The sequence below is a fragment of the Arvicanthis niloticus genome, chromosome 2 (assembly GCF_011762505.2).
Source record: "Arvicanthis niloticus isolate mArvNil1 chromosome 2, mArvNil1.pat.X, whole genome shotgun sequence".
In the NCBI taxonomy this organism is placed as follows: Eukaryota; Metazoa; Chordata; class Mammalia; order Rodentia; family Muridae; genus Arvicanthis; species Arvicanthis niloticus.
In genome coordinates, this window is record NC_047659.1 from 124,682,259 (window position 1) to 125,187,258 (window position 505,000).

General features: G+C 44.0%; 12 protein-coding genes, 2 long non-coding RNA genes, 2 other non-coding genes and 2 pseudogenes across 37 annotated transcripts in view; 10 read left to right on the plus strand and 8 right to left on the minus strand.

The window, feature by feature from the left end:
• The first annotated feature begins 9,434 nt into the window (after positions 1–9,434).
• Map1lc3a (microtubule associated protein 1 light chain 3 alpha) lies at positions 9,435–11,114 on the plus strand. The gene is made up of 4 exons (XM_034495696.2): positions 9,435–9,697; positions 10,008–10,063; positions 10,146–10,252; positions 10,523–11,114. The coding sequence occupies exons 1-4, from the start codon at positions 9,658–9,660 to the stop codon at positions 10,683–10,685; spliced, it is 366 nt and encodes a 121-aa protein (XP_034351587.1). The 5' UTR covers positions 9,435–9,657; the 3' UTR covers positions 10,686–11,114.
• A 196-nt stretch (positions 11,115–11,310) lies between these two features.
• Pigu (phosphatidylinositol glycan anchor biosynthesis class U) lies at positions 11,311–89,393 on the minus strand. Its single transcript, XM_034496439.2, has 12 exons — positions 89,166–89,393; positions 79,060–79,124; positions 65,923–65,982; positions 64,577–64,639; positions 60,505–60,614; positions 57,476–57,576; positions 44,793–44,890; positions 33,228–33,382; positions 31,067–31,210; positions 29,146–29,270; positions 25,157–25,299; positions 11,311–11,712 (listed from the first exon to the last, which is right to left on the minus strand). The coding sequence occupies exons 1-12, from the start codon at positions 89,293–89,295 to the stop codon at positions 11,599–11,601; spliced, it is 1,308 nt and encodes a 435-aa protein (XP_034352330.1). The 5' UTR covers positions 89,296–89,393; the 3' UTR covers positions 11,311–11,598.
• LOC143441478 (uncharacterized) lies at positions 32,439–75,210 on the plus strand. 2 transcript variants are annotated; one of them, XR_013108928.1, is made up of 3 exons: positions 32,439–32,610; positions 34,964–35,135; positions 70,138–75,210. It is a non-coding gene; the product is annotated as an uncharacterized LOC143441478 (long non-coding RNA). The 2 variants fall into 2 exon arrangements; XR_013108929.1 differs by having other exon boundaries at positions 70,142–75,210.
• On the plus strand, positions 39,786–39,889 carry LOC117704889 (U6 spliceosomal RNA). The gene has a single exon (XR_004606394.1). It is a non-coding gene; the product is annotated as a U6 spliceosomal RNA (small nuclear RNA).
• LOC117702761 (small ribosomal subunit protein eS12 pseudogene) lies at positions 47,416–48,456 on the plus strand (annotated as a pseudogene).
• LOC117704330 (large ribosomal subunit protein P2 pseudogene) lies at positions 81,922–82,771 on the minus strand (annotated as a pseudogene).
• Positions 89,394–111,453: 22,060 nt separating the features above from the next.
• On the plus strand, positions 111,454–119,535 carry Tp53inp2 (tumor protein p53 inducible nuclear protein 2). Of its 3 annotated transcripts, none has more exons than XM_034494396.2 (4): positions 111,454–111,763; positions 114,898–115,072; positions 115,482–115,770; positions 116,177–119,535. In XM_034494396.2, the coding sequence occupies exons 2-4, from the start codon at positions 114,949–114,951 to the stop codon at positions 116,427–116,429; spliced, it is 666 nt and encodes a 221-aa protein (XP_034350287.1). In that variant the 5' UTR covers positions 111,454–111,763; positions 114,898–114,948; the 3' UTR covers positions 116,430–119,535. The 3 variants fall into 3 exon arrangements, with proteins under 3 accessions (XP_034350287.1, XP_034350288.1, XP_076786172.1); XM_034494397.2 differs by lacking the exon at positions 111,454–111,763 and adding an exon at positions 111,808–112,675; XM_076930057.1 differs by lacking the exon at positions 111,454–111,763 and adding an exon at positions 112,704–112,876.
• Positions 119,536–120,318: 783 nt separating this feature from the next.
• Ncoa6 (nuclear receptor coactivator 6) lies at positions 120,319–199,121 on the minus strand. Of its 6 annotated transcripts, none has more exons than XM_076930055.1 (16): positions 198,944–199,120; positions 179,357–179,425; positions 171,468–171,569; positions 168,333–168,612; positions 165,763–165,918; positions 161,729–161,851; positions 151,851–151,979; positions 149,785–150,702; positions 147,689–147,799; positions 142,926–144,042; positions 140,453–140,574; positions 134,411–137,398; positions 131,508–131,576; positions 128,557–128,593; positions 124,833–124,981; positions 120,319–120,874 (listed from the first exon to the last, which is right to left on the minus strand). In XM_076930055.1, the coding sequence occupies exons 4-16, from the start codon at positions 168,565–168,567 to the stop codon at positions 120,831–120,833; spliced, it is 6,198 nt and encodes a 2,065-aa protein (XP_076786170.1). In that variant the 5' UTR covers positions 168,568–168,612; positions 171,468–171,569; positions 179,357–179,425; positions 198,944–199,120; the 3' UTR covers positions 120,319–120,830. The 6 variants fall into 6 exon arrangements, 5 of the variants coding, with proteins under 5 accessions (XP_076786170.1, XP_034350286.1, XP_034350284.1 ...); XM_034494395.2 differs by having other exon boundaries at positions 147,689–147,802; XM_034494393.2 differs by having other exon boundaries at positions 147,689–147,835; positions 198,944–199,119.
• A 14,927-nt stretch (positions 199,122–214,048) lies between these two features.
• Ggt7 (gamma-glutamyltransferase 7) lies at positions 214,049–241,881 on the minus strand. Of its 6 annotated transcripts, none has more exons than XM_076930060.1 (15): positions 241,792–241,881; positions 230,268–230,503; positions 229,920–230,071; positions 228,598–228,727; positions 227,334–227,401; positions 227,048–227,121; positions 226,550–226,746; positions 224,904–224,991; positions 223,160–223,287; positions 222,905–222,993; positions 219,782–219,931; positions 219,550–219,667; positions 218,705–218,842; positions 217,218–217,317; positions 214,049–214,776 (listed from the first exon to the last, which is right to left on the minus strand). In XM_076930060.1, exons 2-15 carry the CDS (start codon positions 230,442–230,444, stop codon positions 214,613–214,615), a joined length of 1,773 nt encoding a protein of 590 aa, XP_076786175.1. In that variant the 5' UTR covers positions 230,445–230,503; positions 241,792–241,881; the 3' UTR covers positions 214,049–214,612. The 6 variants fall into 6 exon arrangements, with proteins under 6 accessions (XP_076786175.1, XP_034350070.1, XP_034350069.1 ...); XM_034494179.2 differs by lacking the exon at positions 241,792–241,881 and adding an exon at positions 239,207–239,411 and having other exon boundaries at positions 228,610–228,727; XM_034494178.2 differs by lacking the exon at positions 241,792–241,881 and adding an exon at positions 239,207–239,408.
• A 679-nt stretch (positions 241,882–242,560) lies between these two features.
• On the plus strand, positions 242,561–283,343 carry Acss2 (acyl-CoA synthetase short chain family member 2). 3 transcript variants are annotated; one of them, XM_034494185.2, is made up of 19 exons: positions 242,561–242,809; positions 246,282–246,477; positions 269,903–269,994; positions 270,193–270,296; positions 270,519–270,591; positions 270,859–270,934; positions 271,096–271,210; positions 271,904–271,942; positions 276,231–276,368; positions 276,813–276,983; positions 277,258–277,391; positions 277,581–277,713; positions 277,795–277,851; positions 278,033–278,113; positions 279,176–279,284; positions 281,214–281,282; positions 281,626–281,802; positions 282,330–282,404; positions 282,537–283,343. In XM_034494185.2, the coding sequence occupies exons 1-19, from the start codon at positions 242,632–242,634 to the stop codon at positions 282,662–282,664; spliced, it is 2,145 nt and encodes a 714-aa protein (XP_034350076.1). In that variant the 5' UTR covers positions 242,561–242,631; the 3' UTR covers positions 282,665–283,343. The 3 variants fall into 3 exon arrangements, with proteins under 3 accessions (XP_034350076.1, XP_034350077.2, XP_076786173.1); XM_076930058.1 differs by lacking the exon at positions 242,561–242,809 and adding an exon at positions 242,959–243,079 and having other exon boundaries at positions 282,537–282,919; XM_034494186.2 differs by lacking the exon at positions 271,904–271,942 and having other exon boundaries at positions 242,563–242,809.
• A 567-nt stretch (positions 283,344–283,910) lies between these two features.
• Gss (glutathione synthetase) lies at positions 283,911–311,264 on the minus strand. Of its 2 annotated transcripts, none has more exons than XM_034496474.2 (13): positions 311,161–311,264; positions 306,084–306,218; positions 301,743–301,888; positions 298,772–298,847; positions 298,338–298,477; positions 297,584–297,700; positions 293,314–293,394; positions 293,141–293,218; positions 291,767–291,833; positions 288,407–288,601; positions 287,497–287,578; positions 285,503–285,692; positions 283,911–284,439 (listed from the first exon to the last, which is right to left on the minus strand). In XM_034496474.2, exons 2-13 carry the CDS (start codon positions 306,210–306,212, stop codon positions 284,316–284,318), a joined length of 1,425 nt encoding a protein of 474 aa, XP_034352365.1. In that variant the 5' UTR covers positions 306,213–306,218; positions 311,161–311,264; the 3' UTR covers positions 283,911–284,315. The 2 variants fall into 2 exon arrangements, with proteins under 2 accessions (XP_034352365.1, XP_076786176.1); XM_076930061.1 differs by having other exon boundaries at positions 284,164–284,439; positions 311,102–311,210.
• A 7,274-nt stretch (positions 311,265–318,538) lies between these two features.
• Positions 318,539–325,031, plus strand: LOC143441208 (uncharacterized). Its single transcript, XR_013108436.1, has 3 exons — positions 318,539–318,691; positions 322,304–322,418; positions 324,862–325,031. It is a non-coding gene; the product is annotated as an uncharacterized LOC143441208 (long non-coding RNA).
• A 2,926-nt stretch (positions 325,032–327,957) lies between these two features.
• Positions 327,958–351,591, plus strand: Myh7b (myosin heavy chain 7B). Of its 6 annotated transcripts, XM_034496088.3 has the most exons (41): positions 327,958–328,063; positions 330,292–330,398; positions 330,575–330,718; positions 331,185–331,341; positions 331,599–331,626; positions 332,526–332,622; positions 334,671–334,694; positions 334,813–334,905; positions 335,043–335,106; positions 335,771–335,869; positions 337,127–337,230; positions 337,412–337,550; positions 337,731–337,849; positions 337,942–338,091; positions 338,264–338,434; positions 339,828–340,007; positions 340,094–340,226; positions 340,313–340,389; positions 340,829–340,916; positions 341,070–341,187; positions 342,832–342,955; positions 343,043–343,179; positions 343,888–344,143; positions 345,211–345,453; positions 346,001–346,177; positions 346,265–346,410; positions 346,619–346,709; positions 346,791–347,180; positions 347,725–347,851; positions 347,939–348,057; positions 348,147–348,343; positions 348,479–348,828; positions 348,942–349,066; positions 349,179–349,294; positions 349,604–350,000; positions 350,083–350,208; positions 350,299–350,469; positions 350,556–350,660; positions 350,743–350,838; positions 351,248–351,385; positions 351,469–351,591. In XM_034496088.3, the coding sequence occupies exons 1-41, from the start codon at positions 327,973–327,975 to the stop codon at positions 351,478–351,480; spliced, it is 5,826 nt and encodes a 1,941-aa protein (XP_034351979.1). In that variant the 5' UTR covers positions 327,958–327,972; the 3' UTR covers positions 351,481–351,591. The 6 variants fall into 6 exon arrangements, with proteins under 6 accessions (XP_034351979.1, XP_076786177.1, XP_076786181.1 ...); XM_076930062.1 differs by lacking the exons at positions 327,958–328,063; positions 330,292–330,398; positions 330,575–330,718 and adding an exon at positions 330,767–330,873; XM_076930063.1 differs by lacking the exons at positions 327,958–328,063; positions 330,292–330,398; positions 330,575–330,718 and adding an exon at positions 330,787–330,877.
• A 75-nt stretch (positions 351,592–351,666) lies between these two features.
• On the minus strand, positions 351,667–420,518 carry Trpc4ap (transient receptor potential cation channel subfamily C member 4 associated protein). Its single transcript, XM_034496089.2, has 19 exons — positions 420,237–420,518; positions 400,938–401,066; positions 398,397–398,513; positions 391,290–391,347; positions 389,187–389,242; positions 385,253–385,381; positions 379,791–379,998; positions 371,983–372,168; positions 368,725–368,891; positions 363,903–364,034; positions 362,436–362,494; positions 360,388–360,489; positions 359,270–359,353; positions 358,278–358,368; positions 356,865–357,005; positions 356,443–356,551; positions 353,657–353,769; positions 352,658–352,864; positions 351,667–352,527 (listed from the first exon to the last, which is right to left on the minus strand). The coding sequence occupies exons 1-19, from the start codon at positions 420,402–420,404 to the stop codon at positions 352,390–352,392; spliced, it is 2,394 nt and encodes a 797-aa protein (XP_034351980.1). The 5' UTR covers positions 420,405–420,518; the 3' UTR covers positions 351,667–352,389.
• LOC117704731 (small nucleolar RNA SNORA70) lies at positions 371,379–371,511 on the minus strand. The gene has a single exon (XR_004606267.1). It is a non-coding gene; the product is annotated as a small nucleolar RNA SNORA70 (small nucleolar RNA).
• Positions 420,519–428,240: 7,722 nt separating the features above from the next.
• Edem2 (ER degradation enhancing alpha-mannosidase like protein 2) lies at positions 428,241–455,145 on the minus strand. Its single transcript, XM_034496419.2, has 11 exons — positions 454,905–455,145; positions 454,565–454,675; positions 452,362–452,401; positions 448,302–448,407; positions 443,398–443,523; positions 441,084–441,295; positions 438,429–438,570; positions 437,178–437,302; positions 434,773–434,917; positions 431,394–431,515; positions 428,241–428,871 (listed from the first exon to the last, which is right to left on the minus strand). Exons 1-11 carry the CDS (start codon positions 455,009–455,011, stop codon positions 428,377–428,379), a joined length of 1,731 nt encoding a protein of 576 aa, XP_034352310.1. The 5' UTR covers positions 455,012–455,145; the 3' UTR covers positions 428,241–428,376.
• A 20,515-nt stretch (positions 455,146–475,660) lies between these two features.
• Positions 475,661–479,993, plus strand: Procr (protein C receptor). The gene is made up of 4 exons (XM_034493856.2): positions 475,661–475,943; positions 477,765–478,022; positions 478,804–479,088; positions 479,306–479,993. Exons 1-4 carry the CDS (start codon positions 475,877–475,879, stop codon positions 479,419–479,421), a joined length of 726 nt encoding a protein of 241 aa, XP_034349747.1. The 5' UTR covers positions 475,661–475,876; the 3' UTR covers positions 479,422–479,993.
• A 19,993-nt stretch (positions 479,994–499,986) lies between these two features.
• The window catches only part of Mmp24 (matrix metallopeptidase 24), a 45,276-nt gene continuing 40,262 nt past the window's right edge, over positions 499,987–505,000 (plus strand). Inside the window, exon 1 of the mRNA XM_034495352.2 lies at positions 499,987–500,151. Within this exon, the coding sequence (XP_034351243.1) occupies positions 499,987–500,151 (165 nt within the window). The remainder of the gene's footprint in view (positions 500,152–505,000) is intronic.

Consider the following 505,000-nt stretch of genomic DNA (forward strand, 5'->3'; position numbering starts at 1 on the left):
CCAATACTGTCTTCTTGGCTCTGTGGTCACTAGACATACATGTGGTATACATATGCACATATATACATGACACACATATAAATAAAGTAAACTCTCAAAGGATTAACAAAGATTATTTAAATATTGTGTGTGTGTGGGGTATTACCACAGCACACATGTGAGGTCAGGGGACAGCACACATGTGAGGTCAGGGACGATCTGACCCCACACGTGGGGGAGTTGGTTCTTTGACCATGTAAGCCCTAGGTCATCAGTCTTGGCAGCAAGTGCCTTTACCAACTAAGCTTACTGGTAACTTCTAGATTTTTCACGTCATTTACCCTAGCCCATTAATCCCTTCTACTTAGGAGGCCAAGACTGAAGGATCTGGAGTTCAAGGTTTGCCCAGGCTTCAGAGAAAATAAGGCATTGTCACACAATGTTAAAAAAAAAAAGAAGAAGAAGAAGAGCCGGGCGGTGGTAGCGCACGCCTTTAATCCCAGCACTTGGGAGGCAGAGGCAGGCGGATTTCTGTGGGTTAAGAGGTTAGCCTGGTCTACAGAGTGAGTTCCAGGACAGCCAATGATTCATAAAGAAACCCTGTCTTGTGGGGGCCAGGGGAGGCTAGAATTATAGATCAGTAAGATCAAGGCTAGGGTTGGTTACAAGAGACTCTTCTCAAAAAGAAAAAAGAAAAAAGAAAAGTAGCCGAGTACACTGGAGCTCGGCCCAGTGCTCAGAGCAACAGTGTCTGCTGCAAAGGGAAACTCGGGTTCTAGCACTGAAAGGCAAAGAGCTCCAAGCCGAGCTTTGTAGTGCGCCCCTCAGTCCTAACATTCAGGACTCAGAGACAGGTGGATGCTGAGTTTGAGGCCAACCTGGTCTATAGAGTGAGTTTTAGGACACCTGAACTGTTTCAATTAGGACAGAGTTGAGCTGCAGAAGACCAAAATAGTGGCTTACACATGACAGAACACTGGCACTAGAAAGATGGGTCAGCAGATAAAAGTGTGATGCCCAGAGTTCAATCCTCAGGACCCACTCCTCCAAGTTGTTACTAAACACACACACACACAGATGTAATTTAAAAACTATTCTTAGTTGATCTGCTGAGCAGGTGACAACTCAGGTTCCTTCTAACTTTCAATTCCACTACCTGCAAGCAGTAACTCTTGACTTCATTCATCCAAGACAGATGGGGCTGAAGTGTACTCTGTTAGCAGTTTGCATGAGACCCTGGGTTCAGGCTCCAGCACTGCAGTCTGGATGTGAAGGTACACACTGGAATCCCAGCACTTGGGAAGTGGAGACAAAGGTCAGAAGGTGAAAGCCAGTCTGAGCTCAGGAAACCCCATCTAAATTTTAAGGTGCTTGTAGGATCCCTTCAAGAATAGGATTGTCACGGTCTCCAAGAACTCCACTTTCTCAGTACTTTCTCCCAATGGTCTCGTTACTCACATTTAATCACCTTGCTATCCTGAGCTACAGAGCTGGGAAATAGTCCTCACTTAGGTGCATGGCTCCTGGGGTAAACTGAGGGTTTCGTTTGACCACTGGCTGAACTTGGCAAGGAGGCAGAGAAGCAGGCAGCTGCGGGATATCTTGCTTGGGTGACTGTAAAAGTAACTTTTATTCTGCTGTTGGTCGTCTCCGAGGCTTCCTAATGCAGGCATAGTCCTGGAAGCTTCTAGCCTCTGTACAATCTAATCTAGGCCTAGAATATTTTCAGCCTCTGAGACTTACTACTGAATACGCACATCCTTGATAGTTCTGAGTGCTGGCTGGCTGGTTCAACTTAGCTCTTCTAGCTAAGACTCTGCCCCAAGCTGATTCAATCTGCTCTCGCTCTCTTTCTCTCTCCTTTCTCCCCTCCCTCTCTCTCTGCCACTCCTGAAATTGTTCAGCTTGGCCTCAAACTAACTCTAGCAAGTTGTTCTAGTGTTCTGGCTCCTTCTCTCTCTCTGCCTCGTCTATATTCACCTGTGTGGCTTGTTCTCTTTCCCCTGGCTCTGTACAACTCTCCCAGTAAAACTGCCTCCTCCTTCTCCACCCTTCTCTCTGCACTGCTCTTTAAGTAGCTTTCTTTTCCTCTCTTGACACTTGGGCATGCCCTATTCTGTCAAATCTTTCTCTGATTGGTCACTTTGTCTGCCACTCAATTAGACACCACTTTCAAACATGGGTGCTTCATTCTACAAACTAACTAACTTTCCTCTTTGGGTCTGGGATTAGAGGTGCATGCTAAGTAAGGGCATGTCTGTATATCAGAGAGGGGTGGGGCAGGGAGGGAGAGAAGGGGGAAGGGAGAGAGGAGGGAGGAAGAGAAGGGGGAAGGGAGAGAGAAGGGAGATTAAAGCCACACCACAACTAGAAACAAGTTTTTCCAGTAAACAACACAATCTCAGGATTCAGTGTGGTCAAATGTCCTGCAATAGGTAATTCTTTAAGGCAGGCAGGAAGCCCTGGACGTGGCATTAAAAATGGCAGAGTGGTGGGATATAGACTATAGGAGGGAAGGGGTTCCTAGAGGCCACTGCCTCCCTCATCCTGTAAGAAAATGGTGGGCAGGTGAGAAGTTTGAGGGCAGCCTAGGTTAGGAGACTCAGAGCTGGGGGCCACAGAGCCACTGAGGTTAGGGTCAGGCTGAGGTACAAGAGAGGGAGGATGAGCTGGAAGCACAGGCTAATTAACGGAGTTAGGACTTGTCCCTTGACTTGTCATTCTGAGGAGCCCTAGGCGCAGGGGACTGAATCTGTGACAGAGGGAAAAGCTGGAGTCATAGACATACTGGGTGGGACCAGAAGGCACAGAGGGTCTCCAGTAGCTGAGAACATTTGAGCACTGTGCAAGGAGGAAGAGCCCAGGAAGACAGCCTCCCAGGGCAGCCAGCAGCTTGGAAGGCCAGTACTGCTGAAGACATGAACATGAGCAGCAGCTGTCAGGAAGGAGCCCTGTCACTTCAGGTCAGAACTGGACATGCCTGAGTGCTCCCCTGCCTGAGGAAGAAGCAATCTGGATCAAAATCCAGCTGAAGAAGCAGAAGCTCAGGACTGAAGCCTTTTGTGGACAGAGAGGTTGATAATCACGGTCTCGATTTCCCTGGTGATGCTGGAGAGCTTGGGGTGTGTGCTGTAAGGCAGTCTTTGACGGAGGTCTGGGGACTCCAACTCCTGAATTGGTCTCCATTTCCTCAAATCTTTGGAGAAAGCTACATGGAGTTTATAAGCAGGAAATAACTTCCTCAGAAACAGTGGCCCAGGTTCAGGCCATCCTGCTCGTCCTTCAGGTCTGAAAACCAGCAGTACATTAAAGTGTGGCTGTGTTAACATTGGACCGGATAATTCCTGCCCCTCTCACCTGTGCTGTGTCATGGGCAGCACTCTCAGAAGTAGGTTTTAATACTATCTCTGCTTGGCACAGTGGTTCTCAACCTTCTTACTGCTGTGACCCTTTACTAGAGTTCTTCATGTTGGGATGAACCCTAACCAGAAAATGATTTCACTATAAATTTGCTACTGTTATGAATCAGATCGTAATTATCTAATATTTGGGATACTGACATGCGACCCCCCAAAGGGTTGTCTAGGCTGAGAAGTGCTGACAGCAGATGACAAAACTGAGGAACAGTACTTAAGTTATTCAGCGAGTTATAAAGCTATTCTGGACCCAGATCTGGCTATGGCTAGCCTGCTGTCAAGCACTCAGGAGGGAATGTGACCTACCCAAGATTGCATGATATCTAGTGACCCATAGCAGGGTTGTTCCACATTTGACAGGGCCCCACTGTTATCTTTTTCTCAGGTGCATAGATCTAAGTCAGGAGCTCTGGACTGGCAGGAAGGAACAGCAGGCATCATGCAGGGAAGACATGATGACCATGGTGAGACGCCACCCCAGCTTCAGATTTGTCCCAGCAACTGTGCTAGCCACAAACTCAGTTCTCGCACAAAATCTAGGGGCTTAAAGGAGACAGATGGTCAATGACAAGGAGAGATGACACAGCAGACACCAAGAGAGGAGGCCATTCATTCCAAGTCTATTTACTTAGCACCAACCATACGCCACATCTCGTCTATGTGCTGGAATAGAGCAGAAACCAAATGGAAAAAACCCTTGGGAACAGAATCTGTAGCTTGGTGATGAAGCTACAGAACAAAAGGAAGACTCTGTGTTCAATCCTGAGCAATGCAGTAACAGCAAGAATAGGTAAACAACCTTGCCATTATGGGGCTAGTGTTTCAGTCAAAAAGAATGGACAAATAAACAGCATAGCTCACTAAATTAATTCTTTGGATTTTTAAAATTTTTTTAGTTTGAGATCTCAGGTAGCCCAGGCTAGCATCAAACTTGTTACATATAAAATAATAACCTTGAACCCCGATCCTCCTTGCCTATAGCTCTCAGGTGATAGGAAGAAAGACATGACCCACTAGCATACCACATTTAAAATCCTAGCCAGGCGCCGGGCGGTGGTGGCGCACGCCTTTAATCCCAGCACTCGGGAGGCAGAGGCAGGCGGATTTCTGAGTTCAAGGCTAGCCTGGTCTACAGAGTGAGTTCCAGGACAGCCAGGACTACACAGAGAAACCCTGTCTCGAAAAACCAAAAAAAAAAAAAAAAAAAAAAAAAAAAAATCCTAGCCAGGCAATGTCTTAAAAGTGAACTCACACTTGGGAGGCAGAGGCAGGCGGATTTCTGAGTTCGAGGCCAGCCTAGTCTACAGAGTGAGCTCCAGGACGGCCAGGGCTACACAGAGAAACCCTGTCTCGAAAAAAAACAAAAAAAACAAAACAAAATAAAAAGTGAACTCACACCCTGCCCCACAACTCAGCAATTCCATTTAGTATTTGTCCAGCTGAAAAATAATATGGTGGGCTGGTGAGATGGCTCACTGACTGCTCTTCCAGAGGTGCTGAGTTCAATTCCTAGCAACCACATGGTGGCTCATAGCCATCTGTAATGAGATCTGGTGCTGTCTTCTGGCCTGCAGGCATACATGCAGGCAGAACACTGTATACATAATAAATAAATAAATCTTTTTTAAAAAGAAAAAGAAAGAAAGAAAAATAAGATGGCTAAGCAATAGTTACAAGAATCTACACAAATGAAATTCACCAAGTTGTGGCGATATAAAGAAATGATCTGGCCGGGCGGTGGTGGCGCACGCCTTTAATCCCAGCACTTGGGAGGCAGAGGCAGGCGGATTTCTGAGTTCGAGCCCAGCCTGGTATACAGAGTGAGTTCCAGGACAGCCAGAGCTACACAGAGAAACCCTGTCTCGAAGAACAAACAAACAAACAAATGGATGGGAGCCGATGGGCTCCGCAGTCATGAGCACTAACTGGTCTCCTAGAGGACAGAATTTCATTCCCAGCACCCACATGGTGGCGCACAACCATCTCTAACTCCAGTTTCAGGAGCCCCAGTGCCCTCTGCTGGCCTTGTGGGCAACAGGCATACAAGTGGTACCCAGACATGCATGCAGGGAAAACAGCCATACACCATAGGAGTAAATGAGCCATTAGCATATTAAATCTAAAATCCTAGTCAGGCAGTGTCTTAACAAAGTGAACTGACACCCTGCCCCACAACTCAGTAATTCCACTCAGTATTTGCCTATACCTCTCAAGAGATAGCAATAAAGACATGAGCCGTTAGCATACACACACAATCTTAAATTAAAAATATATACAAAGTACCTGTGTGGTGATGTGTGCTTGTAATTGATATAGGCAGATAAACCACAAAACCTCTTGAGTTTAGGAAGCAGGTCAGGGCCTGGCATGGTAACACACGCCTTTAAGCTTGGCACTTGGGAGGCAGAGGTGGGTGGATCTCTGAGATGGGGGTGGCTCTAGACCAGGTGGTAGAGGTGGAGATAAAGTCACCTCTGTCAGATTACAGAGATATCTCAAAAATATGATCGACAGGGTTTGAGGATGTGCCATTGGAGCAAACTGCCACGGACGAATGAGGTCTGGAGTGCGTTTCTGGAAGATTGTGAGCTTTTCTGGGCAAGGCATCCATAAGCTATTTCACTTCAAAAACTTGGAGGCCGAGCTATTGAATTCTGGGTAGATGGGATGGCCCAGGGACCAAGGGTGTAAGAGGACTAAAGGCAGGCAGCAGGCTGTTAGGTAGATCAAGTGCAGTCTGACAAGAGACAGGTGTAACCACTTCCCCCAAGGCCACAACCGACCCAGTTCTTCCAGTTCCCTTACTGGCTACAAGAACACTCAATCTCCTGTGACACTGTTTATGAGGTTTGTCTACTCTGAGACATAGCTCTGTACCAAGGGCAAATTGAGGCCCTCAGGCCAAGTATGTCAAAAATCAAACAACGCTGTGGTATGATGCTGTGCCATGCAGGCTGCCCTCACAATGCTGCAGAACTGAGTTGCTGCCAGAGACCTGGGCACACCTGTGACCTCAGCTTTAGTCCTTGTCACTTCAAATGACGTATGCTGATGCCGCTCCCTACTTGACTGTAAGAGTCTATTCTGTTAGAACAAGATATTTAAGTGAGTCCTATGTATTAAGACTGGGTTTGTAGCCCAGGTTAGCCTTGAAGTCACATGATCCTCAGATCTTAGTCTCCAGAGTTCAGGGATTACAGGTGTGTCACTGTCACCATGTCCAGCATACCAAAAGCATTTTTATTTTGAGATAAGGTCTCAAGTTAACCAGACTGACCTTGAACTTCCATCCTCCTCCTGTCTCTACCTCCCAAATGCTAGGATTATAGGCGTTCACAACAGCCAGTTCAGCCTTTCATAAACTCAGACTGGACAAATTCAAAATCATTTCTTCCTAGAGAATAATTTCATCACTTAGAAGGGACAATGAGCGTCCTTACAGTCTATTTTGTGTAAATTTTCTATCAGTTTCTTCTTCTAGCTCTCTCTGTACACACCTGGTACTTTTTTGTTTTGTTTTTTTAAAACATTTACATGCAGAGTGAGTTCCAGGACAGCCAGGGCTACACAGAGAAACCCTGTCTCTAAAAAAAAAAACAAAAACAAAAAAAACCAAAATAAAACATTTACGTGTACTGTTTGTATTTACAAGCGTGAGGGTCAGAGATCAATTTGCAGAAAGTGGCTGTCTCCTTTCACCACACGGGTCTCAGGGACTGAATTTACATGGTCAGGTTGGGCAGAAAGCACCTTCACCGAGTCATCTCACTGGCCCAAATTTTATGTTTTTATTAACTTCTTACCACACAAAGAAATAGGTCTGACTTTTGACATTTAACACATATGTGGTACACTGTTCCTCTGCAGTCCTCTTGTAAACACTATGGCCTTCCTTCTTTTCTTGGCCAGTCCTAAAATTTGGGATGACAGGCATGTGCCACCATGTCCAATCTATGTGAGGCTGGGATCAAACCTAGGGTGTCCTGCACAGGAGGCATGCACTGTACCCACGGGGCTGCACCCCAGCACACGGTGTTTTTATAGGTGAGTATAAGATTCCTCCAGCTCTGCTTCCATGCTATTTACCACCTATTTACTTCCCTACATAACCTGCTTCTGGTTTCAGAAGTTTCAGAGCCCTACACTAACCCCCCCTCAGTATTTAAAACCAGATTTTACATTTCTATTCTCTTAATGATCCCTCCTATGGTGTCTTTTTTTTTTTTTTTTTTTTTTTTAATTTTATATATATTCTGTGTGGAAGCTGTTCTACAACCACAGACAGAAAATATTTTAATATTTAAAATATTAAAAAAAATCTTCCCAAGTTCAGTAGAGAGATGTCTAAGATAGATTTAGTAATCCTGTCACTTGCTGAAAGGGAAGCTGGAACCCTGCAGAGATCCAGCAGAAACTCTGGAAACAAAGGTTAATCCTTGCACCAACAGACTTTCTCCAAGGGGAAGGTATCTAAGATCAGTGAAGGTATTAGATAGGATTTAAGGTCATAATTTAGGAAACTAACCCTACTGTCCCACCCTACTTTGGGGTTGCGGCATACTAGTTTAGCTGTTTGGAGAAGGTACTAAGTGGGATATAAGGCCTGTGTGAATCCCTTTGTAGGGGAGCCTCTAGGATCTAACATACTCCGAAAATTGAACCCATGTCCTCATGCTTTCCGGCAAGCACCCTACCTGACCAAGCAGACAAAAATCACTATCTTTCCAAACAAATCCAGCACCCCAGGACATTTAAAAAGCAAAACAAAACCCAAATCACAAGGTCTCACTATCTAGACCAGGCTGTCCTTGAACTCAAGAGATAATCCTGTCTCTGCCTGAGTGCTGGGATTAAGGAGTGCACCATCACCCAGTCCCTTTAAGGCAATCTTAGCTGAATTCTTGTGACCTTAACGTGTGTTTGTACCCCACAATCACTACTATTTATGTCCACTTATAGTTGTTTAGAATTACTTACACATGCATCTGTTCATTTGGTTACCAGTTTCCATCGAATTTCTTCCCTTTGAGTTGCATGTTGTCTCTTCAGTACAAACTCACTTTTTTTCAAGTAATGGTCCTTTGTAAATTCTTTTGTTTTATCCTTTTTCTTCCTTACTTACTTCAACTCTAGCCCATCCTCCTGCCTCAAATTCCTATAGAGCTAGGACTACAAATGAGAGCCAGCTACATCTGGCATTAATCCTGGCTTTTAATCCATTTTTAAAGTTCTTCAAGGGACTGCCTCTCAGTGTCCACTATGTGCTCTCCCTCTATCCCCGAAACACCACCCCCAGCACCCTGCAAAACCTGGGATATTGAATGTAAGCCTCACATCTGCTAGGCAAGTATCCTACCCTGACCCTGAGTAACATTCCCAAACCATACTTCTTCCTATCCTACCAATGGGCTCTGCCTGTAAATTCTGACTTCGTGTGTTGTCAATTCTGAATGGTCTCCATCTCATGGTTAACCGCTCCTGATATAGCCTCCCATTCAGTGATTCTTCCCTACTTTATCTAAATCGCTCAACATCACACTGGAAATCTATGCTTTCTATGGCTGTTCCAGAATTCTTCAAAAGCCTAGGTGGGGATCTGGAGCGATGGCTCGGCAGGCAATTATTTCTCAGCAAGTTTAGCTACTATTACAGAGGACCTCAGCTTGATTCCCAGCACTGCTAGTTAACTCTAGCCTAAGGAAACCCGACGTTATGTTCTGCCTCTGTGGGCATACACTTACAAACACGTAAAAACTTTTAAAACTCTGGGTGTTCCATCCTCTCCCCGTCCCACCTTCGTTACCACCTTCGTTCTCTATTGCTAAACTCGGTGAAGGAGGCTTGAATTACTCCACAGGGTAGAGAGAATTGATGGAGGCGACAATTGATCGGCTCCAGAGTCTGAGAAGCCAAGGAGATAAGCCTGCCGATCGTGACGTCACAAGACTGTGACGCGCCCTGGAGCTCCGCCCCCTTGCGACCTGCGCCGGGAATCCGGGCTGTCTGCGCCGTGGCGTCACAAGTTCAGGCAGGCGGGTTTTCCGTCGGCCCAATGGGAGCGGCGCGCCGGCCTCCCCTTTAAGGAATGTTGTGACCTGACGTCACCCAGGCGAGTTACCTCCCGCAGCCGCCACAGCCGGGCTCAGCGCGAGCCCCGCAGCCCTTGAGCTCGAGCCCCGGAGCCCCCGGCGCGCCGAACCGCAGCCGCATCCCTGAGCCGCGCGCCCCGAGCCCCGGCTGCGCGCCCCGCCGGGCCCGCGCGATGCCCTCCGACCGGCCTTTCAAGCAGCGGCGCAGCTTCGGTAGGGCCTAGGGGGCGAACTGACATCGGGTACCGAGGGATGGGGGTGCCAGTCGACCCCGATTGCCGCAGGTGACGTCAGCCCCATGACGTCAGGCACCGGCCGGCCGGACCCCGGGTGGAGAGGCCGCAAGGCCTGGCAGGGTCGCCCGCCTCCCCACCGCGTACCCTGGTGGAGGGCTGTGGGGCCCGACGGCCCCGAGGGCGGGCGCTGGGGCGGGGCGGGCCCGGAGCCGCCCCTCGGGGATCGGCGAGGCGGAGTCGCTGGAGGCCTCAGCACCGCTGGGCCTCACACTGAGCTCTGTCCGCAGCCGACCGCTGTAAGGAGGTGCAGCAGATTCGCGACCAGCACCCCAGCAAGATCCCGGTGAGTCTTTAGCCCCCGGCCACGCCCTGCCCTGCCAGGTCCCGCCCCTGGCTTACGAGTCCCCCGCCCACTCCACTCCCAGGTGATCATCGAGCGTTACAAGGGTGAGAAGCAGCTGCCTGTCCTGGATAAGACCAAGTTTCTGGTCCCAGATCATGTTAACATGAGCGAGTTGGTCAAGATCATCCGGTGCGTGGGCAGCCTCCTAGAGGCCTTGAGTGGGGTAGGGCCAGGTTCCACTAGCAGGGATGGAGTGGGGTAAGGGGACATGTTTGGGACACCAGGCCCCTGTTCTAGGAGGCTGGAAAAGGTCAAGGTCGGGGTTGGAATGAGCTTCAGTAAAGAGGTGAGTCGCTTGGTGCGATGGACGGAAAGTAAGGATTCAGAATAATTTTGGGAGGGTCACCTAGGCCTCCAGCAGCCGGCCTCCTCATCTGGCATGCCCGCCTGCCTCCACAGGCGCCGCCTGCAACTCAACCCCACGCAGGCCTTCTTCCTGCTGGTGAACCAGCACAGCATGGTGAGCGTATCCACACCCATCGCTGACATCTATGAACAAGAGAAGGATGAAGATGGATTCCTCTACATGGTCTATGCCTCCCAAGAAACCTTCGGCTTCTGAGTCAAGAGTAGGGGTTGGGGGTGGCTGGGAGTTCTGGTCAAGTTCTCCCCCAGGGAGGTCCTGGCTCCTAAACTAAGCTATTTCAGTCCCCAGTGGATTAGGCAGAGATGTGGCACCCCCTTCCCCCAGGTAGGGGCCACCAGCCAGCTTACCATGTCCTGGGTAGGTCCTGGACCAGTCATATTGGGGTTGCGCTTTCGGGTGCTGGCTGGGTTGGGAGTGGGTGGGGAGCAGCAGCCCTGCTCTGTGGGGTTTGTAGTTTCTTTAGGCCCTTGCCTGTCTGCCCATTTTGCCCCTCATCCACCTGAGGCTTTGCCTCCTGCCAGGACCTGCCCCACCCCTGAAAGGTTGGCTTCCCTTGTCTTGACATGGTGTATGGCTCTGTGGTCATTTCCTCTGCAGAATAAAGATTGCTCAGGCCTGCCTGGCCCTTTGCGTCCAGCTGCTTGTTTGGGAGTAGGGAGGGCTGCTAGGTGACTGGGTCCACATACTCAAATCAGGGACACAGACATGTGTTCTGTGGACCTTGAGTTCCCAGAAGCCCCCTCCTTAGGAGAGGATACCACGCAGTATTAGAGGCCAAGCTCACTCCACTCCAGGAATACATACCATCAGAACAACAATGGAAAAAAAGACCCACACATTTATTAAGTAGTCACAACCTATAAAGCCCTGCTCACCGGCTGCTTCCTTTCTGGGCACAGTCACAAAGTGGGGGGTCCAAGTGGGGTGCTCCTAGCTTCTCCCCATGGGCCTTGTTGCCAGCTATGAGTCCCCTTTGGTGCCAGAGATTTGTAACCCTGGACTTGAGCGTCTTCTGCCTGAGGACTCGCCTGCTGGCAGCTCTGGATGAGGGACCTGGCCCAGCTTCTGGCCCTTCCCCCTCTTGTCCATGCAGCTCTGCCAGCCAGGGCTACTTGAGCACAAGCATGGCCTCAGTGCCGTCCTTGGCAGTCAAGTAGAGACCATGTGTGAGGTAATACTCCCGTCGCAGGAAGGCATAGAAGTAGTCCGAGATGAGCAGGATCTGGCAAGGAAAGAGAGTGAAAAGCCACAGGGCACCTAACTGAATACTACCCCTTGCCAGTTTAAACAGGCAGGTTAGTGCCTGCCTGGCATCTCCCAATCTATAAGCCTGCCCAGGGACCTAAGGTTAAGGACCCCTTAACCTCTCTGCAGCACAAACTCATTCCAGCTGCAACTTCACATTCAGCTGTGTGGCACTTGGTGGGAATGCTGCTTCTGCTAAGGCTGGATGCTGAGTGCTTCTGCCACTGTGGCGTTTACCTGCCTCAACTCAGTCTGACCACAAACTCAAAAGGAGCCAAGTCTTACTCCACTGTCACCCTAAATAAAGTCCCAGAGAGGAATAGGATTTGTCTCATTTGCACACTTGACCCCAAGACTACAACCCTATTCAGCCCAACATACCTGAGCCCTGGAGTAACTGGAGCTGTCAGGGGAGTGTCCTGCTTCACCAAAGGAGGGCAGGCACAGTATTGGAGATGACACATTTCTCAAAAGCCTAGAGGCTCCAAGAGTACTAGCACCAACCACCTCTTAGTTCACATGAGGAGACTAAGGCCTGAAACATGGCAGGTACTTAGCGAGAGGGAGTCTGATCAAAGGTTGGCCTAAACCAAGGATCCAGGTCTTCCGAGTCCTGTCCTGGGCAGTTATATACTTTTCTGAAGATAGGAGAGAAGCTAAGAAGACCTTGGAGGGGCCAAAACCAGATAGTCTCTGGACACACTCCTGCCATTCTCTCATTGGAGGACTAATGCCTATTTTACAAATGGGGAAATTGAACTAGAGGCATTCGATTAATTGAACCAAAGGCATACTTGGAGGGCTAGACTTGGATATGTACCCTTAAGAGTGTGATGTGTCAAGAGTCTATCCATAAAAAGACCCAGGGCCCCATAGCATATCAGCAAGTGACCAGACAGCTGTTGGTCAGCCTGCTTGAGGCAGTACACACTGACCATGAGCTCTGAGGTTTTCTCACCCAGACCATGTCAGGGTAGGTGAGGAATACGTGTAAAATCAGAGTTCACAACTCATCACAGTGGTGAGCTGGCTAGGTCAAAGGAAACAAAATGATACCAGTCACATCTGGAAATAACTTTTTTACAGGTTAATGATGTTGGCAATAGCTTGATAGTGGGGGCACATGCCTTCAATCCCAGTGCTCAGGAGACAGAGGCAGTCAGGTCCCTGAGACTGAGATCTACCTGCTTCTGTCTTCCAAGTGCTGGGATTAAATGTACGCACTACCACCAGATTGTGCTTTCAAGGTAGAATTCCTGGGCTGCAGGCTATGGGAGGAAACAAGGCAATTCTGTGCCCTGAGTTCCTGAATTGACACTTTCTCTAGGGAAGGCTGGGTGGGGAGTGCCTGTGGGCAGAGACAAGGTGCATGCACCACTGTAAGAACACGGGTGTAAACCAGGGAAAGGGAACAGAAGTTAGAATACATACAGCTGCCAGATGACTGGTAAGATCTTTCAAGGCTAGGTATGTGCCAAGAGGGAAGGAGGTCCCTAACCTGGGGCAGGTGAGCCTACTACAGATGAAGGGGAGACAGGGACTGACTAGATGAAAATGTTCCAGGCAGAGGAAACACCAAAGATCCTGTGGTGAGACGGGCAGTACAGGGAAATGACGCAACAGACGGCAGGACCAGGTGCAGGGCCATGGAGCTCATAAGAGCCTGAAGCATGAGAGACTTGGGAGAACTCAGGTCAAGTAGTAACATGATCAGATTTGTGATTTGAAAAGCTCCCTGCGGGCTGCCTGGCACAGGAGAGGGTTTGAAAGCAGGAGGAAAGCCCTGGGAAATGTCTGAAGTGGTAGTTACAGGGTGGGAACACTTGCAATAGCAGCAAATGTTCTTAATTGCTGAGCCATTTCTCCAGAATCCTGGGGATTCTTGACAAACAAATGAACAAAAAGCACAAGTGTCAATCTCTGGACAAACATCAGACTAACCTCACTGAGTGAGGACCTGCCTGGTGTTCCATAAGCCCGTCAAAGTGAGGAGAAATACAGACAAGATTCAGAGCAGAGGATGCTGGGAGACACGACCAAGTATAACATGGAACCCTAGGTTAGACCTGGAAGAAGCCATGACTGGGAAAGTTATGTCCCAGTGAAGTCTCCCATTCATTTAGTGGTACCATCACCCCGGTTGGTTTCTTAGAATAACTAAAGTTCTGTGAAATTTAAGATGTTAACCACGAAGGAAAACAAGACTGGACTACACAGCACCTCTCTGTACACTCTGCAACCTGTGTTGCCAAGACAATTCTAAAATGCAAAGGTTATCTGTGCCCTCCAGCCTCCGCACTCCAAGTGCTGGGATGAAAGGTGTGAGCCACTATACCCGGCTTGTTTGTTTTGAAATGAAATCTCTGAAACCAATGCTGGCCTTCAACTTTATATCAGAGAATCTCCTTAAACTTCTGACCCTGCTTCTACTTCCCAAATGCTGGGGTTACAAGTATGTGCCACAAATGTTTTTATACGGCATTGGAGATCAAATCCGTGGCTTTCCGCATGCTAAGCAAGCACTCTATAAGAGTGTTTAAAAGAATATTCTTGGTCTGGTTGGTTGTTTCTTTGAGACTGTCTCAATATCTAGTCCCAGGTGGCCTGAAACTTACTGTGTAGCCAGCAAGGAGGTGGAGACAGGTGAATCATGGTCATCCTTGGTTACATAGTGCATTGAGGCCAACCTGGTCACGTGAACTATTGTATGTGAGAACACAAAAAAACTCAAAAACACAGTGGTGGGTAAGACATGGTGAAGAATACCTATAATTCCACCATTAAGGAAGCATCAGAGGCTGGGCAGTGGTGGCACACGCCTTTAATCCCAGCACTTGGGAGGCAGAGGCAGGTGGATTTCTGAGTTCGAGGCCAGCCTGGTCTACAAAGTGAGTTCCAGTGCAGCCAGGACTACACAGAGAAACCCTGTCTCGAAAAACCAAAAAAAAAAAAAAAAAAAAAAAAGGCCACAAAATCTCCCCTGCCCCCAAAAAGGAAGCATAAGAGAAAGGATCCTTCTAAATTCTAGGCCAGCTCAGTCTACAAAGAAATGGTAAAATGTGGCTTTGACAAATACATGTAAAAGACCTGCATTTACAACTGTAATAATTCTGTGTAAATGAAGTATAAGTAAATATTTAACTTACTCAATGGTGTAAAAGCTGACATTTAGCAGGAAATGTGATGATGTCTACATTTCAATTAGAAATAATTAAAAGAAAAATAATCCAGGATGAGTTGTGAGATGGCTCAGAGGGCTAAGGCACCTGCTGCCAGGCCTGAGTTTATTCCCAGAGCCCACATGGCGTAGGAGAGAACTGATTCCTAGAAGCTGTCCTCCACCTGCATGCATCTGTGGCATGTGCATGCCCCACCTCTGCAAACACAAAAATGTTTAAAAAAAAAAAAAAAAAAAGAGCAGGGCATGCTGCTGAACACTGGGAGGAACCTGGTCTACACAAGACCAAACAAACAAACAAACAAACAAACAAAAAATCAAAAATAGTAAGGTAAAACCCCAGAATAACAGTAAAATAAATAAAAGATGGCTTAAGGGATAGCTTTTGTAACCCAGGAAGTACTGCAGTGTTACTGCTAGGGTCTCTGTAGTAGGCACATGGTGTTCAGTGTTTCAGGATTTGTATAAGAGACAGAGTGTAGAAAAGGGCCTTGTTCATCTGGACATACAGTCTTGAGTGTCACAGTTCTAGGTGGGTCCTGTGGCCACAGGGAGAGGATAGAGTGCTAGCCTGGAGCTTGGCTCTTCAGAGGAAAACCTGGGCCTGGGACTTTCCACTAAGACTGTAAAGAGAGCCAGGCAGTAGTGGCACACACCTTTGATCTTGGCACTCAAGAGGTGGAGGCAAGTGAATCTCTATGAGTTCGAGGCCAGCCTGATCTACAGGGCAAGTTCCAGGACAGCCAGAGCTACACAGAGAACCCCTGTCTCAAACAAACAAACAAACAAACAAACAAACAAATACCGCAAGAGGAAGGCCTTCTCCCCAAAGGTCTTAGGATTTACTGTGCTCACAGCCTCTTGCCTATTCTCAACTGGAGTGACTTGGGGAGGGAATAGCAGAAGCATGTGTAAGTTAGTAATTGATTTCCTGTTCCTTAAATTTCATTTTCCTTGTGTATAAAATGAAAACAATAGAAGCTATAGCTTATTATCCACCATAGTGTTCTTCCCTAATCCAAACCTAGGATTTGAGGGGCCCAAGAACATGTCTGTCCCTCTGCTTTCAGAGGCCCGGGGCCTGGTTTTGGAGGCTGCCCTGCTTGTTGTGGCTGATCACCCAGCCTTCCTTATGTTCTATTTCGGTACTCCCAGACTTTCTATAGAGCTCATTTTAACCATAACACAGCCCCCCCCCTTTTTTTGACATAACCATAACACAGCCCCCCCCCTTTTTTTTTTCTCACCATGTAGCTTTGGCTTAGAACTTGCTAGGTAGTTTCCCTTGAACTCAGAGATCCATGGATCAAAGGAGTGCACCATCACATCTGGCACCAACACAGGAACCAATTGGCAGGGATGCAGGATGGAGGGTCTTCCTGATCTAACTTCTTGGCCCTCAAAGGACCTTTTTTGGTTTTTGTTTTTTCGAGACAGGGTTTCTCTGTGCAGTCCTGGCTGTCCTGGAACTCACTCTGTAGACCAGCCTGGCCGAGAACTCAGAAATCCACCAGCCTCTGCCTCTCAAGTGCTGGGATTAAAAGCGCGTGCCACCACTGCCCGGCAGAAGGACCTCTTTTTATTGTTTGTTTTATTGCTTTTGAGACAGAGTTTCACTCTGTGGCCCAGGCTGTCTGGAACTCACTATGTAGACAAGGCTGGCTTGAACTCACTATAATCTACCTGTTTGAGCCACTGGGATGCTCAGATACAAGCATAAGCCTCAGTACCACACCTGGTTCCTGTGGTATCTTCTGGGCTATGCATGCCTGCATCCACTGACAGGAGCCCCTGCAGCTCCCCTCTGCCCACAGAGTTATTGGCTCAGGAGCCCCCATAATATCCCCATGCTCAGTTGTATGAGCACAGTGGGTGGCATCTGCTCTAGCTCTGAAGCCTTAGTCCTGGCACAGGGCTCACACTCTGGGTGCATATGTTGGTTCTTAGCCTTTTGGCATTACCCTTTAGGCTTGATGAGATTTCATTTATCTCCCTGGCAATCAGAAAGGCCCCAGGCCTGTTCTCTGGTCTGTGGTGGAGACTCTATGAGATAGCCAGGGCCACAGTGGATCTAATCAAAATTGAAATGAGACTCAGAACATGCTTCAGCAGAGATGTGACGGAAGAAAGCCAGAAATAAACATTTTCTAAGTATCTGTCCCTGGTCAAGTCCTCCTGTGGCTGTGGCCCATTTATAACCCAGGGTCACAAAGTATGAGTGAAAAGTCAGGCTACGTCATCAGTCCTCCCTGTCTATGCCCAACAATCTGAGTTCTCTCCGTCATCTTACACCTCTTAGGCTTGCTTAGCACTGGCCAAGGCTGGCTGATACTCCATGCCCTAACGAACACTCTGTGGGGTGGTTCTCCCCTGTTTACAGCTCTGTTACTCTATCGGGTTCTTTTTGGAAAAGGAAAATAAGCTTGAGACTTCAGAGCCAACTGGTTTATCCACCTTGACCAGTCAGCATCTGGATTGCAGCCTCCTGGAAACACAGACATGATCATTTCAGTATGTCTTGATTCCCTAGGCTGCTTCTGTTGGAGACACTGACACTCTTGGGGACTTCAACTGGCTGCCATAGTTGGCAAACAGCTGCTTCCTTGGCCACCTGCCTAGAGTCTAGGCAAGCAGAAGCCAGAGGAGGGTGACAGCTGACTGTGGAGCTGAACTCTGGCCTACCAACTCACATACTCAACAGACACTGCAAAGGACAGACAGTAAACAGAGCTTCACCTTCCAACGCTAATGATGCAAAACAACAGGGAAAGGGCGTGTGGTGTCACAGGCCCTCACCTGAGGTGGAGGTAGGAGGATCAGAAAGGAAGGTCATTCTCAGCCACTTATGTTTAAGGCCAGCCTGGGCTGTAAGAAAGAGAGGCTGTCTCAAAAGCAAAGAAAACGCCAGAGAAATCCCCGAGCTTCAAGTCAATGTTACCAGGTAGGCCAGTCTCAGAAACATTCTTGTCCAACACCATACTGAATCTTTACAGCCACCTTCCAAGTGAAAAAGCCAGAGTATAGGCTCTCAAAAGACTACAGCAGCCTCCTCCTCTCCACACCAGGGTTCCAGGCTGAAACCTTTTTTGCTCTTGGCAGTATACAGTTTGCAGAGTCTGGACCCAGTCACATCCTTGGTTGAAAACTAATGTCTCAGCCTGAACCTCAGCAGAATGAGGTCCCCAGGGGCCAAGTAGCACTGACCACTGCAACCCTGATATATTCTCATTCTGTCAGAAAGCACAGCCAGTGCTACACAGCCTCTAGCAACACAACGCATTACTCTCTTCCTTCCTCCCTCTTCCTCCTAGAAGCCCCCTGGAGTCTGGAGTGTTCCCCAGAACTGCACTTAGAAAGCACTTCCCTGAGAAGCACTCCCGCCTGGCTCCATGCTCCCAGCCCCACGCTGACCACCCTGTCACACGGCTTTGCCCTGCTTGTTTATTTTCCCTTCTCTCTACTCAACACTGCTCTCAACACAGAAGGACGGCTATGTCTCCCTCACCTACAGGGCTATAGAGCGCAGTAGTTCTGTGTATGAAGCACAATGAACTCTCTCCTGCAGGTCTTAAACAACAGGAGGCTCCTCTCATATACAAGCAAAGGAAACTTCCCAAAGGTGTTAACAGAAACTAGATGATACTTTCATCATAATGAACACACACACATACATATACACAAACACACAAACTCTCCATGAGTACAGAAAGGAGAAAGACTCAGAAGGTCAAACAAGATGAAAGAGATTACATGGGGCCAGCTTGCTGTAAACCCTCCTTAAGCATGAGCCACTATTAATTATAATTTTAAAGTCCAATTCCCATGAGTTCTCTGTTCTTAAATTTATTTCGAGTGATTAGGACACTTTAGCTTTTTCTTTTAGAAAAGCCAAATTCATGCAAGCTCTTTGTATGCCTGTGTATGGGGGTGTACATAAATCATTGATCAATTTGTTATAAATATAATCCCAGCATTTGGGAGGTAGAGGCAGGAAGATGAGGAGTTTAAGGCCAGCTTCAGCTATACAGCAGAGTTAAGGCTGGGTACAGGAGACCCTAGCCAAAAACTTTAAAAATAGAAAAGAAAAAAGAGATCGTATGGCCTGAATACTACCCTAGGAGTTTGCTGTGTGTACCTGAAGAACACACTCTTCACATTTCACATGCCAGGAGGTGACTGAAGGCAACACAGGTTATATCAAATCCACACAACACTGTATGATGTGGGGATTATCACCCTGGAATCTGAGAAGTTAAGTCACCTGCTGAAAGTCACCAGTGAGGAACTGTCCTACGAGTCCTCAAACAATCACCCAGAAATTACAATCTTCTCTCTCACACTCAAGCACGCACGCACACAAGCCTCATTAGATGGTTTGCTATTGTCATTTCCTGTTACTGACTCTGAGGCAATGGTAATTACCAAACGATGTATATACCACATGATAAAAAACACTTAATGGCCTCAAGAAAGGGAACAGAGCCGTAGTCACTAGATCACTTGCTGGGGTGACTAATAATCAACATATATCCATTCTGTAATTTTTCAAAATGAACAGAGCAAGACTTCAACAAAACTCAAGGGAAACCCAAAGTGTTCTATGCATTCTATATAAATAAAGCTGATTCTGCCAATGATGGTCTGGGTTCCCTATTTGGAATCTTCAGCCTTTTGTCACACTGAACGGCTCTTATCTGAAGGGAGGGAAGAAGGAGGCCAGATGAATATAGTTTCCTGGCTAGAAAGCCATTCAAAAGCATAGGCTGTAGTAAGTGTGCACGTCCCTGAATGCCCGAGACCTTAGTAGAGATGCCAACACAGAGCAGGGCTGGGCTTGGGTGTGGAGGACATGAAGAGGTCAGGTCTGCACAGAGGGGAGAAGGTGGAGAACTAACTGTGGTACCCTCCACCTTTCCCTCCCGATTCTCACACCCCTCCCCTCCATCACTTTTTCCCTCCCCGGGCCAAGGTCTTGGTATGTACAGACTAGGTTGACTTCCGCCATGAAGCTTGGGCTGGTTTGAAATTGAGGACCGTCCAGCCTCAGCCTCCTAAGTGCTGAGATTACAAGTACCAGCCACCACACTCTGCTTCCCTTCCCTTCTTGCTTTCCAAGTCTGAAGGACCCAGTTACTACTTAGTCCCTCTGGCTTCTCAACAGAAAAGGCATCTTGTTCCTACTAGATTCTTCAACCAACCATGCACATCTTTGACCTCCACATACTTGTCATGGTACATGTATCACACATGTCATACATATGCATGCATACAGTAATAAAATGATAATAAATAGATAACAAGGCAGGAGAACTTCATGAGAGACCTAAGGTGGTACCAAACTAATAAGAAAATTCTAAATGTCCCATAACTACACCCATTGGATCCACAGGTCCAAGGACAGGGGCAGTATCCTCTTCCTGGTGAGGGTCCCTTTTCTTTAGTCAACTACTCGAGGTTAATACTTTGTTTTATTTTCATTTTATTTTATTTTAGTCTTTCTACATAGACTAGGCTGAATCCTCATACCTCAGACTCCAAAATATCAGAATACAGTTTTGTGCTGCCAAACCCAGCTTAGGACAATAAATGATTATGTTTACAGTGACAACCTAGTAAGCCAATGCGCCTTTCTGACACAGCCTTTTACTGATCTGGTGGTTGCAGTGGCAGCAGCAACAGCAGCGGCAAAACTCAAGGTCGACAGCCTTCAGACACATTTAACCCAAGGAGCTCTCTGTGGTCAGGGCTCAGACCTACAAAGGCCAGCAGGTATGGAGGCTGCCTAACAGTCTACCAGCTTAGGGGTTATCTGAACCTCTGCTGGCAGGCACAATCTGAAGAGCAACTTGCTAATATCTTCCAAAAACAGAACATTCACATGGCTTCTGATTCTGTAAATGCTACCACTTAAAAATCTACCCTAAAAGCACTGCTATACACATATGAGCTATGTGGGAGAATACAAAAGCCTCTTCCATTTCAAGTAGCAAAATAACCAGAAGCAACTTCAAATCCCAATAGCAAAGGGTCACCTGGTCAAATAAATCAGTGTCTTCTACCCAAGGAACGTGGTGGAGTCACTACAAGCATTCATCTCAAGAGGCTGAGAATGTAGCGGTTGGTAGAGTGCTTGTTTAGCATGCATGAAACCTGTGTGCAGTCCTCAGTGTGACATAAAACTAGGCATGGCGGCATATGCCTGAAATCTCAATATTCAGGATGCATATTAAAAACAATCAAGCTCAAGGTCATCTTCAGCTCCGCAGCAAGTGTGAGGCCAGTCTTGGCTACATGAAACCCTGTTTCACTTTTTAAATTATTATTTTATGTATAAGGTTATTTTGCCTACATGTATATCTATGCACCTTGTGTATACTAGTATCTGCATAAGCCAGAGAAGGACATCAGATCCCCCAGAGTAGTGAGCCTCCATGTGGGTGCTGGGAATTGAACCCCAGCCTTTTTTCAAAAATAGCCAGTGCTGTTAACTGCTGAGCCATCTCTCTCATTCCATTTTGTTTTGTTTGTTTGTTTTTCAATTAGACCAGGATGGTTTCAAGCTCACAGAGAACTATCTTTTTGTTGTTGTTGTTTTTCTACATTTCTTCCCTACCTCCTCCCCCTTCACAGTGCTAGATCTCAAACTCAGAGTCTTAAGACATGTGGTCTACATACATATACACCTGTAATTCCAGCACTTGGGAGACTAAGACAGGAGGATCTTCAAGAGTTAGAGGCTAGCATAGGCTATACAGTAGTACAGGCCAGCCTAAGGAGGAGAGGCACTGTCTCCAAAAAGGGGGAAAGGAAGGCTAGGAGATAGCTCAGTTAGTAAAGCACAAGCATGAGAACCTGAGTTCAGTCCCCAGTAACTAGGCTACAAAGCCATGTGTAGTAACATACCCCAATCATAGTACTGGGGAAGCAGACAGGATCCCTAGAGCGTGCTGGCTAGCTAATCTAACTAAATTGGCAAGTGCCAGGTTCAGGAAGAAATGCTGTCTCAAAAAATAAGGTGAAGGGTGACTGAAGAAGACAGCGGACATCAACTGTGGCCTCCCCACACACAAACACCCATGTGCTGTGCACACTTCCCCAATATAAAAGCAAAGATCACTAGGTAAATGCTGTACACTGAGCACATTCTCAAATCCCAGTAGAGACTACTATTTGTTTGTTTTGAGATGGTGTTACTTGTAATCTAGGAAAGCCTTGAACTTGTTTCATAGGAAAGGGTGGCACTGAATTCCTGCTCTTGCTCCTCAGTGCAGTGCTTAAAGCCATATGCAGCCTGCCACACGCATGGTCAGACCTCCACAGTGGGGACTTAACCCTGGGCTTCAGGCAGGCTATGTAAGCATGTCACGGCTGAACTACTGTCCTAATCTTGGAACTTTATTTCCCACTCCCCCCCCTTTTTTTTTTTTACTTTTTTTCCTGTAAAAACAATAAATTTATCACTCATGTAATTTAAAATGCATTCAAACTGTTTTTAAAAGGTAAGAAATGGGAACTGGAAAAATAGCTCCTCGGTTAAAAGCACTTGGCTGCTCTTCCAGAGGACTCAGGTTCAATCCAGCACTCTTGTGCTCACAACATCTGTAACTCCAACTGCAGGGAAGCTTATGCCCTCTTTTGGCCTCCATGGGCACCAGGAACACACCTGGTACACATACATACAAAAGGGCAAAACCACTCAAACACATAAAATAAAAATAAACAAATGAATAAAGGTAAAAAATGACGGCACTGAAGAGATTTCTTAACCAATATAGTACTTTATGTATACGCATCAAAGCATGGGGTGGGTTTCCAGCACGGACATAAAAAACCAGACCTGGTGGCATATTCTTGTAATTCTAGAGCCAGAGAGGTGGACAAGACGGTCTGTGGAACTTGCTGGCTGAGCAGCGTAACATATTTGGTAAGCCCTGAGTTCTGGCAAGAGGCTTTTCTCAAAACATAAGGTTGCAGGGCTAGAAAATGGCTCAGTGCTTAAGAGTGCTTTCTGCTCCTGCAAAGGACCAAAGTGTAGGTTCCAGAAGGAACACAGGGTGGCTCAAAACTCTTATAACTCCAGCTCTAAGAAATCCGATGTTAAAAAAAAAAAAAAAAAAAAAAGAAATCCGATGTTCTCGTTTGACCTTCTAGAGCAAGCATACACACAGTAATAAAAAGAGTTTTTTCTTAACCTTTAAAGGTAAGAAGTGATGCCAAGACTTTGACTGTTCGCTATAGTTCAGCTGCAAATAGACTTGAGCCTACTGCCTTTGGTCTGTAGCTCAACCCCAATCCCTCTTTTCCACTAATTAAGCTTCTCTTGCTTTTGATAGCACCTAATGAGTTACAATCAACCCCATTAGTAAGGGACCTTCCGCTCATTGAGGCAGCCACAGAAGAGAAAGCTGTTATCTGGTGAGTCACATGGCTGCCTCAAAAAACACTGCCAATTTCATTTCTTGAGCAAAACTAGAGAGAAAACAGGCTGAGAACTATTCTGTGGAGCTCACCAACCTCCCCAGAGGCTGAAGCAGGACCAAGATCATCACAGGCAAATGCTGGGATGTGTGCAAAAGGAAGGGGTTCTGGTAAGCACAAGTGCCACCCCGGCCTTTGGGTTATTTTGGACACTGCACTGAATCCTGTTTCTGCCCTGGTAGGACACAAGTAGAGACACACCATCAGAAACTACCACCAGGGCCAAGACCTCTCTTTGTTGTTCACGCACCACATAGGTTGAATTGGATGAAAATCCTTCAGCAACATCTATACAGGAAACACCGCTAGTAAAAGCTTGAGCTCCTCCCCCTGACCTCCCCCACAGACTGCTAATCCTAGAGACAAAAGCCTTCACGGGGCCTGTCCTCTAGCCCAGAGTCTCCACACAGTTCTGCCTCCATCCCATCTACTGTGCGGGGAACACACCTGGCTATGCCAATGGCGGTAAAGTGACAACTACTCTTTGAAGACCTCAACAAGGAGGGCAGAGCCTGACATCAAAGAATATGGCAGATTGAAGGAGAGAACTTCAGGAAGGATGGATGACTCCACAGAGGCCTTTCCAGACCTCTAGAAATGCTAACTAAAAGTACAAGTCTCTGATTTTGTTTTCCATATTGAACCAAGATCTTTAAAAGTAAGACTTAAGAATCCTTTTAGGGCTGGAGAGGTGGCTCAGTGGTTAAGAGCACTGACTGCTCTTCCAGAGGTTCTAAGTTCAATTCCCAGCACCACATAGTGGCTCACAACCATCTGTAACAGGATCCGATGCCCTCTTCTGGTGTGTCTGAAGACAGTGTACACACATACATAAAAATAAATTAAAAAAGAAAAGAAACATGTGATCATTTTTTTTTTTTAAAATAAAACATCCTTTTAAGAATAAAACAGCCGGGCAGTGGTGGTGCACGCCTTTAATCCCAGCACTTGGGAGGCAGAGGCAGGCGGATTTCTGAGTTCGAGGCTAGCCTGGTCTACAGAGTGAGTTCCAGGACAGCCAGAGCTACACAGAGAAACCCTGTCTTGAAAAACCAAAAAAAAAAAAAAAAAAAAAAAAAAAAAAAAGAATAAAACAATAGGGGCCAAGGATGTAGCTCCGTTGTCAGAATGCTTGCCACGCATCCAGGAAGCCCTGGGTTCTATGCCCAGCACTACATAAATAAAGGATGGTGAAAACTCAGGAGGTGGAGGCAGGAGGATCAGAAGATGAAGGTCATCCTTGGCTACATAGTTACTTGGAAGCCGGCCTGAACCTATGAAACACTGGTCTTTAACTGTGCACTCAATAGCCATCCCATCCCATCCCTAAACTCCTTGTCTTCGGTTTTACCCTCCTCAAAACCCACAAAACTGTCTTCACCTTGACCTATTCACCATACCCCACCTGATGCAGTATCAGTGCTAACAGGGCACAATTATAGAAGAAGGGTGCCTCTGAGGTTGGGGCTTACATGACCATGAATGAGAGCCTCAGTCCCTCACCTGTAAACTATGGATAACACTATCTTTCTTTGGATTTGTTGTAAGGACTTACTGAAGCAATGCTACCTAATACATGTGCTACAGATTCTATTTCATGGGGTTTACTCCCCTGTCCCTTCTACCCAAGTGAGCTCAAAGACAGAGGAACTGTCCCCCCCCCCCAACCCCCTGATGTTCAAAACTACAAGGAGGGAACCCAGGGCCTCAGCTGATAGCCTGAGACTCAAAATGACACCGATCCTGTGCTACCCTTAACTCTTACCTGCCCAACATTGAAGGTCAGTGTGATGGCATAAAAGAAATTAGAGTTGGCACTGCCTGCATAAATCCATAGGTGCCACAGGACAGGGAAGAGGAGAGAGCAGACGATGATGATGCAGGTGAGGACGAAGATGTTCCGTAGGACTGCAAAGACAGGAGGTCAGTTAGCCCAGCACTTGGTCTCTGATAGCCTTTGTTTGCTGTGATAGTCACAGGACAAGGAGCTCAGACGGTTCAAACAGAACACTCCTAGAAACACTGTGTGCTAGGGGCAAACCTCAGACCTAGGTCAATGGCTCCCCATGCCCATAATGACTGGGAATCTTTATTTGAAGACTTCCCTCCCACCACAGGCTTGTCTGCCTTAAAGCCTGCCACAATCAGCAATTCTGTGAATTGCTTCTAAGCATGACAGTGGGGCCATTTCATGAAGACAGTGTCTTCTACTCTTCAACCTCCCCTCTTGAGTACAATGGCCAGAGACAAAGACTTCAGATGGGTGACAGGAGAGAGACTGAGTACAGAAATGAAAGAGGTCATGAGTGTAGCCGCAGGCTGCAAAGAGACATGGCAATGTGCTTGGGAGACTGTTGCTGGCATCCAGTTGGATCTAGACCAGTGATGACCTGGGAGGGAGCAGGAGACTGCTACTTAGTCTCGCTGGCTGGAAGGCTGAGAGATTAAAGCTCTATGCCAGAGCAGATGGAACTGGGGGCTGGGGCACAGGACAGCTTGTTCCAGGAACCAGGAGGCGTCAGAGATGACCAGGGCCTACACCTTTCATCAGACCTGCTAGGTCAGATGGAGTCAAGTTCCCCAGACATTCACTGGGTGGCTTATCCAATCTGCCACACCACAATGAAGAACAGGGACTTCTGACAAGGCCCTTTCCCTCTTAAGCCTCAGGCATTCAGAAATAAAATGCCACCTAAAGTATCTGGTCTCATCAGGAGGGTCATAGAGGGAATTAGAGGGGCTTCAAAGGTTAAAGAGCCAGGCGGTGGTGGCGCACACCTTTAATCCCAGCACTTGGGAGGCAGAGGCAGGCAGATTTCTGAGTTCGAGGCCAGCCTGGTCTACAGAGTGAGCTCCAGGACAGCCAGGACTACACAGAGAAACCCTGTCTTGAAAAAAAAAAAAGAAAGAAAGAAAGAAAAAGAAGAAAGGTTAAAGAGATGTATGTTTCTTTTCTTAAATTACATGCTAGATACATAGGAACTTACAGCATAGTGCTTATAATTTATTTGTATTTTAATCAACATTCTTTTACCTTTACACAATAGTTAATTTAAAAAATACAACACAAATTCAACTCCAGCCCTGTGGTAGCTGGCTTTGCAGTTGGACCTCTGCAGGCTGGCACCAGCTCTGCCAGCAGGCTGCTCTCTAATACCACAAGAATACATTTGTCTTGTCTGACTCATCTGGACTCAAGGCTGCAGAAGCCAATAACTGCGATATATTTATTTATTTGTCTTTGTTTTTGAGATGGGGCTACAATATAAACTAGAACAAAATATTCAACTAGAACAAAAGACTTCACAAAACGTCTACTCAGGGGTCCAAAGGCCAGAGCTAAAGTCACTTAGTGAGCATAACAAGTCATAGATGACAAGTCCCAAAGAGGTGCTCCAAACATTAGTAGTCCTTGGACATGCAGACAGTACAAAGCATGTTGACTATTACTCTCTGCAGGAACTTAAGATATGCTGTGTCTATAAACTCCTTGTCCAACCAGTTGATAACTGCCTCTACTTAATAGAGCCTGTAAGATCATCCAGGTTTCTGGAAATTTCCTTCTCCTCTGCCCCATCATCTTTGTGGGCATAAAATAATTTATTTCAAGTTTTAAAAATATTTATTTCAATGTCCCGGCTGCTAGGCCAGCAGCTTTGATGACGGAAATGTGCAGGAGATGCCCCTGGTTAATTATTACTGATGATAACTGCATGCTATTAACATACTTTCTTTTTCAAACTTAAAAAACATCCATGAAAAATACATTTTTATTTTTTGAGACAGGTCTCCTCATGTGGCCTGGAATTCCTTTTTGTAGCCCTGGCTAACCTCAAACCTGCTATCCTCCTGTTTCAGTCTCTTAAGGGTTGGGGCTACAGATCCATACCAGGAAGCTCCACTTACTCTCTCCATCTCATGGATGGAAAAGGAAAATTCAGAGGCTCAGAAAGGCTAAAACAGCTGCCTGAGAAAGGCAGGATGTAGACAGACTGACTTGAGTCTACAAACTGAATTCAGCAACATGAGATTGCTACACAATGCCTCTGAGAAAGGGCAATGCCCTCTTTAGGACAGACAGCTAAGGAAAACAACCTGAATCGGACAGGGAAGCTCTACCCACCCACAGACCAAGGCATGTCTATATATTCTGATTGCCTCGTGATTCATCACTGGGTGATTCTTATCTGTGAAATGAGGATGTCACAAGCAGAAGATAATGCTAACTCCTCTCAGTCAGCTCAGATTGGTCACCATTCCAACCAGGCCTAAGAGACACACCCGGCCTGGGCTTGGCCTGCCCACTTTGCTGTTTACCTCACTCTGAAGCCTACACTTATAGGTAGGTTTCCTACTTGCAGCTGGTCAGTTTCACTTCCTGGTTGACACCCAGACAAACTCAAAACAAGAACTCCCTCCTTGGGAAGCTTGCTCTAGGAGTTCACTTCTGATGTGACACACTTGGCTGTGTGACACAGCTCTGGACAGAGAACCAGGAGGGAACTGGGCTCTGCTTCCTCCACAGAGAGGCTTCAACAGCCAGCCTTCTATGTACATTTGCAGATTCTTTTCTTTCTTTCTTTTTTTTTTTTTCTGTTTTGATTGTTGTTGTTTTCCAAGACAGGGTTTCTCTGTGTAGTCTTGGCTGTCACTATGTAGACCAGGCTGGCCTCAAACTCAGAGATTCACCTGCCTCTGCCTCCCAAGTGCTGGGATTAAAGTTATGTGCCACCACTGCCCAGTCATTTGCTGATTCCTTTGTGTTGGACCCATGTTGGGTGTTGGAAACAGAGGAAAAGGATATCTACCCTAAGGGGCCTCGAGAGAGACAGACAGAACTGGAGGGGTCTTTATAGGAAGCAGGATGTCTGATGTTCATAGCCAAAGGCTTCAGTTGCACTGGTTCAATAGGAAGCTTGGTCACATGTAGCATCCTATATTTGATTTTAAATGAGAATCTCAGTTTCTACTGACACCATGGCTCTTCTTTGTAATCTCAGTATGCAGGAGGTTAAGATAGGATGACTTCTTCTAATTTTAGGACAGCCTAGGCTAAATAGTGAGTTTCAGGATAGCCTTGCCTACAATGTAGGCTCTGTCTCAAACAAACAAACAAACCAATGAAAAAATTCTGTGCATGACAGTACACATCAGTAACCCTGGATCTGAGAGGTAAAGGCAGAAGGGTCAGGAGTTCAGGGTAATCTTCAGGTACAGTGAGCTTAAGGCCAGTCTGGGCAATATGAGACCCCATGTCAAAAAGCTGAGAGTAGAGGAGAAAAGAAAGAAAAACTTAGTCTCTGTATAATATTAGCAGCCACTCTACTGGAATACAGATTAGACACGGGCATCACTACAAGCACCGAGGCTGGGCTGCACTGGCCAATGCCCACAGAGCTGGGCTCTAATCCGAGTCCTTCCATTCAGCAGTCACATGACCTTGAGCAAGTGGCTCTGTCTTTCTGTACCTCAGTTTTCTCATCTGTCTGAAGGAGATACTTACCTCCAAAGCTGATGCAACCACAAAATGAGCAACAGAGGTCAGGAATATAGTCACATGCTCTAAGTGACAGTTCTTTGTCTTTCCATCACTGGTCACAGAGGCACATGCACACTTCAGATTGCCTCCTCTTTCTCAGTGCTGCCAGCACAGCGGGTGCCCAGTAAACGCATATCAACCCCCTTTCCCAGCTGACTCACCTAGCAGTTAGCTGCACTTGAATCTATCCCCAGTGAGGAAGTCAGAATACTCACATCTGTAGAGATGGTTCCACACAGGGAAGAAAGCCATGTAGAGGGCCACATCCCCCACAGTTGGATAGGACTTGAAGATAGAGATGATGGCAATCTGAATGAACATGAAGAAGATGGGGTGCTCCCTGGAGCAGGGCAGGGAAGACAAACAGGCAGAAAGATTAGCCAGGGACTAGGCCCACTCTAGAGACCCCTGATCCTACCTCACGAACCAAAAGTACTCCCTGGGGTACTCAGGCAAAAGCTGCTTTACTACTCACGAGGCATGGATGAGGCAGGCCCCAGTAGCAGGGCAGAAAGCTGCAGATATCAAATGCCCAGAGGTGGCAAAGAAGAGCAGACAAACACCAGTACATCAGTTTACAGGGACATTGCCCATCAGAAGTTTCCTCCTATCTGAACTAGCTTTGGACCCCCAGGGTCTTGAAAAAAAAAGTTAGCATTCCTTATCAGTAGCCTAAATGACTGCTTGTCAAGAGAAATCAACAAGGGTCCCATCCACAGGTCCCGAGACAGGAAGTGCCTGTTGGCTGATGGCTTGCTTACTGGCAATACCGTCAGAGAAATAAGAACACTGAGAGTTATACTCAGCATTCTTAGTTCTTCAGGGGCCAGACTTTCTTTTTTAATATAGAGTCTCATGTAGCACAGGCTGGCCTCAAACTCACTGTGCAGATGAAGCTAGCTCACTGTGTAGATGATCCTCTTGCCTCTACTTCCTAGGTGCTGGAATTACAGACAGCTACCATGTCTGTCTCCAAAATGGAATTTTGGGAACCTTCAACTAATAATAGCTAAAACTGGCTTAAATTAATAAACTGCCATAGCTCCTCTCTCCTGAGCCCTTTTTCTATGCTGAGTTCTGTGCAAAGTTTCTCTTGCATCATCTCAGAAGATCCTCACAGCACCAAGGCTAGCCCTCTAGGCAGAGATTCTTATCCTCTATCCTTCCCAGAGAAGTGAAGTCAGTGATGGTGCTGTCTACAGAGCTCTTAATCCACCATGCTCCTCTCCTTAGTATTTCACATGTCTCACAGCAAAGGTGAGAACTAAAGGGATGTGAGTAGGAAAAGGCCAGTTCTACATTCCCCAGAACAGCCCCTCAATGCAAGCAGAGGGCTGACATCTACACCAGCTCTACATCCCCCAGAACAGCCCCTCTACACAAGCAGAGGGCACAAGAGCTAGTTGCCTACTTATGAAGGTCTTTGTCAGCCGCTCTGAAGCCTGGGTAATGGAACCACTTCTAGGACCACTGCAGTGTTCTCCTTAGGAGTTGGCAGGACTCAAGAGGATGATACAGGGTCTGGAGTCAGACAAACTATGCCTAAACTCCAGTTTCACTGCTTGCAAGCTGTGTAACTCTCTGAGCAAGAAGTCCTCAACTATAAAATGGAATTATGACGGTGAGATAATGCTGGCCTCCAAGTTCCTGAGTTTGCTACCAACCTATTTCACAGAACTACACAAGTATACGACATCTCTGTTGTAGAAACAAACTACAGAGTAAGCCCCATTTCAGGAAAACTAACCAGAAGATTGAAAAGGGTTGTGCATGCCCAGCCTTCCAAATAACCCAACTAGAGTCCTTGAGATAAATCATTATTGGGCTGTTGACCAAGAACATCCAACCAGACCCACTTTCCACAAGGCCATCCTCAGTGTAACCTCTGTTCTTGCCCGAAATGGTGATGAAAGTGTGATGTGTAGTAATGTGTTCTCTGGCACCTTCAGGGGAGCCCATGGGGAACCCAGAGCTCCAGAGCATCCTCCTTGCAGCTTGTACTTGGGTGTGACTCTCAACTGCTGACCTGATCAATGAATCCAGAAGCCTGGATGGGGTGTTATCTGAAGGTACTGCTGGGTGCCAGCAGGCCACAGTGGGGAGGGTGGACAAATAAGCAGCAGGCTTCACACTTACTTTAATTTGATGGCTAATGGAACTGTGTAGAAAAAGACGTTGATCTGAAACACGCAGACAAAAAAGAGGCTGAAGTGTTCAAACATCTCTGCAAAGAAGTACCAGAAAAGACCGATGTTTGGAGTGAGATCTGGAACAGAAAGTCTGAAATTAAGAAAACAGGGAGAGAAAAGAGCAGAGTTATAAATGGTTGGCTTTGCTCTGCTTTTTCCTCAAGACTTGGGGCCAATACTAGGTGACCAAGGATGGTACCATCCCTTTAAAAGGCATAAAGAGTTCTCTAGATAACCCCATACAGATAATTTATAAAATGTAGGGCTAAAGATTCAGAGAAGCTATAACATATACTAGCTAAGGGCTGGGATACAGCTCAGTGGTAGAGTGCTTTGCCTAGAATGCACAGTTCCCTCGGTGCAAACTCCAGAACTGCATTAAGCCCAAATGTAAAAGCAGGAGGGTCAAAGGCTTAAGATCATTTTTGGTGGATACTGAGTGCAAGGACTACATAAGGGAAAAACCAAGGAAACAACCCAGCTGAAAGAATCTGAACTGAGAAAGGGATCCATCTGAGAAACGGAGAGAGCAGCCCCTCTTCTCCACACCAGGACAGTTTACAATCAGGAGCTACCCAGTATTGCCAGAGGAAGGAGACTTAAATAAACAAAATCTATTTTTGGCATTTGAAAGACCTGCCCAGAGGAACAAGCTCTGTAAGCTTGCTCCTCCCGGTTCTTGTCCCACATCCCCATAGCAAGAGCCAGAAAACTGCATGCCTGAGCCTGCAGCTTCAGGGCTTCAGGAGCCATCAGCAGGTTGTGCAAAAATCCCCAGGGCCACAAAACTCATTTGAAAATTGTAAGTTTATCTGGAAGACTTTTGTCTATTTAAATCATAAAAGAATTAGCTACAATACTAGCTCTTTATAAGAGTCCATGCTACCTAAATGTGTGTGTGTGTGTGTGTGTGTGTGTGTGTGTGTGTTTCTTTCTTTAAAGAAAGAATATACGCACACACACACACAAATATGCTCTAAAGCAAACATTTGTGGGGCTTTTTTTTCTTCCAGTGCTGGGGATGGGACTCAGGACTTCCAGAATACTAAACACATTCTACCACTGGGCTACATCCTGAGCGCTCTAAGTGTGCGTGCATGTTTTTTAAAGAAAGAAGGCAGCAAGGGGCACTAGGCTGGGCAGTGACAAGAGTATTATCTACTGCCCCTACCATGATATATATATATATATATATATATATATATATATATATATATATATATATATATATTCCCTGTTGATAATTTTATTATTTCTATTTTATTGGGTTTGTTAGTTTCACTTTTGTTTTGTTTTTTGTCTTTTTGAGACAGGTCTTGAGTGACTGGAAACTCACGATGTAGACCAGGTGGGACTTGAACTCATAGATCCCTGACTCTGCTTCCAAAGCACTGGGATTGGAGGCATATACTACCATACTCAGCTTTAATTCATAATTTAAAAAGGCAGTGAATGAGGAAAAGGATAGGAGCGACACTGTTCCTAACCCAGGTAGGTAGGCAGGTAACTAGGTAGAAGTTGGGGGGCGGGTGTTGATACAAGGTCCATGCAATACAGCCCAGGCTGCAAATGAATTTAATATAGAGCCAACAATTTCTTTTCGATCTTGATTCTCCTGCCTCCAGCTCCCAACTGCTAGGATTACAGGTGTATGACACTAGGTTTGCCTAGATTAAGTCTATGTCTTATAACAATGACATTTCCTTTTCTGAGTAACAAGAAAAAGAACAGAATTTTTGACTCAGTAGAAAAAGCCAGGAAAAACTATTCACCAGGCCTTACAAATACATATCCAAGGCAAAACACAGAGACCTCAAAGTGAGCAGGTTGTTTTGCTTAGAATTTACCAGTCCAGAGTCCCAGACTAGAGTTCTCCAACTCCTGAGTCCATCCCCACTATGATATGTATATGTTACCTATTGGGCTATCTCACACCTACTTAATCAGAACCCTTAGGGACGGGCCAGCAGTCTGGATGTCAGAGGCTCTCCTAATGTATGAGGACCCTTGTTGTAAACACTGCCTGCATAGTTCTCTTCCTCTGATTCCACCATGGGCTATGAAAATCAAATTAGATTCCAGAAATTTCTAGAGAGGTCTGTACTCACATGAAACCGTAGACTGCAGGGATGAAATCCCAGGAGCTGAGAAGGAAGAAGGAGAGGCAAACTATTACCACTAGGCTTCCTATGTACATCATGGCATACTCCCAAGAGAAGATCCAGAAGGCTTTGTTCTTCACTTTAACAGGGATGTACTGCCGCTAGGAGAGAGACCAGAACAGGACATTTAAAGACACCAAGGACAAAAAAACAGCTATCAGCTTATGCATGAAGATCCCTCCTATAAAACCAAGCCATGACATATAGCTTTACAATTTTTCTGTTTCTTTTCAGTTTTGTATTTTTCGAGACAGGGTTTCTTTGTGTAGCCCTGGCCATCTTGGAACTCTCTTTGTAGGGCAGGCTGGCCTTGAAATCAGAGACTTGCCTGCCTCTGCCTCCTGAGTCCTTGGAGTAAAGGCTTGCACTACCACTGCCTGGTGATGATTCTTTTCTTAAACCAGAAACAAAAACAAAAACAAAAACAAGTGTTTTGAAAAAGGTATTAAGAATATATCCTGGGCAGAGCAGTTGTGGTTCATATGCCTTTAACCCCAGCATTCAGGAGGCAAAGGCAGGCAGATTTCTGAGTTCAAGGCCAGCCTGGTCTACAGAGTGAGTTCCAGGACAACCAGGGCTATACAGAGAAATCCTGTCTCAAAAAACAAACCAACCAACCAACAAACAAACAGATCCCCTGCCTCAGAGCCACTAACACTGCTCCACGTGTGCATCCTGGACACTTGCACAAAACACCAATGAGAAGATGCTGCACCAGGAAGGAAGCATGGGCTCTGAGCACCAGTGATGCCATCCAAACTGCACCTACATGTGTCAACATAGCTAAATCTCAAACATGTAAGGGGACAGCAGGAAATTGCTGAATGACCAGTAGAAAATGAAAATACTTATGCTAACTTGAAATTACATCCAACAATATTATGTGTTATCTATATATGTAAGAATTTAAGTGTAAAAGTTTTTTTTGTTTTTTTGTTTTGTTTTGTTTTGTTTTTTTGTTGTTTGTTTGTTTTTTTGAGACAGGGTTTCTCTGTGTAGTCCTGGCTATCCTGGAACTCATTCTGTAAACCAGGCTGCCCTCAAACTCAGAAATCCGCCTGCCTCTGCCTCCCAAGTGCTGGGATTAAAGGCATGCGCCACCACTGCCCGGCTAGTATAAAAGTTTTATGAAACATATTAGGATATACATGGCCCTACAAGACGACTTGGTGGCTAAAAGCACTTACCACCAAGCCTGGCTTAAAACTAATCCCCAAGATCCACATGGTGGGAGAGAGAACCAAGTCCTGCAAGTTTCCCACTGACACGCTACATGCACTGTGGCATGTGTGTGCCATCACCACAAAAAACAAATTCTCAAATGTAATTTAAAAGTAATAAAAGAAAGTGGGCTCTTGTAGTGCATGACTTCAATCCTAGCACCCAGGAGGCAGAGGCAGGTGGGTCTCTGTGAGTTTAAGCCCAGTCTGGTCTACAGAGTAACTTCCAGGACAGCCTGGGCTAAAAAGAAAAATCCCATCTCAAAAAGAGGAAGGAGAGAGAAGGTAGGGAGGGAGGAAGGGAGGCGGGAGAGAGGAAAAAAAAGAGAGGGGGAGAGAGAGAAAGAGAGAGAGAGAGAGATAAAGATAAGATATGCACTGAAGTCATAATAACTTCCAAAAGTAGAAAGAAATAAAGAACCAGGACTCTATAAATTGAATCCTGTTTATTTTGTATTCGAGGTGGTGGACTGGACACGCGCCATGGCGTGACTGTGGAAGTCAGAAGACAATTACAGGAGTTGGCTCTGGTTTTTCACTATGTGGGCCCCAGAGAGCAAACTTGGATTCCTGGACTTGGCAGCGGGTGCCCTGATCCAGCAAGCCATCTCACTGGCTCTACTTATACTGTTCAGTAAGTACATTCAAAGTAAATAGTAGCCGGGAGTGATGGTGCATGCCCTTAATTCCAACACTCAGGAGACAGAGGCAGACAGATCCTATGAGTTTAAGGCCAGCCTTGTCTACATATTGAGGTCCAGGCCAGCCAGAGTTACATAGGACCTCGTCCCTGTTTCCCCATAAAAGCAAATATGAAACAAAAATGGTAAAAACAAAACAAAACAAAACAAAACAAAAAACAAAACATTATCCTTTTACTTTGGGACTCTGTTTAAAACTAACTGATTGGGGGTGAGGGCTATATTACCACTTCTCTGCCTTTCACATGAAAGAAAAGCACAGCTCAAAGAACAAAGAAGGTACAGACATCGGCTCACACCTCAACTCTCTCAGCACTACAGAGGAGAGATACACATGAAAGCAAAACACCCACATACATAAAATAAAAATAAATTTTAACAAAAGATTCTTAAATAATAATTTTTTAAGAGAATGGAGTTTTATAAAGTAGATAGAGAAGCAAATGCCCGTGACTGTCCCTCTTGGAAGGCGGAGGCAGAAAGTAAGTAGCTAAGTTCTGTTCGGACCTTGTTCTTGGGGACGTATTTAATTCAGTCTATTACTGTTGACATTTGAATAGCAAATGGTTTTTTCCTTAGCAAACTTGTAATTATAAATTGTGAATCAATTCAAGGAACATTTTTAAGATAAGTTCTGTGGGGAATACAGTCATGAAATGATAAGGTAATGAAGAATATTCATTGAGTCTACTTATAAAAACTTAAGTTTAAGTTGTAAGGACTACTCCTGTTACATAGCAAAGCATAAGTGAAATTCTTTTCTTTTTTAGACTAGCTCTATACCCACAGATAGCCTCTTTCTGTAGCCCAGGCTGGCCTTGAACTTGTGTCAATACTTCTGCCTCAGCCTCTTACGTGGTGAGATTACAGGCATGTGCTACATGTGTGGCTCCGAAATTCTTTTCATTTTTTTCGTTTTAAAAAGATTTATTCTATTTCTAATTATATGCATGCATGTATGTTTGTGTGTAGGTATTCCTATGGGAATGAATGCAGGTGCCCACATAAGCCAGAGGAGTTTAATCCCTCTCAAACTAGAGTAACAAACAATGATGAACCACCAATATGGGTGTGGGACTTGGGACATGCCCTTAACCACTGAGCCATCTCTCCAGCACCAGAAATACAAGATTTAATTTTTGTTTGTTTCTTTTGAGACAGGATCCCATGTAGCCCAGGCTGGCCTCTAATTCACTATGTAGTTGAAGATGACCCTGAACTCATGATCCTCCTGCCAAGTGTTACAAGTACAGCTGTGTGCCACCACACAAGGCTGAGATGGTCTTGCTATAGCCCTGGCTGGCCACAAAATTACAGCAATATTCATTTGCTGCCACCACCATTGCTGATGAGTATATGTTAAGACTTGTGTGTGTGTCAACTGTGGATGTCATGCAAAAGCCATTCACTGTATTGATTTAGTGGTGTTTACTTATTTGCTTGTGTATGTGTGAGGCATAGGTGGAGGTTAGAGGACAACTACCAGGAGTTGGTTCTCTCCTCCCACCACAGATGACAAAGGGTAGAGACACCCATCAATTCAGGCATCAGGTTCTCCTTTACCTACTGAGCCATCTTCATGGCCTTTGTCTTGTTTTTTAAGACAAGGTCTCATGTAACCCAGGTTGGCCTCACACTCACTGTGCAGCCAAGAATGACCAGGAACTTGAGATCCTCTTGCCTCCACCTCCCTAGTCATGGAATTACAGATACACTCCATCATACCTGATTGTATTGTGGGGCATTGGGAATGAAATCCAGGTCAAGTATTCTACCAACTGTGCTCCGCTCAGTCCCCTAGCCCCAGTAATTTTTATCCTACTGAATCCATCTTTGGTCAGTGGGAGACTCTTCAGGTTGGATCTTGAGTCCTTTTGGAAAGACTTCAGTAGCAGCTGGTGGCTTATTATCTGGTGTCACAACATTCTATCATTACCCTGTACTGGAATCACCATTTCTCTAAGAAACTCATTTCATTTAAGGGTGAATGGCATCTCTAGATCACAGCATGGGCACTAACGATGTTCACTGAATCAGGCATTGATTCTACACCTTTTAGTGAGCACATGATAGATACACAGACACAAACAAAAACAAGTATCAAATACCTGCAGGCAGAACAGGTAACAAGAACAACAGAGATAAAGCAGGGGGACTGTGGTAAGGTTAAGAAGGGATGCTCTATGTGAAGGAGGAGACAGAGCTTCAAATTCTTCAAAAGAAGCCAGAAAGGCGGCCGGGCAGTGGTGATGCACACCTTTAATCCCAGCACTTGGGAGGCAGAAGCAGGAGGATTTCTGAGTTTGAGGCCAGTCTGGTCTACAGAGTGAGTTCCAGGACAGCCAGGGCTATACAGAGAAACCCTGTCTCAAAAAACCAAAAATAAATAAATAAATAAATAAATAAATAAGCCAGAAAGGCTGGTGAGATCATCATAAAGGGCATGCCAGGCAAATACGAGGACCCGTTCGATTCCCAAACCTTATACAAATCACTGCTGGGTGTGGTGGTGTATGTCTGTAATCACAGCAATGGGGAGGTGGACACAGGGGACACATGGGACACATGGGCTAAACACTGGCTAAACAGCCTAGCCTATTTGCTGAGTTCTAAGCCAGTGACAGATCCTATCTCTAAGCAAAAACATATAAACAAAATTAATGTGGCCCTATTCGAAGGTTCATGAATATGTACATCCAATATCCCAGAAGACATACTATTACTAACATATATAAACATTTAAGAACAATTATTCTCAAATTGCTTGTTGAGGGCTTCTTGTGATAGAATCCAAACCTTGTTACAGAAGGGAGAGGGTCTGACACTGACTCTAGAGCCTTGTACATGGTAGGCTAGTGCTCCATCACTAAGCTCTATTTAACTCAAGTCCTTCTCCTCAATGCTCTAAAACATCTCCATAGAAACCATTTTCTTTCATAATATGAAAAGGGGAGCCGGGCGTGGTGGCGCACGCCTTTAATCCCAGCACTTGGGAGGCAGAGGCGGGCGGATTTCTGAGTTTGAGGCCAGCCTGGTCTACAGAGTGAGTTCCAGGACAGCCAGGGCTACACAGAGAAACCCTGTCTCGAAAAACCAAAAAAAAAAAAAAAAAAAAAAAAGGGAAAAGCCAGTTATAAGAATCAAGCTGCCTAGTAGATTAGCCAAATTGGGGATTACGGGTTCAAGTGAGATATCCTGGCCCAATATATATGGTGAAGAGTGATCAATGAAATTAGCCAATATCGTCCTCCCTCTGGCATCTATAGGCATGTTCATGTGCATCTGCATACATACTTGCCTCCACACATGTAAACACATACACATGCACATATTTTCATGAAAAAGGTTGTATTTTTAAAAATTCAATTTGCACTACCCACTCCTTGTGTGTATACATGTGTGCCTTTGTGAGTGTGCACACATGTGCATAAAGGTGTTGCTCCTTAGGTACTGTTCACCTTTCCTTTTGTTGAGATAGGGTCTCTCACTAGCCTGGAAAATAAAAAAGGCCTAGAGTAGCTGATTAGTGAGTCGGGGAACCAGAAATTCAAGGCTTCCTTGGAATAGTGAATTATAAACACATCATCAAGATTTGCCCTGTATTTTGCCTGTTTATAAAAAGGAAAAAGCTAACACACCTGCCATCTCAGACCTGGAGATGTCCTGGAAGCAAACAGAAAATTCTGGGGGAATGGAACAGGATATAAAAATTCTAAATAAGGGCTCCTCCTGAAGAAGGCCTGGAAAAGATGCAATTGCAAACTGCTGAGAAAAACCTGATGGGACTGACCCCCTTGTGAGGCATCACGAATGACTTCAGACACAGAAAAGTATGGAAATCTTAGGCTTAAGTTCTTCAATTCAAAGACAAGAGGTCTGACTGTATTTTAAAAAAGAATCACAAGAGTGCCTACAAAAGAGAAAGAGCCTGGTATCTGTTGTTGCCATTGACAGAGAATTGGGTTTCAGAGCTGTAAGAATTCCAAGTGGGGCTGGAGAAATGGCTCACTGGCTGCTCTTCCAGAGATCCTAAGTTCAACTCCCAGCAACCACATGGTGGCTCACAACCATGTGTAATGGGATCCAATGCCCTCTTCTGGTATCTGAAAACAACAACAGTGTACATATTACATAAAATAAATAAATCTTTTTAAAAGGGGGGGTTGGTTGCTGGAAAGATGGCTCAGTGGTTAAGAGCACTGGCTGCTCTTCCAGAGGTCCTGAGTCCAATTTCCAGCAACTACGTGGTGGCTCACAACGATCTGTAATGAGATCTGATGCTCTCTTCTGGTATTATGTCTGAAGATAGAGACAGTGTACTCATAAATACAATCTTTGTTTGGGTTTTGTTTTTGTTTTTGTTTTGGTTTTGGTTTTTCGAGACAGGGTTTCTCTGTGTAGCCCTGGCTGTCCTGGAACTCACTCTGTAGACCAGGCTAGCCTCGAACTCAGAAATCCGCCTGCCTCTGCCTCCCAAGTGCTGGGATTAAAGGCGTGTGCCACCACTGCCTGGCGCATAAATACAATCTTTAAAAAAAAAAAAAAAAAGAAAGAAAGAAAAGAAAAAAGACTTCCAAGCAAAATGCTCACTTGGGCAACACATACATTAAACTGGAATGATACAGAGGAGATGAACATGTCCCCTACATAGGATGACATGCAAACTCATGAAGCATTCCATATTTTTAAGATTCTCTGAAGTCCAAAAGGGCATGTAGGAGACTTTTTCCTAATGATTTGTTTATTTTTATTTCCTGTACACTGGTGTTTTGCCTGCATATATGTCTGTGTGAGGGTGTTGGATCACAGACAGTTGTGAGCTACCATGTGGATGCTGAGAATTGAACATGGGTCTTCTGAAAGAATAGTCAGGGCTTGTAACCATGGAGTCATCTCTCCAGCCCCTATGCAGGAGATTTTAACCAGAGAGAGAGAGAGAGAGAGAGAGAGAGAGAGAGAGAGAGAGAGAGAGAGAGAGAGAGAGAGAATGAATTCCAAGCAAAATGGAGGGAGGAGGGAAGAAGGAACTTTCCTGTATTGTTCTAGGAGCTCCTCATGCTAGCCTGGACCCCTTTATGTAATCAGGCTGGCCCCAAACTTAAGACATTCCCCCTGTTTCAGTCACCTGAGTGTTGGAGTTACAAACATGTATCACCATGAGTGGCTCAACTCAGCTTCTGAGTCTTGTACACTAAGCTTGTTTTTCACTATGGACTCTAGTGCTGGGCATACCAGGGCTGTTTGATTCTGTGTGCTATCAGATCATACACTGTAAGCGCCTCTCTAATTTGGAAACTAGGCTCCAAGCCAAGGTCAAAGGAAGAGCAGAGTTGGGGGAAGGGAACAGATGGGCTCAAACTATCATTTTCATCAGTGACTCACCAGGGAGCCAGATGCAGCATCCCTGCTTCTGACCCTCTGTCTTTTGAGAGAACAGAAAAACAGCCTTTGCCTTTCGTTCTGATGAGACACTAGCTTATCCACTATCTACATTTTGCAGTCTCTAGAAACTACCAGCAAAATGAAGGCAGATTTATGTTGTCAAAAGAAGAAGTACACTAATTTTTGCGTTGCTTTGATTCTAGAAAAGAAGTAAGTTTTCTTTCCCCTCATTTTCCTCATATTTACAAACTGGTAACTGTGTCTGCTCCATAACCACATTGTTGCGGTGTGCATACCAATAACTACACTACCAAGCTCCCACCAGACTGTAGTCTAGATACTCAACATGCAGCAACCATTTCAACAGGTGCTATTATCCCATTTTACATTTTTATTTGTTATTACTATTACTATCATTATTATTATTGTATATGTGTATGTCTATATGTTTGTTTGTTTTATGTTTGTGTATGATACATAAGCATGGTATGCTCATGCCTTGGTGTAAGTGTAGAAGTCAGAAGGCCATTTTGGGAAATGAAGTATCTTCTTCCATTGTGGGTTCGGGGATCTGACTAAGGTTGTCACGCTTGGGTGGCAACTTCTTTACATGCTGACCCATTTTACTGGCCCATTATCCTATTTTATAATTGAGGAAACTAAAGATGAAAGTTAGGCCAAGGGTGTTCGAACCAAGATGTCAGAAACTGTCTCCTAGTCCCTTTTGTCTTGTTCTGAGAAATCTTAAGTATGGAAAAAGGTTGAGATGCTAAAATCATCAAACATTTATCATCTATTATCTATATAGTATCTATTATCTATTTATCACCTATAATCTATATAGTATCTATTATATACTTGTCATCTATTATCTATATAGTATCTATTATATACTTGTCATCTATTATCTATATAGTATCTATTATATACTTGTCATCTATTATCTATATAGTATCTATTATATACTTGTCATCTATTATCTATATAGTATCTATTATATACTTGTCATCTATTATCTATATAGTATCTATTATTTATTTTCATCTATTTAGTTTTATTTTTCATTTTATACCTAATTTAAATTTTAAACCTTGTTATATTCAGGCTCCGTTAAAATACATTTGTTTATTAATATTTGTATGTATGTATTTGTACACACACTGTTACAGTGCACATGTAGAAGTCAGAGGACAACTTGTAGGAATTGGTTATCTCTCCCCATTTGGATTCTGGGGATATAATTCTGGTTATTAGACTTGGAGGCAAGCACCTTTACCAGATGAGCCATCTTGCTGGCCTTAGGTCAGATTTCCTAAAGGATATGCATATAAAAGATGGAGGAAAATCCAGCTGGTATGGAGGGATACATATGTAATCCCAGCAATTGGAAGAATGAAGCAAAAGGGGGAAGAAAAGAAGGAAGAAAGGTGAAGGAGGAAGGGAAGGAAGGAAATAGATAGGCTAGGGAATTAGCTTAGTGTGTAAAGTGCTTGTTGTACAAGCTTGAGGACCAGAGTTCAAATCCCCCAGCATCCCTAAAGTGTCTAGCATGTTTTCATGGACCTGTAATCAGAGCTCTGAAGAGGCAGAGACAGGTAGATCTTGGGGACTTGGTGGCCAGCCAGTCTAGCTGAATCAGTGAGCTTCATGGAAGTTCAGTGAGAAGCACTATAAAGAATAAAGTAGAGATGTCAGGTATGGTGGTAGATGCCTTTAATCCTAGCACTAGGGAGGCAAAGGCAAGCAAATTTCTTGAGTTTGAGGCTAGCCTGGTCTATACAGTGAGTCCCAAAGTCACCCAGAATATCATCTAGTGGGACTCTGTCTAAAAAAAAAAAAAAAAAAAAATGTGGAGAGCACTAGAGAACACCTCATTTGGACTTCTGGCCTACACATACCAAAAACATTTAAAAAAAAATCAAAACCAAGTAATTTCACCACATAATGATCCATCTATTAAACTAGCAACTATAAATCTAACTTGAAAAGCCAGTGCTGGCAGGCACGGACGGAAGCAGTTCACTCCTCTGTGGGCACTGCTAGTGACACCACAGTCTGGCTCAAGCTTTCTGATGAACTATAAAACTTTTCACAGACTTAGATCCAACTAGAAAATAAGAAAATTTGTTTTATTGGCTAGGAAGAAAGCTCAGAAAGTAAGAGCACCTATTCCCTCTGTGCAAGCATGAGCACCCAAGTTCAAACTCCCACATTCAGATAAAAAGCCAGGCATGCTGCAAGCAGCCCGGAAACCCTAGCACTACTTGGGATGCAGTCAGGAGGGTTCACAGGGCCTTTTGTCTACCGGCCTAGGTCCAAGTTCAGTGGAGACCCTGTCTCAAGGGAACAAGCAAGAGAATGCTAGAACAGGGTAGATACCTACTCTAGCCTCTGGATATTCAGATGGGCACACACACAAACACACAAACACATGATACATGTATGTAAATGTATGTACATGTACATACAAAAAAAGATGAGTAAAAGGACAGAAGAAAGGTACACAGGAAAAAACGAAGGAAGGGCGAAAGGGAGGGAAGGAGAGAGGGAGGAGGGAACAAGGAAGGAAGGAAGGAAGGAAGGAAGGAAGGAAGGAAGGAAGGAAGGAAGGAAGGAAGAATTGATTTACTTCAAGCTCAGCCTGGTAATGAAAGCCTGTAATCCTAGTTACTGAGAAGGCCTGCCTTACATAGTGAGTACAAAGACAGCTTGGGCAATTTAGTAAATAGTATTTCAATTTTTTAAAAAAGTAAGACAAGGGATGAGGCTTAGTGAGAGCACTTGAGTAGCATGGGCGTGGCCCTACTACTGGTGTGTCAATTCTCAGCACAAAAAAGAAGAAAAGAAAAACAACTTTCTACTACATATTACTAATAAAGAGAAATAAATTCATCTTTTACCACTGTGTACATCAATATGATTCTATATCACCAAGTAAGTTATAATGTAAGACATGACCTATTTTAATGAGTGAGGTGTACAGTCTAACCTGGTCTAACTGCTCTCCTGGACTTGAACCCCAGTGCTGCTAACTACGCACTTTCAGCAAACATCTCTCTTCTAAGGATAGACTTGGATCGGAGCCAGCATGTAGTACCTAGCTCTTGATCTGATGTGTGCTTTTTTATAGGGTAGGCAAGTAGTTAGGATCAAGCCCAGAGCCTTTCTTGAATGCTAACTGTCGTGCTCTACTACCAAGCTACATCTCAAGCTTGAGGTGTACACTCTGCATGAGCTGAAAAGAGAGATGGTTGGAAAGCACACTCCTGAGTCAGACTGCCTGTGCACAGAACGCATTGTTGTAATTTGATGGCTTAGGTAAGTGACTGAACTTCCCAAAATTCCAGTTTTAATTCACATGTCAAGTGAAATCTATTTAGTCACCACATGGCTAATAATATAACCTACCCCATGAAGTTTCTAAGGTTAAGATGAGATGATGTCTGCAGAGGGCTTAGCATAAGGGCTTTACATGCAGGGTATTCTCCACAAACGTCAGCCCTCGGTAGCCTTTGATGCCTGTGCTCTGCAGTGGCCACTTACTATGTTCTTGTCATTGCAAAGGGGCCTGGGTTCCAAAGTTGTGCAGAGGTCAGCCGGGGGTGATGGTGTAAGGCTGGTCAGTGGGTCATGTCAAAAAGAGGATAATACCTACCACCTCTTTCCTTAGTGTGGAGTTTACTGCTTACTGAAAATAGCAGACGAAGTTTAAAATTTCCCATTTTGTTTAATTGCTGTAAGACCCTTATAAGACAAGTGCTCTTGATAAGAATAAAAACTTTAAATGAACTCAAAGAGGTCTATGTATATTAGGTGAAACAAAATACAGTGTTTAGTGGATCCCAACTACAAACATTCTAAGTGAACTGTCTCTACACACTTGCAATGGCAGACACAGTTAGAACTTAGTGACTTTGAAGTCTCCTTTGTTTCATATTAGTCTTTGTCTTTTCAAGTAGAAGTAAGATGTCTTCAGTTCAAGACCCAATTCCAAAAACATTTTCAAAAATGTTTTGTTTTGGTTTTGTGGTACTAGGGATTGAAGCAGAGCCTCATGTGTGCTATGCCAGCATCCAACCACTGAAGTACATCCCTGGTTCCAAATGCTGTTAGTGGCCTGTGCCCTTCCTGCCCGAGCTCCCCGCCCCCCAGAAGGGGCCAGGCCATGTACTGAGTATCACTGGGCAGTGGCACCAGCAAGTGCTTACCTGGAGGAGATAGAGAAGTCCTGGGGCAAACAAGGTGATTGGGTACAGAGACTGGTATGTTGCTAAGGCAAGAAAAATAGCACTGAGGAAAACGCTGCCTGTGAAAAGAAACAAAGGTGTGGAATAACCCAGCCTCATCAGTCAGGGCTTCACTCAACAAGTCCACATCAACATGAAACTCCTAAATGCTCAATGACCTGCCAAGTGTTTCCTATATGCAAGGTACTATGCAAACACAAACAGAAGCAAACTACTTGGCTTGGTTCCCATGGAAGTCATAACCACCACCTTTAGCAACCTGTGATGCCACAGTTATGTTTCTTAAGAAATTTTCAGAGTCAGAAAGATTTTATAAAAACCTTGGTCCAAAGATTTACAAACAGATAACATCTATTAACCTCCATGTCTAGTGAACCAAGTTATTGAACCTGCAACTACAGCTCATGATGTTCAGAGCTGTAAAACCTCTGCAATGACTGCTCATGATACTCCGAGCTATGAAGCTGAGCCCTTGGATCTCACGACAGCTCATCACTCTGTAACACCTCTATCTTGAAGCTGCATGTTTCTTTTTTTCTAAATAAAAACCAATTATTGATGTTTATTTTTTGGTTTCACTCTGTAGCCAAAGCTGGCATCAAACTTGGAGCAACCCTTTTATGTAAGTCCTCCAAGCCCTCACATCAAGCTAAGAGTGTGTTCTTTTTATTAATAATGAGTCTATTCTCTACACAAAATGGACTGCTATATAATCATTATGCATGTACTAAAAGAATTTATGATGACATGAAAAGATATTTACAAAACCTTGTTAAATGAAATTTTAAGGGATAGAGCTTACGCCATTGGGTTCAGGTTATCTGTTTTCTTTTTAAAACTTTCAAAAAATGTACCTTCAAACTAAGACTAGAGGTTTCGATACATTCAAAATGACCTAGAAATCAGTTGAATATAATGGTTCAAAGTGCATGGCTCATGATGGTTACAGTTTATAAGACAACAGCACTCATTGTTACTCTGATGAGTATGGGATCAACTCTTTACTAAAAATAACAGAAATTTTCACAATGGTGTTTCACAAGAAGAGGACCCCTCCCTCATTCTGCTCAATCCAAGGAAGTTTACATGTTTCCCTAGCTCCAGGGACACACAAAGATGATCAGTAAGCTCTTTCACACACTAAAGTACGTCTATTGATTGACGGCAAGTGATTTTACTCACTGGTCAATGTCACCCTCAAGTAGTCTATACACCTGAAACAATAAGAGTCACCATGGGAGGAGAAAAGGCCATGAGCATGTGTGTGATGGAACAAGAAGAGGAGGGTGGGAAACACAGTAATGGAGACATGTAAGTGTAAACAGTGGATACTAACTGGGGGAGAAAGGGAACTAGGCGAGCCAGGACATGGGGAGCGGGAATAAACGGGAACAAAGTATAATGTTACGTATGTATGAAAAGTAATCTTAAAAATAAGAAAAACTAAACTACAAACTAAGAATAATTGTGGCAGACAACACAGTAGGTAGGGAGATGGCAGGAACAGGAGGAAGTTGGATGCAGAGGACAAAGAGCAGAGTTCCTGGAACAAAGCTGTCCCCTGTACTGATGAGTAACAGACAAGATGTTCTGGACTTCAGGTACTTGCTAAAACAACTGAGCAGACACGGGGACAGGCCTAGCCAAGTCCTGACACCAAGAGAGGCCTCTTCCCACTTACTGTTATAGACTCTGGAACCAGAACCACATCACCATGACACAGGGAGTGACGACGGGTGGGGGGGGGTACCCATGAGAAAGGCAAAAGTAGATTCAGGATTCCTTGACCTTGCCAAAAGCTTGAATAACAATTTGTGGGAAATTGGCTAAGAATGGGGAAATGCTAGAGAGTTTTTTATTCCACGTGTTTTGTACGCATCTGGTAGGCTCATACATGTATGTGTTGTCCGAGTTGGGAGGTTATTGCTCCAGTTCATTCATTCATACAAATAAGGTGAAAATATATGACCATCACCTTATTCTCTGCCCCAGGTGGCACCAAATAATGAAATAAACACAGTTACCTCCTGCCCTAATTGCCTAAAATCAGTAATTGCTGTCTGTAAGACCCAAGAGAGAAAAAAGGCTAAGAGAGGAATAGGGTGAACTTAGAAAATGTGCCTGAATGTGCTTTATTTGTTTATGCACAGGGTCTCTCTATGTAGCCCAGGCTATCCTGGAACTCACTATGTAGACCAAGTTAGCCTGGATCTCAGAGCAATCTGCCTTCCTCTGACTCCTGAATTCTAGGATTCAAGGTATCTGCTACCACACCCAGCCTTGGGATGACATCTTAAATAATTTTAATTGTTTTATTAGTACTAGGGATTGCAACCCATGACCTTGCTGGGCAAGTGCTCTACCATTGAACTATATTCCCAATGCCTGCATGGAAATCTAGGCAAGAAGACTCAGTTCCACCTGCTTCCTATTAGTAAGTGGCATTGACATCCAGCTGGATACCTCAGCTCCACATTCCTTCTTACACCAGTCCCCAGGCCCACAGGTCCACCTCTGAAGTCAGTTCTTGCTCTCATCTGTCACCAGTGTTCAGCAATCTCTTTCTAGTTGGCCCCTTCCTTTACAGAAGCACCAAAGGACTCTTCTAAAACAGGCAGTGACTAATCTACAAAGACTAAGCCATGTACTGCAGTGCACATCTATAATGTCAGCAAAGGCAAGGCAGGAGCAGCAGGAACTCAAGACCACCTTCATCCTAGCTGAACTAATCCTGGGCTGCCTGAGACCCTATCTCAAAAACCAAAACATAGTTTGTTCCTGTTACTGCCAAGTCATGTGACAGCAGAGGCTCAAGTGCATTCAAGATTGGACTTCAGCCATAAGCCACTACCATGGGCAAACAAGGCATGGCTGCTGGGATTGTTCATCCTGCCTGACAACAAGTACTGGAAAACACTCTCATCTACAATGGCCTACCATGTAGATCTCTCAAAGCTGCCAAAGATTCAGACAAGGGCCAAGCCCATCTTTGTGTGCTTGCATCCAGCTGTGAAAAGCCTATGTATGTATGTCACATTGGTGAAGGCCCTTTGTGCTCAGCACCAAATCACACTAAATTTGATGACGGCAAGAAACTAGGGGAATAGGTGTGCCTCTGTAGAATTGATCAAGAGGGGAAATACCACATCGTGGCTGGTTGTAGTTGTATAGGGGTTAAGGACATGACAAAGCATCTCAAGCCAAGAACATCATTGAAGAGTTCCTTAAATGCAAGAAATTAGTAAATAAATTTGGCTCTAGAAAAAAACAAACCCAGAGCCCAGCAGTGGTGGCACACATCTTTAATCCCAGCACCTAGGAGGCAGAGGCATGAGGATCTTTATGAGTTCGAGGTTAGCTTGGTCTACCGAGCTAGTTCCAGGATAGCCAGGACTACACAGAGAGACCCTGTACTGGAAAACAAAAAAAAAAAACAAAGTTGGGCCATGGTAGTACTGGTGGTACATGCCTTTAGAGCCTGCATTTGGGAGGCAGAAGCAGGCAAATCTGTGAGTTCAAGGCCAGCCTATAAAAATTGATAGATAAGGCTGGGCAGTGGTGGTGCATGCCTTTAATCCCAGCACTTGGGAGGCAGAGGCAGGCAGATTTCTGAGTTCGAGTCCAGCCTGGTCTACAGAGTGAGTTCCAGGACAGCCAAGGCTATACAAAGAAACCCTGTCTCAAAAAACCAAAAAGAAAAAAAACAACAAAATAAAATAGATAGATAGATAGATAGATAGATAGATAGATAGATAGATAGATAGATCCATCCATCCATCCATCCATCCATCCATCCATCCATCCACAGGTGGGCTTCTGAAGTCCCAACTCATCAATCAAACTCCAAGAGCAAGTCTCCTCATCTCTCATCACTTGCCCACACACCTGCCTTCCACTTACACCACCACTGCAGTTACTGAAAACAGCATGCCCTTCCATTCATGTGTCTGTGCTCACGCTATTCTTTCTACCTGAGTTCTTTTCCTGTCATCCCTCAGTGGCTGCAGAACTCAAGCAGAGTTAACAAAAGTAGTTACAGCTAACACTTGATGCTCCCTTACTAGGTGTCATGCATTGTGTAATGTCTACCTCAAGTAGGTGCCAGACTCAAAGAGGCCTTCAGGGAAACAACACAACAGCTTGCAAAAGAACTTTCAGCTCACTTTCATGTGACACATTTATTGTGATAAAATCACATATTCTACTCATTTCACACATGTAGAAACCAAGGCCTAGAAGTAAAGTTAAATACAGAACCTAAAGTTGCGCCAGTCCATCCTTTCAACTCTGTTAAGCCAGGCAGTGGTGGCGCGCACCTTTAATCCCAACACTTGAGAGGCAGAGGCAGGCGGATTTCTGAGTTTGAGGCCAGCCTGGTCTACAAAGTGAGTTCCAGAACAGCCAGGGCTACACAGAGAAACTCTGTCTCAAACAAACAAACAAACAAACAAACAAAAAACAACAACAAAAAAACAAAAAAAAATCCTCTTGTTAAGAAGACTCTAGTAAAGCCAGTTTGCCCTTTCTTCCCTATCTTGAGAATTTCTCAAGGCAGTAAGTCTCTTCCTTTTGCAGCACACACAATGAATGTGTATGACTGGATGAATGAATGTCAATCAGTAATATACATAGGAGAGCCTTTTAAAAAGCAAGCACGTAGCTGGAAGTGGTGTATCATGCCTTTAATCCCAGCACTTGGGAGCCAGAGGCAGGCAGATCTCTGAGTTCAAGACCACCTAGCAAGGTCTACAGATTGAGTTCCTAGACAGTCAAGACCCTGTTTCAAAAAAAAAAAAAAAAAAAAAAAAAAAAAAACCAATAAAGCAAATCAATGCCCTTGAGGAAGAAGCCACAAAGCATTAACAGAGGGTAATGTAACCTGAGAAGCACAACACAAACCTACTTTAGGAAGGATCAAATCCTGCAGATGAACAATTGAGAACTCAGAATGACAAGGGCCTGGCATGGGGATGCTTTCTAGGATAAAATAATGACTGGATGGCTGAGGCCTGAATTCTGGGGTAGAAGCATGATGGTCCTTGCAGTCAATGGCCTGGTGTCTGTGTATGAGACAACAAGACAGGCATGGAGGTGCACAAAGACTTAGAAAGGGCTGGTAGGTTTTGAGGAAATCTCAGAAGGATAAGAAGAATAAAGAAGCCATCCAGTTAAGATGATATGTAGATGGCAAAGAGGCAGGGAAGATGGAAAAAAGTAAAAGGTGACCAAATATTTCAGACAAACTATGATAAGCAAACACCAGAGTCTGCTGTGTCAAACATATGCTGGGTGTCAAGGAGATGGGTGACTCAGGTACGTCCTCATGGAGCTCCCAGTAAACAATACAAAGTATAGGAAAGTAGTACATTGGAGGCAGGCTACACCCATCAGGGGATACTGACACCTGAGCTTTGAACAGTGAGTAAGTGAGACCCAGCATCTAAGGAAACAGCACATGCAGAATGGGAGGATTCGAGGCAGCAGTGCTGAGAATAGGCAGGATGCTAATTAACAGACGGTGAGTGGGGGCGGGGGACTCTGGACGAGGACAAGTGACCTGGAGGCTGGAGAATCAAGGAGTTCAAAGTCAATCTCTGCTGTATAGTGAGTTCAAGGTCAGCCTAGACTACTTGAGATCCTGTCTCAAAACAAAACAAAGAAAAACAAAAAAACAAAGACACAGGAGTAGTTAGTATAAAGATAAAAGAAGTTTTATGAAATACTGAGTCCTGGTACCCAGATTAAGAGCATTCTGCAGTACTACCAGCATCCAGAAGAGAAACCTCACCCCCCTCCCCTTTTTTTGAGACAGTCTTCTATCACTTGGAGTGGCCCTGGGTTTGCAATGTAGCTGAGGATGACCTTGAACTTCTGGTCTTTTCAAATGCTAGGTCCTCAGGCAGAGGCCAGCACATCTAGTTTATGAAGTGCTAGAGACTGTACCAGCAAGGCAAGAACTCTGCCAGCTGTGCTACATTCCCAGCCCAGTGTTTATATTTTTGTGTTACACCTGATATAGTTAAATTAAAACTTACAATCTACCATATAAAATTGCAATAAGCAAGCAGAAGTCAGAGCATGAAGGGCTTAGTTCCAAAAATAATCCAAAATTAATATATACAGGTCTAAAACTGAAATAATGTCTAACTAGAAAGACCTTTGACAAGAGGGATATGAGTTTTACCCCAAATGATACAACCTACTAGTATTTGCAAGTACAGCCCATAGGTTTCATGAGTAAAACTTTACCTTTGGCCTGATCACTGATGAAAACATTAGGATAAATTAGCTAAGTGGATACGGGACTAGCTGCTGTATCAGGGAATGACATTACCCAATCTAACTCTGAATATGTTTTCCAATTCCGTATCAGGGTGGAGGCCAAAACAAGCCTCTGCAAGAAGGTGCCTCAGGGACTGCACCATCCTGAGGGCCTGGATAAGTGACACAACAGCAGGGCAGAGCAGGAGACAGACAGATGTAGGGATGAAACAAGAAGCCAGTGGGCTGGCTCAGGACATGAAGGTAGCAAGGGACATAGCCAGAGTCTGGGTCATAGACAGTGAACTGCCCAGGGCGGGCAGACACTGGGACAAGCCAGAATACTGGCCAACAGGGTTAAGGTCCCATAGGACTATCAGAAAAGGAAATTGCACCAGCATCTGAGGCAACAGGAGGCAGAGGAACGACGGCTCGAGGCAGACCCAGTGCACTCACATCCCTTGCCAACTGGGCTCTTTTAACAGGGAAGGCTGTTTCAAAGCAGTCTAAGCATACCAGTGGGAAAACTTCGAGCACTGCTTTGTTCCAAACAGAACTGTGAGCAAGCCACATGCCATAAACCATAAACTGCAGCTTTTCAATCACTATTACATTCCCCATCTTACAGATCAGGAAGTGGAGATACAAAAGGACATACGCCTAAACAATCTCCTTCCAGACCTCACTGCATCTCTGCACCACCATGCTGATCTCAGCCTATTCTGAGCTATAATAAACAGAGGCCAGCGTGAGACTTTGTCTCAAAAAGCCAAAAAAAGTAACTGAAAGTAAATTATACTATCTTTAGTTTTACTGTTTATGCAATGCGACTTCTAGAAACAGGGCTTGAAGAATGTACAACTAATCCAGTTTTACTGAATGAACTATTACTAAGCATTACTAAGATACTTGGAGAATCAAAGTGGTTCAGAGAGAATGCAACTAAGAGAATTCTTCAAATATGTTAATAGATTAGGAACACTGTGATAGTCTCTATTTATAGCAGACAATAGTGGGAAACAAATGTCCAGCACGAGGGAAGAGCCAGCCTTCAGAACAAATGTCTGTGAGACATGGAGATGGGGGGAGGTGGAAAAAGACTTGCTTTTTGTTTGGTATACATTTGTTTTATTCTTACCAAAGTGCTTGAACTATTTTTAATTTTTAAAATTAAAATGAAAATTACAAAGAAAATGGCAAATGGGTGCTTAATGCCTGTATTACTTTAGAAAGGACCGCAGCACACAAAATTGATGCAGTGCTGGGAATTGAACTTATGGCTTTGTGCATGCTAGGCAAATGCTCTACCAGGTAAGCTACAAACCCAACCCTCTGTATTACTTTAAGATAAGCTCTCAAAAGAAGAATAAATAAGGCAGGCATGGAGGCACATGCCTTTAACCACAGCACTCAAGAACCAGAGGCAGGCAGAGCTCTGTGAGTTGAAGGTCAACCTCATTTACATAGTGAGTTCCAGACAACCAGAGCAACATAGAGAGGCACAGTCTCAAAAACAAAAAGCAGAATAAATAAAAAAGACAAACATTTTAAGACTACTGATAAATAGCTTTCCAGGAGGGTCATACAAATTTGTTAAGCCAACTTGCAATGTTCATAAAACATTAAACAAAAATGTTTGTATAACATTTTTAAATGGCTATGAATTTATTCAACAGAAATCAAGTCATATAGTAAAAAGCTTTTCTGTGGAACCAAAACTATAGCTCTGAGATTTATTTAGAACCATTTTTCCTCCAAGTTAAAAAAAAATATATTTGTGTATGTCCATAGAAGGAGTAGGGAAGTCATCGGAGGACTTGTGAGAGCTGTGTCTCTGCTTCCAACATGTGGGTCCTGGGAATCAGATTCAGACTGTCACACTTAGTGGCAGGCTCCTTCGCCTGCTAAGCCAACTTGTCAGCTCTTCCATGCAACCCAGGCTGGCCTCAGACTCCTCACTATACTGCTGAGGATGAAGCTGGAATCCTGACTCTCATACGTTTTCCTTCCAAACCTGAGATTACTGGCATGTGCTAGTATGGCTGGCACATATCTGTATTCCAGTTACTTAGGCTGAACAAGAAGGGTCCCTTGAAACCAAAAGCTTAAAGCTAACCTAGACAACCACACAAGACCTCTAGTAAGGTTAAAAGAAAACAAAACAATTAGAAAGGTGACATTTCCCAAGACAAGTGCTTCATGATGTGATGCAACATACATCCTTTATTTTGGTGGACACTAGGTATCTTGTTAAAGAACAACCTATCTGAGCTTAGCATCTAGAGGCAGAGACTGGCAGGGAATATAGACAGTAAAAACTCTTTACTGTTAAGAACAATAACCATTGCAGATGGTTGTGAGCCAACATGTGGTTGCTGGGAATTGAACCCAGGACCTCTTGGAAGAGCAGTCAGTGCTCTTAACCACAGAACCATCTCTCCAACCCCATTAAAGAATGTCTAGGCTGAGCATGGTAGTTGAAACACACCTGTAACCCCAGCACTCAGGAAGCTGAGGCATTCGGAATAGAGCCTGAGCTACACTGTGATTTTGAAGTCTATCTGGGTTAAATAACAAAACCTTTTCAAACAAACAAAGGTGTCAAAGGGAGTGGAGGGTCCTAAAGAATTGGCTCAGTGATTAAGAGGATCCAAGTTCAATTCCCAGCACTCACAGCCTTTGTCACTCCAGCTCCAAGGCTCCAACGCTCTTCTGAGTGCACAGCCCTCATACACTTGTGTACACAATTGAAACTTAAATCTTAAAATGAATCTCCATATATTCATTCACACAATGGACTAGTACTCAGTAATAACAGACTCCAGCTGGTGAACGTGGCACATGTCTTTAATCCTAGCACTAGAGAGGTAGGGGCAGGTGGATCTCTGTGATTTTTAGGCCACCCTGGTCTACATAGCAGGTTTGAGGTCAGGGCTACACAGTAAGACTCTGCCTCAAAGAAAAATCAAATTCAGACTGGGAGATGGCTCAACAAGGACAACTTTTGGCACACAAGCCTGATTGTATGAGTTCAACCCCCAGAGCCCACAGGGGAAGGTGAGAACCAAATCCCAAAAGTTGTTTTCTTACCTCAAGTGTACTGTGGCATGCACACACATGCTCACACATACTCAGACGCATAATCAATATAATTTATAAAAAACAAAATAAAACCCAGATTACATCTAGATATGATCACTGTGAATCCCAGCACTCAGAAAACTAAGGAGAGAGGACTGTAGGGTTAGGCCAGCCTGGATGCAGTTTGGGAAGGATTAGGAGGTGTGGCTTTGTTAGGGTAGGTGTGTCTCTGGGGCCTTTGAAGTTTCAAAAGACTCATGCCATTCCCAGTGTACTCTCTGCTACTGTTTGTGAGTCTGGATGTGAGCTCTCAGCAGCTGGTCCAGCTCCACCTCTGTTGTCTGGCTACACTCCTGCCATGATGGTGAAAGACTCTTATACCTTTGGAACTGCAAGCCTCAAATAAACATTCTCTTCTGTAAGTTGCCTTGGTTATGGTGTTTGGTCATAGCAATAGAAAAGTGACTAATACAAAACAAACCAACAGACACAATGCTCCCTGGTATACATACATATAGGACCGTGTTACTAACTTCAGTTCTCCCTCTCTCCCTATGCCCAGGCTTTCTGTCAACTTTACAATGCCTTCCCATGGCAGACAAGAAAGATGCTTTCCCATGTTTTGTTAGTTCGTTTTTGTTTTGTTTTGCTGTTTGTTTTTGCTTTGTTCTCACTATTAGGATCTCACTATAACTCAAACTGGCCTAAGACTCACTATTAACAGACAAGGCTATCCTTTAATTTGTATCAATCCTCCTGCCTCTGACTTCTGGGTACTAAAATTACAGGCACGTGTCACCATAACTGCCCCATGTGTTATATTTTGATTAATAGGATATTAATATATATGATGCTACCAGAAACTACCAGAAGTCATGTCTGATTGAACTTGATGTCTATTACGCTTCTCCCATTCCTAGAAGAACAAGATGCTTAAGTTAGTTCCCTTATGCAGGAGGATGACAGACATACAGTGTGAGGCTCAACCTAGATTAGCAAACTCCAGCTAGCTGCTGAAGTACAAATGACCCATAGTGAAACTGATGGTAAGTCACAGCCGTATAGATCAGCTCATCTATACAATCAGCTGTGACAAAATGCCATGACCAAGGTAACTGAAAGCACAAGCTAAGTTTTTGTGCCTGTTTTAATTGAGTTTGGAGTCGTTAGTTAAATACCCTTTTATTTGGGTAGAACAATGGGAAGGATCTCACTACAGAGCTCTGGCTATCCTGAAACTCAGTATGTATATCAGCCTGGCCTTGAACTCACAAAACTCCTCCTGCCTCTACTTCTCAAGTATAGGGGTTAAAGACATCTGTCACCATACTTGGCCAAAATAATATTTTCTGTGGCACTATTTATTATATATAATACCTAAAAGTCTGAAAGAAAAGTGGCAGAAAACTAGAAATATATAGCCTGCATGTAAATGGAAAAGACTTTCAGTCAAAATGGCAGCTAAATCACATGTATTATACTTTATCTCACTGAAATGATAGTATATAAGTAAAACTAGCATTAAACCACCAAGAATAGGTTATAACAAAAATATTTTTTAAGTGTTAACCTTTATTTTTATTTTATATGTATGGGTGCTCTGCCTGCATATATGTTTGTATACCATATATGTGTGTACAGTGCCAGTAAGATCCACAAGAGGACACTGGACCCATGAGGGCTAGAGTTACAGATGGTTGTGAAGATACTATGTGGGTGCTGGGAATCCAATTCAGGTCCTCTGGAAGAGCCTCCGAGGCTCTTAACTGCTGAGCCAGCTTTCTAGCCCCACCCCCAAGCCCCACCCCTAATTTTTAAAAACTGGGTATAGTGACAAACACCTGTAACTCCAGCACTGGGTAGATAAAAGACATGGTAAGGGTAGTAGTATGTGCTACAAATGGAGTTCTAGACCAACCTAGGCTGCAGAGTGAGACCCTGTCTCAAAGAAACAAAACTGTACATTTGAGGGCTAAAGAGATGGTTCAGCAGCCAATGGTGACACATAACTACAATTCCAGTACTTGAGAGGCAGAGGCAGGCAGATCTCTGAGAGTTCGAGGCCAGCCTAGTCTACATATTGAGTTCTAGGCCAGCCAGGGCTGGATAGTGAGACCCTGTCGCAAAACAAGCAAGGTACCTCAATAGGGAAAGGCATTTGTGAAAATCTGATGACACAAATTCTATCCCATAATCCACAAAAAAGTAGAAGGAGAGAAGCAGAGTGGTCTTCTACCATATACAGGTGAACCATGGCATGTGTGTCCCTATGAATATATCATATACACACATAATAGTAGATAAAATTAAAAACAAAAATGAAAAAAACAATTCCAGAAAAAATAAGGCATGGTATAAGACTAGAGCAATCACATAGAAAAAAGCAAAAGTAATAATAAAAAATAAAAGTACTAATAGTTGCTACTTTGTCCAGCAGTGAGCAATACACAGTATCATGAAATGTAATATCTGATGGCAGATTTATTTCTTTATTAGTGCTACAGTTTTAAAGCAAGAGCTTATCTATATATGTTGAGTACATACTACCACCAAGCCACACACTCAACCCAACTACTGATTTAACCAAAACTGAAATATAAGAAAAGCAAACAAAGTGGAAGCAGAAACACTGGTACAAAAGTCCTATGAGAATCTCCACTTCTCATAATGGAACACAGTTAAAAATGCCTAAAGTGTACCATTCATAAGGTAACAAACGACATAGTTCAGAGTCACAGAAGTAACACCAAAGTGTTGCTCTAAAGATGCTGAACTAGCCAGGAGGGATGGCTCAGCACTTGGGAGGTAGAGGCAGGAGGATTAGTAGTTCAAAGTCATCCTCCCTTAGCTGACACACAACAACAAAGGCTGGCCCTGACCTCTTACAGTGAGGATTGATTCTTCCACCTTTCTGTTGAATTTACAAAAGACCTGCATCACTACAATGAGAGTCAATACTAACAAAGGTGGACTCGAGTTACAGAAGACTGACATTCTCATACAATTTGCTTGGAACTCTTGAAAAATTATGTCAACAGTGATTCTCTGAGTGGTAGATTTTTAGAACTTTTACCTTTTTTTCTCTTGGTTTATCAAAACTTTCTATAATAATCTTATGTTATTTGTATATAATTTTTTAAATGCATTTTTCTTTTTGAGACAAGTTTTTGCTATACAATAAAGGCTGGCCTTGAATTCCAGATCCTTCTGTCTCAGCCTCCCAGATGTGATAAGTACCATGTCAGCTTGCACATGTGTGTAATAAAACCCTGTATCTTTTATATTCTTCTTGGATGCCTTACCTTTTATTGTGGTCAAAATGAAGAAAGCAATGAGGGTGTTGTTGATGGCACAGGTAGACTTGGCAACACAAGACAAGATCGTGTAGGGATTTAGGAGATAGCTAGGGAAAACACATAGATTTGTCATTAGCAAATCTGATTAACGGACCAGAGAGTCCTGGCCACCACAACCAAGAAATTCAACTATTTATGAAAATCATCCCAAATAGAAGAGGATAAAGTGGGATTGGGATTGGGTGAATAAAGGCACTCAACATTATATTATATTACATTATATTATATATATGCAAAATTGTCATGTTTCTATTTAAGAATCACAAAGATCCTACAAATGAGCAAAAAGTTCTAGTTTTTATTTTGTTTTTAGTGGGTTGGGTTTTTTTGGTTTTTTTGTTTTGTTTTGTTTTTTGGGTTTTTTTTTTTGTTTGTTTTGTTTTGTTTTTGTTTTTGTTTTGTTTTGTTTTTTGCATTGTTGTGTGGTTTTGGGGTCTCATGTAGCACAAGCTGGCCTTGAACTGATAATGACCCTGAATTCCCAACCCTCTCACTCTACCTTGTCAGTGCTAGGATCTCAGGTATGTACCACCTGGCCAGCTACTTTATCCTACTTTTGTAGATGAGGAAACTGAGACTTAGTGATTAAATAACTTGTCCAAGTTTTTAAAGCTATTAAATATACTCAAAATTCAGGTCTTCCTGGTTCTAAAGCCAGCATTCTTTCTAATAAGCCCTCTTCACAGTCAGGCAGTATCTCTTTAGCCAGACCCATGAACAAAGTATTCTCTTAATTCTACACATTAGTTGGCACAGAACTTCACAGGACATCTTGACCTCCCATTATGAAAGAGTTAAGCTGGAATCTTTCCCCACTAAGGTGGGAAGGGATGGAATTAGAAAATGAATCCACAGTGTTTGTGAGTTGGAAAGTCTTACGCAGCCAGAATTGAGTCTCTTTATTTCTGTCCTGCTTCTATGAAAAAAATCTGCATCAGCTAAAATGAAAACAAGTAACGAAAATAATAGTAAAGTAAAACCAGCTGTAATCAAGACCAGGAGAAATACATAAGAAGAAAATATGAGCTGGGCAGTGGTGGCGCACTCCTTTAATCCCAGCACTTGGGAGGCAGAGGCAGGCGGATTTCTGAGTTCAAGGCTAGCCTGGTCTACAGAGTGGGTTCCAGGACAGCCAAGGCTACCCAGAGAAACTCTGTCTCAAAAAACCAAAAAAAAAAAAAAAAAAAAAAAAAAAAAAGGAGAAGGAGAAGGAGGAGAAGGAGAAGAAGGAGAAGAAGGAGAAGGAGAAGGAGGAGAAGGAGGAGAAGGAGGAGAAGGAGGAGAAGGAGGAGAAGGAGGAGAAGGAGGAGAAGGAGAAGGAGAAAATATAACGCAAAGCTAGGAAAACAAAAGAGCTACAGCTGTACAATAACCAGCCTCAGACAAGTATACAGCTTTACGCTAACAGCCTCAGACTGGTCTATAGATTTACAATAAAAGCCTCAGACTGGTTTACAGCTGTACAATAACAGCCTCAGACCTGGCTGAGTTTCCCAGCAGACAAAGGAAGAAAGGCCAGTTACATAATTCTGATTATCAGAAAGGAAGAAATACACCGTTGTCTTAGAGAAAGATTATAATAATTATTCACAAGTAAAGGCCTTAAATCTAATACCACCTCCTATGAATGTAAGATTAGTAGTTTTAGAACGCCTAAAAACTCTTGGGGGTTTGGTGGGTTTTTGTTTTTTGTTTTTCCCAGAAATCAGACTTGTTACACAACCTTTAAAGAAATGGCTGCTGCTATTATGAAACTACCCTCAGGGGATATGAGAGTCTATAAGGATTCATTATGTTGCCAAACTTTTGGACTTTTTAAAGTAGTTCCCATCAAATTCCTGAAATATGTAGTTGAGAACACATATACCAAAATTATCTCATAGGAGAAAACAGCACAACACCATTTCTAAGTAGTGGGTGACACTAAAGAAGCAACTGCCTAGACCTCTACCCAGAATGCTGACTAGGAAATTCACACAGCGTGAAGGTTCCTAAAAAATAGCCTGCGCCCTAGAATACCTAAGTGGGCTTCAAACTCACTATGTAGGTGAAGCTGAGCTTGAACCTCTGATCTTCCTGCCTCCTGTTCCCAAGTGGTAGGATTACAGACAAGCACCACAGTGCCTAGTTTATTTGGTGCTGAGGATCAAACCCAGGGCCTTGTATGTTATGCAAGCAAGCTACCGACCAAGCTCCCTCCACAGTCCCTTGTTTTCTGATACGGAATACTGCTACATTGCACAGGTTAGCCTCAAACTCAGCAGTCCTTCCTCCTTAGGCCCTGTGGCTGGGATCACAAACATGTGACACCATGTCCAGTTTCTAATTCTAAAAAATTCTACGGGCATGTTTTTCCATGAGGAAATGTATGTTTTGTTTAGTATATGTTCCTAGAAACTAGCATGTTATTAATATCTGATGACTACTGGCTGATTAAATAATTCATTTTGCCTATTTGAGAAACACAGATGAGAATGATCTGAGAGGATCACACTCCCTGGCGCATTAACTACTCCTAGAGAATTCTTTCTTAAAGCGTTAGCTGCTACTACTCTTCCAAGCTGGTCACCTAGCCCAGTTTTCTGAATTATAAACAGGGAACTAAATCATACATGAAATACAGAAGCTATGTGAGACAGCAGCACATAAAGACCAAAATTTTATTCAAACACTACTAATAAAGAACGAGCATTTTTTAGAAACCCTAGCTACAATCAGGTTGGAGCCCAGGCCAGCACTGAGTCAGAAGGCCTTTGTGAAGGGTTGGATTGTGCATGTCCTTGTGTGAGTCTTTGTCTCAACAGAGACAGAGCCATTCTGTCTCTGTTGCTGGCCAAACCCCAGTTGTGCAAGAGAAGTACAGCAAATACTTGATGACTAAGACTGCAAATCTCTACAACTACAACATGGGAGAGTCTCATCAGATTTTCCTTCCATTTCTTGGCACTGAGTTCTGATTTGTGGGGAGTACTTACAACAGGGCCACTTTCAGAGGGATGTAGCGCATCTCCATAGGGGTTCGGATGAGTTCAGCCACATCCGGGGCGTACCGGTCCAATTCTAGGAGAAGTTTCTGCTTTTTAAACTAGAGGTGGGAAAGGGTACACAAGACACATAAAACAGATTATTTGCCATTGCTTTCAGGATAAAAACAAAAATGTTTGTCCTGGTCCGCACCATGGTCTGTCTGTCCTACCCTACCTCTCCAGAGTCCTCACACTCAGTCCCCCACCAACCTCACCAAGTCCCAGCTCCTCATGCTCCAAGAACTCTCCCCTAGCTGACTCCCACATAGCCTTGAGAGCTCAACTATGCCTTCCCTTCCCAGGAAGGTGTACACTCCTTTAGGTGTGTATACACATTCTACTGTAAACACTCTTTCAGGGCAATACTTCTAACTGACTGATGCCTGGCTCCTCCCTAGAGTCTAAGTTCCACAAGTGTTCGGGTTACTTAGTTTGCTCTCTGTGTATGCCTAACACTTAGCACAGTGGGCAAATGAATGGACTGATGTATGGCAAAGCCACTTAGTCATTCAGGGAGGTACCATCAGTGGTGGCAGGGCTTGAAAGTTCCATCAGCAAAACATGTTCAAGCAGTTTCAATGATCTGGATGCACAGCGTCTCAGGTTCCCTTCCTCATTCCTCTATCTCAAAGGTTTGTTTGTTTGGTCTTCTTTTGTACTCTCATAGAGGAGTGTAAAAGAAGTGTAAAGGAAGTGTAAAGGAGTGTAAAGGCCTTGTGATGGGGAAAGGGACTGGACTGGCTGGGAGGGTGCAAAGCTCTTGGTTCTCCCTGATGTATCCCAACAAATTCTTGGGTGGGAGTTCCAAAAAAGAAACATCATTGCAGAAAAGGACAGATTAGGTTAATGTTACTTTTGCAAAAACTGGCTACCATCAGTTAGCATTCATATCCCACAGGCTGACGGGGGAAAGAGGGCAGGCTATGAAGTCCCCTCAGAACCAGTTTTCCAGGATGCTTTGCAGACTACAGGGATAAAGTCTCAAATCCTACCAAGACAAATGTTGCCAGACTATAAAGATCCTTGTAACCAACAGAGACTTTTAAATGTAATTTTTACTTATCCTTTGACACATAAGACATGTGCCTAATGGTATTTTAACCACAGCCAGCTCTGACTGCTCACTCCTGCTATACTTTGTCCCAACACATCCCTCGCTACTTTCTTTTACTTTATGTATATGGCTGTCTTGCTAGCATGTGTCTGTGAAACACATAAGTGCCTAGAGCCCCAAAAGATCAAAAGAGGGTCTTGGATCCCCTGGAACTGGAATTTTGAACAGTTGTGAGCTGCCATGTGGATACTGGGAATTGAACCTGAGTTCTCTAGAAGAACAATCAGGGCTCTTAACCACTGAGCCATTTCTCTAGAACCTCTCTGTTTTCATGTGTGTGCATGCTTGTGTGTATGTGTCTGTGTCTGTGTGTGTATGAGAGAGGGGAGCAGGGAAAGAAGGAGAGGGAGAGACTGAGAGACCAGTTGAGTTTAATTAGTTACTTGCATGAGCATGGGTGGAGGCATTACTTAGTGGAGCATAGACATTTTGCCAGTGATGACAATATTCAAGAAAGGCCTTTACAAAGTAGGGCCTTTCAGGAATACATGTACTGACATTCTACCTAAATCAATAGCCATATGTCTAGGTATAGTGGCATACACCTGTAATCCCAGCACTAAGGAGGTAGCCCAACTAGGGCTACATAATTAGTTCTAAGCCAGTCTGAAACTACATACAGAGACTCTGTCTAAAAAACAAACAGGGCCAGCAAGAGGGCTCAGAAAGTGAAGAAACTTGCCCTCAAGTCCAACAGCTTGAGTTCAATCTCTGAGACCAACATGATAGAAGAAGAGAACCAATACCTGCAAGTGGTACTCTCCATGTGTACCATCACAAGTGTACACACATAATAAATAAGACTCCGAGTACAGCTCAGGAGTAGACTGCCTCACATACATAAGACCCTGGGCCTTTTTTTTTTTTTTTAATTATTTATTTATTTTATGTATGTGAGTACACCACTGCTCTCTTCAGACACACCAGAAGAGGACATCAGATCCCATTACAGCCACCATGTGGTTGCTGGGAATTGAACTCAGGACCTCTGAAGAGCAGTTGGTGCTCAACCATTGAGCCATCTCTCCAGCCCCCTTGATCTTATTCTACACACTGAAAAAGAAAAAAAAAAAAAAAAAAAAAAAAAAAAAAAAAGAGCAGAATATGATGTGATAGCAGTACTAAGAGCTGCTGCTTTCAGCATTCAGTTTTGTTTTGTTTTGTTTTGTTTTGTTTTGTTTTTTGAGACAGGGTTTCTCTGTGTAGCCCTGGCTGTCCTGGAACTCACTCTGTAGACCAGGCTGGCCTCGAACTCAGAAATCCACCTGCCTCTGCCTTCCAAGTGCTGGGATTAAAGGTGTACGCCACCACTGCCCAGCAAAGATTTATTTATTTATTTTATGTATATGAGTACACTATTGCTCTCTTCAGACACACCAGAAGAGGGCATTAGATCCCATTACAGATGGTTGTAAGCCACCATGTGGTTGCTGGGAATTGAACTCACGACCTCTAGAAGAGCAGTCGGGGCTCTTAAACATTGAACCATCTCTCTCTATCCCCTGCTTTCAGCATTCATATGAAGGTGAAACATACCTCTAATCTCAGGACTAAAGAGGATGAATCACGAAGATCACAAATTCTAGGTCCACTTGAGCTATGTACCAAGACCCTGTCTCAAAACATACAAACAAAAAGGCTGGGGATATGGCTCAGTCATAGATCACTGGCCTTGAGATTGATTCCCAGCACTATAAAAAACAAAAGAGCTGGTATTCGAAAAGAGGTCATTTGTGACAGAGTGTCAATCAACCAAGAGATCCGATATCATAATAATCTGAACTCTGAAAATAGGAAAACAAAAATATTTCAAATTTTAATTCAGTTTTGGGGATAAAAGTACACCTTGGTACACTAAGAAATAACATAGTGAGCTGGGCATGGTGGTATATACCTATAACCCTAGCACTTTGGAGATAGAAAGAAGAAGATTAAAAGTTCAAGGTCATCCTGGACTTCCAGGTAAGAGCCTGTCTCAAAAACAGGAACAAAAAAACCCAGAAACACACACACACACACACACACACACACACACACACACACACACACACACACACACACACGGCTGGAGAGATTACTCAATTGTTGAGAGCATTTGCAGAGGACCTGAGTTCATTTTCAGCACCCACATGGTGACACACAACTCCGCCCACATGGTGTCTGTAACTCCAGGTGCAGGCTTTCTGACACCCTCTTCAGACCTCTGCAGGTACCAGGCACACATGTGTCCTCTCAGAAGCCTGGACATGGTGGCTCACAACCTTCCATCACTCCAATTCCAGGGGATCCAACATCTTCTGGCCTCCAGGGCACAGCATGCATGTGGCACACAGCCACACATGCATACAAAATACCCCCACAGAAAATAATAAATAAAATTAAATTAAATTAAAAAATAAATAGAATACAATTTTATTTTAGATAGTATATCATTAAGCCCAGGCTGGCCACAAACTGGCATAGTGCAGAAAATGACCTTGCACTTCTCAGACATTCTTTACCTTCCAAGTGCTGGGACTGCAGGTGTGAGCCAATACAAACATGCCCACCCCCTTTCTTTCTTTCTTTGATGTGTGTGTGTGTGTGTGTGTGTGTGTGTGTCTACATGTGTCCCTGTGTGTTTACATGTGTATGTGTGCAGTAGTGTACATATCACTGCACATAAGTAGAGGTCAGAGGATGACTTCCGGTAATCATTTCTTTCCTTCCACCATGTTAGCCCTGGAGACAGAACTCACCTGAGGCTTGCTGACAAAGGCCTTAATCCAATGAGCCATCTCACCAGCCCTGCTTAACTTCTTAACATGTTTACATACTTGAATCTTTAAGTGCATGACTTTTGATTCATTGCCAGAATAAGCAAGTTACCAAATCCCACCAGCTTTGTCCTACCCACTAATGACTTACCACAACTTTATTGAAGTCCTGAATTGCAAAATACAGGGCAATAGCAGTAAGGGCATCTGTTATCTGTCAAGAGAAAGAGGAGTAATAGAAAACAGAACCAGGTCAGTTCAGGATACTGGATGCTGCTAGGCCTGAAGAACTCTGGGTATCCAGTACCAAACTCACAGTCAGGCCAGGCTTACTTAGGGAGATAGGACAACAAATCCCCTGGATTATTATCCAGTCAATCTGATGGCCAAATCTCTAGAATACCAAGCTTAATGAAAATAAGCCAGGCACTGTGGTTAATACCTGTAATCCCAGAGGGCTGAGGGCTCTCATGAGTTCAAGATCAGCCTAGGTTATGTAGTGAGATTGTCTCAAAAAACAAAACAAAGACAATATATATGTATGTTTGTATATAAAGATAAATGAGAGTGATACCCACTGAACTGTAAGCGTCAGGTAGGCCAAGTACCTCACACATTACAAGTCTTGAATAAATAAATAGCAGCCAATAAAATTAAGGAAGACTTCAGGGTTTCTTTTTCCTTTTCTTTTTTTTGGGGGGTGGGGTGGGGTGGGGAAGGGGTGGTGTGTTCAAGACAGGGCTTCTCTGTGTAACCCTAGCTATCCTGAAATTCTCTCTGTAGATTAGGCTGGCCTCAAACTGAAGAGATTCACATGCCTCTGCCTCCTGAGTACTGAAATTAAAGATGTGCACCACCACCTCCTGCTAACTTATAGCTAGCAATGTTTTATATCCTGATCCAGATTTACTCCAGACTAATGTTTCAAGCTGCTCTGCTCTCAAAACTCACCCTGTCATCTCAATCTTCAATTCTTGTCCTTGAAAGCTTCTTCAGCCCCCTCAGAATATCTTGGCAGAATGCTTAGGAAACTCAGGATGCCCTCCAAATTGGCACAGTTAAAGCCAACCATAGAATTTGGGGGCTACAAAATTGAAGACTACATAGTCCAGAAACCAAAGAGTAATAAGAAAGAAGAACTGGTCAGAGTCCCTGCCTATTCCCCACACTCCATACCACCACCCCAAAGCCAGGGTCCAGACTAAAGATTTTAAGGCTTGGCTCTTGCTTTCTGAGAAACTCCACTTCCTGTTTTTCCTTTCCATTTTTTTTTTTTTTTCTCTTATAGACCAGGGTTTCATGATACAGCCCTTGCTTGCCTGGAACCTGCTATGACCAGGCTGGCCTCAAATTCACCAAGATCCACCTGCTTCTGCCTCCCAAGTGCTACGATTAAAGGCATGTGCCAGCACTACCTGGCTCTTTATTTTCTTAAAAACAAACTGTAAATACAAATCTATATATAGAGAAATTGATTTTCTCTGGAAAGATACTTACCATAAATACCAATTCTGCATAGTCAATTAGGAAATGAAAGAGGTATATTATTAATGGAGTCTGTAGGAAAAAACAAAGAGGAAAAAATTAAGTTATACCTTAATATAATTTATTAATTTCCAAACTGGGGATGGGAAAAAACTGATTCAGCTAAAACATGTGGTTCCTCCTGCAACTGTATCCTGTACTAATTGAAAAACTTGGCATCCTGAATCACTTGGTATCACTGAAAATGTCAACAGAATATAGTAGAGGAAATAACAAAACTTGATGTTAGCTAGAAATTTGCTTGGCATACTTGGCACCTGCAGTAAATACTCAGGTGGTTGAGGTGAGAAGACAGATTGAACCTAGGAGGAGTTCAAGGCCAGCCTGGGCACTTCAGTTTACCCCAACTGAAAAATCAAATAGGGCTGGGGATGTAGCTCAGTCTCTAAGATGGTTGCTTAGGATACATGAAGCCCCAGGACTGGTCTCCAGCACAGCAAAAACCCAGTATGATGGTGAGTGTTTATAATCCCAGGATTTAAGTGCAGGGGGCAGGAGGGCAGGGGAATCAGAAACACAAAGTCATCTTGGATATAGCAAGTTCTATGCTAATCTGGGCTACATGAGATTCTGTCTTAAAAATAAAAGAAGAAAAGAAAGAAAGGAAGGAAGGGAGGAAGGGAGGGAGGGACACACCATACAGGACAGATTGTTGAATGAACAAACTAGGAAAATTTCTTTCCTCTATTTTCTGATAAGTCTATCTAAAAATGTTAATTCTTGCCTTGATGGGCAGTGGTGGCACACGCTTTAATCCCAGCACTTGGGAGGCAGAGGCAGGCAGATCTCTGAGTTCGAAGCCAGCCTGGTCTACAGAGTGAGTTCCAGGACAGCCAGGGCTACACAAAGAAACCCTGTCTCAAAACCAAACAACAACAACTAATGTTACTTCTTCCTGGGAGAGCTAGGGAGAAACCATATGTGAAGCTTGCTGTAATCCCAGCACTTAGGCTGAAACAGGGTGAAAAGTTCAAGACCAATCTGGACTACACTACAGAATCTGTCTCAAGGGGAAAAGGTTTTGAGAAAATTCACTCAATAATCTTGGCCCAAGGTTTTTCCTTTTTTAAAAAATGTTTTTTAAGCCGGGCAATGGTGGCACATGCCTTTAATTCCAGTACTTGGGAGGCAGAGGCAGGCTGATTTCTGAGTTTGAGGCTAGCCTGGTCTACAGAGTGAGTTCCAGGACAGCCAGGGCTATACAGAGAAACCCTGTCTCGAACCCCACCCCCCAAAATGGTTTTTAAGACAAGGTCTTATGTACGCCAAGGTAGCCTTAAATATACTGTGTGACCAATGATGCTTTAAGCTCCCTCCCGATGCTCCTGCTTTGGCCTGCCAAGGACAGGGGTTACATGTGTACCACCAAGTCTAGCTTACAAGGTTCTGGTTTGTTTTGTTTAAGAGACTTGTAGATTCAATTTTTCTCGTGTAGTAAACCTTATACTGATTTGCTTTGTTTTACTAATCCAGGTAAGTAGTATCTTCTAGACAGTTATATACATTTTCATCAAAATTTCCATCTCATTAACATAAGGTTGTTTCTATTATTTCCTTTTTTGTTTGAGGCAATATATTCTCCTCTTAGCAGTAACACAAAAGTTTTGGTATGTTGCTTTTTTTCCACTATCATTCAATTAAAAATATATTTTAGGGGCTGGAGAGAAGGCAGAGGGGTTAGGAGTACTTGCCATTCTTGCAGAGACCTGGAGTTTTGTTTCCAGCACCCACATCAGGTGGCTCACAACTGCCTGTAATTACAGGCCCAGAGGCCCTGACGCTTCGGACCTCTTGTACACATAGTGCTCACATATACACACAATTAAAAAATAATATTAAAAAGACAATATACTCTAATTTCCATGACATTTTTCTTTGAGACTACTTTAAAATGTACACACTAGCCGGGGGAGGGGTGCTACATTCATTATGTATGAGTCCTATGCTCAATCTTTAGTACAAATACAGAAGAGAACCTGGCTTAATTCCACATATTTGTTGTTTGTCTGTTTGTTTTTTTGAGAAAAGGTGTCTCTGTGCAGTCTTGGCTGTCCTGGAACTCAGAGCTCTGCCTGCTTCTGCCTCCCGAGTGCTGGGATTAAAGGTGTGCCACCACTGCACAGCTTGTCATTTATTTTTGAAGTACTGGAAATGAAACCTTGGGCTTTGCACATGCTAAACATTCTATCACTGACCTGCTCTTCTTTTTATATTATTATAACTTATTTGTAGCTTAACCCTAATATCATCATTACAAGTGCAATAAATGATTTTAATAACTTAAAGTATGTTCTGACTTACTTCATGGTTTATTATTTGGTGAGTTTGGGCAAGTGATTCACATACATTTGAAAAAATGCAATTTAAGGGCACAGTATTCTATATTTTATATAGAATATTATATAGCATATATTTATATATTATATTAGAATATGTTGATATATATAATATATAGAATATATTTATTGCATATAAATATATTCTATATAAAATTTGAATCACATTCGTATGGTATAAAAATCTGCGTGGTATAGTTTTATGGTATATACAATATAATTTGTATGGTAATATTTTTTAAATTTCTACATCCTTATTAATTTTTGAATCTCTTTGTTCTATCACTGATGGAAAAAGACAGGTTAAAAACATCCCACTATTGTGACTAGAGAGGTGGCTCAGCAGTTTAGAGCATTTGTTGCTCTTGCAAAGGACCTGGGTCTAGCTCTCAGCACTCATATGCTGGCTCACAACTATCTTTAATTCTAGTTCCATGTAGCCTGATATCCTCTTCCAACTTCTTCTAATACCAAGCATATATGTGGTACACATATGTGCACTTAGGCAAAACGTTTACACCCATGAAAAAAAAATAAAACTTAAGTATATATCCCACTATCACCAGGCAAGGCCATGTATACCTTTAATCTTAGCACTAAGGAGGCAGGCAGATAGATATATGTGAGTTTCAGGCCAGCCAGGGCTACATAGTTATGTAAGACCCTGTCATACAAACAAAAAAGTTCCAATATGACTAAGGGCATTTTATTTCTCCTTTTGCTTTGTGTTTTTGTTTGTCTTTGAGACAGGATCTTATATAGCCCAGGCTAGCCTCAAGCTCACTATGTACTGAAGATGACCCTGAATTTCCGACACTCTTCCAAAGTGCTAGGGATTGCAAGTGTGTGCACCACTCCCAATTTTATTCAGTGTTGTTCACTGAACCCAAGGATTCACGCATGCTAAATGAGCACTCTACCAAGAGAGCAACATTCCCACCCCTGCTTTGTACAGCCTGAAGCCGTGAGTTAGATGCAGTTCTATGTAGAATGACTATCTCCTGGGTAGAGCAATTTTTATCTTATTACAAAATAATCCTCTTCCTGTCTAGTAAAGTGGGGTTTTTTGGGTTTTGTTATGTTTTTAGCTTTAAAGTCATCTGAGTAATTAAATATATTAACTCATCAAACTACTATTTGCATGACACACTCCTTCCTTCCTTCCTTCCTTCCTTCCTTCCTTTCCTTCCTTCCTTTTGCTTTTTGAGTTTAAGAGACAGTGTCTCATATAGTACAAACTATCCTCAAACTCACACTCGGTAGCCAAAGATCATGGGGGACTCCTGACCCTCCTACCTCCTCTTGCTATGTGGTAGTACTACAGGTGTGTGCCGCCATGCCTGGGTTTGAGTGCCAGGGATTAAACCTAGGGATTTGGGCTTTGTACACGCAAGCATGCATTCTACTTAACTGAGCTACATTCCAAGACCAAGCTTTTTCAAACTTTTTACTTTTCTGTGTCCTTATATTTGAGATGTGCTTTCTTTTCAGGTGATTTTGGTGGTGGGTAGATGAGTGATTGTCTGGTTTTGTTTTCCATGATGCTAAGGATGAAACACGATAGGAACATGCTCTACCACCAGATATATCCTAGATCTCCTAGCTCTGAGATGCACTTCTTTAAAAATACATACAATGATTTTTCTGTGTTTTGTTTTTAGTTTGGTTTGGCTCTGAACCTTTGTGATGAAGTCTAATATAGCAGAGGCTGGCCTCAGATTCATTATGTAGCCATGATGACCTTGAATTTCTGACCATGGTGCCACCATCTTTCCAATGTTATGATTACAGGGTCTGGTCTTACTTTACTGCTTTGCTTTGCTTATTTGAGACAGGATCTCGGGTCCTCCACACTGACAACCAAGAAGAATGACCTCTGACTTCTGGCAATCTTCTCACCTCCACCTCGAGAGTAACAGACTCAAGCTTGGGACTCAGCCAGAGTTTCATGTATCCTAGGCAAGTGCTCTACCAACTGAGCTACATCACCAGCCCAGTCACACAAAATTTTTAATTTCATTTCATTATTTTTATGTGGTGTATGTGTGTGTGTGTATGTGCGTGTCTGTCTGTCTGTCTGTCTGTACTTGCACACTGGTGTCAGAGAAGGCCAGATGAGGGTATCAGATCTCCTGTAGCTAGTTTACAGGCAGTTGTGTGCTGCTTGACAGGAGTGCTAATATTCAAACTTGGGTCTCCTGTAAGAACAGCCAATGCTCTTAACCACTAAGCCACCTCTCCAGCCCCTGAGTCTCACTTTGTGAACTTTGCTCTTAAGTTCTGATTATCTTGGTACTTTCCAAGGCCATTAAACAAACAATTTGGTATTTATTCTTCTTTCTTCTTGTCCTTGCCAACTTAGCTGGCCCACTACTATAAGCTAGCTCACTGTGGAAAGCTTCTGCTGTGCCCTAAAGGTGGAGCCTACTGCCTTAACCCTCTTGGGGTAAACAAGTCTTTATTTGGTGAGGAGGCTGGGCTTGCCAGTAGCCTGATCTCTCGTCATGGGTATCAGCCTATGGTGGATCGGAACGTAGTATGGGCTGATGGGCAGTCCACTGGAGGCTACTTAAGCTGCACTCGAGGGAGGAACTGGGGCACACCCTTGATGCTGTAACTGAAAGTCATTCCTGAGTAAAACTGTCACTGGAAGGAACTGGTGTGCTAGTCTTTCTTCCCTGCTGGTCAGGGTGGTCAGCGCGGCACAATTGGTGGCCCGTACGGGGAACTTCTCTGAGTGAGTTCCCGGAGTTCCAGAACCAGGGACAGACAGGGCGATCGATCGGTAAGTGGCCGGTAAGTGGGGCCCATCAACAGACAAGGTCCTCGGAAGGAGGCGGCATTTGTTAAGGCCCTCGGAAGGAGGCGAATAAAAGTGAAAGTCCAAGAGGGATCCTTTTCTTAGCTGTGGTTTTGGTGTGCCACGAGCGTCGCCACTAAAATGGGGACCTCGCCGTCCTGCCCAGTGAAGGTAGCTCTTCATGAGCTTCTTGATAGTAAGGGCTTGAAATTTAAAGATCGAGCTTTGGCTCAATTTCTTAGCGAGGTGGAAGCGGTGGCTCCGTGGTTTGCAGTGTCAGGAAACCTGACATTAGCCTGCTGGGATAAATTAGGAAGGGATCTGGACCGAGCATGGGAGGAGGGCACTCTGCAGGACAAAAAGGGAAAGACGGGGGTGCAAGGGATCTGGAAGGTTATTCGCACCTGCTTGACTAGTGAGGAATGTGTTCCTGCCATTCAAACGACAACGGAAGCATTAGAGCAAGTGAAAGAGATGCAGCCGGAGACTCGATCTACTAGCTCAAAACAGTCAAAAGAGAGAAAAGGGAGGAGTCTGCCAAGCGCTAGAGAAAACAACTGAAGCACTAGAACAGCTAAAAGAGGAAGTCTCTGAGGGTGAATTAGAGAAACTAGAAATAGAAATGAAACTGGAAATAGAATCAACTGCACCAGGGCCGCCCTGGCCGCCTCGGAACGATCCTACTGGAGGTTTGGGAAGGAGGTTTTGTCCTGAGTCCTGGAGGGAGTTAAGAGCACGATGTTTTATGGTTGCTATTTGCATTAGTGGCTTAAACTGCTTCTTTAAATGTCTTGCCTGGATTTATACGGGTTCAGCAAGTATGTTCTCAGAAGCTATACACTCATTATCTGATACTTGTAACCAGGGTTTGTTAGCACTGGACATCAGCAGGTCTATTCAAACAACAGATTCTTCTCACCCATATGGCTTTTCAAATATGCACTATATTTCTTCATTGATTAGTGGTGTTGGTATTTTCATGATGGGTGCAGGACTCTCTTGGTATCATGGAGTCATGGGATTGCTTCATCCTCAACCAATGGAATCCCTCCTATGGGCATATTGTATTTTAGCAGGATCTTTGGTGTCTGAAGGAGCAACACTTCTTGTTGCCATAAGTGAACTTCGCAGGAGCGCTCAGGCCAAGGGCACGTCATTTTATAAGTATGTCATGCATCCGAGTACAAATGTCATTCTGTTGGGGACGCTACAGCTGTTTTAGGAGTGATAATCACGGCTACCTGCATGGGCCTTACTTCCATAACAGGCAATCCATTGTAAGACAGCCTGGGTTCCTTGGGTGTGGGCGTCTTACTAGGCGTGGTCTCGGCATTCCTCATCTATACTAGCACAGAGGCATTCTTAGGACGATCTGCAGCTGATCGACATACTCACCCTGAGCCAGTAGAAAAGGGTTTGATATTCTAACAGGAAAATGTCATGGTCAAGACTCAGTGTTGGTGTGGGCGAGGGGTTCTGTTTTTTTGTTCCCACAGGACCAACAAGACCCTATCTGGGTGCCGGAGAGGATGGCACGAAGATGCTCGGTGGCTGGTTTTCCTTCTCCTTCTCCTGATGGCGAGACCCACGATGATGGAGACAAGATGGAGGATCCTGTCAGTGTTTCCGAGACCAATTCCAATACAACATGATGCCCAAGTTTTTCCCCACTTTTTTGCCAGTAATGCTAGTTTGGAGTTACCTTATAGTGAGTTAGGAGTAAGTGAGAATAGAAGTGTAGATTTGTTAGGTAGCCTTTGTTTTTTAGCAGTTAGTTGTATAAGTGAATAGAGTGTTTGCATTCTATTGTATAATCAAACAGCTGTTTGGCTGGATAAGGACTGTAAGGGCAATAGTACCATTCCCCCACAACCAAAGTGGTCTCCCTTTTGCAAAGGAATTAAGTCAGGAGAAACCTTGTGTTTTTAGGTAATTAAGAATATTAGTGATAAGAGTGATTGTATATTAATGTATAATCAAACAGCTGCCACATTATCATTGGCAGATGGCTTGACGTTGTGGATCCTGCAAGCAGTTCATCATCTGAAGGAGTGGGCGGGAATAGGAGTGTTAGCAGTTGCCCTAGTGGGTGTCTGTCTGCTCTGCTTGTTTTGTCTCTGTCGTATGGCTAGATCTCAAAGACGAGAGAGCTCCGGTGGTGCATGCCTTTCAAGCCATTGAGGCTGGTGTCTCACCTCAAGCTTGGCTGACTGAGGGCTTTGAAGCAGTAACTCTCTATAACCCCTTATATTCAGGATTGGACAGCCCTTGTACCCCTGGAGACTTGTGATCTCATTGCACATGGGATGAGTGTCCTACCTGTTTGTGTAGACCTCAGCTCTTGCACCTGGTGGGTTTGACCCATTGCACCTAGTAGAGTGAGTGTTCTAGTCTTAGCTGCTTGCTTTCGATCGTGAGCTCCTACGGAATGGATGGAGCCCGCTTGATCAAGCAATGCTTGCTTCTGTATAAAAAGGGGGAGATGTGGAAAGCTTCTGCTGTGCCCTAAAGATGGAGCCTACTGCCTTAACCCTCTTGGGGTAAACAAGTCCTTATTTGGTGAGGAGGCTGGGCTTGCCAGTAGCCTGATCTCTCGTCATGGGTATCAGCCTATGGTGGATCGGAACGTAGTATGGGCTGATGGGCAGTCCACTGGAGGCTACTTAAGCTGCACTCGAGGGAGGAACGGGGGCACACCCTTGATGCTGTAACTGAAAGTCATTCCTGAGTAAAACTGTCACTGGAAGGAACTGGTGTGCTAGTCTTTCTTCCCTGCTGGTCAGGGTGGTCGGTGCTGCACAGCTCACCACTCCATCAGAATCAGAAAGGAAACGCATGGTTAGGTTTTAGTGTGGTGGCTCAGAAGTATTTACTCTTACCACCTCCTAACTATGTGCAAAAATGTGCTTTGTAACACTATAGAACGGGCTAAGGATATAGTGGAAAGGTAGAACGCTTGCCTAGCATGCACAAAGCCCTAGTGGAAAAATCTATTACCAACCCCTACTGCAAAGCAAAAAACAAAACTACAGATATATCTGAGCCAGGAATAGTGACTCACACCTATAATCACAGCATTTGAGAAGCTGAGACCAGCCCAGGCTACATAGTGAGTTCTAGGACAGCTGGAACTATGTAAAAGGCCCTATTTCAAGAAAAGGGGGAGTGGGACCCACAGCACTGTAATAGTCACTGACAGACATTTTAGTAAATGAGAACAAGTTGTGGTAGAAGCTTTAGAGTTGGAGTTAGATTCAAACCCATAGTTTTTGTAACAAGTTGGAGCTGTGTGGCCTTTAGACCTCTGAGTATTAGTTTCCTCTGATAGAAACTGCGGAAAATGATCTATTTCAGAAGCTGGGGCAATAGCTCAGCAGTTAAGAACACTGGCTACTCTGCCAGAGGACAGAGATTCAATTTCCAGGAGTCATACAGCTACTAAAAATTGTCTGTAATTCTGCAGGTACTTAAAGGAAATTTTATGGACACTCAAATTGATATAGAACATAAAGACAGATTTCATTCAATATGTGCTTCTTTCTTCCAGTTCGGTGTGTAATTAAACTGACACATATGTGGGCTAGCTAACTGTGGATGCCAGCCATTCTGCAGATGGGCTTTTGGGGCACTGTTAACAATGTTTCCTAGCTAGGAGCAAGGTACCTGGCATTCGAGTGGCTCACAAACATACATGCAGACAAAAACACTCATGCACACAAAATTTAAAACAAATAAACAATTAAAAAATGATTTCACAGGGCTCTAGGGAAGAGTAAAGGCAGTTATGTTTACAAAGTAATTACTACAATGCCTAGCAAAATCTAAATCTCAACATGTTGGCTACACGCGATCAACTTCTTACATCTTTTTTAAAACAGGTATCAATTGTCTCTTTCAAAGTTCCAAAAGGACTAACGGATTCTATTACGTATCTTTGTGTGTGTGTGTGTGTGAACTTATATTTCAAATAGCCTGCTTTTGAAATTTCTTGATGCTTCATACAGTTTAGAAAGGCTCCAAATGAGAAAAACATTGTAACATTTCTCAAAAAGCTAAACAGCTGGCTTCACAGTCATCTAGTATCTATGTGACAGTTTAATTACACATCAAATTGGAATAAAGAGCACATATTGAATGTAATCTGCCTCTATGTTGTATATCAATTTGAGTGACCATAAATTTTCCCCTAATCCCTACTTTAGTGACATTCTACATATATGACAAACTAAGGTTTTTGCTTTCATTAATTTCAAAGATACTTTCTAATTTCCCTTCTGATTGCTTCTTTGATTCATGGGTTATTTCATTTCCAAAGATTTGGGGGATTTTCCACATATCTTCCTAGTGTTAATTCTTTAATTCTTCTATGGTCAGCAAAAATGAATCTCTAAATGACAAATAAATACATTGAACCTTCTTTTATGGACAGAACATAGTCTGTGGTACAAATGTTCTACACAGACTTAAAATGCACTTAGATGTTACTGAATGGGGCCTTCTAGATCAATCTGGCTGACAACATTAGTCAAAATTTCTATATTCTTGAGTCTGGAGACAAGGCTCAGTGGTTTAGAGCACTAGCTCTCGCAGAGAACCTAGGTTCACCCAAAGCACCTATAAGCTGGTTCATAACAGTGCCTAACTCAAAAGCTCCAATGCTCTCTTCTGACCTCTGAGCACACCAGGCACACAAATGATGTACACACATATAAGCTGGCAAACACTCATACATAGAAATTAAGAATACACTCATCTTTTTAAAAACCCACTTTCACTCTAATTAGACACTAGCCTTGAGCCTTTTTTCTTTTCAATGTGGGGAGGTGCATACCATACCACATATTTGGAAGTCACAGGAAAACTTTCAGGAATCAGTTGTCATCTTCCACCTTATTGAGGCAGAGGTTTTTTTTTTGTTTACACTGCCATGCTGTGTACTCCAGGCTAGCTGACCCATTAGGGCCCAGGTGGAGTGGGTCTCCTGTCTCTATGCCTTATTTAACTATGGAAGTGCTGGGATTGAAAATACGTGTATCTCATCTGGCTTTTTACGTGGGTTCCAGAAATTGGAATCAAGATGTCAGGCTTGCAGCGCTAACATCTGTAACCACTGAGCTGTCTGCCCTGCCCAGTCTATCAGTCTTCACCTACTACGTTTTAAAGCTGTAATTAGTACACAGAGATCTGCAACTACTCTTCCTGAGAAACCCATCCTGTCACTCTGATATGAACTTTGTCATTTCTGATGATATTCTTTGCTCTGGAGTCTGTTTGTTTATTTAAAAAAATATATAAGCATAAGCACCTGGACTGGAGAGATGACTGAGTCATTAAGAACACTGACTTCCAGAGGACTCAGGCTCGATTCCATCACCTACATTATAGCTAACAACTGTCTATAAGTCCTGTTCCAGAGGATCCAATGCCCTCTTCTGGCCTCTGTGGAAGCTGTCCATATGTGGTACATAAGACATACATGCAGGCAAGACACCCATAAACATAAAATACATCTCAAAAATTCAAGTGCATCTAAACCTAGCACATGGGAGGCAACAGTGAGATGACCCAGAATTCAAAATCATCCCCAGCTATAAAGAGGCCAGTCTGAGCTATATGAGATCCTGTCTCAAAAGAAAAAGGAAGTAAAGTGGGCAGGGAGAAAGGAAAGAAAGACAGAGTGACAGGCAAGAATTATAAAGCCAGTGTCTGTGTCTTACTTTATATCTCTGAAACCTAGTAAGAAGCAGCCTTTGGTAAGTACAAGTGTCTCTAAAGACAGGAGAGAGGAAACAGGGACTGGCATGAAAAAGCAGATACTGAGGTAGGCACCACCAGGAGTCAGTGATGAAAAGGGGTAGCAGTTTTGAGGAGAAAAAAATACGTGAAAATATCCAATAAAATATATAAAAAATAAGCATAAAGGTAATTTGGGCTTTTTTTTTTTTTTTTTTTTTGTTTTAGACAAGGTTTCAATATGTAGCCCTGGTTGACCTACAGCTAGCTCCATACATAGAACAGAGATCTACTTGTCTCTGCCTCCTGAGAGCTTGGAAGAAAGGTATGTGCCACCATACCTGGCAGATTAGGGCTGATTTTAAGAATGGGATATGAGCCAGCAGTGGTGACATGTACCTTTACTCTCAGCACTCAGGAGGCAGAGGCAGGTGGACCTCTTGAGTTCTAGACCAGCCTGATCAACTGAGTATGTTCCAGGACACCCAAGGCTACACAGAAAAACCCTGTGTTGGGGAAAAAAAAAAAAAAGAGAGTGGGCTCTGAGCCATGGAAGGAGTAAGATCCCTTTGGTGATGAAGGAGGAGCACTGAACTTAGTCTAAAGTGATCCTGGATGCTGCAATGTTTTCTGGAGAAGGTAAAATCTAAGTTTGGGTCTCATAAATAGAGCCATGCACACACAAACGAGGGAGAATGGCTTTCTAGGAGACAACAGCATGAGCAAAGATGATCAGACAATAAAAATATGGCCTAGTAACACTGAAAGCTTTTCATGCTTTAAAACACACCTGAGGCCCACTTCACACTGGTCTTTGGGGCTAGTGGGCTATTATGTGGAAGTCAAACATATATACCCGATAAATGACTTGTGTGCTTAAGAAAAGGAAGGGAGGAAAGAAGAAAGGAAAGAAAAAAAGGGACGAGAAAGAAACTCAGTGAGAGCTTTCAATGCTCCTCTAAGTATTTGGATTTTAAGCCTGAGATTAGTGGCAAATACAGGTGCCAAGCATTACAGTGAGAGATTCATATTCCTATTTTAGAAAAATGTTCCTAACTGCAGAGTAAAGAGTAAATGAGCAAGTCCTGAACAAAGAAAAACTTAACAAGAAAGGTGTGTGGGGCAGAAATCCAAGAGACTGGGACGATTACCCAAAAAAGAGCATTTTTATATTTTTGTTCTTTTGCCATTTTGAGATAAGAGCTGCTTATAGCCCAGGCCTGGGCAGGCCTCATCATGGCAGTCCCCTGTCTTGGCCCCTGGAAAGCAGAGGTTACAGTGGGAGCCCATGCCTATCTTGTTTTTATTCCTTTTAAGAACTAGTTTTATGAGGCAGACAGTGGTGGCGCATGCCTTTAATCCCAGCAATTGGGAAGCAGAGGCAGGCAGATATCTTGAGTTTGAGGCCAACCTGGTCTACAGAAAGGAGTTCCAGGACAGCCAGGGCTACACAGAAAAACTCTGTTTCAAAATACAAAAACAAAAACAAAACAAAAAAAAGGAATGAATTTTATGGTTTCAACAATCTTTAGTGGGCTTTCTAAGAAACCAATGTCACAGCTTTCATGGGCAAGCATTTCAAAAAAAACAATCACATGTCACTTAGCATACAGCGGTTCATGGACTGAGAGCTGCTTAAAACTTGCAGTTAAGCCGGGCGGTGGTGGCGCACACCTTTAATCCCAGCACTTGGGAGGCAGAGGCAGGCGGATTTCTGAGTTCGAGGCCAGCCTGGTCTACAGAGTATCAGGACAGCCAGGACTACACAGAGAAACCCTGTCTCGAAAAAACAAAACAAACAAAAAAAACTTCTATTGAAGCCTCTTTTTGGTCTCCAGAACCCACAAAAAGCTGGTGGCATCTGGAATCTCAGCACTTCTGACAAGACAATTACCCAGAAGCTTTACTGCCAGCTACACTGGTATGTGGAGACTGTACCTCAACAATGTGAGAACACTGACTCCTGAAAGTTGTACACACACACACACACACACACACACACACACACACACACACACACACGCATATGGTCCCTCTCTCTTTCTCTAAAGTTTTAAAAATTCTAACCTAGATCATTTTCCCTGTAACTCTACAAAAGGGCTATTCCTATACAAAAAAAAAAAAAAAATCTTTTTAAATGTCTGTAGCAAACATAGTTCAGGGTTTGGTATCCATGACTATAAACTACTCTCAGTGCCAGGAAAGAAAGCACATACTTACTTCATGAAATACTGCTCCAGAATATGGAGACACTCCTAGATCCAACAGTGCAAGGCCTTCAACCACTGAAAGGGAAGAAAGACAAGTTCATTCAGACTTTAAAGACATCGGCAAATGATCATAAAGTGTTAGATATTCCTAGGTCCAAGAAATCCCTAAATTTATCTAATCTCTTTACCTCGGATCAAGCAAGTGGCTGAAGGTCTTATACATACATGAAATTCTCAAAGAATAACACACACACACACACTTTTCAGCAATGGCCAATTCTTACATACAAAGCAGACCTTTCTATCATGGGCAATGCTTATTATGAGAAAATATTATACGGAACTGTAAACTTCTGAGTTTGGAGAAATAGCATGGCAACTAAGAGTGCATACTACTCTTGCTCCTCAGTTCAATTTCCAGCACCCACACTGGGCAGTCCACAACTGCCAATAGGCCCTCTTCTGACCTCTGCACTGACAGGCACACATTCATATGCAGACATACATACATACATACATACAAAATATAATTAAATAAATTCTTAAAAAATCACACACCCTCTTGTAACCTCCATCATCTCTAAAGCATTCCTTTTGTGTATATTCTGCCCCATTCCAAAGCACAATTAACAAGATCAGTAGCTGGCTTTTTTTTTTTTTTTAAATGTCCAGACTAGTGAAACAGGCAGTCACTCTTGTGGCACCTGCCTCAGCACCCCAACCCCTACCAAAGTGTTGGCATTATAGGAGCAAGCCATCAAGCCCAGCTAAGATGACACTTTTGTTTGTTTGCTTGTTGAGATCTTTAGCTGATCTGCTAAAGAGCTCAGTCTGGCCTCAAACTTCCTACTCAGCCAAGAATCACCTTAAACTTTTTAACTCTCCTGCCTCCACCTCCCAAGTACTAGGATTACAGGCATGCACCACCATGGCCAGCTTAAAATATCTGTTTTGGTTTTGGTGGTGGGTTTTTTTTTTTGGGGGGGGGGTTAGTTTGGTTTGGTGCTATGGACTGAACTTGGAAACTTGTACACACTAAGCAAATACTCCACTGCTGAGCTATATCACCCAAACAAAATGATAATTTGGGGGTTTATACAAAGTTTCACTATGTAGCTCTAGCTGGCTCACAACTCTCTATATAGACCAGAGTGGCCTCGAACTCAACAGAGATCCACTTATCTCTGCCTCCACAATGCTGGGATAAAAGGCCAGTGCTGCCAGGCCTGCCCCCAAATGATATCTTAGGAAATAACTGATCAAGTCCTTGATAAAATATTCAGTATAGCTCTCAGAGTAATATTTTTTCTTTATTTTCTATGTATGAGTGCTTTGCTTGTTTGTATATCTGTGCACCACATCTGTGCACCACATCTGTGCACCACATCTGTGCACATCTGTGCACCACATATGGGCCTGATCCTGAGGAGGCCAGAAGAGAGCATCAGATCCTCTAGAACTGAGTAACAGATGGTTGTGAGCCACTGAATAGATGTCAGCAATAGATCCAGGGTCCTCTGGAAGAGCAGCCAGTGCTCTTAACTGATGAGCCATTTCTCCAGACCCTCTTAATAAAAACTTGAAAATAATCCCAACATTGATTAATGGAGACTTATTTAAATATATTATATATGTATCTACTGATATACTAATATATATTGATATACTAATCATTAAAACTATGATGTAAATATATAAATAGGTAGAAGAAAAAGAAATGCTCTCTGTGATGGTTTGTGTATGTTTGGCCCAGGGAGTGGCACTATTAGGAAGTGTAGCCTTGTTGGAATAGGTGTGTCACTGTGGGTGAGGACTTTAATACCCTCATCCAAGTTGCCTGGAAGTTAGCCTTCTAGCTGCTTCAGAACAAGGAGTGGAACTCTCCAGCCCCACATCTGCCTGGATGCTGCCATGCTCCAGCCTTGATGATTATGGACTGAACCTCTGAACCTGTAAGCCAGCCTCAGTTAAATGTTTTTCTTTATAAGAGTTTCCTTGGTCACGGTGTCTGTTCACAGCAGTAAAGCAATAACTAAGACACTCTCCTTATACCGACTGATCAGTGGCAAGTGTAGGAAGGCCACACATGTGATGCAACAGCAGGGCAACATGCAAAGCAAGCAGGAGGAGCTGAGCTCAACACCAGGATGAAAAAGGGTAAAAAATGAAGACTACAACAGGGAGTCATCACTTGGCTAACTCACAGAATGATTTTCAAAGGAAACCATCATTAGTGGATGCTGAAGACAGTGGACAAACGTATGAAAAACAAAGTATTTGCAAGGGAAAGGTAATAATTTACTAGACTTACAGTACCTGCTTTAATCAGGTGATCTATAGAAAAATCATCAATATGTTAACTGGATTATCAAGTATCTCATGATTCACTGATGTGGTGATAAAAACTTTTCCGTAGTCCTCATGATACCAATGCGGTACAATGAGGAAACAAGCAAAACCATACCTTCTGCCTAACCATCGGAAAACACCAGACAATCCAAACTGAAGGCAAAATAACTGCCCAGGAATCTTGAAAAATTAAAGATCATGTCCCAGATTGGTAGTCACTAAGGAGACATACCATCAAATGCAAAATGAGGTCATGGACTGAACATTAGGCCAGAAACTGGACAACCACAAGACCACAATTCTTTTTATTTTGCTTTGTTTTCTGTTTTTTTTTTTTTTTTTTTTTTTTTTTTTTTTTTTTTGGTTTTTCAAGACAGGGTTTCTCTGTGTAGCCCGGGCTGTCCTGAAACTCACTCTGTAGACCAGACTGGCCTCAACAAGGGAGATCCACATACTTCTGCCTCCTGAGTGCTGGAACTAAAGGCATGTACCACCACCCCTGCCTCAATTCTTCCCCCCCCCCCAAGATATATAAAAAGGCTTTATTTGCAGGGGAGCAGGAATTTAATCAAACAAACCAAATCCCATGTCATCATTCGACTCCTCTACTTCTCCTCATCTGTGTTCTCTGCTGCAGCTGGGGGGCGGGGGGGGGGGGGAACCAGCAGCAGGAGCTGCAGAGCCAGCCACAGCCCCACTAGCCAGCTTGCCAACACCCTGAGGGATGGCATCCTCAATGTTTTTTCCATTCAGCTCACTGATGACTTTGTTGAGCTGGTCATCATCCGCCTCGATGCCTAGTATTTTCTTGATGTCTTGGGTGCTAGGAGCAGCCCCGGAGGGTGGCCAGCAGATAAGAGGTAACACAGCACATGTCAGCTACGGCAGACAGACCTCGGCATCGGTGGGTGACAAAAACTGGTTCAATTCTTATAAGATATATACACTAACAATACTGACTGATTGAACCCACTACATTACAGTAATATTGGGTAAAATATAAACAGAAACTTTATATATTTTTACAACTATGTGGGTGTATGTATAGGTATGTGTGTATAAGTACCTATGGAAGCCAGAAGAGGTTGTCAGATCTCTTCAAGCTAGAGTTACAGGTGTTTGTAAACAACCTGATGTAGATGCTGGGATCCAAATCCCAACTCGAATAGACCAATAAGGACTCTTAACTGCTAAGCCAATCTCTCCAGCACTTTTGTACCTCTTTGGAGGGTTGGCAAATGGCTCTAGTGATTAGGTGATTGCTGCCAAGATTAATGACCTGAGTCCAATCATCAGATCCTAAAGTAGATAGAAAGATCCCATGGAACAGGAGTTACAGACAGTTGTGAACTGTCATGTGGATGCTGGGAATTGAACTTGGGTCCTCTGGAAGCGCAGCTACTGCTCTCAACCGACGAGCCATCTCTCCAGCCTGTACAAGACCAGGCTAGCAAGACACCTCATCGGGTAAAGGCTCTTGTTGCCAAGCCAGATGACCTAAATTCAATTCTAAGAACCCACATGCTACAAGAAGAGGACCAACTCCCACCAGTTGTCTTAACTCTACAAAGGTATGTATGTGCACACATATTTATGCATACAGACACAATAAATTAATATATAAATGTTTATAGAGACAATTGTAACTGGTCCTTTATTCTAGTACCAGAAAGAAAAATCCCTTAAGGAGCAATGTAGAGGTTGCCCTGTAAGACAGCTATTAAACTCTCACTAGCAGCTTTTCTGGAAACTCAAGGAGAGGATTCATTAGGCCACTTCACAAGACTTCCCTCAGCCTAAGCCAAAGCATCTTGCCACAGCAAGTAAATCCTTTAAGGATTTTGCTTTGCTTGATATTATAAATCAGTAAACTTATTTGAGTATTGTGGTGATTTGAATATGCTTGGCCCCATGGGAGGTGGCACTATTAGGAGGTATGACCTTGTTAGAGAAAGTGTGTCACTGTGGGGGTGGGCTTTGAGATCTATGCTCAAGCTCTGCCCAGTGTGGAAAGAGACCCTCCTCCTGGCTGCCTGCAGAAGACAGTCTCTTTCTGCCTGCCTTCAGATGAAGATATAGAACTCTTGTCTTCTCAAGCACCATGGTTGCCTGCAAACGGCCATGCTTCCTGCCATAATGATAATGGACTAAACTTCTGAAACTGTAAGCCATCCCCAATTAAATGCTGTCCTTTAGAAGAGCTGGCGACATGTATGAAAACTTTCTCAGGGTCTACAGTGTGTATTTTCCATCTTAGCTAGAAGACTGTCAAAATTCTCTTCAGACTCTACTAATGATTCATTCAATGTTTAAAAGAATAATTGGGCTGCACATGGTGGCTTGCACCTGTAATCCTAGCACTTGGGAGGCAGAGGCAAGATTACTACAAAGTTCTAGGCTGCCTGGTCTATTTATGGAATTCCAGGCCAGCTTGGGCTATAGTGAGACCCTGAATCCAAAACTAAACTAAACTAAAACCAAAAAAATGTTCAGTGTGCTTGGGAAGCAGAGGGAGGTGGATCTCTCTGAGTTTAAGGTCAGCCTGGTCTACACAATGAGTTCCAGGACACCCAGAGTTATATAGTGAGACCCTGTCTCAAAAACAAACAACCCCCCCAAAACAAAACAAAATGAAAAATCAGAGGCATAGCAGAAAGGATGGAAGTTGAAATACTTTTATAGCCAGACAAATCCTAACACTCAGGAGGCAGAGGCATTGGGATCTCAGAGTTGAGGTTAGCTTGGAAAAAGAAATACTCTTATAAACATGTAGTTTCCACATTTTCTTTGTAAAATGTTCTTTTATTGTATGTATTTACTCTGTGTGTCTTTCTCCCTGCCCACCGACCCCTCCCTCCCTCTCCGTGTGTGTGTGTTGTGTGTGTGTGTGTGTTCTGTGTGTCTAAGTCAGTTCTTTCCTTCCACCTGATCAACCTCAGGGCTGTTGGACTTGGTGACAAGCATATTTACCCACGGAGACATCCTGAGGGCCCCACTGACTCTTCCAAAGGAGCTTTCCTTTCCACTACTACCACCCTGCTGAGGAAGAGCCAGAAACTTCACATGAGCCACAGCCATGGTCACATTCAGCTATAGAGCATCAGTAAGTACAGAAACACTACTCAGATCAATTTTGACAAGCATCAGCCAGATGAACTGGTAGAGCTGGTGTGAGGTATTACCACTTAAAGAAGAACCAGGGCTTCTGCCCAACTGCCCACTTCAATAAACTCTGACACTGGTCCACGCACAGCCATGAGTGCTCCCACCAGGGATACTGTATGACTGAGTTTCTACAAAGGTCTAGAGAAGGGAAGCTCCTAAGCAGCTAGCTCATTATCCTGAAGGACAAATGCCTCAGAGGAGCTGAGAAAAATGAAGGCTTTTCTTGGACAAGCCTGTGCCCTGGTGGCTTGAAGCCACACAAGGAGCTTCATTAGGTACTAACAATTTTCAAAAGTAAAAGGTAATAAAACAAGAATATAAAATGAAGCAAGAATTTGTAAAGAAGGATATTATGAGACCCCAAAATATTAAATTTTTATATTTAATATTCATAATGAATGGATGTCCCTGTTTGACACAACAACCAAAGACTTAATCAAGCTGCCAGGTTCCAACAATATGTAACAGTGCACCAATACTATAAGGCTAGAAAATTTTTAGTTGTTTTTTTTCTTTTGGAGGTGGTGTGGTCAGGCAGTGTCTCAATTAACCTCAAGCTGGGTAAAATCAGTTTAACAAAAGACTGAGAGAAAAAAGCAAAAACTCAGAATTAGAGATATAGTTCATAGAGCCTTTGACTAAGATGGGCAAGTACCTAGGTTTGACTTTCAGCAACACACACACACACACACACACACACACACACACACACACACAAACCCATGGCTGTCGTAGCATATTCTTGTAATCCTAGAGGCAGGAAAATCAGGAGTTCAAGGTCATTCTTGGCCTGATCACTAGTTAGAGGCCAGCCTAGGCTATAAAGACTTGGTTTTAATCTAATAACAACTAAATATTTTTAAAGACACAATTAAATTAAAAACCCAAAGAACTCATAAGCTTTAATTTTTTTTCATGTTTTTTTTGAAATAACATTCATAAAGTACACTAGAGGAGCAGCACTGAATACAGTTCCTTTCCTTTCCCTTCCCTTCCCTTCTTCCCTTCCCCTCCCCTCCCCTCTCTTCCCTCCCCTCCCCTCTATTCCCTCCCCTCCCCTCTCCTCCCCTCCCTTCCCTTCCTTTCCCTTCCCTTCCCTTTCTTTAGATCTTGTTTCAGAGCCCAGGAAAATCTTAAACCTACAACCCTCTGTCTAGGCCTCCACAGGTGGAAATTACAGATATGTACCACCACACCTAGCTGTAATATTTCTTCATTCCCCCAGGAGATTATTACCTAATTAATATTTTGGAATAGGGTGGAGTTTGGTTGGTGGTTGGTTTTTTTGCTGTGTTGGGATAGAACTCAGGACTCTATAATCATAGGCAAGTAATTTACCACTGAACAACATATCCAGACCTAAAGGAAGAGGGAATCTCAGTTGAAAAACTGCCTCCACTAGACTGCTCTGTGGGCATGTCTGTGGGGAATTTTCTTAATTGCTAATCGATGCCGGATGGTCTAGATCACCGCAGGCCTAAGCAGTACAGGAAAGGTAACGGAACAAGCCAGGGGAAGCAAGTTAGTAAGCAGCTTTCTTCTAAGGTCTCTGCTTCAGGTTCCTACCTCAGTTGTCCCTGATGATGTAACCTGTAAACTGAAGAAACTCTTTCCTCCTCATATTAGTTTTGGTCAGTATTTTATCATACTACCAAAAAGCATCCTTTCTCAAAAAACAAGGTGAAGCACAGTCAGGAAGAATACAGGTCCACACACACACCTGCACACACACACAGAATACACACAATGTCCAATAAATAAATAAATAAGCCCATACTACAGCCAATCAAAGTCTATAAGGATACAGGGCCTTTATCCAAAGAACTAGTGACTCAAAAAAAATCTCAAAATGTCATGTAAAACCAGAATAGATCCTACTTCACTGTTTTTAAATGCCTAGCATTAAATTTTTAATAGAACCACCTGCTTGTTTGTTCAGTTTTGAGATAAGGTCTTCTTACTCTGTAGCCTGTGTTGGTCTGGAACTCACTATGTAGTCCACTTTTGCCTCTATCTCCTAATGAATCTCCTACCTCAGCCTCTAAATGCTGGGATTACAACTCTGAGATACACCAGGCAGTGGTAGCACACACCTTTAATCCTGGCACATCGAAAGCAGAGAGGCTGGTGGATCTCTTAGTTCGAAGCCAGCATGGTCTACTGAGTGAGTTCCAATACAGCCAAGACTACACAGAGAAACCCTGTCTTGAAGGGGAAAAAAAGGAAAAAACAACTACAAGACACCATGCGTGGCACAATTACCTGCTTTTTCATCTATCCCAGTTAAAGCATAATCTCTTTAAAATGGAACTAGTATTTAGGACTCATTTAGTGTCCTGTCTCACAGATGAGAAGTCACAAAGGAGTAAATGGCAGAGCCAGAAAAAGACTCAAATCCTTCCTACTACTCTAGAAATCATACACAGCATTGCCTCATCTTTAAGTTCTTCTATTTTAAGCAAGTCTCACTCTGCTGGCTTTGAATTCTATAGGGAACTAAGGCTGGTTTCAAACTCATGGTCTTACTGCCTCAGCCTCCCAAGTGCTGAGATTACAGACCTGTGCAACCACACCCAGTTCTGAGGAAGTCTTACTACAGGTATGTCTAAGGTTCTAAGAGTGTAGAGGAAGAAGGACCTGGTGGTGCCTTGAGTGTTTTGGTATCCAGAAAAGAGTAGGAACTAAGCAGCTTCAATTCATTTCAACAACAAATTATATCCAAAGATACCAAACCCAAGTTCTACCACCTCACACAAGAATCAACACTACTACTCCTCAATGCTAAACTTGGACAAATTCTTCTCTTACTCCCATTTTCATTATCTGTAAAATGGGGGACATCCTACCACAAAGAATCACGGTGAGGGTTAAGTGAGGGGAGACAAACTTTAAAAGCTTACTATACACCTTGACATGCACTAAGAAACTTTAGAAACTTTACTTGAGTGAAACCAAACCATAAGAGACAGCCAACTCCCACAAGTGTTCTCCAGCCTCCATTCAAGCCCATGAGTCTGCACCCACATATATACACAAAAAAACAAATATTAAAAAAATAAGTTGATGACAGCAAGTGATATCAAAACAGGCATTAAAGTTTGAGGATCCACTTTAGTTAGATGTGGTGGCTCACACCTTCAATCCCAACATTTGAAAGATTGATCACCATGAATCTGAGTACATGCTAGGCTAAAGAAGAGATCCTGTTTCAAAATCAAATAATAAGCAAAATATAAAGCTACATAAAGCAGACTCGTAGAATGTTGATGTTTTGGAGTCAGCTGCTGGCTATCCACGTGTATATACACGGGGCATAAAAATTCACTAAGCTCTCTGTCTACACGTACATGTGTTTCCTATGTAAAATGCAGTTAGGTTCTGTTTTGTTTAAAGACTTAAACTTGATCTGGACAGATGGTTCAGTGGGGAAGAGCACTCACAGTGCCAACAGGAAGATCTGAATCCAAATCCCCAGCAACCCTGTCAAAAAGCAAAACCACAACAGCCACAGCCAGAGATGCCTGTAACTCCAGCATTGGAGGATTGTAGGGGTGGAGACTGGCAGAAACGCTGGAAACTCTCGGCCATACAGCCCAATTGAAATAGCTTCAAGTTCAAGTAGACCCTGTCTCAGGGAAAAAAGGATAGAGTAATACAGAAGGGCACCAGACATCCTCCTTTGGCTTCTGAACACACACAACACAACACAACACAACACAACAAGCACACACAACCCCCTACACCCAACACACACAAGAAATAATGACCCCCCCCCAAAAAAATTAAGTCAAACTGTAGCCCCAACCTAACCCACATCTTTTTCTGCTCTGAGTAGTTCACAATCTCGGTATTTCTTGATCCTTTGCAACCTGAAACTCCTTTTTTTTTTTTTCTAATCTTTTCCCAAACCTGGTCCTTCATTCATTCATTCTGGAAAAGGAAAGGCAGTTTACTCAGGGTCAGACACTAAGGAAATGACTGTAAAAACTTGTTCGACTCCTCTACTGGTCTCTGGCTCCTTCAGCCCAATCTCGGTGTCTTGTTGGAGGCGATAGTATGCAATAGTTTGATGAAGAACATATACATATGTGTGTGTGTGTGTGTGTGTGTGTATTTATAGACACACACACACATATTTAAAAGACAAACTAAGAAAAAATTCACGATGAGTCCTAGATTGGGCAGAGGTGACTTAAGTACACAGCTACCTTTCTTACAAAGGTAGTTCCTTCGGTCCCGGTCACCCGCTCCGCCGTCTGCTACTCAGAGGAACACCTCCTGCAATCTCGCCAAAAGCTAATACTTCACAAGACCCAATGCACACAGTACCCTCGGATACCCATCCTTCCACGGTTCCCGCTGCCCGACTCGGGACAGTGGGACACGCCCCCTCGGATACCCATCCCTAGGGCAGTAGGGCTCACACTACACATCTCCACACCCCATCCTCCACACCAAAGCTCCGCCCTCAGCTCGCGAAGAACCCCCAGACGCGGGTCAGTCTCCACAGAACCGTGCGCTTGTGTCCACCTCCTTCGTCTCCAATTCATTTCACTGAGGCTGGCAGAGCGCGGACCGCCCTACTCTAGTCAGTGGCCTCACCTCTCTTCCAAGAGCTCAGTGGGGACACCACCTCCACCCTCTCGGAAATGAACTCGGCCAAACTGGAGCGAAACAAGGCCGCCCTCACGGTCACGGCCACCACAAGCACCAGAGCCAAGGGAGCCGCCATGATAGCTGTGGCGGGCGCGCAGGCAATGCGGAAGAGCCTCAAGACTTGCGTGCCACACTGTAGTACCTCCGTGGAGCGAGCGCCGCTGTTGCTGCTGGAGTCCGCAGATTTTGAGACTACCACTCCCAGAAAGCACTGCGGTGGGACAACGGAAAGCGGGATGTGTCAAACTTCTAGCAAAGGTTTCGACTACGCCCTTCATCAAGCAAGAGAAGTGAATATTGTACCTATTTTACTGAGATCGTGAGCAAACTGTAAAGAAATAATTTCACTCGTGTAAATATTTCTAATGTTAAAATGTTTACCTTTATATTTTTAAAGAGTGCGACGTGCGTATTTACTGAACACCAACTATCCTCAAGGCACTATATTGTGTGGTGAGAAAACACTTTGGAGTAGTTAATTATTAGCTTTGCGACCTTCAGCAAGTTATTGGACTGAGGGAATTTAGAACAGGAGCTCAAGTAATGAGCTTGAAATTAAAACCATGGAAGAACCCTGCTTTTACAGACGTTCTCTTCTGCTCATGCTCAAACAGTTTTCCTGCACAACACAGGCGCACCTGCCCAGGGATGATTCCTCCTCCTACAGTGAACCCAGCCCTCTCATGTCAAGCAATTTTTCAAAATCAATACAGTTTATCACAGATCAATCTGATGGAGGCACTTCTTCAACTGAGGTTTCCTCTTCCCAAATGACCCTAGGTTGTGTGAAGTTGACGTTAATAGCCAGGACAAGTACTGTGGCAAATACTGTGATAGAATGCACTTCTGCTTTTCTTGGTTCAGGTTGGTGGCTTGAAATCCCTTCAGGTGGGAGTGTGTACGGCTCAGAGATAAGCAAACGTAACGAGTCAGGGGGTTGGAGAGCCCGTTGGTGAGCATTAACAGCACACCACACTTCAGTCGTTTATGTATGAAAAGTGCTAAATGAGTGCTTTAAAACTAGCTATAATAATTAACGATACAAGGAATTTGTATACCCATGAAGGAAACAGAAGTGCATCGATAGTATAACCATGGTTAACAAAAAGTATTGAATACTTAAAAATAGGTAGTAGAGGCTTTTGACTTTTCCTAGCACCAGTAATGTCTGCAATCTTGTCAGTTACCCTATGGTTACTTGTATACTATATTGGTAAGCTGTTTCAGTTAAAGAGGAAAAACTGTATTTAAAAAAAAAAACAAATGCATGATTAAAAATACCTGTGGAGGAAGGGAGGGATGCTTGTGACATGACAGGGTGACATTTTAGATGAGAATTGCAAGATGAGTTCTTGTGGCTTACAAGCAGAAGGGAGGACGGACTCAGAGTCAGGAAACAACAAATATAAATGACATGGGTGGAGAAAGGGTTCAGCCCAAGGCTAGGCTCACAACCAAAAGGACAAGAGGATCAGCAGAAAAACGAGTGTGGTCCAACGGAGGAGAACAGCATCTGTTGTGGAAGGAGACACATACAAGAGGCAAGCAGGAGCAAGTGGCTGTAGTTAACAATTTGGAGATTATTCAAAGTACAAACTATGTGTCATTGAAAAGCTTTATTTTTATTTTGAGTTATTTTGGTTTCCAGATAGTGGGACTTTATATAGCTCAGGCAAACCTTGAATTCATTGTGTCAGAAGATGTCCTTGAAAGTCTGATCCTCCTATCTATCTCTGCCTTCCTAGTACTGAGATGGCAGGATTGTGCCGGCACACCTGGCCTTTTTTGTTTGTATTTTTGTGTTTGAGATGGAGTCTTACCATGTACCCCCTGGCTGACCTAGTAATCTCTATGTGATTTAAAGTGACTTCAAATCTGTGGCAATCCTTTTTTTTTTTTTTTTTAAGATTTATTTATTTATTTTATGTACTTGAGTGCTCTGTCTTCAGACACACCAGAAGAGGGCATCAGATCCCATTACAGATGGTTGTGAGCCACCACGTGGCTGCTGGGAATTGAACTCAGGACCACTGGAAGAGCAGTGCTCCTAACCACTGAGCCATCTTTTCAGCCCCAGCAATCCTTTTTTCTTTAAAGATATTTTTATTTTGAGTGGCAGAGGGGGGATATGGAGGTTTGAGGAAATCCTGCCTCTGCCTTTAGGTTCTGGGACCAGAGCCCTGCCCCACTACACCCACCCACCTTCCTTGGAGAGTTTTAAACAGAGTGGTATCAGATGTTTTCATTTTGCAGACTTTTTGAGGGATGGGGGTATTTCATTTGATGCTAGGGATGAAACCCAAGGCCGTGGTGCATGCTAAACACATGCACTGCATTACCTGACTCATTATTCAGGAGCACATTTCTAAAGGATCACTATGTTCCCAAACCCATTTGGGTGTTAGAGAACAAGTCACGAACAACGACGGCAGGGAGATCAGGATGTTCGAAGAATGTAAAATTCAGCTCCAAGGGTCATATCTAAGAAGCAACGGGTAATGAGATCATAAAAGAATAGAGAAGGACATGCACCTTTGGATCCAAGCATTGTGACATATTCATAACATGAGCTTCTTTGCTCTGTACATTTTTCTTCTTAAGAATGGTACATGCATATTGCCTTTATGAAAAGGGGAGACTAAAGTTGCATCAACTCTATATAAAGTCTGCAAAGACTGGACATGGTGAAATGCTTAGCACATATCCAGTGCCTGACACACATCAGACACCTGTTGTGTTAGTTACACCCTCTTTGTAAAAATATTTTTTTAAATGTTACTATTTTACACATATAGGTGTTGTGCCTGCATGCATGTATGTGCACCACACACATGAAGTTTCCAGAGAGGCCAAAACATGGCATTTGATCCCCTGGAAATGGAGTTCTGCACCATTGTGAGTCACCATGGGGGTACTGGGAATCGAACCTGGAAGAGCAGACAGCGTTCTTAACTGCTGAGGCAGTTCAATGGGTCCTACTTACATCAAGTTAATAGATAACTTAAAAGTTCTTATGGTAAGGACTGTCTCTGGGGAAAAATATGATCAGCCATTATGAAGGGAAGTGAGGTCAAAACTAATTGTTCCAAAATATGTATCTCTCAGTATCCTTTTAAAAAGGCTTACAAGAACTAAAACTCAGAAGCAAACAAGAGTAGACCTTCTTGGTGCCTGGTAAAGCATCTGTTTCTTTCTATAACACCAAATACATGGGCAACAAAAGAAGGAATAAGTTAGACTCTTGCATTAACTTTTCTTGGAGAGATGAGAACAAAGTCTGGTTAACCTATTTAATGAGACAACATCTGTGACAGAGCAAAGAAAAAGTTCCACTCAAGTCTGGCTTGATGAATCAGTGAATTTATAGGGCTTACTTAGAGACGCATGCATGACCCCAAACAGCTGCATCATGGTAAAGTTCCACCCAGCATGTGAAACAACTTCCAAAAACTGCAGAGATGGGATACCCCCTTCAGTTCATCTTCCACCCTCTCTATATATTAGCACCTCTTGAAATGAATGCAGCTGGGAGAGTGAGGGAGGGGGCCAGAGGAAAGGACTGAAATCTCAGATGAAAGTCTTTTTTATAAGGGACTGCCCAGAAGCCTGACCTTGAGGGTCACCCCTAATGATGAAGCTGCTCAGATTAATAGCTGTTTTAAGCCCTGTAGCTGGTGTTCCATAGCAGACTTCATCAAAATTGAAAACTTTCATGCCCCAATAGATACCACTAGAAAATAAAGATAGCCTACAGAAAATCATGTACCAGAATTTTTCCAAACTACATTGAAAAATTGTTTTCATTTTTTATTTGTGTGTGTCTGTGTAAATGTAGCTACAAATGAGTGCAACACCTATAGAAGAAAGAAGACGGCTGGATCCCCCAGAACTAGAGCTACAAGCAGTTGTGAGCTGTATGAGATGGGCACTAGAAACCAAACTTGTGTCCTTTGGAAGAGCAACAAGAGTTCTAAAATGCTGAACCATCTCTCCAGCCCCTTAATTTATTTCTTTTTACATTTATTTAGTTTGAGGGGAAAGGGTCAGTCATATACCGTGGCATTCATGGGGAAGTCAAAGGACTTGTGGGAGTCAGTGTTTCTCTTCTATCATGTAAATTTCAGGGTTGAATTCAGGAGCCTTCCAGTGTGGCAGCAGATGACTTTACCTGCTAAGCCATCTCACTGGCCCGAGAATGTATTAAAAAAAACTCCTACAACTCACTTATGAAAAGATATAAGAAAAGACAAAGTCTTAAATGAGCCAAGGATTTCAACAGACATAGCTGCAAAGAAGATACACAGATTTCCAATGAGTGGAGCCCCTGATAAGATGCTCAGTCTCACTGGTTACTGGAAGAAGGCAAATCAAAGTCACCAATGACCTATGAACTTCACACTCACTGGGATGGCTGAAGAAAAAAAAAATAATACAGTCTGGCAAAACAAATGCACTTGTGCATTGCAACTGAAAACATAAAATGTAGTCACTTTGGAAAACAGTTCAGCAGTTCCACAGAATGTCAAAACTTGAGATGGTCATGTTCCTCTGTGGTAAAGCTCTTGAGATGTATCTAACTTGGTGAGCAAAATAAAGCCTTATATCTATACCATAAAACATAGCTAAGCAATAAAAGATAATGAAGTGCTGATATATACCACAACATTCAAGAGCCGTGAAAATATTTGCTAAATGAAATAAACCAAACCACAAAACCACTTAGTATATAGTTCCATTTATATGACATGTTCAGAATAGGCAAATATACAGCAAAAAGATTAGGACTATGGGCGGCTAAGAGGATAGGAAAGAGTGCGATTTCTTCTGCTTTTCTTCCTTCTTGTGAGACTGGAGATTCAAGCTACAGTCTTTCTCATGGTGAGCACGCCCTCTACCACTAAGCTTATGAAAGCAAGATTTTTCTTCTTCCTCCTTTCCTCTTCTTCCTCTTCCTCCAGTTCTTTCCCTTCCTCTTCTTCCTCTTTCTTGTCCTCCTCCCTCTCTTCCCCTGTGCACCCTCTTCCTCCTTCTGTTCCCCCTTCATTTAGGCCTCAGACTCAGTAGTCAGCCAAAAATGGCTGTACTTTCAGTCCTTCTGCCTAGGCCACCTAAGTGCTGGAAGTAAAGGTGTGGGCTACCACAATTTACAATGTGCTGAGGTCAAAGCCAGGCCTTCCTGCGTGCTAAGTTCAGCCTATCAACTGGTCCATATTTATGCAGCAATCTTCCTTCTTCAGCTTCCTGGGTGTGAGATTTCAGCCATGTGCCACCATGACAGCTACTTTTTTTTTTTTTTTTTTTTTTTTTTTTTTTAAATCTTGAGACAAGTCTCCCAGTCTGGCCTTAAACTCGCAGTCCTCCTGTCTTAGTATTCCCAGAAGCTGGGATTACAGATCTGTACCACCAGGTAAGGTAATACAACTTCCTTGTAAAATAATCGAAATGTTCTAAAATTAGATTGTAGTGACGGTTACACTGTGAAGATATTGAAAACCACTGAACTGAATCAGCTCTTTCCTCTGCCGTGTGGGTCCCAGGGATTGAACTCGGATGGTCAGGTTTGGCATCAGGCCCATATCATCTAAGCCATCCCACTAGCTCAAGAATGTATTTTTAAAATGTAAACTTCACCAGTCTGCCCTAAAAACTGTGATTCACCACAGTAAGCTGCATTTCTTATTTATCCAGGAAATTCTGATATTTCAGATGCAGAATCCATACCTTGATTCAACATCATGTTGAAAGGCATACACATACAGTAGTCTATGTAACAAAAGACTGAAAAGAGGAATAAGTTAGCAAATAGTGCTTATTATGGACCATGTTCTGTATGTATATGCACTCTTACAACTGCTTTTGTGTTCCCCCATCGTCAACAAGGAAACTGAGGCATAAAGAGACTTGGTAATTTGCCCAAAGTCACATGGCAGGTAACACAACCAGGATGTTTATGTAAGCTCTGAATATTGTGGCTAATTGCTGTGCCTGAGAAAATGAGAGGAATTTGGTTTGGGTTGGGTTGAGGTGAGTCGGGTTATTTTGTAGTTGAGGCTGAAGAGGAAGGGTATTTATATTTAATAGAAAGGAAGTTGTAAGCAAGGTGATTCCTCTCCTGAGAAACCAAACATCCCATGTGATAGGTGAGCCACCTGGTGAACAAGAAACTGAGGCTCTGAAATACCAAGTAAATAGAATTAAGCCACATGCCTGGGTTGATTTTTACTCTCCATTTACTGAGCACCTGTCACCACTGGACACTGTGCTAAGCACGATGGATCCACCTAATATTGTTTGTGGATTCCAAACAGCAAACTCATTCTGTTCGTCTTCAACCTAAAAGAAATAATTACAATGCTGTTTGGGAGCACACGGTATTAAAGAGTAGACGGGGGAGCCAGACACAGGAAAGCCAGGATTCAGGTAGGCCACATTGCTGGCCCTGGAGAGCAGAACTACCTAGATGGCCAACCTTTCCATTACTACAATAAGGAAATTTGAATTTGAGTTAATGACCTTGTACACCTGACTCTGGAGGCATCGTACTCAGAAAGAGGATGATGACATTGATGATGATCAGGTTCTATAGCTTGCTGCCTCTTGGCTGTCTGTGTACACGGCAGCAAGAGAAAAGAATCGTGAGGAATTTACCATCATTGTTCTAGAACAGCGCACTCTGAAGGCAGTTGGGTGGAACCAGTTCACTGATGTGTTATGTTCCGTTGGGGTCGGGCAAACACTAATGATGCTGATGTGAGAGACACAATCCTTCCTATATTGGGTTCTACCAGGGAATCATACTAAATGAATGTAAGCAGACAAAATAGTTAGGGTTAGTGACTAGGCTTTGCTGCTCAGACGGGAACAGGGCTACTGCAGGATGGAAGATCTGTTGTATAGACCAGCTGGGCCAGGAAGCCATGGCTCATCTGAGGTCTAAAGGATGAGGAGTCTCTGGTGTGAAGAGCTGGCAGTGGTGTGAACAGGGAAGAGAGGACTGGAGTCACTGAATTTTTAACCAGAGAAGCCAGTGTGGTTGGAGTGATGGGGGTCAGAAGAGAAACAGGAGAAGCGAGTAAGAGTCAGATGGCCTTTGAACACCACGATGCTAAGTTCGATTCTTATCCCCAAAAGAACAGGAAACCCATGAAAGGTTTTCAAATACAGTTAGAACAGCATCCCAAATTAGATTTTTTTTTTTTTTTTTTTTTTTTTTTTTTTTTTTTTTTTAGACAAGGTCTCAGGTAATCTTAGCTGCTTCAGACTCAGATACCCTGGAACTGCAGTCACAGAGATTCGTAAGCTGCTATATGGATGCTATGGCTGAAGCCTGGGTCCTCTGGGATAACAGCCATAGCTCTTAACTGAAGACACTTCACTCCAGCCCCTATATAACCATTTTAAACACAACTAGAAACTTTTGTTTCTAACTACCTGACAACCAGCCACCATTGTGAATGACAGAACAATGACAGGAGAGAGGGAGTGTCCATGACATTCCAACCACTGATAATTTTATTAGGAAAATAAGAACAAGATACAAATGAGGTCTAAAACCCACACAAACCACACATGTACTCTACCCTTTGGAAGCAGTAGGACCTCGCCAGAAGTTTCAGAAGCTAAATCAAAATTTACGAGAACACATCAGATTTGTAGACCACTTTGCTAACAGCAAAAGAAGCTTTAACCAATCCCTGCCAGCATGGTGGCTCATGTCTGTAATCCCATCATTTGGGATGTGAAGGCAGGAGCATTACAATTTTAAAGCCTTCCCCAACTACACATATAGACCCTGTCTCAAACAACAACAAAAATTTACAACTCCTCGAATTATGCAGAGAAACCAATCTAAACATAGGCTTTCCAGATACACCCGAATGAAACAGAGAGAACTCAAGAAATCCTCAAAAGAAACAATAATAACACGCTATTGTACCAGGTGCTCTGGAGGCTGAGGCAGGAGAATTGCCACATAAGGTCAAACATATAAGGGTATTGTGAAGGAAATCTTAGTGTGATCTATAGTGAGCATGATTTTTCCACCAGGAATCAATGAACTTTAAAACCTTGAAAATAAACAGTATAAACAACAACTATGGGGGAGGGGCTGTGGGCAGTAGCACCTTGTTGGGGGAAGATAATCAAAGGGATCCTGGAGGTTGCAGAAAGAGGAAGGACCTGACCTAGCCTTGTGTATGGACTGGGAAACTAGAGGCCAGAGAGGGGCAGTGCCAGGCTCAGAAACCAACAGCAGATCAGTGGTGACATTAGGCCAAGACGCCAGTGTTCCACCATAAGCCTCTTATAGGAGCAGCCTCTGTTTTCTGGACCACGACCTCTGATGAGGCTCACTTCCCTCCTCAACCCTTCACCCAATTATTGTAAGCCCCTATCCCTCCATCCCCACAAAAGAAGAAGAAATGAAGATCTGGACTTACAGGCTTATGTAATTCCTTAGGACAGATTTCAGAGACCGGTCTGTCCACAGCTCTACAAATTTCCTTCCTACTCTGACCCCACCATGTCTCCAATTACCAAAGTCATCCTGTTAAGAAAACGATACTAAGATGTCACTATGCCCAAAAGCCCAAAGCTGGAGCTTTGCTTCTCTTCCTCAAGCCTCCTCTATTGGATCCTCTTTCCCTCCCTAGGGTCCCATGCCGTCCATGGCTATGAACCCAGGCTCTTTGTGCCCTTGCCTCAAATATGCACATCCTTCTCTGCTCTGGGAAAGGAGGTACAGATTGGTAGTCTTGGTTTGTCATTCCCTGGTATCCATCCTCCTATATTCTCCCTCCTACCCCTGCTTTCTTTTCCTAGCAAAACCTTAAATTCCTCAGCCCTCATTCCAGGAATAGGACCTAAATGATTTAAACTAACAAATACATGCTAAGACCCCCACCATCATGACTGATTGGGGGATGTGCATGCGACTCACAGGACATTCAAAACTAAATTCTGAGATGAGCCATTTGGATGAATTTTGGATAAGCCATTTGGGGAAATGAATTTCATCTTTTCCTTTGGGCTTGAGTTTAGAAGGTGTCCAACCCCAAGAGCAGCTGGGAACCTCTTGGCATGCTTATCCCTGCATGTGAGACAAGGCCAAAGTCTGAATGGCACTACTAAGATACCTGTGGATTTAAACAGCTTGTGACTTGCATAGACAGCAAGAACAAGGCAGCTTATACTCTGTCCTACACACTGAAAGGATGATATTGAGGCATGAAGAGTTAAGCAATTCCACTGAGTTAGCTGTGGGTACTCTGTTACCTAGAAGCCAACTCTTAAGAGGCAGCTAAGTTACATATTCTCAACTACATCCTAGCCGGGCAGTGGTGGCGCACACCTTTAATCCCAGCACTTGGGAGGCAGAGGCAGAGGCAGGCGGATTTCTGAGTTCAAGGCCAGCCTGGTCTACAGAGTGAGTTCCAGGACAGCCAGGACTACACAGAGAAACCCTGTCTTGAAAAACAAAACAAAACAAAACAAAACAAAACAAAACAAAACAAAACCCAAAAACAAAAATAATCAACTACATCCTAAATAGGATGGGCAGAAAACCCTGTGCCTGGGGCTAGAGAGATGACTCAGCTGTTAAGAACATTTCCTGTTCTTCCAGAGGACCAAACTTAGGTTCCCAGCACTTGTCAGGAAGCTCACAACTACCTGTAACTCCAACTCCAATACACACACACACACATACCACACACACACACACACACACACACACACACACACACACAATTAAAAATAAAATCTAAAAACACACAAAAATAAAATCTAAAAAACAAAAAACATTACACCTCATTAGATCCTGAGAAGCCACAGAACCATCTCTTAACAGCCTCCCAGGGGACATGGGAGGCCCTGGGAAGAAGGCTTTTCCTGTCTGACAAGCCTCCTCGTGTCCCGGTGCAGTTACAGGGCATTCTGCCAAGAGCCAGATGAACTAGTCAAGTTCATCTTGGGCCTTCAAAATTCCCAGATGTATCTGGGGTTTTAGCTCCAACCCCTAACAGTTCTTAAGTCCAAATGTCTGTTAAAAGCCCAAGTTGTTTGTTAAGGGGTCAGTTGTATGTTTAACAGAACGTTTTGTTTTTGTTTTCACATTTCCGTGCGCTACATAGCAAGGAGTTCCAGATATTGTTGAAGAGGAAGTCCAGCTCAGTGCTATGTGAACTGTCCATCGTTAACTGTCTGTTTACTTTTTCTCTGTGAGTATCAAGCTCTGGGAGGGCAGGGACTCAGCTGACTCATCTCTGAGGACACCAGCCCAGGACCTGGGACAGAGTAAATATTGATACTGAGCTTCCACTTGGCTAGCTCTAGTGATGAGGAGCTCATGGTCAATGAGGGCTGGCCTACTCCTCATCCTTGTGCATCTTTTCTGACCCTGGTGTCTACCCATGTTCTACAGAAGGGAAACTGTCAAGGAACAACTGAGTTTTGGCTCAGAAGGAAGCATCCAGACCAGGTCTGGGTGTAACTCTGAGACACTGAACGTATCACTGACAGAAGTCTAAACTGGTATGGTTACATTCAAAATGAGTATATCAATCAATTTTATATGTCTGAAGAGATATCTCTCATTCTGTGTTTTGGGTTTTTTTTTGTTGTTTGTTTGTTTTGAGACAGGTTTTCTTGTAGCTCATCATGAGTTCAAACTAGCTATGCAGCTAAAGGTGACTTTGAACTTCTGATTCTTCTGCCTCCAGTTCCCAAGTGCTGGGATCACAGGAATTTGTCACCATGTCTATTTTTGTCTTTTTTTTTTTTTCCCCCGGAGCTGAGAACCGAACCCAGGGCCTTGCGCTTGCTAGGCAAGTGCTCTACCACTGAGCTAAATCCCCAACTCCCACCATGTCTATTCTTATTCAGTGCTGGAGGTTGAACCCAGGACTTAGTGCATGTGAGCACTCTACCTTTTCATCCTATCTCTGGCTCTATTCTAAACAGAGGCAGTCCCTGTAGCATTGTCTGTAGGGGCAAGACAGGGAAAACCCAACGTTGTGACTAAGGAAATGGTTTGCCATTATGAAACAGAATTCATTTTTACCTTGTTTGGGGGGAAGGTCTTCTTTAATGAGGTAGAGTTTGTGTATCAACATGGCACAACTTCCAGGCAGTCTAAACAGTATAAATCAGCACATCATGGAAGCTGTGTAGTTATGTCTTTACTATTTGCATTTTAATTTTTTACCTTTTTAACGTACATTTATTGTGTGCGTCCAGACACAAACAGCACTCGGATACCTCTAGGGATGGGAGCTCATGCAGAAGTCAGAGGACAGCTTGGAGTGTTGGTGATCTTTCTCTCCTACCACCAGGGAATCCTCAATCTCTCTCTCTCTCTCTCTCTCTCTCTCTCTCTCTCTCTCTCTCTCTTTTTTTTTTTTTTTAGACAGGGTTTCTCTGTATAGCCTTGGCTGTCCTAGAACTCACTCTGTAGACCAGGCTGGCCTAGAACTCAGAAATCCGCCTGCCTCTGCCTCCCAAGTGCTAGGATTAAAGGCGTGAGCCACCACTGCCCGGCTTTGATTTTTTTTTTTTTTTTAAATCCTCAATCTCTTAATCCTTCCTGAGGTTTGAATTCAGGTTGTCAGGTATGGCAGCCACTTTGATCTGCTGAACCATCTCACTGGCACTAGTTTTGATTTTTTTTTTGAGGCCAGGCTTCAAACCTTGAGTATTTACTGGTCCTCCTGTCGACACTCCTCAAGTACAACAACAACAAGCCTGGACCACCACATCTGGCTAGCCTCCATTTTTAAATGCCAATTAAATTTTTAAAATTGCCTCAACTGCTGAGGCCTGATTGCAGATACTTACCTGAAAATAAATATGGTTGGCATGGCAACACATGACTTTAATCTCAGCCCTTGGGAAGCAGAGGCAGGTAGATCTCTGTGTGTTTGAGGCCAGCCTAGTTTACATAACAAGACATTTTTTTAGTCAAATTATGTGGATAAATATGAATTACAGTGGTTTTGATGACAACTGGAAGTAACCTTCCTTTCCATGGATATTATACTTACGTGAAATAAAGTTGCTCTGCATACTGATAATGAAGAGTCTTCAAGATATAATGGAAAATTAAGCATGTAGAGCAGTGTTTCTATTTGTACAAAAAAAAAAAAAAAATGCAGAAGGCCAGGCAGTAATGGTGCATACTTTTAATTCCAGCACTTGCGAGGCAGAGGCAGGTCTACAGAACAGAATGGCCAGGTCTACATAGAGAAAATCTGCCTTGAAAACCCAAACCAAATCAAAACAAACAGCAAACAAACAAAAACACACCTGGGGACCTGGAGATATGGCTCAGTTGGTAAAGCAGCTAGCCTAGAATGCATGAAACCCTGGACCGCATCCTCGCTACTGAATACAATGTATGTGATGTCACGGGCCTCTGATCTCAGCACTCAAGAATGGGAAACAAGATCAGAAACTTAAGGTCAACTGTGGCTTCATAGCTCAAGATCGGGGGCTGAAAAGATGATGCAGTAATTAAGAGTATTTAATTGCCCCGTGGAGGACCTGGTGTTGGTTCTCAGTACCTACATCTGGCAGCCCAGAACTACTCCAGACTTCAACTACAGGGGAATCCAATGTCCTCTACGGTCTTGTGTGCATAGACACACACACACACACACACACACTCATACACACACACACACACACACACACACACACACACACACAAACATAATTAAAAATAAAAATCTTTAAAAAGAAAAGAAGTGACCTTGCCTCTATCTTGGTTGAAATTTTCATGTATGCCTTTTGAATTATACAATATTTTATACATGAGTAAACTGTTGCACTGTTTAAAATCTATTTTAATCAATAATTAGACTTCATGTGACAACAAAATGAAGCCAACTCTCCTTTATGAAGGATTCATGTTTTCTTTGTTCCACCAGCCTTTCCAAGGACACTGGACTTAGAGATAGGCCCTGGGCTATAAGGGACATCATTCCAAGCACTTTCTCCTATCACCTCTCACCCACTTGGCTTCCTGTTACCAGTGTACTGGGCTGAGGACCAGAGCCAACTGATTATAGGGGTCGTATTTCCAGAAGTCCAGGAGGCTGGGGAGAGCCAGGCCAGGAAAAGGGGGACATTTGGTCTGGCTCCTTTGTTCTTCTACCCATTTTCCCCCTGCTCCACCTCCAGGGTATGCTTCTGTCTAAGCCTATGCAGTGGAAGCATCTGAAAACCCCACTGGACTAGATGTACAGGGAGTCAGCATGCCAGTCCTTTAACTAGCATTGTAGGAGGCTTCTAAATGGGGCGATGGTTTACTAAGGAAGATGCAACAGTGGACTTTCTACTACAGAGAAGAAGGTACTTAGAGGTGAACAAGACTTTACTAGTATTTTTTTTTTTTTTTTTTTTTGAGACAGGGTTTCTCTGTGTAGCCCTGGGCTGTCCTGGAACTCACTCTGTAGACCAGGCTGGCCTCGAACTCAGAAATCTGCCTGCCTCTGTCTCCCAAGTGCTGGGATTAAAGGCATGTGCCACCACCGCCCGGCTACTATTATTAAGTCACTGCTAGACAACAAGGCATAGTATCTAAGATGGTGGATCCTGGAGCTAGATGGGTAAAGTCATAGCCCAGGCATGTCACTCAGCAGCTGCCAAACCTTAGCTATACCTTCTGCCTCAGTTTCCCAATGTGCTTCTACATAGAGTTATTGAGATGCTATGATGGGATATTACATCCCGTGTTTGGGTATTTGTGGGTGTAGGTATGTGAGTGGCTGTACCTGTGTGTGGGTACCCATGCATACATGTGGACATATGTACACATGCATCACTGTGAGTGGTCCTCACTCCCTATGTAATCACCCTTCTGCCCACCTTTGCATAACTATGAATCTGCTGTCTGTCCATGTATATAACTTGTCTGCTCTAGAATTTCATATAAATGCAGTTGTACAATATGTCATTTTTGTGTCTGTCTTCTAGTCAGCATTTTTTTAAAAAATACATCTAGATTTGCGGCAAGCATTAGAAAGGCCTTCCTTTTTCTTGCTGAGTAGGAGTCTGTTACACAAATACATCACAGTTCTGTTAGCTTTATGGGCTAGATATTGAGAGCATAAAGGTTGACTGAGTTTGAACTCAGGAGATGGTTGAGAGGCACACGCTGAAGGTTGAAATCCTGTCTCCCCTCACCCCTGCCTCACACTCTCTACCTGTAAACACTAGGAATCAGATGATTTCTAAATAATTTTCTCATGAGCTTTCAGTTTTTTAGGATTTTCATTTAAATACAGGTTCACAGGACGGAGCTACAGAGATGGTTCAGTGATTAAGAGGACTTTTTGCTCTTACAAAGACCCCCAGTCCTGTCTCCAGTAGCCACAAAGAGTTCACAACACTTACGTAAATCTTGTGAATTCCACAGGCACCAGGCACACACTTGGTGCACAGATATTCAAGCAAAACAACTCAAAGACATAAATAAAAATTAATAAAGTCTCGCAGGTTAAAGCCAGCCTCTATGAACTTAAAAATAGACTTACTTCCTCTAGTGGGAAAGGATGACACAATTCGGAGAACCAGACAAGCTGGCAGACAATAAGCAAGGTCCAGGATCGACCAGTCAATATTTGCACAGTATTCAGAATCTGCCTCCCTGGCTTCCCCCAGCCCCCAAAGCTCCTGGTGGTAGTTTCTTAGCTGGAATCAAGAGAATCAGACGAGGAAGGTCGTATGGGGTAGGAGAGGTTTCAATAGCCTCAGAAAGTAGACTATGGGAAAAGGCTCAAGCTGGGCTCCACTAGAAAGATGACTACAAACAAGGGGAGGGGATATGGTGAGACAGACCTAGACAACAGAATCAAGCCTCGAAAAGATACCGATGAATACTCCCTCAACCTAAACGTTATGACTCACACCTGTAATGCCAGCACTCAGAATGATTAGGCAGGAGGATTGCCATGAGTTCAAGGCCAGCCTCAAACTAGCACAAGCTAACAGGGACAGATGTGACACATACCTTTAATGCCTGCAAAGGCAGAGGCAGAGACAGAGGCAGGTGGATCTCTATGAGTTCAGGGCCAGCCTGGTCTACTTAGCAAGTTCCAGTACATCCAGGGCTACCTAACAGAGTCTATCTTAGAAACAAAGCAAAACAAGGGTTCTACACACGTCAGGCCCAGTACCCTCAATGCCACATTCAAGACCAGTGGTTGACAGAGGAAGGTGCCGAGAACAAACTAAATGTTTACCTGCAGGTGCAAATGAAAAGGCATTAATGTACCAACACTATGCCACAGTGAAATGCCTCAAAGCTGTTGAAGAACAGGGCGTTCTTTATGTAGCCCTGTATATATAATTAGGAACTGATCTCCAAGTTATATTATTAAACTTATTTACTTTTATTTTATGCAAATGGGTGTTTTACCTGCACATGTCTGTGGACCATATGTGTACCTGGTGCGCACAAAGGCCAGAAGAGGGTGTTGGATTTTCTGAAACTGGAGTTACAGCCACCATGTAGGTGCTAGGAATTGAACCCAAGTTCTCAAGAAGAGGATACAGTGCTTTTTAACCTCTCCAGCCCTGGTATTACTGAGAAGGAAAGGAAAGGAAAGGAAAGGAAAGGAAAGGAAAGGAAAGGAAAGGAAAGGAAAGGAAAGGAAAGGAAAGGAAAGGAAAAAAGGAAAGGAAAGGAAAGGAGAAAGAGAGAAGAAAAATAAAAAGAAATGAAAACTCAAGGCAGACCTGGTGTGGTGGCACTGGACTGTAATCCTAGCTACTCAGAAAACTGAAAAGTCTTGAAAGTTCAAGAGCAACCAAGACAACTTACAAACCCTGTCTTTAAAAATGAAACAAAACACAACAACAACAACAACAACAACAAAAACTTCACGGGGCTGGAAAGACTCTTGGCTCTTGGATCAGCAGCCAAGAGCCCATTCTGTTCTTTCAGAAGATCTGAGTTCGGTTCTCACCACCCAAAACAGGTGGTTTACAACTGCCTATATTCAGCCTATTCCAGCTCCAAGGAATCCAACAGACCCCCACGGATACCAGGCATGCGTGTGGCATAAGTAAACAGACACACATACAAATACAAGTGAACCTTAAAAAGAAACATCAGAATGTATGTATAGTACATTAACACGTTTTAAAGGGGGAGATCATTTTATTTTTTCTTTCTTTTTTTTTTTTCTTTCTTTTTTTTTTTTTTTTTTGAGAGAGGGTTTCTTTATGTTGTTCTGGCTGTTCTGGAACTCCCTCTGTAGACCAGGCTGGCCTCAGACTCAGAGATCCATCAGCCTCTGCCTTCGAGAGTTGGGATTAAAGTGTGCATGTTTGCGTATGCAGAGGATGCTCTGCCAGGTCACACAAAAGGCTGGTAAGGGCGGTTTCCTCTGACGAGTGGGAGTATACTGTAAAATTCTGGCGGCAGAGGTGGGGAAGAATCCTGTCCCTTTTGTTCTTTGAGATTTTGAATCACGTGGTAGCCTATTTATTTATTTAGAGGCAAGTGTCTCATAAAGCACAGGCTGGGCTCAAATATACTATGTGGCCGAGGATGACCTTAAATTACAGATCCTTCCGCCAGATCCATCTCCCAAATGCTGGAAATATAGGCGTATGCCACTACAGGGGCCTCAAAACCCTTTCCTGTTCAACCTAGAGATGTCTGAATGTAAAGATAATACTCACCCTGCCCCCATACAGTTTGTTGCCTAATACTAAATTTCTCCCACCTTCTAAGCATTAGCTTTTGGGGGTTGGGAGACAGGTTCTTGTGTAACCCACAATGCAAACATTCTACCACTGTACTACATTCCAAACCCAATGTGGTAAGGGAGAGTCAGCCTAGGCTAGAGAGAGACCCTGTGTTAAAGGAAAAAAGAGTGTAGGCTGCGGTGGTGGTGGCAGAGCCTTTAATCTCAGTTCTTGGGAAGCCGAGGCAGATAAATCTCTTGAGTTGGAGGACAGCCTGGTTTACAGAGTGAGTTCCAAGATGGCCAGGGCCACACAGAAAAACCCTATTTTCAGAAAACCAAAAAAAAAGGGAGAGGGTATGATGATGGCTCAGTGGGCGTGGTGGTTTGACTGAACATAGGACCCACAGGCTCATATATTTGAATACTTGGTCCCCAGTTGGTAGAACTGTTTGGGAAGGATTAGGAGGTGTGGCCTTGTCAGAGTAGGTACACTACTGGGAGTGGGCTTTATGGTTTCAAAAGCCAATGTTTCTTTCAGTTAGTTCTTTCTGCCTGGTGGAAAGATGTGAGCTCTCAGCTTCTGCTCCAGCACCATGCCTGCCTTCCTGCTGCCATACTCCCCGACACAATGGTCATGGACCCTAACTCTCTGAAACCCTTCCACCTGTAAGTTGTCTTGGTCATGGTGCTTTATCACAGCAATAGATAAAAAGGTGCTTTTCACACTCAGGTCTGGCTGGCAATCCTGAATTCAATCTCTAAAACCCCTTTAAAATTGGAAGGACAGAACCAATCCTACAACTCTATCTCTGAGCCCCCCACTTTATTGTGGCATACATGTTCCCCCCCCAAAATAAATAGAAACACACTAATGTTCTAGGTCTCTTCCTAAAGTAGAAGCAGTTACTGCTCAGAGCTTACACGGATAAGGGCCTGAGTGACTGCATTTAGAAATATCTTTCCTTCCTTTCAGTTTTAGTTTCTTCAAGAGTAAAATAGAAAGAATATATTATTTGCCAGGTTTGTGGTATAGGCCTCAGCAAACTGAGATTGGTAAACTGAGGCCAGAGGATTGTGCACTGAAGTCATGCCTAGGCTAGGAGTAAGTCCAAGGCCAACCTGGGCAGCTTTGGAAGATGCTGAAAAAGAGAAAAGGAAAAGGCAGGACATGGCTCAGTGATTAAGTGCCTACCTCGCAAGCAGGAAGCCCTGGGTTCAATTCCCCATATTGCCAAAAATAAATGAAAAGTCTACTCTTGAGGATTTCCTCGCTGTGTCTCAGTGACTAGGGTTAAAGAGAGATAGGGGATGACCAGCATGTTCTCATCACAGATGGGCTCAGACCTGCTGTTCACATCTAAGGTCCCATGAGGGACATGCCCAGTCTGACACATCTCAGCCCTTGAGAGGCCCCAATCCAGTTCAGAGTCCTCAGGGCATGTTAAGTGCAAACCCAAGGCCTATATGTGAACACAAGGGTGGCCTCTTGACCTCCAGTCCTAGTGCCCATAAAATTGGGCAGGTGCTCCTACTCAGAAATGAGCAGGAATGAGTTAGGTTAGACCAACATGGGCAGCTGCTAGTCCCAAGGGTGTGAATTCATCACACTTGTGTATATTTGTTCACAAATATCTTTATATACACTCATGTATTGTCTGATTGAATATGAAATTTCAGGGAAGGCTCCTAGCATAACATAACTTTTTTTTTGAGATTTTACAAGTATAGGTGTTTTGTCTGCATGTATGTCTGCATGTATGTCTGCATACCTGATGCCAATGGAAGTCAGGAGGGGGCATCATATACCCTGAAGCTGGAGTTACAAATGGTTATGAGTTGTTGAGTGGGTGCTGGGAGTCAAACTTGGGTCCTCTGAAGGAGGGACAAGTGCTTTTAACCAATGAGCCATTTCTTCAGCTCCCTCCCCGCCCCCCTTTTTAAAAAGAATTATTTATTTTATATATGTGAATACACTATCGCTGTCTTCAGACACACCAGAAGAGGGCCTTGGATCCTATTGTAGACAGTTGTGAGCTACCATGTAGTTGCAGGGAATTGAACTCAGGACCTCTGGAAGAGCAGTCAGTGTTCTTAACCACTGAGCTACCTCTCCAGCCCCCTCTTCAGCTCCTTTTTATTTACATGTTTATTTTGGCAGTACTAGGCATTAAAGCTAGGGCATCATGCATTGGGGCTTCTGCTCTACCACTAAAACCCAAGCCTCAGCCTCCTTTCGATAGTTGCCAGATCTAGGCTAGAGTTCCAAGTAGACTGGAATTTGGCTTAGCAGTTTGAACATTGGGTACAGCCAATATTGGGAACAGAATCCAGGTCAATTAGGGTACCAGAGGGTATGCCAAGAACCCTATTTTCTAGATTTTGGGAACCAGAACGTTGTGCTTCTACCAAGATAGAGGGTCCACAGAGAGACTCCTATGTTAGACACTGTCTGTGGGTTTCAGACTACAATGACTAAGCCTTTGATTAAAATCCCCTATATGTCAAATATGACATATAGCCTGATTGGGAAAATACATGGACAAAGACCCTATCCTTGGGATGTCAATCATTCACTTGCTAAGATACACATGTATATAGGCATCAATACTTGCTTGTTATCTTAAACAATATCTTAAGATTTATTTTTATGTATATGGATGTTTTACCTGCATGTATGTCTGTTTACCACATTGACAATGCCTGAGAAGGTCAAAATAGGGTGTCGAATCCCCTGGAGCTGGAGTTACAGACAGTTGTTAGCTGTTATTTGGGTGCTGGGAATCAAACCCTGGTCCTCTGGAAGAGCATCCAGTACTCTTAAATACTGAGTCATCTCTCCAGCCCTATTAATAGGAAAGATTGCTCAGTGGTTGAGTGCTTTTAGATTTTTAACAAATATTTTAAATGAGGTGTATTTTTAGTTATTTTTATGTGTATAGTTCATTTGCTTGCATGTATGCATGGATGTGCACACACATGCATGTCTGGTGTCCAGAGAGATCAGAAAAAAGTCGTCAGATTCCCTGGTTAAATGGTTGTAAGCTGCCATGTAGATGCTGGGAGTCAAACCTGGGTCCTCTGGAAGACTGGTCAGTGCTCTTAATTGATGAGCCAGCTAGATCTCCAGCCAGTTTTTAAAATTTTATTGAATGTGTTTGGGTAATTTGTCTGCATGTCTGTCTGCATACCAGAAGAGTATTGGATCCTATTTTGGACAGTTATGAGCCACCATGTGGGTGCTGGAAATTGAACTCAGGACTCCTGGAAGAGTAGCCTGTGCTCTTAACTGCTGAGCTTTCTCTCCAGCCCATCCAGTCAGATGTTTTTATTTTTAATTGGGTCTCTCTGAGTATGGTAGCACAAGTCTTTAATTCCAATGCTTGGGAGGCAGAGGCAGGTGGTTATATGTTGAGATCAGGCTAGCCTGATCTATATAGCAAGTTCCAGGCCAACTAGAGTTATATGGTGAAACTGTCTTAAACACATACACAAACACACACACACACACACACAGAGAGAGAGAGAGAGAGAGAGAGAGAGAGAGAGAGAGAGAGAGAGAGAGAGAGAAGCTCTGACTCTGACTCACAGTGTAGCCCAGGCTGTTCCCAGACACTGGGTAGGCAGGACTACAAGTGCAAGCAACACACTCAGCCACTTTCATTTATTGAAGAAACAAATGAGACTGTCTATCAAAGTCATCACTGACACATTGGGTAGGACAAGAGTGGCCTCCCCTGAGAAATCCTAGTCGAATTTTGAAGACAGGAAGGAATGTTAGAGAGGGCAGTGTAGAAAGAGGAGAGAGCTTAAACAAACTCGAGGTGAAGAGTTCTGAAAAGACAAAGGAGGTTTACTAGCACAGGGTACCCCAAGAAGAAAGGGGGAGAGCTGCTAGTGAGAACCCCTTTTGGGTTGTGAAGAGCCATCAATGTTGTTGGGATTATGGGACATTGTGAGAATGCAAGGTTTGAGAGCAAACAAGGGGCATGACAGCAGGGACACATCAGGAATTAGTTTGTCAGCAAGGAGGTCAAGGAAGGGTATGGGATTAGTGGGAAGTGGCTGTGCTAGGCAGAGGCTCAGGTTTGCACAAATGAGGGCACACTGGAAACCCCAGTGTAAGGAACACAGTGTTAATCGCCTCCCCTCAAGCCTCTGGGTATTATTTTCTGGCTGTCTCCTCTGCCTGGCAGGGTTCAGTCCTCTCTCATGGCTTTCTGACCAGGCTGGTCTTGAAATCACCAGAGCATGCTCTGAACTAGCTCCTGCTAGCTCTGATGGGCAACTCTCAGAGCCTCACCTCCCAACTCTGTTCTAGCCATGGAAATCCCCTAAGTATTTCACAGGCCATTGCAAGAGCTGTGGCCTGGAGCATGAAGTTGGCAGAATCTTGAGGATGATGGGTCTGGAAAACCCTGTCAGCTCTAGGTTTGAATATCTATGGCAGCATGACAGATAAACTAGGGCCCAGAATAGTAAGGACTTGAAACCACATGGTTGAGACACAGGACTGGAAGCCAGGTTTCCCCCATAGACTTTAGAATCCTGAAGTTCAGTCCCTCTGGTGTGGGGAGTGATCAGAGTCAAGGCTAGTATCTGTGAGTTAAACTCCTGGCTTTGCCATTGACTATTGCTTAATTACCTCGGGAAGTTACTTAGATTCTCCTGGACTGTTTCTTTAACTGTAAAAGAAGAATAATACCTACCTTTTCAGTTTATTGTGAGGCTAGGAAGCAGCACAATGCTTGGCATATGGTAAGTGTTCAATGTCAGCTGGCAGTCTGGAAGAAGCAATAGTAGGTGTCCCTTCTTTCCCTCCCCCTCTCTTGGAGTCTGGAGTCTCCTGTAGCTCAAGCTGCCTTTCAACTCTTGAACCTATTTCTGCCTACCTAGTGCTGAGAGTAAAGGCAGGTTACATGTAATCTCGGTATCTCCACATGTAAATCAGGACTAACAATCCCTGTCCTGTCTGTCACTCCTCTCTCTGTCCTGTTCCGGTAGCAACGTGGACTAAATAAGGTATGTAAACGTTCTAGGCTGAGCTGTCTCCAGGTCAATGTTTATTCAGCTTAGAGCAATTTCTTTCCAAGTCCTACGCTAGCCAGATTTCCCGTCAGCCCCACCAATTCCCTAACACTCGCAGGTGCTCCTTTGTAACCGCGGAAGGGGCAAGGTCCGCTCAAGACCACCGAAAAAAAGGAGAGCGGGGAAAATAGAAACATGTAGGGATAAGACACAGGAGGCAAGGACAATGTGGAGAAGTGGGGTAAAGGACAAGGAGGGGAGTAAAAAGGACTTACAGATGGAGCGCGGCGGGGGTGGGTGGGGTGGGTGTCCTGTACCTAAGATGCAGGCGAAGGGATGTGCGGAGCACTGGGGCAAGTGAGGGAGCAGGGATATGTGCGAAAAAAGAGGCGAGGTGGGATTCTTGAGGAAGAATTGGGGGGGTCGCTCTCAGTGTGAGGTCTGTGGGTGACTGGGGGCAGGGAATTCGGGCCGTCACCTCCACTCAGACAGAGGCACGGAGCGCAGCTCCTGGGCAGCAGCCACCCGCTGGCAAACCGCGGAGGGGCGGGGAAAGAGCATTCGGCGCCCGCGATTGGCCGCTGCTCCGACGGCCGCTGACGCGAGCGGGCGGGCCCCTTTGTGACGTCACAATCAGCTGTTGAAGCGTTCGGATTTGTGCCCTGAGCCCCGGCGCAGCGGCCGCAGCAGCTCCGGGCGTCGGTTCGCGAGCCCCGCCGTCTCTCGGCCGGTCCCCGGTATGCGGCTCCGGTTGTGAGCACCGGCGACCCGGGGACGCCCGGCCGCACAACTACCTCAGCGCAGCGGTTGCTGCAGCGGCCCCAGGTGAGTCCCGACCTCGGGGCTGGGGGCTCGGGGCACCTTCAGGACACGCCCTGCGCCCCCCTCTCCGGTTCTTTGTCTGTCTCCGCCGGCGGCAGCCGCAGCTGCGTTCTTGGCTCCCTATTGGTTGCCCCAAGCCTGTAGGCCATGACGTCGCTTTATTTGCATATGACATTGAGACGTCACCAAGGCCAGCCCCGCCTTCCAGGCTTGCTTGGGTGCTTGTCCTCTGGTGACCCGGTGGGCGCTATGTCGTGCCCGGCTGGCCGAGGGTTGAGAGACGCTGAAAGGCAAGCGGTACCCGAGGGGACTCAGCGGTTTCCCGGGCTAATCTAGGGACTGGGGTCGGGCCTCTCATCTGCTTTTTCCTTGCGACCTGAGGAAGGGTCGAACGGCAAAGCTCGATTTGAGAGGGCAGTAGGCAGATGAAGGAGGCTACAGACTCGAGGTCCTGGAGACAGCACCAGATGGTAGCAGATCCCCTCTGTCTTCAGGCTCCGCCCCCTAACATAATAACATCCTTCTAATCCCTGACATTTGTGCAGAGCCTGAGTTGATGTCATTTTCAGCCTACAAATATTGAGGGTCTTAAACCCCACTTCACGGAAGAGGAAACTGAGACTCAGAGAGACGTAGTTTACTAGCGACCTCAGCCAATTAGAATCACATTCAGTAAGTGACAGATTCCTTAGCTGAAGTACAAGCGACAAGCTATACATCTACATCTACCGAGGACTGTCTTGGGTACAGCACCACCCCAATTTGATGGGGGGTGTTTCAGTCTTCCTGATCCTCGACATTTTTCCAGGAGGTCTCTGAAGATTGGGTCCCTTACAAGGCCCTGACCTCCTCTGCCTTCTTTCTACCTCAGAACCCAATAAATTGCTGTCTCCCAGCTGTTTTGACCACAGAAAGGTGAGTCACTAGTTGCCTGCCTCCAGGTGTCTCCAGGGCAGATGTTGAGAGGGAGTTGGGAGTTCCCTCTGTTGGCCTTCCATCAGATCCCAAGCTGTCAGCTGGGAGAACCAGACCTTCCCTGGCACTAGTGATTGCAGAGCTTATGCTGTTTCCCCAGTCTGCTTCCAGGGTGACAGAAGGATGTTTCTTACTTTCCAAGTAAGTAGATCTGGAGTCCTTCCCAGGTTGGGGGTCACTCAAGAATGGCCTGGGCTAGGGTTGGCTTAGGCCTCAAGTGCTATTCTGGGCACAGCGGCTGTAGTATTAAGGGAATGGTTCTTCCTGGAGCAGAGCCAGGAATCTGAGAACCCGGAAGCCAGCAGGCTAGGAAAGAAAACCCAAGAGGCTCTCTTAGTGGTCAAAGGAGGGGGCAGTCATAGCTGGCTGGTTGCTACCATCTCTCCTGCTGTCACTAACTTTTGTGTGATCTCCACCAGGGAGCTTCTCACTCGACGTGGCAACAGTTGAAAAGGCTTGTCGAAGGGCCTGGCACACAGTGTGAACCCTGGGAAATTCATGCAAAAGTTTGAAGCCAGGATAGATATCTACATTGTTCAACGGATAGGCAGAGTGCTAGCTGGACCAGGGCATGTGTCTGATCTCCCTGTTTCCTGTGCATCATTATATTTTCGGATATTATCTGTTGAGGTTTTTCTGGTAATTTATAAAATATGTATTCTACATTGCCACACCAATAAATAAGCTATGGCTTTATTGGGTAAACTAATGTTCCCAATCTGATGTCTCCATTCCTAGAACAGGAGACTTCTTGTCTTAGTCCAGGGAAGGACTGTCTGAAGGCTTGGGTCTTGGTCTAACACTTGCACTTATCCTCAAGGGCTCCTTGGATCTGACAGCTTCCTTCTTCCACTATTACTGATGTGTTGTCTTGGCCAACTTTGGATGGCAACTTTGAACAAGAGTCTGGGGGGAAAGGGGGGTAGAGTCGTGGGGAGGACCTGTGGGCATAGGTATCCCTCATCTGAGGATTGCCCAACCTCATTGTAAGACTTTAGCAAGAACTGTGAGGTTTCTGTGAGCGAGCACCTTTCAAGCCACACTGTAACTATTCTTGATCTATGGGTTCAAAGACTGCTGCTTAGAAAATCTTGCTAAAATCCAAGATGTTTTTTTTCTCCCCTAGGAAAGTACACCTAGATGCAGCCCTATTTACCAAGTTAAAATGCCTAATCTAGACAGTAGTGGATTGCAGTGACTATGGATGCTACTACCTGGATTCAAATACTACCTGTCTTTTACTAGCTTTGAGACTTTGGGTAGCTGCTACCTTACCTCTCTGAGCCTTGTTTTATTTTTCTCTTTACCAGAAAAAAATTATTCTCCCTCCCACTTCTTTTCAGTCTCTTTGACAGGATCTCATGTAGCCAGGGGCTCTTTATTTATTTATTTATTTATTTGTTTGTTTGTTTGTTTATTTATTTTTTTTTAGGTATGGTCCCATGTATTCAGACTGGTCTTAAACTCACTATGTAGTCTAAGCAGGACTTGGACTCCTGATCCCCCTGCCTCTACCTTCTAAGTGCTAGGATGACAGACATGGGGTTATCATGTCTTTGAACTCTTGTCCTCTTGCCTCTCCACGCCAAGTACTAAGATTCCAGGTTTGCCCCTTCAGACACTGTGAGGACATAAGGTAAAACAGACGAAGTTACTCAGTATGGTGTCGTATGTTATGACACGGGAATGTTAATTATGATGGTGATAATAGTAAAGACAATTTTTCTCCTTAATGGAAAATTCCTATTTACTCTTCAAAGCCCCGGTTGGCTGTATCATCTTCCTCTAGAGACCTACCCTGGCAAAGCCTGGTCATATATAGCACTTCTTCCATATCCCCAAAGCACCCTATCATAACGCTAAGTTCATTAGCGTATTGAATGTTTACTGTGTGCTCAGGCGCTTTTCTAAACATGTCATTAAGTGTTTCGCTCATTTAACTCTTATTAGGGTATTACTGTTGTCACTTGACAGATGAGAAAACAAAGAGCCAACACTTTCCTAAGTGCATATAGGAACACCTACTGAATGCAGAAAAGGATACACACCAAGAGCTTCTCTATTCTCACCGCTCTGGCATCTAGGGGCCACAGCCCTGTCTCCAGCTACCAAGTGAAGGCTGACTTTAGTTTTTGTTTCCAATGCCTTTCTATGCTCCCCAGGTCTTTGAACTGCCATAGGGCGCCCCCTCGAGGTTGCTTCACCTGCTGACCATGTTCCAGCGTTTCACCAGCCTTTTCTTCAGCACCCCTGCTCCTCCTGAAGACTCCAACTGTCCAGGGGCCTTTGTCTCTGAGGAGGATGAAGTGGACGGCTGGCTCATCATTGACCTACAGGGTGAGGCTTGAGTCAGGAGCTAGCACTCTGATTCCCTACTCCATGAAGCACAGTAAGGGCAGGAGGCTTTGCAATGTGGAAGGGAAGAGGACTATTTGGAAGTTGGAGTCCCCATAGACCTACTGGGCAAAATAAAGTTGAAGCAATGAGCCCAGAGGTGAGATAACACAGACCCTTCTCTTGAAAGCTCTGTCTTCTGGCATTTGTTGGGACATACACCTGGGACCCCTAGGGCAGCGGGCTAAGGATCCTGGCCTTCAAGGTGCTCTCTGGGCACGATGGATAGAGATGCAGGTCTGACTAACGATGCCCTTTTTCTCCCCATCCCCTGTGTCTGGTATGTGTGTGTGTGTGTCCCGCCCTGCTGCTCCCTCTCCTCTGCATGGCTTCCGATTCCCACACCCTATAGACAGCTATACAGCTCCTCCCGACCCTGGGGCCTCTCCTGCTCCAGCAGGCCGCCCTCCACCCGCGCCCTCCTTGATGGACGAGAGCTGGTTTGTTACCCCTCCCGCCTGTTTTACTGCAGAGGGGCCAGGCCTTGGGCCTGCCCGCCTCCAGAGCAGTCCCCTGGAGGACCTCCTCATTGAGCATCCCAGCATGTCCGTTTATGTCACCGGCAGCACCATAGTGCTGGAGTCTGGGCCACCTTCCCCACACCCTGAAGCTGCCTTGCCTGATCAGGACCTCAGCGATGGGTGAGTAGGTTGAGGGTGGAGACTGGAGGCTAGAGGGTCTAGGAGACCAGCAGGGGCGTGTCCTTGGGATAAAGGGTGGGTTGTCACTAAAGCTCACAGATGAAAAAGGCGTGGTCTTGTAGCTAAGGTAGGGCTTGGGAGAATCCTGGCTCAGGATTGGGAGGGACCAGCCTGAACTGCCCAACGGAATCAGAGTAGGGCTCTGATTGGGCGGGGGAGGGGGGGTTAGAGCCTTTTCCCTGTTCTGTCTAGTTGCCTGTCCCAGGTGCTTAAACACATCTCTGTGATTAAGGGAAAAGTTTGTACCCCTCAGGACATCATGTGGTCTGCCCCCGCAGAGAGAGGGTGTGGGATGCCAACCCCCCACCTCTTCCCCCTCTGACAGAGTTGTACTCTGTCCCTGCAGAGAGCTGGCGCCTGCCCGCCGGGAGCCCAGGGCCCTGCACCACGCAGCTGCTCCTATGCCGGCTCGAGCTGTGCTGCTGGAGAAGGCTGGCCAGGTGCGGAGGCTGCAGAGAGCCCGACAGCGGGCTGAGCGCCACACATTGAGTGCTAAAGTGTTGCAACGGCAGAATCGCGCCCGGGAGAGCCGTTCGCGCCGGCCCAAGCACCAGGGCAGCTTCATTTACCAGCCGTGCCAGCGCCAGTTCAACTACTGAGCGCCCCTGCTGCACCTCGAATCCCTTCGCAGTCTCCTGGTCCCATCTGCCTCCTCTGCAGCAGCCAGTGTGCTGCTCAAGGGGTGTTCAGGGTCTGCCCGCCTCCATCTGGATACCACAGCCTCCCTCCTTCCTAAGTTTTGAGGTGGGATGATGGTCCTCTACTTCCCTGTTTCTGATCTAACTCACTTATTAACCTCTCTCATCCTGGGTCACCCCCTCCTCTTTCTCAGTGTCGGATTCTCCACCCTCACACTCCCCACACCTAATCTCCCGTGCTTTTTTTTTTTTTTTTCCAGACCCCTAATCTTGTCTCTTGCCCCTTTACTTTCCCCTTCCTAGTCCACCCAATTTCTAAGCGCCTCTACCATTCTGACCTGGCACATTCTCCGCTTTTCAGCTCCTACTTTCCAAGACTTACTCTTCTGTTTGGATCGCTCCCACTCCTGTTCCTTTTTTTTTTCATTCCTAGCAATTCCCTCCCAATCCTGCAGGCACAACCTGCCAGGCCTGGGCCATTGTCCTTACCCCGTAGTAAGGGATCAGGCACGGGTTTTGATTTCAGTCTTCCCCCCCCCCCCAACCTCACCCACCCTTCCTCTCCCTGGGGGCTGGGCTCCTTATTGCTGCTTAGGCCTAGAAAGTTTAAGTATGTGGAAGAGGAGAGTGAGTTGTAAGTTAGATAAGGTGAAGGGATTGGAGGGAAACAGGTAGCCTATTGGGAGACGCAGACAGGGATGGATAGGTTGAGAAGCAGAAGGGAGCAGGGCATCTTGAGAGCTGGCATTGTGCTTGGTCAGAGGAGCTAAGCCCTGGTCTTAGGCCTGAGCCTGGAGTCTGCCCCAATTCCTTTTCCTATAATCCTGCCTACCAGGTTTTCCCTTGAAATCTGTCCCTCTTCAGGAGTAACCCCTACCCACCCCAACCCTTGTGAGTCTGGAGTCCGAAGGGCTTGTACCTTGTCATGCCACCCCAGGAGTAGAAGCTGGGTAAGGCCCCAACATCCTGGCCATCTCTGTTCATATGCCCAAGGTGCTAGAATTAGCTTAGGAGAGAAGCAGGCCAGAGGGTTTCCAGGCAGGGAAAAGGATACACACCCCTAGGCAAGAATGCAGAGGCTCACGTGATGCTAAGGACAACTATGGGGTAAAGCCATCCCCAGACTGACAGCTCTGCCTTCATCTTGCCTCTGGCCTTATATTTCATACTTTGTTCAATATGGCTGGATAATAAACACTCCTGGGTAGAGGAGGCCAGGAGCCTCACTGTCCCAATTCTCAAATTTTTCTTACCAAGATTCAGGGCCTTCAAGAGTCTTCTTAATGTTCTCCCACAGGGCCTTTTCTTTCTGAGTGCCCTATGATTCCTCTTCCCTTTCTAGTTAAGTATCTGGAGTAAGGAATTCTTGGGTAGGGCACAGGGATGGGGTAGCCAGCTTCTCCCTTCTTGTGGTGGGGCTCAGACACCAGCAACAGCCTCTTGGGATGCCCCAAGTTGTTTCCAGTTCTTTCTAGGTGTCCTTTCTTTAAAGTGTGTGCTCTTCCTTAAAACCTTTAGGTCTCCTGTTCCGTACTAACACAGGTCTTCCCTGTCACTCCAGCCCCAGGCTTCAGGCCTCAGAGTCAAGCTGGGGTTGGAGAAAACTGCATTCCTATGAGGGTAAAAGTAGCTGCCCTCTCTGATCCTTTCTTACTAGGCTTCATGTGGGATGGGAGAAGGTGTCCCCAGGATGGGGACAGAGGAAGCCCTGCTAGGGTCTCCTAGCCCAATAAGCCAGATGGGAACCAGAAGCAGATCAAAATCCTACACTAGCTTATTAGGGCCCTATTAGTTGATAACCTTGTTCCCATCCCAAGTTCTTCAATTTCAACCCAGTACACTTACTCTTCCCACTGTCCTAAGGGTCACTTCCTAGCCAGCTTAGGATCTTCAGCACTTTTAAGAGCTGAAGCTCCCTCTTGCCCTTCTTGTCTATTCCTCACTGCCAGTTGGGGCCTAGGCTCAGTCCTGGGCAAACGCCCATGATCCTGCTGCTGTGGGAAGTTTGGCTCAAATTTCAAAAGGCCTCGCTCCTGACCTGATTTCTCGAAGCTCCAGTAGTTCTAGACCCCTCCAATCTCTCATCTGGTTGCAAGGCTTATTTTTCGTTTGTACTTTCCTGTAGATTCTGTAGCATTTGAGTGTGGCAATATTTTCGTTGTGTATAGATTTCTAAGAACCAACACTACTCAGTCTCCTGCTAGTCTGACTCCTGAAGCATCAGACCTTGTCATACTGTATTGACTGTGTATGTGCCTTTCACCTTGAGCATGCTTCAGGATTTTTTTTTCTTAAACCACAGAACTTGAATACACAAGGGAACCAGAATTCACAAAGTCCTATGCAACCCTAGACAGGAGGAGGTTAGAGAGTCTGTCTTGATTGGTGGTTTCAGAGACCCTAGAGAAATTTGTACCAGTTTGTATTAATGTCAGTACTACCAGCACTTTGCCAAAACTAAGGATGTCAGAGGGACCTATTTCTAGAGTGAGTCCCAATTACATCAAAGGGCAACTTGTAGCTTTCTCCGATAAGTCTGAGTGGTTCTCTTGAGCTGGTGTCACTTTCTAACCTTTGCCAGTCTAGCCCAGCAGGGCACCGTGTGTGTGTGAGTGCGTGCAGTTGGTGCTGTTTTGGAGTATGCCTGCTCCCCAGCCCGGACCCCTCTCATCAACGTGCTGTGACCTATAATGTCTTAGGTGCAACAAGGACCCTACCAGAGCTCCTGGGTGGCTCTCAAGATCCACGTAGCTTTGTGTGTGGGAACTGAACACAGACAAACCACAGCCTGCTTCTAATACCTTCTTTCCCTACCACCTAGTTCCAAATGGATCCAACAAGTTGAGTGCATCTCTGTTGGGTGTTTGGTGTTGAGACTGGCTGAAGTGAAAACTCTTTGACTGACCATGTTGTGATGTGTCGACAGACTCAAGGACACAACCACCTCGACCTGGTCATGTGGCATGCCTGTGTATGCGTGTAACAGGATTCTGAATGTTAGGTTGTAATGCTATTCCTGTATGGGAGAAAAAATAATATAAACAAATAAAAATCTATTTAAAGCACATTAAGCTTTCTGCCTCAGCTGAGCTAAAGTATGAAGAACACTATAATTTCAAGTATAGTCAAGGCAGAGGATATTATTATTAGGCTAGTCTTCACTCTCCTTTGTCATACAAGAAAGGAAGAGGACAAATAGTTCACTAGAAAAAGACAATATAGGGTCTGACTCATAAAATATTTTTAGAGGATCCTTATAAGACACATATATGAAGCCACCTGGATACAGAGATGAGAATGAAAGCACAGGAGACACTGATCCATTCTTTTAGTCCCAAGCACTGGGTTATGCCAAGGTCAGGGAGCTACCTAGTTAACTGTGGAACTGTGCTAAGACAATCTTGCTTGTCAGTCTGAGCACATCTCCCGAATGGAGCAGCACAGGCATCAGGTGGGGGAAAATGCCATCTGTGTTGCTGACAGCCTCTCATCTCTACAAACCCTGGGTGCCTTTGATGGCACACTGGTTCTACTTTCTGAGACAAGGTCCAACCTGGACTTGAACTTGTGATTCTTATGCCTCTACATCCCAAACACTATGATTACTTGGTGATTATTTTCAGACAAATGAAATTATTAGCACACAAATCCACCCTTCCAGTATGTTGCTAAACAGATCTGGTTTGTTCAAAGCCGAGAATGAGTTGAATGAGCAAGCAGATGCACTTTCCTCAGCTTGCTGGGTGGGCATTTCAAGTGGGATGTATCTGAGTTCCAGTGAAAGCTCTTTTTACTCATCTGTGACCCACAAGAAAAGTTTGCTCATACTTTCCAATAACATACTTTTAAGTTCTATGACAAAGACATTTATTTAACACGTTCAGTATTTCACATTGTACAAACCCTTAGATTCTTTTTATTCACTGGTCCATTTCTACAACAAATACATCCAAAACACTATATAATAAAATTATTTACAACATTTCCAAATGACAAGATTGCTTTTTGCCCCACTACTGCTATTCACACACAGCACTTCCACAGCACAATACATCATTAGAAGATCTACAAATGTTCACCCTGTACTCTAGGCTGCTTAAGAAATGTGAAACTAATAACATTTACAATGGCATTAGCTCCTTTCAATACATGGCAACATTTTAGAAGCCTTGAACTTCATTTTGCAACACCAAAAGGGCTGCTCCCCGTTACACTTTATGAGACAGGCTTCAGGGACTAGGAAAAGGACCGCGTTATTAAAATGACTAACTGTACAGAAATAGATTTAAAAAGTCACAGCTGAAAATTGCTCATTGTAAAATTCACACACATTTACAAGTATCAAGTCATCTTCCAGCTTGCTTACTTAGATTTTCTTCGCTTGGATTGCACTGCACCAATTATATCTGTGGAGAAATGGAAGGACATGTTCAATGAAGGTAGAGGTGCCCCACAGGCATCCACAATGACTAGAATTGACATAGTAAAGCCCTATTAGGCTTTAAATCGGTTTAAGGGACACATGATTTGAAAACAGTTCCAGGCTTTTCCTGCTAACTTAAGTGGTGAGAAAGAATGACCCTGATGTTAGAGCCTGTCAAGTGGGGAATGATAGATGACAGAGATGGCTCAGTGGGAGAGACACTTGAGAACCAACTGGCTAGCACACATATACACATGCACAAAATCTAAGATGAAGTGCACCTGGCCAGAAAATTTTTTCTTCTGTTGGGGTAGAAAAAACCTTTATTATGATTATGAGTGTATACCTGGGCGTTCAACAGAACACCTACCTAGCATGCATGAGGCCCTGAGCTCCATCTTTAGTAACCACACCCCCCAAACAGTAGTGCATACACACATGGAAGCATTCAAAACAGAAAACACCGTCCCTGAACCTGAGGGTTGCATAGGTGGGAACTGGGTGATCTACATACAATAACAGTGACATTATAGGGAAAGACTGCTTTAATGCCTTTAATTTCCCTAGTACATATCAATGTCTCAAGTCAAGTTACTCTTATCTCAGTTTAAATGTTTATTCACAACTTTTCCAGTCTTCTATGGCAGAGTACAGTAGTCCCCTCATGTTCTGAAAATGTAAGCATTTCTTTAATATCTCATTAACTGTATTGACTTATTTTTCATGCTGCTACATGATAGGTATTTTAGTTTTAATAATACAAAAGAATATTTTATCCTGGTAGTGTATCACATGCCTTGTCATCACACCTGTTATCTCAGCACTTGGAAGGTACAGACAAGAGGTCATGTTTGGTACATACATGGTATTAAGAATAGCCGTGGGGCTATATGAGATGTTATAAATAACAAGAACAAACTCCAAACCCAAACAATGTCTTATATACCTCTTGTGGAGGTAAAAAAAAAAAATGCTTCTCACATATTAATTCAAAAGATGAATCAGATTATTTGTGGATGGAATGAATTTCTGATGCTACATTACCAGGTTCAGTGTTCTAAGAAAAACTGCCTTTCTTTTATCATAACATTTCGAAGAAGCCAGACCACCAGAAACAGATGAAAAAAGCAAAAATATTACTGTTGTCAACTCTGGTCTTTGTCAGATATACCTATGTGATTGTCTAAGACAGATAAATGCAGTATTTCCAGGCTTCTGTTAGTAAAAACTCCAGTTTGGTTTTTCTTGTTTGTTTTTAAGATTTATTTCATAGATACAAGTACACTGTAGCTATCTTTAGACATATTAGACAAGGGCATCATATCCCATTACAGATGGTTGTGAGCCACCATGTGGTTATTGGGAATTGAACTCAGGACCTCTGGAAGATCAGCCAGTGCTCTTAACTGCTGAGCCATCTCTCCAACCCTCAATATGTTTTCTTATTGAGTGGTCATACTGCTTGTTCCATATGGGAGAGAGTATCTCCAAATATTTACAAACTAGGAAGGTGTTCTTTATGGCACACATTACTCACCATAATCAACTATTTATTAATTTATACAAGATCTCACTCTGTAGTCCAGGCTACCTAGAAGTCACTACTAGTCCAGGCTGACCTCAGACTTGTGGTCTATTCTATTACATCAGCCCCTCAAGTGCTGGGATTACAGGCATGGGTCACTATCCTGTCCCTATAATCAACTCTTAAGTTTGATTTTCACTGCAAGCAAACTTGTTATTTGGAGTGAAAATAACTGTACAGAAATAGATGTGTATATATTAAATAGGGTTTTATCTTGACATTGTTCATCCTTAGAAAAATATCTGGGCTGAGGAGATGGCTCAGTTGTTGAAATGCTGGCTGGGCAAGCATGAGAAGCTGAATTTGGATCCCTAGCAGCCACATGAAAAGCAATGGCAGCTGTGCATGCTTGTAATCTCAGTGCTTGGGAGGAAAAAACATGCAGTTCCCTAGAGCTCACTGGCTAGGGTCATCAGCAAGTCCCAAGTTTAATGATAGAATACTATCTCAAAAAAAAAAAAAAAAAAAAAAAAAAGGTGGAGAGCAGCTGATACCCAGCATTGACATTTGGTCTCCACATGCATGCACACACATGTGCACATACCTGAAAGAAATCATGTACACATATAAAAATATCAACTAGGTCAACTTGAGAAACATCTCCCTTATGTACGAAAAATCAAACAGTAGCTGTGTAAAGTGGTACACATCTTTAATCCCAGCACTCAAGAGGCAAAGGCAGGAGGAGGATTTTTCTGTGTTTGAGTTATAGAACAGCCGGTGACACACAGAAAGACCCTGTCTTTAAAAAAATAAAAAAATAAAAAAAAAAAATCAAATGGTGGATCTGAGACTTAGACATGCTAGGAAATGAGGTTTGGGAAGGAGGCTGAGCAGTGTCAGATTCGCCCCCCTTTGTTCCAAGTCACTTCAAGGCACAGTGAACTGTAATTCTGCCTTTGACAAAACAATACAAAACAAAACAATCAATGTATGAGGCCCTCAGTAAAGATGGTGATATATTTTTATGAAACATGTCTTTTAGCTCTCAAAAGACTAAACTTTTGTCAGACCTTACAGCAAAATCAATAATACCCCTTGAGGTCAGTTAAGACTCTTTACTTTACTTACTATCCTCTTGTGAATTCAGTATGTTTAAATTTAACTTGTCTTTAAGAAAACTATGTAACCAACCTTACTATGCCTTGAATTTCCCATGCAACCAGCATTTACAATCTAAGCTAAAATGCAAAGCTTTAATCTTAAGTTATGTACTTTTCTATGCCCCTGGCCCAGATGATGTGTGTGTATGTGCATGGTGTGGTAATGATTTGTTGAAAACAGCCAACAGGTTGAAAGCAACCTTAAAACAAACACCTACCATAAATGCTGCAAACAGCATGTGGCTATAGATTGATAATGTCTGTCTGCTGTGTTAAGAGTTATGTAGAGTCAGATGCACTCAGTAAGATGCCTTCTTTCCTTGTAAAATTCTGTGAAAGATTTTTGTAAAGAATCCCTTGTTTCTTTCCCATACCATATTCCTGTGCTGTTTAATAAATACAGAACGAAGTCCTTTGTTAAGGACAAGGACAACTAGCAGGGCACAAAGTCAGACTCACACAACAGATTACAGATATGCCAAAGACTATTGATAGAAGACACATCGAGAGAAGTGGCAAATTCAAATTTGAGTGCACTCTTAGTGAAATGAACACAAGACAAAGTATCTTTGGTTTTACTCCTCCACAACATTAACACAGTTTAGTGTTGATGTTATCTTTAATGCATTAACCAGTGCAACTAAGCTACTAAGCTTACTAAGCTAAGCGACTAAGGCTAGAAATTAAAAAAACAAACAAACAAACAAACAACAACAAAACCCCAAAAAACCCTCTTCTGATGACTGGTGGGAATGGTGAACAGGGTACCTTTATGCTATCATGAGATATAAATGTTTGTTTTTGGAACAAGGTTCTGGATGTAGTCCAGGCTGACCTAGAACTTGGCCCAGAACTGAGTCTGGTTTTGAATATATGATCTTTCTGCCTCATCTTCCTAAGTGTTGGGATTACAAGCATGCACTAAAATGCCTGGCTAACTTTTTGTTTTTCTTTCCCGGTATTGTGACACCCACCTTTAATCCCAGCAGTTGAGGGGTAGAAGCAGGTGGATCTATCTGAGTTCAAAGTCACACTGAGGTGCAAAGATGACTTTCAGATGAGACCAACCTAGCATGTTAAGTTCTTTATTCTCCCAGTGGTATTTATTGCTGTGTACATACACAGAAACACACATGCTAACAAACTGACAGTGGACAAAGGACAATGAGGAGAAGGAAGCAAAGGGATCTGACAGGACCTGCTGTGATACCTTAATCTCCCCATGCCCACAGACATCCAGGCCCACTGCTAACCTTTAGTAGAGCTGGAAGCTGAAGCAGGCCGGGAGCATCTTTTTCGATGTCCATTTTCCACGCTCTCAGAAGCCATAGTTGGCTCCTCAGTTCGAGAGTTTCTTCGGCTCGGGGTTTTGGACTTCTCAACTATCTCTTTTGGCTCATTGCTGACAGAGAGAAGTACCAAGTTTCCAAGAAGGTTAAGGGCATAAAGACACATAAAAAGTGACTTTTGAAGAACAGTTTCATTCATAAAGTAAATTATTAGCAGCTATCCAGGGCCAGGGATACAGCTCAATCTAGCTAGTATGTACAAGGCCTGGGTATGATTCCCATCACTGAAAACAAAACAAAACAAAACAGAAACCCAAAACAAGGCACAGTCATTCTAGTTAGAAACAGAACAATGCTACTGAGAATTTAAAAGTGAGTCTAGCTTGTTACATTAGAAAAATAAAATAAGAAAGTACAATGCTGGTGGAATTGTGGGAAAACAGGTGAGAGGCATAAAGGACTGCAGCAGTGGCTCTAAACCCTCACTGGCTTTCATAAGGTAATAAATGTCCCCTTCAAACACTACTTTGTAAAATTTTAGCTATAGAATGTATTTAATAGATGTTTGAAAGTTTCTACTAGCCTGAAATTATACCTAAAATCTGTATGTGGTGGTGCATACCTTTACTTCCAACATTTTAAGGGCAGAGGCAGGCTAATGACTATGAGTTTGAGGCCAGCCTGGTCTACACAGTGAATTATAGTCCATCAAATGTTACACACAGAGACCCTGTCTCAAAAGAAGTTATTTGGGGGTGGCTAGGAAAATTTGAGCATATGTTGGTATTAGATAATAATAACATAGTAATTATCTAATAGGAATAGGAATATATTCACAATCCACTGCATATATACTAAATGCCCTAACGCCAACCCTGGAATTTTAGTAGAAAAAGGTATTGATTGATTTATTGATTTGATTGATTGATTGACAGGGTTCCTGCATGTAGTCCAAGCTGCCCTGGAACTCACAGAGATTCACTTGCCTCTGCTACCATCACCCAGCCAGTAGATTTAAAATTGGTAATACTGTTGTTATTAAAGACCCAGGGACAAGTTTATGACAGACATCATCATCATCGTCATAAGTATGGCACATACTTATGGCACATACATATGGCACATCTATATGCAGTCTTAAAAATTATTTTGTGAAAGATTACTTTATGACACACTATCCATAATAACTGAGTGAATGGGTATGACTACACATATTTGGAATAGTATTTCTCTGTATATTCTGTAAAGAAGACTACAAGATAAGTCACTCTGAAATTCTGATGTTTCTTTTCTCTCTTTTTCTTTTTTGGGATAAGGCCTCATGTAGTCTAGCTTCATGCTCACTGTATCGCAGAGGATAACCGTTTAGTTTAGTTCTCTGGCCTATACCTCCCAAGTGCTGGGATTACAGACATGTGCTACCATTCCTAGGCTTCATTCTGATATGAATCTGAAAATTACTTTAATAAACTTTTTACTATATTTATGGCTCAAAATGCTTATTAAGATCATTTTTAAAAATCGGATTAAATTTGCTTGCAAGGCATAGAACTGAAATGTAAATGGAACACAAGAAAACAAGTTAAAGCCCATTTCTTTTGGGAAGTGTTCCATGCCTCTCTCCCCCTGTGATCTGTCTCTTCTCTTGGGTTCACAGTCTAAATATATGACCTTCTAATATATATGCTTTGTTATATGGGGGTTTTAAAGATTTATGTATTTATTTTATGTGTGTGGGTGTTTTGCCTGTATGTATGTCTGTGCACATGCGCATGCAGTGCCAGAAAAGGACATTGGATCCTCTAGAACTTGAGTTACAGAGTCTAGATCCTCTAGAACTTGAGTCACTGTGTGGGTGCTGGGAATCCTTGGGTCCTCTGGAAGAAATGTCAGTGCCCTTGACTGCTGAACCTTCTCTCCATGTTCTATTGAATGTCTTGTGCCTTTCACGAGACTGTGAGCTCCTTAAGAGCACAAATCATGGTTTCATTACTATCACTACTTCACTGTTCATTCTTGCTGGAAGACCCTTTGCTAGTAACACTATGGTTGGGAATTGGGCCATAACTGTTCGTTTATTACCTTATCTTATCTGCCTCATATCAAACCACAAACCAGGAAAAGGCAGAGAGGCCAGAGTGAAGCTAGGGTGGAGTTACAAGTAAAGAGGTTCACATCACCTTTTAGAGATTCTAAGGCTACTTTTCTGTTTGAACTTAGTAAATAGTTAACTTTTCTGAAGACAGTTCCTAATGGTGGACCCTTTTTCTTATGACCAAATAAAGGAAGGAAGGAAGAAAGGAAGGAAGGAAGGAAGGAAGGAAGGAAGGAAGGAAGAAAGGAAGAAAGAAAGAAAGAAAGAAAGAAAGAAAGAAAGAAAGAAAGAAAGAAAGGAAGGAAGGAAGGAAGGAAAGAAAGAAAACCAGCCAGCCAGCCAGCCACAGCAATACAACAACTCTCATGTGTTTGGGTAGTCAGTGTTCAGGCAGCTCTGTGAACAGATACCTATGAAGTATATGTGATCTTGATAGACCCTTCTTCTAGATAAATAGTTGGCATATATTTAAGAAACTCAAATGAATTCAAGTATTAGCTCAATTCAAATAAAAACAGATGGGTGGGGCTGGAGAGATGGCTCAGCGGTTAAGAGCACCAACTGCTTGCTCTTCCAGAGGTCCTGGGTTCAATTCCCAGCAACCACATGGTGGCTCACAACCATCTTCTTGTATGCCCTCTTCTTGTATGTCTGAAGACAGCTACAGTGTACTCATATACATTAAATAAAATGAATCTTAAATAAACCAGATGGGTGGTTAATAGGAATAGTAATGACTTTGGAATTAGATAACATGGGTCGAGCTGGAGAACCTGTGCATTTATCAGCTACAATATTTAACTCCTTGATCTCTACACAAAATCCCCACTTGTCTGCTATAATACATAGGTCAAACGTGAGGGTTCTGGGGTCAGAAAGAGATGGGTTGGAGACTCAATTTCACCATGTGCTTGCATCTGTGACTACATCTAGAGAGCTCATAGCCCAGAGTACGGCAAGGAATAATATTCAAGAAATGTTAGCTGATATTAAGAGCTGATATGAAGGTTCAATGAGAAATGATTGTGAAGATACTTACAACTAAATTTCTATATAAATATGAGGCATTCATTGAAATGTTACTGCATGCCTTCACTACACAAAAGGGTGATTCTTGGGAGATAAAACTCCTTTCTAGAGCTAATGAGCTTAAAGCACAGATGTGCCTCATCTGTTTGGTTATATAGGGCAGTACAACTAACTAACAAAATATGGGCTTGGGTTTATACCCTACCTATATGGCTTTTTCCTTTTTCACCTTTGAGGATCAGACAACTATGTTCAGACGACACATCTGAGGAGCACTGGTAAAGAAGGTGACATTCATAAACACAACACTCACTTCCTCACTATGTTGAGTGCTGAATACATCATCCGTTTCCAAAGCAATCATAAAAGATAGAAATGTAGTCATCAAGTTTTATTAGGTGAAATGTTTCCTGGAGGAAGGACTCTCTATGTGAGCAGTGAAAATCAACTGGGGCCAGAGCACAGGAGAAGGACAAGGAGAGGAGACGTTTAAAGACTGAGCTGATGTCCTTCAAAGCAGCTTATGCCAGGGTCATGCAAAGTCTGCAGAAATGGTCATCTTACCTTTGTCCAGAGGCTATGGCAGCATTTGCCTCAAGTTCTGTAAAAAATACAAGGAGGAATGAGATGTGGAAGCTGTTGTTATGTGTGTCTACAGGGAGGACTAGGAATCTAGAGAACCCAGAATGCCATACTTATACTAACAATTCTCCATGTCCTGCAGAAGTCTCATCATGTCGGATGTGGAGACAAAGTTGGCACTGACCCAACTCGGTTTGTTGGGGGTGCTTACTTGGTTTATTTTTATTTATAGTTCACTGTGAAATAATCTTGTTTGGATCAACAGAACTAAATTCACATTGCCTGGCTCAGATTTTATCCAGTTAAAACTAGGTTAGTAAAAGAAGACTCTTCATGTAGAAGAGGTTGTTTTCATTTTTAAAATATCACCACCCTCCTGCACTTTCTTTTTAAAGGCAATTACCTTTAAACATAATAGAATGTCTATTAAAGTTTCATTTTCCCTCCTTAACATTTTCATTGAATTTTAGAAGGCCCTGCTTTGAGATACTGCCCAGACTAAATTATATTTATTTCTGAGCTACTTCATAGCCTTCTTCAACCACCAAGCAATGACCTAGAAACAACTGAAACAGTCTGTCTGGCAGGACTGCATCAGTGAGCATTCTCTGAGTTTATCAGATACTTCTTTTCAGCACCAGCAATAAAATGAAACTAAATAAAATAAAAACAACAAAAAACCTTCTACTTCTATTAATATACCTCTAGTTAGCTCTATCTTTTACAAAGGCCAAAGGACTTTCACTAATGTACTGGACAACCATGTCTCCTGCCTGTGCCCTCCCTGGCCCTGGGCCTGTTTTCCTACTTAAAAGAACCCAGTGCCTCAGGCTCAATAGCTAAATTGCCAGACAAAGAGCATGGTCATCTCTTAGAAGGCAGAGTTACTTGGCTTTATTTTTCTTAACCCCAAGTTTCTCTTTCTTTCCTTTCTTCCTTCCTTTCCTTCCTTTCTTCTTCTTCCTTCCTTTCTTAAGTGTATGGAGCTCATTCTGTAGCCCATGCTGTTCTAGAACTTACTATGCAGCCCAGGCTGAGCCCCAAACTCATGGCAATCCTCCTGCCTCAGGCTAAGTGTTAAGATTACAGGAAATGAGCTACCATACCGGTTGTATGAAATTTCTTATTATCCATGTGTTCATATGTAAATTATTTGTTTTCTCAGGACTCAGTGACTCATATGAAAGATATAGGTGATTATATTATCTGCTTTAGCATTAAGTTTAAATTGAAATAAAACACACAAGTTTTAGTATAGTGCCTAGTACTTAATAATAACTCAACATCAACCATTCCTATCTGTTGCATTGATGGTCACTTTGCACTTTTCATGTGAGGAGGCTGGACCTTCACTGCAAAATGCTCACAGAAGGGAATCTTTGCTTTTGTTCTTCTGCTTAGTTCCCAGAATCTCTTACATAACACTTGATGTAATGTCAGAAGAAACAGACACTAACTCCTTTTTGGGTGTTTACTTCCTTGCTGGGTCAGCTAGAGCATACAAATTCACCTAATATATACTCAATAATAAAAATGTGGATGAGCAGTCTAAGGTGCTAGATCAATAATAAAAAATAGTTCAAGTAAAAAGCAGTGCAAACCTTGAAGAGCTTCACCCCAGGCATCTCATTCTATATCACAAGCTTCCTGAACTCCCTATGTAGCCTCCTCTATGTGGCCTCATAGTAGTAATCCTCTTGCTTCAGCCTCCTGAGTGCTAGGATTATTGGCATGTACTACATCAGGCTAGTCTGCTCTTGTATTCTTAATTTTTAATTAATAAATTCTGTTTGAGCCGGGCAGTGGTGGTGCACGCCTTTAATCCCAGCACTTGGGAGGCAGAGGCAGGCGGATTTCTGAGTTCGAGGCCAGCCTGGTCTACAGAGTGAGTTCCAGGATAGCCAGGGCTACATAAAGAAACCCTGTCTTGAAAAACCAAAAAATAAAATAAAATAAAATAAAATAAAATAAAATAAAATTCTGTTTGTTTATTTTTAAGACAGTCTCTTTATAATGTAGTCATGACTGTTCTGGACCTTACTATTTGAGGAGGCTGGCCTCAAACTCAGATTTCTGCTTGCTCAAGTGCTGGGATAAAGGCATGTGCCACTAGACCTGGCTTACATGTATGCGCTTTTGAAAGAAGACAAGTTGATTTTGAGAACTTTTACATTAATTTATGTAAGTGAAAGGTTCTAAGGGTGTGTTTACACATGCACACATGTGAGATGTGCCATGTGCTTGAGTGTCCAAAGACCACAAGATTTGCAAGATCCCCTGGAGTTGGAGCTACAGGCACCTATGAACATCAGATGTGGGTGCTGGGAACTGATCTGGTCTTCTGAAAGAGCAGCAAGTGCTCTCACCTACTAAGCCATCAGCCCAGTACACATGGTCAATGATACTCTAACTTCCTCTGGGAACCAGTCATACTTTCTTTTTTGCACCTTCAACAGCCTTCTGTGAAAAAGAACCAAGTAAAACTATGAAAATGTCTATGATACTCATTGGCTCTGGCGTCTATTTTGCAGAGGCAGAAGTGTTCTTACTGCTATCAAGGTACTTGTGTGTTCAGAGCTGACCCAGCTAGCATCTCACAGCAGCTGTTGTAATTGAATTCTCCTTCCCAAAACACCACTCCTAGTGCTGTTTACTAGGACTATTTACAATATCTTGGTCATGGAGATGGCTAGGATGATTTACTGTAAGCAGAGGGGCTGAAATATGCGTCTACACCCACCATGATAATCCAACAAACTACATTTTGGGACATTCATGCTATATATCAGAACACAAGTTCTGCCATTCATTTTAAGCTGGCTTGGAAAACAAGTAGGTAAGACAGCTGGAGATACTTACTGGCCTGAGAACAGCACTGACTCCTTCAATGTAACCCATCCCACTCCAACAAGACATTCTAAACAGTACCTTACCTGGTCTGGCAACGGACCCCTGCAGTGCTGTGGCTGGAGATTCCTTTGGGACTAAAGTCTGTGAAGGGGCTAAGGCAAGAAACAAACAAATAGGTCTTTTACTTTTTTTTTTCTTCCCCTAACTAAACCAGAAATCATTAACCAAGCAACTAAGTAACTGCTGAAACACCATATTCTTAGAAGGCCATGCTTGCTGGCTTGAAGCTGATCTTCAATATGTACTTAACAAACCAACTACTAAACCAACTACCTTCAGCAGCAAGGATCTGCCCCAGGACCTGCTGACCTGCTCCTCCCTTTACACTAGAAAGAACCAGGAAGGAGATGGCCACAAGAACTGTAGCCAAAACTGCAGTTTCAGGTCCAATTTCAGGTTCTGACTTATTTCTTTCTGTGTGGTTTTCAGAAAGGGTCTTTCTCAGTTTCTTCAGCCTGGTCTTAAACTCTTGATCCTCTCACCCCAGTCTCCACAGTGCTGGGAGTACAAGCATGCACCACCACACTAGGCCTAATTTTTTCTAAAACAAAACAAAACAAAACAAAACACAAAAACAAAACACCACCTGAAAGCTATGTCTTAGTAAGCAAGCTAGCTACTTTTAAAACCACTCACCTCAACATTTAAAAATTAACCCCGGCAGAGGCTACACACACTCCTTGATTACCAGAACACACAATTCTGTACTTTTCTATAGCAACTAGCAAGAGTGATGAGTTTAAAACAGACAATAGATAAATCAATATAGTATTATATACTTTTCTAACAAATAGCTATAAAAATTTTCCATAGGCAACTCAGCCTATTATGGAAGGTAATATAAACACATACAGTACACTCTACTAAGATGTCATATGGAAAGAGACACATAAAATATAAAGTGCCATGGAAGTCCAAAGGAAAGGAATATTCTAGGCTGAAAATGTAAAGGAATTCTTCAGGTCGAAATGTCAGAATGAGTCTTTGAAAGACAGAACGATTTAGACCCTCGAGCTAGAACACACGAGACACTCTAGAACAGAACTTCATGGATTGTACAGTGAAGACTTAAGGCTTAAGTACACCAGGGCTATCAAGGGTATGTTTCCCATCTTAACATTACAGCTTAAAATTCTTGATAAACTACAACAGTAAGTTTTACCCTCTGATGGAATCTGAATTTTGTAGATTTCTCTCTCTGCTTAGTAACTTAAGTGCTAGTTCATCTCCCTAAAACTTATGTTTTTCTACTATCAATTGTGATCCAAATGAAAATATTTTCTAATTATTTCATCATTACTCTCTTAGTATCAGAGGAAAAAGTTCCCTAAAAGGAAATAGAAATGGAAATATCGAGCAGCAGAGAATCTATTTAAGCCATACCAGTTGCTTCTGGTTTACACAAGGTCTCATGTAGCTTAGCTTGGCCTCAAACTCAGTATGTAGCTGAGGATGGCCCTGCTCTCGGTCTTCTTCCCTCCTCTCCCACGTGCTGCATGTGTGCACCACCATGCCCAGCTTTCTTTTTAATTCTTACAGTCATCTATATCAACAAAATTCAAACTTGAAACACAGAGCCGTTCCCAGCAAAGCCCCCCCCCCCTCTCCTATAAGGACAATGAACTCTCTGCAGGCCTTCACCCCTTCCTGTATCTTTAACACTAAGGAAAATAAGCAGGAGAAAGAAGGGAGGGAACCTTTCGAGAGCTATGTCTGAGGCAGTATGCTGGCACTTGATATTCAAGTTCTCTCACTGAATCCTACATACCCTGGGTTGTAGAATTATAATCTCCACTTCACAGGTGAAGTACGAGAAACTCACCAGACTGTAACTGGCAACCAGTGGAGCTAAAATTTGAACTCTGATCATAACCTGAAGCTGGTATTCTTTCTGCTCCTCCTCCTAATTGGTAGGCACTCAAAGTATTTTAGCTGCATAAATAAAAGAGGCATTATTAGCTGGCTTAGATACTGCAGAGGCCTCCCAGCTATGACTAACTTGTCTCTATGACTAACTTGTCTCTAGGAACACGGAGCTTCTGCACCATTTGAGCCATACAGGAGAAAGGAGGTATAAAGAAACCTGTACTTCCAGTATTCACCACTGATCTAGTATACAGAAAATAACTTGAACTAGATGTCCACTAATGCAGTTTACTAAGAGGCCATGTCCAAAGGAAATAGGCAATAACACTTAAACCATATTACCATATTTTAGGTCCTATACTAAGCATGTCACATGCATTACATCACTGAAATCTTATGACTATTACTGTCTCCACATTACAAAGGAGGAAGTGAAACTTGCCCCAGCCCACTGAACTGACAAATACTGGTAGTTACCAACTCAAGCCTATCTGATTCTTCCTCACTCAGATCTTCCTTTGCTTATTAGGAAACCCTTGTTTTCTGGTAAGCTTTTCTGGAGCAGTCCAAACAGAAAGGCCCCTGAGTTAGCATACAGTGAGAACAAGGCAAGAAGAACAAGTAAGTCTTCATTATGGGAGGGGCATAGACAGGTCGCTGTTCACACTCAAGGGATGATGCCAGGCCAGAGACTTACAGAGTACAGGCTCGACAAATATTAGACATTTCTGAGCTGCAATCTTTTCACCCATTGGAAGGAGTAAGACTATATAAAGATGATGTGAAATAGTATGTATGAAAACGCTTTTAAAACTGAGAAACATATATACACATGAAAATGAAACATGAATCAGTTCAGAAGCCAGAAAAGAACCATGTTAATGAATATAAACTGAACATGCGATTTAAAAGCATATTTTTCAATGTACTTTCAGTAAGTAAATCTATAACTACTGTCATTTTTCTTCCTTTAAGTAGAAAAGGGCTTGTGCTTTCTCTCTTGTGGGACAGGTCAGCAAAAAACTGACATGAGGAGCTGATGCCAAGCTCAGGTACATACCTATGCTGGGTAGAAGCTCTGGATGGGATCCCACCTTCTCCTCCACTAGGCCACCTGCAAGTGGCTCAGATGTTACGCCACCATGATTGCCTTTTGTGGTTGGCGCTGTGGAGATGAGCTCAGAGGGTACCAATGTGGTTACTATTGAGCGTACACTGGTGGGAAGAGCACCGCCAGGTAAGATGGGTCCTGTTGAGGTGGAGCCTGGGCCCATGGGGCTAGAGGTCATTTTTAGTAGAGTGGGTGCTGAGGGTGTTGGGGTTTTGCTGTCCAGCTCTGTGGAGCACTGCTCTGTTCCCATTAGCCCAGGAGCTGTGGTCTCTGGCCCTGGGCCTTCAGTTTCCCCATCTGCACCATACTGTTCTTCCCCTTTTTCCAGAGAGCCTGTAACTTTCTTACAAGCCTTGGTCAGCAAAATCTGGCCAATTTTGTCCACTTTTCCTTTGCCCTTACTGGATGAGACTGGGCTTCGCCGATTGGCAGAGGAGCCTGGACTACTGGTCAAAAGGGGAGAGACTACTGTGGCTGGCTGCGAAGAAGGCAGAGTGCTCTGGTCTGCTGAGGTGCTCATCTGAGGACTAGCCTCATCTGGATTTAGTTCTTTTACTTGCTGGACAGAAGGATTAGGAGCGACGACTGGAGAGGATGTACAAGGAGGGGAAGGCAGCTGAACAGGAGTGGCTCGTGAGCTAAGGACCAATGGCCGACCTGTCTGTATATTTGGAGCAGGACTACTGGAAGGGACATTAGGTGTTACAGGAGCTGAAGAAAATTTTATGTTCTGAGGTATGTGTAAAGGTCCAACAACTGCGACAGAGGGAGGCATCAGGCCACTGTTGGTTGTCAATGGGGTTGCAGGAATTGTGCTTGGCTGTGATCCTTTCATAACCTGAATTATTGAAGATGAATTGATAAAGACAGGTGTAATGAACTGAGGCCGGGCATTAGATTGAGCAGCTGACTGTCCCTCAGAAACCATAACTTTGTTACCCACGTTGGGCATTGTGACAACTGTTGACATCAATGCAGACTGCAAATGAGTTGGCAGGGCTGCTGATGTGTTAGATGAAGTGGTTATGGGATTGGAAGTAACAAATACAGTTATTTGGTTGGCGGGTAAGGGAGTAGAAATGGAGGAAGAGCTGACAGGTCTTGACATTACTGGAGGGATGCTTGGTGCAACGTTAGAGCTGACCTCACTCAATTCTGGATGCGCAAGGGTTGAACACGGCTCATTACTGTGAGGTAAGTTTAAAGAATTAGAGGGTTCTTTAGAAGACGGATCCTGCAGTGTGGGAATGACAGATGCTTTTTTGAGGTCCTCTCCTGAAACTACTGGAGGTGTTACTTCCAGATCTGTAAGCCCAGGGGGTTTAATGGTCACATTAGGAGCTCCAGAGTTGTCAAGAAGTTGGCTTAAAGATGTTGGTGCTTCCCTCATGGCAGGAGACATCAAATTTTTGTTCTCGTCAACACTGGGGAGTTTGTTAGGATCCAAAGGTTGCCCATCCTTTTTGGATTGATCTTCAGGAACAACCATCTTAGCTTCTTGAGTAGGGACTACTTTCAGCTCAATGTTTACCTGCTCCTTCTTACCCTGGGAATTCTGGCAATCACTGTCCTGAGGAACAGTCAAGCTCTCTTTGTTATCCTCAAGAACAGTCCCCATTGCAGGCCCAGGCACAGTGGGGTTCTGGGGATTAAGCCCACTATTATTAGGGAAGCTTCCAGGTAAAGGGGGATTGGCAAGTGGAGTGGGACCAACCAACACATTTCTAGGCAACTCCATGTTCTGCAACAGGCTTGTGCTTGTTTGAGAAGCCAGAGTAAGTTTAGGGGCTTTTGAATTTTGCCTTCCAGGACTTGGGGTAGTTTTCCTACTGGACCCAGGACTAGACCTGCGACTGTTGCTTGGACTTGCCCGTTTTGTTGTTCCAGGATTGGACTGTTTTCCAGAATTCACCACCACAGAATCTAATTTATGAGCTTGTGGGGCAGCAAAGTTAGGAGGATTATTTATAGTAAGATTTGAAGGTGCTTGTCCAATGGCCTTCAGAGTTGTTGGATTTAAGCCCTGTTGATCAAAGCCCCTGTTTAAATTTGGCCTGGGAGGTAAAGGAATATTAATCTGTGGAGGGAAGAGTCCTGCTATGGAAGCATTGAGTCTTTCTGGAGATAGACTGATTTCTGAAGGTTCTGTGCTGGGAGGGCGGTTGTTGGGTGTCTGAGGATAATAGGGTCTGGGGCTGGCTCTGTTTGGTGTTTTAGGCCTAGATGTCTGAGTTGGAGCAGCCACATTTGGAAAGTGGTGGCCATGGGAACTAGGCAAGGAATTTACAGGAGGTTGCTGGGGAGTTGCACCTTGAGTTGCTGAAAGGGGAGATGGTCCAGGTTTGGGTCCTGTCATCATTAATTGATTCTGAGAAACTACTAAGTGCGAGGGCATGTTATTTGGGCCTCCTGAAACAGATGGTACTTCACTGCCACTAGCTTCAGAAAGTGAGGACATCTCTCCTAGTGGTGAGTTAGAAGAATTCTGTGGGTTCTCCTGGTATACCATTTTCCTTGAATTACTTCCCAAAGGAGTATTCACAGACATCGGCATTCTTTGTTTATCAGGTGATGGTGGCACAGAGGCAGGTCCTTGCAAACTAACCATGACAGGTACATTGCCACTCTGCTGCATGGGCATTCTTTGGGAGTCTGGGTTCAGAGGACCCCGTGGAGGATGGACATTTTGGGAGACTGGAAGCCTAATGGATTTAGGATCTTGCTGCATCATGAGCATCATCATCATTTGCTGCTGCTGCTGCTGTTGCTGCTGCTGCTGAGACTGTGGCTGACTAGGTGGTGGTGGCTGCTGCTGCTGCTGAGGCAGTTGTGGTTGTGGCTGCTGCTGTTGTGGCTGTGGTGGGGGTGCCACATGCTGCATGAGTTGAGGAGGCATCTGCTGCAGTGGCCTCTGTTCAACTGGTTGTGTAGGATAACCTAAAACAAGCCCCCCAAAATCAGGGAAGTTAGATTTTTCAGTGAGAAAACTTTGCTACCTTTAGAGTATAGCTAAGCAGTACTCATAGGTAGCAGACTGTGAACAAACAGCTCAGGCATGCTGCTCCCAGGACAGCCCCTCATTATTTGACACAAGCAAGGGAGGGGGGCAGACTGCTTAAGGAGGCAAAAAGCAAAGCATTAAGAACATGAAGCCCCTTGGTGTTTAGGTTGCAAATGAAGCATTACTGTATTAAGACTGCTATGCACTATAAATGGTTGGATTACCAGATGAACATGAAAAGAGAGAAACTATCAACAGTAAGTGGCTGGCTGCCCAGCATTTAGGTCTCATGTAGAAATAATCAGTAATTCACTGTGCATATAAAAAACACATTTAGAAATAGTTTTTTTTTTTTTTTTCTCGGAGCAGAGGACTTGTTTTTCTCAAGACTTGGTTTTGATGCAAACAGCCTTTTTATTCCTTCAGTAAAATTAAATATATAATTCTATGATTGAGTTCTTTTAAACGGGATTTCAATTAGTCTGGTCCATGGTCTCCATATATTATGCTGTATCCTTTGGGCTTGATCCTTTGGAGAAAACTGAATGTACTATACTGCTCCTAGGTGTGCAGTAGTGTAATAAACAGAGGAGCAATGGACTCATTATTATGGTGAAAATAAAATACTCAAGTTTTTATGCATATTCATCTCATGTACCTTCACATACAGAAGTTTTTGTTTGGAAAAGTATTTTCTATGAATTCACAGTTGAAGAATAAATAAACCAGAAGCACAGACCTCAGGAATAAAAAGTAATTTGGGGACAAGAACTCTGAGGACAATGCCTTCTAAATTTGCAAAAGGCATCACCATACATGCTTCCCTCTTTTGTCATGATTTATTTGAATTTCTGAAAAAAAAAAGTCTTATACAATCAGCATAAAGGAAGATCCAAATTAAGCCAAGTATAAAGTGGTTTAGTGTGGCAAAGTGGAAATACATCAGGGATGTGACTCCATAATTATATTTATTCAACTGTTGCATGAAAAATAATTTGGATATTTTGCAGAAAGTGTAAGAACACAAATAACTAGCTCTGGCAGCTGGAAGAAATTCTGGATCAAGATTTTTTCAGAGCAGCTACCCAAACGTTTTGGCCAGACTCTATGCTTAACAGAGCTACTGTCTTCTAGTCAAAGATTTCCATGGTATCAACGAGCAGAATCCAGTTCTGAAGTTGTTTTTGATTTTTTTTGTTTATCTTTGTTTTTTGGTGACAGGGTCCCAAGTAGCCCAGGTGGTCTTAAACTCATTAGGTAGCTGAGGATGAACTTGAACTGTTAACCCTGCTGCCTCCACCCTGCAAATGCTGGGAATACAGTTTTGAAGATTTTCTTTAAAATCCTTTTGTTTTGTTTTGTTTTGTTTTAGGCCCGAGTAACTTCTTGATACTGGCATTCCAATAGGTCAAACACAACAGGTTCTTATATACTTTGGGGTTCCGACATTAAGAAAAGTCTAATTTTTGAAAAAGTCCATTTGTGTCAGGGATCTAACACAGATGCCTTTCAGACCTTTATATGAGTTTATCAGACAGCACAGTAAATACAAAGACAGTAATAGAGATGACATGGCAGCCTCTCAAAAGCAAGAGCTAAAGGCTCAGCTGTTATAAAGGGTCCAGAAGCTGGAGGAATCAGTCCAAAGGGGCTTAGTGGTAAGAAGACAGATTGGGATAGGTGGTTGAGAGGGAAAGCCAGGTACACACAATAACTACATATATTAGTCAAGGATAGGAAGCCTTGATGCCTTTAGCGGCCAGGCAGATAGTAAAGAGAGAAGCAGACTGCATAAGACAGCAGTGTTTGCAGGGCAATCACCTATTTCTAAAGTCAATTAAACCCAGGGATTTATTTAGACACCACTAGCAATTCAAATCTGTTAAAGGCTAAAATGAGCCTCAGGTTCCCAGTTTGCAGAAAGGAGGCAATAAATGTTTGAACAAACTCTGGAATCCACGCAAGAGTCAGATATGCCTGAGGTAAGAGGATACCTCCCTTCCTGCTCACCGTGTCTTTTGAGCGTACTCACCAAAGACTAGAAACTACCTAGCTTCAAGAGTGCTACTGTGGCTCACTAGAGATGACTGTAGTGTGCTAAGCAATCTGTAATAACACCAAGTCTTGACATCATGACAGGTGTACTTTTAAAACACATAAATTTATAAATTAAAAGCAGATTAAAGGTTAGCTCTAAAAAATATCACTTTCATTAATATGCCAAAAAATAGGTGAAATTACTTAAGAGGAAGAAACAAAGCATTAATTCTTTATATCCACAGGAGAGGGCTTATGAAACTTTGACTCTCATTCTGGAATAAAGCTATAAGTCATTGTTTAGACCAAGAAAAAACAGGTGCAGAGAAATTATGGTATCTGGTCTTAGTTCCATAATACCTAGGTTGGAAAGAATTATAGACTTTTATAAACCCATGCTCTTTAACATTGAAAAGATAACATTTTATAATCAGAGAAGGGGCTTCAATACTATTGGTACTATTCATTTTAAGTTATTAAGCTGACAGTAGTCATATGAGTATTGCTTATGTTTTAAAGAGTCACAATAAACTTTTTTATTAAAAAAAAAAGTCATCTTGCTTTAAGTCCTAGCAGTGATTCTCTGCTTTGAGAAAGTCTCAGGAAGTAAGAACTGCAGACAAGCAGGATAGAGTGAGTAGATTTCTTTATTATCATACTTTATTCTCATGGTAACTAAAACTACAATGCTGACCAAAAAAGGCACTTTCCATTCAGTCTCATTGAGGACTTATGATGAAGAGAATTTAAGCAAATCTGCATGTGTGTACATTTACATGTACCTATGGACATTAGATCTGAAGTAATTTACTTAACCAATGCAGAACTTGCACAGTGTATTTCTGAAGCAGTCTAGTTAGTAGACAGAGAGCATTATTGTTTCACCGAAGAGAAAGAAGCCTGGTAAAGGTGTATATGCAATGCAAAGTATATAATTTTAGCTAATATATTACCTGGTGGCCGGTTTGAAAAGTCTGGTAGTTTAGGACCTGTGTTGTCCAAGCTGATTCCTTGTTCTCCAGGTAATGACTGTTGATCAACTTCCTCTAGACCAGTTGGACGATTATCTGGGGTGCTAAAATATAAGTAGCACAGACTGTATAAAGAACACAGGAACCTAGTGCAACCTCTTCCTACTTTAAACAAGGACAATGTGTTTACATATTGCTCTTATCATTATTTGTATCTTTCTAGTCTGTTCTCAATATTGACATGAGTAACCTGGCCATTTCATAAAACCTTAAAGTTCACTTTGTCTTAGCAAGTGTACTTACTCAGTGTTACCTTCTAATTCTTGATACTATGTTTCATACAATGAATGACCTTTGATGTTTATAGCCTGATCAGGATTGAGCTACCAGTACTCTGCAGTATTTTGTCCCATTACACTCTATATAGTTTTATAAACCACATAAATTCCTTTAAAAAACAGCATCACCAGCAGCAGCATAGGGCTGGAGAGATGGCTCAGAGGTTATAAGCTATGGTTGCTTTTCCAGAGGATCCAGGTTCAATTCCCAGCACTATCATGGCACCACCTGTCACTATAGTTCCAGAAGACTTGATGCTCTTTTCTAGCCTCTGGTAGCACCAGATACAGAAGCATGTGGTGCACAGACATATGCAGCCAAAATACCCAAACATATAAAAAATAAAATAAGAGAAACCACCCCCCCTCCCCCAGCATTTAACAGGTCCTAAGCACAACCAAATCACTATGCCAATTTGTTCTTTCTATAATTTCCCAATTATTTCAAATCATAAATATTTTGTGGTATCCCTCACTTAAAAAATTTTTATAGTTAAAACAATGAAAGAAATAAAATCCACCAAAATTTAGTTATCTGCTCTGGTTCTCCTATTGTTATGGATAAGAAAACAAAGACCCTAATAGACTAAGACAGGTTTCATGGTAAGATAATGATAGAACTGGAGGTAGGTTACCTTCCTCCTAAGCTTACTCTCTCTCTTTCCTAGGAGACCTGATGCTGTTGAAGGTCCTTTTAAAAGTGTGTTCAATCAATAATTCACCATAAGACTGGTAAAGACAACAAAAATACATACTAATGGAAAATGAATTAAGTGTAATTTTATTTCCAGCCTACTGAGGGGAATAATTACTACCATAAAAAAATGTTATTCAGACAGGTTAATAGGACTGGAGAGATAGCTTAGCAGTTAAGAGCACTGGTTGCTCTTTCAGAGGTCCTGAGTCCAATTCCCAGCAACCACATGGTGGCTCACAACCATCTATAATGGGACCTGATGTTCTCTTCTGGTGTGTCTGGAGACAGCTAAAGTGTGCTCATATGCAAAAAAAAAAAAAAAAAAAAAAAAAAAAAAAAAAAAAAAAAAAAACCCAGACAAGTTGATAAATCAGGAATTTAAGTGAGGTCTAGGTATAAGGAAAATAAGTCTGAATTCAGGAAAATATATGTTGTTAATATATAGTGACTGACTTTGGAAGTAGCAAGTTACTATGATGGGCTAAAACCAAAGAGCGCTGCAGGAAAGCTTGGTAAAGGCAGCTGTAACATTTAAGCTCATTTAGACAAACCTCCCTTGTTTGAGTTTTCTTTCTGTCTCTGGTTCCTCCCATCCCATCTTTTCCCCCTTCTCTCTAAGGTCTCCCTCGGTATCTTAAGCTAGGTTCCTGTCTCAGCTTCCTGAGTGTTGAGATAACAAGTGTGAGCCACCATGCTTGGCCTAGCAATTTATCTCAAACTGTTTTATATTCATCAGTCACTAGTCCCTGTTGATAAGGTCTCTGAACTCATTTTATGATTAAAGGCTAAAAATCTACTTCAAAAGCTCAGGAAACAGCCAAAAATCAGAAACATAACTTACTTTGTAGTTTTAGGATATGAAACATAATTGTTAATTACCCTTCCTGTTATGTCTTATGAAAGAGCTCCTCTGAGGAACTTTTACATAAGGGAAACTGATGGAAGCTCTTAGGGATGATAAGAGACTTTTAGAGAAAAAGCACACATGCAAAAACCTTTTCCCTATTTGCTAGATGCAGAGTATTTCCACAAGCAGTTTTGCTTCATCAAATACATTCCCCAAATTTCCCAATAGGCAGCATAACATTCAAGTCTGTGCTCTATAGGATGGCAGTGGGATACCACTGGCCACTTTTCAGGCTGAGGGAGTGGTGCACACTTTTAATCCCAGCATTTAAGAGACAGGGGCAGGCAGATCTCCTGTGAGTTTGAGGCCAGCCTGGTCTACAGAGTGAGTTCAAGGACAGTCAAGGCTACATAGTAAAACCCTCTCTCAGAACCAAAACACTAAAAACAAAACAAAACACCACCCCCCCCAAAACAAAACAAAACAAAAAAATTAATTAAAAAAAAATCTATCAACAAATGTCCACACACACAAAAAAGGGGTCATATTTGAGGTAAACTGACTATAACCTACTTTAGATCTTGGTGACAATTCTTCTTCTTCCGAGGCGGTTTCTTCTTCTTCGGTTTATTTGCATTGGTATTATTTTGTTTATTGTTTACACCAAAATGGCCTGCAGAAATGTCACTTTGCAGTAAGTTGACCAACAATGGGCTTGTTAATGTTACATCCTTATTGACTGGAAAGCCTGGATTTTGACCACAAGACATTTGACTTCCATTGGGTGCACCACCAAATGGTGCATTGAAAGACACTCCATGGCCTGAGAAGTGGCTTCCCGAAGCACTATTTCCCTGCATGCTCTGCACATGTGGAGGGACCATGCTGGTTTGTTGTATGTTAACATCAGGCATCATCTGAGACAAGTTGACATCATTATTTGCTGTAGTAGCAGGATCAGTATGTTGCTGGGCCATGTGTGGGCTGGGTCCTGGTGGCCGCAGAACCTGCCCCTGAATCCCCATAACCTGAGATGGACTGTTGTTCACAGGCCCTTGCTGAGGCAGCATCTGTCCTGACATCTGTCCTGTGAATTGCACCATGTTTCCTTGCATATTCGGAGTTGGTCCCCTCATTATTTGTGCTGGTCCCGGCATGACATTGGATTGGTTCTGAGAGTTAAATTGCGCCTTATTCCCCTGCATCTGATTGGTCATTATTTGCTCTATCATTGGGTTCTGCTGAAGCAAAACTTGCCCCTGAGGCCCCATCATCTGGTTATGTGGTGCCATCATTTGTGGGCCCTGCTGGGGAATCATCTGCTTGGGTGGGGTCATCCTTTGGGGTGAAGGTCCAAGATTTTGGTTTTGAGTGTTCACCATCATCTGGCCCTGTGGCATAAGCTGGGCCCTTGAAAGGATCATAGGATTTTGAGGGTTCAAAGTTCCTTGTTGCTGGGCCATCTGGCCCTGTGAGGGCACAATCTGTTGGTGCATGCCCATTAGCTGAGATGGTGGGCCCTGCTGGGGCTGGCCTTGCATGTTGCCCAGGGTCACCTGAGGCACCCCAGAGCTACCAGCCTGCTGGTTGTTTATGTTGCCATGAATTCCCATGAGGCTGGGTTGCATCATATTTGGTGGCCCGTGAGACACCTGCATTGGGTTTTGAGGAGGACCAGCTCCTTGACCACCTTAAGAAACAAAAATAAAGAATAAAAAATTATCATCATATTAAGATACTCAAATTACATTACTTAGAAAGGCACTCATCATCCATATACCAACATAAATGTCCATGTTTAACACACTGTCTGTGAGTATTTTAGACTCTGGAGGTAACTGCTTACATTTTCCATGATCATACACTAGGGAAAATATGACTTTACTCTTATATAGTAACTTAACGATAACATTAGAAAATTAAGTTTACTTTCAGATTAAATGAAGCATTATCAGCTTTATAACATAGCTTGTAACTACCTTACTGTGCATAAAACTTAAAAACCATCATGGGCTAGAAAATGAGCCTCATTATGAGTAAACAAGGGAAACAAAGAATATACCAGTATCCTCTAGAAAAAACTCAGGAACACAGAAGAGACATTTTAAAAATGCTTCTTTGAAGAGTAATTATGCCTTTTAAAGACTATGTGTGTGAAGTATAGATGCTGCACTTTAAAGAAGACAGTATACAGTATTTCCTAAGGACAGGGTACCTCTGCTAAAGTGACCTAGAAACAGGAGGATGCTAAAAGTTTAGTGTTCTTACTCTGAGACAGTCCCTACTGGACTATATGGGACTTGTTCTAAGTTCTCTTTGAACTAAAGGTACTTACTGTTGGTACTGTCTGGCCAGCTGTATTGTTTACTGTTGGATCCTTGGAACTGTCCTATAGCTACTAGCTTTATCTCCAATTCTTACTGTAATATTGGACACTGAACCCGCAGCCTTCCATATACTTAGCACAAAGTCTGTCAGAGTTACACTCACAATCTACCCCGCCCACTTAAACTGAGAAACCACCTGGCTTACTTTGTTGGTTCGGTTGTGACAGGACCTCACTATTAGCCGGCTGCTCTGAAAAAAGCATGCTCTACTGCCTTTAGCTGCACCACTATGTTTGGCTTTACATTTTCCTCAGCTGGGCATAGTGGCTGATGCCTGTAATCCTAGCACCTGGAAAGCTGAGGCAAGAGAACTGTCATAAATGCAAGGGCAGCCTTAACTACATAGTAAGAGCCTATCTCAAAACATCAAAAATAAAACAATGAACTTAAGGCCTCTTATATGCTGGGAAGGCACTCTACTTACATACCTTGAGTGCATGCAGTTAATTTTATCCTGCCATTTTTGGTGTATGTATGTACATGTGCATGGTATGTACATGTGTACGCACATTCGAATGTGTATGGTCTGTGCAGGTCTCTACTTGCCAATTCCTGGGATTACAGGTAGCTGCCACACTCACTCAGCTTATGTGGGTTCTTGGAATCCAAACTATGGTTCTCATGCCTCCACAGCAAGCTCTTTACCAATGGAACCATGTCCTAATTCTGATTTTTTTAAACTTTAAATAGGAGCTATAAAGTGGCAATCTAATGAAGTTACAGACCAGTCCATGCTCTAGCCTGAGAGAGAAGCATAAACTGTCCATTGGTTCCACTATCACACTGCTTCCTGAGTTTCAGGAAGGCTTTCTAAACCAGCCTCATAAAGTCAAACCTGAACTCCATAAACACTGCACATACAAGTATACAGTCACCCAAGCAACAATTATTTGAGTATCCAATAACAATTAGGTTTATCTAGTTATTGGTATTAAATCCAGTGCTGATTTAGTATCAATAAAAAAGTTCCCTTTAGAGGCAAGAGACAAAAACGTAAAAAACCAAATTTTTCAGGAAGTAATAAAAGTTAACAGAACACTAAGACAGAGTAACAGAATAGAAAATGCTAGACAAGAGGAGAGCTGCTTTAAATGGACCAAATGGAGAAATAAAAACCATAGGTACACATGGAAGTCTTCCTTTAAAAAATAAATAGCTGTGCCAGGGTGGAAGAATTGTACATTTTTAAAAAATTATTTTTATTTTATGTGTACAGGTGTTTTTGCCTGTATATGTCTGTATACAACTTATATGCTTGGTGCCTGTGGAATTCCCTGAAATTGGAATAAGTCACCATGTGGGTGTTGAGAAGCAAGCCTTGGTCCTCTGGAAGGGCACCCAGTGCTCAAAACTACTAAGCCATCTCTTCCACCCCAAGGATTATGAATTTTATGATTTTAAACTTTCTATAAAACACTAATACATATACTCAAGAAGGTAATTTTATATTAGCAGCTAGGAAAAATCAAATAGTCCTACTTTTCTCTCATCCTTCAAATGACAATATGAGCTTTTTATTTATTAAGATCCGCCCTCCACCCCCACCCTAAGACTGGGTCTCTCTTTGTAGCCCTGTCTGCCCTGGAACTCACTATGTTGGCCAGGCTGGTTTCGAACTCACAGAGATTCTCCCACCTTTGTCTCCTAAGTGCTGAGATTAAAGGCATATGCCACCATGTCCAGCCTCATTCTTTTCCTCTTTAATTTTTTTATTTTTATGTATGTGTATTTATGTGTGTGAATGAATGGCACACGTCTGTGTGTGCTCATGGATCCAGAGGAGGTGTCAGATCTCCAGAAGCCAGAATGACTGGCAGTCAGGAGCCACTGATATGGATGCTGAGAACTAAACATAGGTTCTCTGGAAGAGCAGAAAGCCTTTTAAAAACACTGAGCCAACTCTAGTCCCTTGTTTTTATTTCTTAAAAAATTAAATTTGTACTTATTTATTATTATTGTGTGTGTGTGATGTGGTGATGGTGGTAGTGTGTTTGTGTGTATGATGTATGTGTAGGCAAATATTACCATTGGCAAGGAAAGCAAGAACAAACACTTTAACCTGCTGAAACATCTTGTGGGCTCTAGATTTTTTTTTCCCCCATTCTCTAAGCAATTTACAATGAACGTTGGGAGTTCAGGAAAACTTAAGCTAACTTAGTGCAAATGACTTCAATGAGAAAGGGCAAAAAGATTAGTCACTTAGTTCCTAAGCAACCAGAAGAAACCCAGTAACATGAAATTTGGGCTTTAAAAACTGCTTCAAAGAATACTTATTATCAGCCAATATACTATGTTATTTCCTCTCCAAACTTGCTCATGTATACTACACTATTGGTACTGAATAAATTGGAAAAATGCCACACTGCATACTAGAATTTAGACATTCAGCATAAATGAAGCTAATATATATTATATAGAGATTTTAAGAGTTGAAGGTATTCAAACGTGCCATGTACCTACATACCTATGAGTTTATGGTTTCCTTTCCCAGAAATGCCTTTTACCTGAGCAAGCTCTAATCTAGGGGTCAGCAAGTCAGGTATGGTGGGTTTAGAAACAGGAAAGGATTGGGAGAACTATTTCCTCACTAAGCAGATTGAGCAGTTGTAATACAGACCAAATGATCTAAGCTATTTATTATTTGGCCCTTTATAGAAAGAAAAGAAAGCCTGTGTGTACGTGTGTGTATGTGTGTGTGGGTACGTGCGTCTGTGACAAAAGTTAGACACTTCTAACTGAAGTTTCATTTCCTTTCCAAAAGTGTTTCCTGATTCTTGAGAAATAACTTATTTTCCATATTTCAATCATCACCCCAAAGTGTATCTATGTGTTTGAAATTAAAGAGAAAGACCATGACTTGTTCATTTTTATACCTCTATTGTCTTTCAAGGTATTTACCACCTGATCAATACTCACTCAACACACATGGCTAAATAAAAGTAAACAAACCTGCATGCTGGACATTTTGATTTGCTTGCAGCTGAAGGGCTCCTGAATTCCCAGGGGTGGCTGCTGTGGTGGAAGGCACCTGACCTTGCATAAAGTTGGGATTGGCCTGTCCTGCTGAGAAGCCAGGTGGGAGGCGTTTAGGCATTCCTTAATAGAAAACAATGAGTAAGGCAGTTACCTAGCAAATTTATACTGTTGCTGAGATATGGAATGAATAAGGAAGGATGAGCTGCATGGAGTTTCCACTGGCTTAGCTCTTTCTGTCACACTGGTAGGATCTTTAATAATAAGGTTGGGAAAGATGGTTAAAAAAAACAACACAATCCCTTATATGAACACTGTCAAAATGAAAAGGAAATACTAAAAAATTTACACTTAGAACATGCCAAGGAAAAAATGGCAATCTGCTCCCTATATATGATCTGAGGACGTATCATAGCAAGGTTTGAGGGCTCACTTTTCTCTGTAGTACAATGGACTCCCAATATTTACATACTGTAACACAGGCACCAAAGGAGTATGCTAAATTCTCTTATACTCAAACAAATTGATATGAAATACTATAAAAGAAAGAGTAAGGTCCCAATTAAGGATAGATGGGTAATAACTTTTTTCCTTTGAGGGAAATGAATAACAATCTTTGCAGAAGTCTCCCTCCCTCCAGTGTTGAGCTTGTCTCTTTGGAAGAGACAAGAGTTCACAGGAGCTTCAAAGTGAGGCTGTATCAACTTAAGCCTTTCTCTCCTACGATCTGCTGTGACTCATGGCTATGGTACCAGAAACCATGCTCTGATATAATCTTACTCAAGTTTACATCCTTTTAGGAAGGCCTAATTCCAGAAAGCAAGTTTGCAATAAAGAGAATCTCAGATCCACTCATGTGTGTAGCACAGGTCTTGACGTGGCCAGATCACCTAGGTGAGGTATCAGCTGCTCTACAAAAGCAACGAGACCTAAAGCTCACTTCAAATTTATTAGGGCCACATTTTTAGTGCCCTCAAAAACTCTCTGTAGACAAATATGCATTTGTCCTTCCATTAGCAAGTCCCCATGTACATGCTTCCACTTAACTAAATCAGTAATTGTGTCTGAAGCAGCCATGTTCTTATATTTTCTAAATATCTTAGAAATAATATTAGAGCCTGTATTTCAGCAAAATCAATTATAAGAGAGTGAAAGAACTGATGGGCAACTTAACTTCACCAGGAACCATGGGAGCATGCCTTACTATGTTGCACTGAAGATGTGAGGGTTTTTCTGGGTAGGCAATGGGTGTCTTTTGGTGGGGATATGCTTATCGGTCGGATGGTAGTTTGACTGAACTCTCTATACCTCACTGAAAAGCTCCAAGCACAGTCATGTGCACGAGGTCATGATTAATAAGAATAAATAATAAACATGGAGATGAATAAGTTTTACTGGAATCGTTTTACCTCTCACACATTAAGCTCCATTGCTTTTTCTTCATACAAGAGGCACCTTACAAAATAAATAAATAAATCTCCTTTAGGTATAACTAGTGGAATTCCCTCTCTAAGGAGCAGGCATTGGCATTTATAAAACTATAAAAGTAATGATTTTTGAACTTAGTCCCCTTTAATACTTTAATCAAAGTTAAAAAACACCATGCTTACTATTTTACTAACTAGGATTTATCAAGATTGCTAAGTAGAAGGGCATTGTCCCCAATAAAACCTGTACTTAACCTTTCATTTCTGCTCAACTGTATAATCTTTATCCTTCAACAAATGAGAAGTTTAAATTATTAATAAAATACATGTTTGGTCTGGACATTTCAATTTACTAGTACAAAACTAAGTAAAAATAGTTTGAAACAAAATGAACATCTCTATTTTCAATTTTACCTGCATTTTTATCCAGAGAGCTAGCTTATATTTAACCAGTAAGATGTTACATAGTATATCAAGATAAAAATATATTACATTAACTAAGTTATATCAAGTGTCATCACCATTATCACAAAACAAAATGTTTACATCCTTATTTTACTCCCTCCATTAATACTAAAAACTGACATTCTACTCAAATCTATCTCCAGAAAATTTATCAACACAAATAGCTTCCGTGTTCCTCACCTCCTAGGCCTGGATGTAAACTCTGTGGCCCCTGGTTTGGTGGTTGCTGCTGCATCACCATGAAGTTAGGTGGCACATTTCCCTGTTGAACCATAGGATTTCGACCTGGAGAGCTGACAGGCTGCTGAAATCCCTGGGAAAGTGGGTTATTTTGAGGTGGCCTTGGTCCCATCTGCTGCTGAGTTTGGTTAACCGTTGGGGAAGATGCAGGGGATCCCTGCTGGAAGGAGGAGGGTGAGGAGGCAGGAGACTTGTTGGTGAGGTGGGGCTGTTGCAGGGGGGTTGGGACCCTGGAGGGCCCTCCCTGCAAGCTTTTCATCTGAGGAGCTGTGAACTGGCCTGGGTTGCTCATTTGAGGAAAGTTTGTATGGGCTTGTGAGGCTTGTTGGCTGCCAAAAGGATAAGGAGGGGGAGGGTGAGAAGGTGTCTGTACCGTGGCTAAGGAAGGTCTTGCCTGAAGTTGCGCCTGCATTGGGCTAGGCAAGGGAGCCTTCTTCCACCCTTGATTTGTAGTCATTGTGCCCAGAGATCCCTGGGCTGGTGGAGGCTGTAAGGCTCCAGAAGGCAGCTGGTTCCAGCCTGGAGGAACAGGCACCTGAGTTGGAGCAGTAAACTGTGGTCGAATCCCCTGTGGCTGTTGCTGCTGATGCTGTTGTAGAGGTCTTGTCTGCAACTGTTGCTGCTGCTGCTGTTGTTGTTGCTGTTGCTGCTGTTGCTGCTGCTGCTGCTGCTGCTGTTGCTGCTGCTGCTGCTGCTGCTGCTGCTGCTGCTGCTGCTGCTGCAGCTGGGGAAAATTAGCTGGGTTCATTTGTCTGTTCACAGGAACAGGCTGCATTGGGTGATGCGCTGGAGGTAAAGATCCTGAGGGATGACTCTGTTGCTGTATATGGAGTCCAGAGAGAAGTGGATCCATTGCATCTGTTTGAAGATAGTGAACAGTAATTAACCTACTGCAACCCAGATCTTAGCACACTAGCTTAGATCTGCTGATACCACTGATATTACCATATTCATGAGTATCTTCTAAGTACCAACAGTATAAAGAGGAATCCTGGGCTGAGAGATGGCTCAGTGGTTAAAAGCACTGACTGCTCTTCCAGAGATCCTGAGTTCAATTCCCATCAACCACATGGTGGCTCACAACCATCTGTAATGGGATCTGATGTCCTCTTCTGGTGTGTCTGAAGACAGTGACAGTGTACTCATATACATAAAATAAATAAATAAATCTTTAAAAAAATAAAGAGAAATCCTGCCTTAAAGACAGCTTAGGGTTCACTAATCAGGTGAGGAGCATCAAACATAAAATATACATTTCATTTCAAAAATTTCAAAATTTCAAAAATTTTATTCTGAGAAATTCCTGTTACAGGAAAAAAATGATAAAATAGCTGACTAGATTTGGGAAATGCTAGACTTGAATTTCAGACAAGTTTCTTCTTTACTGTAAGAAGCTTAGTGCTGTAACATGTTAACTTACAAAACATTTACCAAATTCATAGGACTTCAAAATTCTGTCAAGACGTATCTAACAGGACTAAGCATCCCAAGGTAGATGTGGTAGTTTGAATGGAAACGGCCCCCACAGCTTCATAGGTGTGACCTTGTTGGAAGAAGGGAGTTGTCACTAGGGCTGGGCTTTGAGGTTTCAGGTACTGAGGTCAGCCCCAGTGTCATTCTCTCTTCCTGTTGTCTGCTGATTCAGATCTAGAACTCTCAGCTACTTCTACAGCACCATGTTTGCCTGCACACCACCATGCTCTAAACCACAGACTGAACCTCTGAACCTGTAAGCCAGCCTGTTAAAATTTTCCTTTATAAGAGTTGCTGTAGTCACGGTGTCTCTTCAGAGCAGTAGAAACTCTAACTAGGACAGCATTGGGAATGTTGACGAATGGCTGATAAAATAACAAGAAATCCTGAGAAGAAATGATGACACTTAGTTGTGAGAATCATGGTAAATTTTGGAACTGAGCAGTTAGGAATTCAGCCTCAGTGGCTAAATCTCAATGCAATCTGTTAAGGAATTCCAGCTTCTTTAATTTCCAGTGATTGGAAGACACTACCTGACTGAGAAGCCGGGCGAGGAGTCCTGGGTTGCAGTTCTGGATTGGGGCCTGGTGCCATCATGGAAGATGACATGTTCCCGCCCTGGGGCATCATAACAGTGGCAGGACTTGTCATCCTTATTAGTCCTAGAAGAAAAAAAAAAAAAACCTGAAATAACACTCTGGAGTTGGCACATTTGTGTGTGCGTTTTGGGACAATATCTTACTCTAATGATCAGACTGGTCTGAAACTCACAGTAATTGCTTCAGGAAGGGCTGAGATTACAGGTGTGAGCTACCACATTCAGCTTATAATTTTTCATTTTAATGGCATACCTTAGAAACATTAAAAGATATAAAAATTTGTCTTTTAAGAACTATTTTTAGATTTAAATTATTTTCTGCTTATATATGTTTTGCCTGCATGTATATGTGTGTACACCACTTACAGGCCTGGTATTTGTGAAGACCAGAAGAGGTGCTGGATCTCCTAGAACTAGTTACAGATGGTTATGAGCCACTGTGTGGGTGCTAGACACTGAATCCTGATTACATGAAAAAGCAGGCATTCTCAACTGCTGAGCTACCTCTCCAACCCATCTGTACTTTAGGGCAGAGTTACACAGTCCAGGCTTACTTGTTACATAGCCCAGGCTGGCCTCAAACTCATAACACTCCTGCCTCATCCTTTCAAATACTAGGATTGCAGGTGTGCAAATACTCTAGTTTTTTTTAATATTAATATTATCACACAGTGTAGTATTTATCCTTTAAGAATACATTTCTTTAAATTCTTCACATTTTAAAAATCACTTTTAGTTGTCTTTTTCTTGAAAGACAACTTATTTGAGTCAGAGTCTTGTGTAGCTTAGGCTGTCATCAAACTTACTATATAGCTGAAAATGACCTTAAACTCTGGATCCTCCTGTCTTCCCTTCTCAACTGCTCAGATTATAAACATGCATCAGTAGGCTGAGTGTATGCAGTGTTTGAGACTGAAGCTATGCTTTGTACCTGGTAGGTAAACCCTGCCTCAGGGAGCACCACCCCAGCTTAGTCACTCTTTATAAAGAAATATACCGTGTTGCTCCTTAATTACAGCTTTTATTCACTTCTGTTCTTAATTTTTTTTTCTTTCACTTGAGATAGGGTCACATTATGTAGCCTTGGCTGGCCTAGAACTTGCTATATAGACCTGGCTAGCCTCAAGCTCATAGAGAGATTCACCTGCCTCTGCCTCCTGAATGCTGGGATTAAAGGCATGCACCACCATTTTTCTCAATTCTTAAGTCAAACACTTAGGTTGTTACTTTTTGGTTGATGTCCACCACTGATACTCCAGAGCTTTCCAATTCCAACTTTATAATGAACATATTTTACAAAATTGGATTGATATATAATATCTCCTCACTATCCCACACTAAATTTCTAAATACTTTTCAATTTCCATCATGATTATCTTTTCAAATCATAAGGCATTTATAATATACTTCTAAATTTTTGAAACTATGAGGCATTTTGGTTATGTATTATTTATTTTGTCACTCACTTAAGTGACAGAATGTATTTAAGTACATTCTGATTAGACAGAGAATCTATAGGACATTGTCCCATGGTATTTATTAAAACTTGCTTTTGAAAACATGGTCAACTCATACAAATATTTCATCTATGCTTGAAAACATTAAGAACTCTAGAATTAGGATTACATAGTTTCTATATATGTCTATTATAAGGCTTTTTGGGGATTGGGGAGGACAGATAATCTATATAGCCTTGACTGGCCTTGAATTCAGAGATCCACCTGCTTCCTAAGCACTGAAATTAAAAGTGTATGCCACCAGGCTTGGCTCATTATATGAAACTTATCATCATGTCATTCAAACTTTCTTTAATCCTTATTGATTTTTATGTTTGATTTATCAATTACTAACAGATGTTAAAATCTCCAAGATTTGGCATTTCCATGTAATTTTTATATATTCAGAGGCTAGGTTATTAAGCATATAAAATACTGCTACATTCTTTTTTTAAAATGATATTTCATAATTTAATTCATTCAAAAATAAGCTAAGGCATGTATCAAGGGATTTGAACTAACCTACTACAGTCAAAACTTATTTCAGCATATTACAAATAATTTCTTGGTTTCTGAGGCAGGCTGTTTTTTTGTTTTTGTTTGTTTTTTATAGATAGCAATAGTTTTCAAGTTTTACATGTTTCATCATAATATAATTTAAAATATAATCCTGAAAAAATTTATAACACTTCCCCACCCCAAAATAAAAAGATTGGAAAATGTAGGCACCAGTACAGGCACAGACAAACATGTATGTGTGCATGCTCACACTAACCACCACTACCACAATCACCACCATCACCACCATCACCACCATCACCACCACCACCACCACCACCATCATCACTGTCAACAGCAGGTTACAATTTTTTGTTAATTGATTTTGTCCAGGATTTTCTCAAATCACTTCTTTACAGTTCCCTAGAAAACCACAAACATCCTATCTAATGTTACACATTCTACATTTCCATATGACTTTTAATTCTGAAATCTGATTTTAAAGTAGTTGTAGGGCTTTTTTTTTTTTTTTTTTTTTTTTTTTTTTTTTTTACGTTTGTTGGGTTTTGAAGCAAGAGTAAACCTTTCTAATGGTTGTAGGATTGTACAGGTCTCTTTATATCAGATCAGGATTAACTCAATTTCTTAGATGTATTCAAGAAAAAAATGAAATTATAACATTGTAAATAAACACGGATCAGTATTAGATTGAAATTTAAATATCACATATTCTGTATTATTTATTTTTCATTAAAATAAATCCTGCCTGATAATGGTAGAGCACTCTTGTAATCCCATTACTCAAGAGAAGAGGCAGGGGTACCACTGCTATTTCAAGCCCAGTCATTCTGTAGGGATTTCAAGTTCATCCTTAGTTATATAGTGAGATCCTGTATCAAACCCCCTGAATACAACTCTGCACATAAAACATCATGTACAGTGCCATAGAATGGGCACACCCACAGTTACACATAATAAAAAGGAATAAAGAGTAATAAGAAATCATATTGAATCCCTTTTGATTATCTTCCCTGCTAATCTTTTAAAAACTATTTTGAGTCTCCTCTTTGTATTATTTCCCAAATTGAGATCCTCAGTTTTGTTTTGTTTTGTTTTGAGACAGGGTTTCTCTGTGCAGCCCTGGCTGTCCGGGAACTCACTCTGTAGACCAGGCTGGGCTTGAACTCAGAAATCCACCTGCCTCTGCCTCCCAAGTGCTGGGATTAAAGGCATGTGCCACCACTGCCTGGCTTTAGATCTTCAATTTTGTAAAAACTAATTTAGATTTAGATTATATTCTTTCTTATTTATTTATCTATTTTACACTGCAGATTTTATCCCCCCCCCCCCATTTAGCTATATCCTTGATAAATTTCTCCTGTTAAATAAAGTGATCTTCTTCATTTATATGGTTTTTATCTCTTATTGTTATTATCTGTGCTACTAGGAACTGAACGCTAGCCTTTGCATGTGCTAGAGAAGTGTTCTGGTACCAAGCTACATGTGTAACTCTTTTTACATTTTGAGACAACAGCCTAAATTGCTCCAGCAGGCCTTCAACTAGGTAAGCTTAAGATCCTCCAGGAAGAATTAAAGGCAAATACCACCACACCCAGAAAATATCCTTTTTTGTTTTTTTTTTTTTTTGAGACAGGGTCTCACTATGTATCCCTTGCTGTAGGGAACTTGCTTTGTAGACCAGGTTAACCTCAAACTAATAGAAACTCATGTGCCTCAGCCTCCCCAGTGCTAGGATTAAAGGCATGTACCACCACGCCTGGTTTTATCCTTTTAATTTTACCATTTGCTTTGTCTAATTAAAAAATATATATACTTCTTCTTAGTTACTATTTACCTAGCTAGCTTAATTTTGTTTTCAACTTTGAATTTTATGAGTCCTTATATTTTATACAGTTCTCCAAATAGTACAGAGCTAAATCTGAGATTATTTCTCTAAGTAATCACTCTATATTACTAGTGTTCACAAGTCATTTACTTTTATTGCCAATTACTGGTATATGTTGATTTATCATTTACTGGATGACTTATATTTACATTATTTTTCCCTATGCTATACTGTCTTATTTTTCCTAAACTCTACTAGATATTTTTTCATCACACCTTTCCTTTATACCATTCTATTACTTCCTTGAAGTTGTACATTCTATTATTTGTCAACAGGCAAACCTGACATAGAATGTAACTGTAATATCTGACTGTCATTATTACTAAGTCAGTCTTATGTAGGTTTACCTATATTTACCAATCACTAGTTCATCATTCCTTCTTAGACCTTATTTCTTTCATTTTAGTTCAACTTTTTTCTTCCTGAAATGTATCCTTGAGCAGTTCAAAGATCTGTCAGCAAAGACTTTTTTTTTTTGCCAAGGGACAAACTATATCAACCTCCAAAGGGATGTTCCACAAGATTCATGGCCACACCCTGTACATGTAGCTAGCAGTTCCTCTTGCCTTTTACTTGTGGTATGCAGGGCTTACTACCTTTAAGATAGGTTTGTCAATTCTACTCCCACTGGGCACCATATCAATAATAGCTTTGTTGGCCTCAAAAATGATCTTAGACCCTCAAGGCAGCTTTACCTAGGTCTTTTTGGTCTTTAGGTTGTGGGAGATGACTATGGCATAGTTCTCAGGGGTTCACACCAACTTGCCTCTGCCTCCAGGCATACCCCCAGAAAACACACAATAGTGACCTCAGTCATGGTGCCCACAGACAAAACATTGCTGATATTGAGCTGGACCTTTTTTTTTTTTTTTTTTTTTTTTTTTTGCTGCAGTGCACAAACTGTCCACTGTAGATTCTCTCTGCAGCAATGAATAGCTCCATCTGATTTTTTTTTTTTTTTTTTTTGGTTTTTTCGAGACAGGGTTTCTCTGTGTAGTCCTGCCTGTTCTGGACTCACTCTGTAGACCAGGCTGGCCTCGAACTCAGAAATCCACCTGCCTCTGCCTCCCAAGTTCCATTCTTAAATCAATTCCATTCTTAAATGGAACATGAAGGATCACATTCACAAAGGGAGTGCAGCAGACAAGGTAATGGATGTCCTTTATGGTACCCCTAATATAAAAGCCAAAACATGTAGGTGCAAGGTACAAAGATCCAGCACCTTTCTTCTGCCTTCTACCACAGGGCCCACGGTGGCAGGTCAGCTAGCAAGCACTGCTAGTAAATGCTCTTAAGTCTTTGAAAACTTCTTTTGATAGTACAACTAGGTTTAAAATTCTAGGCTCCTAATTATGTCCTTAGCATTTTGGCAATACTATTCTAAGGTTTTCTGACTTCCAATGTTCCAGCTGAGAAATGAGCTGAATCTGACAGTCTTTCCTTTGTAAACAATGGCTCTTTGGGGGTGGCTGGGTGTCTTTAGCCTCTGTTTTTCACACCTGTACTTTACAGTATCGTTTAGAGGTGAATGTATTCGTGATACTCAGCATTTCTGGGTGTCTGATATGGAGGAACTGTGTCATTTTGAACAGTCAGTTCTGGAGGGTGTTCAGGTATCTGTAACACTGTCCCTGCCCTCATCTTCTGGAGCTCTTTTAGACAGCATGGTAAACCTTCTGATTCCATCTTTCAAGTGTTTTCATATTTCCGCTATTTCTCTCTCCTGTATTCTGGGTGATTTCTTCCAATTCTCCTTCAAGTCCAGCTATTTCTAATTTGCTGAATAAGTTGTTCATCTGATGCCTTTAACACTGTCTTTATAAGTCCTGTGTCTCCTTCAAACATATTTATACTCTGTTAGCATCTTTTTTTCTTACACTTTTTGTAATTTTAAACATACCAATATTCTTAAAATCTAAAATTCCAAAACTGGAAGTTTAACTCTAAAATTCAGGAATTTAGTGCAAACTTGTTTATCATAGTAATTTGAACTGAAGGTGTGGAGCAGCCTGGGTTGAGAAAGTGCTCCTCCAGAGCATCAGTGAGTTTATCAGTCTAGAACCACTTAATGTTTAGTGGTAACTTAGCTGTTCCAGATCATTTTACTAACATGCAGTCAACATGCAAATGGTTAGAGAAGACAATCCCCAAGCCACCAGCCTCCAAAGGGAGCCCAGGCCAAGAAAGGCAGACATCCATGTATCTCCCTGTGTCAAACGTAACTAACAGTTTTAGAATCTACCCTCCCTGGAAAGTCTGGCTTCATGAGAAATGTCTAAATTCTAATTTCATTCTTCAGGTAGCTTTCTGAGCAACCAAGTCACTTGGTTCTTCAGATTCTCCATGAATTTGTTTTTTATGTTTTGTTCCTTCCTCCTTTTTCCCCTCTTTAAAGACTCGGTCTTGATATACAGCTCAGACTGGTCTTGACATAGTCCCTATATGGGATTACAAAGGCTTGTGCTTCAACACCAGCTGTTCATCATTGTTTAAATTTTCACATTTTATTTTGATTTTTCTCCAAGAAGTTCTTTTGCTTGCTTGATATCTTAGTTATACATTAAGACTTCTAGATGAAGACAACATGATAAACAGTCATCTGTTGAAACCAGATCTACTTCTGTGGAATCCCACCCCATTTTCAAAGATGGCAATTAGAAAGAACATTCATGAACCAGATTCGGCATTACACATGTGAAACCTCAACACGCAGAAGATTTTAAAAAGGCAGAAGGAAAGTAGCAAGTTCAAGGCTAGCCTGGTCTATATAGCAAGTTCCAGGATAGTGAGAGCTATACAGTGAGAACCTGACTAAAAACAAAACACAATAAACAAACATCAAACAAGGACATTCTTATGACATGCAGAACAGATCTTCTTGCACTACAACAAGCTGCTTGTTCCCAGAAAATTTCCAATATACATTGACTACATGCTCAGTTAGTAACATGCTAACATGCATTTCTGGTGCTATGTGGGCACCTGAACTAGATCTGTGGTTCCCACTGCAGGTAACATCCAGGAGATATCTAGAACATATTACTTTATCAGTTAATCTCAGCACTACTTTCTTCTCTTAGCATTGACAAAAGAACACAACTACATCTAAATTGATAGCTCAGAGATATCTAGAGCTATCTTTAGTTGGCACAATAGAAGAAGTGCACAGTGGTGCTACGAGCATCTGGTGAGTAAAGACTAAGGATGCTACTAAATGTACCTCAGTATACAAGACAGCTACTCACAGCAAGGAAAGTGTTGGCCCCAAATACCAACAGCCAAGAATGAAAACCTTTGATGGTATCCCCAAGTCTTGGTATTCTCTAAGGGGATGAAAAAGTGGACTATAAATGTAGATGTAGTAGCTTTCTATTGTCAGTGTTTCTATTATCAATGAGAAGAATGTAGTGCTAAGATTAACTGAAAAATTGAGATGTTCTAAATACATAATTCTAAAGTTACTTAATATTGTTTCAGGGGAAATGTAAGGTTTCTTTCTCTAGAAAGACTTCTCTAGTTTAACCTATTATTAAACTTCACTTGCAGCCATTAAGGCCCAAGAGACAAGTGAGAAAAGGAATCACAAAATACAGCTGGTGTAAAAAAAAATACCTGGAGGTTAAAATGTCACGGTAACTATAAGTCATCACTAACTGATTAATCCTGGTACTTTGTGTTATAAATGATCATAACCAGTAACCTCCATTAAATACCAATTTAACTCAATTTCAACCTAATGTTTCAAGTTTTTCTATGTGGTAATGAACTTACAGCACTGCAACACTGGCCAGATACTACAGGTTGAAATCAGTGTGCTTGCATCAGTGCCATAGGTATCTTAGCATTTCAGGACTTGATAGAATCTCTAACATTGTTTCTATGGTATAATTAAAGATGTTTATGGTCACCTATGACCAGAAAACATTAATGCCTGAGGGCAGGAGGTCAGATGAGAGTCCCTGACTTGCTTTTGTGGGAGCATTTCTTTACTAATGACATGTAAGGCAACTAGGGTCTTCAGCTAGGGCCAGCAATGGCAACAATACAACCTGTGACTTCTTATCAAACTGCTTTAACAGTTGCTCAGAGCTGTATGGGGAGACCAGGTCTATATGTAAGTTTCTAGGTTATATATTTTCCATTACTTATATAGAACTTCCTATCAGTCCAACAGCACTGACTGTGATGGATTCAGAAAACAGATCTTGAGGGCTGTGAATACAGATGTAGTTCCACATAAGACAGCTTGCCTATGCATATGTGAGGGAAGGAGGAAATGTTTGTTCTATGGAAGAACTCATCTACTGTCAAGCATACGCTCCAAAGACTGCAGGCCTTATCATCTCATGTTTAAAGATAAAGATGAAATATGTTTATTATATTTCAGGAAAATAAAAATATATACTACTTTTGCCTGAAATACAGTAAATACTTGAGGTAAACAGAAAATGCATTGGCAGTATAAAAAACCTAACTTGAACTTTATGACAAATTCTTTGTTTTTGGTTTTGTTATTTTGAGACAGGATCTCTCTACACGATCCTGGCTGTCCTGAAACTCACTATGTACACCAAGCTAGCCTTGAACTCACAGAGATCCCCTGCCTTTAACTCCCAAGTAGGATTAAAAGCATGCACTACTATACTTGGTTGTGTCAAGTTCTTGCTTACAGTTCAAAACAGCAGTTTATAAATGAAGTTCCTCTCCTTTCTGCATTTAAAAAAAAAAAGTATTTTATATGTATGGATGTTTTGTCTGTGTGTATACTTGTGTACCAAGTGTATGCCTGGTGCCTGTGGAGGTCAGAAGAGGGCACCAGATCTCCTGAAACTGGAAATAGATGGTTGTGAGCCACCATGTGGTTGCTGGGAAACAAACCCATTACCTCTACAAAAAAAAAAGTGCTCTTAACCACTGAGCCATCCCTCTACCCCCGCCCATCCCCCCTTGCTGTGTTCTCAAACAGTATGTGGTTGTCAGAGGTGGCGTGAGTGACTATGTACAGGTCTATGTTCCTACTCCCCAGCAGCTGTGCCTTTCTGTTTTATCTGAATAAAGACTCCATAAGCTTCTAAGTGCAGTAAAGCTACTAGTGCAGTAAAAAACAAAACAAAACAACAACAACAAAACCACCACCACCACAACAACAGACTAAGGATCTGAGCATCTGAGAGTGAGGACATCTGGAATCTAAGCCCACTTCTACCCGACCTGGGACAGACAGCTTCCTTTCTATGTAGTCCACACCTTCTCAGCTTTAAAAGTAGGAGCCAACTCAATTCTAATGTCTTATGAATCAGACAGTACTGAGTTTAATCTCTGAAGGAGAAATTTTGGAATTATTAGAAAAGGAAGTAACCCACTTGTACCTCTTTTAAACTCCCCCCTCCCACTTTGAGCATGCGAGCATTCTACCTTAACTCTTGAATGATGAGAGAGCACAGGTATGCCCACTACTTCCAGCCAAGTCACAAAATACATAAAAACACATTATTTCATATACATGAAGATTCCACATAAGACACAAGAACTCTGCTTACAGATCCTCAGACTCAGAGAAAGTACAAGGTGGAAAGCTACATTCTCTACTAGTTACAATAAACATTTTGAAGATGGACAATGTTTTACTTATTTCTATTTCGAACACTTAGCATAGGTCTTATCATATACAAGGTACTTAAGAAATGTTACTCCATGACTCAGTCAGTATTCATCAGGTTTTTAAGCCAAAGACTAAAGACCATAGCCTTATGCTTTGTCACTGTAACCTTTCTGAGAATAACTCATTTTTCTGAGTAAATAAGTGATTATGCTATATACCTCATCTACATGGCAAGACTCAACACCTTAAAAAAATCAAGCTCCTAAAAGGAAACTGATAAAATGTCACACAAAATGAGTAGGAGGTCTCACCTGGACCACTTGCCATGGGAAATCCGGCCTCCATCCTAACAGAATTTCCAGATGCCACAGGTCCATTCATTCTCACATCTTGGCTTCGGTTCTGACCCAACGCCAGGTTGATAGCACCTTCCCCTAAAAATGACAGTAAAGTTACAGAATGGAAACAGCCAGAGTATATAATGCAGTTTAGTTTAAAGACAGTTACAGAAGGATTACTTTGTCTGGTTTTAAAGAATTATACTAGGTTTACCACTACAAAAAAAGGATAGGTCAGTATTCTAAGCCCAACCTAATTCCTTATTACATAGTTCAGGCTATCTCTGAATTCAGGACTTTCCAGCCTCGCCCACCAGAATGCTGGAATTACAAGAAACTGAAATCCTAGCCTATACAAGCTTGTTCCAGCTTAGCAAGCACAAGGCGATCACAGTCAGTCCTCACAATCATTGATGAAGTTGCTTAGTGTCAGAGGGCTTCAAAGTCTCAACATTTATTTTCAAAACTGGCCCAGAAATTGTGTGTGGGCAGGGGCAGGATAGAAACAAGGGAGAGAACAGGAAGAAACTCAGAAACTCAAAATTCTTGATTTCCTTCTGGGAGTTTATAATTAGAAGATAAGAGATATGAAGTTTAATGTGAAAAAAAGGCAAGATAGTATGGACATTGAACTGCCTGGGTGTAGAGACACTGGAGTACTTGTGAGGAAATTACCATTTTCTTTCAATAACTGCACTATAAAAATGGTTTCCAGGTTGTGAATACAAGTCGGTTGGCAGAGTCCTTGCCTACCATGCAAAAGACACTGAGTTCTATGCCCAGCATTGCACAAACCTAGTTACAACATGTCTGTTATCGAAGCACTTCAGAGGTGGAGGGAAGATTAGAGGTTCAAGATTGTGCTCTGCTACCTAGGGTACTAGAGGCTGACGGCTACACAGAATCCTATCTCAAAAATAAACAAACAAAACCACAAAGAACAAAGAGATCCCTACAAGGCTTCTAGTAGAGATGTCATGTAATGGCAAGCAGAGAAGTCTCTGTTAGCTACCCCTGTGGCAAAAGAACACTGAAGCATGTTTTTAATGGGCCATGCTGGGGACTGAATCCTTGTACATGGTAAGTATGTGCTGGACTTGTTGCCTGTATTTGTTTTTAAGGTTTATTTTATGTGAGACATTTGCCTTCAAGTATGCATATGTATCACATGCATATAGTACCCAAAGAAGTCAGAGAGGGTGTTGGAATTATGGATGGTTGTGAGCCACTATGTGGGTGCTGGAAACCAAACCCAGGTCTTCTGCAAGAGTAGCAAGTATTCTTAACTGTGAGCCATCTTAAGATGGCTCATTTGAACTTCACTAATAGGTAAGATCACTAAAATTGTCTTATTAAACAGTTTCTAAGGAAACTTAAATCCTTTTTTAAAAAGATTCATTTACTTTATGTATATGAGTACACTGTTCCTGTCTTCAGACACACCAGAAAAGGGCATCGGATCCCATTACAGATGGTTGTGAGCCACCTTGTGGTTGCTGGGGATTGAACTCAGGACCTCTGGAAGAGCAGTCAGCTCTCCAGCCATGGAAATTTAAATCTTACTTGGCCTAATGGAAAACAGCTGCTGAGCCAGGCAAGGTGGCTCAGACCTTTAATCTCAGCACTCGGGAGGCAGAAGCTGGTGGATCTCTGTGAGTTCAAGGCCAGTCTGACTTATAAAGTAAATTCCAGGACAGCTAGGACTGTGACACAGAGAAACCCTGTCCCAAAAAAACAAAGAGGAGGAGGAGGAAGAAGAACAAAGAAAGAGCTGCTGAAACAAGTTAATCCACAATTTTGACTACTATAGTACCTTTCTTAGAAGACACCTAAATGTGTGGACAGTTAAAATGTCCACATTAAAATGAGCCCTTCATTTGAGAGTTGGAAGGATTATATGCCCCAACTCCTTTTGTATCTTAGGATTTTGGTTTACAGCCTGAAGGTAAAGCAGGAAACTAATAAGAAGGTACTTTGTCTGTCTGTCATGGAGCTTTCTGTGTAAAGTTTAATCAGGGGACTAACCGGCTGGTCATAGGGAACAACATCCTACCAATAAAGGAGTATCATCAGAAGCTGCCAGATACTGCTACTCAGTTTTTTAGGAACCAAGCGTGAAAGCCAAATAAAGTATGGGTTTTGGAGGGAAAACCAAAACCCATTTTCATTGGGAAAGAGCTAGCAATTTACTAAACTTGCTAAGAAATTTTGAGTGGAAGTTTTTTGGGGTTTTTTGTTCTTTTCCCTTTTTTGAGTAGGAGGTGTGTTTATTTACTTATTTAAAAAAAAAACAAAACAAAACAGGATCTTACTCTACAGTCTAGGCTGGCTTCAAATCTGTAGCAATCCTCCTGCTTCAGCCTCCTTAGTGCTGGGATTATAGGTATGAGCTACTTCACCTTGCTTCCCAAGCAGAAATAACATCAAGTGATGTCACTCCTTGTATAGAAGTCCCCCATTCCAGGAGACTAGGGAGATAGCTCAGTTATTAACATGATTGCTTGGGACCCAAATTTGATTCCTAGTACCCATTTTAAAAAGTCCTAGGACCCATTTTAAAAAGCCTGGCATGGCACCGTGGACCACACCTGTAATCCCGACACAGGGGAGGCAGAGAAAGGAGACTCACTGAAGCTCAGTGGCCAGCCAACCTGGCCTAATTGGCAAGTCCCAGGACTGAGTGAAAGACTTTGTCTAAAAACACAAGGCAGGGACGGTGAGATGGCTCAGAGTAAAGGCATTTGTTTCCAAGCCTAATGACTGGAATTTGATCTCTAGGACCTACATAGTGGACAAAGATAATTGGCTCCCATAGGTTATCTTCTGACCTCTACACACACACACATACACACACACACACAAATAAAATATATAAAAATTATTTTTAAAAAGAAATTGTGTATTTTTCCATAGTTGATATTTACATCAATTATAAATTTGATTCACATCAATCATAGAGTTTTCTTTCTTATTAACATCATGGGTTCATTTGAGTTCATAACAGCAACAGGCATATTTTATTTATAATTATCTGCCAGGTGCTAAAGCAAAGTAGTGCTATTATATCCTTCCTTGCTTTCATTCAACATGTTTACTAAAGAGACTAATAAGGACCAGGCAATTCAAAAATATAACAGTAAACAAAACCAGACATGATACCTTTCCTACTGGAGCTTACAGAACATGGAGAAATAAACAGTAATCAAATAACTTCTCTCAGTAAAGTGTGAGATAAACTATCTGAGAGAAAGGGATTTTTGTTAGAGCATAACAACAGACTTAGCCAGAGACTTAAGGCTGAAAAGATTAACCTGAAGAATGGGATGTTAAGAGCAGCACTCCATAGACAGGCAGTGACTGCAAAAGATCTATGATAGAAGGAAGAACTGTGTGATCAAAGAATCAAGTAAAAACTGAAGAGACTGCAAAACAGAGAGCTGGGGAAGGAAATTAACTAGCATAAGGCTATATGACAGAGTTAGACCTCAGACTATGCAAGCCCTGAGATCATGGTAGAGAATTTGGCCTATATTCTGTAAACAAGTAGCAAGCAACAGAAGGGCTTTAAGCTGGATGCTATATAGAAATATTAGAATAAGCATATTTTTACATTCAGAGGGTCATTCCAGTAACAAACAGTTACATAAGAACTGTTTGGGACTCCCTAATCTGCTAAATGAACAAAGGGAATATTACTCAATAAAGGAAAGCAATTAAAATTAAACATTCTTCAAAAGACAAATCAGTTCATTGCAGGGTACAAGTAAGATCAAAGTCTAAGACTGAAGGCCAAAAGAGCCAAAGGATTGAACATTCAGGCTACAGCAATACCCTCAATCCATTTTTATTCAAAGGTACTGCAACACGAAACACAGGATACACAGGTGCGTGAGATTCTCAAACATAAGAAAGAGCAGAGAGCTAGCTAAGGCAGCATCAGAAATTATACAGGGGGTGCTACTGTTATTGTATTTTGGTTCAAATGAGCACATGGCAAAGTAAAGGACCTTCAATCTGAACGGAGAGAATCCCCAGATCCCGAAGCTGCTGGTTGTTGCTCTGAGCCAGGATCCGTAGCCGCTCTGCTGCTTCCCGGGGGATGTTGAATGTGACTCGCACACTGTTCCACGGCTCCACTTTCTGTACCTTTAGCTTGCTGGATTCTTGGTCATGAAGGAAAGAGAATAACATTAATTTTGAAGGCATTTGAGAATGAGCAACTAAAAAACAAAACAAAAATCCCTATTTTAAATAAGAGCAGAGTCCACTGAAGCACAATTATAATGTACAAAAATTAATCAAAAATGGAACAAACACTTAAAACACAGACCTAAAACTCTTAGAAGAAAATATATGACAAGCTTCACCACCTTGGACTTGGCAGCAGTTTCTTGGATATGGCAACAAAAGACACTGTTTCTCTGTGTAGCCCTGGCTGTCCTGGAATTCATTCTGTAGACTAGGCTGGCCTCCAACTCACAGAGATTCCCCCTGACTCAGCCTCCTAAGTGCTAGGATTAAAGGTGTGTATCACTACTGCCCGTCCTCAAACACTGGACTTCTTAATGGTTTTGTGCATTAAAAAAACACTATCAAATGACTACATACCATATTATATAAGGGTGGCTATTATAAAAATAGAATATAGCAAATGTTGACAACGATACGAGGAAATTGGGGACCCCTGTGCACTAACTATGGGAGTACACAAATGGTACAACTACTAAGAAAACTCTATGGGGAGAGGTTATATAATGACAGCAGCCAGCAAGTGAGTATCTGGAAGATGGCCCACCGTTCTGCATGGTTGTGATGTATCACTCTAGGAGGCACAGCCCCAGAGACTTTGCCCAAGGATTACTTCTCACTGCCGGGATGCCTTTCCTGCCATTATTACATAGCCTAATGACTCCTGGGCATCAGTCCACTCTATTGGGTAAATTTCCTACAGATTTCACAACAAAGATGGAACTTTTATGAATTAATGCTGTTTAGATGAATTAATGACTTTGTAACATTCAAATAATTTTAGGAAAAAAGTTTAAGGAGATGGTTTTAGTGTTAAGAGTCAAGAATAGAATGTGCTCCCTCTTCATAAAACAGTAAGTAAAAGCTGCATGATAAGCTTCCATAAATTACACTAAGAAGAGAAATAGGCTTGGGACAGATTTGTGATCAAGAAAAAACATTCATTCTAGGTCAGGTCCAAGGATGAAACCACAGGTTTCACTATGTACTATGATAAAGCAAAGCTGTGTGAAACTGTTGCTTTGAACTTATAATGAGCTTACAGAATAAAACACAGCTTTGAACTTACTCTTGATATCCTTCTGTAACTCCCCTTTTGTCTAACATTTTATCTATGAGGTAATTTTATAAAGAACTTTTGTGTAAGAAGGTATAAAAAGCTGGAAAGAAGAAATAAAGTATGGCTTTTGGGGCTGTGCTCCATTCACCAAGAGTGTGTGTGTGTGTGTGTGTGTGTGTGTATGTGTGTATGTGTGTATACACACACATATATATGTATGTATGTGCATATATACATATGTAGGTAGGTACATAAGTATGCATGTGCACTTATGAAATAGATGAAACAGGTGGTTAGGGCCAGCCAAAATGTGTATGTGTTCATGCATGTGCACCTGACTTTTTTCTTCTTCCTTCCTTATGACACTGACCAAAGTTATCAGCTTCTGGCCCCCAAAACAGTATGAGCGAGGCCAGAGGTCATCAGCCTTCGGCCTTTGTTTCCCACCTCAGCACCTGACTGTCGGGGCTGGTCCTCAGCAATATAATACAGCACTTTTATTTCTAAGCATACAGCCCAAAGAATTGAAAACAGGACATGGAAGAGTATATCCACATTTACAGCAGCATTACTCATGACACCTTAAACACGGAAGTGATCCAAGTGTCCAGCAACAGATAAGCAATAAGTAAAATGTAGTTTATACATACATTCTGTGGAATATTTGGCCTGAAACAGGAAGGAAAGTCTATCATGTGCTACAGCATGGACAAACACGGAGAATATTATGCTAAATGAAATAAAGTGGTCATAAAGATACATGATTCTGCTTCTATGAAGTAGGTGAAAATAAAGAAAGGGGGCTATAGAGTTACAGAACTGGCTTGCTTTTCCAGGGGATTGAGGTTCAAACTGACCCAGAGAAAGACTAAGTGAGCTGTGCAGAAACTGACAGCTACCTAGTGAAACAAAGGTGTTCAAACAAGCTCTAAGTGTCAAGTCTACTGCTTTTCCATGACATCTGGAGACATGTCTCCATACACTGAAAAACTTTGGATCTTGGTTCCAAAGGACAGAGACACTAAAGTTTTTTCCAATCTGATGACTACTGGAAACTTATCTGTGTTCTGCACACACATCTAATGTCTTTATATTAGTTGTAATGTTAATGTAGTTGAAAATTATTTAATTACAATACAGTTATACTTTACTAGCAACTTTTAAAACAAGGCAAAGTGGCCTAAACCTATAATCCCAGCATCATGGGTGTAGGCAGGTAACTGTCAAAGCATACAGCAACAAGAAAGAAGCAGAAATTAAAGCAATTACCCATGTGTAACAAGTTGGGCACGTTCTTTAATATTGCATCCAGTTTCCATTTGAAGTCTTTATCATCTATATTTCCTTTGAAGGCTACAAAAATTGTGGAATCCTCCAAAATACTATCACTTTTTGTGTCATCATCTTCTAGTCCAGAGTCAAACTCCACCTCTGAGTCTCCCATTGTTGATGAACACAAGGAAGTATAGATGTCTTCAAAGTTTGGAAGGTCATCCAAAACCATGGTGTATTATTCCAGAAGTATATGCAAAGTGAATAATAAGAAAACCTTAAAAAAAAAAAAAAAAAGAGGATGCAGAGTATTAAAACTTAACCATTATATGTTCAATATATCATTTTTATTTAATATATCATCTATGCTTCCATAAGAGATGTAATTTATTTACTAAATAAAATTTCCTTTCATAATACTATTTGCTACTTTTTTTTTGTTAAGACCAGAATATTGGGAAAAATATACAGTGTCACAGGAAAATAAATGGACCCGAGTGTTAACAGTACACACCTGCAATCTCAGCAGGAAGATCACCAGTTGAGCCCACCCAGGGCTGCAGAGTCAAGCTCTTGTCTCAAAAACAGCACCCTGAAAATCCTTTATAAAATAACTTATACTTCCTCTCTAGCTACATTTAAAAATTTCTAATAACATTAAAAGTAAATAAGTAAAACTAATATAATAAAGATTTTTAAGGCTAAAAAGCTGCTGCTTAGCAGGAGAAAAACTGAGTCTTGAAACTGCCAAAAAACTGTAGGTATTTAGCAACCATTTCAAAGTAGGACAGAAAGAAAAATAACCTAATGATTTATGTCATGTTCTTAGTAAAACAAGAATAAGCCAAACCAAAATTAGTAGCTGGAAAGTCATAACACAGACTGATGAGATGGTTAAGTAGTAAGTGCTTCTAAGCCTGTGAACCTGAGACTGTCTCAAAAAAAAAAAGGGGGGGTGCTGGTGAGATGACTTAGCAGGGAACTGTGACCGCTCCAATTGATGATGAGTGTGATCTCTGAGATCCATATTGTGAAGGAGAGAATTAAACTGCAAGCTGTCATCTGACTTACACAAACACCAAGCCCATTCACACACACAGTAAATTAATAAATGTTTAAACATTTAAAAAAAAAGATGGGCTGGTGAGATGGCTCAGTGGTTAAGAGCACTGACTGGTCTTCCAGAGGTCATGAGTTCAAATCCCAGCAACCACATGGTGGCTCACAACCATCCATAATGAGATCTGATGCCCTCATATGGGTGTCTGAAGACAGCTACAGTGTACTTACATAAAATAAATAAATAAATTCTTTTAAAAAAAAAAAGACAAAAAAAATGTTAGGATAGGTGTTAATAAAATGGATTAAAACAAAACTATAAAAGATTTAATGAAACAAAGAGTTAGTTGATAAGATAACCAAATTAACCAAAATAAATAGACATGAATTAAGAAAACTAGGAGGCTGAAGACACAGCTCAGTGGATACAGAGCTCGTCTAACAGGCACAGAGCCCTGGATGTAATCCCCAGCATCACATAAACCAGGCACAGTGACACACACCTGTAATTCTAGCACATGAGAGGTGGGAGCAGGAGGGTTTCAGAAATCCAACATCATATCTGGCTAAAAGGGTTTAAGGCCAGTTGGGATACAAGAGGCTTGGCCTCAAAAAAGATAAGTATACATACATAATATACATAACATACGTTGCATACACAATACTTACATATACTAAAAAAGAGATATTAAAGCAGTGAAATTCAAAAAGGATCATTAAGTAATTTTTGAAAACTTCCAGTAAATTGTTAAAACTAGATGGAATCAGTATTTTTTTCTCAATACACAAATTACCAAAATTAAACCAAAAGGCTATAACCAAAAAAAAAAAAAAAAAAAAAAAAAAAAAAAAAAAAAAAAAAAAAAAGGCTAACATACAATGAGGGCTGGTGAGACAGGTTAGTATGTAAAGCACTTACTTGTAGCCAAGCCTCGTGACTCAAGTTTAATGTCTGGAAACTACGTGGAGGAAAAAGAGAGCCAGCCACCTCTGTATGTTGTTTGTTAACCTCTCTACCTCTTGGTAGCATAAGCGCATACAAGATATGCACATACAATAGAAATAAGTTATGGAGGCTGGAGAGATGGCTCAGCAATTATGAGAACATGCTGCTCTTACAGAGGATCCAATGGTTTTGAGTGGGTGCTAGGAAATGAACTTGGCTTCTCTGCAAGAATAGCAAGTACTACTCTTAACCCCTAAGCAACTCTCTAGTCCCACTTCACCCTCTGGTCGAACTGATTATAGTGCCTGAATTCTTTGTTGTGTGTTTGCTTGTTTTGATACAAGGTTTTTCTATGTAGCTCTGCTGTCCTGGAACTCATTATGTAGACTTTGCTGGCCTCGAACTCATCCTAGAGATCCACTTGCCTCTGCCTCTTGAGTTAAAGGTATATTCAAAATAAAAATATGTGCTATCATATCACTCCAGCTAGTGCCTGTAGCAAATGAAAAGCATAAAAACAAGCAAGGCAGAAGTCAAATCACTCCTACTTATAGATATTATCATATACTTGAAAGATACTAAGAACTTCACAAGGTAACTCTTAGAGTTAAATAGTAAATACTTTCAATAAAATATCAAGGATACAAAATTAACATAAAAAAAAAAAAAAACAGTAGCAGGGCTAGTAAAACGGCTCAGCAGTTCAGTGCTACTTTAGAGGACTGAAGCCTGGTCCCCATGTCAGGAGGCTTACAGCCTTGCCTACAACTCCAGCTAGAGGGGATCCCATACCCTCTCCTGAACTCCATGGGCACCCACAAACACACATGCAAATGAAAATAAATCTCTAGGTTCTCTATAGACTGATAACATGCTGGGAAATAAATCAGGAGAGATGGCTCTGGCTCAGACCCAGGTTCAATTCCTAAAAACTACATGGAGGTTCTCAATTGTAACCTCAGTTCCAGTATCACCCTTTTCTGGCCTCCTTGGGAACTTCACGAATGTGGTGTATAGACATACAAGAATGAAAAATATACACAGTACATATAAAACAAATTTAAAATAAAAGAAAAAACAAAAAGGTAGACTAAAAAAAAGAATCTCTTACATAAAGTTTCACTTACCAAAATGTCTTAATTTTTATCACTTAACCAGATCATCCTCTAAGTCCAAGCAAGGTGGCATCTTTAGGGTTTATATGTCAAAGTAGCAGCCAAATCAGAATTCTTTTAGAAAGGGATAAAATAAAGTGAGAGAGAGAGAGAACACAGTATTATAAAAAAAAATAAGATTAAAAATATGAACAATAAAGTCAATATGTAAACTCTAGAGATTGTTAAATCAGCTTTCACTAGAAGCCTTAAAACATGCCTTATCTTACATGTAGAATGTAGAAGCAAAACTCAGGAGCCCAAACTAGCTTCATGTAAGAACCACAGAACTAGGAATTCTGGCTTTCTAGCACTTTCCAGACTTTTATTCCTAACCCTGCCAAATTAAACAAGGAAACTGCCTATAGATATTTGAAGACAAATATTTTTGTTTTTACAAGTTTTAAAAGATTTAAAACTTGTGTTTTGCTTGTATGTATATATGTGTGCCACATGTGTGTCTGGTGCCTATAGAGGCCAGAAGAGGGTGTCAAATGCCTTGGAACTGGAGTTACAGATGGTTGTAAGCCACTGTATCAGTGCTGAAAGCCAACCCAGGTCCTCTGGAAGATCAGCCAGAGGTATTAACAGCTGAGTATCTGTCCAGCCCCACAGAATATTTTCTATTCACATTAAATACAAAACTCACATCTTCTAACATAATTTCAAATTTATTTTAAATCCACAAAGTATAAATGTTTTCCCTATTTTATTCACAATATCTTGTGGTTTGAATTAAAATTTTAGTTTAAATTCTAAAGCATTCTTTACAACAAACATACAAATTATACATGAAAAATTATTTTTTGGCATGCTCCAGAAAAAAATTACTTAATAAGACAGTATCAGACTATAACATCTTTAACTTTAGTGTTATAATTTTGTTATTGCCACATACCAATTAAAACCTTTGAAACATCTATTTAATGTGTGCATACATACATACATGTGTAACAGTGTGCAGATGTGAAAAGACAACTTGTAACAATCAGCTTTTCATTTCTACCATCCTGAGGATTGAATTTAGGTCTTCAGGTTTGGTGGCCAAGTGTCCCTACCCTCAGAAACTATATTATGAGCTCAATATTGATTTTTATAATCTTGAAACTTTAGATGGTTATATACTAGTAGCTAATAAGTAACCAAAAAAACCTCTATTGTTTTATTGCTTTTTTAATTAAAGAAAAAGGTACTTTTAAAGTTAGGCCATAAGGAAAAATCTTAGCCGGGCGGTGGTGGCACACGCCTTTAATCCCAGCACTTGGGAGGCAGAGGCAGGCGGATTTCTGAGTTCGAGGCCAGCCTGGTCTACAGAGTGAGTTCCAGGACAGCCAAGGCTACACAGAGAAACCCTGTCTCGGGGGGGGGGGGGGGGGGGGCGGAAGGAAAATCTTAAACAACAATAGAGTACTCAAATACTCTAGTAACAATGCACTTAAATGATTAACTCAAAATAAAACCAACAAACAATTCTATCTTACAGTAACAGCAAAACCTATGGATTCAGGTTAAGAAAAAAATGCAATATTTCTAGAAAACTATAAATTAATACAATTATAGGAACCCAATAATACAATAATACAGGCAAATTAATGAGAAAGAAAACTAATAGTCATAAAATATCTACATGAGGTATGGGGGAGGTAAATAAATAACTTAAATAGCTGACTCAAAGTTAGAAAAAAAAAAGTCATGAGAGTGAGCTAATGAGCTAAGGGAGCCAAATGAACACAACAGTAAACCAGAACTCAGTGAGAACACAGAAGAACAGACACTGATGGGGCACGCCTGCAATCAGCCCTGAGGCTATAATTCAAAACCCTTACTCAAAAAATTAAGAAAGGGTCAGACCCAGTGGTTCAGGCTGGTAATCTCAGCACTTGGAAGGAGGGAGCACTCAGGGCAAGAAAATCAGTAGTTCAAGGCCAGCCAGGAACAAAGAGAGTCTGAGGCCTGTACTGCATGAGACACTATTTCAAGTTAATAAAATAAAACAATACAAAAGTAAACAGGTAAGTTATTTTTAAAAAATATGAGGCAGGTTGTGACTCTTGACCTTGAATTCTCGGCAATCCTCCTGCCTCAGCTTCTCATGTGCTGTGATTACAGGTGCTATACTTCTATACTGGAAGAATATTTTAAAGTTATATAACTAGTTAACTTAAGACAGAAGGAAAACAACAAGGCAGGCAGTGGTGGTACATGTCTTTTGAGGCCAGCATGGTCTACAGATTGAGTTCTAGGAAAGCCAGAACTACATACCAAACCATTTCAAAAAACCAACCATTTACCACTCCTACCTCAAGGAGAAAAAAGGGAACAACAAACAATAGGCCAGAGCAACACAAAACAGAAACAAAAAAGGATAGGTGACTCTGACTATTTTGGCCAAGATTGTGTTCATCATAACATAAATTTTTGTTTTGTTTTGAGACAGGGCTTCTCTGTGTAGCTCTGGCTGCCCTGGAATTCACTCTGTAGACCAGGTTGGCCTTGAACTCCAAGATCCACTTGCCTTGGCCTACAATGATTTAAAGGCACATGCTACTGCCAAGCTACAATATAAATGTTTTGGTATTCTTATGTTGAGAGCACAGCAGGAAGGTCTTGAGTCCAAAGATCTCCAGAGAGACCAGAGATGTTATGCATACAGGATTGTCTTTCCAATGGGAAAGACCCAAAACCTGTTTTTCCATCCAGAAACCTGGGAACTGGAAGTGATTAAGCTGCTGGTGAGTGTTATCTGTTGGGCCAGACCACAGCAAGCTCCAATATAAACTCTGGAACAAAGGCAGTTAGTAAACTAAATGATTCTTACAGCAAGGGGGTTCCCCAAACTACCACAACCAGGATGGAGATACTCAGTAGTCTGAATGACCCTTACATTATCTGTATAGTTAGAGGGTCCTCCAAGCTCCTGCAACCAGGACCTGAGGTGGCTTATAGCACAAATGACCTTTACACTGTCTATATGACGGAGACCAGGCCAGACACTTCTTTAGGCCATTTTAAGCTTGTACAGGTAGCCTATCTCTAGAACTCATCTTCTTGGAAAAAATGACATGTACTCTGAGTTGAGTTTCAATGTAATTGTTCCTTGTGCACCAAGGATTGTATTACAACAGGAGAGCTATTCTAAATTATACTCTGTTTAAATTTGTTGGGAACACACCACACAGCATCAGACTCCCAGAAGTCTTGATCCAGGTTAATGAACCAATTTTTCATTCTCACCTCTTCACAATTCATTTCCCTGCCATGACCACCTGGAGGGTCCCCTTCATTCCCAAGCACCATATACAAACTTAATGAAAAACAAAACACTTCTTTAAAGAATACAGAAGTCTAATGGCCTGAAGTTGTTCTAGAGCACAGACACATATATAAAAACCTTTCAGTGCTTTTTAAAATTGTATTTATGATTTTGTTTATATGTGGGCATACTCATGCCACAGCACCCACATGGACATCAGAGGACAACTTCAGAGTCACTTCTCTCCTTCTACTTTTATGTGGATTCCAGTGACTAAATGCAGGTAATGTGACTTGGTAGCAACCCCTTTACTGAATGAGCAATCTTGCCAGTCCCTTAATGCATGTAGTGAAGTAAATATAAATACTCAAAGCCAACACAATCTGTAGGCTGAAAGCTACAGATCTGTTTTTAAATACTGTGTGCTCTTACACCAATGTGTGAAATTCTAAATCAAATTTTAAATAGCCTTGGCAGTACTTTAAAGGAGGTTTGTTACTGGGATTCAAAGTAAACTCCATATCAGAAAACTGAGGGGAAATATTATGTGATTATCTCCATTATATTAATACTCCTGTCTCCATTACTAGGTATTGAATCTAGAGTTTTAAACATGCATTTTATTTGGGAGTGAGGGGACACTATTAGGATGGCAGTTAACTGATTTATTTAGAGACTGGGTCTCACTCATATGTACACCACAGCCTGACCTCAAATGAAAGATCTGCCTGCCTCTGCCTCCTGAGTACTGGGGGTATATGCCACCATGACATCTTGGGCTGTGCTAGCAATGTGTAACTCAGGCTAACCTTCAAGTCTTGATCCTGTTGCCTTAGCCTCCAGCATAACTGGATTATATGCCTACCTCATCTGGCTGACTTAATCACTCATTCTTGATAATTTTCTAAAATGGAAAGAATATACAATGTTTTCTTTTTTCTAAATACTTTATTCCATTCTTGTTTGTTTATATTAGTGTTTTGCCTGCATGTATGTTTGTGCAGGATGTGTATGCAGTGCCTGTATAATCCAGAATAAGGCATCAAATCCCGTGAAACTCGAGTTACAGATAGTTGTGTGCTGCCTACAATTGTAAGCTGCCATGTGGATGCTGGAATCGTACCACAGTCCTACAGAAGAGTAACCAGTGCTCTTAACCACTGAGCCATCTCTCCAGGCCCATACAATGCCTTCTTAACATGACAGAAGGGCTAACATATAACTGAGTGGCAGAGTACTTGCATTTATGAAGCACATCACACACACAGAAACCAACAAATACAAATCAGCACTCTGCTTCATAGGAGGAGAATAGGGATCTATCAGTGAACACAGATGTATTGAAAAAAAAATCAGTAAAATAAAACGAGAAATAAAAGTAAAAAAAAAATCAGAAAGACTATAAAACTAAAGGATTGCATTATAGTTGCTGGTATTCTAATGCTAATATCTTCCCCCACCCCACCCCCCAAAAAAACTGTTTGCAGGAGAAGTCTGCATGTAGATTCTGGGAACCTGCCCCCACCCCCATTGGTTCTGATTGGTAAATAAAGATGTCAACAGCCAATAGCTGAAAAGGACAGAGAAGTGGGATTTTAGGATTCCCGGGCTTGGAACTGGGAGCAGAAAGGAGGAGGAGGAGGATCAGCCATGTTGGGTGAGTGTGGAGAAGAGATGTCATGCCTGAGAAGAGTACAGGACAGAGAGGCATGGCCTCCATATGAAGGAGCCAGGAGAGCACAGCCCAGAAGGCTGCCCAGCTGGGTCCAGGGAAGCCAAGAATTAGTAAGTAGTAACTTGGAATTATCGGCGGGAGGTAGATCCTATCAGCAGTGGAGGTTAGGCAGTGGCACAGATTGTGCTGTTTAAGGCATATTAAAATGAAAAGGTTGTGTGTGTCTTTCATTGGGGGGTGGGGGGACGTAAACCATTGAGGCTGGTGGCAAACCCGCCACTGAGACTAATTTAAAAAATTATTACTACACTGTATTCTTGAAGGTCACAAAAGACAAATGAGAAAATTTAGCAAAGCAGCACAATGCAAAATTAATATACAGAAAAAATAGCATTTGCTACCCATATAATCATCAACAGGTGGGGAAAGATCTCACTTTTTAATAGTGACAAAAAAGTTAAAGTCTTTAAGAAGTGACAAAAAAGAAAGGTCAAGATATAAAAAAAAAAACCTTAAAATACTTATTAAGGGAGCTGGAGAAAGAGCTCATTGGTGCGATCACTTGTTGTTCCTGTAGAAGACGCAGGTTCGATTCCAAGCATTCACAAGGTGGCTTGCAGCCATCCGTGAGTCTAGTTCCAGGAGATCTGAGGCCTTCTTCTGACTTCTTAGGGTACCAGACACACCCATGGTGCACATACATACATACATGCAGGCAAAATATGTGTATACATAAAATTTTTTAAAATACTTAATGAAGGACAAAAAATTTTTAAAGACATGGATAAAATGACACCCTCACAGGTAAAGGTTCCTATGTGTCAATTTGCCCTAATTTATAATTTAATGACAACCTAACTCTAAAGTTTGTAGGAAAATTCTGAAAAACCAGATTACAGAAAGGGATTAATCCCTATCAGATTAAAACATGTTATACAGCACTGAGGAGTTGGCTCAGTGGGTGAGAGTGGTTGCTGGGGAACCTGAGGTTTGGAATCCAGTTCCTGAGCAGCCATAGAGAAAGCTGGGCATGGCCATGTGTGCACCTGTAACTCTAGCACTGTGGGGTGGAGACAGGAGGATCACTGTGGTTTGTTGGTTACTAGTCTAGTTCCAGGTTCTAAGAGACCTTTTCTCAAGTGAATAAGGTGAAGAGTGACAGAGCAGGACAGCCAAAGTCCTCTCTGTCCTCTATGAGAAACTGGTTCTCTGTTCAGCCTTACACACACAGACAACACACACATGTAATACATATAAATTAACATTGACCCACAGTATATTCTCAGTAGTTAAAACTACTATAAAAACTTTCATACGTGGATGGGAGACTAATAGAATTTTGAAATTTTAATATCTCATAAAGGTGAAGAAAAATGACTTTCCTTATAAGATACTGGAACAAGGTAGCTAACTATTTAGAAGATAATAAAATTGACTCATTTCTCTCACTATCCAATAAGGAAACTCCAAAAAGACTAAAAACTTCACATATAATAAGTGAAACTCTACATTTTAACATTATAGAAACACAAAAAAATATTTATAGCTTTCAAGAGGGAAAAGTTTTTCTAATGACTCAAAATCTACAAATACAAATAGCTGGGTGTGATAGCACATCTTTAATCCCAGCACTCAGGAGGCAAAGGCAGTGGGTCACAGTGAACGCAAGGCCAGCACGGTCTACTTAGGATGTTCAAGGCCAGCAAGGCTACATTTGTGAGACCCTATCTCCAATAATAATGATGAACACACACACACACACACACACACACACACACACACACACACACACACACTGAGCAAGGTCTTGCATTCAAACTCCAACAGTACAACAAAAGAAAAACCAAATGAAGGGGGTGGGTTGGGGAGGTATGTATAGGCATGTAAACTATATGTACATGTTTTTATATATAAAATAAAAATTCAATAATTTGAACAATTACTGTGTCTAAAAATGAGTACAGGCTGTAATCAAAAATTCAAGAATTTTTTATTTCAATGTAAAGACAAGTTTAGCAGCTCACTGAGCTAGAGTTTGTACTCTGTCTACATAATGATGAAGCTTATTATTAGTGACAATCAATAGATCAGGTAACAAACTACAGCAAGAGATACTAGACCTCAGATCTATAAGACAGCTTGCTATTGGGAATTCTAAAGGGTCAAATAAATAATTTAATTTGGAGGTTTTATCTATGTTTCAATTCCCTTCTAAAACAACAGACAACTGAGAAATTCACCTCTTTATCTAGACTTGGTTCCTCTTATGGAACTAATAAACATTTTCATCCATATTTTATATATTCAACACAAATGATGACTCAAATGCTTTGTTGTAAATGGCTTTTTGAGACAGGGTCATCCTGTATAGTACAGGCCGGCCCTGAACTCAGTATGTACAAGGTTCATGATCCTGCCTCAGTCAAATACTGGGATTACAGGCTGATTTGGACATGGCCAAATGCTCTTCCATCAAACAGATCATTCGTTAACTTACATGCCAATTGCAGCTTGCCAAAGGTAAATATTTTGTTGTATACTGAGCTCAAAATAACTTTTTAAAAGTAAGGTTTAGTCAGTGAGACTTACAGGCTCTTGCTGCCAAACCTGATGAGGTGAGTTCAATTTCCCTGAACCTCAGATGGTGGAAGGAGAGTACCAACTCCCCCTCTAACCTCTATACACACACCATGCATGACACTCACACATCCACATACATACACCCATAAGTGTTTTAAAAAATTTAAGGGACATTTATGAACTCAGGTATAGTTCCTAGTTTAGTGTTTGCCTAACACATATGAAGGACTAGGTTCAATTCCCAGTACTGACAAAAAAATTAAAAGTTTATTTCTAATTCAATTCTTTTAGTTGAAACTAAGTCTTTCAAAAAAAAAATCAAACTTTTATTTTCATTCTACATAATTGACAGACCTGTTAAGAACTCTCTGACCACTCTCAGAGAAGGTAGTCAATAGGACCCCTCTCCATTCCTCCCAGGACCTAGACAAAAGGGGAAAAGAAAAGAGGAAGGAGAGAAACATCAGACAAAAAGACTACATAAACCCAGCAAATAGAATCTAAGTAAATATTGATGACTGGCCAAATTCCATTTATCATTATTTCTGTTAATTTACTCTAGAAAGAGCTGTAAAAGAAAAGTCTCTTATATAGTTTCTTAGAACCATGGTTTTTAGCAAATAAAACTTTATTATTAGAAAGAATGTTCAAGGTATTTTAGCTGTATAACGCTTGCTTATATATGTAAATTCATTTTATATGTCATGATCTTCATGGTTTGTATACTTTTCTTAATGAATATTATACTCCAATTAACATATTTAAAACACAGACAAACTGAAGATAGCCTGGACCACATAATGTGTTCTAGGCTACCCTGTGAACTACACTGAGACCCTGTCTCAAAGGAGAGAAAAAGAGGAAGGGCACAGAAGGGAAAGGGAGAGAAGTGTAGAGGAAGGAAGAAGGAGAGAGAGAAAGGCAGTATGTATTTGTCCAGAAGGGATTCCCTGAAAGATTTTCATGATGGATCAGCTCACAGGTTAGCTCATTTGTCTCAGCTTGCCCATACACTTTGTATCACTGTTCATATGTTTTAACCTATAAATATGTTGATAACATCATACATTTTAATTTAGTATTTACTTTATACTCTGAAAAAATTATTTTATAAATGACAACTGCAAAAACTAAGAAACAAATACATAGAAACACAGATATCCCAAGTTCACAATTATTCCCTATTACAGCTACTTTACCATCCAAACATGGAAATGAAATTAAGCCTAGAGCCCATGCAAACATTTCCTAACCTTTGTATTCATTTTTCAAATAATAAGATCAGCTGGTGTACATATTCAGAAAATACAGCTTTATTTACTGTTTATTTATTTAGACAAAATCTAGCTGTGTAGTCCAGGCTAGCCTAAACTCTTAATCTCCCTGCCTCAGCCTTCTAAGTGCTGGAGCTACAAGTGTGTCCCACCTCATCTGACTGTGGCTAGCACCAGTTACACTAGCACACACTGTGAAATGGAGAGAGAGCTAGGCTATACATGCAGGGTGTGTGTGTGTGTGTGTGTGTGTGTGTGTGTGTGTCTGCGCGCGCGTGCGCACATGCCCTGACTTCTCACTGTGGCCTCTTCTCATCAAATTGCATGCGTTGGAGCAGAACACAATTCATGTGAACCAAAGACTCCTTAAAGTTATATAATGAGAGGGCAGAGCCATAGTTAAACAGATTTCTCAGGTTCCTTTTAGGTTTTAAAACATTCAAGGACTATAAACAAAACATTTATTCTTTTCCAGTGCAAATGGGTAGGGAACTGTGATAACTAACCTTTATCAAAAAAGTATCTCACAGTTTGAAATAAAACTGTACAAATATACATTTAGGAATTTATAGAAGGAAAAACTCTACTTCTAAAAACATACATAAACACCAAGGCAGTGGTGGCACATGCCTTTAATCCCAGCACTCAGGAGGCAGAGGTAGGTGCATATCTGAGTTCGAGGCCAGCCTGGTCTATAGCGTGAGTTCCAGGAGAGCCAAAGCTATACAGATAAACAATATGTAAGATTGTTTATAATGGAAAAGAATCAGAAATATTCATTGAGTATCACATAAATAGAATATGCCGTTAATAAAATTTAATTAGATATTATTTTAAGATTTAGAAAGAAATGTATGATATCCCAAAAGGGGGGAAAAAAAGTCATAACTAGTGGTGGTGCCAATATGCAGCCCACACCTCGGAAGAAGGAGGGAAAAAGGCTTGCAAGACTTTTTCTTCAAAAAAAAAAAAAAAGTTGTAGAACAATGCATAAAATAACTTCTTAAGAGAAAATATGTCAGTATATACAGTACAGAGAAAACAAAGGAGAATCACATTACACTACTCAACTCATAATACATTTGGAGCTGGGAACTAGAGAAAAGGAGATGCTGACTTTCATGGTCTATACAACAGGTGTTCAGTTTGTTGCAATAAACTACTGCTATGGGAGTTTAAAAGAAGAATCCTTTAAGTATAATTTGTAAAACAAAAGAAATAAGAAAAATGATAAGCATGATAAAATAGCTACTTAAAACTGATCAAGTATTGTTACATAAAAGGTAGCCAAATAAAACTCTCAAGACTAAAGAATAAAAACAAATTCTAGATGCTTTTAGGTAGGCACATAAAGACCTTTTATGAATTAAAAATGTACTTGTATGGGGCACCCTATAAAGGGTATTATAGTTCAGTTGGCAGAGCACCTACCTCATATGCATGAGGTTCTGAGTTGATCCCCAGCACCACATAGACCAGATGTACTGAGTGGCTCATGACTATAATCCAGTACTTGGGAGGATCCAATGTTTGAGGTCATTCCAGCTATATAATGAATCTGAGGTGAGCCTGGGTTGCATGAGATCCTGCCTCAAAAATGTTTTGTTTTTTTTTTTTATTTCTACTTCACAAATGAAAGTTCTTAACTTTAAGTAGGCGCACTCGCATGCGTGTGTGTTTTAAAGCAGATATTGGGTTAGGGAAATGGGTCAGTTGTTGGGTGCTTGCTATTTTTCCAGCAGACTAAAGTCTGGTTCCCAATACCCATGTCAGGCAACTCATAGCCTCCTATAACTCCAGCTCCAGGGATCTACTGCCCTCTTCTGGTGTCTGCAGACAGTCACACACTTTAAAAAGGCAGACATAAACTATCACAAAATCCTGCGAAAGAACTATCTCCCATTATATTATCATGTGCTTGTGTGTAACCTCTCACCTCAGCCTTGCTTTTAGCTATCTCTTGACACTGAAGTTTATCCTTAATAACCATCCACCAGTTTTGGTTATACTGAATACAACTTTATGTCAAGTCATACAGAGCAAACAGCCAACTAAGATGAGAAGTGAACGAGGCAGATGAACTAATTAGCATGGTCTCTTCTCTCAGACACACATTTCTAAGAAACCACAAAAGAAAAAATGCAACTTTACAGTAGAAAGACCTGGCAATCATCACCTTAGTCCTTTGATCATTTAAAAAATAACAATGTGGCAAACAAGTTATCATCAGGGTCAAGCACTGCAGGACCAAGTATTAAGTAGTATGACATTTCCTTAAAAATATGGATTATAAGCTGGAGAGATGGCTGGACAATTAAGAATACTTGCTCTTAATAGGACTTGGATTCAGTTCCCAGAACCTACATGGTGGCTCACAACCATCTGTAACTTCAGTTTCAGGGGATTCCATACCCAGTTCTGGCCTCCATGAGTAGCTAGCACACATACATACATGTAGGCAAACACTCATACTCATAAAATAAAAATACATTTTTTAAAATATGAAGAATTTGAAAGACATAAGCAATGAGGAAGTTATGAGAGAACAGAGAAATTTTTCTCCCTTGAGACAAAGTCTTTCAAGCCCTGGATACTCACTATACTTGAACTCAAATATCCACCTGCCTCTGCCTCCTCCTTCCAAGTGCCAGGACTAAAAGAGCATGCCACTATGCCTGGCTGGGAAATTCTTAAAGGTGAATTAAGCTCATTTAATTTTACTACAGAAGATAAGAGTCTCATCAAAGCAAGGAGAAAACTTTGAATGATATGCTACCCTTATATTGTAGCAAATAAATCTAATAAATTGTCCTTTAACAATGGAGGGCCAAAATTTAAGCCTAGTAGCCTGACATGTATTTTAACGTTGTTGGAATATGTCATAGAAGAATATGTTGATCAAAGCTGTATCAGTCTAATTGAAAAATAATAAGAGCTGAAAAACTAACTGAACTCTCTGGAAGATTCAAAAATACCTTTAAAGAAAGCTAGAAATCTGACCTGCCATGGAGAACCATTTCTCTGTAATCCCTTAAGCATCATTATACAAACCCAAAAACATATTATGATCTAATCAAGACTCTGAAGACACTAAACTTTGTGTCTGTTACTGCACTATCTGCTTAGATTTGTGTTTGTACCACAAATATTTGTTCATAAAATTGATGACATACACCACATTATTTTAGATAAAACCCATTTTAAAAAAATGTCAACACATTACAACTGCCCTTCTTCTCAAGGTCCAAACGCTCACTTATTGGTATAGGATTTCCTCAGCACACTGCTTCTCTGCCTATGTTAAGTTGTAATGCCTTTTTCAGCCTGACACACTGGATAACAGTGCTGAGCTTGGGCTTGTTAGGAGGCTATTTCTTTCCATAAAGTTAAATTTCATGAGCTTCCTGTTGACTTTACATATGTAGCTTTACTTTGGGGCTACACCTCATTTGGTACAGTTATTGATGGTATTTCCTTTAGTCACTTTTCAGGAAACTTCCCTCAATGAATATAAAGGAAAATAATTTTCCTGATTGTCAGGGAATTGAATGTCCATGTTTACAAGATCTTCCAAAATCTTTTTGGTGTGGACTCTGATGTTTTGATCATTACTCTTTCCAGTGTTGCTCTGGCTTTATTAGTAAGAGCTCAATTTATTTAGGCATTGGATTTATACATATAATATATAATGTGTGCATTAAAAGAAAGATTCAAACTGGGCATGATGACCCCTGCCCTTAATCCTAGCACTCAGGAGTCAGAGACAGGCAGATCTCTGTGAATTCCAGACCAGCCTGGTCTACAAAGTGAGTTCAGGACAGCCAGGGCTGTTAAGCGGGAAAAAAAAACCTGTCTCAAAAAAACAAAACAACAAAAACAAAAATGAACAACAACAAAAAACCCAAACTACCACCATCAACAACAAAAACCCAAAAACAGTATAAGTAACTTTAAAATTTTATTTATTATAATTTTGGGCACACATGTACACATACAGAGGCCAGAGAATAACTTTTTTTTTTCCTTTTTATTTAATCTTTTTTTACAGTCCAGATTTTATTCCCCTCCCAGTTCATCCTCTGACTGTTCCATATCCCATACCGCCTTCCCCCATCTTGAACAGGATGTCCCCACTCTCCCACACCCCACCCCACCAGTCCCTGGGGCCTCCAGTCTCTTGAGGGTTGGGTGCATCTTCTCTGAGTCCAAACCTGGCAGTCCTCTGCTGTATATATGTTGGGGGCTTCATATCAGCTGGTGTATACTGCCTGGTTGGTGGCCCAGTGTCTGAGAGATCTTAGGGGTCCAGGTTAGTTGAGACTGCTGGTCCTCCTACAGGGTCACCCTCCTCCTCAGCTTCTTCCAGCTTTTTCCTAATTCAACCACAGGGGTCAGCAGCTTCTGACCTGGTTGGGTGTAAATATCTGCATAGGACTCTTTTAGCTGCTTGTTGGATCTTTCAGTGGGCAGTCATGATAGGCTTCATTTTGTGAGCACACCATAGCCTCAGTAATAGCTTCAGGCCTTGGGGGTCTCGCCTTGAACTGGATGCAATTTGGGCCTCACTGGATTTCCTTTTCCTCAGGCTCCTCTCCGTTTTTGTCCATACAGTTCCTTCAGACAGGAACAATTATGGGTCGTTGTTTTTGATTGTAAGATGGCAACTCCATCCCTCACTAATGCCCTATCTTTCTACTGGAGGTGGGCTCTACAAGTGCCCTCTCCCCACCCACTATAGGGCATTTCATCTAAGGTCCCTTTGAGTCCTGAGAGTCTCTCACCCCCTAGGTCTCTGGTACATTCTAGAGGGTCTCCCCACCTCCTACCTCCCGAGGTTGCCTGCTTCCATTCTTTCTGCTGGCCCTCAGGACTTCAGTCCAGTTCCCCCCACCCAATACCTGATCACATTCCCCTCTTCCCCTCCTTGTTCCCTTTCCCACCCAGCTCCCTCCCTACCTACCCCATCTCCTGTGATTGCTTTCTTCTCCCTCCCAAGTAGGATTGAAGCATCCTCATTTGGGCTCTTCAGCTTGTTAATCATTTTTGAGTTCTGTGGATTGTATCCTGGGTAGTCTGTACTTGGCTAATATCCACTTATTAGTGAGTAGATACCATGCATATTTTTTGGATCTGAGTTACCTCACTCAGGATGATATTTTCTAGTTTCATCCATTTGCCTGCAAAACTCATGATGTCCTCGTTCTTAATAGCTGAGTAGTATTCTGTTGTGTAAATGAACCACATTTTCTGTATCCACTCTTCTGTTGTGGGACATCTGGGTTGTTTCTAGCTTCTGGCTATCACAAACAAGGCTGCTATGAACATAGTGGAACACGTAGCCCTATGGCATGGTGGGGCATCTTTTGGGTATACTCCTAAGAGTAGTATTGCTGGGTCTTCAGGTAGATCTATTTCCAATTTTGAGGAATCTCCAGATTGATTTCCAGAGTGGTTGTACCAGTTAGCAATCCCATCAGCAATGGAGGAGTGTTCCCTCTTTTTCCACATCCTCACCAACATGCGCTGTCACCTGAGGTTTTGATCTTAGCCATTCTGACTGGTGTGAGGTGGAATCTCCAGGTCGTTTTAATTTGCATTTCCCTGATCACTAAGGACTTTAAACATTTTCAAGTGCTTCTGAGCCATTCAAGACTCCTCTGTGGTGAATTAGTGGTTTAGATCTAGACCCCATTTTTTGATTGAGTTGTTTGGGGTTTTGGTGGTTAGCTTCTTGAGTTCTTTATATATTTTGGATATTAGCCTTCTATCAGATGTGGGATTAGTGAAGAATTTTTTCCCAATCTGTAGATTGCCGATTTGTCCTATTGACCATGTCCTTTGCCTTACAGAAGCTTTCCAGTTTCATGAGGTCCCATTTATCAATTCTTGATCCTAGAGCATGAGCCATAGGTTCTTTTTAGGAGATCTCCCCTGTGGCAATGAGTTCAAGGTTCTTTCCTACTTTCTCTTCTATTAGATTCAGTGTATCTGGTTTTATGTTGAGGTCTTTGATCCACTAGGACTTGAGCTTTGTGCAAGGTGACAAATATGGATCTATTTTCATTTTTCTACATACAGACTGCCAGTTAGACCAGCACCATTTATTGAAGATGCTTTCTTTTTTCCATTGTATATTTTTGGCTTCTTTGTCAAAGATCAAGTGTCTGTATAGTTTTACTTCTGGGTCTTTAATTCTATTCCACTGATCAATGTGTCTGTCTGTCTCTGTACCAATACCATGCAGTTTTTATCACTACTGCTCTGTAGTATAGCTTGAGGTCAGGGATGGTGATTCCCCCAGAAGTTCTTGTTTTCACTAGTCTGGGTGTTTTGCTTTTCCAGATGAATTTGAGAATTGCTCTTTCTATGTCTTTAAAGAATTGTGTTGGGATTTTGATGGGGATTGCATTGAATCTGCGGATTGCCTTTGATAGAATGGCCATTTTTACTATGTTAATTCTGCCAATCCATGAGCATGGGAGATCTCTCCATTTTCTGAGATCGTCTTAAATTTCTTTCTTGAGAGACTTGAAGTTATAGTCAGACAGACCTTTCATTTATCTGGTTAGAGTTACCCTAAGATAGTTTATTTACTTATATTTATTTATTTATAGTTTATTTAGTTTATAGTTAATGTGGCTATTGTGAAGGGAGTAACTTCTGAGAGTAGGTTCTCTCTTTCCACCATGTGGGTGCTGGGGTGCAAACTTAGGTCATAGGTTTGCTGACAAGTACCTTTCCTGCTCAACCATCTTGCCGGGCCTAAAATGATCCTTAAAATAATCTAATTCTCTAATTAAAACCAAACAATTATTTAAGAGAGAAAAAAAAGATGTCTGTATTTGTAAGAGATGCATGCTGAAGACTTTGCAGTATGGTATCAAAATATCTTTTATCTTTGGTTGTGAGCCTAGTCTTTAACAGCTGAGCCATCTATCTCTCTGGCCCAAGATGTCTTTATTTTTGTATAGTTTAACACATTAAGAATATAGCAATGGGCTGGAGAGATGGCTCAGTGGTTAAGAGCACTGGCTGCTCTTTCAGAGGACCCAAGCTCAATTCTCAGCAACTACATGGCAGATCACAACTGTCTGATATATTAGGGCCAGGGCAACGGACATCCTTTCACCAATGCCCAATGCACATAAAAAATAAAATTAAAAGAAGAAAAGGAATATAGCAACATGTTGAGCAGAGACAGCAGGCACTATTTAGGTTTTGTGTGTACAAAGATTTGTATGATGGAGTATTTAAAGTATCACCCAGTCCCCTGCTAAACTGTGATATATTGCAACTGTGCTACAAGTAAAACAAAATTATAAAATCCAATATTAACTAGTAGCTAGCAGCAATAGGAACTGGTAGTCATTCTGAGAAATAATATGACAATGTGGCCAAAAAGTAATATCCTTAGTCCTTAGTCCTAACTCACTTAGTTTTAACTCACTTTAGGGAATATGGTCTAGCAGAAAAATGGGAAGGGCTTATAAACAGATGTTACAAAAATACAATTGAGAACAGAAGTAAAAAGAAACTGAAAAATACTTAAACATCAAATATATCGAGATATCAAGATTCATTATTTTATAGCCACTAAAAATGAAATATATAGACATGACTAAAAGTGTACTAATACTGTTACTGAATAATAAAAATCACATTATTTGGGAGGCAGAGGCAGGTCCATCTCTTGAGTTTGAATCCAGTTTGTTCTACAGAACTAGTTCTAGGATAGTAGGACAGCCAGGACTACACAGAGAAACCCCGTCTCCAAAAACCAAAAACTAAACAAACAAAACAAAAACTCTGCAGTGACATCCTGCTCACAAACACTGTACAGCCACCAAAGTTACCACCATGCAAATATCCTAAACCTGGTACTCATGTCATCAAAAAAAACTGTTCTGGCATCATCTCCACAACTCAACACACCAGCAAACAGACACCTCACCATTCTACTATCTAAATAACTTTAAACTCTTTTACATCTAGCATTCCCTACTCTCTCATTCATTAACTAGTCAATTTTTTGATTGTGTATGTGTGTTTACGATGTATGTGAGACATACATGCCATGGTGCAAATGCAGAGGTCAGAAGACAAGTTTGTGGAAAGCAGCAAGCACCTTTACCTACTAAGCTATCTTGCTGGCTTATTTAGAAAATTTCAATTTAATAGCTCTGTGTCATCTCAAATTCTACCTATTATGAGATGAACTGTGACCAGACACTGATATGGCATGCCTTTAGTCCCAGCGCTCAGGGGCAGAAACAGATGAATCTCTGAGTTTGAGGACTTCCTGGTTTACAGAGTGAGTTCCAGGACAGTCAGAGCTACACAGAGGAAAACCCTGTCTAAAAAAAACAAAACAACCAAAGAAAGAGGAATTGTATCCTCAGATCTATTTAATTTAACAATTTATTCTCAGAAAAGGGATTAATTTGAAATAGGAAACTAGTTAGGATGAGGAGGCTCTAATCCAATGACTCTTATCTTTTTAAGGACACTTGGACACTAGAAAAGCTCCACATGACAACAAAGGAAGAAACCAGAATGATGTGATGGAAACAAGGAGCACCAAAAACTGACGTAAGGTGAGAAGTGTGGCACAAATCTCTAATCCTGGCATTCTGAGACTGAGGTAAAAAGGCAGAAGGATTGTCCCAAACGCTGAGGAACCATGCCTTGTTGACATCCTAAGTTCAGAGTCTAGCCTATTCAGCCTCCAGAACTATAAAAGAATAAACTTTAGGTATTTTAAGTCACTGAGTTTACCTCTCTGTAATTGAAGCCTAAGAAAACCAGTATGCCACCTTTTTCATAAAACTTCCTCTTTAACTTTAGAAACAAGATGTGATATATTTTCTGAATCCCCACACCCCTGTATTGTTTGGTATCAAGACAGGGTCTTGTGATGCAGTCCAGCTGAACCAGAACTCACTATGGTCCAGAATAGATTCAAACCTGTGGTACTTCTTCAGTTTTATTCCACCAAGTGCTGTGATTCTCTTTTCCCTCCTTTTATGTTCACAGGACCTTGCTAGATGAACTTTTTATGAAAGGTAGAAACTATTGATGGTCCTCTGTACCTGAAGATGCAGCATTAAAATGGTAGAGGCCTAGAGAAATGGCTCAGCACTTAAGAGCACTGGCTGCTCTTCCAGAGGAGGTGGGGTTCAATTCCCAGCTCCCACATGGCAGCTTATACCTGTCTGTATCTCCAGTTCCAAGATTTTGTCACTCTCATACATGCAGGCAAAACTCCAATGAACATAAAATAAATTATTCAAAAAAGAAGGCAGAAAAATGCATTTGTATTCATTCTTTTTATTATTCTCTAAACAAAATAGTATAGCTAATTACATAGTATTCATATTATATTATAAATAATCTAGAGATCATTCCAAGAATACAAAAGGATACACAGAGGCTAAATGCAAATAAGACAGCATTTTATATAGGGGACTTGAGTATCTATGAGTTTTGGTATCCAAGAGGGTCTGAAATAAATCCTCCATGGATACTGAAGCCTAAGCACACTCATTAACTGTGAGTGTCTCGATGTCTGGTGCGCTGTCATTATATACTGACTACTAGTTACATTCCCTGCCCCAGCACACTTATTTTCATCTGAATAGTTCTGAATGTACCACCTCCACATATGCTGACAAGTTAAATATACCACAAAATTTTCCTACTGAAAATTCATATTTTGTTTTCTTGGTGCTGGGGACTTAAGCCAGGCCCTTGAGCATTTGAAACAACTACTCTATCACTGAATTATATATCCAGTCCCAAAGACACTATTTCATAGGAAACACTCATAGCTACTTATTATGTCAAGTCATATAATATTGATATGTATATACATTGCTCTTAGCTAATGTTCACAATGGAAAGGGATGTTTCAAAAAAAAATTCTGTGGGAAATACTTGATTTCTCTTCTCACTATCTAGGCCAGGCTGGGTAGGAAATAAAAATACCCCTGCCTCCAGCTCCTGAATATTGGGATTATAGGCATATGCCATGGCCCCTACCTAGACTTGATTTTCTCTTAGTCTAATAAAACATAGTCTACCTAAAATCTTCCCAGCATTGCTGGCATTCGGTAGAAAACAATGGTGCTTTTGAATTTTTCCAACTGTTTAAAGTTCTTCAAGTCTGAGGCTGGAGATGGCTTAGCAGATAAGAGCATTGACTGTTCTTCCAGAGTTTCTAAGTTCAATTCCCAGCAACCATATGGTAGTACACAACCATCTGTAATAGGATCCAATATTCTCTTCTGGAGTGTCTGAAGACAGCTACAGTGTACTCATAAGAATACATAAAATAAATAAATCTTTAAAAAATTCTTTAAGTCTACATTTTATAGAAAGGCCACAGAGTTACTTTCATAGAGCACTAAATACATATGGAAAGGGAGCTTGTGAGATGTGCAGCAGGTAAAGGCACTGGCTGCCAAGCCCAATGGCTTAAGTTCAATTCCTGTGAGCCACATGGTAAAAGGAGAAAACAGACTCCCACAAGTTATCCTCCGACCTCCACATACACAACAAAACTAATAACCAAATATAATTTTAAAATTTAATAATATAGGAAGAGACTTAACCCAATGAACAATCTCCCAAACAGGAATCTGATAAACAAATTCATCACTATTTCTTCCCATGAGACATCTGTTTTATCTTTTAAACGATGTAACTAAGCGGGCACTGTGGACTACACATTTGATGACAGGCTAGTGTCCATAAACGAGCTGGCTAGTGAGAGCTTCTGCTGCCTCTGTGTGTGCATACTGGGAATGCTGAACTTAGACATGGATATCTACAAAACATAAATACCGATTTATAGCTTAAGTGCCCTTTAAATTTGGTGATCATTAGGATTATTAACTGACCCATTAATATTATTAGCTGATTACTACTATTCTAAAAGACACAGAAAATCCCTTCCAAGTTAATTAAGTGTTCTGGTTTGTATATAAAATTTAGCTTATCAAACTGTATGGCTGCTATTACTCCACCAAAGGGTTTTATTCCCTTTCTGTATTCATCCATAAGCCATCTAAACATTTATTAATTTAAAAAATATTTTACTAGTTACTATTTGTTTATGTATGTATGTTTAAGGAGCTCAGAGGGCTGTCAGATCTCCTGGAAATGGAGTACAAGCAGTTATGAGCTGCCTAATATGGGTGCTGGAAATCAAACCAGGTCCTCTGCAGGAACAAGATGCACTCTTACTTACTTGCTGAACCACTGTTCCAGGTCTAGAGATTTATTAATTAACTTAGCAAATATTTGTTGAGCTCCTAGATACCAACCACACATATTTTTTAGAATAAAGTAGAAAAAGATAAAAAAAAAAAATAAAGGTAAATAAATATGCTAGAGTACCCGGTAGGTAGACAATGAAGACAAAGGGAGAATGTAGGAGCGACACTTGGCTCAGCCCTCAAGAAGCACCCAATCTAAGGAGCAGGGAGGGAACAAGCCAGCTCCATCACTTCCCTTTCTCTCTGTGTTGGTCCAGTATGTCACAAAAGGGCTTCTCTTTCTACAGTTTTCATTACAACATGGCTTCCCACTGTTTAGTCGAACAAGTCAACCTCCTGAGTCTCAATCAAGAACAGAACCTTCAAAGTCTTCCATGAACCAGGTGTGTGGCATAAACCTGTAATCCCAGCACTCAGGAGGAAGTCAGGAGCATCTCAAATTCATCACTAACCTGATCTAGAGAGATGTCTCAAAACAACACATACAATCAAAACAGACTTCCATGGTTCGTTAGCACACAATGCACACATTAGGAAGACAGGCTTTGCAACTAGGCTGCCTGAATGCAAATTTATCATCAACTGTTACCTGTATTTCTTGCTTAGTTTATAAAGGGGGATTTTAAAAACCAGAAGCTTCTTCAAGTTATTATGAAAATCAAAAAAAGAAAAGAAAAAAGCAAACTGTGAAATGCTCTGCGTGTGTGCAGCAAACAGTAAGCATGTAAACCCTGAGCACTAGCGATGCTTTGACAAGTTTTATCTATCACTATTGCTGCCATTCACTCTTCGTTTTGAGCCTTATCTCCAAAAACACTGTCTAACAACCTGTTTTCCAGGCAAACTAGACTCTTATTTTTATTTGTTGGGGTGCACGTGTCAAAGGAAAACTTTATTAAGTCAGTTCTGTCCTGCTTTAATGCAGAGCTCTGGCCATCAAACTCGGGTGGCAAGTGCCTTTATCTACTAAGCTGTGTCACACGCCTCAAACTAGACTCTCTACTATTTCCTGAACACACACCATTATACTCATGATGCATCAGTCTGTAAAGCAGTGTCATCTTTAAGAATTAAGATCCTCGACATTCTTGATACTATACTTCAACTCCTTAACACACTACAGACACTTATCACATGCATTCTGGCATATTCATCTTGGTATCCTATAAACTGTACAGTGTAGAGTTCTAGCCAGTTTGTGGCATAAATGGCAGGTAGTAAAATGAACTCCTCCTTCCTCTCTCATGTGAACTATTAAGACAGCAACTCCATATCACAAGTACAAAGACCTCTTTTTTTGCAACATTTTTTAAAGCTGGCTATCAAGTTCTCTATCACCAGTGTGGTAATTTCTAATATAGCATAGCATCCAAAAATAGTAGGTGCCTAAATATCCACAGAATTGAACTGAGTTTTACCTCATCTTATAAATTAAATTAACATTTTATTCACTGTGTTCAAGTGAAGCTCAGTCTCTTGAATATATTTTAGTATTTAGCCTGTCCACAAACCCATGTCTACTTTCAGCCATTCTGACCTTATCCCATTTGCTATATCTTAGTTTAGGAGACAATATTCAAAATTCCAAAAAAGAAAAAAATCAGAAAATCAAATGTCTATAGAAGCATAAAACTAAATACTGCAGAACACAAAGAACTAGAAAATACATCTGCCTACAAGTATCACTGAGTTTTTCTATGAAAGAATACAAGCTTAGTGTTGATAGATCTTCCAGGTTTTCAAGACAAGTCAGAAATTCAGGGGTTTGTGTAAAAATTTAAAGACATTAAAAATATTGCATGAGTCAAACAAAGTATGTATGCAGGTCAAAGTCAACCACAGGTTGCTAGTTTGTATCCTCTGTGACAAAATTATTTACAAAAGTGAGGAATTTGGGAGTTAAGGCAGCCCTAAACCAAGCTATCCCTTCCAATCATCTCAGCCTAGGTCTCAGTCATTCGGACTTAACCTGGGAGCCAAATATATGTGACAATTTAGTGAACTATAGTGAATCCCTACTTTGTGCCAGGTGCTGGAAAGTGAGACATGAACAGTGGCTATAAATAGCAGGTAACATTTATTGAACATTTTGTAAGTACCAGACACTATTCTACGTGTTACATGAGTTAATTCACTCCTTTTAGCAACTCTATTAAATACTATTATCTTTATTTTAAAGATAAAGCTGAGGCACAAAGTTATATAAATCTCTCCCAGGTCAATTAGTAAACAAGAAAGCTGAAATTAGGACCTCAGATTATACCAAGAAGCTTATAATTTGAAAGCAGGTGCTAGTCAGTATTTGGTATTGAGATAAGTGATTATATATAAATGAAATAATAAAATTGCACCTAACCTCATCCCACACACAAAGTGGACCAGAAATCTAAACATTAAAGGCAAACAATTGAGATTCCAGAAGATCATTTACACAGTAACTTAACATCTTGGGGAAGGAAAAAAAAATTGATAAAATTGACATTAAAATTTCAAACTTTTAGCAACCTTATACAGATGTAATTAATTTATTTAAATACTTTTATGTGTAGGAATGTTTTGCCTAAATATATGTATGTGTACCATATGTATGCAGTGCCCATGAAGACCAGAAAAGGCATTGGGTTCCAATATTGGACACTTGCCAAGTGGGTGCTGGAAACTGAACATGGGTCATGCACAAAAGCATTGAGTGCTCTTAACCACTGAGCCATCTCTCTAGCACCCCTCCCTGATTCTTTCCCATGCTGAGGATCAAGTCCAAGGCACTGAGCAAATTATGTATTCTCAACTCTCAGAGTTTTAAAATATGTAACAAACTGAGAAATGACATCTGTAATACACATATACAAGAGTTAATAATTAGAATATATAAAGAAATATTTTAAAAATAATCCAATAGAAATATATAGTCTAACAGAACAAGCCCCTGCTGGGTGTAAATTATATAAACCTGAGACTACCTCAGTTAACCCACTCAGCAGATTCTAAAACAGTCAGTTTGCTATCACTGAACAATAAAAAGTAGCCAAGGGTCTATAGCCTACTGCAGGTATACAGAGTGGAAGGGGAATCCAGCCAGAAGAGCGCGGGTAAGATGGCAATTCTCCATGGTATAGAAATTGACATAAATGTTGAACAACTAATGCATCAAAAGTAGATCAGGTACTAACAAACATTTGCAAAAGAGTATTTTCAACTTTGTGAACTGATATAAATTCTCTATAACAACTGCTCAATTCTGCAACTGTAAGCACTTACAGCATGGATGCTGTGTAAATCAGTGTGGTCATGCTTCAGTGAAACATTATTTACAAAAAACAGGTTAGTCAACAAGATTTAACCTATGAGCTAGTTTGGTGCTCCTTAATATAAGAAGCTGAGATTCCTCTACTCTAGGAATATTCATTCTCTGCATCCTGCCACTACCTTTTATGTCAGCTGACACCTCTAATATCTAACCAAAAACTATACTACATTTAACAGCTTTGGAATGGTAAATACAAAAACAACAAAAACCCTACAACAACAAAACAAAAACCCTCTAACTTATTATCTGTGACAATTTTCTACTTATCTTTATTTCACCGGAAAAAAATGTTTTTGACAGTCATCATCCAAACTGGAGTTTAAAAAGCTTCCTTATCACTCACAGTATCGGTTACCAACACCTGGAATAGCTAATTCTGCTCAGTGTCCACTCTCTGCACCTTCATTTTAGCCCTTATTGTTTCTTTCCTTTCTCTTCAGTCTATCCTCCATATCTGAAAAGAACATTTATTTGTGCTTAGAAGATAGCTCAGTTTGTAAAGTGCTTGTCTTCCAGGCAAGAGGATCTTTGTTCCATAACAGGAACCAATTAAAAAACAAACAAACACACACACACACAAAAAAACGGGTATTTTGGTGTACAGTTTTAATCTCAGTGCCGAAGAGGCACAGACAAGCAGTAAGCCTGTGCTTACTGGCCAGCTAGCCTACCCTACTTGACAAATTCCAGGCCATCAGGGGATAAAATGATAGATAAGCCAACTGATAGACAGACAGACGGATGCATGCCAAGCTGAACAGAACAGTGCCTAAAAAATGACAACAGAGACTGAACTCTGGGTTCTACACACATGAGCACATATTCGCTCTCTCTCTCTCTCTCTCTCTCTCTCGCTCGCTCTCTCTCTCTCTCTCTCTCACACACACATATACTCTCTCTCTCTCTCTCTCTCACACACTCACACACACACACACACACACACACACACACACACAGCACGCATCCATTCATCTCCTAAAAATTAAACCTCATTATATACTTCCCCCTCTCAAAAATCTTGACTACCCCATCCTCAGGTGAGGAGAAGTCAGGCTAAACTCCTCAGTCAAGTCTACCAACCTTTCTTGTCTTGTCTCTGATCATACCTGCATATATACTGTTCTCAACATTATTCAAGGTACATGTCTTTGAAATTACTTCTTAATGTGCTGGTAACAGACTATAGGATTTGGAAGATAGCTCAGGTGGTAAAATGCTTATCCCACAAGAGCATAAAGACCTGAGTTTGGAACCTTAGTCCTAACAAAGGCAGGGTGCACATCTGTAACCCCATGCGGGAAGGTAGAGACTGGCAGGTCCCTAAAGCTCCTTGGCTAGTGAGCCTACCTGGATCAATAAGCTGGAAGGTTAGTGAGTGGCCCTGTCTCAAAATATAACATGGTTAGGGCTGTAGAATGGCTCAGGGGGTAAAGGCACTAGCTGTCAAGCCTGATGACCTGAGTTTGGTCTAGCAGATCTGCATAAGTAGAGAGAGAAAAGATTCTTTCAAGCTGTCCTCATATCTCCACATGCATGCCCCCACATTCACCCACATACCCAAATAACTGAGGAACAGAGAAGAAAATGTCAAGGTAAAAACAAAAATAATAAAGCAGAGAAGCAATCAAGTAAGACACCAAAGTCAACCTCTGGCCTTCACATGCATACACACATATTCAAATAAATACCACACACCCCCATACAGTGCAAGGGGTATTATTCAGCATGACAGTGCTGACCCAGATTGAGCAAGGTCCTGAGTCTGATCCCCACCACCACATTCACAAAAAGGTATGTGTGGAAATACATCAGCATAGATGTTTATAGTTAGTAACTATTATAATGTAATTGCTTTTCTTTGTAATCCAATGTACTTTATTTTATACAATTAAAAATATTATTTTGAGAGAGGTTCATGTGTTTCACTAGACACTACAGGGGCCATGGCACACATAAGACCAGACCTCTCTGCATTAGGAAGGCTCAGAAAAGTTGCTATTGAATATACCTAAGGCATTTAAAATCCTTACAAGTTCTTTTAGCTAAAGTCTTTTTTGTGCTTGGATAAAACCAAGGACCTTATATTGTATGCTAAATACTGTACCATTACTACATCACTAACCCCGGAAAGTCTTTTTTTTTCCCTCCTGAGACACAGCCTTGAAAGCAGTCTCCTGCCTCAGTCTCCTGTTCACTGAGATTATAGATGTGAGCCACTGCACCTAGCTTCTAAAGCTTTTTTGATTATATGGGGCTCTGTACTGTCATTCTTTGCTATATCCACTTACAATGGATTCCAGGCCCTCCTAAGATATCAAAATCATTATATGAAGTGGTATAGTATCTGTATATACCCTATACCTGTAACATCCCATACGATATAAATGTCATGACAACAGTTGCTAAGCTGTCTAGGGAAGAATGACAAGGAAAAAAAAAGGTATATTTCGCATAGATGTAATTTTTAAAAATGAATGTTTTCAATTCGTGATTTGTTGAAGCTGTAGATGTAAAACCCAGGACATTAAAAGTCAACTATGTATCACTGGCTGATTTATCTCCTGGTCCATTAAACTCTGGATTCCCTATAATAGCATAACTTAAAGAGAACATGTTGGAGAGTCTAGGTCTCTATCATCCTTCTTTTTTTTTTCCTTGTAGGCTTTTTGTGTTCTTTGCTGTGCAGTAAACATCTAAAAGAAGGGCATCTTTTAACTCTACAAAGAGGTTTTTTGTTGATGCTTTTTTTTGTACTAATGGAGATCTAGAAAATATCCAATAATTGATTATCTATAATTTTTGTATCCCACTCAGCCTGTATACTGACAAACTTGTTCAAACAAAACTTAACGGCTCTCTAATATATGGTACCTTTTGGCTTAGTAAAATCCTTTGAGGAAAGGTGTTGAATGAGGAAGCAGTAGGCCCTATCCAAGAGCCCCAGTCACCAACATGACATGTCTTGGCAAAGCAACTACCTTTCTATGTCTCAGGCTAAAATCACTACTTGATCTGAAGTCATGACATGATATCCAAAGCCACTGAAGTTTTTCCATACACATGCTTCACCATTCTAACTGGTTTCAACAAGACCTTTCAGATGACCTCTTCAGGTGACCCTGCTCTTTAAGCAGTGGCTGTCCCCTTCCAGGAAAGACACTTTGGGTCACCGCCCCCTAACAGTCGGGTCCCTCCTTTTAAAGACAACTCCTTAAGTGGCTGGAGGTTCTGTCCTTTCCTAACCAGTTCCACTCGTACCTTTTGCTCTGTGTCCAGCTCCTACATCCAACCCCCGCCACCCTTTCTTTCCTCATCAAGTTCTTCCCTTTTCCTGTTGCTGCCTCCAACCGGACTAGAAGCTCCTCTGAGGCTCCTCGGGGCTCACAGGTCCTGAGACCCTTGGGAGTCATAAAGGCTGGCCATTCAGCGCCTGGACCTTTCCAGTCTGATTCCCGCGTCAGTACCCCACTCTTGATACCCGCGTTCGCAACCCCCATTTCTAAGCAATCACCTCCTGTGCACGCAAAGAACTATTCGAGCCCTGACAGCCAGGACCTGGCCCCTAAGCCGCCTCCCCTACCCCTGGGTATGACTCCGGGGTTCGGAGCACTGCGAAGGGCCTAACCCTGCCCCACCGCCCACCACCCCCTCAGCCCACCAACCCCAACGCAGGTCCCGTTCGCTCCCGGGGTCTTTTCTCCGCGCTCCTAGCCCCGACCTCACACCCCGATGTAGCCCGCTGCTGGGCCGGAGCGCCACCCCGCTCAGTCCCCCGGCCGCCCTGCACTCCCGCAGCGCGCCGACCCCGCGCCCCGCACCCTCCCCACCGCCACCCCGTCGCTCCCGCCCGCGCCCCGCCCGCAGGCCCCGGGCCCGCTCCCCAACATGGCGACGGGGACACGAGCGCGGCGGCGGGTGGGGCGGCTGCGGGCCCGGGCCGCACTCCGGCCGAGCTGCACGGCCGCCCGGCGCCATCTTCGCGCGCCGGGCCCGGGCGGCGCCTCCTCCCCACGAAGCCAACCCGGCCGGGCCCGGGACGCCCGGCAGGCCCACCCCTTACGGGCCAGCGTCGCCGTCGCCTCACCTGAGCGCGGCCCCGGCCCTCCCGGGCGGGCCTCGCAGCGCCGGCCCGGGCCGTGCGTGCCCAGCGCCCTCGGCGCGTCCGTCCGCCCGTCCTCGCGTGTGCCCGTCTGTCTGGCCGTCGGCGCCCGGCCGCCCGCAGCCCGACCCGGCAGGGCCTCAGGGAGCCGGTGGGGAGGGGGGGGATGGGCCGGACCGGGCCGGGGAGGGAGGGGGAGGGAGGGAGAGAGGGAGGGAGCGCGGCGGGGGCGGGGCGGGCCCGAGGGGCGGGGCCCTGTCCACGTGATCGGGCGTCCCCGGGCGCGCAAGGTGGAGCGCGCGAGCCTGAGAGCGAGCGAGCGAGCGAGTGTGGGAGCTCCGGTGCTGAGTCCGATCTCAGTCCGGTTAGACGTTCAGCGCAGTCCCAGAGGATGGTTGTGTATACTGGGTACGTTAATGCTCCATGCCTCAGTTTGCTCATCCCAACTATGGGAATAACAGTATTCCCTGGTGCAGAAGAAATGGGGGGAAAGACTTGGAGAGCGTTTGACACATCGGGCTGTTATTGCCATTATTAGCATAGAGTCTAAGAACAGTGGCGATAAAGATAACCTTTATTATTCTCCTATAAATATTGCCCTACTATGACCCACCACCACTCTAGCAAACTCTGTAGGTGCTCACAAAATGTAACTGTTGAGTTGAACAAGTGTGGGCGGGATTACTGGCCTCTCTTCTCTCTTCCCAAAGTTGGGCTGGGCCTAGATTCACTTAAATCAGTTCTCCCCACTTAGCTCCATGCTTTTCTTTGCCTCTCTGAATCTCAGCTTCTTCCGCTGTAAGGGAGTCCGGGGCAGGGATTAGGACAAATGGATTCTTAACTCAGTTGTATTGTCTGTATTGTCTCATCTAAGAGAGACGCCTGTAATTCTTTCATTCCACCGATATTTCTTGAGCACACACTGCACTTAGACTAGTACAGGAGCCCCTCTATTATGATTTTTGTCGGCAACATTCCTTAGTCAGAAATCACTCTCTTATTAAAAATGATTCGACAAAATTTAGATTTTGTGTGTGTGTGTGTGTGTGTGTGTGTGTGTGTGTGTGTGTGAGAGAGAGAGAGAGAGAGAGAGAGAGAGAGAGAGAGAGAGAGAGAGAGAGAAAGAGAGTGAGAGTTGAAAGCAGGAGAACTTTTTGAGAGGAGAAGGACTGGACAGGGGAGTAAGGAAATATAGAATGAATATAAACATGATATACATGTATGAAAATCTCATAATGAAGCCTGTTAATTATTTTTAAAGATTTATGTTTATGTATATGAACGTTTTGACTGTTTGTATGTATGTGCACCACACATGTGCATGCCTGGTGCCTGAGGAGGTGTCAGATTTGGGAACTAGAGTTACAGCGAGTTGTGAGCTGCCATGTGGGTGCTGGGAATGGAAGCCTGGGTCCTCTGGAAGAGTGGTAGACTTCTGAGCTATCTCTCCAGTTCCCAAAATCTTTTTTTTTTTTTTTAAATTAAAAAGCCCAGGCAGGCAAAATGGATTAATGGGTAAATACATTGCCTACCGTACCTGACAACCTGAGTTCCTGTCCCTGGAGCCCCACGTGATGGAAGGAGAGAAACGACTCCCACAAGTTGTCTTCTGACCCCTGAGTGTGTGCATGCACACACACACATTAAATGTGTTTGAATTTTTTGCCTGTGCACTGTGTGCATGCCTGGTGTTGGCCTGAGGAGGCCAGAAGAGGGTGTTGGCTCCCTGGGAACTGCAGTTACAGATGGTTGGAAGCCACCATATGGATGCTGGGAACTGAACCATTGAACTGTGCCATACAGCCAATTTTTTTAATGTAATAAAAGTTTCTAAAACCATTCTAAATTCATTGCTCTCAAGCTAAAAGACAAATCTCTCTGGTGCAGACATTGTGCCAGGCTTATTTCAGGGTCCTCTTTCCTTCTCTCTGGCTCCCCCTGTACATGCTGATCCCACTGCCTGAGATTTTATCCTACACAGAGACCCTTCACTTCCCAGTTGAAACATGGCTACCTCATGGATACGGCCCCTGATCTCGCCCAATGCAGGTTTTTCTTAGCAGTATGTACTTATCAACAGAGTGTACAGTTGATAAATAAAACAAAATAAAAATAGTTTATTTTCTTTGCCACTAGACTGGACTCATTATGTTGGCTTCTGTTCCCTCTGTAAATAAATAGCACAATGTGGATAGTGAATATTTATGTGGGACTCTACATGCTATTCTCTGTACTAGGCTCAAGACCTTAAAAAGATAGAGAACCACAGGCAAGCCACAGCGATCTCACTATGTAGCTTGGAACTAAGAGTTTCACCTATCTCTGCCTCCTGAGTGCTGGGATTAAAAGCATGTACCACCACTCCCCAAGCCTTTCCGTTTTTATTCCGGTATATTAACCATATGTCATAATGGGTTTCATTATGAGATTTTCATATACAAGTATATTGTACTTTGATCCTATTTACTCTATGTTATACTATAGAGTATATACTGCCCTTCCTTTCCCTGGCCTTTTCCTCTTCCCCAACAGTCCGTCTTCTACTTTTGTGTCTTTTTTTTAAAACCTAAATTCCATGTGTGAGAAAAAGCATGCAGTATTGGTTTTTCTGAGTCTGGCTTCTTTTGCTTAACATGATGATCTCCAGTTGCAGTCATTTTCCATCAAATGACTTGATTTCATTCTCTCATTTTTATTTCTTAATTTGTTTTAACTTTAACATGCATATGTCTAGGGGGTGTATGTGCCTGTGTGTGTGTGTTGGTGGGTGGGTGGGGTGCCTGCAGAATCTAGAGGAGGGCTTCAAATCCCCTAGGTCTTGTGATTTTTAACAGCTGTGTCTCATCTCCATCCCATATTTTTATGTTTATGTTTTGAGACAGAATATTTATATATTCCTGGCTGGCCTGGAACAGTTTGATCACAAACTCACAGAGATCTGGCTGCCTCTGTCTCTCAAGTATTGGGATTAAAAGTGTACTTCTATAGCCAGTTGATTTAATTCTTTTGTTTGTTTTGTTTTGTTTTTTGAGACAAACTCTCTCTGTGTAGCTCTGGCTGTCCTGGAACTCACTCTATTAACCAGGCTGGACTCTGGCCTTGAACTCAGAGATCCACCTGTCTCTGCTTCCCAAGTGCTGGGAGTAAAGGTGTGTGCCACCACTGCCCAGATGATTTCATTCTTGTTATGGCTGAATATTTAAGTATGTATGTACAACAGCTTCTTTATCCATTGATGGGTTTCTAGGCTGATTACATAGCTTGGCTATTATGAATAATACCACAGTAAGCATAAGTGTGGGTTTTTTTTTTTTTTTTTTTTTTGGTTTTGGTTTTTTCGAGACAAGGTTTCTCTGTATAGCCCTGGTTGTCCTGGAACTCACTCTGTAGACCAGGCTGGCCTCGAACTCAGAAATCCGCCTGCCTCTGCCTCCCAAGTGCTGGGATTAAAGGCGTGCACCACCACCGCCCAGCAAAGTGTGGGCATTTCTGTTGTATATTAACTTAGATCCTTTTAGGAATCCTTACATAAGAATGGTATATCTGGATCATATGGTATGCCTTTTATTAATTGTTTGAGGAACATTCATGTTAATTTCCATGGTTACTAGATTAATTTATGTTTTCATTTTATAAAAAGTTATAATTTGGGCTGCAGTGATGGCTCAGTGGTTAAGAATACTGACTGCTCTTCCAGAGGTCCTGAGTTCAATTCCCAGCAACCACATCGTGGCTCACAACCATCTATAATGGGATCTGGTGCCCTCTTCTGGGGTGTCTGTAGATAGCTATTGCACTCACAATAAAATAAATCTTTTTTAAAAAGTTATAATTTATAACAAATAAAATACAAAAATCTTACACATGTACCTAATTTTTTTGGGAGGTGCTGGAAACTTGAACTCAGGGCCTTGCACATGCTATAGAAATGCTTTCCTGCTGAGTTATATCCCTGGTCCACCTAATAAGTCTTTAACTTATGTTTCTGTGGTACCCCCCACTCACTCAGATCAAGTTGCAGATTAGTTAACCGAGAAAGTCCCTTTCTGTTCCCTTCCAGTGAACACCTGTCCCCTCAGAGTCACCCTGATCTCTAGCATTAAAGTTACTTTGTCAATTCTTGAAGTCAGGTAAACCAGAATATACAACATGTATTCTTTTGTGTAAGCCTAAAAATGTGACACAGCAAAAGGATCTCTTTTGTTTATGATACAGTGAATGAACTGCTTGGCTAATCAATCTGAATATGGGAATAAAAAGTGATTGATTACTTCATTCTGCAGAGATGGGGTCCTGAACCCAACTGGCCACCAATAGTTAGGAATGACATCATCTACATACACATCTCCCAGTTTCACAAAAACTTTCAGAGGCGTGAAAACTCGGGAAGTTTCCAGAAACTCCATAGTAACAAGAATACCATTTTCCAAGCAATTTGAAAAATGGGTGCAAGACTTGACTATAGACATGTCTCTGAAGAAAATATCCAAATCACAAACAAGTACATGAAAAACATTTAACTTGAGTAATGATCAGGAAAAGGCACATCAAAGTCACAATGGAGGGTCTGAGTAAATGCTCATGGAAAAACTGCAAGCATAAGGGCTTAAGTTTAACTTTCCAGCACCTGTAATCCTAGTGTTGGTGTGCAGAGAGGCAGCTCCCAGCCAGGAGGTGGGGGTCATGCCTTTAACTCTGAGTTCCAGGCCAGCTTGGTCTACAGAGTGAGTTCCGGGACAGCCAGAGGTAGAAAAACCCAGTCTCAAACAAACAAACCCCCCAAAAATCTAGTGCTCACAGAGGCCAAAAGAGGGCATCAAAGTTGCTGTCACAGGATGTAGGTGCTGGGAATCTAATTCTGGTTCTCTGACGAATAAGGCACATTCCTCACTGCTGGACCATCTTTTCAGCCTCCATCCTTCCATTTAAAAACAAAAACTCTTAATTATGTTTCAAATTTAAATCTCATTTTCATATGTATGTATATATGTATGTATGTATGTATGTATGTATGTATGTGGGCATGCTTATGCAAAAGTAAGTGTATGGAGGTGAGAGGACAACTTTGCGGAATTGGTTCTCTCGTTCTACCATGTGGCTTCTAGAGAGCAAACTCAGGTTGTCAGGCTTGGTGGCAGGCGCCTTTACCCACTGAGCCATTTCACCAGCCCCTAGTTTTATGTTTTTGTATTGAGAGTCTCATGGAGCTCACACTAGCCTCAAACTAAGCAATGTAGCTGAGGATGACCTTGAACTTTGATTTTCCTGCATCCACTTGAGTACTAGGATTACAGGCATGAGCCACGATGCCTGGTTTTGATCATCTCATTTTTACTTTGTTGTCCATCTCCTTAGACTAGAGTTTGTGGGTTCCAAGGATGAGCAAGGATGCAGGGAATGGAGGAGATAGGTAGCCACTGGGCGTCTGTAAAGGTAACAGGATTATAGGCCGTAGAAATACTCCTTCCTCGGTGATATGTAGGAGGAGCTAAGGTGGGAGGAGTACCGAGAGGAAGAGAAGGAGTAAGGAGAGGAGGAGAAGAAGAAGGGGAGAAGCTAGGTGATGAGAGAGAGAAAGAGGGGGGATATCGAAGCAGATGTTCACATGTCTCCACCCGTCAAAGATAGTTGATATATCTAGGTTGGGTATTGGGTTACACTTCTGATTGAGCATTACCAAACTTATAAAGCCTTTGATTAACATTTTTAAAAGTGTATAAAAGCAAAAAGGAAAAGGGAGCATGGGATAGGGGTTTTCTGGGGGGTGGGGATGGGGAAAGGGGATGGCATCTGAAATGTAAATAAAATATCCAAGAAAAAAAAAAAAAAAGAAATACTCCTTCCTCATAGTGAGGCAACAGAGGAACCGAAGCAGGCCATGAGCTAGCTGCTGATAATCTAGGAGGATGGTGAGTCAGATTTTATTCTGCTGTTTATTGGCTGTGTGATGTCGGGCAGACCCAAGCTCCTTGTACAGATGAGGAAACTAGAACCAAAGGGGAGAAATGCTTTGTCTTGGAAGGCCCAGAGGATCTTCTCTTTATCTTCTTTGTGTATGGTGTATATGTGTGAACATGTGCGCATGTGTGTTCAGGCAAGAGGTTGATGACAGGGTGTCCTCTCAGTCGCTTTCTACCTGAAGGTACAAAAAAATAATGTATTTATTTATATTTTATGTGCACTTGTGTTTTGCTTGCATGTATGTCTCTGAGGGTGTCAGATCTTGGAGTTACAGACAGCTCTGAGCTGCCATGTGGTTGCTGGGAATTGAACCAGGGTTCTCTAGAAGAGCAGTCGGTGCTCTTACCACTGAGCCATCTCTCTAGGCCCTGTCTACCTTCATGTTAAAATGTATTTGTGTGTGTGTTACATATGGGAGTGTGGATGCCTGTATGCTATAGTGCACATATGAAAACCAGAGGACAACTTTCCAAAGTCATCTTCCCCTTACACTTCAGGTTCCAGGGATCCAACTTAGGTTGTGACCTTATTTGTGGGAGACCTATCATTGAACCTGGAGCTCAATGGGTTGATTGGCCTCCCTGGTGCCAGAATTGCAAGTGTGTGCCATGGGTTCAGCTTTTTAAGTAGGGAGATCCATGCTCAGGTCTTCATGCTTACATAGCAAGCACCTCCCCAGCCCTTTGTTTTTAAATCTTTATATAACTTTTGTTTTGCGTCTCTAATAGACTGTAAGCTAAGACTTAGGGCAAAGAAAAAAAAATCAAAGAACTAGAGATATGGATCAGTGGTTAAGAGCATGGCTGTCCTTGCACAGGAACTGTGTTCCTTTCCTAGTACCCATGTTGGGTGACTCATAACTGCCTGTATGTAAGGAGACATAATTAACATATATACATAAATAATTATGTATATACATAAAATTAAGATAAAATTATATTTTATCTGAATAAAGAAAAAACAAATCCATTGTTCTTCAATATAAATGGTTTGACTAGCATGTATTGAATTCCTACTTTCATATGTATATACAAATGGAATTCAGATTTGTAACAGTAAGATTGTTAGTGAATGTTAAATGTGGTTTTGTTTTCTGCTTTTTCCCTCGGGGTGTCCAGGCACTGCTACACACCAGGTCAGGAAGGATGGAGTAAGGTCTAGAACGGCTGAGTCAGCAGGATCCTGGTCAGGCAGTGAATGTGGGGGTGGGGTGGGGGTGGGGGTCAGGGGGTGAGAGGATATGCTTCTCCAAGGATTTTAGTGTTACAGCTCTCTTAGATGGTATTCAATGAAACAGCTTTTGTTCATATACTTTATTTGGGGGTGAATCAAGGGCTATATATATGAATCTTAGAGAGTGGGAAGTTCTTCTTAGGGTGAAGTTTCACTGGCTGAGGTTTAAGGTTTGGGGATACCTCATTTGTATGGCAAGGTGTTCCAGGAAGTTGGACCTGTAATTTTGCCAAGGACTAGGTGACATTTGTCAGGTAGACTATTGGGGATCCGGCTCCCCAGATCGGGTGGAGAAAAGAAAGCCCTGCTAAGAAAAGAGAGTCCTCCATTTTGCAAGGAGCTCAGGAAAGCTGTCCAGACATGGTAGATTACAACCTTAGTAGTGAGGTGCAACAGTCAAACAGAGAAGTTGAGCTGGTACTCAACTAGAGACTTTACCACTATTGACTTGCATCTATGGTACTCAAAGTTACTTTGCAGGCTACAGTGGGGAATGGTAATCACCAACCCAGCTCTAAACCAACAGTGGTGACCTGTCTGCAAGACATGCTGGTACAATAACAGCACACGTGCTGTGAGAGTAGCCAACCACTCTCTGACTGGATCTAAGGCCCATCCCAGTAGATGGGAACCAGGCCTGACACTACTCAGATGGCCAAGAACCTGAGACTGGACAGGCCACAGACCTATGGGAAAACCAAATACTATTGTTGTACTAAAGGAACCTCGCAACAAAATGACTCCCAATGGCATTCTATTGTATCCACAGTTCAGTGCCTCACTCAGCCACTGTCAGAGCAGCTTGTGGTCCATGGGAACTTGACTAGTCCCATTACAACAGGACTAATGCACATATAAACTCAGAGACTATGGCAGCACACACAGGGCCAGCACAGATTCAAGCTAGACAGTGTTCCAGGATGACGAGGAAATAGGCACAGGCTCCTACCCCTAACCAAGAAGCTATCTGCAATTGGTACCTGCTTGCAAAGGAAAAATTAGTAAGTCCATTAACCACAACTCAGGGGAGGCTCCATTCCAGGAGTAGATGTCCAATAAATTGAATAGTATTTTTGTAGACTTTTCGTTTCATATAACTTTGAGCTTTTTTCCCCATCTTATTGGTCTTTTGCTTATATATTTTGGTTTCTTTTTTTGTGTGGGTGTTTCTTTTTTGTTTGTTTGATTTCTAGAGAGGGGTGGGAAAGAGAGAAAGGATGCAAATGGATGGGTAGGGAAGTGGGGAGGATTTGGAAGGAGTTGGGAGAGGGGAAAGGCATCATCAGAATATATTGTATGAATTTTTTTTTATTAGAAAACAGACAAACGAACTAAAACAAATCCAGTACTGTAGCATCAGATTAAAAGTACTTCTGATTCCAGCACTTGGGACACAGAAGTAGGTGAATCTCTGAGTTCAAGACCAGCTTGGTCAAAAGAGAGAGAGAGAGAGAGAGAGAGAGAGAGAGAGAGAGAGAGAGAGAGAGAGTGAGTTAGTTTTCCAGGACAGCCAGAGCTATACAGAGAAATCCCATCTTAAATTTAAAAAACAAAGAAACCAAAACAACAACAAAAACAAGTTTGGCTGGGCATAGTGGCACATGCTTTTAATCCCAGCACTTAGGAGACAGAGGCAAGAGGATTTCTGTGAGTTCGAAGCCAGCCTGGTCTACATAGTGAGTTCCAGGGCAGCCAGAGCTACATAGTGAGACCCTGTTTCAAAAAAACAAAACAAAAAAGTTTGAACTTGAGATTTAAGAAAAACAATAGATCTACATCTTGTGTAGGGGGAGAACCAACAATAAAAGGGGTCAGAGCATCAACACCCCACTGTTTTCAGGGTTCATCACCAAATGGCCAATGACTAGGCTGACATGTTTAGTTGGGTAAGTAGTCCTGCAGGGGCACATCACATCTCAGTGGGCGCCATTCACGGGCAAACATTGTGCTGTGTAAATTCATTGATAGTTGACCAGTAGGTGGCAGGAAAGTTATACCCAGACAAATGGAGGTGCTCCTCCTTAAGAGAAACAATATTTAGTATAAAATTTATACTATAAATGCTTGCCATGGCCAAGCTGGCTTGTTCTTCAGGAAGAAAGGATTTAAAATGGAAGAAATAGATACTCTGCTGGGAAAAAATTGAACAGCATCAAGAAGTGCCCTCCTTAATTCAGGTCATCTTAGTACTCAATGATCTTTTTCAAAATATTCTGAAATTTTAAAACTAAAAAGAAACATGGTTTTTAAATTTTCATTTCACATACATGAGAATTTTCCCTGCATGTATGTATTTGGGCCTCATACACGTAGTGTCCATGGAGGGCAGAAGAGTGTATCAAATTCATTGTGATTGGAATTACAGATAGTTAGGAGACTGTGGGTGCTGGGAACCAAATCCAGGTCCTCAGCAAGAGCAGTCAGTCCTCTGCACCTCTGAGCCATCTCTCCAGTTCCCTGAAAAATTAAAACTTCAGATAGCAATAATACAGAGAGAGAGAGACAGAGAGACAGAGAGAGACAAAGAGAGAGGAGAGCATGTATTATGAGCACCACAAAGACCATTTCAAACCACTTTCTAGAAATCGCTGAGATTCCTCTTCAGGTGAATGGTATTCTGACTTCTTACTCCATAGATTAAGCCTGACCAGAGCTAAGTTTTATATACTGTAAAGGGAACCACACAGAATGCAGATTTTGAATCTGGCTTCTATTGCTGTGTTTATATTTTTGAGAGTCATCTATATTATTGCATATCTTTGTAGTTTATTCTATTTTGTTGCTGGGTAGCATTTACTTTGTGAGTATGTTATGGTTTATCTGCTCTGCCACTGCTAACTGCATTTGAGGCTTCACTGTAAGGGTAGTTTGTGGTTTGTTGTCTTTTATTTTTGTTTAACAGTGTCTCACTGTCTCACTATGTATCTCTGGCTGTCCCAGAACTATGTAGTCTAGACCAGCCTCAAACTTACAGAGATATACCTGCCTCTGCTTCTTAGGAGCTGGGAGGAATGTCTGTCCCACTGTTTTGGAGGGTAGAATATCCTAAGCCGTATCTGTTAGTCTTCTGTTAGTTTCTTTTTGAAACATGGCCTCTTTGTATAGCCCTGGCTGTCCTGGAACTTGCTAAGAAAACTAGGCTGGCCTCAAATTCACAGAAATTCACTTGCCTCTGCCTCCTACGTGCTGTTGGTTTTTTAAAGTCTATTTTTACTTTGTGTGTATCGGTGTTTTGCCTGTAGGTAGCGTACACTGTGTATGCAGTACCTGTGGAGGCCCAAAGACAGCATCCGACTCCCCAAAGCTGGGGATAGAGAAAGAAAGGCTGGAACCAAACCCAGGTCCTCTGCAAGAGCAATAAATGCTCACAATCACTGGGTTACCTCTCCAGCCCATTTTATTAAGCGTGTGAAGTGACTGTTTATCCTCTGTTGACAATGCAGAGCTGGAGAATTTGCTACCACTGAATTGCCCCTTTCTCCCCTCATTTCTGTCCGTTTCTGATTCATAATTTTAAAAGTGTATTTCTTTTGTCAATGCATATAATGAATTTATTCCTTTGTACTCTGCTAGTCTTTCTTAGGCCACATCCTTCTCCAACTGAAAGCCTCCTTCCCAACAAATCCCCGCCTACTTAGGCCTTTTGTTTGTTTGTTTGTTTTTGGACCCACTGAATTTAATTAACTTCTCATCATGCCTGAGCATGGAAATGGGGTTACTTCGTATTTTAAAATTTCTCATGTCTTATTGGTGTATGGGGGTTGGGTGTGACACACACGAACCTGAGTGTCTAGGTTCGTGTGCCCACGCACATGTGCATGCAGAGGCCAGCAGGAGATGGTCAGCGTCTTCTTCCTCTATTCTTCATTGTATTCCTGTCACTGCATCTGAAGCTCACTGTCCTGGTTAGACTGTCTGACCAGTGAGCATCCAGGATCCACCTGTCTCTACCTCCCAGTGCTGGGTGTGTAAGATGTATAGCCAACATATTACATGAGTTCTGAGAATTCAACCTCAGGTCCTCATGCCTGTACAAGTGTTCTTATCCACTGACCCATCTCCCCAGACCAATCCTTCATAGTTTTGACTGTTAGCAGGATGGGAATGTTTATATTTGTCTGGCGGGTTGATTCTAAGTGACTTTTTGTTTTACAATCTACCGTGTCTGAGTCCAATAATCTCATTTCTCTCTCTCCTCCCCTCTGCCTCTTAATTCATTGAGATAGTATTTCGTTCTATAGCCAGGGATGGCCTGAAAATCACTTTGTAGTGCAAACCAGCCTCAAACTCTGTGTGATTCCTCCTGCCTCAGTCTCTGGAGTGTTGAGATTATAGGTATGCACCACCAAACCTGGCTCTCCAGTCTTTCTCCCTTAAAAAAAAAAATATGTGTGTTGGTATTTTGCATTCGTATGTTTCTGTGGTAATGTCTGGTTCAGGAAAAAGCAAAGAGCAGGAGCCCCTGGAACTGGAGTTACAGAGGGTTGTGAACTACCGTGTGGGTGCTGAGAACCAAATTGGTGTCCTCTATAAGAGCAGATGAGTAGTTAACCACTAAGCTATCTCTCCACCATCTTCCTCCTTCCTTCTTTTCTTCCTTCCTTCCTTTCTATTAATTTTTGTGACAAGACCTCACTATGTAGCCCTGGCTGGCCCAGAACTTGCTATGTAGATCAGCATGGACTCAAACTCCCAAAGATCTACTTCCTCATGCTTCCCAAATGCTGGAATGAAGAGCATGCACCACCACACCAGACTTCTAAAATTTTTACTGCCTATGTACTGCATGAGATTTTTTTCCCCTCATTCTTTATTTTCAACCTATTTGTATTAATGAGTCTGAAGTATATCTTTGCATAAACATTGAACTGCTGGATATTATTTTTATATCCAGTTGGATGTGGTTTCTCGATCAGATTGTTTTATCCGTCCACCTTTAAAGTTACTGTTTTGCAGGACTGGGGCTCCAGCATGCTAGACACGTTCTACAACTGAGCTGCATTCTTGGTCCCGCTCCCATTTATTTATTGACTTCTTGAATCATTTTTGCTTTGAAGACAGGGCTTCTCTACATAACCTTGGCTGTCCTGGACCTCACTCTGTAGACCAGGTTGGCCTCAAACTCACAGAGATCTGCCTGCCTCTGCCTCCAGAGTGCTGGGATTAAAGGCATGCAACACTAGCACCAGCGGTTTCTTAGATGTTTAAATGATGTACTTGCCCCAGATTATTTTCTTCCTCTTGTGGAAATATTTCTGAATTACAAGAAGACGGTATGTAAGGAAGAGGCCGATAAGATTGACTAGTGCAATAATGATCATTTAAAACTCTCCCAACTGCCAAGCAAGGGGCTGGAGGTCCTCTAAGAGCTGGCCACGGCTGGTAGTGATCACTTAGCATGTACAAAACCCTAAAGTTAGTCCCCAGCACCACAGAAACCAGGCATCGTAGCGCAGGACTGTAATCTATGTCTAAGACCTTGGGAGGAAGAGGCAGGAAGACAGAAATTCAAGCGCACCCTCAGCTGCACAGGAAATCTGAGGACCCTGTCAAAGAAAATAGTAAAGGAAATGCCAAAAATTATTGAGGAAGCACTTTGAACTTTATGTGAGGTCTGAGACATTCTTCAAAGTACCAAGTTTCTTATCTCATTTCATAGTTAGCCAAAGTCATATTCTTAATATGAGGCAAAATTTCCAGTGTTCCCTATACTAACTATCACAGGATAGTACAGTCTAAATAAACTAAAAGTGATCAGGAATAAATCTCAGACAGCACTGGTTTTGTCTTTCTCCACTGGTGTCTCCAGTGCCATGGGACATGCATGTGCTCTCTCTCTCTCTCTCTCTCTCTCTCTCTCTCTCTCTCTCTCTCTCTCTCTGTCTCTCTCTCTCTCTCTCTGGTTTTGTTGAGACAGAGTTTCTCTGTATAACTTTGGCTGTCTCAGAACTCACCTGTTGACTAGGCTGCTCTCCCACTCAGAGACCAGCCTGCCTCTGCCTCCTGAGTGTTGAGATTAAATGCATTCCCACCACTGCCCAGCTCAGTCTGGCCTTGAAATTATGATCCTTCTGCCTCAGTCTCCCATGTACTAGGACAGTACATGGAAACAGACTTCCTAAGTCATCAGAATCTTAATATTCAGGAGTCTTAACAGGATGCAGTGGCCCATGCCTACAATCCACATTCTTAGGAGGCAATGGCAGAAGACTGCTGTGAATTCTAGCAGCCAGAGGAGGAGGAGAAGGTAGCAATTATGAAACATAGTTCAGTTTTTACTATTTAAACATAATCTATAAATGTATAAATGAGAAAAAAACAGCTTAGGGGAACATGGGCTAGACTGCTGACAGTGCAATTCTTGGAGAGTGAGTTCTTTAGAAGGGTAAATAAACTATTATATATCTCTGAGATAACTGATATCTGAATAATTGTTACAACTTTAACATACATATGAGGCATACTACAGAGCTTATTGTGATGACATTGTATCTTACTTATTGGTCACAAGTTCCTGTTCACTTGTTTTATATTTTGTGGTGGTGAAGATAAAACCTGGGGCTCGGTGCATGCTAGGGGACATGACGCTAACCACTAAGCCACCTCCACATCTCTTTACTTAATGTTTGTCTTATTTAGGGCTGAAGTCTAGTGCCTGAAATATAGTGGATAATAAGACAAACATAGTAGTTTGGATGAGAACAGCCCCCATGAGCTCCATTAGTTCCTATGTTTGAATACTTGGTTGAACAATTTGGGGAGGATTAAGGGTAGCCTTGTTGGAGGAATTGTCACTGGGGTTGCATTTTGAGGTTTCAGAAGATTCCCAGCAATTCCCAGTGCTCTCTGTCTTCTACCTGCAAATCAAGATGTGAGCTTGAAGCTGCTGTTTCAGCCTCTGCTGGCACACCACCATCAGACTCTAACACTCTGGATGGAACCTTAAGCCCAGTTAAAGTCTTTAAGTTATCTGGGCCATGGTGTTTTGTCACAATAATAGAAAATAGCTAACATAGCATGTACACATGACATTACTTATGAAAGGAACTTGTCATGTGAGCCATTATTCTTATATTTTTTGTCTGTGAGCCTAGCCTTTAACAGCTGAGCCTTCTCTCCAGCCCGTGAGCCATTATTCTTAACAAAGAGCTCACCCAGTAGTTGTGAAATTGGTTAAGAACACAAGTTGTAGATTCAAACATCCTGAATCTGAACCAAGGTTCTTCTATTTAACAGGTAAGAAACTTTGGACGAGTCTTTTAAACAACTTTTTGCCCATATTTCACCAATAAAGTGAGAATGCTATTCACATCTGGCTCATGAGGTTTGTGACAAAGGTTAGGTAAAATCATTTCCAAAAGTGCTTAGCATTAAGTGCATTTAATAGACACCTACAATAAAAGTTATTATTTGTAATTAGTAGTATAGTTTTGACAACTCAGCCCCTACAAAGTTGATTCCAGGTTGTTCAGGAGTCGTGGGCTTCTAAGATAGGGTGAGCCAAGGTCTCCTCTTTCACTCCTACTTCTAACCCCATGTTTGACTTTAGTCTCTAGCTGGGCATACTTTGACATTTTTGGAGTTTACAGAACCCCTGGAGGTGGGGCCTGGCTAGAGGAAGAGGGTATCTGGAGAATAAGGCTTGAGTTTTAACTACTGACCTTTTTTCCTGTGCTGTGTCTGCCTCCTGATCTGCCCTGGTGTGAACAAACTCTCCTGCCATAGCTAGGAGCTGTTTTGTCACCAAGCCATCCCTGCCTGATGGACTAGATCCCTTTAAACTGCAAGCCATTGTAAATCTCTTCTCTCTTAAGTTGCACCTTGCCAGTTATTCTATCAGAGCAAAGAGAAAGCAATTACTACATCAGGTAAACAGAAATCCAGCCAGAGTCAGGGTTAAGCAATAGTCTTTCTTTAATTCCCCGTTGCAAATGGAAGCCCCTGAGCTGATACCCACCCCCACCCCTACTCGGCTGCCTGGGGACCTTCAAATGCAAGGCCCCTGCCTCAACCTGGTGGAAGGGGAGGATTACCTCTCCCTATAATGGCCAATTTTTAAAAAGTCCTAGTCACTTAAGAAATGGGGCCAGATACAGGAAAAGGGGGCTGGAAGACAGGCCCAGGTCAGACCAGTCTGAAGGTGCTGGGGCTTTGAGACCCTTGAGAAGGGTTTGCAAGCACATCCCTAAGCTCAAGGATAGCATGGCTGAGAGAGGAGAAGAGACAGACAGACAGTCTGACTCCTCAAGGTCCTGCCTGCCTGGTTATGGATGTCACCATTACCACCAAAGGCCTCCAGTTGGAGAATTTTCCAGTTACTCTGGGATAGGGTTTGCTAAGCATCCCCTCTAGCCCCTGATCTGAGGCATCCATGGGGTCCCCCTGAGACCAAACCTGGGAGAAAGAGGGACTCTGGGAACATGCAAAGGCGGGTAGCAGAGATCCCGCCCACCCAATGCTCTACAGGATGGTGGCTCCAGCTGCATCCGGGCTCCGAGGGTCTTTCACACCGATGATGAAGTTGTTGGTTCTCCGACTGCCATGGACCCAGGATAAGACATCTACCTTCTCCACATGGTGACCCCTGGCTTCCAGGAACTCAATCTCTTCCTCGGTGAACTCACCTGCAAACCATCCCCGCGGCATACGTGCATTAGAGCCCTGACTCAGGGACCTCGCTATCAGATTTGAGTCATGGCCTTACTGTTTCAACAGCAGGAACTGCATGACTTTGCATAAATTGCTTTACTTCCATGAGCCTCAGTGTCCTCATGCACACAATGAGGGATTACAGAGAACCTACTATATAAAGTTGTTTCAGGGTTTAAAGGAGATAACGCATTAAGGAAGCACTGAGCTTAGAGCCTTGTAATCAGTTAGAGATAATAATAAGCAGTCGTTCTTGTTTTGTGTTTTTGTTTTTCGAGACAGGGTCTCTCTATTAAGTAGCTGTCCTGGAATTCACTCTAGCCTTAAACTTGCAGAGATCCACCTGCCTCTCTGCCCCTCTGCCCCTCTGCCCCTCTGCCCCTCTGCCCCTCTGCCCCTCTGCCCCTCTGCCCCTCTGCCCCTCTGCCCCTCTGCCCCTCTGCCCCTCTGCCCCTCTGCCCCTCTGCCCCTCTGCCCCTCTGCCCCTCTGCCCCTCTGCCCCTCTGCCCCTCTGCCCCTCTGCCCCTCTGCCCCTCTGCCCCTCTGCCCCTCTGCCTCTCTGCCTCTCTGCCTCTGCCTCTGCCTAAGTGCTGGGATCAAAGGCATTCACCATCACCACCCAGCCTAAGCAGGCATTCTTAAGAATGGCAAGAGACCTGGACTCTATCGCTAAATAGCCACTCATGAGGACTACTTGTGAGGACCTTAGCATGGTATACTTAATGCTCACCCAGCCCTGCCTTCTTCACAGCTTTACACAAGAACCAAAGGGGCTTTTCTCCCACTCAAAACCCTCCAACTGCTCTGACAGGTCTTAAAATAAAAGTCAAAGTCTTCCTAAGCCTCCAGGGCCCACCAGTCCCTCTCTAAAGTCTTCTCCTGAGTTCCTTCTAGTCTTCACTTTGCTTAACTGTTCTGGCCATACTAGCATCCTTGCCATCTCTCCAGCCATAATGGCAGCCTTGCTGCCTCTCCAGTACAGGCCTTTGTACCCAGTCTTGTTTCAGTTTAGAATGCTTCCTCCTGATAGCCACACAGTTGGTTCCTTTACATCCTTCCTGTGCTTGGTCAAAAAGCACATCTTTGACAATTTCCCCATTATCTTGAATATCAGGTGCTGTCAGGCTTTTCCTGCTTTCTTTCCCTTTTCTCTTCCTTTTGAAATGGGGGTCTTATGTAGCCATGGCTGACCTCAGACTCACTGTGTCCTAGGTAGCCAAGGATGACCTTGAACTTCTGATCCTCCTGCCTCTACTGCCCAGGGCAAGCACCACAAGGTCAAGTTTTTATGGTACTGGGGTAGAACCTAGAGCCTTGTGTGTTCTGGGCAAGCACATACCAACTGGCTTTATCCCCAGTCATATCCTGTTATTTTATTTTGTTTGTTCTATTTTGTTTGTTTGAGAAAGTGTCTCATTGTGTGTCCCCTTGCTGGCCTGGAAGTTCTCTGTAGACCAGGCTGGACTTGAACTCACAGAGATCTGCCTGCTTCTATATCTTGAGTGCTGGGATTAAAGACATGCACCAACAAACCCTGCTCCTCCCCTCACCCCCCTAAAATTATTTACTACTGTTTCTACTGATTGACTGTATCTTTTCCTTAATTTATGGTTTTTAAGTGCCAGGTTGCCTTATTTGTAATGGCTTCCCAGTGTTTATAGAAGGTCAATACACTGTAAAAGTTAAGTCTGTATTTGCGAGACTGTGGTTGATTCAGGAAGAAGTGTATCTGCAGAGATGCAGAGTAACCGAGAGGTGGTATAAAGCCACAAAGGTGCCAGGTAACCTCAGGAAACAGCTGGTCTCAAATGCCATTCTTTCTGGGTCTTTCACACATTGTCCTCCTGTCCAGTCTGATACCCCTACATGCCTAATTCCCACTCCCAATTCAAGGCCCATCCAGTCACCACCTCCCCTGTGATGCCTCCCAAAGCCACTTGCTGGTAGATTAAGAAGCCATGAGCTTCCTAATTTCATTTCAAAGAGAAGCTTTCTGCCCCTGTAGGTTCCATTACAGAGTTCTGCTTTAATGCCGTGGCCAAGATTTAATTCCACTGACTCATGTGTCTCTGATTATTTTTCCTGTCTGCCTATAAATGCAGTATCCCCCCTCAGCTGGGATGATGCTTGGCATATAGTAGGTGTTCATCATATACTACTGAATGGAAGTTTGCCAAAAAGATAGCTGTGTCCCATTTTATAAAGGAGAAAACAAAGTCTCAAGGATTGAGACATGGATTTCCTAACACTAGAAGGACAAGGAATGCCAAGATGGTTCTAATCCCTAGATCTTACATTGGTCCTACCAAATCCTTCTCAAGAAGGAAGTTAATGCTGGTCAAGGCAGGAAAACCTTGGGAGAGCCCTTCTCCATCCATCCCTGTTCCCATCCTCTGGGGCCCTGCTCTGCACTCACTGTCCACCTGCAGGAGGTTGGACTGCAGGTCTGGGTGGAGGCGTCCTCGGGCCAGGCTGTCACTCAGGTTCCGGTTCAGGGTCAGGACATTCAGTAGAACCTGTGGGCAGGCAAGGGGCAAAAACATCAGAGCTGTCCCAGAAACAGTGATTCAAGACTCCATAGCTCTCATCCTCTGTCCAAACCCTCTAGTCTTTAAAAAGCTCACACTGGGTGGGTGTATCATCTAAGTCTTGCAACTGTCCTGGAAACAGGTGACCTATGGTAGCTGTCCCCATTTTACAGAGGAGGAATCAGAAAGAGACTGTGACTGCCTTTCAGAGTTTAAGGAAAGGGCACTGCTAGCATTAGTATTCATAGTCTAGCCCAGGGCTATCTTCCCTTCTCTCCAGACAAGGTAGGGTTAACAGGGTGGTTTAGAGGACAAATTGGGTGGTTTTATCTCAGTGGTTAGGGGCTGGATGGACTCTGGAACTCCACTTCCTACCAAATGCAATAGCTGAATAAACCTGAGGCAACTCCTAACCTCCCTAAGGTTGTTTCCTTACCTGTAAAATCGAAACAATCATTCTTCCCAAAGATGGAGGAGTTAAAGGGGTTAACATACACACACAAATCACACACAGACGCGCCACACACATCACATATACACGTCACACCACACACACATACACCTATACACACACAAATCACACAAATACATCTCACACACAGACACACCACACACATCACATATGCACAACACACCACACACACATACACATATACACATACACACACAAATCACACAAATACATCTCACACACAGACACACCTCACATATATCTCACACACACACCACACACATCACATATACACATCACACCACACACATATACACTATCACACATACATATACACATCACACACATCATACACACATGTACACATCACACACAAATCACACACACCACACACCACAGTTCCTAGTACTAAATAAGAACTCTGTGATATGAGCTATTGTGGTCTACTTCACAGAGGATACTAAGGCTCAAGAGAGGCTAAGTGATTTATTTACCCCAGCATCCCACAGTTGAAGGCTGGCAGCACTTAGGCTGAACTCATGGGGTTCCTATCCAAAGTTAGCTCATCACCTGTCCAGATACGAGCCTGCTGTGTGCCAGATGCTCAAGACACTCATGGAACTATTTTAAGGCATTCTGGAGACTAGCGGGAGACATTAGTTTCAAAATAAGACCCTACGGAGGGCTGGTGGTCTATTTGGAGCAGGGGATGATGGGACTTATAAAACATAGGCAGCCCAGATCTCAGGGCCCCATTTTAATTATGAAGCCCAACACAGCACATCTGTGCCCAGGATTGGCCTGCCACAATGCACTACAGCCTGTGGTTGCTGGAAAGGCATGGGAAACAATATGTGAGACATGGCAGACCAGGTCACAGCATGGTTCCCGACTACAGAAGATCCATAATGGAGTAGCTCTCACCTGGGTCAGGCCACTGAGGCCTCGAGCAGCTCCGTTGGCCCCCAGAGCGAGGTAGGTACCACAGAGCCCTTCTGCTGGTCTGACTACAGTGGGCAGAAGGAAGGAGAGGGGCCGCTTCCCTGGCTGTACCGAGTTCTCCTGTTGCCAGAGGACAGAGATGAAAAGGGGGATGTAGAGTGGAGCAGAGGGAAAGGCCCAGCCCACCACCTTTCCCACTTTTCTTCCACGTGGTCCACGAGTTTGGCTCCTGGGAGATGGGCCCTTCCTGGCAACAATGTGCTGTCTGTGGAAAAGGAAGTGTTCCAAGAAGACTAGCGGGGAAGCAAAGGAGAAGTGGAACCACTGAGCTACAACGCTGGTATGCATAGCAGGAGACAAGACTGAACCAAGAGAAATGGCACTGGGAACAGCAGGACCATCTCTGTGTCTTTGCCCTATAGGAAGCTTGCAGAGGCAGAAGTGCTGGCTCCCAGCAGGCAGGAATACCTTCTTGGTCCCTCTTTGGTGTCCCATCACAGATCTGAACACCATTAGCCCAGCATTATGTAATCCTAGCTCTCTAGTGCCAGAAGAAGCCCAAGCACTAAATGGGGGTCAGTGGTCTCAATTGTCCAGAGAGGAGGCAAGACTTTTCCCAGTCACACTGAGATCATGACATAATGGCACAAAGATTCCTTAGACCCATCAGCTTCCGTGTTCTAGATTAGGCAAGGATGGGAATGAAGTGAACATCTCTATTTCCTTAAAACTGAAGTTCTTAAAGGAAACAGGGAAGAAGGAGGATCCATGGTGCTGTGTCCTACCTAGCCTCAAGGTCCCCAGGAGAGTGAGAAGTGAGACCCTACCAGGCTGGGTGCAGAGTGGTTAGCGGTCCTGTTGGGCCAGGAGAAGTCTAGCATCTGGCTGTTGAGAAGGATCCCAGAGGGAGTGAGGAGGCCACTTCCAAAAGGCCGGTTCAGGGAGCTGGGGGTAGAAGTGACGTTGAGCCCTGTGGGTGCCTTCATCCCCACCCAGCCCCTACTTCCATCCTGCTTGGAATGATTTCTTATCGCTGGTTCTAAGCCTGAGCTGGCTTACCTGACCATGGCCACAATGAAGTCATCAGGGCCCATGACCAGCACCTGGGCAGCAGTGGGAGCCCCGTCCAGCTCATAGACAGGCAGAAGTGGGGCAGGGGCTGCCTGAGAGTCACTGATGTGGCCTCGGAAGTTGGCGGCCTCCACCTTGCTGTAAAGGAGGTGGTAAAGAAAGGAACACAGAGGGGGCTTTCGTTACATCCCACCTGTCTGTGGTGTTTGTGTGACTGCTAGGTCACATCTGCCTTCTTCATTGGAGTATTAAGCCTACAGAGGGAGATCGCACTGCTAACATGTAGGAAACATCCAGAAAATAACCATTGAACTGAACCAATTTATTTAGGCATTCTTCAGAATTGAGAGCCAACCTTTTATTCTACTTAATGTTCCAATCAAGTGTTAACTGTTATTTGGCTCTATTCTTCTCTATGGAAATATCTGGGCCCAGGGGATGCTCTAAAGGTATTTGTTTGGAATAAACAAGCTTGATTGATTTGGCTTAATGTATGTAGTTTGGAACTAAAGTTCATTAAGAATTTAGTGAGATGGGGCCTGTGAGATGGCTCAGCTGGTAGGAGGTGCTTTCTGTGCAACTCTGACAACCTGAGTTTAATCCCCAGAACCTACAGAAAGGTAAACGGGGGAGAATTGACTCCATAAAGTGTCCTCTGACCTCTGTACACATACCACACACAACCATCATCAAATGATGAATAAAGTTTTAAAAAAAACATATAGTGAGAAGCCAGAGTGTTGATGCACGGTTGTAATCTTGGCACTCAGAGGTAAAAGTGGAAGATTTTTAAGTGCTAAGACAGAACTAGAATGCACAGAGTTCCAGAACAGGGTTGGCTATATAGCAAGATTCTATCCCAAAATGAGGAAGGGAGGAGGAGGGGGAGGGAGAGAAGACTGCAGTGTTTTAGTTGAGGAAGTATTTTTGTATATGGGGATCTTTACCGGTTAATAGTTTTGTTTTGCTTTTGTTTTTGTTTTTCTGTTTGCAAGGCAAAGAATACATGGTAGGCCCTCGATAGCTATTCACTGGCTGAAATAACTGCATATGTGTCATGTAAATGCAGGCATGTTTTAGAGCTGTAAGCCCAGCTGAGGGGTTCCCTATCATCAGTGCTACTAACTGTGTGCTGGGTTATTTGTGGTGATCAGGATTACCAAAGATGGTCCATTTGGTTTTCAACCAAACAGCCTGGTGACCATGCAGAGTGAGCTCAGGGCTTTGGGCAAACACTGAGTCTCCACACCTCTGCAGAGAGGGTGGAAAAGCTGAGCGTGCACACCGCTGCTGTGGGCTCAGGGCTTTGGGTGAGCAGGCCGAGTGTCAAAGGTTCATCCTTACTGCTTTGATGCTCACGAGTTTGCATTGCTCTTGCTTTTGCCTTGTTTTGATAAATGATATTGACTTTTGTTAGTGTGTGTGTGTGTGTGTGTGTGTGTGTGTGTGTGGTGTATGCATGACATGATGTACGTGTGGAGATCAGAGGACAACCATGGGTGTTTGTCTTCGCTGTTCACTTTGTTTGAGGTAGGCTCTCTGTTGTTTCTTCCACTGCATATACCAGGCCAGCTTCTGGGAATTCTATCTCCATCTCCCACCTTTGCCTTCAGAGATTACTAGAATTACAGACACCCATGCCAGGTTTTTATATGGGTTCTGGGAGTTTTAACTAAGGTCCCCATGCTTGTGCTATAAGTGAGTCTACCCACTGAGCTATCTCCTCAGTCTCTCTATGTTTTACCTGACTGCTACAATTTAAAAAAAAATTTATTTATTTATTTATTTATTTATTTATTTAATGTATATGAATACACTGTTGCTGTCTTCAGACACACTAGAAGAGGTCATCAGATCCCATTACAGATGGTTGTGAGCCACCATGTGGTTGCTGGGAATTGAACTCAGGACCATTTGGAAGAGCAGTCGGTGCTCTTAACCACTGAGCCATCACTCCAGCCCTGACTGCTACAATTAAATGTACTTCATATATAGCAGCTCACATGTAGCTCAGGCTGACCCACAACTTACTATGTAGTCCCAGCTGACCTTGAACTTATGGCCATCCTCCTGCCTCATCCTCCTGAATGCTGGAATTACAGGCACTAGTCACCAGTATGTTTTGAGGAGGGGTATACACGTTGAGGAATGGTCAAATCTAGCTAACTAACAACTGTAATAGTCCACAGTTATCATATCTGTTCTGAAAATGCCTAACTATTATTCAAATTTTAACAGCTCGTCATTAACTAGTCACTACGCTATGCAAGAGACCTCTTGAATCTATTCCTGCTATCTGCAACTATGCATCCCTTTCTCCAAAGCCTCTCAATTTTTATCTTTTTGCTTTTAAATTATAAGTTACTTACAATTTAATTCACAGAGCAGTGTTTGAGTAACAGTACGAATTTACATTAGCTGTACTTTTAGCTTGTGATTTTTCTTGGAGCCAGACTGTGAGTCAGGTACAGTAACAGTCAAACAGTCAACCCACTCTTACCTTTATGGCCAATTAATAATAATAAATTTCATTTACTGCGCATTTACTATGTTTCCAGTTAATGTGTTAAATACCTAAAATGTTATCTTATTTATATGCATGTTCTCTTATTGATTTACATGTTGTTATCATCAAAACCTCACAGAGTGAATACAGTATTGCCAGGCTCCTTATGTAATCAGATGTAGCAAGTTTAAATTACTTTCCCAGAGTGATAGCTAGGAAATGTTAAAAGTGGCGGTCTAACAGAGGCGGTCTCACCAAGCATGATCTTACCACCATGCTGCTGGCAAGGATATAACCACTCAGAATTCCCATCACCGCCAGCGTCTGCACAGAGACGATTGAGTTGCTCTCAGGTTTTTCCTTTTCTACTCAGAGTGGAGCACAGCGGCGTCCATACGGGTTAAGGTCATGCAAAGGTCCAATGGGTTCACAAGCAGTTGACCAACTCACTCTGCAGACGAGGAAGGTGATGCAGCCAGAGGCACCACGTGTCACACACAGAGCTCAGCGGAAAGGGACTTGAGACTTCACGAGCTTTTTGCCCGATCCCTTCTCCCACATCTCCCCCATTTCTGCAGCACCCAGGGCCATATCCCAAGACAAACCTGAGCATGTCGTCCATGCTCTCAGTGATGGTAGAGTCATAGACAGGGTCTCCCAGTCTGCTAGCCAGGGCCAATGCAATCTTCAGGGTCTGAAAACACAGCAGGGATGTGGAAAAGGCTGCCAGGCCCCTCCCAGCACCCCCACTTGGGGGATCCTCAAAACTCAAAGGTGTTTTAGTCCTGCTCCAAGGAGGTGCTCCACTTTCCCATTTCTAGTGTTCCCAAATCCAGGCAAGATGGAAGAGTGGGCCTTACCTCTGCTACCCAGTGAAGTGCCTGCTCACGGGATACCAGGCTGGTGAGGTTGAAGCCCTCCAGGATGTTGAGAGCACTGATGAGGGCCGGGCCTGTGTGTGGGGGTGGGGGACTGAGAACCAGGTGGCCTGAAAGGATAGGAAATGACCAGACAGTAGAGAGGGGTCAAGTCATCTTCATATAGACACCTTACCATTACAATACAGTGATAGCCCTTATCAGATGAGAAAAGGAACCCCTAAGAGGCAAAGGGACCCACAGAAGGTCACATGCTGGCCAAAGGCAGAGCCTCCTCTGCCATAGGAGAAAACTAAGACTGAAGAACCAAGTTGTGCCCACTTTGGCAGCAAACATATTAAATCTGTGGTCTGCTGAAGAGTCATATTACAGGTCACCGGCAAAGCAGGGACAGGTGACCAAATGTCTACAAATGTCTACAGAGTCCTGGTTTGCTATGGACTTCCTTCAATCCCTCCCTCGGGTCAGGAGCTCTTCAAGGGCTCTGATGGTTCCACTCAACCTGAAACTTCTTGGGAGCAGCATCCTTCTCTTCCTACTTTGTTATTCGGTGGTTGGACATTAAAAGAATAATGACTGGAGACACGGAACACTGGCAGTAATAACTGACTCGTCTAATCAACCCTATTCTATAGGGACAAACACTGAGGCCCACGAATCAACTGGGCCAGGATTACAGGTCAGGTGAACCTACAGTACTTGAGGGACTGGACTGCTGAGATATCCCAGCCTGGGTAGGGAGAACAAAAAATCTGCCATGGATTTAGTGTCCACTGTGTCAAGATGACTTCCTATATTCTGTCATCAGGTCCCCGTGGGCACCCTGAGATGTGGACACTATTACTGTCTCCACCTTACAGAGGGAACCAAAGCTCAGAGTGGGAAGTGCAGGGCAAGAGGTACAGCTGATGCTCACCTCAGCCTTCCTGATGCCAAAGCTACATTCTTTCCTCTGTGTCATATAGTACTACCTCTAGATGAAGAGTCAGGAAGACAGGAGCCTGGAAACAAACTCAGAGGAGGCCTGACCCAGGGCTTGAGGTAACCTGTCCTTCCTAGAAAGGAGAGAATCTAAGAACTCCCAAGGGACCTAGCACACCACACCTTGGGGTCAGCAAATTTAAACTGCCTTCATGCCATAGGCTTGGCTTTTTAAGTTTCTGATTGGTTCCTGAGTTGTTCCATTCCTCCCTAGGTCTTAATTGTCTTTTACTGTCAATGACGGGCAAATCTATGCTTGTCTTAAAGGGCTTGTTCTGCCCTTAGGTGGACTTTGGTCTCAAAAATCCTTAGGAAGCTCAAGCCTTCGAGAAGGGAGCTAGAGGACAGAGTTGAGGCATACAGAACCCAAATCAAGGAAACCCAAGACGTAGCTCAGTAAAGAGGAACTTGTCCTCTGTGAAAGGCCCAAGTCCCAACATTATAAAAAAGTAAATAAATAACAAATCCCCAAACAACAAAAGGAAAAGCCATGTCCAAAACCCCAAACTTCTAGGTCTTAGCCATTGGCTCGGTGCCCCTCAGATCCTAATCACTAATACCTGACCCCATGGTTATTTCAGAAAGTGGCTGGCTCTGGCTTGTTTCAACAGTTAGCTGCCTAGGGAGCTTATTGTCTCTGTTTATCTCCTGTGACAGGGAGAGGAATTTCCAGGTCAAAAAGATGTGACCATGGACTGAAAAGTTTCTCCTGAGTGGGACCCTTCGGAGCTGGGGGAGAGGTCACCTCGGTACACTCCACACACGGGCTTCTCTGTGAGAGCACTATAGTTGCTGAAGTCCTCCTCGGTTATGACACCCCCTGCTCGCTGAGCCTGGAGGGAAGACAATCACCATTCATCACCGTGAGCGCCTGAGGATGGCCCATGACACATGTATCAACCACAGACGAGCCTTGTGCAACTTGTGTTCCTTCCACAACCTTTTGGGATCCCATCAGCCCAAGGAAAAAGGAGGCAGAGGAAATCACCACATACATAAGAATTACCAAAACTAGCTAGGTGGTGGCAGCTCACACCTTTAATCCCAGCATTCAGGAGGCAGCAGCAGGTGGGTCTCTGAATTTTAAGACCATTCTGGTCTACAAAATGAATTCTAGGACAGGCAGGGCTACATAAAGAAACCGTTCTATCTCAAAACCAGAAAAAAAAAAAACCAAAACAACCCCCCCCAAAAAAACCCCAAGTACTCCCCCCAAAATCTGGCATTTTACTACAATTAACTAAATACATGACAGGGCTGGGAGCATACCTTAGTGGTAGAGTACTGTCTAGTATGCTCAAAGCCCTAGGTTTGAGCCTTAGGTTGGCCTTCCTCTATAGTAAGATTACTAAAGACTTGGAATGACCTTGTCAGGACTGAGCCACCCTATTAAACATGACTGACCACTCTTCCCTGACCAATGCACCAATCCTGTACAAACCAGTGTGTTCATTCCATTCCAGCAGTGCATTCATTGTCAGTCTTTTTAAAATAATTTTAAATAACTTTATTATTTTAGAGTATGGGTGTTTTTGTCTGCGACTGTCTGTGCACCACATATATATATGCATGCAGTGCCCATGGAGGCCAGAAGAGGGCGCCAGATTCCCCAGGACCTGGATTTGCAGCCAGTTGAGGATGCTGGGAAGCAAACCTGGCCTTCTAGAAACAGCAGCCAGTGCTCTTCACCACTGAGCCATTTCTCCAGCCCCAGGCCAATTTTAAATTACTATCACCACTATCAATCCTGTGTTTTATATTTTCTAGTATAAAACTTTAGACTTATCTGCCCTTAATGAACTACTCACTGAATTTCTTGGCTAGTATATAGTTATGTGTCTGGCAGATTAATAAAACACACTGACTGGTACGGAGAATGCACTTCATGACTGAATGACACACCTATGTAATCTCCATAGTATATGACAGTGGCTTAGATAAATGTCCCCACTGCACAGTACAACTCGACAATATTCTCAGTACCCATTTTTACCCCAGACTAAGCCTCTTTGGAGTTAGGGGTAACCCTCTGTGTCTATCTCCTATGTCAATATCACCATCAGTTCTTGGAACATCCCAGACAGAGCAGGGAGGAGTCTAGACCCAGGAGAACCTAGACTGTTGCTGGTTTTCCTGGGAAGAAATAAACCTGACGCCTGTACAGCTGGCCCCGGCCCTGAGAAACCCAGCCACTCAAGGTCATCTCTACCTATGCCCCTCATGTCACAGAGAAGGCATTGCTTCTTGCCCTTAACAACTACTGGTCTGACATCTGTCGTCAGAGGTTAATTTTATTTATGAAGCACACAACCAGAAACTACGTAGAGGATAAAGGTGGCATCTCTGCCATAGGGGCACTGTGAATGCCCCACCTCCCACTGTCACACTCACCTCAGCCACCATCTCCAGCGTGAGGTTGCCACCATTGTAGAAGGCAGCGGGGCCAGAGATGCCAAGTATATCCAGCACCTCAGCTAGATCAGGCCGTCTCAGCAGGGAGCCAGGCAGAGGTGGGTGGCCCAGTGGCAGGAAAGTCTCCAGGAAGCGATCAGATGCATTGGGAGGCAGCTGCTCAGCCAAGGCATGAGCTAGGGGGAGGGGGAGGTTGAGAGGCTGGGTGGGTGGTGCCAAGACTGGACGTGATGGGTCGGGTGGATGAGACCTAAGTGACTGGCTCTGAGCTCGGGCTCCCCAGAAGCCTGTCATAGCCTAGTAGGGATATATAGGCTCCGCCCAGATCCTCTCCCTGGAGGCTGCCTCCAGGTAAGCCTGGGCTGGGAAGAAGTCTGAAGTGCAAACTGGAAAAAAGAACCCCTTTGCTTGGGGCCCAAATCTCAAGACCTCCCCATTAACCTTGTACCTTCCCCCCTACCTCCAGGCCCCACTGACCTAGATCATGGGTCACGTTGAAGCCATCTTGGGCCACAGCTGCTGCGAAGGCCAGGACTTGGGACCAGGGCAGCCTGAGGGGGCCGGAGAGCAGGGGGTGGAGGAGGTCCTGGGGGGAGGAGGAGGGGTCCTGGGGGAAGGGGGGTTCCTGGGAAGGAGAATCCTGGCAAGGGAAGGGGATATTAGGAAGGGGAGTTGGGAAGGAACGAATCCAGGAGGACAGGAAAAGGCCACCCATGGAGGGAAGTAGGCAGAGACCCCGGGGTCCCTGGGGGAGAGTCTTTACCTGCCATAGAGTTGATGAGCTTCATGTAGCCCTTTGACCATTCCGGGGACCCCCACCAAGAGCCCAGGCTGGGCGAGGCGGGCAGGCGAGGGAGAGAGGAGACCAGGTCACTGGAAGGGGGGGGGCTGGGCTGAACTCCGCAGAGCCCCAAGCCAGGAATGGCTGGCACAGGGGAAAGACATAGGCCAAGTATCCCAGGAAAGGGGCAAGCTTTCCCCCACAGGGTACCTTTCCCTCACCCCTGAATTCTTAAATGCAAATGCAGAAAGGTCTCTCATAGTTGAGAGATTTAATAAATTAAGCGAACCCTCCCAAAAGCCAGGACACAAACTTTCTAGGTAAAAATCAGTTCACATTAGGTAATAGGTACCCTTGTCATTTTAAGTGGGGCACAAAGGACCTCAGTTTAGCCAGTTCACCTTCACACCACCATGACCTGACCTGACCTGTGATAACTCAGGGGTGTTTTTGGGTTTTGCCATGGCACTAAATACCTACTTTTCCAAGTTACTGTCTTTCCTCCTTTGCCCTCTATAAATAGTGAGTTTGCCTCTAGTGTTTCTTTCAGCCAGCATGACAACGCCTGAGAAAGTTATAGTCGTTAGGCTTAGAATGAGATAGAGGAGTTTGTTTACTTTGGTTTTCTGAGACAGAGTTTCTCTGTGCAGCTATGGCTGTCTTGGAACTCACTCTGTGGACCAGTGTGGCCTTGAACTCAGAGAGCTGTCTGCCTCTGCTTCCCAAGTGCTGGATTAAAGGGGAGCACCGTGAGTGCTCAAAGGAGGCCTTATGCTTTTCTTCCAGGCAGGTGAGACCGTCAGAGAAGTAAGATGTTGTAATTAATCTGTTAGTAGTCATTCAATTTTATTTTGTGCATTTTATTTTAATTTAAAAATTATATTTAGGTATTAATTAGTGTGTGTGTGTATGTGTGTGTGTGTGTGTGTGTGTGCGTGTGCATATAACCATGATATGGGTGTGTGTAGCTCAGAGGAGACTTGTAGGAATCCATCCTCTCTTTCTACTTATGTGGGTCCTGGAGACTAAACTTAGGTTGTCAGGCTTAGTGACAAATGCCAGCACCAACCGGTCCTTGTTCTTTATTTTAAATTGGAGGAGGGCAAGCTGCCTGCCATTATATAGCTAAGAACATTTTGCTCAACTCATTCTGCCACCCCATGGTAAATACAAAGCACATCAATGCTCAGGTTAGGAAAAGGGAATGAAGGAGACCTCCCCCTCCCTTTGGACCCTCTCTTCTCACCAGGGTCCCCACCTTGGTGTCCCAGGATCTCTGTAGGGCCTCTTCTCTGAGGGCCCCGGGTGCAGACTCCCGGAAATCAATTACGTGGCTCTCATTCCGTCTGATATCATGTACCAGCATCACGCCCCCACTGGGAAAGACACAGAAAGTGGAACGAGATTACCTGTCACCCTTCTGAAAGATTCAACCACCACTCCCTTAATCCCCTATGGGAAGGTTGTAGGCTGTTGGCCACAGTGGGTCAGATGTTGGAGCCCCCTCCCCAGCAGGAATTCAGAAACTCAGCCACCCTACAAAGGGTAAAACCTAGGAGATAGGGAACCCAGGTTACTGGAGACTTTAATCCCTGATTAAGAAAAATGCAGAGACTGGGGGAACAGGCTGTTCTGTCCCCTCCCTAGACCAGAGCTGGACCCCTGCCAGCTTCCTGCACCTGCCTACTTGGTACATCCCCCTCCCCCCCAGGGCTGGATTATGTAAGGAAAAACCCCGTGTGAGGCCAGAAGGGGAATTTCGTTGGTAGAGCCTGGAGGGTTGGTCCTGCCAAGAGAATGATTTTTGTCAGCTTGTTCCTTTTCTGTGGCATATTTACGTCTGAGAGGGGGTGGCAAAATTAAGTGTGTGCGCCTAAGTGACAACATAAGGAAAGCAGGATGGATAAACGGCAGAGTGGCCAGCATCCTGGCCCACCGTGGGAAGGGAGCACTCGGCTCAATTTCAGATGGCTGTGGCCACACGGGAATGTGGGCCCCATGTTACCAGATTTCCCTGAGATGTTAGCTGCTAGCAATCTGGATTTTTATGAAAACTGTCAACATTTTAACCATAGCAAACTTTTTAAAAAATGTACAAACCAAACCAGCCTAGGTGCTGGATGTGACTTTTGAATGTCCAATTTGTAGCCTTGGTTTTAAGAACTCGGAGCCTTGGGTGTTTTTTCTGTGGACAAGGTCCAGAGTTTCCATCGGAGTCACAGGGATTTGTGAACCTGAGAGTTGGGGCGTCGTTGCCTTGGCTGATAGCCCACTGTTCCCTGTGAACCTCGTCTTACATATCACAAAACTTGTCTCCTGGTGGAAAACCATGAAAGCTTCTGAACACACCTCCATATCTTTATTCCATAGGGTCTGCGATTATGACTCCATCCAGGGAGAAAGAGTGAAACTGGCCATTGAAAGAGAAAACGCCTTAGTTTTCTACGTTTTCCCACCTTCGCCTTAAGCTCAAACCTAGAGACACCTGCAGCCAGGCCCATAGACCAGGAGACAAGAAGTAGGCCTGAGGGACCCAGGCCTCCACCAGGTCCTTACCCAGCTCCTTACCCGCCCAGGCCAGAACTGTGTGGAGCCACAATCCCCAAACACAAGGCTGCTGCCACAGCTGCATCCACGGAAGAGCCCTGTTTACTGAGGACCTCCATGCCCAGCGCCGTGCAACGGGAGGCGTCTGTCACCACAGCACCCTGCTGGAAGATCTAGGAGCAAGAGAAGAGCGGGCTGGTAGGGCCCTCCAACACCCTCACGCACCTCCATTAACCTAGAACCTCTCTTTTCCTGTTCTCTTGTCTGGAGCCATTTCCCTCCTCTTCCCTTCCTCACCCCAGCCATTCAATCCCCATCACCCTCTCACCCCCTTCACCACGTTCCCTTCTGTCCATCTGCTCTCCTCACCTGGGGATCCCCGAAGTAGATTTGCATGACCAGCGCCACGGTGACACCCGTGGCGAAAGTGAGGCAGGCGGTGACGATGACCGTGAGCCCGTCCTGGCGGCAGGAACACTCGGCTGCTGCAGCTGAGAATGGGTCTTTGCGTGTCTCCCGTAGGGGTGACCCGTCCTGGCTGCCCATCTCCGAGGATGACGAAGGCAGCCTCTGAAGCCGGGCAGACTTCAGGAAGGAGTCCGGGTCTGTGGAGAGGTTGGGTGTCCGCCTGGCAGCCTCCTATCAGGGCCTGTGGCCCTCAGGGTTGGGCGTTCCACACACCCCTCCGCCCCGCCCATCACACAAACCCATTGCTCTGCACCGCTCAGTTTTCCTCCACTCCAACACACCTTAGGGCTCTCAGGATGCCAGTCCCCAGGTGGAAAAAGACCTCAAACAGGCCTCAGAAAGGTTGAATTTCTGCCTTTAGTGAATACCCAGTCCAAGTTCCATGAGTCTGGTTCTCCGGGCTGAGAATAGCCAGGAGTGCCCTGGAAACCTTATCCTAGCTGGGTATCAGCCTCCAGAACAAGGAGGCTACTATCAAGCCAGCTACCTTGGCTTCCAGCCTTGCTCCACGCATCCATTCATTCAATGGAAACTAGAGCGAATAATTGCCACCTTTGCAGATGGTCTCAGGCCAATGGAGGAGAAGAAAATAAATAAGTAAATGCGTTGTGGTAGATGTTATAAAAAGCATGAGGGGCTGGGGAGTGGCTCAGTCTGCAAGCATGAGGACCAGAGTTCAACTCCCCAGCACCCACCTAACATGTTCCTGACACCATTGTGGGGAAGTCACAGGTTGAGCCTGAAAACTAGCTAGCCTGAGAAGGCCAGCTTCCGGCTCAGCGAGAGACTGACTCAAGGTAGTAAGGCTGAGAGCAATAGAGGGAAGATATCCAGATATCCAAGGTTCTACTATGGCCTCTGCCTTCATACATGCTCCCATGAGCAAGTGTGTACACACACACACATTCCCACATACATACACACACACACGTACAACTAAAAAAACTACACTCCCACACACATTCCCTTACAACACTCTCCCCACCATTCACATCCCCCCTCACCTCCACAGTCCACACACACACACACACACACACACACACTAGAGCATGAAATGAAATGTGATGTTGGAAGAGAGGTTGCTTATGAGGGAAATAAAGGAAGGGCCTCATGAGAAAATGACTCCTGAACTGAGAATGAAGGGACAAGAAAGAGCTTCCACCAAGAGAGAACAGAGATTTTGTACAGAGTGTTCCAGGAAGAGAGAACAGCAGGTTCAAAGGCCCTAATGTAGAAACGAGTTTGACATTTGAAAGAAATAACAGGTCTGGTGGCTCTGGTGTGGCAGCAAAAGAGGCGGAAAAACCCAGTCAGAGTGGACACCAGTCCTGTATACTGGTCCTGTGAACACTGAGAACTTGGACTTGACCTCTTTCTGAGAGGCCCCTAGAGAGCTGGGAGACTGTGAAGCAATCTGTGATAGTTTGAATAAGAATGGCCCTCCACGGCTCATATGTTTGAATGCCTAGTCAACATGGAATGGCCCTATTTTGAAAAGATTAGGAGATGTGGCCCTGTTGGAGGAAATGTGTCACTGAGGGTGGGCATCCAGATAGGGAACTTTCAGCTACTCTCCTGCAACCAGGTCTGCCTGAGTGCTGCCATGTTCCCTGCATGATAATAATGGACTAACCCTCTGAACCTGTAAGCCAGCCCCAATTAAATGATTTCTTTTCTATGAGTTGCCATGGCCATGGTGTCTCTTCACAGCAAGGGGGCACTGACTAAGACACCATCTGGTTTGTGTTTTCATATGTTCCCCCTGGATGCTGTATGAAGAGCAGACTGGAAGAAAACAAGAGTGGAGGCGAGGGAGCGTTGAAAGCCACGTGTGAACAACTCACTTCAAGTCATCAACCTCTCCTTCATTCTAACAACACAGTTAATCCCTAACACGGGGCCGGCTACAGGATTCCATGAAGCAACGTACCCATGTAAAATGCTGGGCAGGGCTGTGCACACATGTAAGTCCAGCACTGTGTGACAGAGACAGGACAATCCTGAGCGCTAGATCCTGAGCCAGTCTAGCTGAAAAGGCCAGCTGCTGGTTCAGTGCTAGGCTGTCTCAGGGGATGAGGTAGGGAGTACTACAGGATGATGCAGTCAGGTCTTACTCTGGCCTCCACACAAACACCTCTTCCCCAAGTGCTCTCCTCTGGGTGCTATTACCTCAACCCACTCCCCAGTGACCAAAGAGTTCTAGATATTTGTGAACAAGGAAGTAAGAGGATGACTTAATTGCCTTACTTACTTAATGTATACACAGTAAGTTCTTATAAGTTTAAACATTTGAGTGATTACACTGAACTTTGACTGTCATATTTCTCATGTTTACTTGATAAAAATCCAAAGTCTTTGACTTGTTTAGGAATGTTTAAGGACCTCTATCTTTTATGTAAATAAGAAATCACAAACAGCTGGGCGGTGTTGGCGCACGCCTTTAATCCCAGCACTTGGGAGGCAGAGGCAGGCGGATTTCTGAGTTCCAGGCCAGCCTGGTCTAGACTGAGTTCCAGGACAGCCAGGACTACACAGAGAAACCCTGTCTCGAAAAAACCAAAACAAAAAAAAGAAAAGAAAAGAAAAAAAAATCTACTTACATTTTTAGTGTGTGTGTGTGTGTGTGTGTGTGTGTGTGTGTGTGTGTGTGAGAGAGAGAGAGAGAGAGAGAGAGAGAGAGAGAGAGAGAGAGAGAGAGAGACAGCTAGCTCCAGCCGATTTGAGCTTTCTAAGTAGCCTAGGCTGGCCTACCACTGGAGGCAATCTACCTGTCTTTACCTCCTGAGGACTGTGAGTACAGGTGTGAAACACCACATCTGACTTAAATTCCTTTTTAAAAAGGTTTAAATTTATCATTATTAGTGTGTGTATGTGTGTGTGTGTGTTAGAAAGAGAGACAGACAGAGAGAATTAGAGACAAAGACAGACAGACAGACAGACAGACAGACAGAAACACAGACGGAAGGAGTGCTGTACCACAGCACATGTGACCGTCAGAAGACAGTTTTCTGAGGCTGCTTCTCTCCTTTCACCTTGTTGAGGCAGAGGCTCTCTTCTTGCGTCTGCTGCTTTTCATACCCCAAGCTAGATGGTGAGCTTCCCGACAGTTGTTCTGTTTCTGCCTCCTATCTTACTGAAGGAGTTTTGGGATTAGAGCTGCAAACCACCACTTTTGGCTTCTGATGAGTTTGGTGGGTCAAGTCATCAGGTTTGCATGGCAAGTGCTTTTACCTAACTGAACCATCTCCACAGCCCTACCCCTTTCTCATTCATCTCCTGTGTGCATGCACATGAGCTTACACATGCACCGCATGTGTGTGCGTGCAAGGGTACACACATGTCCACCTGTGGAGATCAGAGGACACCTTGCAGGAGTTGGTTCTCTTCCACTATATGGATCCTGGTCTTGAACTTGGGATGTCAAGCTTCATGCCATTTCGCTGGCACCATACCCAGCTTTTTTTAAACGTGGGCTCCAATTGAGTTAGTGCTTTCGCATTTATACTTCTTTAAAATTTTAGCATATAGACTTTGAAATAAAAAGTAAAAACTACACAGACATAAGAACTGGAGGATGGCTGGATGTGGTGGTGCACACCTTTAATCCCAGCACTCAGGAGGTAGAGGTTGGTGGATCAATATGAGTTCGAGGGCAGCCTGGTCTACACAGTAAGTTCCAGGACAGCCAGATTTTCATAGACAGAGACTCTGTCTCCAAAGCCAAACAGAACTGAAGATAAACTGGATAACTGGCTCTGAGGCTAAGCTCTGTGCTGTTCCTGCTGAGAACTGGGGTTTAGTTCCCAGCACCTATGCTGGGTGATTCCTAACTCCAGCTCCAGGGATCTGACACCTCTGGCCTCTATACTGTACCAAATGCAGATACCCACACATACACATAATTAAACATAAAAATAAAATCTTTAAAAATAAGAATAGACTGCACATAGTGGCACATGCTTTTAATCCCAGCACTCCAGAGGCAAAGCTAGGGAGATCTCTAAGTTCAAGGCCAACCTGGTCTACAGAGTGAGTTCCAGGATAGCCAGGGCTACTCAGAGAAACCCTGCCTTTGGGGGGGGGGAGGGGAAGATAGAGAAAGCAACTTTTACTTCCTTTAATATTTTATTTTGTTTTTACATTAAGCAAATAATATGTACTTTGTTGTTGTTGTTGTTTTGGTTTTTCGAGACAGGGTTTCTCTGTGTAGCCCTGGCTGTCCTGGAACTTACTCTGTAGACGAGGCTGGCCTCGAACTCAAAAATCTGCCTGCCTCTGCCTCCCAAGTGCTGGGGTTAAAGGTGTGTGCCACCACCGCCCGGCCTGTACTTTGTTTTTTAATTCTTTTGATTTTTACATTTCTTATTGTAATTTCATATGTACATGTGTTTTGGCTGCATATGTATCTGTACACTATATGTGTGCCTTATGCCCTGTTTTTAACTTTTTAATTTTTAAAAATTAGCTTGTCAGACTGGCTGGAGAGGTAGCCCAGAGGTTAAGCAGAGTACTGCCTGTTCTTCTAGAAGGCCTGGGTTTGGTTTCCAGCACCCACATGGAGATTCACAAGGGTCTGTAACTCCAGTTCCAGGGAATCCAATGCCCTCGTCTAACCTCTTCGGGCACGAGGTGCATGTGGTACATGGATGTGCAGGCAAAACACCCACATACATAAGATGCTAAAAACGCTTTTTAAAAAGTTTGTTATCCTTAGATAACCATGGTATCCTCAGATAATCATGCTTGTCTCTAAACCTCAACGTCACCACTAGCAGACTGTAGATGAGAATTCATTAAACACACACACACACACAACCAACAAATGTTAAATATCCATTGTGGATACAAAAACCTTAGAAGTATCAAAAGAAGGGCAAGAGGGGCTTTGAATTTTTATTTACTTATTGTATGAGGTACATATGTGTATGTGTGATATATGGGTATATGATGTGTGTTCACAGACATATATGATCTTGTATGTAAGTTCAAGCATGTGTGGAAGTTAGCGGACGGCCTTGGGTATTACTCCTGGTCTTCCATCTCGCTTGAGACAGTCTCTTGCTTGCAGCTCTGTGCATCAGGCTGGCCCATGTGCTGCTGAGTCCCTGTCTCCATCCCCCATCTCACTGTAGAAGCACTGTCATGTCTAGCTTTTTAGATGGATTCTGGAGCTCTGAACTAAGGTGCACACACTTGGGTGACATGCTGATGATATAGTAGGTATTTCACATATATTTCCTCAGTGAAGTATTTTCATGACTTCATGAGCTAGGCTCCGCTTTCCTCATTTACAGATGAAGAAATGGCTATCTACAGCCATAACACGAATATGTGGGAGAATGGAGGCCTTGATGTCACCTTTCTCTGTCACTCAATGGCCACTTCTCTATTGATTCATGTGGCATTGGTGGCTATTTCCAATGCCGCAAACCAATCCAGTGAGCTGGGTGAGTGTAGTGGCTCACATCTGTGACACCTGCACTTGGAAAGTAGAGGCAGAAGGATCTGTGATCAAAGTTTGTCTGGGATAAATGAAGCCTTGCCTCAAAAAAAAAAAAAAAAAAAAAAAAAAAAAAAGCAAATAAGTAAAAATCCAACCTTGCTAGTTGATTTTAGTTGCTATTTCAAGGTACTTGCCTTAAATGGCCCCACCACAACTAGATCTATTTAAGATTATTCAACATATTAAGTTACTCATTTATTTAGCAAAATTATATACTGAGAAAAAATACCAAAAATGGGGAAAGGGAGGCTCTTGAGTACATATCAGGTGCTCTGCATACATAGTAGGGCAATAATCCCATTGATAAAAGCAAGAGCGATATACTGGGAGATTTTGGTTTGGGGCCAGAAGAAAACAGTTTATTAGAGACAGGCTTGTGGCTGGAACTTACAATCCCAGCACTCAAGAGGCTGAAGTAGTGAGGCTGCAATAAGTCTGAAGCCAGTGTGGGTTGCAATAGTGAGTTCCAGGCCAGCCTTGGCTATATAGTGAATTCCAGTCCAGCCTGAGCTACAGAATAAGATCTTAGTCTCAAAATAAACAAAAGCCCAGTATACTTTCAGAGAAAGGTGGGTTTAATTTTAATTATCCTGAATTAATGAGACACAAGGCATTGCTATCTGAAGGTGGCTGGTCAAAATATTTAGTTTTCTTTCTCTTCCATGTTTTTTCAAAAACTGGTTATAACACATCCTAGGCTGGACTTGAACTCTCTTAAGGGGGAGAGTTCTGAACTTGGGGTGACATTCAGAAGAGCGGAGTGATGCATGAACTTGAAGTGAGGGCAGCAGCAGGAAGTGCAGCTGTGTGACTTAGGAGTCACACAGGTGTGACAGGTGATGATATGGTGGTCAGATGGAATTTAGGAGATTCTCAGGAGGGAAAATATAGAAAACCAGGTCACATTTTGAAAGTGAGAACAGAAGGAAAGATTCAAAGGTGGCTTCTGGGCATCTACTTTGGACTCCAAAAGGCAGTGTCACTCACTGAGAATGGCACTGGACAAAAAGGAAGCCTGTGGGGAAGACATGCTGATTTAGGCATAGAATGTTGTGTATCTACAAGACACCTGGAGGCTAATGCCCGGGAGAGGAAGTCCTGTGTGACTTCCATGTGGACGAAAGGACGAGTGTCCTAACTTTGGAGCGGTCACTGATTAGCTCTCTTTTCTCCAGGGTCTGCTGTGGGGTGCAAGTGCTTTTGGAGAATTCCTCCATACCCAGGCCCAACCATGGACCTGGCAAAGAAGACAGGGCAGTGCCACTAGGTGGCACTACTAGGCTGAGGATATAGAAGGTCAAGTCAGCCTACAAACTGGTCTTCCTGGACCAAAAGAGTCTTGGGACTTGGAAACAGGCCTAGGTGACATGGCATCAAAATGCTCACACGGTTATGATGGCAAGGCCCTCCAAAGCAAGTCCTAAGAACCTTGGTGTACACCCTTGTGGTAAGGTTTAAATTCCTGGGAGCCTGGGTAACCAGACTTTAGGATGAATTTCTAGGCAAGTTTTCTACCACTGAGTTATCCCCCCAGCCCCTCTCTGTTGAATTGCCCCCAAGGCATTCCTGAGGTCTGGAAACTCCATTCCCTATGATTACTTCATCATGGCAGCTTCTCTCTTTCCTCTGTTCATTCAATAATTATTTACTGAGTACCCAACACTTTGCTGAATGCTGGAAAAAGAAGAGTGGATTAAAAAAAAGCCACAATCTCTGCCCTTAGAGGCCTCACAGACATGTAGTAAAATCCTCACTGCCTGAATAAATAACCACAGGATATAAGTGTATGTATGTATGTATGTATGTATGTATATACATATATACACATATATATATTATATATATACATATATATTATATATATTTTGCAATGATTTTAACGAGGGGCCAGAAGAAGACAGGTCAAAGGTTCCACTATGTTATTTAGGACAGATGGATATCCTTTGTTGAAGTGATGGAGAAAAGGAAGGCCCAGTACAGGGTAGGCACACCTGCTGTAGTGAGTGAGTCAGTACTGCACTACTCTTCATCTCTGAATAGAAAACCTGGATTGACCAGGTGGCTGGTGTCAATAGATGACCAGGCTGGTTCCACCAGGACATCCTTTCCCACATCCTCTTTTCTACCGCCAAGGCTATTGGTCCCCCAAGAAAATTAGCTTTGATAAGCAGCTCTGATATTTGAGGACCCAAAGTCTCCATGACCCATTCTCACACCCATCACAGGTAAAGTGAGATCCAGTCAGGATGGTGGGATCTGGTAGTCAGAAAGCAGGGGAGAGAGTTGCCATGCCAGGGGTGACAACGGAAGAGCCAGGCTAAAAAGAGCTGGAGCATCCTCCTCCAGCACAGAACGGGATAAAGATCAAGTGCAGGCTCCACCAGGAGGAAGTCAGAGGGAAGCAGAATGCTCTAATGCCAGGAAGTGACGTTGAGGGAAAGAGGGCAGAGGGATGCAGGATGAAGAATGGTGGGGTGCACAGAGCTGGACCACATGGACAGGAGAGATAGCATTAGCAAAGGAATACCAAAAGATCTCTTGGTCCCCAGCTCTCTCAAGCCTGGCTTCCTTCCCAACCTTCATCTCCTTCAGTTTCTGCAGAGGGTTGAGAACACAGTAAAATTTGGAGACTGCTTCCTGGGGAACAGATCTTGTTGCTGACCAGAAGCTCCTACCAACCTGACTAACATCCGGGCCAGATCCACATCTCTGGAAGGGGTAGGGTAATCCACAGAACAGCAAAGGCACTGTAGTCCCCAAGGACTTTGAGAGGTCATGCAGTCCATCCCCTGTCTCCCAATACCCAGAATTCCCAGACAGAGAGGAATCATATTTTCTTTACCCCTCTCTGGACATGAAGAGATAGATTCTCAGCTCTTCTCCGGACACTCTGCTTCCCATAATCCCTGGCTGTGGTGAAGTTCTCCTTAAGATCTAGACTCCATCCCGCCTGCTGCAGTCTCCTACTTGGCTTCTTCTATCCTGTCCTCTGTGGCTAGAGAAAAGCCTTTACTAGGTGATCACAGCTGTTCTTTAGGCTCTCCAGCATCCCTTCCTTCTCAATAGGTTCTTCCTAAAAGGTAATCATAACCCCTCCTGCTGCAGTCCTTGCATCCCCTCCCGTGTCGCATCCTACGTCTCTAAAGCAAAAATACCCCTTTCCCCACCAGACAGTTAACAGGGCTGAGGGAGAAGGGGAGAGGTCCAGGATGCAGATGATGGATGAAGGAGATGGGAGAATGGAAATGGATGCTCAGAACAGGAGGAGGTGGACTGGGACACCAGCCCCCACCCTCACCCCTCAAGGCGGGGCAGGGATGGGGCCAGAGGGCCTCACCAGTATCCGGGTCTCCCAGGAAGGCGTCCTCGTCCTTACGGCCCCTCAGTGGGGCCGCAGGCGCTGGTTCGTCCTCCGGCAGTCTCGGGAAGCTGGTGATGCTCATGTAGTCCACTGGCGAGTAGGCGCCTAGAGCGCTCTCCTGGCTAGCCTCGTTCTCTGCCGCCATCCTCGCCCTAACCCCCAGCAGCGCAGAGCCTGCCGGAAGTGGCAGTGAAGAGGGGGGTGCGAGGGCGGAGGGCGGGGTCTGAGCTCCTGGACAGCCGGGAGGGGGCGCCCCCACCCTCAGCAGTGTCCTAGTCTGACTCGCCCCCGCCTGCTTAAGTCTACTGTGCAGCCTGCAGGCAGGTGCAGGAGGATGGGAGCCCAGAGGACAGTGGAAGGTTGCCAGGAAGAGGCCGCTACTCTCGGATCCTCAAACAATCCCTAGTCCTTCTTCCTTCCAGTCTGAATCCAGTTCAGATTCCATATGCTTCTAGGACCACAGACTGACTTTTGAGCGCAAATTTCTCCTTGACCTCAGATCTTCTGACCACTCACTTCTTGGACCCCAAATCTCTCTGTAGTCGCCAAGATTATCCTTATCTGATCTCAAACTACTCCTCCGACCCCTCTCAGACTACTCTTCACAACCCCAGGGCTCTTTTTGACTTACGCCTCTGGCTTCGTTTCACCCCAACCTTTTCAATCCCCAACCCCTATTTCACTCCGACTACTTTTTCAAGTGCAGACCCCTCTTGAACCTCTCTTTCGCTCTCACATCCCTTCCCACACCCACCCAATGGCTCACACTCCTCCTTCTGGAACCGCCCTGATGTATCAGCATGGGAGGTTGGCCCCTCTTGAAAGCCCACCCCAACTTTAGGATCTTTAGAAGCAAATCCTCAGATTCCACTCCAGGAAACGTGATTAAGTAGACCAGAATATGGTCTTTGGAACATTAATATTCTTTGGCATTTTAAAGAATGCTTGATGTGATTCTGGAGCCAAAGTAAAAGAAGTAACAATGGTGTGGTAGAACAGCACGGTGGGATGGGAAGGATAAACGAGTAAGAACAGAGGCTTAGGGAGTAACTCCTTTGTAGAGTGCTTGCCTGTGTGAGGGTTTGACACCCAGCATCAGAAGAAAAAAGGAAAAGAGGAGGAGGAGGTGGAGGAGGAAGAGGAGGAGGAGGAGGAGGAAGAGGAGGAGGAGGAGGAGAAAAGAAACAAAGAAGAGAGAAAAGGTAAGAATGAGAATGTGTTTCTGTACTTGCCAAGCCCATCTCTGGAACTGCTCTCCTAGCTCCAAGTATGAAAGTTATGAGTTCTAACTTCTATTATTCAGTCCACAAACAGGGAGGTGGGGTTGGTGAAGCTATGGATACACAATATTCCTTTCTTTCCCGATCCCTGGCTCCAGGCTCGGTGTGACTTGAACGGTTTTAGCATTTACCATGGAACACGGAGCTGCAGTGCTACTTGTAGACAGCAGGGGGCAGCAGTAGACAGGGAACAGTTGCAGGAGAAAGGTTTAGGAAGGATGGCGGGTCAGAGCTGGGCAGTGGAGCTGGGAATAAGGAGGGATGGTAGTCTTCGGATCAATAGGCAAACTTACTTTTGCTTTCTTCCCCATAGAGAGGTTCTTATTAGCAAGGTCTATAGGGATCATTGTTTCTGTGATTCCCTCAATTCCAATCAGAGTTTTGTCCCCACTAAAGGAGATATGTGTCACCTGGGTGCTGTCCACTGCTTCAGCCTATGTAGAGGCTCCTCAGTGAGGACTGAACCCTCTCATCGGGGTTCAGATAGCCTTAGTGAAGTCTTTATCCCCTACATGAAAACCTGTTTCTTAGCCCAGTAATGCCACCTGCATCCTATAAGCAGGGCTTTTCCATGGGGTCTGAGACCTCCAGAAAAAGCTCTGCCTCCTTAATATAGTTCATGCAATTTCAATGACGTGTGTATTTGTTTAGAGGAGTTGATGTCTCCTTGACAAAATATCTGTTCCCTCACCGAGACCCTTGTCTATTCTACAAGGTCTGTATGTGCTTAGTGAGCCTCAAAACCTCCCCTTAGGATCCGGTAGGCTCTGGATCAGATATCAGAGCATGAGTTTTTCAATTTAGGGCGAGCTAAGCTTATGGTCAGTTGGACAAAGATCAGGGTAGCAGGTGGGTAGATGGGTCACAAGCCCTGTGTAGACATTAAACTGTAGGAGCTGCCTGCTTCAGACCTCAGATTCACCCTTGTAGCTAAATATTTAAAGATCCTTGTCTTGACAGTCTGAATTGTTAGATGAGGTAGTTCTTGGTGATAACTGTAGGAAGAAAATTGAGAGTGTCCAACTCGGCTTCCTTTTGGGTGAAGAGGATAGAGGGAAGTCAGAGGGAAGTAAACTCAATTTGTGGCAGATAGGAGTGTACCTGTACTTAGGTGAATTAAAGAATGTAAATTTTCCTCTTTATACTTGTATTGCATTTTACAAGCTCTGGCTTCTGTTTGTATTAGTAAAAACAGACAACACAAGAACTCAGGCCTGACCCTAACTTGATCATTATTTGCTCCCCGACTTTGTGAAATTTCCCTTCCTTTCCTGAATTTACCTTTAGTGCAAAGAGAACTTGTGCTTTTGGGGCCACGATCTGAAGGATCCTCTTCGTCTTCACTTAAGAGTCTTGTGCTTTAGATCAGGATGGAGATTTATGGAGGCAAAAAGAATGACATGTCCTAAGAGGTGGGAGAGAATCAGAACGAGTTGGCAGGAAGGGCCATATCCAGGAGCTGTGCCCTCAAAGTCGCGGAGGAATTTTTCCTTGGGAACGGAATAGGGGTGCTGCTCGGTGGGAGACTTGGAGGAGTGTCACCCAGAAGGAACTGTACTGCACCTGGCTATCCAACTCTGGAGTGACAGGATCGCGCAATCAGACCACGGTAAGTGCACAACAGATGACACAATGCCTCTTATTAGCCAGCCCTTCACGTCTCAAGCTACGCAGTGCCATAACCCAACCCCTATCTGTCACTCCAAGACCCTAACTTGGTCACTCCACAGCCCTGCCTCCTCTCGTGTCACATCCAGCCGGGCTACACCCCATCACTCCACGGGCCCGCCTCCTCGCCTGTCACCTCTGGCCCCGCCCCTCCTCTGTCATTCCAAGGCTCCACCCCTCTCCTGTCATTCCCTGACCATTCCTTCAGCTTTCACTACGGCCCCACCCCTTCCGGCAAGTCAGCTCCGCCCTTACCCCCCGCTTTTCTTCAGCGGTTTTTGCTGACCCCGCCCCTTCACACATGGCCCTACCCACTATTGGATGCCTAGAGCACGGCCTCTAGCCTCAGGCTCCGCCCTCACCCGAGGCCCCGCCTCTAGGGTCGACCTGTTTTCCCCGCCCCGGCACCCGCTGCGACCGCAACGGCGACCAAGGTGCTCAGAACTTGTCGCGATGGGGCTTCCCGAGGAGCGGCGCAAGAGCGGCAGCGGGAGCCGGGCTCGCGAGGAGACTGGCGCCGAGGGCCGGGTGCGGGGTTGGTCCCCGCCGCCGGAGGTCAGACGCTCGGCGCACGTCCCCTCTCTGCAGCGCTACCGCGAGCTGCACCGGCGTTCTGTGGAGGAGCCACGGGGTGAGGCTGGGCCCGGGCGACTCTTGGGGGCGCCAGTGAGCAGGGGAGCGGGAGTCCAGGGGGACTTACCAAGCTCCGTTAGAAAGAGAGATGGAAGGTCCCTGAGGGAGAAGGAGAAGGGATTCGAAAGAGATGGCGTTCGTGAGAAGAAGGAGGGATCGTGAGGCGAGACTTCCTAGAAGTTGGGGGACTCTCCGGCGACTTGGCAGTTTTGTGAAATACGAGTTTTCATGAGGAGATGCGGGTTCTGTGAGAAGAAGCAGGGGTTCGGTGAGGAAAAAGTTCCATGAGAAAAAGAGCCCTTTAGGTGAAAGGAAGGGCTCCAAGGAGCAAGGGTGAAGCTTGAGGGAAGGAGGGCCCTGAAGAGAGAGAATTACCTTTGCCTGCAATTCAACAATTGCCTCCCTCAGAACTTTAACGAATGCGCTCATCTCATTTTGCTCAGCGTCAGTGCAAGATCTGTTTCCCATCTAGGAGTCCTGCCTCTGTGTAAAATAACAGCAATCCAAAAATATAATTGTACAAGTTGTCAAGATGCCGATTTTTTGGTTGCTTCTGGGGTTTTGTTTCTTTGATTTTTGTTTTAAAAAAATAAATTTGGACCTAAATTCTAGTAACTCAGATTCTGAGAGATAATTCTTTGCCTTGACACCATTCTTAAGAGTCAGGACAGTTTAGGATGCAAAACCAAATCCTGGCCAGGCCTGGCGCATATGCCTTTAATCCTAAGCACTGAGGAGGCAGAGGCAGGTCTTTGTAAGTTCAAGGCCAGCCTGGTCTGCTTAGGTGGTTCCAGGACAGCCAAGGCTCCATAGTGAGACCCTGTCAAAACAGAAAACAAATAACAATAAAATCCCACCACCACATCCTGGTTGAGAGGCAGAATATTTTGTAATAAGGTAAACACAAGCCACGAATCACGCTCAGAAAAATACATAAATAGTTTTGTTTGCAGTCTTAGACAGATTTCAAAAACCTATATTGAATTTATTCATCTCTAAAATAGGAATAATAACACTAGATTCATAGATTAGGAAGTCTGAAGTGGGTAATAAAGGGTCCATTATCGAATATTTGATACCCAGCAGCCACTAAATAAGTAATGATTTGTTTAACAAAAAATGTGGATGAGGCAAATACTAAGCAATGCAAAATAGTATTGAGTCAAGTGTGAAGTTGTTCATTGCTACAAGAAGTGTCCAACTTTCAGCCCTTGGGTGTCTTTCCCTTCTCTTTCTGTGTATTTTCTTCTATCACGACATCCCTCTATTTCCCTGGGGTAAGCTGGTACTACACAGCAATTCCTATTCTATGGATATAGCCACACACCTTGTTTTTTACTTATATTTTGTTCCCAAGTTTCACAGGACTACAGACCATTTGTGTTTCACACACCTTGATGATATTATACTGAACAAGTTTGTGAGGTTTACTACCAAACCTGATTTCTTCCTTAATTTATTCTTTCTTGACATAAGTTTCTTTTTTTCTGGTAGTGTTAATGGCATTATCCTAAACTATAAATTTCTTCTGTCATCATCTTCTCATATCTCTTTTATACCTTATGAATTATTATTGTTTACTAAGCAGTATTTCAGTTTTATTTGATGTGGGTACAACCCACTTTTTATAGAGAAGGAAACTGAAGCTTAGAAAGACTAACATACATACAGTCATAAAGTAAGGCTTTCATGAACTTAGGATTTAAACCAATATCCACTTGACTAGAGAACCTATACTCTGAATATTATGCTATTCTCTGATTCCACAATTTGTGTTTTACCAAATTCTGTCAAATACTACTTCAAAATATCTCTCAGATTGACCCTTTCTTCCATTCTCACAGGCACTGTCAAGAAAGCAGGAAGCAGTCTCCTAATTTGTCCCCTCCTCCCTAGTCTTAACACCTTCAATTGTTCCAGCAGACGTATCTAACACCATTAGGCTGATATGCCGGGAACATGGCTTTCATATGTCATTGTAAAAAATGTTCTGTGCATGTGTGTATATGTGAGGGTCTTGGTACATAGTCCTGGCTGGCTTTTTAAAAAAATGGTCATTCTATATATATATATGAAACTAGTTTTTATGACTTTTTAATTGTTGGACTTTGGAGTTTGTTTTAAGGTGTGTGTGTGTGTGTGTGTGTGTGTGTGTGTGTGTGTGTGTGTGTGTGCATGTGTATGTGTGTGTGTTGACTAGAGGACAACTTTGGTGGCTCAGCAAGCCCCAGAGATCTACCTGTCTCTGCCCTCAATGCACTAGAGGGACAAATGAGTGTCACTATGCCATATCCTTGTGCTTGTGTGGCAACCATGTTATGGACTGAACTATTTCTTCAGCCCTAGTTTTATTATTTATGAATTTTTTTGTAGTCAGTGTTTCATGTAGCCCAGACTGGCCTCAAATTTCCTGTTAGCTAAGGCTGCCTTTGAACTTCTCTGGCTCTACCTTTGAGGGTATATATGTATATATTTCTAAAATTAAGTTAGCAAATAAAGCTTCTAAAAAGTTTTATAGCTTCTCTTTGCTAGACATTTCTTACAGTGTTGCTGATGTATAAAAGTATCTGATTCCATAGGCAGATCTTATGTAGCCAAGCATAGAGTTAAAATTTTTTTTTAAAAAAATTCTTGTTTTATAGATATACATATAGTATCACCTTGGGTTTATTTAATTTTTTATATCCTTACTAGATTGAAAAGTTGCATACCATGTGATTTAGCTTTCACATATATTGCCTTGTCCCACTATGCCAAATTATGAATTAATTCCTGCTGATATTTTCGTTATTTTCAGTGTTTTAGCCTCAAATAGTTTCTCTATCATAAAATAGTTTCAAACCTCACTTGGTTTCATCTCATACCATTTTCATTTGATTCCAGAGTAAAATATATACCTATCTTTTGAAAATTAGCGAGAATGTCTTCTCAAGGAAATTCAAATCTTGACTTAGTAACCTGTGAAATCATACTGTGCTAGGCACTGCATGGATATGATTTAAATAGGTGGTAAAATCTGAATAGAAATTTTTGAGAGAGAGAGAGAGAGAGAGAGAGAGAGAGAGAGAGAGAGAGAGAAAGAGAGAGAGAGAAAGAGAGAGAGAGAAAGAGAGAGAGAGAGAGTACTAGATACAAGGTCTTATATAGCACATGCTGGCTTTGAACTCCCTGTGTAAAGACTGCTCTTGAACTCCTGATACTTCTGCCTCTACCTCCCAAGTGCCTAGATCATAAAAGGCATGTGCCATCACTCTTGGCTCTAGAGAGTCAGCTTTGAGTATACAAGGAACAATTTGGGTCAACATTTGGGAATAGCCTGTAGGTGGGAGGGTAACAGATGACTAGGTTAGATGGATAATGAGTTCTAGGACAGGGTGATTGTAACTTTGTCCTGTGCATATACTAGTAATCCATCTGATGATAAATATGTTTGATACTTAGTGATATGTGGACATCTCTTTTTGTTGCAGAGTTTTGGGGAAACATTGCCAAAGAATTTTACTGGAAAACCCCATGCCCTGGCCCATTCCTCCAGTACAACTTTGATGTGACTAAAGGGAAAATATTCACTGAGTGGATGAAAGGAGCAACTACAAACATCTGCTACAATGTGCTGGATCGAAATGTTCATGAAAAAAAACTGGGCGACAAAGTTGCTTTTTACTGGTAAAAATATTTATAATAGTCTATGGCAGAGAACAATCTCAAATTCATATAGTGCTTTATAATTCACATTGTGCTTTATCATTAAATTTTTAAAAAATATTATTAAAATTAACTAATTGCGTGTGGGTGGCATGTGAGTGTGAAGGTCAGAGGGCACCTTTCAGAAGTTGGTTCTGTCATTCACATTGTGGGCTGTAGGGATTGAACTCAGATCATCAGGCTTATGGACAAATGCCTTTTACCTGGTGATATCTTGCTACCCCATACCTGCAACTCCAAATATCTTGAGACAGAGTCTTACTGTAAAATCCTGGCTGGTCTGGTATTTGCTATGTAATGAACACTTGTTTTAAACTTGCAACAACCCTCCTGCTTCAGCCTCCTAACTGATGGAATTACAGTTGTATTCATCCACACTGGACTGTCACAAAGTACTTCAAATTCCATAAACTTACTTGGTGCTTACAGTAACCAAAAGAGTAAGCAATGGATCATTAATTTGATATTTCAGTGAGGAATAATAAATCAAGGAAGTTACATTATTTTCTTCAAATCACATAACTACTGGGTAACAGGGGCCAACATAAAATCAAGTGGCCCTCCCAGTCTCGGTTTAAGGTTGCCGATGAGGAGAATGGGTATATAGAGAGAACAGGACTTGGTTGCTTTTTTTCATTCTTGTGTTGGAACAAAAATTGAGAGTTATGTTTTTACCAACTCTGTCATTGTTATCATTACTTTTTATTGAGTTAAGTCTTAGATACTATGTTTAGCAGCTTAAGAAATAACATATTTGATGCCCACAGTAACTACAATAGCCACTATGCCTGGCAAGATTTCTTTTTAAAATATATATGCTTTATTAGTTATTTGAAATCTCTTAAAATATATTTGGTCATATTCAATTCCAATTCTTCCCCCTAATTCCTCCCAGGTCTACCCACATGCCTGCCCCCTCAGACTTGTCTTTGTGGGACTCCAGTGTATGTTAACACTGTCTCTAATAAGTAGTATTCAGTGAAACCTAATTTGCAGAGCACTTCATTAGTAATCTGCAAATTTATTTCCAGTGCAATTAATTCTGTGGCAAGATACCCTTACCTGGCTTTTACACAGTCACTTGTTCAACAATAATTTTTAAATATACTGGGTACCAGGGCTGGAGAGAGATGGCTCAGTGATTAAGAGAGCATACTGCTCTTACGAGGGACCCAAGGTCAGTTCCTAGAACTCACAAAGAGCAGCTTAAACTGCCTATAACTCCAGTTCTAGGGAATCTGATGCCCTCATGTAGATGCCACAGGTACCTGCATTTATATACTCGCACATGCATGCGCTCGCACGCACAGACACACTTAATAATAAAAGTTGTAAAAAGATAATAGATACTTAGCCTTGTATTAGGTGTTATGAATACAGAGGTAGAGAAATGGGAGAGAGTTCCAATGGGCAGTTGGTTTTCAATTCTTTTATGTTTAAAGTAAAATAAACTACAAATGGATTATATTTGTTATAATAATAAATAAAATAAAGTACAAAGATGCCAGATATATAGTTGCTTCCCTTCGTTGGGCCCATGTTTGTGAATATACTTCACCACTTCCTCTTCCTTATCTTCCACTTCTTTTTCTACTGCTGCTGCTTTTTATGGTATTGGAGATTAAACTTTTGCATGTGCTAAGGAAGAACTCCACTGAGCCGCACTCCCAGCCCCCTTTAATTGTCTCTAAAGAAGAGCTTGGCCTCTTGTTATCATAGATGAGAATTTAAATCTCAAATACTCCTCTAACTTCTTTTACTAAATATAATTTTTAAATTAACTTCAAACCACAGTCTTTATCAGAGCAGTGTAGTAAGTGTATTAAGATGGTGTTTCCTCTTTCTTTTCTCTTTCTTTCTTTCTTTCTTTCTTTTTTTTTTTTTTTTTTGAGATAGGGTCTCACATATCTCAGGCTAGCTTCAATAACTGTGTAGCTGAGGATGACCAAGAGATTCTGATCCCTTTCTCTTTACCTTCCTCTACTACTCTACTGTGTACTGGGATTAGAGACCTGTACCACCATGCCCAGTTTATGCTGGGCACTGGCCCATGGTGGGTAAGCATTCTACCAGTGGAGCTACATCCCAGCCTTTGCATGTCCTTTCATGTACAGATTTTTAGTTTTCTCTGAAGTCAGCAATTACCTACCATCTTTTTCTTATACCATTTGCCTTTATCATATACTCAGAGCTTCCCAAACTTTTTAACATGTATATGCTAAGACCTTCTTTCTCCCCATCCCCACCAAGTCTTCTCTGTTAGGGTCCACCTTTTTTTCTGCTTTTTTTTTTTTTTTTTATTGATGCTTTTAAAAAAAAGTTAGTGACTTTTTTTTTTTTTCTTTTCTTTTTTTTTTTTTTTAGCATTTGAACCCAGGGCCTTGTGCTGTAAAGGCAAGCACTCTTCCACTAACCTATATCTCCAGCTCTAGGATCTTGGCTATTTTGGCCAGGACATTGTGAAACTCATTATATAACTCGGTTTGCTTTCATACTCATGGCAGTTAAACCCACAATTTTGTACATGCTATGCAACTGCTCTACCTGCCTCAGCCTCTCAGATATTGAGATTACAGGCATGAGTCATCATATCTGGCAAGTTTTCTTTTCTTATCACTTGCTTTTTCACTTAAATAGTATCATTTAGATGAATGTAATATTATTGCCATATCACATTTGTGGTTCCTTTCTTGTATTGGGACAACATATTTATGCACTGAAGTAATCCACAAGGAAAATAACACTCTTTAGAATGTATTCTAGTTAGCTAAAACAGAACCACCCCGAGGAAGAATTTGGCCTTTTACTTTGACTTGGCACATAATAAATGTTTATGGAATTATATTATTTTTAGAACTCTATGTGCCTGTTAGAATCTACATAGGTCAACTTTCTTTATAGATTAGCACATCTAAGATTAGCTAGAGAGGGAAAATGATTTCTGAAAGGGTTGTATACCTATTTGAAGATAAAATGAAGACTAATCTCAGATAGTTTTACCAGCCAACTATACTTGTCTTTACTATGATACTGACTTGTTCAAATTGACATTAGACTGTGAGAGATAAAAAAGAAATTAGCCATACTAGTCAAATAAACTTATTTTCAAATTAAAATTTAAAAACCAGATTTGTTAAATCAGTATTAAATGTCCCAGGTATTATAGGGTTTACCTTCTATTTAAGGAGACTAAATAGATATTTAAAATTCCCTGTTACCAAAAAGTAAACAAAAAACTAAACAACAGCAACCCAAGAGGTAGAGGCAGAAAGAGGAGGAGTTCAAGGCCAGACATGGCTACAGAGATAATTTGAAACCAACCTGGCTGCGTGAGACCCTATTTCCAAAAACCCAAAGCAAAAAATAAAATATACATAAAATAGCTTTTATATTATGGAGTTGTCAATTGAATAAAATTAAATAGAATAACAAACTCATATATCTAGTATCCTGGGATGGTGAAAGGGCTTAGTAGATGTTAATCACTACTGCTGTATTTTTGGACAGCAAAAACACCAAGTGTCACCAAATGGTCATCTCTGAAACCTTATACATACAGATAACACTAAGCAGACTCAGTAGGTTGTATATATGTATTTATTCACATACATAAAATAATAAGAATTTTAAAAGAGAGACCATGAATTTGAGTGGGGGTATAGAGGGGATATTGGAGGGGCTGGAGGAAGCAATGAGATGTAATTATACTTTAATTTTTAAAAGTTGCAAAAAAGAAATTGGATGAGTAACAAAACAAAAGTCAATGAGTCTCTTTAGAACAAAAGGTTTATTATGCAAGGAACAATTTATTTACTTAACAAATACTTGTTGAGAATTTACTATATGCCAGGCACTGTTCTGAACAAAACAGACAAAATTCCTTTCTTTATGGAGTGTAAAGAGACAAATAGCAAACAAACAAAAATATGACAAATAGTGGTTGAGGATATGGCTCAGTTAGTAAAGCGTTTTCCTTACAAGGACTCAAATCCAGTCCTCAGAACACACACACACACACACACACACACACAAACATGCAGACACATAAACAAATGTAACTGATAGTAATAAATGATATATACAAATATAAATCATTAGGAAAGAGAATGACAGTACAGATAGGATTGATAAAGAAAGATGCTTTGATAGGGTGACATCATTTGGGCAGAGATTTGAAAGAAATGATGCAGAATGCGATGTGACAATTGGGCTAGAGAAATGTTCTAATAGATGGAAGAGCAAGTGTGTACTGATGCTTGGTGTGTCTGAAGACTGGTAAGTTAGTATAGTGCAAGCCATGTAAGGAGAGGGTCAGGAGAAGTATTGAGGTCAGCAGGCTGTTAGATCATTTAAAACCATGAAAGCCAAGGTTGTGGCTTCTTATGCGTGGTGAAATGGGACCGCACTAGACAGTCTTAAGCAATGGCATGGTGATGACTTGTATTATACTCAGGATCCGTCTTTCAAATTGAGAATAAAAAGTAGAAGCTGTGAGTCCAATTACAAGGCATAGTAGAAATCTAGGTGAGACACGTAGGTGGTAGTTGCAGTTGTGAATGTTGTTAAAAGTACTCAAAATATGGATCTATTATGATCAAAGAGTCCATGGAGTTTGCTGTTTTGGAAGGTTTTCAGCCTGCTGACCTCAACAGCAGATAGTGGGAGACCACTACTTCTGAGATGTTAAAAGACTCTTATAAACAAGAACGATGTGGCCACAGCTAGATTTAAGAAGGTTAACCTGAAACTGGGCCAGGTGGCATACACCTGCTCTCCTCACAATTGAGAGGTGGAAGTGGGCACATCAAGAGTTCAAAGCCAGCCTCAGCTACACAGCAAGTTTGAAGCATGCTTCAAATGCAAAAAACAAAAACAGAAGATGTGTGTGGTAGCAGGAGTGTGAATCAAGAGAACTGAGAGTTTGTTATTCAGGGTAGCCATACCTAGACTGGGTGCTGTAGACAGGGAGACAGGACCAAAGTCGTTGGGTTTTGGTGACTGCGACCTTTCCTAGTGTAAACTAGAGATAGAACTCTAGTGCATATGACAAAAATATCAGTCATCAACCATTATTCCCACTTTCTTTTCATAAACCTTATTCATCAAGGCTGGTCTTTAACTTGCCATGTAGCCAAGAATGCTCTTGAGCCATTATATAGGCTACATAAAGAAACCACTTACTACCTCTCAGTGTCCTTTCAACATACCAGTTCTCACTCGTTTAGCTACCTATAAAATATTTCACTTGTTATCACTCCCTGAATAACTATCCGAATATTTTGTGACTGATTATTTTATTAATCATGTAAATCATCACTAACATTTCTACCTACCACACTAAGACAAAGATAGTGACAGAGAAGTTACAGGCAAAGTCTTATTTTAGAGGACAAATTTAACCCTTGCTCTAATGAGCATGTGCCTGTGAAAGATTATATATTTAACAGAATTCTTGTTTCTTACCTCTCTGTTCCTTTCTTTTATTCATACTTACCAATAATAGTTTCCTTCCTCTAAGTAACTGAAATAATATCTTTCTGTTCCATTCCCATCAACAGCTTGTTCTCTCTTACCATGTGGGTTCTGGAGTTCAAACACAAGTTGTTAGGCTTGGTGGTGAGTGCTCTTATCTGAAGAGACATCTCACTGGCACAAGATGGCCCTTTAAAAAGAGCTAATGTTTAATCTAGCCATCCTAATATTTATTTGGGCTTCTTTTATTTCTACTTGAATTATGTACATACTTATTAGAACTTCAAAATTCCTTATCAAGGATCTTTGATCTCTAATTCCTTTGAGCGTTTTACTTCAGGATCACTTTTAGGGTTCATGGATTCTCCCTGCTTCTCAAATTCTGACACCTTCCCTAGACATTAATGAGTTCAAATTGGATTCATTCCTTAAACTATCCCACATAAGAAACATAGAGCTCATACGGCTATGCAATATGGAAAGTAAAAAGAAATTGTTAGATCTTTCATGGTTTTTGTTAACTGTTTTGTAGTTCTTAACATTTTGGAGCTTGTGGCTCAGACAGTTTGAATGACTTGGCCAGGGTCTTAAAGTAATTATAACTTATTCTGGAAGCAAGAAATTTACATTCTATCTTCCAGACACCATGCTTCAACTCCTACAGCCTTTGCTTTTCTGACACTTGGTAATTTGTCTATTCAGTAGTTTATTAAGAGAGTAATAAACAGCCGGGCAGTGGTGGCGCACGCCTTTAATCCCAGCACTTGGGAGGCAGAGGCAGGCAGATTTCTGAGTTCGAGGCCAGCCTGGTCTACAGAGTGAGTTCCAGGACAGCCAGGGCTACACAGAGAAACCCTGTCTCGAAAAACCAAAAAAAAAAAAAAAAAAAAAAAAAAAAAAAAAATAGAGAGAGAGTAATAAAAAGGAGCTGCTTTTAGAAATATCAACTACTATTTATAAAGCTAAAGATATTGAAGTGAAATTTCAACAGAGTAGTATCTTTTCCTTAACTGAGATACACTTACTCATCAAATAATTTTCCACTGAAAATTAAACATAAATATGTTAAATTAAACATAAATATAAAATATGTAAACACATAGTTTACATATTAACTTGAGAACAAGCTTAGAACAATTTATAGGAGATCAGCAGAGAGGCACTTTTGTAGTTCAGGAAAGAATCGACAGTAGTGATAATGATAGAAGTCAAGGAAAATGGGCAGATTTTTGTATATTATGAAAGCAAAGTCAATAGATTTAACAAATGGGCCTTATATGTAAGTATAAGTATAAGAATAAAGTAAAAACATATCTCCAAGGAAGGCCAGCAATATTGTTCATCAGGTAGTGGTGCTTGCCACTAAGTCTGATTACCTGAGTTTGACCCCCAGAACCCACATGAAAGAATTGACACCCTCAATTTGTCCTCTGACTTCCACACATATATTGTGTCATGCATATGTGTGCATGTGCACATATACTGTAAATAAGTAAATGTTAAAAAATACATTTAAAAAAAGAATATCTCCAAGGAGCCAACCATGTTGTAAATGTGTATAATCCCAACACTCAGGAGGCTGAAACAGGAGTTATGAGGCTAGGCTACACAGAGCAACTGTGTTTCAATAAAAATCAAGGGGCTGGAGAGATGGCTCAGTGGTTAAGAGTACTGACTGCTCTTCCAGAGGTTCTGAGTTCAATTCCCAGCAATCATATGGTGGCTCACAACCATCTGTAATGGGATCTGATGCCCTCTTCTGGTGTGTCTGAAGAGAGAAACAGTGTACTCATATCCATTAAATAAATAAATAAATAAATAAATAAATAAATAAAATATAAAAAAACCCAAAAAGACACATCTCTTAAGTTTTTCCCCATTTGTCTTATCAATTGGAAAAAGATGAAATGGAGTTTCCATTATTCTAGATGGATAAGAAAGATACTTGGAGAAGTTTTGGGAAAAAGACCAGAACTTTTTGTTTCATACTCAAGCATATAAAGTTGTAGTTGTGACAAGTGTTAGAAAGTCACTGATGGGTTCAAGTATGAAAAAACAAACAAAAACAAAAAAAATTTTAAAAAGAGGCAGGCGGATTTCTGAGTTCGAGGCCAGCCTGGTCTACAGAGTGAGTTCAGGACAGCCAGGGCTACACAGAGAAACCCTGTCTCGAAAAACAAAAACAAAAACAAAAAATCAAGTATGAATACAACAGATCAGATATATATTTTGAAAACAATAAACATTATTTTAATTATGAGTATATTTACAAAGATAAGAAGGCCAGCCTGAGGATTTGTAGGTAGAGGCCTTAGTTGCTTTGGGATTTTAAACAAGTACTGACATCCTTCTTGAGGTTTAGTTTTCTCATCTTTCAAATAGAGATAGCAAATCTTGTCTGTCCACCTCAAAAGATTACAAGGGAGCCAGGTCTGGTGGAATAGGCCTGCAGTCTCAACTGCTCAAGAGAATTAGTCAGTCGAATTGAGAGTTCAAGGCCTGCTTGTGTTGTAGAATAAAATTTAAGTCCAGCCTGGTAAAAATAAGAAGGTTAGAGCTATAGCTTAGTGGTAGTGTGCTTTTATGTGGGCCCTAGGTCCAGTCTCAAATATGATCAACAAAACCAAACAAAACCAGAAGAACTGCCACAAGGATTAACTGATGTTTAATATGTATAAACATACTATGACAATTAGAAAATTATCACAATGACAGAAAAGTTGCAAATACAATGAAAATAACCTTTCCCTGAACAACTTGAAGGTAATATAAATAAGAACTGTCTCCTGTATTACTCTAATATGACTCTCAAAACAAGGAAATCAATATCCACATGTCACTTGCCATCTAATCTTTTGACTCCATTGCTGCTTCATTGAAATTGTTCCAGTAATGTCCTTTATATCAAGAGAGCTCAGCAATAGAATTATATATAATATATGCTGCTTTGTCTTTTTAGTCTCCTTCAGTCTAGACTAGTCCTTCAGTTCAGTCTTGACTGTCATGGTCTTAAAAGGCTATCTTTTCAGTCTTAACAGACAACAAAATGTAGCCTAGAGACTTAACTAAATTGGTTGCTATTTATTTTATACCAGTAGTTGAGATATATTTATAGAAATCTATTCAGTCATACAGGCCTCTTACTACTAACTTTAGCATCAGCTGTTCTTGATGACTAAATAATTGAAGTAGTCCCAGAACAACCTAACAACTTAATGTATATTAAGTTAGAGAATCTTAAATATGACATCTAGATTTAGTGGATCAATCCATAAATATTCTACTAGACTCTAGCAGCAGGTTTTTAATTTTTTTGATATTTATAAATATTTATAGATAGGTTTTAGATAGTACAGTCCATAGATGGTAAAAGAGATCTGGTCTTTGTTTTCATGGAGCTCACAAGATTGTCAGCTGCAATCTTGTTTAGAAACGAATTGTTAGGATCAATGTGAAATAAGGAAACAAAGAAATGCAAAACAGGAAATTATTTCAAGGGAGAGTGTGTGAATGTGCAGGGCATATCTCCAGGAACAAATGGCCACACATATGCTCCCATGACTCTTGGCAGTGTCAAGGAATTTTTTTACATTTATTTATTTGTGTGTGTGTGTGTGTATGCGTGTGTGTGTGCATGTGTGTGTGTGTGTGTGTGTGTGTGTGTGTGTGTGTAAGCCAAAGGACAGTTTGTGGGAGGCAGTTCTTTTTTTTTTTTTCTATTATGCAGGTTCCAAGAATTGAACTCAGGTTGCCAGCCTTGGCAGCAAGCACCCTTACCCACTGAGCTATCTCACCATTCATCAAGGATGTTAAAGTTGAAATCTGAGGTCTTTCTTGCTTGATTGAGGTTGCGGGTCTTTCAGGGAGTTGTCAGCATTTGAAAAGATCACAGTGATACTTTGGTTGCTGCAGTGAAGCAAATAGTCTGGAATTCAAAACCTTGACCCTAGGTACAGGTTTACATTTTAGTCCCCTATGTGATCTTGGCAAACTCTTCCTCTGGAGTTCTTGTAATTTTAAAATGAGAATAGTAATATTTGTTCTACCTACTGCTAGGGTAGTTGTGAGGATCAGGTTAAAGGTGACCTTTAAAATTGTTATATAGTGTAGTCATGTGAGGAACCAGTTGCACCTGGATTGATTTACTCAACATGTGAGGCGGGTATGGCATTACTTTTCTTTGATCTCTGTATCAGCTATGTTTTCCCTCTACCCTAATGTAAGCAAGTATTCAATTACCCTACAAGTTTCATACTGTAAATGCTCCAGGATTAAGCCCACTGACCCACTGTAGCAATGCATTTGTTGACATGACTCCAAATTCTGCTTGTTTCCCTCCTCTTCCTTTCTGCATCTATATGTTTTCTTTGAAACCAATTTAGAGAACTGGCCCCCTACTACTGAGAAGGAGAAAAGAATCAACAAGTTTAAGATACACAGAAGTTATCCAGTCTAGCACCAGCTACTTCCCTCTTCCAGCCCTCTTTACCTGTATTATATTTTACAGAGAAAAAAAAAAAAAATAAAGGCCGAGTTGTGCAAATTCATCTATTGGATTAGGGATAAACAGTAAATGTAGGTCTAGTAACTCCATATTCAAAACTAGGGGATCCTGCATTTTTGTATGTAGACGTAAACACTTGAAAGTTGTGCTAGAAATCCAGGACCCCATCCCAGGCTATTTATTTTTATTTTATATGTATGGGTATTTTGCCTATATGTATGTATGTATGTATGTATGTGCACCACACGTGAGCAGTAACTGTAGAAGGAAGAAGAGGGATCAGATACCCTGGAATTAGGCTTACAGATAGTTGTGAGCTACCATGTTGGTGATGGGAATAGGACCTGGGTCCTCAGGAAGAGCAGAAAGTGCTCTTAACTGATAAACCATCTCTCCAGCTCTGCCAGCCTATAATCAGAATCTACAGAACATAAAACCTATGAATCTATATTTATAAGATTCTCAAATAGTTGTTACATGGGGATAGAGTACTGAAAAATGATTCTTTCAGCACTGGGGTTATAGATCAGCTGAGAGCACATCACCTAGGACATGTGAGGCATAGGGTTCAACTCCTCCATAGTATAGGAGAGAAACTGGTGGTTTTAAAAGCATAGGTGAAGGGTGGCTGTGAAAGAGGATGGAAAAGAGAATTCTCTCAAGGTTTTCTAATAGATAAGTGTGTTAGGAAAGATTACATACAGAAACTGAGGAGCTAGAATTTTAATCTCTTAACATTTTTTGGCTGAGCGTTGGTGATGTACCAGTCCTAGCATTCAGGAGGCAGAAGCAGACAAATCTCTGTGAATTTGGATTCTTTTTTTAAGATGTATTTATTTATCTTATGTATATGAATACACTATTGCTGTCTTCTGACATACCAGAAGAGGGCATCAGATCCGGTTACAGATGGTTGTGAGCCACCATGTGGTTGCTGGGAATTGAACTCAGGACCTCTGGAAGAGCAGTCAGTGCTCTTAACCACTGAACCATCTCTCCAGCCCGAGTTTGGATTCTTTTAACCACACAGTTCTCAGGGATTTAACACATTGGTTTTCTTCCTTGACCCTTTCCCTGCTGGCTTTGGAAATATCTCTCTTTGGAAAAGCCATGTTATTTAGGAGGAAAATGTCTTGACTAGATAGGCATTTATAATATCACATTGTGACCAATGTGATGACTACTAACCACAAGTTAATTTATATTTAAAGTAAGACTAAATAAGTGAAATTTTCTATTTTTCACTCACATTTTAAGTGTTTACTTGTCATAAACTAATGACAAGTGGCTACTGGCTACTATGGTTGGATAGCACCACTTTAGAATGATATAATGTGCTAGGGAACCCCAAGGCCATCACTTCCTATTCCTGTGCCTTAGGGTTCTCATATGGTGGATATCAAAAGCTCCATTCTTTAACTTTCTGGGTGGAAGAAATATAATTCAATTTTGAAGATAGGCCTCCCTCTGCCTTTCAGTCTTTCTGCTACAGTTAGAGTGGAAGTAAACCCAGGGGAACATTAGACTGGTAATTTGTCAAATTATGTTGTTTCCATCTCCTACTCCCTTGGCGGAAAGGGAAAATGACCTGAGGGTATGCTTACATCAGAGTTCCTTACATTTGTGCAACGCTTTACGGGTCATAGAACTCTTTCATGTTATCTCTTCATTTTATAGTTTTGAAGTATTATTTTTTGTAGTATTTTTGTTGTTGTTTTGGTTTGGTTTTCAAGACAGAGTTTCTCTGTATAGTAGCTTTTGCTGTCCTGGAACTCACGCTGTAGACCAGCCTGGCCCCTAACTCACAGAGATCTGTCTGCCTCTGACTCCTGAGTGCTGGAATTAAAGGCGTGCACGACCATGACTGGCTTGAAGTACTCTTCTTCTGCCAGGCATGTAATGGTATGCATGAAATCTCATAACCCTCGAGGCTGAGGGGATCTTGGGTTACATAGTGAGACCTGGTTTCAAAAGACCAAGGCTTAGAGTTGTAACTCAGTTCTAGAGCATTTGCCTAACATGGACAGGGCCCTGGGTTTGATCACCAATACTACTAAAACTAAAAAAGAAGTTAAATTCCTTACAGTTAATCTTCAAGAATATAAACTAATGAGGAATTTATAAAATGAAAATTCCAACAGCAGTGTGATGGTACACACCTATAATCTATCTCAACATTCATTGGAGGATTACCAGGAGTTTGAAGCCACATTAACTGCATAGGCAAGACTCTGTCTCAAAACCAAAACTAAAAAATACCAAGGCCACATTTTCTAGAGAATGATCTAGCACAAATAGTTGCTAGAGTTGTCCTGGGCAAACTGAACAATCCTATTCCTAATCCTATAGTGTGTGTTTGGGGGGGGGGGGGGTTTCTTAGAGTCTACATTCCTAAACAGCCAATTTTCTTTCAGCTATTTGTTATTAGTTTGGGTGTCTGCGTTTCTATGATGTGTACATGGTTATATGTGTGCAGGTGTATATGGAGGCAAGAAATAACACTATGTCTTTTCCTGTTGCTATTTTAGTTTTTGAGACAGGGTCACTCACTGAACCTGGAACTCACCAATTCAGACAATTCAGTGAGACTAGCTGGCTAACAAGCCCCAAAAATCTTCATTCTCACCAGCACTGGTATTTCAGGAACATGCTGCTACACCCAAATATTTTAGTGGGGACTGGGGCTCCAAACTGGGGAAGATAGTAAATGAGCATGGGTTGTCCTTTCTATAGAAAGGCTGGTGCAATTGGAGCCTTAGAAAGGAGATTGAGAGAATGGCACAAGATGAAATAGAGGAAGAGACAAGCTGTGGGAGTTTGTTTTTTTCTTCCTTATGTAACAGAATCAGTTGATGATTTTTAGGCAGAAGGCTATCTAGTCTGATTGATGTTTTTAATTGAGCATTCTGAATGATGTGTAGATATGACGGGGCAAAAGTGAAGTGGGAGATCAGTTTGGAGGCCATTGTGTCATCCAGGCAACAAATGAACGTGGCTATAGCTAGGTGGAGAGAGAGAGAGAGAGAGAGAGAGAGAGAGAGAGAGAGAGAGAGAGAGAGAGAGAGAGAGAGAGAGAGAGAGAGAGAGGTGTTGAGCTGAGAAAGGCTAGGGTGCCCCTCAACAGCTTCTTCTTTTTTTCCCCAGATAAATGCCTGGTTAGTGCTCCTCTCATAACAGGTTTGACTTCTTATCGAGTATTTGTTCTTTGCACAGCCTGGCTCACTAGGGTAGAACGTCCCCACAAATGGTTCTTTGAATAAACCAAACTTCCCATTTATCTTTTATTGGAAAGCAAAGTATTGGCGATTTTAGTGCATGCTGGAAAAGTGCCCAGGCCTACCACCCATCTTCTTTCCAGTCCTTTGATCCTATTTTATGCTTTACTTGTAGTGGTGAGAAATTAATATCATCAATCTGATGCTTATTTTTCGAGTAGAAAGAGAGGATCTCTAGTCTTCTCTGTTAATAACTTATCAGTCTTCTAATAATTTGACCATGACCTTGAGTACCCTATTATGCTAGTCTTATTTGGAAGAGGCAGAGAAAGGACATGACTCTTGCCCTCTGGGTGTAATAGGAAAAGATAGACCGTACAAGTGCAGTAAAAGGTTGTGTGTGTCATGGTGTCACAAGGAAAATAAGGTGAAGGAAACTGGAAGAGTGAAAGAATTTTCAGTTTGGGCGGTAAGTGGAGGAAAGGGGGAACTAGAAATGATTTCTTAGAAGATGTTCCTTGTGAAGGGTAGGAGTGTCTGTCCATAAGATGGTCAGTGATCGCCTCGCTGAAAAGGCAGTGATGCTGGCAATCTTAGCACTTGGGACACTGAGGCAGGACTGCTGTGAGCTTGAGGCCAGCCTAAACTACATAATGAGTTCTACTCCATCTTGGGCTACAAAGTGAGTTCAGTCAAAATAAACAAAAGAAGCCAACATTTCATCAGTGATTCAGAGATAAAGAGCATGCCATGTGGTCATCTGGGGGAACAGTGCTACAAGAAGAAGACAAGGATTCAGGGATTTATTGTTTTTGTCAAGCACTAAGGCAGCCAAGTGTATGAAGCAGAGTGAACAGGAAAGAAAGAGAGAACAAAGTACATGAGGGACTAGATAGAAAGAGACTAGATCATGTAAGAATTAATAGAATTGGAAGGACTTGGACTTTGACTCAAAGCTGTATGGGAACCAACCTGAGTGTTTTGAGCAAAGAAGTAACACCTCTGTCTTATGTAGCAGTGGTTTTGAAAAGGACAATAAAAATAATTATGAAAACATTATATATGTATGTACATATAGCTAAATTTTAAATATTTATTGGTATGTATGTTCAGCTGTGCATGTGCCCAAGGAGAGGAAAGAAGTGTTGGCTCCCTGAAGCTGGAGTTTTAGACTGTTGTGAGCCACCTGATGTAGGTGCTGGGAATAGAACTTTGGTCCTTCGCAAGAACAATATGTGTTCTTAATCACTGAGCCATTCCTCCAGCATATGTGCAATATTTATATTGGTTTTTTGAGACAGGGTTTCTCTGTGTAGCCCTGGCTGTCCTGGAACTTACTCTATAAACCAGGCTGGCCTTGAACTCCGAGATCTACCTGCCTCTGCCTCCCAAGTACTGGGATTAAAGGCATGTGCCACTACCTGACTCCTATATATATATTTTTTTAACTAACGGTGGATTAGTTGGAGGGTGTGCACAAGGGCTAGTTTGGAAGAACTCTCTGGAAAAGATCCCCTGGAGGAGGGACATGAGAAGGACCGTGTACTCTGTGTTATCTCAGTAATCACATGGCCTTCAGGTAAAGGGCAACTTTACTGCAGGTCAATTTCCCAATCAGTAATCTGTCAGTTAAATCTCTCATTAACAGTTATGGTTGGTTTCCAGTGTTTTAAACTTTTGAAAATTAGTTATTAGTACTTAAAATTTTAGATTCTACCTTTAAACAGAATGGCAACACTGAACCATTGAAAATTGAAAATTGATTTAACTGGTTTAGGTACTGGTTCTAGATTTGTTAAGTTTAGGTACTGGATGGGTCCTTTTGCCAAAGCATGTATTGTGCTTTCTAATTGATTTCTCTACTGTTAACACTAAACTAAGGCTAAATATAATTCTACACATATTGTTGTTGTCATAGAGAAAACCTAAGAGAAAGGGAAACAATTGTCTCCATCAAAAATTTTAGTTATGTGACTTACTTCATTCATTTACCTGGACATGATTTTTTTTCCCCAATGTGCTGAAAGTTGAATCCAGGATCTTGTAAATGCTTGAAAAATCCTCTGCCACTGATCTACATCTCAAACCCAGTCCCTGTTAATTTTTGATCTTGAAATTGTCAGTGTGGAAGCAAGAGGACTGGACTCTGAGTTCTTGTACCTGTTTGTTGTTGTTGTTTTGTGTGTGTGTGTGTGTGTGTGTGTGTGTGTGTGTGTTGGCAAACCACCCTTTGATCTCAATCATAACTAATAGTCTCTTTAAATCTTAGAAGTAAACCAAATTAACTGTTCTGTTAAGAGTTCAAAGATGCTAGTGGGCTTTGTATCTTGAGAAGGCCAGTTCTCATTCCTTCCCCCTTCTAACCAGCCAGGGTCCCCAGCCTGGTGTCTGTGACAGAGAAAGAAGACACTGGAATGCGTAATGTACCTATATCAATAATGTACAGCTTGTGCCATAGCCAAGGAGAGGAACACACAGTGGTGTGTGTGTGTGTATGTGTGTGTGTGAGCTGTACACATGTGTTCCCATTCATCATCTATCTACCGAACCTTATTCTCAGTGCTAGAGATATAGCAGTGAACAAGGCAGGGCAGGTCTCTGCTGTAATGGAGCTTATAGTCCAATAAAGTACATAAATAATAACCCTGGCTGGTTAGAAGGGGGAAGGAGTGAGAACTGGCCTTCTCAAGATACAAAGCCCACTAGCATCTTTGAACTCTTAACAGAACAATTAATTTGGTTTACTTCTGAGGTTTAAAGAGACTATTAGTTATGACTGGAATCAAAGGAAGATTATTTCAAGTAATGCAAAGTTTTATGAAAAAAATAAAAGCAAAATGATTTGATGAAAAGTTTCTTAAAAAGGAAAGCTGTGCCTGTAGGTGGGATTGTAAATGTACTTTCAGACAGCCCTGTGTTTGAATTCTGAGTACATATATTTATACTTATTATCGTTTGTATGTGTGGCCCAGTGGCTTTTGTGACTAGAATGTTTCTATATTAGTATATATGGTCTTATTCAAATGCATATACAAAGGTGAGCTGGTATGTGATACACACTGGGGACTCATGCACGAGGACACACGTTAGCATTCATGGAGATGTTTTGAAATTTCTGTAGCATTTGTCAGTGGGCAGCTTTTCTGCTTCTGGAATTCAGGGACATTTGCCAGCTTCCTCTTACTCTTGTTCCGTCCCATTTTAGTAAGCTTGCTACGCTTGGCTTCTCTCAGCCCTAGGAGGGTTAAAGCCAAGGAGAAGATAGCAACTGACTCATCAAGCCAGAAGCTGGACAGAAGCTAATAATTTCTGTGTAACTTTTCTCAGTAAGAGAAGGCCTGGCATCCTTGCCTGTCCATGTCCCTTACACTGTGAGGAAATAGTCCTGACTTGAAATCAGAAGATCTGAGGATCTATTCTTGGCTCTGTCACTTATTATTGTGTGACCTTGGCTGGCTAGTTCTCTCTAGGTTTCAGTTTCCTCCTTCATAAGTACTCTGGATAGAAAGGGGGAGGGAGCACAGATGGTTTGTTGGGGATATTATATAGTATTGCATCTGAAAAAGGAAGAGGAACATTTTGAGTACAAGCAATGGTATGGTGAAAAGTGTAGAAGGGCAGATGGCTCAGTGGGTAAAGGAGCTTGCCACCAAGCCTGATGACCTGGGACCCACAAGATGGTGTTGAGTCCTCTAGGTTGTGCTCTGGCCTCCACACATACACCATAATATGCACCCCTCCAAACAAACAAACACAGAAATGTACAATGGAATTTAAAATGTGGAGGTAGGCATGAGCTTTGTATAAGGGAAGCCAGAAAGAATACACTAGAATAAAATGTAAACTTACCACTCTTACAAGGTCCTACCTGATTTGGCTGATGCCTAGCTCTTGTTCTCATCTGTTACTGGCAGCATTCCAGCCACATTGAGTTTCATTGTGTTCTTTGAGTAGGCCTCAATGCCTTTCTGCTTGATGCTTTCTGTGTGCAGAGTATTCATTCTAAGAATTGACATGGTTACCTATTTCTTACTGAGGTCGTAACTGAAATAGCACTTCTCCAGGACTTCCCTAGACTCTTATCTAAAGTGGTTATCTCTTAATAGTGATCAATGTATAAAATGCACATATCTTTTGGCCCTAAAATTGTATTTCTAGTAATTCATTCTATGGATATAGTTGCAAATGATATATGAATAAAGATGGCCATTGAAGTATTACTTGTTAACTTAATTATAACATACAAATAGTAAATAAAGAGCATGAAACCATTCTTGATTGTGAATGGTACCAAGCCATATGTTTACATTTTTAAAAAGCAAGCTGAGTTATACATGTAACGTTTGTTCAGTTTGTTTCATGTACATAATAATTAAAGGCTAAAGCTGTATCTCAGTGGTAGAACACTTGCTGAGCATGCCTGAAGCTCTGGTTTACAACCCTATACACACACACACACACACACACACACACACACACACACATACCCCACTACCCAACTGCTTGTGTATGATGGCACATGCCTATAAAAGGAACCCTTGGGAATCTCTGACAAGAGGATTGTGATATTAAGGCAATCTTGGGCCACATAGGTTTATATAGCCTCTTTGCCTCTTTTTTTTCTTTTTTTGTTTTGTTTTGTTTTGTTTTGTTTTGTTTGAGACAGGGTTTCTTTGTGTAGTCCTGGCTGTCCTGGAGCTCACTCTGTAGACCAGGCTGGCCTCGAACTCAGAAATCCACCCGCCTCTGCCTCCCAAGTTCTAGGATTAAAGGCGTGCGCCACCACAGGTTTATATAGTCTCAAAAAGAAGTAATAATTAAAATTCCATCATTTGAATAGAAAATTAGAATATGTAAGAATACATGCACAGCCGGGCCGTGGTGGCGCACGCCTTTAATCCCAGTACTTGGGAGGCAGAGGCAGGCGGATTTCTGAGTTCGAGACCAGCCTGGTCTACAGAGTGAGCTCCAAGACAGCCAGGACTACACAGAGAAACCCTGTCTCGAAAAACAACAAGAACAACAACAACAACAAAAAACAACAACAAAAATACATGTACATAGACATCTTTATCTAACAAATGTGTCCCTTGAGTAGAGCACCTTTTCCTAACCCTTACTACCCCATGCTTGGCTAGACTGTAAGGAGCTTATCTCTTTAAAGTCTAACATCTTAAGTTCAATTTTTAAGTTTTTGCCTCCATTGGTATCCTAAGGATCTTATGAATGATGCTAAAAGTATAGATGTCCTTTGAAGTCATTATATTGGTCACTCCACATAAGCTCTCCATACTAAGAGTGGCTTTATCTTCCCATTGTCTCTAAAAAGTTATACAAAGTATCAGTAACAGTGGTTGTCAGCAGGTCGGGTGATCGGGAGATGATTGGGAGGAACACTTATCAGTACATACCTTTTTATGCAATATCATCTATATTACTTATTAAAAATCATTAAATAGCAGAGGAAAGTGAGAAAAATATTCTTATATCTAAATTCACATGTAATCATGGTACTTCCTTTGTATGTGTTTGTTGTTGTTAAAACAAGGTCTCATTCTTTTAGCCCAGGTGGGTCTAGAACTCACTGTGTAGCCCAGGCTGACCTCAAACCTTTGGTAATCTTCCTGCCTCAACCTTTTGAGATTCAGGATTACAGGACTATGCCTTTGTGTCCAGCTAAAATTGTGTATTTCTAAAAGATATTTTTTCTTGTCATTCAGATTTCTATCACTATATTTTATTTATTTGTAATATTTATCATAATTTAAAATTATCTTGGCTTAATTGTTGATTGTATATTACCTATAATATCATTAGCATACTAGCTCCACAAAGTCAGGTATCTTGTACATCTGTGTCTTGTTCTGCACATGCATTTGGCATTGGTAGTTATTGAATAAGCAAAGAAAGAATGACAACTCCCCCCCACCCCCAAAACAAAAATGTCCAAACCTAGGGAGTCAGGAGATAGAATTTATGTTATAGAAAATGAGTGACATTTTCATTGCTGTTGTATTGAATTTAAAATTACATATATACCTTTAATCCCAGAACTAGAAAAGCAGAGGAGGTGGATCTCTGTGAATTCAATTCCAGCCTGCCTGGTCTATATAGTGAGTTCTAGGCCAGACAAACCTACATAGTGAGACTCCATGTCAAAAAGAAAAGAAAATTATTTTATTCATTACTTTATTTAATTTATTTACTTATAAATAAAATCTCATTTAGCGCAGGCTGGCCTGAAAGCCACTGTGTAGCCAAGGATGATATTGAACCTCTGATCCTTACCCCTCTCCCTCTTGAGCACTAGGATATGAGCATGTGCTGCCTGCCCACTTTATTCAGTGTTGGAGATTGAACCCAGGAGCTTCATGCAAGTTAGGCAAGCATACTACCAACTGACTATATTCCCAGCCTACAGAGTGTTTTTTATTTTTAAAGATGTTACCTCTAGAATTAAAAAGTAAGTACATTCATTTCAGAAGTTGTTTTATTTTTATAGTAAAAGTAATTTACTTACTTACTTATTGGCTAAAGGGTTTTTAGCAAAATGGCATCGCATGTAAAAGTGCCTGTCACTAACCTGATAACTTGAGTTTGATCCCCAGATCCCAAATAGGGTAGGGAGAGATCTCTGATTAACACTTTTTGTTCAGTCATCAGAAAAATAAAGATTTATATATAAAAAAAAAAACCAATCATGATCTGTGAAATCAAAGTAATAGAACTATTTCAGCCTAGAATTGTCCAATCCAAGGAAAAGAGAGATGGGAAAGCAGCACATGAGGCAGGTGTGAAGGCTCGCACCTGTAATCCCATTCTTTGGAGTCAAGAGATAGAGAGGAGAATTGGAAGCCTGAAGCCAGTCTGGGCTGCATAGTGAAACCCTATACCAAGACAAACAAAGGGAAGGGGGAGGGAAGGAGAAAAAGAAAGCCAATGAGATGGCTAAGTGGCTAGAGTGTTAGCAGTGCTACCTGAGACCTGAATTCAATCCCTGGTCCTGTATAAAAAGCCAGATGTGGTAGTAGACACCTGTAATCGCAGCAGTCCTGAGTGAGATGGGAGGCAGAAACAGGAGAACTACCTGGGAGCTCCTAAACCAGCTAGCCTGGAGTACACAGCACAGCAGAAACAAAAGATACTACTTCAATAGGGTGAAAGGCAAGAACCAACTCTGACCTCTACATGGGCACCATGTAGATATTTTAAAAAAATATTTAAAAAAAAAACTACCAATGAAAAACAGGACAAAGCTCTTTCTGCCATCTTGGCACATGTTGAGGCCTGCTAGGAATAGGATTATTATTTCTTCTTCTCCTTCTTCTCCTTTTTTCTCCTTTTTCTCCTTCTTCTCCTTCTTCTCCTTTTTCTCCTTTTTCTCCTTCTTCTCCTTCTTCTCCTCCTTCTTCTTCTCCTACTCCTTCTCTTCCTTCTCCTTCTTCTCTTCCTCCTCTTCTTCCTCCTCTTCTTTCTCTTCCTCTTACTCTTCTTCCTCTTCTTCTTCCTCCTCCTCCTTCTCCCCCTTCCTTCTCTTCCTTTCCTTCTCCCCCCTCCCACCTCCTTTTTCCTCCTTTTTTTTTTTTTTTTTTTTTTTTTCAAGACTGGGTCTCTCTGTATAGCCCTGGCTGTTCTGAAACTCACTATGTAAGCTAGGCTGGCCTCAAACTCAGAGAGAGGTCTACCTGCCTCTACCTCACAAGTGCTAGCATTAAAAGCATGTGTCCATCTTATGGGAAGAGAACTTCTAAAAGGCAAATATATCTGGAATACTATGGGGTGAGGTCATTTTTGCTAGCTATAACCAAGGTTTCTAGAACCAAAGAGCTCTTTTTAAAAATCAGTAATAGTTATGCTTGAGATGAAAATGAATTCTATCTAGGCAAGAGTTGTGCTTATGTGTATAAAGCAAAACACAGCAGAATTACTCCTGTAGGCAAACTGAATAAAACCAAAGTAATCTGGAGAAAGATAACTGAGGCTCATGGAAACAATGACGTGGTTTGTGCCAAATTCCAAAGCAATTTTCCTACAAAGGTCACTGGACACAGAGTATGTGTGGTGCTGTACCCCACACAGATGTAAATAAATAAAAGTGGGCTTGTGCTTTTGTTTTTTGGGGGGAACAAAATAATCAAACTGTATTTGTAAGGATTTATGTGTAGCACAGGATAACCTTGAATTTAAGATCTAGCCTTCATCTCCTGAGTGTTGGGACCAAGAGATGTGTCCCACTTGCTTGTCTTTTTTAAATGACTCTCTTTGCTCCCCACTGCCTCTACAACCCACATTTTCTGACACTTGGATTGTCAAGGGCTTCTCACATGCCAGGCAGGTGTTGTACCACTGAGCCATGTCCTCAAGTCCAAAGGTAGTGATTTTCAAGTTGTTTGTTCTATCTGTAATAAAGAAGCAGATTCATAGTGTTGTGCTTCAATGGGTAGCTCCACACCCATACTCATGCAGATGTTAAACTCAGTGGGTCACAAAACAAAAGTGGATGGCATAAAAGTGGGAAGGGAATTAATAAGAAAGAAAGGTGTCAATATTGGTAGGATGGGTGAGCGGGGTCAGAATGTATTTTGGTCCTATTCAAATTGCACTCACATGGCAGCTCATACTCCTCTATAACTCCATTTCCAGCAGGACCTAATGCCCTCTTCTGACCACTGAGAGCACCAGGCCATCACATAGTGTACATAATACATGCAGGCAAAATAGTCATACACATAAAGTTTCAAAAAAATTATTTTTAAGCAGATTTTAAGCTGGCAATATGTCTCACTAGGTAAAAGTGCTTGCTTCCAGGCCTGATGACCTGAGTTCATCATGTACTCACATGGTGAAAGTAAGGGGTGCATGTGTACATGTGTGTTTGTGTCTGTGCTTGTGTGCATACACAAATAAATAGATTTTGTATTCTGATTCAATAGATCTGAGTTGAAGTCTAGGAATCTATATTCAAACAAATTCCTTAGGTAACAGGGCAAAAGTGATATGAAGACCCTATTCTAAATAACAATATAATTTCTTTTCCCCACTCATTTTTTTTCCTATAGTAGCTCAGTCTGGCCTCAAGTTTGTGATCCTGCTTTAGCCTACTCAGTGCTGGGATTACAGTCATGCACCACCATATCTAAATACCACAGTAGTTTCCTCATGGCTTTTTTGAGAAAGGTCTCGTGTAGCCCCAGACTGGCCTCCAACACTCTTAAGTAGCCAAAGATGACTTTGAATGCTTGATCCCCCTGCCTTCACTTCTCAAGTATTGAGAATGCAGATGATTGCCACCATCCATCTGTCTGTCTGTCTATCTATCTATCTATCTATCTATCTATCTATCTATCACCTATTTAAGATAGGGTCTCACACTATAGCCCTGACTGCCTGACTGGCCTGGAACTTACTATGGAACCCAGGCTGGCCTTAATCTTGAGAAAGTTTAACTTGAGAACATTCTACCTTAGTCTCCTGGCATATTACAGGATATTACTCCAGATATTACAGGAGTGAGTCACTATACAAGGTTTTAATTCAGTCTTGATACTTTGCAAAGTCATATCTTGCTGGACCTGGTGAGTCCTAGTACTCAAGAGGCAGAGTCAGGTAGTGAGGTGTTCCAGGCACGAGACTCTGACGTGGCATTAGCAGCAAGGTGCATCTGTAGTTCTTTCTCCTTAATACAACCCTAGGAAAAAAGAGAAGGGCTCATCACTCCATTTTGTAGACATGAAAAAATATGACTCAGAGACAGACAGTACTCTTTCAATCTCATAAAATTTGCATATAAAGTATGTTGAGAGGCCACAGTGTCCATCCAGTCAGCTCATGATGTGGTATCAGGGGACTGGAGAAACTGGCTGATCTTCTAGAGGATCTGGGTTCAATTCCTAGCATTCATATGGCAACTTATAATCATCTGTAACTCCAGTGCCAGGAGATCCAGTGCCTTCCTCTGGCCTCTGGTGGCAACAGGCATGCAAGGTGGTACACATACACATGTTCAGAGAAAACACTCATACACATAAAATTTAAAAATTAGTTAAGAAATTTTAGAAAGATGTAGCAGAAGACTCATTGACAGGAGAGTGTCAGGCATTGATATGAACAGATGGAATTTTGTGACTGCTCCTGTCTTATTTATAAGAGAACAAAGATGTATCCCCAATTACTGATTCTTTCTGGTGTATTTCAGGGAGGGTAATGAACCAGGGGAGACCACCAAGATTACATACCGTGAACTCCTGGTCCAGGTGTGTCAGTTCAGCAATGTTCTCCGTAAACAGGGTGAGTATTTGTGCTTGAGAGGAACTAGACGACCTAACCCTGAAGTATCTGGGGAATTGGTGAGAAAGAGGACAAGAAATGGAAGAAATCTGGTAACAGGAACAGAAAAAGTTAGCTGGGAGGGGCCATCTGAGTAGGTGGGAGCAAGGAATAGCAAGAAAGGCTCATGGTCTCGGTTCTGTGTCTTTTTTCCTGTAGGCATTCAGAAGGGTGACCGAGTGGCCATCTACATGCCTATGATCTTGGAACTTGTGGTGGCTATGCTGGCATGTGCTCGCATTGGAGCTTTGCACTCCATTGTGGTAGGAACTTGGGCTGGTGAAAGGAACCAAGGGTGAGGGACAGGGTTGTGGAGAAGGAAATTGGACCTGGATGGAGAAGGATCATAAATATAGGTCCAAATCAGTTATTCAGTATCTTCTGGAATCCTGTTTTGGAGATGCTGAATTTCATGAGCACCTCCCTTCCTTGATCACTCAATCCCTAGTTCCCCTCTCCCCCTCAGCTTTTCCCCCCTTCCCTAGTTTGCAGGCTTCTCTGCAGAGTCTCTCTGTGAAAGGATCTTGGATTCCAGTTGCTGCCTGCTCATCACTACAGGTGACTAATTCCTTCACTCCTTCTCCAGATCCTCCTACACCTCAAGTTTGGTCTTCAGTCTGCTTGTTGATTTGGGGCTACTTGGAATGGAGGGTAGGGACTGCTTGTCTGCTTTTTCCTCATCCTACCTCAGCTGACTCTATGTCAGCCGAAATCATCTGGGAAAACCAGAGTCAAGAGGCCTATTCAGGAAGGGCCCTGTGGCCATTGGGCCCACTGGGGAGCATGGTGTGTACTAAGGCCTGAAATGTTTATTGCTCCCCAAAGATGCCTTCTACAGGGGGGAAAAACTTGTGAACCTGAAGGAGCTGGCTGATGAGTCCTTGGAGAAGTGCCGAGAGAAGTAAGTTTGCTGATCTACCATCTACTAACCTGATTAACAGGATCTTTCTCCACTGCCAGCTTCCCTTTGTCCTTGCTATATACTCCTAGAGGGACATGGGTACATCTTGTCAACTTCTTCTAGCCAACCAGGTGAATACTTCAGCCTTTTCTTTTCTCCAGGGGTTTCCCAGTGAGATGCTGCATTGTGGTCAAACATCTGGGGCGGGCAGAGCTGGGAATGAATGACTCCCCAAGCCAGTCCCCACCAGTTAAGAGGCCATGTCCAGATGTCCAGGTGAGTCTGGCACTACTGTACACTCCTGTGGGCTCTAATTCCCTCTCTTCCTATTCAAGAATTTCCTCTCCCCGCCCCTTTTGCTTCTTCACATAATTCTGACAATTCCAGGAAAGCTTCTCTAATCAGGCTGGCTAAGAGCAAGAGATTTTGACCTTCAGTATGGGTAAAGAAGCCCTTGGGCTTTAGGAATTTAGCATGAAAAACTGTGGAAGTTGATAAGCCCAGGGGATCCTTAGGGTTTAGGCTTGGGCTTGGGTGGAAATGTGCTGACTTGGGTGACTGTATGACTTGACTTGAATGAGCTACATTTGTGGCTTTGGACCCATTACTTCTGCTGAAAGCTGTAGGAAAAGTCCCGTTGACAGCCTACAGTTCTGGGGGGCATAGGTATGTAAATTCTGGGTTCCAGAAGGATAGAGGATTACTTCGATCCTTTGATTTAAAGTATCTGAGTAGTGTTGGGACTAGAGAGGCTAGCTAATATGAAATTAGGGAGATCAGAGAGTCCAATCAATAATTGGAAATTTTATACAGAATAGGAGTTAGTAAAATAGAGGCTGAGGGGACCAGTGAAAGGGCAGGCTGGGGAGAAAGAAGGTAACTAAGGGTTTAGGGAGCACTCACCCTTCCCTCTCACCTCTATCCTTGGACCCTGCTCATCAGCCTTTCCATTCCATGGGCTCTTAACAGGGTAAGCTGAAAGAGAAATCCAAGTGCATCCGGCCCCAGGTATCCTCTTCTTCACTGCCCTTGATCACTGCTTCCCTGTGTGCTTGTCTGTATGTTCATCTGCTCTCTGTCTGTCTGCTCCAGTGAGAATACTGCTAGAGCTAAGCCTGGTCCCTTTGTTGCTGGGCCCCTTGATGTCCCTGTCATTCTGTAGGGTTATAGAATCAAACGTCTGTTTTTGCCTTTGTCAGCTCACATATAGGAAGGCTATCAGAGTTAGCAACAGACATCATTTCACTCCTGCCACATAGATTCTTAGTAGGAGAGAGTACTAGGTGACCTTTCAGAAAGCATATGCTATGCACTTAGCTGGGCAGAGGGTAGAGCCCAGAAAAACAGGAGGCGTTTGGAGGAGGTACAGGCTCTGGTCTTGGGATTTTACCATCAAGTGGAAAGTTAGACCTATATTGCAAAAGAAAAGGAAGTTGTGTATGGGACAACAGAAAAGGGATTCCTAAATACATTTATATGCAACTTGGAATTTATAAACCACGCATCACTCTGGCATAATTAAGTACTAAATTCAACAAAAGTCACACTGTAGGTGGTGCTCAAAGCAGGTTAGTATAGAACAGTGGCTTGGAGTTCAGAGGCCCAATTTTATTTAATTTATTTATTTATTTATTTATTTATTTATTGGTTTTTTGAGACAGGATTTCTCTGTGTAGCCCTGGCTGTCCTGGAACTCACTCTGTAGACCAGGCTGGCCTTGAACTCAGAAATCCGCCTGCTTCTGCCTCCCAAGTGCTGGGATTAAAGGCGTGCGCCACCACTGTCTGGTGAGGCCAAATTTTAGTTGTATGATTTCAAACAAGTTCTGTCTCTTCTCTGGACTTCACTTTTTAAAAATCAGTAATAAAGAGATGATAAATGATTAAGCAAAAATAGTTCCTACCCTAAAAGGCCACTGTTGCTGTGAGCTTCCCAGGTTACTTTGAGTCTTCCATGTCAGACTTCTTGTGCTGGTGGTAATATAAGCTCTTACACTGATGGACACAGACCTGGTTTCTAGGAAACTGTTTTTTTTTTTTTTTTTTTTAAATAAAATTTAGTCAAAGCCCAGCATGGGAATACATGCCTTTTTATCCCAACACTGGCAGAGTCATAAGGATCTCTGTGAGTTCAAGACATTCTGATCTACATAGCAAGTTCTGGGCCAGCCAGGAAGGGAAGAAACAAAAATGAAATGAAACTTCTTTTGAAAGAGGTAACAAATGGTTTAGAATGGAGGCCACAGAGCCAGACTCCGGAGTTCAAATGTCTCTGCCACCTGCTACAGTGTAAGTTCCGGCAACTTGGGCTTTCTTGTGTCGGTTCCTCTCTATATAAGGGAAAGATAGTACCTGTGCATAGGATTTTATCTATCTATATGTTGTTTGGCATGTAGTAACTACTCAATATATGTTAGGTATTGTCACTGCCTTAAAACATCAGACAGACTGGCAATTTCTAGAAGGAAGACTGGGCTAAATAAATAAATAAATAAATCCAAAACGATACAGCAATCACATTTCTTGTAATTCAGCCTCAAGCAGCAAAAGGATGGGCTTTTGTTTTCTAGAGATGAAAGTAAAGTCAGTCACAAAAACGAAAACAAAAAAATAAACCCCAAACAAGTAAGCAAACAAAAACAACAAAAAAATTAAATTACTCTCACAAAGTTTAAGTTGGTTTGTATGAAAACTGCAGTGAAAGCTATAGAAACCTTGGTAGGCCTCCAGGCTCCTGTTACACAGTCTTCAAAGGAAGGCCTGGTACAGTTTATAGGTGTCCTCAACCACACCACCTACAAGCTCCATATTCCTCTTACATACCTGGTAATCTCTAAGACTGTTGTGGCCCAAGGACAAGGGACAACTCCTCAGGTTTTATTTTAGAAAACCCAGCCCTTTTCCTCTTTCAAGGCCATAGGCCTCGTAGGTACATATTCACAAGCAATGTTTGCTTCACTAACAGCTCATTCTGCTTCCTGGTGCTCACTATCAGCTTCACAGTTGGAGCACCACACCCACTCCACCACCACCCCCTTCACACACAGACACCCACAAAGGAAACAGTGTTATAAGACTGTAAAAATTCTCTTATTGCCAAACCGCAGTGTAACTGTGTCTTACCCTATGACAATTCAATGTATTCTAAACAAGCACCATTTATAAAGAATATTGACATAGTTCTACTTAAAAGTATTACAGTCCTCAGCTCAAACAATCATTGACAGGAAAAAAAGTATCCATGTGACAATGTACACATAAACTTATATAGGTCATCCACTTAAAGATAGAGTACTTTATGTTTTCTTGCTGGGACAGCTTTTCTGTCACATCCCCCCCCTCCACATACCCCAACCCCTCTAAAACAGGGTTTCACTGTTAGCCACAGCTGACCTGGGACTTCCTATGTAGATTAGGCTGGCCTTGAATTCAGCATGCCTCTGCCTCTTGAGTGCTGGGATTAAAGGCATAAGCCACCCTACCCAGCTTCATTTTTAGATAATTTTTATAATGCTCATATTTCAGAAATTTCAAATTCTCTTGAGTAAAGGTCAGGTGATAGAGAAAACAGGAGTGTTTAGAGAGTCCTGTTCTCATTTATCAAGGTATATGTCTGACACTTTGGGGATTTTAAAAAAAAAAACAAATATTCATATGACAATATGAGTATATGTCTGTGTATTAGAGAAAGGAATTTATCTAACATTGCTGTATCTACCAGTCAACCAGGGCCATTGAACATTCCAAGAATCTAATGGAAGCAGATGTAACTGCATATCCTTGTAATCCCACCAGTATGGATGCTGAGACTGGAGAATTATAATTGGAGGCAAGCCAGAGACCTTGTCTTAAAGTAAAATAAAAATAGTTTACTGACTGAAAGGGCTTTAAGGTAGATAAAGAAAACCCCAAACATTTCTCACCATCTTAGCCTTTTCCCCAGTGGTCATTAAACTTACCCCTAACCTTTCTGACTTTAGTTAGTCTCTCTCTTCTTGCAATAATCATATGTCTCTATTGAAATTTACAAGATCCTGTCAGACCTTTATGGCAAAAGAAACTATCCTTGTTTAAAACCCCTTAAGGGGCCAGAGAAATGGTTTAGCATTAAGAGCACTTGCAGTTCTTGAGGGGAGCAGGGCTCCAAGCACTCAAATCAAGTTGCTCACAAGCATCTGTAACTCCAGTTCCAGGGGAGACAAAACCCTCCTCCTGCCCAAGCACCCGCCCATCCATGGCACTCCAACATACACTCAATGTCCACACACATACACACAAATAAGAAAACAGACAAATGATGACTTCCTGTGATCATATGGGAAAAGATTGAACTCCAGTGTAATTTTTGAGACATCAAGGGAATCTGACTTCACCCAACAGAGTTTAGACAGGAAAAACTAGTTTTCAAAGAGGTAATATAGTCAGGAAAAGAAAATAGTTTCAAAGGAGAGGTGAGAGAAACTTCAGAATAGCAGATCCTGAAGTCATTATCAAAGGTAATCAAACGTAGTGGGACATCTCTTTCCTGAGAGGAATTTACCTTTTGCTTCTCTACTAACTTGAAACAAGTTCCTGCTGAGTAGAAACTGTCTCAAGTAGGAACTCCAGGGTGGGATGGCTTCTAAACACATAGGAAAAAAAATGCCTGAATCCAAATCTGTTGTGTTCTCTTGCTATTAACTAACAGAATTAAGTGCTCTCCTCACCTGTAGGCAGTGACTAATTTTGTGTTTCTGAATTGTGTGGTTGTCTACATCCCTGCTGATGTGCCACCAGTCCTATGGTGTGTATGTGTGTATTCAGGTTGTGTATGTATAGTCATTTATCCAACAAAAATGTCTTTTGAGTATTGAATACATCACTAGGTGCTAAGGCTATTGGGGAAAATACAGCTATGCCACCACCCTCCTAGACAATGATCAAGAAGAAAATACCTGAAAATATATGTCGTATGGGAATAAACCAAGTGTGATGAATAATAACAACAGGTGGAATGGGGGTGTCAGATACTGTTCAGGGGTCTCTTTCTAAAAAGGTAGCATTTCAGCTGAGAGCTGCAAGATGTGACCCAGTAAAGTAAGACAGAATAAAATAGGTAAGCGGGGTTCAGGGATAGAGGAAGAGCAAGAATGGCAGAGAAAGTCTGTTCTCTCTGCTTCATTGTACCCTTGAAGGGCCCCTTTCTTTCCTTTACCCCCATATGGGGGCCTGAACCTCCAGATACCAGGTAGGCTGTCTCCTGCCTCTGTCTTGAACTTCTTTACAGCTCTTCCATGCCCATTCCTGTCTTCCCCCAGATCTCCTGGAATGAAGGGGTTGACTTGTGGTGGCATGAACTCATGCAGCAGGCAGGAGATGAGTCTGAACCTGAGTGGTGTGATGCCGAAGACCCACTCTTCATCTTGTACACCAGTGGCTCCACAGGCAAACCCAAGGCGAGTGTGTGTGTGTGTGTGTGTGTGTGTGTGTGAGAGAGAGAGAGAGAGAGAGAGAGAGAGAGAGAGAGAGAGAGAGAGAGAGAGAAAGAAATGAAAGATAGAAAGAAAGATAGAAAGTCAGATAGAAAGTAAGAATGAGAAAAAGTGATGACTTTCTAAGGAAGCTTGGAATGACCAACAGAAACTGTTAGAATGAGTACTGGGAATTCAAGTGATATGGGTGACTCAGATATACAATCTAAGAATGTAAATGGTCCCTTTACTTACTTGACATCAGAGTGAGATAATGGACATCGAAGAGAGACACATGCCATGAAAGGGCATTGGCAGCATTAAAATCTTTAAGAAGGATCTTTTTTTCAGCTCTGTGAGGCTCTATTTTTTGTTGGTCAGTAGAGGTGGACACAAAACCTCAACCTGAGGCCTGATTCTCCCCCACAGGGTGTGGTGCACACAATTGGAGGTTACATGCTCTATGTGGCTACAACTTTCAAGTATGTGTTTGATTTCCACCCGGAAGATGTGTTCTGGTGCACAGCAGACATTGGCTGGATAACTGGTCATTCCTATGTCACCTATGGGCCACTGGCTAATGGTGCCACCAGTGTTTTGGTGAGATGGGAGCTGGGCATGGACAGAATTCTCCTAGGTGACCATTTCCCAAAGCTTCTTAGTCTAAAGAAGGGAAACTTATACAGGGACCTACTTCCTGGAGAAAGAGGAATTTTGAGGGGTTGTATATCCTACTAGAAAGTTTCTTGACTTGTGTGGTCAGAGAGTAAAGACACAATTGGTCACAAAGGATGAATACTAAACCTGATGGGGTGGTAGGGAATGAAAAGACTATTGGGAAGGGCCCAAAATAACCATATTTCATTGGGGTCAGTTTGAGGGGATCCCCACATACCCAGATGAAGGCCGCCTGTGGAGCATTGTGGACAAATACAAGGTGACCAAGTTCTACACTGCACCAACAGCAATCCGGTTGCTCATGAAGTTTGGAGATGATCCTGTCACCAAGTGAGACCTTCCCCCATCTGTTGTCCCATAGGGATCCTTCAGAGCCGAGCACTGGCCTTTATGCCGTTCGTTTCTCTGTCCCAACTTCCTGACCTGGGATAGGGGAGGGGCAAAGGAATGCTGAATGCATGTGTATTTTGGCTCCTAGTGGTACTCAGAATTTTCCTCTCTTCCACTCTCCTGCTCAAGGCATAGCCGGGCGTCCTTGCAGGTGCTGGGCACAGTAGGTGAACCCATCAACCCTGAAGCCTGGCTCTGGTACCACCGGGTAGTAGGTTCCCAGCGTTGCCCCATTGTAGACACCTTCTGGCAAACAGAAACTGTGAGTAAGGGATTCAGGAGGCTAGGGATTATGGACAATGTAGGAAAAGTGATTCAAATCCCTGATCTCTGACTTCCACAGGGTGGCCATATGCTGACCCCTCTTCCTGGTGCCACCCCCATGAAACCTGGTTCTGCTGTGAGTAGTGCCTCTGCTAGTCCTAGGCTTGGTGGGGATAGGATTTGGGGCTGTTGGCCTATTAGAGAGTAGGGTACTGACCTACTCTCAAGCTAGGAGGAATTTGGGGCTCTAGGGCTCTGTGGAAGCTGAGTCAGAGTTGCCTCATTCTTCTTGGATTGTGCCTCTCATTTGCTTTTAGTCTTTCCCATTCTTCGGTGTAGCACCTGCAATCCTGAATGAGTCAGGAGAAGAGCTGGAAGGGGAAGCTGAAGGTTATCTGGTGAGAATCTGCAATCTTTGGGAGAAGAAAGGGTTTGCTAAGGGTACTTTGTTTTAGAGTTTATAACCTTATCTTCCCAGGTGGTGTTTGTCCTTTGCTGAAAGACACCCATGGAGATCCTTCCAAATAATTTCCTGCATCTTTACTTTTTGGTACATGGCTCTAAGAGCCCTTATAGATTGTATTCCAAGACTCCTGAGTGATAACTTTTGGAGTAAGGAAGACTTAGTCTTGGTCCTCCCTTTGACATGCGTTTCTAGAGAAAGGAGTCTTTGTGGTTTACAGACTAATCATGTAGGCTCTGGAGTCAGGCTGCCTGTATTCAGATCCGGACTCTGCCTCTTCTCTGACCTCAGATAAGCTGTTACCTATTGCCTTTGAATGTAATTTTCCCATTTGTAAAATTGGGTTATAGTATGTATAAATAATAGAACTTTATATCCTGACATTTTATGAAATTAGATAATCCATACAAAGGGTTACTCTGTAACTGCACAGTTAGTGCTCTTAAATGTTAGCTGCTGCCATTCGTGTGGTCAGCACCTGTCAGCTCTCAATCTCGGTTCCCCTTTCCACCATCAAGTCAGTAACAGAAGGCAGGACTTGAATCTAAGCTTTCTTACTCAGTTTAGAATTCTGCTGGTGCAGAATTCTATTGATTAGAGATTACTTATTCGCTAATATAGCTTTCATTTTTATATGACTTGCTTGCATCTAATTGAACCTGCTTTCCTAATTATTCAAAAGGAACTCAAATTTTCTAGATGTTTATTGCTCACAGAACACTATGCTAGACAATTTTTCACATGCTAGTAACTTAATCCTTATAATGACTTTAGGATTTATTATTTACAGATGAGGGTCCTGAAGTTCAGAGAAGCAAAGTAAGGCCATTTAGAATTGGGATTCTAACCCAGGCTCATCTATCCGCAAAGCCTATACTTTGTACTACTTTTCGGGGATGGCATTTAGGATATTTTCCTTTAGGTTTAGCAATGCTATGGTTGTTTTCCTGTGAGACAGCCTAGAAGATGCGATCACTGTACCTTCTGTACTCCCCAGGTGTTCAAGCAGCCCTGGCCAGGGATCATGCGTACAGTTTATGGGAACCACACACGTTTTGAGACCACCTACTTTAAGAAGTTCCCTGGCTACTATGTGACTGGAGATGGTGAGCCTTGACTGTCCTGTCCCCACTCCTCTCTCCAAGACATACTCCTTCCATTTTCAGATGAGGTGGTTAGGGATGAATAAAAGAGAAAGGAATATGCCCTAATGTCCCAATCTGATATCCACGAGAATTACAGTGAAGGCTGTAAGATCGGGAGTGAGGGATGAAGAGATGGATCAGTGGTTAAGAGCACTTGTTGCTCTTCCAGAGGTCCCAAGTTTGGTTCTCACCACCCATGCCAGGAGGCTCACAACCACCTGTAACTCCAGCTCCAAGGGATCCAGTGCTCTCTTCTGTCCTTGGTGGGCACCCCACATAAGTGTATGCACTCAAACATAAATACACATACATATAGTAAAAATCATCTTTTAAAAAGAGCAGAAATGAGTGTTATAGGGACAGTCAAGATGGTACCTTCTGAGATTAGATGCCTAGGGAAGCAGGCTCTTCTTTTTTACTCTAGTGTTGACAGAGATAGGGCATGTAGAAATGGGTATTACAATGTTATGTGTGGCCTCATATCTAGAGCCTACTTGTTCATTTTCTGTCTACCAGCTCATCCATCCTGCAGCATTTATTGAGCGGCTACAATGACCAGGCACTGATCTAACGAGTACATGGTATATTACTGTGAATAACACTGTCAAATTCTTCTATCTAATGAGGCTCATGTGTTAGTAAAGAGGGGACAGACAACAAACCAAATCACAAGCTAGTCATAGGTAGAGAAGCATGTTTTGAAGAAAACAATGAGGTAGTGCCTTCAAGGATGGCTGGAGAAGGCCTGAGGATTTAAAGGGCATCAAGCACAGAGAAATCCACAGTAAGAATAGTATAAAGAATGGATACAACCTTGAAATGCATAAGAGATGGACTAAAGGCTGTGAAGCCGCAGTGAGGTAAGCCTAGGGAAGAACACGTCATTAAGTTGGAAAGATAGCTAAGATCATACAGAGCTGTGCAGACATGGAAAGCAGTCCAGATTTTATTCAAAGTAGTGGAGGCTGGGATGTGGCTCAGTTGGTAGAATACTTACCTATGTATGTACAAAATTGTAGAATCTGTTCCCAGTACCACATTAAACTAAGCACAATGCAATCTTAGAACTTGGGAGGTAGAAGCAGAAGAATTAGGAATTTCAGGGCCAACTTTGATACATGGCGAATTTGAGGCCAGCCTGGGGTACGTAAGACCCTGTCTGAAAGGGGAGGGTTTGGAGAATAACTCAGCAGTAACACGTTTGCCTAGCACACCTGAAGTCTTAGTCCTCAGTATCACACACACACACACGGTGAGGGCAGATAATTACTATCTGGACGTTCTAAAAAATATACTTGAGATTGGATATATATTTTTTTTTTTTGCCATAGAACAAATTATGCCCAAAGTTGGCAACTTCAGACAACACATAGTTTCTTGAGGATCAGAATCTGGAAGTGTCTTGGTTGGGTGGTTTTTAGTCAAGGTATCTAAGGTAAGAATCAAGCTGTTAGCTGCTGCTGTAGTCATTGAGAGGTCTGACTAGGCCTAGAAGGTCTATCTACATGCTGGCTCACAGGGCTTTAGGCAGGAATCCTCAGGCAGTTGTAAGCTGCTTGACATGGGTGCTGGGAACTGAACCTTGGTCCTCTGGAAGAATAATAAGTTTAAATAGGATCTCTCCATAGGGTTACTCACATGGCACCTGGCTACACCCAGAACAAATGATCTGGGGGAACAGACTAAGATGGAAGCTAAAATGTCTTCAATAAACTAGAGGATGGAGATTGGTGGGGCCATCTTGGAGGCTGGCTGCTAAGTCAAACAAAAGTAAAAGTAGGAAAACTTGTTAAAAGATCCCAGTAAGCTACTGTGGTAGGTGTTGCAGTTTTACAATATAAATCATATATCCTGCTCTAAGGTATTCACTGTGTTGAACATTTTTCCCAGGTTGCCGACGGGATCAGGATGGCTATTACTGGATCACTGGCAGGATCGATGACATGCTCAATGTGTCTGGTGAGTGTCCTATATCCCTTTCCATTTTATTAACTCTTTACCCCAGCAACTCCTAGACAAAAACTTTGAAAAGAAGAGCTAGGACAATCCTATTGTGAGACTGTGTGTTGAGTATGTCATTCAGTCCTGGTCCCAGTTTTAGAGGAAAAGTATAATGCATGCTAGCATACACTGAGAGAGAGGGTCTAGGATGGTCAAGACATGCTCAGAGGCATGCCATTTAAGAGGGAATGAAAGCCTTTCCTATTGACCAGATCAGACCAGCCCTGTGGGTGCAGAGGGGAGCAAGAGCTGGGGCAGAGGAGGAGAGATCCCTCTCATGCACTTCCTTTCTCTTGACAAGGACATCTTCTGAGTACAGCAGAGGTGGAATCGGCACTCGTGGAACATGAGGCTGTTGCGGAGGCAGCAGTGGTGGGCCACCCTCATCCTGTGAAGGGCGAATGCCTCTACTGCTTTGTTACCTTGTGTGATGGCCATACCTTCAGCCCCACCCTCACTGAGGAACTCAAGAAGCAGAGTAAGGAGCTTCCTGGGGCAGGAACCAAAGGGTCTGCAAATTACTGGGGAGAGGCTGCAGCAAATTACAGACAGAACCCTGCTGTCCTCCCCAGTCTCCACCAGTTTCCTTCCCACTGGGATAATACCAGCCAACATTTTTAGAAAACTTTCTGTGTCACCACCAAAATGAGTGCTTTAAATGCTTTACCCCATTTAATCCCTATCACTACCCCATGAAATAGGTCCTGTTGTAAAGAGAAGACACTTGAGGTGCAGAGAAGTTGAGCTGTTTGCTCAAGGCCATGCTGCCAGGGGTGGGATTTAGCCTCTAGCAGGCTATTCTACATACAAAGTTCCAGGAACATGGATTAAAATAAAACAAAGGAGTAGAGACACACTATTCAGAGAGAATGGGAAACAGGAATGACACCTCAGAATGACTCTAGGCAGATCTCTGAAGAAGAAATAGCTGAGGAAATAAAGTCATGGCTTTAGGAAGTCTGGCTAAAGGCACTAAAGACACACTTGATAATTTGTTGGTTACAGTTAGAGAAAAGATTGGCCCCATTGCCACACCAGACTACATCCAGAATGCACCCGGCTTGCCTAAAACACGCTCAGGTAAGTTCAGAATTACCCAGGAATTGGGACAGGCTACAGCCCAGTGGTGGCAGGTATGTGGATGAAAGTCCTTAGAAGGGCTGGGATCAGTCAGTGCTATTACCAAGTAATAAGAGGTGTGTGGGTTACCAGGGAAAATCATGAGGCGAGTTCTCCGGAAGATTGCTCAGAATGACCATGACCTAGGGGATACATCTACAGTGGCCGACCCATCCGTCATCAACCATCTCTTCAGTCACCGCTGCCTGACCACCCAGTGAACAAGACTCTTGTCCAGGATTTCCCTGTGCTTGGTTCTCCAAATTTCTGCCTATTCATCCTGCCCCTCGCTCAGGAGTACCAAGGGTCAGTGCTAGTTGACACTTTGGTTGAAACTAGGGAGACAGTTTTCTAGGCTGCCAGGTAGAAGGGACAGGGCTCAGGTCAACCTCACAAGGATAGGCTTCTAGACTACAGAGAGGTCTCCAAGCCCAGAACAGAGACCTGAACACCATGTCCTCAACCAACGTGTAAGTGAGGGCCTAACCAGAAGCAGGGCAGCAACTCTAATCCTTTCAGCTTTCTCAGAAAGCACCAGTTCTTATCTTTGGCCTGCGATAGCCTTTAGAAATGACAGTTTGTGAGTCTATGAATAATTATTTTTTAAAATACTTTGTTGTCTCTGTTCTGAGTCTGAATTCCTTGCAGATGGTAGCACTGTCTGTCCATTTACTCTAGAGACTAGGCAGGTGGGTTCAGTCTCCAGAGAACTACCATCTGCCTCATTGAAAGAATAAGATATGCTGATCCTAGAACCAAGGGAGTTAACATTCCTTGTCTTTCACCATGAACAGAACCCTGCCCATGAGGGGCACTTGTAGGTGAAACTCTCTATTCTTGTACTGTTTGTGCTCAAGACCCACTGTTAAAGGAATAAAGTTTATGAGCTCAAGAACATAATTGTTTTTTGTTTTGTTTTTGTTTGTTGTTTTGTTTGTTTTTTTGAGACAGGGTTTCTCTGTGTAGCTCTGGCTGTCCTGGAACTCACTCTGTAAACCAGGCTGGCCTTGAACTCAGAAATCCGCCTGCCTCTGCCTCCCAAGTGCTGGGATTAAAGGCATGCGCCACCACTGCCCAGCCATAATTACTTTTTTAGGTATCTGTGTGTTCATTATCTGCTCTGATATGTATGGCAGATGGGAAGGGAACTGCTATGCCCCAGACCCCTTAATTTTGGCAGAATTAGGCAAAGCTCCACCCTGAAGACCTGTGAGGAGACCCTAAGCAAGAGTGAGAAGCCAGCACACCTATGATGTCATATCAGGGTTGCTCCTTCTTCAGATTGCCTTGACTCTACAGTCTCTGGGAGTGACTAAGCATTAGAGAACTTCAGGGTCTCATCTATGGGATCTGAAACCAGTGAACCTACCCCCACCCCCACCCCACCAGTGAGACACAGTCTCTTTTCTGGCATATCCACCTTGCATAACCTGCCCTCCTCCTCTTGGTACAAGAAACAATGAGTCGTTCAATCAGCATTGTTGTTTTATTAGAGCTGGGGAAGTCTATGCCCTTCTACCCTCTTCCTCCTGTCACTTGGTTCTACCCCAGGTCAAGGCACTAGAACCTGCCTTGGTTAGACGGCAATGAAGATGTACTGGGTTTATGGGCCTTTGCCTCAAAGCAGCTTCCATTCCCACACTCCAAAGATATAGGGACCTCCAGAACTCTTCCAATGGAATCATAGCTTTTCTGGTCCTCGGATGGAAGGCTGAGAGAAGGTACCCAGGATTTTCCCTTCCCTGAAGCCCCTGGAGGTCTACGGAAGAGACGAGCTCCCCTAAGATAGGGACAGGGCTGGCCCTTCGGGAGAGGAGTGCCAACCGAGTACAGGGGTTGGAAGGTCTCTTGAGTGAAGTCCAGAATGTGCCTTCACACAGGGTAGGGGTTGTCCAGGACTGCCACTCCTGCTGCCACGCCTCCATCTGCATGCTCAATGGCTTTGGTTCGAAGGAGATGCCCCACATGCTTGTTCATCACAAGTGTTGTTCCCTGTCTGTAGAAATGAGGTCAGGAGACATATTAGAGACCCAGGCCCTCTTCTGGTCCTAGCTGACCAGCAGATTGGAGAAGGGGCGACATTTAAGAAATGCTAGAATTTTAGAATCAGATTTGGAGTTGCTTCCTAACTTGGAAATTATTAGCTCTGAAGCTTCTTAACCTTCCTAAAAATGTCCTTAATTTAAAATTGAGAAATTCCTCTTCTACATCTACAGGATGGTCAAACGAATTTAAATAAATCGAGAAAAGCTTATAGCATGATTCAGATGCACATTTATGTCCTGAGCTATATATTTCCTTTAACTGTCTTTCAAGGTGCCTGTGGTGGTAATGGGAGTAGGGGTAGGGAGAGTAGCAGGCAAAATGCTGCAAGTAGTTAGAGCGGGGAAGGCTGAGGTAGCGGGCATGGCATGGTGGCATTTGGTTGTCAAATACACCTTGCCCTGACCTTCAAGTATTTTTCAGGCAGTTGCTTTAGGGCACTGTTCCTTACCAATTCCCAAGTTCTCTCTTTTCTTTCTATTTTTCTTTTTTATTCGAAACAGGGTCTCACTGTAGCCTTGGCTGTCGGGGAACTTGCCGGCCTCTACCTCACAGGGATCTATCTGCTGGTCTCTGCCTCCTAAGTCTGGGACTAAAAGCATACACTACCATGCCTCCTTCTTGATTCTTAGTATTCAAATCCAAATCCAGAAGCTACTCAGCATCTCAAAGCCACTAAATACTCCCCTCTCTCTCCTTTCTCTGGAATCCCTATTGGTTTTAGAGCTGGACTCAGACTTCCATATTTCCTGGAATCTTGACCTTTTCTCAGTCCCTTTAGTACTACATGGAATTTCCTTTACAGCTATAAAGCTGTCTCTTCCAGGATTCACGGTTAGCGCTGTGGGCTGGGGAAGTCTTAGATCCTTAGCCTTATTTAACAGGCAAGGAAACAGGTGATAAAGCTAGAGCTGAAACTGAATTCTGTGGCTCATGGCTCTATCCAAGGTTCATTCTGTTTTCCTGGTTGGCACTCATGGGGATGTAGTAGAAGAATCTGTTCCTGACTGGCTTACCTGACATAGACTCCAAAAATACCCAACTCTGAGATACACTGGACCACTTGGGCAGGGCTGCCAGGCCGTAGCAAACAATTCCCAAAAGGCTCAGGTTCAATCTTCTCCATGAGAATGTAGGAAGCTCTCTCCTCGCTGTCCTTCAGCTGTTCCAGAGCTTGTACCATTTCCTCCCCGTACAAGTTATTACCTGCAATTAAACTGGCCAGTCACACAGAGCACATCTGGCTTCTGAGAAGGAAAGAACACCCCATCACCACACTGTTCTGCTTGGATTGCTCCATCTATGGGTGTTTCTCCTCAGCCACCATTACTGGTTCCTTCTCTTCTTAAATGGTGGGGTTCCCTGGGTTTGCGGAGGTGTCTCAGTCTGTAAAGTGTTTATTGTGTAAACACAAAGACCTGAGTTCTGATCTCCAGTACCCATGATGTGTCTGTAACCCTCTCTCAGTGTGGGCAAGTGGAAGGTAGAGATAGGTGGATCTCCAGAACTTGCTGGCTAACCACTAGTCTAGTGAGTTCCAGGACCAGTGACAGACTGTGTTTTAAAAATGGTGGAGGACAACAGAGGAAGACAATGGATGTGACTGCATGCACACGTACCCAGATGGGCATGCACACACAAGCACACACAACACAGATGGTGAGGTTCTTTAGGAGTTCTCTACTTTTGCTCTGTCCTCTACTTTTTGCTCCTAAGGCTTCATCTATACTGTATACTTTAACTCCCAAGTCTTTTAACTCATGTTCTTTGTTCTAGACATCATAGGCATGTACCACATATCCTTAATGCAAACTCAGCATATCCACATGGATATCTATTTCTGCTACCAGAACTTACTTCTGAACTTGCTACTCCTAATAGGATGAAAGGCATCCCTGAGTCCTGTTTAAGTTCACTCTTCTTATGTCACCTTAGTTAGCTTACCTATGTTACCAACCCTGAAGTGTCGCCATCCATGCTCTACATTGTCATAACCCTAGTCTGGGCCTCTGCATGGGTCTTCTTGACAATGGTATCAGCCTTCATCCATGGTCTGTCACACATACCTCTTCTCTTTCCAAGAAACCTATAAAGGCTGAAGCTCATTACTACAAAACCTACTTGGATCCTGAATAGTTCATGTATCCCTTCCCTGTTGGAACTTTAACTTGAAACTTGTGATAAAATACAGTTTATAACATCTATTTGGGGGGGGGGGAAGAGGAATATACATGTGCATGCATACACACACACACACACACACACACACACACACACACACACATGCAAGTGAGTGGCCCAATATCCAGGATCTGCCTTTTTTTGCCCTCCACTCCAAAGTCCTAGAGGTATCGATGCTTGCTATCATGTTTGGCTTTTATGTGGGGTGAAGATCCAGCACTTGCATAGTAATCACTTTAGTGACTGAGCCATCTCCCCAATCCCAGATTTCCTGGAATATTTTCAGTGTTCTTTATTATCAGGTCCCAATAGTCATTCCCAGCCCATATTCCTGTCTTCAACCCTAAACTCACCAGTTTCTCATTAACCTCTCAACAGTCCCGTCCATGCTTTTATGGCCCAATGCTTTTATTTGAATGGTCTTTCTTCAGTTTAGAATGATCTTCCCCATTTTCTACATATAAGAATCCTACCTGTCCCAAGACCCAGTGGGAAGTCTAAGGTAGACATGATCCCCGCCCTCAAGGAGTTTCGCAGTAAACAGGAATGCAACCAAGTATTCCCTTAGACCTCCCAGTATGCACCTACTTCATTTCCCTACAATTTACCCATGGGTACCTCAAAACTAAGCTTGTCCAAACTCTCTGCTGTAGTTAATCAGATCCCCTAATACTCCACAGTGCTCAGTTACAGGGTACTGGGAGATATGCTCCATGCTGGGATCTCTATAACCACTAAGCCTGGGACTGAATCTACATCAAGTGCCAATCAGCACTGACAACAACCTGTATCCCTTCACTAAGCAGCTCCACAAAGGAGATGTACCTACCTCCGCCCTCTCTCTGGGGCTTCAGCACAAAGTGGCTAGGAGCAGCAAGGGCCTCAGCAATGGCTTGATCCCCTTCTTCACCCTGATAGGAGACAAAAAGTAGTCACTAGAATTCAGGCTGCAGGTCCTGCTGGTCATGCAGAGTGACATTAGGGGAGGGACAGAAGGGAAAACAACCATAAATTCCTTTAGGCTAGACATTCAATCCTGGATGTGACCCTTAACTCCCTTGCAGCACTAAACACCAAACAGGCTTTCAGTACTGCAGCAAAGGCCTGTAAAGTAGCTACAGATATTCCCTAATTCTTTCTACTCTCCACAGTCACTTCCTCTGGTTTTCATCTTTATCATCATCATAATTGCTGAAGACGTTTGTAATGGTTATTAGCCCCCAGGTTTTAACTCCTGCTGTGGTAGCTTGAATATGCTTGGCCCAGGGAATGTCACTACTAGGAGGTGTAGCCTTGGAGTAGGTATGGCCTTGTTAGAGGAAGTATGTCACTGTAGGAGTGGGCTTTGAGACCCTCTCCTAGCTGCCCCTGAGCCAGTCCTCTCCTGGCTGCTTTGGATCAAGATGCAGAACTCTCAGCTTCTCCTAATTAAGATGCAGAACTCTCAGCATCATGCCTGCCTGGAAGCTGCCATGCTCTCACCTTGATAATGGACAGAACCTCTGAACCTGTAAGCCAGCCCCAATTACATGTTGTCCTTTATAAGAGTTGCCTTGGTCATAGTATCTGTTCACAGCAGTAAAACCCTAACTAAATACACCTGCCCTCAAGGCTTAGGGGTCCTCCAGAGCACCAAGGATGTGAGCCAAATGCCAACCATAGTGCCAGCTGTGCTGCACCCTCCCCCCCAACACATCTGAGCCCTGGTTTCTGTTGTGTGGTAGGAAAAGACTACATACCATGTCCAGTGAATAGAGGCCAGCAAAGGTGGCCCGTAGGCGGGCCACAGCCTCAGGCTGGCCTGGGAGCAGTACTTCCAGCAGGCCCACCCTGCTCAGTTCCTGCTGCACCTTCTTAGTCCCAGCCAGCTGTGTGGCAATGTCCGGACACTTGGCAGCACGTGATCTCTCTAGCAGCAGGCGTGCTTCCCAGTTCTGCAGATGCGATAAGACCACAGAGCCTTTACTGAGTAGGTGCCAGGCACTGTGCCTTTTAATCTTCAAGCTGATTGTCTTCACAGCATCCTTGTGAGGCAACTATGACCTCTCAGTCTGCAGGACGCTAGTCTTTTGGGAGTTTGGTCTAGCAAACTAATGCAAGTTCATAGTTAAATGGCAAATTACTACAAGGAAATGTCTTTGGGGAGGAGGAACAGGGTCTCACTACGTAGCTCTGGGAGCTCTGTCTGGCCTGGAAGTTGCTATGTAGACCAGGCTGGCCTCAAACTCACAGAGATGCATCTACAGCTGTCTCCTGAATGCTGGGATCACCACATCCAAAAGAAAAGACATTTTGTGAGGGTAAGGAAAAACTGGTGAGCAACTCTTGCCTCTCTTCTTTCCTTCCCCCTCCTCCTCCCCCACCTCTTTTTCACTCCCTCCCTCTCTCCTCCAACCACCCTCTCTTTTAAGACCAAGTCTCACTTGGTAGCCAGGCTGGTCTGTAACTCCCTAGATAGCTTAGGCTGTCCTCTTGCCTCAGCCTTCAGAGTACTAGGAGATTTGTCATTTCTTAACAGGATCTGGTTATGGAACCCAGACTGTCCTGGAATTTGCATCGTCCTGCCTATGCCTCCTACATGCTGGGATTATAAACATGTGCCGCCACAGCTGGCTGGATGAGGTCTGAAGGGTGTGCGATACTTATATACACTGAGCTTTTCACTGTGCTCCCGAGAAAAGGAAACAGGTAAAAACCTAGTTAACCATATGCTCTCTAGCCTTTTATCAAGTACAGTCCACTCCTCCCCGGAAGACCCTGGAAGAGTGAGTGTTTTCATCTCATGACGCTGCTCCAGCTACTCTCTAACCCCTGACTCCTGAATTCTAGCCAAACAAGACCGTAATTACTTACATTCCATTCCTTCTCACCGGTCTTTTATTTACTGAATTTCTGCCTGAAATTCTCTGCCTTTTAACTTCCATGGATAGCTCCGGCCTTCTCATCCTCAAGTCTTGGTTCAGTCATCTTTCCCCTGACAGTATGAGTTTCCCCACAACCCTGTATCTTTTCATCCTGGTCTTTCGGTCAAAGCCAATTACCTGTCATGTTTCCCTCAGGCTGAGTGCAGTATTCCATATTTGTAATGCTCATACTCAGATGGCTGAGGCAGGAGGGTCTTGAGTACAAAGCCAGTCAGAGCTACAATAACGAGTTCCAGCATGCCTGGGCTATAGACATAACAAAAAAACATAACAACAAACCAAATAATAAACATAACAAAACCAAAATTCAAAAAATAATTTTTCTATTTTTTTCTTTCTGATGTTCATCTCCCTGACCAGGCTGTATGTTTCATTTTCACCATGAGAACCAGACAAGGTTTTGCCTTGTTTTCTGTTATATCCCCACAGAAATGCAGTTTCCGACACTTTCATAGGTACTCAGTATCTGTTATTGTTGCTCAGTGAAGTGAAATTCGAGTAATATCCTGACAATAGGCAGTCTGGCAGGTGAAACTCGATGGAGAATGGGCCCATGGCAGACAGGATCACATGAACAAAGGTCTGCAGGTGGCTAATCACAGGCTGAATAGTCTTATTGTTGTAGAAGCTTAAACCACAAGAGACAGGGAAATGTCAGAGATCATGCCTCCCAGCTCTGGTTCCCATTCTCAGGCACTGGGGAGAAAGTTGCCCTTGTCCTGATCACAGACACCTGTCCACAGCTGCATCAGGCTAAGAACTAATGCACAAGCCCTGCCTCTACCCAATGCTGTCTACTGGAATAGCTTGGCCTGATCTTCACCAATCATCTCAGTCAGCCAACTGCTGACTGGGCAGAGTCACAGAGGCCCAGAACACAAGACTAGAAAGATGTCTCGTAGGAGCAGAAAAATCAAAACTCAAACACAAGAGTTGTCTAACGAGTCACAAAACCTGTACCTGTATGTCCATGTTCCAAGTGCAGGCAAGTTGCTTTCTATATAAACTGTTCCTCTGCCTCCCTCTCCTGAAACTTGGATCCGTTTCCAGATGCTTTCCCTCTTCTCTAGTTAGCAAGTTTCCAGCACTAACCATGTCTCTGGACAAAAGGACTTTCCCTAGAGCTGTCCTTCAGTAAAGCTGGTCCCTGTAGAGCTCAACCTCAAAGAACCCTAAGTGAACTATAAATCTCACAGGGGCCCCTTCATTTTCAAGCATAACCCTGTTTTCAGAAGCTGAGACCCCGGAGGGACTAGGAAAGCTATCAAAGTCAGGTATAGGTGTTAACCTCAAGAGAGAAGAATGGCATATTTAAAATACACCCGCCTGAGAGTCAGAAAAATACACCAGCCTGAGAGTCAGATATCCTAGGAAATTCTTGTGAGATTTTAGACAAGCCTCTGCATGGCTCCAAACTTTAGTTTCCTCATCTATGTAATAGGGATAATTATAAGTCTCACATGATAGCTGTTAGAGTTAAATAATTTTTGAAACTACACGGTAGTTAGCAGGATGAGGTAATATTGAGTGCCGTGGACATAAATGAGAACATGATCAAACAAACAAAACTTTTCTGATTCAGATAAAGGAGAAAATTAAAATGGCCGCAGAAGCTGGACATGATGGCTCATATCTAGAATGTTAGCACTTGGGAGGCTGAGGTAGGAGACTGCCACTCACGTGAGGTTACACCAAGTTTCAGGTCAGCCTTCAAAGAAGACCTTGTTCCTCCCTACTCCCAAAAAAGCCACAGAAAAGAACAGACAAAAGTAGGTGGATGGGTGGGTGGCCTGAAACAAGCTTGCACCAGCTAGTGAGAGCTGGCTGTACCTATCTCTCTTCCCAGATCTTTGGTCAGAGTGGTTAAACTGAGAAGCTCAACATTATACTATGAAAGTTAGCAACGCTGTACACTGGGGTTCTTCCTCTTAGAACGATGCTTGGTAAACATCTCCAATGCATCTCCAGAAAATGCAATAAATAGTAAAACACTACAGAGAGATTCCTGAGGACTCATCCTAAAGATCTTGTGAATGAAAGGTTTAGGGGGGAAAAAAGCCCACAGGAAGAAGAAAAGAGGCGTGTCCAGCAGCAGTCCCATGGTTGTGCCGCCTGAGCTGGGTGTCTGTGAAGCCCTAGTGGCTCCCTGGAGGCACAGAATGGTCCAATACTGACCTGTGGATTATACTGACTGGGCATGTAGCCATCTCGGAAGTAAACCACAGCGACTTCCTGGTCATCCCTGTAACACAGGATGAAAAAAAAGCTTCTGAATAAAATTATTACTGATGTGTTTGGTGGGTCAGTCTATTTGGGGATACATCCAAAGCACATGTGGCAATCCATACAGTAAGCCCGGACAGGGGGTTCGCTGGAATTAGTGACAACAGAAACCTACTACTTCATTAAAAACTGAGATGTGCTTGAGAATATTTTGGATCTAAAGTTGTTTTATGAAGGCAGCAAGGAAACAAGGTTAGCATAGGTAAAATTAAAAACACATGCATCCAAAACTTTGAGTGAAAGAATCATATTGCCATGATTAGCAAAACAGAATTGCACTTTGTATTTCTACTGCTTAAAGTAGCAAAAGCCAGACTAAGATTTCATAAACTGTGGTGGGGATGTGCAAAAACTTGACTCTAAGATAACTTCTTCCCTTGCCCTTGGCCTATTTCCTATTATCTAGTTTATCTAAAAAGTAAACTAGCTACTTGGTTTTGTTATGATAACAGCCTGTTTGGAAATATCTGAAGTGAGATTGGGAAAGTCTGAGGAGGCGCTTAACTTTTTTGTTACTTTGTATTTTGAGACAGTCCCTCATATATCCCACGCTGACTTTGAACTCACTTTGTACCTAAGAATGACCTAGAACCCCTGATCTTCCTGCCTCTACCTCCCAAGCACTAGGATTATAAATGTGTGCCATCACACCTGGCTACATTCTTTTGTTTTTAGACAGGGTCTCATTATGTAGCTTTCTATGTACCTTGAACTTTCTGGAACCTGGAACCAGGCTGGCCTAGAACTCCGAGATCTGCCTGACTTTGTCTCTGGAGTGTTGAGACTAATGGCATGTGCCACCATGTGGAGCCCTGGCTAGGTCTATCAACCCTCTATGTGGTATTAAAGCTACAGTGTGATGGCCCATAGGAAAAACAATAGGGCCTGTCTTAGAAGACAAATTCAGACTGTAGTGCAAAGTGGCAACCAGATGGGTGAGGATGAGTCTGCCTCCCTGCCTGCCCACCCCAATTGCTCAGGCCTGTTTTGACTAGCCACAAAGATGGGCACAAAAACCTTTAGAACCTCAGGGTTCTCTATGAACGACTAAGGTTATCTTTAAGGATGATTCCCCCATCCAGAAGATCAGCAGCTCTGCTATATCCCCTTCAGAAGTAGAGCAAGGGGTTCCCAAAATTTCCTGGGAGGAATATTAGGAGAAAAGAAAACAAGCTATTGTATCCCAGAGGAAAAGTTCTTTAGTGATGGGCGGTGTCAAGAGAGGTTCTTAATCCAGCTGTCTACTGGCTCCTTGGGGACACTTACATAAATAACCTTCGGTTTTGGTCTAGAGAACCCCTTTCAGAGACATCTTCAAATCTTCGGCGGATTACATGGATCTTCCTGGGGAAGAAGGGTGAGAATCAGAGGTCATAGATGTGTGTCCTGAATGGGCCTCTTGCCTGGGGCCACACCTGAGGATCTCCTCCTTCCCTTACCTGTCCAGCAGCTCGTTCTCGATGGCACGCTGGTCAAATATGTTCCTTTCCTTCTCTTGAGCAATCAGGAGCACCACCGCACTGCAGAAAGAGCACACGTGAGCCAGGGCTGCTGGGAGCTTGTCCTTCCTGCCACTCCCTTCATAGCCAGGCAAGAACACAGCTTCTCAAGTAGTCCTGCGGATGCAGGCTGTAATCCCAGCACGTGGGGTTAGGAGAAAAGGGCAAGAAGATCAGAAATCTGAGGCCAGTCCTACAGAAAGGAGGGACTGAGGAGATGGTTCAGTCAATAACATGCTTGCCATGCAAGCATAAGGACCTGAGTTCAAGCTCCAGAATCCACTTTAAAAAAAAAAAAAAAAAAAAAAAAAAGCCAGCTGTGGCCACATGTCTGTCATCCCATCATTGGGAAGGCAGAGACAGAAGGATCCCTGGAGCTTGCTGGCAAGCCAGTCTAGCCAAATTGGTGAACTCCAAGTTCAATGAGAGACTATCTCAAAAACAAATGGAAAGAGATTCAAGAAGACACTAGATGTTGAATTGGCCTCCACATACATGTACACGACAGACAGACAGACAGACAGACAGACAGACAGACAGACACAATATACCTTGCCTGCAAGAACAGATGCTGCCTCAAGTTTGGATTGCCTGAGGCAACAATACATTTCTTGACAATAGGAAATGCAGTGTGGGAAAGGAGGTTCTCTGTTCTCTAGTGGTAGATGGAATACTGTAATGATGTCAAATTTCTGTACAACTTAAAATTTAGATTTAAAACCATCTAAGCATGCCCACTTTCTTTTCCCTTAGAAGATAACTTGGGCCATGTGTGATGGTGCACTCTTTGATCCCAGGACCCAGGTGGTGAAGACTGGAGAGCTGGGCGTTTAAGACTGTCCTAGGCTACCTGACACCCTATCTTAAAACAACCAACAGAAAACATAACACCATGATTCAAAAATCCGTGTGGAGAATAAGCAAGGAACGTTTTGTAAATCAACCACAATGCTGGCCAGGTGCTAATGACTCCGTGCTGAAGCTATAAAGAACATGACCTGAGAGAGCTCTTACATGAAAAACAAGGAGCCAATGGAACTCCAGAGGCAACTGCAAACAAGTGCCTCTTGGGACCTCGGCAGCTCTGTAATGTCCACAGGGCTACATTTGGTCTCACAGTAGTAATGGGATCGCTAAGGCTTGCTGGGCCTCTTTCTCCATTTACCCAATAGTTTCTTAAAGAAGCTGAAGCCTGAACACTCAAGAAAAAGCTTATGCCAGTTAAGATATGTTCAGTGTTTTAAACACAAGCTCTTCCCTCCCCAACTAGAAATTAGAAGGCCAGTGTTCTACAGTGCCAAATTCCCTTTTTGCTGTTGCTGTCGTGTGCTGGTGGATTCCTGCTCAGACTTTGGCTTAGTACGCTAATTATTTCTTATCTCCTATATCGACCTCTTATCTTTCTCTGCCTTTTCCAACCTTGGCTGAACCTCTCGTCTAAACTGTGTTTGCCTGACTTCTTTCTACTTGGCTGAATACTCTTCCAGCCCGCCTCAAGTCAAGAGGACAGACAGGACATTTAAACTGAAAACTGACTCTAACTAGGTCTGTAACTAGGAAGTGGTTTCTTATACGCCATCTTGCCTTGAGAGACCCAAGAGCCAAAGGCCTTGCTCTTCACTTTGTACCTGAACCACTCCACTCACGGGTAGGTGTTGAGGGGGCAGGGTGGCGCCTGGCCCAGGATGGCTCACCTCCAAGAAGAGGCAAAGGAGGAAGCCTGGAGGCTGGAGGTTAAAATGGAATTGCACGCTCTGGCTCATTATTAAGTCAGCCTTTCCACTCGCCAAACAGTGGGAGCCAGATGCAGAAAACACTCTACCCGCCACTGCCTTCGCTTCTGAGAAGTTTGGACTGTGCAGGACTCGGAAAGTTCTCAGTTGAGGAAGGTGAGCTGGAAATAGCATGCTGGCTGGGAGAGAGGACCCAACAATCTTAGTCCTGACTCTGCCAGTGTCTTGTGGTATGTCCTTGAGCGGGTCAGCTTCTTTCCCTGAGCCTTAATTGACTCATCTATGAAATAGAAGTGCTAATCAGGCCTTATGTCCCAACCTTTTACTATCAATAACCACCCTTACTCTGCTCATTCTAACTACGGGCCCTGTTTCACTGTTGTTGTCTTAAACATTTGCGCATGATTTGGTGGCTGTATACCATGTGTATGTAGGTGCCCTCAGAAGCCAAAAGAGGGCATCCGATTCCCTGGAGCTAGAAACACCAGTAGTTGTAAGTGACCCAATGTGGGTGCTGGGAGTGGAACTCAGGTCCTCTGGAAGATCAAGAAGCACTCTTTCTCTCTGAATATCTCTCCTGCTGCAGACCCTATGTTTGAAAGCATTTGTCTAAACTGAAACCATAATTTTACAAACAGTAAACAGAAGTCAGGTCCTTTGCGTGAGCAACAAATGCTCTTAACTGCTAAACCAATCCTCCAGTCTTGCTGAAATCATCCTTTTATAATCAGGGCCGATGGGATGTAACTCCCTACTTGGGAGGCTAAAGCAGAAGGACTGTCATGAGTTCAATGCTAATACAGGCTATACAGCAAGACCCTGTCTCAACAACAAGCAAACTGGCATGTAGCTGAGATACAGAGTACTCTCCTGGCACACACAAGGCCCTAGATTTGACTCTCAGCATGACAAAAAGGTTTTTAAAAAAGCAAACAAAATTATAGTTTAATTCTCAGATGTCTTTTCTTAAAAATTTCTGGGTTTCTGTGTTAGTTAGTTACTTAGTTAGTTAGTTAGTTTGTTTTTTGGAGACAGTCTTGCTACCTATTCCTGGTATTCTACTCACTACACAGCTCAGATTGGCCTTGAACTTAAGGCCATCCTCCTGTCTTCCTGAGTACTAGAATTGCAGGTGTATTTTTTATTGTTGAGACAGGATCTTGATATGTAGCCTTGGCTGTCCTGGAACTTGCTATGTCACCCAGACTGGCCTTGTATGCATAGAGACCCACCTGCCTCTGCCTCTCGAGCACTGAGACTAAAGGTTTGTATCGCCATGCCCAGCTCAAGAAAAAGCTCAGAGAAAAGAGAAGACCCACTAAGGTCATATGTTTGCTCAGCAGAAGGGCCTTCCCACTCTCACAGAAGGTACAGCCAGTCCCTGCTCAGAGGCCACAGAGCCCGTCACTACCAGTGGCTGACTCAAAGGACACAAATGTTCCCTCCCCACATTACTCTTGGCCTGTCAGGGCAGAAGGCTCCCTCTGCAGGGTGTTTCATCTGCAGTTGCTCAGGTGACCCATCCCCTGACTTCACTTTCTTAAAATGGAATCTGTTGGAGAATTCTAGTTGACATACTGTTTGTCCCACTTGTAAATGCTCAGAATTGGAGGCTTCTTGGAATTTAGTGGGGCTTAGCAAGCCCAGAAAGGCAATAGTGTCCTTACATATAAACACTGGGTTCTACTACCAGCTGACCATCACGGTACATCTCTGAACCCCGGTCCCTTTATCTGTAAAGCAGGGAGAGGAGCAGCACTGCCTCAGATCACATATTCTGAGGCCCAGCATGGAAAGCACTCAGTGCTCACTAGAGCAAAACTCAGTTCCACCCGGCCACTGAACAGCTGCTGTCAAAGGTCTCTCAACCATCTGGAGTCACTTACCAAGCATCTTCACACATCTGGAACATGGTTGAGAAGTAGGAAGAAAGCAAAGAAAACACTTCTAAGCAGTTAAAATGGACACCATAAAATTCCCAGATCAAAACTGACCTCATCAAAGAGGCCCTCACACTCTTCACACATCATCACAATAACCAGGATCTCGGATTCCCTCCCGAACCACAGCAAACCAGAGGGCAAAGGAGCAGAAGCAGAGGACTCCCATGTCAAGTGCGTTGACAGCGGTAAAATGTAAAAGCAGACACTTAAGAAGCCAACTGGGAACATTACAGATATGAATGAGAACTCAACCCCAGAGGCACAGGTGCTTTCTAACCCTGGGTGTGGCCCCAGTGAGCTTCAGCAAGATGACCTCCATGCAACAAGGAAACAGTAACTTATAGTTAGCCAGAATCTCTTATTTTAGAAGGAAACCCAAAACTCCACAAATTATTTTTGGCATTTAAAGGTGTATGTTTCTATTCCTAGAAATACTCCTTTGTCCCCCAGTGATGTCTAGCAAAGGAGAAGCTGCCACACCCAGGAGTACTGACACAATGACAGGGTACTACTGCCACCTTTCCACATTCTTACTTAGCTGAGCCATAGAGCTCCCAGGCTTTGGCAATCCCCAGGGCCAGTCCCTTGCTGGGGTTATTGGACAGGATCTTGGAAGCTTCTTTGGTCTTATTCAGGACATTGAAAACATGTCTGTTGGAAGAGAGATGGCTGCTCAGTAATTGGATGGAACAGAATGCCCTTCTGCCCTAACCTCACAGATACATATGGGAACAGAACTCTGAACCTCAGCCCAGTGCTTAAAAGCATGTTACTACCATTCCCAGAGGAGTCCTGAGATCTCTGAGACCATTCCACCCCAACTCAGTTTTTAAGGGACTCAGAGCCCCTTACCTTGGGTCCCCAGGTGCTACGTGGAATTCATATGGAATCACAGTGACCTGGAGCACCCCTGATGGCTAAGAATCTAGTACTATAGCTCAGCCCTCAGAAGCTCCTCAACCCCCATATGCTTCAGATTCAAAACTGCTTTCAAGCATCAGATATGCCCAGATCTTCCTATCAGAGGCCCCTCAACGGCATCATTTTCTGTCCCTGGAGCATTAATCTACACAACGAGGGGCGGGATTAATATGCCATGAGGGCTCTTCTTTCTCTGATATATAAACGATCTGATTTCAAGTAGGAAACTGCCATGGAGAAAACGGAGATGTGAAGAAAGCATGGCTCAGGGCCCAGGAAGGTGTAGCCATGGTAAGAGATCTCTGGCTTAGCCTGACCCATTGAGCTCTTCCCCACAAATGGGCTCCACACTGCCCTAAGAACCCACCGGTGCACAGCTGGAGTCCGGGAGGCCAGGCCCCCAAAGCTGGCAGAGATAGTGTTGATCTCAATCTGTTTCAGGGTTTTGGAGCCATCTGCACCGCACTGGAACATGTAATCCGAGCGATTCAGGCCCAGGAACACGGTCTGTGGAAAGAACTGAAGGCTGAGGACACTGGCCCAGGGGCTGGCTCTGGGGTGGAGCCACATCATACTCTATAGGGCTAAGGAGAACCGTCTGATATTCCCAGACCCAGAAGGATCATTTGTCATCCCAGGACTAGTCATGTGCAGGCCCAGTAGAGTCTGGTCAGAGGCAGATTCCTATGAGATCAAGACTGAGGCCAGTTCTTCTAGTAAAAATAAAAAATAAAACAAAAACTAATCTGCCAGCGATGAAAGAGACAAGTGGCAGACAAAGGAGGGGCTAGTACTGGTTACCTGGGCAATGCCCTCTTTCAGAACTTGCTTGTAGATATCAAAGAGGCGGGCAGTATAGTCATCTTTTTTGATAGTGCTGGAGAAGGGAAGAGAACATTTTCTAAGCTATGTGAGCCACTACAGGTCAAGGAATCCCACTCCATCCACTGACTCCTAGGTCCTTTCTGGGTCTTGAATACCCATTCCAACCTAGGAGAAAATAGTACCTAAGAGTCTACCCCAGAGTCAGACAGAGAACCGGGGTGCAAGCCCAAGCTCTTTCCCGCTGTCAGGCCATCTCAGGGAACCGCACCACCTTTCTACCTTAGTTTGTTCAACTAAAGAAGAAAATAACTGAAGAAGAAAATAAGATAGGCTGTGGTGAGAAGTAAAGGACACGATGTTTTTTAAAAATGCCTGAGTGAGGTAACCCAGACCCAAAAGGAGTACATGGTATGTACTCACTGATAAGTGGGTATTAGACAAAAGGTACAGACTACCTAGGATACAACCCACAGATCCTAAGAAGTGTAACAGGCAGAAAGGCCCAAGTGAGGGGAAGGAAATAGTCACAGGAGGCAGAGGGAGGAAGGGATCTGGGTAGGAGAGTGGAAGGGGGAGGGAAAAGGGGAACAGGATCAAGTATAGGGGAAAGGGGATGGGGAGGGGGGGCAGGCAATGACTGGAATGTAAATAAACAAAGTAATTTTTCAAAAAATTCAATCATCTTGAATACCTGATGGCAGAGAAATTTTCTAGCTGACCTAAAGTCAACTCTCTGTAGCACTCTGGTTACCTCCCAGATACGTCTCCCCCTCCTCCATGACAGTACCCAGGGCATTTTGTGATGTGCCTGCAGGTTTTTCAGGCCCAAGGTCTGTATCCTGGTCTACTGCTTAAGTCAGTCCTCATATGATACTGTTTCTGTGAAGTGTTTGCTGTCCAGGTAGGAGGCCTTTTCTAGGTGCTCTCAAAGAACCATGCAGGTACCCTTTACAGAGCTGACTGAAGATGCAATTTTCACTTTATTATATGACAACTAATGTCATCTCTTCTGTTTGGCTAGAGACTGCAAGAAGGTGGGTTAGATCTAAGTAGGCCCATCATCTCAGCCCAGGGAGATGCTGTAGACATGCACTCATCCAGTATGGTTTTCTGGAGTCTTAGGAAGAAGCACAGCAAGGGGGAGCTTGGAAGTCATTAACACAACATCTGATGCTTCTCAAGATTTGGGGCAAACTTGGTGCCTCAGCCAGGCTTATAGGTTTATCTGTGTACAGGAGGCGTGTGGTGGAGCAGTGTGGGGTAGGCAAGAAATTTGCCTTGAAGCCTCTCTGCCCCTATCCAGCCCCTCTGGAGGGTGAGCACTTTCACAGGGGCCTCTCTTAGCCCATGGTGAGGTGAAGAATCCCCAGCTGGACTTTAGCCTCCAAGAAAAAGGACACCTTCCAGCTCCAGGTTCTAGGCTGTTGATTTTCTTGATGGTAGTGGAGAGAGGGAGGGGAAGGCTGGGTTCTGAGGTCTTTAGAGCTGGTCTCCCACCTAATCACATTGCCAAGGGGAAATAGGCTTGAACCAGGCTACTTGTGATGAGCATAAAGTGAGCCCATCCTGAGAAGGAAGGTGGTGGCAGGGGCCATGCATTCATGACCCACTGGATTTGGCTCCAAGCCAATCGTTTCCAAACTTCATAACATTATTATTTCTTCTCAAGGAACCAAGGAACACATCTGAAAAAAATCTCGGCCGGCTCTGGTGGCGCAGGCCGGTAGGGTTTGCTGAAGGAGGCAGAGGCAGGAGGATCTTAGAGTTCGAGGTCAGCCTGGACTACACATTGCTGGGCAGTGGTGGCACACGCCTATAATCCCAGCACTTGGGAGGCAGAGGCAGGCGGATTTCTGAATTCAAGGCCAGCCTGGTCTACAGAGTGAGTTCCAGGACAGCCAGGACTACACAGAGAAACCCTGTCTCGAAAACCAAAAACAAAAACAAAAAAAAAAAAACCAAAAAAAAAAAAAATTGGTCACTAACAAAACAGTTTTCCATCAAAAACTTAATCATAGATATACAATTATATACATATAGCACATATATAAAGCATATATATATACATACACACACACACACACACACACACACACACACATATATATATATGATTCTAAAGTAAGCAATTTATACTTAATCCCAAAATTAACTGAGAAATTTCACCTGCTGCAGGACCTGAAGATCTAGTGAGGAGAGACAAAGGAATGGCTATCTATTCTATGTGAGCTGGTCAGGGCTGTTGACTTATATCTTCAGTATGACTTGGTCTGCATTTTGTCTTACCCAAAGTCGTGACACTTTAGGTGACGAGAAAAGTTCATTAAAAAAAATTAAACACATCCTTTTAATGGCCTTCCCTACTTCCTGTTTTCTTCCAAAACCAGGCCATCTACCATAATTCCAAATGGAAAACTTTTTAAAAACTTATTTATTTTTATTATCTAAGTATTAATGTCTTACCTACGTGTATGTAAATATATTCCATGAAATACTTGGTGCTTGAGGAGGCCAGCAGGGGGCGCTGGATCCCTGGAATCACCATGTAGGTTCCCTGTGAGCCACCATGCTGGTGCTGGGAACTGAACCCTGGTCCTCTGCTTCGGGGTTAAGTGTTTTTAACCCCTGAGCTACCTCTCCAGTCCTCCTGACCATGGAGAGTCTTGTCATGAAGAGCAGGGGGTGACTGACCACAGAATCACAGCAACCATCAAACTCATTTTTCAGATGAAGAAACCGAGGCTCAGAGAAGGAGGAGGCCTTTCCTTTTGCCTGCCAGACAAATCGCAGCAGAGCCAGCACTGGAAGGCAGCTCTCCTCGCTCTCTTTTCTTTTTGTCCTCTGAGGGGTGCCTGCTCCCCATTCCACAGCAACAAGTCAGGGCCCCCCCAGCCTTCCCATCCCATGCTTTTAGCATCCCTGGCCCCCAAGACTCAGCTCTCAGTACCTAGACAGTGTTTGCTCGAGGAAGGCTGAGTTCTGGCTGACGGCATCCACCAGTATGTTGAAGTCCATCTGCACAGCATAGGCCTGCTCCAGCAAAGCACTGGGTACTGGTGAGGGGAAGAGCGTGAATGGAGCGAACGTCACCACCTGATCAACAGAGAGAGTGGGGCAGAGACAGCTGTGAATGGGGCATCTTCTCACAAAGTCAGACCTAAGGCACTGAGCACACAACTGCAGGGCAGCAGTCACTTCATGAAGGGAAGAGATGAGAAAAAAAGCAAGAAAGGGCACAATGGCAGCTTCCAGGTTCTGTGACAATTTCTACAGGGTTTTCTTTGAATGAGAGGCACACAGAATTAAAAACTCCCACAAGAATTATTAGGTACTTACTGCTTGCAGATCACTGTGTTGAGTACTTAAGACAGGTTCATCATTAAATTCTGTGAGGAAGGTGCTATTGTTATGCAAACTTAGCAAAGGACTGCGTTAGAAGTTAATGGATCTAAAATATATTCAGGTGCTGGTGTTTGGATTTGAACCAGGATGGTTACTAAATCACTCTAACACACTCAAACCACATGCTCACCATAAAACTGCACTCCCTCCTTGTTCCTAACTGGTGTTGACATCTGTCCCTGTGTCAAGAGCTCACACCCAAGGCCCCTGGCCTTCTAGTTGGGATAGGGGGGAAAGGCTCCTGGTAGAGAGCCAAAATGAACTGTGGTTCTCCGACTAGAAGCCAGGAGTGCCATGCCCTTGTCCTTGTGTACAGGTGCTGACTCCAGTGAACAGGCTAGCATTTAGTTGCCCGCTGGGTTCTTTGGACTTTGATATAGTCATGAAATCCAAGTATCATTTAGAATGGTTATCCTAAAAGGGAAATATGCCTCCTGAGATTTCCAACAACAAACGAACTGGAACTTGGCAGATGAACTAGAGCCTGTTACTTGAATTATTTACCCTCTCAGTTAATATCAGTTTGCCATTATGGTAGAATGGGTTGAGAGTGGTAGAACTTTCTCTTTTATTTTTCTTTTTGTTGTTGCTCTTGAGTTTTTTGAGGCAGGGTTTCTCTGTGTATGTAGCCCTGACTGTCCTAGAACTCAACTCTGTAGACCAGGCTAGCCTTTGAACCCAAAGACTCATCTCTGCCTCTGAGTGCTGGGATTAAAGGTACGTACCACCTCTGCCCAGCTTAGAACTTTTATTAATATACTTTCTTTTAAAAAAATTACCTTGAGCTGTCCCCCTTCTCATCTTCTCTCTGTGTATGCTTGACCACATCTCTCTTTCTCTCTCCCCCACTTTCTCCACGGTGACTTCCCTGGCCTTGGTCCTTGAGGCCAATGAACTTGCCCACTCAAGAGCAGCAGCCCAACAAACCCGCCTTTTATATAATCTTAAAAAATTACCTTGAACTATATATTACAAACAATCATACACATTTCAAAAGAGCTCTAAATAGCTAGGTGTGATGGCACATGCCTTTAATCCCCAAACTTGGGAAGCAGAGAAAAGCAGATCTCTGTAAGTTCAAGGGCAGTCTGGTCTACAGAGTGAGATCCATATATATTAATAATATATATGTCCACAAATGATCTCCTTTTTATACATAAAGATCCTGTCTCCAAAAAACAAAACAAAACAAACAAACAAACAAACAAAAAACCAGGGGCAGGATTACTGCAGATCATGTAAAAGGTGACCAGCATTCAAAGTGCATGGCTTTAAGACACAGGAACCTGCCTCTCTCAAGCCACACCCAATCTAAAATATTCCCAGAGTTTTTCTGCCAAGACTTCTGTCTGTCCTGACCTCAGAACTCATTGTGCCTACAGCTGTCTCTGCTGTCCACAGGCTGAGACACATAGCTCTCACTTTTTAGGGAAAACAATAGCACACGTATGACAATAACACTCTTCTTTGTCACCAGGGAACAACAGGAAGAGTGAGATGGGGGAGAAGCAACTCCCAGACTGCCTGATGTTTGTTTGTGTGAAGACGGTCTCATATAGAACAGGTTGGCCTCGCTGTAGGCTAGGGTGAGCTTGAGCTCTTTTTTAAAAAAAACATTGTGTGTGTGTGTGTGTGTGTGTGTGTGTGTGTGTGTGTGTTCTATAGCATGCATATGAAGTTCAAAGGACAATTTCTGGGAACTGAGTCCTTCCACCACTAGGTTAAGGAATCAAACTCAGGTCAGCTCAGTGGCAGATGCCTTTGCCCACAGAGCCATCTAGTGGTGCAGTCTTGAACTTCTACTTCCCCTGATTCCACTTCCCAAGTGCTGGAATTACAGGCACGAACTACCACACTTTCTCAGTTTGATTTATGTAGCTAAGCTGGGTAACTTTCTATCGTTGTTGTTGTTGTTGTTGTTGTTGTTGTTGTTGTTGTTATACGTATTGTATTATTTGAATGTGTGTATGGTATATAGACTTGTTAGTGTGGGTGAGTGCACGTACTTCTTCAGTTGGGTGGCTTTCCCTCGATTGACCTCCACCTTCATTTTTTGAGACAAGGTCTCTCACTAAACCTGAAAGGCACAGATTTGACAGGCTGGCTAGCCAGTGAACTCCACAGATCTGGGGTTATAGGTGCCTACTACTGTGCCAGGGATGGGCTGGGGTCTGAACTCAGGTTCTCTGGCTTGCTCAGCAAGTATGTCAAAAAAATGACCCATCTTCCCAGACCCTGCTGTTTTAGGGTTGGCTCTGCCTTTTTTGTTATGCTGGTCTGGGGATGCAGAGATGGCTCAGTAGTCAAGAGTACCAGCTGCTCTTGCAGAGGACCTCCCAACACCCACAAGGCAGCTCCCAACCACCTGTAACCACAGTTCCAGAGAACCTGAAGCCTCTTCTGGCATCGGTAGGTAGTACATATACATACACTGGGCACACACATAAATGCACAAAATAAAAATAAATATTTTAAAATAAAAATGCTGCTAAATATTTTTCCTGAAAAGGGGGAAGAAGACAACATTAACAAAAATGTAAAGCTGGCTTGCCTCTGAGGGAAAGGGTGGCTGGAGGACAGAGCCTTACTCTACACTGGATGTGCTTTTGAACAGTGCACCTAGCTCATGTGTTACCTGTTCAAAATGAACTCACTGTCTAACGCTGCAGGTGTCAAATCTTCAGCCCTCACGGGGCTGGTTTGCTGCACTGATCTACAGGGTGAAGGTCACACTCCCCTCTGCCCACAATCAAAAGCTGGGCTGTCTGACCTCGCCTGAGTACACCCATGGACCAGCCCTTTCAGCTGCATTCTTCGAACATCTCTGCCCTCTCCCTACCTTGGGGTGTCTGCCCCTCATTTGTCTTTTAAGCTCAGTCTGACTATCATTCCCTGCTTTACCTCTAATGGAAATGGATCACTATTTCTATCAGGCGTCCCAAGGGAGACAGCAGGGTGCAGAGCATCGCCCGGGAGCCGAACTCCACGGGGTCAGAGTCTGGCTCTGGCAACCTTCCCAGTGACCTCAGTCAAGTTACTTAACTTCTCCGAACTGCAATTTCCTCATCTCTGTGGTGGTGAAGGTTAAATGAGTCAGCAATTCCAAAGTGATTAGAATAACGCCTGACACAGTGAGTGGTCAATAAATGACAGTCAGTGCTTGCCTGCGCCTGCTGCCTGCGCCTGCGCCTGCGCCTGCGCCTGCTGCCTGCGCCTCCGTGTCCAAGGACATTCCTCAATTTTCTTCTCTGCTACATTCTCCAACTTAACCTGCGCTCCAAAGGCGAGAGCCTCTGGCTGACCACCTAGTCTTCCATGTCAAGGTGATCCTGGCAGAGAGCAGGGTATTCGTTAGAACAAATTCACAGAGTGAGGGGAGGGGAGAAAGGAGGGAGGGATAGAAAGAAAAATGAAAAAAAAGAGAGAAGAAAAAAGTGGAGAGGTTGGAAATGAAAAGAAGCAAAATATAGAAAGGCTGATCTAGTTAGTACCCGCCTTTGAATACAAAGAGGGAGAAAGGGCTGAGTTCGGAGGTATAAAAGACACTGAACACAGCTACTCAGAAGGCTGAGACAGGAGTAGAGGATTTGACACTGCTGTAGATAACGCAGTGAAACCCTGTCTCAACAAACAATTAAGCAGTGGAGAAAAAGAAATATGAATTATCTAGTTTCAAAATAAGCAGATTAAGGGCCGGGTGGTGTTGGCGCACACCTTTAATCCCGGCACTTTTTGTTTTTCTGAAAGCTGCTTTTTTACTTTCAGAATCATACTTTTAGTAATCAATTTTAGTTACTGAATAAAATAAAGGAAAGAGACAGTCTTTGGCCCAAAGGTGCCGCCCCATCATGGAGGGGTGGGCTCAGAGGAGCGTGATGAAGCTTACATCGGAGGAGCTGGGGCTCTGGGCGGACCTCAGCAGCACGCCCTCAGCCAGGGCCCGGTCTATGGCTTGCTTTGCCAGTTCTTCCAGCTGCTTCTCATCCTGCAAGATGCTTCCCCAGCTGGTGGCCATCCCAACCTGTGACAGACAAGAGGACTTGGTGACAGAAGGCCTGGGACCCAGCGGCCACCGAAATGTGGCTACTTCCAACATTGTGAGACCTGACCAGTTGCCATGGAGGGGCAACTGTGGGAGGGAGCAAACTGCTTCCACTTCCTCTGTGTGCATAACCCCGGTGACAAAGTGCTTCCATGGCCATTCAGTCTCAAAACAGCAATGGCTTTACTCTCATAGTGAGGAAACAAAGGTTCAGAGAAGTGAGACGACTTGCCCTGTTTAAGTCCAGGACTCTGGGCTTCCCATCTAAAACTCAATGGAGAAAAGAGGCGCTAATGCCACATGTGACTGAACAAGTTACTCCCCCTCCCAGAACTGCAGATTCCCTACCTGTGGAATGAAGCAGAAAGGGATAAATCAGATGTTTCCAAACCTGGCTTAATATTCTGGGTGTCTGGGGAAAAATAAATATTACTGAGCCCCACTCCAGAGATTATGATTGAAGGGGCTCAATGGGTGGCAGGGATTGACACTACATTTTAAAATGTTTTCCTAGAATGAAAACCAATGTACTAAATTGTCAATTTCCCTTCTTTAAGTTTTAAATTATACTTTGTGTGTGTGTGTGTGTGTGTGTGTGTGTGTGTGTGTGTGTGTGTGTGTGTATACGCACGAGTGTGCATGTGCACTGCTATGGAAGACCTGGTGGAGGTCAGAAGAGAACCTGCAAATCAGTTCTTGCTTTCCACCGTGTGGTTCTCCAGATCAGACTGAGGTAATTGGCCAATGTGGCAGAAAAAGCTTAATGACTCATTTCTCTCGGCTCTAGTTTGCTTTCTTATTCCAACAACCTACCTCAGTAAATCTCAAACAGATCACAAAGTGGGTAGGGGGAGGAAACTTTATAGTCTATCATGATTTGCAGATAAGGTCAGTTTCAATTTCTTCCTTATACTAACCCTGAGCCTTTTTTTTTTTCCTTCTGTTTTTTCAAGACAGGGTTTTTTGTTGTTGTTGTTGTTGTTGTTGTTGTTGTTGTTGGTTTGGTTTGGGTTTTTTTGTAGAGTCCTGGTTGTCCTGGAACTCACTCTGTAGAGCAGGCTGGCCTCAGACTCAAGAGATCTGCCTGTCAGGTGGTGTCTACATACCCCAAGAGGGCACTGGATTCCCAGTTATGAGCCTCCATGTGGGTGCTGGGAATTGAACTCAGGTTTGCTGAGTTGGAAAAGCAGCCAGTGCTCTTAACTGCTAAGCCATCTCTCCAGCCTCCACCAGGAGCCAATTTACTAGCACAAAACATTTACATCTTTGTGTGGACATTTATCACCATAGTATAAAAGTGATAATTTTTTTTTTTTTTTTTTTTTTTTTTTTTTTTGAGACAGGGTTTCTCTATGTAGCCCAGGCAGTCCTGGAACTCACTCTGTAGACCAGGCTGGCCTCAAACTCAGAAATCCGCCTGCCTCTGCCTCCCAAGTGCTGGGACTAAAGGCGTGTGCCACCACTGCCTGACAGACAAATATTTTTAAGAAATCACATTATAGCCTGGAGTGGTACACGCCCAGCACTTGGGAGGCTGAAGCAGTTAGATCTCTGTGAGTTCAAGGCTAGCCTGGCCTACATAGTAAGTTCCAGGACAACCTGGGCTACACAGAGAAGCTCTGACAAAGAGGAAGGAAGAAAAGAAGGAAAGAAGGAAGGAAGGGAGGGAGGGAGGGAGAGAGGGAGGGAAAAAAGAAAAAAACATGTTATCAAAATGGAAATGCCTGAAGCCCAATGCCCAGCCAAGATAAAGGAGCCATTTTAATGGCGGCCAGAGACACGGAGAGATACAGCAACCCTCATCTGCTGCATATTCACATTGCAGCAGGTTCAGGACTCAGAGGATCTGGATAAAACATCTGGGAACACCTGCTCACTATTTTTGTTTTACCCTGCTGTCATTTAATTCTAAGAAACAAACATGGCTGCCCAACTCATTTGTCTCCAGAAAGAGTCAGACCGTGACAGATAGCCTCCATCACTTTCAGCCTCTGTCACCTCCTCATGAATGAGCTGGGTTTAGATAATTCATCCAAACCTGCCAGCCTCAGCACAACGCTTTCACAGAAAGAGCATGTGATCTCAAGGCAGTCTGGACCATCGCCCTGCTGGGTGAGGATGGGAGACAGCAGTCACCGTAAAGAACAAGACTCGGAGTCAGACAGACCTGGTCTGAGTCTGTAACCTTTACTTGCTTGTAAGGACACTGTGGATTAAATTAGAGAAATCAGTCAGGTTTCTCAGCACGCTCAGAGCTTTCAGCAGTTTTCTGTTTCCATGGAGAAAGACCTGACTCTGGATAACTATATAAGGAGGCTTCTTATTTGGGCACTGTGGTTCGCTGTCTGTGATCCCAGCAGCAGTAGGAACAGTTCAGCAAGTTCAAAGCTAGTCTGCGCTCCATATTGAGTGCCAGGCCAGCCAGGGCTATACAGCAAGGCGCTGTCTCCAACAACAGTTAGCTAAGAAGTTGTATTACTTCTTTTCCCGGTCAGGATCTTGCTGTGTCACTCAGGCTGGCCTCCAACTCAGCCATCCTCCACTCTCAGTCTCCCAAGCATGAGCCACCACACCCAGCTCAACAGTTGACTAATTAAACTCTCTGTCTTTCGGGCTGCGGGCATGGTGCTGGCTTCAGACAAGGACTCCCTGGCTGAGAGCCTTTCATTGGTGGGCACGTGAGCAGGAAGAAGCCAAGCAGTGTGACTTGAAAGAGCTATCTCATATCTTCCAAGGACAGCTTCCTCGATGACCTAGGGATGTCCTACCAGGCCTTACCTCTTAAGGGTCCTACCACTACCCAAAATCACCACACTGGGGACCACGCCAGTACATGAACCCATAGTCAAGTGCTATACAGAGGAACTTGCTCTGGATGTACTTACTTAACAAGCAGTGGGAGACCTGCTAAACATTATATGGAAACCTGGTAACAGAGCCAGAATAAGAACCCATGGCAACTAAACCTCCACTAGTCCCCATCTTTCCACACTGAATTCCACAGCTGTCTGTCCATGGGCTTTTGCTTGGCTGACAATACTGCTAATGGCTAGGTACTAGTAACCCAGAGAAAGATAACACATTAGAAATAACCGCTATGTACAGGTGGGCATGGTGGCACAGGGCTATAGTCCCAGCACTCAGGAGGTGGAAGCAGAACCATGAATTTGGGGCTAGCCTGAGCTACACAGCAAGCCTCTGTATCAGCTGAGACAATGGCTCCGTTGGTAAAATGCTAGCCACACAAGCATGAGAAGTTAATCCTCAGCACCCATAAAAGATGACCACAGTAGTAGGATCGAAGCCAGCACCATGCCCGCAGCCCGAAAGACAGAGAGTTTAATTAGTCAACTGTTGAGCTGGGTGTGGTGGCTCATGCTTGGGAGACTGAGAGTGGAGGATGGCTGAGTTGGAGGCCGGCCTGAGTGACACAGCAAGATCCTGACCGGGAAAAGAAGTAATACAACTTCTTAGCTAACTGTTCTTGGAGACAGTGCCTTGCTGTATAGCCCTGGCTGGCCTGGCACTCAATACGGAGCTTGGACTAGCTTTGAACTTGCAGTGCTAGGGAGATCATGACAGCTGGATATCTAGAGCTTGCTGGTTAGAGGGCTAGGGAGGGGCTCCACAGGTAAAGAGCTCAGAGCCCAGAATGCACTAAATCTTGGGCAGGTAGTGCGTAGGCTATAATCCCAGAAGTTGAGGTGCAGAGAAAGAGTGTAGTGATCAAGGAAGACACCTGATACTCAGGGCCCACATGTATGTGCACATGCAAAATCACATACAAGCACTGACGACAGGCACATTTGTGTAACACACACCCACCAGAATGCTTGGGTGTCCATGCACAAAAACACTGTAATAATAATAATAACTAGAAAATACTAACTGGGCCCCTTGTTTTTCTTTCTATAGATTTAACTGTTGTGTGACTTGTTCGGCTGGTGACACTCCAGTTTGTATTTACACAGCAAGTGCTTTCCAGGTTTTCAAACTAGAGCGTTTGTCTGCTCCCTAGGATACTCTCCTCCTGCATCTCAATCTCACCCTGCATCCAAGCCTCCCGGGCACTTTTTTTCTACATCCCATCTCTTCCAGTCCTGTGAATTCTGCTGACGAAATGCAGCGCTTTACATTCCCCCATGTCTGCCTCTACTGATCTCGCTGAGCACTGGCCAACCCACGCCTCTTCCTGGGCACTTTCGGAGTAGTAAAGGCATCTTAAGTAACTAAGGCGCACCAGCCTCTCTCCTACTTCCAGATGCTTTTCTCGTAGCTTAAAGGCTCTCCCACTGAGCTACATCCCCAGCCTCTGTCCCCCCAACTCCTGATTGAATTTTGGAAGCCATCGCCAGATTTCCCTTTCCAGGTTCGTACCTCTACCATAAAAATAGCATTTGCCTTGATACGTCTCTCCTAGTACTAGAACCCAGTAGTCAACGAAGATTAAATAAGTAAGTGATGAATGGAATCACGAAAAAAAACTTTAAAACGCCCACACAGAAATCCGGTCGGACTTTAATCCCGTGGGCGAGGCGTGTGCGGGCTCAGGGCCTCGGGCTACAACACACTCGCCCGTCCTGGCTTGTCCTCGTGATGGGCCCCGTTCGCTCCCCATGCCTGGACAAAGTTTGGTCCTGATCGCTCCCAGTTTTTGATGGCGGCTTGTTTATTTTCCCTAGAACTCTGGCTCTAGCCTCGCTGACAGTGTCCGGGCTGAAAGCCGGCGATCTGGAAATCTAGGTTCAGCACGCCCAGCACAACCCCCTCACTGGACACAAGTTTCTCGGTGCTCGCTGCGGTCCCAGCCACCGCGTCTGCCCGCCCGCCGCGTTCCAATCGTTCTCAGACCCCTCCCTCACCGCTCTCCTCCCAAGGAAACTTGACCCTCGCCAGCCGCCGTCGCCGAGCCCCGACTTACTCGCTCGATGTCCAGCTGCTCGCCAAGCTCAAACTCCACACGCCGTTACCCAGGCTCAGGGGGCGGGGCTTCTGTACTACCCAGTGCGCCTGCGCAGACCTCCCGGTAAGGTTTAAAGAGGAGGGTGGGGAAGAACCTTCGCGTCTATGGAACTGGACGGCGGCCGGGAAGGGGCATTACGTGAGAAGCGACCTGGGCTTTAAAGAATACGTCGGTACTCTTGAGTGTGACTACCTGATACCTTAATTCACAAAGAGTCAGAGCTAGTGACTTTCTGTGAGATGAGGATACTCAAAGGCAGAAGAGAGCATCGGATCCTCTGGGAACCGAACCAGGGTCCTCTGCAAAAGCAAAAGTTTTCTTAGTTGCCCTCTCTTCAGCCCCTTGGGGCTGTTTTTAAATGTGCAAGTTCATGATCCTCTTCCCTCTATACAGACCCCTCATATTCTGGCAACCTACACTAATTTAACTTTCTTTTCCCTCTACTGTGAGAGGTTGATTCAAAATCTGAGGTACCTGATAAAAATTTTCCTTTCTTATAAAAATTTTCTTTAAATGAATGAACTGTATCTAACCAACCCCTAGGGAATTATGACTAGGATAGTAAACTCCTAGTTCGTTTGGTGTAAATAAAAGGCGGGCTCTAGAGTGTGGGGCAGGCTGTTAAGAGCTGGCCTCAGCCAGCCTGGTCTACAGAGTGAGTTCAGGGACAGGGCTACACAGAGAAACCCTGTCTCGAAAAACCAGAAGGAAAAAAAAAGAGAGAGAGAGAGCTGGTCTCAGGGAGAAACCTTGAGGCTGGAGATTTGGCAGAGAGAAAAAAGACACCATTCTATCTGTTAGGTACAGGCAAATGTGGTTGAAAACCGCTGCCGCTGCCACAGACCCTGGGATGGTTCCTGCAAGGATGATCTTCAGTATGTGATAGATAATTGAAACAGCCTTGGAGGAAAGGTGGCTGCCGACATTAGTGAAAACTTGACGGTATCTCAGTTGCTCCTCACAGGATCCCCTTGACTCCTTGCACAGCCTTTCAGAGGAAATCTCATCTCCGTCAACTGCTTTGTTCCTTTAGGGCTGAGGTTCAACTCAGCTCAATCCGTAGAATATTTGCTGGCATGCGTGAAGCCCTGGATCTGATAAGAAGCCCGGCTTTACACCTGGACAGCCAGGGCTACACAGAGAAACCCTGTCTCAAAAAAACCAAAAAAATAAAATAAATAAAAGCTGGCCATAGTGACACGTCTGTAACTGCAGCACCTTGGGGGGGCGGGAGCTGAAGTAGGAGGGTCATGAGGCCATCCAGGCTGCATCTCCATAGATTGCATCGCCAACAAAAAACCCTGGATGAGATAATTTGCCCACGGCTTTTCTGGCCCCGTGCCATTGCTATTCACATACTAGACACCAAAAACCTACCAAAGATTCTGCAGAGGGAAATGAAGCTGTTGGGAGCCTTTGGTATTGAAGATGTGCGTCCAAATCCTGACTGCATAACTTAGCACTGTGATTAAAGCAAGCTCTCTGACCTTGGTGACTCCCACAGCCTGGCTTCCAAAGTGGACTGTATTTTTTCCTTACTAGTAACTGTTCTTTATTGAACTGGTCACAAGCGCTAGGAACTAGGCTAGCTCCTTCTCACCACAGCTGTTGCTGTGAGCCCAGGACTGCTATGGTCTCCATTTTACAGCTGGGGAAGTAGAGGCCTGAAGAGATGCCCTGGTTTCCTTGAGGTCACACAGCTTGGCACTTATACTCTCAGCCACTGACCCTCTTCCTACACTTTGGGGTGAGGTCAGGCTTCCCTGGGCTGACTGTTGAACCCGTGGCAGTCTATGTTGAAGGGTTTGTTGGGAACATTTGAGTTAGGCAGAAAAAGACAGGCAAAGTTGCCTTTAACTCTGTGCTCTGTGTTTGCCCCCTGAGGGCCTCTCTCTAAGTCTCAGCTTTATCAAGAGTGAGGTTGAGGCAAAGTCTCGTGCATTTTTATTATAGAACCGAAGATGCCCTTGAACTCCTGATCTTCCTGCCTTGACTTGTACGATCACAGCAACCCAGCTTTGGTCTGGTATTTGATTGGGACACCTCCCACTGTCCCAAGATCTGCATTGCACAAGGCACAAGGCTGATGTCTCTTTTTAGCCGTGACATTGTCCCACCTGGCCCTAAAGTTTATGAGTCTGTCTACCTCTCCACCTGGCTGGGGGCCAATGCTTCAGCTATTCAACATGGAATTCCTCTGCCTTCCAGCCTCTAGCAAAGGCCTAGCCCAGACTTGCTGCTCAGGAAATGCCTGTGGAGTTAAAATGGGGCTCTTGCATGTGCTGAGGATTTACTGTGTGCCAGACCTCTCCCTGACACTTTACATGTGCTATCTCACTTACAGCCCACAGCCGTCCTGGGATGGAGACCTTACTGTTCTTATTCTACTGAAAGACATAGAGAAGCTGCACTCTGTTGTTGGCCCACTTGCAGTTGCTGTTAAGACCAGAACTGGCTCTCAATCTGTGAGCCATTGACCTCTTTGGGGATCTGAATTACCATTTCACAGGGGTTGCCTAAGACCATCAGAGCATACAGATATTTACATTATGGCTTACAACAGTAGCAAAATCACAGTCATGAAGTAGCAAAGAAAATAATTTTATGGTTGGGGTCATAACAACACAAGGAACGGTATTAAAGGGTCACAGCATTAGAAAGGCTGAGAACCACTGCTCTAGGGCTCTCATTGTTGACATGCACTGGGGAAGCAGCAGCAGCTACTCCACCCCCTCTTCTTTCTCCTCCTCCTCCTCTTCCTCTTCTTCTTTCTCTTCTTCCTCCTTCTCTTCCTCTTTCATTTGTTTTTCAAAACAGAGCTTTCTGTGTAGCCCTGGCTGTCCTAGAACTCTGTAGACCAGGCTGGGCTGGAACTCAGAAATCTGCCTGCCTCTGCCTCCCAAGTGCTGGGATTAAAGGCATGTGCTATCACTTCCTGGCCAGGTTGCTACTTCTAAGCTCCAGGATCCTCAAAGATCTATCACAAAGACTGGTCCAGCTCTTATTTCGCTTACAAGCAAAGAAAATCCCAGAGAGGAGAGAGGACTGGGCCAGAAGGAAGGTTCCTGAGTTCAGTCCCTAGGTCCTGCATGGTGGAAGGAGAGAACTGACTCCCTCCCACACGTGTGCTCTGATTTCTGCATGTGCACAAATACAACTAAATAAATGTAGTAAATTTTTTTTAAAAATGAACTCTCTTTATGTTTGCTTGTATTCTGAACATTTCATACAAATGGAAGCATCATGTATGGGCTTTGTGACTTTGACTTGGCTGGCATGATGTAGCTGAACCAGAGGTTTGTCCCTAGGGCTGGGGAGATGACTTGAGGGTAAGAGCACTGGCTGCTCTTACAGAAGACCCTGTTCCGTTCCCAGAGAAAAACAAGTTAGCTAATTCCATTTCCAGAGAACTCTACACCCTTTTATAGCCTTGTCAGGCACCAGATACATACATGGTACACACAAGGAGGCAACACGAAGAACAGCAACTCCATTCCTTTAAGCTGAATACTCACATTTGTAATTATACCATTTTGTTTATTGGCTTAAGCCATGTGAGCTATTTCCCCTCTGTAAACAACTTTATTCCCTGAAGACAGAGTCTCTTTATATAGCCTTGGCTAGCCTGGAATTTACTATGTAGTCCAGGCTGGCCTCAAACTCACAGAGATCTGCCTGCCTTTGCCTTCCAGGTTCTGGGATTAAAGGTATGTGCCTCTTTTCAGTTTTTGCTTTTCTGAATGTTGCTAACACGCACGTCCACATCTGTATGAACATTTCATTTTATTCCACTTGAGGAGATGCCAAAGAGACAGACTGCTGAGTCATCTTAACTGTCAGTTAAACCCTTTAAGGAATTGCCAATCATTTTCCCAAATGTCAGCAGTGTATGCGCTCTGGTCTTCACTAGTCCCTGTCTGTCTGATTATAGTCATCTTAGGCCAGTGAAACAGTATCTTTGTTGTGGGTCCTTTCTTTGGGTCATGTAGCTCAGGCTGGCCTCCAACTCTATGTTGTTAAGGGAAGGTGACCGTGACCTCTTGATCCTCCTGCCTCCACCTCCCAAGTGCTGAGACTGCAGGTGTGCACACCCTGCCCACTTAAAAATGAACAAAAGATAGGACTCGAGAGAAGCTCAGTGGATTAACAGCACTTGCTGCTGCTCTTCCAGAAGATGAGTTGGGTTCTCAGCACCCACATGGTCAGCTCACAGCTACCTGTGGCTCTGGTACCCTCTTCTGGACTCTGTGCACATAAGCAAAAGATCTGAACAAAGTCATTACCAGGAGAAACAAAGACCAATGAGCATTCTCCATCATTAATAACTAGGAGAAGCTAATCAAAGGACAAAGGAAGTGGTGAGTTTCTGAGTTTGTCTGTTTCTCTAGACTGAGATAGTGCTCAAAGACAAACTTGCACCAGGTACAGTGGCTCACACCTAGGAAGCTGAGGCAGGAGCATTCCCATGAATTCTGGGCTACAAAATGAGACCTTGGCTAAACACATAAAGAACATCCTGGGAAGATGGCTCAGTGGGTGAAGCACTTATGCAAATCTCACTATGCAAAGGTGAGGGTCTGAGTTCAAATCCCAGAACCCATGTAAAGCCAGGAGTAGTAGCATCACAATCCCAGTGCTCCTGAGTCTAGCTAGGAGGCAGAGACAGGAGAATTACACCAAGTTCAGGGTCCAGCTAGCCTGGAATGTCCAGTGGCAAACAGGAGACCCCTCAAACAAGGTGGAAAATAAGGACCAATACTGGAGTTACAGTCTGACACACTGTGACACATTCCCAACGACACATGAATGCATACATACACACACACACAAACAAACACGAAAACCACTTTTCTACATTTTGCTCACTCTGGTGATCTTTGGAATATATAACTATTTCTCTCTGTTGAGTGGTAAGAGCTCTTTATATATTTCAGACACTAGACCTTTACTAGATTGATGTTTTGCCAACAGTTTCTTCTAGCGTGTAGCTTTTCAATATTTTCATACTGCCTTTTGAAGGACAAATGGTTTTAAACAAACTTTTGGTTTTTAAGATGCACTTATGCTCTCTCTTTGGTCGATTGCATTTTGACTGTTGTCTCTATTATTTTAAGAATATTGTTGTTGTTGTTTGGCTAGCTGTTCTTTTAAGACGGGGCTCTGTGATAGCAGAGCCCTGACTATCCTGGAGCTTGCTTTGTAGACCAGGCTGGCTTCAAACTCACCGAGATCTACCTGTCTTTGCCCCGAATCTGCTGGAATTAAAGGTGTGCATCAGCACACCTGGGTTGAGAATAGTTTTTGCTGTGTTAGCCCAGGCTGGCCTCACAGTTGCAGGCCTGCCTGACACTGAGTGCTGTGGTTACTGGCATGGGCCATGATGCCCCCTGGACCACTGTCTCTAAGAAGACATCACTGAATCTAAGATTCCCCATGAGTTCTCCTGGGTTTTCTTCTAAGAGTTTCATTGTTTTAGGTCTTAGGTTTAAGTATTTGACTCATTTATTTGGTTTAACTTTTAATACCATATGATAGAAGTCCTATGCATTTCAGTGGATGCTTCTAACCCACGTGTGGCACTGTTCTCTCGTGGGATTCAGACCTTGTGTGGTGACGTGTCGCACGTGTTCGCGTGCAGCTTGCTCTTCTCATCCAGCGTTCTGTCCGGGAGCCGTTCACTTTAATGAGGTCACTTCCGCTCGGTCCTTTTGACTGCCTGTGGGTTTCATTGCACTAAAATACCACGGTTTAGCCGGAAATGGTAGCCCTCACCCATAGTCCTAGTACTTTAGAAGCTGAGGCAGGAGAATTGCTATAACTTAAAGTCTTGCCCAGTTTGCCAAGAGAGTTTGATGCCTGTCTTGATAACACTTTAAGATCCTGTCTCTGATATAAATAAGTATGCCAGGCACAAGCTTTTAGTCCCAACAGTCAGGAGGCAGAGGCAAGCAGAGCTCTGTGAGTTGGAAGCCAGCCTGGTCTAGAACAGTTAGGACTACAGAAGTGGGGGGCCCTGAATGATGATACATGCCACACTTTTTCTGTCTCGTTTTCCAGTGAATACTACTTAGAGTTGACTGTAGTAGTTTTCTATTACAAGTGGAACACACTCTTGCTAAGTGTTCCATTATCTTCCTAATATGTTAAAGAGCAGATTCACCTTTATTAGATGACACCAATTTGTTTTCTCTCTAGTGGGTTTGTTTTTGTTTTTGTTTTTGTTTTTTTACTGAGTTTCACTTCTTCCAGCAATAAATCAGCCTTACCTTTATTTTGCATCCTCACCCAGTGTCTTGCTAACCTTGGTTGCCAACTTGGCACCTGGGGAGAGGGAACAGTAGCTGAAGAGTTGCCTCTGTCAGAAGGCTGTGGGCATGTCTGCCGGGCATTTTCTTGATTGCTAATTGGTCCAGCCCACTGTGGGCAGTACCATCCCTAGGCAGTCTATGTCCAGCCCGCTGTGGGCAGTACCATCCCTAGGCAGTCTATGTCCAGCCCGCTGTGGGCAGTACCATCTCTAGGCAGTCTATGACTATGTTGGAAAGGTACCTGAACTTTCTCCTGGAAGGGAGCAGGGTTCTTCTGTGGTCTCTATTTCAGTTCCTGGCTAGGCTTCCATTAATGATGAACTGTGTACCATCAACTTGACACCGGCTAGAGTCACTGCAGAGGAGGAAGCCTCAATTAAGAAACTGTTCCCATAAAATCAGGCTGTAGGCCAGTCTGTAGGGCATTTTCTTTATTAGTAATTGATGAGGATAGGCCCTGCCCATTGTGAGTGGTGGGGTCCCGAGGCTGGTGGTCCTCAGTGCAGTATGAAAACAGGCTAAGTAAACCATGAGGAGCAAGCCAGTAAGTGGCACCCCTGAATATCCTCTGCATCATCTGCCACCAGGCTCCTGCTCTGTGTGAGTTCCCACCTTGACTTCCTTCAGTGGACAGTGACAGGTAAACCAAATAAACCCTTTCCTTCCAAGTAGCTTTTGGTAAGTGTTTACCACAGCAACAGAGAAGCTAACTAGGACACCAGGACTTAGAATTTTCCATTGTTTATTATTATTATATTACTATTATTACTTATTATTTTCTAATTTACTGGGTGAGGAGTAACAGCTCACTGTGGCTTCCCAGATTAATAGCTGGTTTCCATTATACCTGCATGGTTAGTTACATGACTGCTGAGAAGCCAATGAGGAAGGAACACTTTACACTGCTGTGGCTGGAGCTTAGCAGGGCTCTGTGTCTAGAGTCTTGCCCATGCAGAGGGAGACAGTGGAGCGAGGAAATATTAAAGAAGGTGTTGACCCTGCAGGGAAAGGGCTGTTGTCACTTTGAAACCTATGGTGGAAGGAAGCTAAAGCCCCATCTCCTTGAACTTGCTCGGAGAGAAGGGGCCACCAAGACTGTGAAACCAAGGAGCAAACCAAGGAGATGCCTGAGGCACCCACAGTCCTCGGCAAGTCCTTTCCCTTCTGAGATCTCTGCAATGGTGAGTTGTGTTTCTTTTCTTATTCTCCCGAAATAGAGATGGTAGTAATAAGAAAAGTATTTATCTCACATTGGATACTTATGAGTGACAAGTTGGCATTCTGTTTGTTCTTGTTAAAAGGTGTGCATTATCTTATTTAATTCCTCAGGGAACAGCTGCTGTCTCAGAGACAGTTAATTGGGGTTTACACACAGACAGCCAGACTCCAGGACTGTATTGTTAGCCTGGCTCAAAAGAACAAAGAAGAGGAAGCTTGCCTGGGCTGGGGTTGAGGAGAAGCAGGCGTCAATCTTTTGCTGGACCTAGAGGGGAGGCCTCAGTGGGGAAAGTAACGAGGGGTCCATAGAGAAGATGATTCTTGGAAGTAGCTGCTATACTCCAGTGGACGTGGCCATTCAGCTCCCGTTGGCTCCCAGGCCTGCGCCAGATGCTGGTGACCCAGCCTGAGCTCTGCTTGTTCCAAGATCTTAAGATTGACCTGATCTTCTAGGGAAGATCTGATAAACAAGCCTGGCAACTAGTGTCATAAATTAAAATTTCTGAGTACATGCCAGGTGTGGTGGTGCACACATTTAATTCCAGATGGATCTTTAGAGGCAGGTGGAACTCTTGACTTCCAGGCCTATGATTAATAGTGAGACATTGAATAAACAAAAAGTTGCTAGGAAAATTTAAATGAGACGATCATATCTCATATTAATGCTTAGATAAGGCAATGTGTCTCAAGCTGGCCTGAAATTCACAATGTTGCACACAATAGCCTCAAACCCATTGCAGTCCTTTTGTTCCAGTCTCCTAAGGGCTAGGACCACAGTCATGAACGGCCACAACTGACATTCTGTATTCTTTTTTATTTGTTTGTTTGGTTGGTTGGTTGGTTGGTTTTTTGAGACAGGGTTTCTCTGTGTAGCCCTGGCTGTCCCAGGAACTCACTCTGTAGACTAGGCTGGCCTTGAACTCAGAAATCTGCCTGCCTCTGCCTCCCAAGCGCTGGGATTAAAGGCGTGCGCCACCACCACCCATCGACATTCTGTATTCTTTAACAGCTGCATGTAATTATACAAAAAACAAAATAAAAAATTAAGAAATATACTCCAGCAGGGAGTAAGTGTAGTTCAGGGGCAGATGGCTTGGTTACCATATGCCAGAGCCTGGCTTCAACCCCCATCGCTACAGAAAAATATTCAAAAATAGAAAAATAAATTTAAGCCATAAAAACTCGGAGAGCTATGCTTGAGGACTCCTGTCCTTGAGCTGATGAAGTCCAGCTTCATGAGAGATGTGAGTCTGAGGTAGCGTCACCCTCTAGATACTCAGGGTAAGGCTGCAGCACCATCGGCTGGGGTTCCCAGTTTGAGAGTCTTTCTGCTCCTCAGCTCCTGAACGCACTGATCCTGAGCACAGAACAAGGGCATAGCCACAGCTTGCCCACCCCATCCACTCCTGCTTGGCCTTTTACAGAGAATGGATGGATGAATGGCTGTTCTTTCTTCATCCTCACTCCACCAGATGGGGCTAAGTCTCTCTTCCTGGCTAACCCTGGATCACTTATTAGTAACTATCTTGGTGTTGCCTCTCTCACCAGTTTGAGGAACCTTAGTTTTGGGCCAAGTCCTAGCCTGGAGGTGTCAGACAGTGCTGATCTTGAATTAAATAAGCAGCTGACCCGGTCTGAACAAGTCATCCTGGTCCCAAGACCCAAGGCAGGGGCCTGGACAGGATTTAGGCTGCTGTGTGGTCCTGTAAGATCCTAGGACTTCCCTCTCATGTGTTAGGCCCTTTAGGACCACTCTTGCAAAATGTTGACTGACCTAGGCACCATCCTAAGTTCTGTCCTCAAAGTGGCAGACTCAAGGTTTCCCTCCCACAGATCCTCAATATCCACAGCCAGAGCCAGTCTCCGCCAGTCCCACCCCAGTGTAAGCACTGTCTGGCTACCTCTCCACAGCAACTTAAGTTGGGTTCTCTGTGTATATTTGTTTTTCAGAGAAGGAACATGAAGATCAGAGGTAAAGCGAGGTGTTCTAAGTGACAGAACAAAGATTTGAAGGAGGCCTAACTTTTCACAAAGTAACCCTTGCAGATACTCAGATTAAAAAGAAGTGTTGCTCCGGGCGGTGGTGGCGCATGTCTTTAATCCCAGCACTTGGGAGGCAGAGGCAGGCAGATTTCTGAGTTCGAGGCCAGCCTGATCTACAGAGTGAGTTCCAGGACAGCCAGAGCTATACAGAGAAACCCTGTCTCAAAAAACAAACAAACAAACAAAAAAAAAAAAAAGTGTTGCCTGCTCTGCAGGAGCAGATGCTGTGTCAGCATCCTGCATACTGCATCACAGACATGGGCCCAGACTAATTGAATACTCACAACAACTCAGTACATATAAAGTTATGCCCACTTCACTATGGAAATTGGAACTCTAAGATTGTCTTGTGTAAGGTCACATGGGAAATTGGTCAGTGACCCTCTTCCTCAAACCACCTATTACTGGTTTCTTCCCTCCCCCTCTGCCCTGCCCCCCCCGCCCCCTCCTGATGCTGTTGCTGCTCCTCCTTCTCCCAGAATCTCTGGCTACCCCATGTCCCTAGCCCTTCATTCATTTTCTTACTGTGTTTTGGAGCCTAGTGTTGGGCCAAGCTGTGTAGATCAGTGTACGCTCGGGATAGAACTACTTTGGGGGCATTCTTTAGCCTTTATTGCTTCCAGCTGATGGGCAAGGGGAGTGACCAAGGGACCTATTACCCAGGCCCTCAGAGATGTCTGCATATTTTGAGTAAAGCAGGTTAGAGGTAGAGCCAGCAGGATGTACATACCTAGCGGGGATGTCAGATGCACAGGGGTGGGGTCAGAATTGGGCCTCTCGTGGATCGGTAGTTCCCAGGATTGGGCCCCTTGGGCTGGAAGCTGATATGAGCAGCAGCAACTGCTGGCTTTATCTGCCTTCTAAGAATAGTCTGAGGTAAAGATCAGAGGCTAGTGCTAGGGAGGAAAACAGGGGCCTCTGCCTCCCTGTCCATCCCTGGGCTTGGCATGGAGGCTGGGATCTCCCCTCTGGCTTACTCTTTGCTCTGGGAAGGTTCTGAGTGGACATACTTGTCCACCTCTGGACTGGAGGAAAGTTGGTTCCCCCCGGGGCTCAGACCAGGTTGCTAGTGCAAAGGCTAGTCCTCACCCAGCTCCCCTTCCACATTGTAGGGCATTTATTTACATAGTAACTGCTTTAAGATGGCCTTTATAATATACACACATGATTTAAAATTCAAAAGGTATTAAAAATGAAATAAACCAGTTTCTATCCCTGTTCCCACCAACGGTCTTCATCAGCACCTGAGGGACTAGTCTATCCACAGATAAAGCCACGGACACCAGCCTCCCTGACACACACAGCCTGTTTCTGTCTCTACATCCTTTCATTGTTTTTCCCAGTGTTGGGGATAGAGCCTAGGGCCTGTGCATGCTAAGCAGGCGCTCTCCCACAGAGCATATCCCCAGCTCCTCACTTTCCTTAATGCTCTGTCTTAATAATACACCAAGAGGCCACCAAGACTAAGTACTAGTCTCAGCACTGCAGGTGCTTCAGGATCTACAGCGTTGCTATTCTGTTTACTGTTACAGGCTTAACTGAATTTTCAAGATGGTAACTGATGGAGACAGGATTCAAACCCAAGGTGTTCTTCCTCTTAAGTTTGAGTCATACCCTGTACTATAAGCCTTCTTCTCTCTTTCTAAGGTAAGAAATACATACTGCACAGTTACCAGGTGCCCAGCTGAACTGGGATTTACTAGACTGTATAAAAGACCAGGTCTTTGCCCTCCTGGGACTGGCACCCGAGCACTGCCTATCAGCTAAGGCTAGAGAGAGAGAAGCCCACGTCTCAGGACATGTTCAAGTCTGCTGTTCAGACGTACCCACGTTCCCTTACACATGAGTCCTCCTGCTCTCCAGTCTTGGAGCTAGGCACTCTTAGAACTCAAGTGAAAGATGGAAGATCAGGGTCCAGACAGAGATAGCCACCTCTGAGGTCACCGTGTAGCCCCAAGGGGCCCTCCTCTCATTCCCTCCGGGATCCACTTCAGCAGGCCTGGTGGGGGTGTCTGTAATCCAGGGACCAGCCATTGTTTGAAGCTGGGAACAATTGAAGGACAAGAGAGCTATAGATAGATGCACAGCAGCTGACACCTGTTCCAGCCTGGGCCCAGGGCCCAGCTTTGTCTACATTAAGCCACTCAACCAGTGAGGGCCCCTGGGGGTGGGCGGTGGAACAGGCTCAGCTGAGCCTTAGGGAGACAGAGGCAAAGGCCAGGAGAATGTCCTCAGAGGGCAGAGAGGAACAGGTAACATGGAAAGACCAAGACCCTTGAAAGATACTAAGTCTTCTCATCCTCTGTCCAAAAGGGTCAGATTGCTGCTGGGGCCAGAGAGAGAGAGAGAGAACAAGATAAAGACTTTGTGGAACTACAGCCAAGGTTGAACTCACAGATGAGCAGATCAGAACCCGGAACTGTGCTGGAGTTAGAGACCCTTAGCACCACACACCTGCACATGCACTTTTTTCTTTTACTGGGGTGACAACATCCCCAATTCTTACTGACAAGATTTGAAGGATCCTCAGAAATGCTCTGAGAGCTATTCATTCTTTAGATTCTTTATTAGAAGCTTGAGGTTAGACTGCTGGGTGACAGTAGCACAAAGACCTGCCTCTCCTTCTGTGCCTCAGTTTCCCTGACTTTAATGAGAGTTGATTTGTACAGCGTCCCTTCATCCTCTGATGCTGGCAGGACATCATGTGTCCACCCTCACCCCTCTTGCTGAAGATGGGTCCACAGTCCCTTACATAGTTTTTTTATGGGGATGGGGGACAGCTGGTTCCCCACTTCCTCCCCCCCAGTAACCTTTCAGCCATAAATCCATGCTGAGGCATCTCTTCTCCGGATAAACAGCCCTGATGCCTTTTGGCTGCCCTCATCCTATTTTCTGCTCAGAGCATCAGAGCTGGGGCCCACTCGAGCCCTCTGCAGCTGCCCAGGGCCCCATGAAGAGGACAAACCTGGGACAAGCAGGGGCCCAGCCACCCCCAGGGTGCCAGGATGGCGGGTCCCCCTTGGGGCCTCACCACCTTTCGTGTAGACCATTATGGCAGCCTCCTCCTGAATGCATCTTCCTGCCACCGGTGGGTCTCGCCCCTTCAATCCGTCCTCCACACCAGCTGCCACGGGGATCTGATGAACACATAAATCTAACCGCAGTGTCAGATCCTCTTGCTCAAGGCTCTTTGATGAAGAAATAAATAAAAACGCCTTTGATGGTGCCCCAACTCAGACAGGGGAAAGCTCTAAATCCCAACCTTGCTTTTGAAGTTCTTCATAGCTCTATTCCAGTGATAGGTCCAGCCTTACCCCTCTTTATGCCCTGGGGCCTAGCCTTCGCCCATGCAGTTGCTCAGGCAAGATCTTCAGTTTCTTCTCCTGGGATTGTGGGCTCACGACACCTGTCTCCCTCCAACACACACACACACAACCCCTGCCTTTAACACCCCTAGCCCCATCTGCCTCAACTTTGGTGAGCACAGCAAACTCTTCAACTGTTCCCTGATTTACCTTCCCAGTTTGGTCTCAACATGACAGCCAGAATGGCCACTCTTAAACATCAGGCCACTTACATCCTTGCCCTAGAAGGTTCCCATCGCTCTTGCGATCAGTCCTGTGTCCGTTTCCAAGTGTTTTGAGATTCTGAACGATCTTGCCTTCTCCCTACCCTCTGCTCTTCCCATGGAAAACCCTTCTCCCACATGCTTTTCTCCAACCACACCCAGTGATGTGGGGTAATATTGGGGGCAGGGAGATTTGGAGCTGGGTTCTAAAATCCTGGAGTCTAGCTTCCTGAAGCTGGACCAGACTTCAGCTATTGTCCAGGTCAAAGTGCCGACCTCTACTGCACACTCACTTTCTTCCAAGGCTGTTCTTCAGTTGCAGGCTGGCTCTGAGCTTAAGAACCCTCCTGTGTACACAGCTTTGCTCCCTTGTTCTTGCCCTGACCACAGGTCTGCTCCCCCATCCCAAATCCTGGAGACTAAACCCAGGGCCCCAGACTTGCCAGAGAAATGGTCTCTGGCGCGAAGTTGTGTTTTCTTTGAGTCTGCCCAAGTCCCACACATTCCCTTCGCTCCCAACAGCTCCTGAACTTAACACCTTTGCAAATTGCAAGCTTCCTTGGCTCTCTCCGGACGTGGGTTTCCTTATTGCTTTGCTATTCCGACCCAGATGTTCATCTCACCAGAAAGATGTGCCAGCAGAGCAAAAGGGAACCAAGCAGGATGCTTCTAGGCCTGTGCTCTGGTTTGTTTCTAAGCACTCATCTGTACATTGAGCAGGTAACTAGAATTTCACCTACATTGTATCTTTGGCATAGACTATGGTTATTGGGAAGTTCTGATCTCTTTAGGTTAATTCTGTCACTCTGTCCTGGGGCAAAAAGCTTTGCATTCTGAGCTCCTTTGAACAGTGAAAAGTTGTATCTACTCTCTGTATTTTCCTGGGTGTAGGTGTGGGCGATTGTGTGTGCATGCATACCCTCATGCTCATGTATATGTATGCACTCGTCTCTGTATGTGTAGAGGCCTAAGAAGGACATATCAGATGTCCTGCTGTATGACTTTTGACCTTTTCTTTTGAGGCAGGGTCCCTCACTGAACCTGGAGCTAGGCAGATGGCCAGCAAGCCCAGCCATCCTCCTGTTTCCTTTGCCATGGTGACAGGTGTACACAAGGACATGCCTAGCTTTTTGCAGGGGTGCTGGGATTTGAACTCAGATCTTCAGCACTTAGGCTTGTGCAGCAAGTGCTCTTACCCACTGAACCATCTGTCCAGTCCCTACTCTCCACACCTACAAATTGTTCACACTCAGCTCCCAGTGTCTGACCTTGTACAGAGATGAAAACTCTATCACATGAAGTATCAAGGTTGGTTCATTGCCTGACAGCTGTCTACTGAGTCTCTCTCCTGGACAAGCTTCCTGGAAGGTGCCGGGGGGATGCAGCCCAGATCCCACCCCTCAGAGTTCCTTTCTAGTGGCAGGAGGTAAATGAGAAACAACCTACCTTCACAGAGAGTAACAATGACCTTGTTGTCACAAACGCATCAAGAGGATGAGGACTAGAGATGTAAGATTCCAGACATAAAGATTCCAAATGTAGACAAAATCGAGCAGAGACCATCCCTGGGGGGGGAGGGGGGAGGGTTTATACTTATGTCAGGCATTACCAAACTTGGCAATAAAGTTGTTTTAAAAGCTTTCATGTTTTTCAGGAGGAGGGGGGCTTTCATGTTTCATATACATACGTGTATGTGTGTGTGTGTTTCATTATATGTGTGTGTACATACATTTAACACATACAGCTTGATTTGATTCACAAGGTAGACACAACTATGTGACCACCCTGTGGGTCAGTGTCTGGAGCATTTCTTTCATTCTAGATGTCTTTCTTATGCCCTCCATTCTCAGAAGACCAGCCTTCCACTTCTGTGTCCATGCTTAGTTTCGCCTGCTCTTAAAGCAAATGCAATGGCCACATATAAAATTACCCTTGTATATTTTGTTTGGCACAGATACATATCTGAAAAGGATTGCCTTTTGGTACAGAGAATTCTCCTGGTGTCTGTTTAGAATGTCCTAGGTCTATGTCCAGTGTCCAAGGTTCTTGGATCCTTTTATGCTCTGCTCAGCCTGGCATCTGATTGGAATCCTGGCTCTGGGGTTCTCTAGTTCTGGGCCCAGTGTCCTTTAGATCATTTGAGCCTATAATTCTAAAATCCTGCAATGTCACCAAGCCCTGAATGAATTGATGGGCAGAAGAGTCTGGAAGCATCTTGACATATTCTAAAGTCATATCAGACAGACTGAATTGTATGCACACCACTCTTCATGAGAGTTGGGTACAAGAAGTTGGCTTTCTGTAAATCATGAATGTCAGAATATGGAGGAGCTCCTAACTGGCATAAACTTCTAGATTTTCTTTCTCCTTTTTACTTCATGGTTTCATCTCTGGTTTTCTTTCTTTTCCTTCCTTCCTTCCTTCCTTCCTTCCTTCCTTCCTTCCTTCCTTCCTTCCTTCCTTTCTCCTTCCTGTCAGGACCCACACCTAGGGTCTCAAGCTTGTTTGGTGAGCACTGTCTCCATCTAAATCCCCAGCCCTCTTTCTGTCTATTATTTAATTTTGAGATGGTGGTCTAGCTAAATTACTTAGACTGACTTTGAACTTGGCTCCTTCCAACCTGGGCCTTTCGAGTGTTAGGCCTCAAACTCAGGTAAATGGCTAACTGCATCTCAGCCATTTCTTTGAGACCTAATACTGAGTATTAGATGTCCACCAGGCCAGCTTTGTGTGGGTTTTCTTCATGTTGGATTTCTCCTTGGAGACTCTGAGAGGTGGAGCTAGAGGCTGAGGGGGTGGTGTCCAGGTGCTGCAGAAGGGTGCGGATCCTTTCAGCGCTGCCTGTGACTTCTGACCTTTGACACATGGCTAGTGCCGTCTTCCTCTGGACTCCACTTTTCCTAAGTGCATGAAGAGAACTGAAATCAATGGCCACAATGGGCATCCTATGGCTGCCTTCCCTGGTCTCTACTCTCTCCTTCTGGAAGTGTATGTCTTTTTTCTGCGTGTAGGAGATTCCCTGTGACTCAGTTTCCACTCCTGAGTGCCTCACTGCCTTGTCCAGGTCCCTGTCACTCTGAATCCCAGCTTCCTGACTGAGTGACTGTCTCTCTCTCCCTGCCTTTGTGATCCCTTGACAATGGGAGGTAAAAATAGCCCAGGGGCTGAGCTAGAGGAGATAAAAGGGAATTTGTCTTTTGTGTCCTGTGGCCAGGCTGGGGGGGCTGTGACACGTGGAGATGCTGACATAGCTCTCCTTTGCTGACCTTGACTACAGCAATAAAAGGGGTAGCAGCACTCCCTGCCCTCATCGCGGTGCCAGGTGGGTGACCAGGGCTGAGGGCGGGTGACCAGGGCTGGGTTTGGAGCTGGAGGGAAGGCAGGAAAGCACCCATGGGTGGGCCCAGGACCTCAGTACCTATAGCAGAGGATGCTCTTGTGTCTGGAGGTGTGTGGTTGCAGGCTCACCCAGGGACTCACCCTCTATCAAGCCTGTGGGTTAGAGGATCCTACCCCAGTGTGGGTCCCAGTCCCTGAGTTGCCTGTGCTTGCCATCTTGCAGGGTCTGCTACCTAGGACTGCCTTGAATCGCCGCTTCAATTTTCAGGTCCTCCTCTTCCACCTCTCAACACCATGATGGATATGAATGAACTTGGAGAATCAGCCTGCTACCTCCGCCAGGGCTACCAGGAAATGATGAAGGTGCACACTGTCCCATGGGATGGTAAGTGAGAGCAGAGAGGGACACAGCCATGGAGAAGCCCAGCAGATAGGAGTGAAGAGAATAGACGTGTGGCCTCATACCTGGGTCTTCCCCTCAGTTCCCTCTGAGTGCCTCTGGCTAAAATCACAGAGACCATGTGAGTCCTGTGTGGTCAGAAGCAAGGTTTGGTTTGCTCCATTGTAAAATGAGACAATGTCACCTTGCTCCTGAAGTCTCTGTGAAGACTCAGGCTGGAACCTGGGAACTCTGACGTGAGACTGATGTGTGCAGGTGGCCTCCGTGTCCACAAAACCTGTGCTGAACTTATTTTTAGTGCTTTCCATGGAGCCAAAGCCACTGTTGATTAGGGACAGGAATAAAGACTACTATTTATGACTTGATTGGCTCATAGTACAATAATAACAGAGGCAATGCATGTCTGGGGCTTACGACGTACCACGCCCAGAGCTGATGATTCTCTGTGTATCTTCTCAATAATCTGGGGAGGCGGGGACTAAAGGAGAGCCAGATTCAGTGGTAGGCAACACCTGGAGTTGTACCCAGCACTGTGCTCAAAATGTATAGTGCTTAACTGGACGAGGTGGGCGCATCTTTAATATCAGCACTCAGGAGGCAGAGGTAGGTGGATCTCTGTGAACTGGAGGTCAGGCAGAGCTACATAAGAGAACCTGTCTCAGAAGAATGGAGAGGTTTCTCCAGCTTGGTCTGACATTCTGCTATTGTTATCTTAACTGTTCTCTTTGCATGCAGAGTAAAGGATTTCCCTCCAGCATTTTAATTTAAGTTAATTAATTAATTAATGGAGCCTGAGTTGGAGCCTTAGTATACAAACAGTTCTGATCAAGGAACATGGCTAGAGACTGCGAGGGGCAGGGAACAGAACTTGCTGTCTGCACGAGTCCACGTTTTATCACATAAAAATGTGGGCTCTCCGAAGCTCTAGAGTGAGCTTGTAAAACCCAAATGAAAAGGACCTCACCGATCCGTGGAGAACTGCAGACGCACCCCAAATCACTCAAGAAGAAACACAACTTGATGCAAATCGCAAGAGGTTTACTGGCTAGCCAGGGCTGTCTTTCCTTCAAGCCAGCAGGGGCAGCCGAATTCAGCCAAGAACAAAAGAAGTTTACCGCTTTTAAGGGGGAATCTACAAACTAGGTGGGGGTGGAGTTAGGGAAGGGGGAAGGAGGGGGAACAGGTCACTAGGTCATCAATACATTTGATCTCAAATTCCTAAGATGGATGGTGTGTCACTTTATAATTGGCTATTTCGAACTAGTTTCACACTATATATCATGAGCTCCAGTTCAAGGGGGTCAGGCTTATCTCAAACTTTTAGCATCCTGGCACCAACTGTCTCAGGGCTGTTAGTTCAAAGCCCGGCCAGGCTAATCTCGGGCCCATAGCATCCTGACACCATGAATCTTAAGGTTTGTTTAGTTAGGGCCATCTGTTCAAATGGTCAGCTAATTTCCTGGGACTGAGGCAACACAGTGTTTGACTTACAGGTTTTTATGTCTTTGCTTTTAAGAGTAGGGTTCAGGGGATCAACTTATGATTTTTCTATCTTTCAAGCTGACCAGTCAGGAATGAGCAGAGGACACAAGGTACATCTCCTGTCCAGCTGTGTCCAAGCCTTCAGTGAAATGGGGAAGGTGCAACCCACCAGAGAGTTAGGAGCCTCATACTGAAGGGAAGCCCTACCTGCAACTTCTTTTTTTTTTTTTTTTTTTTTTTTTTTTTTTTTTTTTTTTTTTTTTTTTTTTTTTTGGTTTTTTGAGACAGGGTTTCCCTGTGTAGTCCTGGCTGTCCTGGAACTCACTCTGCACACCAGGCTGGCCTCAAGCTCAGAAATCCGCCTGCCTCTGCCTCCCAAGTGCTGGGATTAAAGGCGTGCACCACCACTGCCTGGCCTACCTGCAACTTCTTAATGGCCTTTGCATTTGAGAAAACAGGCCCAGAGAGAAGGAAGGCGTCTCAGGTGGCAGGGAGCTGAACCCAGGTGTGGAGTGTAGACAGTTATTCCAATCAGCTAATTTGAGATCTCTAGGGACCATCTCTGCCCTGGGTTTGGATGAGTTTGCACTGGAATGTCTATGTCCCGGCAGAAGGCCCCCCAGTGAGGTCTGGAGGTGGGAGGGGGTGTGGATTATTGCTTTAGTGGGACACTTGGAGGCCCTCTCAAAGTCTGATTTTATTTTATTATTTTATTTTCTTTTGCAACCCAGGCAAGAAACGGGTCTGGGTGCCTGATGAACAAGATGCCTATGTGGAAGCTGAGGTCAAGACTGAAGCTACCGGAGGCAGAGTCACCGTGGAGACCAAAGACCAGAAGGTTGAGCTTTCCCTTCCTTGAGATTAGCTCCTCTGACCCTGGGTGCATCCCCTGACCAGCTGGATCCACAGAGTGAATGAAGCAGAATGGGGCATGGTAGTGTGTATGGAGGAGAGAGGAGAGAGGGTCAGTTGGCCCATCTCTGTTCCTCACCATGTGGCACGTTTCCTCGGAAGGTGCTGACAGTGCGTGAAACGGAGATGCAACCCATGAACCCACCCCGCTTCGACTTACTGGAGGACATGGCCATGATGACGCACCTCAACGAGGCTGCAGTGCTGCACAACCTGCGCCAGCGATATGCTCGCTGGATGATCTACGTGAGCTCTGGGCAGGCACAGCTCAGCGATGGGCGGGGCCACTAATGGGGCGGGTCTAAGGGAAGAACCAGGGCCTCGAGGGAATGACTAAGCTGGAGGAGAGCTGGAAGAGCAGAACTGAAGAGTGGCAAAGGAACGGGCTAGAGGAACAAACTGTAGGTGAACGAGGGGTGCCCTAGAGCGATGGCTTGGTGATATGTAGGGTCTTGGAAGCAGAGCCAAGGCCGTGTGTGGGGCCTGGCTGTCTACTTGGCACCTCTGAAGGGTCGGCAAAGGGTTATGGGGCTCGGTTAGTCGTTACCTGGGGCTCAGGCTGGAACAGGAGAAAGAGCCGTGCACAGCATATCTGGCATATCTGGAGGCTTCTTGAATATTGCAGAGGTCACGGTGGGCCTGGGAACGGGGACTTAGACATCTCTTTACCCGCTCCCCAAAAGCTCCAACCGTGAACTCACTCTCTCCTCAGACATACTCGGGCCTCTTCTGTGTTACCATTAACCCATACAAATGGCTCCCGGTCTACACAGCTTCTGTGGTGGCTGCCTACAAGGGCAAACGCCGCTCTGAGGCCCCGCCTCATATATATGCAGTGGCAGATAACGCCTACAACGACATGCTCCGGAGTAAGAGCCACCTCCCTCACCACCCCTCAGCTCAGGATGGCTTCCGGTTAAGACCCCCCCCCCTCCCTTTCCCTTCAGCACTCCCCTCCCTTGGTACTACCCTAGCTATTCCGCCTTTTTAGTTTGGAAGTCCTACTTGGTGTTTCTCACTGGGTGTTTGGATGGTGGGGACTGTGTCTGCACCTTAGATGATCCAGGCAGTCCACCTACGGTTAGTCCCTCACCTGGCTAACACATTCCCTCTCTCCTTTCTCTAGACCGAGAGAACCAGTCTATGCTGATCACGTGAGTGGGGCTCTGGCCATTGAATGGCGAGTGTTGACCATTTGATGGTGGTGGGGAACCAAAGTTAATTCTCAGAGTTGGATCCAAAGTGCTTAGGTCAGGGCCTTTACCTCCTGGAGCCCAAGTCCTCCCTGACCCCCTTTGTGTGTGTGTGTGTGTGGGGGGGGTTAGAAAGTAGATGTTCAAACATGGGAGTGGCCCCAAGCTCCTTGCCATCTCTCCTGAGATCTTGGAATCTTGACTCTTTGGAGGTTCTAAATAGGTCCTCTTCCCTTCCTTCTCGTCTCATCTCTGCATCTCAGCCCTCATCCTTCCCTAGCCTTCATGGGAAAGGGATCCATTTTGTATGTACTGAGTTCATGTCCAGTCAGGTCAATACATGCAAATGCACACATGGACACACACACACACACACACACACACACAACTGTAGGTTATTAAGAAGAAGCCCCCTGAAGCCAGACAAGGCTGGATTCAGGCATTCCCATTCCCATTTCTTGCTGTGTGCCTTTGGGCCCCTGAACCTCACCAATGCAAACAGAACAACCTAACCTGCCACACAAAATTACCAACAGTTAAGTATGTTTAAATGTGAACCTTGCACAGAGCAGAGGCAGGCCCAGAGCTTCTGAGGCTCATTTCTTTATCCGTAAGATGATCATGGTTGACCCTCCGGGGTCTTCTGATGGAGGTGGGGTACCTGGATTGGCACTGGGAGCTAAGTCAGTACTCGGTTTTCTGTGGTATGTTGGCGTTGTCATCTCACAGAGTAGTAGCTGGGAGTTTGGGTCTGGGGACACCAAGTTGGGAAGAAAGATGGTGGGGAAGGGTTGAGGTTTGGGGGTTGGGAGGATAGAGAGACAAATGGGCTTTAGTGACTGATGTTTGTGTTGTCCAAGGGGAGAGTCGGGGGCCGGTAAGACGGTTAACACCAAGCGGGTCATTCAGTACTTTGCCATCGTCGCCGCCCTGGGAGACGGGCCAGGCAAGAAGGCAGTAAGACTCGCCCACCTGGGCACCAACCCCCACTGCTTCCCGCTGTTTTTCTTTTCTTTTCTTTTCTTTTTTTCCTTTCTTTCTTTTTAAAATTGCAACCTCCCAGAGTCCCCAGCCCTGCCTGAGCCTCCTACCTTGGTGTGAGACTCTGGCCTGAGCAAGGCTCGACCAGAAAACCCGTGGCCACCTCTGTCACTGTGTTAGGTAGGCCTAAGCCAGACTGGCTGCAGTTCTTCCCTGCACCACACAGACAGGAGCCATATCACTGCTCGTGGGATTGTGTGTGTGTGTGTGTGTGTGTGTGTGTGTGTGTGTGTACTTTTTCATTGTGACCTTCACCATTTTTAAAGAGTTTACCAAGTAGGGTGCTTTTATCTGGAAGTGAAAATTTCCTTGTGCCATATTCTTTTGAGGTCTGTTACCTGCTCCCAATGAGAGGAGCAGGCTGATCCACAGACGTTAATTACCCAGAGCTGAGGGCACTGGGAATTCTCAACAGTTGCATGGCCCATGGTTTTGATTAAAATTTTTTAAAAACTTTTTAAGCAATGGAGGCACAGTGCTTTTTGCTGCTTTTAATGTGATTCTCCCATCCCTGGCCCACAGGCCAGCTGAGCTCTGTGGCTTTAGCTGACCCCCCCCCCCCCCCCCCATCTATATCGATGTGAGCAGACCCGGGCTTCCTCTGCACAACCTACACTCCTGGCCCTGTTGAGCCTTGCTTTATTTCTGGGGCAATTTTCTTTTTCTGTTTTTCTTCTTGCTGTGTTTTCTTTCTTCTTCTTTTTCCGTTTGTTGTTTGTTTTGGTTTTTTGTCTTTTGTTCCCCTCCTTTCCCCATTTCCTCACTTGATTGTCTTGATTTTGGATTTTGTTTGTTTTGGGTTTTTGGTTGCAGCCATAGTTTTTGTTTTTGCGGTTGACTTTTTGAGATTCTTTCTTCTCTTTCTCGCCCATCATTTCCTGAGCCCTGAAAGACTTTGAGGATACTATAGACAAGTAGGGTAACCCTATAAATGGAAAGAAGACAGAGCCTGAAGCTGGCAGGAACACAAGTAGAAGGGCTGGGACAAGGGAGTGCCTGAATAGGAAGGGGTTCTGATCCTGGGGTGGGGGGTGCAGCTCAGCAGAAGGTCATCCACGGGATTTGGGGACTTAAAAGCAGTACTAACTCCCTCCCCTCAAGCTCAGATTTGGCTAGCCTGGCCAGAGAGTCTTGAACAAAAGCAGTATATAAGTAGCACAGGGAGGGCAGGAGCTCCTTCCCCTCTTCTCAGCAATGTATCTGGGGCATTCTTAAGTCTTGGGCTCCCTGGAGGTCAATAACTGAATGAGTGACCACAAAGTCCCTAGTGATGTGTTTACCATCTCCAGAACCCTCTTCTCTTTCTCTTCTTCCCAGGCTCTTGGCATCTGAGCAGAAAGGTTGGGGGGGTGGAGCAAATGGAAATGGGGGGGGGATGAAGCTAGGAGGGGAGGAAGGAGTGTGGACTCTGGGCAGTATGTCCCTCAGGCGAGACAAAGAAGGGTATCGCCTTCTGTCTCAGCTCCTTGCTCTGACAGAGCTCATCACATGCAGCAGGAAGGGCTGTTTTGGGTAGCAGTCAGTACACAATGCCACAGACACAGCTAACGCAGGATAGGGAAGGTGTGGGAGGTGGGGAAGAAGGGGCAGAGTGTGCAGGAGTTGCTGCACTATCAAAGATCAGGGAAGCCTTTCTAGAGAAGGAACAGCTTTGGCAGGGCCACTAATGAGAGAAGACTCTAGTCAGGCCCCTTGTGCAAATGTGGACAATGAAGAGATTCCAGAGAAGGCAGAGACAAGAGACCCCAGTGCTGCCCCCTGCCTCAAGCCCTCCTGTCTAGCATCTCCCAGCTGATCAGTCCGGGAGAGCTAGGTGTATAGAGTGTTCCAGGGGAGAATGTCACCATTAACATTACTAAATATTTAGGTGACTAACATACACTGCCCCACTGACTGTCATCCCAATGCCCCCACCCTAACTCTGAAAGACCTTACACCCTCTGACACTCTCCTTCTTCCTCCAGCAATTTCTGGCAACAAAGACTGGGGTAAGTATATGGCCACCTGTGGGGCAGACAGCAATTATGGGGTCCTGGGGATGTCCACTTCTTCTTAAGACCAGAGATTCCATGGGCTGCTCTGGCCCCTCATTTCTGCTGCCTCCAGGGCACCCTTGAGGATCAAATCATCGAGGCTAACCCTGCCATGGAGGCTTTCGGCAACGCCAAGACTCTGAGGAACGACAACTCCTCCCGTTTTGTGAGTGGCCTCAGTCAGGAAGTATGTGGCTGGGGGCTTGGGGGAAAAGAGTCAGTATGGGGGTGTGGGGAGGGCACTGGTGGAAAGAACCCTCCACAGGACTGAGGGCTGAGGGCGGTGTGGTCCCTCCGCTGCAGGGCAAGTTCATCCGTATCCACTTTGGTCCCACTGGGAAGCTGGCCTCTGCGGACATTGATAGCTGTGAGTCTGGGAGAGGGTAGGGGAGGTGTGGGAGGAAGGACAGAAGCTGAACTGAACAAATCCTTTGGCTTCTCTCTGCTCTGGCCATTTCTCTCCATCTCCGACCAGTTCCCACTTGAGTCTACCTTACCCATCATACTGGCCTCCTCGTCTCTACTGCTTTGTCTATGGTCTAAAGTTGGCCATTTCCTGTCCCTGCTTCTAAGCCTCCTCTGAGGGGCTAGGGAGGGGACTTATGAGTAAAGTCCTTGCTGTGCTTTACAAGGACCAGAATTTAGACATCCCAGAAGCCATGTAAACTCTGGAGGCCCACTTGTAATCTCAGCCCGGAGGGTAGGGGGAAGCAAGAGGCAGGGAGTCTTAAAGCAAGCTGCATAGTGAGATAGCTTCATCGGTGAGCTCTGGGCTCAATTGAGGGACTTCTGCCTCAATAGATAATTTGAGAGCAATGAGGGAAGACACCAGGGCCTCCCAAAGACACAGGTCCCACAGTGACATAGGTCCTGGGAAGGCACTTTCCAGTGAAGGCCTGCCTGTGCACAGACACGAGGACCTCCACACATGCCTTGCCTCTCCTGGCTGCCACTTTTCTATCCCTGCACCATACTGGGGACTTTGCCCTGGGAAAGTAAGGAGATGGCAGGCTAGCACCCCTTTTCTGCAGATCTCCTGGAAAAGTCTCGAGTGATCTTCCAGCTGCCCGGTGAGCGTGGCTACCATGTCTACTACCAGATCCTCTCAGGGAAGAAGCCAGAGCTGCAGGGTGAGGGTCAGGAGAGGGGGTGGGTCAGATTCCAAAGACACTGCCTGAACCTCATCAGGCCAGGCCCTGGGATGGCTGTTCACTCTTTCTGCAGAGGGATAGGATAGGAGACCTCACTCTCCTGGAAGCACACAGCCTGTTTGTACCCACCCTCTTCTTCCTACTGCTTCTGATTATCACTAAGCCCTCTTTTGGTTTTTATTTACTTTTTGGTAGTGATTTTTGCTGAGGGGGTGGCGGTGGCAGCAGTGGTGGTGTGTGTGCACGTGCACATGTGTATGTGTTCCTATGGTAGGGAAAACAGGCCTCTTAGCTCCATTGTCCTGCCAAGATTGTAGCTGTTTACCCTAAGACTAGAACCCCCACCCAGCACCAAGGGAACCCAGTGGTAATCTATGTCCACTCTCACTTTGGAAGCCCTTTGAAGGCAAAGCATGGTCCTCCCTTGTCCTGGTATCCAGCTGAGGATCTGGGGTAGAGAGAAGACTGTGAGCAGCGGTCAAAGGATGGGAGAGTCTTCTGGACTGAGGGTCATTCCCCATAGAACCGTAAAGAAAGGGATTCATGCCCAGACATGCGTATGAACTTTAAAAATTAAAAGGAGCTGGGTAACTTTAATCTTAGTACCCAAGAAGCAGAGGCAAGCAGAGCACTTGAGTTTGAAGCTAGTCTGATCTACATAGATCCCGTACAGCCAGGGCTATGTAGAGGGACCAGTCTAAACAAAATATAATGATATGCTAATAAACATGTTAATGAATAAAATTTGAAAAGAGCTAAGTACAACTCAGTGATAACTTATCCAGGAGGCACGAAATCCTGAAAACACGCTTGCACGCACGTACGCGCATGCGCACTCGCACACTCACGCAGCCACTCACGCATTCATACATTCACACACACTGACACACACATGGTCTCTCCCACATTCACACAACTGTAAAACAGAAGCAGCCAGTGGGCCATACCTGTAATTCCAGGACTCAGGAGCTGAGATCAGAGAATCGTGAATTACTGCCAGCGTGGGCTACATAGAACCTGTCTCAGAAGACCAAATAAATAAAAATAAATGATGAAAAAAACTAAAAGCCCCATGTATGGATTATAGGGACCAGAAGGTCAGGTTATAGAAAAGCCCTGGGAAGGCTCAAGACTCTTGTTGAGAGACCTCTGTCCTTGGGCTTCCTGGTAGGATAGGAGAAGGAAGGCAGCCTGAGAATTCAGCCTGACTCACCTCCTGGGGCTCCCTGTCCACAGACATGTTGCTCCTGTCCATGAACCCCTATGACTACCACTTCTGCAGCCAGGGGGTCACCACCGTGGACAACATGGATGACGGGGAGGAACTTATTGCCACTGATGTATGCTCCATGGAGGGGGGGACGGGGGGGGTGAGGTTGCACCAAGCTGTATTCCCATGGTTTGGGTGTGTGTGAACATGTACACTGGGTAGCGATCAGGAAATAGGATGAGTGGGGCATTCCTCGGCAAGACTCTCAAGGACCCATATGTCTCTGAGCCTGCTTTGTTCTCCTACGTCAGCATGCAATGGATATCCTGGGCTTCAGCGTGGATGAGAAGTGTGCCTGCTATAAAATCGTGGGCGCCCTCCTGCACTTTGGCAACATGAAGTTCAAACAGAAGCAGAGAGAGGAACAGGCTGAGGCAGACGGCACTGAGAGTGAGGACCTGTAACCTCAGTCTGGCCGGACCCTCCTGAGGGGCCAGTCTGCAGGCCCTGATTCCTTCTAACTTTCCTCTTCAAACCCCCACACTGTGACAACAGACCCCTGAGCCCCCCCCCCCAAGTGCCTACACTGTTGGCCTCTCTCTTCCTTATCCAAGTGATGTTCCCTGCCAGGTGCCGACAAGGCTGCCTACCTGATGGGCGTCAGCAGTGGAGACCTCCTCAAAGGTCTTCTGCACCCCCGGGTTCGTGTGGGAAACGAGTACGTTACCAAGGGCCAGAGTGTGGAGCAGGTGAGAAGGCTACAAAGGCTCGCTCAGGGACAGCTGAGGCAGGATCCCTCTCTTGCCAGCTTCCACCCGACCCTGCCTCCCTGCATCCACAGGTGGTATTTGCTGTGGGGGCCCTGGCCAAGGCTACCTATGACCGGTTGTTCCGATGGCTGGTATCGCGAATCAATCAGACCCTGGACACAAAGCTCCCCCGACAGTTCTTTATTGGGGTCCTGGACATCGCTGGTTTTGAGATCTTTGAGGTGAGAAGAGCACTCAACCACGGCACGGCCCTATCTGAGGCAGAGGCTGATGGGTGGGTATGGGGGACCACAGCCCTGCTCCTCCTCGCACCCTCCCCCCCGCACCACCCCACCCCTATCTTCCAGTCCCCATCCACAAGAAATCTGCTGACTGGGGCTCTGCCGCCCGTAGTTTAACAGCTTCGAGCAGCTGTGCATCAACTTCACCAACGAGAAGCTGCAGCAGTTCTTCAACCAGCACATGTTCGTGCTGGAGCAAGAGGAGTACAAGCGGGAGGGCATCGACTGGGTCTTCATCGACTTCGGCCTTGACCTGCAGCCTTGCATCGACCTCATCGAGAAGGTTAGGCCTAGCGTGGGAACGCTGCCAGGAGTTGCGCATGCGTGCGTGCGGGCAGGCCTGTCTCAGCTGCGTACCGATGTGTGGTTGTGATTGAAGTGAGTGTGTGAGTAGGAATGTGGCTACGAGGCTGTGCATGTGGGTGTGCGGGGGAATAGTGGGTATAGGTGAATGGTGTCATGAGCGTGGTATAGACGGGCCAGTGTTGTGGGCAACGCTGCCATTCACCAGGTCCCTGTGCAGAACTCACTTGAGGACGATGTTTATTGGATTGTAACACATTGCATATGCTTCCCCTCTGCACGAAGAATGGAAAAAGAAATTAGAAACACTGGAAATAAGGGGGTTGGAGGGGGACCTCCCTCTGAGCCTCCCGCAGCCTGTGCCTTAGCTTTGAACTAGTTCACTTGAGATGCTTTGCCCTAAGCATGTGTTTCTTTTTGTAACCGTTACAAGTATTTATTTGCTTTGTGGGCTGATGTGTTGGTAAGCATGTACCATGGCATGTGGGGTCAGGTGATAATTCAGGAGTCATTTTTCTCCTTCTGTCTCATGGGTCCTGGGGCTGGAACTCAGGTTATCAGGCTTGGTGACATGTGTCTTTTCCACCGAGTCATCTTGCCAGCCCAGCAAGTTTGTTTTTTTATGGATACAGTCCTAATTTGTAGCATGTTTTCCCTATGAACATGCATTTTTAATACTGTGGAAAAGCTAGAATAGACCATGCAGCAGGTGACTCTCAGTTTCTGGCTGTTGGGCACTTAGGTGGTTGATGGTTTTTGTTTTGTTTTGTTTGTCTATTAAATAAGCATTGAAGTGAATCATTTCCATTCAGCTAAGAAGTGGAGGTTGGGGCTGGAGAGACAGCTTAGTAGTTAAAAGCACTTGTGCTCTTAACTTGATCTTAACCAGATCTTGAAGATCTGGTCAGTTCCTAGCACCCACAGCAGGCAAGTCATAGCCACGTGTAACCTCAGTTTCAAGGGATCCAGTTGCCTCTGGACACATACAAGTAAACAAATACTTACTAAAAAAAAGAAACATAGATTTAGTAAAATGCAGTATCCCTGTTTCTAATGAGTGTAGATACCAAAATGCAGACTCAATTGGCTTTTTAAAAAAATGTGTACATGTGAGCCATGGATGTTAGTTCATGGGGCACAAAGACGCCAGTCTGTTCTAAACACATAGGCGGGGAAGGAGGCTGGAAGTCAAGCCGAAAACTCTTCTCTCCTAGAAGGTGGGTTTCTGGGTATACACACGTGCCCGACTTCTCTGCACAGCTGGCTTATGGATCTGAAACAGCTCCCAGAGGGAGTTAGACTGGAGAACAGAAGTCTAAGGGCCCAGTCAGCATGGTCTAGCCTGGCCCTTCAGTCTTGCTTCTTGTTCCCAGCCTCTGGGCATTCTGTCCATTCTGGAGGAGGAGTGCATGTTCCCCAAGGCCTCAGATGCAAGCTTCAGGGCCAAGCTGTATGACAATCACTCTGGGAAGTCACCTAATTTCCAGCAGCCTCGCCCAGACAAGAAACGCAAGTACCAGGCTCACTTCGAGGTGGTCCACTACGCAGGCGTGGTAGGTGCTCACTGGAGCTCTATACTTAACCGCTGTCCTCTCTCCCTCCTCAGGGTCACCACTTGGGTCAACACTTTTCTTTGTAGGTACCTTATAGCATCGTGGGCTGGCTAGAGAAGAACAAGGACCCCCTCAATGAGACGGTGGTCCCCATCTTCCAAAAGTCACAGAATAGGCTCTTGGCCACCCTCTATGAGAACTATGCAGGTTCTTGCTCCAGTGAGTACTGAGGGACAAGCTGGCCATTCCTGGGGATCCACAGAGTCACGTTCGCTGGCATAACCAGTTCTCATTATCTCTTGTAGCCGAGCCCCCCAAGTCTGGGGTGAAAGAGAAGCGCAAGAAAGCAGCATCATTTCAGACGGTGTCTCAGCTTCACAAGGTGAGGTCCAGATTGGGTCCCCAGCAGCCCTGGCCCTCTGCAGGCTGCCCCGCCTCTGCAGGCTGCCCCGCCCTCTGCAGGCTGCCCCGCCCTCCGCAGGCTACCCCGCCCTCTGCAGGCCGCTACGCCCTCCTTGCTCCCTGCCGTCCCTGTGTCTTGGGTGGGCAGCTGTTAAGACTTGCAGTGATGTTTAGCTCCTTTCCATGTGAACATCACAGCAAGTCTGTGCTGCTGCCTGCCCCCATGCTGCCTGGGTAGGGCTGGGGGAAGGAGGGAGCCCTGGGGGATGGTAAAGACTTAGGAAGTGGATGGGGTGGGGCAGGTGTCATAAGGAGCATTTAGGCTCCTCTGCCCAGTCCCCTCTGGTCCCTATCCATTGCGGCATCCAATTCTGGTTTTCTGCCCCTCCTGTGCCTCTCCCTGTTCTCCCCACTCCTAGGAGAATCTCAATAAGCTCATGACCAACCTGAGGGCCACACAGCCCCACTTCGTCCGTTGTATCGTCCCCAACGAGAACAAGACTCCAGGTGGTGTCCCTGGGCTGGCCAGGATGGGGGCACTGGAAGCATCTTAGACTCTCACCTTGCAGGGTTTGCTCAGTCTCTAAGTAAGGCCTGGGTAGGGACCTAAAGGCATGTCCTTGCATTTCTAACCACTTCTTCCACTCCCACCACATCCAGGGGTCATGGATTCCTTCTTGGTGCTACACCAGCTACGTTGTAACGGGGTCTTGGAGGGGATCCGGATCTGCCGCCAAGGGTTCCCCAACAGACTGCTGTATGCTGACTTCAGGCAGCGGTGGGTGCTGGCTGCTTCAGCCTCCTCCCACTGCTCTTAGACTAGGTGGAGCCTGAGGGGCTGGGAGAACAAAGCTAAGGTTCCTTAGCCTTGGAGTCTGAGGAACAAAAAGTGGTTCCAGTCCCCTGAGGAGATGTCTGAGTCTGGAACTGGGTTAAGGAAAGAGGTGAATAGACTTGAGGTAAATGGTACAGCTTGTAGGTGTGGTTTTCATGTCATCAGTCTAGGGAATGGTTTCCTGTGAGTCTGCATCATCTTTGTCTTTTGTTTTAAAGCAGGATATTGCTGTGTAGCCCAGGCTAACCTCAAACTCTCAATACTCACGGGCATTTTGTCTTGCATCTATAATCCTAGCAGTAAGGAGCCTGGGCAGGAGGATCACCAGGGGCATGAGGCCAGTCTGGGCTACATAGTAAGTTCTAGGACAGTCTAGGTTTCAAACCCAAAACCCAAAACAAATTCCTGAGATTTGGCGGATGGCTCACTACAAGGCCTGCCTTGAAGCATGAGGACCTGAGATTTAGTCCCAGAACCCACAAAAATGCTAGGCAGAGCGGCGCACAGTCATTATCCCAGGGGAGGCGCTCTGAGGCTCCAGGCCACCCAGTGCAGTCTAACTGATGTGTTCCAGGCAACCTGTCTCAAAGGAGGTAGACTGAATTCATGAGGATAGCCCTGAGGCTGTCTTCTGGCCCCCATATGCATGTGTGCTTGTGTCTGTACACATATATTTAAAACTAAACCTGAACTGGAGAGCTGGCTTAGTGGTGAAGAGCATTGGCTCTCACAGAGGACTCAAATTCAGTTTTTAGCACCCACGTGGTGACTTAAAACCATACATCCAGCAGTCCATGACTCCAGCTCCAGGGACTTTGGCACCCTCTACTGGTCTCTGAGAGTACATACATGCAGGCAAACCACCCACATGGCATTCAACAAGTCTTGATCCTTCTGCCTCTGCCATCCATCACACCCAGCACATCACCGCTGTTCTTTACTGTCTGTAAAACCACAGTAGCCCAGTGACCCACACCTTCAGTTTGATGGGTCCCCTAGTGAAGGGGCCTGCCCTGTCTCTGGGGCTTGCCTTTCACTGCATGGCCACTGCCCACATGTGCGCAGATGTGTAAACGTCCATGTAAGTAGACATGTTAGGAATTCTTGTTTCCTCTGAATAGGATTCTCAGATGTGTCTTTATTTTGTGATACTTTGGGACAGTACAGCACTGCTTTGTTTTATGTTTTTACTTTTAAGAAATCACAAAAATGTCACATGTTCTTTATAAACACCACATCTATTTACAAAGTCACTAAAATGCCCTTAAGCCACCAAGCCCACTTTTGAGACAGAGTCAGGCCAGTTAGCCCAGCTGGCCTCAAAGATCTTCCAGCGTCTGCCTCCCAGATGCTGGGATTTCAGTTGTATGTCACACACCTGGCCCCTCTGCTGAGGTTTGTACAGAACATGCTGTTTCCCCCAGTGTGGTAACAGTCTCCCTTGCCATCTTGTGCAGCATATGCCTCTTTGGAACCTCAATTCTGAGAGGTCAGGAAATCACAATTCTCTTGCTACCACTTCTGGCTTCCCATGGTTAGTGGCCTGTACCCTGTCCTGTCCATTGCAGCTTCTTCTTGATCTCCTAGGTACCGAATCCTGAACCCCAGTGCCATCCCAGATGACACCTTTGTGGACAGCAGGAAGGCCACAGAGAAGCTGCTGGGTTCCCTGGACATCGACCATACTCAGTATCAGTTTGGCCACACCAAGGTTTGGGTGTACTGGAGTTAGGGCTTAACCTGGGTGCACGTGGTCATACTGGACGGAGATCCCACTTGGCTACACCCCTACTCTTAGGTGTTCTTCAAGGCTGGGCTTTTAGGCATCCTGGAGGAGCTCCGGGACCAGCGTCTGGCTAAGGTGCTGACACTGCTGCAGGCTCGGAGCCGGGGCCGCCTCATGCGCCTGGAGTACCAGCGCATGCTAGGAGGAAGGTAGCTGCAGGGTGAGGGATGGACAGTGAGGGTGGGAAGTAGGCGTGACCACTGTTGCAGGGCTGGAAGTGCTCTCCACGCTGCCATGCTGCCTAGGTTGCCCCCCTCCATGGCTGGTTGGAGTGAGGTTCTGGGACATATCACCTAGCCTAGGATTTTACACCTTAACACTGGGGTGAGGGCCAGAGCGATGGCTCAGTAGGTAAAGGCACCTGCTGCCCTGCCTGATACCTTAAGTTCAATCCCCAGGACCTACATGGTGGAAAGACAGATCTGACCTCCACATACATGCTGTGGTGTACATACACATGAACACGCGCATGCACACTAAAAATAACATGTCTTAAAGTTAGGGTGAGAGTAGCCTCTGCCCTCTGCATGTCCAGAGTGTGGCCTGAAGTTGCCCAGACTCTGAACCGTGTTCTTCTTTGTTATTCTCTTGGCTTAAGTAGAAGACAGGCCTCTAGGTGGGTATGCTTGGCAGAGAGAGCCTGAGTCAAGCAGTCTGACCATGGGGCTAGTAGCCAAGCTGCCTTCAGACACTTGAGAGGCCACCTGGACATTTGAAGGTTATGAACCTTGCCTGGGAGGTGGATCTGGGGCTGCTCCCCAGACTCCCCTGCTCTGGAGGGCTGCTAGGAAGACCACGGAGAGGACACAGCACCTGAAGGGGCAGAGCCAGCTGCCTCACAAGCTGTCTCTCCCTAGGGATGCCCTGTTCACCATCCAGTGGAACATCCGGGCCTTCAATGCCGTCAAGAACTGGTCCTGGATGAAGCTCTTCTTCAAGATGAAGCCACTGCTGCGCTCAGCACAGGCGGAGGAGGAGCTGGCCGCACTGAGGGCAGAGCTGCGGGGCCTGCGAGGGGCCCTGGCTACGGCTGAGGCCAAGCGGCAGGAACTGGAGGAGACTCAAGTCAGCGTCACTCAGGAGAAGAACGACCTGGCCCTGCAGCTGCAGGCAGTGAGTGGGACAGGGGCTCAGGTGGCCAATGAAACCCTGGAGTCAGACTGGCCAGGGCAGCCCTGGAACACTCTGGGTACTTGGACCTTCTGTGCTGTCTTTCTACTCTTGAAATGCCAGGAAAGGAGACCTATAGACTCAATGTCTGCCCAGCCTTCCCTGAAGGCCTTTATCCATGTGTCCTAAACCAAAGCTACAGGGGAGCCATATCGCCCCTATCTTTGATTTCCCTGAAAATATAACCTTGCTCCCTTGTCTGGCTCAGGGATACACAAACCTTGTTCTTGTCTGGCTCAGGGACACACAAATCTATGAAGCAGATGACAGGGCCATACCTAGAGGGCAATGGTCAAAGTCTAGAAACACCCCAGCATAGCTATTTTAATTCTTATTCTATGTGCATTGTTTTGTCTATATGCATGTCTGTGTGAGGGTGTCAGAGCACCTAGAACTGAAATTACAGTCAGTGTGAGCTGCCATGTGGGACTTGAACCCAGGTCCTCTGGAAGAGCAGCCAGTGCTCTTAACCACTGAGCTGTCTCCCCAGCCCCTACTCAGCATACATTTTGAGTGTCACTTGGATGCCAGCCCCAGGCTGATGCTGGAGATGGTCCTGGGGAAGATACAGACATGATGGTTATAAAACTCCCCATCCAGCTTGGGAGGTTATGCAGCAGGCAGTGAGGAAACTGCTTCTGAAGTGGTCTTTGGTGCTGCCCCCTGCTGGGCAGGGCTGGGCTTGCACCCAGCCACACCCCCCTCTCAGATAGTGAGCATGTGCACAGTGGGGCTTTTCTCCTAGAGCTCTGCTTAGGCTTCCTAGGTCGTCTGCATCGTGGCTAATGTTGATTTTGACCAGTGCCGTTTCTGTCTCTGTGTGTCTCCTGCAATAGTTCCCAGGACCCAGCAGAGTGTTAGTAAGTGTGCCAGCTCCTCATCTATCAAACTGAATTGCCATTTGTGTCGTTGGAGTTGCCTTTGCATGGACAAATGGCCTTTCTTCCTCAGGGCTGGCCCCGGTCCCCAGCCACCGACAGCTCCTTAACTGTTCCTCCGTATCTCCTCAGGAGCAGGACAACCTGGCGGATGCGGAGGAGCGCTGCCACTTGCTGATCAAGTCCAAGGTGCAGCTGGAGGCTAAGGTGAAGGAGCTGACCGAGCGGCTGGAGGACGAGGAGGAAGTGAACGCTGACCTGGCCGCCCGCAGGCGCAAGCTGGAGGATGAGTGCACGGAGCTCAAGAAGGACATCGATGACCTGGAGCTGACACTCGCCAAGGCTGAGAAAGAGAAACAAGCCACCGAGAACAAGGTGGGAAGGGCCTGAGCGGGGGGGGGGGGGGGAGGGGGGGAGCGGGGGGGGGTAACTAGCCTTTGCTAAGCATGTATTACAGGACCTTGCACACAATAGGTGCTTAGTAAAGACTAGCAATTATCATTTGTCCTGGACTGCAAGCGTGTTGGAGGGGCAACTTTTCCGATCTGCAAATCCTTCCGTCACAGAGATTTGTGGTTGTCAGTGTTGTGAGTATTGACTCTTACACAGAAGAGGAACCGTAAGGCTGCTCGGGTGCCACAGATAAGGCCGGGACTAGGACGCAGGTCCTGGGATACCTGCTGATACTGTAAATGGCTGCCACTCACTAGTCCTTTGCTCTGAGCCAGGCATTGTGCTTGGGTATGAGCTTTCAGCCATGAATCCTTTACCCTGCTCAAGAAGGAGATAAAACCTGTAGGTAGGAATGGTGGAGGCTCAGTTTAGTGGCCTCTCTGTATCCTGCAGCTAGCTGGAAGAGATGGCTGCTCAGACCAGCCTATGGGGAGCAACGTCCTCACAGTGAAATCGGGCCTTGCCACAGGTAAAGAACCTGACAGAGGAGATGGCTGCACTGGATGAATCAGTGGTCCGCCTGACTAAGGAGAAGAAGGCATTGCAAGAGGCTCACCAGCAGGCTCTGGGTGACCTGCAGGCTGAAGAGGACCGTGTGAGCGCGCTGGCTAAGGCCAAGATCCGACTGGAGCAGCAGGTTGAGGATGTGAGTTGGAATCTCTTGGGGGCTGTCAGGGTGGCGACAGTCACACTGGCTTGCTCAAAGCCAGGCTCTACTCTCTCCACCCCACAGCTGGAGTGCTCCCTGGAACAAGAGAAGAAACTTCGCATGGATACAGAACGTGCCAAGCGCAAACTTGAAGGAGACCTGAAGCTGACGCAGGAGACAGTGACAGACACCACACAAGACAAGCAGCAGTTGGAGGAGAAGTTGAAGAAGTAGGTGTGGGGTAGGCAGCGTCTCTGAACCTGATGGGCTCTCCTTCTCAGCCCTGTTGCTGTGGGCAGAGGTCATGTCCTGCCCTCTCTGGACCAGGGCTGAGTACAGCAGATGCCCAGGATCAAGGCTCCTTAGGACGCCTTAGAAGGAAGGAGGTGGGCAGGTGGATAGCAGGTAGGGCTGGCTCATCCCACCATGTCCTCCCAGGAAGGATTCAGAGCTGAGTCAGCTGAACCTGCGGGTGGAAGATGAACAGCTCCTGGGGGTGCAGCTGCAGAAGAAGATCAAGGAACTACAGGTGCACACTGTGGCAATGGGGGAAGCTCTGGGTGGACCAGGCCTGGTTCAGGGGCTCACAGAGTCGGTACCATTTCCCCAGGCGAGGGCTGAGGAGCTGGAGGAGGAGCTGGAGGCTGAGCGAGCAGCCCGTGCCCGTGTGGAAAAGCAGCGAGCTGAGGCAGCCCGAGAGCTGGAGGAGCTGAGTGAGAGGCTGGAGGAGGCTGGCGGAGCCTCTGCCGGGCAGCGCGAGGGTTGCCGCAAGCGTGAGGCTGAGTTGGGCCGGCTGCGGCGGGAGCTGGAGGAGACCGTTCTGCGACACGAGGCCACGGTGGCTGCCCTGCGCCGCAAGCAGGCTGACAGTGCTGCAGATCTGAGCGAGCAGGTGGACAGCCTGCAGCGGATCCGGCAGAAACTGGAGAAGGAGAAGAGCGAGCTGCGCATGGAAGTGGATGATCTGGGGGCCAGCGTGGAAACTCTGGCCCGTGGCAAGGTCTGCCTCCTTCCTACCTCAGTTCTGACTCTACGCTGACCCTACCCTCTGTCCTCTGGTCGCTTCATGACAATACTCCACGGCAGCCATGACCTCCTGACCCCTGGATGGTCTAACCCCAGCCCCACAGCAGTCCCGACCTCTAACCCTGAGTGCTCACTCTCATTCCTTGGCTCAGGTTGCTTTGGTTCACATCCAAGCCTCAGCCCTTTCAACCGGAGTGTGACTCCAGCTCTTGACTCCTGAATTCAGACTTAGCCCCTGCCCTAACACTCACTCATGTCCCAACTTTGACTCCCACCCCAAATCCTGACACCTGTCCCCAGATCTAATACCTAATACTGACTCAGTGACCTTGGGATGGGTTCTGAGACTCCCAATTTGTGCCCACAGTAGAAACCCAGACCTTGAACCTGGAACTCGAGTCTCCTTTGGATTTCTGGTCTCATACCTAGTCTTCCAGGTCCCAGTCTCTTGACTGGTGGCCCCTGCATCCTGCCCTTGGATGCACAAACTGGTCTTGATCTCTGACTCTGGGTTCCAGGCCAGTGCAGAAAAGCTGTGCCGGACCTATGAGGACCAGCTAAGCGAGGCCAAGATCAAAGTGGAAGAGCTTCAGCGACAGCTGGCGGATGCCAGCACCCAGCGGGGCCGGTTACAGACGGAGAATGGTGAGGCCTGGGTTTAGCTGGGCTATGCCAGGTAGGGGTTGTGTGGTTCGCCTCAACTGACTGGCTTGCTGGCCCCATCACCTGCAGGGGAGCTGGGCCGCCTGCTCGAGGAGAAGGAGTCTGTGATCAGCCAGCTGAGCCGTGGGAAGACCTCGGCAGCTCAGAGTCTGGAGGAACTTCGGCGGCAGTTGGAGGAAGAAAGCAAGGTGGACGAGCACTGGCAATTGTGGGGCAGAGAGGTGGGCACTGGCGCCATTAGCTTGGATTGATGCGGAGGCCACTGGTGTCCCTACAGGCCAAGGGTGCGCTGGCTCACGCAGTGCAGGCTCTGCGGCACGACTGTGACCTCCTCAGAGAGCAGCATGAAGAAGAATCCGAGGCTCAGGCTGAGCTGCAGAGGCTGCTGTCCAAAGCCAATGCTGAGGTGGCCCAGTGGAGGAGCAAGTATGAGGCCGATGCCATCCAAAGGACCGAGGAGCTGGAGGAGGCCAAGTGAGTAGCCGGCATCTTGACCATGACCCAGGAGAGACTCGGGCCTGTATGCTCAGTGTGTGGTAGTGGGGACTCTGGGGTTCTTTCCCCAGGGTCCCTTGGTACATAGTCCACCCTGGCTTGTCCATGGTCCAGGAAGAAGCTGGCCCTGCGGCTCCAGGAGGCAGAAGAAGGTGTTGAGGCCGCAAATGCCAAATGCTCCTCACTGGAGAAGGCCAAGCTGCGGCTGCAGACAGAGTCGGAGGATGTGACCTTGGAGCTGGAGAGGGCCACCTCAGCCGCTGCTGCCCTGGATAAGAAGCAGCGCCACTTGGAGCGGGCGCTAGAGGAGCGGAGGAGGCAGGAGGAGGAGATGCAGCGGGAGCTCGAGGCGGCACAGCGGGAGGCTCGAGGTCTGGGCACCGAGCTCTTCCGACTGCGGCACAGCCATGAGGAGGCGCTCGAGGCTCTGGAGACGCTCAAGCGGGAGAACAAGAATCTGCAGGGTAGGACCGGAGGTCCAGAGCACTTGAGGATCACTTTGGACTTGGGGTGAAGGAAGAAACCTGGCTCAGAGCAGAGGTGAGTGTGAGTCCTCTTTGCTCTGTTCACTCTGCAGAGGAGATCAGTGACCTTACAGACCAGGTCAGCCTCAGCGGGAAGAGCATCCAGGAACTGGAGAAGGCCAAGAAGGCATTGGAAGGGGAGAAGAGTGAGCTGCAAGCTGCGCTGGAGGAGGCTGAGGTCAGGCTGGTCACAGGGGTGGGTAGACTCTGCTCCCTGGCTCCCTGGTTTCATTGGTCCCCAAATACCTGCCGAGGACTCTCACTCCACACTGCTTGATCAACATCCCTAGGGGGCACTGGAGCTGGAAGAGACAAAGACTCTGCGGATCCAGTTGGAGTTGTCCCAGGTCAAGGCAGAAGTGGACAGGAAGCTGGCAGAGAAGGATGAGGAGTGTACTAACCTGAGGTCTCTGGAAAACGGTCTTGTCATGCCCATGGTGGCACACTAGACTAGCTGTCCCTGCCACATGACTAGAGTGTTCCCATTCCTGAGGTGATCCTCCACAAGATGGTCAGGGCCAGAGCTCAGCCCATGTCCTTGGTCTCAAGTGAATGAACTTTTTTTTGGCAAGTCACAAGGGGCTTGAAGACAGACAATTCATTTGCTCCCCCAAATGGGTTCCCAACTCTGTGGGTCTCTTAGCATGCCACAGGTAATGCCTGACCTACTCCATTCCTGTAGGCCAAACTTGCCCTTCATGTTGCCTTCTTACAGGCGCAACCACCAGCGGGCTGTGGAGTCCCTGCAGGCCTCCCTGGATGCAGAGACTAGAGCCCGCAACGAAGCACTGCGTCTCAAGAAGAAGATGGAAGGGGACCTCAATGACCTGGAGCTACAGCTGGGCCATGCAACCCGCCAGGCCACGGAGGCACAGGCAGCCACGAGGCTGCTGCAGGCTCAACTCAAGGAGGAACAAGCAGGGCGTGATGAGGAGCAGAGGCTGGCTGCGGAGCTCCGTGAGCAGGGTCAGGCCCTCGAGCGCAGGGCTGCACTGCTGGCAGCTGAGCTGGAAGAGCTTCGGGCCGCCCTGGAACAGGGCGAGCGCAGCCGCAGGCTGGCTGAACAGGAGCTGCTGGAGGCCACAGAACGCCTCAACCTACTGCACTCGCAGGTGTGGGACCGGCCAGAGGTGTCACAAGGATGGGGGCTGGGAGCGCGGCCCGGCTGGCCTGCTGAGGCTCTGCTCCCCACAGAACACAGGCCTCCTGAACCAGAAAAAGAAGCTGGAGGTGGACTTGGCCCAGCTGAGTGGGGAGGTGGAGGAGGCAGCGCAGGAGAGGCGGGAAGCTGAGGAGAAGGCCAAAAAGGCCATCACTGATGTAAGCCTGGGTCAGGGTTGGGGATGATTGTGTACAGAGCTCAGGGACATCCCCTGCCTCCTCCCCACTGTGCTATCTCCTCCCCTCCAGGCGGCCATGATGGCCGAGGAGCTGAAGAAGGAGCAGGACACGAGTGCACACCTGGAGCGGATGAAGAAGACCCTGGAACAGACCGTGCGCGAGCTGCAGGCGCGCCTTGAGGAAGCAGAGCAGGCGGCCCTCCGGGGCGGGAAGAAGCAAGTGCAGAAGCTAGAGGCCAAGGTGTATGAGGCCTTACCAGCCCTTCCTCCCTGCAGGCTGAGGCTAGGGCTGGCTGGCTGGCAGGTGACCCTCCTCCTGCCCCACAGGTGCGAGAGCTGGAGGCAGAGCTGGATGCAGAGCAGAAGAAGCATGCCGAGGCCCTCAAGGGTGTACGCAAACATGAGCGCCGGGTCAAGGAGCTCGCATACCAGGTGGGTGGTGGGGTCCACCCCAGGAGGTGGCACAGGAGCTAACCCAGTCCAGGCAAACCCTGATAGCCCTTTGCTTGCCCAGACTGAGGAGGACAGGAAGAACCTAGCTCGCATGCAGGACCTGGTGGACAAACTGCAGAGCAAGGTCAAGAGTTACAAGCGTCAGTTCGAGGAGGCGGTGAGCACACTGGGGTCCAGGACTGGTCCGGACACTAGTGGTGAGCTGCTTTCAGCTGCAGGGCTTGCCAGGAAAGCATCTGCGAGCAGGCTGAACTAAAGGGTAGCAGCCCCGTCCTCTCAGCTTGGGGGCTTCTATGGCTACAGCACAGGCCACTCAGAGCTACAGAATGGACTAAAAAGGGAATGGTTTCTTTCCTCAGCCCAGGTATGATGGGCAGGTGACACACAGGCACCTCTTGAAGGACGTCTCCACTTTTTTTTTCCCCGTGTGGGTTCTAGTAAGGGGAGGCTGGTGCTGGCAACAGGAAGAGTGGAGGGAGGACTAAGGGAAGTCGGCTTCTTTCTGGGGATGGGAGCAAGGCCATTTTAGTTACCAATGGGAAACAAGGCCCTGCATATGCCTCTAGGAGCAGCAGGCCAGTACCAACCTGGCTAAGTATCGCAAGGCCCAGCACGAGCTGGACGATGCTGAGGAGCGGGCAGACATGGCAGAAACCCAGGCTAACAAGCTGCGGGCAAGGTCCAGGGATGCCCTGGGCCCCAAGGTAAGGCGGTCCCTCCTCTGTGTGGGGTGTGTTAAAGTTGGGAAACACAGGTGATACAGTTCAGCCTCTTTCTCATCTCTTAGCACAAGGAGTGACCCCTGGCTCTGAAAAGGGATGCCCCGCCCCTGTGATCCCGTTGTCTTCCCATCTGCCACTCCACCCTCCCTGAGCCCTGGAACCCCAAATAAACACCATCATAAGCAGCAGCCACTGTTCTTATTTCTTGGGGCTGGAGGAGCTGGGAACAGAATTTCATGGACAAAGTCAGGTCCACATCAGTCTTTAAAATAAAGTTCTTTAATAGTCTCCATTTAATCGGTTTATTTGCTGTTAATAAACTGGCAACACAGGAGGAGCCAAGGGTAAGCTCTCAGCCAGGCTCCTGTGTCTGGGCTCAGGCAGGCACAGGCACTCCATGCCCCAAGGGATGGAGAGAAAAGGCCCCCCCCCACTTCTGGGGACCCTCCAGGATGAACACAGTGGCCAATGAGCAAAGAACCAGAGGAGCTAAGGGAAGACAAGGGAGGTCGGGAAGGAGGAGACGGGCAGACTGGGGAAGGCAGCATTCTCCGATACCCAGCCCTGCCCAGGGCTCAGGAGCCTCTGCCTGTGCCCCGAGGCCAGGGAGGTTTGGCTCACAGGGGTCTGCATCTTCCGCTCCATCATGGGACTGATGGGAGAAGCTCAGACAGAGATGGGTTTCCCATGTTCCCTTTCTCTGGCAGGCCAGGGCTCCAGGACTGTGAGGGAAAAGGTGGGCATGGTGCCATTGTCCTTACCCTGGGGACAGTGAAGACACAGGCTCCCCAAAGACCTGGGCCCTCAGACCCAGGAGACAAGAGCTTCTAGGATGTTCCTTCCACTGAGCCTGCACCTGAACACCCGGGGTAGACAGAGCACTGGGGAGGCAAGAGAGGGACAGGGGTGGGCAGCGTGCGTGGCATGTGCACTCTTGCTCGCTGCACTCGCCCTGGCCCAGCAGCTTCTCGAAGCCCAGCTCAAGGTCACTCCTCAGTGAAGTCTCTGTCTATGTCCATGTAGGGCTCTTCTATGTAGCTGACCAGGGCAGAGGGTGATTGGCGGTCTGGGTTCAACAGGATGGACACTGTCTCCTTCCAGTATGAGAAGCTGATGCAGGAGCTCTGAGTAAAGAAAGAGCGAGAGGGGGTGGGAAGTGCGGGGAGAACTTGGGCCACGCCTGGTGTCACACAGGAGGGACTTGGGTTCACATGCTACTCTCCTCCCACTGTCACTCAGGACTGGGGCACTCACATTCTCCAGACAGGTGCTGTCCTTGTCCTTGTGCAGGTAATGCTGCTGCCAGAAGCGCAGCAGGTTGTGGAAGTTGTTGAGCAGGAAGCCTGGGTATTTCTTGCTGTGCTCCATTCGCTGTAGTAGCCGCAGGTACAGGGGCAGCCGCTCTTTCCTTCGGGCCAGCATCAGGATTACCAGGCTGGTGTTGAGGCAGCTCACATTCTCCTGCAAGGCCAAAGGCAGATGGACTGGAGGCATGTCAGCAGCCTTAGGATGCCAGTGAACCTGGACAGCCACTGGGCAGGGAAGAGGGCATCCTAGGCCCACACAGTGGCACAGCACAGTCCACCGGCACCTTCCTGTACTCTATGCCCACCTACGGCCATTCACACTGAGAAGAGCATTGGTCCTTTCTACATTTTGGTCAGGTGTGAATTCTTCCAGAAGCTTCTCTCTCCCCTGCCAGGGCTGGGTGCACAAGCTAAGTGTGCGGTTATTCACTTAAGAACGTTAGTGCTGCACTAGGCTGTGAGCACCAGAAACAAGAGTCTAGTCTCCCTTGTTCACCAAGCATTCCTGGCCCCAGGCCTTGCCTCCCTGCATGTCAGCATCAAAAGAACCACTGCTCAGAGGTGCCAGCAGGACTCTCATCTTAGAGAAGGGGTGTGAGGCTGGAAGAAGAGAAGGCTGCCAGTTGGTGAAGGAGGGTGGGACAAGGCTCAGGTCCACCTCCACAGCCCAATGGTAGCCAGAAGGTAGGGGTGGGCACATGGGGAAGAACATTGGCCTGGAGTCAGAAGAATGCAGTGTCAACCTCATCTCTGCCCCAGCTGACTCTGTGACCTCAGGAGACTTGATATCTGGTCTTAGTTCCCCTTGTAAACTGAGACACTAGGCGACACCCTACGAAGAACTGTTTCCAGAGAGAAGGAGGGAACACAGACATGTTGGCCTTCAGGATAAGAGACATGGTTTCCACTCTTCCCACTTGACTGCTCAGTGGCTGGGACGGCTCACCTGGGTTAGTGTCTGTACATGGATGATGTTGATGAGGCGGAAGAGGAAGGACATCTGCGTGGGCACCTGGGATATGTAGGCAAGCAGGCGGCACTCGGACAGGACCTCGGCCACTGTGGAGGAAGGCAGAGGTGTAGCAGCAGGTGCATGCAATGACAGGTCACCATGGCACTGGTTATGTCCATTTGGGTCCTGACTGCAGCTGGTGCTCTCTCATCACCAAAACAACTATGTTAAGGGTCAGAGAGATGGCTCAGCAGTTAGAACCACGTGCCACTCTTGCAGAGGACCTACAGTGCTGGCTCTTCAGGGTGTGCAATACCTTCTTCCAGCTTCTACCTACTCCTCTACTTCTTACATGCACATACCCATATACACATAATTAAAAATAAATCTTTATAAACAACCACAAAAGCTGCAACAGCAGGTCAATCTCCAACTGTTTGGTCATCAGGCTGCGCCAAATCTCAGAGATCTCATTAGTCCTTCAGAACCACACTCAGAAAGTGGCCCTTCCTGCAGCTCCCTCCCAGCTTGGCAATGGCTCCTGCTTCTATACACGTTCCTTCTCAGGAGGACAGGCTGAGAATACTCATTAAGAAACCCAGCAAGCGCCGGGCGGTGGTGGCATACGCCTTTAATCCTAGCACTTGGAAGGCAGAGGCAGGTGGATTTCTGAGTTCGAGGCCAGCCTGGTCTACAGAGTGAATTCCAGGACAGCCAGGGCTACACAGAGAAACTCTGTCTTGAAAAAACAAACAAAGAAACAAACAAAGAAACCCAGCAAGCCTGGGAGATGGCCTGCTGGACAACATTACTGCTGCGCAAACATGAGCAACAGAGCTGAGGTCACTAGAACGCACGTGGCCGCATACATCTAAAACCCCAGCAGGCAGGCAGATCCCCAAAGCCAGCCAGCTAGTCAAATCCACGAGCTCCAGGTTCAGTAGGAGACTCTGTTCAAAACTGAAGGTGGAAAAAGAGACCCGATGTCAACCTCTGGCCTCCATATCTGTACACACATGTACACATACCCACACATACATAGAGACCCGATGTCAACCTCTGGCCTCCATATCTGTACACACATGTACACATACCCACACATACATAGAGACCCGATGTCAACCTCTGGCCTCCATATCTGTACACACATGTACACATACCCACACATACATAGAGACCCGATGTCAACCTCTGGCCTCCATATCTGTACACACATGTGCACATACCCACACATACATAGAGACCCGATGTCAACCTCTGGCCTCCATATCTGTACACACATGTGCACATACCCACACATACATAGAGACCCGATGTCAACCTCTGGCCTTCATATCTGTACACACATGTGCACATACCCACACATACATAGAGACCCGATGTCAACCTCTGGCCTCCATATCTGTACACACATGTGCACATACACACACATACATAGAGACCCGATGTCAACCTCTGGCCTTCATATCTGTACACACATGTGCACATACCCACACATACATAGAGACCCGATGTCAACCTCTGGCCTCCATATCTGTACACACATGTGCACATACACACACATACATAGAGACCCGATGTCAACCTCTGGCCTTCATATCTGTACACACATGTGCACATACCCACACATACATAGAGACCCGATGTCAACCTCTGGCCTCCATATCTGTACACACATGTGCACATACCCACACATACATAGAGACCCGATGTCAACCTCTGGCCTCCATATCTGTACACACATGTGCACATACCCACACATACATAGAGACCCGATGTCAACCTCTGGCCTTCATATCTGTACACACATGTGCACATACCCACACATACATAGAGACCCGATGTCAACCTCTGGCCTTCATATCTGTACACACATGTGCACATACCCACACATACATAGAGACCCGATGTCAACCTCTGGCCTTCATATCTGTACACACATGTGCACATACCCACACATACATAGAGACCCGATGTCAACCTCTGGCCTTCATATCTGTACACACATGTGCATATACCCACACATACATAGAGACCCGATGTCAACCTCTGGCCTCCATATCTGTACACACATGTACACATACCCACACATACATAGAGACCCGATGTCAACCTCTGGCCTTCATATCTGTACACACATGTGCACATACCCACACATACATAGAGACCCGATGTCAACCTCTGGCCTCCATATCTGTACACACATGTGCACATACACACATATACATAAACTACACACAAATAGTCAGACAACTTTTCAGAACTCTTAACGAGACTGGTTTGCTGTAGCTCTCACACATCTGTGTCCACTGCTGTGGTAAGGGTGAAAGAGTACTGATGACATCAGAGTGTAAGTGACCAGCCTCCTAAAACAGACCCCCCAGAGAAGAAACAGGAGATAAATGGTCTAATTATCCATGACCAGGATGCTTTTGGTACCAAGGACAACGATAAGGAACACTGTCCTTTTTTGGATGTATTCTTCAACTTGTGACAATCTGTTTGGTGCCACAGACCTCCTAGGGAAAAAGGCACATTATGTACACGTGTGTTACTACACACAATTCTAGGTGAGGTCTGACACACCACAGCTGCACACTATAGTCCTGTGCAGAAAACCAGAAAAAAGGGTCCCTGTTCACCCCGCGCAGTCAGTCTAAAAGGCAGCTTTTTCTTTACTGCGATGTTATGCATGCTCATAAAGGAAGCACACCAATGGGAAGGCTGGGTGTCTGGCAGTCAGGCTACACCCATCTGCATTGGCACCTTGGCCTCCTCACCTTTCATGTCCACCTGGTTTTCAAATCGGTCCAGCGACAGAGTGACACAGCGCACCAGCATGTTGGAGTCCACCAGTGAGCTGTTGATCTGCTTCAGGAACACCTGGAACTGGAGCAGAGATGGCGCTCACTGGCAGGGCTGCTGGCCAGGGCACCACTGATCTCCTACCCCAGCGCCACTACTCTGCAGACAGGACACACTGTGTGAGTGGCCTGCTAAGATACTGTAACAGCCAAAGTTCGAATTCCAATAGGCTCAGGGTCTGGCTTGAAGCCAGAAGCCTAGCAGGTATACTGAATGAGGAGGACTGCCCCACTGCATCCCAGACTCTTCCAACTGTGTGGCCACCCCTGAAGATGGCCAAAGCTCACAGACAGCTGGTGCTGCAGCCAACAGCACAGAGCCCCTGGGCGAGCCCTACCTTTGCATCAGTGTTGATATATTTATTGAATCTCTTGAACGCATCAACGTTGAACTTCATCAGCTCTCCCAGGAGGTCAAAGTAGCTCTGGAGTACATCCCTCGACTTGCACTCGCTGTCCACGATGCAGTATAGGATGTGCTGGGCAGAGCAGGGAACAGGGTGAGGGTGTGGAGGGGTCTGCCCACCAACCTGTTTGCCTTGGGCCTGGTCTGGAGCTCAAGCAAGCATACAGGTGGATGGAACCGGAGACTTTGTCTAGGCTCTTTTCTGAGGATACTGGTGGCTCCAGGACAGAGCCAGGTGACTGGTCTCAGCAGGGGGGAACTGGGTGGGTATGTGTAGTCTCTTTCCCAGGCTCACACACAAAGCCTCTGACTTGCTTTGTAGCTAACTACATGGTTCTCTGTCTCCAGACTTCACAAGTGCCCCCAAACAGTAGGGCCTAGAACTAAAGGACAGAGCATACATCCCGACACTATGCACTTTCCTTATGTTTGCCAATGAAACTGCTTAAAACATACAAATCACTAAACATTGAGAACAATAATGAGCCAGCTCCCCAGGAGGGAAACTGTACCCAAAACTTCCTTCTGGTTCCTCCCTCCCTCCTTCCTTCCCTCCTGCTTTTCATTCCTTCCCTCTTTTCATTGTTGTTTTGGTTTCTGTGACACGGGTCTGGCCTTGACCTTGCACACCCCCTGCTTCTGCTTCTAAAGTCCCCAGCTCAGTTCATTTTCTTGAGTTTACACTGATTGGCAGCTGTTTTCCTTTACAATTCAGGGTTCCATGTTCATAGTAATTTTCTAAAAAACCAACTGTAATTTTTGGCTGTTCGCTTTCTTTTCAATTTCCTTTTGCTACAGGCAATATGGGATTTTTAAAAAAATTACTTTTATTTTATTTTACAGTTCAATCGTTGCCCGCTTCCAGTCTGCCCTCCCACAGTTCCTCATCCCATGCCTCCTCCCGGGGATGTTTCCCCCCACCCCCTGCCAGGCCTCTCCACTCCCTGAGGTCTCAAGTCTCTCAAGGATTAGGCATGTCTTTTCCCACTGAGGCCAGACCAGGCAGACCTCTGCTGTGTATGTATGTGTCAGGGCCTCAGATCAGCTCATGTATGCTGCCTGGCTGGTGGCTCTGTTAACTTTTAGTCAATATCAAATTATTCTCAGGGTCAAAGGCCTTGCTGGGTAACTCTACATTCTACATTCCTGCACAACTCCCTGAGTCCCTTAGCCCTCAGTACCTACAAGGAGCCCCCAGCTGGCAACTCAGGGCCAACCTGAAGCAATGTGTACTAGGAACAACCAGAACAGGTCTGCTCCTGACCAAACTCCTTAGAGCTCAGGATGAGGAATCAGTTCAAGGGGCTGGGGAGGATGGCCACCCAACACCCTGCTTCCTCCATACCTCCAGAAGGCCTCGCTTCAACAGGAACATTTGGTCTGCATAGGAGGTGGTCCCTCGGAGGAAACTCTCCACAGCCCGGGCTTGCCAAAACCTGCAACCCAAATGTTGACCCCTGGCCCAGGTGGCTTTGGCCTCCCCTGATGCAGGCTCAATGCCCCTAGGATCTGAGTAGTTTGCAGCCAAGTATCTGATATTTACTTAACATTTCTAGTCTGGGCCCCAGCCCTAGGTCTTGAGGACACAGCAATGAGCAAGAGAATCACCATTCTTATATACGGTGCTCACAGCTCAGCAGGGACCAGTTTTTCATGTGGCTGTACCAGAACGGGTTTCTATGGTATATGGGCATACACAGTGGCATCTGGGCTCAAAGAGTGGCCTCTAGTAAGTTCCATGTAAAAGCACTCTAGCTTCCACTCTCAGAATACTGGAAGGACATGGACCTAGAAGCCAGGGATGTGTGGCCAGCAGAAGGGTATGCGGAGATGTCACTGAGTTCATATGCATTGAGCTGGTCTAGAAAAGAGCCAACAGTCACTGAGTGGCCCGGAGGCTCGGCTGAGATCCCTAAGGGTCTGAATAGGTGAGGCTGAGATGACAGGGACCCTGAAGGGACAGAGCCTTGTACCCAGGCCTACTGGAATCCTCTTGTCTACAATGTTCACAACCCACCCCCACCCCCACCCCCCCAGGCGGCTCCTGGGTAGGTTCCCAGCGCCATTTCTTCCCATCTTGCACGGAAGCAGGTTTCTTTCTTTTCATGCTTATTTCTCATAGTCTGGACCCCACGTGTGCTCTACCTCTCTAGTACCAGCTTGATGAATGCTCAGCCACCTCCTAGCACACCCTGCTGGTATGTGACAAGGATACAGAACACCAGCAAGGATACGGAGCCAGCGGCAGTGAGGCCACCTCCCCAACCTTAAGGAGATTAATCCACTGGAACCCCCTGGCTCCTAGACCCCTCACAAGTACAGCTGCTCCTTTCTCACCTGAATGAAGACTCTGCTGGCTCCTTCTTCATGACCTGCAGCAGCCGAGTTAGTAAGCCCCTCTTGCCGTCACACACTAGACTCCTGAAATCAAAGGGACAGATAGCACTGGTGACAGATCTGAATGGCTGGCCGTGGCCACTGAACTAGTCCTGTGTTGGTGTGAATGAATGAAAGAACAGGTGATGTCTGCGTCTGGAAGGGTGCTCTCCTGCTCCACCGTGTGCCAGGACCTCAGAGGCCGTGCAGCTGTCAGCCCAATAGCCAAGTGCACTTGTATTGCTCCTTAGGCCAGCTTTCCCTCCTCAGACCTACGGGCAAGAGGCAGAGACACACCCAGGGCAAGATGGGGCTCTGAACTGCCAGAAGAAAGGCATTTACATCACAACGGGTTCAGTCCAGGCCACAGCAGAGGATGCCAGATGGAATACAATCTGTGCCAACTGGGCAGAGCCCAGAATTCTTTTTCCTGCCTGGGGTCAGTTCCAGCTCAGCTGTGGGCTTCCAGGCCTCAGCTTCCTGTCTACGAGGCAAAGGCAGTAGTAGGTAAGGAAATGATTAGGCCTGTCACAGTGGCAGGAGTCTGGGCCCTTAAACTCTCTCCACACAGCAGCTCCATTTCCATCACTGGTAAACGCTGGGGCAGCATTGGATCCATCTTATCAGGAACAAGCTGGGATTCCTGACTCTAGTTGCTAGATTAGGTCCACACTTCACAATGAGCCTGGAATGTCACTCTGTTGATCCCAAAGATGAGGTAGACATAGGGCAGGGGGTGAAGAGTCTGCTTTTCTTACCCTGCTTGGCACAGCTGCCACTGGGCAGGAAATGAGGATACCAGTAAAGGGCCATTTGCATGGGACAGGTGGAAGGACAGAGTCTAGCTGACCTTTGGCAGGGGGCCAGATGAGATCTGTCATCTACATGTAGAGAGAAGGATGGTGACGGCACTTCCTTCTGGGGGCCGCTGTGATGCTCACTTAGGAAATGCAGATGTGAGTATCTAGCACACAAAGCCAGTGGTGAGCAGTAGCTACATGTGAGACAGCACAAGTGCGCACACCTGTGCGTGCCCTCCTGGGAGCCCTGTATCCACAGCTGTCCCCCACCAGGATCACCTGTCAGTGTTGAGGACAGCTTCCACCTCAGGGATGTTGGCTTTCAGAGAGATGGCACTGAGTTCATTTAGCTCCTGATTGTTGAGCAGCAGGTACTTGTTCCTGAAACAAATGGGTTCAGAGGGTAAAGGGCAGGACTGGGGCTGCTGAGCAGCTCTGCAGCGGGGCACAAAGTCTGCCTCGGCCTGCTCCTGTTGGGAGAAGCGGCGGAGAGTCCACCAGCACTTCTTTTTTTGTTTGTTTGTTTTGTTTTGTTTTTGTTTTTGTTTTTTGAGACAGGGTTTCTCTGTGTAGCCCTGGCTGTCCTGGAACTCACTCTGTAGACCAGGCTGGCCTCGAACTCAGAAATCTGCCTGCCTCTGCTTCCCAAGTGCTGGGACTGAAGGCATGTGCCACCACTGCCCTGCACCACCAGCATTTCTACACATGCTTGTCACTCACTAACAAGCCCTTCCTTGGCATCTCCAGATCTCCGTGTTGCACTCTGAACATTTCTATATGACTTCTCAAAGTCACCTGCATCTCAGCACGTCCAATCCCATCTGCCATCTTAGTCCTGAGGCTAGCCCTGCTATAGCATTCTCAGTGGCCAGAGTCACAGACGCAGAGGCTTGACCAACTATGACACAATGTCTCTTCTTCCATCCAGGCTTGTCATTATAGTCTGCAGCACAGAAGTCGCTTCCTCAGCTGTTTCTCACAGGAAGGGAACCTCACACAGCTCCTTCAGTGATTTTTCAGAACAGGACTTGGACCATGTCATTACTGAGAATGCTTGCCCTAATTCTCACACTTCTGTAGTGTTGACACCTAGGGAGTGAGCGTGTCTTCAAGGCCCTGTGCAGCCAGGCCACCTCTGTGGCTACAACAAACTGAGCAGCTCACACCTGCCACGGCATCTGGCCACTCTGACTCTGGTTTTCATGACCGTGCCATATCCTTCTACAAGGGCTTCTCTACGTGGGGCCTTCGGGTTACAACAGTCTCTCCTGATGCCTCTTCATCCCAGTCAGGCCTCTGCTCACCAACTGCTTCTGCAATAGTCACTGAGCACTGCCGGCCAGTCATGACACTTGGCAACTGTCCTTTCACAGAGTGAGCTCTTTTGTTCCCACACACCATGCCTATTTGTCATCACGCATTCTGTAACTGGTGACCTTCTCTAATGGTAAGCTTCCTTTCCCAATGTACCCTACATGGCAGCAAGGCCATAGTATTTCCATTGGGCCAGGTACGCACAAGTGCTGACTGAGAGTTTGAAGAAAGCCAGGACAGGGATACACCCTCCTCAACACACACATACACCACACACACCCCCACACACCACACACAGAGAAAATCAGTACAATTCTGTCATCTATAGGTACCTTCAGCCACAGACCTCTCACAAGACAGAATCACAAAAGAAGAGATAGAGGCCCCTAGGCTGCACTGTCCGCAGGCATGTTCTATTAACTTGTATAGCATTCCAAGATTTTAAATCAGGTTAATGGCCAGCACTGTCATGGCTAATCCCTCCTCTGAGCCTTTCATGGAAGCCTTCAGTTTAGTGCATCCACTTCTTTGTGCACACATAGTTGTAAGGTCCTTACCCTAATGCCAAGGCCAAGAATCCCCTGCTTCCCCCGCCCCTGCACTGTCTCCCTTATAGTGGACAAGCATTTTCTTATACAGTCTCCTAAAAGCTTAATTTTTAACCATTAAAAATCAGAGAGTAGAGTATCTCAAAAAAGTGGGAAGCGGGAGTCAACACATTTCACTCTAGAGGGGGGAGCCTCCAAATTTCCAGTCAGGGACTCTCTGAGGCGCAGAGGCTGGTCATTGGACAAGTGCATTGCTCCAAGAGCAAAGAGGGACAGCACTTTTGTCCTTTGATGGTGGCTGGGAAGACAGAGGAAAGACCCAGTATCTAGGTGGAAGGAAAGGAGTCAACCTGCAAGGCTGAGGAGCCCAGCCACACCAGCCTACAGACTGCTCCTGGGTCACAGAGAAGAGAGAAGAGCAGGGAAGAGGCCTGTACAAGATGCCTCCAGGGCACTCATACTTACTCATGGTGGTCACTGAAACTCTGGAGAAGTCTCAAAAACTGGATCTTCAAGGTGATGTCCTATAAGACACATTAAAGCTACATTAGCCGCAGTACTTATAAATAAAACAAGGCTGGGCTCTGGTGATAGCGCTGTCTTGCTACACTGCTTCTTTTGCGTCCCTGTCCTTCAGCACAGTAAGGGTTTTCTTTAGTTGAAAAGTCAGACCTTCATAGCTGACCAGTGTCAAGGTAAACTACTGCAGACCTTTTCTGCTAACAACATCCTAGCATACTGGATTAAAAAAAATCACCCAGGTCCTTTTACATGTGAGGCTAGTTTAGAAGCTAGAAAGGGAAACCTAAAGGTATCAGAAAGCCTTGTCCTGAGAGCTAGGCAGAGGTGCCCAGGAGTTCAGGGAGCGTGTGGATGATGTGAGAGGCCTCGTTACACCATGGCTATGGTTTCTATGTCCCACAGTGACCAGGAAGAGCCAAGCTGTGAGCCTGCTTAGGCTTACTGGTGAAAGCCTTCCAGAAGTAAAAAATCTTGAGAGTGGCAGGGCCAAAAAGTTAGACATGAAACTGGCTCCTCTAAAGCACGAGCAAAGCTGGGCAGTGGTGGCACACACCTTTAATCTCAGCACTTGGGAGGCAGAGGCAGGCGGATTTCTGAGTTTGAGGCCAGCCTGGTCTACAGAGTGAGTTCCAGGACAGCCAGGGCTACACAGAGAAACCCTGTCTCAAAAACCAAAAAAAAAAAAAAAAAAAAAAAAGCACGAGCAGAAGAGTGTCCAGGGCGGAGGTGGCACAGGCACAAGTCCTAGGAAGGCCGCTTCCAAACATCAGAGAATGACAGACATGCCACCCAAGTGTGTGAAGACCACAACACAAGATGCTGGCACCACAGCAGCATCTCCAAGAGACCATAAGTAAGTAAGTAACAAACCACTAGAGAAAAATTGCAAAGCAAAAGTAGGGGACACAGTATGATTCCACAGTGAACAAAGACCAAGTGGTCCCCTGCAGGCAGACATGTTATCTAGAAAAATACTCACTCTACATTACTAATTCAAATGGAAGAATGAAAAGCAATCTGACAAGGTCGGAGGCAGGGCACTGAGGAGAGTCCCACAATGCAGGTTTGAGAACCCATGGCACCAGATCCTGCTAGCACATCGGGTCTTTTGTGCCAGAGTTGTGGGAAGGCGGCGCTCTGAGGGCAATAGGCACATGACCCTCCTAGTCCAAGAAAACAGGTTCAGAGACTCTGTGATGAGGTCAAAGGTGAATGGCACAAAGGACTTCTGATGCTCATTCAATACCCTATCTGGATGCTCTAAGATATAGCTGGAGGTAAGTTCCTGGACTAAAAAAGTTGTTTCTGCTCTCTTCTACAAGAATGAGACCCTCAGGGTCAGCAGTGGTTCTTAGAACAACTGACTCTTTGCAGTTGACGTCCTTTATGCTCCCAGGCTCTCTTGCTCACCGGGCTACAGTCACAGTTCTGGTTGTGACCATGGAGGACGAGGGCAGATGCTGAATGCTTCCTCCAAATCAGTTTGTCAAACAAATTGTTGAGTCCTGGGATCAACTTGAACTCAGCAATCATCCTGTGGACCTGTGTAGGGGGGTAAGGGAGAGATACTGAGACCAATGTGTGCATAAGATCATCGAGGCCTCTCTTCTAGTCCAGCCATCTTTGGGGTGAAGAAAGCAGTTGCTTGTAGTGAGTGCTGCCATTTAAAGACATCCTCCACCCCAACTACACAGAAACACTTCCTTAAAACATAGTGTGGGTGGTGAGCATGCACATATGTACTGGTGGCCTAAGAAGCTATAACAGGGCATCAGATCCTCTAGAGATGCTGTTATAGGTTGGCCTGCAACTCACCATGAGGAATAAGCCATCCTATTTGGCTTAGAAAATGTTTTTAAGAGCTGGAAGGATGGCTTAGTTAAAAGCAGTGATTAAAAGCACTGGCTAATCTTCCAGAGGACCAGGGTCTGATTCTCAACACCTACATGGCTATTTAAAACCTTCTGTAACTCCAGTCAAAGGGATCTATCACCCTCTTCTGGCATTTGAAGGTACCACACACACATGGTGTATAGACAGGTAAAATACCCATACATATGTGCGAACACGAACACACACACACACACACACACACACAGACACACACGCATGCACTCACGCGCACGCTCTTTGCAGTTAACATCCTGTATGCTCCCAGGCTCTCTTGCTTACCGGGCTACAGTCACAGTTCTGGTTGTGACCATAGAGAACAAACACGCATGCGCATGCACGCGTGTGTGTGTGTGTGTGTGTGTGTGTGTGTGTGTGTGTGCGCACACACAGGAAAGAAATACTCTTTAGCTTGTTTTTATTATTTTATGTGTATGGGTGTTTTGCCTACATCTACATTTGTCTGTGCATCACATGTGTGCCTGGTGCCCATGAAGGCCAGAGAGTGTCAGATCCTGGAACTGAATTTACAGATAGCTGTGATCTGCTACATAGGTGCTGGAAATCAAACCCTGATCCTCTGGGAGAACAGCCTCACTTTAAACACCAACAATTTCTCCAGCCCTGAGAAAATATTCTTAAGTCACAAGAAAAGCTCAACCTCTCAATATGAAGAAACATTCACATCTCAAACAATGTTTTGCTTTTTCAGATGGGCAAAGGAGAAAAAAGCTTAACTGACTTTAGCATCTGGACCTGTCAGTTCACAGCTGGTAGTGACATTTTAGGAGTTCTAAATCTGGGAGGATCTATTGGAGGAAGCAAACCACTAAGAGTAGATCCTTCAGAGTATCTCGTCCCTGTCCCTCCCCTGTCTGTTTTATATGGTACTGTCATATGGTACTGTTTTGTTGTACCACTCTTCTTGCCACAAGGACTGATCCCTATAAACAGTGAGCCCAAACAAGCCTGTCTCCTTGAGACTGCTGTTCACAGTGACACAGAACCTGAGACAGAAAACAGGGATCTCGAGATGCAGTGCTGCTGCTTTGGCCAAACCAGACTATGTAGCCCCTAGGCCTTGTTTGCCAGAGAAAACTGGAAGCTGGGGGAGTGGAGCAGTAAAGGAAGATACAGCTGGAGAGAGAAGAGGAGATGCAGGAGAGATCCAGCACAATCCCAATACATTCTGGCAAATAATTTGCTTGTATTTTGCCATCTCCTGAAGCTGGGAGGCCGAGTTTAAATGTGACAGGCGAATTGGAGGAGGAAATTTTAAGACAGGATAACTTCCGGGCTGTGGCATGGCTATTATATTACTGACGTCTTCTAGCCAATTTTAGTGAAAACTAGGAGCAAAAAGCAGAAAAGAATTTAAAAAGCAAAGTGGGCTAGTCAGCAAAAGTAGCTGAAAGTTGTAGATAAAGAGGATGTGACTGGGCCATTAAAAAGAAGCCAAGCTCTGTATAGGACAGGAAAACAGACCAAGGAAAGTACCTAACAGCATTTCCAGGGTCAGACTGCACCTTCCCACCCCAGGCTCCCAATCATAAGCTCATCTGAAGCATTCTCTGTGAGCAGAGGCTGCCAGAGTGCTCTGCTCACACAGGCATCTATAGTACTTTTCTCCCAGGTTCAGGTTCCCAGACACTGAAGACCACTGCAGTTGCAGTCCAAGTAGACCTAGCCATTACCTTGAGTTAGTAGCACACACGGGTACCACTTATGGGATATTAATTGTTTTGTTTTATTTTTATGACAGAGTTTTACTATATAGCCCAGATTGGTTCTGACCTCAGGACCTTCATGCCCTCTGAATGCTGGATTATAGAGTAATAGCACCATGCACAGCTACACGGTGCTGGTTTTGTGGGCATGTACAATGTGAGCTATGGAATCACTGACGCTTTCACTGTAGGAGATTGGGACCAGAGAGAATAGTCTGAAGATAATTCAGATGGCAGAAGATGTTATCCCACTACCTACCTACCTACACACACACACACACACACACACACACACACACACACACACACACACACCTGTTTTAAAAGGCTTGTAATGGTAAAATCTTGGTGCTCAGTGCTCAGCTGGTGGTTCTACTTTGGTAGGGCTTTAGAAACTTTAGGAGGAAGGATCTACTTTGTCTGCGCCCCCCTCACCCCATCCCCCTTTGTTTCTGGCTGCCAGGACAGGAACTGCTCTGCTCTACCACACTCTTCAAACGACAAATGACATCTCAGGAACTATGGGCAAAAATAAACCTTTCCTCCTTTTTGAGACTTTTCTCAGGTATCTGGTCACCAATGTAAAAGTCTGGCTAATACAGCGTCATTTCTGTGACTTAAGACACCAACCATGTCTAAAAGTTGCAGGTGACAGGACACGTTGGTATTTCCTGCAGAAGAAGAGTGGTTTGGAAGTATCCCTCAAGCTTACAAATCCATACTTTCTTAGCCAACATTTCCCCTTTTATTATCAGACAGAACCTCACACGTGATAAATGACATAATTACCATATCAGTGGTGGAAGCATTATCTATAATACCCAAGGCAGATTTAATTTACACTTCTACTAATGAAGATTAGTTAAGCAAATTATGGAATAAAAAACAGGTGTAGAAAACAAAGAATCCAAGTCTTTCACATGTAGTGAGCCAAAATACATGAAAGAAAATGTGTCTTATATTCAATTGAATGCACAATCCTTATGTCTGCTTCTGTAAGTGTAAAAGAGCTATTGGAGGAAATACTCAGATGTGTCCCGGGATGCTGGCCCAGAGGGAAGACAGGTTCCACTGACATTAACTTGTATCAACTATCAACTAGCAGAATTATGTGCCTACCACTTTTTTTTTTTACACAGTATGAAACAAAATCCTTGCTACCTCTTGTTATGAACAGACTATCCCTGTTATATGAATGAGGCTGGAATCCAACCCTATGAGCAGCTACTGTCACTCTATGGGGCAGTGATGTTCAGCAAGGCTGGCTAAGGAAATACCACCTAACTCAGCATCTCATCTGTAGTTCTGGCTCTTCCCAACTTACAACTGGATCTAGGTGGAAGAAGTGGGTCATTAGGGGGCTGTCCCTGAGGGAAGGGGTAGAGTGTTACATTAGGTCTTCTTGCTTGCCACAAAGTAAGCAATTTTGCTCTGCATGCCCTTCAGCTACAATGTACAACCTCAAAAAAAAAAAAAAAAAAAAACAAAAAAAAAAAACAGGAGAACTCGGACCTCTGAAAACATGAGCCAAAATAAATCATCCCCCCCTTTAAACTGCTTCTACCAGATATCATCACAGTAACAAAAACCTAACGAAGAAAATTTTGTTCCTCTCTCCTACCTCAAGGCTTAGGGAGCCCTTTCCCCAGCATTTGCCCAGGTTTCATAAGTGAACACAGCTTTAGGCTCTGCCCTAGTCTCCTGATCCGCATCTGAATGGCAGCTGCTCTACTGCACCTACAAGGGCCAGTCTGGATTTTTAAAAATAGTTTAAAATTTTTGAGATTATAATTACATCATTTCTCTCTTCCCTTTCCTCCCTCCAAACCCTCCCATGTATCCCTTCCCCCTTGTTCTTTTTTCTTGAGTTGTTGTTATATACATATATGTGTACACACGTACACATACACACACTCCCCCCCCCGCCCCCTCTCTGCCCAGTCTAGCTAATGTTACTTGTATGCACCTTTTCAGGGCTGATCATTTGGTATTCAATTACCAGTTTGTGGTATGTTTTTTACAGCATCAGTCTGGTTTTTCTTGTTTGTTTGTTTGTTTTTAGACAGGGTTTTTCTGTGCAGACCTGGCTGTCCTGGAACTCACTCTGTGGACCACGCTGACCTTGAACTCACAGATTTCCACTGGCCTCTGCCTCTTGAGTGCTAGGATTAAAGGTGTGCACCATCACCATCCAGCACACAGCATCAGTTTTTAATCTTAAATTACTGAAGTAAAATGCTTGTTCTTGGTCTGCACACTGTCATTACCTAGAGATGCTGCCTGAAGCACAGAGACTCTAATGTATACTTCTAGCAGAGAAGTAATGATCCACCCAAATAATGGTCTTTGATATGTAGTGAGCGAATAATCACTGAAATACATGAAAGGAAGTATACCTTATATTCAATTGAATGAATACAAATTATATTTGCTTCTATACGTAGAAAAGAATCTAGAATCAGTCTGGATTCCTTACAAGAAGGCAAACAGCGCATATCGCTGGGCTAGAGTGCATGCCTTCTGAGATGGTGGAGACACTCCTGTCCCCTCTTCCATACCCCCAAAGGCTCTGCTCTGCTCTCAGCTCTCCCATTGTGAGGCTGGGGAGCACCCACCTGGTTCCGCTGACGCCCCATCAGCAGCACGCAAAGGACATAAAGCACTTCCAGCTTGTACATAATCTCATGCATAATCTTCATTGACTGGGGCAGCTGGGTCCTGGCTGAGCTGTGTGGCAGGCCGCTCTCCTCCGAAGTGGCTAGAGGAGGGAACACAGTGGAGGCTGGCGTAGCCCCCATATGGTAGGTGAGGCATGGCTCCTGAGGAAACTCACTCTCCTCAGAAGTCTGCTGTGAAGAGAGAGCCATCAGACCTAACTCAAGCTCTCACTAGACACTTTAGAACCCAGGAAACCTCCTGCTACCTACCCTCAAGAGCAAGACCAGCTTAGAACCTAGGAAAAGGCTCTGCAGTTCCATACTTTTCAACATTAAGTAAAACATTCTGACTCAGCTAACAGTCACCTCTCCCTCGTATTTCTGTCACCAGTCAGACAGATGTCTGACGGCAAATCGTGGAGAACACTCTTCAGGTCTCAATGACCAGCTGTCTATACATTGCCAATAGCAGGCAGGATTCTTTTACAATACTTCCCTTTAGGTAATCCCTCTCATTCACTTTATTCCCCACTGAACAAGAGCCCAGCTCTGGATTCTTAGGAAGAGCTCTGCAAACCACAGTGCTGCAGGAAGATGACAAACAGCACAGCCTGGCACAGTGGTCACGACCACAGACACTGAGCCAGACTGCCGGGTTAAGCTGCACCCCTGGCTGTGTGCTGCTAAGGATGCAGGGTGGCTTCCTTCTGTGTACTGCTCACCCTCCCTTCTGAGTCAGTGGCGATGTCAGCAGTACCAGCAGCTAATGTTACAACGATGGAAACAAAGAACCTAGGGAAGGTGCTTAGAACAAGGCCTGGCACAAGCAAGCACGATGTTAAAGAATGTAAAATAAATCCAATTCTTCTGCCAATGCTTGCTTGCTGTAATTTAGGAATTAAAAAAAGTTAACTAATACATAAAAAAACTATACCTATTAATGGGGGTTTTGATAGACACATACATATATATTGCTTAATAACTTAATCAAGTTAAATGGTATCTTTTCAAACACCTAAAATTCTTTAAGTTTTTTAAGATATATTGTAATATAGTTTCTACAGTCACAGGGCAATAGCCCACTGGAACTTTTCATTTATATTTTTATTTTTATTTTATTTTATTTCTTTATTTGAGCCAAGTCTCACTCTGTAGGCCTAGCTAGTCTGTAACATGCTATGTAGACCAGGATAGCCTTGAATGCAGACATCCACCTGCCACTGCCTTTCCCATGCTGGGACTAAACCTGGCACACAACTTTAGTCATACTCAGCAGACTAGTATTCCTCATTCCCATCTAACTGTATGGTTTTTTGTTTTGGTTTTATTTTTTTTCAGTTTGTATTCTTCCTGGTGACGCAAGTGGCAGTAGACAAAGTTTAAGAAAAATCGTACCATTAAAAAAGCCCAAGAAAATGCTATCCATTTAATATATGCTTCTACACATAGGAGGAAAACCCAGTACCACTCCATCCCCACTGGGACATCCTATTCGGTGCCTACAACAGCGAAAGAGCTGCAGTGGTCTGAGATGATAGGGGCGGGGCCTGCACACAGACCTGGCCACACACCTGAGCCTGCTCCTGGCTCTGCAGGACTCTGGGAAGCACTTTTGGATTGGGGGTAGGTACGGAGCAGTGCACACATGCTGAAAGCAATGAGAGGGCAGGGAAAGAGCACAGGCAGCTCCCGCAAACACAGACAAGGTACGGGGGACAGGAAGTGAGTATGAAATGTTACTTTATACTTTTGATTTCCAATTTTTTAATAGCTAAAGCTGTTGAGAGCCTTTTCCTTGTTTGGCTATTTTCTTCCTGTTTGGAGAAGTGTCTATTTGGATACCTATGTTCTGAATTTAGTTTTATTATTCATCTGTGGGTGTTCTTTGTCTGTTTTGTTTTTTAATTCATGTGCATGTTCATGTCTGTGCAAATGTATGTGGGTTCCCATGGAGGCCAGAAGAGGGCTCTGGATCCCTGGAAATCAAACTCAGGACCTCTAAAAGAGCAAGAAGCAGCATTCTTAACTGCTGAGCCATTTCTTCAGCCCCATGGACTTTTTCTTTTTCTTTTTCCATTTAATTCATCACCTCTTTTTGTCAGTACATGGCATCAAACACAGGGTCTCACACATGCTAAGCAAATTATACCCCTAGACTTCTTTTATTCTATATTCAAGACTCTTATTGTATCCATGGTTTGCAAAACTGTTCTGTTCTGTGGGTCAGTCCTTTAGTTTCTTGGTGACATTTTTAAGACTTTTATGGCCGGGCAGTGGTGGCGCACGCCTTTAATCCCAGCACTTGGGAGGCAGAGGCAGGCAGATTTCTGAGTTTGAGGCCAGCCTGGTCTACAGAGTGAGTTCCAGGACAGCCAGGGCTACACAGAGAAACTTTGTCTCGAAAAACAAAACAAAACAAACAAACAAAAACAAAAAGACTTTTATGAAATTTATCTATGACTAATCTGTTCACTGTGTTCAGAAGCCATGTCTGTGAAGCCACCTGAGATGTGGTCAGCCAGACCTCCCCTTCCATCTCTATGCACTTCCTATGCTGCTCAAAGGCACCTGCAGACCTGTCTGGAGCCCAACACTGAGATCAGAGACATGAGAACTGTCTCCAGGTCTGTTAGGATAACCTGTAAAGGTAACAGGCTACGCATACTCCCAAATAGGCCGCTGTGTGCAGCCCTTACCTTCAGACCCCCAAGACTGAATGAACCTGGTTTGTTTAATTGGCTGCAGAAGGTGATTTTTTTTCTTTTTAAAAAATTTTTTCTATCTATATTTGTAAGATATCAGTCTGTAATTTTTTTTTCTTGTGATCTATTTCTCTGGTTTTGGTATAAAGGTACACCTTGTCTCAAAGAATGAGTTGAGAAGTGTTTGCTTTATGGAAGGCTTACAAAGTATCAGTGTGATTTTCCTTAAATGTTTGGCAGAAATCACCAGGAAAGCCATGTGTTATAGGGTTATTTTGAGTGTCTTTTGCATCCATATTCAATCTCTTTATTATACAATTCAGATTTCTTTATTTCTTCTTTTTAAGAAGCAAAGGGGAACTTATTAAGGTTTTAACAGTGTTCCGGTGTAGGACTGACTGCATTAGGGAAAAGTCTACTGTAAGTAACTCTCAATTTTCCACAGAAAGGAGACCATTATCATCTCTAAGGGGCCGGGAAAAAACTCATTACTCAGGGGACCCGTAGAAAGTACCTTGATTGTGTTCAGACTCCTCGTTGGCCACTCGCATCAGAGCATCTAGCACCAGCGCGTTGTCTAGCCATGTGTACCACTCCTCCAATTCCTGAAGGAAGCTGGCTGTGCCCGTTGACTCTGACACTTTTCTAGTTGCCAGTTTGCAAAGCCGTTCCACAAAGCCAGGGATGCTGAGAAGAGCAGCTGCAAAGAGAGAGAGAGAAGGGATGTACAAAACAGCTCTACAACCCTGAACCACGATACGGATGGTCCCTTTTTTCCTTTTGTTGTGGTTTTCTGCTGTTGAGACAGGTTCTCTGAGGCCTAGACGGGCCTTGAATTTCCGATCCTCTGGCTTCTACCTCCCAAATGCTAGGAATACAGACATATGCTGCCACATCCAGCTAGGAATGCCTCTGCTGTGACCACAGCTAGATCTGGCTCAGAGGTTTAAAGAGTCTGGTCTTCTATTAGAAGACCTGGGTTCAATCCCCAGCACCACATAGTAGTCCCCAACTGTCTGTAATCCAGTTCCAGGGGATATGGCACCATCTTCTGGCCTCCTTGGGCACCAGACACCTATGTGGTACACAGACATGCATGTAAGCAAACACCCATATATATAAAATAATAAAAAATAAGTAAGTAACCAGGCATGGTAGTACATGCCTTTAATCCCAGCACTCTGGAAGTAGAAACAGGCAGATCTCTAAGAGTTCAAGGCCAGCCTGATCTATAGAGTGAGTTCCAGGATAGCCAGGGCTACATGGTGAAACTGTATTGAAAAACCAAAACCAAATAATAAATAAATAAATAAACACCAAGCCAAAATAAAATAGCAAAAAATACACACACACACACACACACACACACACATATATAAAACTTTATGCTTTTAATATGTGTATTTGAGCTAAAGACTCATTTTTTGGTACATTTTTCGTTAAGATATCCATTCATATCTGTATTAAAAGAATGGAGAGAGACAGCTCAGTAAAGTGTTTGCTGCACATGCATGAGGATTTGAGTTTGACCCTTAACATCCATATAAAAATGTGGCTCTCTCAGTGCCAGACCAGCCTAACTGGAAAGCCACAGGTCTGTCTTAGTTAGGGCTTCTATTTCTATGATTAAAAAAGCACAACTAAAAGCAAATTGGGAGGAGGGGAATGGTTTATTTCATCTTATACTTCCAGGTTAACAGTCCATGACTGACAAAGTCAGGACAGGAACTTGAGCAAGGTAGGAACCTGGAGGCAGAAACTGAAGCAGAGACCACGGAAGAGCGCTTGTACTAGCTTGCTCAGCCATCTTTCTTACATGATCCATGACGTCAGGCCCAGAAGTGGCACCACCCACAGTGTTCTGGGCCCTTCTCTGTCAATTAGTAATCACAAAGTTGCACCTACAGACTTGCCTACAGGCAATATGACAGAAGCATTTTCTCAATTGAGGCTCCTCTTCCCATGTGACCCTTGCTGTGTGATGGTTACAAAAAAAACCCAGACAAGGTTCCAGATGAAAGATTTTGCCTCAAAACTCAATGTGAACAGCCACTGAGGAACAGCAGCTGAGGATGCCATCTGGGAACCCTAACACACATGTACACAGACACACACGCACCCCCAAAAAACATGTACACAGACACCAACCCCTAACACACATGTACACAGACACACATGAACACACACACAATCTGGCAACCCCTAACACACATGTACACAGACACACATGAACACACACACATCACATGTACACAGACACACACATGGACATACACACATCAGAATAAAGATAGTCAACGATGTTCTTTCTGTAATGGTACAAATACAGAGATCATTAAACGTCTATCAATGGTAAACCGAGGAGCATGCTGAGTCCATACAGATGTAACAGACTCTAAAAATGATGACACACTGTTGGGAGCTGACTTAAGCAGAAAGCGGCTAGATCAACTTTGCAGCCATCTGGAACCATATACCCTGATGAAAGACTTGGTTGTCAAAAGCCTATAACAGCTGAAGCACACTCTGATAAATATATTGTTTATCCCACATAGCTTGTTTTGCTGTTTAGTGACCTCAGCTGTATGGTGCACGTGGTAAAATGTTTTCACTTGTGTTCTCCTGCTTGTGTATATAAATACCTCAAAATTCCCTTCAAAGGAGAGACTTGAGAAAATAGAAGAGAGACTTGAGGGAGACTTGAGAAAATAGAAGAGAGACTTGAGGGAGACTTGAGAAAATAGAAGAGACTGAATCACACCCTGTCTTGTCTCCATTTTTCACGTCTCTTGCCCCAAGATTCCCACACTCTCTCTTGACCAGAGCACTTAGCCCCAAAGCGTTGAGGCAAAAGTGTTGAGGCAGAGTGTGGGCCTCAACATTAGTGGCGCCCGAACAGGGACTCCAGTAAGCGGGATACAGTGGAAGACACCCTGCGCTGGAGAACCAGTCAACTGACAGAGTCTCAACGTTAGAGCTCCAGTAAGCAGGATATAGTGGAAGACACCCTGCGCTGGAGAACCAGTCGACTGACGAAGCTGGCTGAATTCAGAAGTGAAACAAAGGTGATTACATAGTAACAAAAATGGGGCAAGAAATAAGTGCGTAAAAACAGATGAAAAAGGCTTTAAAGACGCGAGGAATAAATAGAAGGCTGCTCTAGACAGAGAGCTAAGCAGAATGATAATGTTAATTGATTTAACTTTCAAAATGGGTGTGATTCTGAGTTATATAGTTATATTTTTTCTGGATAAAAACTCTAAAGGTTTTTCTGGTTACTGGCTTAAGGAAAGGCTAATTTGGAAAAAAAGGTTTTTCTATGTGTTTTCTGATGAGGTCATTAAGGTAGTAGTTATGTCTTCCAGAATTATATGGATCAGACATGACAGAGGTAGGCCTCCAGAACACTAGATTTCAGAGAATCAAAATAACTATCTTGATACTAAAACTTGTTTTGAGATTTGTATATTACAGAATACACAGCCTTGGTGAATGAATCTTCTTTTATCACCTGCATGTTCACTGATGCCCTGGACTTCCAGCTGGATGCAGTTAAGACAGACTTCAGATGCTTATCAATTTACCCTTCCCCTCATTCCTCTTCTAAAAGTCAACGCCCATGTTCAGCTTGAAGAAGTTAATGAGGAGTCGGCGCCCCAATTCCCTGGACTTGGGAACTGAGGTGGTTAATATTAGGCTGTCTTAATCTGTATATAATTGTTACTAAGCTGATGCAAAATTCAAGGATTTCATTGGTATAATTTCTTCTATTGAAAATTTGTGGGTACAAGGCTTAGACCTTTTACTTCTCCAACAAGGGAAGTTGTGTGTTGCCTTAAAGAGTGTTGCTTTTATATCAACGGTTTAGATATTAAGTCTCTTGTCTCTCGGGTTCATGCTGTTCAAACTGATGGCTTTGGTATGGCAACAGATAACAAATGAAACCCATACAGGTCCAATATTACAGGCTGGAAGTAGGGGACTCTGAAAACTCTGTCATCAAGATTGACGAGGATTAACCCCTAACTTACGCGCTAAGCCGGATAGCCAATGACGGGTAAGAGAGCATATCAGAGACCCTTGCCCCTAAAATAAGGGAGGCCTCACCATCTTAAGTGAGGCTGGGGTCCTTTGCTCCAACCTAGGACAGGCACAGTTTCCGTAAGTTTTCCCAGCCTTCCCTTTTGAAAAAAATTTAAAAAGGGGGACCTGTTGGGAGCTGACTTAAGCAGAAAGCGGCTAGATCAACTTTGCAGCCATCTGGAACCATATACCCTGATGAAAGACTTGGTTGTCAAAAGCCTATAACAGCTGAAGCACACTCTGATAAATATATTGTTTATCCCACATAGCTTGTTTTGCTGTTTAGTGACCTCAGCTGTATGGTGCACGTGGTAAAATGTTTTCACTTGTGTTCTCCTGCTTGTGTATATAAATACCTCAGAATTCCCTTCAATAAGGGAGACTTGAGAAAATAGAAGAGACTGAATCACACCCTGTCTTGTCTCCATTCTTCGTGTCTCTTGCTCCAAGAGCCACACTCTCTCTTGACCAGAGCACTTAGCCCCAAAAGTGTTGAGGCAGAGTGTGGGCCTCAACAACACACATTTTTATATAAGTCCTCAACAAAGCTGTTTAAAGATAAAAAATATAAATTGTTAAACAATACTGGCTTAAACTCATTTTTCAAAAATTTAAAGAACAGGGCTGGGCATGCCCAGGCTGCATCAGGCCCTGTGCTCAGTCCTCAGTACCAGAACAGAAAAGAACAGAAACATGTACCCTGAAGACTTACAGGGGCTACTGTTTTACTTATGAACAAGGCAGAATATAAATAATTCTTCAAAAACTGGATGTGGTGGAAAGAGAGATGGCTTGGTGATTAAGAATGTTTGCTGTTCTCCAGAGAACCCAAGTTCAATTCCCAGCACCTACACTGAATAACTCCATAACTCCAGTTCCAGGAAATCTAATACCCTCTCCCGATTTTGGGAGAAACCACACGTTCATGGCATATACAACACAATATACATTTTAAAAAATAAAATTCTTTATAAAAACAACAAAAACTGGGTGTGAGACCCTACTGCTGAAGACACCACACTTCCAGTGCAGGTCTTGGGGAAAACGAAGCTGGAACTGAGATGAAGTCCTCCTTCGTGCTGCCTGGAGTGCCAGAAGGGACCAGACGGTGCTATTCAAGCTGCTGGGGGAAGGGGCACTGCCACAGAATCCTTACTCGGCTGTGGATCCTGTATGCTACACTACTGACTAACCAAAAGTGCCCACGGGGTATGAGTGCAGGGTACTAGTTGGGGAATCCACTGCTTTCTAAAAGGAGTGGGAGCCTGCTCCATAAAGGAACTGACTCTGTGTCAGGGCTGTAAGGCTGAGTCGGTCACAGACCACAGTGGGGAAGCTACTGCTGCTGTTTTACTACATGGACATGATGTGCTATCAAACTGCTGCAGTCAGCTTTCATCAGAGAAGCTCCCTGTTGTAGTAGGCAGTGGTAACTGCAGATTTGTAACTCGTGCAAGTGCTGAGAGCATATGAGGCCTGAGTGTAATACCATCAACTGGTATCCATACCACACCCTTCAAGCCTCAGGAACATAGAAGAGGGGCAGAAAGAAGGGAAGAGTGAAAGGGAGGAGTGGAGGAAATACACCACTATCTTTGATGCATAACACTACCACTGTATTCTGTTTACCAGAGCGAGGCCTACACACGACTGGTCTGCCAACAGTGTGCCAAGGGTGGGGAGAGAGCCCATGAGGCCCATTCTCCCTCAAGACCAACAGGCGGATAGCAATAGCAAAGGAGGAGGGGCTCAACAGCTCTCACCCCTACCTGACTGACTATACGCAACTGTCACTGGAAGGCAGGGGAAGATTTTCTTAGTGGTGTAACCACTGGTAAGAGACCAGACTCTTGCAAATAAACCCTCCTCTAGGGTCCTGCAAAAACAAAACAAACACAACACCCTAATAAAATGCAATTTGTTTCTCTTACATACACATACACACACACACACACACACACACACACACACACAGGGATCTGCCAGAGTGGGAGGAGAGCAATAGAACAGTGAAGGATGGCTGTGATAAATATATTCTACACACATATGAAAATATGATGAGCCGGGAAGGGTACTGCACACCTTGAACCCCAGCACTTGGGAGACAGAAGCAGGTGCATCTCTCTGTAAGTTGGCGGGATAGCCTGGTCTACATGTTAAGTTTCAGCCAGCCATGGATACACAAACCAAAACCAAAACACTACTTTAAATACTTATAATGAAATTCATTAATTTTATGTATGTGAGTACACTGTAGCTGCCTTCAGAAGAGGGTATGGGATCCCATTACAGATGGTTGTGAACCACCATGTGGTTGCTGGGAATTGAACTCAGGACCTCTGCAAGAGCAGTCAGTGCTCTTAACCACTGAGCCATCCTTCCAGCCCTCATTATTTCATATAATTAATATATATTAATATAAGATAACTGAAAAACTACTTGAGTACGGTAGTACAGGAGGACCCCACATGTGAGGACAGCCTGGGAGACACAACAGAAAACTTGCCTCAAAACAAAAGAAAACCTACGATCTTTAGTTTCTAACATTTTTGTAACAAATGTTTACTAGTAGGAAGAAAAAGGATGAACATTTCCTTTAAAGTGAAAAAGAAATGGAGTAATTACTCAACACCTGTTTCCTCTAGACCCCATTTCACTCAGAAAATAAGACAAATTCTGATCCGTAAAAGAGAACACAATCAACTCTGACAGCAAAGAGACAGGTTCAAAACCTGGGTCTGTCTTTTGGCCTTTAAAATGAGACCAATAACAGCACCCGTTGCTTACACAGAAAGCATCAGACCTCCCTGGAATGACAAGAGAAACCAACAGCAGTGGCTGCCACAGTAAACAGTCCCAACCAGACCAAGCCAAGCCAAGCCAAGGGTACTCTTCGCTTTCCAGAGAGGACCAGTGTTCAATTCCCAGGATCCACATGGTGGTTCGTAACCATCTGAAAATCCACTCCCAAACAATGTGGTCTTCTGCAGGCACCAGGCACACGTATGGTACACAGATATACATGTAAGGCAAAACTTACACACATACAATAGAAAAATCTCAGCTATTTAGGTGGCTGAATTGGAGGACAGCCCCGACTCATACTGACTTCAAGGCTACCCTGAGCAACTGTAAATAGACCTTTTCTCAAAAGGAAGAACTGCTCATTCATCATATGCTTGCCTGACATACACAGGCACTGAGGTTCAAGTCCTTACACCACTAAAAAGAAAGATATTAGACTAGATTAGCATAATGTACCTTTTTAAAAAATAACTCTAAATAGAGTATTTTAAATCAAACAGCCTAAGAAGCATACAGTAAGAAGTTCCGGCAATACTGCCAACCACTTCCAATCAGGTAACCACTTGACAGTTCACCATACCCTTCAATGTCTTTCTGTAAGCATATAAGCAAGCAAATGTGTAGTCTTGTTCACCTCCCCTATCTTACAGTACAAGTATTCATCTACAGAGGTCTCTATCATTTTCATTATTCAGACATCCATAATGTAAGTAGCCTCTCATAGCCGAGCATCTGAGTTCCTCATGGTCCTTTGTCATCACAATGCTGCAATGACAAACATGGTATACACCATGTCTATCAGAGACTTAGAAGGCTAAAACACATGCATTTGTAATTCTGATTATACATTGGGTTTCTGAACTTCTAGACTCATTAAAAAACTTGACTAGAGCTAATGAACTTTGTCCTGAAACATGAAAAGAATTTAATAAACATGTAACATTTATATCCTCCAAGTGGACCCCAGAAGCCCTAATACACCGATTGAATATATATGCTAAGAGTCAGTTGGTTTAACCAGAGAACACACACAGGCTGGACCTAGGTCTCCATACGCAGCAGATGTGCAGCTGGGTCTTCATGTGGGTCCCAAACAACTGGAGCAGGGCTGTCCCCAAAGCTGTTGCCTGTATGTAGAATATATCTTCTAGCTGGGCTTTGTCTGGTCTCAGTGGGAAAGGATGTGCCTATCCTCACTGACTTAGGGAATATGCTGGGGTGAGGGGTATCCTCCCCCCATCCGCTAAGGAGAAGGGAGGACAGAGAAAGAATTGTGGGAGGAGATGACTGGGAGGGGGGCAGTGAGCAGGATACAACATGAATAAGTAAGATGATGATGATGATGATGATGATGATGATGATGATGATGATGAAAAAGTCAAGTGCTTTAATAAGAGCCTCAGCTACACTCTGGAAATGCTGAAAGTTCTTTACCTTGGTTGATTTCAGCTGCAGAAGGCCCCAAACTCAAGCTTTTCTTCTGCTGAGCATTTTTGGCAAGAAGTGTGTGCTTGTCGTCATTCCCTGTGTCCATCTCTGAAATGGTGACAGCCAGGATCCTGCAGAAGTTAGCAAGCTGCTGCTGATCGAAATTGGATACTAAGGAACTCAGATTGGGAACTTCATCTAGCCGAATCATTTCCTATAGAAGACACAAATAAACAATTCCCATGCTTAATTCCTCAAGAAATTGAGCGTGCTCTCCTGCATCCTCCCATGGGCTCAGCAGTGAGACCACTAAGGTTCAAACCCCAGCTCTCCAGAACTCAGTCAAGTTCTGGAATCTCTTCTTCTTCCTCGATAGTAACAGAACAGAACTCCCTATCTCAGTCAGTGTGGAGGTCCGGTCACCTGCAGGCTCACCTGTCCTCACTCCTTACCTGTGTTTGGAAAGCACATTTTGCCTTCCTTTAAGAAGATTACCATTCGCCGAGCAGTGGTGGCGCACGCCTTTAATCCCAGCACTTGGGAGGCAGAGGCAGGCGGATTTCTGAGTTCGAGGCCAGCCTGGTCTACAGAGTGAGTTCCAGGACAGCCAGGACTACACAGAGAAACCCTGTCTCGAAAAACCAAAAAAAAAAGAAGATTAGCATTCAAGTTTTACAAATCACAAATCACTATTTGCCCAGAGCTTTGCACATGCCCGGCAAACACTCTAATAGTTAAGCTACAGTGCCTATTCCAAGGTTATTCTTTTAAAAAAGAAATAAAACTTTTCATAATCAAAGGCCTCTGTAAAGTCCTACAGTTGCAGCCTCCTTTCTCCTCCGAGAAGTAGCCATTATTTTGAACTTGTGTCTGCCTACTCTTCCCAGGTGTTTTTCAGTCCTCATAAATACCTCCGTTAACCTCCGTAGCACAGGTGTGTGTGTGAATGTCCCAGACCCTCCTTGTGACTCCACACTGAGATTTATACACAACCCCCACAAGCAGCCCTAGTTCAATTCTTTTTCATGGCTTTACTGCATGGTGTTCTGCTCCACTCTGTACACATGGGTGAACTGTAAGGTCTCACTACACCTGCAGAGAGCATCCCGGCAGGTGCTCCTTGTGTACATGTACTCAGTAGAGAACTTTCCTTCCTGACTTTATCAGACCTATTACCAAAGTTTTAAAATTAATGTTTACGATAACTTTTAACAGATGGTCTATAGCATGTAAAGGAATTTTCCTTTTACTCCTAGCTGCATGACTTCAGACCTGTGACAGGTTCATACATGGAGAACCAGGATCTTAGGAGCGCTACTGAACGGTGGTGGACTCTGAAGAGATCCTTAGTAACTCATGGGAGATAGGTATACAAAGCCGGAGTTGCACACCACCCAGTCGATCTTCACTGCTGTCTTCATACTCTGTGCTGCTGTTTGCCATGCGGTGACACAGCCACTCAGGCTGTGCTGTGTGAAAACTTGAGGCTCCAGAACTATAAGCCAAATCAACTTATTTACTTCCTGAGGAGTCCATGTCAGGTGTTCTTTTTACTAATATAATCTGACTAATGCTTGCTTTCTTTCTTTATTTTTAAAAAAGCTTTTTTCTTTCTTTCTTTTTTTAATGTTTCTTCTAGCCTGGAAAGATGGCTCATTGCTAAGAGCACTGGCTACGCTCCCACAGGACCCAGTCAATTACCAGCAGGCACATGGCAGCTCACAACTATCTGTAACTCTAGCTCTAGGGGATCTAATCCCTTCTTCTGGCCTCTGCAGGCACTGCATTCGGGTGGTGCACAGACATACATACATGCAGGCAAATACCCATACAAGTAAAATAAATACATAAAAATGCTTATTTACAATCTCATGTTTTTACTTCCTTCACATCTGAATATGTTCCATGAGCTTTTCTTGTTTTAAAGCATCCAATAGTCTATAGATAGCACCTGCTTCCTCTCTCCCTCCAATTCACTTAACTTCGATAGCCTGAGTATTTTTCTATCACTACACAGAAACTTGTCATTATTTGTCCTGAATCTATTTCCCAAGCAATCTGACACTACGCTGAGAGGGGTAGGCCTTACCTTTTCTTTAGAGCCCTATTGCCCAGCACCTGACAGCAAGGAACTTAGTGATTGCACTAAACAAGCCAACAATTCCTGATGTGGTGATGGAGGGGAGGACAGCTCCCCAGTCAGTACACACTGACGTCAGCTACTCTCTTACCATCACATTCTTTCAGCTCCTGCAATGCCAGCCCATCTAACTCAGGGTATGACTCTTGGCTCCTCCATTCTTCTAACCCTGTCCAACCCAGGGTGTGAGTCCAAAACCAAGTCCCACCACCCCACACCCACTTTTTATTGTTGCTTATGAGATGGGGTATCCCACTGTAACTTAGGCTGGTTTAAAACAATGTAGCCTATGTTGGCTTTAGACTTCTAGTAATCCTCCTGCCTCACCTTCCCCAGCACCAGAATATGGGTTACACTACATTCAGCTTCACCAGCTTTTCTCATTTAACATTTGATATATTATAAAGCATAATGGGCTGTATCACCATGTGTTGCTTCCCTGTCATTTCTCTCTGCTTCTGTCACAGGTAACCACTGCTATGAACTGTCTATTACTTTATAGTTAGTTTTACGTTTTAATTATATGAAATGGCATGCAGCCTTCAGTGCTGTGTACTACAGTGCCGTGCAGCTGGCTTTATCACAGTCACTTCTGCTCAGCTGTGCTTTTGCCCACAGCACTAGTCATACCTAACGCTTTATTATATTCCAGTGTGTGAAGAGACATGGGTCATGGGCTTGCTTTTAAGTTTTCTGCTCTGAAAGAGTGACATCCTAAGTGTTGTTACTTGATGCCCACAGAGCTTTTCTAGGGCAGTAGCTGCTAAAGAATTCTGAGTGACCAGTAAGATGTATGTTTTCCATCACAACCCAATAAATATGTATGGGGGAATGTCTTCAAACAGTATCTTTGCATAATAGGCTTGGATCTGTTCCACCTAGCTGACAGACAGACCTTCTGGGTTGACTCTAGTGCTCTCGTCTCTCCTGTTTTTGCATGTAAGCACACACATGTTCACAAGTTGGTGCAAAGTGCATGTGGTGGCCAGAGGCTGAGGTCAGGTCTCTTCTTGGTCTCGGTCCACCTTGTTTATTGAAGCATGGAGCTGCTTCCCCCGTCTATGCCTTCTGAGGTAGGATTAAATATGGGCCACACAGACCACTTGGTTTTTATGTGAGTGTTAGGGATCCAAACTCCAGTCCTCACCCTTATACAAGTGCTTTATCCCCCAAGCCATTCCCCTGCCCCCTAGTGCTTTCACATCCTTTAGGATATTTGTCTAGCCAGGTATGGTGGTGCACGCCTTTAATCCCAGCACTCAGAAGGCAGAGGCAGGCAAATCTCTGAATTCCAGGCCAGCCTGGTCTACAGTGAGTTCCAGGACAGCCAGGGCTACATGGAGAAACCTAGTCTCTAAAAACAAGCAAATAAACAAAAAGAAAAAACAAAAGCCAAAAAACTTTTTTCTAATTACATTTTATATAATTATGTGTGTATGTATATATATGTAGTTGGTGTACATGTGTGTGTAAGAGTGTGTGCATATGTATTTGTGTATGCATATATGTATGTGGTATGTGTACATGTGTGTATATAGTTCTAAGGCTTGGTGGCAGGTGCCTGTACCTGTTAGGCCCTCTCTGGCTGCAAAGTTTCACTTCTGAGATCATTTACCTGCAAGTACACTGAGGCACAGGCCACATAGAGCCCACTCTCGGTAGAACACGGGGTCTCAACCCTTGGGGCAGTGCTTCTCTAGGTGCTGGCACGCAGCATGTACACATTCAAGTATTTCCACTCCACATTCATTAAGATCTGATCTCACCACACAGTATAAGATCTGCATTTTCTGACTTTCAATGAAGCCAAACATCTACTCATGGCTAATCTATTTATCCTTTGTGAAACGCCTGTTCATATCACTGCTCACTTGTTAACTAAGCTATATCTTTTTCAGGTTGATTTGTAGAAATTTTTGATGAATTCTGAATATGAATCCTCTGTTTGCTGTATGAACTGCAGGTACCTTTTCCATTTTAGTTATACATGTTACATGAAGGCATCTACAGAGTGTGGTCGAACCTATCACCTATGTGGGTAACACAGACAGGAATGAGAGGCATGAGGGACCAGGTGGGTGGGCAAAGCTGGGAAGGATCGATCACTGTCTCCTACTCAGACTGGCAGGGAGCATGGGGTTCCTGCGCTGACAGCTGCTCTCACACACTGGACCCAGCACATGATTCTTGGGAAATAACAAAGACATTTTATCAAAGAGCACAAAGGGACTGTCTGGGGACCGAACCCATTGGAAATATGTTCCCACAGATAATGGGACACTTGTGATGCTTCTGCCTGGGTAACAGCAGGCAAGGCCTAAGTGAAAACTGGGTAACAAGTGTGTGGGTGCTCTCCCTTCTGCAACAGCAACCGCCAGACTACACAGCAATGACGAGAAATCTGCTAATCAGAAATCAACAGGGAGGCATGGTGAGGAGCAAGAAAGTGAACTTGAGGCCCTAGAAGCTTCTGTCATAAATTTAGCATAGGCATATGGGTATATTTTTAGAAGTCTATGAATTTCTGAAAACTTTAATGTTTTCATCTTTTTGTTGCTATTTTTTGAGACAAAAATCTCACTCTTGCCTTGATAAGCTTAAACATGTGATGAGCTATGGATTTAAGTGTCATGGCAGTGCACACCTTTAATCCCAGCAGTCAGGAGGCAGAGGCAGAGGGATCTCTTGAGTTCCAGGCCAGCCTGGTCTACAGAATGAGTTCCAAGACAGCCAGGACTACACAGAGAATCCCTATCTTATAAAACAACAACAAAACGAACAGAAAGGAAAAAGAGTAGCAGGACTTCAGAATTTACACTGATACCTCATGTGAAGGCAATTAGCCAACTTGAGCTGAAGGCTGGTAAGAAAATATAAAGGTCGACTAAACAAGCAAAGGCCAAATATTACCACTAGAGGGAACACATGCTAGGAAATAAAGTTTAAGCACAGAGAGCTGGTTTGAGCAGTCACCAGCACACTCAACAGCAAAGCATGGTAAAAACAATTTGTTCCATTAAAGTTGGTGAGGAGCAATTTTATCTTAGCAAGGAAAACTAAAAATGACACTAAACTCACCACATCAACATGAAGTTTGTGTTTCAGACTCTTTGACTTAATCTATATGTGTACTTGTGTTTCACAGCCATGAAAACCCACTGGCATAAGGAGCACAACCTAATAACTTTATATCTCAACTTCCCACCTACCTAAGAACAAAGAACACTAGGGTGTGGAAGAGCTTCTTTGAAAGGAGCCATGTCTAATTAACCAGGCTCAACAATCCAGTACCCAAGACACCCTCCCACAGCAGCAGAACACAGCTCACCTTCTTAACACCCAAAATGTCTTCAATGAGAGTTGCTGTTTGTAAGAACGTCTTCTTACTTGTCATCAGTGTGAACAGAAAAATCACAAAGTCATTCTTTTCTGCCAAACGCTTTGTTACTCCTTCCGTCTGTCACAGGGAAAAGGGAGAAAAGGCAGAACAGCTTGTGACCATAACACAAAGCACTATTCCAGATGCAGAAAGTAATTCCAACTTGAAAAACTAGCATGAGCCAACAGACCTGGGGTCATGTGTACTGTGGGGAATATGTGTAAAAGGATTCCCGGCCCTAGGACCACACAACAGGGAGCCCAATGTGGAGCTAGGCGTGAGAAAAAATCAGGAGGCAAGGAGCAGCTTCAGCTGGCTGATAACATCTAAGCCCTAACAGCTCCATTTAGAGAATCGACCAGTATCACCAGACAAAAGCCCACTGACTAATGTGAGTGCAAGCAGGAAGGAGTGTGAGGTGATGCTTCGTAAGAGGGCTAAGCAAGGATTCTGCAGGCCAGCCTCAACCTGAGCATGCTCACTGCCTAAGCATAACCACTGAAGGTCAGAACTGAGGTCTGATTCCATCTAGGTGACCCCTGAACCTCCATGGCTTCACCTGTACATAGGGAGAGCAGTAAACCCTGCCTATACAGGAAGCCTGTCTCATTTAGCAAGTATCCTTGAGCAAAGTGATCTTGGAGTAACCAACAGGCTTTAAGTTTCCTTTGCTATCAACTGACTCACGCTTCCGACTGACACTTCAAGTGGGCAAACAGTATCTGCCAGGGACAATCTTTCAGAGACTTACCTCAGGTCAGACTAGATGACTTGCAGTTAACACTACTGTACACAGAGGGTTTCTTACTTCTACTACTTGAAGAGTACATTGCCCACAAAGTCTCTATCTGGCAGTACCACTGAGAACACAGGAACAAGATGGGTGTCTGCTAGTAGACACATATAAATCAAGTATGCTTGGCCTACATTATGGGATATGCCATCAGAAAAATAATGCAGCTATTCTTTTTGCCTTTTGAGGAATAAAAAGACTTGTTCTGAAATGCTTCTACATAAAACAGCATACAAGTCTTTTTTGTGTTTGTACCAGATTGCTGGTAGCTGTTTAATCTGGCTAATGAGGTCACATGTGATTTATACTCTGTATCTTATCTACAGTTACCATTTTCTTTAGTCAAGAATATGCTTTGGGACCAGCAGCATGATGGGTAAAGGCACTTGCCGCCAGACTCAACAACCCCAATTTGATCCTTGAACTCACATGGTGGAAGGAGAAAAGTGCCCCCCGCCCCCACAAGTTAATCTCTGACACACACACACACTGTCAAAGATGGGAACAGGCAAGCCTACCAACTCATTCATCCAGATGATTCTCCTTCTCAGTGAAAGCATCCCTAGCCCACTCTAAACACATGTACTTTTCTTCCTCTGAAGCCTCAAAGTACCTGATCTTCTCCTGTCTACATCCTTCACCACACATGACCCTCCAGAGCTGTCTTGTAACAGAGGTACTCTATTATTTATTGTCATACCTCTGCTATCTACAGTAAACCTAGAACATGGACGATATTTAAAGGCTAGAATAAAAAACAAGGATAATGAAGGAAATAAAAGAACTAGCTGGGAAGTAACCTCAAAAGTCAGGTTCAAGAGTTTGGTTTTTAAGCTAGTGAATGGGTATTCCAAACAAAGAGAACTTTATAACCTGCCAGGCAGTGGTGGTGCACGCCTTTAATCCTAGCACTTGGGAGGCAGAGGCAGGCGGATTTCTGAGTTCGAGGCCAGCCTGGTCTACAGAGTGAGTTCCAGGACAGCCAGGGCTACACAGAGAAACCCTGTCTCAAAAAACCAAAAAAACTTTATAACTAGTAAGATGTGTCAATCAAATTTAATTTTCAAAATGAAGGGATTGATAAAAATGTGCGGAGTGTCTCATTGGGCTAGAAGTCAATTTGGCTGGCCAGCCAGCAGGCCTGGCATCGCTTGCCTTGCCTCCTTGCACTGGGATTATAGGCAAGCAGCACATCTGCTTTGTTACTTGGGATCAAAGCGGGGTCCCTACGCTTGCATGGGGAGTTACCACAGGGGCCATCTCTGTAGCTATACGTTTAAAAAACTGGACTGTTTGATTAGAACGTCTCTGATTAATATTAGGTCACAATTTTAAAACACCCTTACAGGGAACTTGACAACTATGGAGTCACTCTCTTCTATGTTGTCTTTTGTTTCCTTAAATATTACTGAACTTTAGCTGTAAAAATAGTTGAACATTCTTGACAATTAAACCTTTTGCCCTAATATCTACCTGTGCTTTGTTGTGCTACTAAGCTGTAACAACGTGGCAAACTGAGACACTTTCTAGGGGCAAGTCTCACACTAGATTCCAAAACCGTGGTACAAAAAAAGGGAAATATCAGTGGGCAGTGGTGGCGCACGCCTTTAATCCCAGCACTTGGGAGGCAGAGGCAGGTGGATTTCTGAGTTCGAGGCCAGCCTGGTCTACAGAGTGAGTTCCAGGACAGCCAGGGCTACACAGAGAAACCCTGTCTCGAAAAACAAAACAAAACAAAACAAAAAACCAGAAAATATCTTTAAAACTGTATTGATTGGAATGATTCTTACTAGATTGTTAAATAAAATATATTATCAAATAATTATTTTTCCTATTTCAAAAAGAGTGACTCTAAGGAAATGTACAATAGCTGACAAAGCCTGAGTTATAATCCACAGACACAACCACCACAGATGCCGACGTGCACAGATGCCGATGTGGCCAGCTGCTCCAACAGCTTGCTCTCGCTGCTGGTCACTGAGAAGCATTAACCATCTGCATTTTTCTGTCAGCCCAGTTTCTGGGGGTTACATGCCCACCCTTCTTTATCCTTTCCTTTCTTTTTTTTTTTTTTTTTTTTTTCCTTTGGTTTTTCGAGACAGGGTTTCTCTGTATAGCCTTGGCTGTCCTGGAACTCACTTGGTAGACCAGGCTGGTCTCGAACTCAGATATCCGCCTGCCTCTGCCTCCCGAGTGCTGGGATTAAAGGTGTGCGCCACCACTGCCCGGCATATCCTTTCCTTTCTTATCTACTTCTCATTCTGTGGTCTCAGCAGCACTCACCTGAAGTCTTCTTTAGAACAAGACAAGGACCAGAGTTAAACATTTCTGTTGCTTCTGTCACAGAGGCACACCAGCACTTAGCATGTTGTACTGTTTTGTGACAGGTAAGCTTACCATACATGTTGCTTTTAAAACCCAACATTTACACACTACTTACAAGGGCATTCACTGTGATCTCACTTAGTTCTCCCAACAACCCTGTGAAATCAGTCTGATTACACACCCTGTGGACCAGCTTACTCACGAAGCTGTACTAAACCAAATACCAGGGCACAAAATCAACTTCCAACAGAGCTCTCTCTCTCTGCTCAGTTACTTCCTGTATTCACCATTCTTCTTGGAGCAGGACTGGTGGCTTTTGTTTTCCACTAAGGAAAATGAAGGAAGGTTATCTTAAAGGACATGGGCACTCTGTCAACACTTGTCACCTTTCAACTAGTAATGGTGAGCCTCTGCTTAGACACCTGTGTATGGGGGTGCTAGCACCAGGGTTTGGGGCCTGTTGAGGTAGCTTTGGGTCTTACTAAGTGCTACAAAATTATGCTTCTCCATTATTTCTACCTGCTAGTCCTGATTCTCTGGCACACAGAAAATAAGGGCAATCAATTCCCTAAAATATCTGAAGACAGGTCTCATTCTGCCACCCGACTCAAACATTGCCCTCTCCCCGCTGAAGACAAAGGAGGAGGAGGCTAGGCTGCAGTGGGAGGAGTACTCACACAGACACAGGTATTATACATGGGCTGGGAGTACTCACACAGACACAGGTATTTATTATACATGGGCTGCAGTGGGAGGAGTACTCACACAGACACAGGTATTATACAGGATGCTCAAGCAGTCCTTCGACATCTCATCACTTACTGAAAAGAAAGGAGCAACATTATTTCTCATAGAAAACACAGTGTAACATTAGCACACTTCTGGAATGTGAGGAAATGTTCTAGTCGGGCATGTGCTGTGTCCCTCAGTCCCAGCTCTAGGGAGGCAGGCACTGCACAGGCACTTAAGACTGTGCAGCTTTAAGTGAACACACAAGTTCCTCACTACACTGCAGTGCCGCCAGAAAAAGACTCAAGGTCTGTTTTCAGAAGCAGAACTACTAGAATCCCGACCACTCCTCATGTCCATTCCCATGAAAACTCTGCTGGCAGAAAATAAGGGCATCACTTCTGCTTCCAACTTGCCAACCGGTGGCTTAGGTTATGTAGTTATAATTAATTATATTAGGAAAGTGGCTTCTAATGTCTGATATGCTGTCAATATCAATACTATCAATTCCAATAAAGAACTATTTATGATCAGAACAAGACAGTAGTACAAAAAGTAACTTAATTTTATGTCCCCGCAAACCCAGAGATGAATAACCCTGAGTAGGAGCCTTGGAGGAATGCTCTATGTGGCAGTGTACTTATTTTTAAACAGTGTCCACTCTCCTTCCTTCTCACTGCCCTAAACTCTAACATCTGTATCTCCCTCAAGATCCCAATGAACAGTCTGTCAGATTAGCCTGATCAGACAGATGGGCCACTCGTACTTTTGGACTATGAGGTATGTGGTGTTCCTCATGACTACCTCTCAACTTATTTTACCTTGCTTATTCATTTAATGACTTCAGAGTACAGTGGATAAAAATCACTTCATAGTTCTCAACTTTTCATTTCCAAAGGGAGTTAGACTCATTCATCAAGAATTTGCTCACTACTCATTTTAGTGTTGAGTTGCAAGCAAAAGAGGAAGAGAAGTCCCACTCCTCATGGTACCTATAAAATCTACTGGAAGGGGAGAAACCAAGAGTGACCAACAAGCCATTATAACAGCAGTTATCAACCTGTGTCATGACCCCTTTCACAAGAGTCACATATCAGGTATCTTGCATATCAGGTATTTACATTACAATTCATAACAGTAGTAAAATTACAATTACAAAGTAGCAACAAAAATAACTGTATGGTTGGCATCACCGCACAAGAGAAATTGCATTAAGAGTTGCAGCATTAGGAAGCACTGCACTAAAAGATGCTCCATGCTATCAGATGGAGTACAAAGTAATTCACTCCAAAGAGCATGAGAGGAGAGCATGGTGACACATGTCTGTAGTCCTGGAGGCAGGAGGATCAGGAATTTACACTTATCCTCAGCCGCAAAGAGTTCAAGGCTAGCCTGTCTCACCCCAGCCCCACCAAATAAATAAGTTCTTTTAACTACTATTGCACAATGAAGTCTTACATAGTAATGTATCCTGTTGATATAGGTGCAAATTTAAAACCTGTGTAAATATTACACACACACACACACACACACACACACACACACACGATGTTAACCAAAGTGATCACTAGCTTTTAAGGGCAGAGTGTGCCTTTGTGGTAGAGTTTTTAAAAATTAATTATTAAAACCTAAAAAAGAGTGACTGTCACACATGTATGTTATAAAAATAATAGATCCAATTCATCCAGCTTAAACGATCACTTATTATGCAAACACTCACTCACTTTTTGCCATCTATGACTCTGGCAATGAATGAACTTTTTTTCATTATTTCCTTAGAGACAAGGGCTTACGTAGCTCTTGGTGTCCTGGAAAGCACTATGCAGACTGTCAGAGAGCTGGCAGAGAGGAGCTACACCACCACATCCAACATGACTCAACTTTACAGAAGAGCATGGATCTCCTTTCTAAAAGAAGCCTGATGGGTGATGGGCTGTTCAAACAACATGATCTTCCCAGGTACCCTTGGGTTATTAATATACAATTAATAGTATGTTGTTTAGCCAGGGATGGACACAGCAACTTACAACTGACTGGAAGACATGTTCTTCTATCTCAGAAAAGAGCAGCTCCTGCCAATGGTCACCACACTGGCACAGGCACCTAAGATGAAGACCAGCACCCAACCAGCATACTTACTTTTTAGTTTCTGTCCCCGGATAGAGATGGTAGGCCTCATAAGAATTTCTACAAGAAGCTGAAAACCAATAAATAAATAAATAAATAAATAAATAAATAAATTCAAAGCATTTTTTAAACATGAATTTTTTTAAAAGATGTATTTATTTTATGTATATGTGAGTACACTGTCCCTGTCTTCAGACACACCAGAAGAGGGCACTGGATCCCACTACAGATGGTTATGAGCCACCATGTGGTTGCTGGGAATTGAATTCAGGACCTATGGAAGAGCAGTCAGTGCTCTTAACTTCTGAGCCATCTCTCCAGCCCCCAATTCAAAGCATTTTTAAAAGGCCAAATTTTAAGTTAAGACAGTCACACATACACACACATACCTCTACCCAGAACTTAGAGAGCAAAGACAGCAAGATTAGTGATTCAGGCCATCCTCAGCTTCAGTGCAAGTTAGAGACTAACCTGGACAGTAAAGGAACTTGTCTCAAAAAAAATCCAAAAATAAAGGAAAACTTGCAGACACCCAATGATGTGTTTAAACATATGTAGGCATTCACATACACACAGAAGCTTTAATGAATTAATAAGTAAATGAATGTGATGATAACCAAATAAAAGCGATAAAACAGCTATTAACAATTGATAGAAAAGGAATTACAAACACATGAAAATATCCAATCTCACCCTCAAAAGGATACACATATTTACAACTATGGAAAAAAATCTTAATAATAAAAAAGAGAAATCCCAATTTGAAAATGGAATAGGAAAGGCTGACAGTCCTTTAAAGAGAAGCAAATGACAAACTCAGGAAAGACAGTCAGCATCACTGGCCATCAGGAAAATACAAATCCAAGTCAAAGTGGTGAATCTCACTGCTACTGGAATTGGGTAATGAAGATGACAGGTGATAAAAGTATTGGTAAAAACAAAGAGAAATCAGAATATGAAAGGGGTATGAAATGGTACAGCCTCTTTGGAAAACAGTCACCCAGTTCCCCTAATTACACCAAGTTATCATGTGACCCAGCAATTTCACTCCTAGGTACACACACAAGAGAGAGGAAAACGTGTCTCCACAGACACTTGCTCAAGAGTGTTCAGGCAGTAGTCTTCTCTACAGTCAACTATGTGGAGAGCTTCGGGGCCTGCTTCTAGAAACCTGGCAAGAATCTGACATTGGGCCAGGACACAGAAGTAAGCTCAGGCAGGCATTTGATTTTTGGGCTACAACAAAGAAGTAGGCTTCAGGCATGAAAATGACTTTGGGCTAGGACAGGGAAGTAGGCTCAGGTATCTTGGTCATCCTGATAAGCCCCTAGAAACATCGATCACAGGACCTTGTTTATTGCCTTACTTGTTCCTTGACTATTTGTGTTTATTGTCTTGCTTGTTCCTTAACCTAGAACTGACTGTATTATTTGCATGTAATTAAAATAGTATAAAAGCAGACTGGGAAAAAATAAACCCGCCTCAGCCTCAGAAAAGGCTGGGGTCATGCTACAGTGTAGTCTAATGGTCCTTTTCTTTTTAATCCTCCCTCTCCCCCTGGAGAACCTGTTGACTGACTGAGCTAGCTTGGTCACAACTACCTATCAACAGGTACAGATACACAAACAGTGCTATATATCCATACAGTGGAGTATCATTTGGCAACACAAAAAGGAGTATTTACACATGCTTCTACATGGATGAAAGCACTGTGCTATGTCAAAGAAGCCAATCACAAAAACCCATGTATTACACTGTTCCACTTATAGAAAATAAGTTCCAGAACAGCAACTATAGAGTCAAAAGGGAGATTAGTGGTTGCCAGGGGCAGGAGGATGACGATAGTGGAGTACCAGCTAATTATCTTTGGGGTATGATGAAACTGTTCTGACTGTGACCTCTGAATACAATGAATTGTACACACTATACTCAACCTTAGCCGAAAGAGAGAGACAGAGAGAGACAGAGAGAAAAAAGAACTCCATATCTCAATAATTCCAGTTTTAAAAAAAAAAAAAAAAAAGAACTGTAAAGAAATGTTGTAGTGGTGTGAATTAGTTAAACCACTTTGGCTCTTGGTGAGTCACTCTTCCAGCCATCCGCCAGAGCCCTCTGGATTTGAGAATGAAAGACACACACACAGAAGCTAATTTTGATATGCTTTGACTAGCTCAATGGCTGGGCATTTCTAATCCTCCCTGAGGCTAACAAACACCCTGCTCTGGTATTCCTGAGTTAATATCTTTTAAAATATATATTTCATCTCTGTACCCCAGACCCAACTGGGTTAGTGGCCTCTAGGTCCACTTTCCTGGATTCTTACATGCCAGCAGGCCTTTAAGATTCATCTTTTTCTTTCATTTTAACAGGAAGGGTGATGTGTAGGAGGAGCTAAGGTAGGAGGAGTACTGAGAGGAAGAAAAGGAGTAAGAAGAGGAGGAGAAGGATAGGAGAAGCTAGGTGATGAAAGAGAGTAAGAGGGGGGAGACAGGGAGGCAGATATTCATGTATCTCCACCAGTCAAAGATAGTTGTTATATCTAGGTTGGTCAGTGGGTTACACCTCTGATTGAACAATTCCAAATTTATAACGCTTATGATTAACATTATTTAAAAAAAAATGTATAAATGCAAAAAGGAAAAGGGAGGATGGGATAGGGGTTTTCTAAGGGGGGTGGAATGGGGATAGGGGATGGCATCTGAAGTGTAAATAAAATATCTAATAAAAAAAATAAAAGCTGGAAAAAAAAAAAGATTCATCTTTTTCCTTCTCTGTTATGGTGATTCTCTGTCTCTCCTCTCTCCTGGCCCCTTGCCCATGGAATCTAAAAGTCCCACCTCCATCTTTCTGCCTACCATTAGGTGTACAGCAATTCTTTATTATCAATCAAAGCCAGCTGGAGGCAGGGACCCCTCAGGTCTGAAAGCATGGCTTTTGGGAGCTGAAATAAGACAAAACATTAGAACCAATCCCCAATATCTCACCTTTTCTGTCCAAATTTTTAAAAAGGCTCTTCTCTTAGATACAAATTGAGCATAAACATAACAACTATGTAAATTACAAAGTATGATGTATAATTAACATCCCAGTCCATCATATTTGTCAATTAGATAAAGTACTCTACCCATTATCCTAACTTAATGAGCTTATAATTCTGTACCTGAGTTATGTTAAACAACTTGAGTTTGATTATGAGAGACAATAATTAGTCTTCAACCCCACCAGAAATCTGAGAATGAATTAAATATCATCTGAAGATAATCGAAAGCACAAAGCATAGCTTCCAAAACTTAAACCAATCTGTAGAGACAGCTAATTACCTGGACAGTCCCTTATTCCTCAAAACCCTGCAGTATCAGTCTTCAGCCTCTGGCCCAGGACCATCTGACACATCTTGAAATGAAGGAGGAACTATGAAGGACTTGTTTACTGTCTTGGCAGAGCTAAACTGTCGACCACCCTGCATTGTGTGTCCTTTCTTGGTCAGTATTTTTGTCTGTACATGAATAGGGTAATTTTTGCCCAGTGGCTATTCTGCCATAACTGGAGCAACTCCATATGGAGGTTTTGATGCTCAATTTCTTCTTTAAACCAAGAAGGGGGTATTGTCAGGTCTCTAGTCAAATGATCTTTAATAATGAATTAATATTAAATATCATAATCTGTGGATTCCTGATGTTTTTAAAAACTATCTATCTATATAAAATATATCTGAATTGTTGAACGTTGACTACTCTTAGCTATTTCTATTTGAATATTGTAAAAAGCACCCTAATAAGATTAGGTCAGAATCTAATATAACCATGAGTTTATTACCTGGTCCTTAATTGGCATTACTTAATCATTCTAAACAGTTTGTAAGAGCAGTATTTAGAAGTACTCCGTCTAAGCCTTGTATTTTGTTTGTTTGTTTGTTTGTTTGTTTGTTTTTTTGGTTTTTTTCGAGGCAGGGTTTCTCTGTGTAGCCCTGGCTGTCCTGGAACTCACTCTGAAGACCAGGCTGGCCTCAAACTCAGAAATCCGCCTGCCTCTGCCTCCCAAGTGCTGGGATTAAAGGCGTGCGCCACCACCGCCCGGCTTAAGCCTTGTATTTTTTAAATGAGTTGCATAGACACAATGGAATTAATAAGAATAACAATATTAATTCCAATTTTTGTATCAATATAAGAAATTTACTGGAAAGATGGCTCAGTGGTTAAGAGCACTGATTGCTCTTCCAGAGGTCCTGAGTTCAATTCCCAGCAACCACATGGTGGCTCACAACCATCTATAATGGGATTTGGTGTGTCTAAAGACAGCTACAGTGTATTCATATACATTAAATAAATAAATAAATCTTTTTTAAAAAAAGAAATGTATATCAATGAAAACCTTAAATCTGCATCAATCTATAAATTCTGTACCAATGTAAAATTATAACTTCAATTTGTATCAATTATAAAGATTTCTACCAATGTGAGATTGTGGCTATATGATGTTTTGCTTAAGAATAAATTTAGTAATCCATCCCAGCTATTTATTTCCTTCCTGTTCAAAATTATGACCACTTCAGAATCATCCCTTAAAATGACAACCCACCTATAACTTATAAAATAACCATAACCAGACATTCAATCCCAAGGGACCAGGATGATGACTCTCCATAACTTCTTCCTGCTGAATGGGGGCAACGAGAGATTCTTTAAACAAGTGGGGAGGAGTAGGGAAACTAGAAAACTTGGCTAGACTTAAGAAAGCTAGCTTTAGCATCTGCTATGAAGTCTCTGTATGCTTAGAAGACTCAGGTCTTGACTGAAGTTCTGACTGGATCTGTCTGAAAAGCTAGACGAAGCAAAGTCATCTAGAATCACCATGTTGGGGATTGGTTCTAATGCTTTATCTTATTTTGGCTCCCAAAAAGCCGCACTTCCAGACCTGAGGGTCCCTGCCCCCAGCTGGCTTTAATTAATAATAAAGAAATGCTATACAGCCATTGACTGGGCAGGAAAAGTGGGCTTTTAGATTGTGCAGGCAATTGACCAAGAGAGAGGGGAGAGGACAAGGACCATGACTCGGAAGGAGAGGGATCAGATTTAAGAGTTGCAGGAGAGAAAGGGTCCAACAATGTAGGTGAAAAGGGAATGCTGGCCTCTGTGTGTGTGTGTGTGGGGGGGTTCCCCAGAAGGTAACGAGGTAGCAGAGATGAAATACAGAATTTCGAAGGTATTAAGCCTGAAATACTGGAGGGAAATGTATGCTAGTCATGGGGAGGATTAGAAGTGTCCAACCATTGAGCTAGTCAAGACATACCAAAATTAAGAGTGACCCTCTAGGAGCATAAAGCAGTTTAACTAATTCATCATTACCAAATGTGGATTTTGTTTGTTTGTTTTTCTTTTTTTATATTGGCTTAGTAAAGACTTAAAAGATACAGAAGAAAGGGCTTCTTCTTGCTGGTGTGTTCTATTTCCTTATTTGAGCAGTAAGACAAAACAATTTATTTTGTAGAAATTATCAGTGTGCTCTTCTGTATCAAGACTAGGCTTATATAACAAAAATCCTGAAAAATAAACATACACTGGGGGTAACCAGATGGCTGTACAGCTCTTGCACAAGACACATACACCGGGGTAACCAGATGGCTATGCAGCTCTTGCACAGGACAGGTTAGACTCTTACATGGCAACTCACAACCATCTACAACTCCAGTTCTGGGGATCTTCCACCTTCTTCTGGCCTCTGCAGGCAAGTGTACACACATGGGGCACATAAACTCATGCAGGTACACACACTACCACAAAATATATATAAATAAAAATTTAAAACTTTTAAAAAGATATGCAGAAGGGAGAAATTATGTGATTATAATTTAAAAAATAAAAGAAATAATTTTAAAATTTTATTAGTTTTTATTTCATGTATGGTGGTGTTTTGCCTGTATATATGTATGTCTGTGTGAGAGGATCAGATTCCCTGGAACTGGAGTTATGAATAGTTGTGAGCTCCCATCTGGGTGCTGGGAATTAAACCTATGTCCTCTGGAAAAGCAGCTAGTGCTCTTAACTACTGCGATCTCTCTCCAGCCCAAAAGAAATTAATTGTTAAAAATACATACATACATACATACATACATACATACAGCATATTTGTGATGGTATACCTATACCATAAAAAGATACTTTTACAATTTGTTCCTGGGATTTAAGTTCATAAAAGTTGGTATAAGCTGCAGATTAATAAGTAAAAGAGACATATATTTTGGTCCCAAAAGTCTGTAAAAATTAAAAAAAAAATGTGAAAAAAACTAAATGTTCAACTGGAGTCTAAGCAAATAAACTAAGGTATAACTATGCCAGGAAATATGAACTCGATATTTAAAATATGGAATATGTAGGTATACATGGGAAAAGAACAAAGTAGAAGAGAGTATACTGGATAGATGACCTGCCAGTGTATGGGAGGAGAAAGGAAACTTAGCTGGGGGTGGGGAGCATTTGCGTATGCACATGCATCTAAACCAAGAACATCTCTGGTACACACAAGACACTAGTGATCACAGCAGCTTCCAAGGAAGATATCAGGACACCTTTCACTTGTATGTTTTAGCACTTCAAAAAAATTCTTTCAAAGCAAATACTACCATGCTTCAACATAAGAAGAGTGCCACTGATCTCAAAGTTAAGATCCAGACCAGAAAAATGCTCAACAGGATAAGGTACAAGCAACCAATCTGATAACCTAAGTTGAATCCACAGGACTCACATCGTGGAAGAACCAAACCACAAGAGGGTGCATGTGCATTGTTTGTCACTCACGCACGCACACTCAAATATAGAATAAATTTTATAAATTAAAAGTTAAGCTGGTGGTGGTAACACATACCTTTAATCCAGTACTTGGTAGGCAGAGGCAGATAGATCCCTGTGAGTTAGAGGACAGCCTGGTCTACACAGAGATATCCAGGCCAGCCAAAAAAAGCAGCATAGTGAGACCATGTCTCGAAAAATAAAACAAACAAAAAGTGTTTTTTTTTTTAAGTTAAAAGATCTGAAATATTTGCTATAAAATCTGAAATTCTTCTTGCCTCTTGTTTTAAATTTTCAATGACTTAAGTATTAACAGCATTAAACAGCTACTTACATCCACACCTCCAAATAAGTCAAAAATATATGTATTTGGATATGTAGCTTCTTGAGTAAATTTCCTGTCTTCAGTTACAAACGCCATAGCCTCCATAGAGAGAAGAGGAGAAATCTCCTAGTTCAAAAAGTACAAACAGATTCCATTTTAGAATTTAATAGACAAGACACTAAAATATCACTGTACTATGCATTTTAGTAACAAACTGAACCACCTTGAACATAAAGCTAGCCCTCAGTGAAGTATCTGGGACCCTTGGAGTCCTTTTCCCATGGAATCTGGCTGCTGTGACTGATTTCAATGACTAGAGTATGGAGAAGTGACACAGCACACTCAGACATCAGCCTTACAAAGGGCTAGCACAGTTGGCTTTTGCTACCATAGAACCAACCCCACTGCCATGCTATGAAAGCTGAGCAGGTAGCTCAGGAAAGCTAGGATGTGTATCCTTAAGCTGACTTCCAGCAGCAGCTTGCCAGGGTACCAGGAAGGCCATTTTGGACAGTCCAAACATCTTCAGGCCCTACAACAAACACTACAGGAAGCAGATGAACTTCTGGTTCACTGTTGAGAACTGCTGAGAGAAGATGGTAGCAGCTACTTGATATCACTAGGTATCACAAGAAACTGGTTCTGCAGCCATAACCAAATCTCTGTCAGACTATGACCTCCTGAAGGAAGTGCTTGGAAACTTCTTCAAGTCAAAGGTATTCTGATGGTCTTCCATGGCCACCCACAGGCATCTCTATGTCACTTGTGACATTTGTCACTTTACTTTGTAACTATTTACAAATCTTGAGTTTTATTCCCTAGACTAAATCAGTGTTCCCTGAAGAGAAACTGAATTCCCTGAACATTTGAACAGATTCTTTGTATTTCCTCCTCGAAGTTTCAAGGCAGGGCAAGTATAATAGGTGCCTACAGTGGATCTCAAACTCTGGAAGGGGCATAGCATCCTTTCTTCATAAAAGGCAGTAACAGAAAGAACTCTTGCAGAACACTATGGTTCAAGTGTGTGCAGAATGAATAAAGCAAGTGCACCACACATCAAGGTCACTTGGATATTAACTTCCCAAGCCTTCAGTTTTACCTCCATTCTGTAACAGAGATTTGGCAGGTTTTTGGAAAACACCTTTGGATTTTGTTGTTTTGAGACACAATCCCTAACTTGCTTGGAACTAACTATGTAGTAAAGGATAGACAGCCTTGTACTCAGAGATCCACCTGACACTGGCCTCCCAAATGTCGGGATTAAGAGTGTGCAGGCACCACACCCAACTTGGAAAGCATTTTAAGGCACCTAGTGAGGCTGTAATGACTTCTATCAATCAGACTGTGAAAAGATAAATATGTAATACCTCTTCCTAAAGGGAATAACTACGTTTATTTAATAAGCAAGTTTAGAATAAACCTTTGAGATATAGTCATCAACGCTTTGCCTTTGAAGACTACTGGAGTATTCAGTGTTGTTACGACTGCAGGCTTACACAGGTTACAACTGTGGCTCCAGCTGCTTCTCTAAACTCATGTTTAGAGAACATGAACCCAAGTCAGAAGCAATGAGTGTGGGCCAGCACTGAGATAGCACTCGAGTTGGAAAACAAGTGTCTAGAATAATGTCATAGTACTCTCAACCTGACCGGCAGTCTAACTTTAACCTTACATTAGTGACAATTACTGACAACATAAAGAGCTGAGCCACTCAGACCCTTCAGTGATAAAGGCCTTTAAAATTTTTTTTTTTAATAAAGAAAATCCTCTTAATAAATTTCTTATATAGACATAATTAAGAATGATTCTGCAAAATGAATTTTATCTATTGTCAAATTAACAATTTCAGTATTGTGTATTTGAGATGATCACCAGTTTCTCATAGTAATAGAGCATTGCTAGACTGTATCAGATTCCCAGTTACAAAATCAGTTCTAGACTGTAATGAAGAATAACCAAAAAGTAAAGGCAATCAATCAAAACCAATTGCCTTAGTCTAAAATGTCGAACACAGTGATTCTAGCAGAGCTTCTTCCAAATTTTTCTCAACTGGAAGATGTGTAAGGAATCATGGACCTCAAATAAAGAGCCACCTTGGATGAAAACTTCATGTATTCTAAACTTTGGCCATACCCCTTATCCTTCAAAATCTTCATTTTCATATTTGATAATATAAATTTTCCATTATGGATAATTTTCTCTTCATTTTATGCACGTTGAAATGATACTTACGTCATCTTTTTTAAAAAATTCTTTTCAAAAAGAACGTCATCTAGGGATAGGAGTGGGGATAGAGGCTCTGGGTACAATTCCAGCCTAGCATATATATGCAAGGCCTGGGCTCGGTTCCTAGCACCACAGGAGGTAGGGTGCGGGAAACACTCAAATTCCTGGGCACTGGAATAACTAGTGATTGTTTTCTTCTTTTAATGTTTCTGAACTTCTCCAGTGTTCTACAGCTCATATAAAAACTGGCTATTTTTAAAAGGTCAATAGTTTGGGGCATCTGAAGACCCTGAGCACAGCCTCTGTAAGACTCCTATCAGTTACCTTGAGAATGTTTTGGCACTCAACGAAGTCACTGTGCAGATGGCTGGTGGCATACAGCTTAAGGAGCAACTGAGGAATTCCACTCCATTTGGACAATTTGTCTCTCTCCGTCAAAAAGGTCTCAGTGAACTGTGAATAAAAAAAAAAAAATAAAAACAAAGGAACATTTTATTATCAAGGAAGACGTTTTGGCAAAAGAGAGCAGCTGACTCCCAAACAGCCAAGGAAACAACTTAAAAGTGCTCTGAAGAACTCTTCAGGCACTTACAGCAGCTTATAAAGCTGCTCCTGACATAGTACTATTCTGAACCTACCCCTACTCATCAGTCTATGCTTTCCCCAGTGCACACTCAAGACTCCAAATTCAGCTGTGTTTTCTCTACTTGATCTCCCCTGCCCAGAGGCTCTCTCTCTAGGCTTTCCTAGAGAGAAATGCTGTTTTCCTTCAAACAGCAAAACAATGAGGACCAGCAAGATGACCCAGTGGGTAAAGCTGCTTGCTGTATTAGCCTGAGAACCTGACTGACTCCTGGATTCCATGTAAAGGGGAGGAAGGGACTCATTAACACCACATACCATCCTCTGACCCCCACAGGCACACCATAGCACAAGGGTATACACACACACTTAATTAAAAATTTAAAGAAACTTTTAATTAAAATTTTAAGTTATTGTTTATTTTATGTGTATGGGTGTTGTGGCTACATGTAGGTTTGTACACAACTTTTGCCTAGTGCCCATGAAGGCCAGAAGAGGATGCCATATCTCCTGGAACTAGAGTTACAAACAGCTGTGAGCTGCTATGTTTATAAAAGAACTTTTAAAAATTCTGAACTACATAGTGAGTTCTAGGTCAGCTTGGTATAGAGACCCTGCCTCAAAACAAAGCAATAGAGGGAGGAAGAGAGGGAAGGAGGGATTGATGAAGGCAGGTGATGAGAGATGGCTCAATGGTTAAGAGCATTTCCTATTCTTACAAAGGACCCAAATTTGGTTCCCAGCACACATGTGGGGCAGCTCACAACCACAAATAACTCTAGTTCCAGGAATCTAATACCCTCCTTCCAGTCTCTGCCTGCACCCACACGTGTGGCAAACATTCACACAGATAGATAGGTAGGTAGGTAGGTAGATAGATAGATAGATGTTTAAATACAGGCCAACAGCTAGAAACTTTAGTTGGCTTTCTTCTCTCTCCTTCCTAAGGCCTTAGGGCCCCTACTCTACTCAAAGGCTTCATCTATCTCATAGTTTAACCTGCTGCACATAGTTCCTAGTTCATCTGCCCCTTTCCTTCTCTGGATCACAACTACTCCAAAGCAGATACCAAACTGTGAAAACACACACTCACTCACTCACTCACTCACTTACTCACTCACTCTCTTTCTCTCTCTTTCATTCAACTGCAGAGTTCTTGCATAGAGCAGGGGCTAAGTAAATGTCTGAAGGTACCACCAAGAGCAACAGCACAATGACAGAACATGAGTAGATTATAAAGAGTCACAAACATTTCACCATTACAAACACCAGACACAAACTTTTTGTGGTTCAATCAAATCAAAAGCATCTTGTTACAGCTTGTACAGAGCAAACAAACCTTTAATAATGTTCGGTTTATCTGAATACACATGCCCCATGATAATGAACAAGTCTCATAATTCTGTCTACACTGTGTCTTAGATCATGGCATGAGTGGGTAACAGAGAGTGCGCAGAAGAATGCATTTCTTAGGGTGAAACACAGGAAACTACTTCTTACAACAACAACAAAAAATGTCTGGATAACAGCAATGTTACAGTGTTTAAGCTCAAAATCAACACAAGCCTCCCCTGCAAAAAAGATAAAAACCCCTTTCTTTTCTTTTCTTTTTTTTTTTTTTTTTTTTTTTTTTGGTTTTTCGAGACAGGGTTTCTCTGTATAGCCTAGAACTCACTCTGTAGACCAGGCTGGCCTCGAACTCAGAAATCCGCCTGCCTCTGCCTCCCAAGTGCTGGGATTAAAGCGTGCGCCACCACCGCCCGGCTCCCCGTTCCTTTCCTTAAGCAAAGCAAGAAGCAAACCTACAGCTGAGACCCTTCAGAAGCCATTCCTACAGAGAATCTGTGCACTAGAGAATCCTAAACAGTATTACAAATGGGAAATCACAAGCTAATAATCTACCAGGAGAATCTAGGGGAAATAAGCACAAAAATAAATAAATAAATAAATAAACAAACAAACAGGGCAAAAGAAATAAAAGAAATTAAAAGCAGAAAACTACACAAGCATTGACAATACCTTTTCTTTTATTTCAAGCTATTCTGGAAAGGTCAATTAACAGATAAAATGTTTAACTACAGCATCTAACAACTGGCTAAGATTATTAAACTCAGGAATGAATGAGAGATTATTACTACCAATGACTAGAGCAGAAGAGACTATAGGAAAGTACTGAAGATGACCATATGTCAACAGTAGAAATAAGCTAAAGGAAATGACTATGAGAACACAGGCTGTGAAACTGACAGAGACAGCAGCAGGCAGAGACCTATAAGCCCCAAGACACTGACTTAGTGATGATTCAACAGCAACAACTAAGACTGGAAAGAAAAAAGCCTAGATCCAGACAGAAGGCTTCACATAGTATCAAACATTTAAAGAAGAATTAACACAAACACCCAGATTCCTCAAAATAGGTGAGGCCAGTATCTGGTAACCAATCTAGGCAAATACACCACAAGAAAACTAAGTGTCAATCTCTCTTACCAATACAGATACAAAAACCTAGCAACACATACAGCAAAAGCAAGCAGAAATAATCCAACATACCATCGATTAGATACAGAAAACAACAGCCTACAGGACGCCCTCAGGATATGTCAAAAGACACAGATGAAAAATGGCAACAACCAAACATGTTTTCATGATTAACACTCTCCACATACTAGAAGAACTTTCTCAATTAGCATTTACAACCTAACATCATGCTAACTAGTAAAGACGAATGTTTTCCTACTAAGATCAAGAAGAAAAATGACCTAAAGATGTCCACGCTTACCAACTGCGTTTAACAATATACTAGAAACATAAATGTGAACAACTGGGCAAGAAAAATAAATAAGAGACTTGAACTGGAAATATGGAATACTGTTTGTAGATAACATGATCCTAATTATCAATTACACTTTATAGTAGCATTAAAAGTAAGATGTTTGCCCAGCATGGTGGCACATGCCTTTAATCTTAGCACTCAAGGCCAGCCTGGCCTAAAAAGTGAGTTCCAGGACAGCCAGGGCTCTGTTATACAGAGAAATCCTGTCTCAAAAACAAGACAAAACAAGATATTTAACAGCATCAGTGCAAGACTTAAAAAATAAATAAATAAACACTGTTAAACTAAACACTGTTAAAAGATATTAAAGAGCCGGGCAGTGGTGGCGCACGCCTTTAATCCCAGCACTTGGGAGGCAGAGGCAGGCGGATTTCTGAGTTCGAGGCCAGCCTGGTCTACAGAGTGAGTTCCAGGACAGCCAGGGCTACACAGAGAAACCCTGTCTGGAAAAACCAAAAAAAAAAAAAAAAAAAAAAAAAAACCAAAACAAACAAACAAACAAACAAAAGATATTAAAGGATGCTCAGGACACCAAGGCAGAAGGATCTCAACTTCAAGGCTAGGCTGAATTATACAGTGAGAACTTGTCCAAAAAGACAAAACAAAACAACAAAAGCCATGGAAAAACATCGCATGTTCAACGAGGTGATTTTACTGACTTGATAATATCTTCCATACTGCTTATTATTACTAAAACAATATTGCTCGTGCTGTTGATTTGATGTAATTCCTATCAAAGTCCAGTTGTCTTCATTGTAGAAATTAGTAATTTACTCTCATGTGGGAATGCCAGGGATCCAGAACAGTTAAAAGAGTCTTGAAGTTGGAAGAATTGTAATCCTGAATTGCTGATTTGTAAGTTCATCACAAGTCAACACCAATCAAGACTGGATTAACAGACTGGGCATAAAAAAAGACACCCTACACCAGTGGAACAGCAATGACATTCCCTAATGGTTATGCAGTTTTTGCTTTGCTTGTTTGGGGGGTGATTTGTTTGTCTTTCTTAGGTTTGTGAGACAGTCTGTGTAGTCCTGACTGGCCTGGAACTCACTATGGTGAACAGTTTGACCTCAAATTCGAATAGACCTGCCCATCTATGCCTCCTCAGTGCAGGGATTGAAAAACAGGTGCTACCCACCACATCCTGAGGTTAATTGTTTTGGTTTTTTGTTTTTTGGACAAGACCGTCAAAGCATAGAACAGTTTCCTCAACAAATGTTACTAGTACAAGTGAATATCTCTAAGCAAAAAAACAGAAAAAAAACAAAAAAAAAAAAAAAATGTGCTTGCAAGTATGAGGATACAAGTTCAATCTCCAGAACCTACTTAAAGAAATAAAAATTAAAAAATGCCAATGTGGTAGGCATACTTGTAAACCCAGAGCTGCAGAGCTGGAGACAGGAGGATTCCCTGGGCTGATTGGTTGGCCAAACTGGGCTACTCAGGGAGTTCCAGGTCAGTGAGAGACCCTGCCTCCAAAAACAAGGGCAACACCTAAGAAACAACACCAAAGGCTGTTTTTGTACACTGCACCCGCACACAGGCACGCACGCACGCGCGCACACACACACACACACACACCAGAAGAGAAAAACTATTACATCAGGCATACTGTCTGAAGCCACACAGCAAAAAACAGGAAAAAAATATTTAAAGCACAGAAAAGAAGGATTAAAAAAAAAATCACACCAACTATTGAATTCAGTGATGTTATCTTTTGAAAGTAAAGAAAAATATAAGTTTTCTCAGACAAAACTTGACCTCTCCTACCAGAAATATGAGAGTTAGCTCTTTAGAGACAAGGAAACTGATACTGGTGAGAATCTCTGTGGCTACCTATCTCTTGTAATGTGTCTTCTGTATACTATACACAAAGAGAGCTGATGAAACAAATGGATACAAATTAACTTTTTAAAATCTAAATTAATCTAAAATGCAAATAACAACAATTATCAGGTGATTGTAGCATCTAGAGAATGACCTGAATGTCAGCAATATAAATGAGAGGGGACTGAGATGCTCTTTCTACCCACAAACACTGCCTGACTGTTAGGAATGCTCCAAACTCCAGGACAACCAATACAAGCAAATCACTATATAATACCATACACACCTCTTTTGAAGCCTAGGTTAGCCTCAAACTAGCAGCAATCTTCTGCCTCAGCCTCTGGAATGCTGGGATTACAGATATAAGCACACACCCAACTAAAAATGACTTTAAAATAAATATGATTGGGGCTGAGAACATGGCTCCCTCAGTAAATTGTCTGCCACCACAAGCACAAAGGCCTGAGTTCAGATCCCAGCACCCTCTAAAAGCCAGGTGCAACAGCATACAGCTATAATCCCAGCACTGGAACTCAGTGGCCCCCCAGACTAGTTGAATAGATGAACACCAAGGTAAGAGAGAGGCTGTGTCCCCCCAAAAGAAAAACAAACAAACAAAAAAAAAATAAGTGAAAAGTGTCAAAGCAGGCAGACTTAAGATCAAACTTTGATCTCCACACATTCATGCCCATACACAGGAACACAACATCTACAAACGTACATAAACCACACACACACACACACACACAAGTATAGATAATACACTAAAAGAGGAGTCAGTACAATCATATAATGCTCAATTAATCCACAGAAGCTGAAAAAAATGAAAGGTTAAGAAAACAAATACAGGGCTGGAGAGAGCTCAGCAGTTAAGAGCACTGACTGCTCTTCCAGAGGTCCTGAGTTCAATTCCCAGCAACCACATGGTGGCTCACAGCCATCTGTAATGGGGATCCGATGCCTTTTTCTGGTGTGTTTAAAGACAGCAACAGTGTACTCACATACATGAAATAAATAAATAAATCTTTAAAAAAAAAAAAAAAAGAAAGAAAGAAAACAAATACACGAGGCCAGCCTGGTCTACAGAGTGAGCTCCAGGACAGCCAGGACTACACAGAGAAACCCTGTCTCAAAAAAAAAAAAAAAAAAAAAAGAAAGAAAGAAAGAAAACAAAACAAAACAAATACAATGCAGCTGTACCTGTGGTAGAATCTACCTTCTTATGTCACTAATTGATGTACAAATCCATGCATGATCAAACGCACCAATGTCTGCATACCAGTTTTAGAAAATAATTAGAAACTATCAATTAAAAGTCTATGAGTAAAATATAGTAGTATATACCTGTCAGTGAAATAAGTGGGGGAAAAAAGCCAACTATATGTTGTCCAAGAAAACCCCTTTTGTGACTAGAGAGATGGCTTGTGGTTAGGTGCCTGTACCACTTTTACAGAAGACCCAAGTTCAATTCCCAGCACCAACATCAGGCAGCTTACAACCAGCAGTAACTCTAGTTCCAGGGGGATTCTATTGCTCTGGCCTCCCCTGGTACCTGCTTTATATGTACATACCCAACACAGACTTATGCAAATACTCATAAGTAAAATAATAAAATACATTCTTTTTTAAAGAGCTACTTTAAATGTAACATTATGTATCTGTTAAAAGTATAGGGACAGAGTCCAACATGGTAACACACATTTGTAACACATTACTTAGGAGGTAGAGGCAGAAAGGTCAGGAGAAGTTCAAGGCCAGCCTTAGTTACCTAGTGAGTTCAATGCTAGTAAGGGTTACATGAGACTCTGTCTCAAATCAACAACAATAGCAACAACAACAACCAGAAGTGTAGAGAGAAGCTCAAGACTAAACACTGATCTTCTAAAGGACCCAAGTTTAGTTCCTAACACCCATAAGGCAGATCACAAGCATCTTTAACTACAGTTCCAGAGGATCTGATACCCTGATACCCTCTTCTGACTTCCATGGGCACCATGCATGCATGCAGTGTGTGTGTGTGTGTGTGTGTGTGTGTGTGTGTGTGTATATGTATATATGTATATGTGTGTATGTCTATACACACACACATATGTGCAAGCAAAATACTCATATAAGATAGATCTTTAAGCCGGGCAGTGGTAGCACACGCCTTTAATCCCAGCACTTGGGAGGCAGAGGCAGGCAGATTTCTGAGTTCGAGGCCAGCCTGGTCTACAGAGTGTGTTTCTGGACAGCCAGAGCTACACAGAGAAACCCTGTCTCGGAAAAAAACAAAAACAAAACAAAAAAGATAGATCTTTAAAAAGCAATAAAGTAAAAGGCATGGAGAAAAAGAAATCATGTTAACACCTAAAGAAAGCTTAAAGAGTTGTATGAAGTCTCAGACAACACAGAGTTCAGAAAAGGGAGAACTGTTAGGAATAAAGAGGGCCATGACCGAATGCTAAGGAGTCAGTGCTCCAAGATGGCAGACATGGTAGTTCTTAACATATGTGAACTGAACAGTATCACATCAAAATATAGGAAGCAAAACTTCAAAGAACTACCAAGACAAACACGAATTTTTTAACTTCATGAATTGTCAACAAGACAGCAAAGTCAGTAAGGACATAGTTGGCATGAGTGCCACCATCAATTAAGTAGGTCTGCAGCGTCTGTAATCCAACAACAGAGGAACACACACTATTCTCAAAGTCACATGAACAGTCACCAAAGACAGATCACATCCTTGGCCACAAAGCACACCTTGGCAAGTTTCAAAAGCAGCAACTGGCTGTTCCTGTAAGCAGCCAGAGGTTACCTGTTAAGATGGTTGCTACTCTCTTGACCCAGAAAACCCCACAAAATCATGCAAACCAAGAGGTTCAAACCTTCATGTTCACTTTAAGAACACCTGAGAAACTGACCAGGCCATCAAAGGTACCATATCCACAAAGCCACCATGTAGCTGGAGGATGTCACTTTAAAGAAACAATGTAGCCTGGCAGTGGTGGCACGCCTTCAATCCCAGCACTTGGGAGGTAGAGGCAGGTGGATTTTTCTGAGTTTGAGGCCAGCCTGGTCTACAGAGTTCCAGGACAGCCAGGGCTACACAGAGAAACCCTGTCTTGGGAAAGAAAAAAAAGAAAACAAAAAAAAAAGAAAGAAAGAAAAGAAAGAAACAATGTATACCATTCTGGTGGTATAATGGTGGAATCAGGAGGTGCACCCCAGTCAAACAGTGGGGCTGGACACAGGGACAGCTGCCAAAAAAAAATGCTGAATTTTTTGCTGGACATGCTTAAAAATGCAGAAAGTAATGCTGAACTTAGGGTTCAGATGTAGATTGTCTAGTCATTGAACATATCCAGGTGAACAAGGCACCTGAGATGCTCCAAGAAACCTGCAGAGCTCATGGCCGGATTAACCCACACTGAGATAATCCTCACTGAGAAGGAACAGACTGTTCCAAAGCCAGAAGAGGAAGGTGCTCAGAAGAAAAAGATATCTCAAAAGAAACTGAAGAAACAAAAACTCATGGCACTGGAATAAATTTAGCATAAAATAAATGTAGACAAAAGTTTTAAAAAATAGTAGCAACTGTATAAAGTATATTCTCAAACCACCATATAATGTGTCTAGAACTAACCAACAATGAACAGAATAGTTGGACAGTCTAAGATATTTGGAGATGAAACAATCATTCTAAATAACTGAGTCAAATAAGCCTCAAGAGAAATGTAAATTTTTTTTGAGCTAAATGAAAGATAAATTATCAAAGTTTTTAAGATGTAGCAAAATCTGTAGTAAAGCATGTGTTAGGAAGATGCAGCTCTAGCCCATAGCCTAAGCTTCTACCTAACACATCAGAGAAAGAAAAATGATTTAAGTTTAAAGCAAGCAGAGGAAAGAAAGAAATGATACAAGAGCAGAAACAGTGGATTCAAGCTGACTCTTGCAACTCAGACCTGTACCTCAGGCATGTGCTGGCTGAGGTAAAAGCACAGACCTGAGTTTGACACCAGCCTAAGGACTGACTAAACAAAACCTGGTCTCAAAAGGACCTTCCCCTCCTCACACCCCCCCCCCAAAAAAAAAACCCAAAAAAGAAAGGAGAAAAAGAAAAAAGGAAAGATTAAATTAGAAAACAGGAAATCTGTACAGAAAAAAGTTGATTAGAAATTGGATCTATAAAGAAAAATAGAATCAATAAACTCTAGCCAGACTAATTAATCAAGAAAAAGGATACAAATGACTAATGCCAGAAATACATGGAAGGTCATTATTACTGATCCTAGGGACATTAACAATAAAGTAATTCTGTGAACAACTCTGACCAAAATTTTATTAAATTAAATAGACCATTTTTTTGAATGGTACAATCAAGAGATACAGAAAGAGAAAGGAATATGTTGACAAAACCATCTATTCTAGAAAGTGTACAAGTAAAAGTGGGCAAAGTCTCTAAACAGATATTTCTCCAAAGGTAACAGACAGATGGCCAGGAAATGTGTGACAAATGATCAGTGCCAGAGTCCTCAGAGGAAAAGCAATCAAATCCACAATGAGCTATGGCACACCAGCCAGGACCATAATCACAAAGACACAAGGAAGTGTTTGGGATGCCTTTAATCCCAGCACTCAGGAGACAGGCCTCTGTGAATTTGAGGACAGCCTGGTCTACAAAGTGAGTTCCTGGACAGCCAGGGCTATTACAACAAAGAAACCCTGTCATGGAAAAAATAAAATAAAACAAAAATTTTAAAAAGAAGTGTTTGGGAAACTGGAACTCTTTCACTCCAAGAAGAAATGAAAAATAGCACAGCTACAAATGAGCAAGTACTGAAAAGTCCAACATAGAGCCAGGAAGAATGGAGCGTGACTCTAACACCAGTATGCAGAAGGTAGAGCAGCAGGAGGGTCACGCAGATTTAAGGCCTACACGAGCCACTTAGCAAGACTCTGAAAACCTGAGTGGTGCAACTTGCCTAGCTGTTAATAAGGCCCTGAGACAGATCCCCAGCAACACACAGACACAGACACAGACACAGACACAGACACAGACACACAGACACAGACACAGACACACACACACACACACACACACACACACACACACACACACACCCCAGAATTATATGACCCAGCAATTCTTTTCCTAGGCAAATGTCCACAAAAGTGTTGTACACAAAAGCTTACAACAGCATTTATCTTAGTAAGCAAAAGTAGAAACTTGAGTGCACCTAACTGGTAAACAGACTGATAAAATATAGGATATTCGTATGATGGAATATTTATTATTTGGCAAGAAGTGATCCATATAACAGATAAATCTTGAGGCTATCATTCTAAATGATAGACTACATATTGTTTGATTCTATTTAATACAAAAATATTCAGAATAAGTCAATCCGAAGAGATAGAATATGAATGAGACTAGCTGCTGCTGAGGGCCAGAGACAGGAACTGGAAAGTAGCTGTGTAGGTACAGGGTTGGTTTGGGTTTTGGTTTGAGCTACTTTCAATGTAGCTGAGGATGGCCCTGAACTCTGACCTTCCTGCTTCTACCTTCCAAGTTCTGAGATTAAAGGCATGCTATGCTTCCTCCAGACCATAATCAAGTTCTTTTTTTTTTATTGTTTTTGTTTTGTTTGTTTGTTTTGTGAAAAAATATTCTAAAACATTGGTTTGCGGTAACTATAACTTTGTATAAACACCAATTATTGGTGACTTAAATGGGGTGTGTGTAGTAAGTCAACACTTCAACAAAGATGCTATAAAGACTAAATAATGTACATAAGCACTTTAAAGTGACAGAAAAGCCCTAAAACTATTTTGGTGACAGTTGCATAATTTTCTGAAATTTTTTTAACTTATCTTATTTTTATGTGTATGGGTGTTTTTCTGCATGTATGTGCATCACATCTGTGTCTGCAGAGGTCTGTAGAAGGCTTTTAATCCCCTAGAAATGGAGTTATGTACAGATGATTTTAAACTGCTACATGGGTATTAGGAACTGAACTTATCTCCTGAACACCAAGTACCCTTAAGCCATCTCTCCAGTGCCATAATTTGCTAAACAAACAAACAAACAAACAACAAACAGCTACAAACCAGTGAAATGAAAATTTACAATTGGTAATTTCATTTTGGTTTTTGAGACAGTGTCTAATGGAGCTCAGGCCAGCCTGATCCCCCTACTTACCCTTCTCAAATACTGGGATTACAAGCATGAGTAAATTTGGTTGTTTTAAGTCTCAATAAAATTGTAATTTAAAAGAAACATCAAGGATTGGGGAGATATGTCTCTAAAGCTCTTGTCCTGCAAGTGTGAGGATCTGAGTTTAGATCCCCAGAACTGACTCATATTTAAAAAGTCAGGCATGGTGGAATACACCTGTAACCCCAGCAATGGGAGAAGGATAAGACAGATCCCTAGACGCTCACAGGCCAGCTAGCCTGGCTATGTGGTGAAGGTCAAGCCAATGAGAGTCTATGCTTCAAACAAAAAAGAAGTCATTTGAAGACTGACACCCAAGGTTGTCTTCTGACTTACATATACACCTATGCATGAATGTACTTGCACTCACCCCCACAAACACATACATGTGCAATGTACATGTACACACAGACATACACACAAATAATATTAAGGAAGCCCAATAAGGAGTCAACATGGAGCCAGAACCAATATGACATTTCATGTGAAAAGCAAGTATCATATTAAATAAATATATTTAAATCCCCAAATGTCAATTAGTACAATAAAATTTAAAAACAAAGTATATTATGCTGCCTACCAGAGAAACATTTAAGAAAGCCTGAACATAACAGACTGGGAAATAATACACAATGTAAAAGCACACACCAGAAGAAAGGTGGTGTAATTTATCATCAGCAAGAAACTCAAAGCAAAAAGCACTACCAGAGAGCCAGGCTGATGACACAGACTGGTAATCCTAGCACTCAACAGGCTGAAGCCAGAGGACTGCCGTGAGTTCAAGGCTGGCAAGGGCTGCATGACAACATTTGTCTCACAAATAAGTAAATAAAGGAGAACATGTGCAGAGATAAGCACCTTATGAACATAAGTGTGCCCATCTCAGTGAGATACACAGCTAAACGCCTAAGCAAGGCCATGCACTTCAGAACTTATTCTGAATCTTTAAGCCATTGAGAACAGGCAGAAATTCTTAAACAGGAAAAATTACTTAAATGATAGAATGAACTATAATAAAACTAAGCATTTATATTTACCAACAGATCTTTTTGTTGTTTTTTGAGATGAGGGTCTCACTATGTAGCACACTGGCTGGCCTAGAACTATGGAGACCAAGCTGACCTTGAACTCAAAGATCTTTCTGCTTCTGTCTCTTCTATGACTGGTTCATCAAAAAAGATCTTTATAGATTAAAAAGGCGCCATAGAATGAAAGAAAGTATCTGCAAGACATCTCTTCAAAAGGTGAATATTTCCAGCTAGATGTGGTGGTACACGTCTTTAATCCCAGCACTCAGGAGACAGAGGCAGATGAATCTCTGGGAGTTTAAGGCTAGCCTGGTTTACAAACAGAATTCCAAGCCAGATATAATGAGACCCTATTTCAAGAAAAAAAAAAGTCAAAGACTTCTAGTTAAGTAAAGATGAAAACAGGGCCTGGAAAGATGGCTCAGTGGGTAAGAGCACTGGTGACCTTCCAGAGGACTCGGGTTCAATTCCCACCACCCACATGGTGGCTCACAATAATCTGTAGTGCCAATTACAAGGGATCTGATGCCCTCTTCTGACTTCCTCAGGCACCAGGCATGCACATGCTACATAGAGATGTTCATACAGGTAAAACTCTCATACACATAAAATAATTTATGAAAGAAAATTAATAACAACAAAAATTAACAAAATATTTGAATAGGCAATTCACAAAAGGTGTTGTCCAAAATTTGCCAATAAACTTCTGAAAAGGAGTTTACTTCATTAACTCACCATAAACTAAACCCATAGTGATCATACCATTAAACACCTAAGGGAAAAAAATTCAAAAACCCTAAAATTATACCCTCCAGGTGATACAAATACATACAAAATACATGATCAAGTGTCCATGTCACCATTATTCATAATAGTCCCTAAACAAGAGTTAGTTAGAGGCTATCTGGGGCCAGCTCCGCAACACAAAGAGATCCTGTCTCAAAATATAATAAATAAAAATAATCACTTCCACATGGTATATATCATGTCTTTACAAGTTATCATCATTTGAATATAAAATGTATCCCATGCTTGTGCTCATGTCTGAGCAGTCTGGAAGATTATGGGGCCCTTGGGCCTTTGACCTAGATAGCACAAGTGAAGACTGGGGAGGCTCTTGAAGTTAACACCTGGGTTGGTTCCTGCCAGAGCAATCTGCATTTTTTCTGCAGCCATGTGCTCCCTCCACCATGCCATACTCTCCACAGTGGACTATACTCCTGAAGCCACAGCCAAAATACAACTATCCTCTCTTCTCTCTTCTTCATCTCTGCTTCTGTGAGATGTCAGTCACAGGGATGAATGATGTAAACAGCATATACAATGTGATTCCAGAAGGAAAAAGGAGGAGGAGAGAGGAATGATCATGGAAATAAGCTCATGTCTATAATGAGACTAGTTTCTAGAGTCTAGCTTCAGTGGTGACCACATGGCTACATACGTCTGTCAAGCCCCACTAAAATGTTTCTCAATGGAACATAACACATGTTCAGCATGAAAAGAAGAAAAGTGAATTTTACTATAGTATGTATGCATTTGTATATCAATTAAAATAAAGGACTATTTTAAATATCAAGGAAAAATATATAGGCAGTAACTGTTAGACACACATGGCTCTATATAAACAGTAATTACATCAGCAGCAGAATGTAACTACTTGATACCACAACCAGAATTGATATCCTGAGAGAATGGTAGAGACGAGTGACATACAGACGCTAATCTTTTACATGAGGAGGAAAATACATATCGTCAAATTGGAAAGTCAAGAAACAGCTTCAGAAAGAAACAAGTTAGTTAGAAATCCTCACTCTCTGGCTTCTTGAGTCTTCCTCCTGCATGGTCACAGCTACACTGAAGACAATGGCTAGCTTGGGAGAACTGAGGTAGAGTTAAAAGTGGAGCAGGGCACTGCCATTGTCTGTAATAGCCTCCTGATTCCCAGAGAGCCAGCCACAGTGCAACACCCAACCTCAGAAGGAGCTTCACCACTAAACACTGGCTTACTAGACATTTACTTAAAGTCCGTCAGGCACGGTAGCTTGTGCCTATAATTAATCCGAGCACTTTGAAGGCTGAGGTAGGAGGTGTGCCATTAGTTAGAGGCTATCTGGGGCCAGCTGGGCTACACAAAGAGATACTGTCTCAAAATATAATAAATAAAAATAATCACTTCCACTTTGTTTTCCTTGCAAGTAGCCGAGCCCTGTGATGAAAGCACCACCATTCAGGCATCCTCACAGCTGAGTTAGTGGCAGGTGTCATATGGGCTTTTCTCTTCAAGCACTTGTGGTTTGACAGTTTACAGGAGTGATAATCTCCTACATCGTGTTCCCTACACTGTCAGCCTGTTTAGTCAACAGACATTTCCAGACATTCACAATTGTCATTGATTGTCTTTACTGCCTTCCTTTTAAAATAAAAGCAGATTTCTGTGAAAACAAATGTATATCTTCTTTGTTTAATTCTAATCATAAGATAGCTAATATCGTAAAATAGCCAAGTGAGGCAAACAGACATTTCAAAGGATTATTAATAAAGATTAAATATATTGTTAGGATAGTCTAAAAACAAATATTAACCACTTAATACTTGTATCCTATGCCATGGTACTTGTGTGGTTTCAACACAAGTAGGGGGTGCATCTTAGGGTTTGTGGGTACAAATGCTATCCACTAAAATTAACACTATGTATATATACACTTCTGGAACTTTAGTTATCCAGGAGGTTTTTTCTTCTTCTCTTCTTCCCTCTCTTCCCTCTCCCCTACCTAAAGAAGAAGGTCACGATCGCTCTATGAAATCCTGGCTGGCCTAGAACTTTCTGTAGACCAACTTGGCCTTTGAGTAATCAACAGTCTCTGCTTCCCAAATGCTGGAGTTACCAGCTGTAGGTACCAGCTGATAGGTATCACATGGGGAAAACCTGTTTTCCAAGGTGTCCTCAGTATCAAACTGCCCTTACCAGGAAAAAAGTGTTTTACTTAAATCATTGGGTTTCAAACCCTAGTTAGAGTAAGACTAAAACAGCACCTACAGAAGAAAAATAAATAAATAAAGTGGGGAGGGAGTTTACATAGAGCAGGTGATTGGAAATACCTACCCATGTGGTGCTAAAGAGTCAGAAATGGAATGAAGACTTAAAGGCTATCAGAATATAGAGTATTCGTTAAAATAATAAAAGGCAACCTTTTTGCACTCCTCATTGTGGGAGTGTTTGCCTAGCATATACCAGGCCCCAGGTTTGATTCCTAGTAACACACAGAAATGGAGGGGGCATGGGAAGGAAGGGAGAGAGGATCTAAAAAAAAAAGTAGAAAGTAAAAACAGGGAAATCTAGAATGATCACAACGGATGCAACAGCAGCACTTGGGGAGTGTAAGGGATCCCATAACCAAGCTACAGGCTATTTGAGGATGGTGGGCCATCGTATGTACAGGTGCATCGTTCTAGTGCCCAGTTTATCCAGTCTATCTTTCCCCTCAACTCCACTGGCCTTGTAGAAATCTTGTATCCCCATAACAGAGGAAGCAGATTTGATTCTACAGCACTGGGAAGCAGCTGGGGGCTTCAAGCAGAGGACTTATAAGACCCAAGTTGCTTGAGCATCAATGTACAGATGAATTTGAAGGCATCAATAAGGTGTGAAGTATCTTGGCGTATTTATTACCTTGACAGAGGTCAGAGAAAGGTTGGGAAGAGAAGGCAAATAAAAACCCAAGTAGGACCACCCACTTTAAATTCTGTGACCTACAGTCTTATCCCAGGTGCCCTTGTGTCCCACTTATGGAGAGGGGAAAGAACGAGGGAACATGGGATTTGGTGGAAGAGGAACCCAAGATTCTGGTTTTCTACATATTAGTTATTTACATGGAGCAGGTGATTGGAAATACCCATGTGGAGCTAAAGAGTCAGAAATGGAATAAAGACTTAAAGGCCATCAGAATATAGAGTATTTGTTAAAATAATAAAAGGCAACCTTTTTGCACACTCAGTATACTTCAGCTACTATTTTCAATGTTTTCTTGTAAAAACTCATTTTTCTTCATCGTAATATTAAGAGATTAGGTCCTATGATGACCTCTATTTTACAGATAAAGAAACAGATATTAAATAACTTTCCCAAAGACAATAAAAAGTATGTACCAGAGCCAGGTTTCAAATCACAGGTGACCTGACTCTGGAACTCTTAAAGGCCATGGAATTATTGGAGAGTGACTATAGACAGACACAGACTGGGGATACAATATTACAAGTCAAAGAGTTTCCTAAATCCTTCCCATCAAGTGCTTGGCATGGTTTGAGGCTCTGCAAATACAAAGAAAAATAAGACACTCTGTCAAAAAGTCCAGTCTAATTACTGCTAAGAGCAACTATTTATCAAATAACCAATATTTGGCACACTGGTAACCTTTCTAGACCTATTGTTTCACCTGATACTCATAACAACCACATGGGACAGAAGTCATTACTACTATTTTAGAAGTACTGAAACTGGGATCTGAAGAGACTGATTAGCCTAGGAGCACTGGCTAAAACAGGCTGGAACTAAGATTCAACTCAGGCCCTTCTAACTTCAAAACCCAGTCTTTCCCAAGGAAATCCTACCATATGGTAACACTCAGATAAACCTTCAGAGCATCGCTCAAGCTCACAGCAAGACAAATCAGAAGGGTGGGCAGCTGGGGAGGGGCCTGAGGAGTCACTCAGTGGACTGATACAGTTTCAGGTTTATAAGCTGAGAAAGTTCTAGAGATCTGGTAGTGTGCATCAGTGTGAGACTAGTAAACACTACTGCTCCTATAGTTTCAAACAGTTGTGATGATCAGCTGTTATATTTTTTACTTAAAAGGTATTTTTAGGTAGGTGGTGCTCTTGGTGCCCAGCCTGCTGCCCCTTGCAACGCACTTAATAAATCTGTTTTCTTCCCCACTCCACCGCCCCCTCCAAAGTTTTTTTTAAAAACTTGGCACTTTCCTACTCTGCCATATGCCATAACCAATATGCGTACTCTGCTATGGAAATAAGGGTGAGCAAATAATTTATTCTGCATATTGGGAGAGGGAGAGCATAGCCAGGAAAAAACCCTGAAGAAGTCTACGAAGAAAGGGCACAACGAGATGTGAAGGTACCCACTTCATTTATCACTATTATTTGGGAGACAGGAGTTCTAATCCAACCTCTGAAATAGCTCCCACACCTTTATAAAACTACCAAAGAAATATGCAATCATAGGCTAAGAAAGTAAGCAATAAAAACAAACTTTGGGGATTGAGAGAGTAATAATGGGGGCCACAATGAATAGCCAAAACAGGCTGCAAGAATAGTTTAGTAACCTTCTAACCTAGCTCTCTACATTCCTAGCATTTCAGCATTGGAAGCAAATTATTCTCTTATATTGTCTCATTTAGCATGTTAAAGAATTTGTTTAGTTCATTGTTCTTACTGATCATCTGGACGGATGTTAGGTCACACTGCCTAACCTTTCTAAACCTCAGTTTCCTCATCTGTGTTAAGAGATGAATTCAACATGGCTCATACTATTGAAGATTTCTGGGTGTGGTAGAAGGCACCTATAATCCCAGCACTAAGAGGGCAGAGACAGGAGGACCTGCACAAGTTCAAGGCCAGCCTCATCTATATAATGAGTTTCAAGGCCAGGCAAATCTACATAGTGAGGCCTGTCTCAAAAGAAAACACATATTCAAAAAAGTCAGCAGCCTGCACATTGACTGATCCAAAAATATGTGATCATTAAAGGTTAGTCAGTCCTCTTTCTGCCTATTCTGATATACTCGGGCTCCGTGAGGTATTCTGGCTTCAAGGACAGAGCAAATATTTCTCACATTATCTTAAGGCAGATGTAGAGAAACACAAGGAAGAAAAGGCTACTCATCTACAGTTTCTACAGGAAAATACAGCTACCCCCAAAGTGCCCCTTCATTTGTGACCCTCCACAAATATGTCTGTCTTTATCTGTTCAGTAACATTCAAACGGATCAAAATTACCTTTAAATATGTATTGGTATGTTGAGAAAAATCTCACACCCATTCTCATCCACTCACCTAATTCCCAACCCTCTCCCATCAACACTGTTTGGTTCCTTATGTAGTCCTCAAAACCATATACAAAGCTATCTTGAAATTAAGCTAACGTTTTTCAAAATGTGAAGTTCTGGGACCACCTGGGATAATGAAGAAAAAGTGAGGAGTCATTTATTCTGCTTTATTCTAAGGTTGTGCCCATACCCACCAACACACACACACACACACACACACCAGAACACCATACTGGACATCTATTGGTATAATGATAAGCTAGGCATTAAACATAACAATAATTGATTACCTACCCTTCAGCCCTTATATGCACCTGAAATATACTAACACTTGACACAACTATCTCCTCTAAATTTGACAATAACCTTAAAGGGTGAATTAAACAAGAAAACTACTGCCCTGAAAGGTAACTTGCCCAATAAGAAAGAGAATAGGGCTTTGAACTAAAGTTCTTCCCCAAAGCACGTATCCCTACGCTAGTAAAACAGTCTTCAGCACCGTTGGAGCTCAGCCTAATGTGTGATACAGACGTGAAAAGGGCAGACAACAAAGAAATATGCAATCACGGGCTAAGAAAATAGTGCAACAGAAAACGAACTGGGTGATCTGATAGACTAACAACGGGGGCCTCTTTAGAAAAGGAGGAGGAACGTTGAGGCCTCTGAGAAGATGACATTTATCATAGGCTTGGAAACCGTTTGGGGGGGGGGCCTGCAGTGAAGAGGACTCCGTCCTGCTTACAAGGGGCAAACATGAGACCAGTAGATGATGAAGCCAACTCGCCAAGGTCCTCCAGACACGCAGACGTGGCGCAGGGAAATGAGGATCTAGAAACTCGGCACAGGGCTTATACGCGCCATCAATACCCCAGGCAGCTCGACTCCACTCGGCCCAGATCCGCAGGCCTCTGAGCTGGCCACTGCTCCCCGTCCCACCGTGGCTGACAGCGTCCGGACCGCAAACAGGACAGCGCCGCGGCCAGCCAAGGGGGATCTGGCCAGTCCGCAGCGGCCTGGAAAGGCCTCTTCCCCGGCCCCTGGCCAGCTCCAGCCTGGCCCGCCCCGCCCCGCCCCTCCGGGCCCGCCTCGTACCTGCACCGCCCGAACCAGGCCTCGGCCGGTGAGCTGGCCCTGCCGCAGCTGCAGCAGGATGTTACCCGGCCTCGGCCGACCTCCCCAGCCGCCCCAAGCCGCCGCGGTCGCTGCCGACCGCCTCCCCCGGCTGGCCCCAGCTCCAGCCGCTGCCGGCGCTGCCGCCATGTCTCCTCGTCCGACAAACAGGAAGCAAGCGGTCCCGGAGCCGCGTCGATTTCTACGGGGCGGCGGAGGACTCTCTACATCGCCCCCAGTGGACAGACGCGGAGGTGCAAGCCGCGTGGCAGGGCCTGTGCGTGCCCCGAGGCCTTATGGGAACTGTAGTCTTTGACGAGGGCGGACAGGTAGCAGAGATGCTGCTCTTCCTGGACCACCTGTTTGTCACGTACCACCTCCAGCAATTCTACGAGGCTGCTCCAAGTGGAAGACCAGTCACTGTGTGCACGAGCTTTCAAATTTTTCGTCTAGTGAGAAATGATGCAGCCCAGTGGCCAGGGAAGGATTCTAGGCCCTAGGCCAGAGTTGACAATTGACATATGTCCCCTTCCTTTTACAACTGACTTTAGCCAAGTCACTGTATTTTACCCCTAGCCCTCAGTCCATTCAATATTTAGGCCCTGGGAGCCGGATCAGTCAATGAATATTTTATTATAATTAACAAATGTTTTATGTAAATAATACATAAAGGACCATCAATGTGCTATTGCTTATTCGAAGAAAATGGCAAAAAAAAAATTTTTTTTTCATTTACAGATGTCAATAGTTTCTAAAGGCACCAGCTGTATTCCTCACACTGAATAGATGGTGAGGTGGAGGGCGAGGTGATAAGCAGAACTGCAGAGGACCCTGTTAGGGAATGAGGATTTCAGGGGACCACAGCAAATCCACACAAATAAATGTAATTGTCTAGGTGGTCATGACATTCAATGGAATAATGCAAGGAAATGGGATTGGCAAAATGTATCCCCTATCAAATAGAACGCCGCCCTAATTTTCCCCACAAGTAGAACTGAACTCACAGGCTTGGACAAACCTCTGCAGCAGGGTGGTGCTGACTCTCCCCACTTTCTCTTCTAGGAGGCAATCTTGTAACAAAAAGAAGGAGGTTTGAGTGTGCCAAATTAGGATACTAAGAAGTTTGCTACTTGTAACTAAAGTGGCAATAGTTTGTTGCCCAAACCAGAAGTCCTTAAAGAGTGAAACGATGTGATAAATAATTGTTTATGGTTTATGCACACTGCTAAGGCAAACTAGACTGTGGTTGTCATCGTCATGCTCACTGACAAGGCGTGGTTCTTGCTCACCTCCAACAGATCACTGCTACGCTGTCTGGTTTCCTCATCCGGAGAGATGAGTCAGTGGGTAGAGGCACTGGCTGCTAAGACTGAGGACCTAAGTTGTTGGGTCCTCTGAACCCATATTGGTGAAAGGAGAGAAATGACCCCTCCAAATCAAATAATTGCCCTTTAATATCTCTCCCTCTCCCCCCCTCCCCTTGACATAAATCATAATCTGTGCACCTCTCTGGTTATTACGATCTGTTTAATACTTTGCCACACCCATCTCCAGTATCCAGACCAGTACCTGGAATAAAGCCAGTGATAAAAGTTGTTTTGATCTGATCAGTGGATCACTAAACAGATGCAGCCACTCCTACAAGATTGCTACAAGCCAAACCACACAATGGAAAGAGGAGTTGGGGGTAGCTGGTGAGATGACCCAGGGGGCAAAGGCCCTTTCTGTCAAGCCTGAAATCCTGAGTTTCATCAAAATAGTAGAAGCAAAGAACCCATCCCAAACGTTAACCTCTGACCTCCACACAAGTGCCAAGGCACTCCTTCCTATATATGTGTGTCCACACACACAGTGAGACAGAGAGAGACAGACAGAGAGAGACAGAGAGAGAGACAGAGATGGAGGGGGAAGGAGAGAGAATGTTAAAAATTAGTAGACAAGCAGGAATACGCAATTCATAGGGAAAAGATGGCAAATAAATGTGGGGGGAAAGGTCTTAGTTTTCCCCAGAATAGAATGCCAGAGATGAGACACCTTTCCAGAAAGCAACATGTAATGTGGACTTCTTTTGACTTGATAACATTCCTTTAGCACTATGGCAAATTAGCATTCTAGTTAGTGTAATTTTAGAAGACATAGCCAAAGCTACTAGTCAAGAAAAAAAAAAAAAAAAAGAAAGAAAGCTGCCAAGTTGGAAACAAAACCACACATAAGGGGCCAAGCAAATGGGGCTGGAGAATGACAGCCCAGCTGTTAAAAGTGCACACTGTTCCTGCCCAAAACCTGAGTTCCTTCCCAGCACCTACATTGGGAGGCTCACTCCAGCCCCAGGGGGACGTGATTCTGGACTCCACTGCCATCTGCAATCACATGAACAGACCCTGAACACACAAATACATTTAAAACTAATAAAAATAGGTCTTTTTTTAAAAGCCTTCACCCTTCACCTTGATTTCAGTCTTTAAGGACGCCATAATACTAGGAAGTAAGGAGAAAGGTTTCCTGAAACCTGTGTGAAGGCTGAGAGCAAGTTATCTGTTTCCGGTCAGCCTCTCCCAACTGCTTCCCACCACCAGAGGGAGCAGCATCCTTCTGCCAAGGGGCCTGTTGATGTGGATCTGGGTCAACATTGAAAAAAACAAAACAAGACAAAACAAAATGGAAACTCTCAGCTTGACTAATTTTTTGCAGTAAGCCCAGTGGTGTCACTACATATGACGCTGTTATTCCTAGAATATTAACCTTCCTTAAATTAACTACCACGAGCCAGGCAGTGGTGGCCCATGCCTTTAATCCCAGGATTTGGGAAGCAGAGGCAGGTGGATTTCTGAGTTTGAGGCCAGCCTGGTCTACAGAGTGAGTTCCAGAACAGCCAGGGCTACACAGAGAAACCCTGTCTCTAAAAACAAACAAACAAACAAACAAAACCCTACCACAATCATCTCAATTACACATACAGATTTTTCTAAGGCAATTTTTTAAGAGTAATTTTTGTTTTGATCACAGGGAAGTCATAATCAGAGAAAAATCACATTATTATATTCAGACCATAGTAATAACTGTTCATGTATCATCATGTGTATCATCTTGTGACATCATTTTGGACACTATGTTTCATGTTTTGTTTCTTTTTTTTTTTTTAAAGAAACTACAAGTTTTTATTTTATATCTCCCTTTCTGTTTTTTTTAAGATTTATTTATTTACTTCATATTATGAGTACACTGTCACTGTCTTCAGACACATCAGAAGAGGACATTAGATCCCATTACAGATGGTTGTGAGCCACCATATGGTTGCTGAGAATTGAACTCAGGACCTGTGGAAGAGCAGCCAGTGCTCTTAACCACTCAGCCATCTCTCCAACCCCTCATGTTTTGTTTCTAATACACAATTTCTCAATGATTAAAACAACTGTGGGGAGAGGGAGGTCCTATTCTTTCCTTTCACCTGTGGGTTCTGGGTCTTGAACTCATGTCACGTCTGGTGGCAGATGCCTTTACCTGTGGAGTCATCTCACTGACCCAGTGACTTGTTGATTTAAACATTTTCTATCACCTTATGAGCCAGGCATTGTCACAGGGACTGGAGATGCTGTGCTCAGAAAACAAAAGCCCCTGCTCTCACAGAACTTGCACTGGGTCTAAAACCCTCCCTTTCCTGGGCACTTACCAGTGGCCGACCATTTTATTCTCAAGTCTTTTTTTTCACTTTCTTGCCTCAGTGTTTTTGGGGGAAAAAGAATTCAAATCTACAGAAAGGTTGAAAAACTACATTCTGAGCACCCATGTATCCTTTGCTTACATACTCTCCCATTATTAACATTATGTTTTATTTCTCTCTCTCTCTCTCTCTCTCTCTCTCTCTATCTCTCTCTCTCTCTCTCTGTGTGTGTGTGTGTGTATGTGTGTGTGTATGTATTCTCCTACGTAGATATATAGATATATAACACATAATATGTATCTTCATATATTATCATAGGTAGATAAATATTTATAAAGAACGTTCATTTTGCTAAGCCTCTTATTTTTCTTGTGGATGTATATGAGCTTGGGCATATGCATGCTTAGGTTTATATGTGAAGGTCAGGGGATAACTTGGTCCTCTCCTTCTACCGTGTGAATCCAGGAGACTGAGCTCACATCTTCAGACTTGGCAACAGGTTCCTTTACCCACTGAGCCATCTTGCTGACCCAAATCATTTATTTTTTTGCCAAGCCATTTTAAAAATGTATAGATGCCTTGAGATTTCACCTCAAAATTTTAGTGTTTGTCTCTTCAGAATAAACACATGCTTCAATAAACACTGAAACATCATATCCAAGAAATTAATGTGGATTGCATCTACAATTCAGGATTCAAGAAGCTAAGCCAGAGCTACGCAGTGAAATCCATTCTTTAAAAAACAAAAACCCCGCTACTCCATTGAAGGTCATGCTGAAGACACTGGACTTGTATAGAGCAAAGCTCACTAAGCTCACTGGAAACACACACACACACACACACACACACACACAAAACCCTATATAAAGCTTGCCTCCAGACAGTTCCCTGCTGCTTTTTTTTAAAGATTTATTTATTTATTTATTTATTTATTATATATACAATGTTCTGCCTGCATGTGTGTATGACTGCAGGTCAGAAGAGGGCACCAGATCTCATTATAGGTAGTCATAAGCTAGCATGTGGTTGCTGGGAATTGAACTCAGGACCTCTAGAAGAGCTGCCGGTTCTCTTAACCTCTGAGCCATCTCTCCAGCCCTCCCTGCTGCTTCTTGCCAGCCCAAACAGAGGCAGACACCTTCTAGTGTCTTTCCCAATAAATCTCTTCTGTAAGATTTGTTGTGCAGAGTGGCTTTGTGGTACTCCTTGGTCTTGACTGCCAAGATATATTTCCCCTCAGCTGCAACACTTCTATTAGGGATACCTTTCCCCGCCGAGTTGTAATCCTTACATTAGAACCATGTTTGATAAAAGGTTAATGACCTAAAAGCCTTAAGAGGACTGGGAAACTCCAGACAGGAAACTTGGCTAGACTGAGACCTTTCGGAGCTTCTGATAAGGGGAGTCACATACCAAACCCCACGGGGATCTAACATTTTGAGGCCACAGGGGGACTGACCTACAGGTGAAATCTTCTATCCCCCTCCCCCTGCACCATGTGCACAGTCTCTACTCCCAAGAAGTGGTGGCTCTGATTTGAGGACAATATGCTTCTGCCAATCACTTTTTTTTTTCAGGTCCCCTCCATCAGTCCCACCTAGCATTTGAGAACCACTGATATATGAAAATATGAGATGCCTTCTCTTGTCTCCAATTTTCACTCCCGTTTCATACACATTTCTGATGGTATTTAGTTGTTTCACCCTCTGTTCCTCCTCATCCCCCTACTCTCTGATGAAAACTTGCATCTTCCCTGGAAGTCCTCCTCCTATTCTCACGTCTTCTTTTTGTTTGTGACCCATGGAGATTAATTAGAGATGCTTTCAGAAGTGTGCATAGGAGGTTATTTACTGGCACGTGGGCAATATGTCGCTACCCACACCATGGGATACAAAAGGCCCTTTATGTCTAACTTCTAGCCAGGTCCCCATTTCATCTAGGGGTTGAACCAGAAGTGCTGACCATTTTGCTTTGGGGCCTTTGCCATCTCTGCCTCATCCCACTGTCTTCATTGCTTCTTCCTTCGTGAAAGCCGGCAAGCAAACCTCTAACATGGGAAAGCTCCAAAACAACCCAACCTCCTGAATGAAATGCAATGGTGAGAATTTTTTCCTATCAAAGGTGGTTAGCCGGAACCTCCCCCTTTGCTCTGATTGAGCCAACTATGTCCGATTGTGAAGTTGAATTCTTACCAATGGGATAGAACACACTCACTACCTATGTTAGAGAAAACAGATGGAGGTTGTCTTGGCCAGCATAATCCCTAACCCTGTTTGGGTTCTGGTGCACCCTTTTTGCAAAAAGAAATTGGCAAGTTACTTTTGTTTTGTGTGTTCCTATGTGGGAGCTGGAGAGATGGCTCAGGGGTTAAGAGAACTGACTGCTCTTGCAGATGGACCTAAAGTCGATTTCCAGAGCCCATGTGATGGCTCACAACCTCTATAATTCCAATCCTCAGGGATGTCATGCCCTCTTCTGGACACCATGCACATATGTGGTACACAGACATATGTGCAGGCAAAACACCCATACACATAAAGTAAAGGTACTAAACATAAAATAAAGATGAGTGGAAAGTGGGAAAGGAGAAAGGGGGCAGTGAAGGAAGGAGGGAGAGGGGAAGGAAGGGAGGGAGGGAGGAATAAGGGAAGGAAGAGAGGGAGAAAGGGAGGGAGGGAATAAGGGAGAGAGGAAAAAGGACTTGAATATCAGAAGACATTAAAGAAGCATTGCTAATTACCAAATATATGAGCTCTGGTTAGATTCTGACTCAGGTAAATACAAATTTATAACACAATGTTGAACGTGAGTTAGATATTTGAGGGTCTTAAGAAATAGTTGCTCATTTTTGTAGTTATACTTTGGCAGCAATGGATTCTTAATTTTTTTTTATTTTATATATATGAAATACACTGTTGCTGTCTTCAGACACACCAGAAGAGGACATCAGATCCCATTACAGATGGTTGTGAACCGCCATGTGGTTGTTGGGAATTGAACTTAGGACCTCTGACCTTTGGAAGAACAGTCAGTGCTCTTAACCAACCACTGAGCCGTCTCTCCAGCCACTGAATTGGAGCTATGTAGCTCAGGCTAGCTTCAAACTCATGACTCAGCTTCCTGAAAATTAAGATTATACATGTCTACAATGCCCCCTCCCAGGATACTTTCATTTTGGAATCTACAAAATATTTTATGGAATTAAGTAAGGGTGTCTGTAAGCCTACCATCTTTTTAACTTTTATTCATTCATTCATGCATGCATGCACACGTGTGTATGTGTGCATATGTGGGTGGTATCTGTGAAAGCCAGAGGATATCAGGTGTCCAGCTTTGAGACAGGGTTTCCCACCAAATCTGGAGCAAGAAGGCAGTCAGTGAGTCGCAGTGAACCTGTGTCCACTCCCCAGTGCTGGGATGAAGACTGTGTGTGGCCACACCCAGGATTTTATTACTGCAGTAGTATTCTTGTCCACTGAGCCATCTCTCCAGCCTCAAGTCTACCATCTTTGAAGCAACATTTGAAGTTGAGTGAAAAGCCTGTGAGGGACCACCATTTTGTTGTTTCTCCTGATGTAAAAATTTCCCTCTAGCAGAAGACACTCCCAGACCATCCTACCTAAAGTTCTTCTCATTACTAACAGCACTCTCTTTTCTTTCATCCTTCCTCTCTTTCCTTCTGGGCATGTGTGTGACTGTCTGTAGAGTCCAGAGGATGGCATCTGGTGTCTTCCTCAATTGTTTTCCACTTGACCTCAGCTTCGAGGTCTCTTACAGAACCCAAATCTCCGTGATTCAGCTAGACGGCTAACCACTGACCTCCAGGGATCCACCTGCCTCTTCCCAACCCCGGCATTGTGACTACAGACACTGCTGGGCCTGGCTTTTATGTGGGTTTGGGGTCTGAATCCATGCTTGTGCTGCAAACACTTTACCAATGGGGCCACCTCTAGCCCCTGCCCAACTCTGTTCTTCATGGAACTGACGCTAATGGCACTCTGTATACTTACTGGTTTATTTTTCTCTGCCAGAATCTAGTTCCAACAAAAATGAAACCTGTTTCCTTTGTTTGCTGCTGACTCTCTGCAGTTATGGCTATCACCCAAGGGTGCTTAATAAACCTGTATTGCCTGAAACGCCCCGTGGACAAAGGGGAAAACTGAAAGTTGAAAGCACATGTCGGAAATAAATGGTGGTGACATCACCTTTCCCAAAGATGCCAGGAAAGGAAAAGAGATTCGGTTTTTAGCCCTGGGGCTCTGAGCTGTCTTGGTGTTTAGCCATTCACCATCAATTGGATGAAAAAAATGAACCAAGATTCATGGTTGTTTAAGCACAAATCTTATTTTTTTTTACGTAAAATCTTATCAAGAGTCCAGCATGTAAAACCTGATAGCCAAAAGCAGATTTATTATTATAGCTTAGTCTCAAAAAAATAAAAATTAAAAAATTATCCAGTGGTTATGAGGAATCTAGGAAAACCTGGCCTAGCAACGCCAGTTTAGAGGTGAAGGGCTGGCTGGGGCAGCTGAGAAGCGGGGTTCTCTGTCTGGCAGGCTGCTTCTCCCTGGGCTGGTTTTCAGGCGAGGAGAGCGTGGCTGGCCCTGCTGGGGGCTCCCAGGGCCCCGAACTCACTGTCTTTCTCTGAGCTCTTGACCTGCTCTGTTTGAGAGAGTAGAACTCCTTTATCAAGTCCTCCACTTCCCACTGCTCTTCCTTCAGCCTCCGGCAGCAGTGCAAGGCAGCAGGGTCAATGGGGTGAGCTTCTGTGTTGAAGATGTAGCCCCCAGCTCCCAGGATGCATTCCCCATGGGGGGTCATCACAGAGTCAAAGGTGGAGCCATTGTTGTGGATGAAGTTGTTTGGGTGAAACAGAAGGTAGAGGTATTTCACAGTCTCGGCCAGGAAGAAAGACTCCATGCGGTTGTCAAGCTTGTGATCCCGGAGGTCCTTGATCTGCCGCAGGATGGAAGAAGCAGAAGAGTCAGAGCAGAAACAAGGTTCGGGAGTAAGGGTCAGGTAGCCACCTTTATGAGCTGCTCTGCCACTAAACAGCTGAGGGCTTTTGGTGAATCACTTCGAGTTTCACTCCTTCCCAGCTACCAGCACCTCTCACCTGAATCACCACAAACAGGACTTCCTGCTTCCATCTTTCCCCTGCGGTACACTTCCATTGTGGGTCAAACCTCTTCCTGCTTGGATCTTTTTCTTGCTGTCCCAGCCACAGAGCACACACTCACCTGAGGGTCTTTGTGAATGTTTTCTAAACACAGACCCCAGGAAGTGAAGGAGCCAGCTGAGCGCTGGCAGGGAACAGAAGTGCCTCTGCCCCTCTGCCTTTGAACTCCCTGAACCCTGCTGCCTCTCTGCCCTTTATAGCCACTGATAGATAGACAGACAGACAGACAGATGTAACGCCTGTGTGATACAGAGTATGTAAGCCGAGAGTCAACATTATTAGTAAAAATTGGAATAAAGGAATTTGTGTTTGCCAACAGACAGCTCCCAGTGGAAACTGGGGAACTTGGCAAACTGCAACCAATGAAATCTATGCAGCTTATGAATTTATTATTAAATAAATCCTGACACTGTGGGAAGACATCACGCATCCATTTGTCTCTGACACAGCGCTCATGACAAACAGTGACACGCTATTCCTGACCTAACCAAGCCTTCCTTGATGAACATCAGGCTATCACTACTGTAAATAACTAACTAGGGGTCAGCTGTAGAAAAACTTCAAAGTTCACAGGCAGAGATGAGTAGGGTTATTTTCTACAAATTACTTTTAGCTTCTTAGATTTACCAATACATCTCGGCAAAATTAATTCTCAGTGGGCATTTAGCTCGCACAGTACTGTGATGCAACTACAGACTCAGTCAAAGACCACGTCAGATTTTCTTCCCTGTTTGACAAAGATTGAAGGTTGTTCCCATCATGCACCTCGGCAGGCCTCCAGGAGGCCTCCCTTTCATGGAATGAGCTTGGCCTTCCCAGTGGACTCCTTGCTTGGTTTTTCAGAGAACTGGACACACCGGAAGCCAAAACAAACCACTGCTTTATCATCGTACACCCTGCAGCCCTTCTCTATCACAAAGTGAGTCTAGCAGGGGTGCAGCTCGGGGTAGAGCTCTTGCCCAGGATATAACCAGCCTTAGGTTCAGTCTTTAACACCATAAAGAGAATAAAGGACCTATCTGTATTTTACTTATAAAATATTGTCACATTACAAAATTTTGCAGTTTTGTTGTTTTATTTTGAAATCCACACCCCAACACAAACTCTGTAGACTGGAAACCCCCAGCACAGTTTCCTTTACATCTGCTTTATGTGTATACAGTGTCTGTCTGTTGCCTGTTGGGGACTATAAGGATGTCAGCTCTCTCTCAGAGCTGCTGGTGTGCTATTTCTAAAGTACAAATCAGATCACGGTACTGCTCTGTTGTGGACCCTACCAACGTTCTCAGCCCAAGCCAACCCAAGTCCTACTTTCCCCTGTGCCTATAAAGGCTCTGCATGACCCACCCCTGCCCTGTAAGACCTCTCACTTCCCTTCTTGCTCACTCCCCACTCAGCCACACTGGCTTGCTTTCTGCCTCCCAGACATATACATTTTCCTATTTTTTCCAACTAAAAGGTAAGCCCATGAGAGCAAGGGTCCTGGTCTGCCTGTGTCTCTAACCCACAGCCTAGAACTGTGCCTGGCACATATCATATCATAAACACCTGAGAGAACAGCAGAACCCGCTTATTAAGGTGCCATGTTGGAATACAGTGCTATGAGACTCTAGATTTCCTCTCTTACAATTCACTTAAAAAGCCCTCCGACAAACTTTGTACAAACCTCATCTTGCAAAGCACATATTCTGACGGATAGAGCACTGATGCAGGCAGAGGCAGGCCAGGGACTTAGGGTCTAATCCACCTTGGTAGCTAGGCCCCAGCCATTTGTAAAACTCTGGTTGAACTATGAGAATACCAGTAACTACGACAATTTGGCTTCTAAAAGCAAATTGACTTGTTTCTTTATATGACTGCCCTGGGGACCCCACGTAAAGGCCACCAGGCAAGATGGTTATCAGTCACCTAGCATTCTACTGTCTACTCAAGGCTTACCCTAGCAATGACAACCTGCAGGCCAAAGAGAAACTTTCAACCCCTCCCCTGCTCCCCTCTGTGTGCCCTGCATCTACACCAGCTTGTAGGAAGACACTGGGCCCTAAGTCTAGAGCCCCTTCTTCAGAGCCTTTCCCCAAATAAGGCCCGGGCTGTCTTGAGTCACTCTGCTTTTGCCTGCTTTCCTCCTCGCTGACCTTTCACACTTCCACCAGACACATGGCCTTCAGCAAGCTTCTCTGTCCATGACTTTACAACCACTCCCTTCTGGCGCTAATGCTCCAACACTGCCAAATCACCACCACAGCTTTTGAGCGGCCAGAGGAGACACTTCCAACTCTCTGGGCCCTGAAACACTTACCGTGGCAAATCCGCACTCCACCTTGCTGATTTTCTCAATGGACTCCACAGCGTCTCTCCCAAGTTCTAAGAGAGTGGGATCCCCCGTGGCACGGTAGAGGTACATTGCGCTCTCGATGAGCTCTGTAAAGCCGAGCAGGACCTTCTCAGTGACTGACAGGCATGGCATGGGGCCTGCTCAGGGAAGGCAGCAGAGGACTTCTCCCCTCCATACCTGATCCTAGAGCACCACCCTCCCCAGGAGAATCATGGTACAGCTTTTGGGACTACTTGGTGAACTGCAACCAATGACACCAGCACAGCTTATGAGTCTATTACTAAATAGATCCTGACACAGTAGAAGGACTGAATGTGCCTGTGCTTACTCTTCAGAGCCAAGATGCACAAACCCTAATACTCAGTCTAGTGCAGCAGACTCCCATCCCCTAGGAAGAGAGGCAGCCAGGCACTAGGGCAGAGAAGGCAGCAGAGGTTGTGACCACAATGTCTGTTGCCTCCCTGACCTCGGCAGTACACACAGCTGTCTGACTGGCAACAATTCCCCGCAGTGATGTGTTAAAAACACCACAGAACGCTGTTTTAGGAAGGGGCATCTGCCCGACATGTGCAAGGTGCTGGGGGGTGATTCACAGCACCACAGGGGGAAAACTTAATTACAAGTGAGCTGGGTGCGGTGGCACACACCCAGAGTCCCGGCACTTGGGAAGTAACAATGTGAGGATCAGGAGTTCTGAATCACCCTCACCAGTACAGCGAGTCCAAGGCTAGCCTGGGCTATGTAAAACAATGAGGTGTTCAAGATGTTCTAAAGGGTCCTATTCTACAGCCAGGGGCCCCTTCCTAAGCTGAATATTGGCCAAGAGGAGTGGACCCAGGTGAGGTTACCATTTTTTATATATTCATGCTTATTGTTGCTTTTAATACATAAAGAATTGTTATGGGAAAAAATGTTTTTCTGCTGTCAACAGCCTCAGTGAGCAGAAGTGAGAGAGTTCATTATATCTCATCCTTCCTTCCTTCCTTCCTTTCTCTCTCTCTCTCTCTCTCTCTCTCTCTCTCTCTCTCTCTCTCTCTCTCTCTTTTTTCTAGTTGTTTTGAGATAGGGTTTCCCTGTGTAGTCCTGGCTGTCCTGGAACTAGCTCTGTAGAGCAGGCTGGTCTCAAACTCAGAGACTCGCCTACCTCTGCTTCCTGAGCACTGAGATAAAAGGCGTGCGCCACTGCCGCCCATCTCCATTTTGTTTTCTACCTACCTCTTCTCAAATGGAAGACCCTCTCCCTCCCTCCCCCAGCACCTCTTCTGTCTGGCTGTCTCCCTCCTGAAGCATCTGTCCACTCATATGCTCACCCCGTAGTGCCAGGGAGCACAGCCAGGGCGGTGCACAGGCAGAGCATACCACCTACCACTGAGCTGTGTCCACAGCCTCGGCTACTCTTATTTTGGAGAACAAGTCTCTGGCTGTCTCGTGAGCTCTCCCGACCCTTCCTCCCCTCATCCCACAGTCTTCTGTTCACATTCTAGGGTGCATTCCAGGGCAGATGAACAGGCACAGAAAAGACAGCGTTCTCCTGGGAGGCCTCCCTCTGCTGCCAGCAGCTGGCTGGGTCAAGGCCAACATTTTCTTTTTTCTCACACAAGGGCCTAGTGTGTGAGCCAGGACTCTGCTGTATGTCTTCCCAGGCAACTCTGAAGGGTAGTCCAGGGAGGTGAAGGCCTCTAGAGGACTTCAGGCTAGGTGCTATAAGTGCCATCAAAGACACCACAGTCCCACACACTGGCCAGGCTGGCTTCAGAACAGCACCTTCTCTCACCTGCCTCTGTTTGGGGGAAGGAAGGGTGACTTAACTACTCCTAGAATTCCTGGTGGTGATGTGTACTCCAATCCCTTCCTGCCAGTGGGCCCTGCAAATAGAGCAGGTGGCCCCTGTAAGCAGTAAGCTCCCGGCCCTGGTGGTAACTAGATCAAGATTAGAAAACCACTGGAGCCAGACAGTGGTGGCGCACGCCTTTAATCCCAGCACTTGGGAGGCAGAGGCAGAAGCAGGAGGATTTCTGAGTTCGGGGCCAGCCTGGTCTACAGAGTGCGTTCCGGGACAGCCAGGGTTACACAGAGAAACCCTGTATCAGAAAACCAAAACCAACCAACCAAATAAACAAACAAACCACTGGACACAATGACTGTATGGAGATTTTGGTTAGAAGACCTGTCTGAAGCCCCAATGCTGAAACTGCATCTTAACATTAGATATGTAGTTGAAACTCCGAGTTTTATCTTTTCTCCTGGAAATGATAAATATGACTGATTTTTCCAAAGAGTTTCCTTGTTTTTTTTTTTTTTTTTTAAAGAAAAACCTGTACCTTTTAAAATAATTTATTTATTTTATGTGCATTAATGTTTTTTCAGCATGTATGTCTGTGGGAGTGTGTTGGATCCCCTGGTCCTGGAGTTACAGGCAGTTGTGAGCTACCATGTGGGTACTGGGAATTGAAGTCAGGTCCTCTGGAAGAGCAGTCAGTGCTCTTGACCTGTGAGCCATCTCTCCAGCCCACTCAAGAGTTCTCTTAAGAAAACAAAACAAAACCGCCATGAGAACAAATGTCTGAGAAACACCAAGAACTGCAGTCCATGCAGAGTCCCAGTGTATGACCTCTGACCCCTCTACCAGCATCACGTACTCTTCTCTCCACTCCCAGGCTCCTGCACTCCCTGTGGCGAGAAGAGGGAAGGAATGGGGCACAGAGCACAGAACAGTGGGAGGCAAGAGGGAGGCTGGTCTTGTGGCTCAAGGGGAATTGTGGCAAGGGAGGACGTGCAGAGACTACCATGTTCAGACAACCATAGTGTGGCATGATGGACACTGGGCCATGTGCCTACCTGCTGACTAACCATGGCCTCTCTCCCTAGCTCTTCCCTCCTCACAGAGGACATCAGAGCTGGCAAATAACTTAAACAGTGTTCAGCTGTGGTCCTCTCCTTGATTCTGAGCTGCCAAGGATGAGACTCAGTGACCTTGGACTCAATGGCCCAAGGTTCTAACATCCCATACTATATAGAAGGATACTTTACAAAAACCGCTGACAGAGGTGGCCCGTAGTTCTCGATGTCTTGGTGGCAAAAGTCCCCAGGACTCAGCCTGACTGAGTCTCTTTCTTTTCTCATATCTCCAAGTTTGAAAGAGCATGAGACTTAGTTAGAAGGGAGACCTGCACTTAACAGCCTTGGGCAAGCCACTTCAACCCAGAACTCAGTTTCCATAGCTAATAGGAAAACAATCAAGAGCAGTTAGAGAAGGTAAGAGAGTAGCCGGGGGCACCTGTGAATGGTTAGGGTGTGAAGAACCATTGCTGCAGGTCGGCTATGGACCAAAGACACTGCTTACCTGGTCGGAGTGGGTAGCCTTCTCGCTTCTCCACTGTGTATCCCTGAGGAATGTTGTAGAATTCTGGTAGCCCCCCAAACTGCTTCCATACAGTGTAGTAGTTAAGGAAGGTCCTCATGGCATTGTCAATATCCCCAATAAGGCTCTGTGGAGAAAAAAATGGTCATCAGGTCAGCCGACTCAGGCAGAGTCCACACGTAAAACTTCACATCACTTGCAAGGAAAAGACAAAGCAAAGCCTTGGAAGCCAAAGGTGCTGATGTCAGTGCTGACGTCGACCACTGACGGCAGCCCCAAGCCACAGAGCGAACGTCTCTGGGCCTTGTCCGTTAGACATAAAATTCAGCACCTATCTGATACCTTGTTGAGGATCTGAGATTCCATATTAAGTCTCTGGACCTCCATGGTCAATGTCTGCTACTATCAGACTCTTACTTTGGCCAGCTGAGGCAAAATTCTAAGCACGGGGGAGAGACTAAGTATGCTAAGACTCACGAGGACTCCACACCTTCAGCAGACAGCCGTGCTTACTAGTGGGCTTTATAAACTTGCAAGTTTCTTTATGCAGATGTAAGAAAATGAGTATGATGTTTTCCTACACTGCACACAGCTTTTTGAACATGTTACTCTATACTTTTCTTTATTCTTTCAATAATATATCTTAGTTTTCTTCCATGAATACAAAGAGGGCCCTCCTGTTTCCACAGCTGCATAGTATTCTGTCACCTACACTACAGTTGAGTCCATTCTAACGTACTCACCTAGCTTGCTTCCAGTCTTTTGCCATTTTCTAAACAATTAATGCTGTAACAAATACTGCCTTGTATCACTTCAAGCATATGAAAATGTTTCTGTGAGACAAATCTCCAGAAAGAGAACTTGTGGGTCAGAGGATATAAATTACTGTTAAGTCTATTTAAAGAATTCTATTTCTTTCTTTCTTTCCTTTTATTTCTTCTTTCTTTCTTTCTTTCTTTCTTTCTTTCTTTCTCTTTCTTTCTTTTCAGACAGGGTCTTAGCATATGATTCTGTTTGCCCTGAAACTCACCATGTAGACCAGGCTGACCTTGAACTCACAAAGATCCACTTACCTCTGCCTCCCAAGTGCTGGAATTAAAGGTATATGCCACCACAGCTGGGTCACCTATTTTTTCAAATTCTACTTAAATATTTTAAAATTTTAATTATTACTCCTGGTGGTTTACTGTAGTGCTGCAGCAGGATACTTATTCTGCTACACTGTATTCACAGTGGCGCTCCCTGATTAGGCAATAGGAGAGGAGGTAGAGCTGGGAGAAGAAGAGAGGAAGGGGAGGGGAGAAAGAAAGGAAGGGGAGGAGAAGGGGGAGGTTAACAGCCATGGAAGACTATGAATGGGTGGAAAGCTGTCCTGGGTAGCAACTTCTATCAAAAGGTTAGATATTGGGTAACAATTCTAAATGTGTGGGCGTCTTGTTAATTGAGCATTTCTAAATATATAAAGCCTTTAGATAATCATTAAGCTTTAAGAGTCTTCATTCTACTGGCAGATATTGTCTGGGGTTTAGCCGAGCTTTGTGGATGCAGTGTGGGGGATTGGCAGTCATCCCCCATGCTGGCGTCTCATGGGTGCCAGAGCCTGCACATCTAGCTAGCTGGAGCCCCAGTCAGAGCCGAGGAGCAGCAGGAACATGGCGGCTGCCCAGGAACAAGCCGGACCGGGTGCTGTTTTCTAAATATCACCCCTACATAGTGCAACATCTATCCTTGTTTCTTCACATTTCCTTGACTCTTTATGTGTGCACGCATGTTGCTGTGCATGTGTGTATGTGTATAAACAAGGGTAGGCTGTCCATTCTCACAGCCTCTTAAGTGTCTGTCTCTTAAAACTGGGGAGGTAGAGGCAGGGGGATCAGAAGTTCAAGGCCACTCTCCATTACAAAGTGAATTCAAGGCTAGTGTGGGATATGTTTGGTCCTGTCTCAAAGCAAAAACAAACAAAAGGCATCTTTAAATTATTAAATATTTTGGTAAGTGAAATGTTTTGGTATAGGTAGGGTAGATTAGATAGGTTCTAAGGCCCCTTCTAACTATAAATCTATCAGACTATATCAGAAGAAATATAACAAGATGGTGGGCAGAGCAGGCCACTGTGTCCAGGAAGGAGCTTAAAAGAATGCTCAGACGCTGCCAGCAGCCATTGCTACAGGGCCTGGGGCAGCGCTGCGAGACGCTGCAGGTGGCACTATCCTACAGCCTAAAGCTCCTTTTGGAAAACCTGTGAGGTAGGATCGCATATCTGTCTAACTTGTTTGGTTCTTCCTGCCACACACTACCCCAGAGTACTAAAGTTCCTTACTTTACACATTAGAATAAGCCTGGATTATCATATCACAGAAAAATGGTCACTCTCTGGCAGGTCCTACCTGAAGGCCAGGCCAGTAGGCCTCCAAGGACTGGAAGACTGGCATGGACACGGTCCCCTTGTACATCTGCACCCAGAGGTACCAGTCATCGAAGTGTGTGTAATTCCGGATGGCTTTGTTGTACTCTACATGGCGGGGGGCGGGGGTGGGGGAAGAGACAATGGACACAGGTGAAGTGACAGACAAGCCTCGACAATGGAAGCATGCACGTATACTCTGAAAAACTGTGCAGTGCCCAGCCTTGAAGCAAACAAGGATTCATCAAGGTAAGCACACTAGCAAGGAAAATGGGTTCAAAACCCCAGGCTCAATTCTAGTTCTTCCTTTTCCATGCGTTTCCTATGACCTGGGGCAACTTCCCCCTCAGTAGCCTCAGGTTTATTCTGTGTTCAACTGGGAAAGTGTTTGGTATCAACACGACAAAATCTCCCCCACATGGAGCTGACAGTCGGTGGGAAGTTGAGGTGACATTTCTCCCCTAGTACATGAGTCCAAGAGGAATTTAGTTTTGTGTTCACTGCAGAATCTCTATCACTAGGACAGTGCATAATTAATATACATAATAAATGTAATCTGGGTGAACCAAATGCAGACACCAATTCATAAGCTATGTCAAAAAATATAGTAAGAATTAAACACCCATGCTCGCAGCTTGGCACAGTGGTTAGTATGTCAGTGATACCCAGTAAATATGCACCAAATAAGTCAACAGTAGCTGTGCTATCACTGTGTGCTTGACAAGCCTGCATGACCTACTGCATATAAAGGACTGGTGTACTGAGAATTTTGGTTTCTTAAAAAAAAAAAAAAAAAGACACACAAATGTTACAGGAACATGTTTTTGTTTTGATCCCAGATGTGGAAGGTGGAGCTGCTTTTCCAAACATCAGAAGATGTTTGTACTTGTCTCCTCAGTCCTCAGAAATAGTGTCACACAAGAGGTAGAAGTGGGAAGACAGAGTTTAAGGTTATCCTTGGCTACAAATTTGAGACAAGTCTAGGCTACATGAGACTCTGACTCAAAACCAGAAATAAATAAATAAGTAAAACATATAGAACAAAACTTAAACAAACAAAACCATAAAACAGAAAAAGAAACAATGAAGAAGCATAGTGTGCATCAAGACCCCCCAGTGGCTCTGCAGGCAGAATGGGTATGTTCTGTAGGCACTTGGCAGTAACCTGACATATACAATAGAGCACAATCAACAGGACAGTCATAGAAAAAGCCCCCTTACCCTGCCCCTTTACCTAGAAACATGGCCATGAGCTTCTTATCCTGAAGAAGGATGGCTCCTTTTACCAGGTACTCAAAATAGGAATCCACACCAGCCCCGATGCCTGCATCCTGGGCCACCCATTTGCCAGTGAGCACATCAATGTGATTGCCAACCTGAAAGAGAAACACAATCCTTAGGAAGGGCATACTTAGTACTCTGACTGCCCGGTAAGATGCCAGGCAGGCACCTCAGTGCTTCCTTAGGACATGCACTTATGGAGGAGGGCATGGGGCTGCACCACAGCTATCCTTCCTGCACATCTCTACTGGGGAGACACAGCTTGGGCACATGGAAATGACTTACTTAGCATACTAGACAAAAATGAGAAAGAAAGAATAAACTAAAGTATTTGCTCTTGCTTAGAGAGAGTGTAGGTGAGAGATGAGAACTTGTTTCTAGAATGTCTCAGACGCAAGGCAAGTTTGTGACTCCAGTGTCTAAAAATCTAAGAGAGTGTGGCCATGAAGCTCAGCAGCAGAATGTCTGTTTAGCATTTGCAAGACCCTGGTTTAATCCTCAGTATCAAAAAGCCAAAAGCAAAACAATTCACACAGACACACACACACACACACACACACACACACACACATATTCAGGAAAGACCTAGGAAGCTGAAGAGAAGTTGCTGGAAAGGAATTAGACAGCTGGGGGGCTGGGATCAGGAGGGGACTCCACCAGTGTCACTGGGTACATTTTGTGTGTGCTTTGGCCTTTGAATCCCATGACTATAAAGTCTTTTAAAAGTAAACATTAAATGAGTTTTCCATGTAACTTGGACTCTCCTGGAAGCCTCACTTCGGCTGGTTTACAATAAACTGAAAAGACACGGCTAAGCATTCTGTGTCAGTTCAGGACCCCTCATCTAGGAAGACTGAAAGATGTCCATTTGGAAGGTGAGTTCCTGGAAATACCAGTATAGGAGGAAGGGGCAAGTGAAATAGGCAAGGGGAAGCAACCCATCAGGGTGAGTGACCAAGCAGGTTTCTACTGGAGGTCACTGAAGGCAAATTTGCTGGGATCTGGAAACTGGTAAAGAAGATGCACCTCAGAGTGGGCTCACCAGAGACACCATAGTATCAGTCACTGGTGGAGAACCGTTCATGGAATGTGGGGCTTCCAGCCAAAAGCAAAGCAGAGGAGTCTCCCACCTTTTTGCCCTGAGTGCACAGGGGTGATAAAGGAGAAGGGGTGCAGACAGGGCACCATCCAGGTCTACCATAGTTCCAAGGCTGTAGCAAAACTGCCTGCAGTGGACTAAGGATGTTAACATGAGCCTCCAGAGGGGCTCTAAAGGAATTTTCTGATTCCTCAGACATTCTCCACTCTCTAAGCGGACAGCATGAAACTTTACATAAAATCACTTTCAAACACAAGGAGTTACAATGACTAACATAGTTTTTAACCACTGAGCCATCTCTCCAGCCCGACTAACATAGTTTTTAATACAATAACAACACTGCTGGAGTATCTGAGGACCAGAGAAGTTGAACAACCTTGAAGCAGGGCCATGCCAGGAATCTAGCACTGTACTGAATCCAGTGTTACTGCCCTAATTGCTGTTAGTGTCACTGCCTTATCCCTGATAGGATTTGATATTAGCTTTGAGGGTTAGCTGGCCTAGAATATGTTAAACTTCCGTTTATTAATAGGAACTGAAGGGAAAATGAAGCCCTAGGGTCAAATATGCTTGGGAAAGAGATTCCTTTACCATTGCACTTAATAATTTTTATTCTGTTCAAGTTCTTCATGACTCTAAAAAAGGAAAAATTAAAAACAACAACAACAAAAACTATCCCCATACCACATGCAAGAATCCTCTAATATAACTGTTCTGGAATCATTTTTTTTTTTTTTTAAATAGAACATCTATTCAACATCTCTTAGCACTAGTGTTTTAGGAAACACAATTTTGCAATGGCCAGTAGTCACTAAAGGGCCAGGTGAACTGATAATCTATGGTCAGTGAGTCAGGGGTGTGAAGCATATGACTCCTTCCTAGAATTAAAAAAGGCTCAAAACGTACCATAACCCTGCTCCCTCCAAGGATGAGACATCTGCCTTGCTTCCCTCCTGTGCCAGCGAGTTTTATGTCAACTGCACACAGCTAGAGTCATTTTGGAGAACAGAACCTCAACTGAGGAAATGCCCCTAGCAGACTGACCTGTGAGCAAGCCTGGGGCACATCTTCATGATTGAAGGCTGATGGAGGCGGCTCACGGTGGGCAGTGGGACCCTTGGGCAGGTGGTCCCGGGGGCTCTAAGAAAACCAGCTGAGCAAGCCACAGGTAGTAAACCAGTGATCAGCACAACCCCACAGCCTCTGAATCAGTTTCTGCCTCAAATTCCTGCCCTGACTCCCCTGAATGGTGGACTACAAGATGAAATATACCCGTTCCACCCCAGTTGGTTTTGGTCATGGTGTTTTATCACTACATCGGAAACTCCTAACTAAGACAGCTTTGGTGGCAAAACGTAAAGGAGGATCAGTCTACTTTTGGTACCCTGGACCATGCCTACAATCACTGCAAAATTCCCCTGGCTGGCCTCATTCCTTAGACCTCTGGGTCTCATAAATGGGGAACACAGAAGCCTTGGCTCACACAAAAAAAGGCAAGCGCTGACCTACCAGCCCAATATCTGACCGGCTCTCCCAGAGGCGCGTCAGGGCCACTCTGGCCACATCTTCAAACACAGGGTCACCGGTGAGGCTGCTCAGGGTGGCAAATTCCACAATGAAGGTCCCAATCCCTGCTGTACAGGTAACAGGGGTCTCTCCAGGGTTCACGCCATGAAGCAGGTTCACAGTTCCATAGGGCATGCCAGTGGGGGTCTGAAATGCTAAACCATCAGAAACTTATGACTCCAGGTAGAAGAAGAGAGATGGGCAGTTAGACCCCAAGCTTCAGGCCTCAGTCAGCCCTTCTTTCTTTTTTTTTCTGGGTGATTGTTTGTATCTGAGCCAGAGAAAGATAATATGTCTCACTGCAGGACCCTGAACTGCCTAACCCAGATGCTGTCAACACTGCTGTGTCACCTCAGGTTCCCACTGTGGTAAGGAGAGCTGGAAAGAGCTGAGCTCCCAGCGGCCACTCCACACCTCATGTTAGCCAGCCCAACTTTTGATTTTACTTTTGATTTTCACACTATGCCTTCCAAAGGCAGGCGGGTAACTGAGTGTGAAGCAGGCAAGGTTTATGCTTTAGGCAGAAGTGGGGCCACACTGGAAGTTACTCATAAACTCTCACCAAATGAAACAGATTGGTAGAGGAGTCAATTTTAGATTCCTGATTCAAATAAAAGTTCCGGGACAAAATTATTTTTAAAATAAAATCTGAAAATAGCAAACAAACCAAACCACTGATACAATACAACCCCCTACTTACAGGTAGGGAGCATCATGCCAGTAACAAGTGACTCACCTAAAGGTCACATAGGAGAGTCATACAGAGAAGGAATTGGAAATGCCTGCCCTGACCTCACCCATTCAAACCCAGCCTAGTGCTCTGCCCATCCTATCCCATGTTCAGGGAAGAACTTGACAATGAACCCAAGATAGAGACTTCCTCTCCAGGCCCAAAGGCCAACAATGTCAGGGCACTCTACACGTCATCAAATTGTGAACTAAGTTGTCAGAACTCGTAAGTGCTATAAGCACCAGACACCTTGTCGGCTGGAGGAATGAAACCTGCTTTCTGGTACAGGGCAGGCAAGGAGAAAGAGTCACAAGCAAGAAAGGATCAAAGGAATATTCTAGAGACAGGCAGGAAGTATTAAAGGAAGAGTCTGAGAATCCTGAGACCCACAGAAGCGATACACTGGTGCTGGCTTTCTAATTGCTCAGTATGAACTTTAGAATATGTATATTACTCACTGCAAATAATTTTTAAATGGGAAAAATATATAAGGGGCAACAAGGCAGTTTTCTCCAAGGATGAGTCACACAGAACATGTTTGTGAGGAGACGTGGGTCATGGCTGTGAGCCATGGGCTGTAAGACCTGAACCCAGCTGGCCCTCTTGCCTTGGTCTTCCCTGGGGCTGAGAGGCGAATGCTGCACTTGAGAGATAAATAAGTGAGGTGGCCAAGGAGCTAGCAGAGTGCATGCAGTGGCAGTCACGTGCCTGGGTGTGGGCATCCCTAGACTTCTACCACACCCAGAAAGGAACACAGTGTCCAGTTGACGCTGCCGAGCTCAACATTGATGGCCCCACTGGGTAAAACAGTGAGGCTTGACTTGACCACAGAAACCAAGCCCTCTCATCTGGTTGGCCAAGCATCTTCTGTCTAACCTTAGATTAGCCTTCTAAAAGGTGCATCTAGCAGGTAAGAATTATGATTAGCGGAGAAACTGAGCCATGGAGCAGGAGAGTGATGTGGTCAAGATGCTGACTGGTAGAGGAAAGCCTAGAACCCACAGCTCCTAATGCTTAGACCAAAGCTATTCCCTGGGGTCCTCTTACCCTAGCAGCATGTGCCCTGGGAGGAGGCAAGAGGGCTCACTGAAAACAAATGCAAAGACCATGAACCTGTGAAACTTGCTTCTGGCTATACCTGCAAATGGTAGTAACATCAGCTTAGCCATTCTAAGCCAATACCCTCACCAGGCCCTTAAAATGCTTAGGACTCTTCTGATTTCTACAGTGAAAACTCTTTGGATTTTTATTGTGGATGGTTTCTAAAGGGGCAGAAATAACAATTTCAGGTTTAAAAAAAAAAAAAAAAAAAAAAAAACAGGGAAAAAAATCTCAGCATTGCCATTTTTGCCTCCAGCAAGAGAGGATTAGAGCCAGACATAGTGGTGCATACCTGTCAGCCCAGCTCTGGAGACAGAGGCAGGACTGTCAAAAGCTCAAGGTGAGCCCTGTCTATATAGTAAGTTACAGGCCAATCAGGGCTACACAGTGAGTCTGCCCCACCCACCATTTCTGCCTGGCTCTTACCTGGGAGGAGTTTTCGGGCTGCTTCCTCCGCCATCCTGAGGAGAGGTCCAGAACAAGGCCATCCAGCTTCCACCTCCACACCAGCCTTCTTTGACAAGAGGTGAGCAGAAAGGAGTCCTCCTACCACTGAAGACAGCAGGAAACACAAGTGTCAGGGTCCTAAGGATCAGTTTGTCTCTTTTGCAAAGTAGAACCGTGCCTCACTAGGAAGGAGCTAATGAAAATGCCATCTCTCCCCAGGAAGAGTGATATGGATCTCTGTGGGGAGCCGACAGAAGGCAGCTATCATCCTTGCAGCCATCTTGAGCCATATACCCTGACAAGAGACTTGTTTACAGCGGCCTACAACAGCTGAGCACACTCTGATAACATCTTGTTTTAGATACCCAGGGTTTTCCCTTGGGTGTGTGAGACTTAAAGGTGTGATTTAGAGACAAGACTTAAAGGCATGACTTAGAATTAAGACATATAAAAGGCGAAAGGCAGACAGAAGACAGACACTTGAGACTTGAGACTTACAACTTGGAAAAAGAACTTGGAACTGGGAAAGAGACTAGCAACTTAGAACAGGGATTAGGACCTGAGACTTGGTACTAGGAACTAGGGACAGAGCGGTGTTGTGGGGCAGAGCGGTCCACAACATTTTGGCCCCCAAACATGGGGTAGTGTGGTTCTCAACAGATCTCTAATTCCAGGGCCTGGGAAGTAGAGACAGAGTTTGAAGCTAACCTGGACTATATAGTGAGAGCCTGTCTTGAAAAAACAAACAATTCTATTGGCTTTCATCATGCTGCAAGGTGCTATGCAGGCTGGAGAAAAGTGTCAACAGACTTATCCAGCAATGAGCCCTGAATGCTGTAGTACTGACCTGCCCACCAAGACCGTCCACTGGTGCAACACGGGCATGTGACTCACATGAAGTAACCAATCACTTTCTGATTAAGTTTGAGGCCTGCTCCACAGGAGGAAATTTATGTCCTGGTAACGTAAGCCTGATCAAAATCCCATGGTGAGGGAAGTCACAGGTTCCTAGAGAAGAACCTACTCTTATGGGGCTACTATACAGGCACATCATCGAACAGCGGCCACATGTTTATTTTTATACTCTCAGATTAGTGCTACAGAAAGGAGCTTCTCAAAGTAGTCAGTATCAGAGCACTCTACTTATTCTCATGCAGAGACCAGAGGCCATAACTGGGCAACGTGCTGAGAGTAAGTGACTGCTGAGTGCCCAACTCTCAACACAGCATCTGTATCACACTCACTCAACACAGCATCTGTATCACACTCACTCAACACAGCATCTGTATCTCACTCACTCAACACAGCATCTGTATCACACTCACTCAACACAGCATCTGTATCACACTCACTCAACACAGCATCTGTATCTCACTCACTCAACACAGCATCTGTATCACACTCACTCAACACAGCATCTGTATCACATTCACTCAACACAGCATCTGTATCTCACTCACTCAACACAGCATCTGTATCACACTCACTCAACACAGCATCTGTATCACACTCACTCACCACAGTGTCTATATTACAGTCAAGGCTTAGAAGAGACATGGAGTGAGTTCAAGAGGCAGAGAAGGGGAGGAGTGCCAGGAACATAACCAGACCCCTGCACTCATGACCTCACAACAGCAGTGGTAACCTGCACAGTACCAGGCCAGTAAGCATTCCAGCATGAACAGGACAGGAGCTCATGGGGCTCTAGCCCTACCTGAGCAACCACTGGTAACTGATGGTTCTGAGAGTTAGGGAATCATTTTCTTCAGCGGTTTGGGCACTGGTAGGTTGCCCATGCTCGAGCAGATGACCACAAAATCATGGGCAGGCAGCACTAACTAGATGTGAAGGCTGGTGAAGGAAGTATTGGGGCAGGTTCTGCAGGAAGTGAGGAGAGGGATTTGAGTTGGATATGACAAAATATATATATATGTGTGTGTGTATGTGTGTATATATATATATATATGTATATATATATATATACACATATATATACATACACACACATATATACACGTATATACATATATATATACATATATACATGTATATATGTGTGTGTGTGTATGTGTGTGTGTGTGTATATATATATATATATATATATATATATATATGAAAATTTCAAAGAATACATTTTTTTAAAGGTCCATCAAGATAGCTCAGTGAGTTAAGGCACCTGCTGCCAAGCCTGACAACCTGAGTTCCATCCCCAGGATCCACATGGTGGGAGAAGAGAACTGATCCCCCCAAGTTGTTCTCTGTCCTTCACACATATGCTGTGTCTTTGTGTTCACTCACATCATACAATAAATAAGTAAATGTAATACACCTTTAAAAAATTAAAATATTCTAAAGCAGTGGTTCTCAACCCTGCTAATGCTGTAACCCTTTAGTATAGTTCCTCATGTTGTGGTGATACCAACCATAAAATTATTTTTGTTGCTACTTCATAATTGTAATTTTACTACTGTTATGAGTCGTGACAATTTTATTTTTCTGATGGTCTTAGACGACCCCTGTGAAAGAGCCATTCGACCCCCAAAGGGGTCACGACCCACAGGTTGATAACCACTGTTCTAGAACAAGCAATAAAGTCACCCTTATTTCCATCTATTTGATAACATTAACAAAGTGTTTCCCTTGGTGGGTCACAGGAACAATGACCACATTTTGAAGTTCCTAGTACAGACCAAGATCTAGGTGCTGCTCCCTCATCTGCGGATATGAATTTTAAGGTTCAGAGAAGCAAACTGACTTGCCCTGGGCCACCTATCTGACAGCTGGTAGGACAGCCTGTCTAATTTTCAAGCTCTGCTCCCTTCAGCTTGTCACTCTTCTGTCACCACATCAGGGATGGGCAGGTGTTGTCATTATGCCCATTCTACCTTTTATTTTGATTTATCACACAATATTCAAGATGTATAAAAGACACAGTGATTCTGTGACTGGAAATGCATGGCTAACTAGATACCAGGAAGTGCCCTCTGTCAAAAAATAACCTGTGACTTTGAGCTCTGGGTTTCCCTTCTTCTTGCCTAAGAGGAACCGAGACAAAGAAGGACTAGGCCAAACAAGTCTAATAGAAGTTAGAGCACGCCTTTAACCCCAGCACTTGGGAGGCACAGGCAGGCGGATTTCTGAGTTCGAGGACAGCCTGGTCTACAGAGTGAGTTCCAGGACAGCCAGGACTACACAGAGAAACAAAAAAAAAAAAAAAAAAAAAAAAAAAAGAAGAAGAAGAAGAAGTTAGAGAGACTATCTAGAGACACTATTGCTAGCAGAGACTATGCATGCAGAGATAACATTTCCCAAAGACCAAGGCAGTGAGACAAAGACATTTTCATGTAATCGAAACCTAAGAAAGTTTGCCTGCAGCACAGCCCCACAAAGGAAAACTCTAAAGAACTTTAGAGAAAAGGTGGACTACACATAAGACCTGAGACACTGAGGCATAGTCAGAAGGTGCAGGCTGGGGAGCTGGCTCAGTTTGTAAAGCGCTTGCCCTGTAACTATGAAGATCTGAATCCCATCCTTAACATACATGTAAAAAGAGTGTGAAGGTGCACACTCATAGGCCCAGTGCTGAGGCAGCTCACGGCCTGTCAGCCTAGCACAGACAGCAAGGCCCAGGTCCCAGTGAGAGCCTGTCTCAGAAAACAAGGTGACCAGCTCCTGATGAGTAGTAACACAGGGAGCTGACCTCTGGCTATACACATGCATGCACCCTTGCACAGACATGCACGCATACAAGGTGCTAAATACAGGAGTAAACCTAAAGGTCAACTGTAAAGAACTGAATGTGGAACTGTAGCCCCTGTGCCAAGATGTTCCCCGAGGTATGTCTATCATGTAGGAAGAGAACAGAAATTTTTCACCACTTCTAGACTTTGGTGAGTTGTCTCTTCTGTTTGTTAAGGAAACTATTTTAGAAGGTATCATACACAACTTTAATAAAACATTAATAAAAGGAAAACGGGAGCTGGGTGTGGCAGCTCACACCTATGATCTCAGCGCTCGGCAGGCCAAGGCAAAAGGGTGACTTAGTACAACATAGTGAGCTGTGATCTGGCCTTGGCAACAGGGTGAGACCATGTCCCCAAAAAAAAAAAACCAAAAACAAACAAAAAAAAGTAGGGTATCGTGGCTCCCGCCTTTAAACCTAGCACTAGGGAGGCAGAGACAGCAGATATTTGAGTTTGAGCCGCGTGTAGACCACACAGCCAGTTTCTGACCAGCCAGAGTTACCACAGTGTGACTATGTCTCAAAAAGCAAAAAAAAAAAAAAAACAATAAAAGAAAATAAACCAAATCAAAAAACATTTTAATTATCCCACAAAGGTTTACTGGCTACAATAACCTCCAAGAAGGCAGAGTTATACCTTTTTTGTTCAAATACCAAATAAATGTTATTTACCCCGTGTCATGGTTTGAATATGCTTGGCCCAGGGTGTGGCACTATTTGGAGATGTGGCCTTGTTGGAGTAGGTGTGCCAGGGTAGGTGTGGGCTTTAAGACCCTCATCCTAGCTGCCTGGAAGTCAGAATCTGCTAGCAGCCTTCAGATGAAGATGCAGAACTCTCAGCTCCTCCTGCACCATGCCTGCCTGGATGCTGCCATGCTCCTGCCTCAATGGTAATGGACTGAACTTCGGAAGCTGTAAGCCAGCTCCAATTAAATGTTCTTTTTCTAAGAGTTGCCTTGGTCATGGTGCCTGCTCACAGAAGTAAAACCCTAACTTAAACACCCCCAGAAGACAGTACCGCTGTCAATCACTAGTTCAAAGCCAGTGCCCTGGAAAGAGGACTCTTGAAGGCCTCGCCTGCCATTCTGCTTGTCAGTGACAACTCCAGTCTCTCCTACAGGCCCTAAAATCCAACCCTCACCTCGGATGTTGGTCTCGAACACGGAGGCATTCACGTCGATGTCAAAGTCCACGCTGTCCTGGAGAACCTCCACCACTCTTTGGAATTCAGAGGTATTCCCCAAAATCTGGAATGAAAGAGAACCCTGACCACATGGCTCCTTTGTGCATAGAAACAGTTCAGATACTGGTGTGACCCTCACTTTTCAGTCAGAACCTCTCTGTCCTGAGTTTGGTTACACTAAGCCAGCAACCACGCAGAAACCTAGCCTGTATGATTTCCTGGAGGCCATTTAAATGGATCCCATGTAAACAAAGTGGGGGTCAGAAGTGAACAGCAGTTGTTTCTACCTCTGTGTCCTTTCCACTTTGTGGAAAACAGTACCAGCTGCTTCCTAGCCTTCTTTATCCCAAAGCCTCCTGCCGCAAAGGCCAAGAACCCCGACACTACCTTTCCCAGCCTCCTTTGCTGTGAGAGGTCACGGTGTCACCATAACTGTGATCCTTGTGAAGCACACTTTTGGGAACAAATCTTTCATGACAGCAGATGTGGCTAGCATGGTTTTTACTCTGCTCCTGCTTTTCTGCCTTGGAAGCAGACTCAGTTTCTGGTGCGGTGGCAGCTGTGCTTCACCATGGGGTAAAGCATGAGAATAAAAACCCAATGATGGGAGACTAGGAAGTAACAAAGAGCCTCAGTTTCTGATGGCATAGTCAAGTAGCTGACTCATTGCTAAAGGAAAAAAAATTACCTTTTGGCTTTCCCTTTTTGAAAACGTTATTTGCGGGTTTAAGTGTTCTGCCTCCATATTCAACAATGCCACAGTCACACTTTCTGCCCTTAGAGGTCAGAGGTGTGTGGCGTGGGGTGGATCTCCTTGCACTGGAGTTGCAGATGGCTATGAGCCACCTCATGGGTTTTGGGACTGAAACTTAGGTCCTCTGCAAGAGCAACAGTTCTCTTGACCTCTGAGCCATCTCTCCAGCCCCCAAACTGTATGCTTAAAGGATGAGTCTGCACTTTGATCTAGCTTTGTGGTTCTTATCCATTTGAGGTTGATGGGGATTGAACCCATGACTGCATGCATAAGGCAAAGTAGTTTATCAACTAAACCATATCTCTTCCTTTCTTTTACTTGGAAAAATAAATCTGGTTAAATCTAGCCAAGTGCTAGATATATATGTGTGTGTCTACCTATATATGTGTATATACACATATGTGTTGTATATAAATACACATACATACTTGGAGGGAAAGAGTGTATAGGAAAGGGGGAGAGAAGGGAAGAGGGAGAAAGGGAGAGAGGAGGAGAAGGAGGAAGAGAACAAACTTGTTTGTTTGAGATGTTCTCATACAGCCCAGGCTAGCCTCGAGCTCACTATGTAAGGCAAGAATGGCCTTGGCCTGCTGATGTCCTTGACTCTAACTCTCAAGTGCTGAGTTCACAGTAGCATGCCACCATGCCTAGCTTGACATAGAATATTAATTTTTTCTGCTAATATCACCCCAATACCCTTCCTCCCAGAGTCACTCCATACCCTTCACCAGACACAGTCTGGGAATATGTGTGTGATCCAAGCCTGACCAACGAAGACTTACTCCTTGGATTAAGGGGAAAGGGTGATTCTTTGAAAATACTGTTTCTTAAACTGGGAAGCAATCAGAAAGTCAATTGGCTGACCTACCTTTTATGGAGACGGAGAACACAGTAGCCAAGGAGACAGAGATAAAAGGTAGAAGGGGACTCCTATTGATGTCAGCTGTCTGTCTGGACCTGGACGTTTTAGTTATCTGATTCAGTTAAGTTTGTCTTCTTACCTCAGACAGTTGAATTGAGGCTCTGCAATTTGCAACCCAGACAATTCCTGATTATCCCAACACTGTTTCTCTAGGACCTGGAGCCAGTCTACCTCTGTCCTGTCTCTCTCACCACTGGATTTCCTCTAGCCTATCTTCATCTTAGGAGACTATGCCCAGTATTCTCATTTCTTGTTTCCTCCACCAGAAGTCACTCCCTCCTGCATCTTCCATTTATAAATCCAACCCATCCCTGGTGTATGTTACCTAATACTGTTTTCAATCTTTTCTTCTTTTAAAAATCCCTATGAACTCTATCCATACTACCATTAGGGTCTCCATTCCTTCCACATTGAAACAAAACAAAAAATCTTCACAATGGCAGAGGCATCATCCACTCTTGTATTTCCTCAGAGTGCCAGACACAACTCAGGAAGCAATTACTTGACAAATGTCGTGAATGAGAACACAAATCTTACTTTACAAGGCAGTGATCTCAAAGCAGACATTTCATCACTTCCTGTCTTGTACTTAAGAAATGCCAGTGGATCTCCTGTACTCTAGAGAACATCGCACCGCAGTGAAGACATACCCCGCGTCACTGATTCCCTTCTTTCTCTGAGCCCCAGCACACTGGCCTCCCTTCCACTCACTCGCTTCACTCTCCTGTCTCAAAGCCTCCACGCTAGCTGGCCTACAACACACTCTCCCATCACTTTCCCAGTTACCGCCAGCTTCTCCTTCAAATTCCAACTCCAGTTGTACATAACTGCCTCAGAGAAGTTCTCCAACATCCTCGGCTAGGTCAGATCAGTGTTTGGGGGATGTTTTTTGGAGACAGTTTATTTTGTGTAACTCTAGCTGTCCTGTAACCCACTCCATAGACCAGGCTAGCCTTGAACTCAGAGATCAGCCTGCCTCTGCCTCTTCCTTCTGAGTGCCAGGACTAAAGGTGCACACCAGACCATTTTTCATTAGGATTTTTGCAATGCAGAACTCTGCCCTCAATTTGTGGTTATCTTGTATAGCTATTCTTTGATCCTGGTGCTAACATCTCAAACTCCAGACAAACAGAGGTCATTTCTGCTTGAACCTACCATTTTGACTTTAAAGTTTAGCACCATGCTTGGTACATAGCTGTCCTCAATAAATATTTTATAGATAGATGATAAATAAAAGCATACAAATTAGCATTAAACAACAATTAAATGCCAAACCAGATCTATATAGTGTTCATAGTCACATAAATATTATAGATGTATAAAAATGAGGAGTGGCCAGGCATGGTGGTAAGTCTTTATAATCTCAGGACTTGGGAGGCTGAGACAAAAGGATTGCCAAGTTTGAGATCTGCCTGGCTAAACAACAAAACCCTGGAAGAGTGTAAGCAGAACAGAAGACAATCAAGGATTGGAGTCACATAAAGTTAAGTTTATGTCTGAGTTCTGGTTTTACTTTCCTAAGCATTGCATTTCTTTCTAAGAATCACATTTCTGTAAGAAGGAATAAAATAATGAAATAATAAAGCCAGGAGACTATGGGGAGGATTAAATAGGGTACTGCATGTGTTGTCATTTGAGTAAGATGTAATCAGGACAAGCTGTGGGAAGTCGAGGTTCCCAGCATGCAGCACAGTAGTTAAGGAAACCTCATCAAATGGAGAAAGGAAGTGGAGGTGGGGGCACAACTTGGGGTGGGTATCTTGTCCTTGGCCCACTGCTGTCTCCTGACCTGTTTCCTACCTACTGAGATGAAGAAGCATCTCCTGACACATTAGTGCCCGAGCACATGGGGTGGGCCACCATGTACTGAGGCTTCTGGAACTGTGAACCAAAATACATTCTTCCTCCTTTAAAGACCTTCTCTTGTGCAGTCACAGCGATGATAAAAAACTGACTAATAATGACCTGTAGAGGACTTAGCACAAGCCGTACACATGACACAGTGACTGGTTTGCTATTATATTTTTGCCATTGCACGTGGCCAACTAGAATATGAGCTTTTGAAAGGGATGGTGTCAGAGTCTCTCTATCTTTCACTGAGCTATGCATGTGTATCACAGGTCTTCTGTAAATATTTGCTCAACACATGAACCTGTGCAAGTTGGTTTCTCTTGGAACTTGGCATTCTCTCCTATGCAGTTGGGTCAGAGCCTGGTGGCTCAGAATCATGAGATGAAAGGCCTAGGGGAGGAATTTACTTTTTACCCACAGACAAGCTATCAAAAGAGGAAGGATGTCAGCTGGGCAATGATAGAGAGGGAAACAAAAGATGGGATACTTACCAGCAAGGTGTCCAGGGCATCAATTAGCGTCAGAGAAAAACTGTAAAAAGACAAAGTTCCTCTGCTTCATAAGAACGTCAGACACCAGACTCACAACTGCCCAGATCTAAACGAGGCATAACGACACCCCTATCAACCCCACTTACAGTTATGACAGAGGACCAGAGGAGAACTTGACTGCCTGGTGTAACTCAACTGTATTAACATTTCCCCTGTTTTCTGTCAGCCTTCCCTGCTACAGCAAGAGCAGGAAACTGCAGCATGGTAAGAGTTAGGGAAGGCTCAAGGCTATGTTACTTATGACATCAGAAGGCTAGAAATCACCAGTTGCTCACAAGATGGAGAGTGACGGACAAACCAACACAGACAAGTACAAATGCATGACGTTATTAAGGTTATCGGGAGTTCTGTGTACTAATAAGATGATCATGCGTTTCAGTGAAGAACACGTGTATGAAGTAAGCCACACAGCATGTTCTCGTCTGCATTTCACAGTGGGGGGAGGGGCTGGACAGACGGCTCAGTGATTAAGAGCCCTTACTGCTTTTGGAGAGGACCTGAGTTTGGCTCCCAGCAGCAATGTAGGGGTTCACAGCTGCTGGGAGCTTCAGTCCCAGGGACTCTAGCCAGGAGCCTCCACAGGCTCCTGCACACATATGGTGCACCTAAATTCATGCAAAACAAACACACATACTATTAATAAAATGTAAAAAGCCATACTCACAGAAGGCAAATGTGCCGCTGTTAGAGCCAGTAACCGCAGGGGGATAATTCATAAGGCACCGTTTTTAGGGTAAAGAAGTATTCTATCTGCTAGTTGTGATGGTGATTACTATACATTTTAAATGGTGTATTTTATTACATGAAAAATTAAACCTTTAATAAGATAATTTTTTTTTACAAAGATACACAGTAGCCAGGTATGGTATATGCCTGCAGTCCCAGCACTGGTGAGGTTGATTCAGAAGGACTGAGAGTTTAAAACCAGTCTGGCCTACATAGCAAGATCCTGTCTCAATAAACAAATAATATATACATGCACACCTGTGTAATCATATAAACTGAGAACAATCTAGAATGATGTACAGGACGGGTTGTCATTCTAAGGAATGAGATACTGAGCACGCATGATTCCATCCTGCCTCAATTAGCCATTTGTTTGCATTTACTTTTTGTTCCAACTAAAAAATAAAAACTGGAACATGTCCTTAGCTTACTTGCCTGGCCCTTGGCATTAGTGAGCATGCTATCATGTACAAATATTTGTAAAAACGAGCATAATAAGGCAGGAGTGACAGAGAACACCTGCAATCCAGCACCTGGGAGGTAGAGGCAGGAACAATACAAGGTCATTTTCAGCTATGGAGTAAGTCTGAGGCCAGCCTGGGCTATGTGAGACCTATCGAAAACAAACAAGCAAGCAAAAAATAAAAGACCTCTGGGGTGGGGGGTGCTGGAGAGATGGCTCAGCCGTTGAGAGCACTGGTTGCTCATGGCAGCTCACAACTGTCTGCAGCTCCAGTTCCAGGGGATCTGACACCCTCACACGGCTACAGATACAGGCAAACCGCCAGTGCACACTAAATAAATAAATCTTTAAAACAAAACAAAACAAACAGTAACTCAGGATTACAGCTCTAATGTCAGTTTGGGCTAATGCAATGAATGATTCTTCGATCAGCTGGGAAATGATCCAGTGAAAATGAAAAAAATGATATGGTAACACAAGAATTACTAAACGAAAATGAATCAGGTGACTTGTATGTATGGCGGTGAGAGGAGTTGGTATGAAGCTAGACAGGAAATGTTTTTCAGGCATACAAAGAACACCAACTACAAAGGGTCTTAACCGTGGGGAGAATAACATTCCTCCTGGACCTGTGTGCCCACCTATAAAATGAAGGAGTTGAGTTTCCTGACTCTTGGGAGTTTTTTCAAAATATTCTGTGACTCCAGAAATGTCCCCAAGTTCTCATACATGGTGCCTCTTCCTGCTGAGGTGAGCCCAGAGGGCTAGCCCGCCAGGTTAATCCAAGACTTTTTTGTACTGTGAAAGCTGTGTAGATTCTGACAGTGCTGGTTTAGGTTGAGGGGAAACGGTTAAATCAGCCCAGGTGGGAAACTTTCCAGAATCAGGGAGACCAAGAAGCCACCAGCCCTCCTACGTCCCGGCCAACCCCCTTGGCCCTCAAGCTCGCTCTACCTGCCCCAGGTGTCGTGCCCGTCACAGGTGAGAGGTCTCAGCTCATCGTAAGGAAAGGCATTTTCCAGGTAACTGTCGTAGGCGTGGTAGAACATGGCCTTGACTCGCTCCCTGGTGCGAGGGATGAGAAATAAGGTAGGGGGCCAGAACACAAAACCAGGCGGGAGAAAGGACCAGACACAGGACGGAGAATGGGAACCACCAAATGATTTCTGCCGAGGGCCCAGCTGCGGGACCAGAGCACGTCAGGGTGGGGGTCCTGGGGTGGAGGGAAGGGAAGGGGCCCGGTGGGCGCTTGCCATTCCCCAGCCGTAGAGAGCGGGAGCCTGGTCCCCTTCACCTGTAGTGGGCGGGGTCGGGCGCGGTGCCGTCGGGGCCTGGCGCACCATGGTGCAGGGGCAGCAGCACGCACACGAGGCCGAGTGGGATGAGTAGCCGGAAAGGCATAGAGCTCGTGTCCTGTCAGTGCCGCTGCAGCAGCTGCAGCCACCGCCACCCGCTCATCCTCCGAGCCGCGGCTGGGTTCTTCCGGGGATTCGCACTACGACGCCTGCGCGTTGGGCAAGAAGCCACTCATTTCCTGACTACAAAGCCCAGGATGCAATGGGCAGTGGAACTCAAGCAAAAAGGCATCTCGGGATTTCTAGTCTACAGAGAGGAGTTCAACGTGTCTTAAAGACAGTGGCTGCTGTGGCTGCTGTTAGTGTTTTCACAATCCCAGTTTCTGTTTGTTGAGCACTTACGATGAAGTAAAGCGCTGGGAGCACTTTAGAGGCGCTATCTAGTTTAGTTTTGTTTATTCCAAATACCATTTAAAAGAGGGATTAGCAGGGACCCAAGATTTGAGCAGATGTCTATTGTAAATATGGATGAAAAATGTTCGGCTTTGACCATTATTAGGCATAGGGTTTGCTAAACCACTTCCCCCATTGTGTAAGTAAACTCTAGAATTATTTTCCCAAAGGCGTCACTCTTAAGTTTTCCAGAAATCCCTTTTGTTCTATGAATTCATAAGTTTAGGACAGTCTTTCCCTTTAGGGTGCCATGAAATCATTATCTGTTTCCAATACCTTGGACCATCTCAGTGGCTGCCATCCCTGGTGAAAATGAAAACCCAGCACTATTCCTTTGAGAACAACTGGACCAGTTTTCCCACTCTCTTGGTAGGTGCTAGACAATGTCAGTGTGTTAGCTACAGCAACACCCATCAGTGCGATGAGCTGTAGAAGAAAACCATAGATTTGGAGTTCAGTTGGTGTTCATTATGACTCTACCATTCACACATAACCTATGTAACCCTAAAGGAGCCCCTCTCCTCCTCTGGGCACAGCATCCACATTTATGAAAGGGTTTGTCATATTTGAGATCATATTTGAGATCCTTTGAATTTGAACTTTTCCTTAATCCTAGAATTGCCCAACTCTTTTTGCTGAAAAATTCAGAGAGAAATAGCTGCTCAATTTATTGAGCAGAGTGCAGGCAGGCTCTGCCTCCTTTGGCCCAGTGTTCTTTTTAAAATTGCTGTTCTTTGACAATTTCACATATGTATGAATATGTTCTGGTCACTGCCCCTCACCCCCATTACGTCCACCATCCTTCTCTCCTTCTTCCCCACAAGCCCCCTCCTACTGTCATATCTTTTGTAGTTGTGGTTATGGTATATTAGGCTTAATTAGGGCTGCTTACATAAGCATAGGTGAAGAGTTATGGGCAAGTTTGGGACTCAGCATAATATTATTTATTTATGTATATGAGGGTTTGTCTGCATGCATGCCTGGTCCCCTCTGAGTCCAGAAAAGGGTGTAGAATCCTCTGGGTCTAGAATTATAGGTATCGTGAGCCTCCATGTGGGTGCTGGGAATTGAACCCAGGTCCTCTAGAAGAGTAGCTAGTACTCTTAACGATTGATCCATCTCTCCAGCCCCAATCCAGCATCCTTGAAAACAGCTCTCAGTAACTGTCCCAAAGTTTTATCAGTTGATAAGAAAATCAAACTACATATATAACCCAAAGATAGTGAAGTGGATCCTAAATATAATAAAAAGGTTTTATTATAGATGGGTCAAGGGTACGTGTGTCAGTGTTAAATTGGGGCATTATTATTAGGAGTGTGACCTCACCTTTTTTTTCTCATTTATAAACTAGGAAGAATATTAATACCTGCTTAATAGGGTTGGAGAATTCAGTGAGCCACATAAAATGCCTACAACAAATACTGAGTAACTAGGAGAATATTTTTAAACACTTCTTAGAGGGGCCAGATGGAAGAGACACCATAGGAAACTAAAACCTGGATAACAACACAGGGACACCATATCAGGGACACCATATCAGGGACACTGTATCAGGGACACTATATAGGTTTCCCAAGCTAATGTAACAAATTATCACCAACATGGAAGTTTAAACCAAGAGAAATTTATTCTCCCATTTCTGGAATTCAGAAGTCAGTTTCACTGAACCTAAACCAACATTTTAAAAAAGTTCCCCTCCCCTCCTTCCTAATGCTTGAGAGGGGAGGCTGCTTGTCTTAATTAGGGTTGCTACTACCGAGACAAGATACCACAATTAAAAACAACTTGGGCAAGAGAAGTCTTATTTTCTTAATAAGACTTTCTTAGACTTATGTCTCCTAATCACAGTTCACTGAGGGAAGCCAAGGCAGGAGTCTGGAGTCAGGAGCTAATGCAGAGGTCATGGAGGAGTGCTGCTTACAGGCTTCTCATAGCTTGCTCAACCTGCTTTCTTGTAGGAGCCAGGAACACCAGACCAGGGATGACACCATCTACAATGAGCTGGGCCTTCCCCATCCATCACTTAAGGCTTGCCTTCAGAGCATTTTCTCAACTGAGGATCTCTCCTGTCTGATGACTACAGCTTATGTCAAGTCGCCTAAAACTAGCCTGTACGCTGCTTCCTGCCTGTCCAGATTCCCCTGACAGTTAGAATCCTCAGCTTATAACTATGTCATTTCAGTCTATGTTTCTGTCTGCACATCCCTCTTCCTGTCTCCATTCTCTTTGAGTATGTATCATATCTCCCTCTGCTTCTCTTTCAAAAAACCTTTTTGATTATATTAAGAACCCACCTTGGAAATCTTGGATAATCTCCCATCTCAAGATCCTTAGTGACACCTTCAAGAACTCTTCCCAGATAAGGTAACACAGGTTCTAGGACCGATGACATGGACATTAGAGGGCTACATTTTAGCTTAGTATAGGCACTAAGTATTTTTTCAGGCATAAGCTTTTCTTTATGATGAAAGTCGACTTAGCTTGAACATCTTTTTCTATATCTTTCCTATGTCTTAGCTTTTGTCTCCTATTCAGAACTTTAGTGTGGATGAAATATTTTCAGGTAGAGTGGGACACGGCTGCCTGAACTTGGTAATGTGTGTTCCTATGAACAAAACAGTAATAGTTCAGGTTCTTACTGTCTTTTCTTATTCTGATAGAAACATAGCTTTTCAACATTCACAGAATGAAGAAAATCAAGATTTACATTTCACAATTATTTTGTGACTGATTTCACAGCTCTCTGATGAGATATAAAATTATCTTTTACACCTTGAAGAAGGGTTAGAATTCTTCTTTCCTGGCTTTACCCCCTCACTCTTTTTATGATATTATGATCTAGCTCAGGAGGAAGTAGTCCAATGAAGTGACCAACTACAATCTTTGCACAGTATGGGACTCGGAGTGAGTCACCAAACTACCCTAAACCTTAATTCCCATATTTTAAATGCAGAAACTGACAAGGCAAGAAAGGATGTCTTCAGATTAAATGGGATTATGGAGGTGAAAAGTCCCAGCATAATGACTTGTATATGTTGTTCTTGGGTTTTGTTGGGGTTTTGTTTTGTTTTGTTTTGAGACAAGGTTTCTCTGTGTAGCCCTGGCTTTCCTGGAACTTGGTCTGTAGACTAGGCTGGCCTTAAAATCACAGAGATCCACCTGCCTCTTTTTCCCTGGTTCTGAGATTAAAGGCATGTGCCACCATCACCCAGCATATATGTTGTTCTTAATAGATACTAATTCTTTTCCCTATCTTCCTGTAGGATAACTATTCATTTTGCATTCACTTCTAGTAGTGCTGGGGGGGTCACAGGCAACAATTCTGATGCTTAAGAAGGGGATGGCATCTGAAGTGTAAATAAAATATCTAATAAAAAAAAGAGTTTGAGACTTGCTGGGCAGTGGTGGCGCATGCCTTTAATCCCAGCACTTCGGAGGCAGAGGCAGGCAGAGTTCTGGGTTTGAGGCAAGCCTGGTCTACAGAGTTAGTTCCAGGGCAGCCAAGGCTGCACAGAGAAACCCTGTCTTGAAAAACAAAAACAAAAACAAAAACAAAAACAAAAACAAAAACAAAACAACAACAAAAAAAGAGTTTGAGGGGCTGGAGAGATGGCTCAGTGGTTAAGAGCACCGACTGCTCTCCCAGAGGTCCTGAGTTCAATTCCCAGCACCACATGGTGGCTCACAACCATCTGTAATGGGAGCTGATGCCCTCTTCTGGTGTGTCTGGGGATAGTGACAGTGTCCTAACGTATGAAATAAATAAATCAATCTTTAAAAAAAAAAAAAAAAAAAAAAAGAGTTTGAGACTTGGGCTGGAGAGATGGCTCAGCGGTTAAGAGCACTGACTGCTCTGCCAGAGGTCCTGAGTTCAATTCCCAGCAACCACATGATAGCTCACAACCATCAGTAATGTGATTCAATGCACTCTTCTAGTGTGTCTGAAGATAGCTACAATGTGTACTCATATAAATAAAAAAATAAATACATTTTTGCTGGGCAGTGGTGGTGCATGCTTTTAATCCCAGCACTTGGGAGGCAGAGGCAGGCAGATTTCTGAGTTTGAGGCCAGCCTGGTCTACTTTTACAAAGCAATCAGGCCATGGCCCTTTCCCTTGTAGACCATGCAATTTTGTTGGAAAGGAAAGATGTTTGTTGCTGAATACTTGGTGGATACTTGGGATATAGGGTAGTCACATCTGAGTTTGGAAGGTACTTTGATCATACCAGTATCCAAGAACAATGATCTTGGACTGTGTATTGAGTAAAGTAAGCCTCATATTGATAATTAATAGGTCTTGGCTCTATTACTGGTTTAGCCAACTGTCTTTGTGTGATCTTGGATGGGTTATTTTCCCTTTTAGGGGCTTGATTTCTATGTCTGAAAAGCAAATGGATGAGACTAATTCTCAGTATAAGAAAAAAAATAACAAATCACTTGATTGCTGCAAGGGAAAAAAAATCAGAAAACAGAGACCAACAGTCATCAACTATAGAAGTCCCCTCAGAAACATTCATGGAGCAAAATGCAACTGGAACAACACTCCAAATGGAAAGAACCATGTGCCAAATGGAAGAAGAGAGGTAGAATGAGGGGTCGCAGAAGGAGAGAGAGTTGGCTAGGTGTGCTGGCAGAAGGATTTACGCAGCACTGTGTAAATGTGTTGCTTATGTGCTGTTCTTAGCACTCTCTTTGCCTCAACGCCATTAAATTTGTGTGTGTGTGTGTGTGCACTTGTGTGCACTTGTGTGCACTTGTGTGTGCATGTGCCCACAGAGGCCAGAAGAGATCACCAGATCCCCTACAAGTGGAATTACAATCACAGGTCCTCTGCAAATGCAGAATGTGTCCTTACCCACTGAGTCATGCCTCTAGCTTCTTGGAGCACAGATTTTAAAAGTCAAAGAAAGCAGGAAGGTGGGGGCATAGGCCTTTAATCCCAGCACTCAGGATGCAGAGGCAGGTAGATCTCTGTGAGTTTGAGGACAACCTGGTCTACAGAGTTCCAGGGTTGCCAGAGCTACCTAGAGAAACCCTGACTCAAAAACAAAAAGTCAAAGAGGGGTTGAAGAAAACAGCCACGCCCCATGGTTGATAAGTGTAGGAGCCAGGCGGCCACTTTCCACGTACTGATGAGAAAAGTGAGAGGCTGGTCTAGAGTTAGCAAGTGGTACTCTGGTCAACTTCTATAGTGTTTGATATAGGTCCAGGGTCAGCATTCCTCTCCCTCTTGTTGACACTTCATTTTCTTATTGAAAATTTTCTTATTGAAAATGAAGTGCAGCTTGTGAGGTTGGAGGTCAGATCCCCTGTGGCTCGTATGCTGGACTTTTAGCAGGGGAATATCTGGGAATCCCTTTTCCGAGATCTGAAGGTCAGGAGGTTCCAGCAGTTTCTCTCAACTCCCAGAGCAGATTTGTCCACTGCATATTTTCAGACTGCCAAGAAACAACTATTTCGTTCTCGGGAAGTTCTCCATCTGCTGCCTTGTAGAAATGCTTGCATGTCCCCTGTGCCTAGCGTGTCATGTCCAAACACTTTCTCACCAGAGCCTTAGACATGTTTTCCTAACGCTCATGTTCCATGTGACCTCAGACTTATTAATGACTCTACAGCTGAGCTGTAGTCAGTCTCAGAACACAGTTGAAGTGCTCTGATCCGTTATATGTATTGGCCAGCTTTTTGGTACTGGACATTGAGCCTAGGATCTTGAGCATGCTAGGCAAACACTCCGTTCTGAGCTTTGTCCTCAGCCCTACAGTATTTGTTGTTGTTTTGTCTTGTTTAGGGGGTGGTAAGTAAATGTAAAATGACTGAATAAAATTGCAAAACTCTCCATGGCATCTACTGTCATTGTAGAAAGAGCCAACTCTTTCAAAGAAAACTCTATTTTAAAAAAAAATTTATTTATTTTTATTTATATGATTACACTGTTGCTCTCTTCAGACACACCAGAAGATTGTATCAGATCCCATTACAGATGGTTGTGAGCCACCATGTGGTTGCTGGGAATTGAACCTCAGGACCTCTGGAAGAGCAGTCAGTGCTCTTAACCGCTGAGCCATCTCTCCAGCCATCTCTCCAGCCCTAAAATCTCTTTTTATTGAGCAGAATGTGGGGGATGTGAAGAAGGTGTTTTAGAGGTGTCTGGAGTGGACACTCTCTGTTAATTCAGTGGTTTGCGGATGTACCACTCCCATGGCATACCTCTCTGAGGAGGGCAGATAATCATCTTCCCCTTCAGCTTTTCCTGCTTTGTGGCTCCAGAGTCAGTGTCTGCCACTACTTATTTGCACAGGAACAGAAGGAACTTTGTAGGAAAAAAAAAAGAGTCTAATAAAAGGCTAATCCTTTCAACAAAAGCAGGAGTCTTGTAATTATAACTTTTAGGTGTCTTGTGTGTTAAACTAAAATGTTAAGAACAATGATACAAAACTACGTGGTTGTGAGACTTTGGGCATAATGGTACACACCTTTAGTTTTATTTTATGTGTATGAGTGTTTGGCCTACATGTATGTCTGTGCACCACATGTGTGCACTGTCTGTGGAGGCCAAAAAAAGGGCATCAGATCCCCTGGAATTAGATTTATAGATGGTTATGAGCTGCCATATGGGTTCTGGGACTTTAACCTGGAAGAACAGTCAGTGCTCTTGACTCTGGGCCATCTCTCCAGCCCAGTGTGACATTTTGATGTCATGATAAACCATTGGCTAGCAAATCTATTCAATAGTCTTCAGAAGCCAGATGTGGTGACATTCACTTGCAATCCCAGCATTTGGGAGGCTGGGAGAACACGGAGAGTTTAATTTACCTGGGACTCTGTTCAAATACAGCAACAAAAAGATTAACCAGACAGTCATCTATCTCTAAAAAGAATGTACTTTTGTAGTATCAAGAGAGCCCATACAGCGTACAGTTCAAAAACTGATAAGGTTCAAAAATGTCCTCTCATGCTTAATATAAAAGAGAACTCCACAGGTTGTGGTCTTATTGTGTGGGGGTGGGGGGTGTCATTTAACCATCTTGCATTTTATTTGGCACTCTTCAGTATTTTTCTCTTCTAATGATTAATGAAAACTCTGGTTTTAATATTCTAAGTTGGATTTGTCATCTTCCTGTGTCCTTCACTGACAAGTTGAATGGACGCGTGACTCACACCGACTTTCTATTTTTATAAGAATGACGTTGTTAATGTTGAGGATTATCCTTGAGATGAATAACGTCAGACCCATGATAACCCCTAGAGACAGTTTTTTTAAATTTATTTTATTTTTATGTGTATGGGTGTTTTGTCTGCATGTACACTGGGCATCAAGTGTGTGCAGAGAACCCTTGGAGGCCAGAAGATGGTATCGAGTCCCCTGGGACTGAGTTAGATGTGGTTGCTAAGAGTAGAACTCCAGTGCTCTGGAAGAACAGTCAGAGAGCTCTTAACCACTGAGCCACCTCTCCAGCCCTGAGATAGTTTCTATTTTATCCTCACTTTCCAGACAAGAAATCAGACTCTCAGAAAAATAAAAGAATACTTTTAGAGCCAAGAAAGAGGTTGACTAAATACATGTTTTTTTTTCAATTGTCTCCTAGGAATCTTATTTGCTCTGTGACTTAGTAAGCACCTCTCAGGCACTTACAGTGGACCTGTACGCTCTCAGCCTGCTGATGCAGATGTGGCCAGACACAGCCTCTGCCCTTTTCCAGGTTTTCCAGGTTTTGGTATAGAAGATAGATGATTTAAAAAAAAAAAAACAAAACAAAACAAATGGCATATAAGAGGGTTAAAAGAAAAGTGCTAGGTTTCTGAGAAGAAGCAACTGGATAACAGAAATGACCTGTGCCCAGGAAGGGCTTTTCAAAGTAAAGGAAGAACTGGTGCACAGGCCTCAGTGCAGTCAGAAGTGTAATCCACTTCCGAGGAAGCGGTGGCCACCTCTCTGGAAGACCTTAGGTAACACTGCAAGTGAGAGACAATAGTGATGAGGGCTCAGGACTCAGTGACACAGACCTCTGTAAAGGGGAGCAGGGAACTTGGTCTTTGTTTTTAGTGCTACCAACAAGTAGAGAACAAAAGGGAGGTGGGGGTGGGGAAGGTAGGAAGCCCCACCTAGGTGGTAATGTTTGTCATCCCAGCATGTGAAAGGTCAGGAGTTCAAGTTAAGTGGGGCTGGGGAGATGCTTAGTAAAGTGTTTGTCTTGTAAGTGTTAATTCAATTCCCAGAATCCACATAAAGATATGCTATGTGTCAGGGCTGGTGAGATGGCCCAGCAGATAAAAATGCCTGCTGCCAAGCATTATGACCTGAGCTCTGTCCTCACTTCACAAAGTGGAAGGAAAGAACTGACTCCCAAAACATGGGACATGTGTGTCCTCTGACCTCCACACATGTCGAGTGCATGTATACACACACCGTAGAGCAATAAATGTCATAATCAAATTACATTTCAAATACTGAGTGTGGTGGCAGGTGTCTGTAATCCCAGCACAGAGGTGATGGGTATGGGGAGATGGAGGCAGGGGAATTCTTGGGCCTCTCTGGCCAATTGCCTTTGGCAAACTCCAGGCCAGTGTCAAATAAATGTAGACAGCATTCCTCTTCAGGAATACCCAAGGTTGTCTTCTGGCCTGCTCCATGTACTGACATGAATAAACACACAAACATATGAGAGAGAAACAGACAGACAGAGAGACAGACAGACAGAGACAGACAGACAGACAGACAGAGAAACAGAGACAGAGAGAAACAGAGAGAGACAGAGACACAAAGAGGGACAGAGATACCTCATCAGATTGGGCTACATGAGGGTTTGTCTTTTAAGGGGGTGTGGTGTAGCTGGCACACACAGGGAATTCCAGCACTCAGGGAAGCAAAGGCAGGATCGGAAGTTCAAGGCCAGCCTGAGCTACACATCAAGACACTGTCTCAAAAAAACAAAACAAGCGAGAACGAGAATGAGGGCTCAGTAGTTAAGAGTGTCTGCTGTTTTTCCAGAGGATAAGGGCTCAGTTTCCAGCACCCATATCAGGCAGCTGACAACTTTATATAATTCTAGGCCCTAGGCCCGGGGTACAGGGTATCTGGAACCCTCTGAGGGCACCTGTACACATGGGGCATACACACAGAGAGAAATGCATGTACATAAATAAAACACATCTTTAGAATATAAGTACATGAACAACAAATAAAAGTTAAGCCAGGCAAGGTGGCGCATGCCTGTTATCCCTACACTGGGAAGACTGAAGGAGGAGACTGCCAAGAGTTCAAAGTCAACTTAGGATCCAGTCCCAACAAAACAAAAGGAAACAGTGGGGGAGGGGGGACACCTAGTGGGGGATGGGTGAGGGAGGGGTCAATGCGCTTGCCACACAAGCATGAGGACCTGAGTTTAATCCCCAGCACCCAAGTAAAAGCCAGGTGTGATGGCCATTATCTCAGCACTGAGGGTTAAAGGAAGGTAGAGACAGGTTAGTCAGTTCAGCAGACTGGTGAACTCCATTCAGGTTCAAGAAGAGAACCTGTCTCAAAAACAGGGGGAAAGTGCTAGACGGGAACGCCCAGTGTTGGCCTCTGCCTCCCCTCCCTGCACACAACGCTATGGGCAAATGCATCTGAATAACACCACACACACATAAAGAAAAAAAAAAAGCTACATAGCATAAAACTTGCAAAGGAGAAAATACACCATTAACATCTTCTAGTGCTGTGACTATCCATAAAGTCCAAATGAATCTACACACAAATATTAGACTGAATCCAAGGCTTTTTGTTTTGTTTTTGTTGTTTGTTTGTTTTTTAGAGACAGGGTTTCTCTGAGTAGCTCTGGCTATCCTGGAACTCACTCTGTAGACCAGGCTGGCCTCAAACTCAGAAATCTGCCTGCCTCTGCCTCCCAAGTGCTGGGATTAAAGGCATGTGCCACCACTGCCCGGCTGAATCCAAGTTCTTTAATGTGATAGTTTGTATATGCTCGGCCCAGGGAGTGGCACTATTTGAAGGTGTGGCCTTGTTAGAGTAGGTGTGTCACTGTGGGTGTGAGCTTCAAGACCCTGCTCCTTGCTGCCTGGAAGCCAGTATTCTGCTAGCAACCTTCAGACAAAGATGTAGAACTCTCAGCTCCTCCTGCACCATGCCTGCTTAGATGCTGCCACGTTCCTGCCTTGATGATAATGGACTGAACCTCTGTACCTGTAAGACAGCCCTGATTAAATGTTGTCTTTATAAGAAGAGTTCTTGGTCTGGTGTCTGTGCATAGCAATGAAAACCCTAACTAAGACAGTTAAGGTCACTAAACTCAAAATAATACAACAACATTGTCAGCATTTCTGCCAGAAATAAGCAGTCAGAATATGAGATTTTTCTCAAATACTACTTTCAATAACATATACTTCCCACAGGGTTGAGGCAGAACGGTCACTTAGGTCCAGGAGTTCAAGACCAACCTGGGCAACATGACCTTATCTCAAAAACAAACAGATAACATGACCTGGAAAACTGGCTCTGTGGTTAAGCACACTTACTCTCTTGTAGAAGACCTGTGGTCAGTTCCCAGCGTCCACATGGTGGCTCATGGCCTATCAAAACTTTAGCTAATTACTCACACATACCCAGAGACATAGCCACACCCATGAATTAAAATAATTCTTCAAAAGAAGAAACCCTTACCTAGCCTTAAGTCTCCTGCTTATCCCCCAAACTGTATGGTTCTGTCTTTTACCTTTAGATGTTCATTATGAAGCAAAGGTCAAGATTAGTGTCTTAGCTCATCACAATGGAGGACATCAACAGCCAACACCCTGCAAACAAAAACAGGAGGTTCCAGACCTGGAGGCCAGCCTGGGCTACATACAGAGACAAAACAAAACATCGGCAGTGCACAGTCTGGCTTCTCTTACTTGTCACTCAGTGTCCAGCCACCACTCAGCCCAATCAGCTTTTCCTCGAAGACCTGCAGTGACGGCGAGGGCTGAATTCCAAGGCACTCTTCTCTCCCCGAACTGGTGACCCGTTATCCCAGTTAGTCAAGTTTTAGAATCAGGGCCCACTTTGTGCTTTGGGAGCGTCTTGGCAACTTTTCAGATGGGGATCAGGACCTTGAGTTTGGCATCATTTTATCAGGCTGAAGTGCTTTAGACGATGCTACATCTGATTTTGTTTGTTTATTTTTGTTGTTGGTTTGGTTTTGTGTGTGGAATATCAAATGGCTTTGGGGAGAATAGATATCTTCACCATATTAAACTATCCTACTACAGGATAGTACATGTCTGCCTCTCTGTCTCTTTTTGACAATTTCTTTGACATCTCTCTGAGTTCTATAATTTTATTTCTAAACACCTTACACATACATTGTTGGATTTTTTTTCTCCGATGGCTCATGTTTTTACTGTATTTGATTATTTATTAAATATGTACTTATTTTAAAAATTAGGCATATGTGTGTGCCTACATGAGTTTATGTGCAGCGAGCTAGTCAGGAACATACAGTTAGGGACTTCAGCTATCTAAAATTATGATTAAAGAGAGTGAAAAGATAACATGTTTGCATTCTGTGTTCAGGAAACCAGGGGGAATGAGCTTGGCTGAAAGGAATCTAAGGAAAGATAAGGCTGGAGAGGATGGTGGGAGTCATAACAACGCGATCAGGTACCTGCCAATCACTGGGGCTGGCAGAGCTGGAGTTAGCCTGACCTGGAGCCTCTGCTCACATGTCCCACATGCCCTATGCTGAAGTGTGTTGTCTACACTGTGCCTACACAGAACATCCTGGCTGAGACCTTCCGCCTATTTCTCTGTCTTCCCTTCAGGAAATCACAGTCTATTCTCATCCACTGTCCACTCTTCCCAAGCCACCATTCGTTCGCTTGGCTGCCTGCAAAGCCAACTTCTCTCTTTACCTACACAGGTCACACAGCGTGTGGGCGTGCAGGATCCATATGATGAAAGCATGTTTGGGAGCCCAGCTCATCTGGTTTGCAGCTCTGACTCTGGCCATCTGGGTATCTTCGCTATTTGCTCATAGCTCTGTATCTGCATCTATAAAATGGGGAGTTCCCAGGATGCTTCTCCGGGCTTTTTTTTTTGGGGGGGGGGGAGTGGTTGTGGGTGCCTAATGAAAATCAAGCACAAGTCCTCTCCCTTAACACAGTGTATGCTGTATGGGCCTTGTTAACTTCATGTTGTGTTGTTGTTGTTAGTCCCCAGTCCTGGCGAGGTGGGGGTGGGCATTGTCTCTATAGAGGCAGCACTCTTGTGGAGTTGAGTCAGGTTGGGTCAGGTCTATTGTCAGGTCATGGGGACCAGAGAGTGGATCCTCTGAAGTGCAGCTGGGCACACAGCCAGGCCGGGCAGGGGCTCTGCTCTCACCCACAGGGGCTGCACCAACACTGGCCCAGGGCTGGTTTCCTGTTTCTCTTATCTTTTCCCAACATGTGCTCTCCGGGATGAGAAACTTTACCATTTGCTTCCTTTGCTTCCCTTCCCTCACTAAGGTCTTTATTTTTCAGATTCCAGTCAAATCTGGCTGCTGGCCCAGAGCCCACGATGGTGTGATTTATCAGCCCTTCAGCTCCAATGCTGACATTTCTGGGTTTAGATGGAAAGCTCTATTGACTCCTCCTGGCTCACAGCTCAGGGACCACCCGCCCCTCCCCTCTCCTCTGCCCCAATACTCTTCCACTCTCTCCTATTCAACCCCATGCCCTCATCCTCTCTGAATTCAAATTCTTTACTCTTTACTTGTGACTTTCTGCAAGTTACTTCATTCCGTTGTCCGTTAAAGTGAGGATAAAGGGCTTGGCTTCCCCAGAGGAAGTGAGAGTGCAGGCCTAGCCCATGGTGTGAATCTGAAGCACACATTAGACATTCAAGAATGCCAGAGGCTTGTGTTCAGAAATGTGCCGGATGGAAACTCATCGGAATCTTTTTGAGGGCTGCAGGGGTGTGACTCAGTAGGGAAAGTGTTTGCCTTCCAAACCTGAGGAGCTGAGTTCAAGCTCCAGTAACGGTATACAAATGCCATGGTACTGGAGAGGCAGAAATGGGAGGATTCCTCCAAGCCAATGAGAGGCCCTGTCTCAAAGGGGGTAGTCAGGGCCTGATGAGCAAGAGATGGATCAGCAGGTCAAAGTGTATGCCAGGCAAACCTGATGGCTTGTATTTGATCACCATATCCCCCAGAGGAAATACAGAGCCTACTTGGGAAGTGTCTTCTGCCTTCTATACATATGCTACAGGATTCGAGTGCCTGCACAAGTACACCACACACACACACCACAGACACACACCACAGACACACACCACAGACACACTGCTGATAAATAATCTTCAAGAGAAAAAATAAGAGGCAGACTGCATTTCCAAGGATGACACTCAAGTTTGTCCTTTGACACACACACACACACACACACACACACACACACACACACACACCAGAAAGCCCACGTACAGGGAAGGGCATGTACTAAACACCTTCTGCAACACAAGTGGCTCTTGGCTTTACCTTATCAGATTCTAATTCTGTCAAAAGTGCATCCAATGCCAGGCTATAATTTCAGTTACCAAAAGAGAGGGAGAGGCTTGAAGGTGATGGTTCTGCAGTTAGGAGAACTCACAGCTCTTACAGACAACCTGGGTTTTAGTCCCAGTACCTACACAGTGGCTCGCAACCTTTCTTGACTTCAGTTCCAGGGGATCCGGTGCCATCTTCTGGCTTCCACAGGCACCAAGCAAGCACACAATGCATAAACATATATGCAGGCGAAGAAAATAATAAAAATAAATAAATAAAAAGCAAGATAAATAATAATAAGTAATTTAAAATAAAAATAAATAATTTAAAAGCAAGAGAGAGAAAAGGAAAGATGCAGCCGCCAGTGGCTACGGGAACCAGGTTCACCTGAGAGGAAGGCTGGAAATGAGAGGGGAATGGAGGGCGAGAGAAGCATGGGGCCAAGCTGGCAGGCTGGGGGAAGGGCACAGAAAGAAGAGTCTTTAGCAACTTCAGGTTATTTCATTATTTTATGTGTGTGTATGTGTAAATGGGTGAGTGTGCAAGTGTGTGTGTGATTGTGTGAATGTGTGCTCATGAGAGTGCATGTTTGTATGTGTGAGCATGTGTGTGTGAGTGTGTGTTTGAATGTGTTCCTGTGATCTAACCCAGGCCAGCAGGCCCTCTGTGAAAGCAGCTCTGCCAGCTGAGCCATCTTACTAATCAACCTTTTGAGATGCAAGTTGAGAGTCACAACGCCAACACTAAGAAAGAAACAGTTAAGTCTCCCTTAAGGATCCCAGATACTCCCATATGTTTTGCTTTCCGCCGAAATCTCTTAGAGAAGCCCACGGCCTGTGCTCTGGCCTGTGGCTGACTTTCTTCTGGGCACTCCTCATTTTTTTTCCCTTGAGATAAGGTTTCTCTGTGTATCCCTGGCTGTCCTGGAACTAGCTCTGTAGACCAGGCTGGCGTCAAACTCAAAGACATCCGCTTGCCCCTGCTTCCTGAGTTGATGGGGTTAAAAACATGTGCTACCGCCACCTGACTTCCTCTCTTTTTCTTTCTTTTTTTTTTTTTTTTTTCTTTTTTTTTTTTTAGTTTTTCGAGACAGGGTTTCTCTGTGTAGCCCTGGCTGTCCTGGAACTCACTCTGTAGACCAGGCTGGCCTCGAACTCAGAAATCTGCCTGCCTCTGCCTCCCAAGTGCTGGGATTAAAGGTGTGTGCCACCATTCCTCTCTTTTTCTTAATCTTTGAATTTAAATTTACACTAAGATATCTTGCATACACTGAGGGTGTGGCTCAATGGTAGAGGGCTTGCCTTGCATGTGCAAGGCCCTGAGTTCAATCCCTAGTGTGACAAATAAAACTAATAAAGTTTCACATATATATTTTTAAAGAAGCTATCTTGCATAAAAATCTCCATTTCATTACATGCCTATCCATCCTGAATTTCTTTTTAGTGCCAAAACCATGAAGCCTGGTTTAGCCCAGGTCAAGATCTCTAAAAATCTAGGGAAACTCAGGCTGCCTCGAGTGACAGCGTGGAGCCAGCCCCCATCCCCTTACCACTGACACCAGTACTGACACTTCCCAAATGGCCCCTGCAAATGAATGATAGTTGAGGGGCAAAGTTAATTTCCTTCCATCCCAAAACACTTATCAAGCTCTCGAAGGAAAAAAAAAAAAAAAAAGCCAATGCAAAGAGACACACAAGCTCATTAGAAATTAGAGAAATGTTAAGTCAAACCAAACCAAAGAGCCATCTTACACCGCCCACCTGGTGCTACCAAGGGCTGGCAAGGGTGTGGAGCAGGAAACTTACACACTGCTGGGGATGCAAATTAGCACCCATCCTTGTAAGAGATTTGGCAGTATCTCCCCAAATTGAAAACCGTACACCCTGTGACTCAGCAAGTCCATGCCCAGGTTTGCACAACACAAACTCACCCATCTATACACAAAGAGTCATGAACAAGAACACACATGCCAGCACTGTTCATAATGTGTGGCAAACAGACCAACATAAATGTCATGATGAGGAGACAGCTCAGTCCAAAACCTGCTCGCAGTTCAATTGAGGGGACCTGAGGTTGGGTCTCCAGCCCATCCTGACAAGATGCACCTGTAATCAATCCCACCCCTGGAGAAGAGATTAGGAGAAGCCATGGGGTTTCCTGGCTAGCCTGCTCCAGATTCAGTAAAAGACCCTGTCACAAGCTGGCTGGTGGGATTTGCTTTATTCAAGTTCTGAATTTGATAAAGAAATTAACTAAATTTAGTTGTGTGGGATGGTGCATACCAGATCAGTAATCTCCTTCCACCATGTAGGTCCAGGGGAGCAAACTCAGGCAGTCAGACTTGGTGTCAAATGTATTAACCTGCAGCCCTCTCAATGGCCTCAAGCTCTAGGTGACTGAGTGATCTTGACACAAAGAAAAGGTGAAAGAGTGACCAAAGAATATTCCTGACATCATCAGCCTTTGGCCTGTGCGTACATGTGCAGACATACATGCGCTATGACACGTATGTGCTGACACACGTGTGAACATGAGCGTGAACTTATACACACCTACACATGAAAAGAAGAAGGAGAAAGAACAAAATAGAAGGAAGACACACAGCCATCTACCTCTGGCCTCCACACATATGTGCACACATGCACACAGGAACACATACATGCACAAACAAACACAATAATGTAGAGTCTGATACCAGATGATGAATCAATAGTGCTATGTTCCTTTTAGATTTATTTATTTTACCTGATGTTTTGCCTGCATGTGTGTCTTTGCACCATGTGCATACCTGGTACCCTTGGAGGTCCAAAGAGGCTGTTGAATTCCCCAGAATTGGACTGTGAGTGCAGTTACAGCTGTGAGCTGCCATGTGGGTGCTAGGGACAAGCCTGGGCCCTCTGGAAGAGCAGCTCTTAACTGCTGAGCCAGCTTTCCAGCTTCCAATGGTGGTATTCTCCTAAAATAGAATATATTCAAGTTGTGACAATGACTATACCTTTACACAACAAGTGAGACTAATGCATGGTAGTGCCATTTCCACAAGGATGCCATGAGATCTAGGTCTTGAGGCAGAATGACACACACTTTTGATCTGCATCTTGAGGCAGGAAGACACACCTTTAACCTGGACCACACCCTCTGCTGGAAGTCTACATAAAGACACGGAAGAAGAAAGGTTTTGCTCTTCGACTGCTTGCCCTCTCCTTGCTAGCACACCCATCCCTTTCCTGGCATCATAGTCTACCTCTCTGGGATTCCAGCAGATACAGAAGGCCAGCTGAGATACCCAGACTAGATTCTTGGACTTTCTGCTCACAGCCAGCCATTGTTAGATTCATTGGACTGCAGCCTGTAAGTCATTATTTCTATAAAAAGGATTTATTTACATTTTCCATGCACTGGTGTTTTGCCTGCATGCATGTCTGTGTGAAGGTGTTGGATCTTGGAGTTACAGACAGTTGTGAGCAGACATATGGGTACTGGGATTTGAATCCTCTGGAAGAGCAGTCAGAGCCCTCAACAGCTGAGCCATCTCTCCAGCCCCTTGTAAGCCATTCTAATAAATTCCCTTTTATATATATATTGTGGTTATTATTATTATTATTATGGAAATTTGCTACAGCCTCTTGTTGCCTTTAAATATCCCAAATAAATGACACAGAGACCTTTAGATTTATAATAAGGCCTAAAGGATTAGAGCTGGTTAGATATCAACCCTCTGTGCTATTTTGTCTACTTCCCTGTCAATTACCCCGAGATGCCACTTGCCATGTTCTACCTGGGGCAGTTCCTACTCCAACTGGTTGGCCCTCATGGCCATGTACTCACAATCTACCTACACCATGGTGACTTCTTCCTTCTTCTTCCTCTCCCCTCCCCTCCCCTCCCCTCCCCTCCCCTCCCCTCCCCTCCCCTCCCCTCCTCTCCTCTCCTCTCCTCTTTCTTCTCTTCTCCTCATGGTCCCTTCCTGAAAACCCCAAGCCTGAGAACCTTTACTCTGCCACATCTCTTCTGCCCAGCCCAGGCTGTAGGCATCTTTATTAACTAATCTAGGATCACTTGGGGGTCAAGGTTTATATAGCATCATTTGGTGTACTTGAGGATCTCCTCATCAGAGAAAACCAGATCTTAGGATGTTGGTATTTAATATTTAAGTATATAGCAGCACCAGACCAACCCCTACACACACACACACACACACATTCCATAAGTTCTGTATATGTAGTAGATAGGTATACAGTCATTCCATAAATTCTGTGACTCTAGAGAACCCTGACTAATGCACCACTGTATTGTTTAGGATGCATGGATATATGGTGTAAGTATACAGAAATGCAAATAGTCAATTTGTATTTTCATATGATATTATAAATTCAGAGATCAACACAGGGGTGGGGTGGGGTGGGGACTGGGGGTGGGGGAAAAGCTACAACTGAAGATGAGTTGATGTAGCTTCAGTTACATTTGTAACATTGTATCTCTTCTGGGAGGTGGGGATAGATGTGTTTAGAATGCAATTCTAAAAACATGAAGTAATGATTCTTCAAATACAAGACAGTTCACCATCATTTTTTAAAATTCAAGACTGTGTAATTAGTCATGATTTAAATCAGTCCACTTTGAAGGCCCATTCTTCTATCCATGATGGGCTGAGAAGACTGCAACAGCACAGGGTAAGCATGGTGTGCTTACAAATACTAGTTGAGAGAAGGCGAGCCTGTGCATGGCCATGGATTGTTCCAGATTCCACTGTGACACCACTGTGAGAAGGATATAAATAGTTAAAATTCCGCTGTTGGTGCTTGACTCCAGCCTGTTCCCCAGAGGTAACCTTGAGCCACAGTCAGCTTCCAGACATTCTCCTGTGTGTTTGAACAGACATAGCAAGGAAATATGAGGATGGAATTATAAATGTGTGACTTGGGCAGCGGTAATTCTTAAGACAGATACAACATGGGATACGCCATCTGTATTTGGTCCATCAATGGCTCATTGATCCTTCCATGTGGTCTGGTTCTACCGCCCTCTCCCACACTACTCCTCTAGCACAGGGATGCACCATGACCTGTAATTTAAAATTTTTGGTTTTGATTAAACAGGAAATATATGATCATATTCTAGATATAAAATTAACTATTTAAGATAATTATATTTATAATGAGAAAAACCCTTTGCAAAATAGTGGCAAAAGTTTTCACAAAATTTCCCACTCCTCTCTGCAGTCTCAGTCTCCTCTCTCTCTCCTTCTCTCCTTCCTTCCTCCCTCTCCTCCCCTCCCCTCCATGGAAATAAACCATTGCTCTACCTAATACATATGCCTCCATATTCATTTACTCCTTACAGAGATAGTGTGCTTGGTTGTTTTGTGGATGAACAGATGGTTCTAAGCTGCATCTAGTGGTCTATAACTTACTCCTAGAGATGTGTGCACAGCATCCCAACCACATTCTGTCATTTAGCTGATGTCTATGTGTGACATGTACCATTGGATCAGCATGGAGCAAGATAGCCAGCCTCCTTATTCCAATGGGGCTTGCCATTTTGGTGGGAAATTCTGATAACAAACATGTAAACGAGTAATACACCTTCAAGTGATTCTAAGCAATATGAAATGAAGTGGGGGTTTTGTGGGGGAAGATTGTTGGTTTTGTTTTTATCTCTGAGTAGTATCTCACTATAAGGACTTTCCTAACTTGAGAGACGGCTTTAAGCCAAGCTACCTGCTTCCTAAATGATATCTGTGTTACGCACTGCTGTCCAAAACCCATCACAGGAACATACCCACACGTCATCAATGTAGGAATGGATAAAGAGAAGGGGGCATAGAAGCTCTTGGAAACTCTGGGCAAAGGGGGAAGTTAAATTGTAACATTTTCAAAAAAAACAAATGGAACTGTAGGTCAGCCTGTTTAAGTGAATTAACTAGATCCAGAAAGACAAATACTGCATGTTCTCACTCATATGTGGAAGCTAGGTGTGTGTGTGTGTGTGTGTGTGTTCACACACTTAAGTCCACATGCCCAGGAAGATGTCTAAGAAACAAAGTATATATGAAAATGCCATAATGAGACCCATCACTGTACATACTTAAAAATGTATAAGAGACTGGGCATGGTGGCTAATATCTTTAATTTCAGCACTCGAGGAGGCAGGGGCTGTGAGTTCAAAGCCAGCCTGATGTAGATAGTGAGACCTTGTTAAAAAAAAAAAACAAGAAGAAGAAAATGCACAGACAAAATGCCCTTATGTAAGTGAACACACATATTTAGGAAATATTGCTTCCTAAGGATGATGCACCAAATGTCTTATTCTGTCCTACTTCAGTTTTTCAAACACATACTAATTTGTGATGTCATTGCCACTAAATAACTATGACCTGTTCGATGCTGAGGTTTATCTAGATCGTTCCTAAATCTCTGCCACAATGAGCTCCTTTTTACTCACTCGTTTCTGTGACTGTTTCTGGGAGCCCCTCTCCTCCAATTGTGTAATTCCTGTGTACTTAAACTTTTGATACAATGTAGGCAGTTATCATGGAAAGTTAAATTCCAATCCTGGATCTGCCGTCATCGCGGCGTACAAACTTTGGGCAAACCCCTACATCTCTTTGGACCTCAGTTTCCCTGTCATGTCTACATTCTCGGAGTCCGCAACATCGAAAGCAGACGCCCCACCCCCTGACTCAGCGGCGACGGACCGGACTTCTCAGCAAGCCCTTCTCCCCCTTTTCCGCTCCTCCTCAGGCCTCGGAAGCAAGCAGCGGGAGGAGAAATAGGCAGGTCCAGGCAGGAGGGCCCGTGGCTGGGAGGGGCCGAGGCGAGCCGGCCCCCTAGTAGGAAATGAGGCAGATCGAAGTAACACTTTAAAAGCCTGACTCCCTCTTCCTCCACGCATTCCCTGGTTTCGTTCCATCCTCCACTCTGCTCCAGCCCCTCCCGGACAGCCTCCCTTCTCTTTCCTAATCAGCAGCCTGAGGAGCCCGAGCCCAGGTGGGACCCAGAACTTCAGCTCCAGGATGTTGACGAAGTTTCTGTCGCTGCTACTGCTGCTGCTGCCTGGCTGTGCCTTTTGTAACTCCGATGGTGAGTTAGGGTTACAGCTCTTGCCTGGGGGTTTTCTGGGGACTTGGTGTATTTGGGAACTTTGACACGATTGTGGGACAGCTAAGCTCACACAGCATGGATCTCTGCAGCTGCTGGGTCCTGGGCTTTGGCTCGTATTTCAAAGACAGGATGAGAAAGTCCAGTTAACTCTCCGGAGAAGGCTTGGGGGAGGCTGGTGGAAGGGACCTGTGGAAAGAATAAGGAGGCGAAAAGGCAAGGAAAGAGAGCACTGTCAGTCTAGGGAAGACAGGAAGAGATATGAAGTGGACAGAATGGGGAGACGCTAGGAAAACTGAGACAGTTTGGTGGTTGAGATGGGGAGGAGGAGAAAGACAGGGGATGGAGCTGGTGATGTGGGAGATGGGGGCAGAAGAGCCAGGGCCAGAAGATCAGACTGCTGGAAGCTCTTAAACAGAAAAAGGGAATTATCACCAGACATTGTCGATGCCCAGCCCCAGCCCCACACACTTCCTATAGCCTCTGCCTCTCACTCAGAGGGGCAGTATTTAGAGTGCCTACTGTATTTTATACATGCATTTATTCGTTTATCTGCCGTGGTGAGCAATATTATCATACTGATCTTACAGAGGGGAAAACTTTGGTCACAGAACAGTTAAGGGTCGTTGCTAAGGTTACTCACACCAGCATACCACACTTGCAAACACAGAAAGCAACTTCTCAAATGCAAGAGGGTGTGTGTGTGTGTGTGTGTGTGTGTGTGTGTGTGGTGGGAGGGGGGCGTTGTTAACAATGCCAATACTGCCAAGGCCCTTTCCTGGGTATAGAAGGCAGATAACCAAAGCCAGTTTTGATAGAGATTTGGCAGGCAGAGCAAAGGCAGCCAAGCAACCTGGACAGGCTCTTCATAAGGGTGGCCAAAAACCAGCATGAGGAACTCCAAGCCATTTGATAAAACTGAACACGTGAGATTCTCCAGAAAATGCAGCTGGCGTCAGGTCACTTGCTATAGACCTCAAACTGGGGCCAGACTCTGAGATCTGTCCTGTGGACAGATGTCCTCTGGGGAGGCAAAGACTTCAGATCGTCAGGTTGGCTTCTTGGTTTGCTTTACCGTCTTGGCCTCAGATTCCCATACACAAGGGGTTAATAATAGTAGCTACCATGTTAAAGCATTAGAAGGAAGGCATGCATAAGTTAATAATGTGTATAAAACAATGCCTAGGGCGTAACAAGCACTTCATGGGCATTAGCTATTATTATTTGGGAGGGGTAGGGCACATCCCAGGAGGGCTTTAAGGGTTTTTGAATCAGATGGAGATCCAGTAAGAAGGGATGAAACTAAGCCCAGTCTGGTGGAGCACAATTTTAATTTCAGCATCAAGAAGCAAATCCCTGAGTTGGAGGCCATCCTGGTCTACAAAACCAGCCCCAGGATAGCTCGGGCTACACCAAGAAGTCCTGTCTGGAAAAACAAACAAAGCAAAAGAATGAAATTGAGAAATGTTGTTCCCCATGGGATGACAGGAACTGGAGTTGGGATCTTATCGGAGGCCAGAGTTTGACAGGCTGGCCTTGTGAGGGAGGGAAGAGCACTGAGGGATGCCTTTTCCGATTGCAGACCTCAGTTTCCTCTTCTCTAAAGCAAAGATAATAACCTCCATCCTCTCCTGGAGGGGTTATTGTGACAATCAAATGGAGGGGCAGGTGGGCGAGCGTTTTATGGGATTGCGACTTTATGGGATTGCGAAAGTGGGCGGCAGGCCTCTGGGTAAGGGGTTATTATCTCTGGCTGTCATCCTGTTCCCTCGATCGCGGTCCTGACGCCGACTCTGCCCTCAGGCTCCCAAAGCCTGCATATGCTCCAGATCTCCTACTTCCGAGACCCCTATCATGTGAGGCATCAGGGCAACGCCTCTTTGGGAAAACTCCAGACACACACGCTGGAAGGCCGGAGCAAAAACGTCACCATTCTTCAGCTGCAGCCCTGGCAGGATCCGGAGAGCTGGTCGCGCACAGAGAGTGGCCTGCAGCTCTACCTGTCCCAGTTCGAAAGTCTGGTGCAGTTGGTGTATCGAGAGCGCAAGGGCAGCGTGTTCTGTGAGTTGGGGCGCCTGGTTGGGGCGGATGGGGGCCATGGAGGATGAGAGGGCCTGAAAAGGGTTGTGGCAGAGCTTGGGCACTAAGGCTAATGTTCTAGACAGCAGGGTTTTCGTGAGGGGGTGGGGTGGGTGTGGTCTTTGGGGCTCTGACCCTTGGAGATTGTTCTGTGTGGTAGAAAATCGATATCCTAACTGTAAGGAACCTCTACCTGGTAGATGATAGATAGATAGATAGATAGATAGATAGATAGATAGATAGATAGATAGATAGATCAGATACTTCTTGGGGCTGGTGTGACCTCTTGGAGCAGACCTGCTTGGGGACCATGTCCCTCATCTTTTCTGACCCCCAAAGTTTCACTGAAGATTCTGCCAGCTCCTTTCCTTCACAGGGCCTTACCCTTCCCTTCATGGAGCCTGAAGCACTTTGCCCCCAGCCTCCAACCACCTCTTCTCCTAGATGTTGATAGGTCCATCCATAGCTCCCTCACAACCCCAGTTCCTCTCAACAACCCGATCTCTTGGATGGCTTGTCCAGGAAACGACCACTGTCTTTCCCAAGCCTCCTCTGCTCCTTTCTCCCACAGTCCCACGTTTTCTTCATGGCTCCTCTTTAAATGGGCTCCAACAATCTAACCCCAGCACTTTCCAGACCCTCTTCCCTGTCCTCAGGCATCCCTTCCTTCTCCCTTCCACTTTCCCTTTGCCCCTGGTGAACATCCTCCAATACCTGGCTCCTTCTCAAGCAAGCACAAAGCTGACCCTTCCCCTCTCTACAGTTCCTCTCACAGTTAGCTGCTCCCTGGGCTGCGAGCTGCCGCAGGAGGAGGGCTCTGAACCCCATGTCTTCTTCGATGTGACTGTGAATGGAAGCGCCTTTGTAAGTTTCCAGCCAAAGACTGCCATATGGGTGGTGACAGGCTCCCAGGAGCCCTCCAAAGTGGCCACCTTCACCCTGAAGCAGCTCAATGCCTACAACCGAACTCGGTTCGAGCTGCAGGAATTTCTGCAGGACACCTGTGTGCAGTACCTGGAGAAACATATCACCACGCAAAACATGAAAGGTATGGGGGATTCTAGCCCTGCCTGTGTGTGTGTGGGTGGGGGTGGAGGGTGACTTCCAGGCAAATAAAGGGGACATGAGGGATCCCTTGAGCAACTAAAGGAGGGGGCTGGAGACTCAGGGGAGGGTCCCTGGGTGACTTCCTTTGAAAGTATAGATGCCAAACTTCAGATTCCTTGGGAGTATGCTCTTAAACTCACTCTCTGCCTGTTCTGCAGGGAGCCAAACAGGCCACTCGTACACCTCACTGGTCCTGGGCATCCTGATGGGCTGCTTCATAATCGCTGGAGTAGCCGTGGGCATCTTCCTGTGCACTGGTGGACGGCGTTGCTAATTATTCTCCAGGCCCCCCGGAGAAAAGGTTGGACTGGTGGGGGCTGGTAAGGGAAGCTGGCAGCTCATATGAAGCCAAACAGACTCCCCCAGCCGGGCCACCGTATCTCAGGAGGTTTTGAGCAACACCTCCGGCAACTGCCTAAGAAGAGTGTGAGGAAGGGATGTGAGGAGGGTATGGAGACAAAGTAACCGGTTTGCAAAGGACTTGAGACCATGCATGCTTTGTGTAGCTGGTCTGAGAAATGGGTGCTTATTGTGGAAATCAGATGGTAGACTTGGGGGAGGCTTGGAGGTCTATGACCTCCCAAAATAGGCAGATTTACCATAGGCATTCAAAACATCTAACTAAATAAAGGGAGTTGTCCATGACCAAAATAAAACATGTGTCCATGTGTGTCCAACTTGGGAAGGGACACTGGTATGATAGGGCAGAAAAAAACACAGAAATGTCACAGTTGTAAGATTAAACAATACGGGAGTAGTGAATTAATAATTAAATATTAAGTTTCTTATTTATGTAAAAGGTGTACTTATGTCTTCTATTTTATTAAAACTTCTGAAAAAAAAATATAGCCCATATCCTTTGTTTCGTTTCCTCATCTGTCAATCACTTTATGGTAACCAGCAGCAGGGTGGTCTCTGTATGACATGTTTACAGATCACCAGTAAGCTGGCACTGTTAGCTGTAACATGTGCTTCATTTGACCTTGTGAGCTGGAAACTCTCTTTACGGTTCCTTCTGAGACACTGTGATTCATACAGACTGTTCTGGAACATTCCCAACCCTTTGCTCCGCTCACCTTGGAGATGCTGCTGCCTGCCTTAAGTGCCTCCTCCCCAACCCCGGCCCCTCTATGGCCATGCTCTGACATGCAGGGCTTTAAATATCTACGTCTGGTGTTTTCTGTGTAGAAAACAATACAATTTAGTATTTAAGAGCATGTATTCAGGGCTGGAGAGGTGACCTGTCAGTTAAGAAAGCTTGCTGTTCTTAAAAAAGACCAGAGTTGGGTTTCTAGCACCTACCATGTCAATGCCTTACAACTGCCTGTAACTTCAGTGCCCAGGGATATGGCGCCCTCTTCTGGCCTCTTGTGGGTGTGCACTGGCAACACACCCACACACAGACACACACACTGTTTTTTAATTTTTAAAAACTTTTTTTTTGGGGGGGGGGGAGGGGCATTCCGAGCAGAGTTTCTCTGTGTAGCTCTAGCTGTTCTAGAACTTGCTCTGTAGACCAGGCTGGCCTCGAACTCAGAAATCCACCTGCCTTTGCCTCTCGAGTGTTAAGACTAAAGGCATGTGCCACCACTCCAAGTTTAAGAACATTGTAAAAGTCAGACTTCAGTTTTAAATCTTGGACCCAGGTATTTAGTGTCTCCAAATTTTTACTTCCTTCATTCACAAAAGCGATAATAAGATATACAAAAAGGATGAGCAAAGATACCTACCTGGAGCAGACCCTGTGGGTATTGGGTAAAGCAATACTAGCAGAATAGTACACGTGTGGTTCAGGAATACAGCGGAGGCTATTGTTCCAAACCCCATATTAACACTAATTTTTCCCAGGGAACCAACTCCAAGGCTTTCACAAAGGCTAGGCAGGCTCCTGGCACCGAACAGCATTCTCCACCCAGCACTGGCTCCTTTTATGTTTTGTTTTAGACAGAGTCTTACTATGTAGGCCAGGCTGGCCTTGAACCTTTGATCTTTCTTCCTCAGCACCCCCAAGTTGTGGATTACAAGAATGCCTACTATACCCAGTTCCTCTTGAACATCTTAATATCTTGAGGATATTCAAAATTAACATGAGAAATTACCTTTTTTCCTCTTGTTCTGTGATTTAAGAACTCTTCATAGGTAAAAGGAATACATCCACATGGTAACAATGGAGGGACCTCAGTGGTAAGCTGTATTAACTTCCTTTCCTTTATTCCCACCTATAAAATTCAAAAGCTATAATATCCGTTCTCTTCTTCCTGCCCTTCCTCTTCCTCTGTGGGAAGCACAGGGGTGTACCACTCAGTTCAACCTCCAGAGGGGCTTGCCATTCAGGGAGTCCAGCCAGCAGGGGGCCCCAAGTTACTTACTTCAGTTCCCAAGTGACCACCTTAGCTGCAGAGAACAATCAGAACAGGGGAGTGCCTGTCCTGTGACTGCCCTCCTCCTGTGCCTGGGCAAGGCAGAGGCATAAACATTCAGCTGTGCCCAATTACTTCAGAACTCCCTGCCAGGCTGTCTAGGTCCATGTGGGATCTACAACGCAATTTGACTTTTTTCTTAACTCCATCCCCCTTCCTCCTCCAGTAAACATCCTGCATCTCCAAACACTTTCTCGGCATCTGCTTCCAGAAAACTCAAAACTCAACACTCATGTACTTGTGCCCCTCCCCCCATGTGTGTGCCTGCTTCCCCAACCCCACTCTTCCCAAATTGAGAAATGACCACAGACGTTTTTAATCAGGCCATGGCAAAAACTTCCTCCTAGAGTCTCTCTTGTCTATATTCTTTTCTCTGTTCTAATTGATCTTACGGACAGAAGTAAAAAAAAAAGCAAAGACCTGAAAAGTCCGTGTCATTTCTGTGTCATTTCTGTGGTGGCTCACAACTATCTGTGATGGGATCCAGTGTCCTCTTCTGGTGTGTCTGAAGAGAGCAACAGTGTACTTACATACATAAAATAAATACATCTTTTTTTAAAAAAAAAATCATTAAAAAGAAGAATAACTGGGGCCTGGAGAGATGGTGAATCACAGCCACCTGTAATGGGATCTGATGCCCTCTTCTGGTATGTCTGAAGACAGCTACAGTGTGTGTGTGTGTGTGTGTGTGTGTGTGTGTATGTATGTATGTATAATGGATAATTCTTTAAAAGAAGATGAATAATACACGCACACACCACACACACACATTACATGACTCAGAAACTTCACTCTTGATATTTACTCAAAAGAATTGAAAAATATATATACGTGAATAGTGATACATAAATGTCATAGTGCCATTGTTCATATTAGCTCTAAGGCAAAAACAACATAGACCATTGCTGCTATATCTTGCTATGCAATGTGCCAAGAATCACAGCTTGTAGACACAATAACTATTTTTGAGGTTGTCTTAATTAATTTTCTGTTGCTATAACAAAATCTCTGAGGCTTTATAAGGAATTTATAAGGAAAAGAGGTTTACTGAGCTCACAGTTTTAGAAACCAGAAGTCCCAAATCCGGCAGCCTCTTCCATGTGTGTATTCTCACATAAGGAAGGTCCTTCTGACTATGTCATGACATGGTAGATGTCATCAAATGGCAGGAGTGTGTGCCAGAGAGATCTCCCAGAGAGAGAGAGAGAGAGAGAGAGAGAGAGAGAGAGAGAGAGCAAGAGACTGAGAAAGACTCACTCTTTTGTAACTGCTCCTCTCACAGGAACTAACCCACTTCAGGATAGCCTAACTCACGTCATGAGACTGGCATGGATACTTCCCCATCAACGTTGTAGCCAGGTCACGCCAGGTCACCTCCCACTAGAGCCCCACCTACTAAAGGGGCTTTTAGTCTTTTAATATCGCACAGGAAGAAACTAAGTTCTAACATGAGTATTGGCAAGGAATTCCATGAGGGTTTCTCGGTGCCTTTGCATCCATATCCAGAAGCAGAAGGCAAAAGATCAGAAATGGAGCCGATAGGAAGAAGGCTCGCCCCCTTGCTTCCTCGAGTCTCCACAGAGAGAAGGGTGACTGGAAACACGGAAGACACAGCAGAGCAGCCTTCATGGCTGGGTGACTGTGGACCAGTCGCTGCTCTGTGGGAAGGAATCTGTGGTTTCTGAGATATCTGCCCACTCTGATCGTCAGGATGATTCTAGTTCCTAACTCCAGATGGCTGACATTTGAGCAAGTCCTTAAGGATCTTTGACATTCCATCCACCTTCAGAGAATGACCTCAGAATGCTTGCCTTAGGTCTGACCACTGACAACTAAAGCCCAGTTGGAGTTTACATGAGAAATAAACAAATCTGGAACATATTTAAACAAGTGACTCCCAAGAGCGTCCTAAAAACCTCCTTCTGGGTGGCCTGGTCCATAGGCCCCCATTTAACATTAAACAAGAGTGTCTTTATTGTACACTTCCTGCCAGGGAGCCTAAGTCCAGATATCTGTATCCTCTTCCTTCCTTCCTTCCTTCCTTCCTTCCTTCCTTCCTTCCTTCCTTCCTTCCTTCCTATGTACATGGTTCACTATGTACCTCTGGCTTGGCCTGTCCTTTGCTCTGTAGACCATGCTGGCCTCAAACTCAGATCTCCACTCGTATTTGCTGTCTGAGTGCTGGGATTAAAGTGCACCATGACACCCGCCGTGTATCCCATGTTTGCAGTTTATTGTGCTGATGGTGGGGTCTATCTTATGGTAAGTATCCTGCTAACAGGTAAAAGGTAAACAGGTAAAAGGGGGGAGGCAGAAATGGATAGAACGGGGTCCTCCTGGAAACACTTCTAATCTTGAGGGAGAAGCACACAAAACAATAGACAGAAAAAGTGATTATAGCTGCCTTCCCAGGTAAGGAATTTCAGGAAGCCACACAGGCCGTCTACAGCATCAGGGCTTGAAGAAACACCATTTCCGCAGGGGAAGAAGGGGAGTCCATTGCTTATCTCTGTCTAGCACAAGAGTTGGTACACACCCGTTGAAAGAATGAGTGATGGAATTTGAACTGATGGGGCAGCACCAAGGCAAAGAGAATCAAAGAGCTGGGGAGACGGCTCAGTGGGTACACACCTGCCACACAAGTGTAAGGGCTTGAGTTCAAATCCTCAGAACCCATGTAAAGCTAGGCGCATGCATCTGGAATCCCAGTGCTCCTACAGGGAGCTGGGGAGTGTGGAGAAAGGAGACTCTTCAGAAGCTAGCCTAGTGTGCACAGCAGCAAAAATAACAACAAAGTATCTCACACATGATGAAGTAAGTACCAGGGATAGTTCTTTGACCTTCATTCTAGCACCATGGTATATCAACACTCACAGACAGACATCATACACATAGGAGGAGAAAGAGGAGGTAACGGAGGGGGGGGGAAGAGGAGGAAGAGGAGGGGAAGGGGAAGGAGAAGGGGAAGCAGGGGGAGGGGAAGGAGGAAGAGAAGGAGGACAGTTCCCCCTACAGTGGCAATGTGTAGTTTGGCTTCGGCGACCCTGGGTTATGGTACAAGCAGAGTGGGAAGTAAAATGACAGTAAGAATCCTATGCTAAGGGCCACGCTAAGTTCCGCAGCTGATAGTTAACTACTTCCTCCCCTGGGAAATAATCCTTATTCATCTTTGTATCTATAATAGTACCTGGGACAGTGCCAGAGATTTGAAGTTAGCCAACAAATCTGAATGAGTGGGACACTTTTGAGAAGGAAGTCATTCCTCTCAATCAATATCATCTCTCATCTATTTCACTTTGAGACGGCAGCTCACTACGTACCCAGGCTAGCCTGAAACTGGCTGTGTAGTCCAGGCTGGCCTTGAACTCACAGAGACACACCTGCCTCCCCTTCCCAGGTTCTGGGATTAAAGGCACATGCCTGACTAATTCCTCATTTGTATAATTACTTTGTACCCATAGAAATACTTTTCTTCCAGTATCTCACTTCACATTTCATTGCTATATCAGACACGTTTGTTTGTAGGGATTAGAGGGTAGGTCTCACTCTCATCTCCCAAAGCTATTGTTTCTCTCCGTTCCCTGAAGTGTTATTATTCTCTTGTCCATTTCCTCGTGTCTCTTCTTGTGTGACACAACTGACACACTGCTGTTAGTCTGTGAGAGATGCCCGACCTCCCAGGAGTTCTCCACTCTACCTTACCCTTTCTCAGGACTTCTATGTGCCCCCCAAATCGATGAAATTTGCACTGGGTGGTGGTGGTGTGCACTTTAATCCCAGCATTCAGGAGGCAGAAGCAGGCAGGTCAGGTCTTTCTGAGTTCAAAGCTAGCCTGGAGTATTTACCCAGTTCCTGGACAGCCAGGACTACTCTGTCAAAAAAAAAAAAAAAACAAAAAACAAAAAACAAAAAAAACCAAAAACAACAAAACAAAAAAAGACGAACTTTGCAGATGCAGGAGCATTTTACCTCATGGGAAACCTGAGGGAGGGTCCTCAAATGTCATGGAGCAGATTTTTATCAGATTGGTGAAACACTTCCTTCCCCCCTCCACCCCCACAGGGTCACACTTTGTAACCTTAGCTAGTGGCTATCCTGGAACTTATTACATAGACCAGGCTGGACTCAAACTTGAGCACACAATGATCTACCTGCCTCTGCCTCATGAGTGCTGGGACACTTCCGTTCTCTACAGTTCTCTTCTCCATAGCTGTTGACTCTTGTTTTTCCTTTCACGAGTTTGCAACCCTTTCCCAGAAACACAAAACCCTTTATTTTCTCATCTCTCATTTTTTGATATGTGTGTTCCTCTCTGTAAAATTCAAGTTCTGTATTTTTTATTTCCTAATTTCCTTAAATCTGCCTCTTGGTTTCTTATTTCCTGCACTTGCAAGTGAATCAGTTCAGGGACTTCACTCAAACTGCATCGCTGTCACACAGAGAACGGGTAGTGAGGATGGAGAATTCTGGGAAACAGAATTAAAAGTTAGTTTAACGCCAGGCAGTGGCGGTGCATGCCTTTAATCCCAACACTTGGGAGGCAGAGGCAGGCAGATTTCTGAGTTTGAGGCCAGCCTGGTCTACAGAGTGAGCTCCAGGACAGCCAGGGCTGCACAGAGAAACCCTGTCTCGAAAAACAAAAACAAAAACAAAACAACAACAACAACAAAAACCCAAACCAAAACAAAAGTTAGTTTAATGTCATTTTCTGACAGCAATTCAGTAACGGAACTGGCTGCTTCATGTGAATAAACATAAGAAACACTTCAAGTTCTGGCCTCTGGAACTGTGCACCCACATATCTCTAGAGACAGTCATGCAGCTTACAAATCTTCTGTGGGCTTACCATCCTTCAGGTGCAAGGCTGGCTGTGATGGTACACACCCTTATTGTCAGTTCTCACTCAGAAGGCAGAGGCTCACAGATCTCTGTGAGTGCAAGGCCAGCCAGGTCTACATAGCAAGTTCTGGACCAGGAGTGCGATATGACAAGATCCTATCTCAAAAAAGAAAGAAAAAGGAATATCCTTTCATTTCAAGCACGTGGTATTTTACTTGATATCTTTCAATTCTGAAGAAAAAAAAAAACAGCAAGCATGTCTTTTTTAAAAGATGTGTTTTTCTCTACTAATGATCAATTTTCTTATAGAACAACAACAACAACAACAAAAAACTCAAGGAGAAAATTTAAAAATTCCTAGAATCAAGTGAAAATGAAAGTACAGCTTATCAGAATCTTTGAGATTTGGTTAAGATCATTCTAGAAGGAACACCTGAAATTTACATCAAACACCTGACTTGATCTCAAGTAAATAATATGATAATCCTACAGGTCTCTGAAAATGAGACTAAGTCACAGCCAAGAGCAGCAGATGGCAAGAAACAATGAAGATCTAGGTGCTGGCCATAAAATGGGGAAATAGAAGAGCAGCCATAGGATTGATCAAGCAAAGAAACAGGGAGGCTTTGCAGGAAAATAAAAATGCAAATCATTATGTTAAGTGTCATAGATCAGATTCAAAACTACAAATGCTTCATGGTTCTCCCATGAACAGAAGCTAGATTTTTGTTTATTTGTTTGTTTTTTCGAGACAAGGTTTCTCTGTGTAGCCTTGGCTGTCCTGGAACTCACTCTGTAGACCAGGCTGGCCTCAAACTCAGAAATCCACCTGCCTCTGCCTCCCAAGTGCTGGGATTAAAGGCGTGCACCACCACCGCCTGGCCAGAAGCTAGATTTGTGTGTGTGTGTGTGTGTGTGTAATAGAGAGAGAAAGAGAGAGAGAGAGAGAGAGAGAGAGAGAGAGAGAGAGAGAGAGAGAGAGAGAAAACTTAAAAGGGAACCTTGAGAGAAGGAAGGAGAAATCTTGTAAGTGCGGGCAGGCAGGTGGGGGGGGGGTTGGGCCTGGAGATGGCTCAGTGGTTAAGAGCATTGTTCTTGCAGAGGGCCAGGCTTTGGTTCCCAGCACACACACCATGGCTGACATCTGTCTGTAACTCCAGTTTCAGAAGGTCAGACTCTGTCTTTCAGCCTCCACCAGCTCTGCAGCTCACTCACGGCACACGGAAGTACATGCGACCAAAACACCCATGCATATAACATAAAGATAAAGAAATCCTTATAGTAGGGAGGGGGTGAGGGTCATGGAGTGAGTGCACACGGCTTGGGAGTGGGAGGAGGGGACAGTTGGAGGAAGAGGAAGGAGGGCAGGAGGAGCAAGGAAGGCGGAGGGGAAGAGGAACAAGGCAGAGCAAAGGACAAAGAGTGTGGGAAATGCCAGAGTCGAGCCCATCGCTCTGTTTGCCAACTTTTAAAAAGGGCCAAAAACTCCATTATGCCAAGTGAAAGAAGCCAAGTTTGGAAGTTCCACCCTGCGTCATTCCTTGACCTGCTGGAAAAGGCAGATCCTTTTCTGAGGCTTCATAGGTGAGGTCAGGGCTTAAGGGGAGAGGCGGGGCTTGTGTTCAAATGACAGAGGATGTTTTTGGAGAGTGATCTCTACATTTTTATTGTGTGGCTACATGGTTCTAACACCATTCTCAGTATCCTACTGTGTTCCACAAACAGAAACTTCACTGGATATAAATTAACAAGCCCTCTCTCTGCATCACAAGGTGCAGTGGGTAGAGGATTAATTTTCAGTATAATTTTGGAACTGCCTGCATCACTGTTAACTGGTCTTTCCCTCACCTCCCACAGGACCTAAAACTTCTGCTGGTGGCATTTATTCCGTTTACTCTGGTTACCCCTTCTCTCCGGGGACGGTCTAGCTCCAGCTGCACTGGGAATGATGTGAAATACACTTTACCATTAGTCCTTCAGTCAGGATGTCAGGTTAACTCTGATCACGGGCTGGTGGTGAGCAGGCCTAAGAGGGGCCAGGGCCCAGCCCGGGAAAGGCGTGGAGGGAGAAGGAGACCTAGAGTGTCACAGACAGGACGCTGGACGCTGCCACAGAAGAGGGTGATGTTCAGGGAACAGGGAGGAACTTGCGACAAAAACACACTGGGTTGACCTCACAGCTTGGCTCCAGACTGGCTCTGGGCGTGGGCCAGTCTCCTTCTCAGCTTTAATTTTCCACTCTTCCTGATCTGTCCAGTCACTACTCACAGCAGTCTCACAGTCCTCAAACCCACGCCCTCTCCTAACTGACGCTACCGACACTGTCTTGTGCAGCATGGCAGCCCCTTTATAGCAGTGTATCTCGACCGATCCAGGGGAAGAAGCATTGGCCTTCCTTTCCAAAGAAGTAAAGAGACCTAGGAGGTTAAACGATTTGTCTGAAAGTCACCCTTTGAAGACAGCAGCCTGGACCCCTTCCATTGCTTATGCTTTGCTGCCCCCTACTGGAATTACACCATAGACACCAAATTGCAAACAACAGTTCTGTAGCGGGCTTCTGTTTATTTGTGTAAAAAGTATTCATTGATAACCTATAGTATGCTAGAGACATTCAGACATAGTCTGAACCCATGGAAAATGGAGCCACAAGAATGATTAGTTAATTACAATTATATGATCTCTGTGAAGTATGAGGTCTAGGGTACAAAATAGGTGTGGCCTAGTCCAGAAGTTCGGGGAATCTTGTATAAAGTGGAATCCATAGGAAAAAAATATTGGCTGGCAATGGGAAGGCTAAGGCGGTATCAAGGGTGCTGCGCAGGGCTCCGGGATGAGCATAGTGGAACCTGGAATACAGTTAAGACCACTTAGGAAGAGAGGAGATTTTGAATGGCAAGAATAGGCACTTGGCTTTGTGTGCTGCAGTTTGGAAATTCCACAAGGAAGGAAAGCACAGCTGTAAAGCATAGGCCAGGTGAGTGGCTGAGCTGAAGATGTTATTGGCCGAGATCTACACTAACACCCCTGGGGATAAAACTTTGGAGCTGTTGTGTGTACAGAGAGAATGCAGGTGGTATTTGAAACTGTGGAGATGGATGGCCACACAGAGTAGGAAGAGGGTTTCTAAGCATCCCGAGAAACCTCTGCAGTTACATTGAAGAGATAGAACCAATGAAAGAAAACTAAAGGGAAGGCCCAGCGAGTTAAGGAAGAACACATGATTAAACAGCTTAAAACAATGTGAGGCAGACAAGATGGCTCAGCAGCTGAAGGTGCTTGCTGCCAAACCTGAGGACCCAAGTTCAAGCCACATGGTGGGAGGAAAGAACTGACTCCCCACAAGTTGTGCTGTGGTATGTTCACATGCACAATTAAATAATTAAATTTTTTGAGACGTAAAAGAGCCACGGGATTGAGAATGACTTGGGTAAAAAGTTCAAGGACAGCTCACCAAAGGAAGTCACAGGGAAGTCCTTTCTTCACAGGCATGTAATATGCCATGTGGAAAAAATGGTTTTGAAGTGGCACTCAGGGGTCTGGGCCAGCCTCAGGGCCTTATGGCTTCTGCACTCACACTGGACCCCACACTGTTTAAATGTTCCATTTTTACCATTTTGAAATTCTTAGATTTGAACTCACTTTGTGGCCAATGATGACTCCGTCTCCCTGATCCTCCTGCCTTCTCCATCCAAAATCCAAAATACTGGAAATATATATATATATATATGTATTTATACATATACATGCATATACTATATGTATGTATATATAGATATGTATATATGTGTGTATATATGTGTATATATGTGTGCGTATATATATGTATATACATGTGTGTGCATGTGCGTGTGTGTGTGTGTGTGTGTGTGTGTGTGTGTGTGTGTGTGTGTTTTGAGAAAGGGTTTCTCTGTGTAGCCCTGGCTGTCCTGGAACTTACTCTGCAGGCCAGACTGACCCTGAACTCAGAGATGCTTCCTCCTGCCAGTCTCCAGAGTGCTGGGGTTAAAGGTGTGCACCACCATCATCACCCATCTACAGGTGATTTTAACAAGAGGCTCTGAGTTCTCATTTTGCATTGGGCCTTGTAAATCATGTATCAGGTCCTGGATGGGAACAAATGCAAGGCAGAGACCCAGGCATGATGGCACTTGCCTGTAATCCCAGCACTCTGGAGGCTGAAGTGGGGGTGGGGGTTGGGGGGGCTGTTGTAAGTTTAAGATTCTGTTGAAAAAAAAGTTCTATTTGTATTTTTTTTTTTTATTCGTTGAGGATATATGTCAAAGTGAGATAGTCCAAGTCTGGGCTAATTGAGGCCCCATTTCAAAAAGAAGAAAGAAGCCAGACAGTGGTAGGGCACACCTTTCACTCTAGCACTTTGGAGGCAGAGGCAGGCAGATCTATGAGTTCAAGGCCAGCCTGCTCTACAGAGTGAGTCCCGGGACAGCAAGGGCCACACAGAGAAACCATGTCTTGAGATCAACAAAAACAAGAAGAAAGAGAAGGAGGAGGAGGAAGAGAAGGAAGAAGAGGAAGAGGAGGGGAAGAAGGAGGAGAGAAGAGGAAGAGGAGAAATGAATGAATAAATAAATTCATGAAGCAAGGGCACAGAGCAGTGACAGAGGGACTGGAGACATGGGTCCACTAGCTGCTCTTTCAAAGACCTTGAGTTTGAATCCCAGTACCCGCAATGTGGCTAATAGCCATTTTTTTTTTTTTTTGAGACAGGGTTTCTCTGTGTAGTCCTGGCTGTCCTGGAACTCACTCTGTAGACCAGGCTGGCCTCAAACTCAGAAATCCGCCTGCCTCTGCCTCCCAAGTGCTGGGATTAAAGGTGTGAGCCACCACCGTCCGGCTGATAAGAGCCATCTTTAACTGTCATTCCAAAGGATCTGACACACTCTCTCTGGCCCCCTCAGGCACTGTACACATGTGGGACACAGGCATAAAATGAAGGCACATAAAATAAAAATAAATTGTTTTTTTCTTTGAAGTTGTCAGTGAACGTTTTCTCTCTCCGCCTGACCCCTAGCTGTATAGCTCCCTGGGAGGAAGTCATTACGGTCATCAGTTCCTTTCTGTATCTTACACACAGACAGAGAAATTGTCTCTTCCCCCTAGTGCATGCTGTGGTGCACACACCCAGGATTCTGCACCTTGGTTTTCTTCCATTCAGTCTTGCACTATAAGTAATAGTGCTATAATGAACTAATATAAGCAGTTGCAGGCCTATACTGCCTGCACCCACTGGGCAGGAGGATAAAACATTGAAGGCCAGCCTGGGCTGCTGTTAGAGTTTGCTTTTTATGGCTGCGATAGAACACTGTGACCTAAAACAGCTTGGGGAGGAAAGAGTTTATTTGGCTTACAATTTTGATTGCAGTCAATCAGGAAGGGAAGTCAGGCAGAAATTCAAGTCAAGAACCTGAAGGCAGAATCTAAAGGAGAAGCCATGGAGAAGTGCTGCTGACTGGCTCGATCCTCATGGCTTGCTTCCTCTGCTTTATTATTCCACCCAGGACCACCTGCCCAGCGATGGTACTGTCCCCAGTATCCTGACCCTCCCACACCAACCATTAGCCAAGAAAATGCCATACAGGCTTGCCTACAGGCCAATTTGATGGAGGGACTTTCTCGAATCTAGGTATTACCCAGGGCCTGCCCTACTTAGCTTCTGAGATCACACCACTATTCAGGGTGGCGTGGCTGCAGACTGGAAATGTTTTTTCAACTTTGGTTTCCATTTCCCAGATGACTCCAGCTTGTGTAAAATAATAATAATAAGCTACATAGTAAGACCTTATTTCACAAAAACAAAACAAAAACAAAGATATACTAATGCTACATTTTAAAAAGTAGTTTCCTAATTTACAAGGTACTTCCTCATCTTAAAGTGGGCACATAGTGCCCCCATTGTGTGCGTTCTTTGTTAATGGTTGTCAGGGGAAACACAAACAGGAATTACCTCCAAACCAGTTGGGACTAGCTTCAAAATCAGACATGGGGGACTGAAGTGGTGGTGGGGGGACGCTCTTCTGACACTGGATATTTAACCCTTTCCTTTCCCCAAGCCTTTGTCCCCCATGTTTTGTCAATTAAAATTTTAGTCTTTTGTTGCTCACACCTTTTAGACGCATGGTCATGATTGCTGTACGTTACATGGAAATCGAGTTTTTAAAATATTATCTGTTTATACAGCTTTGTTTCAAAAGCTTTCTTTTGGTAAGGTGTTTTTTTTTTTTTTTTTTTTTTCCTGGATTTTCCCAGCTAGAATGACATCAGAGGCCTCGGAAGTTCTGGAGACAGATTCCTGAGCTTCACGTAGTTGCTCTGTCTCACGCATGCTCAGTCTTAGCCCTTTCACCTGGAGACAGTCTCACTTCTTTCCACAGAGCAGCTGTGTATCCGACTTAGAGGTCTCAGCCTGTGTTCCAGCAAGCCAAGTTCAGTCCCCCATAAAAAGTAGCTAATGCAATCTGGTATGGGAAGAAAGAAAAGATGTCTGTGGGATAAATAGTTCCAACGGTGACTGGGACCCTCCAGTCTTTTCTCTCCATTCATGCTCCATTTGTTTTTTTGGGGGGGACACCTCAAAATATGCCTTTTAAACCCATCATGTTTGTCATATTGTTACCAGATTTGGGATGACAGCCTGTGCCTCAACACGCCAGATTTGACTACCGATCCTCAATAAACCAACTAGAAAATGCCAAGTAGTGGAAAGCAGAAAAGGTGGGGTTCAATATGGCCACGTTGGGAAGACTTGGCAGGGTGCCTCCCTCTCTCTCTCTCGCTCTCGCTCTCGCTCTCGCTCTCGCTCTCGCTCTCGCTCTCTCTCTCTCTCTCATTTTAATTGGCTCACTGAGGACAGGTGGCCAGGCCTGTCTTCCTGGGCACAGGCTTTGACCCTAAGTTTAGTAACAGCTGCTTAAGATTGTTTATAGAAATTCGGAAATTCTAATGAATGAACAAAGGAACAAGGGCTTGAGCTTTGGTGTCTGATACTTGACTTCTGCTACTGTTCATTCTCTAGAGACGTCATTGGCTAAGTCATTTCCCCATTGCCCTCTCCTTAGAATCCAACATGCAACAGAGTTGCAAGGATTGGATGATACAATGTAGATACATTACTTCACACACTAACATGATGTGGCTGCTTCAAAGGAAGGGAGAGGGAGGTGGAGCCTTCCCTGGGCTGGACCAGCACCAAACTAACCTCATTAGTTTCTTTTTAGATTCCTACTAAGAACTCCGCTTTTGTGGTCGCAGTGATGGCTCAGCAGTGAAGGCTGCTCTTGACAAAAGAGTAAAGTAAGGTTGCCATCTGCAACTCCAGTTCCAGACAATCTGATGCCCAATTCTGGCCTCCGTGGGTATCAGGCACATACATGGAGCACATACATACACGTAGGCAAAACACTCATACATACAAGGTGTTTTACCTTGATTATTTCTCTCCCTCCTTCCCTCCTTATTTCTCTCCACACTTCCCTCCCTCCTCCCTACATTCTTCTCTCCCTCCTCCCTCTCTGTCTTCTTTTTATAACTCACTGGGCATGGGCATGGACATGGGAGCATTCACTGGAGTGTGGGCAATATACCAGGGGCCACAGTCCTGATGAAATTTGCCTCTCCCTAGCCCAGCAAGCATCAAAAGCCAAGAGCTCCTCAGCTAGAGGTGGGGCTCCTCCCCCAGGATTTCTTATTTACACGGTTTCCCTCATTTTAGCTGTTCCTTCTTAGTATCTTCAGCTGGCTCCTCTCTGTTAAAGACTTCAAGCCTGGCTCACTATAACTTTGCCCCCTCTTTGGACACACTTACTCCCTACGTAATTTCGTCTGGTCTCTTGGCCTTAAAAATATTTCTCTTTTGAGGCTCCACTGGATTTCTCTCCTGCGCCGACACCTGTGTAGGAAGAGGCTGCGCGCCACATGCACTTGAGTACCTAATAGCTGCCTCCCTCTTCACACCAGCCAGACTGTGGCACTTGATATTTCAACTCAAGCTGTTCAAGGAATCTTCTTTGTGTCAAAGAGTTGCAACCGCATTGTAGTTGCTCAGCTCCATTCTCTGAATGTGACTCTTCTCTTACACCCCAGAGCCAAAGCTTTGTCAACTCCGCTTTCAAAATCCTTCGAGAACCTAATCACATCTCAGTGTTTCCCCGAGGATTTTGATCCAAGACCTTGCCATCTTGTGCCTGAATGATGGTGATGGCCCACTCGCCGGCCTTTCTGCTTATGGCCTTCCCAGCTATTCTCAGCTCAGTGAAACCAGTTGCTCTGTTAAAGACCTAAGACAGAAGTTGTCCCTTCAATTCTCAGAAACTTCCAGTTGGGAAATCCTCCTAGGACCTCCCTGCTTCTTCCTCTCCAACTACTCTGACATCCACATTGTCCCTTAAACTTGCCTGATGGCTCTTTGCTTTAAAATGTCTCTGCCTGCTGTCTGCTGTGCCCGAATCACTTCTCATGCTTTAACACTCTTCTTTCAGAACTTCACACACACACACACACACACACGCACACACACACACACACGCACGCACGCACATGCACACGTACATATGCACATATGCACATGCACACATGCACACCCAGAATCCTCATTATCTTCTTACAAAGGTCCTCACTAGTTGCTCTATCCACAATTCTTCACAAGGCATGCACATGGGTGTGCGTGCATACTCCCCCACCACACCTCTCAAATTTCAACTCCTAACTCCTGATTTTTCTCAATAATTATTACTATCTAAATACTTATTTTAATTATTTTTCTTGTTGTCTGTCCCCTTTGCTTTAATATACACTTTATGAAAACAGAGAGGTTGTTTTGTTCAGTTTTACATTTTTAGGAGGGGCACACAATTGTCGCAATATGTGTGTAGAGGTCAGAGGTCAACTTATAGGAGTCAGTTCTCTTCTTCCACCTTGTAGGTTTCAGGGATCAAACTTGGACTCATCAGGCTTGGCAGCAGGGACTTTACCCACTGAGCTACCTTGTCCCAAAGCAGAGTTTTATCTGATTTGTTTGATGCTATATTGTATCACCCACAAGAGTATTCATTGCAAAGTTGACACTTACTGAATATTCACTGAACTAAGATCATATATATATATATATATAATGTTTTTCAAGACAGGGTTTCTCTGTGTAGTCTTAGCTGTCCTGGAACTCACTCTGTAGACCAGGCTGGCCTCAAACTCAGAAATCTACCTGCCTCTACCTCCCAAGCGCTAGGACTAAAGGTGTGCACTGCCACTGCTCAGCGGAAAATATTTTTTTAACATATGTCTCTCCTCTATTTAGAGCTCTCCAGTGATTCTTACAATGGAGTTCTTAAACCTTTTGGTCTCGAGAACCCCTTTACACTCTCAGAAAGCATTGATGACCTTAACAAGTTTCTGATACACACACACACATGTGTGTGTGTTCTGTTATATATGGTGTGTGTGTGTATAATTATCTGAGGAATTAAAACAGAAACATTTAAATTTACATATGGCTCTGTTTAAGATGATAACATGGGACTCTGAGGCTAGCCCAGCAGTAGAGCACTTACGCAGCCTACAAGGCTCTCAATCTAGTTGCTAGCACCAAAACTCAGTATATAAATAAGCAATCAAATAACAACAAGATTGTTAATACAGATACACTCTATAATAGTTTCCTAAGTAAAACATAGTGAGAAGACTCGCACTACTCACATTTTAATATAACTATTGGAAAAAACGGGCTTAATAGGAGTTAACTGTATTCCCATGCCTGCTCCCATATAGGCCAAGAAGCTTCTAGAAAAGCGCATGACACTCTCATGAGAAAGTGAGAGTAAAACCTCCCACTCTACATGGCAAGATCCTGCTGGACACTCATAGCCCATCCATCTCACCTCCTGCCATCTCTAGACAATTCATTTCCTCCCCCTCCTACCATAAGCCACTGCTCTCCCCTCTCTGAAGACACATACGGTGTTAGCCTCTTGTTATCTATATTACTGTCTGTCTCCTGAGCTAACTGTCTTCCTCCAGACAGCTACCTACCCAAATCAGTGTCTGGGAATCAAACACTATGTGATAAAGGCATATTGAATTAAGAAATGGGGGGGGGGGGGCGCGTCTCCTCTCCCTATAGTGACTTTCCTACAGACACAGTATTTCTTCATAAGATTACAGATGTCAGTGTGGTAAGTATGATATGATCAAGTACATTACAGATGGGTGTGAACATATGGAAATCTCATAATAAAATCATATTTTGTACATTAAGTACCTACTAAGTTTGTTTATTTTTATTAAAGGTTATGTTGGACATGATGGCGCACATCTTTAATCCCAAAACTCAGGAGGCAGAGGCAGGCAGATCTCTGTGAGTTCAAGACCAGTTTGGTCTACATAGTGAATTCAGTTCCAGGTCAGCCAGTGATACACAGAGAGACCGTTATATGGCCTTTTATATATAAAGTATAGGGCAGTGGGCACAACACACTGGTTTCAGGTTACAGAGGAGTAACACAAGACTCAAGGAGAGGAAAGCACACTGAAGTCAGCCACCAGGCCAGTGCTTGAATCCAGGTTTCAGACTTAAAATGAAATACCTTTCCTTTTTATCCCATATCTGTCTTGGTTGTGAGAGGCTGAGAAGCCAAGCCTTCTGGTGAGTACATAAGAGATTTTTTGAAGCCTTTTAAGCCACTTCTGGTGTCTGTACAGACTTTGCCATCTTCCTTCATGCTGATAAGCCCATCTTAGGGATTTATGATATGTATTGAGTTGCACTTTTTTCTAATTTAAGACTTACTCTATTTTAAATCTATTGTCTGTTCCTGTGCGTATGTGCACAAGAGTACAGGAACCCACAGAAGCCATAGGCATCAGATCCCCTGGAGCTGAGATTATAGGCAGCTGTGAGCCACCCATACAAATGTGAGAAATGGAACATGGTTCCCTTGTAGGAATAGCACAGGAGCACAGGTGCCTTTTAGCTGCTGGGCCACCTCTCCAGCCTGCATCTTATCGGCTTCTTCTTATCATTTACCCACTGCCACCTCCACCCTCCACCCCTCCATCATGGGAGAACATTTAGTTCTGGATTATCAGTAGCAGTTCGTGGGCATTTGGTCTTAAATGCGAAAGAAGGCTCAGTCAGCTCCAATAATTTTCTCTTGGAACGCAACCCCTCCCAAACCTTCCCCAAACAGGCAGTTCGTTATCTTTCTTCAGCGTTTCTGCAATGCTCTGGTTTCATCTCGGCCATAACTTACATAAGCTTGTTTTGTCTCCATCTCGTCCCCAGACTGTGATTTGGTCAGTGCTATCTGCCAGTCTTGCCCTCCTTGCACTCCTGACTGCCAGCTCCTTCTGTCTCTTGGAGACCCCCTCCCCTTTTCCATGGCTCTTTGATATCCTGAAGTTTAGCTCTCTGGGAGGGTGGGGTGTATATGTGTATGTGGGGGCGGAGGCTGCGCTTTCTCACTCGGGCACCTTGGCTGTCAGAGGGAGACATCAAGATGTCACCTCCACTCTCTGTTTTATTTATTTACTCTTTTGAGACAGGGTCCCTCGGTAGAGCTCACCATTTTAGCTAGACTGGCTGACCAATGGGGCCCTGGGATCTTTCTCTATCTTGCCACACCACCAGTGCTCAGATCACAGACACACAACTGACTTTCACATGGGTAGGATGGATCTGAACTCAGGTCTCATGCTCCTATGGCAAACACTATCCACCGAGCCATCTGTCCAGTCCTGCTTCAGTCTTTTGTCTACCCCAGTCTCTTTGGTAGGCTCTTCCTTTGGCTGTCTCCAGATGTGGCCCTTGGCCTTTCGCCCTTTACCCACTCTGCTCTTTCAGCGTTGCCTGCCACACTTTATCTCTTCTCAACTCATCCCTGTGCCCACCCACCTCAGAGACTCTGCAGCAGCTTCTGGTTTCCAGAGGTCTAACTCCCAGCTCCTAGTCACCTCCGCCAGGCTAGTCCTCACCAGGAAGACTCCAGTTCTGTGACAATGCCATAGTCCACCTTCTGCACTGGCCATCACCTCCTTCGATGTCCTTTGTCACCCCTATCCTCTACCATCCTAGCAGACAAAATGTGCTCTGAGGCCAGACCACTCCAGCTGCACCCTTATGAATCATGTATGTTTGGCAAACTTAGTCAGAGCCTCCTCTTTATCCTAAATTGGTTTACGATAACAACCTGTTTCACTCACGGGGCTTCTCACAGGACTGCGGGAGGCGTAATTAAGTGGTGTGCTTAGCCCGGTGCCTGGTATGTAGTAGGCATTCAATAAACAGTACCTACTGTTGTGATCTGCGTGTCCTTTTATGGTGACTATTGAAGTCCTCTCCCAATATTCTCTTCATTCCTCACCCGAGGACGGGACTAACATGAAACACTAAATTCCAAGGAGCAACGGTGTACAGTAGTAGTAAAATTGAGATGAGCCAGTGCTTGCACATAGGTGTGTCTGTGCCTGCTCCACACCTCCAAACTACCAAACAACCACAGTTTACACATTATCCTGTTCAAGAAAACCCCCAGTCACCATCCCGTCTGGAAGAACCCAATTGACAATCCCAACCTTCACCACCTTCACCTTTTCTCTCACTTCCCAGCAGATCTCTGGAGAAACCCTATTGGGACACACAGGTACTCCACACACACTGCCTCAACCCTTCCCGCCCACCCCCGCACCTTGTTTAATTCCAGCCTTTCCTTCAGGGCCTTGGTAGAGCCCCACTGCCCTTCCTCCAGACCCCCTGAGCCAGGACCCTGGAATCCTTTCTTACACTTGGTAGGCAGTATCCTGTTTGTTGTAGTGCTTACATTTTCTTACTAGGTGTAACCCTCTACACCTTGGCTCATGAGCGTCCCTTTTTGCTTTAGTAGCCCTAGAGAAGCCCAGGGTACTGCTGGTGTTCCTTAGAAGGTGTTCCATCAATGTGGGACATTTAGGGGATGGGTGATCACTCTCCCTCTGAGGGGTAAAGGAGCGACCCCAGTGAAGCACTGCCCAGGTCTGGTTTTTTATTTTTATTTTTTATTTTATTTTTGTTTCTCAGCATCACGCCTCTAAACCTCTGAAACCCCTTCTCCGATGTCAAGCATTTCTTAGCTCATTCTCTTCCGACCCAGGTGGTCTCCCCAGACCCCTTTTCTCCAGTATCACGCTTCAGCCCTTTCCCCCCAGGGCTAGCCTGGGGTTACAGACCCCAGGCCCGGTCAGCCGCCCGAAGGCCAGCATTATTTATCTGGCCTCTCTACCCTCCCTCGGGGTTGCCCTCTTTGCACCCGGCGCCTGGAGCGAGCGCCTCCCGCAGCCTCGCCGCCGCCGCCGCCCGCAGGTCCCGCTCGGGCGCTGCCCCCGCGCCCCTGGCCGCCCCTCGCCGGGGCGGGGCGCGCGGAGGCGGGGGCGCGCGGCGGCCGAGGCGGCGGCGGCGGAGGCAGGCGGGCCAGGCGCGCGTCCGCGGCGCCGTGACTCGGCGGCTCCGCAGCGGCTGCAGCGGGAGGACCCGGCCGGAGCCGCCGCCGCCGCCGCCGCCGCCGCCATCGCAGCCGGGCGGCCGGGCCCCCGCCGCCGGGATGCCGAGGAGCCGGGGCGGCTGCGCTGCGCCGGGCCAGGCCGCGCGCTGGAGCGGCTGGCGGGCCCCGGGGAGGCTGCTGCCGCTGCTGCCCGCGCTCTGCTGCCTCGCGGCGGCGGCGGGGGCCGGGAAGCCGGCCGGGGCGGACGCGCCCTTCGCCGGGCAGGTGGGCAGGCGCGCGGGGTCGGGGCCCGGGCCGGGGCCGGGGCCGGGCAGGGGGCGGCACCGACCGGGCCTCGTTCGGGGGGCCTGGCGCCGGGTCAGCGCGAGGGCCGGGCGGGGCCCGCGAGCAGGGCTCGGTTCAGCACCGCGGACAGGGGCGGCGGGCGGGGGCGGAGCGGAGGGTCCGGGTGGCCGCGGTGACAGCGGGGCGTGTGGCCTGCAAGGCTGTGTGTGAGGGAAACGGTACGCCTCGCCTCGGAGTAAATAGTAAGCGCAGCCAGTGTGTTGTGGGCAGAGGAGAAGCCGAGGATGTTGGAGCTGGAGAAGGGGGAGGGAGGAAGGCGAGGAAGGACCGGATCGCTGTCTTGGTAGCTGAAGGGCCGCCGGGATAGACTCAATCAGCATGGCCCCACCGGGCAGAGCTGAGGCCAACCGACAGTGGGGGTGGGGGGTTGCAAGAAGGCACATTTCGGCCCAGTGCAGGAAGTTTGTAACAATTGGAGGTGCTCAGCCAGCCCAGGAGGCGGTGAGCTGCTCATCACTGGCATGTGCAAGTCGGAGCTCCAAGAGGGGATTGGATGGATGCATGTATAATGCCTGCATGGATACATGCATAATAACAGTCGTGCACTATGGGCCAGACTTGGCGCTATGTTTGATAGGATTTTGCTTATTTAACCCCAGCATGAATTCTGTGAGCTTGTTGTAGCACCTGTCCCCATTTTACAGATGAGGATAGAGACCCTGAGAGCTTAAGTAATTTGCTCAAGGTCACAGAGCTAGTGAGTTGACTCTAGTCTGTTCATGTTGAAGCCAGGACATTATGTTGTATGGGGTCGGGGACAGTTGTACTAATTTCTTTACTGTCTGCCAGCCTAGAAGGCAGCAATTCTAAAAAATAATGTTGAACCAGTGTTAACGTTGCTGGAGGAAATTGGTGATTGCCTGAATTATCCTGAGAGAAGTGTGTTTGTTAAGTAGACATGCTGTTTAGAAGAATCTGCTAGAACAGCAGTTTTTAACTGGGCAAAGGACTCAAGGGACCATAAATTCTCTGAAATTTCCTGCTAATTTGTGTTTATATGTGAAAAGTGTATGTTTTCTAGGAGGGAAGCTCCATATTTCCTCAGCCTCTCCAAAAATGATGTGTTTAAAGAAAATTTAGGATGTGTGAAAGAATCCTTTGCCCAGCTGATAGTCTGTCTCTTAAGGGTTCATAATTGTTAGCTGACTTTCAATGAAAACTTTCTCTAGTGTGTGGTTTTAGCTCTATCAAAGTGATGTGATTCATGGCTTTCTATTGTAGCAAAAGTAGGATTCTTTCAGACTCCCTGAGTGTGTGCAGGTAAGGCAGAAGGGTCTGCCCTGGGTTTAGGATGTGTGGGCTCTCGCCTGACCTTGGTCCTGCTGGCTTTGTGACTTTGACCTCTGAAGATGGAGCTGAGTGAGCTCACGCCTGTGGTATTTCGCACACTAAGAGAATACAGTTTGCTTAGATGTGTCAGGATTTGAAGGGAAGGTTCTGTATCCTAACAGCCTTACAGGCTTCGATTATTCCACCTCTCCCACCCTTCTCCATTCCCAGCCTAAGCTTTCCCATCATGAAGAGACACTTCATCCTGTTTTGTTTGTTTTGTTTTTTATCCTCTGTGGATATCTGGAGGAGTTCATTTTCAAACCGACTGCTGTCTCCAGATGTGGAGTTCTTTCATAGAGAAAGGATACCTTCTTTTATTCTCGGGTCCTGCCCTGTTACTACTCACCCCTTCCTTAGATCTCCTGATCAAAGCATGTGTGGCCACAGCCCTTGGGAAACAATCCACAGAGTACCCTGATCCCTTTCACAGGTCAGAACTGATAGCCTGGAACACAACACCTTGTGTGTGGATTACTGTTATCTGACTGCATTGACTTACATTTCTCTACATTGATGTCCCACTGACATCTTTCTGTCCCCCTTCTCCCCGCCCTTCCCCCACTTGGCATAGCATTTTCTTACCTGAAAGGGTTTAATATGAGCTGCAGCCCGGAAATTTTCTCTTTGCTCTACTTTTTCTGGATCACTTATAAAAAATTAAGTCAGCCATGTCCCGGCATGGTCTCTTGGGGCCCTTGGACTCCTTATCCTTTCCATTCAGAGAAGTAATGTGTTCTCATCTGGTCTTTCCTATCCCTAAGTGCATTCTCAGGTCTTGATGGAAGCATGACCATTCCAGTCCATTTAAAATATCTAATATAATACCCAAAACTCTTAGAAATTATTGAGGTAATTTACATCTAATTATCCCTCCCTGAACACTAGTGGGTGAGATGACTGGAACCTTATCATTGCTTTTCAGCCCACAGATAATGTTGCTTGCTCCTCTTTCTGTCTTGAGGTCCCCAGAGTCCGACCCCTCCCTACCTCCCCATTAGCAGGCCGTATCTCCCACTGTTCATAGATAATGCATCTCGACTCCAGACAAGCTCGCCTCTCATTTGTCCTAAGACAGTCTGCAAGGGTCCCCCCTCCCCTGCCCTCCCCCCCACATGGTCCTGTGTTGTTTACTGCTGCACCTCCGCCCGTACATCAGAAACCTTCCCTTAAGGTTCCCGATCACACTTGCCTCTCTGGGAAACCCCCTCCCTTCTCCCAGCATCATTTATTCCTCTCAGGGGAACACTGAGAGGCAACCCCAGTCACTGTGCCATTTAATTTTTTAAAACACACATTGTTTGGGAAGGAAAACATTGTGGATCTTAGGCAGGTTTCTTCCCCTACCAAGATCTAACACAACTTCCAAGTTTGGACACTCATCCGTAAGCATTCTGTTCTTTATGTCCAAGGCTCACTCTCATCTCATCTCATCTATAAGCCTATTTCATGTATAGGCTTATAGGTTTCAACGTCCCTTCTAAAACCTTTCTTAGGGAACAGGGAGATGGCTCAGCTGGTAAACTGCTTGATGTGTAAACATCAGACTTGAGCCCACTCCCCAGAATCCATTTCAAAAGCCTGGGGTAGCATCCATTTCTTACCCCCATGCAGGGTGGGGAAGAAACAGTGTCCCTGGGGCTTGATAGCTAGCCAGTCTATCCTAATTGTTGAACCTCAGCTCTCTCTTTCTTTCTCTCTCTCTCTCTCTCACACACAAATGCAAGTGTGGGCTCTCTCTCTCTCTCTCTCTCTCTCACACACACACACACACATACTCACAGGCACACACATAGGTAACACCCCCACCCCCACCCCCACACACATACAAATAAAGAACTTCCCAGAGGGGTGCGTTGTCTGGGCTCCTTTTCCTGGACCTGGGGCTCACTCCTCTGGTTGTAAGCAGTAGCTTCACAGTTCACCTTTGAGTTCTGTCATTGGATGCCATCCAAACAGCAGTGACAGGCAGGGAAGAGGGATTGGGAGGCAGCTATCACCATAGCAATCGCCAAGTAAACACACAGCAGCACTTCACAGTTACTTCTTCAATTGCCTTAAATGAGGTGTCCAAGGGCATAGACCTTGATTGCCAATGATTCAAACCAACTTGTCCCTGGCCTCCTGACTTCTAAATTGAAAGTGTTTTTCTTTACTATCTTTGGCTTTTGATTTCCTATCTCTTGTCTTTCATTACCAAGACAGAAAAAAAATTTTTTTTGATTCAGTTTGGTTTTTGCTTCTGCTTTCTGAAGTGCTTCTTTTGTATTTTGTGTACGGGGTGGAGGAGGAGTGCTACCAAGTCTCTGGTTGGCTTCTTGCCTTTGGTGTATTTAAAGCATTCCTTTTCTCTTAGTACTAGCTAGGGAGAATCCCCATCTAATTTTTTGCCCTTCCTAGGTATAATTTGATTTTGAGGAAAATCAGAGTAGACAAAGCTAAGCCAGTGAGCCCAGGCCACACGAGTAACAGAGTGTGACTCTGAGACTTAGGGTGTAATCCGGTTTTGAGGGATGTGCTCTGAGCAGATGGAGAACACTCTCTGGTTTGTACCTGCTGTCAAGGAGGTTAAGAGCTCCAGATGAGGCTGAGGCTGAGACAGGTCTATGAAGAACTTCCCAGAGGGGTGCGTTGTCTGGGCTCCTTTTCCTGGACCTGGGGCTCACTCCTCTGGTTGTAAGCAGTAGCTTCACAGTTCACCTTTGAGTTCTGTCATTGGATGCCATCCAAACAGCAGTGACAGGCAGGGAAGAGGGATTGGCACAAATTCCCACATCCCCTCTGCCTTCAGTATCCTTGTAGCTCCCAGTATATCCCACTCTTGTTTGGGGAAAAAGAGCCCATTAGAAATCCTCTCTGCTACATGAGCCAAACCTGTCCTGATGCCTTCTTGTGTTACTGTGGATTTTCCTAACAGCCTCTGGTTGTGTAAGGAGCTTCAAACTTTCCAGGCACTGTCATGTATGTGGGGTCCTGGCAACAGCCTCATGAAGGAGCCAAGGAAGATGTGCTCACCTTATGGATGAGTAAACAGGGGCTCAGAGCTTCCTCTTCAGCTCCACCAGGGACCCACCCACATCTAAAACACACTAAGGGGGCTGACTCTCTATCCCTGTGCTCAGTGCACTCCCCTTTGCTCAGAACTGCCTTGCCTCTGCATTACTGAGACCTCTGTTTTCTGCTGTCAAGCATGTCCCATGCCAGATCTTGAAAGATGACAGTTTAAAAATGAGCAAGTTATACTCCTGGACATAAACCCTAATTGTATCAAAAGACTTGTGTTAGGAATTGCAGATAATATGGAATCCGTGAATTCCCAAATGAGGAAGCAGGCCGAAATCACCATCCCCTCAGTGTCTGACACCTAACAGGATAAATACTTTTAATCTCTGTGTCTATGGTCAAGTATTCAGGAGTTCTCTTGAAGAATACATGTTGC

What these genes read in the sequence shown, in the direction of transcription:
- Map1lc3a (XM_034495696.2), top strand. Translation starts at nt 9,658, where the DNA reads ATGCCCTCCGACCGGCCTTTCAAGCAGCGGCGCAGCTTCG. An exon ending in CAAGCAGCGGCGCAGCTTCG is followed by an intron (nt 9,698 to 10,007) that starts GTAGGGCCTAGG and finishes CTCTGTCCGCAG; the next exon opens with CCGACCGCTGTAAGGAGGTG. An exon ending in AGCACCCCAGCAAGATCCCG is followed by an intron (nt 10,064 to 10,145) that starts GTGAGTCTTTAG and finishes CTCCACTCCCAG; the next exon opens with GTGATCATCGAGCGTTACAA.
- Pigu (XM_034496439.2), bottom strand. Translation starts at nt 89,295, where the DNA reads ATGGCGGCTCCCTTGGCTCTGGTGCTTGTGGTGGCCGTGACCGTGAGG. An exon ending in ATGCAGAATTGGTATTTATG is followed by an intron (nt 64,640 to 65,922) that starts GTAAGTATCTTT and finishes TTCTCTTGACAG; the next exon opens with ATAACAGATGCCCTTACTGC. An exon ending in CATTTTGACCACAATAAAAG is followed by an intron (nt 44,891 to 57,475) that starts GTAAGGCATCCA and finishes TTCTTTTCACAG; the next exon opens with GCAGCGTTTTCCTCAGTGCT.
- Tp53inp2 (XM_034494396.2), top strand. Translation starts at nt 114,949, where the DNA reads ATGTTCCAGCGTTTCACCAGCCTTTTCTTCAGCACCCCTGCTCCTCCT. An exon ending in GCTCATCATTGACCTACAGG is followed by an intron (nt 115,073 to 115,481) that starts GTGAGGCTTGAG and finishes CACACCCTATAG; the next exon opens with ACAGCTATACAGCTCCTCCC. An exon ending in GATCAGGACCTCAGCGATGG is followed by an intron (nt 115,771 to 116,176) that starts GTGAGTAGGTTG and finishes CTGTCCCTGCAG; the next exon opens with AGAGCTGGCGCCTGCCCGCC.
- Ncoa6 (XM_034494394.2), bottom strand. Translation starts at nt 168,567, where the DNA reads ATGGTTTTGGATGACCTTCCAAACTTTGAAGACATCTATACTTCCTTG. An exon ending in TCGCCCGGCTTCTCAGTCAG is followed by an intron (nt 150,703 to 151,850) that starts GTAGTGTCTTCC and finishes ATCTTCAAACAG; the next exon opens with ATGCAATGGATCCACTTCTC. An exon ending in CTTTTCAAACCGGCCACCAG is followed by an intron (nt 137,399 to 140,452) that starts GTAATATATTAG and finishes GGCTTGTTTTAG; the next exon opens with GTTATCCTACACAACCAGTT.
- Ggt7 (XM_034494178.2), bottom strand. Translation starts at nt 239,375, where the DNA reads ATGGCGGCAGAGAACGAGGCTAGCCAGGAGAGCGCTCTAGGCGCCTAC. An exon ending in CGTGTGTGGAGTGTACCGAG is followed by an intron (nt 223,288 to 224,903) that starts GTGACCTCTCCC and finishes CTATCCTTTCAG; the next exon opens with GCCACCTGGTTCTCAGTCCC. An exon ending in ACCACTCTGCACCCAGCCTG is followed by an intron (nt 218,843 to 219,549) that starts GTAGGGTCTCAC and finishes CTCTGGCAACAG; the next exon opens with GAGAACTCGGTACAGCCAGG.
- Acss2 (XM_034494185.2), top strand. Translation starts at nt 242,632, where the DNA reads ATGGGGCTTCCCGAGGAGCGGCGCAAGAGCGGCAGCGGGAGCCGGGCT. An exon ending in CAATGTTCTCCGTAAACAGG is followed by an intron (nt 269,995 to 270,192) that starts GTGAGTATTTGT and finishes TTTTTCCTGTAG; the next exon opens with GCATTCAGAAGGGTGACCGA. An exon ending in GCTCCACAGGCAAACCCAAG is followed by an intron (nt 276,369 to 276,812) that starts GCGAGTGTGTGT and finishes TCTCCCCCACAG; the next exon opens with GGTGTGGTGCACACAATTGG.
- Gss (XM_034496474.2), bottom strand. Translation starts at nt 306,212, where the DNA reads ATGGCCACCAGCTGGGGAAGCATCTTGCAGGATGAGAAGCAGCTGGAA. An exon ending in CTCGAGCAAACACTGTCTAG is followed by an intron (nt 298,848 to 301,742) that starts GTACTGAGAGCT and finishes TCCCTTCTCCAG; the next exon opens with CACTATCAAAAAAGATGACT. An exon ending in GCCTCTATTCACTGGACATG is followed by an intron (nt 287,579 to 288,406) that starts GTATGTAGTCTT and finishes GTCTCCTATCAG; the next exon opens with GGTGAAGAAGGGGATCAAGC.
- Myh7b (XM_034496088.3), top strand. Translation starts at nt 327,973, where the DNA reads ATGATGGATATGAATGAACTTGGAGAATCAGCCTGCTACCTCCGCCAG. An exon ending in CAGCGCATGCTAGGAGGAAG is followed by an intron (nt 343,180 to 343,887) that starts GTAGCTGCAGGG and finishes GTCTCTCCCTAG; the next exon opens with GGATGCCCTGTTCACCATCC. An exon ending in CTGCGCTGGAGGAGGCTGAG is followed by an intron (nt 349,067 to 349,178) that starts GTCAGGCTGGTC and finishes CAACATCCCTAG; the next exon opens with GGGGCACTGGAGCTGGAAGA.
- Trpc4ap (XM_034496089.2), bottom strand. Translation starts at nt 420,404, where the DNA reads ATGGCGGCAGCGCCGGCAGCGGCTGGAGCTGGGGCCAGCCGGGGGAGG. An exon ending in AGAACTGTGACTGTAGCCCG is followed by an intron (nt 362,495 to 363,902) that starts GTGAGCAAGAGA and finishes TGTGTCTTATAG; the next exon opens with GACATCACCTTGAAGATCCA. An exon ending in TGAAGCGAGGCCTTCTGGAG is followed by an intron (nt 357,006 to 358,277) that starts GTATGGAGGAAG and finishes TGCTCTGCCCAG; the next exon opens with CACATCCTATACTGCATCGT.
- Edem2 (XM_034496419.2), bottom strand. Translation starts at nt 455,011, where the DNA reads ATGCCTTTCCGGCTACTCATCCCACTCGGCCTCGTGTGCGTGCTGCTG. An exon ending in CCCGACCCCGCCCACTACAG is followed by an intron (nt 454,676 to 454,904) that starts GTGAAGGGGACC and finishes CCCTCGCACCAG; the next exon opens with GGAGCGAGTCAAGGCCATGT. An exon ending in GTTCGAGACCAACATCCGAG is followed by an intron (nt 443,524 to 448,301) that starts GTGAGGGTTGGA and finishes TGCTGTCTTCAG; the next exon opens with TGGTAGGAGGACTCCTTTCT.
- Procr (XM_034493856.2), top strand. Translation starts at nt 475,877, where the DNA reads ATGTTGACGAAGTTTCTGTCGCTGCTACTGCTGCTGCTGCCTGGCTGT. An exon ending in GCGCAAGGGCAGCGTGTTCT is followed by an intron (nt 478,023 to 478,803) that starts GTGAGTTGGGGC and finishes CCCTCTCTACAG; the next exon opens with TTCCTCTCACAGTTAGCTGC. An exon ending in CACCACGCAAAACATGAAAG is followed by an intron (nt 479,089 to 479,305) that starts GTATGGGGGATT and finishes CCTGTTCTGCAG; the next exon opens with GGAGCCAAACAGGCCACTCG.